Source organism: Columba livia, chromosome 14 (genome assembly GCF_036013475.1).
Source record: "Columba livia isolate bColLiv1 breed racing homer chromosome 14, bColLiv1.pat.W.v2, whole genome shotgun sequence".
NCBI lineage: Eukaryota > Metazoa > Chordata > Aves > Columbiformes > Columbidae > Columba > Columba livia.
In genome coordinates this window covers 5278332-5809064 of record NC_088615.1, presented here as the reverse complement: position 1 = coordinate 5809064, position 530733 = coordinate 5278332, and the positions used below count along the sequence as shown (strand labels likewise).

The 530733-nt window shown below is 41.6% G+C and overlaps 1 protein-coding gene and 1 long non-coding RNA gene across 9 annotated transcripts; both read left to right on the top strand.

Moving 5' to 3' along the window:
* The first annotated feature begins 140192 nt into the window (after positions 1-140192).
* LOC135575404 (uncharacterized) lies at positions 140193-170821 on the top strand. The gene is made up of 3 exons (XR_010466111.1): positions 140193-140328; positions 165465-165548; positions 170309-170821. It is a non-coding gene; the product is annotated as an uncharacterized LOC135575404 (long non-coding RNA).
* Positions 170822-199363: 28542 nt separating this feature from the next.
* On the top strand, positions 199364-526050 carry SGCD (sarcoglycan delta). Of its 8 annotated transcripts, XM_065029701.1 has the most exons (10): positions 206603-206752; positions 206866-206984; positions 317050-317235; positions 395203-395388; positions 449016-449117; positions 469058-469145; positions 471391-471510; positions 486478-486550; positions 515978-516101; positions 517732-526050. In XM_065029701.1, exons 4-10 carry the CDS (start codon positions 395203-395205, stop codon positions 517903-517905), a joined length of 867 nt encoding a protein of 288 aa, XP_064885773.1. In that variant the 5' UTR covers positions 206603-206752; positions 206866-206984; positions 317050-317235; the 3' UTR covers positions 517906-526050. The 8 variants fall into 8 exon arrangements, with proteins under 8 accessions (XP_064885777.1, XP_064885772.1, XP_064885773.1 ...); XM_065029705.1 differs by lacking the exons at positions 206603-206752; positions 206866-206984 and adding an exon at positions 199364-199553 and having other exon boundaries at positions 395203-395259; XM_065029700.1 differs by lacking the exons at positions 206603-206752; positions 206866-206984 and adding an exon at positions 199367-199553.
* Positions 526051-530733: the final 4683 nt, after the last annotated feature.

Sequence of the window (530733 nt, the reverse complement as noted above, 5' to 3'; positions counted from 1 at the left end):
ATGGGTGCTTATTTGCAGCCTGGTTTTCTGCAGTGCATTTACAGACACACGACTTCAGAGCCACGATTTAGTAACTTTTGTCTGAAAGGTATGTTCCTGATAAAACTCTCTATCTCTGCAGTCCCTGATGTGTGCTTGAAGAACTGTTTCTGCTGTGCTATGATAAACAGCTGTGCTTTGCTCTGCTAGCTGCTGTGAAACTCTTTTGTCATACTAAATCTCTTACAAGTTCTAGCAAACTTGAGTGACTTAATCTTTTTTGAGGGTCAGTGATCTGGTAGAAGACTAAGGAATCACAAAATAATCCAAGCTTAATAAGGGCATGTAAAGCTTGGCTTCCAGATACTTTCTTCCACTACCTGTTCCTCCTGCATGCTGTAGATTTTTCTATGGATTCCTTCTGGACCTCTGGACAAGATTGTATCTTAATAGATATCATTACTCCAGTTACGAATCTGCAGACAAGGAGAGAAGAATGGGACTGGTGTCTTTTTGAGTCTCTTTGTGATGCAGCGGCTGGCCCTGACACTCCTTCAAACAGTCCTGGGCTTTTAAATTTTGCTTGTCATTCTTGTTTTCTTTCTCAAAGCAACAAGCGGGAAAACTCTTCTTATGACCTGCTTTTCAGCATTCCTCTTATTCCTTAGCACCCTTTTCTGCTTTCTTAAAGGTGTATCACCCATAGTGGATCCTGAGGGTGTTGGTTAAGGAGACTTCAGAGCTGCAGCTGTAAGAGAACAACACTGGGAAACTGGGTGAGATGAGGGACTTGAACTGACAGTCCCTGCTTTTGAGTGGTAGGACAGTAAGAGAGTCTGAAGTGATTTCCATGATAGGTCTGTCAGAGTATTGGTACGGGAGCCTGCCTGAGCCTTTCCCAAATTGGGTAAAATCTAGTGAGAAATACTGTCAAATTCAATATATAAATAAAATTGGGGGGAAGGGGATGTGATTCTATTATGTTCTCTTGCTAATTAGTACATCTGCATTTCAGTTAGATATTTGATATGAATTCAAACAGAAAACTCCATGCTAACTGCAACAGGTCTTTAGCAGAAGAACATAACTCATTACTGTGACTTCCAATAAAAGAACGTTCTTAAGTGAGCTGTCACGAGAAGGGAGGAGAAGAGGCACCTAGGCCTTCTCTTGATGCTAATTTTGTTAGTAACATCTGGGGGCACTGTAAACTCACCACTTGTGTATGTATATGCTGATGTTACAGAAATTGGAGAAGAAGCAAGTATGCGTGAAGGTGTAGTAAGGCTTCAGGGAAAACTGAAGAGAGCAGAACCGTGAGCACTGGTCGGCAATGTGAGATTTAATTGGGGAAAACTTAAAAACCTGCTATATAGAGCTTGTTCATAAACGTTTTAAAGTATTCAGTGAGAAAGTCGAAGTACTTTAATCAGACAGTGTGGTGCCTTTTTGGATGTGTGTGTTTGTTTTTTCTGGGCAGTTGTTGAGGGCGTACTTCATTAAAGGCAGAGCTGGGAGAGACTCATGAATGTGGTTATAAAGTCATCATCAGCCTCTTTGAAAATGTGGAAGACACAGGAGGTTACATGTGTGTAATAAGCAGTGACAGGGCAGTTGGAGACCGCTGATTGTGGGCAGGTCTGGACTGGGAAGTGCTGTGGTGAGGTGGAGGTGTGTAACAGTGCTTAGGAAATCCCTCGGTCATTGCAGTGAAGGAACAACAGGGAATTGCTGTTTCCTTTCTGCCAGTCCCTATGAAAATCTATGAGTGGGATGCTGGAGCATCATTTGCAAACAGAATTCTCCTTGAAATAGAAATAAGGTTACTCCTAATATCCTCAGTGAACCGTAGAAACCAAGTGTGATATCCTTCACTGTATAAGCTGTAGTCCTGGTGAAAAAAAACCCCTATTTCTAGCTTTTCAAAGAACAAGCCTTTATTGCTGAGTGACATCTATCCAGCTGCGCTTCAGCCATGTAATTTAAAATAATTACTAATTGAACAAAGAGTGTAATACCAATAATAACTGCAAAAGTTACTGTTTGCTGCAGCTTACCTGGGGAAAATAACTTGAGAGGGGAAAGTTTCAGGAACTAACTTTTGAGTACTTAGAGTGCAGTAAGGAACAAGTTATCTCTTGAGAACAGTCAGCAAGTGCAGAGCTAATTTTGTATTTGCTCTATAACATCAACACTTTCTTCTTGTTTCAAGGAAGTTGTATGCTGTTACAGAGGGCAGGCTGCCATTCCAGAGAACGAGCCAAGGAGAGCGTAGCTTTACATTGCACAAATTAGACATCCACCTTGGAGTATTAGATGAGGAAATTAATCTGAGAGTCTGTTCCACACTTGAACAGAGCATTCTTGAAACTAAAGGCAAAACGTGGGGCAGACCATTTGAATAACAAGCACATCCGTAGATGCTACTTATGTGTATTACCTGGCAGTACAGCCATCAAGTTTCGTGTGTTAAATGAATTGTGTCATACGTGAACATCATAGGTTCACTCCCTTTTTCTTTCCTCCAAAAATAATGGAATGGAGGCTTAAACTGTGTTTATATTCATGTGATATCAGAGTTGGCACCATTGTCAGTGCTGCATCAAGTCACCTGTGTCTTTGTCTAACAATACTGGAAATCCAGCCACCTCTCTGGCAGCCTGTACTGGTGCTGTGCTACTCCCCCTGGGGCAGCTTCTGACCCAGCCCAGCCTGGGCCTCCCCAGCTGTCCTCTCCTGTCCTTTGTTCTGTTGCCTCATGCTGCTGAGAAGTGGTTGACTATCACATTTGAACTCTCATTTTACTGTCAGATCACCCTGCTAACCATCTTTTGGGCAGGATGAACAAGCCCAGCTTCAACCTCATAAATCCCATTCTCTAGCCCTTGTGCTGTACCCTCCTAGTTTCCCCATCTCTGCTGCAGTGGGGGACCTAAAACCAGAGTCTGGGTTCCAGGTGTTGCTTCACCAGCACTGATGAGAGGCTGATAAATTCCCTTGGTCTGCTGGCCACACTTTTAATGGAGCCACGTATGCAGTGTGCTGTGTCTGCGATGGGAGCATGTTGTTGGCTCATATTCAGTCTGATGCTCATGCAGCTCCCACGTCCTTTTCAGGTGCTTGTCAGCACTGTAGAACCTGTGTTCTGGCTCTTGTTGCTTTTTTATACACTAGTGGGGACTCCTTTACCACCAGGAAATTGTTCTGTGGATGGTGATTTTCTGTCCTAATAGAAAAGTTGCAAACCAGCGCAGTAAAGGTGTTTGTACATGCTGTTGTGGTAAACTCCATCAACATATGTAGCTAATAAGCAGTGAAATGTGTCTACATTTCTCCTATTGAATATCTCCTTCAGAGCAAGACAAACATAGCTCCTTACTGTATGCTGGCCATGTAAATTGAAACTTTAATGAAAACAGAGTGGACTGTGAGGTGCACTGCGCTGGGCCATTAAAGGATTACTCTTCAAAACCAGCTCTTCTAAATGCCCCCGATTCCTTGCCGCCTTTTTTCCCTACTTAAAATTCCCAATAGTGCATTAAGATAAACTCAGTGGTTAGTAAATTTTCCCCTGTGTAGTTTACAAGCTCAGGGTTATAGGCCAGAACAAGTAGTGTCATGCTGTAAATCAGGTGTAATGGAACAGCTTGAGAGGGTGCACCGAAGTCCTACTTGCCCTCACACAGCGTGTGTCCTAAAACTACGAAGGGAGGAGAGTTGGCAGAAACCCCCACAAATTGCTGATTACATCATCAATAATGAGGTTCATCTTGCTACATTCTCTCTTCTGGTGTTTGAATCATTTCAGTACAGCAGAGTGTATGGGAAAATTCTTAAAAGGGATGCAAGTCAGAGAAGACAGAAGTTGTCACTGAAACCCACTGTGGTGCAGAACGGAGGTGGGACATCTGCCTCGTAATTCTAATTCCAGCAACTAAATGCTTTTTGTCAATGTTCTGTGTAATAACTTACGTACTTTCTTTACACATCAAGTGGATGAATAAGTTACCGAGTGGTGCATGTCTTTCCTTCCGAGACCATACCCTTCTTTAATATGATTTCTCTCTGATAAGTGGTGCCTCTTAATGAAATTTTTGCAGTGTCTGCCTGTGCTCAGTTAACCCCTTTTGGGTCTCTTAGGAGTTCTTTTCTATGTCCATCTTCTTTTTTCAAGGTGTGCTTTGTGAAAGTTGAAAAATGCAGGAAAAGCAAACAAAAATACCTTTGTGCAGGACACTTCTACCGCACTCTACCCAATAAACTCAATATCATTGTTCTTGGCTGTGAGACATTAACATTCTTTCTGCCTACAGCAGGAAAAAACAACAGGTCTTGTTCTTGTTCTCTGACACAGAAGCTTCCAACTTATTAGTATTTTTTTTTAACAATCCTTAATTCACATTCTTTATCAGACAGTGTAGTATCTTAATTTCTTAAAAGTAGGTTTGAGATGTTATGTTTTTTCCTGATAGGAGTCTTGGGGCCAAATTCCTGGTTTCAGCAGGAGGTTAAGGATACACTTTCCTGATACGGTGCCTGGGGTGTCAGGGGAGTAGAGGCGATGACCTGGGGGTGCATCATGTACCCACAAAGTGAAACGCAGCAGCCCCAGGGCAGATGGTGCCTCAGCACTGCTGTGACTTTGGCACACCGACACATTCATGGCACTGATGCCGTAAACATTTTGTGGCAACTGTCCAAAGCAAGCAGCCAATTATGTTCCTAATGATTGCTTCTCGGTGCTCTTCTTCACCTGCCCTAGAGAGGAAAACTTTCTTCCCTGTACTCTGTCCACTTGGATAATGGCAGAAATGGATTATTTCTATAAAAATGCAGTGCTAACATTGCAGTAGTCTGTGCTGTGTGGGACTCGTCTGTGTAATTACATTCTCCCTTTGAGTTTCCCCCTTTTCCAGACTCTTGTAGCTCCTGTCTGTGGCTGTTAACTGGAGCAGGGTGAGTCTGAGAGCTCACGTCTCTGCTGGCTCCTCTCTGAGCTGTTCAGCTGCTTCCTCTTCACCACAGCAGCAGCAGAGTTGATGCTTCCAGAGCACTTCTACAGTTCCCCTGAGATGCTCAGCGAGGACTTTGCATAAGCGGGTGGTGACCTTCTGCTGATTCATTGGCATGGCTGGTCCAGGTTGATTCCGGTTGTTTCAGCTGAGGAGCATAAACGGGTTTGTGTGCCCATTAAATTCTCAGAATAGTCAAGCCTGTGGGGAAGTTCAGGGCTATAACCGTGCATACGTGAACAAAATGTTTGGTACAGTAAGTGGGTATATCAAGAACAGAGTGGTAACTCATCCTACTTGAAGGTGTGTTCTTGATTCAGTGAGCTGAAGATCAGTTGTGCTCTAAACAGGAGTAGCACGGCAGGAATCCCAACTTTACAAAGCTATTTTTGGCTTTGGAAGCCCAGGGTTCATCTCTGTTTAGTGAATTCTGTAGGATAAATGGGTGTTTAAGTTGTACTAAGTTAACTTGGCCAGTTTCTGGATAGCAGATGTCTACTGAAAATGGTTCCCAGCTTCCTTAGCAGTCACCTAGTGCTGTCTTCTTAACAGACTCGTGGAAGATTTCTGGGCAATATGACCACAGCATCACTCTGACCTTAATTTTGATAAATACAATGATAAATACAAACTGTGCTCCATCCTGTAGGTACTGGATTGCTCCCAGCCTCTGAGCTACCTAGATTAAAGCTAGGTGGAGCATTCAGTGAAAAGAACTTCAGATACTGTCCTCCTCCATCAGATTGAAAAGGAGAGGGGTGTAGCTTCCAAATTGAAGACAATCCTCTGCTTTACCACTGTTGTCAGCTATGGAATCCAGTACAGCACTTTCATCTAGTGACAGTGATGAAGTGGTTATTAAATGCAATAGAAATCATTCAGGCCCCTTTTGATTAAAAGCTTCACTCTTATCTCCAGCTTTCAATGTTCTTGGAAAAGAGCTTGGCAGAAATACAGAACTGGGGAGAGAAATCCTCCCCTACTTTGTTGTTTTGGGGGGAATGGGGCTGTCAAACACAAAAAGGAAAACCTTTGCAGGTTTGATAAATTACTATCTAAATTTTAACCTTGAGAGGCTGGGGTATTTCTCCTCTCCAGACTGAATACAGGGCTTTTCAGCAATGATCCAAGTGGCTTAAATGGTGTGGAAATGTCATCTTTTGGGTACTCATCATGGAATAAAGCACCAAACATTTGAGAAATAACCATTACTTTGCATATAACACATGTCAGAGAAAGCGTGTGAAAAAATGTCAGTGCCAGCTTGTTTGAATACAAACATAAAATATTAACTTAAATCAACTGCAGGGCATTAAAAACTTGATGTTCTCCTTGCCCCAGAAGTACTTTGCTGATAAGAAACAAATTAAAAATGCAGAGTTTTCAAATAGCAAAAACGCTGCATATTTCAAATGAAGTTGGTCTTCTCATATGTAGCATTTTGGACTAAAAAAATAATACTAAATGCACATAAAGGTGATTACTGTAAATGGTGAGACATCAAAGTTTGGCATCAAAGTTAAATGAAGGCACTGGGAAGTCTGTTTGTTTGATCTGTACATAAATAAGCTTAAAAAGAAGCCAGAGCTTTTTTGTACAGCTTGAACTGGGCAGCCAGTTCAAATTCCCCTGCATCCCAGGGATTCCTAAATTAGGTTAGATCTAAACATGGTCTTTTTTTTTCCCCAGCATGGTTCTGTGCCAATACACCAGGGAAAATGAGTTGGCAGAGGACACAAGTCACAGGCTCTTATAAAATACTTAAAGATTCATAGGTAGAGGGGACAAACTCTAGGATACTGAAATAAAAGCCTCTCTTCTAGTTTTGGAATGAGAACTATCAAAATTAAGGTAAATTGATGATTCCTTCACCTTGTTGAAGCCAAGGCTCGTCTGGTCAGCTGTGGTTGTCTTGGTTGTGTTTCACCACCAGAGAGCTGTTCCTGGCTCGGTAAGAAGGTGTGAATTAGGAATATGGGTCGAGGTATGTTAATTTATGTCAGGTAAGGATCTGCTACAGAACTGAGCTACACTAATGTTTAATTCAGCTCACTCTTGGGGAAACCAAACCAAACCAAACTACACCTTGATATATGGAATCTGTAAGAAAACACAGGACTTGACTTCTTTAGTGCCTTTCACCAGAAGACTCCACCACACTTTCCAGCAATTAACTCTTACAGGAGTCTGCATGGTGTAGGGGAATTACTCGGAGCTCTGGGAGCTCTTTTGGTGTACGGCAAGTTCCAGCTCGTTTAGTTTGAGCTGAAATTGCAAACAACTAGAAGCAAGATTTCAAAGAAAACCACCTTGGCTCCTGTGGCTTCTGTTTAGTGTCCCAAATCTTTTGGGACCAACAGACTTTCAACACTTACAGGTGAGTGATAGCAAAACATGCTCTCAAACCCGCTACCAATTTGTCCTGTTTCATTTGGCCTCTAATTACAGCCTCTCCGAGCACAGACCTGTCCCCAGCAACCTAAACTGGAGCTGTGTTTGGCTCTGTGGTCTGAAGGAAGATGTTCTGCTTTGAAGAGCAACTCGAGAGGCCGTGCTTTATCTGACACAGGAGAACGAGCTGATGCTTCTCCCTGTTTGTAGCCCAGGACTGGAATGCACCCCGTCCCCAGGAAGGCAGGCGGTACCGAGGAGGCACATCGCAGCCTGTGCCTTTGGAGATGGTGACTTCAGAACCTCTTCTGGTCCCGCTGTGTGAGGTCACTGCAAGGCAACCAGCAAGGTGAGTCTTAGTGGAGGACTTTGCCCTTCAAAAATTCAGCCACAGCCTCAGGGACTGTGCCTCTGACTTATAAAAGTATTATTCTTTCCCTGCTGAGAAAGTCAAAACTGTCCTCGAGCCGTGTTCTCTTCCATTAAACAGTTTCCCCCAAAAAATTAATTATATTGTTAAGGTGGGGTTTGTTTTTCTTCCTGGGAAACTTCCCTCATCAAGTGCTATAAGGGGAAACCTAAAGTCTCTGGATCACTTTACCATTTTCTTGTTGTGAGTGGGAGTGCAGGGAAGGTGCTCTTTATGAAAATAGCTATTTTTCTTAAGTGAGAGAAATAATAAGAAACCTCCCCTGGAGTGAAAACACAGGCTGCATCCCCCCAGAGGGGTGGCAGCAGAGGTGGCAGGCTGCAGTTTGTCACCGTGGTCTGCTTTTTTGGGCAACATGCTGCTTTTTATGCAGCAAGTCCGAATTTCATTGGAGCCCCACGAGGGGGCAAGGGTGGGGGGTAACAATGGGGTCGCCCCCTCATTGCAGCACGATGCTGAGGCTGCTGGGCTCACCTTGGGAGATTAAGTCACCTTTTCAACCTGCTTCCCTGGCTCTTGTAGGTGTGTTTAATGTAGTTGCCACTTAACTACATCTGCTTTATTTTAGTTTTGTACAGGCTACTGTATTCGCAGTTGCTTCTATTTAGCGCTAAGTCGAACTTCATGGGGACCTGCAGAGCATCCGAGGGAGGGATGAAGGAGGGAAGCTGCAGAGATGGACAGCGTTGGTCTGTCACTGTGCTCAAAGTGAAATCGGTCTTGGTGTAAAAGTGGATAGCAGGCTGTCAGTGTGTGGCAAGCCGCTTTTCAGGTATGAAATTAGCTCAGAAATTCACATGGTTCTGCTTTGTGGACAAGAGGAAAAACCAGGAGGACTCAGTTGCTATCGCCTGTATCTCCCTTACCTGGGAGAGCTTCTCTACAAGTGCAATAAATCTGTTTTCCTATGAATGCAAGAGAGCTCTTGAAATAATCTCATTTCGATCCCTCTTGTTATTTTTAATGGATTCCAGGATGAACCGGTTGCTATGTATAGCTTTTTTACATACAAATTTGCGTTTGAACCCAGCTGAATATTCTGCCCAGTTAAAAGCAAAGTCTTTGCTAAAGCAGAGACAAGGGGAACAGTGGGGAAGGCTTTCATGCAAATGAAAGAAACAACAAAACCAGGAGGACCGAATGTTTATTATTCATATATATTCTTAGAAGTAATTATTGTTATTTCATTCGTAGATACTGCCTGCTTTAGGAAGAAATGATTGTATTCTAATAAGTACTTGTTTATTAAACTTGCAGTAACTGAAGTTGACTATGAATTATTAAAATGTCTGTGAGGTGCAGGGCTGTTTAACTTCTGCGAGGTGTCTGTAGAAAATAAAAACAATGTGAGAACATGCAGCAAAGTAGGAGAAGAAAGTGTAAGGTAAGAACCGTCCCAGGATCGATGGTCCCAGTCTGGCTGGGCCACAAGACAGGATTCTTGTCCCCTGTCACCTGCAGGACATCCCCTGCCCTGGGCTGTGGGGAAGGGTCTGTGCTGCCCAAGAAAGCCAAGCTGACAGTTCACTGCTCTCATCAACTTCTGTGGGGCTAAGATGGGTTTTTCATTTGAGAATTAAGGGGAAATGAGGGGTGGGGGGGATGAGAGTGCCAGGTGGGTTGCACATGACAAAGGAAGGAGGGGAAGGGGCTGGTCTGTGAGGACAGATGGTGTCTATTTGGAAAGGACGTGGTCTACTGGGGGATCTCCAAGTACTGAAAGGGTTTCAGCAGGGAAATAAGAACAAGGCAACAGGCAAGGGCAGCCTGGAGAACTCGGCAGATTTAGCCTTGTAAGAGGTTAATGGCTTAGCCCTTCAAACGTAACAGAAAATGCGAGGAGGTTTATGTGATGGCTTTGAGATATTCTGGCAATAAATGCAGCGTGATGATGTTTCCTCCATTTGCTCTAAGCCTTTGGCTTTACTCTGGCACTATGGGAAACTCAGGGTACATAAGAGAAAACAGAGCAGATGTGAATTTCTGTTGCAAAATGTGTGTTTTTCTTTATCATAGTTTACTGTGGAAAGGAAGCTTATGCCATTGCACTCTGTATCTCCCAGGCTTACCAGCAGTGTCAGAACCCCTTGACCGAGTTTGAGAGATAAGGATAAGTGTGGAAGAGAATGAAGTTTCTAGAAAATCAGTGGCAGCTAAAGCAGAGATCCTGTAAACACCTGAAAAAGAAAAGTTGTGATGACCTCTAGAAAAGAGACCTTGTCCTGGTCCTACTCCAGGAAGACTTTCAACTGAAGGTCACGTCTTCCTAGGGCATGAACTCCATCAGTCACTTGACACAAGACAGTAAAAAATAAAACTACATTTTAAATTTTGTGCTAATATTGGTGAATTCTGGAGAACTACGAAACTGAAAAGTCCCGAACCAGTGACCCACCTGATTTCAGTGAGATGTCCTGTGCTTAAAATCAGTTCTCATTTGAACAGCAACTGTGCAATTGCAGTCTTTAATTGTTCCCTGATTCCTGGGGGTTGCTGTGTAGTTGTACAGTTTTGTCTAAGAGAAGTGTAAGTCAAATGATTCTTCTTTAAGCCTGACACCCTGCTGGGTGACAGAACACAGGTACAATCATGTACATATTTTTCATTGCTGGTTATTGTTATTCAAGTGAGGTGCTGGAGGCATGTGTGCCTGTTTAGCTGAGTTCCCTGCTGCGTAGTCTTGGAAAAGCATGTGCTGGCCCAGTGATGTCTGCACGTCCCTGTTTTCTTCATGGTGCTCATACTCCTAACATTTATAATTCGAACATCTTCAGAAACAAGTGACATTTTTTCTTCTACAAAATAAAGAGCAAAATGACTTGCGTTAATTATTCCTTCTTGCTTAACTCACTTACCAGGTCATATATTACTCCAAGGCTTTTAGTGCCTTGGGCCAAAAAGGGTCATTACATCAAGCAGCCTAATGACCTGACCAAAAAAATGTAAGAGAGGGAATGAGTCCTTCTCTGCTGAGCTCTCTGAAGTCGTTAATGGACGCCTTGGGAATTCTACAAAGCAACAGCTCGGAAAACAAACGGAATTGTTCAGTGTTGGATATCACTCTCGTGACATCTACGCTGTTACAAAGATTTACAGCTGGAATAATTCGATCTGTGTTTTTCTCTTTCCCCCATTGACTCAGATTTTGGAAGGCAGTCAGACCCTGAAAGTTGAGTTTTGCATAATTGAAGCACCAGAACATATTAACTGGAACGACTAATGGGGATGAAGCTTTTTCCCTTCCTTCCAGACTGGCTTATCAATTATGAATTAGCGGCAATCTAAGATCAAAGGGGTTCAATTTTTGCAGCTGAATTTGAGGATTTTGGAACTGAACATATGAAATGCAGTTAATGACTCATTTCAGGAAGGCAGAGACAGGAGAACTGATGGGTGGAATGAAGTGTTTGCTCTAATGTGTTTCTGAACATGGACATGCATTCTCAAATGTAAAACTGGACGCTGAGGTCAAGTAACTCATATGAAATGATGCTGTTAGTTCCCCTTGTGGGGCATGACAGGTGGGAATCTGATCTGTAGCATTTTTCTTAATGCTGTATATGACCTAGTTATTGAGTCATACTGTAGAAATGTGTTAGGGTTGCCATGTATTTGTTACACAAAAGGCTGTTTTGCATTAATACAACAAGTTCCATTGCTGTGGATGAAATGCATCTCTCCAGTAAGAGCAGCTCAACACATGCTTAAACCAGCAAATTATGAGTGTTGTAATTTAACAGTGGCCACAACCTAATTGAAGGACATTCAAAAGAGCAGGACTTAGCTACATGCTCCTTGGAGCAGTGGAGTGGTTTATGATTCAAGGTAGTAGATGGTGCCACAAAGACCTCAGAAGCCTTAGGGAACAAACAGTAATCTGCTGTGATTTCTGCAAGGAAAGTGGGTGAACACCAGATAAAACAGGTGCATTGGTGCCTATTGTTTAAAAGACTTTCCTCCTTGAAATACTCTGGTTCTGAGCGAGTGAGACCCAGGTCAAAGCAGGTGAAAAGGTGTTTGTAATTAGGGGCTGAGAGCTTCTCTCCACAGCTGTTCTGCATTGTGGAGGTGGGAGCTGCACAGGTGGGGCTGGTGGGGACAGAACACCAGCCAGGGGCTTCCCTACAGCCATATAAGAGTAATTGCTTATGCCTGAGGCTTGGAGGCTGCAGGAGCTTGTGAAGAAGCGTACTGAGGGGTCCTGGCAAAAGTGAGTGACTGGTGTAATAACACCCCTGAATTCCTAGAGGAGAAAATTGGGGAGGGTATTGGGAAGAGGGGACTGGGGTGGACTGCTGGGTGCTGGGACCAGCCCTGGGGAAGCGACACCTCTCTGGTTTCCCAGCCTCTCCGTTCTAGCTCTGGGGCAGGCTATCTGCTCCTGCTTCAAACATACAGCAGAAAAAGTCAATTATATCTCATGCTTTTAAGTACAGTTTTTTTTCTGGCCTCATAGTTGAAATTTTTAATAGGATGTTAGATAAATTTCATGCTATGTATTACTTTGTTTGGATAATGCCTTGTGTGTAGGGTTTTAGATTAATTTAAGTTTAATTGTTTCTTGTTTTGTTTGGATAATGCCTCATAGTAAGACTTTTGAAATTAATGTGAACCTATTACTACGTTATAATGTAGCAATTATGAAAATAATGAATTTATTATCATAACTGCTGTTGGAATAAGAAGGGAGGAGATCTTAATGACCTGGCTTGCCTGTGCTGATATATAAGAAGAAAATATGGTTTAGAGTACTAAATTTTATATTCAAATAGTTTAACATATGGGGAGAAACTTTCAAAACTTCACACTTATGTGAGATGTGAAATGAATGTTTAATTTGGAATAGAAAACCCTTTTCTAATCAAGCTGAATGCAGAGGCCAACTAATAAAACCTGCTTGAACTTTTATTCAGAATTTTCTCTTAAGGACTTAAACACTTATTTTTTTGAGGATTTCTAATGAAAAATGCCTTATTACTTCTCCTAAATTTTGCCTGTCACTCGAGCAAGCTCTGACTTTGGAAAGGTGTGTCCTTTGCTCTGAGTTGCACAAAGCTTTAGTGTTGTCTGTGCTTGCAATGAGCAACACCTGGAAATGAGAATGTCTCCCTCTACAACACAGCAAAGAATCTGTTTAAATCAGTGATTTAAATGACTCTTTTTCTTTCTCTGGCTCAGCGATCTGCGTTTGTTCAGAAGTTAATGTTTTTCCAAGGGCTTTGCTGCCTGTTTTCATTTAGATATGTAATAGTTTGTGAGTCTTTGTGAGAAACAATGGAAGGCATGACCTAGGGGTGGGCTTGCAGAAAAACAACTTCAGACAATTACTACAGGGAAAATACTCAGCCCTTGATTAAAACTTTCAGCTGGATTTGTCCCTGATTGCTCTGTCTTCAGGCCACAGTGTAAAGTTTGTTTCTCTAAAGGATTTTCTTGTGGTAGCAGATCTATTGCTTCCGAAGTCCCCGCTCTGTCTGGAGGGGGTACAACCTGCTACACTGCGAAGGGGGGCAGCGATAACTTTGTGTTATTTGTTATCTGATGGTTTAAGTTTGCTCCAGAAAAGGTCAGCTCTGCCCTTTGTGAGTGGTCCAGCCCGTCAGGTCTCACCAGCTGGAGGAGGGTGTGGAGATGGGAAATCTGTAGCTCAAGGGCTCTTGTTCGAGAAGGGGAAGAGATCTCTCTGATACCTGAGTTTTCGTGAACCTGCCTGGGCTCATTGCTTTGAGTATTTTGGGTTGGAAGGGGAGGAGCATCTCACCCCTTGGCTGGAGGCAGAGGGACGCTGTTCTGTATGAAGCCTGATCCGGGGGCTTCTGGAGGTGAAAATGTGTCCAAGCAAGGCTGTTGCGCTCGATGGGCTGTGGGGTCGGGGGCTGGTCTGTGGAGTTAAAACCCATTGCTTATCTCTGCCATTTCTGTACAGCTCTGCATCCTCTGGGGTCTCCCCTTGTGCTGCCAGAACACACAGCAGTTTCATCCCCCAGAGCATGCCAGCAATGTGAGCGAGTAGGTCCTACCCCCTCTGTTTGCTGTTTGTTTTATTTGGTGTGTTGTTAACCTTTACTCAGTGCACTTATTTACTTCAGGTTTTAATAGTGTGATAAGGTCACAACAAATTTAGTGGGAGGCATTTTAAGCACTTTACCGCAATAAATCACAGTGTACATCACCCTTGTGCAGTTTATCCAGAACCGGAGAAATCCAATTTGGTCCATAATATGAAGGCCAAAGAAAGCCAGGTATCATAGTGAGAAAGCTTTGACGTACAGCTCTGAAAGAACCTGCACGCTTCTCCTCTATAAATTAAGAGCTATTTTGCAGAGCTGACAAGTAGCTGATATTCTTGGAACCGGTCCTATTTGTGCCTTTCCACCCCCCTGCTTCTGTTCCAGCCTCTTGATCTTTCCTTTTAGCAAACCCAAAGAGGAAAAAAAAAAGTGATATTTTCTCTAATGTAGGTTTTAAAACACTGGTGGTATGGCCACATCTCACACATACAATGAACTTGCTGGTAGTGCATGAAACCCTAAAGCCTCAGGGACTCATCTCTGCAGGAATGTGTTCTTATCTATTCCTTTATACACTTTTCTTTTTTTTCCTTAGACAAGACAGCCTTTGCAGGTAGGATCAAACCAGCCTGCAGGTCATCCTGAGAGCTGCAGAGTCCTGGTGACCAAAAAGGAATAGATGCAGCTCTGTTCAAGAGCTGTAGATAAAGCACAAGGGAATGTGTCGTGGGCCACTAAACTGCTGGCCAGGAAATGGACTCGATAACCTGGCATATATATCCTGCTTTAATTCCTGTTGGTTTATGGCCGCTGCAGTGCCCCAGGAGCCCTGCCAGTTGTCTGACCTTACCCTGCCTTCAGTCCAGCCAAATTGAAAGGGTGTTTGAGAGAGAAGGGGGAGGAAGGGATTAGTTGCAGGCAGTAGTTGGACTCCTGAACTCTCTAAATGACCCCAAAGGAGATTGATTTTGCTGATGTGTGAAGCCTAGCAACCACCTGGGTTTTAAGCTAACATTAAAAATTAAATGCCAGTTTCCATGTTATTAAAGGTGGAATAAAAAATGTTGCGCCTCACCATATTCAGAGCAAGAAAAAGATGGAGACTTTGTAGAGCTCAGCAATGCCACAACTGAAGTGCAAAAGCAGTGTGAAGAGGAAGGACAACCATCTCCTTGGGTTTCTCCTTCACCTGGGGGGAAAAAAAAGACTCTTTCTGAGTGAAAGACAGTGCTGTGATCTCTGCCAAACTTGCCAGAGAGCAGCGTCTGTCTGTCTGTGCAAGCCGCACACCTGATGGGTGCTCGAAGGCCTCAGTAAAAACAGGCGAGGTGGTTTTGCCGGGCTCGGCTGCCTCTTGCTCAGGGTCAAGTGCTCCCTGCAAAAGCAGTTCCCTGAGTGATGGATTAAAAGCAGCAAGAGCTCATCAAAATCTGGATACATCTTGTTTAGGTGAATAAAACATAGACATTATGGAAAAAAGGAGGGACTGGATGAATTTTCGTGGGGGCTGTGAGTGAGAAGAGGTTTCCTTCTCATTGCCATGGGAGTGTTTTGGGTACACTTAACTGTTGCTGGTTCTGATACTTTAATTTTTGAGTCCTTGCCTAGTGTTTTTCTGAAGACTGTGGCTCTTTTAAGTCTCTGATTTTTCAGCCTCCTATTTTCACCTGCGTAAGTGGATCATGAATATCTGGCCTGTCTGCATCAGCCTGGGGGGAAATCAACAAATGTTTTTGGTCATGAAATTCTAGGGTTTTATCTAAGTACCTGTACTTCTGGAGCAGTGGAGCTGAGAACACTGAATGGATGAACAGCTGATGCACAGGACCTGTGTAACTTGATGGAGATCCCGATGACAGAACATGAAAGCTGTCCATGCTGTGTAACTTGGGGAACAGGGGACAGAGGTTTAAATAAATTGGACGTGCCCTTGCAGCGAGCTACTGTAGGCACCAGTTCTATAGCTGTTGCTGGCATAGAACGGATGAGAGCAACAGAGTCACTGGGAACTGAGGCACTTGCCTTTAAATGGGGCCTGTGCCTCCATCCAAAGTACTGAGCCAGGATCTCCCTGCCAGGGGCCCAAAGCTGCAGCTCCAGAGCACTTTGCATGCAGAACAGCATCTCTCCATCTTTAATGCCTAACTATTCTGATCATCCTCTTTTAATTTTTTGCTGACTAACTACATCCATAACTTCTTTGCTCTAGTAAAAATCTGCTTAATGCACAGCCATGTTGTAAAGCCAAGCTGCAGTTCCAACATGTCTAATCCGAAAAGGAGCATTTGTTCAGAAAAGATCCATTTCCCTAGGAAATGTGCTTTGATTTGCGAAACAGAAAATGTATTCATTTAACTGAGCCATTTGTGTGACAGGTCACTATTTCACCCTTTTGGTGCAGTAAAAGTTTATTCTTTTAATAGGTTTTTTGCTTTTCGGTTGTTCGTTTCCAAAGGACTCGCTTGAGTGCTGCAGCTCTGATCTGGAGTACAGAAAATTAATTCTTTTTATGGTAGTCTATTCCTTTCACGAGTCCTCATTTTAAGTGCAGCTCAACTGTATTACAAATAACAGTATGTGGTCCTAGAGGGAGCACCAAACCTCTAATTTAATAGTGTACTAGAGGCCTTGTAATGTCAGTGCTGCCAAATTGAACTTTTCTCTTTTGAGCTGCCCTCTGTGTCCCAAGGGGAGTTGTGAGATACCAGGCTGGCTGTTGTATGTGTGGATGCTGCTGGGTGTGTGGGTTCTTTCTTCTGGTTTTGGATTTTCTAGTTCTGAGCCTCATTAATAGACATGAATATCCAGAATTAACACAGTCTAAAGACTCGGGTTGCATTGGACTAGATGACCTTCAAAGGTCTCTTCCAACCCAAACTGTTCTATGGTTCTGTGACCTTGTAATAAATAGGAAAATACTGTGTGCGTAATCATGTTACTTGTGGGGTTTCATGGTGAGATACTCTACCGTGAAGGCACCAGAACCCATGGAGATACCCCACGCTCCCTGTGCTGATGTGCAGGTGGCCCTTGACAGACCACAGCTGATTCTACCTGGTGCCTTGGGAGAGAACTCCTGTGTTTCTAAGGCCAGGCTTGGGCAGGGTGCTCTGCATACCATTCCCTTTGTATTTACTCCATTTGGTGTTTTGAGAGAGTCCGGGGGGATAAAACCTTACAAGTCTTGGTTTGGTACCTGTAGAATAGATTTAAATGGGAATTATAATCTTCTCAGTTATAAAAAGGAAAAGAGACCCACATTTGGGGGTTGGGATTGGACCACTCAGTCTTGCAGTGGCACCAGAATGTACCATTTTGTTAATCTCTAGGGTGAATTGAAGCTCTGAGCTCTTTTTTACCCCTTCATTTTTTGCAGGACTTTTCCACCTTCCCTTCCTAACTTGCTTCTCTGTCTGATTTTCTCTGGGTAGGTTTCCTCCCTGTTGCTGACAGATTATCTAGATCTGATGCATCTTTTTTGGAGAAATCAGCTGAGCTGATTCTACTTATTCTCCATGCAATCTAAAGCTAGGCATGGTTCAGCAGAACTCAACCACTTTGCCCTTGAGATCAAATCCTGAGCTCCAACATGCTTCTTTACTGTTGCATTTCATTCTCTATGGACTGAATGCCTGTCAGGACTCTTTTGTGAGCGTGGGGATGAGATGATATTCTACACCTCGCTTCAGCATGCTGACAAGGCACTAATCATCAAATACTGACTGGTCTAATGTCATTTTGCTTGTATCATGTTGGTATCTCATCCCATGTCAAATCGAAGCCCCTTTTGCAGGACTAGATTTTGTATGTGAGCAGTGGTTTGGCTTGCAGGAAAAAAATTATCTGGATAGCCAAGACAGAGAGCAAGAAATAAAAACGTGCCCTTTTCTGTAGGGAATTCTGTAGGGAATTTAGGTCTGTGACTCTTCCCTTGCTCTGGGGGGAGTGTCTGAACAGCACAGGCTTCCTTGTGAAACAACTCTTCATTATTACTTATTCTGGTATGATTTCTGCTTTGTCAGCACTTGGGCTCCCAGCCTTGTGACACAGGATGCGAACGCCCTATTCCTGCTGGTGGGGCTGGGGGTCAGGGACTGTTGAGCTCCAACGGGAGCATGTGGAACCGGAGATGCTCAGTGAAAGAGGAAAATGTCACAGTTTTGGGATGCCATTTGTAATTGTGCTTGTAATCATTACCTTGCTTTGAAAGACTTTGTGAAAGTGTAGACATCTGGACTCCCTCAGCATTCAGTCATTTTCAAGAGGCATATTGTGAGTGGTTGGTGGGACAGAAATAAGGAAACCAGAATTCTCCCAAATGGTGACTCGCTTTTGATTGTCTCATTAGCAGAAGGTCTTTCTTTCAAGGTGACTTTATTAATTGGGCCCTTTATCATCTCTTACATCCCAGGCGAAAGTGAAAAGATATCAGTAACTGTGTGCGGCCCTGGCTACAGAAGAATCAGACAGCTACCATCTGCAAAACTGAGCACTTTCCATCAAAAATTAATTAAATTAGCCCAGATTCCATAAGTAATATGACCAGATCTCCCCGGTACCTCCCAGGAGAAGCACGTTCTAAGTCAAGTGCACCCAGAGACCATACATGGAAATGAGGCAATTATTAGTTTAATTTAGTCATCAAATTAGTTTTACAGAGGCGGAAAATGCCAGTCACTGAAGGAGGTGGCAGTGGTGTGTAGTGCATGGCGTCCTCTGGCTCCGGCGGGACAGTAGTGGAGGCAGCGAGAGGACGGACAGGCAGACGGACTGTGCTGTCTGACCACTGTCAGTGTCCAGGCCACCCTTAGCCAGAAGCAGCCTGTTAGTCTGTTCTCTTCATGCATTTCTAGATGAGTTTTTATAGTGTCTGCAGCATAACAGCATCAAAGAGGCATAATTGAAGGGTGACTGTTGTGTCACACAAGCTCCAGAGATCACGGAGACTGGGATACAACCACGGCTTCCAGACAACAACTTGCTCATCAGCCATGGAAGAGGAGCAGTCGTGACACCGAAATTAGAGTCTGATAGTAGATAGTTTGACTACAGCCCTAAGCACTGACATGAAATGCATTAAGTGACCTGTCACATGTGGTTTGCTGTTTTGCTTATCTTCTGCCCTGGAGATGACTGTGTGTGCAATGAGTTATTTGTAGTGGTAGGAAATTTTTTACATAACCATACGCCCCTCTGTCTGCTGGAGAAAGCAAGCTGAGATGCGGAGGTAGTTGCAGCGGAGATTGTAGTGATGTTCCTTTAATCACACAAAAACTGTTTTACCTCATGGGTTCTGATCAGTACCCAAGATGGCTATTACAATGGAATTTAATAAGCAGCTGGAATTCTCCTTTATTGCAGGGAGTTGTATGCAGCACAGAAGTTCTCAAAGTTGGGTGTAATTGGGTTACCCCAGGTTTTGCATTGGTTTTCTGTCTGGAATGGATTATACTCTTTTTGTGACAAAAACATCTGCTTTAAGCAACAGTGTCACCTGAATCTGTTTTGCCTGACACTTGACAGTTGAGAGGTTTCTCTTTGCTGGTACACATGGATACTTCAGGCAAAGTGACTTGAGATCTTGAGATGATGGACAAAAGTAAACTTACCTTGTTTTGAATATTTTGAATTGGTCAAAGTAAAAGAAACCCAACAATGTAGGCTTCCCTTCACTGTTTCATGTATTAGAGAAAGTTTTAGACCCAGGTCTGTAGTCAGAGATGTGATACCACATGGTGTGTTAGAAACTTTGAGTTAGATAACCTTTCCTGTCCAGCGCCTTGATTCAGGCTTGAAGTGAAATAAGACAGAAGGGAGCACTTGAAGGTAAATATTCAGTGGTCTGTGTGGGGAGTTTAGCCATCCACATGATTGCCATTAATGATAATGATGATTGTGAATCTACATTCTCATGCATCAGGTTGCAAAATTACTCCTTTTGTGCTACTGGAGCATCTCTTGAGGTTCCATCTTCAGTTTTTACCATCAGCCAGACCACCTGCCTCTCCTCCAGAGCCTCCCATGGGATCCACTTCACCAGTCTTTTGTAACAGGTCTCATTATCTGGGGCATTAAATCAGGATTTATCTTAAGGAGAAGATTTAAATAAACCTGCCAAGGCACAATGATAAAAACTGCAAGGGACAACAAAAAAAACTATAGAAGTTTCTTCTTTGGTACCAAGTACACGGAGCAAGGCCCTGCCAAGTTCACGTCCTCCTCATGGGTCCTAAGTGACCTCTTCTGTATCTGCAGGAAGGGTTTCTACTGACAATTTAGTCACCGATGTACAATTTGATCACTTCAGGAGCAGGAACTGCTGGGGACTGCCAGGCTCTCCACCCAGGGGGTTAATTCGTGCATCTGTGGTTAAGAGTGGCATTCATGAATTGATCTGTAGACAGCAGGAGCTGCCTAGGGCCACCTCTGGTGAAAGGTGTTGCTGCTCATGGCAGAAGGGTTGGACTAGCTGAACTCTAAAGGTCACTTCCAACCTAAAACATTCTGTGATCTACAGAGCTGTCCAAAATTTCCACTCCTGTAGCAGTCAGTGGCTTTGTTGTGAAGTGGTCCGTTGTCTCCAGGCAGAGATTGCCTGGGGAGCTCCTGGACCACCCAGGGCAGTGATGACTAAGTGCACACAGACACTTACTTAGTTATGTCCCTGCTGGTGCTTGAATTTCCTGCTTAAATCCCAGTTCTTACTTAAATGCCACAGACCTCGAGTTATGTTCTGGTTTTCATGTCTGTTAGGAAAGTGCAAGGAGGTTGTGGTGTGTCTACCTGACAGCACCAGGCAGAAACCCTTTTCCTTGCCTTAAAGGGTGTAAAATAACTTGGTATGCTGCTCCTGTCTTACACTTTGGCTCATCATGGTTTCTTTTCTACGTGAATTAGCCTGTGTTGAACTTGATCATCTGCAACTAGATGCTTTCAGGTCTTTGCCAAGTATCTCTGCTAAAATTCATCGTTTGTTCCTGCCATTAATCACTGCACCCATATAAGATTAACTGGTGGCTCTTGGTAATCACTTAACCAAGAGTCATGTGCAGGGGAAATTGCGGAATTGCGTATGGATGGCAGAAGATGATTCTTCTCTGCTTCCTTGCATTCCTGCTCAGATCTGACAGTCACTTGTGTTCTTCTTTAGTGAATTTTAATACACTGGTGCCTGCACAGCCTCTGACCAAAGGAGTATTGTCACAGTGCTGTAGTGAGGTAGATCACAGAAAACATATTCCATGGTTTCACATAGGTTTTTCTTTATTGTTGTTTTTCCCTCTTGCTGATTCTTTGCTGTTACCCAGCACCAAAGTGATGAGGTGTGGCACTTTAATGCTGCTAGCAATGTTCGGTGTTCTGAGCTTGTTGGTTTCACTGGGAAGTATCAGTACTGCAGCAAAGGCCACCTGGCACAGGAGAGCCGAGGTGACCCGTGGACACATTAAGAGCCGCAGGGTTCAGTGATGCTTTGCATCTCCACAGTTGAGCAGTGAGCCAAGGAGCAAAGTAAAGCCAAGCATAAGCTTTGCTTTACCAGATGATTTCTCAAGGGCCATTTAAGTCAGCCTTATTTTTGTTTCAGCTTGTTGGTCAGACTCAGCATGAGCACACAGTTGGATAATCTGATCCTCCTAGGTGTGCTTGAACAGTGCTGAAAGATCACACGTTTGTGCTGAATCCAGAGCCTGGACCATAGACTTGATCCAGTTTAGCGTCTGAGCTTCTGTTTCTTAAAGGTATGTCCTTCAGTTTGTCTCTAGGTGTGACAAGACAACGTGGTCTGTAGGAAACTGTGATGGTGGGAAGGGACTTTTGCTTTTGGGATGTCCAGGCCAGCTCCATGCTGGGTGTGCTCTGCTTCCCAGCACTGGGGCTAAACCATCCTTAGTGCAACCTGCCAAACCCAGCACTGGCACACCATGAAGGGATCTGACCCCACCTGCAGTTGTCTTGCCCACTTAAGGGTGTCTACTTAGCTTTGCCGAAAAGATGGCGTGTGGAAATTGCTTTTATTACCAAAAAAATAAGTTTGCAATAAAACCTGTCTCCTTGGGTGCGCTAATTCTATTTTACGAAGAAAGAACATATTGTTTTAATTAATCATATGAAAGCAAAATTAGCATGATTATGTGAAAGGTGCTGTAAATCATTCTGATCCACATCATTGAACAAAGAGCACTTAGTTATTCCAGAGTTGTTAAAGATTTTATCTACCCAAGTGAAAATTCAATTAGCACAAACCAGTCTCATATAAAACTAAGGATTCTGACTGCAGGAAAAACTTTGTGTCTGAATACTACCTTGTGCCAGTTTGATAAATTACTGTAATTAACTGTATCCCACGCAAGCTAAACAAAATTTACAGAAATGTTGTTGTACAAAAGGAATATCTTCTCTCTCGTTCTTAGGTAGAAATTCGAATAGTCTCTGTAATATTGTTCTGTTCCACATCAAGGTGAAAATACTGCCAACAAATGCAGACAGCTCTGAAACTCATTGTTTTCAGTTTTTTTTCCCCCTCCTGCTGCATTAGAAACAGGCACTGCGCTTAACATGTTTCAATTAAACAACTTGAATTCAATTAGTTAACCCAAGACATTAGTAGTGATAGACAAACTAAGAAAGAAACGAGATTGTTTGGAAAAAGAGCTGTATTCCTGTCCCTGGTCTAGCAGGGAGACTTGCAGAGGTATCAAAGTAAGGGGCAGAAATGGTGGGTATGGCAAGTTATGCAAGAATACGTCAGCTTTGTGGAAAAAATAACTGTACAAATAAATGGGTCTGTTCTTGAACATATCTTTCCTCACCTGTTAATTGTATTTGTCAGGTTTTGGCTGAATTCTCCTCCTGTAAGGAAAAACCACTGTCAGTGTGTGCAGGGTCAGGCTCTTTGCAGGTATGTGGATGCGATGACATATTGATAGAGTTCTCTGGTTTGAGGCTGGTTTCTCTGTTACTGTCATGCTGTGCTGCTCTTCATTTGTCTTACAACACACCTTATTAAGCAAACAGTGGTGGCCTGTTCTGGTGAGAGTAGTCGAGTCGAAGTGTTTTAATATTCCAGGGAGGGTTTTCTGAGTTTTGCATAGATGGGGTTAGGCAGGGTATATGGCATCCTATAGCCAGACATAACTGTATTTGGGGAAGATTATAATTATAATTCCCGAATAGTCTACTCTGGGCAAACCCCAGAGACTTTGTAGGATAGTCTGCTATGGACTGGACCATGTAGGTCACAGAAGGCAGTCTCAGGGTCTTGAATGTAACTGCTACATGTTCTTGTTGGCAATGTGGTTGTTCAAGATTGGGTAGTGTCTGGTGTCCTCCATTCATCTTGTGTTGGGCACTCCTTCCCCTGGAGAAATGGGGAACACTGTGATAAAATTGTGCAATCTGAAGGAAGAAAGGCAGGATGAAAACTCAAACTTTCTTTGGATGCTTGAGTGTGAAATGTGTCCCTTCTCTTGTCTTAGTGATTTGTGGTTAGATTTTTGGGTAGTTTTAACTTCTTTTCAAATTAAACTTAACAGTCCAAATTTGGATCTGGGGGTAGCTCTGTTTGCCAAAAGTGACACATATTAAGAGTCACACCAGTCTGTCAGACTTATGGGGTCACTCTTGGTTTTTGGACTGAACACAAACAACTTGGATGCAAGTAAGCCTTGAATTGCAAAATGGACCAGTGTGTGTCCCTGGACTCCTAACCCTGCAACTAAACCTTATGGCAGATCTTGGCATGTATGTTAATCAAATGAGTAAGCTTTCTGGATAAGATCCCTGGGCATTGTACCCATTGTACTGATCAGCCTTGTTTGATTTAGAGGAGGGAAAAACCTTACAAACCACAGAATTGCTGGCACGACTTTCTGTAGCACCTGAAAGTGTCTTGGATGTTTCCCAAACATGTAATGACCTGGTCTGATTCTGCCCCTATTACAGCTCAAGCACTGGAAGTCCTGGGGTCAGATTCTCAGCTGGAATAAATGAGCATTTCTCTGATTACAGTCAAAGTTCTCTGCCAGTCGGCATCATCTGAGGAGTTGGCTTCTGTTTTTTAAGGGAAAATGTGGGCAAATGTAAGTGGTAGCAAATAGAATACAAATGGCTGTAGATTTTGGGAAGGTGAGTAAGTGCGGCAGGGGGAGCGAGGATGATAGCGAACACTTGAAGCAGCTGTCACTGCAGTTTAGATTATTTAAATGAAAACATTTACCCACAGCACGAGTGAAAAATCCATGTGGCTAAAGTTACATTCAAGCTGGTTCTCTTGGACATAAACAGGGAGGAAATTCCTTTTTCCACTTAAAGAAAAAAAGTAAAACAAAACAACCCGCCCTCCCCCCCCCAAAAAAAAAAAAGCCACCAGAGGCAAAACCAAAAACAAAGAAAGAAATCCCAGAAATGACCAAGCCCCCATGTGGGTGAGGGGGTCATTGGTATGTAACTGCTATACCCCCTGAGCAACCCCCTGATCCACAGAAGCTCCAGATCTCTTTCCAGAGCAAACTGCTGTTTCTCTGCCAGTTTAATTTCAAGTCAGTTGCATTTCAGGCTTCCTCCTTTTAATCCCCACTTATTTCTTTAAACAAAAATGGTAAACCAGTCTGGGGTGAGGTGGATTAGTGGAAGCGTTGTGTGTGTTGGCAGTGAACGATCTCTCGATGAGGGAGAACCCCCAGCGTGTTTCCTCCTGGTGCCAGATTAGCTCTGCTGGTCCCTGCCGAGTGAGGAAGTGGGTCATTGCTAATGCTGTTTAATTTTGGTTTTCCAAAATGAGCTGTGGCTGCCTTAGGTCCATCTACCTTGGCTGTATTGTTGGTCACTCATAAGCCTCTGTGCCTTTCAAGAGCAAGATGATGGGGTGACACTTGTACAGAGCTGAAATGGGTCAGTTGTGGGATTATTTTTTTACCCTTTTCAAAAGTCAGCTGCATTCCTCACTGAGACACAAGCTCCTTTTATCCAAGTCAGACTTGCTGGGTTGAGAACCTCATCTGTTATCCTTTTGCTTCTTACTTAAATCCCACAGTGATACCTTATGAAACAGGCAATTGTACAACTGCCTGCCTTACTCATCGCAGGCTTAGGGCAGAGTTTTGGGGAATAGTTCTGTTAATTGCCCCCTTAATGAAGTCTGTTCCCTTTGCTGACTGCTGGCTACTCTCAGACATACTGCTACTCTCTAAATAAGAAGAGACAGGACTAATAATTTGCTGGCTTTTGTGCAGTTGAGGTACTCAAAATATTTCTTTGGAAATAGAAAGGACACAGCAAGAAGCAGCCAGTCCTGTTACTTTTTCTTGCTCCAGCTCAAGGATTTGCAAGTAAATTAAAGAAACTGTTGTTCTGGCAAATGTGTGTGTGGGTAGTAGCAGGTGCCAATGGCTGTGCCCAGTGTGTGGTGCCTCTGTCACTAGCCACTGGTTGTCCTGGGACAGTAAATTTGCTGCTGTGAGTCACTCCTGTGATGCTGGGGGTCAATGTCTGGGTGCTTGAGCTCAAACCTGGGCTCAGACTGCTGTGCCAGCCTACATGGGTGGCTGTCCTTGATAACCAAAAAGCAGTGCCAAGGCTGCCCTCCCCATCTTCTGCACTGATTTAGAAGTCAACTATGCATCGAGTGGTTTATTTGTCCTTTCCTCTTTGTTCCCCCTTATGCTTTCTTGGTCTGTTTTCTGTACAAACATTGACTCGTATAATTTTACTGGCAGTCAAGCCATGGTGGAGTTTATTTGGTTAGTCACTTTTTGTTTCACAAAATTAATTAGATAAGGATAGATTTAAGTGGCTGTGGAAGTCAGCAATGAAACATTACATTCTCGTTAGCTGGAATAATACAGTTGTTGTGCTGTAATCTGCAGAATCTCCACAGAGTCAATGAGACAGACAGGAGTGAGAGCAGAGGAAGGTTTGCAGTGATGTCTTGCCAAGGGGGGGTGGTGATTGGATGGTCACCTGTCATCAATATGTCATTTTCAGAAGGGGCATCCTTCTTGGTCAGAGCTATGGAGTATGACAAGGAGGCTGTTCCTGGCCTTCAGGAGCACAGTCAGCTCTTCTGGTGCATCTCCAGGTGCTTGGCTGTCTTCCTCCTCCCATCACTAAAGGGTTCCCTTCCCCACCCTGTCACTGAACACTTCCCACTGGAGAAGGCAAAAATTGTTCCTTCCTTTATTTATAAAGAGGAGCATTGGGGAAAGGAAGAGGTAACAGAGAAAATAAACTGGGACAGAAGAACAAACCACAGTCTGTGCAGCAAAGTTAGACCAAGTCTGTCAATGCATTCAGGTTGACGTGTTCAGTCATGCATGATTTTGAGGACTTTGAGGTGCTTTTTTGTCATCATAAATGATACCATGATAAAAATAATAAGACTTTCTGCTGGGATGAATAAAAAAATCAAATCTAATTTTAGAGTAAGACAGGATTTAAATGTTGTGCTAGGTCTAATAGCCTAAAAAATAGCTTCCAAGGACCCCACTTTTACCCATTTAGAGTTCATACCTCCATGTAGAAATGGCTGTTGTGGAGACTAAATGGATATCTTATACCTGAGAGGATGGAGCTCTGCTTCTGCAGAGAGGATGAGCTGTGTGAGTGCTGAGCTGCAGTCTGAAAGCAGAAAGGTGATCGAATTCCTGGGAGACGAACAGCTGGAGCTGTACTGACATATGGCTGGGGGCACGGATCTGGGGGTGGATGAGGCCCTTCTATAAATAATTGTTGAGGAATACAGCACACAGGATGCAAAGGACAGAAAATAATGCCAAGGACAAAAATGCACAACTAGGGAATACACTGAGGGAGTGGAATGAATCATATAGTGAAAAACAAACCAGAACAGGGGAAAGTTCTGGAGTTACAGCAAATAATGATGCACCTCTCCTGCAAGTACCTCAAATGAAAGGCACTTGATGAAAGTGGTTTATAAGCTGTACATGGGATCAAATTCCCAATGAGGCCTGTGGAAGTGCTCTCATTTATTTTTTTTAATGAGCTGATTTGGGCCTTGTGGGCCATGTTTTGATCCATTATGCATTGTGGATGTTTTCTTACTGTACTGGGCAAATATGACAATTGGTTTCAGCTGGACTGTTTGAGCACTAAGACTGTTAATTGTGAGTTAGGATGTTCCTGTTGTTGTTTGGGATCATAAACTGTAATGGGATCAAGGACCTCTTTGCCTACCGGAATGAGAAGAGAAAGAAAAGATTCTGTTACCAACACAGATAAGACTGGGTAGGGCTGTAGCTGGGGAAATAAGAATGTAAGGAAGGATGGAGAGCCGAGAAATTTTTGTTTGGTCTCAGACCTTCTAGTTAATGGTACTACCAGGACACTGACGCCTCTCTGGGTTTTCTTTCTTTCCTTCTAAATTACTAAAACAAACTATCGTGGTTTATTTTAAAGTTTGTGACCATGTAATACATAATTGCAGATTTGAGTGTAAATCGGGGAAAGACACCTGGGACTTGAGTATCTGTGAGCCAAAGGGGTAGGACACTAAAAGTGAAGTGAAGCAGGAGAGTGGAGAGGAAGAAAAAAAACAACTAATTAATGCTTATTTAACTAAAATATTCTGCTCTCTATCTGTGGGAATTAGCTTTAGAAAGAATTAGATTTAGAAGATACTCAGGCAAGCTGATTTGGTGACATGGGTTTTGGTGTAGCACTGAGGCCAGTGTTATTTGCAGAAGCATAGACACCAAGGTCATGTCTTTGGACTACATATGTTTTTGATGGGAATAAAAATGAAAGATGTTTCTGGTGTCTTTGAACTGGTATCAAAAACAAGAGCTGGAGGTCAGGGAGTGACAGTGAAGGAATGGATGCACCCACAAGATTCGTGAGAAAAATTTCTTCAGCTGGGCAGAGCACAAGAAATTGGCTGTGTAAAAATACCCTGCAAGAAAATGCTTAAAGGGAGCAGAATGGATTTATATTAGGAAAACAGCGCTGCAGTGTGTAAATCAAATCTTGCATTGTGTTTGGAGTGGTGACTGGGCTGGTGCCTCAGAGGTCAGCTCTGGAGAGCAGCAACTGCTGCTGTGTTTCTGGAACACACCAAAAGAGGACCTGGGACAAGAGGGGTTACCCCCATGCTGTTGATAGGGGACAGATGCTCCTCTCCCCATGCAGCTGATATAGTAGAAATGACTGGTCAGTTGGTGGGTGAGGAGAGCGAGGCGATGGGAGGTGCTTGAGAAGTTTAGTACTGGTTTCTATCTGCCTCCTGCTCTTTTGCAGCTTGTCCTGAAGTTTTCAGCCTTGAAGGACATCCTAAGTCCCTGCCATAGAGCTGCCTGACGTGGCAGCAATGCTCTGAGCTGTGGCACAATGGGCATATGTCCAGCTGTATGGGGAAGAACAAGGGTCCCCAGCACAGAGCTGTTGCTGGGGACATGTCCCCTAGCAGGGCTCCTGCCTGTGCGGGGCTCTTTGTGTCTGCAGCAGGGGGGCCTGAAGCAAAGAGTCTCCTTGAGATAAAGACATTGCAAGGAGTATGTTTGAGGTGCAGAAGACTGAGCCACATGTCTACAAACAGTTTATAGATGTCAAATATCTAAACTATCTTCTTTTTTTAATTCCTGATGCTGGGCAGCAGTGCAGCACGTGGCTGCACCAGGAGCCCTGCACGCATCATAGGCTGTTCCACCCATCCAGCACAGCTGTGGCTCTTTGCTTCCCCAGCGTTAAAGCTCAGCTGAAGCAGAGCCCCTCTGAACTTTGTTGATCTTAAGGAAAAATTTTGCATTTATTGTGGGGCTTTTTTTGTTTCATTCACAATCACTGACCTTTATTGGCCGCTTCCTTGCTATGTCTTCCTCCTGTCTGTGATTCTGTCCGCATTATCCATCTGTCTGTGAGGACTGTTGTCAGAAACAGCTGTTGCTCTTGATGATTGACAAAAGGGCATTTGTCCTTTTGTCTATCAGTGTGATAAGCAAATCCAGTGCCAGTCATTTGCATGCAGAGAGGACTGTTTCATTAAGAATTTCATTAAGATGGTAATGTTTAATGTTTCCTGGAAAAAATGAGTTTTTTGGGTTGTTCAATTATATAATTAAAGTCAGAGAATTAGGGAAGATTGCAAGCTGCTTGCATAATGTGGGCAAGTTTAATGGTAAAACTTGTAAATAAGTTCAAAGGAAATGAGCTTTCTTTATGTTACTTGCCTTGAATGGAGTTTGCCTCCTGCAAGGGTGAGGGATACAGAAGAGGGCAGATGGAGAGTTAACAGGCTTTGGCAGAGGAACGTGTTAACAGACAGATCTCATTTTTCTCTAAGTTTGAGCAGCAGGAGACAGGTGACCTGGTAAAACACCGAAAGTGCTGCGACTAGCTGGGCTCAGCCCGTGGGCTCGCTGGAAATTGCGCCTTGCGGGGGCTGAGATTTAAGAGCATTTCTTCCACTTTATTTAGCACAGCACTAGGTTACAATGGCATTGGCCTAGTATTTTGCAGTCTTGCATTAATTTGCTGCCTGTGATGTTATTTATATCTCTGTTCCCACCACGAGTGGGGTTTGAATGCTGCACATATGTTGTGCCAGAACTGGCTGCCTGCTCTGTGTGTGTGTGCAAGGGAGGAGTGTGCAACGCTGACCTGAGTGAAGTCCAGGAACTGGTGTATAAACAGGCTTGTATGGTGAAGGTATGTGAGATGTGCAAACACATATTTATGTACACATGTACATATCTACATACATGCATGTATGCATAAATGCCTGTGTATCTGAGAAGAACAAATGCAAACACTGTAGTGTCAATTCCTGAAGGTAACAGAATATGCCCTCTCTGCTTTGCTATAGAATAGGTTTCTTTCAAGTCTAAACTTAAGGCATTGAGAATGGTTCAAGAGGGATCCTTTCCTCTATAGGAGACAAACTCTTAGAGATAACTGTGCTCCATGGACACAGCTTCTACCACAACAGGCTGGAGGTCTGTCTCCGCACTTTGTCCAAGTCCTACCTGCTAGGAGTGGTCTCCCAGTTGCACTCTGGGTTTCCTAGGGCACTACAGGGGCTGAACCTGGGGTTCATTAGCGTCTGGATGGCTCATTAGAGTCCCTGACTCCTGTTCTGCACCAGGACTAGTTATCATTCAAGTGGGGCATCTGCCAGAGAGCTGCTGTGCTCTTGTCTGCTGAGGGTTACCAGCTCCTTGGAGTTATTTCAGAAGATCTCTGAATCTTTTCATAGCATCCTTTAAATGACAGTCCTGAAAAGGGACATAAAAAGGAAATTTATTAGGGAAAATTCCCAAGAGAAACTCAAGCAATATAACACCTTAAAAAGAAAATGGTGACCTGACAACCCTGCAACAATAAGTCATGTATTATGTGCTTCTCTTTTTAGTGCTTTATATAGCTTATTTTAAGGAGATGACCATTTTGGATGCACCATTATTCTTTATAAGGAAGATCTATATATGAGTGATTGAGAATAACAGCTCCTTAGGTTTGGTTGGGTTTCTTTATTTTTTCATGGTGTCCTAGTTCAGTTCATTGTGGGCTTTTATTTTATTTAATTTGTGACTTTTGAAAGCTGTCCAGCATATTAATAATTCCGTATGGAGAACAATGGATGTGGATTAATTTATTCAATACCCTTTTCCTTATCCACCTTGTGAAAGATTCACAAAGATTTCCTTAAATTTTATTAGATCAGATAATTTCTTCCCCTTCAGTGCGTGTTTTGCAACCCCATCTTGGGTTGTGGGCAGTCTGGAGCATTTCACTTGGAGTATGTGGTGGTGCCACACTTTTTGGATGTGAGATCAGGCTGTGTATTGGCTGGTGTTCTCAGTCTGCTCTTGGTGGCGGGGTTCCTCTAGCCCCCTAGTAAGATTATACCTCAATATCTATTCCTTGTTCTTGCAGATTGACACTTTTAATTATTATTTTTTTTCTCCCTCTGCTCCCCTCTCCCCAACCTCTGTGCATTCAGCAAATCTTTTCAGCACATTGACAAGAATGATGCATAGGTCTTTCATTATTATTTATCTGTAATGTATTATGAGTCAATGAATCACATATTTGCCTTCTGCTTGATAAATATTTGACTGCAGGGAGAAATATACCCGGTCATTAGTAGTCAAAGAATGGTAATTCTTATGAGTTTACTACTGAGTCAATAAAAATGTGCCTAGGTGTTATGCTGGACAAAAGGGGATTACTGGGTTATTGAAGAGGATGTGAGGGATTATCTGTTGAACTATTTGTGTTTTGAAATACCTTTGAATAAAAACATGCCATGCATGTTGTCACTTGCCACACTCTTGCACTTCCTCTGTGATAACAAAGTATGCCTTTTGTCTTGCCTATTAATACTGACGTTATTCACCTGTTAAGTTTTGTAATGCAGGCTTGATTTGTTGGTCAGCCCAGCGTCTTTCCCAATGAAGCTGTGAGAATACTGGCAACCACGAGAATTAAAATGTGCTGCATGGATTTGCCCATGACCTGTGGGACCAGTGAGGGTCAGACCTTGCCCTACAGCTCAGTCTGGCAATAACAGTGATCTGGAGCAACCCTCTGCTTTAGCACCACTATTCATTTAACATTTCCATATTTATTGTCATCATAGTGTTGAGAGGAGTGTGAATATATTTTGCTTCCCAAATTCCCTGAAGGAATTGGCTCCCTCACTGCAAAATAGTTGAGAACGCTGCATAGATGGGGAAGATTGATGAGCAGTAAGTAAAATATTTAAAGACTTGTGTAAGACAAGCTTTGCATGGTATCCATTTATCATCTTGAGTGAATTTCATCTTCAAGCTGAGTTCAGACTTTTAAAGGAGAAACAAGAGATTTTGCTCTTGGAGCTACAGCTTTAGAGAACTTCAAGGACCAGCAACCACTGCAAAATTAGTCTATCTCTGGATCTTTATTGAACTGTTAGTGGTTACCCATTTATTGCTGCAAAGGCTTGGTGACTGCTGATGGCAAGAGGGACACAATCAGACATTTCAACAGTGTAATTACTCTGCTGTGGAGGCAACAAAGTTGTTCCAAGGTCACGTTGTCACATCAGAGCAGGCTGTTTCCTGCATCTCATTTTTATGCCCACACACAAAGAGACACTTTTCTGGCTGATATTTATAGAGAAGTCCTACAGTCATTTTAATTATGCACAACATACTGATGCCTGCTTCACTGATCATAATTGCAGCTCTGACCTGTTTTTATTTTGTGATTTAGATGCCTTCTCTTAAGCATTGCTCTGGAGTGTGATTTGCAGTGGCAGGTACTGGAAGTGAGGAGACAGCCATTGATAACACAGCGTCAGCTGGTGGAGGCTGAAACCTGTTGTGGTTTGTCACTGAAAAGCTCCTACATGTTCTTGAGGAAAGTGTTGCCCTGTTTCAAGCAGCTGGGAGGGAACAGACCAGGACTTTTGTGCCCCACCCTGACCAGATGACTTGTCTTGTCCATCCCCTCCAACTTTGTTCCTGGTACTTCTCAGTGTGAAAAGTCCACAGCCAAAACCTTCACTCTGTCCCATCTGATTCTTTTTTCTTCTCTGAACTGGGTGTGCAAAGGCAGGCCCAGGAGCAACAGGAATGCTCTGCCATAGGCAGCCTTCTGCATCACGTTAGCCAAGAAAAACATTCCAATACTGCTACCATGTCCTTTCCTTTTGTCACATTAAAGATTCACTAACCAGCGAAATCCATTTCTTGTAAAACAAAGAAATGTGGAATCATGGCACCTCGCGAACAGCAGCGCTGCCAGCCTGCATATCACAGCACAAACACCCTCAGGGAGTGTCTGGGAAAACTTAATTTTTTAAATCCCTTGTCATGTTTTTATGCCACTTATTCATTTACTAGCAGAGAGGTGTCAGAAGACAAGTCCCATGGGCTTTCTGCAGTGCTTGGCAACATAACATTTGTCACCTAATGCTTTTAAGTGGTTATCCATGGCAGTGAAGGCATGAGTGTTTGGGAGAGAAGATGACCCATTTCTAGCTTTCAGGAGTGTTCCTCAGATGAAAGCTTTGTGGCAGGGATTTCTGCTGATGGAAAAAAGTTGGACAACAACAAGCCCTTTGGGGAGTCACTTTTCCATGGTGCGCTGTCAAACAAAACAATGACAAAAAAACAAAACCAGAACGCAACAAACCCCCAAATTTAACATTCCCTTTGAATTCTTCACTTCAGCAAAAACCAGCTGGTGATGGGGTAGGATGAAGGACCACATCTGCAAATGACAAAAAGCAATCTGATCAAGAAGAAGTGGTGAGGAAGGCTCACTGCTTGCTTTGGTTGTCCCCTGGCATCTGTTTATCTGTATTCCTCCCCATGGCTCTAGCATGCCTTATTTTGGTACAACTTTCTGTGATATTTTAAAGAAACATGACATGGCATAACTCTTGTAGGGGAAGTTATGTTCAATAACACAACACTTTAATCGCTGTGGAATTGTTCAGCATGGGGCATCTAATAGCCTATTGGAATGGGCTATGGCTTTTCTCACCTTCAGGTTACTGCTTTGTATTGCACAGAGCTGTGCTGAAATGGGTTTAATGCCATGTGCTGAATCTAGTTTGGAGAAGAAGCCATAGTAAGAGAGGAAATATTGAAATGCATTTCAGTTGGGTTGTTGTTTTGTTTGATTGGGTTTTGTTTATTTCTTTTTTCTTTTCCTACTGGGAGGAGAAATGCAGAAAGTGTTAGTCTTGTTCTGTAGCATTCCCAGGTTACTTATGCTATTATTTTTAACAGGAGCAGAAACAAGAGTTTTCCCTTTGTCAGTGCATTTCAGTAATGCACCTTTGTCCCAGCATGAGAGAGACAGGAGCAGCTGTTCACTCCACCCTGACCTGAGATGTGGAATTCATGTTATTTAAGGTATTGAATTGCTGTGATTGTCCCTTATAGTGTGCAAGTAAACAGTATGGGAATCCTCTGTGTCTCCTCACCTTCCCGTGTTGATTACCATCATCTGCTCCCATTCTGGCCTGCCACAAAGCTGGTGAGAAGCTGCAATCCTGTACAGGGACATCAGAGAGGTTCTTTGAAAAGAAAAAAGCTCTGCCCACTGACATGCTGAATAATTTCACTTTAGCTTACGATAACAGAAGGGTGACTTCAAGCATGGTTCTGCTCTTCAAGTGTCCTCTACGTCTCTCAAAGCTGCAGGCATGTCCTCTTGCTGCTGTTTCATCCAAGCAGAGGGTTTGGCCTCTAGGTGGGTTTGTAGACCTCACTGCTCCTCAACCTGGTCCTTAACAAGGAGCCACTGGATTAATCCTAGTGGTGGCTTTTTCTTGGTCTCTTTTCCCCACTGAGGCAAGAAACCTGCGATTTCCAAAAGCAAAGGCTTCACTTGCTCTCTGATCAAACTGCATCACAATTGGCAGGCGTTTAAAGCAGATGTGACAGCTACAATAGGGCATGTCACCCAACTGTTGCTGTCAGGACCTGGTGGTCTGGCAACAGGCAGAGGACTCCCTAAGAACTTCTCAGCACAAAACTAGCTTATGAATGATTGATCATCAGTGCATGAGCCCTGCACGAAGTGCTCATGCCAGCTTGAATGATTTTGGCATCTGCCATTCACCCTGACTGACGCTGCAGGGAGATAAGTGCTGTTTACTGACTCAAAGAGGACTATTGCCGGTTGACTTTGCAGGAGGAAGTTGCAGGATCCTGCCTTTTTCAGAGCTTAAACATACCCCCTGGAGCATGGTGTGACTATACCATGTGTGGTCAGCTCTCATTTGAATTGTGGAAAGGAGGTGCAGACTCTGTCTGTTCTTAGTGTTGGGAGCTAATTTCAGGTGGGTTCTATGGTGGCTGTTTCTGCCACCTCTGGAGTGCTGCTGGTAAAAATAACCCAATGCAGAAATGAATTTGGGCAAATGGGTTATGTAGGTAGCAAGTGATAATCTATATTGAGGAGTTAAAGACTGAAAGTTTTTTGTTTTGTTTATAATTTAGTATCCAACATGTCCCTGCTAGCTTCCTTGAGTTAAGTAGGAATGATTTCTAAGTTAGGAGGCAAAGGGACTTAGGCACTTGGCTGACCTCACGCAAGAAACACTTAATTGCCCTTCAGCTTCTGTCCTTACAATCTCAAAGTGGCAGTATGTGACATCTTCTGTCCCTCTGTGCAATGGAAAGAAGTCTGACAGTTTGGATAGATGTCTCTTGGTATCAGGTGCAGGTATGAAATGGGATAATAAGTCTGGTGAATTCTTAGGCTGTTCTCTTTGCTATCTTGTGCAGCTGAGAGGGTGTTGTATTTTGATGTGTGTATTTCCTGCTTTTGTCAAAGAGCATTTCTCCTTAATTCATAACCTTCTGTGTTAGCAGCTCAAATGAGGTTCGCAGGATACAAGCAGAAATCAACTACCAAGCTCTGGCTGCCTTTTGTAGTACAAGCACTGGAGACCGTATGAAGAAATGTTCTCCTGCTGCTAGTCCTGATTCAAATCCACGTGGGCCCATGTTTTGTAAGGTGGGATAACCCACCTCCAGCACCCTCATTGCAGCTTCTGTGCTGGGATGCAGGTTTTGGAAGCCACAAGAATGTTGTTTGCACGTCATTGAACACGGGGGGCACTGTGACTGTTAGTCTTTTAATTCCACAGTACAGCAATATGCTGACAGCAGAGATTTAGGAGATTGGTAACAGCATCAGCAGGACAAGTATTGGAGGCTGTCTGGGGTTGTCTATGCACAGAGAGCTTGCCCCAGCCAGCAGAAATTGCACGGCTCACCTTCCCTTTCCTATCTGGCAGTAATGCACCATCAGCTGAAAGCCAAGAGCTGTTTATTGATTATTACACGCCGTTATTAACCAGCACATGCTGAACGGAGGCATTGAAGTAAAGAGTGAAAATCTGGCTTTTGACTCCTGGGACTGGTTTTCCACGAAGGTGAAAGCAAACCTGTGACAGTCAACAAATTGGGAAATTCCTGATGTGTCTCACATCATTGCCAGCCTGTGCAGCAGCTTGGAAGGACCTGATGCAGAAAAATGACCCAGTAGCAGACCTCATATGTTGTCAATATTCTCACGGATGGGTCAGGGTGTAGAACTAGCCAGGCAGTACAACAAGCTGCAAGCCTGGCACCTTGAGAATATTCATCTTCCAGAAGCCCCCAGGATGGGCTGATGTTACCTTGACTGTGCTGCTGTTACAGTGCAGCAGCTGCTGGCTCAGGAGATGCTTGGGCAATGTGGTAATGGCCAGCTCCAAAGGAGGAGGTGAGCATGTAGGCAGGCAGAGGAGTGGTTTGTTTTGTTCGCACAAATGTGAGCTCTACACAAGATGAAACCTTTCAGTGGTGGTGTCAGGGTTTTTAGCTTCACCCCTGGGCTCTCCAAGCCAGGTCCTCAGGTGATAGAAGCGGTGGTCACTGAGGCTGTTGCCACTGCTGGCTGTTCATTGCCTGAGCCACCGTATTGCACTGTAACTGGTGAAGAAACGTGCTGGTATGGGGAGGTGTTAGGGCAGCTTACTAATTTTTATCAGTCGATAAATGTTTTCATTTATTCTCTGTTGCAGAAGAAGCCTTGGTTACTCTTTGGGAAAATTGAACAGAGATAATAGGTTTCCGCTAATGCTCCTCTTCTATCTTGCTTACTCAGAGCCAGTCCCATCTCTACAACAGAGAGGCCAGCTTGTCTGTTGAACATATCACTGCCAAAGCAAACTGTGGAAATCTAATGATATTGCAAATTGCTCTCAAAGATGGAGAAAACATTTGTAATACTCTGCCTTATCACTAAGCTGCCCAGTCATGAAAGAAGTGGCAAGCTGATGCATTCAAATAATAGTATAAAAGTAACAGAGGAAGAGAAGAATGTTTTAAGAAACCTCTGCTTGGTGCTAACTTTTCCAATCAAAGAGACCAATGCTTTGGCTAGGTCGGTATGATCATAATAGCATCTCTGAGATGTCATTTGATGGAGGTATTGTTTGGTAAGTTTATTTTTTTTCCCTACTGAGCTCCTTCTCTGTTCTGTCGTTATGCTGAAAAAAAAAATAATTGAGAGTATGTATAATGCCTAAGTTTTTATTCATAGCAACTATCCACTGCTGAGCTTTAGTAACAATTATCTTCCTCCAAAAGTATAGGACTGCATAGCAAGAGATTAGATTGGTTTCATGACTTTCAAACCAACTTTCTTTCTAACCTTGGGTGAATCTTTTGATCACAATTATGTCTGAGTGCACCAGTGTTATTAAATTTAATACTATTTAATAATATAATTTAAAACAAATACTGTGGTATTAATGGGTGCTCTGTTGCAAGCCTGACTTTTTTTTCAGAATATTTGAACTTGAAGGTTTCACTGACCTTGGTGGCAGCTGACATTTGTGTTTTGAGCTATTTGGTTAGTTCATCCCACCTTTCTTGATTCTCTGAACCAAGCATAAGCCTTTTTATACAGTGGTGGACTGCGGGCCATGTGCAGTGTGTGGGGCTGAGGGAGCCCAGAGCAGCAGGGCCCTGGAACAGGCTGCCCAGAGAGGTTGTGGAGTCTCCTTCTCTGGAGACATTCAAACCCACCTGGAGATGATCCTGTGTGATCTGCTCTGGTGAATCTGCTTTAGCAGGTGGGTTGGACTGGGTGATCTCCAGAGGTCCCTTCCCACCCCAACCATTCTGTGGGTGGACACCCCAGCTCCTGTTGGCCCATTGCAAATGGGCTGTGATGTGTGGGTGCTCAGGGACACTCAGCCATGGGCTGCAGCTGTGTTGGTTCTCTCCCATCTAGAGCTGTAGGCAAGACCTGGCAGCTGCTCTCTGTCATGTCAGGAATGGTACATTGTTCAGGGCTGGGTAGTTTCTGGTGTTTAAGAAGTAAGATCCTCATGCTAAGCATGGCTCTTGGCCAAGGTGATTTTGCAATATCTGTATTGCCTCTATCGATAGATTTGATGCCTTTAGCCAGATTAAATTGGTGTCTTCTGTCAGCAGGAAAAGGAAAAAGACCTCCAGGGTGCCCAGTGTGTTTGACATGAAGTCCACAAAGAAAAGAAATCATTGCTGCAGCCCCTGTTTCTCTTATCTTTGGCCGTTCCTTTCTCCTTAGTACAACAATATCCAGGAAAGCTCTTTAATTGCTGGGGAAATCTCTTTTCTAGGCTCTCCTCAAGTCAGCTAATGGATGTGCAGTTGATATGTGCAAAGTGTAGCCCAAGGGATGTGCTCTTGCTGCACCACCATGTTTTGCCCTATTTCCCAATTTAGGAGAGGACCTAAGGTTGCAAGGGGGTTCCCAGAAATGATCAATCAGCACAGTTGAATCCTGTTGTTTCCTCCCCATCACTCACTGGAAGGGGACACTGCCTTCTAGATATTGGACTTAATTACTTTCTGAATGGCAACACATTAGGTTTAATTATCCATAAAATTGAAGTACAGATACTTTAGGTCCAAAATAATTTTCCAGCTCAGTAATCTATATGTGGCCAACCTCTCAGCATGGTGTCTTACGTTTCCAAAGGCACTTCAGGTACGGCAGTTACACATGCATCCATCAAAACATTTTTACCTAGAAAACCTCCTTTTGTTTTTGGCAGTTTTTTGGTTGCAACCAAAAAGCAAGAGTCTTAGTCTTGTCTAGCTTGTGACTGCAATAGCCTCTAGGGTTGCTAAGTACACGTAAAATGCTACCAGGTCAGAAGAGTTGTTACCTTTTATCTTTTAGCTGACTGCTCTTGTAAAAAGTAAAACTGAGAAAATCCAAGCCTATTAAAATAGATGACATGCATCTTCTTTTAACTCTATTGATATTAGAAGAAATAAGCCAGATCAAATGCAGAGAGAATATGAGAAACTTTAATCTGCCTATGAAGTCTTGTAAAATTAACAGAAGAAATAGTTCTTGCTCCTAGTGGAGTCATGAACTCTCTGAATAGAAATGGGATGAAAAGAAACATTCTTAAAGATCCTATGTTTTTTTTGTTTCTATTTGTTTGTTTTCACAATCCCTGCTTCCAGCCATCAGATTCTTCTGACCAGGGTCTGTCTGGGGCAAGTCTGCTTGGACACTTGCAGCTGCATGGGGTATCTTCAGGTTTTGTAACACATTGTCACCTGATGGGACTGTGTAAAGAATTGAATTGAGAAGTGCTTAAATTGCATTAAAGCATGACTGAGATGAGGCTCAAGAGAATGAAAGTGGGGCAATTCAATAGTTTCTTTTTGTGTTGTTGTGTGGCTGTGTGCGCTTGCTTGTTTGTTTGTTTTCTCCATATTCAACCCATGTTCTATCCATTGGAGCTCATCACTACAAACCAAAATGCACACCAAAGGCTTCAGGAAGGGAACCTTCTTGTTTTTCTGAATAAGAACATCTGGAATTAGCTAGTATTAGCAGCATTAAGATTTTTAAAGAGATTGCAAGATGGCTCATGTTTCAGTGGAAAAAAATCCTGAACAGTGAGAGTTATGAGCAAGTTGTCCATGGACAAGCCACACTGGGAGTCTGTAGCAGCACATCTTGTAACTTCATCTACTCACTATGGAATAATTGGAATAATTCCTCCTTTGTTTGGAAGGAAAATAGTATATCCTAATCTTACCCTGTTTAGCTGTGACTCTCTTCTCATTTCTTCACCAGTCTCAGGAAGAAAATGCAACAGACCCTGTTATTTGTGATGACCCTGAATTCAAGGAGTTAAATAAGATATGTATAGGCTAGGTGAGCTCAAGCACAAAACTGTATTAGTATTTCCATGGTGCCTGGCTGGGATTCTGCTTCCATTGAGCTGCAGCTTTGCTTATCCCTACTCTGAATCTCAAACACATCATGAGTTTTCCTATTGCTTTCCCTGTAAAAGATTCTTAGTTGAGCAAGCTACATACCTCACTGAGCAAAAGCTGAAAAATCCCTCCTTAATCTGGAGTATATGTTATTCTGCTAATGCTCATATGGCTACTTTTTTTTCCCCGAGGTCGTTAGTCACTCACCACAATGGTAAAATGTGATGAGCAACCCAATGAAAACTTCAATGAAATGAACTAATTTATGGGAAAAAAATGGCAGCAGTAAACTAAGCAGTGTTTCACATAGATTAATTTTCTATGATTAACCTTGCAAGGCTGAAATTCAGTCTTTTGTGTTGTTCTTTAGATACCCTCATGAAATTACTCTAACAATCAAGAATTTCCTTTTTTTTCATACTTTTTCGTTTCTCGGATGAGACTTGTGGTAACTGAAATTTCCCTGCCTCTGGGAAATAATGCTAGTCCTCTTATGTATTTATTTTTTAATAATTTCAGAGCTTTCTCCAATAAGCCACAGAGTATATGAGTAAAGAACTGGTTTCAGCTCGAGCTGTTCTACTCAGTACAGAACATACTATGATGAAGTAATAAATTCATAACAAAAAGGGCTTATTACAGTAGTGGGTATCTTGATGTAATGAGTCCCTGTTTCTTCTGTGGGAAAGATACTAAAAATATATTAACTCTGATTTTTGTATTTACTTATTCAGTCAAATAAGTAAATAAATTGGATGTTGCTGGTTTAAGAAGTAAAAATACTGTTTTGGTATAGTGGCCTTCAGACTGAGCAAAGAGAGTGACCTGTGGTATTGTACAAGCAACTGATCCAGTGCCTTCCTTTGAACACATCAATCTTCTCCTGTAGTGACAGGAAGTATTAAAGATGCAATAGATCTGCTAGAGATGTCTGGTGAGACCTGATCAAGGTTAGCAAGTTGCTCCAAGGTTTTGGGTGGAGGTTGTTCTGACTGGGTAAAGCTTATGACCAGAAATGGAAGTGAACATCACTTTTTGCCATGATGCCTTTGAAGGCTTTTAAGTTCCAGCGTTTTCAGTTCCTGCAAATTTTTTTCTTACTGCTGCAATGCACCTGAAGGTGATGTTTGTGCTTTTGGAAAAGCTCAGCATGAGTACACTAATCTATTTGAATCTCAAGGACTTACTAGGCTAAATCTTGTATGAATCTTGTGAAATTCTGGTGAACCACCAGCTTTCAAGGGAGTTGGGAGACAGGAGGGATAGAAGTAATGTATTCTGGTCACTGAGGTGACAGTGTAGCTGTAGAGGTGACCTCTAGGACAGTCCAGAACCTGAAACTAGATCCTCTGAGTGCTCTAGAACACAGCCTGGAACTGGCAAAGGCAACCTAGAACACATCCCCAAACTATTAAAATTAGCCAGACACACACCATCAAGTGACTGTCAAGTGGACTGTCAAGTGAGCTGGACCAGACAAGCAATCTAGAAACACACTCTAGACCCTCCAAGTGATCTGTAACAGTGTAAAACATGCTCCAGAACACCCTCAGTGAGCCAGGAACTCGCTCTAGAACCCCACCTAGAATACAGTCTAGAATCAACAAGTGATCTAGGACCCTCTCAGTGAGCTAGAACCTGATCTAGAACACGCTCTGGACCCACCAAGTGAGTTAGAACCTTATCTAAACACACATTCACTCCCACCAGCCAAACAGCTCCAGAATTCAGACCTGCCCTAACAATGACTGCACCAGCACCACTCTAGCTCTACAACCAACCCCCTAACCCAGGCCGTGGGATCGACTCAGACTCTGGGGCCACCTACATACCACTCAAAGCCAGGAAAAGGCCTTTCATCTTCAGTTATGAAAGCACTTGAAATATGGATGCAGTGTCTTCATTGGCACAGTGTTCCACGCCTAGCTTGTTGTCTTGCTTTAGAGGACAGAGGTTTTTTTTTTTTTCAGTGAATGGGTTTCTGACATTTTTTTCAGCAGAGCTGGCTGCGACAGTGGAGGGGAGTGTGTGTTTTACTGCAATCTCTTCTTTGATTTTTTTGAATGTTATTTAATTTCATTTTTTAAGATACTTGTTTTGGCTACACATCTGTCTCACTGACACTGTCCTGAGGTCTCCAACTTTTAACATTCAGTCATTCATAACATTTTCAGACAGCTTTTTGTGGCTATTGTTATAGATAAGCTTTATAGCACTGGACCTTCTTAGAAATGTTGGGATATGACTTAGCCTGGCACTTGCTCTGTGGCCCTGGTACCTTTCTTCACAACCCAGCAGAAGACCAAGTCTGTAATGAAAGCTGACATTGCACTCTTACATAGGACTGCTTTAAGACTTTATTCTGTTGCAAATGGAACTACTATTTTCACTTTGGATCTAGGATGGGCGTTCAATTTAAAAGTATAGCTGCTTTCAATTATGCTCTAATGTTTGGTATCAAGGTAGCTTTCATTTTGTACAGCATTGTTCAGTATTTGAGTATTTGGGTTGGGGTTTCCCAGAGAAATCACTGTGTAGCTAGATACCATCTTCTTCATGTCATGTTATTCTCAAAATATCGTGTACATACTAATATAGCCACATCAATAAATGAAGGATAAACTCTCCGATTTAATGGAGCTAATGTGCTAGAACAGCAACACTTTGGAGATGACAGTTCCCAGCCTTGGAGTGATCAGTGCTGGATGGGGTCAAATGAGCTGTTCTGTGGCAGCCCTGGTGAAGAAACACCTCTATTTGTTTGTACTGCAGTTACAAGTGACTTGAGTTTCTTAAAGATGGCTTCTTGTAAAATTATCAGTTACTATACTGTTGTTGAAATGCTAGACTGAATATCTCCAGTGCCACTTGAGTTGTAGCGGCAGATTTGTTGGCGCAGGATGGAGACAGCGAGAGAACACAATGCTCGCCCAGGGAGAGGTTGAAACTGTCACTTCACTCTTTAATGGAGACAGGAAAGGTAATTAACAGCTAGTGTTGTGTACAGATTTGTATTTCATGGGGAAGATGACTCATTTTGGCTCTGAGCAAGTATGAGAATGAAATTAAACCAACGCCTGGTGTCGTGCCAATGACTTTGGCATTTTAAAAATATCTTCCCTCTGTGTCCCAACACAAGCTCACTATATTTTCAAAATCAGTATGTGCTTTGTGAGACTGGGGTTTTCTAGGGTCTCTCTGTAGGTGAAATATGAATATTACTTTTATTTTCCTACTTGCATCCGAATTCATTCATTTAGTAACCTCACTGTGCATTAGCTGTGTGGCTTTTATGTGCACCAGCCTGTTTCCATAGAGTCTTGAGGCTGTATTAGCTCATAGTTAGATTTATTTGGACTGTTGAGGAGTTGATAGAAGAGTGTGTTGGACAGGGCTGGCAGAGCAGGATGCACTTAACATGATGTGGGAAAAGGCTGCAATCATTCTGTCTGTCGGGATCATGCTCCCTGCAGTTTTATCCTGCATCCCTGGTGGTCAGGATGGCTGAACCTGGGGCGTCTCTCCATCTCCAAAGGGTTGTGTCTGTTTGGTTGTGTGGTTGTTTTTTTGGGTTGGTTTGTTTAAGTGTTGAAAGGGCTCAATGGGATACTCTAACAGAGAGCAGCAGTACGTGCAGAAAAGTTTAGGCAAAGGTGCTGTGAGTGAAATGCAACAAACTGACATGTTTAGAGCAACATATTAATTTATTTTTTGGGAAGTGACAACAGTCTCCAGTTAGACCTGCCTTGTCCTCACTTCATTCTGCAAGTATTCTCTTTTTTTGTCTGAACAATATATTCCATACATGTGCATCATAGAATTAGTTTGGCTGGAAGAGAGATCCTCAGGATCATTGAGTCCAACCACAGCCTAACTCCAAGGTTAGAAAAATCTGGCACTAAACCGTATCCCTAAATGGTTTGGGGCTTTAACCAGGGCAGTAAGTTTTAAGCCTTTAACCTCAGACCCAGTGAGGCAGCACTTCTCTTAGAAATGCATATTGCATATTGAGCCCCCATTAGAAAGGAGTCCCTTGCAATCACAACCTGCCTTTTTTGCAGGAGTTGTTTTTGATGGAGGATGCAGGGTAACTCTGTCACTCCTTACCATCACCCTCGTTGTAGTTTGATTTCTGCTTGCAAGGCCTCATACCTATTCGGTAGGTTTGGTCCAGTCCTTCCTTCCCTGTATCCTCAAGTTATTGGATTTCCCATCCAGGGCCTCACACTGCGATGAGTCACCACAGCTGGGACTTGGATCCACAATGCCTAGTTGAGAAGGCCAGTTGCCTTATCCATTATCTTGTCATAACAGTGGGGGAATCACCGCTGAATGTGCCATGCACCGAGTTAGACACGGGGACAAGCAGCAGCAGACGGATGGGGACAGGAATGTGTCACCTGCTTTAAGCAGCAGCCTCAGAGCTGTGGCTCCATCCTGTGTGCAGTTTCTTCTTGGTCACTTACATTAACACTGAGCAAGTGTTGAACAAACGAGTTACAATTCTGCTCTGCTTATATTTACCTTTCACAGCTGTAAAGGACCATCCAGTGCCTTTTTATTACTCACTAACTGATAACAAGAAATAAGACTTGAGATATTCTAATACATTCTAATGTTATTTTTATGCTGTGAAATTTTTGTAAAAGGTTGTAGAGACCTTGTGGTGGGGTTTTTTTGGTTTGTGATTTGCTTTTTTACCACAAACATCCAGAAATGAACTTCTACTGATGGACTGATTCATTACCTCCTCCCCCGCCCATTTCCAGAATAACAATCCAGATCCATTCCCCTCACCAGCTTTACCACAGCGGGAGCAGAATTTGGATAATGAGGGCGTGAGGAAAAGGTTACCAAACAAAGCTAAGGGAGTTAAATTTAGAGAAGGAAGAGCTTAACAGGTGGCCAGAGAAAAGGGAGGGAGGAAGACTGTGGAGAGGCAGTGAATAGAAATGTGATTGCATTCGTTATGAGGTTTTTATAATAGGGAAAATGTTGGGAGTAAAATAAACTCTGTAAAGAACTATTTAAAAATGTATTGTTTGCAGAAAACTGTAATCAATCTAACTGACAGTCAGAAAGGTCTGTTGAAATTGCAGGGCTTTTCTCCCTTGTACTCTTACCAAAATCAGCTTCAGTAAATTGGGAGGAGTATAGAAATAGATACTGAACTCACCCACTGACATGTTAAACCATACCTAGAGTCTCAACTACACTTTCCTTTTCCGTATATTATGGCATGACCTGACCTGGTTTTGGTCCAAGGGTTCATCTTGGGATGTTAATTCCAAGATCCAGGCACCTTTCAGACCTTTGCTTGCTTGTGTCTTCATATCAAGTTGTTTTTTTGCCTCAAAGACATTTTTATCAAAGGAACAGTGAAAAACAGGGATCTAAGACAAAGTCACCTACCCACTGCTTTCATCTGGCAATGATAGCTTTCACTGCAACTGTGCTCCATAAACTGACTCCTGAAACAGAGATTAATTGCCTGTGTGGGGGACTGAGATGTATCTAAAGAAAGAAACAGAAGTTTGGCCAATATTCTTCTATGAAGTGCCCTTGGGCTCAGTTCTCATGACGTTGGAGGATATTGTCTGAAAGAAGGATTTGGTTCACTTTGTGTAACAAGAATGACTTTGTGATTAACACAATGCTGTATTTATTTTTAATTGGTACAGAGGCTTTCTTATTTTTTTTTGTTTTATACAAATTTTGAAGAAAACTCTATATCTTGGCTGCAAAGCTATGTTGCAGGGATGGGTGTTTTTGACTGGAGAAATGGGATTTATCTCTAGTGTTAGTCACCTGTAATGATGCTCTGATCTATCCATCAGTCATGGGAGGAAACGGATTCCTTTCTACAAGTACCTAGCTTTTTATATATGGAGTCTAAATGAATTTTCATATGCAAATATACATGTTGTAGGTATTTGCAGATGGGCAAATGAATCTCACGTGAAGTGCTCCCTGTACTGAACTGGAATTTGGGAGTTGCAGTCACACTACATTTCAGAGATTTTTGTCAGTATAGTGGTATTAAAGGCCCTGGGTAATATATTATTGTTTATGCTTAGTGGAAATCCTCTGAGGATTACTTTCTTTCTTCTTGTAGAGTTTGACTAGATTAAGGAGGTGTATTATGACAAAGCTGTATTACTACTCTGTTTTATCTGAAGGAATAACTTACTTTTCTGTTCTCCCTGAACAGTGATCAGTTGTGCATTGATATGGCCAGGGTGCTTTTATGCTACCTAGATGTGGCCTGTGGCTGGTGTGTCAGAACACAGAATTATCCTGAATGTGGTGTTTCAGTCTCTTTTTACAATTCATAGACAACCTCTTTACTTTTTTTCTTTGACATGATGGCAACTGACACCATTTTCAGAAATATTGATTCTGAACAGGAGTATTTAGATAGTGCCACAGCCATTGTTACAAGGACAATAACAAGCTTTTTCTTTCTCTCTTCTTTATTAATCCCTGGAAAACATAGTCCTGGCTACCTCAGCCAGCTTTAAAAGGGAAAGTGCAGCATACAGCTTCTGTTCTTCACTCACTGGAAATACTTTTCTTTTGGACATCCTTTTTATGCAGAGGATTGGCCCAGCTTCAGATGGCTTTTCGTTCTAATTCTGCCGTGACTTTGATGCTATCTCTCTATTTGGGGATTGGCTAATTAAGACTATCCTATCAAAATCAGTTTGCTTTGCTTGCTGATTTTAGTTTTCCAATCAGTTATTACTTAGAGTTTGAAATGGAACAGGGCGCCCTGTTGTACAACTTCTTCTGAAGTGTTTTCTTCCCCTTTGCTAAAACCAAATCAGATTTAAACCTTTGTCTTTAGTTTTCCCTGATCCAATCTACCTGTCCTTATTTAACCAAATCACCCTGTTTCAGATTACTGTGTTGTTAATTATAGTATTGATTACCTCTTCCTCTCACTCATTCTTGTTTTGGGGCTGTTAACTAGTAGCTTGAAATCCTGCAAGGGGAGTTTGCATAGCATATCCTTGAAATTACACTTGGAAACTATTACTTGGACAGTTACTTGAGAGGCCTTCTTGGAGGTCATTACAGTTTTTGTCAAGAACAGTTTAATTCTCTGCCATTTTTCGCTTTTGTTGTTGTTGTGGATTGTCATGGGAGCAGGTTAATTTGGTCCAATTTCCTCCTCATGTTCTGTCCCTCATCTCATGAATGTAAACACATGAAGGCTGGACTCTACAGAAGATTAAGCCTGTGGTGACAAGTAATTCCTGTGACAGAGGCTTTAATGAGAAAAGAAAAAGACTTTATCCTTATTAAGTGAAGGAAGATATTTTAACCTAAGCGTGAAAGCCACTGAAGGACAGCTCTGATCTCTCTGGTCACATTACGAGCCATGATGGGATTGGTTTTTGGGCACGTACACATGGGATAGTGACTCCATGGGCAGGTAAAATTAAAGCCCCTCTCTTTGAAATGCAATGAAGGCTCCTCAGCAGTGATCTAGGAGAAAACAGGCGGGTGGTCCTGCTGTCTGGAGGCCAACACTGCACCTGAAAGCCTGGATCCTAAAATCTTCCCTTGCAATGGTTCTCTCCGTGCTGTCCTCTGCTCCTGCTTGCTGCTGAGGATGACATGGAACTAGCCATTACCTGGACAGCCAAAGCCTGTCTAGTGGCAGATGTGTAGAAGAAGACAGGAGAAATAAATGGACATTGAGCCTGTCTTGGATAAACCTTTCCAGTTTTTGGCCATTGCTGGTTTAGAGGCTTTTGAGCCATGCCCTGAGATACTAAGCCTTCATGACTTTGTCTAGTCCCTTATTAAATCCTTTTAAAAACCTTTGTCTTCTGCGACAGCTTGTGTCAAGGAGTTCCATATATCAACTGTGTAAAAAACCACTTTATTTAATTTGTGTTAGACATGCTGCCTGATCATTTCATCAAATTCCACCCCTCACCCCCATTTATTAAGTTGAGAGCAGCTGCCCTCTCTCTACCTTTTTACTCCTGGTTTTATGGACCTGTTACTCCCCACTCCATCTCTCTCCTACAACACTCTAGAGAAAGCCCTTAAGGAACTTCAGACCCTTTAACTGGGAGAGGCCAGCTTGGAGCTGTTCCTCAGGGTCAGATTCATCAAGCAGTGCTCTGGACCTCAAAGGGAGCACTCCAGCAATGAGTGGAACACTCTTCTCTGTGATATTGAAAGAGGCAATTTGCAATAAGAAGCATTTGCTGCAGTCTTGCCTTTCACACACACAACTATTCACACAGGCATGAGCACGTTTTTTAGGGTAACTTTTTTACAATGGGAAGCAGTCAATTTGCTGTCACTTGCCAGAAACACCTGCAAATCACCCTAGGGAGAAAATGACTTTCTGGGAGTTTATTGATGGCAGAGCCCTGATTGATATTTAATTCCAGCTCTGGTTTTCTTCTGAGATTTGTCTCTTGCTGGCCCATCCCTAAACTCTAGTATCCTTTGACCAGAGGGGTAAAGGAAGCAGGAAAAAAAATAGATGCCATATTTTGGTGAGATTGCCTGGTACGTCATTTAGATGTGTGTGTGAACTTAGCTCAGTGGGTGGGTCAAGCCTTTCTCTTGTGCTTGTATTTCACTGACTTTCAGCAAAAGCCGAACACACGTCAGCCATGTGCTTATGGTTTTTACCTGGATCAGGATGAGAGCAGTCACCTTGCAGGTGGCTCAGCTGTAACCCTGTGCCTGGGGGCTGCTGGGCTGGGGAGACTGGAGGCCTTCTGGTCCTGACCTGATGGATGGGCTTGGGTGAAAGTCATAGCCCTGCTCTCTTCTTCCAGGCTCCCTGCTTGTCAGTTGGTGCAATAAGTGTCTTGCCTCCTCGCAATCTGTGGCAAAACATCTCTGTATAAATTATAGGTGTTACTAAAAGACTGTAATGGCAGCAGCTTGGAGATTACACCTGCTATCTGAGAGGCTTTTGTTGTTGGAAACTGGCTTGTTTATATGTGGAGAAATCAGAATTTTTATAAGCAGGATGTTTTTTTCCCAGGCCTCAATGCTCCCAAAAGCAAGAACTTTTCCCTCAGGTATTAAAACCTGGCGTTTGCTTTCAGCAGCAGGCAAGGACGTGTGATATTACTGTACTTGGACAAAATGTCACTCAGGATAATACAGGGCTGCAGACAAGCATTGCTTTAAAAGCAGGCCCTTGTCTCTCTGTATTTCCTCAGCACACTGAATGTTTGGCTAAGCTCCAAGAACTTTCCAAACACAAACAAGCATTTATGTATTAAGCCTTTTTATCAGGCTACGCTCTGTCTGAGCTGGGATGCGGGCAGCCTTTCTAATAAGGTGTACGCAGAATTGTTAATGGCTTTCCCATCAACCCATGCAACAAAAATATAAAAACTTTTAGTGATTTAATATTTAAAAGTTTTATTAGAAGTAAATCACTGTCTTCCACTAAACTGTATTAGAAGAATGAACTAATTATGGGTTTGACAAAAACTCTTATTTTCTTTTCTCAGGTAAATAGATTGCTGTATGTGTATGGTGAGAATATGAAAAGCAGGTTGAAGGTTTTGGATATGGCTTGTGCCTGGTTCTGGAATGAACTTTGGCAGCCCTGGTCCATCCCTTTCCCCTGGTCAGCGGGTGATAGTCCCACCAACTCTTTGATTCTGTATAGCAAGGGAGCAGTTGAACTTGGGTCAGGTTCCAGGTAGCAGATAATAACTAGATAATAACGCTTGTGCAGTTACTAGTATAAGACGGGCAGCAATTTAGGATCTGTCAATGCAGTTATAAGACAAATAACACAAGCTCCCTTTAATGGCAAGGATGAGTGGGAGTTGGGAATGGGACCATGCTGTGTGATCTCTGGTCCACCAGCTAAATGTGGTGGGTGACTGCCCTGGAACAGTTGCAATCACACTGGCATTTTGATTTGATGAAGTTTGAATTGCTGGTGCTCGAGCTGAGCTTGTTGTAAATTCTGGTAAAGGATTTCAGGGTTTTTATTCTGCTGTTTCCTTCACCAGACACACTGAAATGAAAAAAAAAAAAAAGGCATTTAAAAATCTATATGTTTAAATATGTAGATATATTGTAGATTTGAAGGTTCAATCTATTGTTTGTTCCTTAGTTTGTGTTTTCTGTCACTGGAATGATCTCTAAAATGAGGTACTGACTGTGAATGCAAACCACAGCAAAGCCTGGCACACTCAAATAGTGCCTGAAAGAAAGTCTCATCACCTGCAAGATGTGCTTTGTATTCACAACATGGGTCATGTTCACTCATTTCCCATACATTTGTAGGTCACATGCTACCCTTTCTGTCCTCAGACAGGAGGAGATACTCCTCAGAACAGAAATTTAAGTGTAAATGTTTGCCTCTCTGGATTCAAATCTTGCTTGCATCAAATAGCATCTGAAGTGATCTCATTTATGTTTTCATCAAATAGTTAAGTGGGGAGTTATTGAATAATACTCTGTATCTCCATGAGGAGCCTCAATAGCAGTGAGCTACATGTGTGCAGATATTGAAGGGAACAGGATTGAGGCATTTTCTATGTTACATCAGGGAAAATCAGGGGATTCTTATAATTTAAATTAGCCAAAAAAGGGACAATGCTAGTAGTGAGCTCTGGAGAACAGGGCTGATGGTAATAGTTGTCCAGGAAGGTGGGTGAGAAGCATCCACCAGATCTTGTCTGTGTCCAAGCTGGAGGTTTCTGAGAGCTGTGTGGGAAGGACCTTTCTGAGTGAGTTGCTGTCACAGAATTGGGTTCACATGCTGGATGATTGTAGATTTGTGGAGTAGTCTTTGATATATCACAGTTTTTCTGGAAAAAACCAAATATTTGGGTTCAACCACAGTTCATTTTTAAAACTCTAAGGTATACTGGAGTTCATCATGCCTCTCTTTCCTTCAAGGAGCATTTATGTTTTTCCTCACCCTTATTTCTTGATGGTCCCCGTTAGCATGCAGCTCTCTTTGCATCTAGAGATCAAAAAAACCTGTATGTATGACAGGGCTATTGAAAGTAAAAAGGGGATAAAAGAGTGATAGCTGGGAATAAAGCCAATGTTGCGGTTTCTCAAAAAGCATCCTTCTGAAATGTAAGTGCTCAGAGAAGGCACCAGATGTTGCATGTGTATTTTAAATATAGCTTTGACTAGAGGGAGGTGATAAAGATGGTTCTCTATTGAAAAGGGGATTTGGGGGAAGGTAGGAAGGGATGACGAACTGAAGACCAAATGCTCCCCTTCATTTGTACTTTCTCTCATCAGGGAAAGGAGGAACATTTCAGTCGATTGATCTTTGGGCCAGAGCAGCTGTGGCTGGTAGACAACAGACACTTTAAATAGCAAGTTTCTTTGAACTCTCGCAGCATTAGCCTTTCCTCTTCTTAATGAAGAGGAGATGCCTTTTGCATCTGCTGTGTCCCAGGATTGCTCTCTTGTGTGTGCTGGGATCCCTTCACATCTGCTTGAGGTGATGAACCTCCCCTGCAGAGCGGATCTCCAAGTCTGCCAAGAGAGAAGAAAGAAGTGACACTCGGCTGGCTCTCCCCCTTCTCTTTTGCTGAGACTTGCATAGGCACTTCAGTTTTGGGCAATGAGGAGCTGGTAGGGTTTTCATACAAACTTTGACTTTTGGAGGCCTGTCTGTGAGGTAGGGCAATGCTCATGGCTGCAGCGGAGGTAGATTGGTCCCTGCAGTCCTAAGGCTGATGTTGGAGATTGGCAGCCAGTTTCAGTCCTCCCAGGGACATCTTCCTTTTCCTCCTCTTCCCCATTATAGCAAGACAGGTTGCCCCCAGTTGGCTAATGCACTTTGCATGACCTCTGTGCATCATTTCTTCTGCAGAGACCTACAGCAAGGGAGAGCTTGTAGATGTGACATGGGTTGTGCTGGGACAAAATACTAATGCTCTGTGCTAGAAATCCCCATGTTAAACAGTTTGCAGTCACGTGGCTGTCATGACCTCGCTGAGATCAGAGGAGCCGTGGCAGGAGAAGTTTCTGCTCAGTAGCTGTGAATTATCTGTGTCTCCAGAGCAGTGGAGACTCGATTCTGTTTCTGAACATGTCTCTGCTGGCAGGATGAGCTGTGAACAAAACAAGGAAGGAAGAGTCAGCTTGGTGGTCTGGGAAGGCAGAGAATTTATATGTTTGAAGTAATTTTTTCTGAACAACTCTAATTACAAAATGAAGCTGTTAATGCCAAAGTAGCCCGATGATTGCCATGGGGGTCAAGAAGCTACAGTGCTTGTTGGTGCCAAATCACTAGTGATCTTTGTAACTTGAAGTGGGTTTCCCTTTCTGTGTCAGTCATTTCTGCTGAATGAGAAAAGAAAGAGAGATGAGAAAAGGGAAGGAGCAAGAATCTCCTGGAAAACCTTGGAGATGGCACTGGAGCATGAGCCGTCCTGGGGCACATTAGCAATCTCAGTGTTGTTTGTGGGTGTATTGTTAAGGAGGTGTTTCTAAACAGTAGCTCTGTTGCAGTTTTTCTATGTAGAAAGATTATTTAAGCATGATTTGTCCCAGGACATTTAGTGTTTTTCTTTTCTTTGGACAAACATAGAAGGATAAAATGGATCCATCCACAAAAGCCTAAAAAGCTGCTGCTTTCACCAGCAGAACTGGCTGTCACCTGGGATGGCCAGGAGCATCACTCATGGAACATATCAGTAATTGGACTTTGCCAAGGAAGAAGTAAATAAAAGGTACCCAGTGAGGATTGCTCCAATAGCATGGATTTCACAAATTGAAAACATATTAGCTTCTGACAGCTCTGTTCTTCTATAGACAAAGCTACATTCCCAGGAGCTCTGTGCTTAAAGTTTTAAACACTTTCCCTTCTGGTGAATTCCTTGTGCATCTAAAGAAGGCTCATAGACCCTGATTTTTGCATTGTTTCGCACCTTGGTTTATCATTCATACCTATGCCAGACAGGCTCAAAATATTCCTTTGCATTTGATCTGGCAGCATTTCACATCCACTTGGCACTGGGGCTTGCGTTTGTGCCTCTTACTCCCCTGGCTATGAGGCAGTAACAAATTTGCCCTTCTAGCTATTCCTTACAGTTGAACCCAGGTTTGATATATTCTCTAGGACTGTGCAAGGTTTCAATTCGTTTATTCTTTACTCCTCTTATCCTGCCTCTGCTCTTGGTGCCTGCTGGTAAAACTGAAAATATTTCTCAAAGTTTTGAAGACAAAAAGTGCCAGATGTATCTTAGGAAAAAAAAGACTTTTAGTTCAAGTTCATGGCCATTCTGTCCTGTTGGGCTATGTGCAGTGTACTTTGGACTGGGAAAGGTTGGGAGGAATGTACTAGTGTGGTGGTTAACATCTCAACAGCACTTTCTCAGGCTGGTAGAGAGAAAGCTCAGGGCTTTGCATCGGTCTGACAATATATAGTTGTGTCAATAGGTGTCTTTTTTTTTCTCTTCACATGGATGAATTTGGCTCATGGGTTTTCTAGTAAATCACTAGAAAACTATTTATGACTTGGCCTTTGTACAACTTGTGCTCCAACTGCTCGTTACAGCAAACAGAAAAAAACGACAGAGGGGCAGGCAGACCTGTGCTCCTTGTCTCAGTATAAATTTGTGCCATTTTTTGCCCAGTAATGGGTCACAGCCAGCCCTTTCCAGTACCCTCAAGAAGCAGAGGTAGGTGCAAGTCATCGTGTTAACAAGTAGGGATGAGCGGAGCATGAAAGCCTTGGTGGGCAAATGTGATAATCTGCCAGAATCTAGCTAGGCATCTTTGGGCTGAGTTTTCTCTCCTCAATTTGGGTCTTGGCAAGCTGTTAAAGGGAGAGAAGACCAGGACTTATATTGCTGGCTGAGCTGAGTTTGCAGGGATGCTGGCAATGCCTGTGGGGCAGTGCTGATGGCAGGGATTGCCTCTAGTGAGAAAAATGAATCGGTGTTTGTTTTTGCACAAGTTGTGAGGGCAAACTGAGCATGTCCAGATACTTCTGGATAACTTGAAGACACCAGACTTCTTCCTGCTCTGAGCTTTGCCAAGCCAGTCTAGTTTGTCCTGTTCTGGGAGTCAAATAAATGGGTTGTGCAGAGTTGGTAACCACCATGGTACATCAAGTGCCTCCCTGTGTCTCCCACTGGCATACTCCCCTGAAAGGGGAAGAGGAGGAGGCTCAGGGCAGTCCTACTTTGCTGCATTGCTAACGATGAGTCTCCAGCCTGTTTCAAGCCTCAGCTGGGCATCAGCTTGCAATACTAGAGAAAGGAAGCTGAGCTCTTGGGCCAGTGTCACCTAGCTTTGAAATGCTTTGGCCAGACCTTGTCTCTTTCTTGGCTGTGGCAGAGTCAGCAGAGTCTGTGGGCACAGAGAAAGCAGAGTGGAATTTATGCAAAATGCAAGGGAAGGATTTTGCATAACAAAGTCATGCACAGAATCAATTCAAAAGCAGGCACAGGAGATCAGTACCTTTAGGGGAACCCAGGGAGCCATCTCCACATCCTCTGCTGTCTGGAAAGGCGATTTTTGCACTGCAATACACAAAGGAAGAAACAGTCAGGTTTCTTTTCCCTTTTCTAATGACAGACTTCAGCTGTGAATAGACAGCTCTAGCACACAGTACGGAAGCTATTGCATTTGTGTTCACTACTACTTTGCAAAGTCCTGCTCTGATCCATGCTGGCTGTTGCTCTGCACTGCAATGGTGACTCTGCAGAAATGGTGTTGAATTTCATGGTTTGTGTGGGTTTTTTTGGTGTTTTCCTGGGGATTTGGAGAAGTGTGTGCTCAGGCTGCTGCTGGTGACCTGTGTTAAGAGGGGAGCTGCAGTAGCTCACCTGTGCTTGGAGGCAGCTGCGACCACTGTTTCTCAGGGCTGGGGAGCTGATGTGCTGCTGCCAAAGCATTTTCACATGGACACCCCTTGAAAACATCATAGCCTCGTGTAAATCTTGTTTAGCCTTCAGTGATCATATTCACGTCTCGGGAAACCTGCGCTGCAGAGAGGAACCCAAAAATTCATTTCTATTGAGCATTTCCAGACACTGTTAGTTGGGTTTGAGAACTTCAATATAATAAAAAGTAATTATAAGCTGATGTTTATATGTCGTTATGTGTTCTATGGGCCAGATGGTACAGCTGTTACCTGCATTGCAGATGCAATTTGGCCCAAGTGATGGTGTAAGTCAGTCCCAAGTATCTTCTGGGTGTCAGAGATAAATAACAGCTTTTGTGAATTTTATTTTTTCCTCCTAAAGGTGAAATAGAGCAAAAAAAAAAAGATACAGTGAAAGGAAAAAAAGACCAAACTAACGAACCAGTACAGCTAATACAAGGCTAATCCTTGGCTGCAGCTTTGGGCTGTAGCAGCACGAATGAGAGTGCAGTCTTCAGACTTCACTAGTCATCCAAAAGAACAGGTCCCTGTCACCCACAACAGGATTAGAAGGTACAGAAACATAAAGCCTCTGCCATTTTTGCAGTCCTTTCCTTCCCCATGAGTTACTCTGCGCAAAGGTTTCCTGTAGAGAAAGCTGAGCAGGGGGGCAAAGTTGAAGACAGCAGGAAATTTCAGTACTGCTCAAAGTGCTGCTTCCCACCACTCTTTCTCATAAGGGGGATATAGTGTGATCGCTTTGAAAATAGGCGTCTGAATTGTTTTAGCAGCTGTTGTACTTGTGTGATACCTAATATGCTTGACAAATAATGGATGAAAGGCAAAAAATCAGGGAAGCGGGATGATGTGAACTGTAATCGCAGTTGCTAACACTCGTGATTTTTATCAAATGTCTTGGAGTATGTGGTAATGTTTGAGAGCTGTGTGGTTATGCAAGACTTTTCCTTTGTAAAGAAAAAAAGGTATTTCAAGAGCAAGGTATTATGATGTGGTCTTTAAGATTCAAACAACAGGGAAGAAAAAGAACACTGCATGTGTGGTTTTTCGTTTTTGTTGCTGCTTTAAAAATGCATACAAAATACCATGACTTTACACTCCTAATTTTCTGGCCTATTCGTGAGTTGGTTATTCTAGACCTTTAGGAAAAAGTGTAGTAACAATGTTTCCAGTGCTGTGCGGGTTTTCAGTATTTTGTTGCCGAAGCTGGTAGGCCACAGAGAGAGCTTAGGCACCCTTTGCCTCCTACAGACTTAGGCTGTAAGCTTTAGAGGAATCTAAAGCAGTTTCAGGTTTAATCACAGAACTGTGGGTTACCTCTCTTGAGAACAAACTGTATTGTATATTGTAGCTGCATCTCATGTAGAGGAGAGGAAAGACTACTCTGGAAATCACTGTAAAGCCTTTAGTCCTTTCCCTGCTTTTTGCTGCTTTCTTCCATGTGCTGTGACTGTCTTAGGGAAACCAGAAATGGCTTTTAAAACAAATGAGACAGTGAAGTAAAGATCAAGGGTGCTTGAAATGAAGTGTAATGTCCTCATGCTCTTTCCTTTAATGCATTGGAAAATAAGTGCAAAAGGAGAAATATGAAGTGCAATGAATTTTCACTCTTTCAATACTTGCTTAAAGGAATGAACATTTTTGCTGGGACTTGGATTTCAGGAGTAATTGCTGTGTTAACATTGCAACATGAAATGCATTTCCTCTGATCTCTTCTTGCAGTATAATTGCTGTGTTGCTGTGATCAGCTGCATTCCCTCTTTCTGCAACTGCTTTATGCATGCCTTGTAATAGAAATGCTGAATTCAGTATCTGTGTTTCAAAAGCAAAGAGCCTTGTGAGGGGACCAGACCTGGGAGACCGTTCCCCTCTCTGCTACAGTGCTGGTGGGTAACGAACACAATGGGTAAATCGAGGTGCGAAGAAGGCTCTCTGCTTACCGTTTGTGATAAAATTGGATTAGTGATCTGACAGTTTTGAATTCCAGCAAAACCATCTGTGCTGAGCTAGATGGGGTGACTTTTTGGAGTCAATTCTTGTGACTCTTGAGTGTATCACCTGATGCGTTTTGGTGTCACTGCTGCACTGAGCATAAATACATACATGGGTGCAGTTGTCATAGTCAAATGAACTCAGTTCCTGTGGACGTTCCTGAAGACTGTTGGCTTTTCACATGTTGCTTCTCCATTTCCTTAGAGGTCTTCAAAAGAAGTCAGCAACTGTTAAATGTTAATGTGTCTTCTAAACCTTTGAAGAGCCAGACCCCTCTGTGTCAGGGAGGTGTTGCTGTGGTATCTGTGCACCCCTGATTCTGGTGGGTTTTGCTGATTGGATCTTCACGACACGGTCCCTGGTGATGTGTTCTCCAGTTTCAGGTAATAAAACATATCAGGGACCTAGTGCTTCCTTCTGCATCTCAGCTGTGGTTTCTGTTCTTGATCCTTCCTAAAAGTAGACAGGAACTTGAAGTAGATGGAATTAGGTGGTTTTGTATCTGGCTGGGTCTCCACAGCCCTTGGACTGCCAAATGTTAAGTCTACTTAAAGATAAAGGCTGATACTCATTATAGTTATACTTGTGTAAATGGGATTCTATTCTATCAGTATTATCGGGAGCTGTACGCAGGATTTGGGGTCAGCACTTTCTCAAAAACATTTAAATGCAGTGGGACCACTTCTAAACTGAATTTCACAACAATTCACCTTATCAAAGGTGGGCCTGATCCAGTCCAGTCTTGAACTCCCACATCTCCCTCTGACTTCAAGCAGAGATGGTTATTTCTTGTAGGGTTTTTGCCATTGTATGGGCTGCTTTTCTTAGGCTGGAGTTCAGGAGCTTCAATTTGAAGTTTCACAGAGGAAATTATGTTGACTTTTTTTTGGGGGGGAAATGCTTAAATAGTCTTGATGTGCTTGGTGCATGCACCCTTTTCCAATTCTTTTTGTCTTGTGTAACTCACATTTCCCTCATGCTTCAAATGCATCCTAACAAAAAAGTTTCTCATTTACTTAGACTTTTACAAAGTTTCAATACCTGTTAGTTCACAGTGCATGAAAAAGCTGAATGCTATTATAATTCCTATTTACTGCAGTTATAATATCCTTCTTAATGATGTGAAATATGAATGAATTATGCACCTTCATTTGTGATTGCAAGTTGCCGTTATAAATAATGCAAACGGATGCTTGTGAGGTGGTATTCAAAGTCTTTTTGAAAAGAAAGGATAGGAAGAGTGGAAGAAAAGAAGCATTTTGCTTGGTGTGTGATACACAATAACAATTGTGACTGAATTGTGCAGAATTCTTTATAGACTCCCTGCTTTTTTTTTTTTAAATTTAAATATTTTTGTCTTAAAAATTGCTTCTGTTCCAAAATGTCATTCTAATGTTATGTTGACTTTCCTGTTAGAGGTGAGAAATATGTTTTAAAAATTTTGTTTCAAAATTTGTTTGTTGCAGGAAAATGAGAACTGAAATACAAATCTTTTGCAGGAACTGTAGGAAGAAATGTTTCCTACAGGCCATAGAGGACTGGTTTTGGAATCAGTGAAGCAACAAAGCTGATTTCTTATACCTAGGATATCATAAATAATTCATTTAGTGTTGTAATTTATCATTACTTACAAATAATAGTAATAAAAAAATCATATATTTGTTTTTAAAAAGTTTGCCAGTAGTATCTAAGAATTCTATCCTTAATTGTAAGTATGTGGATTGCCAGATCTGCTTGTATAATTTCTTTGCAGGACTTGGGCTGTATCCCTCTCTCCCCAGCAAAAACCTGCTGCTGCTTTTTAAAATGAGAAACAGAATATGAGCCAAAGACATCTTACAAAAAAAAAGTTCCTAGTCTGAAATTAATATAATTGCTTAAATGCTACATATTATTCTCTTAAATAGTTTGTTGAATTTCAGTTCAGATAGTAAGATCTTGAGTGATGGAGGCCTAAATACGTTCTTTCTAGCTTTATTCTTTAATAATTGAAATAGAACTGATAGAACTGGTTTTTACTCTTCATTATGTGTTAGGTTTTCAATACTGTCTGGGGTTTTTTTTTAGAAAAATACATATGTTAAAAGTTTTCTTAATTTCCCAAGTATTACATTAAAGGATAATCCTTCTTGTTCTTTTTGGCATTACATTTTTCTCCTGTTTCTCTTTCATTCTTTATTGACAGTTTTGACTGCTTGGCTCGGTCGAAGGAGTTTATCAAAATAAAGAATGTTTTGTTTTAGATAAGTGTGAGCATCAGCTGTGAAATGATTACATGAAAATAGGAGTGAAAAATAACTCCTTGAAGTCAGCAACTTGAGTGAGCATTGGTGTTTGCGGTTTGTTTTGTGTGAGTGTTGTATTGTTGGGTTTTAAACTACCTTCTGAGTTTGTGTTAAAATATCCCAATCAAGTCCCACAGCCTCTCCTTGAGCTTGTGGCTTTGAGGTTGCTCAGAGTAACTCTTACCCATGTTAGATATGGGAAGCACCCAGGCTGGTTTTGGGATTTTGGAGTCTCTGGATGCAGACACTGTGCTCTGGAGTGGTAAACTGTGCCTCTGCAGCACTGCGAGTGAGTAATTTAAAACTGTATTGAGTCCACAGTGGTGTATTTTCCCATATCCACCACTGAGATGATGTATATGGTCTCTAGCACACACTGAGTTGTTAAGTTTTTCCAGCGAAGCAAATTCAGTGCTACAAGGCTCAGCTAAGGATGTATTTGGGGCTGCTGATGTGTTACAGCCATAGACACGGTGCCACTTTTTGCCATACTGAATGACTTTCAGGGACATTTTGTCTTTTGCTGTCTCCCCAATGGGGCTGCTGGAGAGAGAATTGATAAGCGTGGTTTTCAGATGATGATGATGGAAGAAAAAGACTGCCATGAAATCACAAGGGTCCTCTCCCCCCCTTTTCATTGCTCTCTACCTTCATTTATCTCGGCAAGCTTCAATTGCAGTCCCATTGCTGTTAACCTTTGACTGCTGGCATTTTACCCAGAGCGCTCAGCCCCAGCTGGCAGCGGGAAGGGGAGGATTTGAGCACCTCTGTAGTGATAAATTGGCGTTGGCGCTTCACTTGATGGCCACTCTCTGGAAAGTGGAAAATGCAATGTGCAGCTCTACGGTCTTAATATCGTGTCTGTCCAGGTAGCCACCTGCAAAAGCCTGAAATCCAGGAGCAAACAAGAGAAGGGAGAACTGCAGCCCTGGGAGGCTTATTTTGCTTGCTTTTTCCCATAACTAACTGCTTTGCCTCTGTTTGTACAAGAAGACAAACTTTGTTGGCTCTCATGGCAGCAGCCACATTCCAGCTGGTACTGATGAGTCAGGCTGGGTGTCTCTGCTTTCTGCTGATGGGCTGTTGCTGCAGGGGAGCACCAAGTAAGCATGTTTCTCCCAAGATATAGAATCATAGACTCATAGAATCATTTCGGTTGGAAGAGACCCTCAGGATCACCAAGTCCAACCATAACCTAACCTAACTCTAGTACTAAACCATGTCCCTAAGAACCTCATCTAGACAACTTTTAAACACCTCAAGGGGTGGTGACTACACCACTTTCCCGGGCAGACTGTTCCAATGCCTTACAACCCTTTCTCTCTCAAATCCAGCACCCAGCTCCAGACACAAATTGTTCGCTAGGCTGTGCCACCAGGTTTCAAGGTGGCTGGTGGACTGCAGTGTCGATATTAGTGCTGTCACACTGCCTTCGGTCCTCCCTGAAGCACCTCTGTGCTGTGGATGCACAGTGTGATGCTCCGGGCTGTGTTGGCTGGGTCTCGGCTGTGTGATTGCCAGTCCTGCCATCTGTGAGTAGCAGGACAAGGGAACATTTTGTACCAATTTTCTCTGGACTGTCAGTGTAGTGTGCAGCAGGAGGGGTCATAAAACACAGGTGTGATGAAGTCTGGAGGTGTTGCTTGGCAGGGGAAGGGAGGCTGCCTTCCACAGGTCCAGCCCTTGGGAGATGTTGGCAGATCTGCCTGCAATACTGACTGTTGTAGGTTGTAGGTCTGTTGGGCCCTTGCAGGTACATGGCTGGGCATGAGCAGCCTGTATTCTTGTACATTCATTATTCTGCTCCAGAGAATCACATTAGATAAATGTCAACAAATGACTCTGTCTCTAGCTAATGAAGAGAGGCTTTTGTTTTAAAGAGCTAATTGTCCATCTCTTCTGCATAAGAAAAGCTAGGCATGTTTTTCTTTGCCTTTTATTCCTCCTAGCATTGTGGCAGAACTTACAGATGTACAAATACTGTGTGCAATATCTATTATTTAACTTTCATTACCATTAATATGAATTAAATTGATGGCATTTGTCAGGATGCTTTATGTGTTGTAGCACATGCCTTAGGGAACTGCATTCGAAAGAGGAGAATTTCAGGCACACAAGTTGTTTTAGTGGCTTGGAGGAAAGGACCCTGGAGAGTTGAGTTTAGCTTTCAGAAGTGAAAGCTGAATTTGGTACTCTGTATGACCTTGTGTAAATATTGCAAGACCAGAGTTGTTGTGAAACCTCTGGTTTATGTAGCTCCATGAAGCAGCTAGATTTTCAAAACAGATCTGGTAACATGAATGTGATATATGTTTAGTGGTCTTGTGTCCTGTTCAGGATACAGCGTGAAAATACGAGACCAGATGACAGGTAAAACATCTTGGGGGGCTCTGCCTAGCCAGCATGTCTGGTAACACCTGCTTTACTAATCTTTTGTGTGGGCTCAATGAATCACAGTGCAGGCAGGAGACCTGCCTCTCTTAATCCTTTTTACATTTTAATTCTTAAAAGCAATTTCAGAAGAATAAACTTTTCTTAAAGTGAATTTAAAGAAGCAGGAGAAAATTAAAACATTAATTCAGAGGCCTGAAAACCCAGTCACTAGTATTATGCTTAACCTAGGTTAATGGGAGTGACTCAGTATGAGATAAATTAACTCAAATGCCTGGTTACAGTAGTGCAGATCTCACTGATAGTGAGACAGATTTGAGCTGCCATCCTCTCTTCTCCTTTATTTTCTGGTGTTAATTTTATTTGCTGGTCAATGAGTGCTGCTTTATTGAAAGCATTGACTTGCACAGCAGACTACATGAAAGAGCCTCTAAAAATTCCCAAATAATTGGTGCTAGGGTGAAAATGAGGAATGACTCCAAATGCAGTCGTTATTGCAAGTTCCACCTAAATTGCTTGGGCAGTAGCTGGTTCCAGTATAGCACAGAAATAGGCTTTCAGCAGCCCTGTTGGGAGCAGGTATCAGTTTAGTCTTGGCCGGACACAAAACTTGGCATTTGTCAATTTGTAGATAGGGAGTCACCATTGAAGTGCATCAGTGTTTCTTCTGTAGAGAACTAGGTAGGCATGAGAGCACTGGTCAGCCCCCTGTGGCTCCCCGGCTTGGATGTAGATGTTCCTGACCTTGCTATTGGGTGCGAACTTGCTGGCTTTGTTTCCAAAGTTGTGTGGAGACTGCTAAGAAACACGTGAAGGTTTTGCCTTCTTTTGCATCGAGCATGAAATGGTAGCAACTTCATGAACTCCCTTGGCCCAATCCAGGACCAAACTGATGAGGAAGAAGCTTCCTGTCTCACTGTCAGTGTCTCAAACCCTACAGTTGCATTGTTAATATCTACTACAAAAAACATCAATGGTTGTGAGCCACCTCTTTCTGATTCCAACATGCTGTTGAGGGAGTACTCTGGTTAAAAATTCAGAGTTTCCGGCTGCCACTTTGTTTTATATATTCTGCCCATGTCCAGTAGTAGTTTCTGCAAATGTTACACCCGCAGAGTAGTTAAAGATTCAGTTTAACTCAGTACAGAATATGGACAGGAGCTCTTACAAAGAGCAAACTGAAATCACTTACAGTATAAACTGAAAGGTCACTAACCTGTCAAAATCTTCATGGCAACAAGTCATTGTTCGTACCAGGATGAACTCTTGACCAATTCAATCTTTATATAGTTCTTAAGTAGTAATACTGGTCGTTCTTCCTGTACCTTGAATCCAGGCATAATAACAAGAATAAGACTTGAGAGAGGGTCTTGAAGTTTCATTTTTTGGGTCAGGAGATAAGGAGTCCTTTCCTTTGGTTTGCTTGCCAAGGCAAACTTGCCAAGGAAACTTTTGAGATATTTCACAAGTTCCTGAATTTTCTGTCCTCAAATTAGTGGTAATGTCCAGATCATGAGATTAAGTCTCTTACTGGAGGATGGTAGATCTGTACTCATGTGAGAAACTAAACACTGATTCCTATTCTCAAGGTAATGCCTGAGGAAACTTCTGACTGAACTTCTACTCTCTGCAAAGCAACAAGCATGGAGATATTGGACATGTAGAAACCTGGTGTAACATCCAAAGGATAACCTGTTCTGACAACTTTTATGGTTAGGAAAAAAACCCTCATCAAACATGTGTCACACTTTCTGACCCTTCTCTGTGGTTCACTTACCTCCTGGAAGAACCACCTGCTTTCTGCTTTGATGCTCCATTTGCAGTACTTGAGGAATGATTCTAGTGGCATGTAGCCACTGGTTAGCTTCTCTCCAGATGTGTGCCCAGATGGCTATCCTGAGAATCCTCCCCAGACCCAGATTTCCTATTTAACACTGACAGGCTTGATTCAAGCTGAAACACAGTCTTCTGTTGTACTTTTCTCCTTTCTAACTTGTAGTATCCACACTGTAGTGAGAGCCAAACACAGTCCATAGAAAGCTATGCTATATCTGTTGTTGACTCACTGGTAGCATTGTCTTGATCTATACAAATGGCTACAATCTGCTGTGCTTCAAAAAGATCAGAACTGACCCTTTGAAACCTGGTATGTTGGCACTGGATGAACTGTTTGAGCAAACACAAATGCCTTTTTTTTTTTAAGCATTCACTGGGCTCGTACAGAATAATAGCTTCTCTTCTTGTTGCCTCTCTCACGTTTTCTGTTCCATCTCTCTGAACAATAGCACCGTCCTCTTTATTCCTGAGCTGTCTCAGGGTGTTATTTGTTTATCATCTTTCTTTAGTAACAACCAGTGTAGCCGAGTGATATAATTTAGCTTTGTGAAGTCCCAACCATAGTGGAATGCAAAGTGGCTCCTCTCGTTTCTCAGGAGTTCAGGAAAGCTGCAACAAAAGGAAGAAAGCAACTCAGACTTTCTCTATACACTCACTTCTCTATCCCTGCCTGCTTCGTGTAAAAAATAAAAAGTGTGTGTTTGGTTTTGTTTGTTTGTGGGTGTTTGTTTGCTTGTGTGGTCTGTTTTTTTTTTTTTTTTTTTTTTTACATTAAATAATTAATTTCTTCTGTTGATCATCTTGGGGTAGATAGCAGAGCTAGGCTGACCATCCTTCTCTCAAATCACATCCCCTCCAGATGTGATACCAGGCATAACAAAGAACATCAGGTTGTTGCACTTCAGTGTCAGTGCTCTTGATTTGGGATCAAGTAATCTCAGGACATAATGTGACTCCTCGGCAAGAGAACATTTCTGCTATCACACCAGAATACTGTGCAAATCACAAGAAAAGAGTGAAGCCTGGAGAGCCCCAGCAAGCTTTGCTGGAGGGTATTTGTTGCTTACCTACCAGGTTACAACATGCAGGGCTATGCATGTGCAGCGTTAGGAGGTAGTGTTGCTGGACTAGGGGAAACTCAACCAGTACTTTCTGGATGAAGTCAAACTTTTGAAGCCAACAAAGCCCCTCAAGCAACAGGCTGCTCTGACATCATTCACAGCTCCAGGAATTAAAGAAAAACTAGGAAATTATAGCCAACGGAGGCAGGAGAGTCTGATGCTACATATTGTAACTTTTCAAAGCCTTCACTGGTGATTTTGTGCTTCATAACTCTCTCCCGGGAACCAGCAAGAAGGTGTAACAATTTCTTGGAGGATGTAAAATCTGGTCGGATCTATATGGGAGACAGGGCTCCCCAAAGGCTGGGTTTTGGGTTCTGCAAAGGATCCTGGTGAACTCCTGGGCCAGCTGGAGTCACAAGACCCAGGGAGTCCAGCTACATGGTCATAGCCTGAAAACAGAGACTTTGGGAGTCTGTGAAGGTTGAAGTGTCCTTCTGTGCACGATGCAGCAGAATGGGAGCAGCACTGCTTGCTGCTCTGGTGCATGCCTTTCCATCAAGTCTTTGGGAGTGCTTTCAACACCTTATTCCAGGAAATACACCAAGAAAGGGCAAATATACGGCTTATTTAAAGGCCTTCTTATGGCCTTCCTTATTACTGCCTGGAGTCCATCAGGGTAGGCATTTATGCAGTGTTCTGACCTTTTCTGCCAACTGAAAGAACAGATCCACAGACCTTTCAGTGTACTCTTTCTTGGGAAGAGGGAAATAAGAAAAGAATCCCCAAGGATCCTCAGAGGAAGGAACATTTGTCTCTCATTGAAAGATCCGCTGGAAGTATTCATAATTGGCAAAGAATGAGGTTTTGTAGGTTTCTTGCTTCCTTTGTCATGGCTGTGAATCAAAAAAGGATTTTTTTTTAATCTCGGCTCAGGATGGTAGGATAATTTTTATTTGTATGAAGTCACTGTTGAGAATGTTTTTAATATCTCCTATGAACAGAAGAAAAACTCCCACAGCAAAGACTCAGCTAATCTTTGCTGCCCTGATCTAGATTGACTTATTCAGTGCATGAGCTAGATCATTAGCAGCACTAGGGATTTCCCCTCATCCTGTGGTAGAGAGATCAGTGGAAATAATAAACAAGTGTGACTGAATGTGCAGGCTGATTAGTGTATACACATATATTTTCATGCTCAGAGACCTTTGTAATATCTCCCTCTGGCATTAGATGCTGCTTGTTGACTCTTGTGTTGCGAAAGGTCAGTGGTATCCCCGCTCCCTAGGGCCACTGCTTATCAAAGGTGATATTTATGTTTGACTAAACTTCAAACAACTTTGACCTTTTTATTTGTTTATTTATTTAAATCTGTGCAATTTAATGTGTTTTGGAGGGTGGGTGGAAGGAGAACTCTTCTGCCAGCCCTTCCAAGAGTCACCCAGGGGAGCTGAGTTTTTTGCAAAGTTCAAGTTATCTCCTTCAAGACATAATTTCTCTGAAAATAGAATAATTTAAAACTTAATTTTCTTACTTAAAAACTTGGAATCTCTTGTGTGTGGGTGAGTGAGATGCAGATGTTTTCAGATACTTGGGAACTGCTCACTGGTTAGTTTAAAATATTTAGCTATTTGCATGCTTCATTTTGAGGTATGTAGAATAAATGGAATCATAAATCACTCCTTAAATATTCTATTTGGTGCTGGGTGACTGGAAATAACAGATGGATGCTTACAGGCGGGATTTAATTTTGCTCCAATTCAGCGATGGGTTGGAAACCCGTACAGAAGATCTTGGCTCCATGAAGCTTTGGATCTATTTGCATCTGTCTTGGGAACTTTGTGAGGCACAAGACTTGCATTAAATGGGTAGAAGCTGTAACCCCAGATGAGAGTTGTCTTCAACATTAGGGAAGCTTAGGTTCAGGCCTAGGGGAGTGCTCGCAACTTTCTGCTTAAAATTGGAGGTATTGGAGGCATTTAAATACTGTGGGTGGGACTATAATTTCTGCCTTTTCCAACACGCCATTGAAAAGAATACATCTGGAAAATGAGAGGCGGGGGCTAGGGAGAGCAAACAATCCCGCAGTACAGATTAGATACGTCAGAGATTTAAAACTAACTTGCACATTGTCAAACTCCTCCTGGCAGTGTGTGCAAGTTGGTATTACCACACAGAGGGAGATAAGGCTGAACGCTGGCTGCAGACACCTGTAGAAGCCAGATGTTCACATGATATCCTCATTGTCTGTCAGCTGTGCCAGTACTTTTCATGTAAGAAAAAGAGAAAGTGGGAGGAAAGAGGTTGTGATCCTCTGCGAGGTGGCTCGGGCTCTCTGTACAGCTCTGCTTTGCTTGAACAGCTGCTGCAGGGTGAGATTAAGTCACAAAGGGGGATTGCCTAGGACAAGGAGAGAAGCAATGTTATCCCATGTTTCTTGTATTAACAAAAGTTAACAGAGACATAGAAGTGTTCCCAGCAGTCAGCCCACTAGTCTTAAATAAAGTGTAAATTGCCGATCCCAGCTAATGGAACCAGGTCTCCCTGGAGCATGTTTCCAAGCAGGAAGAACGCAGCTTGTGGCATCATCTGCAGTTTGGACTGCCGTGCAGACAACAGCTCCTAGGTGGTCTGGGCTCTGTGTGTGCATTGGCCACCATGCTCAGCAGTTCTTGTTGCAATACTAAAACTGCTGAGCTGGAGAACTGCCCGTCGCTGTGCCAAACAATGCTTTCGTTGTGCTGCATTTTGCATCAGGACGTGCCCTGTTTTCCTGGAGGTTGGCTGCACCACAGGTAGTTTCATGAAGACAGCAGGGCACAACTTTGGAGACAGATTTGCCATTTCTGAGGATTTGGGACTGGGCAATCATGGTGGTGTCTGGGGCTGCACAGGGATACAAAGCTGTAATAACTGATGAAAAGGTTCATTTGTCTTGTATGCTGTCCTAATTTTTCTTGAATCCACTGCACACAGAATTTGGGGCCAGTTTGCCAGGCTCCTTTAAGCAGGCTTCTGCTAGCATATCTAGAAATTTGACTTACCTTGAACATTTTCCCATTTGCTTATCTGTTTTTTTTTTTTTTTTTCTAGTAAATGGATCCCTGGTAACACTGAAATTGAGAAAGATACAAATGATTTAATAGCAGATGTGGCTCCCCTTTCCATTTGCCAAGTCATGACCTAGTTCAGCGCAAACATTCAGTTTTCCTTCTAGGTGAAGGTGAAGGAGTCTCTCCAGCAGTAATCCTGCAGAGCCCGGTGTACGCACTTCATCTCCCGTGCTGGGCCCACATAGCCGACTCAGTGACATTTGGTGGGGAGAACTCTTTCCAAGTACATTTAAAGTTCAGCCTTGACCGGGAGGATTCTCCATCACAACAGCATCTTCATTACCACCAGCTTGGAGAAGGGGGAGAGAAGGAACAGTGCTGTTGAGGTCAATTTGCAGGCACAGGGCTCTTGGCTTGCTGAATAAACCTGGTTTTGGATAGTGCTGATGATTTTGCTTGCATCCACCTCAGAAAGCAGCATTCAGTAAATCTCCTGAGGATCAGTTATAAAGAATGGTATTTACAGGAGGGTAAACCATAAATCTTTATGACCTTCTTGCAGTTAGCAGCATTTAAAGTCGCATTATTCTTTTCTTTTCCTGTAGACAAGGCTTTGATAAAACGATCTGTCAGTTAACTTAAATAATCCATGGACAACAGGGTCTTTGCTGGAGAAGGGGGGAGAAGACTTAGTTGAATTTTAACTTGTTTGTTTATTTTACTTCTCGCCATTTTTTTTTTTTTCCAAAGGAGATTAAAGATAAATTTAATGTTTTGATGGATTCTCTGAGGAACATTTACCTTGACAGAAGGTGAAAAAGAGCCCCTTAGGTCACTGTTGTCTTTCTATCTGATCTCCTTGTCAGACAGGCAATGACAACAAGACTGTGTGGAGTTGTACAAGGGAATCTCTGTCATTCGACATCCCTGCTGTCACATTTTAATGAATTTCACATGCATAATGTGTGTCTCCACTTGTTACAAACTAGCGTCTGCTATTTCTCAGACTACCTTGGATAACTTTTCTCTTAAATAATTGATATGTATGTTATTTTGAATTTACTTTTTTACTTGTGAGGTTTTGGTTCTCAGTATTTCATTTGCTTAATAAGAAATTTTGAAATAGCTCCTTTTCCTTGTTCTTTCATTAGTTTCAGTCCATGCCATAATTTCTTGTCAATTGAATTTCACTGGCTTTTTAACACTTATTGTGAACAGATTGCATATCTTGTTTAAACATATTTACAGACCTTTTGCTTCTGCTAGAGCCATACAAACTGTCTGGCAAGGATACTTTGTCTCTATATTTAGGCCTAATATTTGTAAACAATCTTTTTAAAACCAAACAAGCTACACTGATACTGTCTGTAGCATGGAGGCAATTAGACGGGTAAGAAGGTACTTTCACTAATCTAATTCTTTTCTGTTCCTGTACAGGAATATTTATGTCACTGTGAAATGACTTCATGCTAGCAAAATTGCATTAACATTTATGTTGTTAGGCTGGTGTAGTGATATCATAGAGCAGGTGTAATTTTACTGAAGGAGTTAAAGTAGTTTAAGTAAAACTGTATAAGTGTAACATGCAGGTCTCTGGACAAGTTATAGACCATTTAAACCACTCTAAAAGGCAACATTATGATGTTAGGAAAGAGAGTCAAATCTAGGTTCTTCAGTCTTAACCCTTTGGTGCAGTAACTGGAGTTTGCATTGTCAAAAATAAGAGAACCAAAGATTTTCAGCAGAAGTGGTCAGCTTGAATGCAGAGGAAATGTGGACATCAGGTGGGAGACTGGCGTTGCTCTGTGTTTCGTATACTTCTTTTTAAGAAAAATATGCCAAAGAAGGAAACTTTGAAAATCATTCTTTGACTTCCTAAATCAGTAGTTTTAGGCTGCAGGAGGCTGTGGCTGCTTGAGGACAGACCAGCCACATCCAAAGCCAGGTGTAATTCCCTGCCAAAGAAAACATTAATATTTCAAAAGGAAGAGTAAGTGTGTGTGGCTTCGAAGTAGACAGTTTTGTTTTGTCCTTTGTAAATGATGCAGAACAAAAACTTCCATAAATATCTGGTAATGTATGAACATTTACTCTCTGGAGCAAGGTTAATACATGTATTTGCTTAAAAGAAATGTACATGTTGCTCCAAAGGTCTGGCTTGTGAAGCATATAAGTACTTGCTTATGTCCCGCTGAAGCCAAAGGCACACTGTACTACAGATGGAGCAAGCATTTCCCATCAACTCCTGCTCAGGTGTGATTTGCAAATGAAGTATTTTGGCTTGGGGGAAGACTTTCTCTGGAGAAACAAGTGGTGACACATGGCACAATCATTTATGGCTCTCAGGCATTGTGTGGGAAAGCATCACATCACAACAATAGGGGAATTAACTGATGCTGACAATTGAGTAATTGGGAGGATATGGCACAGCATGGATATAGTTGGTAGTGCCTCAAAGTTCTTTGTGCCCTTTGCTTTAAAATTAAGAAACAGATGGCCCGTTGAAGTTACTTGCTTCCCTTTCTCTCCTCAGGTGTTCATTTGATGCTAAAGGCAGCCATCTGCTTAGGACTGTTGACTTGTACCTGTGGAAAATAAATACCGAACAGGTTTCATTTTTCTGTAAGTGACTTTTAAGCTTGGAACATCATACTGGAGTATTACCATGCTCCTATTTGTGTCTTTTTCTGCTGTGATGCAGAAACATATATTTAATACCTTAACTGTGTGGTTGGCAAGGACTAGTTCTGAAATATTAGTGCATGACATACATTTTGCTTTTGTCTAGGGGAAGAGCCATACCCTCTAATGAGTATCCCACTTGGGCTCCTATGTACAATGCAGCTGGACTCCTCTTTATTTACCCTTTTTGTTCTAAAATTATCTGTCGGTGCTTCTATTAGTTGTGACTACCTGCAGGCAGACAGGAGTCTCCTGAAAGCCCCTGCTATATGTGAATGAAGGTACCATGTTATATTTTCCTTGCAGCTGCTCATTTCAGCAAATACTGTACAACACAATTTTCAGTTCCAAAGCAAATGCCTCATTATTTCCTTTAGTCTTCCAGGTCCCTGAGGTTCTTCCTCTATTTCCAATTTTTACCTTTGTTGCTGTCCTCTGTGGTGGATGCCAGACTCCTGGTAAAATAAGCCTGACTGGTCTTTTCATTGGTGATTTGCGTCCAGCTCTAAAATGTACCAAATTTGTTTTTGAAATCCCGCAACGCAGTGGGAACAATGTTATCCCGGTGCTACACACTCTGTGGTCCTTTCTGTTGTGATTTGTGCCCAGGCTCCTGCTCCGCCAAGCTCTGTGCCGGTGGCCGTGCTCCCCATTTTGTGTATGTGGGTGCAACTTGTGTTCTGAAGCACGGTTTTTTGCAGGAGTGGAAGCATGAAATACGGTGGCATGAGCAAATACCTACAGATGTACAGAATAAAGCTCAGAGCTTTAGAAACTGGTGGAAAACCTCTTTGGAAATGCAGCCAGTTGGACTAGATGCATCCAAGGTTTGAGACTCTGGACTTGAATTCATCACTGCTGTGACCAAAAGGCAGCGGCTATCTGAAAAGCTCAGAGATGATTCTGGAGCAGAAATTAAGGGCATGAGGGACCTATACCTTCTTACGCTAACAGTCACCATGATCGAACATCTTTGAGTGGGTGCAGGCATGTATATAAGGAGATCGTTCCTGATCTTCTTACACAGGTGTGCAGATTAAATATTGAGAATTTTAGTAGCAGGTTCTGACTCTAACAGAAAAATCCCTTTGCCACCACCATGCTCTTCCCTTGTGTTGTAAATAGTGCCACTTCTCCAAATGGAGGGCGCCTGTAAAGTAATGAGCACTGCTGTCCACCAGTTCCTAGCAGGAGGGCAGGAGAGATGTGTGATTGCTGCAATTGGCTAAAAACTTTGTTGAGAAAAATCAGAATGGTTATGGAGTAAAATAAATAAAAAATGAAGGCAGACAACACAGGATAAAAGGAACGTGGCTAAAGAGGGGAAAAAAGCAGAATTTGAGTGGAAAACAGTTCAGCAAAATCATGTTGGAAAGGACTGAGTTTGCAGGTGAGACATGCTCTCCACTGATCTGTTAGAACTGCATTTCAATTCTTCTCTTGCTGCTTTGTGCAGGTCTGCTGCCTCTTCTCAGGATCAAGAGAGTCTCCTTAAATGAGCATAACTAATCCTTGCTTGCCTAGTTAATGTCTTCTCCTGTGGTTGTGGTTTTTGTTTGTTTGGTTTGGGGTTTTTTTGTTTGTTTTCTGTTTTGTTTTGGTTTTTTTATCATCTTCTGAGAGAGCTGTGGCTGTTGTAACAGCTCTTAATTCAGTCCTCCTAGGCTAGAGGAGGAAAAAAAGGGTCTCAACAGCAGTCAGCGATGCAGAAATTTCCTCAGCTTTACTCCTGGGTCTGTGCAGTGCTAGATAATTCATTTTTTCAACCTGATGCCAGAAGTCCTGTGGTTACCTGTTTCTGAGAAGGTGAAGCAATGTTTGCATGAGGCTTATAAAGCGCTAAGTGATGCTAACAGAATTAGCTTGGGATTAGCTGCTGCAGAACGGCCACTGTGGTGGCAGAACTGCAGCTCAGAGGATGATCTTCTCCAAACCTGGAGGGCTGTGAGTGAATGCGGCAGAAGAAATGGGCCATTTTCTTGTGTTTATGGCATTTGCAGTACTCAAAACTTTGCCTGGGTCTGTTGCCTATAAAAAACGGGGCAGGGTGCTGTACGTCAGGGCATAGGAAACACCATGTGGGGACATGGAGATATTTTTGTCTGAGCATGTTTTTCCTTTCTGTTGTTGGAAGGACACTAGTACTGGCAGCCCGTATTGAAATGTTATGCCATATGTCTCTGTCACAGTAGACAACAGGTTGTTTTGAAGGCTGGAGGTCCTTACAGCAATTGTGCAATTTTTCAGCATCATATTAAGGTCTGAAAATAATCTTAATTATCCATCTTGGACACAGTGAAATCAACTGCATCCTACATCTGTCCTCTGAAACCAATCCACCTTCTTACCATGACCATTTTTTAATGGTTAGAAATTATATGCCTTGGTAGCAGATTTCACCAGTTAATGTCATATTAACCTGGGGACCACCAACTTGTTTTTTCAAAAAAGACCAAAATTATGTTCCCAGTCTGTATGCTCTTGCCCCTATATTCCCCTTGTCCCCAAAAAAGGAAAGTTAAAAATACACATACTTACCATAGCTAGATTCCCTCCTAACATGCACATCAGAAAACAATACAGTACTATGGAGGCAAATATCTGCCCCCCCAAATGCAAACAGATTTGAACAAGTTATTAACTTCAGAAAATTAATTAGTGACTGATAAACAGATTTGGGTGCTGCTAGAGAGAGGAATGTAATTCTAGCCTGGGATTTACCTGGGAGTGTCCCATCTGAAAAGTGCCCTCAGAGGATGGTACCAAATGGATTTAACAGTGCCGGGGCTGGACTCTGTTCCTCTCCTTGTTTATCACTAGTTTGGGCTTTGTTAAGTGGGATGATATCCTGACTTTTCCTTTTTCTTTCCTGCACTGCTTATCCCTGTTGATAATTTGATTCTCCCGACATGATTTCCAGCTTGTGTTGTGGAGGTGGCACCTGTGTCTAGTCACTCTAGCAGATGATCTCTTGTTGCTTCACTGTTTGTGTAAGGTGCTTTAAGATGAAAAACCAGACTGAACTTCATATATATATATATATATATAGTGTGTGTGTATATACATATATATATATATACATACTTTTTTTTTATTTTTTTTTTTTTTATTTTCCCTATGGTGTTGAATCCTTTAGAGTTTGAGAGCCCAGGAACCAAACCCAAGCAGCTCAGCTGGACACATCCCCATCTGTTTTAGCAGCCATGTTTACCAGCCACAGTGCTGTTCAGTTTTAGGTCTTATCTTGTCAAATGGCTTCCAGTGCCCTTTTGGGAAGGGTGGTGTTTATTACAGATCTTCCGTGTAGAGTAAAATGTATTCTGTACCAATACACTAGGTGGAAACAGTCAAATATATTATTTATAAGATCAATATTTTAAATGCAAACCTGAATTTTCTATGTAAACTCATTTGCTTTGTGTACCAGACTTCTGCAGATCTCTGAAATCCAGCAGGCTTACCCTCTTTTAGAGGGACTTCTCGGGCTGACAATTGTTTTGGTGATGGAGGGGGTGAATTGTGAATCCTGTGCGATGTGTCACTCTGCAGCCTGATGCTGCACCCAACACAGGGAGCCCCTGGAGCAAGGTCTGAGCTGCTTCCTTAGCCCTGAAACAGCTGCCCTTTGGCTGTGCAGTTCAGCAACCGCTCCGACTGTCTCAGCCCAAGGTACTGAGCAGGTCCTGTCGTGACGTTAGAACAGTGTCCTCCAGTGAAGAGATGACCACCATAATTCAGTTGGCTGAAGGGAGAAAAGTTTTTCTGCACTGCGGAACCAATTATTTTGAGACACGTTCTTAGGTGCAAAGGCAACCCCATCAAATCTGCTTTGTGGTTGAATGCAAGGGTTTTGGGTTGTCTTGTCACTCCACCAGCTGGGGATGCTGGGAAGTGAGTGGAGCCAGGCTTGAGTGAGCCAGGAGAGAAGTCTCTTGATCCCCTTCCCCTGTTAGGATGCTTGGTTTGGCACTTGGCCAGAGGCAAGCTGTAAATCTGAGCTGCTTTTTGCTTGAAGTGGCTTAGGAATTCTGTGCAGCAGTAAGAGAGGGAGAGACATAGCGTATTAGCTTCAATTTTTTTATATCAGCAAATGCTCATGCAATATGTGTGGTACATTAATCTTGACCCATGAAGACTTGTACAAACAGAAAGAAAGTTGAACAAAAAACCAATTTCATATGTTACTTTCTATTTTTTTCTGAAAGAAGACGTATTCTTTAGTTTGATTACATACAGAAAGAAAGTCTTGTGACGGGAGCATAATAGGCACAGGGGACCATGTTACATCCCAGCCCCCATCACACGAACATGACAGTACAAAACAAGGACAGATGTTACCCCATTGTAGTGGATACGTAGAACTGAATTTGCGTGGGTTCTGCTGTAGCTTCTCTCACTGGATATTTTTTTTTCCTGGAAATTGAGCTCTGTGGGGTCTGTCTCAGCAACTGTCTCCAGACAGGTGTCAGCATCACCTTAGGAAGTTGCAGTGGGCATGTCTGGAAGTGGTTGACAGTGGGTGGAGTTGGAGAATGGGGTTTGGAGGTCCTTGAACCTGGACCGTTTGCCTGATTTCTGCTTCAAATGAAGATTTATTCTGTGCAGTGTCTGCTTCAAGGTGTTTGAACTGTGTGATCTGCCAGTTGATCTGAAAAAAGAAATCTACAAACCAAAATCCTAATGAACAACTGCAGAACAATGCAGGCTTTTACTGGATCAGTTTACTACCAATGAAAAGTGAACTAACTGCTGGTTCCTGTGGGGATGGCTTTTGCCTTGGTGATTTCTTAATATCTTTTGTTTTCTTTAAAGGTTAATCTCCTTTAGCTACCCTGTGCTACCTGGCTCCTTTCCATGTGCACCTGCTTTTCTCAGCTGGGTCTTCAGTAGTGACCTTATAACTCTGTAGACAAACATGATCGTTGTTGATCTGTCAAATCCAATATCCCTTTACTTAAATGTTAGGTGGATTTGTGTTATTGCTTTGGGAGGCAATAATCCAGAAGGGAATTCATTTTACAGAGAGGTCTTCTGCCTTGCTAAAGGGCTGTTGGTTGGATGAGTCACCTGCCTAAAATCATCCCAGTTGGTTTGCTTCTTCATTTGTTCATACATCTACTTGTCTCACACATAGACTAAGAAGCAAAGTCTGGTCCTTCCATCTGAGATTTGGTAATCCTTGCTTACAGCCAATGAAGAAGTGTCTGAGTTAGCAGTGCTGTATTTACACGCCTGAGGCTTTACTGCGTAATGCCGTTGCAGAGAAAAGCTGGCAGATGAAAACTAGTTCTCATCTGGACCTTGCTGCTTCTTCAGGTACTTACAATGGCAGTTTTAGAAGCCAGGAAAGTGAGCAGTAGGGACATCAAAAAAGAGTTAACCCAGCCAAAACCCACAAAACCAACTGCAACTGGCCATGCTGGAGGCTCCAGGAAACCACTGTATTTATGACTGTGATCTCTGCTGTTCAGACCTCCAGAGCAGCACCAGAAATGCAGATTAATGGCACCTCTACTAAACATTATCCCGTGCTTTTCTTTTTAAGGCTGGGTAGGGTACGCTGAGCTTAATGGAATAAAAATCCATTACAACAGAGAGTGACTGGAGTTTGTTAATGAAGTAACACTTAATATCTTCTATGGGTGTTTAGTCTGTTAAAAAAGCATCTTTTTTCAGCTGGCTGTTGGTCTGGCTTGACATGCATCCAGCATCCAGGGCTGGTGAGCACTTACCTGAGCATCCCTGGGCTCTGCAGCACCCCGGTCTGTGCAGGAACATCTCCCCGACAGCATCAGCTTGAGCTGCAGAGCTGATAGACCACTTGTTGCTGAGAGCCTGATGCCGCCTTTGTTATACTAGTTAGCATTTCATGCTCTATGGTTTGAGCAGAAACTTTCACAGTCTCCCTTGAAACATGCCATTTCGATGTTTAGCTGAGGAGTAGAAAGATCTTAATACAACTAAGAGTTGCTGCTGGCTGACCATGCCTTCATCTCAGACAACTGTTTCCTCTTCTGGCCACAGAAAATATCTGTAAGTAAATTGAGATCACCTGCACTTTAGGCACTGGGCTGGCTACCCATGAAAGATACAGTCTATGGATCCCAACTCCGTAATGGAGCTGCTACTCAGTGCAGGAATATAAATATTAATAAATGCAAAAAGTTTTCTCAGAGTGCTACAAACCCAAAAGTAGCCTGAGGTGAGGCTACTGCATTTTATTGAAGACTTGTGAAAAGATGCAGGGGCCGAAGCAAATTCATGAGGTAATTATTTTTCAAAACTGTTCACAGCTTTGGGTTGTTTGTCTTGTAAAACATCAGAATGCTGTTGCCTTTGTATATAACTATTTGTCATGTTGTTTGCATAAACCCTATCTGTTCACAGATTATATGCCCATATTTATCTCAGACAGGATATTACACATTTTTTTTGGAACTGGTATAGAAGTGAAAAGGTTGCATTAAGGACATATGTCGTTTATTTTCTTAGAAGCCATTCTGTTGCTTCAAGATGCACATTTGCTTTAACAGGACAGGGTACATGCTGAGTGCTCTGTACTCTGCGGTGACTGAAGGCAGCTGGGCTTGTACTTTTAGAAATTTCCATGATATATTTGCAGCTGTTACTGCAGCAGTGGAGGATGTTGGTGCCTATTATAACTATTCAGAATAAATGTCAAGTGAACCAGTATACTTTTCCATTTTTTATTTTCCTGCTTCTCCTCTTCCTCATTTCCCCAAGAAAGGGGAAATTGCTGGAAGCTACTGTCTACCTAAATGCAAATTATTAGAGACATCCAGTGGTCATTTAGCTGTTCTTCTGTGTGCTTTGCATATAAAATACAGGTCCTGTTGCAAACTGATGCTGTGGCAAGTCCTTGCCTGTGGGGAGAAGGAAAGTGTGGTTTTGCTCTATAGTACCTTAAAGATTCTCAGTATTCTTTTATTTTTGATGCTCCCTGAGTGCTTTCTTCCTTGATGTTGTTTAGAAGCTCCAGAGAGGCTTGTGTTGTGGTTTTTGGTGGTGGTTATTTTAAAAGGGATTATTTTGCCTCCCCGACTTGATTAGCAAGGTAACTTCAATGCAATCATCTGCTAGAGATGGGACTCTATGAATTAAACAGATTGGGAGCCTGAATTGACCTGGAGAACAATTTGTTGTGAATCTCCTGAAGGAATGTTAAAATTTCAGTAGTAAAAGATTGTTCTCTGCTCACCTCTGCAAGGCATTAGCTATAGACTCATTTTGTAAGGAGCATTTTGCGTTGTTAAAAATCCATCCTGCTAAATATTGAAAGAGAAAACACATTTATAAACTTGGGACTTATAGGTAACCACAGGTGCTCAACTTTATGGCAGACCCTTTATGTCTTGTTGACAAAAATACAAGTATCAATGGTGCAAGTGGCATTTATTCCAGTCTATTCTACGCATGCTAACAGTGCAGCTATATGCACGAAGTAAACGGCAGTAAAAGCGTTTGCTGCATTTGGAGTAAAGATGTTTGCTGGTGTACCCTCCTCTACCAGATGCTTATAAAAACCCATTACAATTAAAAAACAAAACAAACAAAACCCATCAGATGGTGTTTCCAGTTTTAAAAGAAGCTTCGGAATAATTCCTTTAGCTGAAATTTTTTGTTTTGATGGTGCAATGAGTTTTGAGATTAATATGGTACTGTGGAAAAAGCTGAAGTAAAGTTTGTATTTCTGTATGCTACAGTACTAGAGAGATATTGCAGAAATAAAGCCAATGGTGGTCAGTATAATTGGGGAGGAGGCTAAAAAATGGAGCTGATCAAAATAGTTTGAAAATTACATTATTAAAACAGGGGCAGCTGCTAAATGGAACAAGGGCCTAAAAAGCAAGAACCTAAGGGACTTAAGAAAAATAACTCTGGTTAAGGACAAGGTGATATCTAACGTTGCTGTTGCCCACCTTTGACTTGTGGCACAGTCAGGAAAGATGAGCGTCCTGGACTGAGTTTCCCCAAGAACTAAGAGTTACATGATCATCATTCACCTCTCCCGCTGTTATAACAAGCACCCCACCTAAATGTAAGCCAAGATCTTCCTTTCTTCCTGGGATTCCTTGTGTGACATCTGCAGGCAGTTCCTTGTTTCCTGGAGCGCATATGCAGTCCCGTCCTGATCCATTTCTCAGCCTGCGGTGCACAGCTCTCTTGGTGGTGATCGAGAGCTTGGAATAGAAAAGGATCAGAAATCCTGGGGAGAAGACACAGCTCTTGGATGAGAGAGGGCTTGAGGGAAAGGAAAGCAGAACAACAGCTGGTTTTGTGGGTGAATTTTCTTCATTCCTGACCCACCCACACCAGCCCTGCTGTAAGTTACGTGGCTGTTTCTTGGCTCTGCTCCTGAAATTAGTCTATGTATTTGAAAGAGCAGAGTATTGCAGCAGTTTTTGGCTTTCATGAGGAGTCAATTACTTCAAAGGTCAAACACGTGCTCGTCTCATGTGCAGCCACGCTTATGGTCCCACTCATCCCCACAGCAGCAGGCACAGTCTGCCTGCTAAATCTCCTTTTTGGGCCGTGGGATGTCCTGGGAATCACAGCTTTTAATTCAAATTCCCTGTGTTTTGATTTGAGTTAGCTGGAATATAAATACAATTAGAGTTAGCAGAATACCTCTGACTTCAAATTTTGCCCTCTCGTTTGTGCTGCAGGCATTATGCTTTAGGCAGCAGCTAAAATGGGATCTAAACTATTAAAAAGCCCACAGGTTCTGACTCAAAGCACTGTTTCATGTTAAAAGGGAAAGGCTGAGTTATCAACGCTTTGTAGCAATGCCTGCTCAGCAGGGATGGTACACTGAAACCTGCAGCGGGTTTGGATCTTGTTCTGTATCTGCAAACAAAGCAAAAGAATTGAGGTCCGGTTTGAACTGAATGAGTGAATTTGTGGAATGCATAGTAAATTGTACCTGGAGACTTGAAAAGGCCTGATAATTTTTATTTTTTTTTTTAAATGACTTCAAAAACCCAGACCCATCTATAAAAATTTCAGTATTGAATTTTACATGCAGTTACGGAGCTTAGCATACGTAAGCATTTTTGTATAGTTTGGGGCTCATGTTGTCTCCGGATACAAATTAAGTTATAAAAGCATGTAACAAGTTCCTAGAAGGAAGGCTCCTGCTTTTCCAGTGTTGCACTGCCATTCCACCTGGTTCCACGGTATTTACAAACCACGGTTTGAGCAGCGATGTCTGTTTTACTCACTCTGCCTTTGCTGTTTTGAGAGTCATAGGATTCAGGGTATAATTTTCTTATTCATTCCAATTTGCATTGCTGCTATCTTTTTTTACAGCTATCTATTTCAAGCTATGCTCACTCACTGCATTAGCCTGTATATGCAGACATCAGCTACTGGAACTTCCCAGAGACTGATTTTATGGAACTTAACTGGAAATAAAATGATGCCGATAAAATCTTTCGCTTGCTTTGCCCTGACAAACTGCGGGCAAAGTTTGCCATGCATCTTATGGTAGGTTCTGCTTCAGTCCATGAGTGGCCCATTTTCCTGGGAAAAAGGGAAGCATGGAGCTGCTCATGGTATGTAGGGATACAGCAGTATCTGTAGCCTTGTAAATAAGGGAATATTGCTCTCAACCGGAGTCATAAACTCTTCCACTTTTTTTTTCAATTACTAGCAGTTGCCGTCACTTAAAAGGTGGTAGCAGAGCTCTAGCTGAATGAAATTGTCTAAAAAATGAGAAAGAATAGGTTTTTTCTGTCTCTTAGTTCTTGTGGGAGGGAATGAAAAAGAATCAGCATCCAGCAGTGCTGAGCACAGGAGGTCTCTGACCTTGGCAGAGTCTGTGTTTGAACTGAACAGTCCCTATAAGCTTTGTAGGAATTAGTTACACAGGAAACAGGGAGTGAGAGGATATAAAACTCATTTTCATTAGACAATATCTTTTATGAATTTGAGGAATTGGAAACCTTGTATTTTATTGGGGAATGCTGTGATCTGAGAACAACACAGTAGGGAGGTAAATGTTAGCGATCCTCTGAATCTGGTAGATTCTAGAAGAGGTTATAGAGGAAGGGATAGGTTTGAGTAGATTGCCTAGTACTGGAAAAACATACTGATTTGGGCACACAAGCTCTACAAGAGAGGAAAGCCACTTCTGTAAGAAATCCTTTTTCTTTTGCCCATATATTAGCTGATTACGCACCTTTCTTTTATGCTATTTTCTTTGCTTTATCTTAGACCAAAGATTTTCTTCCCACTTCTCTTTCAGACATGATCAAAATACATTTATCTGTCCTTGAGAAACAGTATTATTGTTATTTATATAGCAGTAGCTGTGTTCACAGCGGTAACGAAATATCAGCAAAGCTCCGGTTTGCTGAGATAAAGAAAAGTGATACATAGGAAAATAGTAAAAGTATGGTGATATACTTCTAGGAGAAAAAGCATGCTGAGAGGTTAGGGTTTAGTTTTGGATTTTCAGGAATTTTCCTTGTAATATTTCCTATACTCTCTCTGTATTAGAAGATTTATTTTTTTGATATTGCCTTTTTCCTTTAAGGAATTTGGAGACCAAATGTTCTTAAAACTGCTGTTTCATTAAAAACCAAAAAACTGGGAAATAATTGGACCATCAGTGTAGTTATGAACAACAGTCATCCTGATGTATCAGAACTCTTTAGAAGTCTTGTGCTTGCTGGACAAACTCCATTGCCCTTAGGTACATTATTCTCATTGTGCCTGGTAAATAGGACTCATGGTGAATGTTGCTACGAGATCCCTTTCTACCACAGAGGTAGAGGTTATGTAGGGGCCCTCAGCTTCTCGTTTAGGAAGAAATAATATGTAGCAGGTTCAAAAGATGCTCACCAGCGAGAAACTTTTTTGTGGAATGGTTATTCTAGAAGAGCTACAGCAAGCCCATGTTCCCTACTACCCCATTTCTACATAACAACAATTCCAAATCGAAACTGGTGCCCTCAGAAACACTGCTCAAAGCTGTAGATCCTAAGTTCTGTGCATTTTGCTTTTTAAAATCCATTCATTTGTGCCATTTGGGAAGGAATTCACAAGTTGAGCTGATGCTCAGCCTGTTGCTGCTGAAGCAATGGAATTTTGTAGCACAAAGGTGTAAAAGATGATGTTCACAGCAAGAAGACTATGAGCTCAGGGCTGATCTCACTATGCCTTGGTTCCTCTTCTTTTTCTCTAGTCTTTTGTTTTTGAATAAATTTTCAATGAGGCTGTTGCAGGGAATCCTCTACAGCACTTTATCACCTTTTTTTGTACAAATGACAGGACAAAGTTTCTCTCGGTCCTTTGGCTGATGGGGGAGAGAAGTCCCAGGCCAACCAGCTGGATTTTATTCTCACCTATTTGGGATTTGTCTCTTTATTGCTGCTTTATAGTAGATTTCTTTTCCTCATGCTGCTACCTCCTTGTCAATGGTTTAGTTTGGGGCCCAGGAGCACATCATTGTGGGTCAGGTATACTGGCTTTTCTATTGTGCATTGTACCAGAATAAAGTCTGTATATTTAGCTCCTAGGCTGTAGGATAGCAATTATATTAAAAATTAAGCTGGTCTTTCATTTGCATATACACTTTTTATTATCTGTTTAGCTGATGACTGTTAGCATTATCTTGCTTCCTTTCTTCTCTCTTCTGCTCTGTCCTAGCAGCGGTGCTGCTGGCAGGCTCATACCCAACACCTGAACCTGATCTTTGAGTGGAATAATTTCAGAGCAAATCCAATTAAAAAAAGCCCTTGTACTTGAGGAAAAACAAGGTGATAGCAGAAGAGAGGGCCTGGATGTTTCCTCTTTTTTTCCTTTCCTCTGAGTACAAAACTATTCTGAGCTATTCACTGTGCTTCAGTTTAACGTTTGTTTTCCTTTTCTGTCCCATCAGTTAGTGGTGCAGTGTCTCCAAGAAACAGCCTGAAGAGCCTGCAAAGAAGAGACAGCAATGACAGGTCAAAGGAAAGGCCAAGAATACACAGATATTTTTGTCTTTGTTTGATCTCTTTTTAGTATCTTGTCCCAGCCTTGCTCTATGGTCAACACTTCCAGTCCATTTTTCTGTTCAAGTCCTTCATTCTTCAGCTTTGGTGCCAGTACCTGAGGCAGCCATCTGGGATTAGGAGAAGGACTTTAATTGGCTGGTTTTTTTATCAGTTGTAAGAAAGAGATCATATTTTTATCGTCAGGCCAGTGCCGATGCTCCAGCAGTTATCTGGTGCTGTAAACTGACAAGCTGGTCCTTCTCAGACCTCCAGCCCCCTCCACTTTCCCTCCCTGCTGTGAAAGAGAAAGCCAGGGAAGATGCAGTATCCGAATTTTCCAGATGACAGTGCTCCCAAGCCTCCCAGGGAGCTGCAGACAGATCTGATCCCAGCTGCGTTTGGTTCCCCTCAGCCTGCAGAGCCTGAGCCAGGAGATGCTGCTTCCTCTGAAGGAACATCTGCCCTCCAGGCTGGCCCGTAAATGCAGAGCTGCCCCAACCCTCCTGAGCAAACAAGGACCAGAAATTGTAATAAAACATATTAATGTGCCAGGAATTGGCCAAGTTGCTCAGGCACGTATTGGTAGAGCTGTAAAGCAGAGGATGAAGTTCAAAATGCTTGCAGTTATTTACAAGTTTCACGTTGTTTTACAGAATAAATTACTTTATAGTGTTTTTATGCAGAAAAGGAGACGGGGGACAGCTCAGCTATCTTTCCTGAGACACCCTGACCACAGTCCAGCTCTCCTGCAGGGTTCTAAATCTCAAACCAGACACTTATGAGGAAAGAAAGGGAAGAATTACCATGAAGCAAACAAATTCGAAGACACTCTCTTCTTCAATTTTAAAATTATGTTCTATACCCAAAATTGCAGTGTCTTCCCCAGATTTTCTTGGGGTTTTTTGATTCTAGAATGTGATTTCAAAGATAAATTAAATGTCCTTTGTGGTTGAGATGTCACCCTTTCCTTTGACTGAGCAGGTCCGTCTAATGCTGATGTTTGCCAATTCTGCCTATAAAATTTTAGTGCAGCTTGAAATTGTACCCTTTCCAACTAAGTCAAAGGCATCTTTAGATAGAAAGGGTAAAAATGGATTTACAGCTGTTTTTAATGCTTCTCTGAGCCACAGATCTGATACATATTTTCTTACTAATATACAATCCCAGCAATTGTCCCCCACCATAACTCAAATTCTTTTTTCCCCCACCCATGAGACACACATTTGGTACCAAACCACAGCATTAAATTCTCCTGTCCTGTGGCATTTTTACCCGTTGCTTTTTTGTTACCAGATGCATGTCTCTGATTGACAGGATTACTAATCCATTATAATCATATTTTCATAATTAGTCCCACTGAGCCTCCAATGCCTGCACGCAAGCATAGGTAAACTACAGCCTGCCACAATATGTTTTTGCTTACTGACAGATCAGTCTGAAGGAAATGTCTGTCTAGTTCCTGCCACGGTTATTAGAGTTGCCTTTTATTTTTCCTTTCACTCTTTTTCTTGTTCATTTTTTTCCCCAAATCATTACTAATGTGGACTCTTTGCAGATTATAAATCACAATTAGCAACTTCTAATCCTTAAGAATATCAGGAAATATTGGAGATTGGAATTTCAAAGTCACTTTTGAATAAAACCACATGGAAGCGCATCAATTATTCACCAGGTAAAACCTGAGCAGGCATAGATGTCAATACCTGTTTGTTTGCCTGATGGAGGAAAGATTGCCAAAGCTTTCACATTTGTCTTCTTTCACATCACAACGTTATGGCTGTGTCCTACGTGCCATATGATCTTGTGTGCCACCCAGCCTTTTCTCAGTCTTGGATGACTTTGAGGCATTAGCCCATTGTCTGGTGCCTCATTGCTGGTTTGTTTCTGTCATCGGTCATGGATGAGTCCCTCGGAAGAGTGTGGGGATGGTGCAGCAGAACCCATCTGAAGGGCTCTTTGGCATCAAGCACTATCCCACTTATCTCCATGGTCCTCCTGCCATTGCCATCTACTTGCCCTGTTTCTCTGGACTTTGCAGCCATCTGGAGTACTATGTGACTTGAAATGTGCTTTGTTTCTAACAAGCTTAGTGTAAAGCTTGGATACTTCTTAAGTATCATATTTTAATTTAAAAGAATAAACAGAAAGTGCTTAATAACATACAAAAAAACCAAACCAAAACAAAAATCAAACCAACCACCCAACCAAAACAAACAAAACAAAAAACCCCAACCAACCAATCACAAAAAATCCCCACAACCTGTTAATAGTTTTGATTGGCCAGAACCTTAATTATTTAGAATATTCAATCCATCCATCTCTTAAACAAAGTGATTGAGGAAGTTCATCTCACTTCAGCCTGCCGTGATGTTTCTACCCCCTGTACAAAACCTTTTTCCCCGACAACTTAAGAGTTTCAGACCTTAAATCTGAACAACTCATTTGCTCTGTGAGTTCTTGATTAGGACGGAGGGCTGCAATCCCCAGGCTGAAAGAAATGAGGCATCCGATGCATTCACTGATAGAAAGATAAATCACTGTTGCAGGGATTGTAAGGAGTTACCTGAATACTGGAGAAGCTGAGGTCCAGAGGGGAGCAGCAAGGACTTAACATGTGAGAATCTGCCACTTTCTTAATTATCACCATCATTAGTCATCTGCACATGTCATCCAATCTGTTCTGATTGCACAGTGGGTAAGTAGGACAGCAGGAAAGGTAACTTAGAAGGGTTGTGTCTGGCTCTGTTTTGATCAGCAGACAGCTCTGCTGCCCAGAATTGCAGACATAGCCTCCTGCCACCTCTGCAACCTTTAGGCTGCTGCAAGGGGAAGATGAGTTTCCACTTTATTTTCCATTTCTGGCTTCCCTGGTATTCACAGCTGCTGGGGCACCCTGTGTCTGCTCTGAATCTCCTCCAGGTGATGGGATGCGAAATCCATAAATCTCAGAAGCCAGCATCAGGTCATGGAGAGCTCATGTGCTTCTGCCTGCTGCAGCTGCTCCTTGTGCTGCTCATTGCTCCTGTATAGGCAGGATGTGCAGATTGAACACACCAGTGGCAGCAGTACTCTAAGGGTTTTGCTGGGAGGAGGGCCTCTCTTATACAAGACAAGGGAGATGACTTCTTTCTTGTTCCAACATCCTCTTGTTATTATGGTATCAAAGATCACATCTTCCACTGTCCAAATTCCAAGAGCAACTTCATGGACTTTAAAGCAAGCATATGCTTGTGCGAAGCCTAAGTAATGGCTGAGTGATAAACTGGGCAGTGCTGAGCGCTGTTTTGCTGATACATTCATTTCCAGTAAGGCACAGACAGGGGACTTCAGATGAGATAAATCCCTCCTTAGGAGATTATTCTTCTGCAGACACTCTCAGTGCTAACCCCTCAGCCACAGAAGTCAGATTTAGTTTTCTTTGCTTTTTGTTTTACAGACTTATTGCTTAAGTAGTGGCCTTTCTGCTCTCTCAAGTGGTCTTAAGGTCTGAGCTGGGCTGTCTAGCTGGGAACAGCAGCATCTCTGGGCAGTGCCTGGCCAGCACTCTTTCTTTGTAATGGGACAGATGCAGCAGAAACAATAAAATTACGTTTCCCTACATTTTTGTGGCTAGAGCAGACCCAGCTGTATTTGGGCTGAGGACCTGGTGATCCAGTTTTTTGTGTGGTTGGAGCTCCAGCTATAACGCTACAAGATATGTTTAAGTAAGAGGGATGTAGGCTCTGATCTCTGAAGCTGTATGCCTGTTGTGTGTCCTTCTGTGCTTTATGACCTGATTCTTGCCTTTCAGCCCCACCATGACACAGTAGTTGACTTTGCAGTTCCCACAGGTCTCTATAACAGATCACAGGGGCTGCCTTTCCCAGAGTTACCACTTTGTTTTCGAAGATGATTTTTTTTTTTTTTTATCCCTAATACAGACTGGTTGGAGCATAGTTTTTAATCTAACTTTCAAAATGAGCATGCAGCAGAGGATATTTCTGTATCTCTAGATGTTCTTGAAAACCATAGTGGAATGGAGAACTTTGGCTTTTGGTGTACTGTATCTTGTAGTTGGAAAGCAGAAATCCTGAAGTGTGAGAAGTTCAGAAGGTGTGTAAGCTGTGTTAGGGTCTTCACTGTTGCTGATCTAGTTAATGGAGGAGATGGTCTGATATTCTGAAGGGCCAGTACATGGCTAAGATGTGTAAAAAGGCACTAAAGCAACAGGAAAGTAGCAGTTTGTTTTTTCTAGCAAAAGTCATAGGTGAGTATTGGTTCATGAAGCCTGTGCTGGTGTTTGATGGAAAACTCAGGCCTTGAAGTCTTTCATGAATAAATTCATTAGCAAGCCCTTTAAAAAAGTCTAACTCAATTTTCCTTCCCATTACCCCCAAAATGGATTCTAGCACAAAACCAGTTAAAGGGAATAAGGAGTGCAAAACCTGACCAGAAGCCTGCCAGTCTCTTTCCTCTGGGTGGAAGGGAGGTGAGGGTGTGCTGGTGATGGGAGGTGACTCCATCCCGCTGCATCCATACTTGCAGATTCAGACCACAGGGAAAGGCTGCTTGGGGAACAGGTACTGCCCTGGTGCTCTCTCCAGCTCCATGTGATGACAAGAGGTAAGAACCAGGCTTGAAGGTGTGAGTTGGTAGCTTTGCTTCCACTCTCTCCTTTTTAGTGTCAAGTATTTCACCAGTAATAACATATTTGTGGGAAAATAAATCATGTGCTCTAGTGTTTTCCATTGGCACACTGCAAAGACTTTCAAGCAGAGTAGGAGGCCAGCTTAGCTTGTTTCAGTACCTGGAGTCAGGGCTCCCTTATCTGTACACCTAGGGCAATAGAGAATCGCTATGGAGAATTCTCCATGAAGCAAAACAGGCGGTGTTACTTGTAATATAATGCATTTCCATGGGCTGTGTGGGCACACAGGGGTAGGTATTCCTCTTTCCTACCCCAGGTTCTCTCCACCTGCTGTGGGAAAGCCACGGATGGCTGATCTTTTGAGGAGAGTTCAGCTGAGGGTTATATCAGTAGATCTGTTAGATGCTGAATAATGTATCCTGGCAGCAATGTTTCAGTGACACAAACGTGACATTTGCCTGCATCATGTCTTTTTTCATCTGCCTCCCTTAGATCAAGGAGGCTTAAAATCTCTCCAGTGTTTTGGATGACTGGTCATCTGTGGAAAGGGGGCCAGTTGAAGGTGAAATGGCTGAGATGATGGCATCAAAACATCCTTGGAGAAACAAACAGAACCTGACTGTGAACATGGCCTTTCCCCCAACAACTTGCATGTGATATGCAGCCATGAAATGAAGCATACCAGGAAATAAAAGCAATGTGGCATGATGTGCACTGATGCTTGTTTGAGGTCTTTGAGGATCACCTGCATGTCAGGGCCATATGCTTCTCTGTGAAACTGCTTGAGGTAACTGCAGCCTTAATAAAGTTAGATCTGCAACTTCAAGTGCCACAGAGGAAATAATTGTTATGTTATTGCAGTGTAACTTCTTGGGGTGACTGTCAACTAAGGTTTTTGAGAAAAAGATCAAGAATAGGAATAAGTACAGCCAAAATACCCTGCACATCTGTAATTTATGCTTAGTTAAATTTAATGCTTGGCGGTCCCTCAGAGCATTTTTGATACTCTCTATATCTTGACTTAAGTAATGTAGGCAATGATATTTCTCTACTGGAGGCAATAGAATCTGTTCTTTGTAAAACTGGGTCACCATCAGGGTTTTCCACGGTTCAGCCCATCATCTTTTGGTGAAACTTCAGTGAAACTAGGTTTCACAAACTTGTCTTCAGGACAGCTGGCCTGTGCTGGCCTTGTTGTCTACCAGGAAGGTCCTGCTGAGGTTCACTTCAGGCATCATCTGGATTTTTGTTTTCTACAGAGAATGAAAAAGGGATTGCTAGCCTGTGATCTAACATGAGCTTAGTCTTTACAAATCCTTAGCTCACAGCCCTGTGGCAGCCTGCCCCAACTGCCAGCCTCAGGAGAAGCCTACTGAAATATTTTCCCTTCCTTCTTTAAATTCTATAAATTCATCCTTTCTACATGTTTCCTGATGGGACTGACACCCTAATATGGTTCTTACCACTTCATAGAAAGCGGATCTAGACGCTAATAGGCCTGAATGGAAGAGTTCGATGAATTGCTTCCTCTGATGGTGGCTTCTGGCCATCCTCTAGGTGGGTCTCACATCTCCAAGAGGATTACCCATGCAAGAGCATTTGGGCAGCAACCTGGCAAGCTCTGTGGGAAAATACCTCGTCTGGATGTTTTTCTAATTGCTCATCAGAACAGAATAGCGCTGGGCTGCTCAGTTACTTGAGATGATGAACAAAAAACGGATGGACAAACCAAGTAAAGGTGATTCAATCGGATGAAAGCTATTGCAAATAAACTTCCTAAAGTTAAAAAACTAACTTAGCTGCATGTTTGTCAGCCTGTCAGTTCATCTCCCACCCTCTGTGCCAGGCTATCGAAGCATGGAGCACTGAGGCGATTGCTTCAATTTACGTGAACTGGAGGGGATAGGGGTGGAAAGTTTAATATTTGCCTCTGGATCTAAGTGTGGGAACTGGAGAAGCAGAGGAGTGTGCAGAGCACTTCCCAGAGCTGCAGACTCTGAGGAGTAATTATAAAGACCACCAAATACATTGCAGAAAGACTAATTGTAATAAATTGGCCAAGAAACTTAAAACTTTGCTTGTGCATTGCAGCAAAACAAGAATTAATTCCTGGGAGCAGCCGAGGTCCCACGTTGGCAGAAGGCTAAGGTAATTGGCTCTGGGTGCATTCAGCCAGCACTGGCATCTCAGTGCCTTGGCATTTGAGAGGGTAACAAAGAAATGCAAGCCTGCCCTGCCAGCTACAGCACTAGAACTGATTGGATTTGGGGCGTGTTAGAGCAACAATGATCGTGCTGTGCGACCCCCAGATGAGCACGGAACAAGAGAGCAAATGCAGATAGTTGCACGGCAAGAGCCATGGCAAAGGAAAGGCCAATAAGGCCCCAAGCTGGGAGAATTAGAATTGGCTCTGGATTCAGGAAATATGGAGTTGATGGCTGAGAAGTGGGACTCCACCTGGACTGGGAAGATTCCAGGCATCAGGCTTTGTCTTGTCTAGCTTTTGCTAGAGCAGATTAACAAGGAAAAGCTAGAGCATGTGCTGGAGATGCCTGTTTGGTGTGTTGGTTTGTGGTGTGGTTTATATTTGATTATTTGGTTTGGTGGTGTGGTTTTTGTTTGGTTTGGTTTTTAACTGTAGTTGCTCCATCCTTTTGTGGCAAGAAGGGGACTAAATGCTGGACTAATAAAGGAGATAATGGTCACAGTTTACTGAAAGAGATGTACTTAAGGAAGTCTGAATTAGCTTACTGTTGGGGAAGGTGATCTGGGGTAATCCACATAAATTAATTTAAAACATTTTTCTCCTTTGTCTCAGCCTAGCTTGAGGTGAAGACATGATACAATGTAGGGTTTTCCATGCTTTACAAACCCCGAAAGAAATAGATGTCACAACCATTTACACAGAAATAATAATGGGTGGACTGAACATGACACTTAAGATTTGCCAATAGAGTAGATGTATCTCCTGTACTAGTGCAGTCCTGCCCTGGGGGCTGCAGTGTCCTACACCATTCTTGCCTCTTCTGGACCTCTCACATTGGGGTAGACCTTGTACAGTCAATGCAAGCTTTGGGTTCCTCCTTTTTTTTTTTTTTTTTTGTCTGTGTCAACACATGGAAGAGTTGGTGTGCTTACTGGCAATGAGATATAGCCATTTCTGCGGACTCTCATATCTGGTTAGCTAAAACCAAAAATGGAATACCTGTTTCCTTTGTTCTTTCTTTTGGTCTGAGCTTTGGTAGTCTCCTTAAGGCTATCTGAAGCTTGATTTGTTTCTTCGTGAATCATTTGTTGCCCAGGACCCGGAATAGCAGATCTGTAGTTCTATTTTAACCATATTTGCTTTCTGTATAATGTGAAGTATTTTGTTCCTTGGATAACCGGTGCACCCAGAGTAACGCAATGTTCCAAGTGAGAGTGGCAGGGGGAGGAGATGCAGAGCTCCCACCACGTGCACAGTTGCCAAATGCAGCAAGAAGAGAAAGTCAGCGCTTTCTCTTACACCCTGCGGAGGCAAAGGGCAGACTGAGTATTAGAGGGGTTGTCTTGTTATTACATGCAGCACTGTCAAAATTTCCTAAAAAATCCTGTATTGCAGTATGTACATTAAATAGGTTATACTGAAAAAAGGTCCCGTGTCCTGAGACCCTGATAGGTGTTCATATGCATGGACTGTTCTCTTTTCTACCTCCTAGCATTGACAAAAGAGGTTTTGAACCTTCATAGCTGGAGGTGTTTGGTCTGTTTATGTATAACTGAATATCACTGATTATTGTGAATAACTTGTTTGTGGATGACTACCGATAACGGCATCTGGAGCCTGATGGTGGGAATGCTTGTTTGTCTGTTATCTGAGTTGCACTTGCTGAAGTCTTACTCTTTATATATATATATATATATATTTATATATATATTCTATGCATGCATGTATTTACTTCAGAAGGGGCCTCAGGAAAATGTATTTGAAGTACATGTGTTATTTCTAAGCTTGTCCTGATTAACTCTGGGGAGAATATGGTACATGGGCCAGGAACAATAAAGAGAATTTCATTAACTGCATTGGTTTCAGAGACATAGGAGACCTCAGAATTTGTGTTTCCAAGGGGTCAGGCAGATTCTTATCTCATTTTTATCTGCACAGCAAAGGCTAGCTATTCCACTTGAGCTGTTGCATGGGGAGCAAAACTTAGGAAAATCACTCAGGATTGCTGCATGCTACATAAGAACAAACAATTCCCAAAAATGACTTGGCTTTCTGTTTCTGTTTCCCTGTCCAGATGGTCTCTGGGCAGGACTCGCTCTTTTTCTCTGATACTATCACACTTGAGAGCAACTCTGTACTGGGGGCGGATGTCACTGCTCTCCTGGCTCTTCTCGGTGCTGGATGCTGTTCCTGGAGACTTGTACTCATGCAGCTCATACAAAAGGTCCACAGACTCCAAACATTGCTTTTTCCTTTCATCTTGCTACTGCAGAGCTAACATACTGGTGTGCTAATCTGGTGCGCAGATGTCTGTGTTGCCAGAGACAAGCTTTTCACCCTCAGTAATTCAGAGATGCACTTGTAATAAGATATGTGACAAACTGTTATAACCTGACAATTCTTCACAATCATAAGAAAATACCTATACCAGTTGTTAAAAAAAAAAAAAAAAATAATTCTTCTGTGGTCTAGTAAATTTCCAGACGACTTCAGTGGTACGAAATTGCCACCACAAAATGCTTCCATATATAAAACAGTAGGAACTTCTCTGTTATAAGTATATTTATAATGCATATCTCCTGGGTAGTTGTTAAATGCATGAACATTACACTGGCATTTCCTCTTTAAACATTGTCATTTTATTGCTTTATCTGTCTACAGGAGAGCAGAAATTATCCTTTAATTACAATGAATTTAATGGTATTGGTTATGCAGCATTTTAGTTCACACACAGCATGACAAAGCTTGGAGTTTAGCGTGGTCCTATCGTGCATCATTGATTCATCTTTTTATCCTGGAGTGCTGAGTCTTTTCTAAGTCTCTGCTACAAGCAGGTAAGAGATTGTGAGCTGGAGATGTTTAGACTGTCTGAGTCAAAAAGAATCAAAATGGGACTGCAGGGACACATGGGCAAGATAGGTCATGCTAATACTTTACTATGCTGCACCTGAGAAGGGAGAGGAAAGCATGGGAATAAAAAGCCTGTCATTATCAAAACACAACACTATAACATGAAGAGGTGGAGTAATTTATCTTTAAGTAACAGGCTGACCTATTCAGAATCGTAATTTTAACGTAAGGCTGACCTTTGAAAAGAGATCAAGTGATATAAATTATTAAGGAACAGACATTCGTCAGATAGATGGTCTCTATTAGTAATTTTATGCATGAATGGTTCTCTTCAAAGGTAGAGTTGCTATCTGCTGAGAAAGTGCAAAAGCAGGTTACCTTAAACTGATGTGTAAGGCTGACTTTTAATCAGTGTTTTTCTAATCCCATAGAAAAAAAAGGCTGAAGCAGGGTCATCTTTTGCTACCCAGCCTGTTTAGCTCTTGAATTTTTATTTCTACCAGAGGTAACTCCTAGTGATCTTCATGCTCCTAAAATACTTTCCAGTAGTTTTAGAACACAAACAGGTTGGCATGTGGCCCTATTTGAGAAGAGCAGCACCCGTGCTGTGTGCTGCTGGGATGTCCCAGCCTCTGGGCAAAGGGGACCTGGTACCCAAAGAGCCTTGACATGGAGTGATGCCTGCCCTGGGTGACTGGCTCCTTTGGATGCTGGGTCTGAATCCTGTCTGGGTTTGAAAGGTGTGTTTTCCTTTCTCTTTTTAGCAGTGTTTTTTTATTAGCGTTTGTTACTGTGGTGGTGTTTGGCCCACACTTTGAACACAGAATGAGAAAAGCAAAAGGGAGTGAGGTAAAGCTATTTGTGAAAGCTACTTTTCCGCTCTCTGATCACACCGTCTTTTTCTTTTGTTTTGTATATTCTTCTTTTGTGAGTTTCCTTCTGCTTTGTTTGCTTGTTTATTTTCTACACAAACAACCTCCATGCCCTTGTGAACTTGTGATCAAAGTACTGCATTGTGCTTAATGTAAAACTAAATCTGAATCCTTTTGAGAAGCTGCTGGTAGGAGACTGTGGCCATAAACTTGATTTTACCCATCCTCTGTTCTTTGCATATGTTTGGCATGGAAAAGTAGGAAAACAAAAGTAATCTTAAGCTACGTATTTCTGGCCTATTTGCTCCTGGAAACAGAAGCAACTTCAAGTTTTTATTATTTTTTTCTATCCGAAGCTTGTGGTACGTCTTGTCCTCTAGTCACAGATGATGCTATTGCTCAGCTTTTGAATGGGATGCACATAGAAGGTGCTACAGCCCTTCCCCTGTTTTTTAGCCACACGGAAGCCTGTAATAATTTAGGAGAAGTTTTCTGTACACTGGAGCACATCCCTGTTGAATGGGAGTTATACCCCAAACACGATGCTTCACGTAGTCCCTGTATTGCTTATTTTGCACAGTGACTCTTAGCCATTGCATTACCTCTACAGCATAATCCAATGTACTTGATCTCTTCTGACATCTTTATTCACTTAAGAGGTGAAAGGGGAATAATCAACCATGTTTGGTGACTGTAAATTCTCCTAGACTGTGACAGACAGCATAAGCAATCATATCAGGGAGGGTAAGACTTTTCATCTGGCCACCTCTGTCTTCAAAAAAAACCTCTAGAAACTGCCTGCATGTACACAAGCATCTTTTCTCAGCAGGAATCCTCCTTTTCTCTTTTCCCAAGCATCAATCTCATCTACATTTTCATCTGAATTAAGGCCCAAGACTAAGGTTTCAAAGGGAATTGGAATTTATGACCCTTTTGACAATATCTAGGAAGAGACTTATTTTCTGAATCCTATTTTCTTCAACTCCACTTTAGCAATTGGCAGAGAAAGAATGGAAATGTAAACAATTATTCTGGTCTGTGGAGTCTTACTGACTTCTCCCTTTTCCTCTTTTTTCTTCATCTAGTTCGTGGCTGTGTCAGGATGAATGGCTTGTGGTTAAATGCAAATGATCCAAGTTTAAATTTCCAGTTATATCAAAGGCTTCCTCTATGACAACATTTAATAGTTCTGTGATCCCTGCATGTACTTTTAGATACAAAAAGCATCTAAAAATACGACCTTCTCTCACATTCTTGTTGTTCATTTAGACAATAATAAAACAGATTCTGGATATCTGAATCCCCTTCACTTTGTTTATTTGAAAAAACAAAAAAAAAGCCTTCTGTTTGTGTTGAAGTGAAACAGGTTAACACTTTGAACAAGAAAAAAACGATAAGCATTTGGTGTACTAATTTCAGGAGCAACTGTTTTCAGCAGCCTGGAACCCCTCTGCAGTATATTGATGTTTCAATTTGTACAGAGAAGCAGCTGCCCTTAATGATAAAGAAAAGTGGCTGCTCTGCTGTGCTCCATGGTGATTTGACATGGCAGCAGCATTCTTGCGGAATGTGACATGACAGCCTGAAATAATGATATGCAGATATGATGCCACAGACATGTCATGAAATAACATAAATTCCTAAAACTGAAAGAAAGAGAAAATATTTTTGGAGCAAAAATATTGAGACCAAAAGTTGTCACTTATCACATCTGAGGTTGAGAGGCATATGCTAGTTTATCTGGTTCCTACTACAAACAGTTTTTTAATGATCTTTTATAATGGATTTTTTTAAATCGACACAATCATCAATAGACTTTAACTTGCCTCATACAAAAGAAATATGATTTTCTAGCATCTGCAATACTTTTTAGTATAAACACTTTCTGACTACGGACATGCATGTAACCATAGCCAAGAGGTTATGAAGGTTATGCCCACATTATCAAGTAATACAACTCAACAAGAACACATCTGTAGAGCAAAATGGTGCTGAAGGTCCAGCCCTCACATTACACACATTTTGAAGGTTTTTTCTTGAGGTAGCTGTAGTCTCATGGGTCTACTGCCACCATTTGCTGGAGGGCACTAGATGAGTTGCTGGAGTGCATCTTCCAGTCTAATATTATCCTGAGTTGAAATTGGGTGCTCCAGGCACAGGCTGTGATGGGAACCAAAGCCCAGCAAGTGGAGACAACCAGGAGAGCATCTTCAAAAGCACAGCCGTGATCCACAGTAAAGCACTAATAAACACATGTCCAAAGACATCTGGGCTCTCTGAGTGTTTCCAAAAGATGAACACAATTGTTTACTCAAACAATCAGATTAATCCTACTGGAGGTGAGACAATTATCATTGTGCTGGTTAGAACTGGACCAGTGAATGATCCTTTTATCCGGGAGCTTTCTTCTTCCAGTTGGGCTTTTCTGGTTCAAAGAAAATGGAAATTGTTTCTGAACTATCTCTGATGTTGGGTAACAGAAAAGCCGAAGCCTGACCTCTTTGAATAATTTCTTTTACAAATACTGTAAATGTGGCCCCTGAGACACTGTGCCAGACAAATCTTTATGTCAATATCTACTCTGAACTTCCTTCTCCCTTTACTGCTTTCTCCAGCCTTCTCTTCCTCTAAGAGAAGTGACTGTTGCCTCACTCCTCTACGAAGGCTTCTGCTGAACAAAAGCAATTGACTCTGAAAGTCATACTCCGACATCAAACCCTTAGACTTTTCAAAGCATCGCTCAGGGTTTTAGATGTGTGGCTCCCATTGAATTTAATTGGAGCTGTGCAGCTGCACCAAAGCTTTCAAGATGCACACCCTGAAATATTCATGTCATCTTTCTCTCTTTCCTTTCTCTCAGCCACATTTGCTAAAGTTTAAAGGAAGAGGCTTCAAGTTCTTGTAGGTGCAAATTTGTGTTTGCATAGTCTATGAAGACATTAGCATTTAGACATCGAACACCTTTGATTTGTATGCACCAGTCACTTGGTAAACAGCTGAAGTGGTTGTGTATATGCTGTCAGTTAATTCTGGCTGCAAAAACAGATACCATTTTTTTAAGAAAAAGTGAAGTTCTATCAGATATCTGCTCTTCTGTTACTTGCACATAAAAGGACTTTGATTCTAGCATTTTAAAATCATACCTGTCCAGACAGAAGTCTTCTGTTGCTGGTTGGTTTGCTCTCAGTTTGCAGGATCCCAAGGTTGTCCAAGGTTGCTTTCCTTTCAGGAGACCTTCACACAGAACAGAGGTAGGGTATTAAAATATGGCTGTGTTCCCTCAATCTGTGTGGCACCCTTAAACAGAAGGTCTGGAGGCAGGGCTTGGCTTTCTGAGATGGGTTTGTTCAGCACCTGAGAGAAACGGTGTGTGAATGCTAGGCACAGGGACACGACAATGTAATGAGGATGACATATCATAATATGGATGATATCACTCATTTTAGAGCCACACATGTGGTAGGTATCTATCCCAGAGGAATTTCATCTTCAGAAATTATTTCAGAAATAATTATACTCTCTTCTTATGACTTAAATATAGACCCTTCAGAATTAACCATCATCTTATTTTCAAGCTTATCCTTCTTTGAAAGCTGCTTGATGTGGAAGAGTTCCTAATTGGCCGACTGTAAAGCAGGTCTGCTAAAAATGCTGTCTGCTGAAAGAGGTGGGAGTGCTTCCATTAATAGGGAAAAGCCCAGGAGAAAATAGCAGGAATGCAGCTTTCTAGTCTCTACCTCTCTGCTGATGTGCCACGTAGCTTTGATTCAGTAACCTGTTGTTGACTCAGTCTGCCCATCAGTAAAATGAGTCTAAGGGGAAAAGTAAGAATAACGAAGGGCAACCTGTGGCAAAAGCTGACTTTTTCATGGCACTCACTGTTGTACAGAGTTGCCAATACTTGAAGAACATGAGTTCTTGTGCTTCATAACGTCCTGCTTGTTAGTTGTACTGAATCAAATGACCATGTGCATGGCCCTAATCTATTGGAAACACAGAGTAAAACGCATTATCTTAAAACACCAAGAAGGCAAGCTGGCTGATAAGCAGAAAATTGGAAAGATCTGATTACTTATTTGTTTATAATTGCAGGTCCACGCCCACAATTAATATTTCTGGGCTGATCTGAAGCCTTCAGAAGCAAAGGGCATTAGAACTTGTTGTACACTGGTTGTGGTTGTCAGGCTTTGTAAAATCTCTTGTACGAACAGGCTTCAGAAATAGCGTTTTATCCTTCAGCCTGGGAAAGATTTGCCTCATCAGCAAGGTGCTGCTATTTTAGCTGCCTACCTTTCTAACTGAATTTAGAATATAACAGAATCATCGCTACCAGCACTGCAAACCTTCCCGGTTTGCTTTGGATAATTTTTTCTCGCTGCTGCAGGGTTTTCTGCATACTGTTGGGAATAGCCAAGGAAAAATGCAAATTGTGACATAGAATTACTCAGCCCTCCGCACCAGCCGACAAGATCTAAGTACATTCTCTGTGTCTATCTCTGACTGCTTCTGATTTCGCTTGTTGTCATGTGTTTAGGTTGACAATTGTTTTGTATAGATAGACCTGTAGTGTTAATATCCTGCTTTGATGATGTTACTCTTCAGGAATATTAATGAGTGGCTTCTGTATGTGGCATCTTTAAAACCTTCCACTGCTGCCTTTTATTTTTTTTAATGGTGAAAGAGCACTGCTGAAGGGCCCCTTGGGTAAATAGTGTTTAAAGTAGTCCATGCATTTTAATTAGCAAAGAAATACATAGATAAGGATGAAAGATTTGTTTTCCTCAGGCAAACCATGAGAACATCAGGCCCACAGGTAGCTTAGTTTAACTCCAAAGAGATTACATTTATATCTCCTCCTCTAAATCTCAGAAATGACATTCTGATACAAGCAGTACAAATTAAAGCAAGATAAAGGTGTCTTCTCCGTTGGAGGTTTAAGGTCCTTTTCACTGCACATTATTAAGGTGTCCTATACAAAAGGGGGAAAAAAAAAGGCAAAACTAGAAAAGATAGCTGCAGCATAATCTGTGTAGCAGGATGAGTATTTTTGCATGTGTAGGAAAAACATGGGTTATATTAACGAATGATCCATTGTAGAAGTGGGTTGACTGTGTTTTAATAATTAAAACTTAGTCTTCTGTGTTAGCAAGCTTCTGGTAGAAGATGAACCTCTAGTACTCCACTTTTTCCCTCTTGCTGTGTAGCTGCAAGCCAGTCTCTCCTTGAGGTTGTGGGGTTTTTCTTGTTTTTTTCTGGGGTGGTTGTCATGTTTTTGTTTATTTTTTATTCATTTATTTAGAAAACAAAAGCAACAACAAAACCACTTGAGTTTTAACCTCTTAAGAGGTTAAATGTCAATTAATGTCATTTAACCTCTTAAGAGGTTAAATGACTAACTTGTGGCTGTACAAACATATATATGAGAACTCCTACGGTATATAAGAAGTATGTTTTGAGCCAGGCGGTCAGCAATGGCTCATAGAGGCAGGAATTTTTTCGGAGCCTCCGTCAGACTGCTCACTAAGCAAGGGTCACTGTTTGCTTCTCAGGAGGAGTAACTTAGAGACTGGAAGAAGATAAGGCCATGCATGGAAAAGTCTCAGGAAATATGTTCTGCTTTGGATTAATTTCCTAGCTGCTGTAGTGTCCCCTCTTTCTGAAAAGGTTTGGATATTGCTGCGTTTAGAGATCAAGAAGGTTTGTCATTGCTGGAGAACATCAGGGGGCCAAGGAAGGTGCTGCCTGTGCAGAGCTCCTCACAGAGCTACAGCTCATTCCACACCAGTTTCTGGTATTCTAACGGGGTCATCAGCTCAGGGAACAAGGAAATCTGCTTGATTTGGCTGAGATCAGCTGGGAGGGACATAAACTGATCAGAGGCACCAGAAGGCCTCCTGGTTCCCTGTGAGATGGCTGAACCAAGGATGCAGCTGCTTCTTCCTCCCATCTTTCTGAAGCAGCAGGACTTGCTCGTGCCAAAATAAAGTGAATGACTGAAAGATAACAGAAAGATTTTTCTAAATGCCTGTCTTGAGACTGTTGTCAGCACAGTTCAGATAAAGGGTGGAGATAAATCGTACCTTGCAGTGTTCACTGTGTGGGAGCTGGTCTGTAAAGGTGTCTGGTCTTGTGCCGTGACAGATGGCAGATAGACCCAGCACCACCCGTTATGTTTTGCTTCTAGATGAGGCAGAATATGCCACAGACTTGACTGAGATCCTGTGGTAGCGGAATAAACTCATGTAGAGTCGTTGTCCATTATTCAATGAAGCAAAACATTTCTGAAAGGCACGTTCTCCAAGTGCATGTGAGACTGATTTGATTTCCAGACCTAAGACAGATTCTTTAGCATTACGAAGTCCAAGACCCGAATGGGATAAGGGATGGCTCCTGCTCTCTAGGTTGTGCGCTGATGCAGGTAGCCTCTGGGCTGCCCTAATTAATCTTTCTTCTGCTTTGGGATATTCAGAGCAAGAAGGGCTGCCTGGCAGCTAAAACCAGGTCTGTGCCAGACAAGGGTCCCACACGCTGCTGAGGTCTGTAGTTGACACCATCCCAGTGGGGCAGCCCAGGGCTGAGAAACATGAGCATTTATATGAAAGGCTCCAAAAAACCTGTGCCAGGGCTGTAACCATCATCATGTGTGACTATGGCACACACACAGGTATTTGTTACAGAGAGCATCAGGTGGAAGAGCCTTCCCCTTCCAAAGCAGAAACCTTTTAATAGAAGCCTCTGCCATTTACTGGTCATTTGTTGTGGTCTTTTGAGAAATAAGTCAGTGCTGTCTCCAACCTAATTACCAGTGCAAAAGACAATTTCTCTTTTACCAAAGCTTTGATTGCTTTTTCAGCCTTGCATGGGCTCTTGGTTGGTAAGTGGAATTGTGTACAAGATTGGCATTGTTTTAAGGGAAAGTTTTACAAAGAAAGAAAGAAGGCAACAAAAATTTGAGTTCCAGTTCTGTGCTTTAATGTTTGTTTGGCATTTTGAATTTTTTTTGAACATAAGCTTATAGTAGTTCTCATTTAGGAATCAGGAAAAATAAAATCTCACTTAAGAAGTCTGTCTTTGAGTTCATATTTTTTAAAAATTTTGCCCCTGAGAATGAAGATGCAGCTTCCCATAGCCTAAAATGCAAGAGTCAGCAGGAGAAATAGCTCACTTGAAAAAAATCTGAGGCATAATTATTAATTAATGTACAAAAAAAGATTCGGTGTGCAAAAATGTCTGGCTTTTTCTCATTTTTATCACTAATTTCCTCTGCTTCTGGACTTCAGATGAAACTCTGAATAAGCCGTCTTATGTTATATTTTTGCAGATCAAATAATAAGAGGAAAACAGGTCATATGTTTTGATAGATACCACATAAAAGGAAATGTTTAGACTGCTATAGCCATACTCAAACTTGATTATAGGGAATTAAATTTCTTCAAAGCAAATGGCTTTCTTTTACTTCTCAGTATTTCTCTTGCAATTAGCAAGTTGGTTACGTTAACTCGGTTGACAGACGATATTACTGATCTTATCAACTTTCACTTGTGTACACAGGCTTTTATTAATTTCTTGTTTGCTTATGAAACTCTTTGTCAACAGAAAAATTACTGGGTAAATGTGGAGCATATGTGTCATGGTAATCTGTTGTTTACTTTGCTTATCAGTAAATAACAAACTTTTGGCAAATAAATAAGAGCAACAAGGGAGTAGGTGGGTCTTAGGGGTTTCTTTTGCCACTGTTGGCACCGTGTCATGTTGCTAAGTTACAGTATCTCCTGGCTTCTACTTTAGAGACTAGATGGTATTTTTAAATGTATAATGAACACAGTACCAGGGACTCCCAAAGCTGTTCTGGAAGTGGCTGTAATACAGGGGATGTTACGAATGTGGTCTGGAGTCCGATGCTGCAAAACACTTGTCTGATACAAAACCAATTCCTACCATCACATTACAATTAGAAAGGTATGTACCTAATTTATTTTTTATAAAATGCCTTAAAAATAACAAATAGTAATAATTAACAGCTGGACTGGATGGTACCTGCCTGTGACTCACTGAGTATAGGCTGAGTATGATTGTGATTAGGTGGGGATAAAATGTTTCTATGACTTCCAAAAGCCATTGGGAAATATTATGGAAGGAAAACGCACCAACTGGTAAGCACAGAAAAGCAGAAACTTCTGAGACTGCTCCTCCTAGTTTCTCACCATGGCTCCTCACCAAGGTTCTTTAGAGCTTTTCTCTACACACCTTCAGCTGATGTCTGACAGGCACTGTGTTAGACCTCAAGTGCACATAAACCAGCATGACAATTCCCGTGTCTCTTATCCTGGATTTAAAGCAAGAAGTTGTGCGGTAAAGATTATTTTGGACTTCTTTTGATATCCAGTCTCAGGCCAAAAAGAATGAAAAAAGAAGGGCAAATATATGCGTGTAGGATTTCTTAATGTTACCATCACTTGCTCTAGAACAGCCTGGCAAACCAAATAATTCGGCATACAGTTTCTAAAGTAACATCTCTGTAACGATGCAGTTCTCTGTACTGAATGATTTTATAACTGAAGTAGCCAGATAGGATAGTGAGAGCAGCTACAAAGGCATTGCAACAGGGTGGTGTCTGGCTGCATAAGAAGATGGGTAGCTGGGCCTTCTTATCAGGACAGAGCCACTAACAGCATGGTTCACAGGCTTCTTCAATCAGTAGCAGTTCATGCAGATGCTTAGCTTGTCACAGATCCGAAATAAAACGTATTAACCTCAACCTAATGAAAGAGGTTAAGATAAACACATGATTTTCATCTTTGTTGTGAGCTAAGAACATGTATATGAGCTCAACCAATGTGTGGTAACTCATTACACTGAAATAGCTTGATCATATTTCTGAGCCCTTGAGCTTCTCAGTTTACTGCCAAGCTTGTGCCTCCTCTTTGGTTTTCAGTGAGCAATTCCACCGGTGTTTTATGCTCTTTTCTCTTCCTACCTGCAATTCTTTTGATGTTTGTCTGAAACACACCTCAAATCCCAGTGTTACAATATAGGAATTAGTCGATCTTGTTGTTCTCGACCTTTTTTGGAACCTCACAAGGAACAACCCCAGAGCTCTTTCCTCTGAAACACACTGACCCATTTATGTCTGTGACAGATGCCTGGGAGGTGCCAAGACACAGGTTTCCCACCTTGGGAAGGAACAAAGGTCTGTGCTCATTCAGCCCTACGGAGGGTTAATTATTGTTTTGCTTAAAAAAGCATTCAGCTGCCCTTAGGTACAGGAATTTATTTAAGCCTTATCTGCATAATTATCGTGTTTATTGCTCAACACAGCTGGATGGATATGAAGAGTATGCAGTTTTTGATACACACTTTATGTCAGAACCATTATAAAGGAAAATGATCATCTCTTATAGCCCCTGCAAAGAGGCTGGCAGTAATAGTCAGTTTTCTGACTTTAAAAAACAAATCCTAGAACCAAATTTATTGGACCTATTTACATATTTTTGATGCTAAAGCTTTTCCTCCTTTTATGGAAATGTGTGCTGTGGTGATGAAGAGCCTAAGATTTTGAAGGGTGATTGGTGACCCGAGGTGCTTGGCTTAATAGACTCAAATTGCAGGGAGGAAGGAATTGCATCACGTGAAAGTCATTCACCTCTTTCAGGGACTCTGTCAGGCACCTGAAATCACCATTTGTCTTTGGAAATTGTGGCCACTTCTAACACCATTGTTGTTGAGATACGTAACACAGACAGTCTGGAGTGACCAGAAAAATGTAGAGAGCGTTTTAATATTCCCCTCCCTCCCCCCCTTATTTTTTTAATTTATCTTCCAAGATGACTATTGCTCTTTTTGAAAGCATGCTATGTTATATCCTTCATGGGTAAACTTTTGTGAGGTATTGAGGGGTATTTGCGTATTTGTAACAGGGTGCAAGCATCTAAATGGTTCAACTTCAACTAATTCATTATAGACCGCTTACTATTTCAAATTCACAATACTGCATGAGGCAGCACACTGCAATCTGAGGGCTTCCTGCTCCAGCCTGCAAATACCTGCATTGTGCAACCCTGGGGCAGCAGTTGGTTCGCGTGCTGCTGTGACTGCCAGTGATCTGGAATAACATTTGAAAATGAATATGAGATGCATAAAAGTGCAAGAGCAGGACAGGGATCTCCTCAGCATGTTTTAGCCACCAACCGCCCCTTTCTGTCCGAAGTGGGGGTGGGATGCTATATTGGAGAAACGAACATTTAACGTAATTCTGACAAAGCTGATATTATCACCAGATAACATCTGATCTTAGCAACTGGCCTATGCAATGAGAATACAAAAGACCTACAAAAGCAGCATTCTGTTTACTATTACTTTCATCGGTGATGTGAGAGCCACTTAATTTAAAACCCTGATTGTGTGTGGTGGGATTAGATATTGGTCAGTCTGTTGTCACTAGTGGGAGTGTTAGCTACTTCCATTTTTTTGTTTGTTTGTTATACCAATGAATGCTTTAGTTGTGGTTGGCAAGAAGATGAATATGGTATAGTGACAAGATGGAACATTTGCATAAAAGCCAAAATAGTTAGAAGGGAGGGCAGCAAACACCCATCAGTTACAACTTCTCTCTTTTGCTCCACTAATCTCTTCATGTTCCATAGATGATAAATTACCTATCACTCGCTTTCACTAGATGTCTCTTCCTGTGCTAACATCCTATCCCTACTCCTCAGTTACCCAACTACCTTCTGTCTTCTGGTCTGATCAATATCTACAGTCAAACAAATTGCTTTTGACTTGCTTGCTCTGAAGAAGAGTGTGTGTGTAACTTCCACACTTGTCTCGTAAAAGTTATCTCCACCTACAAACATTACCTGGCTCTCAGTTACAGTTTTGTCTCTATAAAATAGGTGATGTCATCATGGCCTGATGATCATGGAACAAAATACCCATCAGACTAAAATGCTGTTTAGCAGGAGGTAGCTCCTGAAGCTCTTACACATATACAAATCCCTTTGGCAACGGAAGGACCTCCTGGGCCACAGCAAAGAAACTTATTTTTCCACTATCCTACAAGTTGTGAAACTTGGAAGAATACAGAAAGAATCATTATCTCTCCAGAATGTTTTTTACAAAGCAAAGGCATTTCAGAACAGAGCGATTGCTCAATCTCCATTACCATTTCTGCTTTACAGTTCTTGAGATCAGCAAAAAATGCAAACAATTTGTTGGATGGGCCAGGGGGCTGGTGTCAAAATCAGGAGTCTGAGCCTGGGTTGTGAACTTCAGATTGTATCAAGCTGAAGGACACAGTACACTCAAGCAAAATTAGAAGGTATGTGTTTTAATCGCTCCTGGCTACTGCCCAGTGACTTCTCGGGGTTTGTGCATGGGGAGCAAAGCATGTTAGTGCTGCTTAGGGGCACCCTGTGTTTTCTGCAAAAGTGACAGGTGAGAGTTCTCACTAGTAGCTTGTATATTTGGCATCAGATTTTAACATGCTCTGTACATACAAAACTAAGGCTATCATTAAAAGTTTTTTCTGAATGTCTTTATAATGAAGTTTTTTCAACTTTTAAAATTCATTTTCACTCCAAATTTATTTGCTGTTTATACCAATTCCAGAGTCTTGAGATGAGAAGTAAGTGAAAAGTTTTCATTACTCTTAACAGACTAACCACAGGATGAAGAGTAATGTTACATTCCAAATTAAGAGACTTCACTCAGTATTTAACAGAACTATTGTCCCAGCTCATCTTAACTTACATCACAGGCTGTACTTTTGAGGCGTTGATTAGCTTGGAGGGGTCTCCAGTTTATAAAAAATCTTCTTCTCTCTTCAATGACTGCACTCTGCCATGTTTCCTCACCATGGGATAAAAAAGCATTTTTACAGCTGACCAGCACAACATATGGCCTCAAATTAGGAAGTAGTGAGACCTGGCCATTTCCCTTCAGGAGTAGGACCTCGAAATGAGATCTCACTGGAGCAACAGTAACCCCATGGAGAGTGGCAGGGGAGCCATTCCTTCAATTGCTTTCTTTTAATTTCTTGATATGTAGTTTGCTGCAGGGTGAAATAGGTATTGTCTTGTGAAGTGCAGCCAGTGGTTGAGGCTTAGTCTTACAAGCCTCCCTTGTGAGGGGGATGGCCATTGAGTTGAGTGCCCTAGATGGAGATTTTTTGGAAGCACCTCGTTTGAACCTCTCAGACTCTGGGCCTTGATGCCAGGGACTGGAATTCCTTGTGAGAAGATGATGGATCTGGGTGGAAGTTGGAAAAGTGTGTTTGGTTTGGTCAGAGTAAAAGAGAAATGTGAAAGATGAGAAGAATGAAGACCGTAAAAGTTTCACATAGACAGTGAAGAGCCTGGTTTCTTGGGGACTATTGAAGGATAAACTCCTGAGACATTTAAAGCATGCCCCTCACTAACTACATTCACAAATAGATCTTCCTTCTTCCCTTTAAAGCCTAGCACTACAAACCTCTGACAACTTACATTATATTCAGCAGGACTGTGTAGTATTACATCATGTCATTTTTAACTTTTTTTCAATGCCTGGTGCTAACAGGAGGTGACATTACATGAATGAGCTAATGTAGCTAAAGTAGCTGTGGTGGTGTGGGCTGTCACCTGAACTGAAGTCAACAGGGTGAAAAGACTAAAGGAAAGAAAAATATCCTGTTCTTTAGAAAGTGCACTAATTTTGCAAGCAATGGGATTCAGAATACACATTGCTAAATTATTAGCAGACGTTTCAGTAATTTTTCATGGGGACGGGGGAACTCATTATGTTCTGTTTCTGGCTTTCCAGGGTTTTTTGTCTTACAGTATCTGCCAACAGCTTGTAGAGTGTTCTCAAATATTCACTTTACTTGCTATTTTGGCAAGCAGTCACTGAAGGCATATGCTATAATTTCTGTACCTTGGTCAGCTAAAAATGAAGAATAAATAAACATGGGATTTGGGAGTATTTTTGCTAATTGCAGGCTTCCCATTAAGGAAATACTCATGACCTGTGGTGGTTGAATCTATCAGAAAAAGATCCGTAGGAAGAATTTGCTGACTCTGTTGTCAAAAATGTCTTGAAATCTTGTGCTAATTCCAGCATTTTTAGGGGGACAACAGCACTGCAGGCTTTTTAGAGCAGCAATCTATTAAGTTCTGCTTTAGGTGCAGTCTCTCCCTGTGCCATTATTCACACAACTCTAGGCTCAGAAAGGCCAGAGTCTCGTCAATGACTTGCACCTTTTTGATGTGTACCAAATTTCATCCCAGAACAGCCAAGACTCCAGTTAGTGAAGGTGCTTATTTGACATTGGGTCCAAGCTGCAGGTCTGCTTGATTCAGAACAGAGAAACGAATTTAATATCCCCTTAGCTGGGCAATGTGTTGGACTAGGTTACATCTCTCTGCTGGATCAAGGAATATTTATTTGTATCAAGCAAATAAAAAATCCTGTTAGAGATGTATTTTTGGTGAGATGTTGTAAATGTCATATCTCATTTGAGTGGAGTTCTGATCTGAAGCAGGTTTTTAAGTGTGGAAAAGCAGCTTTTGGCTATTGGGGGTGGTTGAATCTGTCTTATTTGGCCACAGATTGACTTCTTGTTTAAGGGCTTGTCTAAATGGATCCACCTCCAAGGAATTTTGAAACAAAGTCTTCTAATTAAGATCCCCCTGACCTTTTATAATAAAAATAAATTCCTTAGAACTTCATCTGTTCTGAATTCTTATAGCTTCTTAGGTTTTTCTGCACTGTACCAGTAAGGCACTGGTATGTGGAGAGCACTTCTAATTTCAGACATCTCCCTCCATATTTTTTTTCTCCACCACCTCCTGCTGCAATAGGACTTGTTTGTTGGTATGGCTTGTGATGTATGAAGGCTGTTGCGGAGCTGCTGATATGGTGGCGTCATCCTGGTGTGGAGAGCTGCAGTATCCGTTGCCCTGCCCTACACTCTCTAACCCTCCCTGTCACCTAGTAAATGCTACAGGAGGCATTAAAACTCCTGCTGAAGAGTTTCATGGTTCCTGTCACTGCCAGCCAACAGCAGGTTTCAGTAGCTGTGGTTCCAAGTGGGTGAGTCCTGCCCTCAGGATTGTTTAAGTGGACCAGGATATGCTTTTCCCACCCAGCACAGAGGGGAATTCATGTTGTCTCACTCAAAGGGAGCATCTCCACCTCCTTTCAAGGCAGGCAAGAACTAAGAGAAGTTTGATGGAGCTCAGATTTAAAGTCAAGAGCTTGCTGGTCCCAGCCCGCTTCTACACCAATTAGAGAAGGCTGCCACTCATGGCTGATGCATAATTTCAGTCAAGGGCGTTTGAATCAGCACAGCATTTCACTGAATATAAATGTTCTGACTTAACCTTATTTTAACCTTCGCATGACTGTAGAAGTCTGTTGGTTTGAAGAGATCCCAGGGGGGTCTTAAAACTGTCCATGTGGGAAAATTCATTTTATAAATATAAACTGAGCAGACAGTTTGCTTGGAAACTACACAAGTTATTTAGTAATAAATGGTACTTGTGATTTCAGGAGTGCACTGCAAATTGATAAACTGACTTTGGAAAGGTTGGCAGCTGTGACTTAATTGGTCAAGGGCCCCCACTGATGGTGTCTCTGGTGTGCCCGGTGCTGCGGTACCCACACTCGCAGGGAGCAGCATCCCTGTGTGAGCAGGGCTGGTGAGCAGGAGCAGCATCTTTCGGAGACAGACTTGCTGGTGCTGTTAGAACAAGTGATGCCAGGTTCAGTTTTCAAACCGGATCACCCAACAGCCCTCGAGTTGTCATCTGAATCTAAAAAAAACACTCAAACAGCTCTTGTGGAGATGCTGTGGAGCACAAGTCTGGTCTGTAAAGAAAACTCATTTGGGAGCTCTACGCCTCTTCACCTTTTCTCCTGGCACTACATGATTTAGTCCCAGACTAGTAATTTCATACTTGCTCTTGTCTCACTAGCCTTTCATTATGTTTTGACTAAAAATGTCAATTATGGACACAATATTTGCATCACTGAAGCGATTTGCATGGCCCTGTAAATCTCCTGTGTGAATATTTCTTTTAATTATATTTGCATCTTAGTTGCATGTTTCCCAGAACTCCGGCTGATGGTGCCAGTTTGAGAGTGATGGAACTCTATGTTTCCAGAATCTCGAAGGGTTTTCCACAAAGGGGTATTTCTCTCTGCAAGTTACCGGTTTTGCGAGAAACATTAGGAAGTCATAAGCTCTTCTGGAGGCTGTTCGACTCAATAATTTTGGAAGTTGTGACTTGGCTGTTTCCATATTGCTGACTCGCAAATTCGGCTTTTGCTGAGTGGTGAGTTTTGATTTTGCCAACTTTGTGACCTACAAAATTGTGCGACTATAACTTGCTGAGAGCTGGAGATATCTGAAGTGTTTGGGTTTCTGAGAGACAGTGACAAGGTTTTTCTGTTGAAGCTCTTAAACTTGCTTCTGAAACAGGCTTCAGCTTAATTGCTATTTAACAATATTTGGAACCACATATTCTTTCTTCTAAATAGAAGAGTAACTGTCCTAATCCTTCTAGGGAGAGTAGCAATCCCTGGAGATCTATCCTCATCTGCTAATGGGAAAGGAAATGCCTGCATTGATTTCAAGGGATGCTAGATTTGGCTTCATAGGTACCTTCTACATTTTATATACTTGTAGTCTGAACTGTTCTTCTGTAGGTAGCAACCTAAATATCAGATCACTTCCCATTCACACTGGATGGTAACGCTCGGGCCTTCTGACAAGCCATAGATACTGCAAGCAGATCTTTAATATTGCTCCAGAGTTTCCCTTGAAAATATCCAGGTGAAGGGGGAGCATCCAGGGCTAAGGAGCACTGAAGTGCACAAATGATCCTGATGTCAGCTAAACGAACTGGATCATCCAATTATTTTCAATTACAATTCCAATCCTTTCCTTAATGTTTTCCTATGCTGATATCTGTGCTGGTAATGTAGCCAACGCTGGCTTTATGATCCCCCTTGTTGCAACGTGCTGTGCTTAATTACTTTGCCTTTGTAACAAACAGACATTCTGAACAATTAGACAATAATATGGAAGCAGGAAAGGAAAATAGCTCAAGATACTTTCATTTTAATTATGCTGATAGTGCACCCCACGGTTTTGAATCAATGCTGGAATAATGTTCTTTTGATAGTCTTCAATAACTTTAAACGAGACCTAATAAATTTGTATTTTTATGTGAAGTTTAGAAGGAAAAATCCCTTGTTGTTGACTTTATTTTCAACTGAAAATCACAAATCCCATGATTTATACACTTGTGTTCTAATTGGATGTCCACCCCCATTGAACAAATCACTTAAACACCTTAATTACTATACTGGAAGGGATTACAGTTTGAGTGCACGTTTAGTGCTTTCCTCAGTTGCTACCTTGTTGCAAAAACAGCCCTCTTGTGTTTTTGAAATTGGTGAAATATGAAGAATTATATTTAGTGCTTTTTTTTTTTTGCTGTACACAATCACAAATTTCTATGCCTAATTTTTTTAAAGCTAATAAGCTGACAGTAAGCAGAGTAGACTTTTTGCAAGTAGGAAGGACAACTGGTGTCATAAAATGAATACCCAGCTGCTTTGCTCTTTAAAATGAAATTAAGATAATTTTGGAAGGGCTGCTACTGAGCCACATTGACACAAACACATAACTTTGCTGCATTGTGCTACACAGCCACAGGTGCTTATTTATTTCCTTAAATCTTCTTTACCAATGTCACAATAATAAAATGAGTAGCACTAAAACATCCAGTTTTCTGAAATGTTACAACAGGCAAACAGATTCATTCCTTTATTAATACTATTTGCGTAGAATTACCATAATTTCTAAACTATGACTTTTGACAGCTCTCCTAATATAAACATCTAAGGTACATGGAAATCCCCTGTGAGATGCTCCTGTAGTCTTAAAATAAATAAACAGAGCAAGCGAAATACATATAAGGCATTTTAAAGCTTAGAGGATGTGATGAGAGATCAGTTTCCATCATTGCAAAATGCTTAGGTCATTTAAGGAGATACCTGATTGTGTTGTGCTTAGTTTCTAATGAACTCAGTTGTTGTCATGCCAGGATACTGCTGAACACGGGTTCACTTCACTCATCTTACACTCCCAGTCTCTGCAGGGAAATGTCTGGAGGTCTCTGGGTTTTGACTGTCCAAATTCAGCTCTGCAAGGTTCAGCACCTCTTGTCTCTGTCTATTTAACTGAGGCAGAAACTGTCTTCAAAACCTTAGTTTGTGATGAGCGCTATGAGGAATGTTTGGTTTGGCATAAGGGTTTTGTACTGGTAAATCTGGTTTTGAAAGCTCCAATTTAAATTTGCAGAGCAGCATGGAAAAGCAAGGTCTGAAAAGGCTCCCAGTGCCTATGGGATGGCAGTGTGGTTGGCCACATTTGTGCTCAATCGCAGCATCCCTGCCAAGCCCTTTGGGTGTATCTGCTGGCTGGTTATGCAGATGTGGTCCATACAAGCAACATGTCACTTTGCCTAAGAAGCCAGAAAAATGATTTTCAGTGTGATCAAATAATTACAAAATGGGTTTGACTTTAAAAGAAAAAAAATTTGCTCACTGGGTGATGGGTACTTTGAAGTTCCTGTCTTTAGCTGCATTTCTTAGTAAAGTCAGGCCTGTGATATGTATTAAAGTGAGACAGGTTACTGTTCTAGGCTGCAGAAGTTTTTATTTGGAAAAAAGACCTTCAGCAAAAAATTTATAAATGGACAAGCAGTTTTAGAATGCGTGTGTAAGCACATGCAGGATGCACACTCAATTTGAGATTTTTAAAAAGCAAGTGAATGATACACACCAGCCTTTGAAAAGGGGTCTCGTGTGAGCATGTGACATTGACTATCAAATAAAGAAGCCTCCGAAGTTATTTCTCACTATTGAAAACCTTGGTTACACACACCTGCTGCGTTAGACCAGGCTAAACCAGCATGGTGATTATTATTGCTGCTCAGCATTGTGTTTTGACCTGAATTCTCCAAAACTGAGTGGAACAACACTACTGCTTAGATGGATATAGCTTGTCAAATGGTTTTACAAACATTAATGTACAAAGTTGACCTTTGTATCACTTGGTATACAGTTGAGCATAGATCGCAGATAATCAGGAGATAGTGTTCCTGCTGTAATTACTTGACTGACTTCTCAATAATTCACTTTGTCCATAGGGTCCCTTGAGCAAAAGTTTTGGAAGGAAAAACAGAGATGTTGATTTACAGTGATCAGGTAGACAAGTACCTTTACTTTCCAGACTGAAAGCTGTTTTCTGCTAAGCAGCAGATATAGCTGTCAGCGGGAGAAATTATTTTATATTGCCCAAGTTTCTCAACCACAGCATAAGCGAAGTGCTTCCTGTAATATGAAGCATTTATGGATAATATTTGTAGAGTAATTGCCATGCAATCACTGCTCCACTGCCAAAGATTTCAGTCAGTTGTTATGAATCTTGCAGTAAAAATCCTATTGGGGAAAGTGTGATGAAAACATCACAAGCGCTTGGGAAAATGATGTGAGGTCACTTGGTTTGATTTGTCTTGATGTGGGTATTCAGTATGCTGCCCTGCCTGGAGCGGAGAGAATTTCATTTCAAATCTGAGGAGCGGGAAGCCTCTCAGATGAAAAATTAGTGAGAAGCTGGAATGCAATTACCGGAATTCATGGTACCTAGAAAGAAACAAGAACCTGTTGTCCTTTGGGTGAGGCTGTCTGTTATGCTCTTTTGGAAAAGGAACAGGAAATCCAAGTCCAAAATACTGGTAATTTTTTTTTTTCTTTTGCTACATAGCGTGTTTTTGATAAGCCTTCTTACTTTCTGGAAAAATGCAGCCTTTTCATTTGTTTCATTCATTTTCAGATGGGTGACAATTCCAACTGAACTTTTCTTTGACTTTTTTGTCTAAGAGTAGAAAAATCTTATATCTAACCTAAATCCAGTGTCTAATAAATTTGATTTTTCTTATCTAACATTGAACAGTCACCAATTGTATTTAATTTTGGCTCTGAGAGTTTATTGCTTTCTTCTGCCTAATGATCAATATTTACTCTTTGCTGTGGAAGATGTGCGATCCCTCCCTGCAGGATACCACTTCATCATGATATTTAGCATGTATAATCTCACCTTTATGATGACTTTCACTTGAAAGCAGTGAGAAAGGGGGATCTATTGTCAGCTTCTTTTATGACTTTTAGCAAGTTGAGCAGGGGTGTGGTTTCCCTGCTGTTCTGCAAGCTGTGCACTTTCCTGAGTCTCTTGTGCTGAGTCACCAAAATCAGGATCTCATCGTGTAGCTTTTGCTGTCTACATTACCGAGCTACACGATAGTCAATGTTTTACTCCCTAAACAGAGCTGTCAGAGTAGCAAGCTGATTGTTTCTCATTAACGTTCTGCAAAATGTTCAGCTGTGTTCAGAGGAATTTGTGGTTAGGTGGCTGAAACTTTCCCTGACCTTTAATTTAATTTATTTGTTTTCCTTCCACCAAGGTTCTCAAAGTCAGCAAAAGTAATATTCTTACTGTGATGATTAACCCAAGGAAGTGTCTCACTTATACAAGGGTGTAAGTTATAACAGAGGAGGGATTTCTTTGGTAGCAGGAATTTAGTGGAGATAAAGCACCCGTGTGGTAAAGGCTGGCTGGTGTGAAATTAATTTTAATGGAAATAGGCATTTTCGGCCAGTTCCTATGGCAAGACGTCTCCTTTGCCACATTATCACATTCAGTGCCTCCCCCTTAGTTCTGTGAAGAGCAGAAGTGGTCAAGGACTGGTCTTCTGCCCAGAAGAGGGGACCTCCCAGAGGAGGATGGCTGGGGCTTGCTGCCTTGGCCTACAAGAGGTCTCCTCAGTGGTGGTGGAAGTTTTTGCTCAGAGAGGAACAAAACCTAAATGCTATCAATGTTGTCAATTTCCATTAACATTTCTTCTGTGGAAACGAATTTTCTATTTGCTTCCTTAACTTCTTGAGTCCCTTTGCAAAGATTTCAGTACATCCAGAGAAGGCCATTGCTTTGGGGACCTTGTGGTTCTACATCTGACTGCGTGATGTGGAGGTTATTCCACGTGAAGCATTTTGGGCTTGCGGCTTTCAGAGCTGCCAGTGTCTGCAAATCTCAAGGCTGGATTTTGAATACTCAGTCATCCAATTTCCAAGGCTGGCCATGCGTGTGCACAGTGTGTTCACTGAGAGTTCATATTTTATTCTGTTGAACCTTCTGCCCCTTCCCTCCCTCTATTATTCCCTTTTCTCTTGTTGTGCTTGACAAATTTCTAGGGGCTCCCTTCTCAGAGAGAGCCATTGGAAGGTCTTGCTCCCCAATGACTTAGAAATGTTCTTATTGCTAATATCTTTCTTCATAAATGTTGTTTCTGAAGCCTTAAAATCTAGTATCCAACCTAGCCCAGGAATTAGAAAGATCAGTTTTTGTATTTGTGGTGATAGCTCTGTTGTAAGCTGGTGTTATTCCTGTAAACCTTGGTAGAATTCTGGTGGGGATTTGCACATTGTATTTGGGGGGGCAGCTTGATTCTTCTCTTCACTGATCTGTTTTCTTTATCAATATTTGACATGCTTCAGCAATGTTATATTTGCTCTTTCTGCAGAACACCAACTTCTGTTCTGAAATTTCTGTATTTTATGCTCCACTGAGGTAAGGAATGGATTACCTCTTGTATAGCAGAGATCTATACAAATATCCTCTCCTTGGCACTGGGAGGAATCTAATAGCTTAAGCACTTCATTAGCAGAGTACCGCAGTTGCTGGTGTTTTTTGTTGGCAGAAGGTGAGCTAGAATAAATATTAAGCATTTGTTTCACCCTTTGTTTTTGGTGCATCCCCAGAAACAAGCCCAGATTCAGCTTTTTTCCAGCATTTTACTGGAAAGACTGGCATTTTTATTTAAAACAGGAATGTACTTGGGCATTCAGTGGTTGCAGAATTCAGTGAGATAAAGTGTGTAACATGAACTTGTAGAAATCAATTCTGTGGTTGAAGAAGAATCAATGACCCTAAACAGAGCTAAAAACAAGTGTGGCACTCTTTAAAGTATTTGCACTGACACTGTAGAGTAGCTGTGAATGCAGGACAAGTTGGATACTCTTTGCTCAGACCACTACACAATCTTGAGAGTAGCTGCCTATCATATACATGCAAAGATTCCTGTAATTAAAGGTTTTGTAGCTGCGTTGGCAAAAATGATCTGGAAAAAAATATATAATATCCCATGGCTGATTAGCTCTGGAGCGCACAATACTGGAGTCAAGATGTGAGATCTTTTGGAAACAAATTAGCCTAAATTTTGCTGAAAATTATTGATTTTTTTGTGTCCAGAGGTTAACGAGGTTTGTCTTTCATTTAGCTTCCCAGATCTTGGGAGAATAATGAAATCGCCTGAAGATACAGACCATTTAATTAACATCAACAGATGAGTCAAACATACAGTAGAGTTGATTTTTGGTATTCTTATCAATTTTTTTGTGCGTTGTAGTACGTTGGGCTTTTGAAGGAGGATAAGAGAGGATGTTTTTTGAAACGCATGGCATATATCAGTTTGTTTTCTGTCTATATGATTCTCTGAGGTCTTACTGATAGGAATGCACCCTGAAGACAAAATTATGTGCACTAGACTGAGAGATAATTGTGCTGGGGAGAAGGAATGCATATAGAAGAGAACAGGGCAGAGAGAATGTATCAGAAGACAGCAGGTTTGTTTTTTTTTTTCCTTAAAAATTTAATTAACAGTTTCTCTAGTCTAGTAGATACAGCTAAAACACATTTTCCAGCACTTCATGTTTAATTCCTGATAATTGTGTGAATACACACAAAAAAGCCTTGAGCAACAGGGTGCCTGTGGGCTCCAGCACCAACGTCTACCTCTTCTCTCTGCATCTCACTCCAGTACCAAGATGTCTTTTTCTACTAAATTCAAAGGCATTTAATACCTGTGAGATTCCTGCATCTCTGCCAAATTTGGGAAACGCTGCCCAGAAGGCTTCTTGTGAAACCAGAGGGTACAGTTCCCTGTAGGGGAGGACTGAAGAGGCCAGTCGCTCGCTATGGACCTCAGGGTGGACACTGGGACCGGTGCTGTGTAACATCACTGTTGCCGATCTGGACAATGGGACAGAGTTGCACCCTCAGCAAGTTTGTAGATGATACAAAATGGGAGAGGTTGATAGGTGTGTGTGCTATGTAAGGTATTGCTTTATGCTGGATTTCTCTGGCTTGTTTCTTTCTGATGTTTTGGAAGTACAGAAAGTAATTTTCTACCCCAACTGTGCCTGACTCCATTCTGCCAAACCAACGTGGCACAGAATTGTTATCCTCTTGTGTATGAACTGAGGGCTCTCAAAAAGATTTGAGAAAAAAGGAGCTGGGTAAACTGAACTTCAGTAGATTATATTAGCTGCTATATGGCAGTTATTCACAGGAGCAAAGCAGAGCTACTTGCCAAAAGATACTTAGAAGTGGGTGCCAATAACATCTCAGCGGTTGCTCAGTGCCCTGCTAGCATTCTGACTGGCTGAAATGCAGACTGACATAGTCCTGGGTGAATTTATAAAGGCAAATATTTTGACAAAGAAATTTTATGAGAGCCTATGGGGCTTAGTAAATGAGGTTTGTGGTGGTTTGAAGGGATCATTGCACACGTTGATCCCTAAGGAGCTCTGTCTCTCCCTCATTTTGATAATTTACTTATTTTTTAAATGCCTTTTCCTTGCATAATGGGGCCAAACCTCTCTGCAGGTTTGGTTTAGCAAGTCCCAGGGCTCTGCTGATCCAAAAGACAAAGCTGGGTGGTGGGCTTGATCTCACTGTGGCCTGTACCTGAGGTGGGACCTCCACCCTGTTGCATACTGTGAGCAAGCAGAAGCATCAGGCAGAGTAAATAGACAGGTGGTGACTATATATCATAACTGTTCCAGGCAATGATTTGAGAGTTTGCATGGAGATCTGGACACTTGACCAGAAGTACTAATTCAGCCCTGTGAGGTGGTTCTTACAGCCAGCTCAGACAAATGATGTTTCTGCAGCATTTTTGACCTTTTGCACAAAGGGGTAGTGAAGATGCTAAGTGACTGCAACCTGGCATTCGTCCTTTCTGTGAAAAGAGGCAGCAAAGAGGATTTTTTTCCTCTGAAAAGCTGATTTCTTCACAAAAGGCCACAGGAAAACCTTAAAAATGGCACAAGATCTTGAGGACTTGAAATTCCATCACTGTGGGATACCATAAGCTGTTAGATAACCAATGAAAAAACTCTTAGCTCAAATCATACTGGAGTAGCTGGTGTTTTGCCTTTTTTTTTCAGGCTGATGACCTAAACCACATGGGCTATATTTGTGCTTGATGGAAGGTCTCTAAAGCTTATAATCATGAAGGAAGAATTTGGACCACAGGACAAACTAGGGTCATGTCAGGGACATGCAGACATACACAGCCAGCTGAGATGATGGCTCTTTGCAGTGCCTGCTAATAACAGATTGTCAGGTGGAAGACCTTTGTGAGAATCTGCATCTGTTGCAAATGAGTTTTTAGAAGTGCTGTTTCTTTTAGTAGATGTGATTTCTATCAAGTTCTTCCTTTTACAGAGTGGGAGCTTTTTTATGTAAAGCAAAGTACAGTGTTTGCCATTTTCAGCCTGAAATCTTCCCAAGTTCAAGATAGGGCATGGCCTTCATCCTTCAGAGGTACCCAGAATGAGCTGGAAACTCAGGCAGTAGGTGAAGACAGGGTGTTTGGCCACATGCGTGCAGTCAATGCGAGACCAGGCAAAACCACCACTGTAAGTCATCACCAGAGTGTGTAGGACCTGGCTACAATCCCTCTGCTACTGACAGTGAAGGTCTTCTGCCCTTCCACGCTGTTCCACAAGAGTGTTCATGAAACTCATGCTGTTGGGAGAGTTGATAATCTTCATATAAATTGAAAGATTTGATAACATTTTCCAATGAAATTATTAATGTGAGGGTTTTTATTTTTTTCTTTTTGTTCAGCTTCAGCAGCTCTGGCATGGTCCAAAAGATGGATTTCCATAGATGGTCCTGTACAGATACCTCCTGACTAATCACAAGCTGCAGGGAAACTAAATTTAATCAGTCTCTGAGAAACACCAAAAGCTGAGGTTCTTTTTTCAATCTGATTTCATTCCTAGGGTGTCCACAGCAGCAGAACGTTGTAGAAAAATCAGCATTCGTGCTCTAGCTTTCAACAGTTACACTGTGTGAATATCATGAATGCTATTTCATTATCATGAAGATTAACCAAATGAAACAGAAAGGTCAAATACTAAAAAACAATTAAATGAGCATTTCCATCTACTGAAAAAATCAATCAAGAATGAAATTTGGTTTTCCACTTCCAGTAACCTCAAACTTATTTGAATGTATATCTCTGAAGAGCTGAAAAGACAAACTGCTCCTGTCCCACCCCCCCAACAAAACACACTTTGGGAGCAATGGAGAAGTGATGGTTTTATTTCAGAAGTTCCAAGCACGAGCACCTTCTGCTCAATTCAGAACAGGCTTATTGGATGGCTTTGAACTACAGACAGCTGACAGGTTTTACTTTCCACATTTTGCTGGCACATTTTGAGGTTTTGCTCATGCCATGACATTGGCCATACCTGAGAGGGAAGGGTCCTTGTGGCCCCAGGTTCTCTCTCCATTAGTGAAGAGAATAATCAGCATGGATGTTTAGGAAAAGAATATAGGCAGCAGGGCATGTGCAGAGCAATCCTCCTCCTCCCATCTTCTGCTACTACAACCCAAGCTTGATGCTTTTGGATCATTGTGTTTATTAGTCCTCCTAAACCTCTTCTTCATGACGGCTCATGCACTCCTTTGGAAAACATTTGCCCTCTTTTGCCTCACCCAGGTGCATTAATAACACCTTATATTTTTCAATTTAAACTTTTCCTAGCAACTCCTTATATTTTTTTCTAGCCATTTTGATTACTGTTGAGGACTGAACTGATTATCACTGGGAATTAACTAAAGGCTCCAGCACCCATACATTAAATATAGCTAATGTAGAGCCTACTGATTTGCATGTATAGTTATTTTTCCCAGCATGCAATGCTTTCCTTTATAGAAACTGGATTTCATCTACCATTTTATCATCCACTTGCTGAGTACTGCAAGTTCCTTATGCAATGGTTCATGGTCCACTTTAGATTTGATTATTCTGAATGATTTTGTATCACCTGCAAACTTTGTCTTTTGACTATTCATCTCTTTTTCCGGATCATTTGTGAATAGAAGTGTACATTTTCTAGTCCTTAATGATCCACCTTCAGAAACATTGATTTCTGCCACTTAAATTTGCCTTTTGAAAAAGCATTACAGAATTCAATGAGAATTGCCATCTTTCACAGAATGCTTTTTGGACTGTTTTATGAAATATATGTTTTCAGTAGCAAAAGTCATCAAATACCACCACTTCTGAGCAACTGCACTATATTTCTTGATAGAGGAGATCTGTATGTGTGGAGGAGGTTGATATTGAATGAGTTTAGTGGTGACTAAAAGTGGCTACATAAGTGTAGAGGTATCTCTTTTATTTTTTAACTCCCCCCTCCAGTGGTAGGAAAACAGCCAAAAATTTAGAACCACGAAACTTTCCACCTGTATATTTGTTTTCTTTAGGTTTGAGGGATTTTTTTACATCCACTTTGACATACTTATGCTCTTTTTCAAAGCAGTGAAACTTCTGTCCCTAAACTTGGCAGAAACAAGCAATCTGGTTTTACTGGGCTATCCAGCTTTGCTAAAACATTCTGTCTAAATGCATACATTTTAGCACAGGGTACCAAATTCCTGGCCAAAATAGTTATTTGCTTAGAGATAAAATTGTTTGGAATTTCTTTTCCTGCATCTGAGCCCATCACTTCTGGACAAGATGTGGTCACTCTCTTTCTAGGTGAGCACCAAGACTCCAGCCTCTTTACTGGTATCTGGGGACAAGAGACTACAGATTTCAGGTCTCAAAGTCACCAAATCAGGGCTTAAGATCCGAATTCCTCATAACTTACATATGTTTCCTGCTAGAGGTATTCACACTGAATAGTAATTTGCCTTCATCAGAGATAGCAAAGGGGAAACACCAAGGCTAAAGAGGCTTGCAGAGCAGTCCTGAAAATCAGCAGGGAGTTATCCAAATATCTGCAAAATAACAAGTGTCCTGGGGATCCATTTCTTTTGCTCCCTCCATTAACTTCATTTCAATACCCTTGTTCCAACCAGGCCTTTTGTTTTGACAAAACATGTGTTCTTTCTCGTGTCTGAGGATGTATATATATTTTTTTAACTTTTGCCACATTTCATTGCTGATAAACTACAGGTGTCTTACCGCTTTGATAGTCCTGTAAAGAAAATCTGAGTTCTGGTGTCATTCAGCCAGCAATTGGCTGATGATCACAGTTAATGCCATCTGTCTTTCAAGTGTGTCAAGGTCACTTCTCTGCAGCGCACCATAATAAAACCTACTTCGACAGGATTAAACCATTTTAATCCCTGTTACAAAACAGTGCGGTTCGATACAGACAGAGTCTATTCTGACAAGGCACTCAGGTCCTGAATTTATTTTTATAATTTACAGAATTAGTTCAAAGGACTGAAAATACAAAAATGAGATGTCAGCATTCCCTGACTACTTAACAATCCACTATTGTGATCTAAAATAGCTTATTTAAGTCCTCATTTTGCTGTTACTCAAATAGATGAGCAATGTTAGCTATTATATGTGTTACTGCCTAAGTAACCCAAACAAAGCAGTAAGTAGGCACAAAGAATAACTTCACCTCTTCTCAAGCTAATTATTTTGGTGCACGTCAGGTATTCAAAAACAACAGGATTTTAGAGTCGCAGATAGTCACACGGTGGCTATGAAACATGAACATTTTTATAACATGAGTAATAGAAGAAAAAGAGTATAAGTTAATGATAAAGTCAGCGCTGCCTCACGGAGGTCAGTTGCAGTTTTTGCACTGACAGCTGTGAAGCTGGAATTTGACCCTGCAAGTTTAACAGTGTGGCTGTGTTTTGTTATTAACGCGTTGGCTCAGTCAGCTGAGAATGAATCAATTCTGCATTAGCGCTTTCCAAACCTCAGAGGTGTTTCCACTGGAGTCATAGTCCTGGAAAAGCAAGCTTCAGCCTGAATCGGATTACGTTATGCATGCGAGTCCATCCACCAGAACAGTAATTCCACCGTGGTGGTTCTGCTGTGCCTCTAATCCTGTTTTCCATGCTGTAACTCAGCTAAATTTTTTTGCAGTTATTTCTGATTTAATTTGCTATGCTTGTTGCATCTTATTCCTCTGTCCTGGTGTGGGCAGAGCTATTGTTTTTTATGGGAGGCGGAGAAGTAGGATTTCTTATTTTCTATCTAGAAACTCAAAAAATACCTCCCATAGAGCTCTCTGGTAACACTCAGCTCCAGTGCAAGATTGAAGAAGTCCAAGCACTTCTCAAAAGAAGCATCAGGGATGGTGACACTGCCATCGAACTTTGATAAGACCCATTTGAAAAAGGCTTAGAGCTCATGTTGCTACAGCAAATGACATCTGTGCATGTGTGTCAACCCGATGTGACATGTCTTTGGATTTAAGGCAAGGATATCAGCGCCATCTAGTCAGCTAGGGAGTTTGGTGCAAAATCGTTTTAAGCAAAGGTGACACTTCTGGCATTAGTTGTGACAGCTGACCTTTCTTTAGATCATTGCACTCCTAATGGATCTCTTAACATAAGCGGCACTGACACATGACAGAAGTCCTTAGGCGTTGAGACGCTCTGCACAAGCCCATTAGATGTTACAGTCTACTGTCAGCTACAGTCAAATCCTGCAGCCGCTGCTGGGGAAACAGGGCATTTCTGCAGGTGATGGCAAGAATATGTCACCAAACTAGTAATCTGCATGGTTGGCGTGGCTTGGCAACTCTGTCAAGTGCTCTCAGCTGAAGAAATCTGCCCTCTTGGATTGGAAGGGACAGCCGTGTGAGAGAGCAGCTGAGGCCGAGACAGAGTTATTCTTTCCTTTGTGTCTCAGAGACATGGTTTCTGGTCATGCTGTGATGCTTTTCATACAGCCCCAGTAAGACACTGATCTGAAAGGTTATGGTATAGGGCTTGGCTTCCTATAGCTCAGTAAGCATGTGGCAGGTGTGTGGCTGAATGAATGTTAATGCATAAGGAGTCTACTTAAAGGATTGGCTTGGGGCAGGACATTGCTTCATGCTCCCTCCAGAGCCCACCTCTAGAGTTATTTATGCGAATGAAAGTTAAATGTGTTCTGCTGGTGGAGTTTTGCTCCACCAGCACTACCCCATATTTCACTTCTTTTACCTCGATGCACTGGAGCAAATCTTGGCAGTGAATTTCTCCCTTCTTGCAAAAGGGACTTCCGAGTTTTATTTCTCTAGCTTCTCTGTGAAGTTAATTTAGAAGGCCTCTCCTCTTGCCTTTAGAGGTCCTCCTTTAGCATGTCCTGCTGATCTTATGACCAGCAGGATGCACTGATTAGAGAAAAGCTCATTAGTCACGGGGAATCTCTCTTTCAGTGTTGCTTGAAATTGCTTCTAAGATATAAAGGTATATCGCATCATATCAATCAGCACAATTAATCCACTCATTCTGGATTACATTGTAATGGTTTTAGGAACAGGAGAGTGACAGGGTGTTTAATCTGACAATTCAAGAGCTTTCCAATTACTGGCCACCCTCATAAACGTTGCTGTTAGCAGGGCTAGGGTGGTTGTTGAACCAAATCCTTTTGATATCTAGCTGGATGTCATCTACTTCTGTGAAACTGTGAAGATTAAAGATCCAGAGATTGTCTGGACCATGTGTAACTGGTCTAGTTAATCAGTCAGCTGTCATGAAATTAATCTTGCTGGATTAGTTGGGAAGACCTGTTGTGGGCTGTACAAATTAAGGAGTGTTGGTTACACTATGGCTTTCTTCAGACTATGGTCAAAGCTCAGTGGGTATTCTAAGAATCCTATTATCCTGTTTGTGAGTCTTAAATATTATTTGTGGCAAGAGTAAAAGAATATTATTTCAATACCTGTCAGCTTTTTGCTTAACAGCGCCTATGAGAGATGAGTCCAGTTACTGAATCACAGAAACTGGAAAAGGCTGCAATAGTGATCGACTGAAATTGAAGCTATCATTCACAAATGCACTTTTAAAAGTTGAATGCAATACACACAATGCATGTATTTTCCCTTGGTAATACTTGGGGATAAAACATGTAATTTCATATTTTATATTAATATTCATGTAGCTTTCTAATGTTCCAGGAGGGAAGAAGAGTTAAAAACTTTACAAACTCTTCAGGAGAGTTTATTTTTTTGATTCTTCTAAACAGATATTGTTTGACTTTACATTTACCTGGCATAGTCAAGGGCTTTTTGCATTTGGTGGGGTGTGCATGAGCATGCTGCACCTCTAGAGCACATAAGATGAATGTGGCAATGATTTCCAGAATAGTTTGAAAGAAATATAGGTAGTTTGCTCTATGTTTCCACCTGTTCTAATAAATCTAGATCAGGTGCTAAGAAATAATGCAACTACCTGTCTACTCCTCAAGAGTCTAAAGTCATTAGTGCATTTCTCTGAATGAAATATGTTAACTTCATATCATGTTACAATACATCATGCTGTAAAACAACATGACAGCGTGTCAAGATGTGACAAACAACTGGTGCAGTGCATTAAGAAATTTAAATGAAAATTAGTTTAGACTATTTTTCTTCCCATCAACTGGAAGATAAAGGGCTTGATCTGACATTTGTAGATCAGTTAAGTAACAGAGAGGATCTGCATGTTTTTTCCCCTCCTGGCAGGTGGTCTGTGGTGTTGGGCAGCTTTGGACGTGCTTAATTGACCGTGATGATGGGATTCTTTAAGAACATATTATGAGATTTTGGGGAAAGGAAAATGGTTAATTATTACTAACTTCAACTGCTTTTTGAGATGGATTTCAACAGTTTCAAGTAAAATATTTACATATATGTACACATTATTCTGCAGTCACCCCAAGCACTCATACTGAAATGACATATGGTTTCACAAGAGCTTCCAACTTTCAATTTGTCTTGCTTGATTTTCTAGTGGACTCTTTCGGTTCCATTTTATTATTGATTATTTGGGGAGTAAACAGACTTAGTTCCTCAAAAGTGATTTCCCTTTATTATAGTAAATAAATAGCAGAAGCTGATCTGTAAAATCATGTATTCTAGAAATTAGATCCAGCCAAGCTTATTATAGTAGACTAAGATAACTCCTGTTAGTACTATATTACAATGAAAAATGGCCATTTCTTAAATCTTCTGTGTTAGTTAAGGAACTAGGACCTTAGTTAAGATTCAGAACTCATGTCTGTTTCTGAGTCCATGACTGCTTAGTTTCATTAATGAAGTCTTATGAAAAGCTTCAGGAAAATCTTTAAAAAGGTAAAAGTTTTTGGTGAAGTTGGTTTCCAAGACTTTGCTGGCCCTTTGGAAGAATTTCAGGCTTGATTTTCCTTTATAGACTTTGTGCTGATATCCATTATGTGATTCTCATCTAGATACTTTATAATTTCATTTTTAATTGACTTTGAATTAAGTATCCATTTTTTCATTCAAAATCACTCTCTTATCAAAAACTCCTTAGCCGGTCTAGATGGCACTTAATTTACCATTTCAGCAGTTTCTTGCAAGAATGATATTATGCAAGATATTTCAAATGTTAATATTTTACAGGCTTGGGGGGAAAGGAAGTTTAAAATGTAATTCTTTGAGAAACAATTTATTTCAGAAGTTAGTGGAAGGAGACAAACCTCATGTTTGCACAAGTCTTGTTTCTTAAGGAAACCAAGCTGAAGACAGAAAGTCTCAAAACAGCTGGACATCTGGTAAACTTCTGGTTTGGTATGGAACGGCGTGGGAGCTAGAGAATTTAGTTTTACATCAAACATTTCAGAAGAATTTAAAGCAGCATCATTTCTTTTTATACATAGAACTGGGATATTTAACATTTAATGTGCTGTATTCAAAATGAAAAACATGCTTATTTATTTATAGTTTCTTGGTACTTGGACCTTTGAGATAGCTATAACTTTATCCAATGTTTTCCATCTCCCTCAGACAAAGGAACACCATGCCCTTTTCCTTATCATTAATTTAAATTGGATTAAGATCTGAAAGAAGGTCCTGAACTTTTTCTGAGTTTAGTGCGTGGCTGGGACAATAACCTCAATTCTGGGGAAACTCTTGAAGGAAAAAGTTCTCCAGGGGAGCTTTGTCCAACTCTTTACAATAGTAATTGGGAACTTTATTAGAGCTGCTGAAGGACGGAGTGATCACAGAAGTTTGAATAGCTTGTCCTTCCCCCAAGAATATGAAAAACTGTACTGCAAATGGCATTGCTGCTCCAAGACATTGGAAAATTGAGATTTACAGCATTTCAGTGTGGTTTTCAGTAGGCAGCCTCTCTTTTTGTGGATAAACATTTCACCTGCACCCATAAGTGCAAATCTAGAATTGTTTGTTGGAGTAGCAAATTTTTGGCTTGTTGCTTTGCAGGTATAGAATTGTAAGGGTAATTGAAGGGCTGAAGTTATTGTTCAGTCCTTTGGAAAATGCATGTTTTTGTGCACTCAGAAGTGGCCATTTTCTAGTGCTTTGACAGCTACCTTTAATGTATTAGCCATAAAATAAAAGTTCATTCAGGTAATATATTGCATTGGATACTTTCTGGATATTACAAAAAGAGATAACTCTAGCCACTGTGTGTTTTTTCTCAGTTGGTGTATTGAAGGCAGTGCAGCAGAATGGGACATGCTAGAGAAGGGCCAGGGAGTCTAGGGTGCTTTGTTTCTTTCCAGAAGACCCCATGGAAATGCCTCTTCCAGATCTGCAAGGGTGCGAACAGGGCGAGCAGAGCCAAAGGGGCGCAGCTATCGCCTGCTTGCCTTGGATGTTGTGTTCCTAGACCTGGCAAAAATTTAGGCAGTTACAGCTTTATGGGTTGTACATGATGAAATTCACCAAACTGATTTCACATCCCACCTCTCCTAGCAGGACAGTCAAGTTTCTGAAGCACATTTCCCTCTCGCTGGGTTCTCTCCTAGGACTCCTACTGAACCAAGGAAGTCATCTTTGCAAGGACAAATTTGCCTGCAATTAAAGGGCAGAAAGATTGCACCTTCTGGTCCCTCTGACACTTTTTTTGGAAGAAAACGCAGTGAAAAACACCCTTGCAAATGTTTGGGTAATATTTGGAATAGATGGAGCGATTTGCCTGCAAATTTGTAAAGGTTCTCCCTTTTTCTCTTTGTCATTACAAGTGCTACCATGCAGAGTAGTTCAGTCACTGTTGAAGACAGTCCCTAAATGTCAAACCTGAAAAGATACAGTTCTTTAATTAGCAGGGCCATTTTATTCCACGGATGCTCCTTTAAAGCTTCCCTAGACCCTATAATTTCTGCTCTGATAGATTGAGATTTTTTTAATGTTCACTTTTAAATGTCTTTGTTTCTTTTGTAATGGATTAAATGAAGTTTTAACAAGGCTTATGGTGAGATTCCTCATCATTAAAATAACAAATGGTTGAAAAGCTGCCTTCTGTCTTACAGAAATCTAACAGCATTACTGGACCATAATCCAGCTGGTAACTGATTGCTGAACAACTGCAAAACCTTTCATACTTTGAGATGCTATCAGTACCTAAAATACATTTTCATGAAGTTTATTGAGCAGCTTATTAGAGGAGGTTAAGGCAATAGAGCTTCACAAATTCCATTTAGCATTCAAAAATATTTTACCTGAGAGTTTCAGATTTTTCAAGTTTAATGGGTTTCTTTTCTCTCTTCTTGATATATCAAGGTAATGTTTTCTGAAAGATGTGCAACATTTTCTGGTTCTAGTTTGGTGCTTTTTTGGTTCTAAACAGATTTGAGAAACTACAGGTGTTTGTAGCCTCCAAAGATGGATCATTTTGTTTTCTTCATATTTTAAGGGACTTTTGTTTTTGTTAGAAGGATTCTCTGGTCTCTTCCTGGAGCAAAGCACTAAAATGTTGCTGACATTACCCCAGTTATTCTGTCCTCATTTTACCACTTCCCTTAAAATCCTCCCCAGTGAATGTGGTCCATCCAGCTGACTTGCGCAGGGTTACGTCCTTCCCAGCTGGAGGCCCCGTTCTCCATTGCGTGTCTTTGATGCCATTCCTATAACATGAACCTGACACATTGCTAGGATTTCCTTGGGCCAAGGGGAGGGATTAGCTGATGTGGGGGCTGCACGTTCTCCCTTCTTCCCAGAGAGAGAAGAAATGAAGGACACAGCTGCAGGAAAAGCACACATGCATCTTCAAGCAATTTCTGTCTGCCCTTATGGTTTCTTGGGCTTATGGGCACCCAAGCACAAGCTGAAGTTGTCCTGAGGCTATACTTGTTCAAATCATAGATTAGCAAGGAAAAGTGCTTCGACCCAGTGCATCTATTTGAGGGACAAGGCTGGAACAGAGTGCTGGGAAATGTGAACTTTACTATCTTTCTTTTTGACAGCCAGAGCCCCTCCATCAGCCTGGAAGCAATCAGTTGCAGCTCCTTCTCAGTCCATCTGTCTGTCTGGATCCCTTGATTGTGAGAACCACAGGCTGTGGACGCCCTTTTTAATCCATCCTATTTTACACAAATCAAAGCCTTTCTTCTTGGTACCACTATGGTCTCATCCAAATTTCTTCCCAGAGAGTGCCAGTCTGTTCTCTAGTTTAATCTTGTGATCAAGCCTTTTGTAGTGCGTTAGCAGCAGCATAAAACATTTCTTGACACATCTTATGCCTTCTGGACACTGAGTGCTTGACAGTGAGTTTTATGGATTGTTGGCAATGAAAGTTCTGAGTGCTCAGTTCACAGCTGAAGAATGACACCACACAGTTTCCTTCTGGAATTTCAATTTTCCTTTTTAATTTCTTTTTATTTTTAATACTATTAAGTAAGTTTGTAATGTCCTATTTACATGCTTGGCACACCAACAGAAAACCAGTGAAGGGGAACTTTGTTATTGTTTTTAATGTTGCCAGGGTATCAGGCTTACCATTCAGCTGACTGGATCCTATACAGTTTTGCCTGTACAGAAATTCCCAAGATTCATATTAATCTTTCATCTCATTTATTTGTGCATCCTGGATGCACTCAGAAGAGCACCCTGTTACCCTGTGACTCTTATATTAAGTGTGTGTGCATGGCTTGTTTTTCTTTGTTTTCCCCAGAACTGTAAAGTCCCTTTTCAGGTGCACTGTCAGCTTACTGGGACTATGTAGGAATTTCCCAAATCTCTTTTGAGCTGCCTTGTCTGCAGACTATAACGTTTGGTGTCAATGATTGATCCTTGCTACAGAAAAGAGATCTGGTGTCAGAACTCAAAGGAATTTGGAAATCTAGTGGAACTAAACACAGTTTATTCTTTTCCTTAAACATGAAGAAACTGTCACAGCTCTGCAAATTTCTGTTACAAATACCCTTGAATTTTTAAAATTATTCTTTATTTCTTAGATATGCAGTGACTTGTACAGATGATTAAAAATATTTTTCACTGCATTCTGACTAGCAGATCTAGAGACATAAATGTTCAGGAATTTTCACCATCCAGGATTTACATTTAAAGCCATTTCATTAATTTGATGTTAGAGACCATAAACATCCTATTAAATTTTAATTGAAAGACTGCCTGTAGCCATAAAGTATTACTCTAGGCTTGCCTTTCTGATACAGCAAAATGACAAAACTACAAAACAATGAGGTTTTGGATTTCTCCAGAGATGCTTTGAGAGTGTTCTATGTAAGCAAACTCCAAGGTCAGTGCAGTGCCGTTTTGGAATGCCTGTAAAAACAAAACTGGCAAGAGATCCTCAAAAATTAAAAATCTCTGCACACATAAAATATGACATCCCTGTCTACTGTGATTACTTCAGTTCTGCAGGGTCATCATTCATTTCCAGTTATTCTCTTTGATTTTTCAGAGTTGTGCTCTCTGTGTTTCCTCTCCACTGCCTGCCCACCCTCAGGCAGTCCTGGGAGAAGGGGCTCATTCAACTCCTTGGTCTTGCCTCTCCTCCCTTTTATTTCTCTGTCTGCCTTCCTGTCTCCCTCAGGTAACAGTTTTGACTTTTGCCTATCCTCACCCACTATGTCATGAAATGCAAAGGTGCTCAGCCAAAAGGGATAAGGTATTGGGGAGAAGGGTTTTCATTTCTGCCCTTCAGCTTGTGAAAGGATATGTAAGCTGTACCAGGCTGGGAGAGGAAATCCATTGTAGGTACAATAAATATATGTTATGGCAAATCACAGGCCTGCTGTGCTTTGTAGGTTTCTTGTCACCTCTGGCATGTCCCCATGATGGCCTTCAAATGTCAAACATCACTAGTTTCATCTCCTTAAAGAAACTTGGTGTATTTTGTTCAAAGCCTGAGTGCCATCTGATATCTGCTGTGCTGTGAGTCTTTGGACAGTGGGTGAGTCCTGAGCAGCAGGAGCTGGTTGTTTGTGTCCAGAGAAGAAAACAGAAGCATTTTTATGTCTTTCCTAAAATAATTGTGAGCTGATGATTATTTGTGTGTTAAAAAGTAGGTTGCAGAGCTTTAAAAATCAGGGTTGAGCATAAATATCCATTTACTGCATCTTTACAAAGGGGGAAATAGAGAATGGTCAAGGGATGACGGAAAGGCAACTAAGAAGTGAAGGATTTGTGTTTAGCGAGCAATGGAGATACTGGAGGGCCTGAAATGAATCCAGTCCTGGGAAAGTATAATTAAGTCTTTGGCAGAAAGGCTGTCTGACCTGCTTTTGGGAGTAAGGGCAGGGAGAAGAAAAGGGGACAATCTTAACAGCATCATCCCATGCTATTGCCAATCTCTTGAAAGCAAAGATAGCTGGAGACCTGGCTGAAACGTGACAGCTGCCCTGTCTGCAGTAGCTGGCCTAGGGCTAGGCTTGTGGCGAGAGGAGGGGAAGATCACTGCTGGCCTATTAAATGGAAGTGTGTTTGTAAATCAAATTTAGAAACAGTACATGGTGTAGAAATTACACCTGAAGAAAAGACCTGTTAGAGTGCAAGATCTGAGTGTCCTCCATCTCTTACCTTGGTGCACACAGATAATATCCCTATTCACAGCACTGTGACATTTTCCTCTTAAGATCCCTGAAGCTTTTTGGCAGAAGCATCTCAGAGAGCCAAGCAATTACCAGCAACAGAGGAATTTTCATCTTTCAAGAAATGCCTTCTGAGGTGTGTGCTATCAATACAACAGCTGAGCTCTGCTGTTGTCCCATTCCCTGTTCCTGTCTCCTCCTCAACACAGCTGAGTACCCGTAAAGTACTTTTTGAGAACTTACTAGCCCAGTTGCAGCTGGATTTGGAGACAGCTGATGCTGTTGCGGATTGCTGGCTGTATGTCCCATTCCTCTCCAGTGTCAGTCTCCTTTTGGTGAGCTGGAAGTCAGCCACTGGCTTGAGTGAAGAAAGGATCAGTCATCAAGCTCAGTAGTGTAAGATCAACTTCTAAACATTTTGGTAGATACCGGAGCATATGAAAATGGGCTGGTGGTGCATTCATCTCTGTTGAGGAGTCATCTCTAACTGTGCAGCTTTGCAGTGAGGAAAGGTAAATCTGGTAGAAATCAGAAAGAGACCATGAGCTGAGAGTTACACATTGATCCTGCCCTATACATCAAGGCTTTGTGGTTTCTGTACATGGCATCCTGTCATCCCATGGGTCCAGAGAGACTGCAAAGAGAAAATGATGTGAATCTCATCTCAGCTACATCCCTGCCTGTCTCAGGCAGTTTGCCAAACCACTTGTCTCTATCTGAGAAAGATGTTGGGAAAGGAGTGTGTTTCAGGTGCCTGTTACTCAGGACAGTTGTAACAAGCTGTGCATCTCTCACTCTTATTGATCATGCAAAATGTGTTAAGTTAGCCAGACACCCCCCAGGTCATCATAATGCTCTAGCAGGTATAAGAAAATTGATAAAGGCATTGCTCTTCCTTTGCTACTTCCTATTGCACTGAATTCACCTTGTGTTTAACATCATTGCTGGGAACCAGTGAAGGATTATTGTAGTAATGAGGATAATTCCTGAAAAGGCTTTGTGCTGTTGAGAGCTATTAGTGCCTGAACTACAGCAGGGACTGTCCCAAAGTGGGTGGAATACACTTCCATGTGAACTTCTGAGCATGTATATCTAGGGCTTAGTGTATAGAAATTCTTAATAGCATTAGTGACTCAGGAACATAATTTCAAGCCCATTTCTAGATGCTGCTGCTGTAATTGAGCATGCTCATTATTTATAGGCTTCCAAATTAAGCATTCATTTATGCTGTGTTTGGAATAAATGAAATCAACAACATGCCTTTTGGTGAAAGAGCTGCAGATGCAAACAGAAGCATTCACGGCTTTCAAGTGTTGTGTTTGTTTACGTCAGTGAATGTGGACTGTTAGAACAACTTCCACCGCTGATTATTTTCAATTAAAGCTTCAGGGATTTTAGGAGGAAACTGTCACAATACTGTGATCAGGGATATTATAGCCTTTGGAGGCAAATTAGCTACCAAACTTTAAAAGAACAGATTTACAGGATCTGTTTCAAATTAACTGCCAACTGGCCGTAAGCACCTCCAGCTCTTGAAGTCTGTCTCCGCGGCTGGTGGAGAAGGTACTGTGAGTTTGCCCAAGCTGTTGGCTAAAGGCAATAATTTGCCTGGGAGGAGAAATGGATGTGAATGAGTTTCTGAAGTGTCCTTCATGAAGTGTCCTTCAAGAATCCTTTTTTCACCAGAATCTTCTCACTGCAAATGCTGGATGCAAACCCAGCTTGGGTCCAGCTCGTAGGTTGTCTCTCTCTCTCCAACAATCACCCCTGAGCACCAGGCAGCCCCCAAACTTTGCAGTCAGACAGGAAAACAGGTTTGGATTACATCAGTTTATTCCAGGCAGACTGAAGATGCATTCTTAAGAAAGCCTGGTGCTACGGGATTGAAATAGAAAGGACTGATGGTGTTCAGGGCTCAAGTTCTACAACATAGTACGATGCAAAGAAAATTTACATCTTGTCTTTTTGCACCGGACGATGCTTACTTTCTCTTTCCGTGAGCATTTAAGTACTCTGTGAATATATGATTAAAAGAAAATATGATAGTTGACATTCCTTGAAGATACAAGCACCATTTGTAAGATTTGTGTCTAGGGTGTAAACAGCAGAGAGAAATAATTTTTCATTCTTTACTATTAGATCTCATGCCACAGAAACTCCAGATGTTTAACAGCTTGTGTATTTATTTTTAAAGCAATAAATCAGCCACTTATTCCCACAAAAAAAAAAAGTCCTAGTAAATTTTGACAGTGTTTTTATTCCTAATACACTATTGACTACAATTTCTTAGAGGAATCAAAGTCGTTTGGCCACTTAATGTTATCTTTAGTAAATCTAAATAAAAGAAACTTGGGCAAGATCTCCTGTGACTACGGTAGATTTGTGCTTTCTTGTGTCACGGTCTTGGAATACAGGCATGAAGGTGGTAAAGAATATTTTATTTCTCTTTTGCTCCGAAAGTAAAGTGTATGATGTGTATGATGTGCATAATGCTTACTGACACAGACTGCTGCTTAAATTGGAGATGGTTTTAAACACCATCAGGAGTAGCCCTTGGTTAATATATGGTGTTCATACATCGTCTCAGGTACAAATATGCAGAAAGTGTGGAGAAAGGATGAGTTGCTTATACTTCGGTGCCAGAGCCCAGTATAGTAATTGCCAGTAATTTGAAGGAGTAAATACCATTAGTGCAGTGATCATGTAAAAACTGCAGTAGAGATGCAAATCAGTAATATATTGCCAACAAAAGAAACAAGTACTGTGTGAGCATATGAATACTTAGGTGTTTTCCTGAAATAAGGGAGATTTTAAGTAGAAGCAAGCAGCATATTGGATATGGCCCATCGCTTTGCAAATTCTAGATTGCATCAGACTGAAACATACTGTATGAACTGCCTCTGCATTGGGATTTCATTTCTTAAATGGGAGCCTGCAGGAAAAGGAAGAATTTTCACAGAATCACAGAATGTCAGGGATTGGAAGGGACCTGGAAAGCTCATCCAGCGCAATCCCCCTGCCGGAGCCGGAACACCCAGATGAGGTTACATAGGAAGGTGTCCAGGTGGTGTCCACAACCTCCCTGGGCAACCTGGTCCAGTGTTCTGTTATGCTCACTGGGAATAAGTTTCTTCTCAAATTTAAGTGGAACCTCTTGTGTTCCAGTTTGAACTTATAATAGATAACACTTGTTGCAATGATAAATCATAAACCTTAGCATGAGCAGCTTCATAAGAAGTTTATTCACCTTTGCACTGGGCTAACAGGATGCAATGACTGTATGTCATCCAACTTCTGATAGTTCATGTGTTGTTTGGTGCTTAAATAGTATAATGGTAAGGACAAAATAGAAACTGCAAGGGAACAGCGAACAACTAAAAGAAGCTGTTTGCTACCTTCTAAGTAGTGCCACCTATTAAGACATCTCAGATTTGCTGTGTGCTTTACATGCCATGAAGGGAAACAGAACAAAAGACAGAATAGTGCACAAGTTCAGCACTGGCATGTTTAGGTGGAAGCAAAAGCAAAACACAAAATATTGGCTTTTTAGGCTTTTTGCATTGTCTGCCAAAAAGTCTCTTTGTGGCCCTGTTATAGCTCTTAGTTTCTCTTCATCATAAACTGGAATAGGTTAATTTCTCCAGCTGTGTAGACTGTAAAGCAATATCAGTAGTTTTATGTTCAAGTTTAATGCAGTAATCAGTCTTTTAGGGGATGATCAGCAATAAACAGCATGCAATATTTGAAGACGGATGCCCTATTATGACCTACACAGTAGGGTGGTTGTGACAGAATAGCCAAAATGTTGTTAAAATGCTTAATATTTAATTTGAAAGTCATGAGAGGCGTTATGTTATCTAGTGATTAATATGGTCCCCACTGAGACAAACTATTTTTACCAGACACAAGTAATTTCTTCAGGCCTCTTGTCTTTTAAAAAACATGAGAAAAGCAAGCATTTTGCAAAGATTATGCATGAATATAAATCGTACCGGCACATAGACTCCCAGTTTGACCCTGTGTTAAGCTGTGTGACACAACTATGAAGAGCCACAACTCCACAATAGAGCAGCATAAGCTCTAGGATTAGAAAACATCATTTCATATTTGTTTGAAATTAGTGGTCAATTTTGATTCAGCTGCCATTGTCATTTTTTCGTGTTTGTTTTCTGTAAATGGTTCTGTGCTCAAGCTTTATTAACAAAGTTATATCCAGGAAACATCCAATGGGTGTTGAGCAAAATTATGACTCAGAAGAAGTCATTCTCTCACAGGTTTATGTGGGTGCATTCCCCTGGCTATGCGCACAGCTGGATTAATGCCTGTGTGCACAGTCCCTGTGTTGCTGCAATATTTGTATGTGTATTGGGGCACACAGGTGTTTTCTGTGTCTCGCTACATGAAAAGCATCTCAGAAAACTCTGATTTTTTTTTTTCACAGGCAGAATTATCCTTGCTCATGAGCTTTTCTTGCTTTGTCTTCCCAGTGGGAAAAGATGCTGAGGTCTGGTAGTCGCTTGAAATTTAGCAAGAAGCAATGCAAAATGTTTTCAAGGAATAGGCTGCAGAAAGTGATATAAACCACAGGTGTGGAGTAACTATAGGCTTCTTGTTAAAGCATGCAAAAAATTGGTACAATTGCTGTTAGGTTGTCAACTGCTGCGGCTGCAGTTAATTTGTACTGCAAAAGCAATTCACGTTTCTAAGTGTGGAATAGCTGCTCAAGGTCTTATGCACCAGGTATAATGAGGCATTTCCTCTCCTAAGAAACTTTGGGTACCTTTCACCCAGCAGATTTAGATGTGACTCTATCTGCCTGCCTAAGGTCTGACCTGTGCCCAGTATAAGCCAGCTCTAACCTTGAACAAGGCTAGACTCACCTGGGCAGGACAGTATCCAAGTTTGCACTTGAATTTGGGACCCATTGCTACACTGTTGTAGTTATTCAGTTTTTATCCCAGAGTTCACATCTCACCAGATAGAAACAGCAGCTGTGGGGCTTAGGTCCTCCAGCACCTAACTCAGAATTGTGTCTTCGGGCAGATTTCAAATATAGCTTCATTTTCAGGGGTAAGGGACAGAAAAATAATCATGTTAAAAGTGTTTCTTCATTAGCTGCATCTGAGTAAATCATTCACAGTGAATAATTAACTAGTGAATTTAGCCTGTCTCTTCTTTCTATCTTTTTTTTTTTTTTTTTTTAAACGTGTGTGTGTGCACAAAATGTCCTTGAGCAGATTGCAGGTTTCTTAACTTGCTACAGGAATGTGTTTGATATTTTATCTGCCATTTTTATTGGGTTGTTTGGAACAAGTCTGTTCCCTGCTTGCTTTAGTGAAACTTTTAAAGGCAGGAATTGAAGAATAGAAATAGTGCTCTCTGCAGGGCAATTTAAGGACCCATGCTAGGGGGAAAGGCATTAAGGAATTTATAAGATTTTAACAGTTTTATTTTATAGGTAAAGCTCTCTTCAAGGTGCTAATTTTATATCCATACATAACAGACAATGGTATTTCCTTTGGTGAGGTCCTTTGTTTTGCACTTGTCTTACAAGAAACAGACTGCAGTGTTGTACCAGGGGGTTGGGCATTTTGTAATAAGCGAAATATCTGTATTCCAAACCTGAAATCTATTTCTTTGATCTTCACGTCTCTTTTTCTATCTGAAATCTCCTGACAGAATTAAGCCCATTGCTGAACAAAGAGCCTCACCCTGTGCAGAGGCAATGTCATTAGTCAGCCTGCAATTGTCCTCCAGGACAGTGTTATCACAGCAACTGTTGTGTTGCGAGGACATCCAGCTGAATCTCGACAGGTTATTCTACTGAGAGGGTGGGCATTTGCCTTTTATTTGGGAAATCATCAGTTTTTGGGATTAGATACTTGCTGCCGGCTCAACCCATCTGTCTTTGTGGTGTTGCTTTTGCAGCGGCATCATCCAAATACAGCAACTCCTCTTTCTTGCTTGCAGACAGACAGATGCAGCATATATACCTCCTGCCTGAATTAGCATAACATTTTGCATAAATCTCCTTGGTGCATATCACTGTGTATGGGCCCTGGAGCATAACCCAGTTGACTGGCAGTTTTATATGGCTTAGTTGACACTGTAATTTCACCTCTTGCTGTGGGAGGCAGAGAAGAAGAAGAGACAACGAGGTTGCAGGTCTAGTGATATCTCTGGGTTGATGTAAAAAGTGGGGGGGGATGCAGACAGCAAAAGTGGGAGACCAAAGTTTCCACATTCAGGGTGGCAGCAGATCTTTCACCCCATCCCTTTGGGCTGGGAAAAGATGCTTCTGAATTCCTGGTGAGAAAAATTTTCTCACCTTGGAATGGGGCTGCCGGCACTACTCTGGTGGAGACGTGATCCCGGCTTCAACCCTCTGAGCTCTGACTCAGAACAATATGGGCAAAAAATGCCCCAAAGCTGAAGTGCTCCTTGCTGAATTAGCATAAGGTGAGGAAAAAAATAAAGTAGGGCATTTGCAGTTGCTTTGTACACTGTAACTGGGGCAGGGTATTTCAGCGTCCTGCTGGAGATATTAGCCCTGTCTCAACCTGTAGCTGCTAAGAGGAAAGGCTCAGTGATAATGGTTAATGAACGTTGTTTCTTACACAGGAAAACCCACAGAGAACAGCATATGGACTCTATGACAAGAGTGACTGTAGGGTGCTGGACTCCCCTGACTTGATAGTTTTCCTTACATTCTACTTAGCCGTAAAATTCTAATAAAGAAGAAAGAGGCCATTATATTAACAGCATTATGAGGATTGCAGCATGATCTCTAGGACCCATGGGGATTTCTCTGATGTCCAAAATAAATGCTCTTCTATTCTAATGACCATAAATGACCTCTCTCCAAAGCTGGTATTGATGAATAATGTTTCAACATCAATACTCTAAGCTTTGCTGAACAGTGACATTAATCTAATATTGCATAGCACATGGGGAAGAACAGCCAAAAAATATGCTGGAGTTTATAAAGTTATGCAGCTTTCTAGCCTGACAGCATCTTTCATGCTATTTTCCCACCAAGTGGAAACAAGTCGTGAGATACAAATGATGGAGATATTTTCCCTTAAAACCTGATGGAAGGAAATCACAGGCAGTTGGAAACTGCTCATAATTTGAAAGGGTACAGCGTAAACAGAGGAAATTTTTTGAGAAGTTGGTGTACCATGAGCCTGTATTTGCTTCTGTCAGGTTACAATCTATTTTCTTTTTCCTAGCAAACATTTTTGATTACTTAGCATATCTTAATTAATATGCAAACACAGACGTGGATTCTTGCAGCATAAAAATGGAGGCATTGGCTGATTTATGATTTTAATCAGGTCAGCCTTAGCTGATATGCAGTAAGAAATAATTAGCTAGCTGTTTGTACACAGAATTGCATTGTACCCAACCCATAGGAAACAGCTTTTCCTGACACTTCAATCCCCTGCTGACTTTGTTTTCACAGCTTTCCTTCTTGTCTCAAAATAAGATTGTGTAATAGTTTTCGACCTCTGAGATCATTGCCCTCTATTCTTAACTAAGGGTAGGCAGGCCATTTGCAGGCCTTAGGAAGCAATCTGGTATACAATTGGCTGAAATATTGAAATAAGAGTTTGACTAGTAATCACAGTGGCCAAAAGATGTTGTCTAAGAAAATCTCCTTCTGGGTCTTGGACCTGTTGGGGTGAGTCCAGAGGAGGCCACGAAGATGATCAGAGGGCACCTCTCCTGTTAAGACACACTGAGAGAGTTGGGGTTGTTCAACTTGGAGAAAGAAGCCTTTCAGTACCTAAAGGGGACCTACAAGAAAGTTGGAGAGGGACTTTTTACAAGGGCATGTAGTGACAGGACAAGCGGTGATGGCTTTAAATGGAAAGAGAGTAGCTTTAAATTAGATATATGAAAGAAATTCTTTACTGTGAGAGCGGTGAGGCACTGGAACAGGGTTCCCAGAGAAATTGCCCCATCCCTGGAAGTGGTCAAGTCCAGGCTGGACAAGGCTTTGAGCAACCTGGTCTAGTGGAAGGTGCAGGGGACATGGAACTAGATGATCTTTAAGGACTTTTCCAACCCAAATAATTCTATGATTTTATGAAGTTTGCATAGTACCAAAACTTGTCTTGAATGTTGAGCTTCATTAACCCCTTGTGAAAACCCGTAAGCCTCTCCTGGCATTGGAGACCAGACAGACAATATGTGTTCTAATGTTGCTTCTTTGCAAACTAATTGATGTATTTGGCACTAGCCAACAGACAACAAAACATTTGTACAGATGTGAGGGTCTGTCTAGACTAGATAATTGCTTCCCCTTTTGGGTTGATTTCATCGGTTGCCAAGTCGGGTAACATTTAACCTTGAATTCTGGAGGCTCAGTCAGTGCGCAAGCCCTCCTAACGAGGAGCCATCTAGCAAGTTGACATGACAAGACCGTGTTAATTTGAGTCTTCTACCGTGAGTCTGCTCACATTGTGGTCAACACTGATGTATTTGCATTAATCCTGCTTCTGTCCATACATCTTAATTCACCCTGAGAGCACTGCTAATTTCTTTTGTTAATTGTTTTCTCCCAGCCTCCCCCCGTGAAGCGAAGTTCATTCTATGAACAACTCTGATGCAGCCAGGTTAATAACTATGGATGTCACCATGTTAATAGCTGTCTTGCTGCCCATGAATCTGAGCCTCCTCCTGACGAGGTGGTGGACATGACCCACTTAATCATTACGTCTCCCCGTCCGTGGACCTCAGTTCACTCTGTGAAATTTTAATCATTCTGACTAGCTAATCACGATAATTTCTCACTGTCCGAGGGCGTGAGTTCACCCTATGAACAGCTCCAATGTCCTTGTTAATCATTTTAAACTCTTACTGCTCACGAACTGCAAAATGCAGAGTTGTCTTTGCCGATCGCTTCAATATCTTGCTGTCTGAGGCCTGGAAGAACTCTGCATGCTTTGCAAGGGATGCCCAGGGCACTTTATTCTCCCTGTGCCCCTAATTCTGGTGCCACTGCAAATCCTTCTCTTCAACAGTGATGTTTTCCTAGCAGCTGCTGACATGCAACCAGCTGCGTGCAACCTCTCTAAAGTGACATGTTGAATAACAGAACGTGTTTGCATGCAGAGCAACCAGGCTGTGTTGGTTGAATGATGCTTTCTTGAAAGGTGGGCTCAGAGCATGGATATAAGCATTAACTCAATGAGACACTTCAGTTTATTCTGCTGAGATGCACTGTTGTGCTGGGTAGGTCTGATAGGACTGTAAAACTAAATAGGTGTAGATGCGGTGCTACACGCTGTTCCCTTATGTTGGCTCCAGCATGGGGCCCAGTGCTCTTAATGAGCATTTACAGCTGTTAATGCCTCAGCCTGTAACATCCTGAATCATTGCAGGAACCTAACGGACTATGAGAGGGAAGATCAATCATGACTTTAGGGCATGGTATATTCCCACCATGTTTTCCACCCTGCACCTGGAGAATGTGGTCCTGGTTGAAGCCTGGAAAGGAGATAAGGCAGTTTGTTGAAGCCACAAAAGCTGCAGACATCTTACAAACTCAAGTGCACACCTTTAGCACAGGCACATGAATTGAAGTGAAGACTCTAGAACTACCCATAATATTCGAACAAGAAACTTGGCTCATTTTCAGCATGTTTCTCCCATGTGTTCTGTGCTGACCCTCCCAGGGCTTCTTGAAGTGCTGGTTTTGCCTCTCTGAAAACCCAGCTACCTTCAGCTGCAAGCAAAATGAAGAAACCACTTTAAAAGATGCCAAAAGCAGCTTTGTGAGCTAAAGAGGTAGAAGTAACAGCATGAAGCAAAGTCTGAAAGAAGCCACCTCCAACTTCAGAGAGCCACAGACCCAGTGTCACAAGTCATCTTTTGGAGACAGTAGACAGAAGTCATCTTCCCTGCTGAATCCTGCGTGATTGCTTTTTTTTTTTCCAGAGACTTTTGATTGGGCAGCTTACTGCAATTTTTTTTTTTTAAGATGAGAGAGTTAACTCATCAAGTTTATTTTGTTGTTGTCGTTGTTACTTTTTTTTTCCCCCTCTCATCCTTAGACTGGTTTGGGACTTTAGATTAATAAACAGAGAAGCAGTTAGTTTGATTAAAAGTGACATATGTTCTGCTGTGGTGGAGGCAGACTCAGGGGTGTTTCATGCCTGCATCTTGAGAATAAGAGACCACTGTCACTCTTGGGTACAATGGTAAATAATTTCTTCGCAGTGAAATCTGCATGAAGTACTTTCATGCAGATGATTTTATGTTTTATAAAAATCCAAAGGAAGGGAAACCTGATGTCTTAGAAAACAAACAGACAAAAAAGTTGGAGAGGGAGATTTATGCTACAGAAAAGCTAATTAGCATTAAAAAAAGTACACTGTGAAAAGGTGAAACTAAATGCTGCATAAATGCTAAACTAAAGCAACAGCAGTTAGCAAAGACTGAGCTTGAAAAGATTTATGAAGGTATTTCCCATAGGTGTAATCTGAGAAGCATGGAAAACAGGTGCTGCACAGTGCCAGGAACGAAGGAAGCAGTTATATCCTCTTATTTCCTCCTATTAGGTCGTCCGCAGCCCGGTTGAGGTGGTCAGAGCAGATGCAGAGGAGCTGGAGGTTCTGCAGAGCATTCCTGGGTAATCAGAAATGACAGCCCACCCGCTCCTGAGCCTCCTCCTCTGCAAAGGGAGGCGAGTAAACATCACAAATTTTCATTGTTGTTTGTAAACGTCTCATTTGCAAACACAAAGTGTTTTTAGGACTCAACTGCTGGGATGCCCTGAGCACAGAGCTCCCAGTTTCTTCCTTCCCTGATTAGCCCCCAAGGGTGATCCAGCCCAGCCTCAGCTTCCCAAACAGCTTCATTCCTTTGCACAGATTTAAAATGTCTCCATCACCATGGCAGATATGCTGTGCACAGGCAAGGAAGCAACATCTTTTTAAAAGGAGCTCAGGAACCAAAATCTCACTTCTAAAGATAATTTCAGCCATGTCTGCACAGGAATAAGGCTCAAGAGTAGGAGCCAGCCTGCTGTTTGTATTCACCTTAAATCTTAAAGTGCAAACTTTTAAAAGGTGTTTTTGGGGGTTTTTGGCTTGTTTGTTTGTTAGTTTTAAGCAGTTCAAGAAGCTTTCTCCAAGCCAAGATCAGAGCACATACCACATGTAATTCATCCTAAGTGGAATGACAAAAAATACTTATGTCAAGAAATATGAAAACTGACAAAAAGAAAAGGCACCAGGGAACAGAAATCCAAACTATCAGAGCTTTTCTCTTGAATGTAGCTGTATGAGAATTACAAAAAAATAAGTTTCTAGTCTGAGCATGTTATTCTGGGTAACACCATTGGTTTCAGATGGAGATCTACTGCTGACAGCCTGGTGTAGGCATCAGGAGAAGACACAAAGTGATCTTATTAGTGCCATTAGGATATGTTTTGTGGAATGACCAATAATCATTCACTGTCATATATGCTGCAGTTTTTATCTTGTGCAATTGTATTTATATCACACAGTCCTAACTGGAAAGGCAGACAGAGCAGGGTGTAAGCTTAAGGCTATTGATTTTTTAAAAGAAACGACAACAGGTTTGTGTGTACATGTACATGATGCTCATGGCACGTGTGTGGCCAGTCTTGGCACCTACCAGTGCACCTTCTGACCAGGCATCACAGATTAGTTCCTATTTTGTAACCTTGTCCTGATGTTTGCGGTTCTCTGTGACTCAACTGCATTTTGCATGTTCTGTCTTCAGATCTTCTTTGTGACAAATGCCAGCTGATGGTGGCAGCCGGCGTGCAAGATTTCAGTCCTGCCATGTTCAGCACTTGGGACACAGGTGACAGGATGGTGACTGCAAAATTTTCTCTTCTGTGACGTTAATTACAGGTTGGTCTTCTCCTGTCCTGTGTATGATGCACAGCCGTAGGTGTTTGCAGTCCCTGCTACTGAACATACATTAACTGTTGTTTAGGTTGGTGAGTTTTTTCTAGTAGAGATTACAGCAGGATCTCCTAATGTGATAATTCAGATATAATAACTTCTCTTTTCCTGATGGGGTTGACTTGTGAAATTTATTAAGCCATATAGTTCTGGCTCTATTCCTGGACTCCTCAAGACAAAGGCTTTTTAGTTTTTTGTTCAAAGTAAATGTTTATTTGTTATCAACAGTTCAGACTCAGTAATTACCGGCATTTTGAACCTGCAGATAGCTCTGACTAGAAAACATTCATATGTTGACCATCTAATGCCTGTGGTTTAAGAGGAAAAGCCAAGCACAGTACTTAATCCAGTCCCCACAATTTCCTCCATCCAAAACTTTGAACTAGCTCAACATCAAGGGGTAAAATGAAACAGAGGATCTTCTGACTTAAGAGATTGGAAGGATTTTCTCTGAGTGTAACAGTTTCAGGATTTGATTCCACAATACCCTGCTCCTATCCCTGCTTAATACAAAGACTTTCCAAGTTATTAAATTCTGTCCTTCCCCTCATCGTCCTCCCTGATGGTTCTGCAGATTCGCTGTCACTTGGCACTGGCACCAGGTAACGCCTTCCAACCAGTCTGCCTGTGTTGGCACCATCCCCAACCCATCCCAGCTGCACACTTGGTGAAGGGTCCCCACCATGACATGGGTCCTGAATTCTCTTTCTAAGCTGGACAGGACAAAATAACAAGAAAAGTGTTGTTTGTGCAGCCCTGTCTCTATCCTTGTTCCAGGCTTAAAGCTTTTCAGCAGGGGAAGGGGGGAACCCTGCGAAAGAAAATAATGGGAAAGTAACCATCAAGTAGGTTACATGTAAGAAATACCTTTAGGGGTTTGATGCAAATGAAAATGAGGTGCCTCTTAGGAAAAACACTGATTTTATTTTTAATTTATATTATAATTCCTAGCCAGTGGAAATCTGCTTGGATTTCTACAGGCCTCTGCCAAATTGCCTTAAAAGAAAATATAACTTCCAAGCCAAGTTATCTGTTGGGATGAATAATTTTCCTGATTTTGAATGGATTTTTTCCAGGAGAAAATCTGGCCAATCTTTAACCAAATCACAACTTGGACTGTAGGCTTGGAAGCAGGATTCATCTGGATGTTTTAACCTCCAGTGAATAGCAAATAGAGAATGCTGATGTCATGCAGTGCAAAACAAAATAAAACAATATGTATGATGAGCTGATTGAAAATGTAGCTTTAAAAAAATCACTTTCTTTTTTCTCACAATCCATCAGGGCTTCAATAGGTCTTTCATAGCTTCAACACATTGTTATTAATAGTGCAGAAAAATGCAGGTTGTAGGCTTGGGGGGTCCATAAGTTTCCTATGGATACTCTAGGAAAAGTAAAACAAAAGTTAGTATTCAAAAGGGAAGAGAGGCCAAGGCGGGCAGCATGGGTAGCAGTGCGACCTGGTGATGAGCCCTTGGCTAAATAGCAATGCTCGGGCTTTGTCCAAAATAGTTACACCTGTGAATTAACTAAGTCCAGTAAAGTCCCATGTGCGTTTTCCAGTTCATGATTGTGAGTGGTTTTGAATAAATTGTGTGTAATTTGCCTCTAAAGAGAAGATTAGTTATAGTATGGTCATTCCTAATCACAACATAAACTAGTCGCTATTCTGGTTAATACATTAAAGGGGCAATTGCAAAAGTTAATTTGGATTTGCTTTCCTGAGGGCTCCTGCGTGTGGAAATCCTGATGCCTGTCAGTATGTCCACACAACCTTAAAAAAGTCATAACTTCCAGTGGTTTCCTGTTTGTCCACATTTCCTACTGTTGTTTGGTAAATCTCACACCTACCTATCCATCCTCCACACCAGCGCAAACCTCCTCACAGTGAGCTTGGTGTGTTTTGCTTCTGATGGTTGAATGCCATTCTAAATTTATTACAAAAAAACAAAGGAGAGATTGTTCTTTTGTTCCTGATGTCAGATCTTATTTTCTTTTGAACCATAGCAACTACAAACCCAATAGATATAGTGCATTTTGACTTTGAGGTCTCTGCTGATTACTAACCTATTTATAAGGAGTACTGTAGATCGCAGGAGTATTTTATAGTCTTTAAGAAGATGTTTCTCTGAATGGGTCAATTTAAGACCTCTATTAAAGAAAGTTCAGGGTCTGCTTCAGATTCTGGTTGTTTTTGTCAGCCAATAAAGCATAAAAACATAACTGCATTTTACAATATTAACGATCAGCTGTAAAAACCTGACATAACAGTTTTATAGCTCTATAACTAATCTTTTATATATTATAAAGTTTCAATGGTTTGCATCAAATATGTATAATCTGTAGTTAACTTTAAAAATTTTACAAGTTGATGGTATGGAATACTGTTGCAGACTAATTAAGTTTATAAATATATGGGTTTGTTTGAAATCTTTAGTATTTTATTTGAAGGATGTAAAAACTTTGATTGAAGTCAGTCCTGAGTGTCAAACTTTTCCTGTTGGAACAACTATGACAGTGTATTTCAGTTCACAGGTAGAAGCAGAGCCTGGGAGTTGAATTATGGCTTTGCCTGTGATGTTAGCTTAGGGCACAAACCTGTCTGTTGGGATGGTAAACTGAGCTTATCAGTCACTTGACCCATTAATAGAGATTAAAATTCAGCAGTGCTGGATTTGAAGGGATGCAGTGTTGCCTTGAATGCCTGGGAGTGCAGCTTCTAGAGGTCCAGTATAGTCACAGTCCTCTGGGAATCTTTATTTTGGAGGAAATAAGAGGGAATGGGAAGAGGGGATGGAGAGGGAAGGCTGGAAGAAAAGCTCTCTGGACACATGGGTAGTAGACTATGGGAAAGCAACATGGGCAGAATCACAGTGCCTTGGCTAAATTGCACAATGGAAGTACTTGAGGGGTAACTAAAGGCTATTTTAAACTGCTTCACTATGTTTATTCTCAGTGACTTGCAATAAAAAGAGGCAAGAGAAAGAACTGGTAAAGGCTCATCAGCAACTGCTTTTCTTCCTTTATCTGAGCAATATGTATCTGGCTGATGTTTAGACAGTCATATAAGCTTTGCCTTCACATAGCACCCCCTGTTTAAAGGTCTCACAGGTTTTGCACAGTAATGTCTTGGCCCCTCAGGGGTTGCTTTTGAAGGGAAATCACAGTAAAAGTGGAGGGACCTTCTCTGCATCCTCAGCACCACTCGTCGGGGCTCAGCAGTACCACACCGATGAACTCGGCTGGTCACACTGTCTGTACAGATGCGAAATAGCTCCTGCAGAGCTGGAGTGGATGGGGATGATTGAAATATCTGCTTGGAGCTGTTGTAATTGTCCCAGCAATGGCCCTGAAATAAAAGCATTCTTTGGTGCATGAACTTGAACCACTTAGAAGTATTGCAAAGATTTGATGCTGTGCTAGAGGTATTGGTGCTGGTATATGGAGAGGAAACCAGAGTATGCCGAATATTCCTGAGATTTTTTTCTGTCTCTAGCTGACTAGTACCAAAGATGCAAAGCTATGAGTGATCTGTCTTGCTGACCAGCTGTACAGTGCTGGCTATATCCTTTTAGCAGACATATAAGTGAAAAACTAAGCTGACTTGAGAGATGTCACAAATTGGAGCTTAATTACAATGCATTGAAAAAAATGCAGAAAAATCTTCTGGGCTTTCAAACAAAAAATGGGACTCACTGAAGTAATTTCAGTTCATTACAGATATTCTGAACCTGCCTTGCCTAAGTGAGTTTAATTTTTTTCACCCGTCACTTATCTGCTTTTGAGAAGCATAATTGCAACATTTGTTCAGAGCTCTAGGCCTCTGAAATGGGAAGGAGTTTTTTTTCTGTGCAAACATTAAAAAACAAAGGGGGAAAGACAATTTTTGAGACAGGCTTTGCCACACACATATGCCTGTGCAGAGAGACATGGCCTCTTTTAGGTTTCCTTTCTTTATTTTAATATCTTTAAAGTACATACATCTCTGGGGGAAGCTTAATAAGAAACAGCCAGCTGAAGCAAAGATTTTAGGAGGAAAATGAAGTCAGGGGACTTGTGCTGTAGAGACAGCAGTTCAAACAGTGAAAAAGAGGACACAGCTGTGCACATCAGAAATCCACAGCTGGGGAAGTGGAAAGAATATTCCCACATCTGCCCTTATAAATCATCCCTCACCTTTCAGATCCCTTAGTTTTCTGTTGTGTTGAATAATTTTATATGGAGGGAGAGGTATTTGCATTTTTCTGCTCCTACTGTTTGTGATATCTAGGTCAGTTCTACCTACCGAAGCACCAAAAAAGCACTGCAGATTTCTTCAGTGTCCTTTGTAGCAGGGTGTTTTTCTTACCCTTCAAAGTCAAGGATTTCCAGCAAAAGAACAAGGGAAGCCTTAGCAGCAGGTGCGTAAACCAATATACAGAGAAAGCTAAGAGGAAAAGGCAGCACACACTGTCTTCAAAAGACTCATGCTAGTGAGGTCTAAGGAGAAGGTGGAAGTAGCATTGTTTTAAAAGCACTTCCCTGGACCACAGCTGAGCAATAAAACAAGCCAGGCTTGGACACTAACTCCTTTCGGAGGGGATATAAAGGAGCAAAGCACTGAACCTTCTCCAGCTCCAGGAATTACGAATTTCCTCCTCATTCCTGACCACAGCTCAAGAGAGAGCAGCACAGATACTGATAATACTGATCATTAAGGTTGGAGTTTGAGCACAATGGCCAAAGCAGTTTTGGTAGAGGAGCTGATCTGGCTGCATGAGGACTCGTCACACTTTAGGACCAGGCAAGGACACTGCACTTTCAGCCCTAGTTCTGCATCGCCCAGCAAATACAATCCCTGCTCTGGCATGAGCTGCGACCAGAACCACAAGTACAAAATAGTGAGATCAAAAGGTTTTGGTCAAATTTGCTTAAATAGAGCTCTGCAAACTTGGTACTGAACCAGCAGGTGAACGAATGTTCAAATGTTGAATATTCAGATTCTTTTTTAATCTGAAGATGGACTTGGTAGCATTCAGTCTTCATGCCTCCCTGGGTTTTGATTCAGAATAACAGCTCATAAAATCTGGGAGGGGCTGGTTCACATCTGCAAAATAGCAGGTACCAAATCTCATACACTCATAATTATGCTCCACTGTTGAGCCTTAGTAGTGGCTTACATAATAATGGAAACTAGAAAGTTTTCTTTATTCTGGCTAGAATAAGATATGTCTATATGAAGTAAAATACTGAAGTGCTTTTTGCTTAATAGTACATTCCAACTTAAAACATTTAAAAGACCATTTCCAGCACTGGTTTTGGTGTGCAGTATTCCTGCACTTCAGTGCTGTAGTATATCGTTATAAAATCAAGCGCAAGAGAGTGACAATACCCCATTTACCTTAGAACTGTGATGGAATCATAATTAGACAGAAAAGAGAGAATGGCATCCTGGCCACATGTAGGTTGAAAGTTCTGCCTCAACTTCAGCTATAGTCAGCTGGAGAAATACCCTTTAATTTTAATGACCATAGAATTGCAGTACTTCGGGAAAACACCTCTCCAAATTACCAGTAGAACAAGGGAACAAGTGGTTGTATTATAGTTCAGGGAAGGAAAGAAGTTTGGGTAGATGTCAGTATAATAAGAATATATCTGTCAGTGTAATAAGAGTATATCTCTCTCATACTGAGTCAAAGGGAGTTAATGTGCATGTTGGTATTGCAAACTTGGGCCGCCGAATACAGTTCCTGATATAATGCCAGTAAGTTATGCCAAGGATAAATTATGTGATTGGTTAATTAGTTCAAGAACTCTGTGGATAATGTGGAAGGCTAAAGAATGGACAAGTAGAAGTCACTATATGATGAAAGCTCCCCTGCTCACCTTCCTCCTCCTGTCCATGCTTTACATTGAACATGACGGTTTGCTTCTCCAGAGGTGGTTGAAAGTTCTATTTTTCCACCAAAACTATGAAGAGAAGATAAAACTTTTTCAGTTCATTTCAGAGGGTTTTTTTTAATATTAATGAGGAAAATAACACAAATGAAAATGTTTTATTTTTCTGACAGCTCCCCAGAAAAACAAAACAAAAAAGAGAATGAAAACTGGTAACTATTCTCAAGTTTCTAGTTAATTCTTTTTAATGCTTAACTTGAAAAAAAATCTGTAAAAAGACAGATTAGGTCTAGGCTTTGTAGTTATAAACACCCTGAAGATAAAGATACCAATTTATAACAATGAACCATTTCAGTTTCTGAAAGTAGCCTCTTTTGCGAAAATATTTTTAGCTGTTCAAATCAGTGTTTTTCAACAAGTAAGTTCACTGTAGAAAAACATTTTAAAATGACCAGAAAGCAGTAATCAAAATAATCTGAACTTACTTTTGCCAAGAATCTGTGAGCTTCCATTAAGTGCAAGGTAGGCTAAAGCAGAGGGAAACATAATTATTAGTGCACAAAATAAGAGTATTGACACTCTGTCATTGAATCAATTGGATCTGTTCTCTAGGCTCAGTTAATATATTGCTGTGTTAAAATACGATTTCTTCCTATAAAACACCTTCATTTTCTTTCTCAGCATTTATTTTAATAACTTCTCATACCAAGAACTTGTGCACACCTGCTTTTTTCCGCACTGCATGTACAACACGTTGCATAAGGCCGGTTTAAAGGGGATGTGAATCTTGGCACTTGTGTCTGCGCAATTTTCAGTGGGGAGGGACGGGTGGCAGAACAGCCTAAAACATGCAGCAGGGTGCCTTACAGCAGCCTAATTATCTCATGTCTGGGTGTATATCTACAGTAATTTAGACAAGTTTCTAAATTGCTTTTCAGTACTAAAGCATGAGTCAACTTTATTTTAATTAAACATCATCCATCGCGTAGTCTGCCGTAATTACTGATTGTTGCCAGGCTGCTTTTCTTACGCCATATAGGTCCAATATGGTTGCAAATGTGCAGTAATATTTGGGGCAGATACTATTTTGTGAATCTTGGGAAGGTGCTTGCGTGCTGTCTGGCCAGAGGACTGTCAGTGAGTGTGGATAGCTGTGGACGTGTCGTGGGTCCTGTTTCTTGTGTCTAAAATATACGGGTCAAAATCCTGCTCTTATTTATACCAGAAGTCAGACTTGTAAATTTACATTTTCTAATCTATGCAACAGTCACTCTGAAGTCCCCAGTTGAAGCTCTGTCAAGTTACATCCAAGCTTATCACAGTCCAGGAACCACACACCAGCGATGAAGCATTGCCTGGATTTCTCATTTCAGTGGTGCAAGTAGCTAATGGAGTTAATATCACAATATTTTCTGCTCCATCACAAGCTCAGTGATAAGGCAGTTCAATTTATGGTCCCCTCATGTAAGGGATCAAGTGACTAACTGAGTTTTGGGAGGGCACTAGAAATGCCTGTTGGTTTATGAATGTGCCTCATTTCCACAAGTCACAGCTGGTCTGACTCTTTCTCCTCCCCTTGCTGGACATGGCCATGCCATCACAGACATTCCTGGACAATGAACATCACTGAGGTCTCTCCAGATCCTTTTTTTCACTCACCAGCCTCCATGCTGCTTCTCCTTTTTCTTTGCATATTATCTTCCCCACTGTCCTGGTTTCAGCTGCGACAGAGTTGTTTTTCTTCCTGGTAGGTGAGATAGTGCTGTGTTTATATTTGTGCTGGAAACAGCCTTGATAACACAGGGAAGCTGCATTATTGCTGAGCAGTGTTTACACAGCATCAGGGCCTTTTCTGCTCCTTACATGACCCTGCCAGCAAGTAGGCTGGGGGTGCACAAAAAGTTGGGAGGAAGACATAGTTGGGACAGTTGACTGCAGCTGACCAAAGGATATTCCACACCATATGATGTCATGCTCAGTATCTATTTTTGGGGAAAAAGAAGGAAGCAGGGGATGTTCAGAGTGATGGCAATTGTCTTCCCAAGCAACTGTTACATGTGACGGAGCCAGGCTTTCCTGGGGATGGCTGAACCCCTACTTGGCCATGGGAAGTGGTGAATGAAAGTCCTGTTTTGCTTTGCTTGTGTGTGTGGCTTTTGCTTTACCTGTTAAACTGTCCTTACCTCAACCCATGAGATTTTTCACTTTTACTGTTCCAATTCAATCCCCCATCCGAGCAGGGAGGAGAGCAAGTGAGCAGCTGCGTGGTGCTTAGTTGCCAACTGGGGTTAAACCACGATACCCCCTGGCTCTCTTGCCAGCACTTTCCCCAGTATATCAGTGTTGCATTCCCATATGACTCCCACTAATTACAGAGCTATCTTGCTGCTTAATGCTACCACCTCTTGTCTACATTGTTTTTTAAAAAGGCTGTTAGCAAGAAATACATCATCCTTCAGCTTTGGACCTGAAGTCCACTCAGTAAGCATTTTATACAGTCTTAATAAATGAGGAGAGAAAAAGAAAACAGCAGAGGAATACAAAAAAGGTCCCCTGGGAGTAAGGTTGTCAGAAAGTCATGGCTACTTCATAACTCTGGGCATTAGTCATTTTTCTTACCATGGGTGGTCCCACTATGGGCTGAATTTTGAAAGGGTTTTTCTTACTGTTCAGCAAAGATGTGACATTGCAGAGCGCTGGAGGAGAGGTGAGACCTGCAGATGCTTTCTCACAAACTTCAAAGCCTCCTGGCTCTTGTGGTTGCTTTGGTGCTTTGTGGGAAGCCCTGACCCTGCCGAGAGGAGAGTGTCACAGCTGGACTCCAAGCAGGGGTAAATGAGAAGACTGACCCTTTGCATAGCTGCTACAAACGGCTGCTATGCATCAGCTCCAGTGTAATCCCACCAGCAAAGCTCTAAGATATGACCAGAGAACAGGTTTGAGGATTTGCTTGTGTGTGGCTACACTACGCGGGGGGTGATTCCCAGCTGGACCGGCTGTCTGCATCTCTCCTGGGGTGAGGACAGGTGTCAGTCCTTCGCAGGTGTGTGTGTTCAGCATGCACATGTGCTCAGTGTGTCGCAGACCCTGCTGCTCCCAGACCCTGCAGTGTTACAGCACTGAACCATCATGATCTTGACATGGGTGCCAGAAGGTGCTTGCAGGAAATTGGGTGGATTTGGGAACAGAACCAGCCCTGAGGGCAGTTTCTCCTGCTGAGAAGCTTCTCCAGCAAAACACAGGCTTCTCAGTAGGGTACGTGACGTTCCTCCTGGGCTGTGCTGTTGCAACCTGCCTGCGAGGATGCTGGCTCAGATCCCTCTTCACCCATCCGTGGTCTGGAAGTAGATGTAGCCTTAAGCCTGGAGCAGAAAAGATCCTGTAATACAATTTGTTCCTCTTTTTTTTGTAATTATTTTCTTAGCAGTACATTTGTGCTGTGTCATTTTCTCATCTACATTGCCAAAATACAACACAAATGTTTTAAATTTCCATGAGGGACCAGAGGAACTTGTTGGATACTGATTTTTCACTTGTGCCTAAGTCCAGTTTCTTGGCTGTTTCCAGCCTCACTGACCCAAGAAGACGATTGAGCGATAAGGTAAACCTCAAGGTAGAAAAAGGAAAATGATGTGGGCCTGATTAGTTGCTGCAGTAATTCAGATGAATGAAGTATGGGCAGTGTTTGAGATACAGATGATGTTTGGATGATGGAGCGGTCACTGCTCCAGAATGTGGCAGAAGAATCTGTTGATTTTTTAGAAGACTGTTAAAAACCTATTAGACTGAGTGCTTACAGTGAAATTTAGATGCGTGGTTCCTTCCTACTCCATGTTGTCTGAGCAGTTTGTGAGAGAGAACTGTCCCATTTTACACCGCTCCTCATGTGGGATGGATCACCGTGTGCAAACTCTTGTTCTGGGAAGTCCTAAAAGCTGAAGGCTGCTGTGAAAGATGCAGTTCTGCTGTCTTTGGCCAGGCCTCCTATGCTGTGTTTCTGATGGCTGTGGAGCGCATGGCAAAGCAGTCTGGCTGACGAGAACGTCTGTCCCTCTTGGTTTTATGTGCCCAGATATGATACTGGTCCCAAGTGGCTGAATTTAGCTGTGTCCCTCCTGAATTCAAATCATACCCACAAGCGGTACTGTGCATTTACTAAAGTTCATTAGAATGAAATGGGAAATACATGTATTTCAAAAGTATTTTATTTGGAATACTAATCTTATTTTAGAATTCACGTTAAGCCACTGAATCCTTGGCAACTAACATGAAAACACACTGAATCATAATAAAATACAGTGCTACTGTATTCCATTATACACCATACCAGCATGACAGCAGCTTTTCCTCTTGCTGAAAATAGTATTGCTGAGATTTTATTTTTATTTATTTTAGGGGAACAAGTAAGAAAGCATTTCATAATAAAATCCAGCTGTTAGCTGCAGGTACTAGTAGCTGTGGGGCAGGGAGAGGGGAACCGATGACTGCACAGAAGTCTAGCAAGTATTTCAGTGCCTGTTACTTCCATTCTGGGCAGTCTGGACCTCAGTCCAGGCTGCAGGGAGTCCAGTTGCACAGGGCAGTGTTGCAAGCACCAGACTGGAGGCTGCAATATGCAGCATATCAGGCAGGGAAGTGCTGCATATATGATCATAGCACTGTAGGTAAAGGACACCGTGGTGATGTAGGGAGGTAACACATGGCAGATGCCACATCACGGCAAGCAGTTGCTGTGCAGTCATGGATAGCATGGTAGGAGTCAACACACCACAAACCTCATCCTGTGCCCTCTTGTGGAAACAAGGAGCTGTGAAACAAAGATTACTGAGTAGACAAATCAGCATGAAGCTTTTCTTACCCCTTTTCCTGGCAGGTGTAAGATTGTGTTTGAAGACTGAGGCTTGGTTGCTTTGGGAAATAAAATTCAGGGGTACTGATGGAGCAGAGAAGAAATATATAGCAACCTTAGTGGGCTGAATCAATCCAGTTCTTTCACTCCCTTTTATGCTGAAGCACTGTATTTTTAACATACAGCCGGAGAGAGAGAGAGAGATTTAAGGCCCAATAATAGCATGATGCAAATGAATTATTCTAGTAATACCAGAGACTGCATTGAAAATGCACTGTACTTGCCACAGTAATTACTAATTTTAAGAAGGTAGATTATAGTAACTGCCTTATATTTTTTCTTACTGTTTTTATGCGGAGTGACGTTTGCGTGTCATACAGCAGAGAAAATATCAGGCTTTAAGAATCAGGGAAAAAATGTAAAGAGCAGAAGGATAAAAAAAATCCCTTAAACATAGGAGTGTTTTATTTGTATTGTGGTTCAAACCTGCTCCAAGTTGCCTGTAAGCTATGGACTGCTTTCTCCAAAGATGGGCCAAGAGTGATCCAGCTTAGGGGGGAAACATTAAGGACAGTCAGGACAGGGTGCAATGTCTATTCTCTCTTCTCCTGCCAGAGATCTCAGTCATAGGTTAATTTTCCTCTGGACTTCAGTCTTCAGTTTGCTTTGCTTGCTGCATCCTTCATCCTGCTGGCTAAGCATCTGAAATACTCCCTTGCACTGTCTCCTTCCTCTGCTTCATTAAAGAAGTGAAAAAGCCAGAGATGCTATATAGACGAAATAGGAATTATAAGAGTGGAAGGGACCCTGGGAGATCATCTAATCCATCTCTCTGCCTCAAAGGAGGTGAACATGTAATTAACTGCTCCTAGTGCCTGTCTGTCTGATCTTTTCTTCAAAACCTACTGCAGGGGATTTTCATCACCTAAGAGTTTAGACCAGCATTGCACTAGTTTCATGCTTGAGAGTTTGCCTTAATCTCTAACTAAAATCTACTTTGCTTTTACTTAAGTCCCTTGCGACTTATTCTCATGCTTTTCTCATGCTTTTTGAGAACCTTGGTTATTCTTGTGGTTGTCCGTTGGACTTTTTCTCATTGGCCTGTAAGCTCTCATCATATGCTTAGGCTAAATCCGTCAGTGTTGCCCCCAGTGCTGTCAAGAGGAGAATTATTTCATGTATCATTTCCAGGTGATGGCTGAATCTGTAACTTACAGACAATGAATACTTCTGCAGGTTAGCTTTTAATTTTGGATAATTCCACTAAATAGTACTCTTAATTTTCAAATTCCCCTTTTGTAAAAACATTACTTACAGACTTTTTATTTAAATTTGCTTTTAACTTGAAGAAAATAAACTCACGTTGAATCACTTATGACAAAATGTTATGTTATAAGTAGGGTTCCTATCTGAATTTATTGTTCCCTAAAGCCCAGTATTAAACAATTTGTTTATTCAGAGTCTGTGTAGCAAAGAAATGCATTGGTAACCACAATCAAGTATATGAGGCCCACTGTAATAACTAGCATTTTTTCTCCAGTTTCCATCCGGAACATTAAAGCCTTCCTATTACAATTCCTGTAACCACAACTCTGCTATAATTCATATCACTAATAACATCGTACAGATTTCTGTTAATCTCGTATCAGCTATAACAGCGGCTCATCTTATTTTTATCTCTGCCTTCAAAGAAGGCAATCATTGTTCTGAAGATGCAACCATCAGCTTATCTGAAGTGTCCTGAAGAGATACTGCCTCTTTTAACACCATTTTTATCAGCTCTTTAATTACTTCGAATTTTGTCATGCAGTCTGTGAAGCCATGGACACATCATGGAGAAGATTTTTACTATCCCTTGAGCTGCTGAAACAAAAAGGAGTTTTGCACAGAAAGCTGCTTCAGGTAACCTCCTTAGGGTTGTGCCTGGGAACACAGCAGGGAGAGTTTTGCACACAAAGAATTTGGGCTGTCATAAGATACTGTGTGGATCTCAAGACCAGTGGAAATACCTAGCTGTAGATCCATTTGACCTTGCTTAACCAGCCCTCTGCAGTTTGCTAGCCAGGGATGCCAGAATTTTGCATGCTCAGAACATTTTGTTCAGCCTGAACATGCGCATGAATGCACTTCAACATCTTCACTTGCCTTCCTCACCTTCATCCTTACTACTTTCTGTGGGATCCTTTTCCCCTGCCCACTGTTCATACATTTCCTGATGAAGACTAGTCCTTGCTTTTTAAATCAAACAGTGCCAACCAGAGATTGTCCCTTGCTGGCACAGAAGTGCCAATTTATCAGCCTTATCTAACTACTGACAGTCTAATATTAATGTAGCTGGAGAGCCATTTTGTTGTTTATTGGAGTCAAAACTCTCATCTGAAGTCCATGGATGGGTTTCGCCTAAATAAATGTTGTATGGTAGCTGCAGATAAAAGTAATCGTCTGTCCAGTGAAAGTAAAAGACGGAAGCAGGGATTTTGTAGTTTCTTTGAGCTCACTCTTGCTAAAAAAGCAAAGTTTAACTCATGTTAACTCATGTTACTCATGTGCAATGAGTATCTGGGTGAGGGGAGTTAAGCTGGTATCAAAGCAGTACACAAAATCCAGCAGAGCATGCACCCAGCCCGTTGTTGTGATAAGTCCCTCTAGACTGGAACGTCGCCAAAGATCCCAATCTGATTTATTCATATAATTTCATAATGGCACAAAGAGAGTCCTGAAGTCCTTGGCTCCCATCTCAGCTATAGCAGTAACAGGTAAAGAAAGAAAAAATAAGTCCATTATAAAATATCTCACACTGTGAGTACGGGCTCAGAGTTCCCAAGTTTTTTAAGTATCTAAACTTCCACTGATTTTTCTGAGAATGTAAACCTTCAAGTAAGGGGAGGCATCAGCATATCTTTACAGATCTGATCGCTGGAGCCCAGAGCCCAGTCACATGTAGCACCAAGTGAGAAGCAAATCGGTACATATGACACCCTAGAATAACAATGGTAGCAAAAAATAGGATGCTGAGCAACCCTGGTTTATTATGGAGAAATTCTGCCTTTCCAAGAGTCCCATCCTCTCTGCAGCGTGTACAAGAATGTAAGGTTTTATCATGACAGTCCAGCCACTGCTGTTCCCCAGGTTTCCTGGAGTTTTTCTAGCCCTTTTTTCCCATGGCACAGTCAGGCCGGAGTGACATGAAAAGGGACAGGAAAATCTCTGATGAGAATGAGAACGGTTGCGCTGTCAGGTGTGATTAACACCAACATAGTTAAACACCTTACTGATGAAGACCTGCAGGATGTGCATGAAATTTTAAAAAGCCGTTCTCTTTCCAGTCATGCCCTCTTGGTAAATTATAATTTCAGTAAATTAAGCAGAATGCTGATGAAAAATTTAATGTGGTGGAATGTGGCAATTCTGACAGCTGAGCAAAGCAACAACCCTTGAAAAACTCTTCCTTTTGATATCATGATGCAGCTCTGCAACATGGCTCTTTCCATCCTACTGTATGCTGCACACCAGAAGTTCAAGATAACAATTAAAATGAAATGGTTCTTAAATAATCGCAACAAAGGGAGATTTACTCAGCATTATCTTTCTCGCATTGAAAACCCCCTACAAGAAAGTTCATCAATCACGATGAAATGACAGGCTGCTTTCTGGTCCTGTGTTAGCTGCAGAGCTTGTGACAAGATGCGCTGTGAGCAAGGCAGCCTACACCAGGCACCGTGAGCAGCACGATACAGAACCACATCACTGATAGCGGAGTTAGGGCTCTCGAGCTGTCATGTACAAATCTTGTTATAATGAGAAGAGCATTAGTAATAGAGGCTGAAATTTTCAAGCTGCCTAAGGGATTTAGATGCTCAGCTGCCATTAAATTTAATGGGATGCATGCCTCAAAGTCCCACCCACAGTACATTTTTACCAGCCATTCTTCATGCAAGAGAAGGAGACAGGGGAGAAGAATAGAGAGGGATAGAGAGAATCAGGTATAAGAGTGTTTCTTACTGGGACAGAAGGCCAGCTCTGTGTTGTATTATAAAATAGCGTCCAAAAGGGCACTAGATTGAAATACGGCATAGGGGTCTCTTCTTATACAAAGGTACTTTGGGTCTGGACTCCACTCCAGCCTGCCCTGTGAGGCAGGTGGGAATATAATGCCCTCCAGGCTTTGAGACTTCTATTTCTGGACTGCAGACCTAGTTGCAGTCGTTAAAGCACATTTTAAAATGAAAATTCGGTAGGGAGACATAGATGGGATAGCAGTGGTCTTTGGAGATATGTAGGAAGAGGATGAAAGGAGGCTGTGAACTGAGAAAGCCTCATGTTACAGCAGTTCATTTCTCTAATTAGGTATGGTTGCATTTACTTCTTCAACCAGACATATCTGTATTTAAATCAGGTGCATTTTTTAAGTGTCAAAAATACTAAAGATCAACATGTTTCCTTGGTAACTGTGGATCCTATTACTTTGTTTCCAGCAAGCCACCAGCTCCTAGGCTCAGCTCCAGCCTAGCTAAGTTGAGGCCCCAAACTGAGCAAGATTGACTCTAGGTTTCCTCTGTAGATTAGAAAAAGAGAGAAGTGGAGAGTGACTGAGCAAGATTGACTCTAGGTTTCCTCTGTAGATTAGAAAAAGAGAGAAGCGGAGAGTGACGTACCAACGGTTCAGCTCTTGCCCCAGAGGAGGGAGAGGGGTTTGTCTCATTTAACTTCACCCACTCACACATTAGGCTCCAGCTCTTAGACCTCTGTCTAAGCTTCCTCCATAGACTGGTAGGAATTTCCATTTCACCTGAAGTTACGTATTCAAGATAGATGCCCTGATAAGAGCCTGTGGTTACGTGCTCCTGGCTAGAATGAATGTGGACAGCTAGCTAGGATGCCCAAATAGTTGAGTGAATCGCATTGGGTTTCAGTTGCACATGCTTTTGATCATTGTATTTACATCGGCTCTTAATGAAGGTTTCCTTTATACCCGCACTGATCTTCTCTTTTGACTGTAAGTCACCTGCAGAACCTTAGGTTAACAGCAAAAAACACAGCTCAGGTGTTAATGCTTCCAAATTTCAACCAATGACTGGTATTTCCCTTTTTCCCCAAATAAGAGTCTATTTTCAAGATGCTTAAGGTTTCTTTCTTTTATTCTGTTTTCTTTGTTGGGTATTTTCAAGGCTTGATTTTCTATCTGGAAATAACGAAGGATAAAATACTCTCTCCACCCTGTGTTTGTCCTGCCTCTTCAGCGTGAGTGATGTGGGGGCGGGTAGGAGGGATTCCAGGCAGCAAACTGCAATATGGCATCTGGAGATGCAAACTTGGAGGGGTTCCCAGGAAAGGAATATAACATTTGGCTAGGAAAGAAGGAGCTTAGATGAGAGAGGGCTGTGAGGTTTCCCTCTCTTCTATCCCCGTCCTGTTGCTTATTTCTGGATATTTGTTTTATTCCCTGGCCATATTAGAAGTGTAAATTACACAGATGAGCTAATGAGATCATCTGTGTCTATGCCATTTGGGGAAGAGGGAAACATGGAGATGCTTTCTTCTTTTTGTCCTTTTTAACCATTTACCTTTATTTTGAGACTAAAGATGCTCAGATTCTGCACACTTAGTTTTGCAAGCCTGAGACAGATCCATGGAATTTCTTCTGTGACTTGATATGTAATTTCTCCTTTGCATTTATGTGGCTTGCCATTCACCCCAAACATCTCTGTTGTTTCATGCCATGTGTTAGGGGTGAAGTGCTGGTCCATGGAAGTTTTGGTTTTTACAGAAATAAGACCTGGATTTTGCCCATGTAGAACTCAAGGTTTAATAAATATAAGTCACTACAGGGAAGAAGGGATTGATAGCAAACTCCTTGTTCCTTTTGTCCCTAAATTCTGTTGAGCAATGACTGTAGGCAGTACTGGGTAAATGTTCAGCTGGTGTAAATGTAGGCACCTTCACTGCAGCTTTGCTGATTTATTGGAATGTGACCCTATGTTTGCAATTAAGATTATGTCCATAGAACAGATGGGTTAGAATGATGCATTTGCCTTTATGAGGCACTGAATCAGATTCACCGCAACAGATCACTTATATCACGAATTGGTGCCATGCTGTTTTACATAGCAATGGCGCAAGGAGGAATTTCTTGTGGTAGCTGACAACTTTCGGACTTCAGTACATGAAGTTGCTTCTCTTGCTAAATGTTTATTTGTGCTGAAGGGAACCAAGACTGTAAGACATTTTTAGTTTCTATGCTGAAATTACAATTCTGTTTTTAAACAGAGTTTGAAAGATGCTCAGTTAGTAAAAAGCATTTTAGTGGGAGGGTAAAGACAGTTCCTTATTCAGAAACAGTTTTTACAATTTGGTTGTGAATCCCTCCATTGAGACACTACTGTTGCTTTTATCCTGCTTGTAGGCAGTTGCCTCAAATGCAAAATCTCAGAAATACATGAACTCCAGTTGGGAAACATTCACTGAATTTCTCAGCTGAGACAGGGACATTATTAAATGCTCTGATGCTAGAGAGGTGGATTGAGACATAATGTATGGGACACTTCCATGGGACCATTAGGATACCGCCATGTCGCTATTACATGCTGCTTTTTAAAGAACATTCCTGGTCACTGGAAGATGCTGTTTCTACTTAGACCAGAATTCACAATGCCAGCATCTGTCTTTTGCTTTTCTGTGCCTTGGATTTTGTTATCTTCCTTCCTTTATGAGTAGAATAATGTTGATTCATTCAATTAATTTGTCGGTAGACATGAGGAGACACAAGAAAAAAGTACTTATAAAGAGAGGTCTGTAAGATCGAGAGAAAATTATAAGATAAAATATTTTTGCATCACAGATCCTTCTCAACTTTGCTACCCAACGAACTACCCTACCTTCCTCCCTTTCTTAACTTACGGATAAGCTTAAAAATAAAGTGAGATTTTGTCACTCTGCATTGTAAAGGGTCTGTTCCCTCTCTCCTGGGAGGGGAGGAAGGGAGTATGCCATCCCAAATTGGAATGCCCAGTCCTGCCTAATCTCTTCTTCCAAGCTTTACTTTCTCCTTTCTTGCACTGGGACACCACACAGGAGAGAGGGAAGAGGCAGAAGGAGGGGTTATATGTTTTCATTTTTCTCCTTAAGATCCTTTGACAAACATTCCTGTGGTACACTCTAATATCTGGCTTCAGGCTGCTTTTCTGTTTGGATGCCTTCTGCATGATAACACAGACAGCAAAACTAAAAATATTTCAGAAGTTAAGCTGCATTAAGCCAAGCTGAGCAACCATGCTTGGGGTCCCCTCACATGCTGGGACCAAGTAACTGATAATTTGGACAGAGTCAACATAATCTTTTTTTAAATTTTGAGTAGGAGAGCAGCAAATCCCCAAGTAGAAGGGTCACATCTTGTCACTGTGACTTCTAAGCCCTGGGCAAGGAAATGTTAAGGCAGAAGTAACGTCAGGAAGGGATGTTTGTGCTCCATGATCGAGCCCTGAGTGGAAAAGCTCTGCTCCTTTCGTTGACTGAGTGGTCTCTCGCACCAACCAGACCAAGCTGTCACTGTTTACTATTTCTTACCCTGGGGAAGTTCAGGCGTGGCACAGAGGATACTAAGAGCTCAAAATAAGGGTTCCCCTCCTTAATCCAAAGCACGGCGAGACTGCTTCTTTTTGCATATGAGCCATCTGAAGTCAGAATGCTTAACCTGTAGCAGAATTAATTCAGGTTTGAGCACATTAGTCATACCAGGTCAAGGTAACAGTTGTTTTTTTTGCATGGATCATTTCAGAATATTTTCCGTGGGTGTTTGTAGCAAGCAAACCATAGGATGCAGTTGTTGCTATAGCAATAAGCCTCCCTTAGTGAATGAGGCAGAGTAGTCCCCCTCAGATAGACCAGCATACTCCCACCAATTATCACTGCAATGTAGGTACCTGATACGGTTTGCTTACCAGGGACGTGATAGGTATTGATAAACCCTGGATTCTAGGAGCAAATGGATCCCATGGGATTTATGTAATTCTGAAAATCCTTCTTTGTTTGAGGTCTGAGTCACCAGTGAATCTGAAATTTTTCGACTATAATTGCATTAATTATAGTAACAAATGATTTTTTTTTTTCCACTTCTGTATGATCTGAGTATGGGATATGTAATCTAAGTGTGTATGATACAGTGTATCTTAATTTGGAAGCTGAAAGAAACACAGTGGCTGGGACAGCCTCTGTAATAGGTCTGTGAACATGCTAGACCAACCAGGACAGTCAAAATAACACAGCTAAATCTGCCTTTAAATCTCATGGAAAAGATTCAGTAAAGTATCCTTGAAATATGTCATCTAGAAGAGAAAAATTAAAGCATGGGAAAGGCCATAATAATACCTTTTCCCTGGTGTCAGCTTTGTTTATTGGTTCCTATAGCGAGTATGGCGTGCAATCTTCAGCGAATGAACACTTTGTTTTTAAATAGTCTGTGGGCTGACCTCAGCCAGGCAGGACGATGGAAGGTGTCTCATCCTTGTTCTTCCTGCTCTGTGAGAAAATGGGTCTCGTCCAAACCCTGTTGAAGCCCAAGATGGCCTGGGATCCTTTGGAAGGATCTCTTGGATTGGGTCCTGTGAGTGGGGTTTACAGCTTGGGTGCTCAGCTCTGAATTGTGACTCACTTCCTGAGTCACTGGAGGGATTCTGAATTTATGCTGATGTAAACAGAAGGATAATTAGTCTCTCCTTCCCAACATTAGCACATAATGAGGAATTACCAGCTCTGTTCACTTTACTAGTGTTACTGTTTTCTCTCATCTCTTCTCATGTTCTTCACATACTCACAATAGATATAAAAAATAGATCCCTTCAGATAGTTCCTATAGGTAGCATCTAATTTATGGTGATGATGGTCTAGTGGCTGTTGGAGAAACACAATGAAAGAGAAAAGCAGTTGTAAAATTGCTGCTTTTTGTGGGCTGCTTTCACTTGTCTGTAAGTATTTATTATCCTAGATGGCAATCTAACTGATTCTCCTTGATGTACTCCAGCACTAATAAAGGAATTTTGCAGTATTATTACAGCAATTTTAAATCAATTCACTCAGCGAACGCTGTTGCACTCCAGAAGTCAATTATAGATATCATTTAAAAAAACAGATAACGCAAATCTGGACCTGTGTTTTCATCGCTATGAAGATAGCAAAATAAAATTATAGAAAGGGAAAGGCACATTAGAAAACTGGAGGTGTTGGGAGGAGACTAACATGAAAGGTGATGTTTCTGCTGCAAGGTTTTCTTCAGGCTTCAGAGCGTTACTGACACTCTGCCACCTGCTTTGCTTTCCCATCCAGCTCCCAAGTGGCCTTCAGGCAGAAACATCGCATTTTATCATGGCCTTGCTTTTCTAGAATGGGTCTTGCGAAGGCTCATCATGAAAGCGTCCAGGGCCCACGTTGGGACCTTGGGCAGATTAAAAGATACTGCCTGAGGTTAATGATGGGTTCATTCTTCAAGGCCAACAAAAGCCAAAAACTAATAAATATAAAGTACATTCCACCATGTGAGGTGGATGCCTCCTTCTTTAATATTATGTTTCATTCTCTAGATGCTGGAGGTCCACAGAGTTTTCAGTTCCTTCTGTCACAATGTCCTTCACAAAAGTGTTTTTTCTTCTTCTTGTTAAGTCTCCCGGGAGCCTGAAAAGGATTTCTATTATTGTGGCTGGAAACAGTGACTGGGTTTTAGTTCTTAAATTCCTCTTTTCTCTCTTTTACAGAGAAAAGCTTTGAAGATTTCTTGGAGTCAACTTGGGTTTAATGCAGGCGGGTCCCTAGAAATGAGAAATTGAGATAATTTGTAATTGTGGATTATTCTCAGAACCGAGTCTTGATTGTTTGATAAAATCATTACCTAAAACAGAGGATACAGCAAGCAAGTGCTGACAAAGATTTGTGCAAAAGAAGCATAACAGTGCTGGGGGGGGGTTGTGTGGGTTTTTTTTGTTTGGTTGGTTTTGGGGTTGTTTTGGGGTTTGTGTGTATATGTGTGTGTGTGGTTTGTTTGCTTTGTTTTGTTTTATTTTTCCCCTGTTTAGAAAGCTCTTCATTTCATCAAAAATCCTACTTTGTCTATAAAAACATGTTTCTGATGCCTGTTAATTGTCATACTTCTGGGCATGGGGAGTTCGAAGTTTCAAGGCAGATAATACCATGCCAACACTATGATAAACAGCCAAGTGACCATACTTAACCTTTGGTGAAAGATAAGCTGGAATAAGGAGTGTGATTAACAGTTGTGTTTAAGATTTATCTATTCAATTTGAAGAGCAGGTCCATGTGTCGTCTTGATACCATAGTTAAGGTAAAGTTGCAAGTTCAAGCAGGTTTGACCTCAGCATACCTGATGTGCAGCCAGTGAACCTGTTCTTATTATCCCTTGTGGAGGCTTATAGGATAATGAAATGAATACAGAGGGGAAGATAGAACATAAAATATAATTGCTTTTTCCTCCAGCCACCCCCTACCAGAAGCTGTGCTATCACACAGGGTATGTCCTGGTCCCTGTCAGTCTCTGTGCACTGAACCAGAGTAGATGAGCTATCGTATGAACAGTTTTGCAGAAGAAGATGAAAGTATGTTCCTGGACGCTTTGGTCCCAGTCAAATAAGATCTGCTTGCTTCTGAATCCAGAACATGTGTGCTCGTGGCATGTGGCTTTTAAATATCTGCTCTGATTTTTTTTCATTCAAAAAATGTACATGTCTTGGCATGGAAGGGCGAGGAAGTGGAGCTGAAGAAGCACGTCCTTAGTGGTTACTGATCAGCTCAGATCCATCAGGCTCAGCACAGAGGCTCTGACACAGCTAGAGTCGCTCAGATGGCAGCGCCAGCTCTCAGCAAGGGGAGTGAGGAGGCACACCACAGGGAAAAGAAGTAACATAGCGTGAAAAGCCATGACATCAATCATAATTGCAGTAGTAAAACATTTTAGCCCACTTCCAGGGAACTTCGTTCTGCTCTCCTTCCACTTCTAAGCCCTCTGTAACTACTGGATTGATAAAAACTTCCCAGCAGGCTTTTATTGCCTGCGACGAGGTAAAATGTTCAGCGAGCCTTGGGGCAGAATAGGCAGAGCTGCTGTCACATTGCACCCACTGCAAACTGGCTCCATTATTTATCACTGATGGAAGATGCATACGATGGAGAGGAGGGGAGAATTATTTTATATAAACGTTGCAATATACATGATTCCCATTTAGAATTGATTTTTCTTTTGTGAGATACGCTGTCTCATTGAAAGAGGGAGAAATGTATCATTTTAAACCTGACTCGTGCAAGATGAATTAAACAGAAAAAAAAAGAAAAAAGAGATGAAAAAGTGGAAGCATTATCTTAGGGGTGTTGTTAATAATTTTCTTAGGAAAATTTAGTGTTGCTCTGCACCTCACTGACCTGGTGAAACAAACCTTCCTGTTTCTTTCCACTGTAATATTTAATAGTGAGTTCCTCCATCTCTTTTCCTCTGCATTCAACAGCAGTTTGGCTTGTTTGTTGCAAGTGGCAGATTGGAAAAAAGTGGAGGTTACCTCTGACAGAACTGTCAAATTGAATTTATCCTGATCCCTGCACCTTCTCCAGGAGACCCCGTATTTATGGTAAAGTACACACAGCTCATATGCATTGGTTTTCAAAAACACTTTGACAGCAAATAATAAATATAAAATAATACACAATACAATATGCAATTGACTTATATGCCTCCCAGTCAATGCAAGCATTATCCAGCATACATAATTACATTGCGGGCAGCACATCCTTTACCAGGGAATGACAGACTCTGATAAAAAAAATAAATAATAATAATAACCCCCCCTAAGTATGCACCACCAGGTGCCTTGTCTAAATCTGGCTATGAAGAATGAATGTGAAATTAGCATTCGATTAGGAGTGAAGGAAATGCAGGATGTGAATGTAAAGCAAAGAACTATATCAATGTCTAAATATGAATGTGACATTTGTATGGCTGCATAAATAGTCTCCTTGTGCAGCATCGCTCAGAGAGAAGATGTGCCAAGGGAACAGCACAGTGTGGTTTTCCACAGGGTAGAAGTCTGGATTTAAGGTGGTTTTCTCAGGTGGAAGACCTGTCCTTCACTTCTGTTTACATCCTCTTTTTCCCCTGGGATCAGCAGGGACCTGGGAACACTGCTGGTTTTTCTCCCTGTCCTGTTTACGTACTGTACAAGATTTATAAAAAGTGGTTTTCTCTGAATTTTTCACCTTCCATTTTTCCTCTCAGGTTTTCCATAGAGTTCAGGCTGGCGCTTACTATATCTTCTGAATGGTTTTGAAATATTTGTCTTTATATCTTGCTCTTCCTCCCCAGAACACACAGTGATAAAGGTGGAGTGTCAGTCACCCCTTACCCACAGGCAGTCATTGGCAGAAGCGTATTTGGCCAGGCCATGCAGTCGGTTCCTGCCATTTGGGATCTGAAGGCACCTCTCAACCCGTGTCAGCATTAGATGTATTTATTGCAGCTCCGACTCTATCCCCAGCCAATTTCTCACCTCTCCCAGCAGCTGGCAGTGTGATAGGAGCACCCTGCACCCCCACAGCCCCTTTCCCATGTACTGGGCTACAAGGGCTATTGGTAGCTTGCTTTTTTAACTCCATACTCTGAGTATTTCTGTGAAAACAAGAAGTTGAGTCTGCTTTCCTGTTGTTTTTGACTGTGAGAATTAATGCAGGTGGGACTGATACTTTTCTTCCTCTGACCTGTGTATATTTTTGAGCTGGTGTGCTTATTGTCAATTACATTTCAACAAGATGGCAAGGTAGGCAGCTTGTCAGGGTGGATGGCATTAAAGCTAAATTCTCAGGCTTTTCTTCAGGTGCGTCTGATGCTACCCTCAAATCTGATCAATTTGGGATCTAAGAAAAACGTTCATTTTAGAAAAATGAAACTGTCCTTTACATTCTTCCAAAGCTGTCAAGAAATGTTTGCCTTTGTTACAGCCAGCTTCACCACCTACTTGACCTTAAATCCAAGCATTTATGTGCTGCTTCCCAAAATAAGCATCAGTTAGGTTTGGGAGAATGCCTTAAGGGTGTGCAAGCCAAATTGCACCGGTCAGAAAGATGCTGTTTTTAAAATTGGCTCTACGGGTGAGTCTTCCCATTGTTAACATTTAACAGCTCCCCCCTAAGCCTGGATGCTCTTTGGAGCAGATTACCAGCTTAATTGGGACTCTTTAATAAAATTTAATGCTATTTTTTTAATGAAGAAAGATGAAAAGTTGCCTAGAGGGGAATCCTGAGCATAAGGTATTTAAAGAAATTATTCTTTGAGAATGTCGATCTCTTATTCTCCACAAATCATTCAATGAAATAACATTAGCATTTCACTCTTAGTTATATTCTCTTCTCCCCACCACACACATTTCTTTATTTTTGCTTGTTTTTTGTATTTTTTTCAAGGAAAAAATAAGGCACAACAAGGCTCTTGAACAACAATCTCATGCTATTGAATGACAATTAATATTGTCTCATTCTTGCAAATGGGGAGCACAGGTTTTTTCCAGTTAGGTAGACAGCTTTCTCTTGTGTTTATTAACGTTGATCTAAAGTTTAACAGTCCTGGCTTTGCCAGTTACATAATTACTGCAAACCGGGGCATCTGCAGTTGGGCTCCAGATCCAGAGCAGCTGTATTGCTGCTCCCTGTATGTCATAACCCAAAACAGGAGATGGCTTTCGGCTCCCGATGTAGACATGGCCTCAAGTTGCACCAGGGGAGGTTTAGGTTGGATATTAGGAAAAATTCTTCCCGGAAACGGTTGTCAGGCATTGGAACAGGATGTCCAGGGAAGTGGTGGAGTCACCGTCCCTGGAGGTGTTTAAAAGGTGTTTAGACGAGGTTCTTAGGGACATGGTTTAGTGCTACAGTTAGGTTAGGTTATGGTTGGACTCGATGATCCTGAGGGTCTCTTCCAACTGAAATGATTCTATGGCTCTATGATTCTGTACTGAGTGCTCTCCATTTAGATTAAATAATTCTTTGGTTCCTGCTGTCAGCGCCTATGTTTGTCTTTGAAAGACTCAGCATCAGCACCCGATTCTGTGAATGGGAAAAAGAGGGATTAGTTTTTCACAGCAATTTCCTTAAAAGCCCCAGCTCTCCATAACAACCTGTTGGGGAGTGACTGTTGTATTTTGAACTAGAGAAAGGGAACATTTTTGGAGTCCTTTCCTTGATGAATCATTGTCTCATTTACCTCTTTGCCACTTCATTGGTTGTTACCTTGGGTCCAGTTTCCTCTTCCAGTTTTTGAGGCACAGGTGTTGGATGGTAATGAGTGGTGTCAGTAAATCAGTATGTTTTACTGCAGGTAGGATCAAGAGGAAGATGGCAGATGCGCTATAGGAGCAATAGGGTGAAAGATAAATCCAGCCAACCAGCTTTACCATCCAAGGTAAAAATTTCTCTATTCTGGAACTCTATATAAATAATTATCTTATTATTTTAATCAATTCATAGTGGTTATTCAGTTTTCAGTACACTAAAAGACTCTTCACATATTTTTTTTAGTGCTTTATCTCTGTTCAGTTCCCCCCTTTTTCAGGGGAAAAAAAAAAAACAATGGTATGTAATTTCCATAGAATCTGTCTCGGTCACATTTTTCTCTACAACTTTTCCCCCTAATTTCAAGGCTCTATTATTTTCTGTAACACCGTAATATGATCTTCGTGGTTCTTGTAATATTTAGGAGAGAGTGGATTATATGAGAATTTCCTGAGCAATCTCCAGAGTTTGGTCTTACATTCAAATCTCCTTATACAACCATAGGAAACATGGTGTTCCTTACCCCAACGTACTGGTTTAACTCCTCCAAAATCAATATGAATAGTTATCCGTCAGCACAGAGGAAAATTAATACACATCTTGGGATCTGAGTGGTGATGCTGGGACTCCTCATCTGTCTACAGTCCCATTAAGTTTAAGGTCAGGTTGCAGAACCCTTGCATTAATATAGAATTTGTCGACCCTTCCCTCCCCCCCAAAAAAAGAGACTCATTTTTAAAATATAGGGGTTTTATACAGACAAAAATTTATACACAGAAATATACTTTGTTTTTTAAATCTATTTTTTATGCCCAAGAGTAAACATACATCACTGCACCCCATGAAGCAAAGCAACAGGCTCAAGCAGAGAGGAAAATTTCTGTTTTGATTCAGATTTAAAGTATCTTTCTGTCATTTATGTGCTATCAGCAACTTTCATGCATTCAACGTGTGACTCCATAACCATGCATTATCAAGCCCAGCCCTCCTCTGGTCTGCCAAATCTTCTCTCCCCATCAGGCCAGTCCCCAAAGATATTCCACACATCCATCCCAGCCCTGCCTGGACACCTGCTCCAGACAGGACTCTCCAGCTCAGTAAGAAGCCAGTCAATTAACTTAGAGGCAAAACAAGCTCTGCTCATGAAAACCACTCTTTTGCTTCCTAATGAGGACTCATAATAACTATGCTGGATTTTTTGCTTTTATATTTATCAGGGTATGATTTAATTGTCATGAACGTGCAGAAGACAAAACAAGTCCCCTAAACTCAAACTGACAGAAAATTCAGGGGCTTTTACGTACTCTGTAGTAATGATTCATGCATTTGCAGCTGGGATAATAATAGTCTAATACCTTGATCATATTGCATTTTACATAATTTTACATAATTGTTCATAAGGGCTACAATTATTGTGACTGTGAAGTGTAAAACTACAGGAAGAGAATGAAAAAGCCAACTCAAACTAATAAGTTTAGCCTGATTTTCTTCTACTAATTACCACTGGGAAAACACATATTTTAACCTACCGATGTTTGAATGCTTCTGTACTGCAGTGCTGCCACAAATGAAACAGTATAAACTAGAGTGATTGTCATCCCAAGTGCTAAATTACTGAGCACCGTTAAGTGTGTTCATAGGGCCATGGATGTATTTTGGCTTTCTGAAATATTTCTAGCAAAGAGAGAATGATTGCTAGTGGCTTAAAGTACAGATCATGCTCACCTGTTTGGTTATTACACATGTTAATGTTTCTGCTCTCTGCCGTACTAACCAGCATTCTGGTTGTCATTGTCATGAGGAATATGCTGCGTTTGTGTTATTTTTACCATCTTCTCGTTGTTCTAATTGTTCCCCAGTGTTCCTGAGGAAAAGCAATGTTCAGCTGCAGGAAAACAGGCAAAATCCACTCATTTGAAACACAAAAATGGGCCTGAGGAAGGAGAAGCTAGGACTGTTGTTCACTTTGATAGATGTACGTTTCCATGCAAAAAATCATCCTTGTGGCTGGGATTTCCCGTGTGACGGCTTGCACACGCACAGGCTCCTGCTGGCCACATTCTCCTGTGTGTCCCAGCTCCTTTTCTGCAGGTGGGACGTTGTGGTTGCTGGTTGGGAAGCACCTGGAGCCCCTGGAGTCAGGACAGTGCCCAGCTCACTATTGCTGCTGCACCACCACCAAACCCCTCTCTCAAAACAGCCTGGCCAAGAAATAATGAACACCAGGAATACAAATCATCTGTGTGCTGAGGAGGCAGGAGGCTGAGGGCACGTGGAGTGATGGGGCGAGCAAAGATCTGACCCTCAGCTACTGCCCAGGAGCCAGAGCCACGCAGCCGCTTCAGCACCAAGTCCGGTGCTTCGGCTGAAACTGTGGCTGACGATGGGCTCACATTAATATGCCAGCCTCTGCAATGAAGCCATTGAGATGCAAGCACATATTTGCTTCTAATTGTTCTGGGGAGAGTGGGCTGCTGGGAGCACTAACTTTTAAAATTGCGCCTGCTAGATTCCTTAGGGCTTGACCGCCAGAGCTGTCATCACCATTTAGAGTTGTGAAAAGCCCAGCCCTCTAGACTGAGGTGGAAACACATCTTAGACGTGGCCTTCATCCCACACGAGGGGTGAATTTTGCCCAGAAAGCTGCAATACTGTTAACTGCGTTAAGGGCACACAAACTGAGCTTCAAAACAGTTTCTTTTTAGAAGGAACTACGTAATGCAGGGGAAGAAAGGCAGGGTTCAGGTGCACAGAAAAACAGTCGTTTGCCTTGTTGAAACAGCCTTTAGGTGTGATCAGTCTCCTCTGATTCAAATAGTCTCTCTGGCTTGTTGTTGGGTGGAACAAGACACAGGTTTCTGTGCCCCGCCTAGATTTGTTCCCAAAGTGTCAGGAACACATTGTCCTCTCTGCATCACTTTCTCTGTGAGTTCACAAGTGAGAGAATATCAGATGCTATGGGCACTGACTTGCTGTCTTCATAGGGAAAGATTTTTACAAAGATTTGCTCAGGCCTGTCATTACACCATTGGCTCCTGCAGCAACAGAAGGGGAGAATATTAATAAACAGCCACTGCCAGCACAGAAAGACCACCATGGCAGTCACGTCTGCATGGAGGTTTGGGCGAGGAGCTCATTTTCAGAATGATATATTGACTAAAAATCCTTGAGGATGGATTAAAACAAAATTTGCGTAGTCCAATATCTTCAAGAATCTGAATGACCATCAAATAAAAGGCTTCATGGTGGCACTTCTCCAAATCATCTGTGTTATCTTGAAGTTAACCCATTTCTTCTTTTCTGATTTTCCCATCCCTCAAAGGCAAACAGAAATATGCTGCCAGCACAGCACTTGGATGTCTCAGAACCTGTTTTTCTGGCAGATCAGAAATAAATCTATTTGCCACTCTTATGTCAGTCTTTGATCTCTGGAGACTGACCCGCACAAGTTTAAATTAGCTTGTTCAGACAGTGTGTAAAAATCAAAATAGCCTGTGTGTAATGGTCAGTGTGCTTCGTGGTCCCACAGCCAGGGTGGATCTGCAAACTGCTCTTGCTAGTGGGGGCTCAGGTCCACAGGTCTCCCTGTGGAGGGCTGGAATGGGCACAGCACGTTGAGGCTCGGAGAAGATCTGGAGCTCCCCACAGAAGACATTTGCAGGGGATCCGCATTTTTCTCTGAGAGTTGTTCTTCACCCCTCCCATCCACACGATGATTGCTGACACACGGTGTTTTCCATTCAACTGAGAGCAGCATTTGTCTGTAGCACAGTCCTTCATGCTCTGTCAGACGGTAGTTAAGGAAGGAGTGACACTGTTATCCCTGTCTAATGTGGGACACTTTGTGTGTCCCCTGTGCATATGTTGACTCTGAGTAGGGTCACGAAACACAAGATACTCTGGAGCATACTGGCACAAAGGGCTAGCAAACAGCGATACTAGGTCAGGTCTCGAAGACAACATGACTGCACTCGCTGCACATCACCAAAGCACTAAATTCATCCCTCTGTGGGATCAGCACTTGTTTCATTCAGTGTGACGGTTGCTTTGAGCTATCAGAATGACACAAAGCAACCAGAGTGAGGAAAGTATCTGTCGCCCAATTTAAAAAAATAAAAAAAAAAAGCTACATTTAATTTAATTTATTAATTTGATCGTGTGGTCTGAGGCACTTGTTGGCTGGTCCAGTGTCCTGAGATTTCACCTTGCATGTGAGAACATCCTGCCCAGGAGTGGGCACTTGCCTTTCCCCACCTTGTGTGCTCAGCCTACCCTGCAGGACTATATTTAGAGCAGATTAGCACAAACTACTTGATGGGGCTGCAAATTTCCATATTAGCAGTGTGTGTAGCTGGCGATACTGTGTTGTACTCCTTAGTCACATGTAAAGTTCTTCTGAAGCAAAAAGACAAAGGCAATATTCTTTGTCGTCATTCTCGGTTATTTTAAAATTGCTACCCACAGCAGAGCATCATCAGTCATTAGAGTCACATATAGGAGCATTATATTCACTTTGCGGTCTCCCAGCTCCATCGCCAAGGACATCACAGTCACAATGAGGCATAATCAGTGTGCTGTTGCCAATTTCGAGGCATTGTAATTTAGCAAAAATTTCCTGTGTTCACAGTCCTCTGAAGTTGGAGGAGCTGCTCTGAATTTCTCTGTGTTCCTTTTATCAAGTTTGGTGTGAATGGCATGGAGGGAGAAATAAGGCATGCGGACCCCCTTTAGCATGCCAGCGCTACGCCTGTGAATTGCAGGGCACGTGTGCTGCATAATATCAGGCATGAATGATACAACAGGGGACAGCAGGAGAGAGCTCAGGAAAAGCCTCAACCTTGAGTGACCTTGCTTTTGTGGATTTTTAACTTATTCTTTTCTCTATTACAGCTATGATTAAAAGATACGACACATAAACATCCTTTTGCATAGAAGTTTCGGGAAGAAGCTTCAAACGACAAATTGTGAGACAGCTGATCTGGTCCCTCAGGTTTTTCCAGATGGCATTTAGTTAGTCTGATCTTTATTCCTGACTGGTGACAGCTTGATGGGTGACATCAGGCAAATCACACCCCTCTATGCCTCACTTTTCCTGTGCACAATTGTATTTACCCAGTGTTTGGTGAGCTCTGTTAAGAGCTGGGTAGCATTTGACCACTAACTGCTTGCTGGAATTTCATTTATATTGCATCTTATGACAGCATTTTGTAATGTGCAACCATTTAAAAGCTATTTTTTACTCTGAAAAAAAATCTGCTGATACTGAGGCTCAAGAAATTCTCTCTCCTGTCCAAAATAAAATAAAAGATGTGAATTTTCATAATCTGGAAACAGGGCTGTTCCCAGAACCTTCCCTTTCTACTCAGGAGAGAGAAGATTGCCCACTTCAACACAAACATTGCTTCCAATAGTCCCCTTCCAGCCTGGCCAGGTTGGGTCATTATCATTTTTGATTACCAGTACTTGGACTTTATTTACCTCCTGTTAAATGCTTACAAGAATTTGACCATACACTAAATAGTGTATGCAACTTGCTTTGGGGTCTTTTGCATAATTAAGCACGACAGGATATAAACATAAATCCAGACAGATTTATTGCTGTCTAATTTAATAAAAATGTCAACAAATAAATGCAGGTTTGACAGGGGAATAAATATCAAATAGGAGCGAAGCAGACAGTGGAGTAGGTTGTAAGAAATTAACATGAAACGTTTTGGTTTGACAGTGGCTATAAACCACAATTGTGCTTTGGAGACTCAGGGAGTGATTTAGCAGAGGTTGCGCCGCCAGGGCACGCAGAGCCAGCCTGCACGAGATGGGTTCAGGATGAGACCGCACCGCTACAGAGGGGAATGGTTTGTGATCTGTCGCTTCTATTTGTAAACTGACATTTAATGTAAGGGGGAAGAGATGCTGCCTTGATTGGTTTTCCGACGCAGGGCTGCGGGCTGTGCCTGCACGTTGCTTAGCAGCAGCATGCCAGCCCTGGTCCAGGGCCAGCCGCCTTGCTCCTTCTGCCTGCTGCTTGGATTTGTTTGGCTTCCTGATTCCAGCTACATGTGTTTATGCTTCAAGGGAGAGGCAGGGAAAAGATGTAACCTGTGTTTTGCACCTAGACCAGCTGGATGTTAGCTTACAGAGTGATTTGCCCAAGGTGAAATAGGAGGAAGAAGCTGAATCGATTCTCTTGGTATCCCACAGGGTCACATCGCTTGCATTTTAAATGCTCCATCCTCCACCACCCCTTCCTTGTGTCTGCTTGTGCTCCCCCGAATACCAGCTGCCCCTGGGGACCCTCACTGGGACACACAGGAGACATCCTGCTCCTCTCGGGCCCCACAGCCATGAGATTTCACCAGCCACAGAGCTCTGAGTTGAGCCTTGTCTGGAGAGACCCTCAGGTGTTTCAGCTGTGGGGCCCACTTCCGTGTCAGAGACACTTAAAGAGGGCTATACTAGGAGAAATTGAGAATATCAGAGAGCAGGTCCATAGCATCCATAACTGATTGTGATGCTAATGGGCTCTTCTAGTGCTCTCCATTGATTTCATTGAAAGCGAGAGTGTTAGGATGCTATTCCTAAAGAAAGCACACAGCATTCTTTTTCTGTGGCAGTGAAACAGCTGTTCGCGTGCCTTGCAGTATTTGTTTGCGCTTTTTGTTGTTGTTTTTGCAGTATTCCCTCTTTCCTTCATCTTTTGGGCTTCAGTTTCTCACAAGGTGCCCAGGCAGTTACTGAGGCTGTGGTTACCACAAGCACTGTTCTCTCCTCTTTATTGCAGAAATGCACTCAAATCCTAGGAGAGATTTTGTTTTAATGGCCCAGTCAATATATGGTGCTTATTCCACCTCAAGCATTACATAGAGGTTTTTAAAACATACTTGTTCATCTTAATACCCCTGCTGAGTTTCTGAAGTACTCAATATATCCTATGTGTTTCTTAACATTTCAGCACAAATCCAATATCATACTTTCACTATAGGCACAGAATCATCACTCACTGTATTGAGGACCGTATCTCAATGTGTGTACACAGAAATTCAAGGCCGACAGTTTGCACAGGGATAGAAGTGCAGTGGCCAATGGGAAAGGGCATGTGGGAACAGAGTTTGCCTCACCATAAGTGGAATAAAAGCATAAAGATTTCCATACCACAAGCTGGGGGATGTGAGGGGTGTGGAGTGGAAACTTTTGGTCCTAAAATTCTGGAAGAACTGATGTGTGAAATTGCAAATCTGGTAGTAGGAGTTTTTAATAAATCTATCAACTCAAGGGTGGCACTGTGTAACTGAAGAATAGCAAACACAGTATCTGTATTTAAGAAAGAGAGAAATAGGGAGACGGACATGTCCAGGCCTTTTAGTCTGACATGAGCTCTACAGAATAAAAATTTTTGGAAAAAAAAAATTGCCAAAATTTTTATGCCCACTGTTGAAATAAGTTGTGAATAGGACAAAGGCTATGTCAGGAGAAGTATCAGCTGTATAGATAAGGCGCTGTTAACTTCCTTGCCTGGTGCAGCCATTTGTGGAATATATATGCTCAAAAACATGAATTAAAACAGTGGTACATACAGATGAGGGTATTAGGGAGATCAGAATGGAGAGCCTGATTTACAAGAGAAGGCTAAAGGAGAGGGGCTTGTTGATCATAGCAAAATGAAGGCTTAGCAGGGTTATGATTACTGTCTGCAAAAACATCAGGGAGGAAAAAGGACTATTTGCACTGGAGAACAGTGTTATCGTGAGAATTAAGGGACGTGAATAAACTCACATTGGAAGTCAAAAGAATTTTTCCAGCCATTAGAAAGGGAGGCTGGAACAGCTTTTTTATATGAATGGCAGCAAACAAAACCCCAACTACTTTTAAGCCACAGCTCAGCAAATTGATGGAGAGATAATACGATGCAGTGCATATGATAGCAGGAACTGCACTCAGCAACCCCACAGATGACTTCCAGTCTGTGTAAAGACACAAGAACTCCATTTCAAAGTCCTCATTAAAGTTTCTGTGTATTTCTTTTTCCTTATCTTCCTTTAAAGAGGGATTATCCTGTAATAAACAGGGTGGTGCCATCTGCCACTGTCTCTGGCACAGAAGGGAAGAATTGCTGTTTTATCTTACTTAGCTGTATTGAGGAGGGTGGGGGAAGGATTTGGGGCTACTTCCATCTGGCACTGGGGCTCACTGAAGGTGAGAGCTGATCTCTTGAAATTCAGTGAAAAATGATGGATAAGGCACATATAAGTCTTGAAAATACAGACCAAGCAGCTTAGGTTTGATGTGGCCGCTGGGTGAAGGTGAGGGGAGGGCTATGTAGAAGGGAAGGGCATAGTATGAGGTGAAGCTAAAAAAATGGTCTTTACAGTGGCATTCTCAGAGGACACAAGCAGGGTAAAATGGCAAGTTTATTGTGTTAGAAAAAAGAAAATTGGGGCTGATCTGTGGTATAAGATGATGTGAGCCTGGGTGAGACATTTAGCTGTGCAAGTAGAAGGATGACCCTGTTTCAGCAGAAGGAACCAGTGTGATGATACACTGAGAGCATACAGGGCAGATCAAAAATGATGCCTAGGTTCCAAAGCTGGGAGAAACTGAAATATTTCTCCAAGGCATTGGTCGACTTCCAGCACTGACTATGCTGCTTCTGTTCAAATGGAGCAGATTAGCAGAAAAACACATCTTTAAAGTATTTGAAGTGCGGCTGCTGCAGGCTCAGTCCCCTCCTTCTGGGACATGTGCTATCAGACCCCATCCTCTGGCACCAGGGAGGAGGAACTGGGCCCTTAATAGCCATGCTGAGACTTGTCTGAAATTCATAGAAAACTGAGAAAAGGTCAAAAGAAAAGGGTGAAATATGAGTTTGTCTTTTAATTTTGTTCCCCCCTAGGGAGTTATGTTTTCAGGTGCTTCTTTCAAATCATGAGGGTCAGAGATGCCTTTCAGTGAAATCTGTGAGGATTTTGAATAATTGTTCAAAAAGCAGTTCTCAAACAGATGTTTGGAAGTGCAATCTCCTCAAATTAATGGCAGTCACAGATCTGATGGTGGGAAATACTTATAAAGTGTTTTCACACTGCATCACGGTGCTGCTGGAGTTTTAGGAACCACGAGAACCACTTGCACCATGAGAATGGTGACAAATCTTGTAGGCGACTTTATTGGAAGTCTAATTTTCTCACTGTTGTGCATGTCCCTACATCTATATCTCCTTTCCCCTCAGCACCTCATCCATCTACAGGTCTGGTGTGCCGATGTAGTGTTGTTGTGGTTTAACTCCATTGCCAGAGCAGCTGAATAAGTCTCTGATACAGATTCCTCTTGTCTTCCCTGGTCAGGTCTACAAGATTTGGCTTTCGTAGAGCAGTTGCTATGAAAATGCTTCTTGACAGTTCCTTGTTGTCCTTCTGGTGCTTCTCCTTTATTTCAAGAGGGTTTGTCTATAATGCTGTTGATCCAAAATTAAGGATGCGATAAAGTGAATGATTCAAATGGCACTGAAAGCTTTGTGCAGATAGGCTCAGTCAGTCCTTCATTAGCTTAGCTTAAACCACTTGAGGCTACTTTGATTCTGAGTAAGTTCACAGAGGATCTTTGGATTAATTTTTCCACATATCTCCATCCAGGCAAGCCCTAAAGAAATCAGCAGCATACATAGTATGCCTTTAGGAAATTAACTCTTCTAGGAATGAAGGATACTTCTAGAAAGCTGAAAGACTAAGAGCATTAACTAGCAAACGGAGGTGATGTGAGGGTAGCAATAGGCAACCACAGTCTTCCCCCTTCATTCAGAGAAGCTTCCCCTGAGCTGGCAGAGGCTTAGATTAAAAAAAAAAAAAGAGAGAGAGAAGGTGATGGCAAATTAAAAACTCTAGAAAATGACCTGAGACAAATATCAATTTTACTGTCTGAGCTTCAAATATCCACTTGTGTTACTGTTTGACAATCCAAATATTGCTCCTTTTCTCAGTTTCCCCAGGTGTTAAATGGGGTAAAAGATACTGATCGCCTTTAGAGTGTATTTTGATAGCAGGCACTAGAGAAGTTGTAAGAGTTCATTATCACCATCCTGTTAATGCTACCGCTGTTATCATTCTCTGTTTTGCTTTATTGAAGTAATGACCCATTAATATTATTTTGTTGACTGTACAGATGATCTTTCAAGGCAGCAGTCAAACGTGCCATTAAGAGCTCCAGACAACTTACTGTCCTAATTTATAAGCAGATGCAACTAGTAATAAACAGGAGATTAAAATGAAGTAATGGTCGAGCAAGTTTTTACATAAAGAGCTATAATCTCAGCTTGTTGTCTCCCCAACCATCAGTACTCCTGTATGCACCAAGATACCAGTTTGCGGGTAAGAAAGCAGCTTCTGTATCCATTGCTTTGCATCCACCACTTTTGCAAACATTAAATCTATGTTTAAAAAAACAAATCCTCTGAGCAATGCCACAGTTCGTTCATCCTGGAGATATTGCTGAGAAGTTGGCCAGTTGATATATGCAGGTTTTCTATGTGGTGCAGCTTTGCTGGAGATTCTTTAGCTCCTGAGACTGCTTCTGAAAGACCCAAGGAATTAGCACAGCTCTTGCCTTCCAGGCTGTTGTTACATGCAAGACCAGGTATGTTTTAAGAGTGATGTCAAAGTAGATAACACAGATGTTGTGTTTCTGAATTAAGAAACACTGTGATATGCTTTAACTCCCATCAGGGAGAGTTTGACAGTAACAGTCCCTGCCCAGACACTGCTGAATGTTTCATTAGCTGAGAAATGCAAAGTCGGCTTTTCCAGTAGAGACTGCAGAGGTGATGGGGGGTCTGTGATGTGGGACAACATTTATTCTGTCTCAGCACAAAAACTCAGCCAAAAAGCTTAGCCCAAACAAGTCCAGCCAAAAAAAACCCTAACCCAAACCAAGTGGCAATTACAGAAATATCAAAGAAGTAAAAGAACATACTATCAGTTTATGGAACACATTGTTGTTTTAGATTTAGCAGACTAAATATACATATATGCTACTAAAAAGAACAGCAGAATTCGAGGTGTCATAAATCCTTGGATTTTATTTACTTTCTTAAGTGATGAGGCAGGGCCACAGCAATTGGTGATATCTCTTGCCACATCTGAAACAGAACGGGATACTAATGAAAGATCATCCTGTTATGAGCTCCTCTGAAAAGGAGTGATTTAGAAAGATAAATGCCCAGTGGAAATTTCTCTCTGATATTTTTTATGGTAAATATAATGACCACTCAGTTTCCAGTCCCGGGAACCTGAGGCCCCCCTGTCCTGCACGATGCTGGGAGCCCCTGGTGCTCTGCAAAAAGGATGGGTTTAGTTTCAAGTTGCACGTCATCATTATTTTCTTTCTCTGTTTATTTTTTTGTTTGTAAACTTCAGAAGGCCAAGAGCAAACGTGCTGCTTTGCCTTCCGTGTTCCCCGCTGACTTCATTCCCCTGATCAAAGCAAAAATAAGTAGGCCTGGTTTGTTTAATAGAGATGGTCTTACACAGCCACGCCTCTTTGTTTGCCGACATAATTGAGGAGAAGACAGCTCTGGGAATAGTGCTTCTTAATTGCTCTCACAAACGCTGCAAGGCACTTGGTGTAGGGTCTGGCTAAATTGGTCCTGTTGTGGGTTTTTGAAAAGCCTTGGTGACAGAGGAGACAAAAAAAAAGAGAATCCCAGCCCTTATGTAACCAGCAAAGTAACCTTCATCTCAGCATCGGCTTTTCTCTGCATAAAACTTCCTCACAATGAACTGGGGAAACAGCACAGCAGAGACGCTGCTGCCTCATTCCCCGGATCCCTGCAGATCTCTTGTGGGTACAGAGAAAGAAGGGGTGGAATTGAATATCTGGGTGTAACTTCTCGTGTATTAAAAAGTTCAGCCTTTTAATAAAGCTTATGTATGGCAGTAAAACTTCCTTCCTAATGAGTACCGGAGTGCAGAAATCACTGTTTCTCAAAGGAAGGCCAGGCTGTAACCCTCTTGATTTTAAATCAAAGGTTGACTGTGACTCCTCAATCCTTCACAGTCCAGAAGAAGTCAGCAGAGCTGCTAATTAGAGTGCTGGTTGCGGGTTTTTTTTTGGTTTAAAACTTTGAAATGAGGGGCAGGTCTGCTCTGTACACTGTGACAATGAAGAGACCTCAGGTTCCTGGCTAAGGCTTTTAGATGAAAGAAGTGGAGAAAGGGACAGAGTCCCCTGGCCATGGAGACGACTCGAAATGAGACTGGGGGCTGTGCTGTCCTCGCCCCATGAGATTGCAGGCTAAAGCCTGGGAACTGGACTCTGGTTTTAATGATGCTATTAGTGAGTTCTCGGATTGAACCTCTCCCTCTTTCAGAAACAGGTTTTAGTTCTGCAAAATGATTGTATTTTCTGCTGTTTAATAGGTAGGACTCAAACACACTATTGATAAGTATTCCTGGATGGTGGGGAGAGGGAGATATTTCTTGTGACAATGGGGACAAAAGCCTCATTCTTTTCCTGTTGCATTCATTGCAATTTATTTTGTGTACAAGAGTGTCTTACTCCATGAGAGGGATGGCAAATTGGCTCCTAAAGGTAGCAATGAATTCACTGGAGATACACCTATACCTTGACAATTATTGCCTTTTGCTATGTGGGGTTATTTTAAGCTTTGAATAGCATTATTCACAGAGCTGAGGAAAAGCATGACCTTCTCTGTATCAATCTTAGAAAGATCTCATGTGTTAAGAAGCTGTCTGCCAACAAGAGAATTGAGAATGGCTGAGCAACTCAGCAAGTCCCATGGTAAAAATGGGACTTAGAGAGTCAGGAAATGGGCATCTCTGGCCAGTTATTGGAGCCCTGATTTAGCTGGGTACAAGTACACACCTAAAGTTAAATATGTGATTTCCCTGACACTTCTTACAGCTTGGTTGTCTGTCCTTGGTTTTGGGCCCTGCAAAGATAAAATTATTCCAAGCAAATGCATGAACACATCCTTCTCTCAGCCTTATCTTCTTCTGAAGCTGCTTCAAAGCTTATCTTTCATAGAAGTACATCACAAATATCCTGGCCAGGTGGCAGAAGACATTCATAGTGCAAAACTGGTTAAGAATTGCAGGTCGCTTGCTATTTTTGTCACTAACTCACTGCCCCAAAACCATTTCTTGGTTGCTGCTTGGTGGAAGCTCTATGGGTTGGGGACTACCATTGTGTATTAATTTATTTTACCAAAAATAAATAAATAAATAAATAATACAGCACTGACAATACTACAATGCATAATGCTAAAATTTAACATTTGGCACATCCTTGAAAGCCTTTCTTCAGTAGATTTAAAAGTCTGGCCAGTATTCAAATTATAATAGGAAACTATTATAGTTCAAACTTAAAAGATCTAGTTGGCTTTTTAAAACTTCATGTTGCTAGAACTTATTAAATATACAGCTTCAAAAAGAGAATAAAATGGAAGGTTGGGAGGGAATTTTTTTCCCCCAGACTTCCTCCTTTATTTTACTAGAAATAAAAACTGAGAATAAATGGTGGCTCTCCTCAAATCTGGAAGGATGAGAGACATTTTAACAAGGAGAATCTTCTCCCAGACTTTTGCATGTATTCCAGCAATAGGAAAGAGTTAACAAGGTATGTCCTTATCCTTCAGTACTTAAAAACACTGACATAGTTAAAAAGTATTTTCTCTCTCACAAAAACAAACACACAAATACAACAACAAAACCAGCAGCAACAAAATGAACCAAAAAATCCAACCACACACCAGATTCAAGCTTTGTTTCTTTGGGATTTTTTTTTTTGACAATGATACAGAAGTATCCCTTTTTCTATTTTGGAGGCTTTCCAGAAGTTTTTAAATGGGCCTTCAAAATGGCCTTCACTTTTACAGATATTTTAGCTACATTACAGTAATTGGGAGCAGGGAACCAACATTCAGTGTGACTGCTGCTCTTCGGTTGCCCAGCAATCTATTTTTGGTTCAATGTTGTAGACCATCTTTATCGATAATCTAGAAGAAAACATACAAACACTAATGACAAAAACTGTAGATGACAGGAAAATGAGCACATTAGTAAATAATAAATCAGTTCTTCAGAGTGATCTGGATCTAATGAGCAACTTGACTCCTTTGAATGACACAAAATATGAGGTCCAGGATCCAAGAAAACAGGTCACGATTACTGTCTGAGGGGACTGTATTTTTGAAAAGATAAACACCTCACTGTGAGCTGACTGTAGTGGCTGAGAAATTAAACATGAACCTTGACTGTGTGAATTGGGGAAGAATGAGTTCATGCAGATATTACCACTAAGTAGAGAAATAAAGACAGACCATTTTTGCTATGCTATGTGACAAATTTAGAAATGCTTTTGAAAAAAAAATATTACAAGGGTGGTTTGAGTTCTAGAAGGTCCTGGCTTATAAATTAAAAGTGACTCAATCTCATTAGCTTCTCCAAAAGGAGTTGGAAGGGATCTTCCCAGTGCTAACACTGAGAAAGTCTTCTGGCAGCAGAGGACTCTTGAATGTCATGGAGGACATCACAGCATGATCCAAGCCTAGTGACTGGAGTGAGAACCACTCAGAAAACAAAAAGGCAAATGGTTTTACAAATCAACACTGGAACGGCTTACCACAGACCATGGTGAATTTCCTAACATTAAATGCATTTTTAAATGGGTTTGGGCATCTTTCTAAAAATCATAGCAGTGTTCAGCTGAGCCTGAAGTTCTGGGGTCTTCAGTACCATCACTGCCTGGGAGTTCCTCTGTCCCGCTCTGAACGTCTGGAGCTCTTGGTTCATGCTGTGTCTCTCTCAAGCTACTCCTTACGAGCCAAGAGAAAGAAGCACATCTGTGGGTTTGTTCAGCCTGGGGAAGAGAAGGCAAAGCTGGAGGAGATGTAAGTGCTGCCTTCAGCAGGGGGAGCCTCCAGGGCCAGGCTGTACCCACCAGCTCCGCACTGCACCTGCAGCAAGTGGGGAGCAGACACCAGGCATTGCCTGGCCATGGCCATCCTGCTGCCTCCTGCCACCTGCAACCACTTGACTGCATTCTTCTGGGCTGATATAAAGCACTTTACATTAGGCAATCAGCGATGGCAAACAGATATGTCCTTCCCTTTTGTGGTGGAGGGAGACTATTAGAAATGCTGCTCTTGAAAAACATGTTCTTTCAGAAATACGTGTTGGATTTAGGGACTCGCACAGTCCTTCATCTGTCAGCTTCCTTCTGTGTTCCTCACATGTGACGGTTCACTGCTTTTAGATTTGTTTCTGCCTGGCTATCTGTTCTCATTCTCCTGTGACTAATATTTAGTTGTACGGTACTACTGAGAGCCTCTGCAAGGTGGCAGCACGCTGTATATCAGACCCAGAGGAATTCTGAAATGACCCTTTAAAAAAAACACAGCGTAAAACAAATTAGAAAAAGTCAGTAGCTTTGGGGAAGGCTTGATGCTTAGAGCAGCAGCCACAACGAGGAAAAGTTAACTGTTTCAGAATTTTGCCCCATCTGAAGTCGATGGGGAAACTCCTCTTGAGGCACTATAGTTGCTCGGGTACCAGCCTCCCACCCTCCTCCTAATCTTCAGTCCTTGTTTAATCTTCAGAACTAGAGCATTATGGCTGCGTATTTTAAAATGACTGGTAATGTGTTGCTAGCTGTCCAGGCACATGGTCAGAAGTTGCAGCTGCTCAAGGTTTGGAGCTTCTCTGGAGCTGATGGAGCAAATGGCAGAAGCACTTCATATCCAGGAGAGAGTGGCCAAACCCAGTGTCCTTCTGGGGTCAGCTAAGGGATGAGAATAATGAATGATTCACTGTTGAACAGAATTAAAGCTCCAATTCTGTGATTTTAATACATGGCCAGAAACCTGGCAGATAGATCCAGCCAAGCGCCGTCAGTCTCTCTCTTTTTCCTCTCTTTCCCTGATGTGCCCCTAGAGAAGCACAAACCCTTTGGGGTGCAGTGGTTGCTACATGAGTAATCCAATGATTAACATTGCTGTTACAAGTAAGCCTCCTGTCTAGTTGTAGCATGTACCAGAGGTGGCATGAGTGGGGTAGAAGGCTCTGCCACTTAGAATAAATTATTTGGGATAGAAATTTAGTGTTTAATATGTTTGTAAAGAGTCTAGTGAGTGTCTGGGTACTCCCTGGGCAGAGTAGTAATTGCACTTTTGCTTTTCTGTTTTATATTTATAATCCAGAACAGCTAGCCCTTGAGTAAGCATAAACTGCACTTCCATCATATTTCCATTTGGTTTATGAATATTTCACACACCTGCAGTCTCAAAAGCATATAATTGCAAAACCCCACTCAGACAGGGACTGAATAAACACTGTTGCTGATTCTTAATGAGCCATTAATCAGATGTTTAACTACAGGTAATTCCCTTGAGTCCTGGTGTCCCAAGAAAAATCTGTATTCCCTCTAAGTCGTAGGGAAGCAGATGACTTATGAACAGGAAATTGTGAGCTGCAGACTGAGTGAACAACATTGGCTTCCCATGGCAACTCCTAATGGTGAAAGGTAACATTTTTTAGTTTTGTTTGGGAGTCCAAGTCTCGCTGCCATAAGCCATGGGCTCAAAAGTCATATGAGGACTTTGGAGGAGCTGAAGATTTTTGTTTCAGTTGTTGAAGGGCACATTTTGGCAAGAGCTGGGAAGATGCTCTGATTGCCTGCAGTCAGTCAGCATTACCTGCTCTTCATGGATGGGAGTAAGACTTAGATCCTTCACGCAGTGTGAAGTCCTCCTCTGGAATTCACTGTAAAAGGAGGGTGTATATTCCAGCTGCATTTTAACAAGGGATGGATAATTTTATGGCCACTTGTTTGTAGCTTCGCATGGTAAATTAAGGATAATAAAATCATATATTTCAGAGTGTACAACACACTCTGTGGTGGTTAGGAAGGAAATTTCTTCCACCAGCAATATTGTATTGTTGCCTGGGTCAAGCTGGACTGAAAATCACATTTCTTTCATGGGAATCCCAGTGCTATATTTTGAGCATGAGATGATGTGCTGAAAGTTCTTTGCTCAGAGGCACTGCAGTCTGCCACTAGAACAGATCGATGTGTTTGAGTTTGGGAAAGAAAGAAGAAAAAGATAAAAGAAAAATTTAAAAAAATAAAAAAAAAAAGGAAGCTTTTCCTAATTTCTAAACTCCTGCCAAAATGTGGCTGGTTTCATTTGCAATTTCACTGGCACTAAAATGTCATATTGCGCTAAGATGGCTAGGTGAGTTACTGATGTTCACAATATATGTGCTGTAAACAACATTTCATAAAGGACACAACTGTTTTAAGAGCTTAGCCTGTTCTTATTATAACAAAAACAGTCACACATTTTCATATTAGCCAACCGGTGAGTGTAGTTGGTTTTCCTCTGAAGAGCATGCACATGGAGATGAAGCCAACCTACACATGTTAGATACTAGAAGAGCTCCAGGTTATTAACTATGGAGAACAAAAGGTTTTAGACGATCTCTCCATCTGTTTCTCCCTCCTGTGCCAGAGACACAGGGCAGCAAACCGTATCTTCACAGAGATTTTCCAGGTGGAAAATGTGCATACAAGAAGCATGGGCATCAGCTCCTGTATCTCTTTCCCAAAGTGTAAGCTCCTTCCATCACAGCTGAAGGAGCCACATCCCAACAGCAGATATCCATAAAGCTGACAGTTGGAGTCTCATTCTTGTTTTTACTCTCTAGATGTAATTTCCTCATAAGATGCTCAGTTTAGCAGAGTAGTTTATAGTAACTTATTAATTAAATACTTACTGACACTCCATGCCTGGCTTTTTGTGGGGTGTACAAGGGACAGCCTGAAGGAAGAATGGAAGTCCTTGTGCTTGCCTTCTTGCAGAGGAACCCTGTATAGCTGCACTCCCGCCTGTATTGCCCTCTTCCTCAGAGACCTACATAGAGATTGGACTGGAGGAGGCAATAGGATGATTTTGAGCAGCCAGGCACTGCGTTACTGTACAGCCGTGTCCCAAAGTTCTCACAGACCTGGAAAGGAATAGATGGAGGGGATACACAGGACTTCCTACAAGTAAAGTGCTCAGCAGCCACCAGCAGAGCTGCCCTAGCAAGCACATCCCACCAACATGTGTGCTGAAGAATGTCCATGTGATACAAATAAGAAAAGAAAAAATTTTTACCTTGAGGGTGGTGCAAGCCTGGCCCAGGCTGCCCCGAGAGGTGGTGGATGAACCATCCCTGGAGACATCCCAGGCCAGGCTGGATGGGGCTCTGAGCAACCTGAGCTGGTGAAGATGTCCCTGCTCATGGAAGGGATTGGACTGGATGAGCTTTGAACGTCCCTTCCAACCCAAACTATTCTATGGTTCACTGATTCTGTGAAATATAAATTTGAAACTGCTTTGTTCCCAGTGGCAGCTGGTTCTGGAAGAAAAGAAACCACTGTGGGCACTGCAGCTGAGAGGTGGCACTGCTTTCTGCCACGTGGCAGTTCAGCCAGGAAAGGTGCTCCTCAGTCCACGCTCCTGCTGCCTCCCTCACCATGACCCTACCCAACACCCCTTGGTCTTCACTGGGGACACGGAGACACAGCACACACAACCGTGTGTTAGGGACTGCAATGATGCTTCTAAAAAAGGTGTGAGATCGTAGCAGAAATTAAAAAGAGCAGGCAAAAATAACATCGTGCACAACATGTCTTGAGCTTCAAATTATTGGTCCCTGCTGTATCCTGGGTGCTGCCAGTAAATTTTTCAGACCTGTTTGGAGGACATAACTGAGTGTCTTTCACCTGTAGCTCTGCACTCCCATAAAAAGAGCTTCTGCTTGGAGACTTTGATTGCATGTAATTATTTTTTTCACTCCTAAATTGCAGGTTAGGGAATCCCTCAGCTACTGTGCCTGAGACTTGAGGGGAATTATCTATATATTCTAATATCAAATTATAGACATGTGATAAGATCTAAAACCACCCTAATGTACAATGAGTATAATGTTTAACACGTAACCAAGAAATATGCCTAGTATTGTTAGATGAAACATAAAAAAAATAAGTTACAGACTACTGAAATCATAGCAATTCAACACCTTGTAATTGCAATACAGAGCAAGAGAAACTGATATTTTAGCCCTGATTTTCAAAGCATCTCCAAAGCTCTGTATATCATTATTGAGGCTTTTTGCCTGCATGCTTATTTTGGACATCTATTTATTTTTTTCCCCCAAAACACAGATGTTTGCCCTCTATTGTATTCATATGAACAGAGCAGCCAGAGAAGTATTCAGCTGCTTTGTGCATGCAAGTGCAACCATTTTGCATATAAGGAAAGGAAAAAACAGCCCCATAACTGGGGAAAATGTCAGCTGAAATATAAGGAAAAAAAAAAAAAAAAAGAAGAATGTGTGTGAACCCACATTCAGTGAAAAACACCCAATCTCTGAGATTTTGGCCCTTTAGCATAAAATTGCTGTGGAAGTTTTCAGTTTTGATATTCTGTTGGACTCATCAGAGATGTTCCCATCTTTGCAAGGAAGGAGAGATGGTGTCTGGCTCCGCAGGCAGCAAAGCAAAGCAGCAGAGACTTGAGCAAGGCTGATAGGTCTTCCTTACAGTACAACCATTTGGGATTTCAATGCATAAGACTTTTTGTTGGTCATATGTTCCCTTTTCCCTCAAATGCTTCTGTGTTACATTTGATCGTTTTTTGTTCCAGCTCCAAATGATGCCCATTTGCCGTTAATTTCAAGTGTGTTCTATGTGCAGGGATCTCTCAAATACTTGAGGAATACTCGTGAAGGTGAATAGATGAGAGTGTAGGCTTCTGTGCACACTCAACCGGGTGAAGAAGGGCAAATGTTTGCACTACATGTAGCACAGGGATTTAAGTAGCAGTGTTTGATTTTGAACTCATTTTAAAATAACAGAACTTGAGAATTTGGAGTGTCACCAAGGGCTAAGCCTGCCTACAGAAATAAGGTCCAGCACACCTCAGATTCCCACAAAGGCAAACTCTGGGCATCGCTTACACAGACGCAGAAGTGAACAGAATCAAGGCCTTTGTGTTCAGTAATTTTGACACACTAATGTATTCAGTTCTCAATCACCTAAGCATCAAAGCAATTAAGCATAGGTTTTCTGCAGTGCATCTTAATTGTGCAGTCTTTGCTGCAGATGACAGATGATCAAGCTCATGTGGCAATGCAGAGCACATGACGGGATGTCCATCCCCAACCTGGCTACGGCCTCTTGGCTCAGAACTCTCCTGCTTTGCAGAGACAGTGGTTGGCACTCAGGGACATGCACCCTTGATCTGTTTCCCATTCAGTGTCCTTGATACCATTATTGGTAATGTTTGACCTTGAAACACCCTTTATTTTTTATTTTTACGTAGATTAGGAAGAAAGCTTCTTGGAGGACTTAAAAGACTGTATGCTAAAGATGATTTCTGCAACCTGATATGGATTACCATAGTTAGCCTGTGTGAGCATGGCAGCTTTCCAACTCCTCTGCCAGGAATGATCTAAAAGCTTTTCTTTTATTGTGTCTTGAGGTGACAGCCTGGCTTTTAAAAGCTTTCAGAATTCTAATTCTTTTCTCCGGTTTGTTGGCAGGGGAAGTCCAGCACCGCTACATCTGATGTCCAATATCACTGATAACCTACAAACGATGCGTTTGGGATCTCTGATTGTGCATGTCCAATCACTTAGTTAATTGAGAACACAGAGAGCTGCAGCTCATGGCATCCCGATTATCTCTCTTATCTCTTATTCCTCTGGCCTCTTTCCAGGCATATTGTTTAGGGCCCATGGCGCTTTCCCTTCTTCATGGAATGTATGTGTTTGCTGGGCCAGATCTGTAGTTAGCAAGAGCAGCAGAATGTAAAGGGCAGTCTCTTGAGTCTTGTTATCTTCTTATGCACAGTAATAGCACAGTCTGCATGCCATTCATGATTTTTATTTAATAGAGTTTCCTGGTGTGTATTTTAGGATTCATTTAAAAATACATCAGTGATGAGCAGGGTAGGAAGATGAAACTGAGCCAAAAATTCTCTCTAAAAACAGACCAATAACTATCTTTTCCTGCCTGCAGCTGACATTTAGGAATATTCTTCTTAAATCGCTTAGAGTGATTTTTAAAAATCACTTCCAAAATAAGGAGTCTGAGGGAGGGACTATTGAGTGGATCACCTGATGCCAACATGAATTGGGTGAAGAAAACGAGTCCTAAGTTAATGTTGAAGTAATGTTGATTAGTGATTAAAGTGAAACTGGAAATGGCAGATTCTGTGTGGAGTATCTCAGTATCGCTTACGGCACTGTTTTAATGACGAAAAATCCAGGTTACTTTATATAATGCAAATTTCTTCCTTAGGATTTTAACTGGGTCTTTACAGTAGAGCTTGTCACTGTGGCACTTGGCCAGCGCTCAGGCCACATCTGGGGCAGGCGGCACTTTTTCCATCTTATGTCCCTGTTTGTCAGGTCCAAGTTCTTCCAGGACACCTGCAGCAGAGGTTGGGACAGACCTGTTTCTCCTAATCTCAGACAAATTCTTTACCCAAGAGACTATTCTTTATCCTGTTGTACTGTCTGGAAATGATAAATTATTGCTCTAGATAACAAATACTTTCTTCTTCATTCTCCCCACCGCTTACCCCTTGTTCATAGCACTGTCCTTCCGAGCTTCAGTAGTTGGGTTAAAGCCTGTGCAAAAACCCAGGTCATAGTGAAATGTCAGCATTCAAAACCAGTCCAAAATGTCTGGATTGCTGATACAGACATGCTGCACACTCATCCATCTCCCTCCTGAAATCAATAAGTGCTCTCAGCTCCCTGTACAAGGGATCCCAGCAGAGCCTTCACTGTAAGTTTTCTGCTCTCATCTTTGGTGAGATGACCACCAAGCCCAGCACAGAAGACATTTAAAATGCCATGAAAATTTAAAACAAACAAAGATCAAGCCCTGAAGCCTCCTGCTTTTCCAAATCATGAGAGCTGTGACCAAATGCAGACAGAGGTAGTTTACTTAATTAAAATTAAACCTTCTTTTCCATTTTCCTTTTCCTTTTCCAGCAGCACACCATTTAATGCCTGTGGCAAGATTCATCAGCTCTAGGCTGGTTTTTTATGAGATTTGACAAAGATCATTCAGGAGTCAATATTTTGCCAAAAGCAAAGTCTTGTGACTTGCATACAATTTACTCCTTTTATTTCTCCCCCCTCGCCCCTTTTCATTGGGGTTTCGAATTACTGACAGCAGAGCAAATGAAGTATGCTCATGAAGCATGAAGGCTTCAGTTTTGTCCCTTGTTTTACTCCCTGCTTCAGCTTTATTTTGCATGAGTTCTGAATAACAGCAGGAGCACTGAGGAGCCGTTGTGTCTTCATGTGCAAAACATACAGCTCTCCGCTTAATTCCTTGAGGTTTTGTTATTATTTGAAGAGGTAGGCAACGGCAGTTCTGGCAGGACGAAATGAGTTTGTTTAAAGGAGTAGGGTGGGGAATGAGCAAGGGAAATGAGGTTCACAGATACCTTTAGCCTCCTTCAAATAACCTAGTCTGAACAAAAAGAGGTGGATTTTGATACAAATAAGTTTTTGCCTTCATGGATGGACCTTATGTAGAAACTAGGCATAAAAATCCACTCAGCAGCTGGATCCCTTCCTAAACATGTCTATCCTTCAGCCCATAAAACTATGGCTCTAGCTTTGTACTAAAGTAGCTAAAGAACAGATATATTTAGGGTCCTAAATCGCAAGATCACATGCAGCAATGGCTGTGTGCTGGCAGGTGCATGCAGAAATGCCACAAGTCATATTTTTTTTCCCTTTTGATAAAGTTCTTTCTGACCTTTTGCAAAGAAAATTATACTGAAGATTTTTGGTTTTGTTTGTCTGTTTACCTTATGAGTACTAGTGAGGCATTGTAAGCAGGGCAGATGCAAAGGGTGCTGAGAGGAAAAGGGTGCTGGAGACCTGCAGTATCACAGTTTACCTGTGAAACCTTCCAGAAGGGAGCAAATCCAGTCCAGTCTCCCTGAAAGTAAAGAGCTGCCTCATGAATGAGCTAATGCTCGCCTGGTCATATGAAACATGCCTCTATCAATGTTAGAGAAAAGGTTGTTATGAGGAAGTATTTCCTAGAACTCAAGCAGGCTAGTTAGTTCATAATCATTTTGAGTTAAATAATTCAAAAGCTGATGCAAAAGTAAATGAGTGAGTAGTCTAAATGACATGGTTTTATGGCAAGCTTTATCAAAGAAACCTAATTCTCACTCTCTGATTATATTACATGTCTGGTTGACAAAAACGATTGTATAAATTTAGTGCATTTAGACTTCCGTAAGGTGTTGACTTGGCACTGAATAGCATGCTGATTAAACATTAGCACTATTCAGCGATGTTAGAATATACATTAAATGGATTACAAAGTGCCTGACAGAGCTCAACAAGTAGCTGTGGATGGAGAATCAGGACTAAATGGACCTGTGGTTTCTGGGGTACAGTAGGGTTAAGGATAAGTACTAAAGCTCTCCATTGTTTGCATCAGTGCTCTGTAGTAAAACACATGATGAAAAATTTTTGCAAAGCGCAAAGATCAAGAGCATGGTATACAGTGAATAATTAAGGAGACTGGCACCGGGGAAGTGGAATTTTTTGTTAAAGAAGAGAAGGAATCCATCAAAATGCATGTTAGTGTGTGCAAGGGCACAGCCCTGCATGCCGGGGTGCAGGTAGAGCTCATGGGATGAAGGGCGCAGTGCTCCGAAAAGCCTCTGCACATCGATCCCACTGCGATGACCTGACAAAAGGAATTTATGTGGCCTTTAAATATATAAACAAGGGAGCAGTGAATAACAGGAAAAGAGGTAATTTTATTTTTATGGGCAGCATCACTAAAACCAGGTCTCAAATAGCAAAATGTTGTGTTGAAACTTTGAAAGGGTATGGAAAAGCTGGAGAATGGGTGGGAAGGAATGGCTGAAATTATTTGAGGGTCTAAGAAAATGTTTTACAGTAGGAGGCCTGGACAGCTTGGTGTGTTTCATTGACCGAAAAAAGGTCTGAGGTGATTTTTTTGTGCCTTAATCTGTTTCTGGGAAGAAAATACTCTGTCCTAAAAGGAGAGAAAAGTGAGAGTAGAGCCTGTATCTGCAAGCTGAACCACATGTCATTAAATGATGTGTGGAGTTTGGGTGGGGTTCTTTTTTTTTCTCTTTTATCTGGGAGGTGATTTTAGTCATTCGAGCAAATTATCAGGAGAACAAAAGAGGATTCTCTGCTTTCTGATGGCACCAGAGTAAGACTTGCTACTCTACTCTACTCTACTCTACTCTACTCTACTCTACTCTACTCTACTCCTTGCTACTACTTGCTACTACTTACAATGCCTGCACTATTGACTTCTCTGGACTTATAACTCTGTTCGATTAGAAATAGCTGGCTAAACTACAATGACTTGTTATAAGGTCAAATGAAGATCTAATGAGCCCTCCTGGCCTTCAACTTGACGAAACTAGAACTGCACGCGAACATGCTGATATTAAAAATATCTGTTTTCGAAAAGAAAAACTCTACCAGTGTTATTAGCTCCCTCGTGTGTGACAGTTGTTGCTCATACATTTTTAATGTTTTAATCTGGAAAGCTCATTGACATTTTGTTTTGAAACACACGGCGCTGCTCAGCAATGGAGCACATTTGTTCCTGGGGGTGCACCATCTGGGGCAGGGAGAGCAACAGGGCTGCCCAGGCATGGAGTCTTGCAGGTTTTCTTCGGGTGCCTGAACTGCTCCACTGCCATTGACACAGTTTATGCTGGAGTAATGTTGAGGACATCTCAGGCTGCTCCGGAACAGCTGGGGCTCAGCTCTCTGCTCGGTAGTAGCAGCAGTGACAGGTAAAGCTATGATCGAAGGAAGAGATTTATGACGCAAGCCTGGTTTCAGCATCAAACTTTAAAGAGTTAGAGGCAAAAGGAATAACTACAGTTATGAAAAACGTCAAGAAGTGTTTGCCTTTAAGGAGCAGTGGATGAATTCACCACGGCTTGGCCCAGCCATGTTTACTGTCTTACCCAGGCTATAGAGCTCTGTTTCTGATGCTAAAGCAGTCACCTTGTGCTGAGTCTGCACAGGAGCGAACATCTTCATGCTCTTCAGCTCTTAACCACCCTGAACATCACCGTTCTTTGTCAAAAATCACCCATTTGGATACTAGTTCTGCAGTGCTCTTGCTCCCAAAGCCTTGCAAGGCAGGGAGTGCTGCCTTCTTGCATCTGAGGTCCCCTGCCGGGCGCAGACTTAGCAAAGTTTAGGCTTAGATTGTCTCAGCTACGGCCTCAGTGTAGGGTATTCTTTATAGATTTCCCCTCATAGTGTTACCGTAATGACTTACCCATTTCTAGAAACTAAACCTCAAATGCATCCGCATGTCACGTAGCTGGCAGTGACCTCAGGGACCTCGGTTACTACGATTACGGGCAGCAGTCGCAACGTGCTCCAAAGCCAGTGTCTCTGACTGGGAAGGAGGGAGTGTTGCATGGGAGCCTTTAAATTCCAAAGTGAAACCATAATTAGCTGTAATCGTACCCAGAGTAACTTCACTGCTATAATTCTCAGCAGGAAAACAATTACACTATAGCAGTATAACCAGACAGACATGCAGTAAATACAAAACATCCTTTGGAAATATATGCTCCATATTCTAAATACATTTAGAATTAAGGCAAACAATTCTTTTCTAATTGGGATTCAAGACAGACATGCCGAGCAGTTTGTTGTTTGCTTTTTTTTCCCCCTCCTGCTTCTACTTTTTTTGGTGTAGCACTCATATAAGGGTGCTGTGTTAGTTCAAAAGTTAACGGCACATTCAGGCTATCGTGGGTGAAATGGCAGGGAAGATCTGACCCTTGCGCTTGGTTTGTAACTCTCCCCATTGCAGCTGGTTGCTTCTGCCCTTCTGAGATGAAGGTGGGTGTGAAGAGGGGTTCAGGTGGGATTGTGGCACTGGAGAGGACCCCAGGATTCCTGAACCACAAAGCCAGAGCTGCTGCTGCTTGCGTTTAAGGGATGCAGCAGCTCTGCTGAGCTGATTGAATCCCCTCCGTGTGCGCTGGGCGCTAGGGGGGAACAGAGGACTGCAGAGCGTGTGGGTCCGACACTCCTTGTGAAAACTGCAAATCTTCAGGGCCTGTCTGCCTGAAATCCTGCTGCTTCTGCTACAGCAGAACCTGGGGGAGCAGCTGGATACAGCAAGAGCAGGACCCAGGGCTTTTTCTCTCGTACCTTTGTTTGGCAGAGAGGACCCAGGGCTGACACTTGTGCCATGTTGCAATCCTTTCCTTTCCTCCATTCTGTGTTTGGCAGATGGTCATTTTGAGTGACAAGATGTTGATTTGCCAGGGGTTATTTTAAATTACTGGGCTTGAAATGTGGTTCTGAGCCCTGTTCAGAGAGCCTAGAACATAGGTAAGTGCAATTGTTTAGGAGCTTCACTCATTTTTTGGGGGGTTTTATGCAGACATGTCCCTAAGCTGCTCCAGGAAGGAAAATTTAGCTATTTGCTGCTGCCTTGACCAGCTCCTATTGGAGAAGGGGAACAAGACAGGCCGGGAGAGCTTAGTTTCTATGATACCATCCCTCTGATAGTTCAACAGGAGGAGATAGAGAGGAAAAGGAAAAATAACGAGCAAGGCTCTGAATAAATGTATTTGAAAATCCCAGAGTTCTCTGGGAACAGAAGTATCTTGTTTACATATATTTTTAAATTGTTCTCCTGTAATACATTAAATGTGATGATTTTATAAACCCACAGAAAAATTTCCATTATCCACTGAATACTTGAGGTGTGTTTCTATGAACATACGGGCTTATCTGGTTTTATCAGTCAGGGTGTTGCATTGCCTAATGCTGATTCTGCTCATGACAATTAAGGTTATTTTTAAATGCTCTAGTATCTCCTGTAAGTGTTCATCCTATTAATATTTCCATTGGTGTTAGTGGACATTTTAGCATTGTCTTTAATAAGAGTGTCTAAGTTATAGAATTCAAGGACAATAGGGTGAGCTAAGGTTAAGAAGGGTGAGTATCAGCATCCGCCACAAATGGAAGTATTGCCCAAGGCAGAAGATCAGGACAATGCCTTTCTTCAAAGACAGAAATAACCAAAATTTCACATTTTGGAAAAGAAAGAAAAAAAAAAACAGAGGGTAGGAATAAAAGAGAGATCTTGCAGAGATCACAAAGCCAAACCTTGCAGCTCTTTACTGCAGCTCTCAGAAGTTTGGAAGTGCAGCCCATAACAATGAAATGTATGGCTTGAGGGGAAGAGCTAAATCAGGCTCCCAGCACAGACCAAAGCCTTGTTCTATGTACGTGTTTGTCACTGCAAGTGATGGCTGTGAAGCAAACAAAGGGGATACAGCTGCACAGCCACTAAGCTACTTTGGCCTTGGATCTGGAAACTTATATGGCAAACACATGGTTAAGTTTCTCTTCTCTGTGATAGCAGGTTATAAACCTGAGTTTCTCATAAATATGCCCCTTTTCCGTGCTTGTTTCTTAATGTGTGTGAGTAGGAGAGATGGGTTGAGGACGGAGCTTTAAATTTATATTCATCAAATTTCCCTTCATGTTTTCAGTGAAAACACTAGTTTGCATGTACTATAACAAGAGCTTGCAATAATACAATCACTTTGTGTATGTGTAAAAGTACAGATACATGTATACACACAGGTATGCATGCCGTAAATATAAACATACTTCTGCTACACCTCTCTAGAGCTTCTCGTCTGAAGAGAACATGAATTTTCTTGTGTGTTTGTCTTCTTTGCACTGATTTGATTTGCCTAGAGTAACAGCAAGACACAACACATGTGCTATGGAGGAAAACAAGCAATTGTCCTTACATTTTGCCTATATATATACCACTAGCTTCACACAAAACATGACTCAGTAGCAGCAGGTGTCCTGCTGTTATGTTAGGCAGATTAGTAATGATAGGGAGGGGGCTGCTCGCCCTATATGGCATCCCCGAGGAAGGCTAAAAATAGTTGAGATACTTCCAGCAAAGTAAAAGTGTTTGTGGGCTTTGAACAAAGTCTGCTTCTGAAGGTAAGAATCAGAGCTGATCTGTTTAATCTGCCATTCCTTCTTTTTTTCCTCCTTTTTTTTTTTTGTCTGTCAGAAGCTTGTCTTGGCAGTTGATCGGCAAATGTTATCTGGCACAAGGCTGGGAGTTTGGAATTATAAATAGTTGCTTTCAGTGTTTGGAAACAGGGTGGGGATTGACCAGTTAAAGGAAATCAGCGTAACAGCATTTGCAGCAGAGGCAGAGACAACAGAGGAATGTGTCTCAGTTAGAAATAGCTGCCTTTTTTTTTCCTCTTGCAGTTGTTAGAGGATCTGAAGGGCATATGAGCAATCACAGCATGTGACTGTGCTCTGAGTAGCAGGGAAGCTATTGCTGGTAGTTACACCCACCATGATACAAGCCCAGTAAGCAAAGTTGCCTGCAAAGTTATTGTAGCAGCAGCACATGAAAACAGAGGAACTGTTTGTATTTCCAAGACCTGCAAATCAGGGTGCTGTGTTTACTCCATAGAAGCGTAGCTGAGACTTTCAGCCTTGCTGGTGAACGCCTGTATATCTATATACTCAGACACATTGAAATGTGGACTGCTGCCTAAAAGAAAATATACTGTTTTGGAGGAAAATTGTGGAGGATAATTATATATGTATATATGTGTGTGTGTGCATGTATGTGTCTGTATCCACATGCATCCACATCTGCATATATGCAGGAAGATCGTGAGTTGCTAGATTGCAGAAAAGCCCCACAAGCCTTGCACTGAGCCACCACCTATGTGGCTTCACGCAGTACAAAGATGGAGATGTAAGGGCTGAGTCTCACTTCTGAAAAATGAGATACAAGGGCTGCTCGTTACACCAGAATAACCTCATGGGTTATGATGGATTTCCTCTGTTTTTTCGAGTGACATCACTGATATTGATAACAAGTGACTTGTGCATTGTGGAAACAGGATAAAAATCCAACAGCCCAGCACGGGGCGTCTCTGAGCATGGTGGTGTGTGTTGTACACCCAGGTGAGCATGAGCGGACACCCTCCAGGATGCAGATGTCCCCAGTTCTGAGCCCCGGTATATAAGGATTTATAGCACGTCTCCTTCTCTGCCCTTGTTTAAGGCTGGTTTTGGCAATGAGTTCCCAAGGGATGAGCGCACCCAGCACCCCGGCTGCAGTGCTGTGGGGGTGGAGATGATGAGACTGTGACCATGGTGGGGCTCCCACTGCCTGAGCTCCTGCAGTGGGTGTTGAGCACCCAGCATTGATGTACCTTGGACACCTGGAATGGTGCTGGAACCGGTACCGATTCCCAGCTGGGTCAGTAACTCCCTGGACTGGTACAAGGGAAGGGAGGAGATCAGCAAACAGGAGAAGCAATTTAATTTTAGCTCCCTGATGTTGGGCCAGCTTCTGCTAACATCAGCATCAATGGCAAAAACGATGTTAATTTGAGTGGGAAAAGGACTGAACCCAAATTAATATATGCTGGCCTGTGTAATTATCTTTATTGGCTGATAGGGAAGGAAGACCTTATTCACTCAATGCATTTCTATGGCTGCCTGGCTGCGCTCCAGTGATGCACCAGCCTGCAAGCAGACGGGCTGGGAGAGGGGGACGGGAGTGCTGCATCCATTCATGAGGGGCTGTAATTTGCTGCCATCCCCAAATGATTAAATCCTGCTCATGTCAAACTGACAGGTAATGGAGTAACACCCCCAAATATGGTGGGTAGGACTTAGCTCCAGGTGCTTGTGGGAAAACTATTCTTATCAAGTCCAAAGTTCAAAATCCTGATCCCTGTGAATGGCCACAGAGGAGAGCAAGCAGATTTTAGTCAGCGTTAAACATTGCATTTCTAGACTAGTAAAAAGAGCAAAAAGTTGAGAAAATGGCTATATGTTTATAAGCACAAGAAGACAAGGCAGCTAAGTGCTAGGGATGGACATAAACAGAAGAGGAATCCTATTTGGCAGCACAGAGAATCTGCTGGGGTTGGCAGTCTGAAAGCTGCTCCAAGATAATTGTTTTCTTCTCCAATAAACCAATGTATTGATTAGGGTAAGCAGGAAGGATCAGTCCTGATGGAGCTCTGCAGGGCATTTTACCACACTGCTTAGTTCAAATGGTCGCAGTTGATATTAATGTGTTTTCCTCTGCTGAGCAAACTGGATATGACAGAAGACAATGTAATTTAGGGTTTCTTCCTCTTTCTGAAAATGAATTGCTACATGTGATTTCATATGCTCACACTTGCATATTTATGGGAGACCCAAAATCTAATTTTCATTGTGCCGGCTCCTGTTTAGCACAGACCTAATTTTGCAACTTTAAAATAAATTCTCTTGACAAAATAATATTATGGCATATTGAAACAAAGCAGACATTTTAATAGAAGCACTTTGAGTAATCACGTCTTCCTGAAAGCACACATCAAAGTTACCTTTGTGATAACTAAATGACCAATTAAAGTAAGCAATGTAGGCCTAAGATGGCATAGAAATGTAAAGTTGTTCTTGACCCTTGTGTTGGCTCTCCAGTGCTCTTGGATCTCCCTATTTGCCATGAGAGGGTGCACAAATTAATTGCAATTGAGCAGACACTCCAGATTGTTTTCTTCTTTTAATAGTAGTTGGTGACAAGGACAGCAAGGTGCAAACCATGCCAGGCAAGCTCATAGGAAGGAGGCCACCACGCTGGATGCTGTCGGTAATCTCGCTGCAAAGATTACAGCGATTCTTTGGGCTAGTCTTCTTTAGCTGGCCATCTGCTTTACATTCCCTGGTGGTACTTCAGCTTGGATCTCCAGTTTGTTTGTCATTTCAGTCTCCCACTTTATTATTTCCAGAGCCAAGTGAATCGCTGCCAATGCAATGAGATTGCATTGTGAGCTTTGCGACATGGTATACTTTTTTTTTTTTATCTTGGAGCCTCAGCTCCTGGAATTAATTGATTATGTTGGAACCCCAGCATTCACTTGAGAAAAAAGAAAAATGAAAAAAAGAGTGGATCTCCACTCCTCACAAACTAAGGAAAAATCTTTGGGGGGGGGGGCGGAAATAATCCCTGCAGACTTAGTAATCACAAGCCAAATAAAAAGAGGCTTTTTTTTTCCCCCGAACATCCGACTGTTTTATAGAGAATCATCCTATTTCTGAGTCTCTCACTCACAGTTTTTGAGTGCTGGGTGCTGGCAAACCTGAGCAGCAGCTGTTCATTTCTAAAGGCAGGGAAAACAAGAAACGTCGTCTCTAACAGGAAAAGTTACTCTCTTTTTGCCTGTGCTGCCTTTCCCTCTGCTCCTGCATCACACTCCTGCCTGTGCTAGCACAGCACTGCGAACCCATTGCTTGAAGAACAGCTCACATCCCAGTAAGTCCCGGTGAGAAATGGGAGGACAAGAGTTTGTGTGAACCAGAACCCTGACTCCCTATAGGTCAGGAGCAGCAGCTGCTGCTGTCACTGACCCCGTAGCTCTGAACAATCTCAGCTATTGCCTTACGACATTTGTGTGTTTGTGGCACATCTGAAATGTGATTAGGGCTTGTGCAGTTCTGGGGTGGAGACTATCACTCTTTCTCCAGCTTGGGGATGTATTTGGGATGCAATTACTAGAGCTGGGAAAGGTCCATCATTTATATTTCAGTTTGCCTAAGATATTATTTTCTTACTTTTATTTTTCTGTGGGAAAAGAGGTGATACTTAGGACTGATTTTTAAAAAATATGTTTGTTGGTCTGGATTTTTCATCACTCTGATCTGGGGCCTTAGGGAAACATATTTGCTTTTATTGCCTTTTTTTTTTTCCGGTAACTAAATGGAATGAGCATTCCCCAGCATTGCTGGCCAACTGGATCCAGTGCAGAGTGCAAATCAGTGCAAACGAAGGACAACAACTGTCATGAATTAGGAGCAGGAAAGTTCTAAAAATAAAAAGAATAACAGAAGAGAAAATGAAGAGCCATAAGTCAAATTTGTTTCTGGCCTGGTTGATGAAATTTATGGTCCTTGATACTTCCCAGTTTTGCTGATATGCTTTCATTTTCTTTTGTTCTATCAAATTTCTCTAGTACTTTCACTTTTTTATAGCTGGATATGAGATGAAATTTCTGAAACACAGGGATTGTCCATATAACCTACAGCATGCAGAAGGAGTGCGCGTATAGAGACACCTGGATAGGGCAGGACCTTCGCGCACTTTCCATGCGCTGTTCAAAAGCACTTGTCGTTTGCAGGCTTTTTAGATGGGCAGGAAAAAAAACTTCACTAGGCCTTAAAACTGTGTGATATTGACATGGAAGAAAGAAACTTCTTGTTAGTTGATCAGATTTTTTTTCTGCTTCATTTAATTTTAACTGGTGCTGTTCTAGTGGTACTGAGGTTCAGTGGCACAGTAGCAACTCAGTGAGTCACGAAGTGAAAGACTTCAACCTTGATAAACTTTTTGTAAAACTCCATTTTCTATTCTGCCCATGATTAACTTCATAGTGTAGTAGTAAGAACTCAAATTGACAGAAGCAATCCCTCTGATTTGTGTATCTATACTTCTGTTGTAGTTGTTTCAGGGTTCATCAGTGATCATTCCTCTTCCTCAGAAAAATCCCAAGTCCTTAACCTGGAGAGAGGGAAGGAGATCTAAAAGAGGATAACATCTTCAGCTTAGGTTTCAGGTTTTTTGACTGTATGCCCTGCTTACTGATTTTACAGACCTCCGGTAAACCAAAACCTGGCACTTAATTGGAATTTTAAGGGAAGCAAGGGGCCTGAGTACACGGAGAAGAGGGAAGAGCAGCAAGTGAGTATGTGATGGACAAGACCTGTCCTGGCAAACAGCAATCACTAGCTACTGAATTTATTGCAAACTCTTTCAATTTTCTACCTTGAGCCTTAGCTCCAGAATAAAACATGGCAGGAAAGTATTCATTGCCATCTGGTAAAACCAAAACATGTGCATATGGTGGCAAAACAACCAATTTATTAAGGTAGAAAAAAACATTTCCACTGATCCCATCTCCAACACATGAAACTCAAAGGTAAAATGAACCATGTTGCTACAGAAGCCTTTGCACCACACCCTGAGTAGTTGAGTGCCGGCTGCCTTGGTGATGCTTTGCAGATTCAGGGACCAGCTAGACTTAAGGGCTGGGATGCTGAGGGTGTTTCAGTGCAGACAGAAGCAGGATTAGATGAACAATAAACCTTGCTTCCCTGATTTTTTTGCTGGATCCTTTGGAAAAACTGCACTGGCTTATCTTAACCCTCCCAAGAGCAGGAGGGAAGGGTGGCCTTGGAAGTGTCCTTCCGTGCCAGCCATGCCCTGGTCGCGTCAGGTCCTGGGGGGTGTAATGTGGAGTGTGTGTGCTGTACATGGTGGCTGCTGCAGCCTGTTTGCTCCCAGGCCATCCGCTTCTCCCAGCCCCTGGCCATCTCCTTGGAGAGAGAGAGGCCACTTGGCTGCTGGCCCCAGCTTCTTATGGTAGGGAGAGGGATGGGGGGGAAAGGAGGAGGAGAAAATAAAAATAGAGGAAGACAGAAAAAATGTGGGGGGAGAACGGGGGAGGCGGTGAGAAACGGGGGCCAAGAAAAAGGGGAGGGAATGGCGAAAAGAGGAGAAATGCGGAAACGGGAGAAAAGTGGGGCGAAAAGGGTGGAAAATGGCAAAAGTGGGGTGGGAAAAAAATAAGAAATAAAAGCCGGGAAAAAGGGAGGAGGAGAAGAAGGGGAAAGAAAGCCGTTTGAGGAGCGCAGGGGCGCTCCCGCCGTGTGCGGCCGCTGCCGCTGGCTGCGCGGCCGGTGCCGGCGGAGGCGCGGGCGGGGCGGGGCGGGAGCAGCCGGGTCCGGGCCCGCCCCCGCCCCGCTGCTCCCCCCGCCGGGGCCGGGGCGCCGCGGCCGCGTGTCGGGGGCGGCGCGGCTCTGCGCCGCGGCGTGAGGCAGCGCCGCGCCCCCGCTGCCGGAGGAGCCGCTCCGCCGCCGGCCCCGCGCTCCCGCCCCCGGCCGCGGCGGCCCCGGCGGCATGATCTCCTGAGGAGGGGCCGAGCCTGCCCGCGCCCCTCGCCCGCCCCGCCGCCCAGGTGAGTGCCACGCCGAGCCGATACACCGTGGAGATGCCCGGGCGGCTCTGCCCTGCCCAGTCCCGCTCTCGGACTTGGCGGAGTTTCGGGGTCTGCCCCGGAGCTGCCCTTCGTGGGAAACCGCCACCTTTCGGGTACCTCCTCTGGCCGCCCCGGGTACGGGTCGTCATGCCCCCGGGCATCCCTTTCTCGCAGCGCGGTGACTCCGTGTTTGCATTCCCGGTGGGAAAAGTGGCTCTTTGCAGCGGGAGGATGCAGCCGGGCCCTCCGGAAGGCTCGGCCGAGCTTTGCCCGGGGGGATGTGCTGTGTCGGGGGGTGGATAGCGAGGCTCCCGTGGCCGTGCGGTTGCGGCCGTGGGGAAGGGACTTTGGGAAGTGACCCGCCGGGGCTCGGGCTCCGCACGGCCGCCGCGCAGGTGCTGCCACTGCTGGGGATGCGCGGCAGGAGGGAGCTGGTGGGCTGAATGTTAAAAACGTGCGGGTGCTGCGGGGAGTGGAATTCAGCAGCACCTCGGGAGCGACAGGTGAAAACAGGCAGAAATCTGGCTGAATCGGGGATCAGCTGTGGGGGCGCCCGGCTGGGTTATCCGGGAGGGTACCGGGGGCTGCGGCCGGTGGGGGCGACCAACAGGTGTGGCGGTCACAGCTGCTCCCGGTGCCCGGGGAGGCGGCCCCGACCCCGGCCGCTTCTCGCTGAGCCGGTGCCGTCCGTGGGCTGGTCCTGGGCAGCAGCGCTGGATCCCCCGACCTGAACCCCAGCTCCGGAGCGCGGCTTGCGCGTCGCGGTGGGAGCGCTTCGGGGTGCAAACTTCTGGCTATGAGGTACTGCTTATATGAGTGCCTCGAGCTCAAGTGTTTCCTGCATTGATTATTATGTTTTTCCTGGTGGGAAAATGTATCCACTGACAAAAACTTTCTAAGGAAACTAATGGATTTTCAATGAGAATCTCCTTTCCCTAAGTGTTACAGAATTTCGCAGGCTTGTTGGTTGTATTGACAATGCACTTAATTTTCTGGTGGTCTTCTTAGGGATTAGCTAATACTGCAGAAGATGCATTTTGGTCTGTAGCATTAAGAGTGCTCGTTGAAGTGTCTTTGCTTTAGCGCTTGTGAATTTCAGGTACAATACGTAAAAGAAAAAAAAAAAAGAAAGGCAGAAATATATATCAGGCTCTGAAAGGGTATAAAGCCCATGGATCCAAATACTTTCTGTTAAGTCAACTTTTAAAACAGCTTCTCCCTAGACAGCAATTCACATTTTTCAAGGGGAGAAAGGATGGGTGAAATTGAATTGTCCAAATTAAGTCAAAATGAATTGCTTAATATTCAGAGAGGTTGATAAATGAACCATTAAATCAACACTTGCATGGTGTCTCATTGAAAAGAAAAATGAACAACTCTCAGTTGTGGCTGAGCAGAATAGGTCAGACAGTGACGTTACCACATTAGTGTGTTGAACTGAGTCCTCCTCCTGCTAACAGATTCATTTGCTCTGTGACATTACACAGGCATGGGAATGAGCTCTTGTGCCCTGTGCTATGAGGAGCAGCATCTGCTATAAATGACCATAATTGTCCCAGCTTCATTTTAAAGGAGAGAAATTTTGGTTATGTTTTATTTGGCATAAATTAACATAATTCCATTGACTCAGGTTGATGTATGTATGCTGAGAATCCACTGCTGTATTTCCAACTACTTTTTTTTTCTCCTGAGGAAGAGCTGAATTTTGAATGCCAGTTTGAGGAAAAAAAACATAGTGATAAATAGAAAAGAGTCATCATTTTGAAACAAGCTAGACAAGATGCTCTATAGTAAAAGCTCTTTTTGAGAGCGTCACCTCTCAGTAATACAGTTCATAAGCTTTCCTTTTAAGCCCTTTGATTAGCATACGCACAGCTGTTACAATATTCTGTTTGCCACTGAAAAATTACCGTTTTCTTTCCCTCTTGAAGTCCTTGTAATTCTTGTGTCGAAGTGCACTGAGGATGTTGACTCTGTCCTTATTGTGCCTCTGGAAACTTCTAACGCTTTGTTTGAAGAATCATGGATCGTATACCCTTGAGACTTTTCATTTGCACCTCTTTGCTTTTGCAGGTAACACAGAGGAGCTGATTTTGCTTAAAGCTTTTAAAACTTAGGAAGTGGCAGATCTTTTGTTTTGTGGATTCAAATGGTGTATTGCAAAGAGGAAATTATGGGGAGACTTTATTTTTTTTAAATGCCCAGAGAAGCAAGTTTTCCAGACTCCAGCTGAAGGTGGGATTGTAAATTGCCTCATGATTGAGAAAGCTCCTTGCCTACATTTCATTTGGCCAGGAGATAGTCCGTATGCAAACCTTCAGACAGGCAGAGCCATTTATTCAGGTGTTCATAATTATATAGAAGTGTGTTATATAATGTGGTCTGTTGCTTTTTATTTAAGGTGACGTGTATGGACACAATACGTGCACACACGGATCCTTGAGGCGATGGGTTATTCGGTGGGTGCAATAGAAGCTGCATGAATGCAACTTTATATCATCTGTGGTGAAGTAGATGGACAAGTAGATGTGTTTCCCTCATGGAAGTGGAGGTTTTGCATCTGGAAATGCCTTTAGATAGTGTCTGATGATGATGCATGTTTTTCAAATGTTTCGCTGTTCTTAAGGGCCAGGGCAGCTGCAGTTATTTTTGTGCAATGTCTGGTTAGACCAGTCTTCATTTGCTTCTAATCATCCTCAAGAATAAAAGTAAAAAGTTATTTCTGAAAGCCTACTGTGCCTCGTAAGGTTATCCCGCTGCTTCTGTTTCCTTGCTAGCTATTTCTGTTTGAAATCGTAATGCATTTCTTTAGTTCTTTTGATAAAGACTTGAACTCCAGCTTGCTGGGAAATGGTCACTCTATGCTGAGAAAGTGCTGGCATCTTATTGACTTATTTTGGGAATACTGGAGAAAAATATGAAAGATTCACTTGCATTGATTAAAACCTCCAGGGCAAGCTTCTAACGCTGCAGTTCTCTAGGTGAAAAATTAACTTTCTCTGTTGTCTACTTCTGCTTTTATTTCGTTTGTGAGAATCCCAGGCTCTGTTATCAGTTTACATCAAGTCCCTTGGGTGAGCTTGAAGTGGAAAGTATCTCAGGCTGAAAGCTCACAGGTACTATCACCCTCAGAGTCCATTTGTCTCTGGCCACCAGCAGATACACTTTGATACCATCGCTCCCCAAAACCCTAACGGAGGCAGGGTCTAACCTGCTCTAACCCGTGGTTCCTCACCAGGAAATGTTTCCTGAGTGATTGTCAGAAAAATAATTAACAGCTACCTCAGTGCTTTTCCGGAGGTAGCACTTTAGGTGTAGCTTAATGACAAACTTTGATTTACGAGGTAACCAAACATGTTTGAATTTTGTGTCTGGAGTGAAAGCAGAGGAACTTTGTGCGTTTCATCCGCAGCTCTCCAGCATGACATGCAGCTAACAGCTTGTCTCTCATTGATTTTAATAAGAGATTTTTACAGAATGTGCCTGGAATAGTTTGAAAACATATTGTTAACTTTTTTTGAGGGGCAGTAGGTTACTAGACACAGTGAAGAACTTTGCAATGTCTTTTTAAATAACCTTGTAAAATCTTAGGGAGTGTAAAAAGTAGTTAATACCTGCTTCTCCCCTCTCCCCCACTCCCAAATTTAAGATGGATCATATGGGAGAGCTAGCGTTCATTTATTTTTGGACTAAATATTGAAAAGAAATAAAGGAATGCTTTTCCTAGGCCACTGATCAAAGGCTGGTATGGCTCTGGGCATTTTCCCAGTGAATTCTCTGCTTTCTTCCCCTCTACCTCAAACAGATGTGCTCAGTAACAGCTCACCTGGACATGGCTTGTGTCTGACTCGTTTTTAAATGGTTCAAAAGGATCCCATTGACATTACCAGGACTGGGTCATGCTTGAAATCTTGCTGTTCTGGTGTCAAGCCCCTTCTTTTTTCCTTCCCCTCCCTCCCTGCCTCTTAATTTCTGGCATCTTTTTAGTTGCTGTTCTGTCGAACATGAGTACAGCTAAGGAAAATGGATATGTGTGGTGTGGTTGGTTGGTTTGGTTGTTCTCCTCCTCCACCCCCTTTTGAAAAACAGGGAATCTTGCTTTCCACTACAAAGGGAGCACTAGGGTGATGACCTGCTCCACTACTTAGCAAGGGAGGATGCTGGTTCCTCAAGGAGGTGAAAACTTCTTAAAATCTCAGCATTGACATTCAGTTGAGCCATAGAATCTGATATGAACGCTGGGTTTTTATTAGTTTTATTTTCTGATTTAATGATAGTTTTAAGAATCTTGTGCTGCACAGTAAGCTCACTGAATCTAGTGTATTGCAAAATGGTAAGTTGGGTTGCTTTTTAGAATACTTGATCAGAGGATGAGAAGCCTGAACTTCTGTACTGCGGCACTTACCTGTGCTGTTTCAGTCATGCCTTCTTCAGGCAATGTGGTGGCATTTCAAGAGGACTTTGAGGTGGGAGGTGTCTACCTGTGTTTTGTGTGCCTTAGGGCTTCCTTGCTTTTCTTTGATGGGGACCTGCCAGGACCATCAGCCAGGCTCTGACACTGTGTAATGTGAATTCTCCTAATGGAATGAAAACACAGAAATATTAATCTTTGATGCAGAATATTCCTATGTTGCCACTTTTTGTCCAAAGGGAATGGTAGAATTCGTCAGGATGGGTGTTGGAGAATGACCGTGAATGCAGAAGAGCGGTGCTGGGACCATGTCCAGGGAGGTGTTGTCCACTGGAGCCAATATCTGGTAGGATCACCTTGGCAACTGAAATGTTGGTATAGTGTATTTGTTCCTTGTATGGAAGACGTGTGAGCAATAAGACAGGCTCATTTCTTCTTTGGAAATGTGGCAGCCAGGGCCAACCATTTAGTGAAAATCTTTCCTGCTGTCTCTGGAGGTTTGCCTGGTCTGTAGCTGTCATTGGCCACCAGCTGATGTATTGGTTTCGACATGTGAGCTGGTACTTGCACCGTGGGAGCTTGTGGCAGCCCAGTTACTGCTCTGCAAACTTGTGCTCAGTCCAGTTAAGCTGTGGTGGGATGGCAGCTCCAGCCTGGATTGGTGAGCATTTCTGCGGGTGAGGTGGGAGTGTGGGGCTGAGCAGGTCTTTACAGCTGCTTTTCCTTTTTTCTGGTGTTAGGCAGAGAATTAAAGTTTGTTCCCTTGCAATACTGACGGGACTCAAGGACCTCTGGCTGCAAGGCAGTTTCGTTATTCTCTGTAGTGCTTGGATTGCTCAGCAGAGGGAGAACAGACCGTATCACACACGGACCCAAAAATGCCAGCAGCCAGAGCCACATCCCTCTGACTGACGGTGGGGAAAGCAGTCCCAAAGCCTCCCTCCCTGCTTGAATATTGTTTTTTCTTGTTTTAAAGCTCAGAGCTAAGCTGTTATCAAAAGTAGCTGCCTCAGTCTGTAGGTTAATGGACTATTTCAGATGGTGGAGTAGGTGGCTGTGATACAAAAGATGTGTCTAAATCCAAGAAGTGCTTTCTAAATATTCAGGAGCTTTCCTAAATATTTAGGAAGAAATGCCGGAGTGACTGAAGCTTTACACCGCATCCAGAGAAAAACAAAACAAAGAAAACAAAACCAAAACTAAACCCTTTGCATTACTTGAAATTCAAGCAGTAAGTAATCCACATGACTCATCTCCAGGCCAGTTCTTTAACTGTTGTAAATCAGTGTAGCTCCATTGACTTCCCTGGCACTGTGTTATTTGTGCCAATAGCTGGGGAGCTGGTTTGCTATTTTTTTGGGGGGGGGGGAAGTTTGAGCAAAAGGTTATTGCTGAGGTTTTTTTTTAATTTGATAATTTTTGAGGATGGGAAAGTTCCTTGGTTAAAGAGTAAAATCTGTGTTCAGGCAAATAGACAGCACGGTTCAGTAGAGATTTGCTCCCCTGTAGCATGCTGTGTGGAAAATATCAGTTTAATGTGATAAGAAAACAGATATTAAAACACTGTCAGTTAAAAGCAAGATGATAAGCACAAAGGGGGAAAAAATGATGGGCAGCTCCTGTGATTGGGTTGAACAAGGCAGCGTTTTGAAGACCCAGCTCATTCCCCACCTGCCACCGTCCCAGAGCATGATGTAGTCGGCTTCAGGGCTGTGCTCTGCAGAGCAGGGAGTGTTTGTGCTCTTACACTTAAATTAATTAGGTGCCATTTATTGTGGCTTTTAGCAGGTGGAGCAGATTAAGCTACTCGCCCCAGTAGAGCGAGGAGTTTAAGTGGAGTTGGGCTCCAAACTTGCTCCTCTGCTTGGTCAAAGGGCATGACCTGACTGTGCGCTTGGCATTTTCTAAATAAATGGAAGCGTTCTTTTAAAGCATGAACTGAGAGTCTGCAGAGGATGACGATAAGGGTCTTAACCCTCTTTTAGGCAGGTAAACATACCCAACTGACAAATGTGGAATGTGCTGCTCAGAAAGCAAAAAGCATCGTTTGAAGGTGCCTGTGAGCCAGGGATGAACATCAGCCTCCCAGGGAAGGCTCTCCCACCTTCTGTGTGGGTTTGTAAAAGCAAATACAAACCAGAGTCAGCATTGAGTTTGCTTTCAAATTCTTACCTGCCCTGCAGACCAGTTACAAAGGGTCTGAATTTCCATTCGTGTTAGAGATCATTCTCCATCCTTGCTTCCAACCCGGCTCTGCCAGGTCCTTCCCGGCGCATAAACCACCTGTATCGCCCTCACGTATCAGCTGTGCTCTGCTGGGAGCAGGCGGTGGGGGCGATCATATCGAGCTGATGCTATTAACAGCAGGAGAAACACCTCTCTCCTGAGGAGAGTTCATCTCTGCTGGATAATGAGCTCTGTTTCACTCAGGACTGACTTGCTGCAGTATGGATCACAGCAAAGCACAAATGAGGATGCAGCACTGGGCACTTCCCACAGCTTCTCCTATACATGGCAAATAGCTAATTAAATGAGAGCTCGTTTGAGCTATTGGACTGCTGCTAGCCTGACTTCTTATAGGCAAATCTTGTGCAGTTTGTCTTGCTCCAGTAACTTTTTGAAGTCTTTCAAAACTGTGCTTTGCAGCAATCCTCAGCTTTTATTCTGACTTTTAGACTGTTGCAAGTGTGAGGTCTAAAGAGCGGAGTTTGGGAGTGAAGCTGGAGCTGTATGGGGGGTGTCCATGTGTATGTACAAGATGCACAGGGTATGAGAACCTTTCCATGACTGAAAAGACAACCTGTAAATTTCTCTGTTTTTATATATATTTGAATTGTGAAATTGTTTATGCAGAAAGCCTAAACATTTTTTTTTTTTTAGTGTCAGCATGGGCAGCCTTGCTTCTTTTGCAACTTATTTTATGGATATAAATGGATTTTCTACCTTATGCTATCTGTCTGAAGGAGGATAAAATTCACTGTTGTTACTGTCACGCTCAGGTAAAACATTAACCCTGAATTTTAGCAGTTTTACGTTATCAACTTTACAGATAATTCTAACTTTCAAATTTAATCTTCTAGTAAATGTGACTTCTTAAAGAAGTGGATCCAAAATAAGCTTCAGAGCAAGAATTATACCTTATTTAGCCGGGCTACTTCTGATTTTATTTCAGTAAGACCTAGGAAGAATCATACTCCTTACAGAGTGTCGTTCAGTTTTCTGCTTATATGTTTGTCCTGAATATCTGAATTATTTTGCAGTTTTGTTCATGGAGCTTGGATTAGCATTTTGTAGAAAATCAGTAGCTGTATTACCATTTTAGTATAGGCACTGGGAAATCCACTTTTTTCCTGTTCCTGCCTAACAGTGTGTGTGTTACAAAAGGCTTGCCTTGCGTGTACTGAAGCATGATTAATTTTTGGGGGGGTAACGATGAAACTGTAGCGCTTTGAAAGGTTGATGATTTTCCGCTTTGCCAGAAATGGATACTTAAAAGGAGATATTAGATCTGAATGAGATATTCAAGAGCACGTTACAGGTTTGAGTTGGCTAATGGGGAAGAGGCCAATCCTACTGCAACTGGTGTCAATGAAAATACTGCGAACGGGGCCAGGCGTGCAGTAATTAATTATGAACAGATGATGAGTTTTGAAGGTGTGAATATAAGACTCGATGTATTGGTTGAATTGTCTGAAAAACAAATCTGTTAGATATTATTTGATCCTGTTCTCTTTGTTCCCCTTCTTTCTGTCAGACTTGAGCAGCAGAGCTCTGGCTGGTGAGCAACAGGCACTTGTGAATTCCTCTGGCCAAGCTGGTGTCTCTTGGAGAGTTGTGGCATGGACCCTTAAGATGCAGGCTGAGGTTTTACACTGTTACGTGCTTTAATTTCACACTCTGAAAATAATTTTGAAGGTGGATATTTTATTTACTGGTTTAGATAAAAAGCACCAACACACTATTTCCTTAGTGTTACAGTAACGATGTTTTCTGGCGACAGGTGTTTCCTGAAAGAGCTTTGTGAAGTCAGAGGTGAATAATTTTAATATCATATTTAACAATCTTAGTACTGACATGGAGGATATTATAGTTGAGTCCAAAATAGAAAAATGTTGTGATTAGGTGTTTGGAGGAGGGAGGCAAGGTGTATGTGTTGTACAGCCAGTGTGTCCAAGCAGAGGTTGGGTCTCCTTGTGCTGTTGTCCTGGGCTGAGACTCTTCTTCAGTGTGTCACCTCTTATAGACTTGGACATAACCCTGGTGTGGTCGTCTGCTGAGGCTTCTCCCTCTTTCTTTCAGGGCTGATCTTGTTGCCTTGGTCTCCCCCCAAGCTCTTCAGCCAGTTCGGACCTGTGTTTTTGGGCTACAACAGCATAAATTATCTAATGGGCTCAGGGTGTTCTAACCCAACGTGTATATAGCATGTGGTACTTTAGATGTCTGCTCAGTTCTGTATTTAGTACTCCTATGCATACTCTTCGTATACAGAAGTTGCTTTTTCTCACAGCCTATAGAGGGAGAAAAAGATAGACGGTGCAGCTATTCAGTAGAAAACACAGTTTCAGGCTTAACTTTTGCCCTGTCCTTTTGGGATGAGAGATGGTGTAGGTGAATCTGGTGGGTTTTTTCTTTTCAAACTTATGAGACAACTTGACTCTACTCCATAATTTTAAGCTTCATATGATATTTCCCATTTGTTACCCTAATAAGACCAAAAGTAAGATTTTATGGTACATTGTGAGCCAAATGTTTAACTACTTATTAAGTTTAATATCTTTGCTTCCAGGGCAGATGGAAATGAGAAGTGTCTCTTACAAATCTCAGCCCAATTAATAAGAATTATCTAAACATGCTCTGGCTTATTTTACTAACACTTCACAAAAAAGTCCTTGCTGTGTCCTCTACCTGACAAGAAAGTAAGAACAACTTGAGTTGTTGGATGAGAGGCTCATGTAGCCCAGATCCTGTCTGTGATATGTATCAGTCCTGGGTGATTTGACTCTTATTCAAGCTGTAGAGTCTCAGTGTTTTTCTGCTTCTGATGCATTCTTAACATACAAGGCTTTTCACTGCTCGCAAATAATTTAGCTCTTCTGATCCATCACATTTGCATGTCTTTGTATGTTTTCTTTTAAAAAGGGGATAACCAGAAATATATGCATTTTTAACACATAGATACATATTTAGTTTATTTTGTTCTGTAATGGTATTTTGTATTTTGGTATTGATATCTTTCTTGAAAAGTTCTGAAATGATTTGCTTTTTTTTTGGGTGCTGCTGAGCTGATGTTTCCAGAAAACCGCCTGTAATGACATCTCTTCTGCATTACAACAGTGAATTCAGAGCCTGTCAGTCTATGTGGACAGTCATACTTCTTTTTTTTTTTTGGTGCAATATTTTGCCTTTATTAACATTTAATTCACTCTGTCATTTTACTGTCCCATCACAGTGTCTTGAGACACTTCTGCAGCTTTCATGTCACTTATAATTTTGCCTACTCTTAATCATTCTGTTTTGCCAATGAAGTTTGGCACTTCATTACCTCCCTCTTCCCTTCTCAGACCATTAATGAGTATATGGACTAGTACAGGTCTCAGCACAAATGCTGAGGTGATGTGTTAACAGCCTCTCATCACCTCCCATCATTGTAACAAATGATTCTTTACTCTTTCTTTGTTTCCCTTGTGGTTGGGGGGGGGGTGGGGTTTGTTTGTCTTTTGTTTTTTTGTCAGTTGTTGATCCTTCAGATGCCCTTTCTTTCTATCCCACCATAGCCTGCCTTTTGCTAAGGCTCTTTTAAAGATTCTTTGAGACCCTTTTGCTGAAGGGTTTGGGAAGAGCATCAGCTGTGTGCATACCCCTGCATACCATGTCACCTTTGCCTGTGCTTGCTAACTCCTTCAAGGAAGCCGCACAGATTTCTTGTGCAAAATATCTGACTCTTCCCAGGTATATAATAAACCCAGAGATTCTATTCTTTATTACATTTTCTATCATTCTTTTCTTGTATTTCAGTTAAACTCAGTGGTTTGTGTCTTTGAACGTTTATCCTTTTTATGAAATGCTCAACTGCGGAAAGCCTGTGAAGGAAGTAGGATATGTTTTATATAATATTTTGTGGATATTATAGGGGTTTTTTATCCCACTCTGAACTGCAATGTTACAGCTTTGTTCAGAGTTGTGGGGTCAGAATCAGAAATCATAAAAATGATACACCTGCATCACTGATACATCACCATGGTGTTGTCGTATCACAGTGCATGACACTGCTGAATTTCACCATGAAAATTTTTGAAGTGGTGCCCTGAGGTTTATGAGAGAGACTTTATCAATGGTAATAAGCTTTAATGTATTTATTGTGAGGCATGAATTGAACACTAGAACTAATGTTGGCTGAAACCAAATGTTGTATTACAGTTCTAAGCCATTCCTGCATATTCAGGTATCAAGACATAGGACTATCTGCATGCCCAGCAAAGGAACTGTGATGAATGGTGCACATTTCATAGGTTCCAGAAATAAACTGAAGAATTTGGGGAAAGACTTGGATTTTACTCTCTACATCTTTCTTCATTTCTCTACAAAACCCTAACAGAAGTACTGCGGGCTTCTGATGCCAGCATTTGTCACTAGCCTTGTATTGTAACTCTGTTTTATGGAAAATTTAGTGTTAGAAGCTGATCTGTGTTTTCAGCAGCACAATCTGAAATATATATATGAAGTCTTGTAATGGAAAGCAGTGGGAGAGAACTACAGATCTCATAAATACCCACCTCAGAAGGGCAGGCTGGTGTTCTCAAATCCTTCCTTTTGTTTTGTGCCTTTGGTCTCTCCTGAAGCACCAGGTCATGATGGGTCCCTGTTCCTTGTGACCTTTCCTGCCAAGGCTAATTGGGCTATCAAACCTCTTTCCTGTAGCAGCAGAAAGCATTTACTTGCTAAATTGTCATCTTGTTCACCAAAAGGTGGGGAAAGTCTTGTCCAGAGGTTACAGGACCATCAGGTGTAAATCAGCATGGTCTCCGACTTTTGCCTCATCAAGAATTTTTGCTCTGGTCCACGATGGTGACCTTGCATTAAAAAGGGGCATTTGTTGTAGAAAGTACATTCTGTCCTCTTAATGATGAGGCCTCGGCTACCTGTTTTGGCAGTAAGCAGATTTTTAAGAGACTCATGTAACAGCTTCAAAATCTTGTGATGAATTTGAAACATCCAGCCACTGGATGACTTCCACATAAAATCAGATGATAATTCCACTTAATGTTGTTGTTCTTCCATCCCTTATTTCTGGGATTTGCTGTGCTTCAATTACACCCCTGCAGTTAGAAGTGAAACAGCTTTTTGCGTTTCATGGAGCGGCTGTGATGTGAGCTGTGACCCACCTTGGGGTGGCGGCAACTAAAAGAAATAACATTTCCACAATTCCAGTTATTTGGCCCCAAGAAGGCAGAACCCTGAATGTGACAGTAACTTCACATGTTCTTTGACACTGCTGTTGGTGGCAGGACTAGGGTTTCCAAATGCAAACCTGCCTGCGTTGCCATCCTTGTGCTGTCAGCCTGAAGCCATGAGAGATGTCTCTGATCACTTCTTGCTGTGCCAGGTCACTGCTGGTGCAGCCTGGTGGCATTGCTAATCATGTCTTACAGCAACTGAAATTCAAACCTAGGCTTTCTCCAAATGGGTGGCTGCTCCATGGAGCATCTTTCCAATTGCAAATGTGTTAATCTGGTAGAAAAAAAAAAAAAAAAGGTAATTTCTTTTTTCCTCCACGCATCTTTCTTACTAAGTTGCTTGAGTTTTCTCATGTTTGCATGCCTGCTGTTCCTCAGCACCTGAGAGGGAGTAATGGGTTTGTTTTAAATGAATTCCAAAGGCTGCTGGATGTAACAAAGTTAACAAGTAGCCGTGGTAGATGACAACAAACTCAAGATGCAGCTGAACCTGCAATTGTCAGCATGCTTTTTATCTCCAGCCAATGTTTGTCTGCTCCATTTAATTCCAGTGCTGATTACTTGTCCTTACAGTATACTTCATGATCACCCATCCAGATGACCACTAGTTTTACTGGTCCTTTGTAGTGAGGGGTAGAAATACTATGTGCAGGTGGAAATAAAGCCTGAAGTGTGGCATGTTCTTGAGTGAGGTCTGTTAGAAACGTGTTTCAGAGAAGCAACAGTAGGCACGTCACCTGCTTCTGAGGTCTAGAGCTGCATGGAAGCTCAGAGAAAAGAGAACTGACCTGTTGCTCTATTCATGGAGACTAAGAGAGCCCACTTAGGGTTTGGAGGGTTGCTTGTTGAGTCAATTCGTGGTCCCTGACCCTTGCTGGTGCTGTAGTGACTCAAGAGAAGGATAGGTCCCAGGACAATTGACATCTCTTTGTATGAAGAAACCATCCAGCTTTGCTGCATCTGTCTTGTGATGGCAGATGGAAAACTGTAAACATGAAATCACTGAACTCTTATTCCCATCGTTGAAATGGCCTGATTTCCCACTTCAAATAGATACGCAGGACTGAACGGCTGTGTGTGTGTTTGCTGTTGGCAGGGCTGGGGCAGTGCCCTGGACCCACTTCAGTGCAGGGTCTGTGGGATCTGAGCTGCTTCTCGAAGGTGCTGCGGGAACATGCACCGTGTGCCAGCTGCCAGAAGGTGCCTTCGATCGCGTCTGATCTCACTGGGCTTCATTGCACTTGTATAAATAACAAAAATCATTGCATCGGGTTTTTACACAGCAGGGCTGGTATTGGCGGTGATGCCTTGTTAAAATGAAGGGCTGTCTGTCTTATTACAGATAATGGGAGACCAACCTGCACTTTTTTCTTTCTGACAATAAACTGTGCCAGATAAAGTCCAGTGAGTTATGTGCAAGTTCAATCAATTTAATACTGTTTTTCAGGAACCACTATGTTTAAGAGACTTTTTGTTAGTGGACTGGGGAGGGTTTAGTGTTTGCTTGCTTTTTAAGTTGCACAATAATGAAAGCTGTTTGAAAGGATAAATGTGTCAAGGGCAGAAACAAGGAATTACAAAATCCGTCTGCAAAAAAGAGTCATCAGTGTGATTTGCATTGATGGTATCTTTAAACAACTTCTGTGGTTTTGTTTGCATACATCTTGTTGGCATGAAGTTTGCTTTGTTTATGTTTATGGCAAAGATGTGTCACTTTCTGTATCAATATTAACTTTAGAGGCTGAAATATCAAGTATATGAATATACCATGCTGCAGATAGTAAATTTTGACTATAAGCTTGTAAATGTTCAGGATGTCATGTACTTCAGTTATGGCATCACCTTCTCCAAAAATGAGAGAGAACTCTTGAGACTGTTGACACTAGATTTAAACAAAAAATCAAAAGCGATATTAGGTGTCCAAATCCTCGTAGTGTTAACTGAAAACTGGATGGCCAACAGCTGTAACCACATCCAAGTCTGGGTATCTAATATGGGAGGATCAAGGCCACATGCGGTCACTAGAGCCTCCACAGGGTGATTCAAAGCTCTGAATTTAGAGCCTGATTCTCTCCTGTGAGTATGTGAAGAGTTGAGGTTCCTGACTTGGATGCTTAAATTAGTTGCCTGGATTGAGTTGATTTTTCCACCTCTTCTCTCTGCTTGCCTTTTGCATCTTTGAAAACAGTTTCCCTCCTCCTTCCTCTTCTCAAATTTTTTTACTTTTTGAAAATGATCCAGGATTCGTTAGCGATAATGGATGTGGGTAATGGATTCAGGTGATGGAAGATCTGCCTAAGGAAACTGGAGCCAGAAGCACTTTCCTCTCTATTGAAAAATTGCATCTTGTTGCCATTTTGAGCCTTGGTGCATCTGGCTTTGATTTCTAGACATGAGAACTCTGCTAGATGAGGGAGCCCTGTAGCAGGAGATGTGCTTTCCATGTGTGGCAATTAATTAGATGTAATTAGGCTCCTTCTTCACCTTTTCATTAATAAATTAAATATGCATAATTCCTTTACTTTTTATCAGGCGTTTTATTAATATTTTGATTAATAACCAAATATGGTTCCAGCTTTATTGTATTTTTGAAATGGGAAAATGGAGCACGTGTCCCAGAGTAAGCAAGTAGAGGGGAAGTTATTGTAGTAGTTTCCTTTTACTTTCTATCTTCTGTCCTGACAGTGATGTTGAGGCACTTCAGAAGAAAGAAATGGAGAAAGATAGTAGTTGTTTTTTGAAATAGGAAATAGGTTTTTTTTCTTCTTAAAGTTTGTGGGGTTTTTTTTTATGTGTAATGGCAGCAGTTTTATACAGTTGCTTGTGCTTTGAAAAAGTGACCTTTTGTTTGTAATACAAGACAGAGTGTAGGGTCATGCACTAGAGGACTCATATGGATTTGTCCTGTAAGCTGGGAGCTCTGCAGTTGAAAGGAACAGAGGAGTAAGACACTTATCAGTTGGTCGACGGACGCTGCCTAAATGAAGCTGTGTAAGGTCAGAGATAGATAACAGGGCAGGTGGGGCTTTTCTGATGATGATGGTGGAAATATCCCTGGTGATGCCTCCACTGGAATAGTGCTGGTATTTGTAGAGACCTTTTCTTGAGAAAAATGAACCTAAACTGGCCCAGAAAAGTTGATGGCGTGATGAAAGCCATGGAAAGGAGCCCTGCATGAGATGAGTAAAGGAAAATAAAAGCTGAAAAGAATCCTGCTTGCTAATTAAAAACCTACTGGAGGGGAGTACAAATGAGAATAAAAAGTAAATAAGTTAAAGCAAAGTACTGGAGCAAGAATAAAAGATAAACTTTGGCTATGAATCGGTTTGGACTAGAAATGAGAGGAAGGACTGTAATTAGCAGAGCAACATGCTTCAAAGAGTAGGTAATGAGGTGTAGGTCATGGGGGGGGCTAAGGGAGATGATGGTCCTTAGGAAGGTGGTGCCCCTGGAATGCTTTGCCAGTTCTAAATAACATGTTTGTTAATGTATCTTCTAACCAGCAAATTGGTGCCTTTTACACTTTCCATTCCCAAATTGCATATTTTTTTCTTTAAAAAAAAAAATAGTTCACGTTCTATAGTAATTTGAGACTATACGGTTGACTTTTAGTCTTTCCTTGCCCAGCCACAAAAGCCAGAATTGTTTTTACTGCGTACAATGGTGAGATTTAGTAATGATGCTGTTTTCAACTTGCCAGCTGGAGAGAACAAAATGGGAGAAGCTTCTCTGCCCCATTTTACCTCTGCAGCCTGGGCTCTCGTCCCAAGGCAGAGATACATTTCTGACTATCTGAGCTGCTCTTCTGTTTGCAGAGACAAGGGCTCCTTTTCTGTCCTATTCACTTGTTTTGAGTGCAGACAGTAAAATCCCAATCTGCTTTTGTGTTTTGATATGACTGGATGGTGGAGCCATCGTCTTCAGGGGAAGAAGGTTCAGATACAGCAGCTGCTGCTTTTTCTGGCTTCCTGTGCCAGGATTCTTCTTTCCAAGTTCGCTCTCCTCTGTGGTGGAGACATGGTGTATAAGGAGGCAAAATCAGAATTCTTGAGCGGGCTGCAAATCAAATAAACCATTTGTCAGTTTCCTGCCTTTTTTTTTTCCCTCCCCAAAGGATACAAAGGCATGGGACAAGCCATGCAAAACCTGATTTGCGTTTCCATTAAAATCAGATAAAAACAGAAGTGAAAGTTAATATGCAGCTCTTTAATGGAGCTGAGGGAATGACAGCATCACCACTAGGATAACAGAAAATAAAGGTCAACACACAGAAAATATTTGGATGTCAAATCATCAGAAGGCTGATTGCAGAAGATGATCAGCCATCTTCAGGTTTGCTTTCTGGGTGCATCCCAATTAATGCAATTTCCCAACATTTATTTTAGCTATGCACATGGTTTTTAATATTTTTTAAACTCTCTTTTAATTCTTTTTGCGAAGAATGCCTTGTGTTCAGTGAATAATGATGATCAATAATAGGAAATGAAATCCAGGAGTTGTCTCTTTCTTTGTCTAATTAACCTTGAGAATTAGCTCCTTGTGTTACAGCTTTCTCAAAGAGGATAAATGAGGAGCAGAGGTAGTATGGACACAGTACAAGCAGCTTAGAACATGTTTTGATGGCTCCTTAGTATTTTGGATCAGTAATACTTTCTTTGGCAGCATCAGATGTGGGGAATGCATAATCTTTCTGAGCAGCCAATTAAAATAATGACTTGGATGGCAAGTTCCTCTCCCTTTTCCTCCTGTGTATGGCTGTACCCTTCCTATCAAAGAAGTTGTATCTTAATTGGCAATCCCCCCTGCATCTGCTCACTCCGTCACCCCCTACAGAGAGGCACAGTGCTTAATTAAAAGGAAGTTCGTGTTTGTTTATCTCTGGAATTTCACTTGTGCTTTTGTAGATGTTTCAAAGGCAGATGAGTTTATAGGGACGTTGCTAAGTAATTAATCCTGTAATACTATTGCTTTAGAAAAAGAAGGGAAAAAAGCTGGATTTGTTGGAGATGAGAAAAAGCCCTAAAATTGTCCAATTTGGTATATAAGTTGGAAAGACAAGTGTGGTGAGACCCATCAGAGCTGCCAGTCTTTCTAGGACGGTGATATGACCACCATGAAAAGTGAAATTCTTGTGCCATTCCGCTGATGTGCTTCTCCCTCTGAAGGAGCAGCTGCTCCTGGAATTGGTAAGGTTGATCTTCCTCCAGAGAAAATTAACTCCATGGCCACAGGTATGAGCCTTTACGTGGGAATGTTGTATAGTCATGAAACAAACTGAAGCCAGCAGCTCATTACTCCTAAGCCTATAGTTTTATAACTCAGTGGGTTTCAGGCACTTTGGAGTTATGCATCATCTGTAACTCTCTAAATTACTTGCAGAGGACTAGTGCTTTTTGTCGTCAAAGTTTTAATTAAAATCACTGCTGAGGTGTGATGGGATCCCCTGAGACAGATATGAACTTCTTCACATGACTTCGGAGACCAGTGGTCTGGAAAATATTGCTCTTCATTGTAAGAGAAAATGAGTGAATGAGGTTCTTGGGACAGCGTTTTCTCAATACCATAGATTTTTTTACTACCTCATCTCCTTCCTCTTGTCCTGCCCAAAGGAAGGCACATTGCCAGGGATCCCACGGGCCTGGGGAACTGCTTAGAGCAGAGTCATCCTACCAGGGTCTTGCTGGGATTACATGGACCTTGAGCTGGAGAAGCTGCTGCTGTACCCATCCGCTGGGCCATCGCACTCTTCTTGGGCCAGGCTCTTCTGGGGGGTTCAGCTTCTGCCATGCAAGACGTTTCGTCGCTTCAGCTTTCTGTGAAGCACAGGGTTGGTTAGTATTTCACACCACTGGGCTTTAGAAGACGCTTAAAATCAGATGATAAAATGTCTAATAATTCTGTGTTGGGTTTTTTCCCCCTTTTTTTATTCTACGTCCCTACCAGGTTTTAGCCAGAAGATTGCTTAAGAGAGTTGCTTATTTGCAAAGCCTGAAATAAGGGTAGTGCAAGAACAGTTGTGGCTGGTAATGCACACATTTCATATACCTGTAAGGGACAGTGTTATAGTTTATCTTACATGCACAATACTGATGTCTCATGATCAGAACCATGCTATATAAATGTGTAAGGAGTAGTAGTGCATGGCTGTGACTGTTCTGACATGGTCTGAAGTATGTACAAAGTTAGACCTTTAATTTTAATAGAAAGCTGCTGAGTATCTGGGATTGACTCACTGATGTTCTTTCATGTCTGCTTGCTGGGTGCTTGGCACAAAATAGTGTATTTTAGTCCCATCTAAAAAAAGCTGCTGGATAGATTACTGCAAGTTGTAGTACTTATCCTACCTCCACTGGGTCATTAAATATGATGGATTTAAGCAAAGAAGGCTGCACTCTCGCTTTCTCTAAAGTTCAGTGTGATCTGGTTAACGTGGTCCTGTGATGATCTGTCTGATGTGTGGTTGGAGCAGGGATTGGAGCACGAAGTCTTGGATGTGTTGTACTCTAAGCTGCATTTCTGCTCCCCTGAGCCAGAGACTTTAACGGCATGTCTCGTGTAGTTAGTGCAGAGGCAAATCAGTCCCTTAATGTGCTCACTCGGATGGAGGAGGAGGAATTCAGAAACCAAAAGATTAATTGCCTGAAATTTTGGTGGTATTTTTAATTTCTTTTTCTGTCTGTTTGATTTTTGGGATCTCGGGGGAGAGGGTGTAAAGAGAAGCTCTTCTGGAGCGGCAATACTACAAAAGGGATAGGAAAGCATCAAACAAAACAGATTTTCTGTGTGCTCTGCTTTTCAGTTTCATTAGGACACATTAGACTCATGAAGATGACCAGTGAAATTGTCTTGACAAAGATTTCTGCACGGAGATCAAAATAAATAAGCAGGGAAGACTGACTGGAAAGACCCTACCAATTACCAGCTTCCTTAACCTCCTTTCTTAATTGTCTCCCAAGCAAAGGCAGGGGGAGGAGGAGGAGGAACACACCTTCATCAGAATTCTGCACAGGAGAACAGGGTTGCTATTAAAAGCCCAATAACGACTTGTGTCAGTTTATGCAGATTTGCACTGCTGGGTTACTCTGTGCTTGGCACTTGGCAAAGCACAGATAACATTTAAATCAGGCAGTAAGTGTAATTAAGTACTACCCTTCAGCGCATCTCTCCTTTTAAGACATTTTTATACACCGTGATTTAGAACACGACAATTGGGTGAGATTAAAGCAGCAAATTGTGCCTATAAAACAAGCCCTGAGAATAGCAAGGGACTGTAAAATTTTATAAAGGGGAATACAGCACATGCCTCCAATCCGATAAAACTTTTGTGAGCTGGGAGATTAACTGTGAAATACAAATAAGATGATACAGTATGCGTAGCATTCAGATAGTAAATTGCTTGTTATTGTAACAACTTACTTCCTCTACTCAGAAGATTTCTTACTTTTCCAGAAAATCTCGCTGTGTGAACGATTCATTAACCACTGGAGGTGTAGAAGGAAGGTAGGAAGTCAGACAGCAATGATGGCCCTGTAAAAAAAGCAATAGTGTAAATGTAGGGCAAAAGATCATCTGTGCTGGAACACAAGCAGTCAAGCTTGTGATTGGTTTCCTCCCCAGCTTCAGGTGAGTTGTTTTTGTAAAGGCAAAAAATGCTTACCTTATTTCAAATCCTTATTAAGAGCCATTGGAAGGTTTTTTTGGGGAACAAAAGTGTTGATTTATGTGAAAAGTCTAAAATGTTGTTTTCTGTGGTACTTGGCAGTGTTTGGCTCTTTGGTTTCTGCTGCACTTTGAATGCATCTGAGCATCTTCATCAGCTGCAGTTGACACGTCTCAAAGAAAAGGCTCTCAGCCTTTTAGAAGCTTCTTACTTTGCATTTCACATACCTGGTGGGCCACAAGTCACCCTGACAAATCGCTCTGAAGTTGTCATTGATAGCAGCTGAAAGGCAGAGAAACTCCTTCAGTATCATTGGTCTTGGTGGATTCTGCTGCTCAGGAACTGTTTCCCATGTGTTATGGCATTGCCTTTCACAGTCTTAATGATTTCATGCATCCTCCCTTGCTTTCATTCACACTAATCCTACCCTGTTCGGTTTTGCACTGCTTTTTTAATTCATTAACATAATTGTCCTTTATTAAGAGTCATTGAGTCTGAATATATTCAACTTAAATGTCTGGTGAAGGGAAACAGAACCCAAAAGCCTGCCTGTTTCTTCCCAGCTGCATAGTAGAGAGAAATGATGTCGCTTATTAGACTATTGCATGTCAACCACACTGAAAGAACATCATGCATGTGGAATGGGGAGGATGATCATGGCTGACTTGCTTACTGTCTCAAAATTGACCACTTTTGCGCTTCATTAAAAACAAACAAACCAACCCCAAACAAACCAACCAAAACGCAAAAAAAAAAAAGGCCACAAAAAAAAAAGAGAAAACATGGCAAACACCACCCCAAAAAAACCAAACCAAACCAAAAAACCTGCACCAAAACCCAAACAAAACCAAAGCACCAGAAGCCAACCAACCAACTTCTTAACATTTAAGTTTAATGAGCAAGGAAATAGCAAAACTGGAAGTTTAAATTATTTTGGAGATGTAATAAGACAGCTGGGTTTTAAACTCTGAGCAGGCACTGCATTGTGAACAAAACCTAATGCCAAGCCATGGACAAAGAGCAGAGCAAGGAAGGAGATGGAGAAGCAGCAAGTGGGAGCCTCTGAAAATGCAGCCTGCATTGTCAGGTAACAGTTTTGTGGACACAAGTTGTGCTCAGCCCTTGTTTTGACAAGGGATGTTTACACATTGTGTGTTGCTTTTATGCTTGACTTCCTTTTGACTTTTGGATTTATCATTTGGTGCCATATTTATGTACGAGATTGTTTTGATATTGTTAGGGAGATGTCAATACTTCTGAATCAACATGAAAAAAGTTCTGGTGTATAGAAATGTTGACCTTTTCTTCTTGCTTGGTTTGAAAAGTCAGTTCAAAATGGCAATGTTTTGTACAGAATGGAAATTCCCTTTTCTGTGAGATGCAGGTACTCACAGCCAGAGCAGGTGCTGCTGTCCCACCGCTGCACTGTTCCCATCCTTGATCGCACCCCGCTCTCCCACGGAAGATGGGAATTTGCTTCTCCATCTCCTGTCGCTACTGGACATCCCTGAAGGTCCTGGGTGTGCTCACCTCAAATCACAGTGTCATTTGCTCACCGAATCAAACCAGAACAGTGAAAATAATTCAGAATGTCTGTAGGAAGTCATTAGCATAGAAGAGATTTTTTGCAGATGGAAGTCCCAAATATTTGAGACAATGTTATAACAAGCTGTCGGCAAACAGCATGTTACTCACTATGGTGGTAGGAAGGCAGCTCCTCTCACACCCATTGCACTGTCTGCTGCAGGCGGAGCCCCACGGACTTCAGACCAGCTCTCGATGCACACTGGATCTGGCCCATATTGGACTCTTAATTTTCCCTGTAACTGAGTTTACAGCTTGTTGTGTTGATGCCCAGGGGAAATTTTTGCCCATGTGATGACATTGATACCAGTTTTTACCCATCCCAAAGAATTTTGCACAATTCTTTGCTTTTTATTCGAGTGAAATGGGTCCTTAGCCTTTTGTTGACATGTTCTGTCTCTGGTTTTGGTGAGGATGAACTGGGTTTTGGCATTTTGCCTCTGCTGTTCATGTATAGGTTAGTGCCTATCTTCTGTGCCAGAGAATTAGGCACCCAGCCCATAGTGAACCTCAGAGTGAACTGCACGAAAATGGAAACTGCAGCATGAGGGTTGCCTACACTGATGTGTTTGACTGGGACCAGAATCCTTTAGTACTTCATATTTTTTACTCTATTTTTTCCCCAGTTTTTAGTGGTATCTCTTTTTGTATAATCTACCTTTTAGAAGCATTAGCCTAATTTTTTTTGCATTAGAGGTGGTAGGCAGTATCACAGAAACCAGTGGAATATTTGTTCTATTTGGGATGGAAAGGCTTCATCTCAAAAATTTGACCTGTAAGCTGTATTTGACTTATCTATATACTTTGGTATTAACATTTGTTTTCTTATTTGAATTGGTTTATAATTGGTCTATTGGGATGGCTGTGCTTGTTGATTAAAAACCAAAAAAAGGAAAACAATGTATTGTTTTTTCTGAACATAATGCTTATAATTTTTTAAATTTCCATTTAAAGCTCCTGAGAGTAAGCAAAATGGGCAGAGGTTAAAATAAAGTGAATTGCTGTGCTTTAACTTCAACAAAAGGTGCAGCAGTAGGAGCGTCAGTATTCCACCTCGCGCAGGGATTTGTAAGCCCAACTCAATGGTAATGGGAGTTAAGCAAGCAAATCCTCTGCCCATAGGTGGGGAAAATAGACCTATTAATTGAAACAGCTGCTTAGCAATTCAAATGGTTATTTTCAGCTTTTCCTAGCAAGTGCGTGAGTTCTTCTGTATTCATGAATACATTTTAATACTTCTGGGATACGCTGGTGCTCTGGCTGTGACTGCTTGGGCTGAAGAGCGAAAAGCAGTGGGGGTTGTCCCTGGTCATCTAGGCTTTATGAGGAGGTACCGTATTGCTTATCCTATGTTGCTGATTCAAAAGAGCTTCTGACTTGTTGCAAATGATGGATTTACTGAAAATTCACAATGCTAATGTGTGAGTCTTCACTCCAAATAACTCTTTTTCCCCTGTGCCACAAGGCCCCCCTCAAATTATTTCATGGCTGATAAGGACTTCTCGAAGCTGCGTTGTTGCTTGAAGAAAGGCTTAGGAAATTATGGGGAGGTTATGGGTCTGAACAACACCTGTGTCAAATTGTGTGGTGTGTTGATCATTCCTTTACATATAGCAGTGGTTTGTCAGGGTTTGTTGCTTAATTAAAGACTTAATTAACTTAGATCAAGCATAACTCTTAAATGATTTAAAAAATTTAAGAGGATTAAGACTAGGAATGCCGATGGCTCAGGTGGTTTTTGGCTGCAAAGTCAACAGCTAGTGTGATTTGTAGTTGTGAGCTGTGCTTGTCTCATATGAATAATTTTTGGTCTCCTTTTGCTCTGCAATACTGTATGTTCTGGCAAGTTTTTGTCCTTTGAGATCTTTCTACATTAAAAAATATCTACTATTAAAACTTGAATAGTTTGTATAGCTTGGTTAATAGTTGATTCATAGGTTAGGTAAATATGTACAGGAAGTATATGCAAGGCATGGTATAAAGTAAGAATATGAACTTAAGGAAAAATGTTCTTCCATTCTGAGGTCTGTGTTTGAAAGCTTCTGCATTAAACCTTCCTGCCCCTCCCCAGTCCAGATAAAAGCATATGGTATTTGTTTATTTATTTTTTAATGTATCATGTGATGTGGGAGAGAAAGTTTTTTCTGAGTAATTCCCCTTACTGTCTGCATTTCAGTAATAAAACCTCTATTCAGTGCTAGGTTGTGAGTCCCTAGGAGTCACCAATAAATCATTTCATTTATCGATGTGCTTTACTACTTAAGGGTCTCACTAAGACTGAATTCTGTAACCATAAAAAAACACATTATCTGTTTCTGGGAAGAACAATGGCAACAAAATGTCTTGCTAGGTCTTCTCTGCTGCTGTGAGGAACTAGAGACACAGGAAGGCAATGAGGTGCAAATGCCTAGGGTGTTTTTATTCTTAATATGCTTTCTTTTTCTTATTTAATAAGAGAAGTAAAATATGTTAGTTGAAGTATTATGATATTATCATATATTACCTACCTACTGCTGCAAATCAAAGTGATGTTGCTGTCCTGTATGAAGAAGCTGTATTTGGAAATATGGGCCATTAAAAGCCCAGAAAGCAATCCAACAACTCAGACAAATGTTTCAGCGCACTTGGGTTCCTTGGATTTTATTAACATTAGGTATTACGTATCCTTTCAGGACAAAATTATTTTTGCATTGGAATCTGTGATGAACAAATCACAAACTTCACAGTTCTCAGATAATAATGCTTATGTCTATCTGTTTCAAATGAAACCCCTTTTAAATGGCTTTCATGTAAGATGGAAGCCAAACAGCAATAGGTTTGGAGAAGTGTCTGGCCCAGTATCTCCTATGATCTCTTTTCTGCAAAAAATCCTAAGCGTTAGCATTTCATACCCCTTTCTATTTGAACATATTTATGCAGTTATGTTTGAGACTTTGGGAGTGGGGAGATGAGAACTGAGTTTGTGTCTCATCTGAAAGAAGCCTTCAAACTTGAGGACCAAAGAGGCACTAGGTGTATCGGGAGAAAGGAAATGCAACGAGAAGTTGGTTTGGAATTTACACTGATATAATAAAACCCAAAAAAAGAAATCCCTTTGGGTGCTGTGTGTTTGCTCCTCCGGTTGTATCTCTCTGAAGAGGCATCTGTCTGGATGTGCAGTGCAGCATCATGCGTGTGCTCAAGAGTGAGCCGCTGGCATAGGGCCGGTATTAAAATCCTCAGTGATACGGATGGTGCAAGTGGAATTCCTGCCTGGAGAAGTCTGAGAGAAGAGTGCAGTAGGTGTTATCAATTTGTCTTCAAGCCATACTTATTTTCTATAAAGAAACATATTTTATAATCTTCAGCTGAAAAAACGAAGTAAAACTGCACCTACAGTTGGTTCAAAATAAATGGCTATTATTATTATCTTAATCATTAAACTTGGGCTGAGTGGTCAACACTTCCAGGAAGTAAAGCTTTGAATGTCTGGACTAAGAGTCAGGCTGGCAAAACTCTTAGCATGTCTGTACTTAACACCAAATCAAGTTGCCCAGACCATGCCTTATTTTCAGTATCAGTGAACTTGTACCTCCGTTACTCTAAATTAAATTAGTTATTCTCATCTTATTCTTGGTTCATATAGGGACCAAGTGTTCTACCTCCTCATTTTAATCACTTTACCCATTTGATGATGGCTCTTGCTTGCTTTCCTGTTTTTCTCTTTTCTATACTGCTTGTTTGGTTATTTGTTTCATTTAACATGGATGCCTCATTTCACATGTTGGTCCATTTGGAGTGCTTTCTACTGTGCTCCCCCTCATTTGACTATATTTGTTTAATGGCCAGTGTATGAACGCTCTCTGCTACCCGAAGTTGCCTCAGTGCTTGGGAGATAAAGATGCTTTGATGGGAAACCTGCTTTAGATCACTACTACACAGTGTTTGTGCTGGTTGTGCTTCAAAAATGTGATCCTAAGTACTCTTAAGAATTTGACCTGTAGTAGCCCAAAGGCACAATATTTCACACCCTCTTGAGTAGGACAGGGTATACAGAAACCTAAATATCAAGTTAGAAATGTGTCTTCTAAATTGAAGTGCCCCTGTTTTCTGAGCAATATAAACCAGGTAATTCTGCTGTTGGGTTCGTAATCGCTGGGTGAGCCAGGACATGGCTTCCAAAGCGCATCTGCTCTCTGATTAAACCCATGCAATGAAGAAACATCTCCAAAAAGAGCGTTTTAAAAAAGGGGAGGGGGAGGCACCCTAGTTGAGGCAATGATTCTGTGCCTGTCTGTACCCTTTGGGGTCACTGAGGACAATCGGCAGCGAGTTAGCAACCAGACTGATTGTCAGCTGAAGAGAAATGGGCATTTTTGAGCCAAGACAGCAGAACTACAAGTATGTTTATTTTTGGAAGGATTGTAATGCCAACTGGCAGCACAAACTTGGCTAGGTTAAGGGTCTGGTGCGGCGGCAATAAAACATAAGGATACTGAATTTAGCAAAGGAGCAACAGGAATTATCATTGGTATTGTTGCTGGGGAATGCAGATGCAGTCTGGCGTTTTATCAGCATAATCTTAGTTTGAACTTCATGACTAAAATTTAATATAGGGAGCTTGGAATAGCTGGTGCTGGATTTATACCCAGAGAGCAGGTACATTTAATTTCAGTAAGTACATTGCACTCCTCCTCATTGTTTGTGTAATTTGAATGTTAACTGTTTAGTATCCATCAGTTTTTGATCTTTCAGAACGTTTCTCTGGTACAAATTATGTGTTACGATGTATTTTTCCTGTGTATCATTCTCCACAAATAAAAACATGGATTAGTTTTTGAATTACTGGTTAAACGTTTCAAGTGGAAACATTCCTCGTTACAATTCTTCAAATTAAACAAAATGCTTTTGCTGTGCCATTCCTGAGTCTAGAAAATTATTAGCTGCAAACAGAGAGAAATAACCTGTGCCCTAATGTTACTGCATCCAAAACCAGCATGAAAAGATGGGAGAAATCAAAATGGCAAAGGGAAATACAGTAGAAATAAGGGATGATGTTGAGAAGTCTGAAATGGTGAAAACCATTTGACCTAAGTTCTTGCTAGTTCTTTTGATTATTTTTTTTTCTTAACGCTTCATTTACATAAATATTTTAATTAATGTAGAAGCTGTATTTTGCAATAGAGTCTTCAGCCACTAAAGCAACTCCCCTTCTAACCTTATTTTCTTCTTAACTATAATTTCCTTTTATTTTTTCTCTGATGTTCTACTGCTTCCAAGAGCCTATTCGTCTGGATTGATATAATCTGAATAATAAAAAGTTTTTCATTAGTATATAATGCAATTTTTAGGAGTCGGTGCTGATCTAAGTCCTCCCCAGCTGAGAAAATTTGCCATTTATTTTAGAGAGTTTTCTTCAATCTGTTAAACTCCAGCACAAATTCTGATGTGTTTGATTGTGTTTCTTTAGTTTATTTTTTTTGCAGGATTAGTGTTTTTCAGTAATCCAGTTGTTGTTGGATGAACTCCGGCAGCCCAGACAGCAGGGAGCAGGACTGAGGTGCGATGCCTGCACAGCCCTTTGTGCCAAAATCTTGCAGCTATAGGTGTGTTTGCTTGGGTGTTGGCTCACTGGGAAATTCTGTGAGGTTGGACTTACTACTTCAAATTTCAGTGTTGCCTACCAGGTCATATTTTCCCTGATTTTTCAATAGGCTTCAAACAACTTGGTTTAACTAGCAAGGGAGTAAGAGAAAAGAATAATCTCTGTCTGATCAATCACATCTGCTTCCTGGAGTAATGAAGCCGAGTACTCTGGTGATGAAAGCAGGAGACAATAAAGAGGATCGACAGCACAGTAGACAGCAGGTAGAGCTGTGGTGCTTGGTTTGGGCCTCATTCAGTGCTTCAAATGATCATTTTAATGATTAACCTCCTGGCTGAACTGAAAGTCTCTGAATTATGATGTCCATGCTCAAAATCCTCCTGTAGATTGCTGGTCTGGTTTCTAATGCAAGGAGTAGAAAACTCTGATTTATTCATTTATTTATTTAAAGAAAAATGTCTGGATGTGTCGAATTGACTGGCAACATTTGTATCTTTGTTTATCAGGGAATGGAGTCGTGCTGTCAGATTTGTATGTTTTCTTAATAATCTCCACTTGATCATGGCTAATGAGTCTGCACAGTGAGAAGGAAATAGGAGATGGTGGCCTGTTTGTGTGCTGTGTCTCCAGCTGAATACCCTTGGGCATGCCAAGACCCACAGCCAGTGGGGATCTTGACACGTAGAGCGTTGGTGGGTGTTTCTGTGCGGAGCACCCACGGGCAGGCTGGGGGATGTGGGTCCACGATTGACTGCAAGACACTCCAGTCGTGACACGTGTCACAAGCTGAAAGCTTGGCTTGGATCTGCTGCTTAAATCCATTTTCAAATTCACAATGATTCTGTGAAGTTCTAAATCCCACCAATTTCCCCAGGTGTACTCTTCTGCAAAATTTTGACGGAGCTTGCTCCATGAGTCAGTGGAGCTGAGCAGATTGCATCCGTATGAGACACCTGTCTGGATCTCCTCCAGAGCAGAAAGGACTAATCCTGGGAAAGTTTCCCTCTACTTCACTGGGAAGAGAGTTGAATGCTCAGTGAGATTGCTGAAGTTCTGGCCCATCGCTTAAAAGGATGGTCAGAAACAGGAGGAATCTGCTTGTGGACTGGAATCCCAAACAGAAGAATTGCACAGTCCTAAAGAAAGGAGAATTGCACACCCTGAAGGCAAAGTGATGATCTTTTGGGAAGATAATCAGCTTTTTTATGTTAGCCATCATCAGCCTAGAGGGGAAGAGTTTTTGCACTTCCCCTCCACTTCAGCCAGTAGTTATCGATGTATGGATTTAATTGTATCTCAGTTGATGAGGACATTAGATAACTAAAGAGCCTGTAGGTACAGCTGATGCATTTCAGGTTAAAAGAGGTTCTGTAAAATCCACACCTAGCTCTTCCTACTAGAACAAGTTCTATAAAATATTTTTGGACTATTAAAGGCTTCACAGTCCTCTTCATATATTTCTTCAAGCAGACTGTTTTCCTAATGATGGCTGCTCTACAGCACTCTGCTTTCAGTTTCAAAATAATGCACAGGGCTAAAAAAAAAAGGATTTAAATTGTTTTTCACATGTTTTAAATAGGTACTTTTGAGCATTTAGGAAAAAGACTTTGTAGTGCAGGATGGGGAAGAGAAGAAAGGTGGCTTTTTGCAACCTCTTCTAACCCACATCCCTGTGGTTTTTCTTTTAGATTCTGCTCTTCAGTAACGCTTATCACAGGCAAAGCTTTGGAGGAGGTCTCTTTTGTACTGTGGATCACCAAGCGAGGGGCTGGAAGGGAAGTGGTGTGGGATATGTGCCATGTTGGAGGATCAGCTCTGGTTTTGTAACCACTTTGCAACCCTTTTTAACCTGTGAGTTACTTGGTTTCAGAAGTCAGTGCATGTGGAGTCATCATTGTGTTCAATGGCTCAGCCTACAAGAGGTTAGAAATTTTGCACTGGAAGACCATTGCTGGTTATACTTACCTATGGTCCATGGTGGGACCTTTTCTTTCCATTGCAGTTACTGCTCTTTCTGGTATGCTGGCATCTGTGACCAAGATTTCTGTTCCCTTGTGCCAAGTCTTGTCCTAGTGCACATGGGGAGATGCTCTCTGCTTTTTTGAAGTCCATGGGAGTAGTTGTGGAGAAAATGTCTTGCCCAAAGCTGATAGTTGGCAAAGCCAAGCTCATTTCAGTTATTCACTCATGCTGGCAACTGTGGGAACACAATAAAAAATACCATGGCCAAAGAGCAAAGTGCCTTTAATAAGTGAGGTCATTTATTTCCCATGAGATGTGTTATATAGGCACTCCACTGACCATATATTGTGGTTTCTGCTTTGAGAGAGTAATTGTCACATCTCCCAGTGTTCCAGCCTCTGGCCAGGGAGGACCATGTTCAGCAGTCCCCTGCAGGGGTCAGTCCCAGCAGGGAGGGGGATCCAGTGCAGATGGAGGTTCCCCCTGTAGATCCCAGCCTGAAGGGGTCCCTCCCATGCCCCACATTCCACCAGTGTCTTTTCTTTATTGCTGTGCTTTCATTCCCTGCCTTTTGGCATGCTTAAATCAAATTAAAGGTAAGAGCAGAGTTCCAGCAGACTTCTGGTTTAGGTCTGGTCCTTCATCATTTAAAGTCTATACTGCCCTGTAGGAAACTAATGCTTTATGTAGACCAACTGCAGTCCTATTTGCTACACAGATAATAATAAACCCTTCCCAAGATTAGTGAAGGTTCCTTTCTGAATTAAAATACCACTCTGGGGAAAAGCTGTCTGTCTTCACTTGCCATTGTGTATAGTCAGTGTCTCTTCCAGCTTGGATTTCTGCCAGAGCTCTGGCTCAGGGCTTTCTCCTGACCCTTACAGGTTCTTATTAACGTTGCTTGTGTTGTGCATGGGGGAACTGTGAAGCACCCTTGGGGGAGGCGAGAGCGGGGCACAGAGATTAATAAGCTGTGGTAAGAGAGAGTCCTGCAGAGGTTCAGTTTATCAGGTCAGTATTGAGAAATGGAATAACGCTGCATCTGCTCGAACTGTGCTTATTATAAATACTGAGCATAATTTTCAAACTTGGACCAGTTCACTCTAACATCTCCTTAAATAAGTATCCAGCCTCTAAAATGAACAAAAAAACCCTCTTGCGCTGGTTGGCTTGTAAACTTCCCTCACACCTCAACCTCTTCCCTGAATCTTTTCCCTTGGGTGATTCTGTAGTTTTGAAGCTATGTGGATGTTGAATGGTTTTTTCCTTTCTAGAAGAGGTGTACCAGTCCCCAGCTGCACAGCTTGTGAATAATACATGAGGAGTTTATTTGCTTGTGTGGGGGACAAATCTTCACTTCCCATTCAGCATTGGTCTTGTTCTTTCTCTTGTGTGTGAAGTTTTTTCCTCTCCTCTGTCTGTTTTATTTTGAACATCTGAGCAGGACAGGAGTTCACTTGCCTTTGCCAGTCAGGGGGATTTTTCAAACTTGGTGATTCACTTACTTATGAGTTTTGCTTGATAAACTGTTGTTGAGAGCGTTGAAACACTGCAGTGGCTTTGAGCAACACACAAGGGAGCAGATGTCCCCTGGTGACAGTCCCCACTGTGGAACGGGGGTGATTGAATATTGTCTAAGCAGTGAAAGCAGATCAGAGAACCATGGCAAGGGGCTGTGGCTACAGAAATGTCTGCTACAAGGATCATACATCTATTTCCAGTTTCTTTTTGGCTTCGTGACCAATACATGTTGCAGAAAGATGGGTTGACTTGCTGGGAGATTCGCCTGCGTTCCAGCATGTCAAACTGGCCCATTTTCATTCAGGTGGTAGTCTGACTTTGGTGCAAATGGAGAGAGAGACTGATTTTTGGAGCTGAATGAATTGGAGAAGCTCATTTTCAGTATGTGCAGAATTAATTTGATTGATCATATTTTACACCAGTCAGGGAAGAGAGAGGTATTCAGGCTGAGCAGCAAGAACACATTCTAGACTTTTTTCCTCATCTATATCCTCTGAATATGATGAATTTTTTTCTGTCAGCTGTCATAGTCATCTAATGAATGCTTTTCCTCCATTACATTTTAAAAAATGAGATTCTCTCTGTAACACAATCCACAGTTTAAAAATAACTTCCGTGACGTACTTTAATGGTGGCAATTTCAAAGCCTATGGAGATGGTGCTAGAAGCAGCTTCTAATCTAATAATGAAATGTGTACGGCACACACGGAAAAGAGAGGACTAGCTGGAATCAGCTTATTTTTCTTTCTTGTCGCTGCTTCTTCAGCTATTTCTGATATCTTCCCCTTTTAATTGCAGGGCAGAGCTGAGAAATGTAGAATTGTAGTTGTCATAAAAACCAGAAGAAAAGGTCTGTTTCCATAATCTTGTAGCTTCTTCTGTTGCAGAAGCCCACTGAAATCACTGCATCCTTATTTCAAAAATGAAAAGTGTAGTCTGCTTCATCTCTAACTGCTGTCAAATGTTTAAGCTTTCCTTTTCCCAGCACTTATTCAGAACACATTTTCAGTTCAGCTAGGAATGTTATTACTAACTGATGAACAAGCTTGAATACTGAACATGGCGAACGATTGACATTTTTAAAGTTAATCATAGAAACTTTTCATCCAGAAGATGCTGAGGCTGCTCTGGATGCTGATATACCATCTGACACCAGCAGTGAAGAGCACTGTACAATGTCAGTTCAAGATGAGTGGCTATAAAACAGCAAAAAAGAAATACGATTCACATGACACTAAGTCAGCATTGGAGTCGGGCAGAGTTTCTTGACTGGGAGACTACTAACAAAACACATTCTTGCTAATGCATATGTGCTCAAAGTGCTGTAGTTTTAAGAACTCCTCTTGCACAAAGTTTAAAATACCATATCAGTAAGAAACTGTCCAACTAATCAAACAAATTGCATTTGCAATTGCATTTTTTGTTTTCTTATTGTGATAGTATAGTTCTGGAGAAAGAAATAAGATTGATAACAGGTTTAGCAAATAGGGTGGGGATTTGGGTACAATTTATGATATATGAGATGATGAGATATATGATATATGGAAAGAAAAGATTTGCAAAAAAAGCCATTGCTGGATTTAGAAATACAATTAATCCAAGGGGATTCTGGCTCCTAAACCCGTTAATTTATCTTGAAATGCTTTGCTTTGATTTCTGGAGCCTTGCTTAATGCCTACACTGCAAGCTCTGCTGTGGCTATAGCCATTCTGTGCTCTGCGAACCACTGCACTGAGACTTGGCTCCTGGTCCTGTTCTCTTGACTCCAGTTTAGCACTTTACTCTTTGAATAATTGAACAGTTTTCTACGTGTGTACTAGAGATGTTGAATTTTCCCAAGCCCACATCAGCAGGAATAGCAGAATTCAAGTTGAGGGGTCCAGATGACTTTTGCTCATCCTCACTGTTTGTCGTGGGACAGCCCAGGAATAGGAAGTCACAAGCAAGAGTGTTTTTTTCCTGAAAGCAGAATTTACTTTGGCTTTCTAGCTGTGTATGATTTCCTTTAGCTGGGTTACTGTCACTTTGAAGGCTACCCCACTTCTCCGAATATTTTGTTCCTTTTGACTTTGAAATTATCTTTTGTCCTTGAAGATCTCCCTTCAAATATATAATAGGATGTTTTCTGCTGGGTGAGATCATTCAGTAGAGAGCCTTGTCAGCTCTCACCATCCTTGTAGCAGGCACTACCTCCGGAGGTTCTGGGTTTAAGTGTTGTTTACATATGCTTTAGATCTACTGATCCTGCAGCACCGAAATGAGCTGCTTCTCTGATACAAGCAATGTCGGGAGACAAACTGTTACGGATCCCAGTACTTTTTAGGCTAGCTATTTTCCCCTTAATTCCCATTTTGGTGAAAACTGCCCTATTATGAAAAACAGCTTTGTAAGCAACACTCTTCCAGTATTGTGTAATTGCTTCCTCTGTATTTAACCTTAAACTGCTGAGATGCTTGAAAAATATTTCCCTATAGTGACTGGGGATGTGATAAGACTAGAGGCTTTTTGGTGATGTTCCAAATGGCTTTTCACATTTCACACAGCCCTGCTTGATGCGAGGGCTTAGGATCCTTGCAGAAGCTAATACGTTATTCACTACCCCATTTTTCATACCTAGCTAGTGGTCCCCTAGGATTAGCAAAGGTTCCTCTCTGAATTATGCCATCTCCATGGGAATTTCTGCCTCTTTTTCCTTGCTGTTCTTCAATGGGAAGAGTTGTCTTTAGGTGGCTCTTGCTTGTGTGTGTAGGATGCTCTTCAGCTGAGCATAGGAAGCATGGCAAGAATATCTCTGTTCTTGTGGGTTGAAAGTATTTCTCGTGATGAAACAGCAGGCTTTAAATCTATTAATAAACAACATCCTCATATTGAAACAAGTGCTCAGTTACACTTCAGTCAGAAAGGATAGTAGGGCTTTTTTGGGGGTTTGGCTCCTTCTCCTATGAACTCTGTTTGAGACAGTCTAATTTAATTCCTAACAGTATTGTGAAGACTTTTGATGGTTAATTACATCACTTCTGGGGGCCAGCAACTTTAGAGCTTGTTAACATTTTCAAGAGTATTTAGGAACTCAAATTCTTAGGAGGCACTTGAGTACAGATCCCATGAACCCCTCAATGAAAACAAAACAAAAAACTCCAAACAAAAACCAAACCAAAACCCTACAAAAACAAACAAAACCAACCAAAACCATACAAGCCCTTGCCTTTGTCTTACAGAAAATGTTCCCTTTTTTTGACTTCTAGAGATGTCCTAACATCTTTTTTTTTTTTGTATTTAAAATTCATCAGCTTAGGAAAGCGCCCACATTGTGACTCAGACAAAAAAAAAAAAATCAATCCTAGACATCAGGGTAACAAATCTAAAGGATTAATAGATATTTCTGGATTTCAAGCATTGTAATTCAACATTTGTTTGTTGTTTGCTACTTTTATCTGGCCATACTGAGCTTCTTTATTCAACATCTTCCATCATATTCTCCTGGGCCGTGTGGGATTTGCTGAATGTTTTCAGTAATAGCAATGCTACTTTATTTCTGCCCTGGTATTCTGGGAGATTTGTTCGAGGGCACATCTTCCAGGAATTTTATACAAGAGGCAACAAAAAGAACATTTATCTTAACAGAGCCACAACTTCACTGTCAACTATAAAAGAAGAGCCAACAGATTCCGACTTAGATTAAAAGTCAGCTGCGAATAGAGGCAAATATTCCCGTAGGCACAAGGCATCTCTCTGAAGAGAAATTGTTGAAAATGCAAATGGCTGAGAGAGAGTTCAGTGCGATTACTTTGTATTTCACAAGCCCTGTGGTTTCATATGCCCCAGGTCAGCTCTTATGAGATTTACAAGAAAGATTTCTGGAAGACCTATGGCAACTTTCCACATGCCATCTTCAAAATCCTTCCGTTTTCTTTGCAGGCAGATTCAGTCTTGTGAAGGGCTCCTTTGGGGGAATGGATAACAGATGCCAGTGTGGCCCCTCACGCAGCATGACAGCACAGGGCAAATGTTGGAGAAGAAGAAAAGCAACTTTTTTGTCTTTCTCCACAGCTCAGAGCTGTCACATTAGCTCTTCCAGCTGTAAAGGCATCCTTGACAGGACTTCACATCTTAATAATGCCAAACATCATCTTGACCATTGCTTACATAAGTAGGCAGGGTTAATAATCAGCTCAGACTCCATTGAGAGGCCATCAGCTGGATGAGGAACAATTGACCTTTCAGGAAAAGCCATACAATTAGAGGCAAACTAACTAAAGTAGCAGACAAGGTAGAGTGGAATTGGAAAGCAGCGTATTTGCATCAGATAAGAGCAAGAGGGTGCTGGGTTCTCTCAATCTTCAGGCAAAGAAAATGCATCCAAAGTCTACTTTTCAGGAGGTGGGTTCATCACATCTGTCTTCTGAGAAGAGCGTGATAGAATCAATGACTGTTCTTCATTTTTACTGATAAATCCGTGTACCAATGGGTGATACCATTAAACTCCATATACTAATGGGCTTATTTGACCAAATAGTTTCTTATGTCCCTGCTTCACATTCAGGGCAGTCTAGAAGTTCACTGAAAGTTGTTATTTATTTTTGTGCCTTCTATTTGTCTGTCATTTCCTGCTCGGGGCATAGAAAATGAGGATAGATTTGCAGAGGATGAGCATAAGAAAGTAAAGTGAGGGAAGCTGTAAGTTGGAATCACCAGTTTAATGACTCAAGTATTTGGTATAATATAGAAGGCCAAAAGGCTCTGACCTGAGCAGGTGATGTTGATTTCTTTCAAAGAGACTGTTTGTCCAGGGTTGGAAAGAGGGAAGGCAGGAGAAGCAAACAGCCAGCAGAGAGTCCTATTGATGGGCAAGAGTAATTCCACCCGCAGGACTTAATGAGCAGAAAAATCATTGTTTGACCTAGTAGTGGGCAGCACTGGAGAAGAAAAGCTCCTGAAATAAGACTTTGATCAAACTCTTTGTGAAGATGCCATTAAAGTTTGTTTGGTCTTCAACCTGAATTTGAGGAAAGAAGAGGCAGGGGATACTTTGAAGCAGTGGTTTGATGCCTTTAAGGGTTTAAATTCAAAAGGTGGGGGGGCAAAGAGAGAGGTTCACAAATTCTACTCATGACATTTTATCTCAAAATGTCAAGTGCTAAAGCTCTGGAAATACTGCTTACACGGTGGATGCAGTACTGCGTAATTGAAGCCACTGGAGAGTTAAGGAAATCTGTACTTTCTGGCCTTTATTTATTTAAAAATAAAAACTTTGGCAACATTGTATGTACTACTGAGTACATACAGCACTAAATCTCAGTGCCAAGTGCTGAGATTTCAGGGGCTGAGCAGAGATGCTCCCTGTGGCGCCATTCCTTCTGATCCTGGAGATTAACCTTTGGCCTTTGCTCTTTATGTTTCATCCATTCTGTCTTTTCCTGAATTCCTGGGGATAAAGACCAATGCAATTTTTTTCTGAAACCAGGGAGTATGTGTTTAGTCGGTACATGTAAAAATGGTGAAGCAGCTTATCTCTATTTCTACCACTGAGGAAATGGGCATCAGTAAGTGTTGAAATGTTTGAATGTTTAAACCAAGAAGCCTGGAAGGGTCCTAGCTCAGCAAACGTTAGATCCTGCACTCATTCTTGCATTGTTTTGAGGCAAGACAATTGGTCAAGCTGGTTTTTTTCCTCATGCTGTACAAGTCCATGCAAGAGCAGCAGTGTCAGGATGGCCACTGCTGACATTTGTGTTGCCTTCTCTACGCTGTGAAAGATGTAGCACGAGCAAACATGTTCCTACGTGACAGTCGCAGTGGTGATGGTAGCACAGATGAACATCTTGAGAATCATGTGAAGGAGTTTCCTATGGAAACCAGAGTTTCCATACTCATTATTTTCTGACCTTTATGGCTTTGGTGTCACAACACAGTGCCATCATCAATATAATTTTTGTAGATGAAGATGCCTAAAAGTTCCTTCATTAAGGTAATACCATTTTTGTGAGTAGTCCCTTTGTCCATGGTTATGGCCAGAATGTGTCTCTTCTTATTTTAAACTCTGACCTAGAGACAAATGAGTCTTTCTCAGCTCTTTGGGACCTCGTAGAAATGCACCCACATTTCTATGGAGTTGCATCTGAGAGAGTCTGGTCTGGAGACTCCACACCTACTTGTTTTTCCCCAAGACTTCGCTGATCCCTGAACCACTATTAGAGGGAAACTTTCCTCCAGAAATGTTGCTGGGTTGTCCACAGGAATATTATTCAAAAGAAACAAACACGTGAGGCATGCTTTCTTTGTATTGGAGCAAAGCCTGTTTGTGTCTACTACATCAGAAAGGTTGTTCAAGAACAGTTCATCCATGTGAGAAGTTGGCCCCCATAACTCTGCCAAGGCTGAGGAGCTCAGGGAGATCTGCTGGGGCTCTTTCATCCACCCAATTTTTCAGAGATGCTGGAGGTTGGAGGGGAGTAGATGTGTAATATGTTTGTCTGAACCAGTTCTTCTGCCTTGTTTTGTACAACTAGCCAGTTTTCACACTGCAGACCAAACTTTCAGAGACAAAATATCGATACTGCATAATTTAAATGGGAGAGCTGAGCCTCCTTGCTCTGCAATTTGCATTATGCAAAAGTCTGAGATAAAGAGGGTGAGAGCACATGTTGCAGGCTCGCTCCTCTGGAAGCTCGGCAGCACGACAAATCACCCAGTGTACAGTACAATTTACAATGAGCCTGCCTAGTTGTTTGCCTTTATATCATTACACAGCATGGCTGCTTTTTTGCAGGAAAGTCCTACCCGAGTCAGTTTTGTTTATTTGCATTGTAACTTTACCGGTGTGTTTTCTGGTGCATATTTCAGAGAAAAAAAAAAAAAAGCCTATTTTTTTTATTTGGTCAAAGTAAAACAGTTGTGTTCATTGTAGCAACTCAGAGGATTATCTACAATTCAATTTAAGTTTTTATCAAGGTAAATATTTAATTGCTTTAATGTTGTTTTGTTCACATCGCAGGGAAAAAGTGATGATAGCAAAAGCAAGCTCCTTGAACCATGCTTTTCCGTATAATGCATGTTTCTATATATCTTGTGCAACTTGCCTTATGCAAACCTTGTCCTTACAGGCCAGCGCTCTCCTTTGGGATTTAACTTCCTCAAGTTTTAAGGGGAATGTGCATGTATATATTTACAGATATATTTGTGTGTGTATGTAAATGTATAAATCTTGGCTTTCACTTTGATGAAAGCGGTTTGCTTTCAGCTCCAGCAAACTGCATTGACTTGTAACTATATTGAATGCACTTCTATAGCACCTTCCCTCCGGGATCTAAAACAATTTTCTCACCACTGAAAAATGCTGAACCTTCCCTATGCAGTTGTAACATGGGATGCTGCTATCTGTGCTGTAGGGTAGAAAATAAAGAAATATAGAATGCAACGTACTGTTTGAAAGTGAAAAGGGTAAGAGCTCTTCATTGTGAATATTGTTGTGTATTCACACAATCACACTTTTCTTGGAGAGAGGAATCTTTTTCTAGTTCTAGTAACTTTAATGTGCCAAAATAAAGGGCAATATTTACACGTGTAGCAGTGTAACTGCATTTTTGGTCAGTATCAAGCATGGCTTTTTCATACTGCAGGAACAAATGGATAAAATAAGAAAGGAATAGTAATAGTTATTTTTGAGCAAATATGGACTGTGTTCCTTACCTGTTGTAGCTTAACCAGTCACAGCGTGGACTCCAGCTTCTGAAAAAATGTGTTTAAAAGTCAATTCAGCAAGGAAAGGGGGAGGAAATTGCTTCACTTGGCAAAGGCTTGTCTGCTGCTCGGTGGCGTAACCTCTGGCCAAGGCAAACAGAGGTGCTGCTGTGCAGAAAATGGGTGAACCCTGCTGATCTGTCATGTCTAGCGCGAGGGTTTGCATATGTGATGGCAAGGACAGAACATTTGCTTCCCAGAATTTGTTGTTGTTCAGTTTCTTGTAGGAACTTTCTGTGTGTTTAACAAACAGAGTGAGAATGCAATGACATTAATGGTTGTTTGGTGGTTCTATGGTGGTTGTGTTCCTAATAAACTGTAAACAGAAAGCTGACTACAGGAAGGGTGATGGAGAGGTTAATATACACTGTAGTGGAGTCATTTTAAAATAATCCAAGCAAAGAAAGGAGATTTATATAAAAGTACATTTCCATTATTTGTGCCTTTGGCACACTAAAGTCTCATTCAACGCAGCAAAAACCCAGTAACATTTTTCTTGTTTCTCTTTTGTAACATCCACAGCCTTTAGTGTTGTTTTCCTTTGTTAATTTTCAAAAATTATTTGTTAACTAAGAGTCATAGTTGACTCAAACACAAGTCTTGACTGAAAAGAGCTTAAAGAATATGTCAGGAGTCTTATGATTATTTTTTTAAAAATAACATTTAATTTTTGTGCATGTCAATATTCAGTTAAAATTTTGATAGTCAGGTAGAGTGGGATGCAGACTCCTATAGATGTCTACACGGCAACTGCATTTTCTCTGTTTTTCTTAGCTGGAAACAGTGGAACACTAGAGCAAGTCTAATTTTGAGGTCAGTGAAAGAAATGCACTTTGAAGCAGGGAAACCAGACCACAAGTTCAGTTAGGTGGGTTTTTTTGTTTGTTTTTTCTTTCCCCCAAAGGCTCAAGATCAGTCTTTAAACACCACAGGTATGGAAACACATTTTAAACCTACTTTTTGTTATACTTTTCATAAGAGCTTAGCACCTGGTGAGCCTGTAAGTGGAGTTACTACTTAGAAAGTCTGGCTACTTGCTTTGGTACTGAAATAGAAGCAGTTTTCTTCTAGAAATCTCTTCCAAAGGGACAAGACTTAAGTAGTTTGTATTCCCATTACTTTGAATGGGATTTTTTCCTTACTAAGGAGTTTGGCATTTGGCTTGCTTATAGAGCCGGGCACTTCTTCTATGTAGGTCCATTAGTTTTGATCCTGCTAAATGTGTATTCCTAATTGCACTAAGTCAATGTATGCAGAGATCAGAGGAGGGAACTGATCTAGTGGGGGAGATACTCGGCATTGTGTGCTTTGAAGTTGAATGACCATATAATCTTGGATGTGACCTTCAGATTGGTCATATATATATATACGGGCGTATAATGGTTGTTTTTTTATTTATTTTCTTCTGCAGCTTGTGTTTGCTGACTGCATCTGTTTGTTTGCTCCCTGATGTCTGTAGGCTCTAATAAATTGAGGAGTTTAGGCAGCCAGATCCTTAGGCAAGAGCTCTCCCTCGGCTGGTAATGCTGTTGAGATCTGCCTAGACTATAAAAGGCTTGGAAAAGGGGACAAGCTTTTTGCTGAGAGGCATAAGAGAACTGTAACAACTTTGATGTCTCCCCCTTCTTCTCTTGGCTGTTTAATTAGCATTAGGAAACAGAGCAGGTCATTGGACTCATAAGCGAAACAGTTGGAGTCAGAAATACTCCTTGGAAGTCTCCTGTTGATAGTGTTTGCACTGATGTTATGAATTTCGATGTATTTAGCAGTTTTTATAAATATCTTAGCTGTCAGAGTGATGTGATAAAGCAAAAATCTGAGTTCTCATAATAGAAAAGATGTTTGTCACTTATTTGTGGAGAACAACTTGATGATGTGACAGCGTTGGATTTGAATGCACAAAAACCCTCACCAAATAAATAAAAAGACCCCAACAGCTTTCATTCCCATGGTGTTGCTGTCTTGTATAAATATCCAGAGAGAACTGGTTTATAATTCTATGTTTATTAAGAGAATATATCTTTCAGCAGCTCCTGCTTACTTGCTCTTGAAAGCGTGCTTGACCCATTCCTAATGGCATAACATTACAGGTCAAAGAAGAGATCCTATGTAATCCAATCCATACTGATTTGCCTTGCAGCATCTGCATCAGACGAACATCTTTCAGTTGACTGGAGTATTTGTTTTTCATCCTGTCATTACCCAGACTCTTGCCACTTAATCTTTCCACATTAAAATATTGTCTGCTGGCAAAAGCCTGTAGCTTGAAAGGGCAAGGCACAGAAAGATCATAGAATTTTATAGAAAGATCATAGAATTTTACAGAATAGTTTGGGTTGGAAGGGACCTTCAAAGGTCATCTAGTCCAGGCGAGAATTGCTAGACACAATAGCCCCGATATCCTCACACAATTACTAGCACTATGGTCATAAGGGGAAGGAATGTGTTTCTTTGTTCATCTTTGGGGAGAAGATATCTTCAAGGACAACCATTTGTAGACAGGAGAGATCAGTTAAAATTCACCCTGTTACCATGGTGCTACCTTCAGTATCCCTTCAAAAAAATGGCATTACAAACTAAATAGAGTAATGGAAGCAAGAATTAAAACACTACCAAGGCTGGGTCACACAGGACATCTCTGCATTTTTCTCCTGCTGCGCAGGGCATGGGGACACCCTTCTACTTGTCCATGGAGGATGAGACAAGAAATAATGGGCTTCAGTTGCAGCAAGTGAGATTTACTTCAGTGACAAAAACTTTCTAGGATGAAATACTGCATTATATTGCTTATGGGGGTTGTGGCACCTCTGTCATCATGGGCCTTTAAGACTAGGTTAGAAAAACATCTGTCAGGAGTGATATCCGTAGAGTTGCTCCTGCCTTGGGGCATGGAGGTGGGCTCGATGGCCTCGTGAGGTCCCTGCCAGCCCTGTTTTCTATGATCTCTAATCCAGGACTTTTCATTACTTATCTCTTGAAGCCCCAAAGGTGACAGGACTATTACACTTGATTTTTACCCTTACACAGTCTTTTTTGCTGGATGCTTTTTACTCATTCTGAGAGGCTGGCTTCAATTACATTTGTCATATGTTTCTCCTTCCTTATAGCTCCTATTTCTTTTCTTTCAGACTGTCTTCTCTAGGCATTTTCTCTCAATTTTTTAAATGGATCCTACTCACTACCAAACTTTCTGAAAGAAAAACTTGCTCAAAACTTAGGTCTCTTTTGTGGATTTGAAATTTCAAATTAGACAAAGTGAGTTAGAGGAGCTGTTAAGTACCAATGTCATACTCAGTGCTGCAGTAGATGCTGGAACAGAAACTGCTTTTGCCTTGTTGAAGTAAGAGAAATGTGGACAGGAGTAGATGATGAGATGTGGAGCTGCCTAGGACAGAGGCTATTTTGCTTGTTTGTACAGGGCTTGGTACAGTCTGGCCCTGAACCTTGAGCTATGGCTGTTCTAACAACCTCACTTCTGATGGGAAGCACACGAGATACCAGATGCATGTGTACAGTCTGCACATGCTTGTAAGGTGCAAAAGAACTAAGGTTTGTGTCCTAAAGTGAAAACATGATGATTAAAGGGTGATGAAAACACATGATAAATTAAAAGATAGTCCATACAATGCAATTCTGCAAGTGATGGGTTTTTATTCAGGTATCATAGTGGCTGTAAGTACCCTATGCAGCTGCACAATCCTCTCTCCAACACAGTGGGATGTTTCACAAGCTGGTATGAAACAGTAGTTTCCAATTTATACTTGCCCCTTTTTGTCTCTTCCTCAAATGGAATTAAATTTGTTCTGTTAGTGGTGTGTGATGGTTTTTGTCAGCTTGTGGCTTAGCTCTAGGGCTTCCCCAACATTGGGTTTGGGTTAGTAAAGTAGAAGGTGGCACAATAAAAGCAAGGTGTCAGGCTTGAAGTAAATGAACGTCCTACTTTATTACGTAGCAGTTTTCTAGTTCAGCTCCAGGATGTTTTGGTCTGTGAAAGAGCAGTGTTAATTCTCAACGTGTCTGAACATAATTGCTACAATCAAAGTTGTAGAGAGGAACGTGTTTGGAGCGATCCCTGCTGTGGTGATGGCCACACTCCTGTGTCTGTGTGTGGAGAGGAACATCGTGCTCATCTCAACAACTGCCCAAGACTTGGGCCTCCTTCCTCTTCTTCCATGGTTTAAACTGGCAGTCAGAAGATGATATCCCTGGAGGCATTTTGCACAGGGCTACATGATGCAGTGATCCACCAAAATGTTTTATGTTCCCCTGAATATTTTATGGCCTCTAAGTAAACGCACATTTGCAGAGGCGGAGTGCTGTGTGTGGGGGTCCGATGGACATGGTGTTGTGACGAGAACCTGGCTTTGGTCATTGCTTGTCTCTGCTATATGGGGCAATATATTTGCAAGGTTTTCAGGTTTAACTTGGGTAATAATATTTAAATCATGAAATTATCAACCCTCCCTGCTCCTGACTTTTTAAAAAATTGACTAACCCTCTTGTGTTATTTTTCTGAGGAGCTGGCTTTCTGTAACTAATTATTCTATGCTCAGCTATATGTTCTGAGTGCTATTTGTTCCACAACCGAATCTGATGCATTCTATTTAATTATGCAGTTTAAAAATTAAAAAATAAAAATAAAAAAAAAAAAAAAAAAAAGAAGAAAACTCACTTTGGTAGCTCCAGGCTACAGGAGTTGCCACATCTGCTTAAATTTATCTGCTCCCTCTAAAGAGTCTGGTTGCTGGAACCCACAGACCCCTTCAGCAAAGTTATGAAGGCAGAATTGGAAATGAATGTCTTTATGGAAACTTCGATTAATTTTTCAAGGGGTGATCAGAGCTGCTGTGTTACAAGGCTGTCAAATACCATATGTCCAGAAGCCCTGTCATCTGACTTTCAAAGTCAGAACCATATTTTAAGAGACTTGCCCTTTTCATCCTATCTGGTCTGTGGGGGGGTGTTGCCGGGACTCAACCCTGTTTGGACGTGTCAAAGAAGCGTGCCAGGCTTCCTTTGCCAGGGACTCTGAGTTTAAATCTATTTCAGGCCTTTAGAAAGGTCAGGCAAGGCTGCCAGCCAGAACCTGTGTCTAATTCAACGCTATTAGAATCACAGAAAAATAACATCCCTAATCTTGGGCTGGAGGGCAGGGAGCGAAGGAAGTATTAGGTGCTTTATAGACTGCAGAATGTGCTCTCTGCAGTTCGAAGGAAGCAGATGTGCCCCTGTGTGCCAGGGAGGTCACTTGGGCTCTGCTGGAGTCTTTGGGCTCCAGTAGTGGAGATCTGGTTGCTGATCTGAGACCTAAAGAAGCTGCTTGCTTTGCTTTGTCTGCCAAGAGAGGTCAGGATGATGTTCCTTAATTTATCTGAGCTTTTAAGTGGTGCGTCTTTCCAAGGTGAGCCGTATCTGCCTGCTTGGCTTCCCATATCTGTAATATTTGGGCTTTTCCTCTGCAGTGAGGCAAAGGGGAAGCAGAAACTGTGTGTTGGTATTTGGGTCTGGATTAGGGTTGGCTGTGGTGGTGGGCAGGGGGAGAAGCTGAACTTGATGCCTCAGTGGCCCCTTCCCATCTGCTGCCGATGACCCTGAAGAAAGGTTCCCAACTTAGTCTTGGTCTGTATCTCCTGAGATGCTTAATCGCCCCAGTGAAAATATTTGTGTAGATGCCTATTAGAGTAAAAGGAGCTTTATTTCTCCTTTACTTTATCCTACTTTACTGTAATCCTTCATCTTGTGCTCTTATTTGTAATCAAACATGCATTCTTTTAAAATTGGAAGGAGCTGACATCAGTGGTTTGAAGAGCCAAAGGAAAGATTTCTTATAACGGTAATCAGGCTGGCTAATTTCCCAGAAGCATCTAGACCTGCCGAGATACAGAGGAGCCAATGTTCAGGACAGAATCTCTTGTTCCATAACTGGGTCTAATTTAGTAATACTTTGTTGATTTGCAGTGCAAGTTAGATTCTGGGTTTTGACTGGTATCTTGGAATGCCGTTTTTTGTGATCTGGAAAATATTTTATTTGTTTCATATTATCGTATGAGAAGAGATTTAATTGTGTTGGCTTCTTTACTGAATAATCTTACGAATGTGAAAAGCAGCTTTAATGTAGTTTCTCATTGATTATTTTCATATTAAAGCTCTGTGATCTGAAGAGTAATAAGTTTGTATTCATTTACCATCTTATAAGCAGGTCTTAGTTTTAATCTTGTATGTTTTTAAAATTGAATCAGCAGAAATTGCATAAATTATGTTTATATTCACTTGCCATCTTACTAATGGATCTCAGCTTTAATCTTTCTGATTCCAAATCGATTCAGCAAAAATTATGTCACTAGGATTTAATTTAAACATGCGTTTTCAGCTTAATTCTTTCCTAATGCGTTAAATTTTCATATGCCAACGTGAAAAATTTTAGTAGTATTAGCCTCTTATCTAATAGAGCCTTATTTGTCAAAGTATTTTGAGATTTTGGTGTTAAGTTTATATTTCATTAAAATCCTGACTGCTACTAAAACGTACTTGTCAATTTTTGTAGTTAACTGCCATATTAATTTGAAGTTATAAATAAAATTGGAAAGTAAATTTTGTATCTTGTTATGTAGCAAAAAAAAATAGTTGTAGTGGTAGGGGGATGCTGCCCGCTCATACACTTATCTCCTGTTAGCTAATCACTGTGTTTAATCATCTCATGCATTTTTGGCTGGATGAAATCCAGCTTGCTATGATAATGGCTGGAAACAAGTAGGGATGGGGGATGCTGGTGGATCTATGAAATGCGGTGGTGGAAGGAGGTTTGCACAGCAGAACGTCTCCCTTTGTGGGCAACAGCCCCTGGTGTTGGCTTGTGAGGATGGGACAGCCTGGGCTGTCCTTGCGTGGTGACAGGGATGGTGCGGTGGGTGCTGCACCCTCGCTGTGTACACGCTGTAAATCAGTGCTTAAAGAGATCTAAGTGAGAAGGTCAGCTTGCCAGCATTGGTTCTGGCTCCGGCGCTTCTCCAAGCCTTCTACAGATACAAGCGGAGCATTGACGCCTTCCCATCACCTCACACCTCCTCCTTTTCCATAGCACTGAGTAGCTTCTAGAAATAGATTATGCAGTGTAGCTGGCATGAGTGATTGTCGTCTCCATTTCTTTTCTTACTTCTTAAAATAGCTTTGAGAGTTTTTTTTTTTTTTCTTTTTCTAATTTAGTTTATCCCTTTTGTTGTATGTTCTCACTGCTGGGGGCAGATTAATAAAAAAAAAAAAAAAAAAAAAAGGCCAAAAGGGAGGGGTTTTTTAAGCAATTCTGAGGTGTGCCCAGCTGGCAGGGGGAACCAGATGAGCCCCTGCAGTGTTTTACTCATCAGCTCTGTTTATCACTGTCTACATTCTTGTTGCAAAGGGGTAAATTTGAGCTCTATGTGCATTGTCAGGGAGCACGAGAAGTTCTTCCTTCTCACTCTGAGCCATGTTTCACAGGTCTGCAGGAGCAGAAACCCCTCTGGAGTGGCAAGGAGGGTGAGGGCCATGCAGATGTGCACAGTGGTTGGCATTGACCTCTGCAGGTTGACAGAAATTGACAATCCCTTCCAGGCTAGTGTGTAAAACAAACCAACCAAACAAACAAACCCCAAACCAAGCAAACAAAGAGCAAAACCAAACCTGAAACAAACAAAAAAAAGTCCCCAACCAACCAGACTAAAAAACAACAACAACAAAAACCCAACCAAACAAAAACCCCATAGAACAAAACAAAAACCCCACATCATCTGCAAGCCCTTCCCTGGTGAGCTGGTGCTGCAGAGAGGCCACGCACAGACCTGCACATTCCACCCAGCCCTTGCCTGTCCAGCCCAAATCTTGTTCTGTACCTTTGAAACTGGGGTACGTGATGATGGTGAGTCCTTTTCCCCCTTCTGAAGGTTGGTTTCTGCAGAACGGGTATTTCTCCTAAGCGAGTGGCAGATGAGTAAATAAACCTTTAGGAAAAGCAGATAGGACTAAGAATTTTGTTCCGTTTTTTGTTAATCTCTTTAATGAGACAAGGAGCGTTAGTAAGAAAAACTGGCCTGGCATGTGACTTTTTTTGATACTATTATACAAATGTAAATCTAAAGTGCGGTCTCAGATGAGGTAGTGGATCTGTATCAATGTATCTGACTGCTATTTTGACTGAACACACGGGAAAAAGTATAGTTACATCTCAGGCCAGGGTGAACTACCACACCAGGGCAGCTGCGAGCTCCCTCTCCTGCTGTGCATGTACAGAGCTCCCTAAACCGCCTCCTTATATCCTTCCTCCTGAAATCACACCTCTGTGGGTGGCTCCTGTGCAGTCTGTGGGCTCTGAGAACCACTGCCAGGGTCCCCCCACTTGGAGAAGATTATAGGATGAAGGCTGGGTGATGCTGTCGTATAATATGATGTGGCATTGTGTGCTATTTTAGGAACATTTCAATTTTTCAGAGAGGTAAAACCAGTGGTAGGTTAGCTGCCTGGGTTTTGTGTGCAACCAAGGCTAAAAAAGAACTCTGAGAAGGTTTGGAAGAAATACAAGTTGCTTTGCATGCAGCCAGCAGTACCGTCCCTAATGTCATAAAGTTTTGAAGTCCAGTGCTTCCCACTGCCCAGTTGTGTCTTCAGTTTGCTTTACTGCTGTCGAAGTAGAAACTAATAAAACTGTGTCAAATCCCACAAGAGGCTTGAGGAGATTTCTAGGAGCACATGGCACATTTCATGTCCCCCGCACAGTCACTGTGGCTGAATGGCACAGGCTAATGCATGCTGACTTGTTGAGCATTCACTTCAGCAGCCTCAGTGTTGCCCTAGAACTATGTTTTTCGCTTTCATTGTCACCTTGAGTTGCTTCCCCATTAGTAAGTTGAATAAAGGTGATAACAATATAATTGGACAAAATGTTTCTAAATTAGCATTGCAGTTCTCGTAATAGGCTTGTAAGGGAAGAGTGGGCACCAACACCTGTGGTAGTGGAGCACAGTATGGGAGTAAGGTCAGGTCAGATTGAACTAAAATTATTTAAGGACACGCAGTCAAAAGCAAATGATCATTTTAGAGGTAAAACCTACCACTTAGGCTTAAAGTTAATATCAGTTCTTGCAAGCTGTAACAATATCCTGCCCATTATGCAGACTGCTGCTGCTTGCCGAAGTGAGATGCTCAAACCATCCCGTAAGTGCTGCTGGTGAAGTCAGTGCAGGAAACATCAGCAAGGTCAGGATGCTGACCTTTCAAAAGAGTTTTCCCTTCTGGAGGAGTAACTCCTGAAACGGCAGACTGTTACCTTGATTTTAGGGGTTTTATAGCGTGGAAATGTCCATAGTTTTAAAAACGGTCTCTCCCTGATGTGAGCATAACATCAACTGTTGTACCTGGTGTATGTGTGGGAGGGTTGGACCAGAATGTTTTAAAATATATTCATTTGGAAATTAAGTATCAATGATATAAATATTCTATGAAAAGATTAAAGAATAATTATTTGGGAAAGGGAAAGATGATAACTTTGTGTACAAAAAGAGTATGTGACTTGCTAGTACTGTAAACAGAGAGTGAGGCTGTACAAGTAATCAGTTTTGTGAAGGTTTTATAAAATGACACTGCTCACTACATGGCTGAACTTAATTTAGTAATAGATCAGTGTCTTTTCTTTTAGGAAGGTTGCTATTTAAGTAAAACATTCATTATATCATGAAAACAGAGATCTCCAAAAGCTAAATAATTGAAGACAGGCGCTGGAAAAACAGTGAATACACATTACAGTTTCAAAGGCTGCTATTGCTGAAAACCACCTAATTGTATTCTGCTGCAATTAATAATCATCTTAATGGCTTTGCATATTTATGAATATATAAAAATAAATAAGACAATACACAGGCGAGGATAAAATGTTGGTTCATAAACTTTTATTGCTGAACAGTAATTAAGTATGCCTCTAATCACACTATCATTTTTCATTGTGGATAGGTTTGGGTGGGATGGGAAAGTTTGAGAAAGAAAACGTGGTTATTCAGGAAATTACCTTGCATGAAAGCTTTCAAATCACCGATATGTAAAATAAAGCCTGTTTCCTTCTCGTTTTCCTGCCCGTAACCTATAGTGTGGCTTTTTGACTTGATATACTCAAGTATGTAGAAGGGCATCGATTCTCATCCCTCTCCCCTGTGAGATGGCTGGTGAAGTTTTTGGCTGCCTTTTGTTTTAGTCTATGTTGAAGAGGAGGTCATACTGAAAGATTAGAGAAGCCCTTCCTGGCCTTTAAACAAATTCTAATAATCTTGGAGTTTTTGAGATTAAAATTTGTCTCAGGGGTATGCAAATATAAATTGAGGATAAGGCCACAGAGAGCATTGCTTGAAGTTTTTCCTCAAGTGGAATTACTTTGCACTTTCATCCATGCAACTGAGAGATGAACTTGACTGGCTGAGGTTTCTTTTCAATCTGCACAGTAGCTGCTTACTCTTATTAAGATTTTTTTCCCCCTTTATAGCCCCGTGCATTACAAAATGTTCCCGCTTTGTTTTGACTTGACCTTTCATAGTCACTAAAAATCAATAGACTTTAATGCATTTATTAAATAAGGAGGATTCTAGGGATTAACATGCAAGGTTTGCTGCTGTAGCAAGAGGAAAAGGTAAGGAGTGGAATATTACTGCACAGCGAGACAGGCTGCTGTGGTTACAAGAGACTCTGCTGCTTTTCTTTTTCTGATTCTTATTTATGTATGTTAATAAGGGAAACGTTGTCCTGTTTAAAGCCAGTAATTCTTTTCTGTACCTGACACTTAACAATGTATCTTTGAAAAGATTACAGGTTGACATCACACCCCCGACCAAATAAAAAGAAACATCCGAACCTATAATCTATGAATGACAAGCTACTTATGGCATGATCTGCTACAACAAATTAAAACTGGAGAACACACATGAACAGTTTTCTTTCTGTACGTGACAACTCTCACACTACAGTATCTTATGTGTCAACATGCATTCAGATCTCAGCATATTAAGAATGATTTAGAAGGAAGCAATGTCAAACCATATTGATCAAGTTTTGGTGTTTCAGGATTTGATTATTTTTTTCCCCTCAGCTGTTTTGTAGGGAGCAATGCTTTGGGTATTTTTTGTTCATTAAATAAATAAATAACATCTATCACCGTAAGTAATAACCCCAATAAATTCTTATTGTAAACCTGAAGTGGGCTTTTATACCATTTATGCTTTCTTGGGACATAATGTCTAATCTGCAATAACGGAAGTGCGATAGATATGCACAGAGAGGTGGTTAGATGATCAGTAATTGATTGTTTTCTTCTTAAATAGCAAGCTTCTTGTATTTCAAAATGTGAGAGTGCTTTCCTTTTATGGGGTCAGCCTTGATTGTACATAAGACGTGATAGAAGGTGTCTGGAAATGGTAATTAAAATTGTAGAGTTTCAAAAGTGAGCATTGATTATATTTCAGGGCCGTACCTCTCAGTTAAAAGTTAGAGTAAACAGTAGTCATTCAGCCTGAATGCTCTGAGGCGTTTGCATCAGGACAAGGAGGGGCCTTGAAATGACAATTCACTTCCTACTTTTGTAATTGTTTTAGTGAAGAGTAGAACAATACAGCTTGGTTACATTTAAGAGAGGAGTCTACCTGGTTTCCTACTTTTCAACTTCCACTAGCATTTTTTTTAGGGATTAAGGCTCTTCATGAAGTACTTAGTGCTTCCTGTGAAATGGGGCTTAGGTGCTCCAGGGGAACCCTCGAGTTCTGGACTTGTCTGGTCAGCAGGGAAAGGGGATGGTGAGGGGTCATGCTGCTTAAATGACGAGTTGAACTCAGATGTTATGTGAGTGGGGTATATCAACACACTGAAGATCAGACAGAAGGTGCATCTTCTAGACTGTTTCCTTAAAGAAGAAAGAAATGTTAGTAGTTTTTTCATTTTCACTAAGCCCCTAAAAGCTAAGACGGGTAAGTCCTCCTTGCAGCACAGCCCCACTGTCTCCATTGCAAGGTTGTTGGCTTCCTGTAGTGTCGTCCAGATTGGGATGTCATCCTGCCACCTCCCACCTGACACAGGCGATGCAGAATTGATACAGGCACGTCAGCTCGAAGCATGGTGCAGGTGGAGGGACACATCCAGGCTGCACCTTTGGCTCATCTCAACATGCCATTATTTTGGCTGCTTGCGGTGTTAATGCCAATTAGTGGAACAAGGCAATTCAAAGGCAGCCTGTGTTGAAAATAACTCTCAGTTATGATGTTGCCCTTATCTTTTAAAGGCAAAAGAGCGGTTCCTAGGGATTTGCTGTTGCACTTCTCTTTCTGCATGCAGACATTGTTCCTGAAGCACTTTTCTATGTACTATGCTGAATGCAGAAACATGTCAAAACTTTCCCTGGAGCTGCTAGTATACCGCTAGAAGTTTTCACAACAGTTGGCATAAAACTAAATGAATCCAAAGCCCTTCCAGTGTTATGTGCAGTGTGTGGAAGCAGGTTTCTTCTAGAAGCCCTCATCCTTCAAGACGACATGAACCAGACAGTAGCTAATAGAGGTTATAAAGAACTTTCTCCAAACAGTAGCTTGTTCCATGGTTTTCCAGCATGGATTTATTTATTTTTTAATTGTTTCCTTAAGAAGCATTTTTTTATTAGCTCTTAAAAGCAGAGGAAAGGGTATTTGATAGCTCACTGCTATTGAAGCCACAAATTCTTGGTTCCAACTATGGTGCATTCTTGTGCCTTGCTCCCAACTTTGGATGAAATGCTCTAGTGAGTTGAATAAAGCACAGTTTGCTTCACAGCAGAACTACAGACCATGTTTTTTGTCTTAGACTTTTTAATGGGCGTTTACATGGCCTGCCTGAGGCAGGAAAGCATAGAGACCAAGATGCCTCCAAAACCCTGTTGCTTGGCAAAGGCAGGAAATGAATTGAGTGAAACACATCCAGAAGATTAAGGATTGCACACCCTGCCAGCTGTTAGCATGTGTGCGCTTACTCTGCAGTAAATAGGAGAGCGTGCAAGTAACTTAGCATTCAATAAATTAAGTCGGATGATCTTTCTTCTACTCCAGGTGGGTAGAAGGTTAATGCAGTTCAACAAACTGTGAGCTGTGACCTGGCCTATAGGTTGTCTGTCTGTCTGCACCGTAGGACATGCTGCAGAGGTCAAACAGATGTTAAGATGCTGTCCAGTCTGGTTTTAAAGACACCAAATAATGGAAAGTTTATCACGTTCTCTAATAACCCAACGAAGCCTCTAATAATTCACCGAATGAGGTAGTTTGCTTCCTATTTGAAAGCTGAATTAATGTAGCTTCACTTTCCAAATGCTAGATCTTATTTTGTCAGCATGGGTGAAAAACCTCTGCTTCCTGAACTTCCATTCGTGAGTAGCTGTGGATAGTGATTAAATTATCTTGTAGCCTTCAAACTGCTAATCAAAGCAACTCTGGGAACCTAAGACCTCTGGATTTGGTCTTTAGATACCCTAGTATTTGATATCCACCTTGCAGAACTGTAGATGCAAAAATGGGTGTACAGTGTTACAGCAACTGTTATAGTAGTGCTACATAGAAAGCTCAAATCATGGCCTGTTTTCACTGAATATTCCCCTTTTTTGTATGCTCAGGGTTGCAGTATTTTTTTGTCACCTCATTGCATAGAGAGCTCATGTTGTGGGCATTAGCTGCAGGAAAGAAGGAATTATCTTCCTATTTCTGTACATAGTGTTCAATGCAGGTGAAGTACTTTTTCTTGTCTCATTTTGAAAGCTTGAAATTAAATGGATTAGCCAGCCACAAAACTCATTGGTGTAAATCAACAGGATTTCAGCAGAACTATGCCAGTTTACACCATGTCAGAAAGTGGCATGAGATGATGCAGTAAGTCTTATTACTACAACTGCACGCTACTAGAAGCCACACAAATTGTTTTAAAGAGGTCTTATGTTTTGTTACTAGTAGCTTATGTTTAATTAAATAAAAATACATGCTCGCTTTGGCTTATTACGCTCTTCTATAGAAGGTAAAAAATAATTTGTCGTCATGGGATGAACCAGTACATTCATTGTGAGACTTAAAGGGAAGTGACAAGACTATAAGTAGGTGAAAATAGAGAGTTCAAGTGTTTTCTAGGAAACTGCATGCTTCCGTGATTTAACTGGTGGAGTGCTGTTGATTTCAGGGCATGGTGCTTTTGCTGACTAAATCACACATGCTGGCAAAAAGCCCCAGAGTGGTTTTTGGCTTTTGGTAGCATATAGAAATATTGTCCCATTGTTGATCTTGAATCACTGGATATCTGCCCTGCAAAGGTCGCATCAGTAATTTAGAAGCAGAAGTGGGGTTGTATGTAATTCCTAGCCTAATACAGACAAGCTTATTCTGTTTTTGCAGAAAAGTGTACAAAGAAACTAAATTTTCACCACAAATGAAAACACTGACTGCCTTTGGAAATAAAGTTATTAATGATCCTTATATTTTTGTATCAGCTGCTGGTGGTCCCTGCCTTGCCTAGCAAGACTTGGACATTAGACTATCTTATATCCATAATAAATGATCAGATTAGCATTATGATAATCATTAAATGATCAGATAGGAGTAAAAGGCTCCCTGAGGCTTATTTCCTCTCCATGCATTTCTGCTTCTCCAGTGGTGGCACTTGCATTAGTTAGAATGACCTTGTCTATGAGGTATTTTCAAGTGCTGAGAGTTTTCTGCAGAAAAGCTAAATAAGCCCAGTTTAATATTACTGTAGCAATGAGGATGAGCAGGGGGAACTTCCAGTACTCGAGGTATTTGACCTGATTGCTCCCAAACTCTGTGTTAGATCACTGGACTAGAAGAGAGTGTCATCCCTGGAATGGGAATGTGATGCCCTTAATGAAGTTATGCTCCCTTCCTGTAATATCAGCTGTGTGATGAAAATGTCTTTATGACCTCCAAATTTGCATCAAGAGGGCAAAATCCTGTTCTGAAGGACTCGATGACTGAGCAAGCTTGTCTTGCAGCAGTTACGGTTTTATTTATTACTAGAGCAACTCTAACTTCTCAAATATCGCGGCTGTGTTTCATTATTAAACAGTGGAGTTTTCGGCTTGGGGTTTAAACTTGGTGTTTTAAAGTCTCCAACCTCTCATCTGAAGGACACGGTGAGAAGGGCTTCCTGCTTTCTGAATTAGTATTTAATGTGTGGAAAGTGTACGTCCCAATTGAAGTTTGTCTTCAGAGGCTTCTAATTAGGACAGAGTGATTTGATTTTTCAGAAGGTACCTTTGGGTTTCCTGAAATAACAAGACAACCACAAGGGTGGTGCAGAGCAGGTATCATGGGTTACTGTCATCTTTGCAACTGTCAGAAGTGTTTTGGTGGTAAGTGAACACATGCGTTTGAATAAATACATATTTTTACTTAATTTATGGTTTTCATGCTGAAGAAAGCTGTCAAGTTCAAGGTATAATGACTGACTTTTTCTTTTTATTTGCAGTGGCATGAAAATTTTCAGAAAAACTGATTGATATTTTAAGCAACTTCCCGGCAGGATGCGGAGCCACTTAAGTATTATTTTCTGTATAACTTTATATAACAAAGCAGGAGCAAAGAGGCAGGAGAGCAAAGTGTAAAGTGGCCTCATGGGGGGTAATGAGATGGTATTCATTGCAGAGAAAAGCGGGCAAGTGTTTGAAATCACTGCAGTCAGACTAGGATGTGTGAATGAAGACAAGAATTGCCCTGTATCTGGTTTTCTGACGCAGCTGAAAGGCCATTCATGTTAGCTCACATTTATTTGGTAGCTAAGCTTTTGTGATCCTGAATTCTGGATGCAGAGGCAAGACCTTACAATTGATGGTTAAATTTCAGAGGGAGCTCCTGAACGGTGCTGTGGAGGATGATGGGTTCTCAACAGCAAAGGCTGGTGCTTGGTTCTGTGAAGCAATGATCGTGACTGCAACAAGTTTATGGCAGAAATTTGTGCACAGATTTACACAAGCATCGCTTTTGTTTTTTAATGTCCTTTCCAATAAGAAAAGCAGCATGTTTGTGGATTGCAGAAGGATCTGTTTTCCTGCTTAACATTTGAAGGCACCTTGAATCCTCTTATCGCAGCAGGTATGCACCAACGAGAGGGATTTCTGCAGACTCAATTCTTAAATCAGTGATGTATAATGTACTGGATGCAGCACTTCAAAACCTAAAGGTGTTGAGTGATGCAAGTCTCTGGGCTTGTGCGATGAGACCGCAGCGTGGTGAAGTGGGGTCCTATATATGGCACTGGGCTCTGGCCTCTTTTGAAGATAGTCTGTCAAAGTGAGAAAGGATTTCAAAGCAAAGCAGCAGATGTGAGTCCTCGTGAATTCATTGTTGTTCCCCGGTGCCAAGATCCTCTGTGTCAGAAAAGGGGAATTGTTAGTGCACGATGTAGTAGGTAATACGTAGACTTTTTGTTTCTATCTGAAGTCACCTCATTGAGCTTTTGGGCTGGTATGTTGGCAGCGAGCAAAAGGCTGTTTATTCTACATGACTCTCGGAACAGTTTGGAATAGCTTCCAATACAAATCAGTGTCTCGTTCCCCAAAAAGCTAGTCAGAAACTTTTAATGTATCCATCAGTCATTGCTCTTGTTTTTATGGGTCAGCTCTGAAGAGCCAGTGCAATTAGATCATTGTGTGTAGTCTCCAGGCGAGCTTTATGGCTCTGCCAGTGGAATGCAGATTTTGCTTAGAAAGTTTTAGATTATTATCTGTATACTTGTGAAGAACTTGTTTATTTAGCAAAGCCATTCGCCTGCTCTCAAAACTGGCAGAAGAAAATCCTCCTTCATTCCCTTCTTGCTTTCCCCATGTCCTCCAAAATGACATAAATCACATCATTTTTCCTTTTTCTCCCAAAAATATAGGTTTCATTTCCATGAGAACAGTAAAATTGCAGGTAGCCTCTTTTTCTCTTCTGTCCTTTTGCAAAACAATTTCATGTAATTGCAGTCTGTTTGTGGGATTTGTTTGTCCTTGCAGGATGACGTGTGTGCAATTCCTTCTGCTTCTCCTACCCTGGAAACCCCTTTGCATGCAGTATTTGTGTGCAGCGTATCTGCTGTAGCAGATATTCTCTCCCTGTTGGAGAAGGATGAGGAATAACTGCTTTAAAACTTCTTGCAGAATGAAGTCATATATGTTAGGTGTGTTGTGGGGAATGCGCTCTGGAAGGTGTAATGTGTCACTGCTCCTGTTTTAATAGAGCTGCAGGCAATCTGATGCAGAAATGAAGGAGTTCCTCTTAGTGCCAGCCCCTTCAGATATCACGCTTCCCAAGATCCACATTTTCCAAAGTCTCCATTGCCTTTACAGAGGTATTCCCCACCTTTGGGGGGAGGAAGGGGATGACTGATTTTAAGATCAAAGTGCCTGGATTTTGGCACTTACTCCAAACTTTGTCTCTTTGGCTTTTAAGTCCCTTGTTTAAGGAAACAGATTTTCTTTGTAGTTTCCTTTTTCCCCCAGAAGATAAAACTATGGATTAAGTAACATTACCCATGGGAGCTCTCATGATGGTTATTGGCTTCCTTTTGAAATGCTCAATTGTTCTGTTTCACAAACTGTAACTGGCAAATAGGGACATTGGGATATAAGTTTTTGCAATAGTTCTTATTCAACTACTGTTTGAGAGAGGCTTTTTTTAATTCCTCGCTCTCAGGCCTTATGAAAAATGGTATAATCTTTTCAGTTTGAAAGGGACCAAGAGCAAATAAATGGTATTTAGAGAGCTGCAAAATGTGAAGTGATTCTTCTGCTACAGTTCTTCCTGTGCAGTCTGCCCAGCAGCTTTGTAACACAGGCTGGATCTGCTATTTCTTTGCAGCCATGAGTACCCATCTGGGAGCAAAAGCAACATGTAAGCTTTGCATATTTACCTTTAAGTCAGAATGCTAATTTATATTTAAAATAACTTTTAGTTTTTAATTTAGGAATGTCTTTATTAGCTCAGTAAATGGAACTGGTAAGAGCAAAGAAGAGCAAAGATTGCTGCTCCGGTGGTATCGTTAAAGAACTTGTTTTGTCTACCTTAGTTAAAAGGAATTTATGTGAAAACAACATGCAAGAAAAGTAAATTACGTGCATGATTCAGTAATTCAGAATGACTGTGATCTTGTGTACTAGCACAGGTTACTCCTTGAGGGAAAAGAAAATTGCAGCTAATTTGTGACTGAAATATCAATGTAGAGGCGAAGGAATGAATAAAATGGGCTAGAAGGAATTCTTCATTCCAGGAATTTGTATTGCACTTTTCAAATAAATTTTTTGTTCAGTTGTGTTCTGTTGCTTCACCCTTTTCAAAATCTCTGTGTGAGCATTTGTGCTTTAGCTCCTGGAAGAGATAACAACTCTTCTGCATAGAAACTGCATCTGATTGGGGGTTTCTCATGGTAGTGGTTACTTCTACCAAATGGGTTCCTGACATGTTTTTCTCCCATGGGGTAAATAATTCATACAGGTTAAATAGGACTGTTTGGACCATGGTTTTTATCCTAATTCAAAAGTTGACATAAGGTTGAAAATTCTTTAATTGTTCTGGTCCATTTGCTTTTGTCTCAGTTACGGTCTTTCTGTTCTGCAGCTGTAAATTAGCACATTGCATCATGTTTGCAGATAAAATTTTAATGAAAACTCTTATGTCAGTGTGGTTGTCCAACAGAAAAAAATTGATCGCTCTGAGATAGCTCAAGGGAGGAAAAAAGCACTTAGTGGAACCTGGGATCACAAGCTACTTTTACCTATCTTGAATCAAGTACTTTAAAAAAGCAGTTAGGAGAAAAAAATTTGTTGAATTATCTGTTTCAGAGGAATCTTTATTTTGAATTATAGATCACCTGCTCTGAGCTTCCATTGTCTAAATGTGTGTAACGCACATGTGATATTTCATCTTCCCCCAAAATTGTGGGTGAGGGGGAGAATCAAAGAAGAAAATCTGTTTTAGTTGACACTGGGTAACAGAATGCTTGTATGATTCCCCACCTGGCCTTTCAAAGGCTTAAAGTGGGTTTGAAGAAGAGAGAAACCAATGACTTAACCTTGTAGTAAAAACACTTGCCCTGAAAGAAAACTCAGTAGAAGCTGCCGGCTATATTCCACTTATAATCTCTCCAGATGTTTGTGCAAATTTAAGTGGATTTAAGTATCCTTAAGAAACGTGTGGTTGATGAAATCAGATAGATTCAAGGATGGGCATGCATCTTTCTACAGCCTGTTTTAGAATTTGATTAATGCATAGCTTTCTTGCCTCCTGCTTTTGCCCTCATTAAAACTTCTGAAACTGTTGGGAAGAAAGTGGCGAGTGTTGCTTGAACTTTATTCCTTCAAAAAGTTTTGAATTTCAGCAGTGCGATATAATGTACAGCTTTGTCAACAGGGTTTTCTGAACTTGTTAGAAACAAATGCGAATTAAATCTATTTATTTTCCTTGAATCTTACAGTTTTGTTTCTGCTGATGTGGGCTCTGTCATAGCAATTGCTGTGTAGTAAATTATGGCTAAATGTTAGGTGGTAGTGGTGATTATTTCAAAGATAGGGTGATCTAGAAGAGACAGCTTGAACAGGAAAAGCAGTCAGTCATATTAACAGAACTGGCAATAAACGCCACAAAACATCATCATCATTTTATACCCCTTTTGGTCATGCTGTTGAGTTAGATGAACTATGTCCTTGTTTGTGTTTGAGAGAAGAAATCTGAAATATAGTCACTTCAGGGAAAATGCAAGTGCCTTGATTTATTGATGTTGTTTTATCAATTTTGCACAGGTTCTGCAGGGAGGAGGAAAGGAAAGAAGATTAGCAATTTCAGATGAAGACGGGCAGAAATGTTCACAAATGCCTGTCACACCCCAAAAGCAGTAATCAAATTACTGCTGCGAAGCAAAATGATATAATTGATTATGAAATTTGAAATCAGTGCCTAGAGCGTTAGGAAAGCTGACAGTGCGAGCCAGTGTATTTAAAAAGAAGAGTAGGTGCAAAGCTATTAAATATGTTTTTAAGGAGAAGGAATCTTCTGCAGGAAGATAACGGTATCAGTAATTTATGGGCACAAACAAAATGCTACATCAGTGATTTATCGTGTCAGGTGGGGCTATTAACATGACTCGAGTTCAGAGTTTAATTCACTTCCATCTTTAAAAGAAGAGAATTATCTCCTGTGGAGGCTCATCAGAGTTGTTTTAAATGGTATGTGAGGACTCTTCTGGATTAAGCTGGAGGAGGAACCATTTTAGTCAGAGAGGCACTGGGCATTGCATGTTCCGCTTTCAGGTGACTTCTGTTTCCAACACTATCAGTCTATTGCCTGCTCTGCTTTTACTTGCACCTCAGTAGCAAAATAGGAATTTGTGTGGGACAACAGCACTTTATTTAACTCCCTAGCAGGTGGGAGAAACTGTAGTGATGTCATCAGAGTGGGGTTTCTAGTGTCATTTCTATGTTAGAGAACATCCCTCTCATTTCAGTTGTTGTAGAGGAAACTGGGTTTAAGTTGAATATCACTGGTTAAGGCACCAGTTTCTGACAAAACCAATTCCATCATCAGTAGGCATTTACTTTAGGCCTTTTCCCCTAAATCTCTGAGTTCATGCAGTCTCTGAAAGTAATTGATATTGTCACAGTATTTTATCAACATCTGTCAATACAAGAAGCCGAACTCAGCAAAACCTAGATGGGAACAATTCATAAAGTTAATGGAAGACAAGTAAGGTTGGGGTTAGCAGTCATGAAGACAATTCGGGTGCAAGCCACGATTCTGCTGCTGCAGTCCGTCACAGGAACAGGAGGACAAGACTGCTGGTTGACTTGCAGTTCCCACCGATCACATCTCTCTGTGCCAAGCAAGCAGGAGCTGGTCTGTTTCTGGCTGGGCTGGAACCAATACATGTCTGTGGTGAGTGATAAGAGACAGAAACTGGGCAGGAGGTGCAGGAGTTTGGCTAAATAACCCCCCTGGGAGCTTCTGGCTGCTACACAGGAGAGTCCCCGCAGGGCTGCACTTGGCTTTGCTGTGACCCAGCAGTGTCACCCATCTCCTGCTACATGACTTGACACTTGTGGCCTGTGCTGGAAAACACAGTACTTGAGAGTTAGGATGAAATTTTTGTCATTTAATGGTGTTTAAGTATTTTCTTCCTAGGCTATTGGAACCATTTTGTTGGCATAGATTTGAAGCTGTTTGACTTTTTTTTACACTGAGGGTGGTGAAACAGTGTCCCAGGTTGCCCAGAGAGGTGGTGGATGAGACATCCCTGGAGACATACCAGGCCAGGCTGGACAGGGCTCTGAGCAACCTGAGCTGGTGAAGATGTCCCTGCTCATGACAGAGGGGTTGGACTAGATGACCTTTAAAGGTCCCTTTCAACCCAAACTATTCTTCAATTCTAAGACCTAGTGTAGGTGAAAAATGAGAGTCTTATTGCTTCCTTCATTAGGAAATCTGTTTGCAGTCCCAAGCCCCAGTGACTTCATACGTTTGCCAACCAGTTCTCTAAATCTGCATTTTGAACACAGTTCCTCTTTCCTGTTTGCTCTGCAGAGCTGCTGCTTGCTATCTTGGGCATCGTTTTCTTTCTCATTTTTAAATATATCTCTCCCCACTCATCTCGGTCTGTTCCTCTCTGGCTGGTGCGGAGCTCTCCTGACAACTCTCATCTGTGGGAGGGAAGTGTGATTTAATGGAGAGGAAGGAGGATCCGAGTGCTGGTAGCTGTGAGTGATATTTGAGCTGTAGGTTTATTGGCGTATACACCTCACCTTGCTTAAAATCTGCTCTGGTATCTCAGAAGATCTTTTCCATCTCTTGCAGCTTGCTTTATACTTTTTCTGGACTAACTTCTTGGCTTCATCTTCAACTGCTGTGGGCAAAACTTTAGGCAGATGCAGTGCTCTTGCTGTGACCTTCAGTATCGCTTCCACAGCTAATATGAAATGCCATACAAACCGTGATGCAATTTTCCATGGCTGCTGTAGGCACTGTAGGCAAAGTGTCTTATTAATAGAGGAACCACAGGGGATTCTGATTGCGCTGTTGCTTCTGATTGTCACACTGGCTTTAAGAGAAGTTATGCTCGGGGTAGTCTGGCCGTGTCTCCCCATGCATTTCACTTGGGTATAAAATAATCCACACCTAGCTGCTTTTCTATTATCAAAGCATTTTAGGTGTGTTTGCAATTAAAAGCTCTCTGTGTAAGATTGGTCTCCTAGAGGAGTGATTTGTGAGGCAGTAACCTTACTGGGAGCTGGAGGGGGAACTGAGGCTATAGAGGGGAGGGTGTTTCAGAAGGACACAGGGAACTGGGTGTTGAACAGGGAATTCTTGCTGGGAGTCTGGGAGGGAGGGTATTTCAAGAACAAAGTTCGGATGTAAGTATTGGTGTAGGTAAAAACTGTGTATATGAGGTGGGCTGGACATCTGCTGGCAAATGGAGAGGTGGAACCCTTGTATTTGTAGCAAGCAAATAGTTGGGCTTTGTGTGAAGGGGGAAAAAAAAAGGAACTAAAATAATTCTTCTGGTCTAAATGCTTGATTTCAACACAGCTGGAGTGATTGCAACTTTCAAAGAGCATTTTCCCCAAGATGGAATTTCAGCTGGCATAAAAGCTAGCATTTGACATCTTTTTCATGTTATGACTGTATTAACAAAAGAATGCCTAGCTGTTGGCTGCCTTTGTAAAACAATTGTAGTGAGTGCAGTTCTTCGTTCTCCTAACTCGTGTATGTGACTTAAAGTCAGCTCAAAACTCCCACTGGAATGCAAGCAGGTCAGCTTGCGTGCACATGCAGTTGGAATATTAGAAAGTACTCCACATGGCTTGACAAAGGCTCTTTGCAACTGTTCGTTTCTGTTGCAGCGGGCAATTTTAATACACTGATGTTTGCTGCACTGCAGCATTTAATGTTCCTTTCCCACAATCAGTGAGAGAAGAATCACATTCAGCTGCAACTGCTCGGGCATCCAACCTGAGATGCTGGAGTATGGTCTATAAGGCCTGCAGTTATTAGAAGTTCCTTCATAATTAATGGTAAGTTTTAATAGTGGTTGAAAAACCTTTCATCTACTTGCTGAAGGCTGAATATTCTTACAGCACTGAAAATTAACCTCACTGGCTGGAAGGTACTGGCCAGAGTCTGTGTGTTGAATTGTTCTAATGTTTCTGGTTTTCCTGGATGTGAGGATGGGTTTCCTTAGATTGCTGTTCAATTTCAAAGTTGTAGTGTGGCTCTCATTTTTTTCTAAAGTAGCAAAACACAGACTTATCTGTTCTGTCCCTTTTCTCCATGGGATGCACCCACAGTTAGTTTATGGTTTATGTGCTGTGTAGTTTAAATAGCCATCCCAGTTTCATTGAATGGTTTGGGTTGGAAACGACCATCTGGTTGACGCAGCCCAGGACAGGGTTGGCTTTCTGGACTGCAAGCGCGTATTGCCAGGTCATGTTGAGCTTCTCATCAACCAACACCCCCAAGTTCTTCTTGTCAGTGCTGCTCTCAATCCATTCTCCACCCAGGCTGTATTTGTGCTTGGGATTGCTCTGACCCATGTGCAGGACCTTGGACATGGCCTTGTTGAACTTCATGAGATTCGCAAGGTCCCACCTCTCAAACCTGTCAAGTTCCCTTGTGTCTTTGAAAAAAAAGTGCAAGGGATAGGGCAGGACTGTACAGAGTAAGAGCTAATCGGTATTTTAACCCATCCCGCCAACACAGCCTGTGGGGATGTGTATGTGGGAGAAGATTTCTAAATAGGAAACTGTGATGTGAGGGAATCTAGGAGTCACGAGGATTATGTAAATGTTTCCTCTTTAAAGCAGAAATAGTCTGCTTTTACTACTGAGAAAACTCAGTTTGCTTAAGAGAGAGCACAGTTTACAAACTGTGATGACTGGAGATGAAGCAAAGGGATGGGACTGTTATTCTGTAGAATAAAAAACCAAAATAACATTTCTGTAATGTTTTGATTTATTTTATAATCATTTTATCTTCTTCTTGTTGCCATCATTCAGATACAGCTGACTACGGGTGTAGGAAAGTGCAGAAATTTTGAACAGAGCATAAATAGGAGAGTTAACATTTGTTTCATTAGTGTGAATGCTGTTTGGATAGCTGAGAAAAAGGAATGTGAGATAAGTGCTAGACATTGGCTTCGTTATAATTTACATTTTATTAATAAATATTCCTGAAGTGACATTTTCCTCAGCACCTTATTGTAAACTGCTGCTGAGGCTACGGAAGTCATGTTTCCTACTGGTATAAATCAGCGTAGCTGTATTAAAAGCATGATGATTTTCTACCAGCCTTGGAAGCTGCTCCAGTTGGATGAGGAAAAGTTATCTCTCTTTGTCAGACTGAATTACAGAACTGGGTTTTGCTCTTAGCTCTGCATATCGCTGTGACAGATAACGAGCCTTTAATTTAGTGGAGAAAGGCATATGAGTAACCAACAACTCAAAATTAAGGCTAGACAAATTAAAATTAAAAGTCAGACACTTTGCTGGATAGTGGAAGATGATGTATTGTAAGATTGAACTACCAGGTCGATGGTACGTTTCCCTTCTTTTGATGTTTTCAGATCGTGACAGAATGCTCTTCTGAGAGACTTTTAATTGGACTGAAACTAGGGGCTTATACAGCGATGACTGTGGGAAACTGGATCGTGTGACATTATCAGATTAAATACCTAATGGTTTTTTCTGGTCTAAAAAATCTCTGATATCCAGTGCCAGTTACCTTGCTGGTGATGGTGTAAAATCCCTGTCCTCTGAAAAGCAATGAGGTGAATGTCTTTCTGAGATGGTTTATGCAGTCCTTGAAAAACATAATTCCATATTATAAGATGATCTTGTTTTTGTGAACATGATGCTGTGTTTGTATTAAAGCTAAATTGAGGTTTATTCATTAGAGCCTTTTTTTTTTTTTTTTGTATGATGGATGGAAAGTACTAAAGCAAAGCATCTGCTGACTGCAAATTGGGGAATTTTCTGAGTGATTGCTCAGCAGATTTCAAAATATGAGATTTTGTAAACTCATCACAACACAGTATACAGGAGAAGTATGATTGAGGAACTATGTAGGTTAAAATAGCAAAAGAGAGCTGGGGTAATATGAATGTGATGGTGAGTTGTGTCCCAGTGTCCTATTCTGTCTCTGGACGAAGACTGTCAGAGTCCTGGGAAAGTCACGTTGACATCTACCTTTTCTGATGTGGGTGGGTCAATGTTCTTCACTGTAGTTGGTGGTTGTTTGAGGTGGCCAGAAGTGCCTATGACAAATTCTTCTGCAGGAGACTGGAGGCATTGCATATGGTTTTCTTGAAGACATCATTTTGGGTAATTACTCTTAGAATTCTGCAGAAATGAACTAAATTTTCCTCCAGAGAAGCTCAGTAACAGTGTGTTCCTGATCGGCTGCTGAGTACCAGGCTGCAGGAGGGTTAGTAGGAGCAATTGTGTCTATTGAAGACTACTGCTGAAAACTACTGTCTCTCTCCCTTCAATAGGAACCGTATTTTGAAAGGAGCTGTGTTTCCTGGCTGTGAAGTCATTAACTCTTTTTTTTTTTTTTTTTGGGGGGGGCGGGGGGTGGTACTTGTGTGCTTTTCAGCTGCACTGTATCGATCATCATGTGGTGCCGAAAAGAGAAGAGAGTATCTTGGTAGTTTTTTTGTCACTTTTTTTAATAGAACTGTAGCATCCCTGCTTGTGCACATGGACTGAAAATCTGGCTCTCTTGGAGTCCTGGGCAAAACTCACCAGAATTTCACACAGGGTCTACTATTACCTGTTCTTCCTACTCATTGTGCAGGCAGACCCCTCACCAGGAGAATACATGTCTGGGAAGGGGCCTCCTGGGTCATTGGGTCCATTTTCCTGCCATCATAAGCAATCACGTCATATGAGCCCTTTCATTAACTGATCAAACTCTATTTTAGAAGTATGAACACTTTTTGCCCCCACTACTCTCACAGGAAAACTGGTGTAGAACCTCATCGTCTTATTTCTAGCATGTGTTTATTCACAGCAGGGTTGCACCCCCTTGTTTTTAAAGCCGACACTGCCCTTCAGTGTAAATAGGCTTTTGCCTCCTGAGTGTTTACTAATCTGGTGTATCCATAGGCAGGAGTTAAACCCCTTCCCAGCCTTCTTTTGCTTCCTTTGGTCAGGCCAGCAATGATAATACTCTTAGTCCTTTCCACCCACGCCAGAGATAAAACTGAAATTACCCACATGAGAAATTCTCAGTGGTTGCTAATGCTCTGAAGAGAAGATTCCAGAGGAAACTTAAAAGGACAGCTAAACTGAGAATCTTTTTAAAATGTAACTTCTGTTTCATGGCCTCTCTAAAGAATGTCATCAGCTTTTTGTTTTGTTGAATCTGTGGCTGCTGGTAACTTTGAAGCTCAGCAACATGAAGGCTGTGGGGTTTTTTCATCGTAGAGGCTCCAGGAGGAAAAAGTCAAAGGAGAGAATTGGGAATGTATTTCTCATGTAGTAGAAGTAATTGTGGGGGTGTATGGTGGGAAATAGTGCTGGATATGCTGGTCTGAGATGTCATTGTAGTTGTTGTGGCAGAGTTGCTCCTTGTGAATTGGGTTTTTGACATTTTGGTGTGATCTGGAAGAAGCCATGCTGTCTTTTCACCACCTCTGTTCAAGAATTTTTCAGTTTAAAGAAGAAAGCTGCCCTGAAGATATGCTGTATTCGCATATTTCTTTCTTCTGCTCAATGAGAAGTCAAATTTCAGACCACTGTTTGGCAGGCAGGTGATAATAGCTTTGAGTTTAAAGAAAAGGATGAAATGACTGAACAATCTAGGACATGGGGAAACAGCTGGAAAGAGATGGCAGAGTGAGGGGATAATAGTGAAGGTCTGTTAATCATGAGATGGAAAAAAACTAAGAGGGGATATTGTTTATTGTCTTTTATAACAGAAGATTCAGGAAGCATCATATAAAAACTTCAGGCAACTTCAAAAATATACAGAAAGAGGTTATTCTTCACACAGAACCTGGTCATGGAAGTCTCTGTGAAGGATAATTTGATTGCTGATAGTTTCTGTGGGTTCGAGATGTAGATATGGGAAAAAGCATTGGTGGTTCTCATGCAAAAACATCATCTGCTGGCTCAGGAAGCCCTTAGGCCATAAGTATCGTAGTGTTTGTGTCCTGTTATATTTATCCCAGGTCAAACAGTATTTGTGACTGACTGGAGTGTTTAGTTCTATGAACCTTTTGCTTGTCAGATCCTGCTGCTCTTAACGTGGTTTTGTGCATATTGTATATTCTTGTATGTCTTGTAAAGTTTTCATCTTTACAACAAGTGGTAAATATTAGGGTGATGACGTTGATGATTAATATGGTCATTTAAATGCTGTTATGTGATACGTTGTCTAGCATGCAAGTTGGCATTCAACTTTCCAATTGAAATCTTTAATACAGAAGAAATCCAAACCTCTCTTGCTGAGAAGTCATAATAGGTTTTATGGGAAAAACTGCTGGAAGAATTAGATAGAGCCCTGAAAACATGGAGAGAGGAAGAAGTATTAATTGTATATTTAAGCTCAAGCTTCTGTGATTGCAAGAAGATGTTTGAAAATAGCTATACTGGAGCTCAGGGATTCTTCAACCTACTGATACAAGCTCTGGGAACTGGGCTGTAAACTCCTTGTAACCTGAAGAGATATTTTGGTATATTGCATCAGAGCTTTGAAAGACTGTTTTCCCCCATACGCCTTCCTTTTAAGAGACTGCTGAATAAATTCTATTATCTTTTCTACAAAAGTGCTATCCATGTGGAAGAGGCAGGTTTTGAACAGTCTTGGGTTTAGAAGTGAAATAATAACAACATAATGCAGGCCTAACTGGACAAAAATTGAATAGAAATGGGGGAGATGCATGTTGTCCTGCTTAGGACCCACAGGGATAAGAGTTTTGAGATGCTTCAACAGCTTCTTCATGAAGATAATAAACACAAGGGAGCTATATTGGCTCCAGCTCTGCTACATGAGATACAAGAATTTTTAATATAGAATATAGATGAATAACAATCTAGACATTAGTGATGTGGTTTTATGTGCATTTAGAAATGCATCTGACAGTGACGTGAGTTGAGAACCTACAGAGTTTTTTGAATGGGGGAAAAAATGCCACGGAAAAGGAGTAAATTTAACTTCTCCTTTATCCTTCTACCCCTTTCCCACACACTTTCTGGGTGTATATTGGTACTGTGGCCTCTGCTGTGCTGGTCCTACGTGGAGGCTCAGGAAACTGTACTCCCTGCTGTAGGAAATTATCAGACTTTAAAAACAGAAGACATAGATAGGAAACATCTACAAGTGAGGAACTGAGATATAAGAAACGAGATCTAATTCAGTTGAATTACCATATTTTCAACCTGGAAGTCCAGGGTGCTTTTTTTTAGAAGCCTGTTGCCTTCTGTTACTTGGACAACCATAGGTTTATTTACAATTATGCTTTGTTTTGTAGTTTCTGAAAACAAACAACAACAACAACACACACACACCCCAAACAAGAAAACAAACAAACAAACCAGCTCAATGAAAGGGTGATTGTTTTATTAAAAGTGTATTTGTATTTTTCTGCAACCAGGATTGGTCCAAATCATTTTAAGTGGGCTCCATGCACAAGTCTTTTTACCCTTTCCTTGTGGCAGTTGTTCTCCTCTATTTAGGTTTTTGTTTGCCTTGTGTCATTTCAGTGAGCTAAAAGCAGAAAAAAAAAATAAATATTTTTATTTTAAAGATTTTTCAATTTGAAGAGCTGAACTGGCTGTGGAATTGCTTTGATATTTATATTCTTTTCCCAAAGGGGAATGGGCTCTTCAATCACATGACGGCCAGAAACTCTGGCCCATTTTTAAACTATCAAAGGCAGGATGGAGTTTGTTTGTAAGGTCAAGATCTACTTATAAGTAATAGCACTTCCCGTGGGGAAAAACACTAACACAATTTGTGAAAGTTATTTTACTTGTTGGCCAAATAAACTCAATAACACATCAAGAATAGGGTACCTGGCTGTGATGTGACACATGCAGCAGCATTTAAGGCAGAGGCTTTGTTTTTCTCATGGATTTATTGATGGGTTTTCATGTGGATGTTTGATTCTGAAATTATAACTTCAGTATTCTAAAAGATAAAGAGATGAAACTGTAGGGTAAAAGAACAAACCCAAACCAGCTTCAAAAATATAGGAAACGTGGCAGCAGAAGCGTCTGGTCATGGAAGATTATAACCCTTCAAATTGCTGGAGCCTGTTTAGCAGCTACTCTGCATTGTGGGTTTATCTGGCAGAAGGAAGATGACAGGGTTGCCAGCCTGCCTAATGATCTTCATCTAACATTTACCTTATTGAGAGGGGAATAATTCTGTTAAATTAACATCCGAGCATATTTGCTGTCTAGCTAGTTGATGAATTAAATAGCCTGAAGAAAATGTTTTATGACTCGTTTATCCATAAAAATTGCTGAATTTTTCACACAAAAGAGAATGACTTTTCAGGAGTTGTGGGCTGCTGTGTCTTATACCCCTTGTCTGTAAAAATATTGATCTTTTATATAAAAATATTTATATAAAAATATTAACTTTAATAAAAGCTGTGTGTCTTTGGGAAGCAGGACAGTGCACGGACACGTACCTCTGTTGGAGCGCCCTGTTTCATGCCGGCACCGGTGCTTTGCCGCATGGTGTGTGCCTCCTGCACAGCCCGTTAATGACAATCTACGAGTCTGTGACACTTGGATCACTCGATCAATCAAATGTGGCACCTTGCGCCAGCCCATCCAGCTGTCCTCTTCCATCAGTGTCCAAAAATGCCTCACCGAAGGCTGCAGGTGCCAGCTGTCATCCTCAAATAACCACTGGACCTGCCCCAGGATAAGTGTATTTAGGGAATCTCTTTAGATTGAATTTTTTGTCTTGACAGTTGCTTTTGCGTTTCACTTTAGAAGAGGAGAATAAACAAATTATAGGCTGATAAACAAAGCAGCACATCTGTAACAAGGAATCCAAGCCTGCGGCTTTACACTTATCTGTTGTAGACCCTTGTGAGGCATCACCGTAAGTGCTTGTGACAGCAAGAGATGTTGCTGAGGATGCTGTTGGCTCATAGTGCTTGGTTTGACCGAAACTTCTAATGTCACAGTGAAATATGTGGTTCATGCAGCCACCAGCACACTGAAATTTTATGTTGCTTCTTCCACTGTATGTTGGGTGTGCCAAAGAGGTCAAGAAAAGGAAGACTCAATTTTATGAGAAAATACATTATGAACATGCTTATTAGAACGTTTCTTAAGCAAATTTGCTTTCTTTTGGTCATTCCCAATGTGAAAGAGAAATGCATACTATGAAGATAGGGAGAGCTTGCCTGTGAGTCGTAGCTGAGGTTCTGATGCTGCCGCATGCCCTGAAAACCTCCATGTACAAGAGGTCCAGTGGTTTTCAGATCTGCGGGCAGGGATGCTTCTGCATCCTTAAGTCTTGAGGACTCCAAATCTTCAGAGCTTGCGCATTTCAGGCTGAGGAGTTTGCAGGTACAAGAGGCCTGGGCAGGAGGAAGATACGGGCAGTCAGGCTTTTACTGTGGAAACCTGTATTTCTAGGCAAAAAATGTTTCTTCTGCTGCTGTAGCCCCCAGACTGATATGCCTTTACACAAAGGGGGTCTACTCCTGTTCTGGATTGCAGTGGTTCTGAGTGCAGCAAGTTGCCCTCGTATGTCTAGAGCAAGTTTTTTTCTGCTGTTATCATCACTAGATCCTTGTCCTCACTTGGTTCTTTCTAAGATGCTCATTCTTATTCTCCAGCATGTATGAGTGTTCTGTTATTTGCTTGCTGAATGCAACCGCTTGCCATTTTCCAGGCTGAAAAAAAAAATGAAGCTCCTTTGAAAAAAATGTAATGGAACATCCCCAGATTGAAACGGGCCCTGAACACAGCTGATGGCATAGGCCCTTTAATTTACTAAACCTCAGTGGTTTGATGGCAATTCAACATGACTGGGGGTTGCCTGCATCGTGTTACTACTGTGGCTGAGAAGGCTGTTTACCTTTGGAAGACAGAAAGCTCAGCTGACAGCACACAGGACAATCTCCTGTGACCTGCTAATAATTTTTTTCCAAAACACTCCTCAATTGCAGAGGAGCATAAACCCCTGAAAAAAAACCTTCAGTTTGAGCATATGCTTGTTTGTATAGATGCTACAAGTAGGTCAAACCTGAAAAAGGGTGTTTGGGGCTAAATTTGCAAAAGAACAATTTATATCAGGAGTTTTATTTGCTGCAAAGTGATTCTTAATTTGACCAGTGGAAGACATCTGTTTTTCAAGAGATTTCTCTCGCGTTTATTGTCCCATCTTGACCCAGCACTGAAATCTTTCTCTATATCTCTAATGTTTGTTGTGGGACTATTTAAAAATGTGAGTGGCCCTGTATGAGTTGGAGAGCAATGGTTCAAAAAGAAAAAAAGCCATCTGGTTCTCATTAATTTGCTGAAATGATCAGAACACCTTTTAAGAGAATCCCTGCTGCCCGTAGAGAAGGTAGAGGCAGGGGCTCTTCCATTTATGCAAGCAGCGAGGCGCAAGTGGATGCAAACTAACTTGCCAAAGAATGTCCATATGTTTAAAAAACTTGGGGTCCAAGGTCCTCAGAGAACATCAGACTTGATGTCCACAGACTGCATTGTCAGCAGCATCGGTGTTAGCTATGTCTCACTGCCATGCCTGTGCTTACAGAGGGAGTACTTTTTTTGCGTGCTAAAAAGAGAGCTAGGATTTTGCGTAGTCTTTGAAGAAAGACTCATAATTTAAAAAAGCAAACCAAAACTTTTTTAGAGGTGCATATCTATAATCATTACAGCTTAAACTGAGACGCGCATACAGTAAGTTTTGGTCGCTGCTGGAGCAGCAGTCCCGAAATGACAGGTGGTGTAGCTTATCATGAACGGCTGATATGCTGCCTTCCTTTTAACATTTGGCTTTTAAGTCTTGTCTTCTGGGCTTTGGTGGCTACAGAACAAAATTTGTTGAAACATTGGTGTGTGTGCTCTCATTCACAGCCTGAGTGGTTACCAGGCTCCCGCAGTCCTGCACGGCCCATCTGTTGCTGGTGGAAGCGTTAATGGACATGACTTGCGTTGCACTCGCTGCTGCTGGTGAATCTATCAAAGAGATTACTGGCTTGCTAAAGATGATTTTATAGACTCTGCAGCTGGTTTGTTTAAAACGAGATTACTGTCACATTTAGAAACATTTAGCACCACTGCACCAATGAGGAATAATAATTTAAAGAGGCTGACCAGATTTAATCATTTTTTAGGAGATGAGACTTAATCAAACATAAGAGGTTGAGAAGGATGATAGAGCTAATGAATTTGAATATGTAATACCAGGGCCTGCCTGAACTGTAGCACATTTTCTCTGGCCATGGTTGGTTCATAAAAATGAAGTGTTTGCGAAAGTTACCGAGTCATTATGTATGAAATCCTTTGTGCAAGGAACCTTGGCAGTGGGGGGAGGAAATTATCTGAACTGAAACTCAAAACAGGCATGTCATGAGATTTCTTTCAATGTGAGAATTCAAAGAGTTAATTTTTGAGCCATTTTCAAAATATGTAAGAGAATTGGGAGACTACCTTGAAGAAGAAAGATACCCAGGTGAGTTGTGCACTTAAGCAGGTCTCTGGATGGCTGCTCTTGGTGTAGATCTTCAGCATCCACTTACCAGATAGCCCTCAGTGGGTCTTTTAACTTCCCTGGCCTTCAGTTCCCCATCCATAAAATGATGGTGTTAAACCTTTCCTGTTCTTGTTTGTCCATTTTGCATGTTATTGTTATAACTAGAGAAGTTTTGACTTTATGAAGAAAGCCAACTGAGGTAGATGCTGTGCAAATGCATGCTACAACAATCTCTGCCCTCATATTACCAGTCTAAATAAACTGCATTACATTGCTTCCACCTTTAACCTCTCCCAAGCTCCAAAACCACACACACATTCCACACGCCCATTTTTTAGTCTTACACAAGGACGGGGATAGCACTAAAATCAGAGTCTGCATGATGAGTAATCTCTTTTGTAATTTATAAATTCAGACAATGCTTTAAGTGAACATAAACAAACAAAACCAACCAACCAACCAAAAACCCCAACAAAACAAAACCACCAACAAACTGTAAAGGCTCATCATTTGAAATCCATGCTTGTGTACTAGGAGCCTGACCTGCCTCTTAGTGTTTTTGATGGAATAAGAATTCTACCAGTGTTTTCTTCAGCAAGGCATCAGTTGTAAATATTTTTCTGTATCTACTGAATTAAGTGTGAGAGATACTGCTCTTTGCCCACCTCCTTCTGGCAGTGCTAGCAGAGCTCAGCTGGGCTTTAGAGGGGGAATAGATTCAAGCTTCTCTTTAAGGAAAAGCTGATGTGATGACAGAAGAACCAAACCCTGAAAGTTCCTTTTAAAAAATTCAAAAATTGAGGTGCCCAAGATGTTTTTGGCCCTTGTAAAGCCTCTTTCAGCTATAGCAGCTGGTGTGGAAATAAAAGATAGCTCCATTGTCTTGCCTCATTCAGGTCAGGTCCTTCACTCTGCTAAAAGAAGGGAGAAACTGTATTAAGTGTTGACACCAAGGTTCGATGTAAAAGACAAATATGCCGTAGGAGTGGGATGAGGGGGACTGGGTAGGGATTTTTAATCAGCATCAGGCCTGACAGTGAACTAACACACTAAATGATTGAGAGTCCTGAAAAGGTGAAATATTCAGTGAATGCCATATTTTGTTTGATGTTGTATCAGTTGCTGAAGCTACAGCTTTGCGCCTTTTTCTCAACCAAAATCAGAAATGCCTTGTTTTATTCTGACTCTATTCTGACCTCCAGATGCAATTCAATCCCTTTATCTTAGACTTCTGTCTTAGGATATAATGAAATGCACAATAGACATGGTGGTCTTTCTCCACTGACTCCAGAAGGAGCCTCAGTAGTAACTTTAAATAGATGACTCTTCTTTAGGTGGGTAAGGATGAACATCATGAGCCCCATCTCAAATAGAACGGAGCGACCCCAGTTTCCTTCTGAGTTGCCAGTGAACACCACACTCCTTTTCTGTGCTGTGACAATGTAACAACATGCACATTTTACTACCGAAATTATTTAGACGCTAAGGGTATTGCTGGAACTTCCAAAGTCTTACTTCTTTGAAGACATATTTTCCTCCCTAAAACATCCAGTTTTAACCCTACTTAGCATTTTGCATATGCAGTGTAGGAAAATGCCAATCGTGTCAGTCTCATGTTGTTAGAAGCAGTGTACGGTCCTGTTCTTTTGTAGTTTTCATGTTTTTAATAGTGGGTGGCATGCTGAGCTAATTAATGGGCTATGGGAAGAAGTCACTTATGAGCACAGGCTGAATATCTTCAGATGAAAAGGCTACGAGTTTCCTGTTGAGTTTAAAGCACAGTTGTACTGAAGCTTAGATGCACAACCAGATGCAGCATGTAGGAGCAACCAAATCAAGGGCTAGAGGGGGATGAAATGAGTTCAGCTGAGTCTTGTTTTCTATGTATACACTTCTAGAAATGATTATTACCTTGTGGGTAACTAATCAAAATACAGAGGTGCTTAATTTTTGCTCCCTAATTATTCAGGTTGGTACAACAACTTTCATTAGCTCATTCATGGATTTCCTCAAGTGAGCAAACAGATTGGGATATACTTGTGCTTTCATCATATCAACTTGTTTTGATGCCTAGCAGTGTAGTAATTCAGCAGGGAGAACTGAAGAGCTGTTCTCAAATGGGGTTCTCAACAGTAATAAACATAAAGAGTTCAGACATTTTAAGCTGTTTTCCTTTCATATGAGGAATATTAGTGTAGGTGGAATGGTTGTTGATGAAGAGTCTGAGAATTGGGTTGTTGATGCTCAAGGCGATAGCTTTTCTGTTTAAAATGACGTAAAACATAAGTATAAACAGACATGAAATGCAGGAAAGAGGTTATATTTCTGGTTATACTGGTTTTCTGCTTTGGGTATAGAGTGGGTAGCACAGAATGGGACTTGAGGTCACTTCCTTGTCCTGCTGATTTGGGGTTCAAGCAGAGCTGTTTGAACATGAGTGGTTTATAACCAGATACACATCTCATCAGTAGGAATATTTCTTCTTATCCTGAGTAGATGGGCATTTCTCCAACCTACAGGCATTGAGATACATGTCCTTGTTGCATATCCATTTCATGAAAGTTAGAGGTGAGCACCTTTGATCTTTTCAACCAGATCTAGCCCATGACAAGTGGCTGCTTTTTCTTCATTATGGAATTCTGGGCTGTTTTGAGTTGACAACTCTCATTGTGCAGGTGTTTCAGCCTGGCACAGTTCCTCCATCCAGATCTCTGCCCAAATCCTTGCCATGCTGTAGGGGATGGGGGCCTGTGAGGGACAGAAAGCTGGGGAGAAGAGATGAGAAGGTTTTAATCATCAGGGCTAGTCTATACCTTTGCAAAGACTTCCTGAAACTACTGCTTTCATACTTATTCCAGTCATCAAACCTACATGAATTTGTACTCTAAAGAGCTTTCCACCAAGACAGCAACTTATCTCATCATTTGCTGTGTAGGATGAGGAAGATTTGCTGTTGGATGCAGTTCAGCTGCAGGGTTTTGAGCTAATACTGGATTTCTCCTTTGGGGAGAATGTTTTTTGCTGTACTTCCCTGCATTGACTATTCATTATTCATTTCTCCAGCTTCCACCTGCTCCCTCCTTGACTTTTGGGAAGGTCACATGCCTGGGATTTATAGCTTTTTTTGTATGTAGTGACTGTTGCAGCAAAGATGAACAGGAAGAGAAGCTCTTGTATGGTCCTCTTCATGGAAACTTACTCAAGGTTAGAGATCTCAGGTGACTTTTATTGTTACCGTCTCTGACAATAGCCTCTCTACATGAAATATAAACTAAAACATAAAATCTTGGAAGAGTGGCAAGTAACTGGTGATAGAACTGAAAGGACTGGCATGGAGATACCAATTGCTTATTGTTTATAGGATTCATCTACTTAAAGCCCACCTCTCTCCTGAGAGCCTGGCTTACTTAAAGAAGAAATGCCACACTCTGAGAGAAGTTTCCTATATCATAACAGTGTTATAGAAACATGTTGTGAAACCAACTGCCATGAAATTGAATTACAGGTGTTGTATTCTTCACTGCTTAAATTGCTCTATTATATCGCAGGCCCCATCGTTTTGTTCTGAACAAATGACTGCAATTTAGTAGGAGCCTAAGAGATGACGGTATAAGCAGTCAGGGGTTGTTTAAGGTTTCCCTAATGATGGAAAATTGTTCCTATCCATCTAGAGTGCATCGTCTTTGTCAAAATGCATGTGCAGTGAATGGAAAAGGAAAACTGTTCCCTCATGGCATCTTTTTCCTAAATTTGTTTATATATTTTTCAATGTGTGAAACAATCCCCTCTAGGTTTTTAGACTAGTAAAAGCAATAGGGTCATTCCTATTTAACTTTGACACAGCTCTGATACATCAAATAATGTCACTGGATGTGGTCAGATATTTCACTTCCTTCACTTTCTGTTTGCCGGAGTTAAGTAGGTGGTTGCTCAACCTAAAACTTCCTAGGTTTTCATGGAATAAAGTTTTAAAAGACTCTTCAGGAAATATTTTAAAATAACTCTTCATGCAGAAAATAATGATTGCTTTAGGCCAGAATTTAAAACTATTTTGCCTGTGTTTACATCCCTAATTGCCGCTGTGCGTGTGCACACTCCTTGCTCCATTCTCCCCGTCCCAATGCTGCCCACCTTGCAGAGTAGCCTTTTCTCTGTTGTACTTTCCAGTTTATCCTGGACTTAAATGTATGTGAATTGCCACAGGTCATGGCTTGGAAACAGCGTAATTCCCACGGGAAAAAAAGGATGCTTACAAGAATCTTGAACTTGAAAATTAACCTTGCTTCCCGTACTACTTATCCAGGTCAATATTATGCTATGAAAGACACTATGCACTGAAATTCAGAAGGAGAACCTGCTGTATCATAGGGCTCAGAACAAACTTTGTTAGTATCCTATACTCAAATCTATTACTAGTCTGCAGATTTGATAAGGTGTTACTTGTGTGTATTCCTCCGATTGTCACAGATTTCACAGAAAAAAATGACGCTAGGAAGGACAGCAAGAGGTCAGTTTGTCCATCCTCTTGCCTGCAGGCAGGACCTGTTCTCCCAGCTCCTGCTTTATTCTTGACAGATGGCTGTCTACCCTGTTCTTAAAATTCCTCAGTGATTGAGAGTTGCCTACTTGCTTCGAAGTGTCATTTGTGGAAAGGCAATTAAATCTGCTCGAATGATCTTACTTTGCCCATGTTCCATTAGTAATTAGGATCAGTTTTCTTGCTTGTTTCAGGCTTTTTGTGTGCAGGCTTTTTGCTTGTGACTTTTTGGATTAGCCATAGTTGCTTGATTCTTCCCTCCCCCCTTCTGGTTTTATGTCATTTTTCATCATCTGTGTTTAGTCAGCGTATGTGCCAGGTTTCTGATGCGCTCCCCACTTGACTGGAGGTAGTATGTACATCTTCCTATATTTTAAAAATTTCAGTTTCATAGCAATCTTTAAAAATAAACAAAAAAAAAAAAAAAGGAAGGGGTGAGTTTTGGAGTGAATTCTTTTGAATGCATATTTTTGCTGATAAACCTTACGTCAGTACTTCAAATAAATCCATTCCCCTTGTCACTTGAAGTGAGGTGTGAGAATGTAAAACTGCTTACAAAGTTCTGTGAAAAATTAATGTGTACTGTAATTTAGAAGATGTATTGCTGAAGGACGTTTAAATGTTCTGGTTTTGTTTTCTGCAAATTCTATTTTAAGAGAAACCAAATATCTAGTAAGGACTATTTCAGAAATTCAGTGAAGTGCTGCTGGTATTAAAAAATGGTAGAAACAAGGGGCATAGACTGCACAGCCTAATTAGAGTACTTAGAGTACATAAGCCTAATGATGCAAAATTGCAAATTGCCCAAAGTGTTGTCCCTTGCGTTCAGACCTGATTTTAGCACTCTCAGGCCAGCTCCAGAGCTGCAGTTGTCAGACCAGGATTCAGATGTGCCGGCCGTGTTGTGTTGCTGTTGCCAGTCACAGCACCTGCAAAGCCTCCGCCTGACTCCAGCCAGTACTGGCATCCGATGAGTTGGTACCATGTGCTGATACATTAACCTTTTCAGACTCTGAACTGTGCTGCTGGATTAAGTTGCTGTGGGGAAAGCTGGGGAATAAACTAGTGGAATATTGGGGGAAGAACTGATGTTGCATTTAATAGCCAGGCACCCTGGCTTGTCTGCTGTTGGGAACAAACTAGTGTGTAAGTGACACACCTGGTACGCTGGGGAGATGCTGCCTGGGCTTCCTGCTTGCAGCCAGGGAAGCACTTGGAGCAGCTGCTGCTGTGCTGCAGTGTGAGTGACCTACCTGGGTAAAGTGGTGTTTGATGAGGTAGAAGAATCAGAGCCTGGGGTTGGAAGAGTGGTTGCTTTCTCACCACCTGCACTTCTTGACCCACAGAAGCTGCCGACTGTGGCGTCAAGTCTTATCAAGTGTTAACACAGGTCTAGCTAGAGCAATGAACTATAACCAGATTGTGAGGGATTTTTGGTTTGGGTTTTTGTTTGTTTTGGTTTTATTTTTTTTTTCCTTGGCTTTTGCCAATAGTTCAACCAAGAGTCAAAAACTGTATTTTTTCACTGGTGTCACTTTCTGCTCCTAAAATGCATCCATATGAGCATGTCTGTCTTACCTTTGGGATGCTGGTTGTTCCACCTCCTTTAGCTTGTACAAGTCAAGGATGAGATGGTAGCGTAGCCTTAGCTTTGGGTCTGTGTTTTGCTAATAGTCAGATACCTGGTAATCTGGTGCAACTTGTGTACCTTGGAGGTGTGATAACTGGATATTTCTTCTGTTGGTGGCTGACTATTCATTTTAGTAAACTGGGATAATTCACGGAAAGTGTTAGGTTTCTTATTCCTTTAGAAAAGAACAAAGCATTTTGCATTGAATGCAAAATCATTTGAGATAAGTGATGAGATTACTCAGTCAAAGCCAAATAAAAACTGTGAGATGTAATTCATTGTTTTATTTTTTTCAAGCTGCTGACTTGACGTAAGAGTTGCTAATGCAGTATGAAGTACAAATGATATGCAAAATTCCCTGATAACTACCTGGGAATTCTCATTCCATCAGCAACTTTTGTGTTATCATAAATGAGACAGCTTGAAAGGCACTTGTTGCTTTTTGTATTGCATGCATAAGTCATTTGCACTTCAAATGAACTGGCGTACATTATTTTGGATGTTTTTTTCTGCATGGCTTTCATAAGCAATGGAACAATGCTGAATTACTACTCTCACGTTTAACAATTCAAGACTCACAGTGATGAGACAGATAACAAATGAGCACCTTGGTGCAAGCTGCCTGGCAATTTGGATTGTAAAAACTGGGCTTCAGAGAGTCAGACTGGGATGTCTGATCACCTTTGAAAATTGTTGAATGTCAAGATTTTAGTTGTAATATATTTTTATGTTCCAATTACAGCTGGTACTTCAGAGCTCAGAGGGTGAATGTCTGTGAAATGTGTTTCTGTGTCTCTGGGGAGCCCCAGTGGCCGTTTTCTGTGGGATGTGAGGAAGGATCAGGGGAGGAAGGAGGAAAAGAGGTTTTGTTCATGGGCCCCAGAGAGCACTGTAGGCACTTGCACACACGGGGGATACAGATGCAATCACAACCAGTGTCCCTCGTTCACAAGTGGTGGAGGGTTGTTGGATGCCCATGTTCCCTGCCCGTTCCCTGGCAGCAGGTCTACTTCACTCAGGTCTACTTTGAACACCATGCAACGATCCTGAGGTTATATTACTTCATATTTTCAGTTCAGTTTGCCTGAAGCAATGAGGGAGCTGTGTTGCAGTCCATCACAGCTGTACTTTCTGTAGCAGGAACCAAAGGGCAAGTGTTGGATGGCATGAGACGTGCATGCCCCTCCCCAGGAGCAGTTGTCTTTAACATAGTCTTCCTCCACTGTCTGCTGTGGGCGCTGTTTCAGACAAAATAGTATCATGGCACCCTCCAGCCAAAATTTTCTGGAAATAGGTTGCTCCTCCCAGAACATACTGGGAGGAGGCTACTGTGCATCTAGCGTGAACAGTCAGAGGCCATGAGCTTGGGAGCAAAGTAGAGGATGAATCATATTGATGAGTGCAGAGTTTGGTCTTCATCCAGGAGGTGAAATAAAGCTGGTGGAGTCTCTCCAAAGCTTCAGGTCTTGATTTTCAGCTGTTGTAAATCAGCACAGTTCAGTATAACTAAGGTTGAAGATCTGAATCACATGACTTTATCTTTGCAGTGTACAGAACATGATTAAGTACAAATGCATGTTGGGGTGATGTGGGCAGTATGTAAGGATGAAGCAGGAATGTGCCTAAAAGCCTCCTAATCTATAGTTTGTTCAATCTGTGTCATTTATCTCTCCATCGCCATTCCAGTATCTCTGTATTAACCTGGAACACTCTCTTTGCTGAATATGATGAATGTATAGAAGTCCAGAAAGGCTGAGAATGCTCACGGTTGCTGTGTTAAAAATAATTATCTGGTGTTTCTAGCCTAGATGCAATCCTGGAAAGCATGAAAATGGCCTGGGATGTATGCTTATGGTGTCAGGAGAGGTCAGCGGGAGGTAGATGCTCATGAACTAATTGGACTTCTGGGATTATGTTTTAAGGATTGCCTTCCTCTAAAAAAATGTACATACCCAGGACACGGTTGCTGCTCAGTCAGTTGTTTCCTAAACTGACAGTTGTTTTAAGATAAGAGATGTTTATATTTCACTTGAAGCCCTTTTACTCCAAATCCAAAGGAGCCTGAAAAATATTATCTCATGGAAAAATACCTTTGGGTATGTGTGTGAAAAAGGTGAGAGGGTTCTGCAGTGCTAGCAGGGTTGCTATGCATGCCTGAGTCTCCTTTCTGAACGCTGTTTAGGAAGGAGAAAACCTGGGTTGATATGCAAAGGATGCAAACGGCTGCAGGGTTTTATCTAACATGGTACAAAGTGGCCCCTAGTGAATTGAGTGAGCTGTTGCTACCTGGAGGGAGGTACTTTGTCCTCCCTGTGTGGCTGGAATCATATAAATGTTGACTTTTAATGCATCTTCATCAGTTGCGTGTATGTGGAGAGCTTTATATCCTGTCATTACAGTCTTATCTTATGCATTAGGGAGAGGAGGCGGCTCCTGCATTTGGTGTCTGATGTTAGGCAGGACAAAATATCTTAGCCTTCAAGCCTGGAAGGGCTCAGACTTGCTGGGTACTGAAAGACAGCTCTGCACTGCTCAGAGAATACCAAACAGGGAGTGTCCAAGGTCAAGCAAACATAGGAAAATAAAAAAGAATACTGAGCAGGCAGTAAATACTGTAGTTAGGAGGCTTCTCTTCTCATCCTATAGGTTTATGGCCTTGGTACCTGCACTTTCCATCTTGTGTCACTGTTGTTCTGGACCTGCCCAGGTGGGTTTGTCCTGACTTTTTTCATTGTAATATTTGCATGCTAGCATAGTACAAATATAATTGTGTGGCACCTTTTAAAGCCCCCTCAAAGTTGCATCTTTTTCCCTTCTGGTGGTGTTACACATTCCTGGTACTCTGATGGCCTTCACTGGCCTCTAAAGAGCCTCCATGCTTCCCAGTGCCCTTCCATGAACACCTGGAGCTTCAGTCCTTGAGAGGTCCAGAGGTATTTGGGTCCTGCCATCTTAGGCAGTGCTCTCCTTTTAGACAGCCAAGTGGTGACTGTGGGTCCTGCTGCTGGCTCTTTCATTGGAATTCATCTTCTCTGGACTCAGCTGTGTATGACTTAGAGTCCAGCCCAAACTACTTGTCTAGGTGTCCCTTCCAGTGAGTGGGTAGAGCTGGCTATGAATGCTGTGTGTGTTGAACAGCATCTCTCTTCTCACTTTTTTGGGGGTAGACAATTATGTTCCAGTTGCATTACTGCAATTGTTTAAAGTTTGTAAAGTATCAGAGTCATTTTATCCACCTGACTTAAATGGAAGTAAGTCATTTTACTGCATTAAAACCCTGAATTTGCCTCACCTATGGATGATGAAGACCTTTACACTGTGGCAAATTTACAGGTTAGAGCGCTTGTTTTAAAAACCTAATATTGCCCTGTACTGGATATTGGGCTCAGATCTTCAGAGTCTTTTGTCCTGGGAGCTCAGCAGTGCTGCTTTGCGAAGGAAAGGTTGGTTCCTTGGGGTTGCAAAGCTTGAGACCAGTGCCCTGGTGCCAGATGAGCTCTGGGCATACAGGAGTGGAACCTTCTTCACCACAGCTGGGCTGAGCCCACGGGGAAACAGCTCCAGCACCAAGAGGTCCCTGCCCTCCCCTTCCAGGTGAAGCAACATTTAATTTGCTTTACCTTCTCTAGAGTAAAGTACTGATTAAATTGAAACCAAAAAGTCCATCTTGAAATGACATCGCTCCACTAAAGAGTCCCATAGCCTCGCTCAGTGCAGTGTTACAGGATTCTTGTTATCATGAGGGGAGGTGCTGTGGCAAAGAATAGAAGAATATAAAGCCAATTGCCTCCATAAAGCACTTACTGAGGTGGATGAACCAGATTTGTCTTGGTGTGCATGGCTTGTTTACGGCAGTATGTTTTGCCTGTGACATTGTTTGCAGAGTAACTTTACATCCCAGCTGATTACTCCCTTTCTTTTCCCAATACCTTGTGTTTGGATTTAAAAGTTCTTTTTTTTTCTTCTTTTTTCTTCTTGGGATTAACAACAAATCACTGTTTCTTTGTTGCGTGATAAAGAAGGTTTAAATTTTCTATGCTGAAAATCACTCAGCAGCTGTTTAAATGAAAAATCTGTTTTGTAAGAAAAACAACAAAAACCCAACCCAAACCAAAAATTACTGGGAGCTATAAAGTACTCAGAGCATCTGTTGTTTAACTGTATCCATGTTGCAATTAACAACAAACCATAAATACATAACAGCATTTGACTCCATTAATTGTAGTTATTTTTTTCATGGTATTACTTTATTATTCTTTCAGTTGAGTTTTGCAAAAGTACAAAGTGACACTAATAATAATAAATGAGCTGCCAACTATGTGAGCTTATTATAATCCTCTGCAAAGTCTATCGGAGATGTATAATTTTTCTTAAAGTAAACCAAGAAATTGATACAAAATTATAGCACTTCCGGGAAAAAATGTATATGAACACTGATTAGACTCACACCTGTTTGGCTGTGTAAAGTTTAATTGCTCATGGTTTTGTGTTTGAGTGCCTTATAACTCCCTTCTGTCATGCTGGCCAATTTGGGGTCTGTGCATTAGTAGTATTAGTATTATTTCATATTTCTTGCTTACCTATTGCTAGAGATCCAGAGGTATTGAGTAATATGCAGGCATATGCTCTTTGAGTTACGGTGCAATAACATATCAGGCCCTGAGTTTAGTCTTAAATCTATTTCAGTTTTTGGTGTAATCTGGCCTAAGGCTGTTTTACTGGATGAGTGAGGCAGTTCTTCGAGTGCATTCCCAGCCCATTTGCCTGGCTGTGTAAGGGCTCAGTTGCAAACACACGAGTCTGACTAGTCTCTTAAGTGCCTGTACAGCCTGTGGCAGTAATTTAGCTAATTAGCTTAAATATAACACCTGAACTCAGATGAACTCCTGAGGGCAGGTAAAGTCAGGGGCTCCCAGTTTTTTACACTGCCCACCAACATTGGTGTGTGCAAGGTCTGACTGATAGCAATTTTTCTGATTTGTAGAGCAGAGTAGGAGGGGACTCATTCTATATCTTCCACTTGCAAATAGTTGATTGAAGTGTATGATGTTAATACATGTGTACAGAGATATCATCCACACATCAATGATGTATCCAGTGGAGGCACTTAAACTGGTACTCCAGTTTATTTATGCTGGTCATTGCTGCTGTCGAGGTGTTTTAATTTCTTTGTTTCTTACTTCATCCCCCCGCTTTTTTTTTTCTTTTCTTTTTCTTTTTGTGGTGGGAAGATGACATGCAATGTATACATGTCTCTGGGTTCCGCAGTATTAAGTGTAAGGTCTGTATATAAATGCAGCTAATGAAATTGGGGACTGTGTGGCCTCAAACCATTTAAAATAATGGCATGAGCAATCTCACTCCATTACATTTGAGTGGAAGCAGTTCATGCTAAAGTGCTGGTTCCCTGAGGAGCCAGGGAGCCCTGATTGAATCCTACTCACAAAATGGACAGTGAAGATAAGTTTGTTGCAGGGCAGATGACAGCTCTGACTCAACAGAAACCGCAGTGCTCAGGGGGAGGGTTGCCTTGAGCCTGTAAATACATTTTCCTTTCTTTTTCTTTCATTGCTCTCTCACAAGCTTTGCAGCAAAGGCATCTGCCTGGTGTTCTTTGTTCCTGAAAGCACTGAGGTGCAGCACCCATCTGTGGTGCCAGTTGGGTTGTGCTGGGTGATACTGGTTTGCTCTGCTCTTTGGCGCAAAGTCTTCGGTTTTTTGTCCTTCCAGCTCTATATTGTTCTTCTTGACCACCGTGAAGCACCAAAAGGCCCTTCTAGCAATGGAATGGCCGGGCCTTGGCCTGGGTGCTTTAAGCGAGTGAACCTCCTTTTTATCCTGTTGTGTTTTGAAATACAGAAGTTGTTGGGAGCCACTTGGCAGATTAGTTCTGACACAGGTTGATGAGCTGATGTGTTTTGTGCTGCAATCTGTCCAACTGGAGCGGTGCCCATCAGTGGCGTGTGCGTTGTTTGCTCGAGGAGGCCATCCCCTCATGATGGCTTGGCAAGAAACGCTTATTTTCTCGCCACCACTGGTCAGTTAATATCTGGATGAGAAGCCTGAAAATATGCAGTGCTTCTGCGTGTGGTTCAAGATTCACTGAGGACTTTAACCCTGCTTTCTGTTCCTGTAGAAAAAGCATTCAGGGAGTATTTCTGCCCTCTCAGGGTGCCCCAACCAATAATGTAATAAATCCCAGCTCTTGCAGAGTAAAAAAAATTGTTCCCAACGAAGACCTGTAGTATTTGAATATAAATGCATCTGACAAAAGTGTAACTGCATGCGTATTAGGACAGTATTTGACTATAATCATGAAGAGTGACTAGAAGAAACAAGACTCACAATTAAGTAGAACGCTACAGAAATCGGCTTGCAGGCTACTGGTCTGTATCTAGAGGAAACAGGACTTCTGCAAGACAAATAGCAGTTCCCAAGTGCTTATCTAGCAAAAGCACATTGAACAGAATAAACTTGACTCTTTCCAGTGAACATTTCATGCTGAAGAGAAAACTCAGTCATGTCTTCAGTGATGGAAAATAACAGAAGAGAAAGTAATTTGGGAGGGAGAGAGGGAGTAGAGATGCAAATCTGCAAGAGACACAAAACATCACACAGCAACAAGACTGCAGCTTCACCGTGAATTCTTTCACCCCTCATCTGTCCCAGCGTTGACGTGGGATTGTGGACAGGAACGTGTGACGTTGGAAGCAGCCGAGTAGAGCAGTAAGGTGCATCCCGCTGGACCTGCGTCCCCATGGACACAGTGGATCATCTTGCTCTGTCTCATCACTGTTCTTGCTAACTTTGTATTTTCTGTTGTGACATAGGCAAAGGCAGGCTCAGACTTCAGAGAAACCATGGCTGTTAGTGTATATAGATGACAGAAAAAACCCTGTGCTCATCCATCTGAAGGTGCCTTTTATATGCAGCTTTTCCCAGCCTTCCCATAGCTTCACAGAAATATAATAATTTTACCAGAAGAAACATTGCAAATCCAAGGAACTGAGATTTAAGTGCAATGTAAACTCAATGAAAAGGTTATTTTGCTGCATGGTTCTATCATATTGGGGAATTAATTTGTGAGAAGTGCAAGAGGAGGCAGGTGCTTCTCTCTCCCACGTGGCTTAGAAACGTATGGGTGAACTTCCACATTAATGTGATGGTTCTTCTGAATTTTCTGGAACTGGAATGTGATGTGATTTTTGGGGAATACTGAAGGCCTCTCACTTCTGTGTGTTTTATTGGAAGTGGCACGTGAACAGTGGTGTCCCACAAACATGGGTTGTAGGACCTTGTTTTCCATTGCCAAGCTTGAAGCTTTCAGCCTCGAGATTCACTTTGCAAGTTTAGGGGGGCAGAAGGAAGGAGGAAAATTTTCTTACATTCTGAATGTAGGTGATGTAGTTCATAAGTTTGGTTAGCTTGCAGTGCTCATTGGGGTAAAACCAAACATCCTTAGGTGGCACGTCTTATATATTGGTGTATGGACACTGTTAAATTTGTATGCCGTTTGAAAAAATTGGATTTTTTTAGTGCATAATTGCAAATTATCTCATGCTTTCATAATCAGTTTTGCCAAAGCAAAATGCAGTTAAATCCACTGAAGTACAATATTTGTCCTAGTGTTAGACAGTTGCTTCATTTAATCACAGCTGCAATGAAGAGCTCGTTTTTCTTCTCAGTTTGTTTCCAGTTTAGTTTCTTTTGCCTTTGAAGATGTGATGGCTGCTGGAACGCCAGATCACTTATTATTCCTGGCTTGAGAGGCATGGCGAAATACCGGGTAATAGAAAGACTCTTGAAGCTGTGATTCACCCTCCCAGATCATATAGGATTTGGATTTCAGTTGTGTTAAGGACAAGAATGATGCGTCAAATACATTTCTGAACCGTTTGTAAGTTTGGTGTGGCTCGGATCTGAGCTCTGGGTTCAAAACTGCTCAAACCGCAGGCTAGTAACGTATAAAGGGATGGAAATATAATCCAGTAGCCATATAAACTGCTACTGTCGGTTTGAACATTTGTAATATTTAGCACACCATGACACTGAATGCACTTTAGCATTGTTAAACCCAAAACTTTTAGTCTTTCTGTGTTTGAGGGTAACTCCTTCTCTTGGCTGGACAGGAAAAAAGAAAAAGAGGCTACCCCTCCTTTGAATTTTAATCACAGAGTCACAGAATGGTTGGGGTTGGAAGGGATCTCTGGAGATCATCCAGTCCAACCCACCTGCTAAAGCAGGTTCACCAGAGCAGATCACACAGAAATGTGTGCAGGTGGGTTTTGAATGTCTGCAGAGAAGGAGATCAGATCCTGAGGCTTTCACCTTTTCCATTTGTGTTTTAGGGTTTGGTTTTGACCCTCCTGGTTGAGCATAAATCAGAGCAGCAGTTCCCTGTCACATTCATTGTCTTTCAGGTGGACTCACTTTTCAGGCTGTCCACTGTGTTTGGTGGTTTCCTCCCACTTTCCTCCTGTTTCACACTCCTTGCTTTCCAATCTTCTCTCCGTCCTTCCGTTGCAAGCATCTACTTTATTTTAATCTTCTTGACAGGACCCTCTTATCTGTTCTTAGCAAGCTCCATTTAACCTGATCTGCCTTGAGCAGATTTGTATTTCTGCCTTCTGATTTTTCCCCAGGGCATGCTGTGAGCAGGCCCCTCTCTCCCATCAAAATGTAATATTTTGATAATTTAGGTTCTTGCATTTAGGGTTTCTTTTTTCCTGGAAATATGAAACCTGGAGCTTACAGTGGGTGGGAAGCTCTGTCCTTGTCTAAATCCTCCATTCTTCTGCCAAATCCAGTCCTAGCCTCCACCAGTCTGAGACCTTCTTCTTTGCTTTTCTTCTAGAAGAAAAACAAACAAGAAACCAACCAGTTTTTTAATTTGTTTGTTTATTTTTAAGTCACAGGAAGAGGAACTGAATGACATGTTGTTACTGAAAGTTTCTGGGTAGTAAATTTCCCTGCATAACAAGAGCATCTTCCCCAGGGACTAAGGACTGTCCCTCTGATTGGCACTCCAGGGAATTAGACTTCTTGCTATATACAGCGGAGAACAAGATTTATTACACTGAACATGGGTGTTGTCTCACAGAGATTACAGTGCAGGTGAAGGTGGATGAGGGCAGGTGGTTTCTGCAGAAGACATTTTCCAATGTTCCGTGGAGGTGTTCAGGTCATGATCTGAGACCCCAGGTGCGGCAGCAGCTCCTGGAGCAGAGCAGGGCTCGCCCTGCAAATTCTCTCTCCAGTTTTAGAGGGCTTGTTTGTAAAATCGTTTGACGACTGCAATATTTCCACTTAGTTGGAAGAGCCTTTTAACCCACCTCAGGCATTTTATTTTCAAAAGCCGCTTTTGTCAAAGCATGACTTGGCTCTTACATTGGTGAGTCTTTTCACCCCTCTTATTTCAAAGACCAGACTGGCCACTGGCTCTGTGCAAGAGGTAGAAAAAAAGGTTTTCTAGAAGTGAATTATCGCTGGGCTGGTGGCCAGCAGCCTCTGAAGCCTCCCTTTTGGAGCATGTGAAGATTTATGGGTTGCTCTAGGAGGTGCTGAAACATGATGTTGGGTGGCGCTCCAGCTGACTTAACTGCACATGTAAGCATCTGAGGTTAAGATCTGTTTTTAGCAACTGAAACATATTCCTGGGGGAGCTTGAAGTGGTCAAAATGTTGGCTTTTTTTTTTTAAGCTTCCTAAAGTTCTACATACTGAAGAGAATATATGAAATGAGAGAATTCATGTTTTTTTTTTTCTTTCATTATTTTTTCAACATATATTAGAAATAAGAGACTCTGTAGTTTTCTTTTGCTTTTCTCCCTTGTGGCTGAATCCTTCACAGCAAAAAATCACTCTTTCTTTTCTAATTTTCCCCGTTTGACATAGGCCTTTGAATGATAATTTCTATCCTTTCCTGGCAAATACAGAATTTTCTTTTCGGGAAGCATTTGAGTGCTATTTTAAAATAAAAATTGTATTTCTATCTTTATGTAATTAAATTGTGTGAAGTCAGAAGGAAATAGGATAGAAATAATGAACCTGGCATGTAATTTCCTCTTCTGTGTTTAAGAACAAAACAAAGCCCCAAACAAAATATTTCTTGAAAGGAAGCTGTAGTGTCTGGTGCTGCAAGGGATAAAGACTTTAATCTCTACTATAAAGGAAAAAGACTTATTTTTTTCCTCTGTCAACACAGAGGTCACTCTGAGACCCTGGCGCTGGAGCTGCCTTGCATGGTATAGATTTTGAAATTGCTGTGTGATTCCTCAGTTTTTAATAAGCAGAAGATTGCGTGAGAACTTAGACAAATTAGCGTCACTATCCAGTGACCTACCCAGGGGCGAAAATGGAGGAAAAACCCATGAGAGTAGAATGATTAGTTGCATAAAATGTTATATTGTGAAAAAAACCCAATGTGGAGTCCTGTTTAAAGCATGTCTCAACTGGTAGCATCCACACTTGTTTTTTTTAAATTGTGTTTAATACCAGTGTAATGCATCAAAACATATATAATAGTTTGCTCTTCAATTCTAGGTGTATCTTAGTAGCTATTTTCTTTATTTGTTAACGGAAATATTAGCTTAAGTTTATCATTCCCAAATGAATATCTGACAAAACTTTGTCAAATAACACAGTAGTTCATTTATTGGGGAACTGGAGATAAGTGAAACATGCTGCTCATAGCGTCGTACCTTGAGCTGATTGAGCATGGAAGGGGAACTAAAGATCATCCCTTCCCTGTGTACCCATCCTGAGCAGGGCAGGGAGCAAAGGTGCTTCTTGGAAAAATCTTGCTCTGGACTCGTCCCTGGCTGGTCTTGGCTGAAGAGCTGCTGTTTAATTCTGTTTTACTGGCTGGTTGTCAAAGGCCAACAGCAACCCTGACTTTCGGTCTGCAGAGTTGAGTACAGGCTGTTCTCCATCTGTTTTCTGAAGTTCACTGCAGTTAAACTCCCAAATGTTTAATGAGATCTAGGTTGATAATATTGTCTGGTATTTAATTTAGATAATACTCAGGATGCTAAAAAGTTGCAGGAGGAATTAAGGGAAAGGACATGTTATTCTTGTTGGGGACAGAGTGGTTGGAGAGGGGATGCTGCTGTGTTCCAGTGGGGTGGGTACCAGTCCTTGATTCTTCCCCTGGCCCTGCCCTTTGCTCATGTGTGACTTGGGTCAAATGCCTGGGAAAATGGGGCAATGAAAACTGTCTGCAAAAATGACGTAACTCTGATTCTCTGCCTCCCAGGGGTTTGTAAGAATAAATCTGTTAAAAATGGTGAGGTGCTTATGTATACTACAGTAATGGAGCCAAATAAGACTCTCTGGAGGGCGAGGTGGTGACGTCCCAGGAGCAGGGGATGGAAGAAGACTTTATTAGGTAGCTGAAATTTGCATGTAGGAAGTTTGTACCCGCACAGCGAAGTCAAAATCACTGCCCATCTCACTTGCCGAAATTGCTTCTGTGTAAGGCAAGCAGAGCAGAAGAAAACAGCTTCTTCAGCTCTACCCGTTTCTCTATCTCAGGGTAAAATAAAGCACTGAAGTGTGCCGGCTGCCTCGTGCGGCTGCTCTTTCCTCCACCCGCCATCTCGGCAGTGCAGAGGAGCCAGTCTTTCTCCCTGAGAAATCTGAGTGTTAATAATTTCTGGCAAGTGTTGTGCTGAAGCAGACAATTTTGTAACGGCAGCCAGGCGTGTTGAGGAGTTACACTGGACACTGCAAGGAAAACACTTCATTCATGTTTGAATTCCTTGCCTCTTTGCAGCCTCCCGGGGCCGTGGGGCGAACCAGGGCAGATCTATTTCACACGGCTGCTTTGCCCTGGAAATGCCTCGAGTGATGGGCTGGTGGTCTGGTACATGGCAGAAGCTGCTATTTTATTTTGTTTATGGTGGGTTTTTTTTGTTTGTTTTAAGGTGAATCAAAGTGGTAAAGATAACCAGCTGTAATCGTGCCTCACGATGGAGTATCTCATCCCCTAGTGCCACTAGGTGGATGTGAAATATAGACTAGGTGTATTTCAGCTGAGCATACTGAACATGTTTGTTTGCTAAATGTAAACCTAGTTAGTTATTTTTTATTAGTTAGATTCAAAATGACACCTTTCCCCCGCCCCCAGTATTTCTGACTACCGTTTTTCTCCACACGTTTTCAAGCTGTTGTGCAGATGGATGTTAGAAATTGCGCTGACTAGGGGAAAAAAGTGCATTATGATAAAGGAAAAATGTTTTCTGTGTTTTCAGTAGTGTTTTATTTAAGAGCCCGGGGAAAGGAAAAGCAAGGTGGGCTAAAAATTCCAGCATTTCCTTGTGATATTTTTCGGTTTAGAAAAAGTGTGTTTTATAACTAAGTCTCAATTGAAATTACGGGTGCTTGCCTGATCCCCAGGGGATTTCTCAAGTGCGGTTGCCCACGCCACATAAGGATCTTTCCTCCCTGGCAGACATGAGATGTGTGAGAAATTAGTATCTGTTCCATGAGAACATTATTAACTATATTGCTTATATCTAGGAAGACCTTTTCTTGTTCTCTAGGGATGACATCTTGGATATCTACCCTATTGATTCACCTCTTAAGTCTAAGCTACTCTGGGGTAAACATGTTTGTGTGGGCTCTAGGATAAGAGGCTCCTGTATCCCATTTAATCCATAGTATCTGCCCATGGGTAAATACAAGGTAATTCAAGGCTGCTTAGCTTAGGGTTATGAAAATATTTGTAATCATAAATATATTTTTAATATCAATATAGGTTTTTTTTTTAGGCCAACTATCTCTAAGGGTTTATGGAACTGTTTTACATCTCCATCGTGTTGCAGAACAAGATATAAACACTCAGTGAACTGTCTTTTGGTCTTCATGTTCCAAATACAAGGGATATTTTTGTAACAGATATTCTTGAAAATTATTAGAAGTAGTAGAATAGTTCAGTTTTTAATATATTCCATGCAAGGAGAGATCAACATATTGCTGTTCAATGCTGTGTAAATATTTGTATATAAATAGAATAGTCCTTTTAAACAAGTAACTCTGAGGAGAGTAGATTTTCTTTGTGCAAAGATTGTGCATGTAATAGTTTTCACCTACCAGGTATAGCAATGTATTCACATTGTAATTTTATTTGCTCGGCACTGTATGTTACAGAGGAAGCATTCAGCATTTCTCACTATATCAAAACAACAATTTAGACACTCAAAGGTATTTTGCTATCGACACTTTACCTGTCTTCCCTTTCTCTTTCTAATGGATCAGTGATTGAGACTGTTGTCCATTCTGCAGAAGGAGAGTCTGTGGCAATTCAGGCTTCATTAAGAGGTTTCTAATCAAGTTAGAAAAGCTGTAAAGTGGGATCACATTTCAGTGAGAAAATGAATATTCTCTTACAGCTAAATTCATTTTTTTAAAATAATGAGATGTCTAGATGCACAGTAATATGGATGCCCTTCAGAAGTCTAGAATGAAATGGCATGTATTTAATATCGTATTAATTTTTCTTTCCCTCTTTTTATTTAGAACAAAAGTGAAAGTGACACATTGCTGTCATATTTCCAGATTACTGCATTATTCTTAGGAGATGGTAGAACGCTTTGCATTTCCACTGGCAGTTCTGAATAACCATTGTCAGTGACTTAAATTAAAAATAATTTTTCCTTAAAGGCTCTAGAAGTAAATCTGTGCATCAGAGGCACTTTTGGAGAGCAGTATCCCACTTTCTGCACAAAGTCTCCCTGTGCCCAAGCAGGATAATACAAATGATTGATGCCTGGGCTGATTCATTTGGCTCTTTTAATTCTCCTACTCCCTATAATTTCCTTTTACTCTCACCTTATGTCATATAAGGTGGTAGCAAAACAGCTGTCCTAGGATCTAATACGAGATATTTTGTCAGCATATGGTGATAGTCTTGGCTGGGGTGTGCTATGAATACCAATAGCTTTTCCTCTTGCTGCTCCCGAGTGCAGGTGGTGGGGATGCCGGCCGGGCCAACACCGAGCGCATCGAAAATGCAAAATCCCATTGCCAGGATGTTTCTCCTGTTCTAAACCAAGCTGATTTTTTTTTTGTTGGTACTAAAGAAAAACTTAATACTGAAAATCAGGTCTGTAGCATAAGCTTAGAAAAGATTCACATCCCAAAAATAAAGTGTGAGCCTAAGCAAAGCCCAGGAGTGTCTGAGCGTGAGCTGCTGACTTCCGTGAGCAGCTTTGAAGGCACTGGGACACACATGTGGGCAAGCAGCTCTTGTTGGCTAGTTGCAAATGAAGTGGGTTATTGTTTTGTTAGCAAGTCCCAGGATACCGCTGTGGTATTTCTTCTCACATCCTGGTGCCCAACATAATAATGCAACTGTTTGAGGTATGGGAACAGTTCACAATAATATCCAAACAAATGAACTGTTTGGAGAACATTTGAATGTGCAGAATAAAGACAAGTGTCTGAACTGAGACAAGTGAAAGTTGGTAAGAAAGGGACAAAAGGTCATTGAGGATCTTAAGGATGGGACACATGAAGATTTCAATAAATTCCTTTTTTTTCTTTTGGTATTATTCAAAGGCCCCACTTTTTGACCAGTAATGAGCTTGGTTCTGGTTAACTGGAGCCAGCTCTCGTTTGACACGCTCAGCAATTCACTTGTCTCTCTGGTTGATTCTTCTCACGCAGCTTGAGCAGAACAAACAGCTCCAGTACTGCTCTTCTGGGACTTTAACATGAAAGTTGCTTCGTTTCCTTACAAGATTTAAATGCTGCTCTCAGATACACATGTGTGGCTTCTTGCTGAAGTTCCCGCTCCTGCCATTTCTAGTCAGTAGAAATCCAGATGGTTTTGTTACCTTCAGTGGGGTGATGTGATTAACATGAGCTCAGAACTAGTCCTTACGGGATTCTTAAATTTTTAGGCTCATTTGAGTATAACTTTTGAGCTGATGACAGGAAAAGTTAAAATCTCACTTTAGGAAGTAGAGAGTGTCTGTTTTTGTTTTGTTCCCATATTCCTGTAATCTAGTTGTACGTGAGTAAGCATGTGACAATGAATCCCACAGTATTGATTGTTTCTGGAAAGGGATGCTGCACCTTGGCTAAGGGAAAATACTGAATTATTAAGTTGCTTTCTAAAGACATTGCATCTCAGAATACAATTAATAGAATAGCCGACACAACTGTTACACTAAGGCTAAGACTTGAGGTTTGTAGATGGAATAGAAATTATGTAGGAGAGCAGCGTGAGTCTGTGAAATGGTTCTGCTCAATAAAACCCTCAGGGAAGTCACTAGAATTGGTTTTCCTTTGTACAGGAATGCTTTGGTATCTTGCACTGATTTTTTTCACCAGAACGAACCTAAATTTTATCTCAAGCATGATGTTCATAAAAGCTTTCTAAATTGTAAAGGCAAGGCCATGAAAGACACTTATATTTTTGTATATTATTTTGAAGATGGGGCTAAGTAATCTTCTGTAAAAGATGTGTAATAGGATGATATTGGGGATGGAGCATTTTGACCTGTCTGTTTAATAAGATATCTGGCTCTAATTAACTAAATCAGGCTTGTAACTGGCCATTAAGACGCTGGATGTCTTTTAGGTCCTACTGGAATTGCCATTTTGTTGGTCATACATTCTGTGGTGCTTCAGGACCGTTGCTGGTTTGCTTGCATTAATGCACAATTTGGATTCTGTCTGTCCTTTCACCTGTATAGAAACATCAAATTTTTGATGTGAGTGCATGACAAGATGGTGTGTGGTGGCGGGAACTGCTCCTGGTTCTACTGCAGTCTCAGCTCCCTGGCAAAGGGGCTGCTGTAAAAAACAGCCAAGAGATGAACCGGAATTAATTTACTTGCAAGGTTTGAGGTGAAGATGAAATTTTTCTCAAGATCAGAGTCAACTGTTTTCTGGTTTCCTTTTGTTTTCCTTTTCTGCATAGGACTTGCTGAGGTTCTGGGCTCATCTGGGCATTTTCATCCAACTTCTCCCTTCTCTCTGCTGGTGTCTGTTGTTGTCTTCATGGAACCCTTTCTGCTTCAGGGCCAGGTTTTTGTTACTAATTTGCAGTTTATCACCGGGAGTGTTGTGTGGCTGGGAAACAGGGAGATGTAATGGATGTTCCATGATGCTGGGACTGAACATGGTTGTTGCTTTGCAGGGGCCAGACTCAACTGCTGCAGTTTTGTATCCCTGCGATTGTCCTTGAATGTGGCGTTCACAGCTGACACCTCCGTTATTTTAAAAACATGATTCGCTCCTATCCCCTTACCATGAAATGTTGCTATTCGGGGTCCTTTATGGGCTGGTGTAATTTTATCGAAGAGTAGAAATTCAATGGTAGAAATAGCACCTCTAAATTTTTGTTTGTTTCATGACAGGAATGCTGGGAAGGCTTGACAGTGCCATGGTAATCATCATATATGTTTAATAAAAGCAGTTGTGCCAACTGAATATTAGAACCGTATTATTAAATATGGATCTGCACATGGCTGCTTACTCTGCTTTTGGTAAATCTATATAAGCATGATGCATCACTCAATTGTATTACATCTAAGTTAATTTAAAAATTAATCTTCACTTAATTAGGACTGCAATTTTGTCGAGCTCTCGTTTAGTGATTGCTGTAGGTTCTTGGAAGCAGTCAAGCCAAATGCTTGTGATTTTATTTATTTATCTTATTTTATTTATTTATCTTATTTTATTTTTTTACTGATTTTTGAGAAGACATGTTTAAGGGAAGCACCTTTTAAGGTAAAAGCTGGAGAAATGATTTAAACCATGTAGCTAAAATATTGCCCTGAACAGCTGATCTGGCTTTGAAAACGTTGTGCTGCTTTACAAGACCATAAATATCTTCAGTTTCACTCTTTGGAACTTCCCGTTTGTGGAGACTGTATAGCAAACAAGCCCGTTTATACTGCTGCAGAGGTGAAGAAAGCTTTATTAATCCCACCCCTGGTCCTTCAGCCTAATTGAGTTTTGACATGGCTACTGGAAAACCACTGGCTTTTTCTCAATTGAATCTTCCTTTTTCTGAAGCCCTACAGAGAGCACTGAAAGCACAAGCTACCTTTTTTTATTATTATTTCTTTTTTTGGTGAGAACTAAGGCTCAAACTCTACAGGAGGAATTTAGTGAACATTAAAGAAACCATCATTTAAATTATGGAGAAAAGGCAATAAGTCACTGTGCTTGGTACTCATTCTGAACTTCATCTCATTTAAAGGCTTTTTTTCCATGTTGACAGAATTAAAATATTAATTTGGTTTTCAATGAATCTCTTTCAGCTGCACTTTATGTTTCTGCCTGAGGTTTTTATAGATTTTGTCACTTTAAAAAAACTATTACTAAGGGCAGAGTTTTAATTATCTGATTTCCTTTTCCATTTAAACTTCCAGACTGAATTTCATCTAAAGATCATATCTACCGTGTATTTGATTATTGGATGTAGATCAGTCATCTGTAGATATCTGTATCATCTGTCACATGCATTGGAGAATGAAGTTCAGAAATTAGAATCTGCTGCTACTCATTCTGAGTTATCCTCTTGGGATGCTGTTCAGCTCAGGCAAGCAAATCCACCCTGGTTCTGCACTGCACCTGCAAGGTGGTCACAGAGCTGGGCTGGGAAATGACAGCAGGTAAAATATTTCCAGATCTTAAATCTCCAAAAATAAAAGCATGTGCCAAAGTCATTCTGCATTGTGATAATCTATGGATGGTCTTTGGAAATGAAGCAGGATTGTCCTGCTCAAAGACCATACCCAAGCAGTCCTTCAGGCAATACACTGAGTATAGATTTCCTTGTACACTGTACAATCACTACATTTCCAGCGCAGTCAAAAAAAGTAACAAAGGAACCTCTTTGGAACAGTTCTGTTGTGTAGAGCATGAGCAACCCTTTGGTCTTGTACAGCTGTGAGTTGTCTCTTGCCCTGTAGAAGATGGACATCTCTTCAGCTGGTGCAACTTTTCCTGGTCTTCCCAATAATTAAATTATTCCTTAAACATTTACTCTGACATAAATCACTAAAGCAGCCAGGTTCATCTTCATGGCAGACAAATGCAATGTTCCCACAAAGGAAATGCACCTGCAGTATGCTACAGAAATGATTGCAAAGTGGTGGTTGATTAATCGTCTTCAAGCTCTTGAGTTGTTCATGCTATTTTAATGGCCTGCACGGCTTTTCGTTCCAGCATATGTGGAAAATGAAATATTGCCAGTTGCATGGGGTCATGCAGGGTCCATAGAAATGCAGAGGAAAGAGATGTGATGTAGAACAATGAAACCATTTTTAGCTTAATAAGATAGACACTACTTGTAAAGATTTCAGTCACCACCAGGCTGCTCTGCTTTTGAGGATCGTGTGTGGCCTGGGTGCACACTCAAGGTCTGAAATGCAGACCCAGCTGCAGTGTCCCTGACACTAATTCCACACGTAATGACAGCTTCTTAATTAGGCCTGTTCTGCTGGAGCACTTACTCTCCACTTATGTAATGAATTTTCTGTTAAGTGAAAGTGTAGTACAGTAATTGTGATGCATGATGGCTGTGTTTAGATAACCCTCCTATTATTTTAGGAAGTGCAGTACTTCAAAGAAAACTTATCCCAAGGTGTCCCTTAAACTTTTCTTTTGTATTACCCTCTAGATTACTCTCCTATCTCCTTCCTTTGATATGTTAATGCAATCATTTTCCCTATCAGGACTCATTGCTCCTACCTTTTTTTTTTCTTTTTAATGTAATTTAATTTTGTGGAGAGTTAATGCTTTATCAGTCTTGTTCTACTATTTGAGAATTTCTGTGACCACTTTTCTTCTTTGAAATGAAAGTCTGCATACTTTCCTGACTGACTTCTTTTGTGTTTACTACTACATTATGTTACTGTATTTTAACAGTTCTTCCTTATTGTTCTTTATTCTTCTAAATCACAGCAGCACTGATTTTTACTTGGTTTTAGTTAGGGCTGCTTGCGTTCTATAACATTTTAGCATAATTAACAAATATGTATATTAGGTCTCCTGACTGGAAGGTTTTGTCAAGCTCTCTTCTAGGCACGTACTTGTTAACTTTGAAACTTTAACCAAGATTAGTAAAATTTACTCTTGTGGGAAATAAACGCTTGTTGGAAGGTCACAAATCAAGTCTCTGGCATAAGGTGCTTCTTTCTCTTGGCCAAAGAATCACCTGTCAGATTTCACCAAAACTTGTGCAGCATATGAGATCTGACTTGTTTTTCATCAGCTGTACAGCAAATGATAATGAGTTAATTTACTGCTCATTATTTAAGCCTTTTGAGCAATAGCTTTACATATCTATCAACCATTGTCTCAAAAATTAGGTGTCCAGCTGGGCCACCCACGCACAGCCCAGATGATGCTGATTCTGCAAGGCTGGGGTTGCCTCACACTGAATTGTAAAGATCTAATTCTTAATCCCACTCTTACTCAGCACAAAGTTGATAGAACAGTTTTATCGTTTGTACTTCAAATTTAGCTGAAGTTGTATGGTTTAGCAGGAGCTTAATTATATTTACTGTAGAATTCAGCCAGCTCTTTTTGTTTTTTCCCATCTCACAGTACTGCAGAAACACCCTGGCCGTACAGCTGAAAATATCACTGCTTGATTCCTTCCCAGCAGACCGTGGTGCTCTTATAATTCCGATGGTCCTGATACGGCAGAGCTTGAGCGGCTAAAGAAGAGGGGAGGAGGGAAAGCCCCAATTTAGAAGTTCGTGGACATGTGGCCCTTCATGTCACTGCAATGATCTCAGTGGGACGCTGCTATTAGGAGCCTCAGAGGGTTCGTGTAGTCGCAGTGGTGACTGAAGTGTAGCATAAAGGTAGCAGGTTTTACATCAGCCTTAGTGGGGACCCGTACCAGTCTCTGTCAGCACGGAGCCACCTCCCTTGCTTCTCTGCGGTCCTGCTTTCATGGTATTGGAGGGTTTGCCTTTCTCTCTGTAATACTGATGTATTTAGCAATATTTTTCAGCTTGTTAAAAGTGTGCTGCATCTTTGCCTCTCAGCACTTGAATAGCAATTAACAGTATCAATGTGTAATGAGGTACTGTATATAGGTTGAAAGAAAAAGTCCTCCTTTTCTTGTTTTGTGTCTAGCGAACATAAAATGAAATTCAGACTTCTTGGGTTACTGCTTTTGCATCTTTGTGGTTTGTGTTAGTGTGAGTGAATCTTGGTTTTCAGGGATTATCACTCAGGCTGATGGAATTGGGAGTCTCTGGTCTGTTGGCACTGAAATTCCCTGCTGAATATCTCTTTGTATGGCTGGCTCCCCATCAGAAGTCAAAGCTGGACAAGCCCTGAACTTTGGGGATGTCTTTGCTGATCCACACCTTTTTGGTCTGCAGCTAGATCGAAGAGCCAGCTGAACTCAAAGGCATGGGAAGTCTCCATCTGGAGATGGATTTCAAGTCTTATCTCTGCCTGATTTTTCACAACTCCTCCGTGATCTACCCTGTGCTACTGCGCGGCTGCTCTGACAGGCAAGACAGAGATTTTGTAATTAGGAGCTTTCCATCATATGGTGTCCCTGCTGCGTTTCATCGCCAGCTGTCTTCCTGGGGCTGAGGCAGCTTTGCTTTTGCCATGCTTCACACAGCATTAAACTGTGTAGAAAAGGCTAAATATTGTAGGCCAGATGCTGCTTTCCCTTTGCCTTTTATCAGCCTAGAGAGTAATTTCACTCCTGGAATGGCACTTTGCTCATGTTAACTGGTGCATGACTGCAAGAGGCTCCTGTTCCTCCTCAGTCCTGATCCTCTGGCACAGAGAGGACTGTTTGCAAAGGATTACTTCCAGAATGGTCTGATTGTGTGCGACCACCTTTACTTTTTCATTTTGGGGGGTTTTGGTGGTTTTCCTTCCAGCTGCAGCCACAAAGGCAAGCAGAATGTGTAGTGGTTTTTGGTTTTCTTTTTAGGAATCCTTGGAACAGGAATGCCAATGAGATCTTTTATCACAACACATACTTTAACTGGAGCTAACCTCTCTAGATAATTATCTAATAAAGCTGAAGTTTTCTGCAGTATCCACAACACCAAAAGGTGTTCTTTGAAGATGAACTCCTCCTACTCACTTTTCTTCTCCATTTTTATTTGGAGATGCTCTTTACCCCGCTTTTATCCTGCGAGGGAGGAATTTTCTGAGCCTGAAATGAAGAAGCAGCCCCTGAGGGGACTTCAGTACAGAGAGGTTACAACTCAGGCAATAATTTGGGTCAATTTAAATGGCATGTGGGTGTGGGTTTAAATAAATAGCTTTAACCTTTAGCTTACTGATGGAACTGAAAATAGATACAGGGTTGGGCACGTTGCAAGAAAAGTGTACCATTGCTGCCAGCATTACTTTGAATAAATAGATCACTCTTCATGGCTGTCAAACCAGCACCTTTGCCGGTAAGAAGCAGTAAGATTATTTTTCTTTCTCTAACCAGCAGACAAATGTGAAAGAAGCTCTTATCTTTTTTTTTTTGTTGACGGTTTCACATTCACAAGTCTGTACTTTGTTTCTATTAACTGGAATTTAATAATATTTATAGATCTTCGTGGTTATGTAATTGCATAGTTACATCTCTATGTAGACTCTCCCTAACCAGTTATATCCTAAAGGCAAGAGTTAGAGCATGTATTGATCATTACTGAATGTTATTGCCTGTTTCAGCTAGGAACTCTGTGAACTCTCTTCTTCCTTTCTTTCAGTTTTTTGTAGCTCAAGAACTAGAGGGGAGCTCATGAAACTGTTTAATTTACAGGCCAAAAAGTGGTAGATGTGCTCTAGATTAGTAATAGTTCTCTCCAGTCTGAGCTCTATCACTGCTCTTTTCCAGGTAGGAGATGTGGAGTAGGTATGAGCTCCTGTAGTTTGCATCTACAGTAAAGTTACCAGCAGAATTCTTATGCTAGAGTACAGACATGTGTCTGGAGAAGAAATGTGAACTTAATTGTTATATATTAAAATCTCATTCAAAGTATTGTAATGAGAGGTGGCTATTTGGCAGCTACTCAAAATCCTCCAGAAAGAGTTGATTTGAGGTCAGAATTTCCAGTTAGTTGGTGGGAGGGGAAGAAAAAGTTGTTCTTTTCCTGAGAGGAGTGAAAAATGTGTTAAAAAACTCAAAGAAAAGAAGCACAAGACAGATGTAATGGAAACATTTTGTTAAGATTTCAAAGTATAGCTGAAACCGAGCTTGGAGATTGCTGGTTCAGCTGTTTGCCCCTGTCCAGCAGCTCTCGCAGGGAGCAGAATCCCCGGGAGCCCACATCGTATCAGAGACAGCCTGGAAATCACAGCTCTTTGGTTGCTACCAGGGCTGCTGAGCTGCTGGGCTCTGTCTCCATGGCACTGAGCAGGAGAAGCTCTACTTTAGAAGTTGGGAAGTTGTGACTTGCATTCCCCAAAAAGCCCCTGGTTTCTGAGGCTTCTTGTCTTCATTGCCAGGCTGCTCGGTGAGAGCACTCAGCGCTCAGGACAGAAAACAGTGTGATGAGTGATGGTGACAGTGAACTTCTTGAGGAAAGAAAAAGCCGGTGTTGTGTGTCAAAGGCTTGAGAAAACATGGTTTCTGGTTTATCTTCTCCATGTACCAGGGGCTGCTCAGAGGCTGCCTGCAAGGAAGGAAGCTGCAGCCTTGCCTGGTTTATGCTGATGGGTCGGTATTTTGGCACTAAATAGCAGCATCGTAAATGTTCATTATGTCCTACAGCACTAAACCAGTCAAGCAGCTGAGTGTCCTCACTCTTCAAAGCTGGAGCTGTATTTTCTTTGCAAAGGTCAGTAGTATTAAAGAGAAGCGTATGTTGCCCACCCTCAGTAATGATGAAGCTCATCAGCATGGGAATTGCCTAGATAAATAAGGTGCTGATAAAAAAACTTACCAACTTAATATCTTGTAAAGGCAGTGAGATTTCTTGGAGGAGTACGTAGCTATTATCAGCCACTGATTTGCTCTTGTAGCATGAATGTAGGCATGGTAGAATATGCAGATAATGCTTCATAGTAATGATCTTCTGATAGAAAATAATGACAAAGAAAAATGAAGTTTGGTGTGGGCTACAGTTTTTTTAGTACCATTTCTTACTGCAGGTTGTTACTGCTGGCTATACCTGCCGAGTAGCAGATATGAAGTTAAAAAGCATGCCAAGGACAAATAAATGCATTTTCACCTTTCCTAATTGCATAGATCATGACCTCATTATAAACAGGTTGCAGCCTTGTGTTATGTAAAATGTACCACAGGCTTGACCCTATGTAGCTGCGTCACACCGTGACAATGTGAAGCTCTGTGGGAAGATGTTTTGGCATACATTTCCATAATGAAATACCTTAAATTTGCTTATGCAAAACAGATTGGAAGTGATTCACTAATGTGTGAGCAACTTTTGCAAAGAACCTCTTAGAAGAGGAGCAGATTGGTCATGAGCTTGTGATTTCATATTTTGTGGGTGTGGGAGGAGATGTTGAGTTGCCGAGGCTGGGGGACAAATTGCCACAAGGTGCCACCAAGGACAAAACCTCAAGAGCTGAAGTCCAAAGGGTTGGACCTCATTTCACAGCAGTGAGACCATTCACCATACAACGGTAAGGACTGGAAGGGAGATGCTTGAGAGACATAGAGAAATTCTTCCTTTTTGGGTTATCTGCCAACTTGCGGGATAATCAAGATGAGCAAGAAAATAGCACAGGTGGTTTAGTTGTTCTATAGCTATTTGAAAGGATTTCTTAAACCCTTCCCTGAAGCATCTGCCTTTGCTATTGCCTGATTCCGGTTTCTGGTCTAAACAGAGCGCTCGTCTGATCTGCTATGGCAGATTCCAAATTCTTAATATCATATAGCATAATCCGTAAGGACACAGTGATATCCTCTGCAAGGTGTTTATCTTCTGTGCCCTGGGCATTTTTGTGACTTTATGTTCATCCCTTGGAGGCTTCTACAGTGCGTATCAGTGGAGGATTCAAGGATCTGTCCAACCAAGGAATGCTGGCCACAGCAACTGCTGAAGGCCAGTTGGTGTGTTATTAACATCTTCATCTGCAATTCTGTATTAAACGTGGTTGTGGTCAGTGTTTTCTTTCCTTGGTAACAGCATTGTTAAACATGTCCCTACCTCCGTGTGCGTGCGTACCTTTGTGTGTGCACGCAAGAAACAGTCTGCCATCTATGTGGGTATATATGAATGTGTGCATGTGTATAGACAGATGGAGGGCAGTTTGATATATAATACGGGCAGGTGTGGATTTTCAGTTATCTGCAGAGAATATAAATGCGTGCGTCTGTATGTGTAGCTGTAATGAGTTCACACAAGTAACAGAAAGATGAATATTGCAGTGTGCGCTTGGGAGGAGCGATGCATCCTGAAGCTTCAAAGGCTGTCCTGGCTAAAGTGCTTGATCTGCAGAAATCAGCAGCTGACTTGCCCTCAACACTGAGCGCTGGGGTTTGAATGGGAAAGGTGCATCTGGAGGGGGAGATGTTGGTTATTCATGTAACAATTTGTATTAAGTAGGCACTTTCTTGTTCGTTCGTTTTGATCTTTTTTAGGCACCCTAATTATGGATGCAGTTTTAACAAGGATTATAGAGGGCCTCAGGGGTTATAAACTAGGAGGAGAGGTTATGAAAATTATGTTTATATTCATTAGAATAGGAGAGATTAAGAGGGGTCGTGACCAAGGTGTACAAAATCCAAAAGATATTGAAGAAAATATGATACCACCAGAATATTCAAGAGAGAAACTGTGAAGATGGGGTAGGTATAGGGCAGGTGACATTTTGATTGGAATTGGTTATGGGACATTTTTACAAGGGTATTGCTCTCAGTGGGGAAAATAACTTATGCTGATCAGTGGGCTATAGGAAGACAGCTTAGGACAGAGATATATTGATGGCCAGAAGTATTGGGTATGTCACGTAGCTTCTTTAGTAGTGTCTGAGCAGGCTGGGTTTTGGCAGGGAGGAATTAATTAAATTTAAAAAGTAATTGAACTTTTGAACTTAGGATGCAAAATGTTTGGAGGGGGAAAAGCCCACACCTTCATACTGAAGGTACCTTTGAGCAAACTTCTTAATTAAAGCAGTGCTGTAAGCTGAGGTATTTGCTCTCATGCACAAAGACTAGATAATTTGGGAGGAGTAGCACAGCAAAGAAATTAGACCTCTGGTTTGTTCTTTCCCCTGTGTGGCTCCATTTACCACTGACAGGACAGCACCAGCCTCTCTGTGAGTTCCTCCAGGTAAAGGTCCCATCTCTCTGCATCTTTCATCTGTAGCACTTCATAGGGATGGATTCAAGATTCTCAATGCCTGTTGGGTACTGTGTTTTGCATAGTGTATATGGCTACCTTAGGTGTAGGTTAGAGGTAGATTGGGCACTGAAATCCAAGGATGATCTAGAACCTATTTAGTCCTTCAATTTATGATCCATTTCTTCTTGCTTGGAGAATGTATAAAAATGGGGCACATTCAAACCTTTTACCCAGTCATATTGCAATAATGGGGGTATGTATTGTTTTCATGTCTGCGTACACCTCACTTTTCAAATTCCTTTTATGAAATGACGTCTATGTGTTTCCCCAGAATTCCATGCAATATTTAAAGCCAAAACTTTGTTAACCAATGTAACTTAAAGCATTTCAATCAGTTTAGCTGAACATGAAATAAATTGGTAGTTCTTGGCTCTGTTAAGTGTCTACAGTCCAAGGGGAGACAACAGTTACTTTTAGACTATTTTTGTTGCATTCAAAAATCTTTTGTGAGAGAGAGTGCAGTGATGATTTGAGAAAATGCATTTAGCCAAGACTAAGGAAGCTGGCAAGCTCCTACCCAACTCATACTGGTTCTTGAGATTCAGCCTAGAGTTCACTAAAGCTGCTGTGGCTGAAGAGTTCAGTGCTCAGCAATGTGTGAGGGTAGGTTGTTGGCTGTGTGTAGAGCACATGGGGGCTGTGAGTCCAGGAGACCTCCACCCTATCCTCTGATTATTTACACAGTGAGTAATTACCTGGGAATGTGGATATTTGATACGTCCTTCCTAATCACTGCATATGGAGAGGAGGGGTAAGGAGTGAAAAGTTTGAGAGTTTTTTTTGTTCATCCCTTCCTCCTGTGCTGTTCAGTCCAGCTGTGCATCGCTCGGTGGGAAGGCAGACGTTGGCATAGTTGGAGCAGTGAACGTGGGAGGTGTATTGTGGCTTCCAGAACACTTCTGCAGTTAAAGTTTGTAGCCAAGCCCCTTCTGAAGCCAGTACATCTAAACCTATATCATTATTAATTAAAAAAAAAAAGTCACGAGGAACTTGTATGGCTGTACCAGGAGCTTTTCACTAATGTGGAATGGTACAAACCTGGCAAGGAAAAGATGGATGGCTAAGAATACCAGTTGTGCAGCCACATAGGCTAAAGTCAGAAGGATCGAGATGCGAAGTCAGTTACAACTATAAACGGTTATGAAACAACTTACAAAAGCACTGGCAGTAAGAGGAAGGCCAAAGTCCATCAGTAAGTACGGGAAGCAAATAAATGGACTAGACAGAGAAGATAGAAATACCAAATGCCATTATTTTGCCCTGCTCTTCACAGAAAGGTTAATAATTGTGTCAGATCTATAACAGCGTTCACTGTAACAAGGGGTTATGAGCAAAGGCAAGAACAAGATAAGGATTATTTAGATAAATGTGATATATTTGGGTCAGCATGGCCTTCTGAAATGTACCCACCAAATTATTTACAATGACTTTCAGAAGCTTGTGGAGGATAGGGCGATTGTCAGAAGTCCAGAGGAAGGCAACATATTAATAGTACCTGTCATCACAGAGGACGGTACAAGGGAAATAGAGGTTTGTAAATACTCAAAAAGATACAGAGCAAATTATTGAACTTCCACAGCAGCAAATAATATCTAATATGCTTTATTAAGCCCAAACTGATCTAATTTCCTTCTCTGGGTGGCTGATCCAAAAGAGAAAGCAGAAGCGCGTGGTATTTAGCCAGGAATCGGATGCTCACTAAAGCACCACATTCTCACATCTGAGAGAAAGCTGAGCTCAGACTTGCAGCTTTCAAACTTTTTGATTGTGGATCAGTAGAAGGTTTTAGCAGAGGTTCACATTCCCAGGTAGCGAGGAATTCACTGGCCAATAACTACTAATGGCTGCAGATCTGACTTGAACAAAATCTCTAACAGCAGTTTATTAGTATTTAATTCAAATGTCCTTTGACATTTTGACTATGGCTTGTGAGAAAAATCTACCTTAATAATTTTCATTAGTTGCTTGGATGGTGGACCAGAAAGTACATTTTCCTAGTGTGGATGAGCACTAATCATTAAACAGTAAAACAAATTGCACACAGGCTAAATAAGGACTTGCTGTATAGGGACCGTTGCTTCAGGAGAGCTCAGCATGTCACTGTGGACCCTCAAACTGATGGGTGGCCAACAGAAGCTGCTGTGACAAGGTGTTCACAATGGATGTAGGCAACCTGAGAGGGACGCAATAAAACCAGCCCTAATGCTTCTAGTATTAGCCTGTGATCCACTATACTCAGAAAATGTTGCAACTACTGAGGAAGGGAGGTAACCTAAGGAAGCTGGAGGGAAGAGTATTGAAACATTTGAGACTATTTCAGAGCAGCTGCTTAAAACACGTTTCTGACCTCTTGTTACCAGACTCAAAGGTGGCCAAACAGGTAGCAATTTGCCTTGATAATGGAACCAAAATTTCAAAATCTGTATGCATGAATGCATGACATGGGGGGATTTATGCACTCATAAATCCAGTTACAGTTCTGATTTAGGAAAACACTGAAACGTTTGCATAAGTTTTTCTCTGACAGATTTTAAGCAGGAACTAAAAGCTTTTCCCTGAATTAGTTGCTTTTCTGAATCAAGACTCTATCAAACATATGCTTGAGTTAGACAAAGATATGTGCAGTAGCATAAATTCTTTGAAGGGGAGGGGAATATGCATTAAGATATTTTAAAATGTCTATTTTTATAAATACTTTCTCTAATGGAGATTGCTGTGTACAGCAGTATGTTCTTTGCTCTCTCTCTTCCATCCCTTTCCCCAGTGTATATACTGAGAGAGTTTTGCCTTGGGCAATAACGTGTACTGCAGTGGAGTATCACTTACAGAAAACTTATCTAACATCATACGAAAATGTAATAGGTGGGTGGAGGATGAGAATCTGGAAGAAAGCCTTTAAAAAGTTGTCTTAAAGATAATTCTTTTTGCATAAGATTGCAGAGTAGGCATTCCAGCATCTTCTATGAGCACTGGATTTATGCTCTGTAATAAATGTATCCGTAGGGTGCTGCGTTGTTGTAATGATAGTGAATGATAGCAAAATTAGGAGAATTAATAATGACCCAGCTGGAATAATTTAGCGCTGTGATAACTAAACTCTAACCTAATACTCACAGAACTATTTACAAAGCACATTGAATGTGAGAGTCTGAGGGGAATCTTCTGTAGAAAACAAAGTGAAACCCTAATCATAAATAAAAGCCATAGCATGTCATTAAGAGGATTAAGTGGCTTGAAACTGATGTCTAAGGCATTTTGGTTGATTGTTGCTAAAAATACCACATGGTTGACAATTATCTCCTGTTTTCCACCCTGTCTTCTGCTAGTTATCTGTCATGCAGTATTATCCTTGTTTACCAGCACTGCCTCCTACCAGGTCTTTATCTGTGAGGTTTGCTGCTTCATGCCAGACCTGATCGGGATTTTGCAGTCTGATGTCTTGGCACCGGTCAGTGCCAAACCATTAATACCTGAATAATAGTGAGGGAGAGGCCAGGTTCAGCAAACACTGGGCTGAAACCAAAACAGAACAGCACAAGACTTGTGGAGTTTATTAAAAATAGTTTCTTCTATAGTTTTTTAAACAAAAGGCTTGGGGTTTAGTTAGAAATAAATTCTTTTTCTAGGAAATATATCTTATGTGATAGTTAATAAAGTTTTCAAAAAAACTCTGAAATTTCAATGAAACATTGCACAAATGAGTTTTAAATGGACTTAAACACATAATAGCTTTCTGAATAATTAATACTTCTGAGACTTTGACTTTTGGTCTAGTTGTATATATATGTTTTTTAAAGTAACAAATTTTGAAAGATAGGAAAATTTCCTCCTCTGCTCTGCTTAGTGATTCCTTGTTATTCTCTCATTGGATTATGCTTTGTTGGGGAGAAGCAGCTGCGGATGCAATTTAGACCAGTCAAAGGTTTCTGAGGCAAAGGTTTATAAGAAGTGTCGTTGTATCTCAGTGAATATTGCCACATAGATGCTTTCCAATCTATTCAGGCCATCAGTGAAAGCCCGTGGAAAGGTGTGTTGCACGAAATTCCTAGATATGCGATAGGCACGTTAAATAGTCATGGAGCAACCAGATCTCTGGCTTTGCACTGTTTGTTGTAGCCCTGAGCACAACAGGTGGTAGGACAAACTCTGCAATTCTGATATTTAAATCCCCAAATTAATGGGGAGTCTTACTGTGATGACAGCAGCCTTTTGATCAGGTCTTACTAGAAAGGATGCAAAGTCTCTGAGCTTGCAAAGGGATAAAGAGAAACTCAGGGCAAGTGGCCCTGTGAAAATCTGCATGTGGGAGACTGAGGGTCCAGGGCTTTCTGCAGCAACCTGCCACACAGCCCTGCATTGGTTTGGATGTGTATGTGGAACAGCTCTAGTTTTAACCTGGCTTAGCAGACTCATGTCAAATATCACCCCTTGTCATTTTTGAGAGCATTGAATTAAACCGTCAAGAAATGTGTGTCTTCAACATCACGGGTTGGATTTGGGTGTTAAGAAATTCTTCTGGCTCTTGCTGGTTCTGTGTCCTGAGATCGTACGCTACTGTGTTATACTGGGCTTTGTTTCTTTTGTAATTAGAGAAAATTGGCACTGAGAGAAACCCCAGAATTTCAGTTACAAGTTGGAAGGTTTGGGTGTGGGGGTTTTTGTTTGGGTTTTTTTGTTTTGTTTGTATTTGTTTGTTTGTTTGTTTTAAACTGTATGTCTTGAATCCATCCTCACAGTGTGGAATATTGATAGTAGAAGCCAGGTGAATTTTCCCCAAGGCAGAGGTTCACACGTTCCATGTCGCTGGCTCCACCGCTGGGCTCCAGACAGTAGAAGAGGAGTTGCAGGAAAAAGTTAAGGGCGGCAAAGCTTTAAACTGTGATTCAACCCATTCCTTCTCACGTAAGATGAGATGCCGAATCCTATTGCCTCTTTTTCTTGGACACGTCTGTCCTTCCCCTGCAATACAGTTACACCATGGTTGGAAGTTTAGTCCATCGTTTAGACCTAATCATCCTGTTTTGAGGACACCAGCATAAATAAATATTCGATCATACTGGTTACTGTCTCAGCGCTGTCTCAGAGTTTATTCAGTTTATTTTGTGCACTCACAAAACAGTAGGCCTCAGTCAAAGAGGACTTTCATGAGCAAAAGCAAAGATGTCAGCGGTTCTGCCTGACGCTGATGGCCGTGTTGCTGCCGCTCTGTAGTAATCCAGTCACCCTCTGGGAAAGTCACGTATTTAAGGAACATAAGCAGGAGGAGAAGGTATCTGCTTTGTGCTGGAGTTGAAAGATGTTGCCACATGGAATTAGAATTTCTGTCTCGACAGCAATCAAAACGAGCCTTTCATCATGCGTTAAGGTAACACTCAAATTGTTCTGTAAGCATGAGGAACTTAATTGTATTATTTTGAGGACGCATGCATAAATAAATATTGAATATATTTGTGATCTTGCATGTGGAAATGAAGCTAAAATATTAGTGAGAATGGAGACTCCTCAGTACTGGGTATTGACTCTTAACAGCCCTGCTATTCTGGCTGTGAGCTGGATTATTTTGAGCTACTGTGTTTCCCTTTTTGGTTGATTTAACTCAATGGAGTCCTGCATTCGTTGAGCATTTAAGTGACCAAGCAAGATGCAGTCTTCATAAATTATTACAGGCCAGTAAAAACCCATCGCACTCCATAAAGGATTTTGGGTATGGAACAGTAAAGAATCTTGGTTCGAGTCACAACTGGCATCTTTTATTGAGGAAGGAAAAACTAAATCTTATGAAAATACTATAGATAACACACTATAAATGAAAGAAATGTACTTGTATATCAGAGCAATCCATTAAACACACACAACCTGCTAAGAGATATAGTAGTATCATTCCTGTATAAATCAGTTAATAAACTATTTTTTAATTTTTTGTCAGACTCATGAAGCCAATTAGCTTGGTAATAAATACTCAGCTTTAATGGGCAAATAAATAATTAATGTTATTGCCTTTGTAAATTTAGCTTTTCAGTTATAAATTAACATAATTTTAAGAGTAATGTTTCAGGACGCATTCTACCAGCCAAATCTAAATCAAGCAATTAAACTGTAGGTTTTCCACATCAAATGAGTTGAGTTTATAATGATACAAACTGCAGGCAGAAATTTGTTTTTCATTGTCAGTTTCATTACAAAAACATGAAGGAAACTATTCTGCAGTAGATGTAATCAAGTATATTATTTAAAGAACCATTAATAAATGCTTTAACTACTTTTCGTTGTCCCTCCACAGTGAAACAGAAAGAGGAAGGAATATTTCCCATCAGTCTCTGGCACTGGGATAATTGCCTGGGTGTAATTGTAATGGCCACTGTAAAATGTTTATTGCTGGACAGTGGTTGTCACATCTCTTTGGGTTGCTTGCAAAAACACAATGTGCAGTACAAGTCTGAAGAGATAAAAATTGCTCTGTAGTCATTAACTTAAAAATCTCCAGGCTGACTTACACAAGCTGATAATTTAATCATACTTCCCCCCCCCGCCCTGTTTATTGCTTCGTATTTTTTGTGATGTGCATTTGCCATCTTCCTATGCTATTCTTCAAGCTTAGTGAGCGATCAGAGCAGTGATGCTTTTTTTGAGAACAACAGGTAAGTTAGTAGGAATATGTAACTATTTCTACTCCGAATGCAAGTCAGAGCTGGCAAAATTCAGCCCTTTGAGTTGCTGTTCCAGAAGAACAGAATACATGGCTGTAACTTCAGGTTGGCTCAAGAGTCCAGGAGGTTGCACTGAGATTTCTGAGGTTGCTTGTGAGACACAGTTAAGGAGTGTCTGAAACCACCTATATGCCTTCTGAAACTTAGAAGCTTCAGGGAGATCAGACTGTAGGAACTTGAACCTTTCTGTGTGGGTGTGATTTTGTGTGGGTTTGTTTTGTTTTGTTTTGTTTGTTTTTAATTTAGAATTTCAATTTTTTTTTAATGGTGTCAGCTTGTGACTTCTGAAATACCGCTTTTCATTAGAAACAGGAAGAACCCAGAAGAAGTGACTAACATGCACACGCTCACAGGCTTGTGAAAACTTGAAGTCTCAAAATTTGTCTTGAGTCAACTCCTGAAAACCCCCACTGAAAACCCAGAGCTTCAGACATTTCTAGTCATGCAGCCTTCACAGATTATAATTTATCATGGGTTTAGCAGTCTATTTATAGCTCTTCAAAATGTTTCTAAGAGCAGCATTTTGCAAACTGCCAAAGGTTTGCAGATTTGTAGTGAGAAGGGTTTTTTGATGCAGAGGCTTGCCCGTATCCAAACCTGCTCAATGACATTTCTACAAGCTGTGATTTCACAGTCATTTCATGTCCCAGAACCCAGTGGGCAAATTTATCATGGGCAAAAGCCTGCTGAAGTCAGTGAAGTTACCCCAGAGATAAATTCAGGTCAATGAACTTTGTTTTAGTGGGGTTCAGACATTTGCAGTGCTATGCAGATAGATAGCCGTAGGCTTTTTTTGCAGTATTCAATTCTTTAAGGGTGACCCGACTGAAAAAAAATCACCCTGGAGATGAATTTGTGTTAACTGACTTAAATACATGCAGAACTGCAGTATAGTTTTAATGGTAGTATTATTTGGCGTTTTAGAAGGACTTTAAAAAGAGGCAAAGCACACTATGAGATTGTATTTTCAAAGATATTTTAATTGACACAATTACTTGCTGGCATGATGAACTATGGGTAGAATAGAATTTGGGTATGCAATCACCTGATGGCACAGACAGTTATCGTGTAAGCACTGCTAATTCTCTATGTGAATGTGTGTCTGTAGAAGACAAAAATTTTTATCAGTGATAAGGCCAATTTCTGTCCCAAATGCTGCCCTGTTATGAATAGTTTTCATCTGTATTTTGTTATTATACTTTGACCATGTCTAGATTTCGATGGGGTTCAGGTGCATTGTATGGTTTCATTGCCAGCGGTGGCTAAATGTGCTCTAGCTGGACTTAGTGACATGTTTCTGGCTGGGGTCTGCTAATCACAGACTTCAAAAGATGTCAGCAGTCTGGAACTGTGTCTGAAGAGAATTCAGTGTGTTTCCTAACAATGTTATTCTAAGCTCCCTTATATTTGATAGTCTACTTTTAGCTGCTTTGGTTTTCAGCACAAATCAAAAGATTGCTCTGAGACTACTGAGCACCTAATGAGATTGAAGGCAGTTCAGACACTCACGGTTCAGGCTCTGCCGAGTGCTATATTTCTGCTCCATTCTATAGGATTTACAGCATCCCGAGGAAGCCAGCCTTTACCGACTGAAGCAGTGTGACACTGCCTTATTTTACGGGTGGATGAGAGTATTTCAGACAGTTTGGTGGCTTGTTGGAAAATCCCATCTAACCTTCTTTCTGTGAGAGCAGACGGCAGGAGGTGTTTACATGGGTGAAATCAAGGTCTTTGTCACGTGGAATCTGTGGTGGGGATGCCTTCTGCATCACTACTGGATTGCTCATTGCTTTGCACTTGTTACTGACGGTTTTCTGTAGTTCAGCATGTAAGACCAGATGGCCTCTGTGGTCCAGAAAGCACAGCCTGGAGCAGTGTGTGCACTTGGAAAGGGGAGAAGACATAAAGGGAGCCTGGATTTGCAACTGCAAATGTGTTGGTGGCTGCGTATCAAAAAGCCAACTTCTGGGGCTTGCAAGCGCTTCCATTTTCTTATGGACCTTTTTGACTTGCATCAACTGTCTCCAGACTCCTTGCACTTCTCAAAAGCTCTGGCATCTTCCTGCAGCCCCAGACCTGCTCTGGCTTCTTCTTTCTTCTCCAGGGCACTCATCCAGCCCTTAAGGTTCTCCTGAGCTGCTGCAGGGATCCCTTCACCCTCACATCCTCCCCGATGCTCTGCCCAACCCCTGCGTACGCTCTTCTGTGTCCTCTCAGATCTGTCCTTTTTGTACCACTGGCTGAAATTAAAACTCTTAAAGGCTCTAGAGATTTACCAGGCTTTTATGCTTGTTTCCAGTTTGAGGTTTTTTTCTTCAAATATATGACCCACATAGAAGCAGCTACATTTCAGAAGTAACGTTGGTGTTTCTCAAGTGTCAGTGAATTTGATATACTTTTTGGACTAATGGAGCACATCTGTGCACGGAGGCTGCCTTTGTGTGTCATTTATGGACTTGGTTGAGTTTTACCGTTCCCCTGGGCTGTAACTGTGTAAAACTACAGCAATGGGTGGGACTTCAGAGTGACAGCACATTGTATACTACTAATTTATCTGACAAAACTTTTCAAAGTTTGGCAACTGATTAGGAACCATTGTTTTTACTAATGAAGCTAAACTTGGCTTAAAGCATAAAAGGAGAATCACATTTTAGACTCCCAGGAAATGCACCGGAGTTTGACGCTATGTGTGACTTTTAAAATCAAAACATTGAGAATAATAATCTGAATTTATAATGGAAAACCCTGCTTAGATTCTGGATTGACAACTGACTGACATCTGTGTGTCCTCTGTGCCACAGAATCCAATATACTTGTATTTTTCTCTAACATTTGGTATACCAGCTTATCCCAATATGTTCCACAGAGATAAACAATAAAGTTACAGAGTTAAATAAATAACTTTAGAGATAAGCAACTTTAGCAAAGGACGAAAGGCTTGCTTAGCAATGACATTTAACAGTAGATGGAGATATGCGTTTACTCGTTCATTTTCCAGCAGGAAACAGGTTAGAAATGGCAATAACACAAAGCACAGTATCTCTGAAGAGTGACAGATTAGGGCAGCACACACAGTTGTTTCTTATGACCAATCTTAATGCAAGCCAGTAATAAATCCCAGCTATTCCAGGGAGACCAGAACTGTTGGGAAATTTCATCTGAAGTATTGAAAAGAGAGAGTCTATGAACCAAAATAAAATAAATAAAAAAGGCAAAAGGAAGGTTAAACATGTCTGAAGGAGATAGAGAGAAGTCAGTTTTGGGTGGCAAAATACAAATGCACTGAGTTCCAATGAGATTAAAGTTAATAGTGGTCAAGCTAACACCTTTGCTACAGAGAAAGAGAAGTACTGTATGTTTATAAAAAGCTTATGCTTTCATGTCCTGATCCTGTAATACAATCCACTTACGTGCTATCAGCTGTGGTAAAGAGATCCAAAGGTTCTAGTAATAAACAGTGTTCTTCATCCTGGAATGTGACTGAATTACAGAATATAGAAAATAAATCCCAAAAGAGTCTCATTGCACTAACTCTGAGTGTTTCGATGTTTATCTTGGAGTGGATCAAAAAATAATGCTTTTCCTCAGTTAACATAATTTATTCTGCATTGTTGCATATATTGACAAATTTTAAGGCTCACAGCTTAACTGTGATGCTAAGATGAGTGACATGATTACATTCTCATGTTACGTTGGAGTGAGAGGAAACCCATTTAGATACTGTCATATCAGCAAAGGTTGTATGACACAGTTGCCTCTGATACAAACCTGTCAGCTCTTGTTGGAAAGACTGGGTTTATTTCAGTACTTAACTGGTCAGATCTTCAAAATAATTAAGTGCAAGCTGTTTGATACTTATTCACTCCTAAATCCAGGAATTCAGTTAAGCATTGCTTTTTTCCCAACAATGTGCTTCCAGCCCTATGAAAGCATTATTTGACAAGGACGTGCGCATTGCTGTAACTTTATCATTGCTTTCAATTGAACTGACAGAAGAAACAATAATCTCATGAAAGAGCATCTAGTACAAGGGCAGATGTAAATGTCTGAATCTAAGGAGCTCAAGAGATCTTATTTTATAGTGTAACCAGACTGCAGTAGTAGTGGTAATAATAATAAAAAAACCTTAGTAGTAGTATAATGCAGTGTTAGCAGCTAGGCAGTCAGACAGTAGTCCACAACTTAATGCTTTTGAACTCGAGAAGTAGCCTTCATTAATATAAGCTCTTTTCTTCAGCAGGCGTGTTTTATTTTAAATTGGAAGTATTTCCACTGCATTTCTTGGATTTCATTTTCAGAAATTATTTACTCGTGCAACAGCAGCAAACCTTGTGCACTGTCTTAGCATTTTCTAACCCAGCAAGATATTAATCATACTTTTGGACCTCTTAATATAATATTAATACTGTTATGATGGGAATAGTGCATACAACAAACATGGTTAACCACTGCTTTTATTTCCTTTTTCCTGGATACCTTTAGTTTGCACTTAGATGACAAAACCCAGTGCTGATCTTCAGTAACATCACAGTATTCCATTATATGCATCTCAGTCAATGTGTTCTTCATTTTATTATTGCTTCATTCTTCAACTGAGTTAATTTCCTAAGGAACCCCATCACACCACCAGCCTGCACCAAATTTCCTAATCATGGTTGTTATCACTTGGATTGCAGTGCTGCTAGTTCAGTATTTGTTTTGTTGGCAGGGGAGGAAAAAACCAAACCTCAGAACAGCTGAGTGCCAGTAGTGCTGGCGACTTCTGTTTTATTTATGTTCTGTACTGAGCCGTGGGGAATGATAAACTATGTCTGGTTCAGGGCTGTGGGCAATGCTCTAAGTGTTATAGTTGGAAAAGTGCCAAAGTTGCATTGCTACCAATTTTTTACCATTAGCCTTCTGGAAGGAGGGATTCAAAGTCTCATTTTATTCCCCTCCTCACCAGTGTCACCTTTACACTAAATTAATGTGAGAATCTTTACCAGCGATGGAGCTGACAGGATGAGTTGTTGATCCTTACAGCTTCCTTGACATGGCAGGAGTGGAGGAACAAATCCTATAAAACGTAGAAACGAGCTTCTCTCGGGACTTGAGCTGCGAGGAGGCAGGAGCCTCCTTTGAGGTAACTGAATCCCCTTGCTTTAGGCTGAAGCTGATGTGGTGGGATCGCAGTGAGCCCCGCTATCCTGAAGCTCCATAGAAAACACTGAGCTTGATTCTGAGGATGTAGCAGAACGCAGCAGCTGCTGCCTGCTCAGCTGTATGGGGACTAATGTCCAAGGCTGTAATTAGAAGATATACCTGCTAATGAATTGGTATAATCCCCTGCTGCGTTCAGAGTCTGCTGTGGGATCTTTTTGCCTGCACTTATAGAGGAGGTTGACCTTGTTAAATACTTAGCAATAAAAATGTGTTTTCCCTTGCCCGTTTCACAGCAATTCTTCTGGCTCTACCAGTAGAGCTCCTCTGTATTAGTTGAACATGTTTACTCAAATTTGGCCATAGCTAAAGAGGGAAGTTATGAGACTATATATGAACATGTTGTAGATACCTGAGTGTGGTGGATATGTCTGCACGGGTGCACACACACGGAATTTTGATCTCTTAATTGTCACACTAGCAGTAAAAATAGAAGAAATTTAATACCAAAGCAAGGAGATACGGTTTCAATTATTTTAAAGTCACCAGACTCTTTAAATATTTAATCATTGCCTTGCCCAACTAATTTCTTCAATTGCAGTTAGGTAGGTTGTAATTAATTTTTGATGAGACAAGCTGATACTCATTTGAATATCTGCTATACTGTAATAATGCTTGCAAGTATGTTATTCTGCTTCTAGATACCTTTTTGCCCCATTTAAAATTGCAAATGCACACCAATATTGTCATGTCCAGCCACAAGGTGCAGGTTGCACCTCAAGCTGTTTGACACCCAAATACAAGGATGGCTGTGCTGGGTCGGATAAGGGTCCGGTCAGCCTCTGGCCTCATCTTGATGAATAGCTGATGCCTAAAGAAAAGTATAAGAACAGGGCAAAGTGTATAGCAAGGCTTTCTGTGAGAGTCTCCCAGCCTTCATTGATTTGTGACATCTCAAGATGGAAGTGGTGTCCTCAAATCTAATATTTGATTTGATTTGTTACAACTAAAGTGTATAGTTCTTTTGTGTAATTAATGCTTTCTATCAGTAAAGGGCTGAGACTCCTCCAAGGGAAATACACTCCTTTTACTGGAAAAATGTCTTGTCTGCCTTTTCCGATTAATGAGAACATCTATATGCCTGCTTTTGCAATTTGAAGACTGCTCTGATACTACTTAACTATGTTAATTTAGGAATGCACCTGAATATTCAATCCAGGGCTCCAGAAACTGTAAAAATGTAAAAATGGTGCACAGTCATTGCATTTTGGCATAACCCAAGTTGTTTTCCTCTCCGTGTCCCGTCCTCCCACATTACTGCATGTTCATAGAACTCTGCACTTTCAGTCTGGATCAGGCTTGGCAGCAACATCTTCCAGCTTGCTGCTGTTGTGCTCTAATTCCCATAATGGTAGTGGCTGGGAGTGAGGGAAGTGCACAGTGCATGCTCTGCCTGTGCTGTAACTTATGATCCACCCAGCAGTGCAGGAATTCAGACGGTACAAAAACTCTGTGCACATGCATAGCAGCGTATTAAGGCAGTGTGCCAGCTTCTTACCAAAGAGATTTGCTTCTGATGAGCATTGGCAAGCTGTACTAAATAGAAGCTTCCAAAAAACACATCTTTTCCAACCTGAAGCCAGGCTCCTGCACTTAGGACTAGATCATCGTTGCAAGCTATTGTTGTTCTCAACTCAGCTGATGCTGTAGTTAATGCACAAAAAGGTAGCACTGATTTTCTTCGTGACTATTTCTGAGCAAAAATGAAGAAGTAATTGTAACTGTGGTCTCCAGAGGTAGAAATCCCTTAAAAGCAGTAGAATTAGGTCTTGCTGTTACCTGCAGATCAAACTACTGCAGCATCAGCCATTTCTATACCCATAAGTCATTCAGCAGCCGTTTCAGTTGGCAGTCTGATTTTTCATGGCTGGCCTGGAAGGGGACAGGAGCGGTGCAGGTCCACTTCTGTCCTTCATGTCTGAGTTCAAGAGAAGAAAAAGGTCTGAAAATGTGAACCAAGAGATGCAGGGCTGGGCTTTGCCATCCTGGCTCCTGTTGTGGGTATCTCACAAGCTGTTCCACTTGTTAGAGCCTTTAGGTGTGGCATGTAACATAAACCACTTACAGAAGGCCCAGTGAAGTAATTAGTTCTAAATGAAGTGAATATATTTGCTTGTTCTGATCTGTGTGACCATGCTTGCTATGTTGCCTTTCAGCAAAAATAATATATATATTAAAACAAAGAAACCAAAACAAAAGCAGTGTGATGCTCACTTTCAGTGTGCGCAGTTTTACATGCTGATAGCTGAAGTCTTCCTCTCGTAAGCCCAAACGCTAATTGGTTTTCCAAATAGCTGTGACCTGTTCATGGGTACAGGATTTTTTTTGTGAAGATATAATGGGATTTAGTGGTAAGTTGAGCTGCCACAGTCTTTCTCCTGTGTCAGAGTCCTGTAAGGTATAAATAAGTCAGTATATATTTTTTTTCTTCTTCTGTTTATTTATTTATTTATTTTCATTTCTAGGCAAAGTTCGAGTACATTCACGGCTGCTGTGTTGAGCTAGTTAGAAAAGAGTCTCTGAGCCTAGTGTAAGGACACAAGCTGCCTAGTCTGTACGTGTCCGAGCTGAGGAGGTTGGATCCTGCTCCTTGCTTGGTCCTCACCTGCTCTGTGCTGCTCTGCCTGGTTGAACTTTGCATGCTCTGTTGTCTGGGTAGGGGCAGGATGGTCATTTGGGTGTTTTCCCATATGCTAGGGATTAGGGATGATTAATACTATGACAGTGATGAATGTCTGGACTTCCCAGTGCTTGTCTGAGGTTTTTGGTTCCTGCCGGGCAGTTGTCTCCATGAGTCTCTTCTCACCTGGGTGTCCCATGTGCCAGGCTCTGACCTCTCAGAAACATGACCATGTCCAGCAGTGATAGTGGGCTAGAAAATGCGGTGATGCTGAGCCCTCACTCTCCCAGAAAACCTTGAGCCATTTATCTGTCTGACAATTGCTTTGGAGGCTGAACTTCAGGAACTCTGGGCTGACAGTCACGGCCTCCCATCAGCTGTAAGGTCCTAGTGTGATTCCCTGTTGAGGAGCTTTTAATTCCTTGAATGAGAACAATTTTAACAGTGCTAAGTATTAAGAATATGTCTCTGCTTTTAATATGAAAGTCCTGTAATTCTGCAGAAACATCATAATGAATTAAAATATTCCCTATGGAGAAGTGTATTACTTATTACAATATCAGACTGGAATAAAAAGCAGCTGGGCTGGCATTTGTTTCCTGGTGTGGGGACACTAATAAAGTGCTGTAAAGCAAGAGTAGCTTTGCACCACAGTTCTTGAATTCAGAGATTGCCCTCTGAAGGTGCCACGCATGATGGATTGTCAGAGACTCTTGGTCCTGCCTTGACATTTCATTCCTATCCGATGTTGTCTTACGTTCTGTTCTGAATCTGCCAAACAACTGACCCTAGAATTTAATGCCATACCTTTTTGTCTTTCCTTTTTCTGAACAGCATCTTTTGCAGCTGAGGCTCTGAAATACCGGAGGACACTGTATCTTCCTCAGGGACACGGACGAGGGGGAGCTGGAGCTGCTGGGGAGCTCGGAAAGGAATTGTGGTTGGTGGTCGCCTGAGGAACTTACCTTCCCACCAATGTTGCTCTGAAACAAGTTGTGTCCAGCATTCAGGTTTGGTAAGGTATGTATTTTTTCCCTGCTCTTTTTGCTCTTTTCTGAATATCTACATATGGGGAAATAGAAAAATTAACAAGTTTAATGTTTATTGCTGTGTATGTGCCACACTAATTCTCCGTAAAGAGCCTTTGTTCTCCCTGAATTTGGAGAGCATTAATGAAGAGTGAAGTGTTTTTAATGTCTTGGGCTTGAGGGGCTGTGTGTGTTTATGTCAAGCGTTTTATTGAAAAAAATCCTCGCTGGTGGTTGTGTTTTGCTGTTGGTGATGTATGCTTGGTGGTAGGCATCCATGACTTTAAAGTCCCATTTCTTGTTTTTCATTAATGTCTGCAGTTCAGAGGGCAAAGGCGGAAAAAAAATAAATGACATGGAAGTAACCCATTTGTAATACATCTCTGTACTTTCCTTGGTATATTCTCATTGTTTGTCAAGGATGGAAATAATACCAATTTCTTGCATAATTGTGTGTAGCACTTAATGTTTTTCTGTGTGCGGAGGCTCTCATATCCACACAAATATTGACCTGGTTATGCTGTGATTGTAGCAAAGCAATATGCGATATATCTTTAAACAAAAAGCTGAGTGCCCGGACTTGAGGAATGTCTTGTGGGCAAAGCTTGCAGTGTAGAAGCATTTAGGGTGATATAGCCTCCAATTATACAACTGCTTTTATCTTTACCAAGTTATTAATATTTCTGTAGAGGCAAAGTCTGCTGATAAAAACCGCCAAAATTTAAAATGTTGGTTCCGAGATATCAGTAGAATAGTATCATATGATGCTATATCCTTTTTCATTTAACACATGGGCATTGACTTCTCCTTCATGACTGAATCAGCAGTGTGGTCTTGTTGAGAAAAGTACAGCAGCAATGTGACACCTGCACTTGGTATTAGTGGAAGAAAAACAGGAAAAAAAAGTCAAGGCTTTCTTAAAAATCTCTAAGAAAATATGAGGCATCCAGGTGAGTGTACGTTCTTTCTTCTGCTTTTGGTGTGGTTGCATTGGTAGTGTCACCTCTGGAAACTGTAGGCTCAAACTGTCACATCTCAGCAGAGCTTTGCTGGTCTGGAGGCTGCCGATCTCCAGCAACTGCAGAAAAGATTGGTGAGAATAGCTTAAATTAGGTCCTTAACTTTTACATGTTGAGGGTCAAGAAAGGTGTGTTCCAGCTGCAGCCTATGCTGCTAATTTGTACAGGCATTTCAAGAAAACAACACCGGTGTCAGGTAGGGAGAGGTTCCCATCATTAAAACTGCTGCAGCGCTTACTCCTTTTCTCTGTCTGCTCTGGTGGCTCCTGGTTTCTAGAAGAGGAGGTTGTTAAACTTTGCTCATGCTTTTGTTGTCATCTTCACTTTTGTTTATTTTCAAGCTGCTGCTCTTGTGATTATAATACCTAAAGGGGAAAGCTGTAGGAGAGGTATTTCATTATCAAGAGGGCTTCCTGGCTGTTGCAGAGAAATATTTTGCATTATTATAATGTAGAAAGCCCAGCTATTTGTTTATCCCGTTTCTGTGTGAGATTTGTAGGTGAAAGCATGTAAATCATGTTGCAGTGAGTGTGTGTGTTTTGCTGGGTGTGCAGGGTGCCCCAGAACATGTGAGGATCCGCACCAGAGCAGCTGGTTGCTGGTGGCACTGTGGTGCTGACCCTGCCAGGATGATGGTGACACAAGCTCCCCATGTCCTTCCCACCTGAGTCAGTCCAGCTCTCAGTCTCAGGTTCACATCTCCGGCTGCAGCATGAGTAGTAACTCCAGTGCAGGGGTTGTGCAAGACTTTGTAGAACCTCATGGTTTCTGAGGCCAAAGAACATTTTCCCTGCAATTGATTTATGCACAACTATTATTTAGGCATTGAACTCCAGGCTGGATTTTGGATATATTTTCACATTTTGCTTTGTGACCATCAGATCTAAAAACTTTGTTCTTATTTAAGGAAAGCTCACATTTATGGAAACTTGATCTTTTAAAAGAGCATTACAGATTGAGGAGATGGTGCTAAAGAGCTGGCAACAGTGCTGCCGTTCATTCAAGTAGCTGAGACCCTTTTATATCCTTTCTCTTTGTTTTGGAGGCTCATGCAATATTCCCAGAATCACTGACTGCTGTCACCTTTATCTGTTCCCATGATACCCTTGTAAGACAGAAATGTTACTTATCCCCATTTTACAGATGATGAATAAGGAACAGGGTCACTTTTAAGCAATAAGTGTGTGTCTCTGATTTGAATGCGATCACAAGTGCAAAAGGTGCATCTCCTACCCGCAGCTGGATGCATGAAGATGGCCTTGGCTGAGCAGCTGGGTCTGTGGGGCAAAGCATGAGATTTGAATATGGATCTGTCTGAGGTCACTGCTCCCATCTAAGCCGGTTTCTTCCATGCGTCTTTCTCTCCCAAGCAGAGAGGTTTTTAACTAAGTGATTACAGTAGCACCAAAATGACATCAGGACCAACTTTTGCTCCATATCTCTGCTGGAAATGGCAACACGTGTCCAAACAAGGTTGGCTGAACTCATTCATCTCTGCAGCAGAATGTTGTTTGCTTGTGTGAGACAAGTAGATTCCCTTTTAGCAGCATTTGCGCATTTGTGGTGATGGTAATCTTATTGTGGAAGAAATTATTTTAAACAGAACTGTAGATAACATATAGAGTAATGTATTTTTCTTAAATTGCTCATTCTTTAGATTAGTAGAATCTGGTTAGTAAAATGCTCTGTTCTGCTGAAAAAGCACATTTAATAAATATGTAAGAGAAAAATTTTAAGTAGCTGTTAAACATAGTTAATAAATTTTATCTTGCAAGTAGAATTGTAAAAAACCTTGTTCATTTAATGTGTTTTATGGATCTCGTAGCAATTAATAGTCTTCATTACATGGACATAAAACCTCAATGTAATTCACCTTTTCAGATTAATTGCTTTGGAACTTTTCCCTTTGCTTTGTTTGGGCTGTAATATTATTTCTCTCTTTTTTTTTAAAGGTAAATCTCAACATCACATTTTTTTGCCATTCCCCAATGTTCTGTAAATCAGTTCAAGTTAACAAAATCTCTGTGTGTTACAGGACAGTGCAAAGGTAGAGTTGCAGCCATGATGGTCTGATACAGATGAAGTTGAGTACATTCAAGTCCTTCTTGACCTATTGTGGAGGAGTGGGCAGGTGTCTTTTTCTCATTCCCTATATCATGCAGTCTAATAACAATTTATTATTTCTCTCTTCAAATCTGTCTTCTTTATGTGATTTCACTTATAAAATCAGAAACAAACACAGACTCTACATGCCTCTAGGTCTGGAAGTCAAAATAAGACTTTAATGCAGCTTTCCAGTGGCTTGGTGAGGGGTGCAGGACTGCTGGCTGTGGGTAAAAATGCGTCGGTAAAATTGTCCTCCTACATTATTGAAGGAAACATTCAGTTGGAGTGTGACAAGATGTCTGCTTCAATTCCCAAAGTTAAATTCAAAGCTTTATTTTGAGAAAACTCTTTATTCTTCTTGACTGAATTTTGCACACCAAATAGGAAAACAGGACAGCATGTGGGATTGCATTTTACAGATGCTTTTTATCAGAGAGCATACTGAGCTTGTTTATGTGAATAATACTAATGCAAATATTTTCTAGTGTTTCTCTGAACTATTTTGTGAGGCTGAGGAAATAAAATGGCTATTATGTTTGCATGTTTTATTGCAAGATCAGCAGACTAGCTGTTAATGTATCAATTTCCTTGATGACACCACTTCCACAACCCTATTCACTCAGCGATTCCTGACAGGGCTTTTATTGAATCTATCAGCCTGACACATATCAAAGCGCAATTTCCGATAGCAAATATCTTGGTGTAAAATGAATTAAAAAGCTGATAGCAGCAGCAGAACCGAGTTGAATTTCTGAAAGAAAATAGGAAACTCCAAAACTAACATGAGATTCTTAAGATATCAGTCACAGAACAGCAATATAATAAATAGTTCTTTACCTGTATTCTTGGAGTACTGACAAGTCAACGGGTCTGCTCAAAGTCATATAAATGGGCTTGTTCCTGGACTGTCAGCCTGTGACTCTGCCTTCTGCACTCTGGAGGTTGTAGCATTGCTTCAGAGAGCATGATGAAGTAGTGATTGATTTTCCTCTGGAGACCTTTCTCCTGTGAGGACCAACGACCTCCTTGTAATTACTTTGCCCTCTGATCTTGGAGAAATTTGGAGACGAAGGAGCGGAAAGTGGTAACCAAGGTCTGAATGGAGTACGGCTTCTTTCTCTCAGAAGATGTAGCAGTTTGGAGCCCCTTGTCCTCTGGAGAGCTCCTACTTGGCAGCCCATGGGCCATGTCTTGGGCAGAGTCCAACTGGGCTGGAAAAGGGCATGTTTTTGGGTTGCAGATGCTTTGAAATTACCTGGTTCAAAACCTTCTCCTGAGAACACGTTTCCATATCTGCTTGCACCCTTCTCCTATCTGTCTTGCTTTCCCTATCCTGCTTTTCTATCCCCTTCATTTTTGCATCTTCGAGATGATAAGCAGCTTCAGGCAGGGCTGATTTTGCACTGGTGCCCAGACTCACTTAACTCTTATTTTTGGCTAACACACTCTATAGTATTAGCTAATATTAATCATGCTTTTTGCTCTATGGCATGTCTGCTCTTTGGATAACTATCCACTGGCAGTTTGCAGTCTAGCAGAGAGGAAGAGGAGGGCAGCCAACAGTTGATGTGGAAAATTAATTATGAGCTACCATCCTTCTGCCATGTGGTTAAGGCAGTTCTGCTTTCCAAGCTTTACATCCAGCCTCACGGAAAAAAAGGAGGAGAATACTGTATTTCCTTCCTTGAACAGTGGGAATGTTGCCAGAACAAAGCTTAGTGGAGAATGTCATGTGGACTGATCACTTGGGATGCTCTAGAGCCTTCTCTACTTTGCCTGCAGCTGTGACACCATCCAGATAGCCATTTTTTTTACTTTTTGTTAGACAAATGTTAACTTAATTGTGCATCCGAGTTGATAGAGGCCTGTGTGTGTGATTGAAGGTCACCCATGTTCCATATGCAGTCAGGAAGCAAGATTTTGTGTTTCTTTATAGTCATGACTTGGTAACATTCAGGTTCAGATAAGCTACAGGTTGTTATATTTTCATCCTTCAGGATGACATATTTATTTCATAATGATCCACAGAAACTGGCCGGTGATGTGGAGGGGGGAAAGTTTGACAGGCAATGTGGAGCCCTGGGAATGTAATTACCTAAAGGAGTGGTTCTATCTCTGAACAACCTCAGTCTTAAGGATCACAGAAATAATTGCTGGGAGCTCTGGCACTGTGTGTACTTCAGGGGCTGTTCTGGTCTCGTAATTGCATGCAGGGTCCTGCTAGCTCAAGCTGAGCACTGCAGAACCAGCACTAACTAACCAGAGTTAGGATTCTGGAAAGCCCTGATGACTTCTGTGACTATTTGGGGCTTAGCTAAAGAAATGAGCATTTGTTGTAACATTTCTCAATGAAGCCTTTGCTTAGTCTAAAGGATATATAAGTGTGCAATGGAAACAGCCTTGGAAAGTCATAGCAGTAACTGGTATGAAGTGTTACTGAGATACTTTGCTGTATTAAGTGTCTCTTTAGACTGGAAAAATCGTTGATGGTGTTGAAGTTTTCAGTTAAGGTACCAGAAGTCTCCATGTTGCACAGTTTTATAATGAAAAGTGCTCACAGCTCTTGACTACTTTGGTGGTTAACTGAAGGGTGATGCTTTAAGAAATACCTAGGATTTTGTAAAGGGCCAAACTGCTACCTGGTGGGACCTGACTCGAGTCATGATGGTGTGGCTTCCAGTTTCCTCTTTCTGAGCTCTACCTCCTGATCGACACAAACCTCTTTCTAGTGCTGTCATGCTGAGTTTTTGCAGCCAGTAGCCTGTATTTGGAAGCAGAAACCTGTTGTACAAGTTCTTTAGATATGCTGCAAATAGTTATGAATATGTTTAATGAAGGGAACCTGAAACGTAGTGAAAACATTTGGAAAAAAGAAAGAATGTGTGCAGCCAAGTGTTAGCTGTGAATGGAGAGTTCTTGTTGGCATCATTTCATGGGAGCTTTCCAGCTTATAGTTTCTAGGGTCAATACATAGAAAACAGCAAAAACTTAGAAAGGCATGGTCACTGGAGGTGAGTGGGGTGAGAAATGGCTGCCTTTTGCCTCTGGGAGAAAAGGGACGGTGAAGTGAGCAGCGTTTCTGTTGATGGGCTAATGCCCCTGGTTGTTGCTGCCTCCCAGGTAACTGGGAAGGGCTCAGCAGAGACTCTACTGGCACTGGCACCTCTGAGCAAGGCAGCGTCTTGTTCCTTCAGCACAGCAAACACCGTCTGTTGTTTTCTCCTGACTAGTCAGTTAATAACAAGGAGATTTTATTTTCTTTTTCTCGTTCTCTACTAGGTGGGCTAAGTAGCTCCGTTTATATCTCCCCAGACAAGCTTGGTGCCTTTCAATATTAGTGGCCATATGCCTTTTCTCCTACCTCAGGAACTGGCCCCTGCCATTTTTGGAGACTTCCCTGTTATTTTCTTCCTAATGCTGTTGTGCTTTCCAGTTTTAATGTTGTGTGAGAAGGAAACCTTTAGTTTTGCATCAGATGGTGTATAAAGACTTGGGCTCAGGGGACCAACAAGTTGATGTGCGCTCAAGCTGTGTTGTGATGAAGCCATAACTGGTGCAGATGGAGAAGCTGAGAACTAAAGCATTCTGAGTAAAGACTGTAAAAGGCATTGTGAGGCTTAGGACCATTCCATTACCCTGCCAGACCTTATGTCAGGTACTGGAGGCTCTCAGATTCTCTCCTGCCCAGTGATGTTCTGGAGGGTCTGTGCCAGGATGCTGGGGTAGAGAAAATATAAATAAAGAAAATTCAGGAAGTTTTTTACAGACCTCTTTGCATGTTATTTCCGAGAGTGGATGGGAGAAGTGGTGCTGACTGTTGCTGCAGCTGAGGGCACCATCCAAAGCGTTACTGAGTTTGTGACTCAATTAGGGAGGTTGTAAGTCTGTCTCTGAACTGTTGTGGTGCCCCAGGGGTGCCACCAAAACATGGAGGACCACCATGCTGTGCCTGTGCTTGGATCTCAGTCTTTGCTGGTTTCTCTGCTGGGATTTTGGTCTCTGTATCAATATGGCCCACTGCCCTGTGACTGATGACAACCACTGCAGAGGAAGCTCTCTGGGCTATTCTCCAGATGGATATGTCCCAGTGGCCATGTTGGGACCTATCCTGAATTAACTGGTGGGACAGCCCAAGTGGTGGGTGCTCAGTTGCATAGTCTGGTGTACTAGAAACTGGTGTTACCATTTGGGATGAGTCCATATGAAAAAATGGCAGCAGGATGGGGCTGGGGGTGCCGAGTTGCAATCTGCGCCTTGGGCAAGCACCAGGTGTCTTCTGGGTTGGAGGACAAGCATACTGTGTACAGTGCTGACCCTTCTTGAGAGGGGGAGATAAGGAAGACCCTTAGCCCCTCTGTGTTGGGATTTGTGTTCAAATGTTGACCCCACATGGTCACACAGCAGCACCCTCCCCTCTTCCATGGAGGCCACATGCTCCTGGTGGCTATGCTGGAGCTGGTCAAGGAGGGTGGCCAGGCAGGTAGGAGGACAGAATGTCCTGCCATATCTGCACTGTGTCTTGCTTAGACTGATGTCTCTCTACTACTAGAACCACTGAAAGCTTCCCTTGCTGTGCTCTCAAAAGAAAAGGCTGTGAAACAACACAACAGGTCTTTCTCATTACGAAGGCTGGTAGGCAGCTCTCCTTGGCTCAGGAGCAAGGGAGAGGGGGTGGGAAGCCCTGCGCTCTGCTTGCTTTCTCTCTGGGAGGAATTTCTAGTTGTTAATGATTAATTCAAACGTTTCTTGTCATGAGTACAGTGTGCACAGAGTGATAAATCTGTGGTGGGTTAGAGGTTGAGGTTGCTCAGTACTGACAATTATTTTGAGCCACAGGCTTTGCTTTCATTGGCATTTTCACAGCATTAACCCAGACCTTGTCAATTAAAATCCAGACACATTTTGATGAGGGACATCTTCTTCTAATGATAATTGTAATAATATCACTTTTATTCATTTAAAACCTGTCAGGCAGGCCATGTTTCTTGGAAAATAACTGTCCAAGTTTCACATTGCCTAAATAACTAGGAAGTCTCTTTCAGTTTTTTGAGCTGACATTTCATCAAAAATAACTAAAAGCAAATGAGGCCATAGCTGTTCATCTTTGAACACTTACCAACTTCAATTAAGGTAATTTGACCTTCTCTGCTAAAATAAGCAGGTTTATTAGCCTTCACTTTGGAGGCTAATAAACATTTGATAATTGCCTAAAGTTGATGATGGGGTTTTATATTATTTATTATTGGCTTTTCTAACTATTTGATAGCATAGCTCCAGAGCTTGTTTTAGGCAGCGATCCATTTATGCTGCTCATCTGTTCATTAGGTGGAGGAGGAAGCCCGGGTGTAAGGTTTGATTAAGAAACTTGTCTGAGTTGCACAAGAAATCTGCAGTAGAATAAACCCCAGAAATCCCGTGTCTGTTCTAGAACATTAACTGCACTAGTTTTTTATGCATTTATGTGTCTGTAAATATTATCTTTGGAATCTCTGTCAGGCCATAAAAATAAGTATTTAATAGTTAGAATGGGAGTGATATGTCAGACATCGATTGAAATTCCATTGTGCTTTTTATTTTAGCATGGTATGAAAAATAACAAAGTGAAAATCATGTTCAGTTTTGCATGGAAAAATACTTTTCATTTTTCTGAGAGGTGGTTCGTAAGTGAAATCCTTTATAAAATGCTAGAATAGGAAAGCACAAATCTGTATCAAGTAAAAGTGTATCTAGATCTTGCATTGTGTTCGGTCTGTGCTTGTACATACAGGTGGAAGGTGCTGCACTTATTTTTATTTTGGTGTTCTAATATTTCTCTGCTAAAAAGTGGACCACTTGCCTTTAGCCAGATCACAGATATTTGTTTCCTTTGTCATCTCATTCCTTTAAAATCTAAGTTCTTCAAATAGTCAGCACTTGTGTATTTAAAAACATCATCAGTATTATAATTATAAACGTGCTTCTTCTCCAAGAGATGTAGAAGTAACTCTGATTAATTAAAGGCACCTTTAGGTGATGCCATAATATAAATAAGTCTGCCTTATTTCTGCAGCAACTGGAATAATGCCACCAGTTGTTAGTAGTTCAAAATTCAGGGCATGGAAAGGACTCTGAGTAGAAAATCCAGGCGCAAAACGTTGCATTGAAAAAAAAGGTTGAGGAATAATAACTGAGAGGTAAATGGACTTGTGCTGTTGTGACTGTATTCTGGAAGTTAATAGTTGTGCTTTTAGTAAATACAAATACAAATACTAATCCACCTCTACACCAGTGGGGTTCTTTTTCTCCCTTTCCAGTATGAACTAGCAAGCCTGTAATCTGCATTCTGGTGTGTATAGAAATGGCACAGCCAACAGCATAGCTTGAAGGCTGTAAATATTATCCCATATTTTTCGAGTGAGCCTTTAGCAATGGAGCTATGTGTTTATGTTCCTCATTACTCTCATTTTTTTAAGAGTGCATTCATAAGTATTAGAGGTGATCAATAAATCCTGACCTACCTTTGCAAGTTAAATAGGCCTGATTTGAAACTACCATGCTTAGAGATTCAAATTTGCTAACAGTGATTTAAGAGCAAGCGAGGTCCATTTACATGCTATTTACTTTCCACTTTTGAGGTTTGAATTGCATTGGAAAATTTCTCACATTGGCCATTTGAACATGGAAGTAGCAGCTAACACTTTATTGAGTGTGCCATTATGTAGGAGCTGCCTTCTTACCTCGCAATTTACTATATCTTGCTGAAAAAGTAAAGTGATTAATGCATAAGGAAAATGCCTGTGTAGAGTGAAGTCTCCACAAACTTTGACTCTATGCAGTATTTTCTGTTGGTTGCTTTTGGTTTTGGGAGATGTCCAAGGGGAAAAAAATATACAATAAAAAACAAACCAAAACACACAAAAAACCAACCAAACAAAAACAAATACAAAGACATTGTGAAGATCTGAATCCTGTCTATAAAGATGTGTGTTCATGGTGTTCGTGGTGCACAGATATAAAATACTCCATGACAGATTTGTTTGTTTGATTTGGTTTGGTTTTTTTGTTATGCAGGTGGAGTTGTTTTGAAGATTTATTCCATAGAGACCTCACTGACAATATTAGTAGCTTAAAAAGTGTTCAGTATAAGCTTTTGAAAGGGAAACAGCTCTTCACAGCCCCCAGCGGCTTGGCTGGTTGGGTCCCTGCTGCTCACTGCAGCACAATGGATTGATGCTGTACAGCAGTCTCTTATTTTCCCATCTCTTTCAAGCGTCTCAGAACCTGAAAGCCGTGTGGAATGGTCATGTGTCATGAAAGATAGGTTTGGTGATACAAATTAAATACTTCATTGGCTTAAAATTAGTCTGAAAGGTACAGCAGTAAGGAGGTCATTGAGGCAAATGTGCTGAAACAGAACCTTCCAGCAGGAATGTTGTGCCCTGCAGATGTTGTCTCTGTTAGAGAAAACTGGTTTAGGATGTTTTAAATATTTTTATGGGGCTTGTTTGTCATAGACATCCAGCTGTCTCTTGGACGGGTTTTTGTTACTCTCATATGTAATGTGGTGCCTCTGGAGGTTGTGGTTGAGATTAGGTATAATACCTGCATTTACTGCGAGTGTGACTTAGTTTCACCAGATCACTGTGTGCCAGCCACTCTTCCTCTCCTCTGCATGGTTCAGATTTAGAGCAAGAGGCGCGTGGACTAAGTAAAAGTGATCAGAAGGCGCTATTACTCAAATATTGATGGATGCCTCTTGTTTTAAGCGGGTTTTGTGTGTGTCAGTTGTGACGTTAGACTTGTGTGCATGCATGTTCATACTCTGTTGGATTAGTTATTACTAAACATTGTTATTGATGAGCCATTTTGTTCATAAATGGTTTTATGTCTCTATGACCAGTTTGAGCCCTACTATGCACACTGCTGGGGATGAGGTCGTATGTGACAGCTTTTGGCCCGAAGAGTTTTCATGCTAAAAACCAAAGTGTAGTGACTGAATGAGACATGATTGCCAGCAAACGCGGAGGCGACAGATGAAGCACGGTGGCGAACATGAAGGATGTGCAGAGCTCCACGTGTTGCGGGGCATCGATGATCAAAACTCCTCTTTGTTTTGGTGCCTGTACGAGGCTCACGGCAATCAGGGATTTGGGTTGCTGAGACTAACTCCTGCCTTGTTAACTACTGCTTCTTGATTATTTCTGTCTATATCCATCTGCTGCCTCTTTTCTGTTAGAGCTGCAAATTCCTTAGGGTTCAGACAGCTTTTTATTTTTGTGTTTGTGCGTACTGAATTCAGTGGAGTCCTGGCCCAGGGTTAATGCTAGTAGCTGTTAGCAATGGCATTTACACATGAAAATAAAACATTGGGAAAACAATTATTTTCATGTTCTGATTATCTTTTTTGCATTCCATCATCCTCGCAATCTTTGAAACTAAAAAACTATTTAAATAAATGATACATGATTATTATTATTATAATGTTCTCTACCGCAAATAGTTCCATGCAGGAAATGCAATTTTTTAATGTGGTTGTTTATATATACATCTGTATTTGCCTGGCAAATAGATATTTTTTTATCCTACCGCCTGCTGACTGTTGCTTTCCTAGGTGCTAACTCATATTTAATATAGCTCTTCCATGTATTTGCATGCATAAATACACACTTGTTTTTAACACCTGTTAGCATCTTTTAATTATATATTGACCCTGAGGCTGTTGGCTTTGAGGTCTGTGCAGCCGCAGATAGCTGGATGTTATGTATTGTTCTTCTTTCCCGAGACCTGAGCCCGCCTTGCACTGACCTGCCAGCTGAAGTTTCCCCTTCTGGCTCGATGCCACAGCTAAGTGCCTTTCAGCGACTTATCGGCTATAATCCTGAGCTGATTTCTGAGATGCAATTCACTGCTATGGTTATCACATCAAAAGGGGAGTGATTTACATTTCCTGCACGTCTCGGTGTTGCCAGCCACGGAGAATGCTGCAGAGAGAAAGTTAACACAATTTGATAAAATAACAAAAATGAGCCTATTTACAGTGTTGCCTCTTACGCAGTAGAGGAATTTGATGCGGACACAAAGTTGGTACTAAGTACAAATTTAGGTTCCGCACAGAGATTAATCTGGGGGTTTTTTTTGGCTCCTGGGAAAAAATAGGAAGATTGTCCGTAAAGGCTGAATGTGTGGAGAGCTGTATGCTCGTCTTCGTGTGCCTTTCCTCTTGATCTTGATTTCTTATTGTGTTGCCTCTTAAGTTCTTTCTCTTCTCTAGATATTTATCCAGACTAGGGTCTGCATAACACATTATCTGTGGTTTTTATCTGACCCCCTCAGCCTTCTGCACTTCCATCTCTGAAAATGCATTGAGCAATCACACCAACATCATTTGTACAAAGTGAAACACTTTATGTTGAGATATTTTAAGCACGTCCGTACTGGAAATACCGTGGGCACGGCAGGGCTGCAGCATTTGCTGCTGATTCGCATTCAGCTGCCTGTATCTGTATGCACAAGCAGACTCGGTAATGGCCTCGCATTTGTTTCCTGTGTATCAATTACTGATCAGTAACACACAAACCCAATTAAGGAACTGGAGGGAGGTTGTGGTGCTGGGGGTGGCTGTGCCTCCCCTGTCCGAAGGGGCACCGTGCTGGGACGCAAGTTGAAAAGTCCCTTTTCAGAGTTTGCACGGGGAGGCTGCATACATTTGAGTTTGGAGAGGCAAGGGATGCATCTGTTATAGGTGACTGAACTGATGATGTTACTCATCTCTGAGCCAAATTCCTGCATTTTTGTCTAATTTCGGCTTTATTTAATATTTTTTTTACAAATAAAAATATTGGACGTGTTCACTGTGCTGCAGTCAGGGGTTGTGTAAAAAGGGGACTCAATGGAAACATAAGGCAAAGCACTGAAATTTATTGTGCCTTATCTAGGGTTTTGATGTTGTGTACTTGTAGCTGCAAATATAAAAATATGTACCAATATCATAAACCTGCCAGGACTGGCGGGAGCTCCTCTGCAAGGTTTGTAGACCTAGGTCAGGATGTTTTTAAGAATCAGTGAGTAGAAGTCACCAAAATTCACGTTCAGGTTTTTCTGGACAGGGTGTCCTTTCCCTCCCATTCCACTTGCTTTTCTTCCTGCATCTCAGCAAAGAAATATCTTTGTTCGTGTCTACATTTTACTCGGCTTTCAAAGATTTGAAGCTTGGCTTAGTTCTCCCTTAACTTTAGCAAAACCTTTAAAAGCAGATCATAGCGGTTGACCATGTCAGGAAAGTATCACTGTGCCACCTCGATAAGTTTGTATGCCTGACCTCCTCTTCATCCTAAGTTCTTGTCATCTTTGGTTTCACTCTCCCCTTCCCCCTTTTACTGTCTATGAAGATTTGTGCTGCCTGATACTATCATCTCACTGCACTGTTTGAATCATAATGTGAGTGCTCTGCGAAGAGTTTGCACTCACCCTTCAAACTGATATGTCTGTTTTCATGTATCATGTCCCAAGAGAAGGCTATTTTTAATTCTGGATCCTAGAAATTAAAACCAAGGTGTGCACATGTTGCTTTATCCATACACAGTGTAAAATTCAGTGGAGATAAAATCACAGCGTGGGTTCTTGGCTGGCATGCCGCTAGTCAGGGCACTTCTGCGTAACTCATCTCTTATAAAAAGGGATGCTGTACATCTTTCTGTCCCTCACTTTTTTTTCCCCTCCCCATTCTATTTTTTTAAGAACTGATTTCCTTAGAGAGTTGTTAATGTTCAAGGCTTTTTACCCTGACATTTTGGACAATGATGTGACAATACAAGTGCATCTATTACTCTTCCACTGCAAGCTGACTAAAGCAAAGGATTTGATGGATAATGGCCACATTTTCCAGCAGTCCCTGATATGCGTGTGAGAAGAATGACTAAGTGACCTGCATATAAAACTAAACTATGTCGGGCATGAAGTCTGAGCACAGAACTGCAAGAGAAAACAGAGAACAGGTAGCCTTTCATCATGAGTTCCTTGTTTTTCTCCCATTCTCTCTTTTGCTGGAAAACTGATGCTTTCTGTGTTGCAGCAGCAGTGTGGGAATCTATAATCTCCTTCAAGGGAATGGAAGGCAAAGAGCAGCAGGCTCGTATGGCATGGGGAGCTTTGAGAAAAGGAGTTTGTACAACTGGAAACAGAGCATCACTTCACCTTTGGCTGCTAGAGAAAGCTGATTCTCCTTTGCTTTGACCAGTCAGTTTACACCTGCGCAAATCAAATGTAAAACAGCACTGGCTGGAGCTTGGGTTTGGTGCTGCTGTGGGTGCCTGCAGCCTTCAGGGAGAAAGCGGGGAGAGCTGGAAGCCATTGGGGGTGGCTGGGGCTCTGGACCTGACAGTGGGGCGGCCATTTGAGTGTCACATCCCAGCAGGGCTCTGTGCCCTGGCAGGTAAGGTGTGCTGGCTGGGTGCCGTGTGTTTAGGGAGTTGCTGGGTGCCACGAACTTTTTGCTGAAGCTAACGGTGCTCTGCTTTATATTCTACAGCATAGACATGCTAACGGTGATTTTGAACTTGTGTATTTGGGAGGGTGTGGGGAGGAAGTGGGGTTACAGTGGGGAAGGGATGGGATGCTCGTCCCTCCCTGTCCCCCCAGCACATTGCTTAAGTACGATACCCTGACTGCCAACTCGCATCTCCTCCCATTTTATTTATCTGCCAGACCAGTATGAGAAATGATCCAGGATTCAAATAGCTTTCACGGAACTGGAGAAGGAAAAGTGTAAAAGTGCTTTTACCAAAAGTGGAAGAAGAAGGGTTAGACCAGCTGCACAATGCCTACTTCAAGTGAAATAGGGTGTTGTAGCTGTGATTGGCATCTGCAAATAATTCCTTGCATGGCTTCAAATAAAAAAAAACAGTCATGAAAATATTCTGCAAAGAAATGATGATATTCCATGTGCCGTATTATAGAACAGTTTGCAGAGAAACTTGTGGCTATAATGGGGAGGCTGATGTAGTTCCCCACTGTCACAGCATTAAAACCTAATTGCCCCCAGGTTTCTTGATTATCTCCAACAGAGCTGTCACGTTGCCCCTTTGAAAAATGAATTGACATCACATGCACGAACTTCAAAAGGTCTTTTTTCTGGAAACAGGCAAAATTATTATCAAGCAGTCTCTGGTGTGTTTACCAAACTCTTTGGAATATTGTGCTGAAGTGGGGCCCTGTTGCTTCTGTATCACAAGATAAGCGATTATTCAGGTTTCTTGTTACACATGCGTGTTACCACGCTGGGGCTTCTGCCAACATTTTGTACTTGCTGCCTACATATGTCAGAGTATTATTTAATAGTTGTGGCTGGCATAGGGGCTGTGCGTTCCCAGGATGTAATCCTCTCTCTGGCTGTAGGAAAGGTGTCCTTGGAGCCCTTGCTACTACCTCTTGTGCCCCCTGTAAAATGGGAGCAGTAATGCTGTCCTTTTCATATTGCCCATGTTTAGTGCTTTATCCTGGAACAGTGCACTGCAGCTGTTCAAAATGGGCCCATTTTCCAAGAAAAAGAAAAGTGATATAAGAACACTGAAAATAGCTCGTTTTTGGAGCTTCTAACAAGTACAAACTCTTTTCCTAAATAACTGAATATACTTTCCTATTTAATTGGAGATATTTCCAGCCTATCTTGTTCTGTAGAATAGCCCCTGATTGATAAGGAGGATTTTCAAAACTCTAATCACCCAGCTCCCTGTGGCTTTTGGTAGGAGTTTAGCAGCTGATTTCCCTTTGTGGCTTTACAGTTAATCTCCCAAGGACCTAATCTCCCAAGCAGATACATGTGCTACACATGCAGACTCCCCCCTGGTTGCAGCGCGGTGGCCACGTGAGCTTGTGTGTAGCCCTAACCATGGCACCAACAGGGTTTTATGACTCGATGAACCATGCTGGGCTGAGCAGGGGCATTATGCTTGAAGTTTTTTTAGTGGCTAGGGGAGAAAATGGCTCAATTTTAGGTTCCAGCTGTCATTCTATGCTCCTGCAATGGTTAAATGATTTTACAATTGTCAAAATGCACGTAAAAGAGAAAGAACGCTTCAGATCTTTGGAAAAGATTCAAAAAGCGGAGTATTCAGCTTTCTGGATTATCTTTGTCCTTAGTGTATAGGAGGTATGGCTGTTCAGAGTGAGTTCAGAACAGTTAGTGTTGTTGTAGGACTTTGGCCTCATAGTCTGCTCCAGGGTGGGTGGAGATGAGAGGATGGACAGCGAGACCAAGGAGGTTTTCTCTCCAGGACCTGCACTCGCGCAGTCTCTGGCACCTGTTTGACATGGCCCAAGCACAGCTCTCTGACCTGCGTTCAATGGGTAGATTGCAAATGGCAAAGATTTGGAGAGATTGGTGTAGTCTGAAAACAAGTCCTTCCCTCCCCTGCAAATACTTTCTGTTTGGTTTTGAAGGGGCAAGAGCTATCAGCCAGCTAGAACCAGCATAGCCATAACAAGTGATGCCCAGCCTGTTCAGAAGGCTTTGTTTTGCGTAGCATTAAGTGTTTTTTTGTTTGTGCGAATTAATTACTGAAAAAGAAGAAAGCATGTAGCCTTTCAGAAGTCATGCTGAGACTGAAAAAACCAAAGAGGGAAAGAGGAAAATGCCTCCAAACGGCTGAAACAGCACATGGAATCAGTCACCTGCAGGGGATGAGCCCAGCGCAGAAGGAGGTTTTGCTTGGGGATCAGAACTGGGATGAGAGGGCACGTGGTCTTCAACCAACTAAACAACCCACCTGCACTGCAGCTGGAAAGTGGATGGAGGTTTTTTAATCTTTTCTGAAGGTGTAGAGGGAATTAGTCACTGTTGGCATGAACTAACAACCCTCTGCATGTGTCATGCAGGTGCATGTGCCCAGGGAGCAGGAGGCACCGCTGCCAGCATGAAATGCAGCAGGGCGACAGCTGGCAGCCGTGCATTAGCGCGGTGATAATCCTGTAAATGGAAACGCTTGCAAGTGAGAAAAGATGAAAGTGTGTATATGCTTGTAGGATCCTTGTTATCATGTTACCTTGGATCTTTAGGGACAAAATAGCCACTCATGCATGGAGAGTAAACAGACGCACAGTATGTATAAGTAATGTGTGGAAGAGGAGCTTCTGAATGCAATTTCCATCTTTATTTAAAAACCTGCTACTTAGGCAAATGATTATAATTCCAGTGACACTAACTAATCTGTCAGTAATTAGGATAGGAAATGGGAATGTATTCCACGGAAATGATCTTGATGTTTCACCAGTACAATTGTACACCAGTCTTCTCGAAAAATAAGCTATCATTTGCCCGTAGATTTTTGGAAAGCTATAATTTAGCTGATTAAAAATATAATCAAGAAAATTCCCCTGGAGAACTCCATGTTGGGTTGAGAACACTAGGTTTAGAATAATATAATTAATGGTGGTTTTGCTGCTTTTACTCTGTCTTGTCGTAGCATTGCTGATTATGTAAATAGTCATAATAATTCCATCTTCTCTCAGCATCAGTGACGTCCTGTGAGCTCAGCCCTTCTCCAAGCTCAATGGGGCCATGTGGCCACTGGTTTTCCATAGATGCTTTTGCCGCTCCCTTTGTAGAGCTCTTCTCTAGCAAGGCGTAGGCACACTCTTCCTGCATTTAAAAGAGAGACCACTTATCAGATGGTTTTCAAGAGTCTAAATTGTATATGAACTTCTGTGTGCTTGTGGTTATAGCTTTGGTAGATGAGTCATGTTGGAGAAATGTGCTGTTTTGAGAGAAGAAAAAATGTTTGAATACATTTCTACGTTGTCTAACAAGTGCTGACAACACACTTACCATTGTTTAGGTAGTTAAAAATAACCCCACTTATTTCTCATAAAAATGGCCCTTTTGGCCTTATGCTCTTGAGAATGTTAGAACAACTTTAGGGAAATGCTTTAAACTACACTTGTGAAAACAAAGGAGCTGCAGCTCTGAGGTCGAGTCTCCTCTGGCATTCAGCACTGGGTGTGCCCTATGTCGCCCAGAATACCTGCCTTTAAGTATATAAAATTTCCCAAAATAACAATGAAGGAGTGTTAGGAGAAACAGTTCAGAAAGTGATGACACAACCGTGAGAGATGAGGAGTTCCTGATGCCGGGAGCATTAAACTTTGTCCCTTCTGATCTGCCAGCCCTGTAGCTGGGACTGCTAATTTTTTATCTACTCCTAAACATGGTGTTGGAATCGGCTCCTCTGTCCAGGAAAATGTACTTTGTAATGCCAGGTTCAGTATCTTGCACAGAACACGGTAATCAAGTGGGTTTATTCCTTGGCTTTGTTCTCTATGGGGAGTAGATTAAGATCACCAGACATATTTCACTTGCAGCCCAAAACAGGTATAAATATCTGTTTTGGAGGAGTAAGGCAATACAATTCCTACCTTACATGGTATGCCCCTCTTGAAGCAGGTCATTGTCAATGAAAAAAATCTCTCACTAACCTTTAAAATGAGTTTTCCTGTAATTCTAGTTCTGCTGAAGGGTAAAACTGTATACGGTAATTGAATCAGTGGTGCATGCAGACTGAAATTTTGCAGGATGAAATTATGGGCTGTAATGGATTGTCTCTGTTTTCCTTTCTCTGTTCCTTCTCTTGTATCATCTTTCTCTTTGCTTTTTCTTCATCTCTTATTTCTTGGTGTTAGAATTGGTATCTGAAAAGGCTGAGTGGTTTAGTGAGGAAATCTGAAACTGTGGTTAAGAAAAACTTGGATTTTTAATCTGTTTTGAACTCTACACCTCTCAGTGCCCTTAAATCCTTAGTAGAGTAGGGCACCTCATACAGGTGCTGCCAGGGAGCCTCTCTTAAATGTAAACGTGATCCTCTGATCTCGCTGTCATGGGGAGAGAGTGATCACAGGGATGCTGGGAACTATTCAGATCTGTGGCATGATGATGCTGAGCCGAAAGGGTTTCTTTTTCAGCAGGCTGGAGGTATGGAACGTTCAAACAGCAGCACAGCTTTGCTGGGGTGTAAGGAGAACTCGTAAGTCTGCACATAAATCAGACGCAAGGGCTGGCCGTGCACGCCGCAGTCGGCAGAGCCTGACGCGGGCAGGGAGGTGTGTGTGGTGGTATCTGCAGCAAGGACAAATTCACCTGTTGGAAAATCGGGAGTGAGAACATGCACAGCTGTTTCTTCCTCCTCGGATGTCAGCCCCATGTTTTTGTTTGGTTTTGTTTGTTTGTTTGGGGTAGGTTTTTTTTGGTTGGGTTTTTTTTGTTTGTTTTTCTTTCCTGCTGTAATGTAGAGGCTGTTCAGTCTCTCATTTTAGGATGCGTTCTTTCTTTGTAAGGTGCCTGATTACAGCACATCTCTCAGCAGCCAAAATTGCCTGACAGCTTTAATTCAGGGAAGTTTGTTGGAGCATCTAAGTTGAGCCAGTAGCAGATGTTGTCTCAGTCAGGTGTCCCTTACCCCAGACTATGGGAATGTTTCGTACATCTTTTCAGCTTTCACATGAATTATTTCAAATGAGCTATTCCCCTTGCAAGGGTATCTGGGAAATGTACCATTGTTTCAAGCTGTTCTTTCCTTTTTATTTTGGTTGTTCTTTCCCTTTTATTTTGACTATTCTCTCATATCTTTCTGAAGTCACAAGCCAAAAGCTCATTTTAACAGTGCCATACCAGACCTAGACTGACTAGTTTTAAGGCAGCCCAGAATTAAATCTGTGCTTATTCAGCAACTGCTAAAACAACAGAGACTGCTTTCCAAATGCCAGATCAATTGTGGATGTTGGAACAAGAAATTGAGTTTCATCAGGGTTTGTCTGGGTGAAATAGGAACCGCGTCTCGACAATGTGGTGCCTCAAACAGAGCAGAGCCCTGTAAGATGGGCCCCAGGAGACTATTTTTGGCAGAGCTGTGGTCAGAGAGTTTGGCTTAGAATTGCGAGCAAAGCAACAAGTTTCTGATAAATGTTTTTTTCTATTTTTGGAGAAAAATGCGTGCTGTGCTTTGTATTGGTGGGCTGGAGGGAGGAGGGAAACTATATAAAAATATAATGCTGTGATCAAATTCTCTTAGTACAGCAAATAACCAAGAAAAGCCCCGAATACTGACTAGTCAGTGAAAGAAGACAGAAAACAATCACAATTGTTTCTTCCCTACTGATCCTCACTGAACTCCATCTCTCCTGGTGCTTTGGCTTCTCAAAACCTTCAGCTTGCACCTCTCCAAAATCTTCCATCTCCAGGCTCTGAGGGATGTCCTACATCAATCCTTTTGGCTGTCGGCCCGTTTGCCATTGCACTACATTGGACCAGCCTTTCCAGGGTTGTCCTTTGCTGCCACCAGTAATAAATCCCAGCGTATTGACCAGAAAGGCTTACATGGGGCCTAAATTCAATTCTGTTATGAAAGGCGAATTCAACTATGAGATTTTTTTTCTTTTCCAGTATGTGCTGGGAGGCTGCATTAGGATTTAGAAGTAGGGCTGAAAGTTTTAGATCCAGACGAGTGGCTTTCCTTTCATTAGCGAATGCCTTTTATTTTAAAATAAATAAATAACTAAGTATCAAATCCTTCCTTTTGGTGTTTCTGCCTCATATGCCTGTGTCACAGCCTTTTTTCCTTATAATTAATCAACTCATATCTCTCATGCAGCTCTGCTTGTCAGTAGGGATTAAAGCCTGACAGTATTTAATCATCTTGTATTTCACAGAAGACTAACAATCTCCCTTTGCTTTCTCTTCCCTCCTTTCCCTTTCATTTCCTTGTCTTTTCTGGGTGTGTAGCAGTGTCTGCTCTGACTGTCTGAAGTTTTTATACAAGGAGTGAAAGGTATAAAATTCTTTTCTTAACTCTTTTCTTCTGTGACCCATGTAATTCTCTCATGAGATTATTTACTATGACATTTTGGGTGTACCATGACCTACCCTGTTAGCACAGAGGTCCACTAGGTGCTGATGCTGTAGGAGTATGTATTGAATCATATTTTACCATCACTTTTTTCCCCCAGCAAATATACTAAAGCTGGGAGCCATGTGGGCTGAGTAACTAGACCAATTATTATTTTGTGTTCTGGGGCAATTTAGCAGTTTAAGTTGTTTGGAATCTATGTGACCAACTTGGATACTGACTTGGGTTCATCTTATTAATGTAAGTATCTCATGAAGTTATGGATCTCGACATTTGACCCACTCACAGAGAACCCCTTCATAATCAAAGGGTGGAAACAGCTCCTTCCTTTAGGCACAATACTTCTATTTTAAGGAATACATCTTGGTGGATCAAATGACTCATACCCTAGAAGGGCTTCTTTGTATCCATTGACTGTAAAGGATATTTAAATAAACTTGTCCACGTAGAAATGTTTTCTTTATAGATGTAGAGTGAGATGAACTGCATGATGGGTCTTTAGTCATTGCCACATCTGTGGGATGGCCATCCGTTTCTGCCCCACCATGGTGTGCTGTGGGAGACCAATGACTGAGCTGTGCATGGTCCCAACCCCCTGTATTTGGAGGAGGTCCAGGGGACCCCCCCAGCTGAGCGGTGGGAAACGCAGAAGTGTGAACCTGAGGGGTCGGCTCTCTGTAGGGGGAAACAGTCTTCTCCTTTTGTTGCCATTTTCCCAGAGTAATAATTGCTAATTCTTCAGACTTCAGTCAAAACAATCACTATCTTAATTAAATTAGACACCCTTTTTAGCATGGGTGATGTCAGATATTATAAGGTCTGGAGATTGAATGGATTGAGTGTTTTCCTTTTCATTTGAATTTATAAGTTAAGTAGGGTTGACCTCAGCTAGCTTTTATATGGGAGATTGCCAAGAAATCCTGGGTACCATCGATGCAAACGGTGTTTTGCTCGCCCAATATCAAATATCGTGCCATTGAAATGCGTTTCCTTTCTCCTACTTTGCTGCCGCTGCTGTATTGATGGATGAAAATTGGAGGGAGGGAAGGAAAGGGAGAGGGGAAGAAAGTTAAAACAATAAAAAAAGAAATTATTGTCATGTTCTAGGTAAATGTTTTCATCCTGCAAAAGAAAACCCTATTTATAGCATGGTTGCAGCACTGAGAGAAGTTGTAAGAGGCAGCAGTGTAAAAGCTTTGGTGGATGCTGTTGAACCCTGTGTTATTGTTTTTCTACACTTCATTAAGATGACTTAGTATTCACTAATTCTTGTTGTAGGAGACAGCTTATTGTCTTTGACCTCTTTTGAAATTAGATGGTAGATGAAGCATTTGGTTACAGTTTTGGTAACAAAAGGAAAAAAACAAAACCATAATAATTGCTGAAAATTAGGTGTTTTTCTTGGTTGGCTCTAAAGTAGTTAAGTAGTGCAGTGATAACAAAAAGAACAAACAGGTCAAAGGACAGTGAAGAATGTAATTTTGCTGATTTCTTTTAATTCTAACATGGGCGACTTCAGGTACAGCAGGCTGAAAACCCATGCCTAAAAGCAACCAAGTAGCTCTTAAATGCAGTTAACGTGTGCAGGAAACACAGGGACAAATGTTTGGTTTGTGTTCTATGGGCTGTCAAACTGGCGATGAGAATAGCACTTTTTGGCCTCAAACCTTTTTGATCAATAAAGTATGCTTTGTTTTCCTTCCAGAGCCAAACTGAATTTATGTTTATATTTTATGGGAAACAGGTAAAAGGTAACCACTACCAGAACTTGGTGCTTTTTTTAAGAGGAGAATTTATGATGTTTAAATCTCAGTTCATAAAAGAAAGAGCATGAGCAGTGGTTTTTAAGCATATTTGCCAAGAAAAAAAAAGAGCTAGGAAGATGTAAAATAAAAATTAGGGAATGATAATTGTAGACATCTCTTAATTAAAAGTTTGAATTTTACAAGCACAGTGATGCAGAAAGGAGACATCCATTACCACGGAAGTGGCATTGTGGCAAAGGATATTTGTCATCTCAAGAGGCAATTACATGAGTTTCTAAACAGAGCAGGGCAAAGAAGGTGAAAATACGTGAGAGGAGAAAATGAGGGAAAAAGAACTGAAGGAATACAGAGCAGGGTTTTGTAGGTCTGTTAGCCTGATTTATGCTTTCATGCCCTTCTTGGCAAACAAACATCCCAGAAATGAAGACCCTGTTTTGCTCTTGTTATGGTCCAGTCCTGTGAGCACCATGTCAGGCAAACCTGCTCAGCAGCAGAACCTGAAACCAGCTGTGGGACTGGGCAGAAGGCGGTTTAGTGGCCACAAGGTGAACCACGTTGGACACGCTTGTCCCTTGCCAGATTTGCAAAGGGCTGCTCGGGAGGCGGCAGCAGCCAAGTGAGCGGTTTGCTCTGAGCTCAGGGTCATGCTCAAATCCACGGTCTGCAGAGCAAAACTGTTTGCAAAGGCTCAAGAAAGCTGCGGTCTCTCTCATAGCTCCCCCGGATCCATTTGTCATGACTTGCCCTAAAAAATCAGCTGCTGTTTCCTTATGTAGAGACCTGAATGCAGATGAGAAAAATATTGTTTCTGCTAGGGGCAATTCCTCTTCCCAGGTTTTTCTCTATGCTAAAGTAATGTGGTTGAGCACTGAGACCTGTCCCACACCCCATGGGTGTTATTTCCATGGGGATCTTAGGGCATTGAGTGCCATAGTTTGGCTTCTGGCCAAATGCTCATGTAGAAAGAAAAAATAACTTTGCTTGGGCTCTACTAGTTTACTGTGGCATACGGAATTGGCAGAGCTGTTTGAAGTAGGAATTTCTAACAAAATGTGTGAGTTGTCTGTTGTTGATGCAATTTACATGGTCTTGCTGGCTTCTGTCATCAAAGGACTCTTAACAAAAGTGTCTCCTGTGTTAGCAGCCAGGTCACTTCCATTTCCAGAGACCTCTTGGATCCATATCTCTATGGCAGAGAGTAGCACACAACAGAAGTTTGTAGGCAGCAGTCCCTTGGCACAGAGCTCCTGTTGTGGGGATCTTCTCAGTTTTGCTCGGGATGAGGAATTCAAACCTGAGCTCAGCAGGACAGGAGGTGTTGTCAGGCTTGTGTTCCAGCTCAACTCAGCTGGTTGGTCTCTCCTTTCTTGGAAGACCATCTGACTGGTGATCAAACCTGAGCCAGGTACTGGGACATTGCGGTTAAGGTGTGGGTGTCACAAATGTGGATGAGGGATGTTGGTGCTCCCCAGGTGCACATTCATGCCTTGGGTTGCCCCCATTCCTCAAATAGATACCAGTACTTGAAAATAAGTCTTTAGATACTCTACATAAAATCAGGCAGAGGCATCACGTCATCAGGCTGTTTCAGTTTCTAGAAATTCGGTCTGTTTAGAAGATTTTATTGAGACTTAACAAGCAGAAGCAAATTCATTCAGGATTAATGCCAGCTCTTTGAGCATATTTGTTAGAGCTTGCTTCTTGTTTTTGGTGATTTGGTTTGTTTTTTTTTTTTTAAGTGTTGTATGAGTAAACTGCTAATGGTGCATTTGTTTCTAGCACCCTTTCAACTGGCAAAGTTTGGCAGAACTTGAATGCTCTGCAGGACAAGTGGCTGTTCAGTCACAGGTCAAGTATGGTGTTAAGCTCTAAAAGCAGAGTAATTGTCTATCAAATACTGTGGCTGTGGTTTTGATCCAGCTTCTAGCAGCTCTGCACCCGTGATTAGTGCTATGAAAGAGACAGGAAAGTAAAAACTTCTGTAGTTTTACAGAAAGTAAAATTTGGCCCAGCTCAACACAGTTCAGTTACAGCCCTTCAGGATCAACTCTTACAAACCATATAAACTTTTCAGGACTGCAACCCATGGACTTTCCCCTTAAATATATATACTTATGATTTTTGCTTGTGAAATGGTAGAAAACTCAAGTTATTGAATATTGTGTTCCTTGTCCTTTTCCTTTGTTCTATCCATCTTATTAAAAATAACAAAAAACCCACTACAAACAAAATGAACAAATCACAAACAAAAAAAACAAACCAGCCCACAAAGCTCCCGCCAACAACAGTGGCGTTAGGCTCATAGAATAGTAGAGTACGTCCTATCTTGTAGCCAGCACCTGCATACTATGGTTGCATTGTATACAGGAGGCTTTACAGGTAGGCAGGACAACTTCAGTTTTTCTGGCAAGCGACAACTTCAGTGTCTCTAACAACCCAAAAAACCCAAACCAAACCACCACAATTTTTTGAGCTATTAGACTGGAGTTGATCTCCTCCCTGTAGTGCACACCATAGGTAAAGATCTTATGGTCTGTGGTTCTGCTCTTTCCATCATGTTTATACATCATTTATTTCAAATTAGTGAGACTTAGCAGGAGCCCAGAAATGTGCATCTGCTCCAGCATCAAGGCCAACATAGGTGAAATAGAGCAAAAGCACAAGGATTGCTGAGAATCCAGATAGCATTGCCTTCTTACCGTGTTAAATGACAATCCTGCATTCAGGGAATACCTGTTAACCATACCTATTATATGACAAGACATACAGAAAGAGCGTGTTAACATGGAAGCTGCTTTAATTTGGGGCCGTAGGAAGAGTATTTTCAGGTGCTATGCCTGGATCTTCCCTAGGTAACACCTCCTGGTAATCTGCTTTCCGGAGTTCTGTGTCATGCCAGGAGCCACCTGAACATTAATTGTGCATTTCTGATTCAGATTAATAAAAGAGCTTAATCTTGCAGTTTGGTTATGAAATTTGCTAGTTGAAATATCACTTGCATTCTTGCTGTTAATGAAAACCCAGACATAATCCTTGTATCCTAAGTACCTATCCTGATCATCTACTGCATTCATAACCGCTACTTGCAGAATTATTTTGCCTAGTTGAAGTTTTATTTTGTATTTGTTCTAATTGCCAGTGTTGCTGGTCTCAAAGTTGCTAACACATTGGTACTTATTCTGTTTTAATCCTTTTTACCATTCCCTTGCAAGTGCCAGGTTGCCTGTTTTACAAACCCATTATGAGTTTCTGTAGAGACACGACTGTTCGCTGGGGCTGGCCCGTGCTTCCATATGGTGCACATTAATCACAATTTAGCTATGTAAACAAGAACTTGTATTTTGTGCTGCATACAGTTGCCTAGCTTAGACTGAATGAAAGATTTCATTTTACTAAGTCATATAAACACACCTGAGACTCTGAAAACAATGTAATGTGATTCTCCATTCGATAGAATACATCAGTTCCCTAATTAAGAGTCTTCTCTCATGGTTGGTGATCATTACTTTTTATAAAGCCCTGGAATGCTATTAAGCAGGTCTGGAATGGTAGTGTGTGGTTTATTGTTGGTGGTTTTTGTTTTGTTTTAAATTGTTTCCTTCCTATTTTCTCTGTGATTTCATTGTGTTGAAGAGTCATTCTTTGCTTTTCAGTTATGCTTTTCATAGAGTAAATCTTCAAGTGTTGTTTATAGTTGAAATGTTCTCAATTGTATATTTTTGAACAGCTTGGATTTAATAGCTGTTTTATGTTTGGAATAAACAAGTTTAAAAAAAATGGTAAAGGGCTGTGAATCAACAAGAGGAAAATAAAAACTAAGTCCTTAGAGAAATAAGTAACAAAACTGTATACCTTCTAACTCAAAAAATTCATCACTCCTTTTGTCCATGTGTATGCTCCAGTAACTACTTTGGTTTGATTCACGTGTCGTTTAGGGACTCTGTCACGCTTGCTCTAGGTAGGAGCTACTATTACAGCTATTACAACAGGAGAGAAGAAACACAGTCTGTCTCAAGTATTCAGCTGTCTTTTTTTTCTACAATATTGCAAATAGATAAGTTGTAGCATCTTACCTGGACATAAAGTTACCCTTAAGAAAAACTGGGTATTAATATAGATTAAAAGAACATCTAGTGTTGTGAAAGCATGAACTTAATACTTGTATAGCAACTAAGAAAATTGAAAAGGATAGAAATAATCCATTTCTATAGAATTACATAGGCTTTAACACTGGAAGTTAGGAAGAGGCTGTTCCAGGGAATTGGTTACCTAGGGCCTTCAGCATTTCTTCCACCATCTTGTGTGCTACGTGGCTTATGTTGTTAGCTGAGATGGTGATGCCCCTGATTGGTCAAGTACAACTGCAACTTTCAGCGTACAGCCTGGTTTTCTCAAAACACATGTTTGGCCAAGCTCTAAAGTCAGAGCAAAAAAATAAATTAAACTGTGCTGTCCTGGATTAACAATGTTATGAGAGTGCAAGGTGCTCTCAATTATTACTGCTGGTGCAGTGGTAGCACTCAGAGGTCCATCCCATGACATAAGGCAGTAAAGCGAGTCCACACATGCTATGGGTAACAGGAATGTGCATTTGTGAGGAAGAGAGAGCATCATAATATAAAAGACATAATTTGTTAATAGATAGTTAGGAATGAAGAACATCTTAAGAATTCTATCTATATGAATACACAATAGCTGACTTGTCTTTCTATACTGGTATATACAATTTGCTGTGACCAAGGGAGACTCCTTTTTACTATATTCTCAACCTTTCCCCCTCACCTCCACCCCAATCACTTTTAGTAATTCTCAAGTGCAAGCACACAAAAAAGCATTATTTTGATCAATAGTTTTTATGGCAAAATCCATAAAACAAAACAGCCCCTTATACAACTCAGAACAAATAATTTAGACTACAAGCCCTGACACAACTTCTGTTTAAGCTTGGCTGGAGGATGATGCTCTAACATGCAAAGTGGAGTTGTCTCACATTGACATTTAAATATAATCATAGGAGTAGATGGTTGAGAGCCCAAAATGAAATGAGAGCCACAAGCCTCTGAGTAAGTTGCTGGCAGAAGAGCTGATGGGGAGGACTGCACTGATTGCAAATGAGGCCTGTCCGGGAGGTAATGTGATTAGTGTTTTCTAAGAGCAAAGTATGTTGCAGAAATCAAATGAAGTCTGGAATGAGATGGAGGTGCATGGGGAATCCCATAATTCCTCCCGTTTTGTCTAATAAGGGCTTTATCATTTTCAGTTGTGGGGCTTTTTTTTCCAGCTTTGTGCTGGGGGTGTTCGAGAGTTATTATGAGATTTGAAGGAATGCTGAGTTTTTTGATCTTGTCACGACTGAAAGTACTTTATAAATGTCAGAGCTGGTGTGTGAAAATCTGGGACGCGGCTCGGCTGCTTCGTTTGCGAGAGCTCGGCTAATGAGGCCACAAGAGAGCAGGCTGCCGGGCAGCCGGTGCCTCGGCGAGCCCCACGCCTTCCAGAAAGGGAGGAGGCACCAAATGTGTAATGGCAAACAAATTGCCAAGATTAAATCATATTTTTTTTGCACTGTCATCTGTGGGAATGTTTACACAAGTGGAGGTTTTGTGTGGTGTAGCGGAGTTGTGGTTACCGCTTTCTGTCCAGATTCTCAGGACGTGGGGCAGACAGGTTGAGAGCTTGCTGGACCAAGGCCCATGTTGATGGTGTGACCTGTCCGCTGCTCCTTCATCGGAGCGGGGCAGGATGACAAGAGCAAGGCATCTGGAAGGGCCGTGTGGGGACTGCGGCTGTAACAAAAGGTTTGTTAGCTTTGTGGTGGTTTTCAATCCAAGATAAGGCAAATAAGCAATGTTGTTGTGTGGGGAGCATCTCCCATCAGCAGACACTGAAAAGGTCAAGTGTCTAAAGTTAGATGAGATGCGGTAGGTTTTTCTGGACAGCTTTTTTACGTTTCATGAGGGTGCAACTTTTTAAATGCTCACCAAGGAGTGTCCTTTTTAAAGAGCAATGATTAAAAGTGCTCACAGTGTATTCAGGAGGAACAGGAGTGTTATTCCAGGAGATCCCACCAGCTACCACTCATGTGCCTGAATAACTGATTTGTATTGGAGTCTGGCAAAACTGTTTTGTGAAGGTACTGAGCAAGGATAGAAACCTTTTCCTGGTATACCACAGTCATATCTTGATGCCTGGTTTCTTCCTTCCAGCCTACAACTTGGAAACGGACAAGCAGTGTCCTGGTTCAGCCCCATACACAAGTCCAAGTCTTAACTTGGAAGACAAGTAATTTCCCTGAGCTCAATAAAACTTCATGTGTGATTTAATTTATCTGCATAAAAGGTTTTGGACTGAGTTGTGATCAAAGATGACACCAGTGTAGTGCAGAAAGAATGCCACCTGAACAGCATCTGTCTCTATTAATCTTGAGAAGCTCAGAATCAAAAACCCATGAGAATGAAGGGACCTACAATAACGCAATTCAGATGTACAGATTAGGATATGATTTTTCTAATGCATCCAGAGTGCCACTTTTTCCTGCCTAGAAATTGGGTACTCAGGTTCCTTAGGGGTCTTTGAACATGGCAAATGTAAAACAGAAACTGTGCTGATGGTGTATTTCCCCCAAGAGAAAACAGGACTTTCCAAAGTGCTTTCTGTGCAAGGCATAGGTGTGTTTGGTACAGGAGGTTTGCTCTAAGAAATGGTAACACAAATGGTTTTGTGTCTCACAGGTGCTTTTGAACGTGATAGTGGCCATATACGTTTTTGGTACATCTATTAAAATGTTTTGCAGATCATATTTCAAGACAATAGAATGTAAATAGTAGTGAACTGCATATAAAATTGCAAGCATATTTGTAATAACAAATGAAACAGGCATTCCCCCTCACTTTTCCCTGAACTCCTCAGTCCATACTTTCTTACTTCAGGAAAGTTAGCTTTATCTGATTAATTGAGTGGTGGTATGTGGCTTTGTTGAGGTTATAGTTTCATGAGAGTTGCTTTGGAGCACTTCAGCACATCTCTTTTTGGTGTAATTTAGCACAGTATCTGCTGAGAGAGAACTTAGGTGTCACTTGGGATCATTTCTGCTGGTCTTTGTTGGGCAAATTTAGTGGGTTTTGGTTTTGATGCCCTATTAAACCATTGGAATCTGACATTGCTGTGCTGGATTCCCTAGAGGACCAGGAATTTGGGGAGATGACTGCGATTCAGTCATTCTGGCCCTCTCTGTCTCTTGTGGTAGAGGAGCATGCACACGGTGATTTGGAATTTATTTTCACTACAAAACAGATCTTTGATCCTGAGGCAATAAACAGTAAAAGAGCAAGCAGCAAAGAATCACGTAGTACAGGAGCTGGTGTTAAAACAAAACCTGAGATTTCTACTGGGAATTTTGTATGGCTTTTCAGAAGCAGAATCTCAGATGCATCAAACACGGTGTGATGCTTTTAACAATTACAAGTCCAAATATGTGCAATTACCGACAGTAGGACTTTTGTCAGAAATGACTGCATCAAGTTTAATTTAATGTACTCAGCCTTGTAATTGTTTCTTGGTTGTGTTTTTGTTTTAATCTTGCTGTGCCAATGACAGCACAGGTTTTCTGCATAGGTTTTCTGTTTTATATCCTCCACAAATAATACGTTTAAGACAGTTTTGTTTTGCAACATCTCTGAATCGCTGGTTTATTAGCAAGCCAGTCCATGCCAGATTATTTTAATATTGATAGACTGTATCAACAGTTAAGATAAAGCTGCATTCCTCTTGCTGTTGTGTTGTGGGACTAAATCACAAAACATTGCTTTGCTTGGAAATTGAATTGAAGAGACCCACCTATGGTAAGATTACTTGTTTAGAGAAAGCTCTTCTGCCATTCTGAAGATTTCGGTGGTTTTCACTCACAGTTTGACTATCTGAATGATACCAGACAAAACTGAAGTGCCTCAGTGCATCGGTACTCTGCTGAACTGGGATCTTACTTTTAAAGAATATTTTCATCTTTGCTTCCCAAAGCTCTGTTTTTATCATAAGTAGGAGACAGGAAAGCAAACATGAATTTAGAGTTATATAGAACATTAATTTTCTGTGCAACGTAACCAAGAGCTACTAGACCTGCTGTTGACCAATGATGCTGGCGCCTACTTGTTTTTACTTATTCTTTTCAGGCTGCACATAAGGGCCAGTCCTGCAGACAGGGTTTTTTTTGGTGTTTTGGTTTGTTGTTTGTTTTTACTTGCTTTGCACTGGAACACTTGCATGTGTGTTCAGGATATTACTTACCTAATTCTGGCACTTAAAATATAAAACTTACCAGATTTTTGTCCTCTGCTTGACAAAAGGTTACCTGTGGGATGTGGACAGACAGTGCACCATATTTTTATGTTTGGTGTTTAAAAGTGCCTTTTAGCCTCTTGTACTTGGGCCTCCAGCAGCTGATGCTCACTTACGGGGGATTACAGAAAGTAAGTAGTGAAAACAAGGCTTTTGTCAGGAATTCTAAATACAATTCTGTGGCATTGCACTTTCTCTGGAAATTGTGTAGGGTTCTGTGAGGAAAACCAGTTTGATCACTACTGACTATAGCTTCTTTTGTAGAACAGATTACCGGTTATTTCAGCGTGTAGCATGTTATAGTGCTTGAAATTAGCTGACTAATCATCTGCATAATCTTATATATATGTCTTTAGCAGAGATACAACTATACACCTTTACCTTGAATTACTCAATATGTAGCTTTCTCTGTATTCTGAGCCTCATTTCAAAAAGAAAAAGTTAAATTCACTGTGATAAAAAATTTAATAACTCCTTCTGGAATCGGGAATAAAAAGCAATACTGTTGGACATACCTTATAGGCTGTGTTTCAGAATTTAGGAAAAGTCTGGCTCATTGTCTTTCATGCTGCATGTCAGGCCTCTGACATTATTCCTTTATGACTCCTGGCAAGTTATTTCACATTCAAGAAGGTTTATGTGCCTAGGGAAAAAAAAAAGAGAGAGAAGTAAAAAAGACAATCGCAGTGACACGGGTTAAACTAACAAAGGCTGTGGTTTAGAGAAGGTGTGCAAATGTATTTACACTTCCCACATGCTACTGATTCTTGTCTGGACTGTGGCTTTTTGGATCAATTTTCCTGTTTTTTGGTGGGTTTCCTGGGTGCCACCCCCTGGATGTGTCCCTACTGTGTGCACATCCAGGCACTGGGTTCCTGTGTATGTCACTTGTCACTGGGACATCTCAGGAACTGTGCGCTTCTGGATGAAAATAGAAAATCCAGCATGCCTGCTTCTGCTGTGCTTCATCCCCACCCAGCAGCTGGCTGTTTATACCCTTAGAAATTGTGGAAACTTTGTTGCTGTAAACTAGTAGCCCAGGGACAAGAAGTTCCACTGAGGGACTGTCTCCTTCCTGCAGCCTTGGGTAGAGATGCAGCTGGGCTGGACAAAAATGTGCCTTTCCTTGTCTGTGAAGAACCTGAGCTTTGCCTCTCTCATCTTTTTGCAGGTTCCTTTTTGCACACTTCAGGGTTTTTTTACACTATAACCACTGGGGTAATTTTCTGTGCTCCCTATTTTTCCTCTTCCTTTAAAGCAGACAGGGAAATGTGCTTCCTTGGAGCACAGGTGCTGAAGTTAACTGTTCTTCTTGGTCTAGTGACTGCTTACTATGGGTCTTCACTTCTGCACAGAGAAATACAAAGAAATGTGTTTGATCCATGGCTGGAAATGCATTCACAAGCCTAATCTTGAACACTAGAACCTGTTACATCTAGGTATGTCTCAGTTTAAGTCCTAAAACACAAGTATTGATTTCATAAATATAGGCAGTGTCCAACTTAAGTAGTGTCTTCAATGTGTGTTGGCTCTTTTCCTCATTGTTAATGACCAGATTTTTTTTAAAGCAAAATGGGATTGTCTGTTTTGAGTGATTATATCTAGTAGTAGTATTTGCTCTTGGGAGGCATGAAGAAATTCCCAAACCATTTGATTTTCTGGTATTGGTTAGTATTTAGCTTTTACCAGTTAGTTGCTGAGTGTCAATGGCAGAAGAGTGCAAGGTCCTCAGTCTTTGATACCTGGGTATAAAAGTCTCCAAGAAACACATACTGCACTTTTCCTAAGCTGTAGGTCCATCCTCCTGGTGTGTATTTCTGTGTGAATTATAAGTGAAGTCTAGGAACTAGCCAGTGCTTTGCTACCTTCTGTTGACAGCTTTCAGCTTCTTTGGAAATATTTTAGCTTCACACATACTGTAGCTGTTGGCATGATTCAGAACCTTTGGAAGGAGAACTTCCTCTTGTATTTGTTATTTGCTTAGCAGAGCTTTGACTTTATGGCTATGTATTTCAAAACCTTTTATGCCAGAGAATCATTTATATTTCAGAGATAGGGGAAGGCACCTTGGAGCTTGCTATTATATGTCTTGATTGGTTTTTAACCTTAGCCCAGTGTGATGTTCACTCTAAAGAATATCCTTACGTAATCCTGCAGGGAAGAATAAAGGTAGCACAGTTGCCTGGCATTAATACTGTAAATCAGAAGTACATAATGACATGTATGAGAAACATACTAAAAACAATAATACTAAGACAGGCTTGTTTCTGAACAGTAAATGCGATTAAGCTTTGCTTTGGATTCTGACATCTATCTAAAATCCCTTGACCCACAGTTGTGTGTTGGAGGGCTCTGTTTGTTTCTTTTGTACTTCAGAGGAGCTGACTTATCTGCATGTACTAGTCCAGATGCGCTTCTCCCTGGAGGAATTTCTTGGCCAGGCTGTAAGAAGGTGTTTCTAAGAACCCAAAGAGAAATGATGTGAAAAACATGGCCAGCACTGCCCTAGGGGAATTCCTTTCCCTGGGATAAAAGCAAGGACGGAGGAGGGAAGGTGGCCCATTTCATACGGCTGCAAACAGGAGGGTGACGTTTTCACAAGCAGGAAAGCTCGAAGCAGCCTGAGCTCCTTCTCAAGCCTGGTTTACACGGGACAAGTGTGGTTGTGAAGTCACTACCACGAGGGTTTCTGGAGGAAAGCTTAGCAGTAGGACTTTCTCAAGGATTTTGAAAGCCCTGTGTACAGTTCCTCCTGCTGGTTTCCTTCTGGAGGAGCTCTTTCTCAGAGTCTGTGTCACCTTTGGCAGGTACAAAGGTATTTCAGAGATACAGTATGGCCATCACCATCCAGGTCAGGCTGCTCATCTGAGCCTACACAGAGCAATTATGGTGGGAACTGGGTGTAGCCTTCACCCCTGGGCACTGGAGAGCGGGGCAGGGAGGCTGCCCTGGGGATGACTGGATGAGGGATGCAGGGATTTGGATTGCATGAACCATTATGCCTTAATGTAGTGCCATTTACCTAGTGGGAGGGGACATAACTGCCTAATTTATGACTGCATCAGTGGTGCTTGTTTCACATTTCCATTCCTAGGCTCTGAGGAGAAAATGTTTTCAATGTTTTTTTTTAAATTTAGAATTAAGGGCGAATCAGGCATTAAAATAAAGGTCTTTGCAGTTGCTGAAATGGTGACTACATGTTCAATTCAAGGCATTGTGGCTTTCTTCTCCTGATACTGCTGTGCCATGTTAAACAAGTCCAAAGCATTGTATTCAGTGGCAGCTCTGATGAAGGCTGCACATGGTCCTGCTGTATTGCAGCAGCCCCAGAAAACACAAAGCGCAAACAGATTCAGAACTTGGTATGGGCAGTGGATCGTGGCTGCTTTGGGGCTTCCAGCAGCTGGAAAAATAGAGAGATGGAGACAACATCTGCTTCAAAATCTTGCAATAAATATGTGAACTTTGGATGATGCTGTGTGGGCAGACTGAACTTGAGGAGTAAGTTGAGTCTGCCCAGACATGGTTTGTGTCTTAAAGCTGCCTGGGAGTGATCACATGAAGCATCTCCGTGTCAGATGGGAAATTATGCATATATGTGCATGTAGATATATGCATATATAAGTAGTCTTCCTTATTTCTTCTTTGACATGGGTGTTGAAGTGTTTTAAGTATATGAACATTCTGAGAAGATGAGAAAATGATCAAAGCAGATGCTGGAAATAATAACAGTATGGTCCTGACCAATCGATGCTAAATAAAGTGATAAGCTTCAGACTGACTGCTCTGGGAGGAGAGCTGCCCCAGCAAGCCTCAAAGGCAGGCTGGCTAATTTAACCATGAACCTAATCAACTGGCTCTTTCTAATTACCATGCAAAGAGTGACCGTTTAAAAACAGCTTCTTAAGTATGTATCTGTCTATTTTGGCAGCTGGTCTCTGGAGCCTGATGGACTAAAACCTGGAGGCAAGGTTGGCCCATTGGGACAGCCCAGGCAAACCTCTGACCTATGTGTGCTTAATTGCCACGTGAGCATAATTAGAAGATGGTTGCAAACAATTGGTTGCATGAATTTCTCTATGAAATTGGGTAGAAAATGCCAAGTGTTGAGCAGCTTCCACCCGTGCTGCAGGAGAGGGGCTTGCTGACAGAGCAGCTCATGATGTGGAGGTTTTAATTGCCATCCAGAGCTGATGATTCATAGATTTCTCTCTTTCTATTCCCTCTTCCTTAGAGGATCCTGGATGTCCTGTTGACAACTGAAGCCAAACAGCTCAAACTCTGAGCTCTTTATCTGTCCTTCAGAATCCTCCAGCCTCCTCCTCTTGCCGTTAATGTTGACAGCTCCACCGCTGCCCTGTGTCCCACAGACTCACAACACTGGTGTCACTTCTCACTCCTCCCCCATCTCCAAGGTTTTGTGAAATGCTTCTGCTTTTCTCTGTGCAGCATCTCTTGAATGTATCTTTGCTTCATTTCTGCCACTAACACTAACTATAGCATCCATCTCTATGGCTTTTGTGACTTTTTGCGTTGTCACTCCATATGGCAACTTGGGTGGATCTACTACAACCTGCATTTCCCCCACTTTCCATGCTTCCCCACACAAGCATTCACTGTGGTCTGGGTGACCAGTAAAGACATAGGGAACTGATTTTAATTTCAGAGGATGGCCATGTTCTTTTTGTTATGCCCAGGGGAACACAGGCTTACTTGTTAATCCAAACCTGAGATGGGTTATTCATGCTTTTGCTTCACTTCAGCGATAGATGCAGCTAAGGTGGGGTTTTTTTTAGTAGAATATAGGAGATGGCGAAATGTGAGTTGCTCTTAGTTTGTCTGAACTTCACAAATGGATGTTGCTGCTTGCTGAGAGGTCTTGAAAGGCTTTTGTAAATGAAGCAATTAATCTTTGAGATATTTAAGTGTGGTGGGTTGACCCTGACTGGGTGCCAGGTGCCCGCCAAATCTGCTCTATCACTCTCACTCCTCCACCAGACAGGGGAGAGAAAATATAATAAGAGGCTTGTGGGCTGGGAATAAAGACATGGAGAGATCATTCACCAATTACAGTCATGGGCAAAACAGACTCAACTTGTGGAATTGAGTTTATTTTATTACCAATCAAATCAGAGTAGGATAATGAGAAATAAACCCAAATCTTCAAAATACCTTCCCTGCACCCCTTCTTTGTTCCTGAGCTTAAATTTACTCCCAATTTTCTCTACTTCCTCCCATCCAGTGACGTAGAAGGAGGGGGAATGGGGGCTGTGGTCAGTTGATCATGTGTCATTTCTGCTACTCCTTCCTTCTCAAGGAGAGGGCTCCTCACACTCTTCCCTGGGTCTTCCCCCAGGCTGCAGGTGGATCTCTGCTCCACCGTGGACCTCCATGGACTGCAGGAGGATCTCTCCTCCACCATGGACCTCCATGGGCTGCAGGAGGATCTCTCCTCTACCGTGGACCTCGATGGGCTGCAGTGGGATCTCTGCTCCACCATGGACCTCCATGGGCTGCAGGGGGATTTCTGCTCCACTGTGGACCTCCATGGGCTGCAAGGGGATCTCTGCTCCACCATGGATCTCCGTGGGCTGCAGTGGGACAGCCGGCTCCACCATGGTCTACACCACAGGCTACAGGGGAATCTCTGCTCTGGCACCTGGAGCACCTCCTGCCCTCCTCCTTCACTGACCCTGGTGTCTGCAGAGTTGTTTCTCACATATTCTCACTTCTCTCTTCTGACTGCAGTTGCTATCACATAGAAACTTTTATCCCCCTCTTAAATACATAATTCCAGAGGTGCTATAGCCCCCTGTGCCCCGCCTACTCCAAAAACCTTACCATGCCAACCCAGTACACTAAGGAAAGAAAAAAAATCAACTGGGACTATTTCTGCCCTCAATTACACACATAAGGCATATCAAATAACCATAGCATATTCAAATACCACCTTATTCCTTCAGCCTTGGGCCACCATATTTATGTCAATGATTTCCCAGAGAGAAATAAACGGTCGTGCTCAGTGTAATGTATGCAGAGGAAATGCAGTGCTTCTGGGGTGCATTTATTTGCAACTCTTGGTCAACCATAATTTGCATAATGACAACCACATTACACTCTAGCATGGGTTTTCGTTAGATAGCAGGTGTTGTTTATTTAGAAGTATCTAAATACATTTTTTTCATATAAAAGAGAGGCACAGAAATAAGCTCTTTGTGTTTCATAGAGTTGCCAGGGTAGCAGTAGCAAAATATAGCAAATCAACAGTGAGCTATGCAAGAATGAATACAGACTGTGTCCGCAGGCTATGGAAGGCACCAAGACATATTTCAGACTTTATCAGGAATGAGGCGAAAACTTGCACGGCCCTGAAAGAGCCGCTGGATTTGCAATGAACTGCCATAAAAGGGTATAATTAAAAGTTACATTGTTTGAGCCTTCTCTAATGCTCAGTAATCAAACACCATAATCAGAACAAATTATTGCATTCGTATTGTGCTATGCACTGAAAAAGATACATTGCTTGGCTTATAGCCTTATCTTGATTTATTAGGTCTAATTTCAGAGACTAGCACAAAAAGTGAGTTGGATTCCTGAGGGACCTGTTGCATATAGACAGTGGTACCTTTAAGATGCATGCTGGGTTTGTTTTTGTATGCTTCCAGTTGTTTTACAGCAAACATCCAGGTTGTTTTTTAAATCTGACTGGAGTGTGCAGGCAAGATGAAGGTTAAGCTGAGGAAGGGTTGATTGGGACATAGATATGTCCACTTCACTGAGCCTGGCGGCTTCACCACTGATGTGATCTCCAGGTGCTATGAATGAAGCCACGGGATTAGTAACACGCTGAGCTGCCAAACCTCTTGTAACAAGACAGAGAAGTGGAAACAGCATTTCTGTTCAGGGTATCAAAAATCAGCCCTTGAAGTCTAACATTGCTAGTAGTTGATTGCAAATAATGGAGCTGCAAAATGATTTCTGCACAGGAACATACTGTATGGCTGTGTCGCAAACTATGTTCCTTACCCATTTCAACATACAACTGGGATGTGATGACCATGAATTATTTAGTTTGGTGTAGGTAGAAGTTTTCTACAAAATGGGAAAATAGAAGTAGAAATCCAAAGCAAACATTCTGATGTAAAAATTAAACTTATAAGAAAAAGTAAATCACGCCCGGTCCAGCAAACTTTTAGGTTATCTGGTAAAGCATCAGTCCAACTCTGTCCTTTTTGAAGGACATGCTATGGTGTGTCCATCTTTTGGTGATGCCAGCTGTTTAGCTGGTGCCACCTTTCTTTTGTCGTTTTGTCACCTTACCCTGCCTGATTTGGGAAGTTGAAGCCACGTGAATCATTGTGGGGAGGTAGAGAGTAAACTTGTTGGATGTTCTACACCAGGGACTGTAGTTTATTTGCCCCCAAGTGTTTATTAAATGGAAAATTGCCTAACTCTTCTCACTCTGTACAACACCCATGTACTTAGTCTCCTGCCAACAGTTCAAATGCTTGGACTTGGCAAGCACACCCAGCTTCTTTCAATGTAAACCTTAGAGGCAAAAGTTTTTTGAAACTAACAGGTGCCTCTGAACTTTGGTTTAAACTCATAACTGTCACCTGGGTTTTGACAGATGGGTAACGAAAGATCAAGACAAATGCTGGCAGGAGTCTTTTGAGATGCGCTGCTATTAGCATTTGCTCTGAGCACATTTTGAAGAGAACATAAGACTAACAATTTAATGTCTGTTAGTCATCTCACACTGGAGAACTCCTGCCAGAGGAGGTGAAATGTTTAACTCAAAATTCATGAGACAGGGGATTGGTAATAAGGAAGAAGCAAGGGGAGGCACCAAAAGACAAACTATAGCCCTGGACTGGGAAAAGAATAAAAATGAAGAGACAGATCAAGTCAGAGTTCGCAGATACGGGGCTGTGCCAGTTAGAGCTGCATTTCAGGTGTATGGGCTAGGATAAAACATCTGTAATGAAGTCTCTGCTGGATGTGGCATTAGCCACGGATACATGGGACACGATGGAGGAAAGAAGATGTTTCGTAGCGTGATTGTTAAGGTTGTCAGTGGAGAGTGGAACAGAATAATACTGATAAGCTTCTTAAGTCACCCCTAGCTGGCAGCTTAGTTGCACCTCTGCTTACCCTGGATCTGGCTTTTACATGTTCTTTAATATAATACTGTTACAATACTCAGAGTGTTGTATTTTAACATGCTTCAGTAGCCCTGTATTCCATAAGTAATGAAGTGCCAGTGAAGTCAGAGGGATTGTCTTTTGAGGAGGGAGTCACTCCACAAAACCGGCTCTTCTGTTGAATATTATTGCATTTACTTTCCATAGCACTGAGATGTCTCACAAGCTGCTAAACTCTGGCCCTAAGCAGACCAAGCAATTTCTTTTTTGTGCCAATCTGTGTGTATCACTGCTAGCATAAATCTGCATGTACCACAGTGGTCTGTGCCCAGGTGTGAGAGGGAACAAGCCAAGAGATTTATACTGTTTCATACTTTTCTTTTTCCCCTTGAAAAACCTGCACTGCCTCATTTCCACAGAGAACGAAAAGGAGGAGACTGTCTCGGACAGAGAGACCACACTAAATCATGTGCTTCTCCTCTGCAAAACTTGCCAGAGATCTGTCGGAAAACCCTTAGGAGGAGAAGGCTGCTCAAAGCGACAGCAGCTTGTCCTGCCGTCTGCCTGGTTGTCTGTCCCACCACCCACCGGCGGTGCTGGTCCCGCAGCCCCTGGTGGCACCGGTGCTGCTCGTGCTGCCCGGGGGCAGCAACTTGGAGAGTCCGGGGTTGGGACATACAGAAATCGTGGGGGTTTGTTAGTTCCTCTGATCCTGGATGATCAACTGGGACCTCAGTCCCCAGGAGAGCACATTGTGCTCTTCCACTGAGTCCCTTTTTTCCCTTCGCTGAGCTCTTGTGCCTTTAAGAGAATCCAAAGCAAGAAGTTTAACTACAGTAATTTTGCAAAATACATAGGCTTTTCAGTTCACTTCTCTCTCAGTGTTTCATGACAGTTACCAGTGTACTTTCTAACAGCGCGTCTGTCATAAAATAATAGATCAGCATGTGAAAACCTTGAGACCCTGGAAGAAGTGTTGGTGGTCACAGGGTCACCTCTTTGGGGCTATCAGCATAATTCAGATCCACAGATTAATTACCCTTTTATTGATTCTGAATTGACTTTTGTAATTAAGGAGAGTGCCACTTGCTTGCATGATTGGTTTTGCCATCTTCAAATTATTAAAACAAAATCTTAGAACTGAAATCCTTTGCCGTGTATAGACCCTTCCTTGGAAAATGTTCTGGTGCTTTAACAGCTGCCTACAGTTTAAATTTCCCCACACAGTTTAGATTAATTGTTATGATTATTTTGGTATAAAATGCAGTGAGGACTGAGAACTTGCAGCGCTGGGGCTGCAGAGGCAGTGAGGGGCCCTGTCTGTGTGTGGTATTGCAATAGAGATGCTTTCCTCAGAGGAGCAAGAATAACTGGCAACTCGGAGAAAAACGTTCCCTTTTCACATGGCTTGTCAATATGTTAAGTGCTCTGGAGACAGTGCTTTTGTGCTTCTGCAGACATTAAATCCTGTACATTTCATGGGCTGTGACAGTCCTGTTTTCAAATGTTTTAAGCATTGATTGTACTTGGGATGACGTATCCAGCAGTGGAAATGCTGCTGGAAGGGATAATGCTGATGCTAGAAGAAGGGGGTGAAGCATTTTCCTGCAGTGCCAGCCTTCAGTCCTTTCCTTGGGCTGTTCTTCACATGGATGCTTAGACCATAGAGGGAACATGGAGGTTTGGGAAGGGAAGGTAAAATCCATAGTTAAAAATTTTTAAATTCACACATAATTTTTCCCAGCTCTTCCCACATTAAATTCAAGGTGATGGCAGTTTGGGATGATTCTCATAAGTGTTTTTCCTGTGTTTTCCCACTTGACCAAATGCACAAGGGAAGAGATGATGTTGAAGTGAATGCTGTTAGTCTTCAGGCTGTGAGGCTGACAGGGATTTTGTTGCCCCAACACCTCCAACTCATGTGGAATGACTTTCTTTTGCTCCCCTTCCATCTTCACCCTGCTGCTGTTGGGCAGCCACCTGCCTCTGTGTTGAGTCTTGTGTGTGCTCCAACTGCTCAGTGAAAATAATTTATGTTGAAAAAGCACCGTGCAGGACAGAGCTGTCCAGGGTCACCTTCCCATATATTGTAGTTGCTTTAGAGTCTGTAACTGACCAGAGTAACCTGTGGTTTTGCACTTGCCTACAGTGAATGTAGGACAACATAGTACAAGTTGGATATACTAGTTAACTGGAAAGTTTTAGGAGAGCCATCACTGCAGGTGATGGGAAATTGGGTGCCTTTTTTGTTCTTCCCATCTACAGGAGTTAATATCAGAACAGTGAGTTACTCTCTGAGGGCAGATCAGGTGCAATCCCTATTGCTTAATCTTAGAAGCAAAGCATGCTGTTCCCACCACTGACCCTGCTTTTAAAATAAAAAGTATTTTGCAAATGTATAATTCATTTTTAAGAGTTAAATGTTGGAGCTAAAGAAATAATTGTAGTCCAAACAGTTTCAAAAATATTTCCATACATAGTAGCTTTCTGATTGTGTCTATATATATATATTTCACAGTAAATACATATTCAATTTAAAATTAATTTGCGTAGTTATAATGAAGCTATTGTGATAAAAGGTGATTTACTTCCTGAATGGTTTGAGTTCTAGTAGAGTAAGATAACCATGAGTTTGATCTTTACTGGGTGCAAATCAGCGTCACCCTATTGAACCCCAAACTGAGCCTCCAGCTCTGCTGCTTTCTGTTATTCTTTTCTGTCTTGTATTATGTAGTTGAATGCAATTGTCCAGCCTTCCCTACGTAAAAGCAGAACTACAAAGATGACAGTGAGCTCAGGTCAACAGCTTAACCATAGCTGTCCAGGTTGCCTTTTTTTCTGGCTACCTCCGGCAAATTTCTTTTTTTATCAGTAGAAATCTGAAACAGGTGATCTTCTATCTGTAAGCCCTAGTTAGAAATGCTCAAGGGTGCTGCACGGAGCTGCCCTTCAGACATCGTGTGCTGCCCTAGTGATGAAGCCATCTTCATGACGTGGTTCTGCTCTCAGTGCTGGGAGGTGCCCCTGGGTGGAGATGCCAGGACTGCAGCAACCCTAAATTTGATATTGCAGTATGAATGTGATGGTGAAACAGCATAAAGAGCAGGTATTGAGCCAGAGAGGGAACAGGTTAGGTCACCGTCCCTGGCTTTTGCCACTCATTGGTTGTGTACAAGAAAGCTGGGGCTGGATGCCAGGGTTAACTGGCATTTAACTGCCTGAGGAGGAAGAGGGATGCAGAAAAATGCCCAGTGGCTACAGTCACTTTTAGTAACATCTTGAAATTGCAGTTGTGGTTCAAATAAGCCTTGTTTTACCTTTTGCTTTTTGAGGCTCCTCTGTTCCCTGTTCAGAATTCTGCCATAGACTTGCCTAAAATCCTTGCTGAAATGTTTTGCTGTCTGAAGAGATCTCTGAGCAAACACAGTACGGTCCGCATGTGCTGCAAAAATGCCTTGAGGTTATACGGCATTGATGGCATGGTCCATCCCAGTGCAACTTCTTCCAGAGGAAGCCCTGCAAGCCCAGTCTGTGTTTGAGATAGGTTTGTGCAGAGACAATCATGGCGAAATGAAACTGGACCAAGAATCTTCAGAACGGAAACAAATCCCAGCTGAAGACAGGCAACGGAGCTGGCTGTTAGAAGGACTGTCTTCTCCATATTTATAGCTTTTCACAAATTTATCTATATCAAACACAGGTGAAGATCATTACTTCATTGGAGCTGTAAGGAAAGAAACTGTATGTACTGATCCAGTATAACACAATGAGAATATGTCTTTTTCCTTCCCTGGTGGCTGAGCTATAAAAGATGATAAGTCTTCTACAGCTACTAGCCAAAGATGATGCCTTTAGATTAAACAAGAGAAACTCTCACTTTTAGGCTTCAGTTCCATAAATTATTGAGTTGTTTTGATAAATCCATGCAAATTGAGTAGGGCACTTATGTACAACTTTGCCATTAGGCACATTAATGAGCCTTACGCATACATCTCATAAAGCAGACATGGATTTACAGGTCCAGGTTAAAGGGTCTTATCCCATTAGGATGGCACAAAATGTCTTATGGGCAGCTATCTCTTCTCAGGCATTTGGTGTAGATGTGCTGGGTTGGCCATGCAGCACTGTCCCCCATCCCAGCTGCTGTTTGGCTCTCTGGAGCACCCACTAACTTGTTCTGCTCATGGAAGGGTTATTCCTGGGGTTATGAAATGCATAAGAACCATTGCACCAGTCTGGATAAAGTACAAAACGTTTCTTCTTCATCTGTCACTGGTAGTGGATGCTGACATAAAAGCAGCAAACAGGGTGGGTGAAGTGATCCATCCCAGGCCATCTGCTCCTTGTTTCTGAATTTGTAGTTCGCAAGGACTTTCTGAGCCAGCAATTGTATTTAGACCACCGTGGACCTGCCCTTTAAGAGTGTGTTTAACTCTCTTTGAAAACCGTTTGAACTACTCAATAGTTCATGAGCATGGAAAATATCCACTGGGATGATGGTTTTGCTAATTACAGTAGTTGCTGGTTGTGTATTTTAAACTGATGCAGTTTGCTTTTGTAGTCAGCCAGAGTTTTGAGGCTGAAAGCAGGTAGGAAAAAAGCGGGATTTTGCCATCTGCTCATACTGGAATCCATTGCTTTTGGTAAGTGGCAGCCCATTGCATTCATTGTCTCTTGTATGCACAATACCTAGTGGTACTGGCATACGATTTTTTGCCAATAGAAAATGTCATAGTGTAAGTACCGTGTTCTAATTATATTGGCCAGTTTCCATCACAAGCATTAATTTATCGGAACACTGTTTGGGAAATCTCAGTGACTTGCTGACGTGAGGTTTGCCAGCTGCTGGAGGTGCCGCAGGTCGCCTCATGTCCTGTGCTGCTGTTACTCTGTTGTTCGAGCAGGAGTAGCACAAGGGCTGGATCGAAGCAGTGTATATTTAAAAATAGCAAAGAGATTATTCTTATAAGCAAGCAAGGGCAGGAAAAGCATTGCCAGTTTGCATTGGGAAAGAGAGTGCAAGAGGGTTTTTTGAACTTTCCTCCTAAGTGGCAATGGTTTCGGTGGAAGCAAACACTAGTTTTAGCGTAAGCCCTGCAAACTCCAGCAGATCTGATTCATTCCACTCTAAAATCAAATGTGGCAGAGCTGCATGGAAGGAGAGGATGTGTTACAATCAAACAACAGCAATTAAACTAGGGGTGCAAATTACTCTATAATGAGACCGAACCAAAGCCACATATCAGTATATTAGACTTCTAGTCTCCATATAATAATAAATCGTCAGTGTGAAGGTTATAAAATTCTTCTCACCAATATTCGTCTGCCTGAAAAATCTATGAAGCATTAGCAGCAGCTTGAAGCTATGAAGAGGAACCACTCAGCTTAATTTACATGTAAAATATATACAGTACAAGCTGCAAAAAGATCTCTTGATGTTTTCCCATGATATAAATATTTGATGCTGTTGAGATTTCTTCCCTGTTCTTTTATGGAGGATTTTCTACTCAATTAGAGTTGGGTGGAAACACATTTCCTGCCCAGTTTTATGCCAGAATCATGGAGACTGATCAAAATGAACACATTTAAAAATTAAATTTATTATTGAGAATGAGACTTATATATATTTTATCTTAGGGAAATATGTTGCTTTATTAATTTCTCCAAAATTAAAAAAAAAAATCCTGATATGGACTATTAGTAGCTGTAAGGTGGTGAATGCAATTCCTAACAATTTATTATTCCATCATTCTGAAAAGACAAATTTTGTGGACTACAGAAGTTTTTATATAACTCGACTAAATTTGACCTGCTTATTCCCATACCAAGTACTACAATTGAGCTGCAGTACTTCTAGTTTGGTTTTTTTTTTTTGATGAAGGTAGAATAACATAGTTATTGCCTGATGGAAGTCCCTGCTTTCCCTGCTCATAGTTTTAATTCAATAATTTATATATATACATATATATATATATATACACACACATATATATATATATATATATATAATATTTATGCAGTGAACAGAAAAGAGAAATTCCTGGATGCGTGGTACTGTCAAAATTAGCTGTGCAACAGTTTAAGTTCATAAATTTCTGCGTGTTCTTGTAATATTCCAGTAGACTCCAGAAAAAAAAAAACCATTGCAAAGAAATGGAAATAAAAACAAAGAGGCATGGAAATTGCTGATACCTACCACTTACATCGAAATAATGATGATTCTAATAACAAGCATGTAGCTAAATTTCTGGCACCAGCATTTTCAGAACAGCAAAGCAAGATTTTAACAGCATTCCTAATCAGCATATGCAACAAAACAGAAACTTAGCTCAGTGCTACTTAATGCTTTTTTTTTTCATACAGTGTTTCATAAATAACTTTAGGAAGTGAATCTGATTATGATAATAATTATACTACTGCTGTATGCAGCTAAAGACTGCTTCCAGAATAACAAATAACCTGCTAGAAAATCTCTAAGAGCTCCCCATGCCTGCCTACACTAATAATACAGTAGCACTGTGTGTGTATGTAGCTTTTTTTAAAGGCACTTCCATGTTAATTATCTAATTAAGCCTTACAGTTTTCTTTGAGAGTAAGTAAGTGTTATTATACCTATTTTATGGAGGTGGAAACTGAAAAATAAAGGCTTGGTGTCATTTCATCTAATGTTATACAACTCTCTGGAGAGTTTAGGTGGGAGCACAGGGGCCCAAAATTTCCCTTTAGGTGGCAAAGAGACTCTCTGAAGGTGATTTAACCTTCCTGAGCTCTGCCTAATTCTGCTGAGACCTGTCCTGGGATTGGCTGCTGGGAGAACTGGTAAGTTAGACCTGAGCTCACTGATGCTTTCCTGCCTAAAATCTGAAAGGGGATAAAATAAACCTAAAGTCAAATCAATAAAGCTTCCAGGCTTGTATATAGCAGTGGTCCAGTGTCCAAGTTGTCTTCAGCATCTTTCTCGGTTGGAAAAGGTCCCGACACTTGTAGGGTCCCCTCCTGTTGCAGTTGGCCTGTGGGGTCTTAGGCATGAAGCCATGAACACCCAAAGGTTTTCCAAAAGCCTGTGGCAGAGTTTTCCATTTACCTGCTATGTTGTGGGATTGTGTCTTGACGCCTTGTGTGTGAAGAGAATGAGGAGATGGGAAGAGAGGATTCTCTGGCTCTTTGCTTGCAGGAGTGTCTAAATTTCCATGCCTGTCAGCAGGTTCCAGGCTGCGAGCAGCAGAAGGTCTTTGCAGGGTCTGCAGGGCTTGTTCATGCTGCAGTCCCCAGCCGAACTTCAGCACATGCAGAGCTAATTTTCAGCTAGATATCTCAGGCCACGCTATGGTATGTATTTGGCGGCACAAAATTTGGCAGGGAGAAGTATCTCTAACCTCCCTCCTCCTGCCTGGCAAGCAGCACCCGCCCTCGCTAGCTTGCTGCACTGCTCACAGTGTTTTGAAACAACTTGTGTAAGCATCTGTGAAAGTGTTATATGTATAGTTGCTGGCGAAATTTCCAAATGAGTGGAAAAAAACAAAACAAAACAAAAACTTAAGAGATGCTTAACATAAGGAAAAAAATTAATTTTGTAGATTATAGTGATATCTTTTTAATGGAGTGGCCTGCAAGCTTTCATGGGCCACAGACATGATGGTGAAGGAGCAACACACCACAGGCATTGTCAGTCTTTGCTATTCTTACTGTTTTGATGGAAACTTCTTGATTTCCTATGGCTGTGAGTAGCACTGGAAGATCTTATAGGCGAAGTATAGGTCGTGCGCTACTGCTTTAAGATCTATATTTCCTCTCACTTTCCTGTGCAAATTCAATAAATAATTAAGTGATTGTGGCTGATAGAGCTTTCTTCTATGCTTGCAATGATATAGACATCACTTCTACCTTTTCTGTGTCCTAATGTGTAGTTAGTGAGTGACTTCATTTGTTCATTGGAAGCCTTAGCACTGGAAATTTAAGGCTTGGATGCTTAAGAAAAAAATTGTAACCAACTTAATCAGGCTGTGGTTGACCTGAGAGTGCAGTGAAGGAGGAGATTCAGAGCACCGTGTCCATGGGCAGAACCACTGTAACTGGGTGGCCTGAAGGAGTCAAGCTGTGAACAGTGGTGGCCCCATCCACTGAGATGTCCCCGTCTGTCCCCTCTGGCAGGTGGGTTTGAGGCAGTAGTGGTTTCAGCTGCAACTGCTAAATCTACCTGTGATGAGGAATCAGTGCCCTTCATTACAGACATCGCTGTTGTTGCTGTTGCAGCAGTGTCTCCGAGAGAAGCGTGAGGAAAGTCGCCTGTTAAAACTGTGCATTACATCAGGAAATGGGCCATTTAATGACACCACTTGAAACCACCAAGGATTTTTGAGTTTAGTCCACATTGAACTGTTTCCAATAAAGAAAAAGAGAATGTTATCATGCTCTTTTGTTTCAGAAAAGCAGGCGAGTCTTGGAGGAGGGGCCGATTGCAGGGTTGTTAGTATTTGCTCTTCCCCTGAAGACTTCATGGGAAGTATGTTCAAAGCTGAAAAGGTAGCAGAGCTTTTCTGTTTCCTTTCAACTGCTTGCTGCAGGGGAAACCACACGGACTTTCTTCTTATGTTGACTGCTGTAATGATGTGCTGTACTATTGAGCTTCCAGGTCTGACTGACATGGATCAATTATTTGAGTTTGATGGGCCACCTGCTTGCGAAACTTCTGTAGTATTTATAAAAGACCTGGCAGCACTCTCCTGGCAGGAGATACTTTTATATTGCCTCCTGTGGAAGTGCTGTCCAGGTTGAATTATTAAATGAATCATTGCCATGCTGGCAATGCAATGTTATTTGGGTTTTCAAGTACCACCATATGACTTCCTCAGTGTGTAGTGCTGGATAGATAATTAGCTTAAAGTATGTGCCAGAACTTGAGACCAAAATTATACTTTACACATTGAGGCTCCTTTGTGTGTGTCAATAGAGGATAACACGTATAGTTTATTGCAGGGTATCATCAGAGCTGGGTGGTAGTGTCAGTTGTGAGAGGTGTATTTTTGCAACAACTCAGCCAGCTTTTATCAACACACTTCCCCTGTGAAATATCAGCCCTGCTTCTCAGCAGCAAAGCTGTTCAGGTGCAGTGGGGGAAGAACCTTGTGCAGGTACCCTGCTGCTCCTTTGCAGGTGTTTCCTCACCAGTCACTGGGTGCAGAAAGGGAACATGCAGCACACTTCTTTCTTAGAAGACAACGTGGTTTTGTTTCTGTTTAGTTATATTTTCCATGTGGTCAATGAGGTAAGCAAGAGTATGAAGTGTGGAATGAGGAATATGGCTAATTGTTCTTACCTGAGTTTTTGTAAGATTGTGCTTAATTGCTGGGGCAGAGATTCTTGCAGTTCTACAACATGTTAGACATCTACAGGTTCTCCCAGTGCTGAAATTCCTCAGCAATTTTCTTGCAATGGCAAGGGTTTGATTGCCATCCTTCTGCCAATGAGTCGTACAGACAACAGCCTGCACATATTTTAAATGTTTTGTTTGGAAACATCCATTTGGGATTAGTTTCATTAATTTAGATAACAGTACTTTTTATGTTTGGTTTGGTTTCTTGTTTGTGGTTTTGTTTGCTTGTTTTCCTGGCTAAGAAAATAGTCTTAAAGTGTACAGTCATATTTTTTGAATGCGCCTGCTGTGCTTTCTGTCGTTTAAATATTCAGTCATGTAAAAGATTGAGTAACCTTCTGTCTGGAAGACTCCCTTTGCAGGTTATCTTCCTGCACAAGGCGTAGTGGCAGGTGTGGAAAAATATCCCTGAATGATGCAGTTGTCTCACTAAATGTGATATTTGTACTCCTGAAGTTGCAGCATGTGGAGATCAGACTCCTTTAAAACACAGAAGTGGAAATATTTATGGGTTTAGGTGTTTTTTTTTAGCTTGTTCAGCTTCACTTCAAAGAAAGTGAAAAAGTATATATAACGTATATATTGCTGGTTACTTGTTGTTTTCCTGGGGAAAACAACAGTACGACCAGATTCCAGACCTGAAACCGTGTTAGTATTCCTGACATTTCATCAAAGCGCTGATTTGGCAGCTCTTGACATTTGGATCAGTGACTAAACTTGTTTTGCTGTTGATAGCAAGTCACCCACAGTTACAGCAAAACATGGCTCCTACACCCCACAGATCTTCCTTTGCATTGAAAATAAATCCTAACATTACAAGGTCATTTGAGAGCTGTTGCTTGGAAAAAGATTTTGCTCTTAACCCTTATCTGGGTCAGTACTTCTTTACATTTCTATGGTCTCTGCTTAAAGATCTGAAAGTGCTTTATACATATTAGATAGTATTAGATAATGTCTCTGCTGAGTTTGGTAAAACAGTATTTACTTCATTCCGTACTTTAGGCTCAGAGAAGTTAAGTGACTTGCCAAAAGCTCTATGGTAGAGCTCTGGTTAAAATTTATGCTGCTGCCAAACTGCCCTTTCTATACTGTGGTATTTTATTAAAAGGATGTGCTAACTGGTTCTACTGATTCCAAGCTGAAGTTGGATATAAGCGTGCTTTACAAACAAGGTCAGAAACTGACACAGAAGGGAGAGAAAATTATTATTTAAGTTAAAGGACAGTATGTAATTTTTTCCAGGACAAAGCAGAAGGGGTTGGAGCTTCCAGCTGCTCCCATGGTACCCTGACACTGGGGACTGAGTGCAGGTGTGACCATGGTCCTATTTAATTATGGCTTTTAAGGGGTGTTATAATCCCTTTTTTCAACACCAAGTGGCATAGTCCTAACCCAGACACGTATCTGAGATGTTTTTGGAGAGCCTGAGGGATAACATTTCTTGATTACACTACTAAACTGCTTTTTCTGTACAGAGGCAGAAAAAGATCCTGAGAAGTCTGCCTCTATTAATCGTGTGATTTCTAATCTCACATACAATTGTCTACATAATAGTTGTATTATATGTATTCTGTTCTTCTGGCTTCACCTTAATCAGCTTTCTTATTGATGCTTGATTGGCAATTTTGTGATGTGGGTTGGAATTCATCTCAGCACTGGATCATGGACCTGGAGTGAATGGTTCCTCTCAGCATGATCATATTTTCTGTGTAATATATCACTTTCACATCAGCGATTCTCTACATGACCTCCTTGCTTTTGATTTCCTATTTGCAATATCAGCTTTTTCAGACAAAATCAATGATGAGCGGTATAATTAATTTTTACGTGTTCTAATTAAGTTTTCAGCTGCTCCAATACTTTTCATTATCTTAGTGTGTTCTCTTGCTGCAACCAAACATTACAATGAAAAAGCTGTTGATTAAATAAAATATTATTTTAAAAGTCCCCTGCAAGTTGCTAAACTAATTAAAGTTCAAGGATGCAAAGCGAAGATACCAGATAGCGCACAAAGAAATGCCAGGTAGAGCGAGGTATTTAGAAAGTCTCAGGAGCCTACAACAGCTCGGGGCAGATTCTGTCATTCCTGCAGTGGTTCGTGTGTTGTCTCATCATCCTTCTGATATCTGATGCCATTTTTGAATAGCTGTAAGGCAGCTCAGCGGGTGCCTTGGCGGGCTCTGTGGTCCCCAAGATGCTTCTGCAGGTCTGTGTGAAGGTGCACGCTGGAGGGACAGGGAGAGGAAGAGGGAGCTGAAGTCGATTGAATCTTTCTGGGACATTTCCTTGGGGCAGTTCTGGTTTTTGGCCCCAGGAGCTGGTGCTGGGTAATGGGTCAGGGCATTGCTCAGTGACCAGTGTGACCAGCACCGTGGGGTTCCCCGTGCAGGGAAACAGCAGATGCCATTTTTGTGGGACATCAAACTGGAGTCTGCCTGGTAGAAGACGTTGTTATCCTGATCATGAGGCTGAATGACGCATTGTAAGACATCATGAGCTGAATTTGCAGGTTGAATTGAGATCACCAATATTAGTATGGGATATTATAGAAAGCTTTGAGTTCTTAGCAACTTTTGAAACTCTGTGTTGCAGAGAAAAATACAATATTTAACCTGCTGTTAGATAGGAAAAAAAATAGATGGTGCCTTGATTCTGACAGGGCTTTTTTTAGAGGAACTCATCTTACTCTATTTCAACAATAAATTAATCTGTTCATTGGATTCTTGGGTAGAAGACAGACATTGCTAAGCTGTTGCCTACTTAATTATACCCTGTAATTTTGACTGACAATGGAGCGTGCATTGAAAAGCAGCTGGTTTAGAAACTGGTGAGGAGTCTCTTGCATCCTGCAGCAGCTGCTTGCTGTGCTGAACCCAGCCCAGGCGAGAGGTTGGTGGATGGATGGAGGGGGGAAGCAGGCAGCCCTCACCCTATTTTGAACAATCAGAAATGGACTGTCTAAACTGTGATGCCGCTACTTTCTGCAAACACTGGGATTTCACTCCAAATCTGAGGGTTAAGCATGAACAGCTTGTATTTCTGTGTAAGGCATTAATTGGGATTCCTGTCTGCCAGAGTGAGTGTGAAGATGCTTTTATTGTGTTAACTCAAGATTCTTGAGTTGGCTTTTATGTGTGGTTTTTATAACTGATGCTCAGTATTTCAGTAAGTTGTGTGAGACTCCAAATCATGAAGGTAGAGGCACTCTCAGTGACTTCTGCAGGGGGGAGAAGTAACAACACAGTAAGTTGAAAGCTGTGAGCCGTAAAAATAGATTATTGAATGTTAATGACACTGTGCAAACTTAGAAGCCATTAAAAATGGCCAGAAGAGATTTTGTGCAGGGACAAGCTGGTGCTTTCAAAGCCATCAGCAGCACCATGGTATTTGCCTTTTCTTCATCCCTTGTTGTCGTTGTCCGTGATGTTCTGGTGTTGCATTGCTGTTCTTGTTCTTTATGGGAAAGAGACTGTTGAAACTATAATCCTTTTGCCAGCAGTTGCTATTTCCTTGCTCTGGGATTTTAATCCCAGGAGAGTTTTCCCAGTGGTGAAAGCAGGGCATTTTTGCAGTTCTCCGTGGGCCAGTGGCTGGCGAGTGAATATCAAAGGCTGATGAAGGTGAAAGCTTGGGGACATGATTAGTGAACGTCACCAGCTCAGCAGATTTGTCCAGATCAAGGTAATAAAAGTAATCATCCCTTCTTTGGACAGCATAACTCCAAGGTTTGTTCCCAAAAGGGAACAGAAGAGGTGATGTATGTCCATCTGCTGGGATGCTGCTGTCAGGTCTGGTGCAGGAGGGAAAGGGGAATGTGAACTGTGGGGACAACACAGAGGCCAGTGCTATGATGTGCTGTTTGCAGCCAAATCAGAGCTCCAGCTTTGACTGCAGTTCTTCTTTTCAAAACTTTTAAATGAGCATAAAGCTCCATACAAAACAAGCAGGATTGCCTATTCAAAACAAGGAGTGTAGCTTACAAAGTGATTTAAATATCAGTCCTTTCAGAAGTGTCTGTGCAACTTGACTTGGGTGATTTACCTTATAATGGCTCAAAGCCAAGAGCATAATGAAATGGTGAGCAGAAAAAAATTCTCTGTTGCTTTTTCCCTTTTGCTATCTGCTGATTTATTAGAAATGTCTTTCCTTCAAATAATTGTCTCATTAACCCATGTGCTGCCAGCATCCTGGGAAAAAAAAGGTAGGCGGTGAATGTTGTTCTGTAAGAGAGAGAAGAGCCAACAGGCTCTAATGTGTTTGTGATTTTTGAGGCAGGGGAAAAGAAGTTTTCAATCTCTGGTATAACTGTTACTGTGGGGAGGTGCAGGCTTAAAAGCTGAACAGATAGGAAATATAAGTTTTGTGGTGGCATGTCTCAGCTCTTCTGACATTTTAACTCTAGCCTTACATTGCAATGATAATAATGAGTTATTCCTCCCCTGTATTGATTCTCTGCTTGGTTTGGGACTGCCTTCTCTTTGCAATGCAGGAACATGGGCTTGGATCCTTGTGACTAAATTTCATGAGAGGCCACATCCTGCTAGTGCTGTACAGGCGCTTCCACTAATAGAGATGAGGAAAAAATACAGAGAAACCAGTATCCTATTACTGTGGTCCTCACGGTGCCTTATGGTGATTTTCTTGCAGACAGCAAAGGACAGAAGAAGGAGGGAAACCCAGACCTGGCAGGGAGGCTTTGCTGTAACACACTTCCAATCCTGATAGAAAAGCCTGACTGCCTGCAATCCTTCTTGTAAGAGACAGAAAATAAATTGCTGCTGTTGAACATTTTGTTTGCACTTGCAGAATATTCATCCAAAGAGCAAAGGAAGCACCAGAGGAGTGTGATGAGGGCTCGATTTTTTCTTAACAAACCAATAGGAAATAATGCCAGAATCAGACACAGTGGAAGATTTTTGACAACATGGAAATTCTTCTTTGTGCGTTGCCAACTAACTCCAGCTCTGCGCGACTCCTCTCGCCTTGAATCAACAGCAGCTCCTCACATTGCTGCAATTTCTTAATCAGTGGCTATTCAGGACAGCTTCATCATTTGAACCTTTCCATTGTAGGGACAGACTGAGTGTGATGGCTAAATAGCTCTACTTTCTGTCCCTCTGGAAGATCAGAAAGAGACAAATACTGGCAGAATTTCTGGCTAGTGTCTTTGTTAGTTGGTATGTGTAAATTCTTCATGAAGGCTTCCTTAAAGCATTTTTTTTTATTATTATTTTTATTTATTTTTTTTATTTATTTATTTTTTTTCTTTTTAGGAAAAAAAAATAGATGTCAGTGATCTGAATACATTTCTACAGAAAATTAGAATCTTTCTAACTGTCAGTGTTTCTGGAATACCTTCCTAAAGAGATAGTAGAGACTAAAAGTCTAACATGTTCTGTTAGCTTAGGTAAGTTTATATACTGAAAGAAATGTGGTTGTTTCTGAAATAACAGGCACATAAACAGATTATGTTCCTTTTGAAATGGAAGTGTTCTCTGGTCTCTCAAAATGGTTCAAGTCCACGTCATGTTCTGCTGGTTTCAGATATCGCTTTGTCCATCTCTTACTTTTTGTGTTTCCATGTGTCTGCATCAGCAGATGGAGACCATGGCCATGGCACAGCAGTGACAGATTTTGTAGTTGCATCTCTCATTATCTTGAGGCTGAACAGGCACCTGCTATTTGTTTCTGGTGGACATCCAAAAGGAAAGTCAAAGGATACCGAAAACAATCTTACTTCAGGATTTGAAAATACATAGGCAAAAGACAGGGTTATGGCTGCTGTTTCTTGTATCAGTTACACAAGTTTTAGGGTCCTGGGCAGCTTATAGACTTCTGCTTCAAAATTATACCTACATTTTATTGTGTATTTTGGCCTTTGTTATGCCCAGGCTACAGCACAAGTAAGATTTAATGTGTGCGAAGTGCCACTGATTCCAGATCTTTCTGCTTCTGAGTGAAGGGAGCATGTTTGAGAATACATAAAAATCTACACAAAGCATGTCTGAAAACATGAGCTGAAGCCTTTACAAGTAAGCTTAAAATAGTTTTCCAGGAGGCTGTTAACTTTTGCAAAAGGAAATGAATCCTGAGACAAGAGCTGGTGATTGCAGGAAAGAATTCAGACCATGTCTAGAATTTTCCTGGTAGGCATTAAGGAACTATCTGTAGGCAGACAGGAGATGAGGGTTGGATCACCAGTTGTAGAAGGTTTAGCCAAAGGAGTGGTCCAGCTGCAAGAGTCTTTATAATTACAAGACTAAGGTGGAGTGTGACTCGCAACCTGGCTGCCTTGGGCTTGCTAACACGGGTGAGCTGCCAGGGAAAGAAGTCAGAGCATCACTGGCCATGCAAGTCGTCTGTCTTGATGTGACAGGGTTCAGTAAAAGTTTTCTGTCTCATGTGCAATCTCTAAAAGACGAGAATGCACAGATGTTCTCGGTTCTGTAGAATAACACAGAAACACTCTTGAAAGTGATGCCGCCTTTGGGGCTCATTTATTTGACCACAAAAGGCATGGCTGAGAAGGCAGGAGGGAGAAGGAGGCAGCTCAAGGAGCTCCTCTTCAGTGACAGTGGAAATCTTTCTCCTGGAAAAGCAATTGCATTCTTAAGGTTTGGCAAAAGCCCTTGAGATGTGTTTTGGAGCTGGCTATAAATCTGGGGCCACTTGGAATGACGTGAGAAGTAGCAACCCCTGTGCAGTGATCAGGCGATCCTTGGAAACTAGTCTCCATGTACACACAAGGGCTGTGATTAAGTGGACAGTGTAGCCACGTGCGAAGCTCATTGAGCTTGGACTTGCTGATCAAAATAGTCAAGGCAGGTTGAAGGTGCCCTGAGGCAACATGGAATTTGACACAAAATAAGTTTTCTTTCTTGTAAAAGAGAGTGGCACCTTGCAGGAAAAGAATAATGATAGTTTGAAGTCTTGTAAATATATGTTACACCTCAAAGTTGTATGGGAAGGGGAGTTGAAAAGGTTTTTTCTGCAGCCTTGCCAATTAGAAGAAATGATAAATATTTGCATTTACAGGTGCCCTAAAATCCTTGTTCCGAGAAAAAAAAAAAAACCCACAAGGTTTTGAGTTTGGTACTTACTAAAAGAAGACCTGAGGGTGTGCACCAATTCTTATTTAATCTTTGTTGTACTTGACTTTTTTCCTGCTACTTCCACTGATGTCTGATAGATGGCATTAGCGTATTAAAAATTTCTTAAGTCCTTTTCTTGTTGAGGGGGTTTTATTTTTTATCCATTTTACAGATAATAATGCTGTCTTTTTCAGGCTAAGCAGTATTAAAGCATTTTTTTCCCCTCTGTGTTTCTGTTATGTTTTGACTAAATGCTCATATCACTCTACATGCTTTTTTTTCCTTCTCCTTGTGCCATATAATTATTATTTCTTCTAGAGGGCATCAATCACTGAGAAAGAAAACAAACTTGATATCTTTGGCTGACTCTGAATTTAGAAGCTCTCTTGTATTTTGCGGTGTTTATATGCAGTACCATATTTATTTCACATTCTTCAGGCTTAGAAATAGGGACTGAACTCTGAAGGAAGAAGAAAAATTTCTCACACAGAGAGAAAGGATGATCACATACTCAGAGTAGTAAATAGAGGTGCTTATTCATGGGGTAGAAGACATACTGGACTGGTCTGTAGACACAGCAGGAAGAAGCTCCATAGATATCTTTTATCTTTTTTTTTTAGTACACAGAAGCATTTTTAGCTAATTTTGTGCACTCCTGGGAAAATCAATAGGCCTTCCATGACATGAGGGCCATTTTGCATAGGAAAATAGACATGTGTTTATCACCTCCTGGGGATTTTCTCTATCCAGACCAGGAGACGGAAGTTTCATCCAGAGGTGACCTATAGCAATTGGGTTTACAAGTCTACCAGTAGCTTTAGCTTCATCAGTGCTCCCCAGTAAGACACTTTTTTTGTGCTGTGATGTACATATTCATCCTTGTTTTTAGCTTCAAGAAGCAGTTAACATTTTGAGCAAGCAGTTCACTTAAATGCTGGTTGAAAGACATTTGGAGCAGTGGACCACAAGTTTACTACATTTTTCCCCCCATATTCTTCCCACCATGGAAAAAAGACTCCTTATTTTCTTTATAAATAACCAGGCTTCCATCAAAAATCACCAGTTCCATAATCAGCTTCTTCTCAGGACAAGCCAAACAAGCCAAAGCCCATAGTTCTCCAAGTTTAGCATAACAGTAGCAGAAGTGCCAAATGGAGTGCTTAGGTAGCTGTTTTGTGGGCAATGTCATGATTTTCAGTATTCCCCACAAGTTATCTGTTAATGAAGACCATCCTTGCCAGATCAGATGTACTTGATAGCAAGGACTAAAAGATGATAGAGATATCTTTGAGATCAATTTTGTATAAAGAGTATACAGATGCAAACCATGGTAAGCACGAGTTTTTTATTCAATCTATCTAATTATGAGCAAATGATCAGCATAATTTTCTTGCATTTTCAACCACATTTTCTTGAGAGTGAAGTATTTAAGATAATTATAAAGGAATGCCAGCACATAATTGTGACAAATTTTATATTTAAGGAATCTTTGGGTTTTTCTTTATTTAGAAATGCAAATAATTTAAGATAGACAAGGCTAAGCTCTCTCTGGGCCCTGGTGTAAGAGGCATTTTAGTTGTGCAGACCTGCCAGTCCTTATTCTGTAGGCATGGTCCCAGCCTTCATGCCTGGAGCAATTGTTCACACAGAATCACAGAATGGTTTGGGATCATCCAGTCCAACCCACCTGCTAAAGCAGGTTCACCAGAGCATATCGCACAGGATGGTGCGATCCAGGTGGGTTTGAATGTCTCCAGAGAAGGAGACTCCACAACCTCTCTGGGCAGCCTGTTCCAGGGCTCTGGCACCCTCAAAGTAAAGAAGTTTTTCCTCATATTCAGATGGAACCTCCTGTGCTTCAGAGTTTGGCCCTTGTTCTCACAGCTTTATGGCTGGAAGGAGATCAACCTGGTGTAGATAAAAAGATGGAGAAAGCTTAAGGTGGTGGGGCCTCTGGTGCTCATTTTATGAAGTCACTGAAGCAGGTTTTTATTAAAATATTTTATTAATGGGTTACTGCAGTTGTATGTAGGTAGAATTGCACATAAGTTCTGTCAAAGGGTCATGTAAGCATCTATTACAGAAAGTACTAAAACCATGAGCTGTGCTGAAGTGCTTTGGTTGACAGGTACATCCACCGGCGCAGGAACTCGTTCCACCTTCAGCAGTGCAGCCGAGGATTCCAGCCAGGGCTGCGCTTGTTGCACGGGCCCATGTGGTCATCTGCTCCTTGGCAAGAGTCAAGTCTGATGTGGCACATGCCTTTACCCCCATGCTGAAGGAAGTCCAGAGTTCACTGCACAACCAAAGAACTGATGGGGCCCCGTGACAACCTGTCACTATAAGTTGCTTAGGAAGTGTATTGCAGTGGATGGGGAAATGCACCACATGTATTCTGGTAGCCACCTTTTTTTTAATAGCTTCTAAAACATGTTTGTTTAGAGAGCATGTGTCTGAGAGACGTCTTGGTGCCTGCAAGCACTCCTTGTTGCAAAACACATGGACAGCTTGAGTGTACGGCAGATGAGGAAAGCATGTGGGTGTATTTCTGTCCTTTTGCCTGCAACAACCTGTAACATGCAGCATAAAGGTGTCATTTCTTTTAGGAAGACAGCAGTGGGGCTTTCTGAAGCCCGTCAAAGAAAGATTGACTAATTTCACATGGGGATCACCATCTGTCTGAAACGTGTGCCGACCTGCTGTAGCGCAACAACATTTCCTCCGTTTCCAAGGGTAGCAGATGGAGGTGCCCTTGCTGGAGTTCCTTTGGGTCTCCCTGGTTTATTATTTCTTTTCTCTCTCCCCTTCTGCCTTTATGGTGGTCTTCTATTATTATTTGCAAGCAGGTTGCCTTACTGCTGTTGTTGCACCTTTCCTTGGCCTCTGTCATATCTTACACAGTTACTGAAATACTGCAGATTGTGGACTGCTGTCCAGTATAAAAACAGCACGCTTGCTGTAATGCAGAGCATTAAAATTCATAGACTGTAGCTAGGCTGTTTCTTGCACTTTCTGGACAGGCCTGTTAACCTTTGAGAGATTTGCCGTGGAGTTTCAGCTGTAGAATAATAACAACAGGTAAGTGAAAAGGAGCCCTACTGGGAGAAAGTTTATGTGTCAGGATGATAAACCCATAAAACTCTGGGACTGTTCCAGACCACGCTCCCAGCAGCATCCCCTGCAAACACACACATTCCCCCATCAGCTCTCCTTTAAAGCCTGACTACTTGGGTGATTTAGGTTAAAAGAAATGTTGCGTTGCAAGGAGATTGGTTTAACCTCTGTGTGGCAGCAGGGATGGAGACTTCCGTAACACTGTGCTAAGTTGCTCCTGATTTTCTATGATGATGATAAATAGCTGTGGGGGTGAAAGGAGGCGGCTTTGCTCAGCAGCACTAATGCCGTGCTGCTTCAAATAAGGGGCAGATGCTCGCTTGCGAGAGCAGCGTGTTGAGAAACAACCTCTGGCTTTCACAGACAGGAGCTGTTGCTGCAGAATTCACATCTGATACCACTGTAACAATACATTACTTGTGCCTTAAGTATCTCTCTACTTAAATATACATATATGTTTTCACACACAATTGGGAGTAAATGCTTTGTGTTGGTTTCTCTCATGCTGATCTGCTGTAAGTCAGGGGGTTACAAAAAGACATTAAGTTTTTTATTGGCTCATCTTTGCATTAGGAAACAGGTTTTGTGGGAAAGGGATTTAATTTTTCACTTTGCATGCTTCCTGCCACAGTGGAGGGACATTTTACTCCAGCTTGAGTATGCCCTAACCCACAGAAACTGAGCGGGCAGGACATGTCTGAATGCTGAGAATGAGCCACATGGGCACTTGGAAAGAAGACAAAATCAAATAAGATTTTTTAAGCTACCAGTTAGTGAGTTCACAGAGTTAAACTATGATTGTAAATGTATCTCCGCCCGAGGGCTATCATGAAAATTGTGGTGCTCTTTGAGAGGCATCCATATAAACTTTTATTGTCATTTTTGGGAGAAAAGTGGGCCGGTAATGTCCCTCACAATTTAAAAGGGAACAGCTCTCTTACTTTCCTGACAGCTACTTTGCTCAAAAAGTCTGGATGCAAGACATGAAGCGTCTCTCTTTCTCCTTTTCTCTCCTTGCCCTTTCTCCCTTTATGATTCTTATTGGACAATATCAGGAAATCCAGGAGGGTATTTTTAGCCTGAGAGAATGAAGAATTTAGGGCAGAAATGATGTTAACATTAATCACAGCAGTGATGAAATTTCACTCCAAAATATACGAATGAGACAAGGTTTTCCCCATGTCCTACTAATGAAAAAAAGATCCTGTTGCTACCAAACTAGGGTACGTTCACTTGCTCCGTGGAGTCACACAATGAGCCACTCATTTTTCTACCATGTACAAACGAATGTTGCAAGAGAAACATCATTCCATTCCTCCACTTTTGCAGTAAAGATTTCTCTGCAGTATAGTGCTGGTGGAGGCTGCTGGGGTCACTGCACTCACAAGTAATCAAAGACTGTAATTATAAGGTTATAGGATAAAAAGACAGTGCCAAGAACCATATTGTATATTAACACTCCACACTGCAGAGGAAGGGACAGAACAGTTGTTTCTCACTTTCCATACTCTTATGGGACCAAACATTTTTACAGTCATCCCTAGTGTGAGTCTTTGGCTCACACAGATGTTTGTAAGCAGCAGCATCCTTCTCTGACACTGCAGTGAGGGCTAAGCCTTACCAGCTGCTGAATTAGATAAATATTTGGAAGAGGACAGCAGACCAAGTGCAAATGGTCTTATCAACTTTTTTGGATATCACAGCCCTTATGGATGCTGTTGAATGCACAGGAAAATTTCCTAGGCTCCAAGAAACTGGTTAGGTATGGGAAAGCAAAAGGAAACCTCTCAGGAACTGAGAGGTAATAGCTACAGTGGCAAAGGGATTTCCCATTGAAATGGCTTTTTACCGTTCATGACATCCTGCCAATAACTGAAGTAGAGATGCTGAGATTGAGAGGCCATCAACTACATCTCTGTAGATAAATCTGAATCTGGAATTTTTGCACAATGGCCTTTTCATGGTTCTTGGAGTAAATATCCCCACAGATATGCCTCTAGCATATTGAGTTATCTGGCAAAGGTCGGGCATGATTACTGACATACAAACATGCATTTGTTTCTCAGACCGTTACATCTTTTTTCCTTCCCTCTGGTTTACTCATTCTACACAATCACAATGTAGATTAATGTTTCTATCCATTTGCTTTTCAAACCTTCCCCCTCATTTTTTGTTGAAACTCAAAATATGTGAGTATGTGTGTATGCGTGCATTTATTTATATATAAGCATAATCATTCTTTACTATGCTGTGTCTCCAAATGTCTGTGTACGGTCATGAGCTACTTTATGAACAGTATGTATCTTATCACCTCTTGCAGAATATAAGCAGAAAGAAAGAATTTGCAAAATTTGGCCAAAGATTGCTCTTCCTTTTGATTACCAGAACGGCTGTCTCCTTGCTTCTTATTCTAGAGTTGATGTTCTACATCGGGCTTTGTAATTATAGAATGGTTTAGGTTGGAAGGGACCTTTAAAGCTCATCTAGTCCAAACCCCCACTGCAGTGAGTTGCTCATCAGGTTGCTCAGAGCCCTGTCCAGCCTGACATTGGATGTCTCCAGGGATGGGGCATCTGCAGCTTTTCTGTGCAACCTGTGCCAGTGTTTCACCACCATTATTGTAAAAAATTTCTTCCCTATATGTAGTCTGATCTAGATATATCTAGTTTGATATCTAGTTTTAGCCTGATGGTGAGTGGCTAATGTTGTCATGGGAAAAGGAGGGCAAGAGTTCTCCTTTGGATCAGAGATTATGTATGAAGGTCACTGCTGCTCATCTCAGGAGGTTCATAGGATCATGCAAAAGTCTTAGTGTCCAGAATGACATCCCAGAGCTCATTAAAACAGATGGCACTGTCCAGGGCTGCTCACGGACTGACAGTCTGCCTTGTTAGTGTTCGGCAAGAGTCCTGCTAATTGCTTTGTAAAAATACAGATATGCCGCCTATGAGAATTGTTCTGTAGAGGCAAATTTGGGTGCATCGGGTGGTGTTGAACTCTGTGCTGTAATAGGGTATCTAAGTGTAAGAACAAGCAGAATTTCTTTCCTGACAGAATAAAAGTAGCCGGGAGTGCCAAGGGAAGGACTGTGATAAGCACGGACTGCTGGATGGTTCTGCTTGACCAGAAACTGTGCTCTGCATTAAATATAAGCAGTGTGGCATATCCATACTCCAAAAATCCCCATCACAATAGACCTTAAACTTTTCCCCTGGAAAATTATTATTGCAGACTGAGGTGAAGATCTGTCTGCGTTGGGGCATGTATCTAAGTGAAGCTTAGGGAGCAGCTGTGTGCCTCGAACCTGATTTCTGAAAGAACGAAGGCTGAGGCTGCTCAGATAAGAGTAATAAATTTGGATACTGTTAAGACATTAATAGAAGAACAATTATTGGTCTGGCCAACTGAATATTTGGTCTTATATCTGCATGAAATTAATCTTCATGCTTATTTTTTTCTTTCTTGCATTTCTTATGCCAGAGGGGAGAATCCAGGAAAGCAGCACAGCTTTGCATGGTAACAGTCATCCTGCTTCCTTGTCATGCTGCAAGTGAAGAGGCTCTATTGTTTGTAAATGAAGACCTTTCCAATTATTGGTAAATAACTTCTGGATGAGGAGTATGACACATGCTGGCTGGAAGAACAGGGCTCTGTAATAGTAATATTGCCTTGAAATTACAGCCCACGTAGTTTGAGAATGATTCAGGATAATTACATTAATGTTGCCAGAGAAATGAAAAGGAACACTTTCCATTTTACCTATTAACAAGCTCTACTGGCCTTAAACTATTTCAGGGAAGAGCCTGCAAATGGCTGAAATAATCAGAATAATTAGAAAGCAGTGGTTGGGGCTGGCAGGGGGGGTGCTGGATGAGGTTCTGGCATTGGCTTCTTTGGCCAGCAGGTAAAAATGCTGCTGCTGCTTTTGTGGAACAAGGGGCACGGCACAGAGCTTTCTGATTAGGTGCACTGAGGTCTGCAAATGGACTCAGGGCATCTGTAGGTCTTAGACCCTAAGGACAAAATAGCCATTAGGAGTAGGTTGCTCTCAATGCAGGTGTTACACATAACCTGTGCAACACTAAGCATGAGCCTGCTGTTGTTCTGGCATGCTGGGTATTTGAACATTCATCCCCTGCCCTCCCTTTTCTACAGCTCTCCTAGCCTGTGCAGTGGAAGATCTCTGCCTTTGGTGATGACTTTTTGCTATGTGGATCCTTGTCTTCCGTTCCTCAGGTCACCTGTAAAATTGCTGTGAAACTGAGACTTTTTGTTGTTTCTCATGGTTCGTTTACCCTGTCGTACTGTTTGCTAACTCCAGATGAATAAAAGGGGCAAAATTTAGAAATCATATCTGAATAACTCGGTGTCTTATGAAGCAAGGTCTCCACTTCAGGGCCACATCTGCTGTTACTGGAGTTTCTCATCTGCGTAAAATTCAGAGCATCCTTGAATGCCTGTGAGAGCAGGGACACAGCAGCATTACCTCTAACTCTTTGTCTCTTAGTCTTTAATTTCCAAGAATTAGAAGATCTTTCATTTAATAAGCAGTACTGCATTTACAGCTTCTTACTGAAACATAGCTGTATTTACCTCCTCTGAAGAAACCAGAGGATGTAGACGCTGCAAGTCTGGCTGTTTCCAGCACACGGTTGCATGCACAGTCGGTTGCTCTCCAGGCACAGCCACAACAAGCTCTTCACAGCCAAACACACACACACACACACAGAGGACTGCTTTTTCATTTTCTCCCATTTCGTTTTCACTTGTCCAACAAGCCCATCTCAGCCCTGCGTGTGATTACCCAGTGACCTCTGTGCCTTCATTCATTTGCAGCTGCAGCGCTTAGGATTTTGCTCCCAAGCATCAAATCAGACTCTGCACACACGCACACTGAGGGATGGATTTTCTCCCTCCAGTGAAGCATTCCTCTCCTACAACTACTGCCATTAGCTAAACAAATCTGGGGAACCCCCTCCTCCCCTCTCTTTCTCATTACATTGCCCTCCATCGTCTCTAGATGTTCAGGGCTGGGTGAATTCATCAGGAATGCCAATAGCTGCCTTCCTGCAGCTTGCTGTTCCTGAGCCAAAAGAGTTAACTTTCTAATACATCAGCTACCTTAATTCTGCATTTAAGAAGATGGAGCTCAAATGAGTCTTGGCTTCTCCATTTACACACGTGTACACGAGAGATCTGGTACAAGACTGAGGGCAATTTAAAATAATAATAATTTGGCAGTTGATTTCTTTGAATTGAGAGTTAAAAATATTTGAACACTTGTATTTATTCTGTTGCAATATTTCAAGAGATTTAATGGATTTTTTAAAAAAAAAGTCATTTGGAGGGAAAGCTTGAATGAGGGCTTGCTTAATTATCTCATTCAGATATTAAAATTTTCATTTTGACTTCTTCCTCTACTCCAGGTGCACACACACCTGCATTTACAGACTGATTCTTTCTGCATATTTGTTTTGCCCTGATTTTCCTAGGAATGTTTGAGGAATGTTTGACGAAGTCCCTGGAAATCTGCATGGCATGAAAACACTGAGTTTCATTTTGTATGCAAATAGATATTATCAGTTAAACAGAATTAGTTAGCAATATTGCTAAGTCAACAGTAACTACTAAATCATTTACAGCTGCTTTTAGAAAATGCTGGATGCCAAAATACAGGACAGGTACAAATAGCAGAGAAGGGAGTTTCCTGCCTACCCTTTGTAGCTCTCATGTACTTTCTGATGTAGAAATTCACGGATGCAGGTGGAGTGGATCTCCCTCACAAAATGGAAAACCCTACATGTTACAGTCTCCATCTGCAAAGATATTGGAGCTTTGAGGAGGGCTAATTTATTTTTATCTTCCCAAAGAACTTTAGTAGGTTTTTTTAATCCTCATAACCCTGACAGTACTGAGAAATAATAGCAGTTACGCAGGTAGTTATGTCGACATCAACTTAAGTTTTATGCTTGCAAGGTTCATATATTTTTTTTGTAGCACTGGCACTAATACAAATGATAGCTCAGTAACAGAAAAATAGAACAGTCCTCAAGCCACAGTTTTCTGATACTCGAAGCATCTTTAAACCCCATACCCAAATGAGAAAGAGATCAAAACAACCTAGTCAAAGTGGCTTAGCTTGAAGGAGCATTTTATGTGTTACTTGATGACAAAAATAGTTAGGCATTAATGCAGTTTACAGTAAGACACCTTGAAGTTATCAGTGAGGTTGGTGTGACGCCTGACAGATTTAATGTAAATATTTATAGACTTGGCCTACTAATTATGCCAATTGAAAAAATGCACTATTAATGCTGTCACCTCCCCATGTCTCTACCTGCCAGCATGCTGCTAGCTCGCATAAATATTCTGAAGATAGAAAGTATGGCACATAAACAGAAGATATCATTTACATTTTTAATAAGGGATTAAGTTATCTCCAGCAGTAGTTTCCAGCCTGTTCCGTGTATGGGAGGTCTGTGGACTTTTCCCAAGGGAACTGTGAAAAATGACAGAAAAAAGAGAGTTTTGTGTACGGAATGTAAAAATCTCTCTCTGTGAAATTATTACAGGGGTATGCGCTACCTTTGTCAAATATTTGGTGATCCACACACTGAGAAAAATTTGAAAACCACTGATTTACCACATTTGTGTAAGGAACAGATTAATTTCAACGTACCGTACTGCCATGTGGTAAATGATTTGACTGTTGGTCCTGCTGGACTCAGGCTGCCATAGCAGTCCTGGACCACAAAGCACAAAAGCATGTGCTTAACTCAAAACACACATCAATCCACTGAAGTTACTGCCTGTCACCATACGTAACTGGTTTGCTGAATAAAAACCATGGGGAAATTTAAGGCAGACGGCAAAGACTGCTCTCATCTTGCAAACAGCTCTGCAGATGCCCAATTGTCTCATACAACTGAAAATCTAATTATGTGAATCTGCAGTTCATATTTTTCTGTTTCAGTTTATTTATACTAAGAGACTCCAAAAGTTTTAGGCGCCATTGATTTCTGCTGTTACTGATTGCCAGCACAAAAACTATTATCATTGTCATCGTACCCAGTTTAAGAAACTCTCTTTTATCTGTATCAGTAGCTCTCCTGATTTGCTATCCAAAAGTCTGTGGTTTCTGTTCTGACACAAACTGACTCCTCAGAAGCTGTGCAAATAAATCTGAAATGCTATCACCAGTGGTTGTATGTGTGTAGCTTGTGTGCGTGCCTTTCACTTGGCTTGTAGTCTTGAAAACTGAGGCAGAATGGTTGGGTGTTTTCATATTGTCTTCTGCAAAATAGCATCTTATTCCACATACATCCCACTGAGTCCAGGCAGTTGGGGTGCTGGTCAAGTTTGCCCGAATGTGGCCTGGGTGCCTTGCCTGGGTGTGTGGGCAATATTGCTGACCGACATGTGGCTCTCTGCAGGACTTAAGTGCATTTTTGCTTGTAGGGCGGGATGCAGGTAAAAGCCACGTATGGTGTTACGACAGCAGCTCTGTTCGAGAAGCAATTGGACAACACCCTTAGACACATGGGTTGAATTTTGGGGTTGTCCTATGCAGGGATGGGAGCTGGACTCGATATTCCTTATGGGTTCCTTCCAACTCAGGAGATCCTGTGTTTCTCTCAGAACAGGTTGCATGGATGAAGTACTGCAGGCAGCCCCTGTGGGTTTTGTAAGATGTCATTGTCGGTGCGTGAAAGGCAGATCTCACCTTCCTGTGGATAAATGAGTCCTTGCTGTGGACCGAATCCACAGAGCATGAAAGGCAACAGGTTTCCTACTTCCTAATTCAGTGAGCTCTGCATCAGACCATACATAAGGCTCTCAGTTATTTCCAGTCCCCAGCTGCATTTGTCTCTTGTAAACACTTCATCTGGCTGCCGCACCTCTGTAAATCACAGAACAGAACAACCCGATAGAAGTGGAGTGCATGGTTTTGAAAAGGAACATTAAGAGGAAAAAATATAACTCTCTCTCTTTAAACTGTCTCTTTTCTATATTGTTACCTTGACAACTCTGCTGCTGTGTTTCATCTTTGGTGGGACTTAGCCATGGTGGAATAAGGGGGACATCCATGTGCGTTTCCACATCTACTCCAGCTCCACTTTGCGAGCATATGCCAGGCATAGGGCACCTCGAGCTGCGGAGCCCACGTTTGCTGCCTTGACCCATGGTGCTGTCTGGAAATGATTACAGAGATTAAGAACTGGGACCCATTCTGATTAAAGGTATAGCGTTATATCTTCTATTTCTTTTCCTTAAGCCAACACCAAAGCAATGTTAGTGCTCTTTAAAAGGAGATGCAAGGTGCTTAAAATATTTTTAAGGGTTAGGAGAGCTGGAAAGCAGAGAGGGATGAAAGTACTCAAAAATAGTTATATTATTTTTAGTATAAGCAGATACAGGAGTATGTGTCGAGATTAGGATATGGTGCTGATGTGCTGAACTCAGTCTGGAGATGCTAAAAATATGCTTTATTTTCTCACAATTTTTAGAAGAGACAGAGGCAAAGGTAAGAGGAGAGTAGTGGTGAACTGAAATTTTAATTCCTATGCTACCTTGCTCGCTGGGGTTTGGCAAAGCTGTGTTTTAGCCTGGGCACCCGTGACCCGCCGACTCTAGAAAACATATACCAGATAGGTGTTATCTGTGGGAATGGGATCCCTCCCACCCCCTTTTTGCTCTTCCCCACCAACGTAATCCTTTTATTCTTTTAAACTGAAACTATGAGCTCTATAGCTGCAAAGGGAAGACATGCAGGCTCCAGGGTTGAGTGCAGATGGGGGCGTCTGTGTCTGAATGTGTGTGCAGAGAAGGGGGCTTTTAATGCAAAACACATGTGTTTTCAATTGCTATCTGGAGCCAGCCCAGTAGCTGTAACTTGGCCTGACAAAGCGTTATTGAAGTACAGACAGTGTGGTTTCAAAGCAGTTAGAAAAAGAAGGGGAATGCTGTTCAGGAAATTCTTCAGGCATGGGCAGGGACTTGGCTGCAATTCTGCTGTTGGAAAATCTGACAGGGGCAGCTCATGAGCAGAGGCCAGGCCTTGTGCTGCTCCCAGAGCTGAGCTGCATCGTCCCCCAGCCTCCAGCATTGTCCCCCAGCCTGCAGCATCGTCCCCCAACCTTCAGCATCGTCCCCCAGCTTCCATCACCCTCCAGCTTTGCATCCACCCGCCAAGGGGGAGGTAAGAGCCGCCTTGCTCCTTCCCGCTGCACCCCGGGTGATTTGCTGTTCTTTTGTACTTGTGCGTAGAGGCTTCTTGCTTTCAGACGGTTGTTTAGAGAAAAAAGAAAAGAGGTCGAGAATGGGAAGTTGCAGCATATTTGCGAAGGGATGGGAGTAGTTTGAGGCTGGGTGGTGGTTTCTGGCTAACTTTGCTTCGGTAGGAATCCTGCAGGCAAAGCAACTCCTGCGCTGCGTTTCTGGCTGCATGAATGCCGTAACTGAATAATTCCCAACTTTTGCTTTTGGGGGAATAAGTACGCATATAGCCTGAAACTACCAAAAGGCTGTGTCACTTAAAGGTTCTGATGAAAAATGTGATTCGGTCACAATAAATACATTTACATATACCTCGTGTTATAGTTGTTTAATGAGTTGAAAGTGCATTTAGGGGTTGTTTGGCAATTCCTGCTACAGCTAGCTTGTGAAGAGAGGCAGTAATTCAGTAATAATCATTGCCTTGTGATTTCTCTGCATGTTTTTTTTCTGTATTTTATAAAGCATGAGCAAACTGCAAGAGACAGCACAGTCAGAAACCACGTAGAGCAGATTAGAAGAAAAAACATTAATTTAAGGGCTGCAACTTCTCTTCTGATTTGCATTTCTTCCCCAAATAACTTCAGAAACATTTATGATAAAAAGCTCGCTCTCTCTTTAGGAGCCTGCCAGATTCAGGCAATGCTCTCTCATGCTCTTAGTCGCAGCATTAAAGCTTGTCTTGCCTTTGCAACGATACCAGCACCTTATATGGCAGAGGCTCGTGTTTGGGAATTCGGGTACGGCGCGTTCGTCAGGGCGGATGGAGGTGTCAGGAGGAGTTCGCCTCGTGTAGCTTCAGAAACTTCCTTGCCTCTGCCAGTGCCTCTTCCTCGGATTTTCACAGCAATGTTATTTGATGTGTTGAAAATGCTTTTTAGCCATGTTTTATGGTGATGGTGTTTTTTTTTTTCTTTTAACAAGGAATGAATTAAGGGTATTAAATTATACAGTGGGACAGCTGGCTCATGGGAGTAGACCCACGGTTTGCTTTGCCTGCATCCTGCAGGACCGCATGTACAGGGCTCAAAGAGTCATCCTGGCAATACAAAAAATTCGGTGACAAGGTGACGTGGGCCACCAAAGTGCATCAGATCCAGTATGGGACAAGGCCAGTGCTTTCTCCCGGTAATGCTGGTGAAGCATGTATGTAGGCAGCTCCAAGGGATGACTGCAGGTTCAGGCAGGCAGCAAACCCTACCTGGACATGGTGGAATTCAGTGGATTTGGATCTTTAGTGGAAATATCTGGTCCAATGCAAACAGATTCTGTGTGAGGGAAGGGAACAAATAAAGGTGTTTCGGAGCATCTTCTCTTTTCCACAGTATCTGTTTTATCCTGTGAAAATCATGGTCAGCTGAAATGGGTTGGTTTGGGTCAAGTGAGGACTTTGCTGGTTTGGGGTGCAGGAAGGGCATCCTTCAAGAGACATGGATCTGCTGTAGCTTCCTGAAAGCTGATGGGAGAGAAGGGAATGAAAGGAAGGACAGAGATGAGCTGTGCCGGAGAGAGACGTATGATGAAAATGAAGAGGTTTGATAAGCTCAAGGTTTGTTTTGCAGAAAATGCACCTGTGGTGAACATGCTGTGTTAAATTAAGGTCTCGTATGATCTAGGCTGCTTGAGCCTTCACAGGCTGCCATCTTACCCTGCAGACTTGGAACTCTATTGCTTGTCTTAGCAGCTGTTAATTTAGGCACCCAGTCAGCCAATTATCTTCTTCACTGCTAGTTATAAGATAATTAAAAAAAAAAACAATCAAGTTCCTGCCTCTGATCATGCATCATCCCACCTCCCAAATCTGATCATCAGCACTGAAGAGCCAGAGGGACAAAGAGACTGGAATAGGTCTGTCTTAGCAAGAAGTGGCCAGGGCTGCGCTGCCAGACCTGGCTTTAGTGGTGCTTCTGCCTTGGGTGCTCTGGATGGGATGAGCAGCATGCAGGTGTTTCATCAGATAAGGGATCATTCTGTGTCATGAGATGTCCGGAGTGCCCAACTGGGCTGTTTGCTGTCCCCACATTGGTGTGTGGGTGTGAGTCCAGGCAGGGCGGGGGAGGCTTTTTGCGATGCCCTGGGCTGGGTTTGATCACAGAATCGCAGAATGTTAGGAGATTGTGGTTTCCTCCCTGACTCTGGCAGCTGCTTCCAAGCCTCCCCCTGCCAAAAGTGACCTTCCTGCAGCTCCACACAGCTCAAGTATTCAAGCTTTGCTCTGCACCCAAAAGGACTGAAAAATAGATGTTACACATCTAAAGTGAAACTGGAGGCTGTCTTGATTTTGCAAGCATACAGGTGCAAGAGCCATAAGCATACCCTAATATATATCTATTTATTTCCTGGTCCTTCCCAGAACAAACTAGAAAGCAAGTGTGTCTGTGCAAACAAACAAACGACTAAGCACATCATGCAGAGGGAAGATGGTGGAGAGAAGATGCAGCAGAACAAGTTTTAACTTGTGAGAGCAGGATCACTGGAGAGACTGTGCTCTGGATCCTGGCACATCCCCAAGCCCACAATTCTCAATTTGTGCCGTAACGATTGGATTCCAGCCATATAAATCCATATTATGATCCCGCTTTGCACATTCCTACAAGCCTTATCTCTTTTCTTGGTACTGTGAGGTGAGAGTGTGTTGGGGCACAAGTCTGCACAGTATCACCTCCTATAGCTTGCTTTCTGAGTCGAGCTCAGTTGATGATATCCCACAGCCTCCTGCGGTCACACCTGCTGCTGGCTATTTTAGCATAATTCTCATAGTTGTTCATCCTGCTTTGAGACACTCCAGAGGGAAAAAGTGTTTGTAAACTTGGCAGAGATGGACAGAGGCTTATGATTGCTGCACATCATCTGAGTGGTGCAAAGGAACCAGTGTGTGAATGCAGCAAAGCCAGTATGATGTTTGCATGCAGCGTGAATATCTCTCTACAACTTGTGGGCCATTTTGGGGAAGACATTTTGTTGATTAGCTCAGTACAGAAGAGAACTCACCACAGAACCTTTTTCCTCCTGGTTAACTTTACTTTCCATTTTCTCCCTAATTCTGACAGAGAAAAATAACAAGACAAGATAAAAATCAAGCAAAAAGTCTAAAAGCTAGAAAAAACACTCATAAATAAGAAAACAGACAAGTTTCTTTTCTGCTCGAAGAGAAGCAGTAGCAACATCACATTGCTCACAGACTCTTGCAGCATCATAATAAAATACCACTTCGAGTTTAGGAGATGCTATTCAGAGATGGAGCTGTCCGTTACTTTGTTCCATTCTGGCAAACTCTATTATGTTTAGAACTTTGCCATAAGTGCTCCTAGAATGCAGAGCAGTGATGAAGCAGAACTGAAGTCTCATGTTCAGCTTTTCATTCCATCCATCTGCTCAAAGATACCAGTTTATAAACTGAAGGCTTTTGCAGTGCCACTATCCTCAAGCATGTTTATTGTTGAAATGCTGTCAGCCTTAGCAACTGGGGAAATTACAGAAACTCTCAAGATGCTTGAGGTAGGGGTTAGCCTGGAGCATTGAGGGATCTGGATTAGAGATGCTTTACCAGGAGATGAATCCCCAAGGTCTCCCCAGCTGCTTTTGCCAAGTGAGTCCAAGATTTCATCAAGATACAAGAGGCAGGAATGGGAAAAGTGGTATTTCCTAGTGCACCTGGCAAAGCATGCGCTGGTGGGCTGTACAGGCCAAGAGAAGCTTATTGATGAGCTTATATTTGCCAGAATCAGGCTATATAATTGAAGAACCCTATATGTGATGTGCCCCACTGACAGAAACTTGTCAGAAAATAAAACATTCCGTAGCATGTTTCTTTCCGCTTTTTGTCTCTCTGGCCTTGTATCAGCAATACCTGAACACTGGGCATTGGGTGATGATGGTCTTCCCAACTCATGGGAGAGCTGGTTCCCCATGAGGATGAATGGGAACTGTTGACAGAAGCACAGGGACAAGCAGAGAAGGAAAACTTCAGTGTTGGGGACACCCATGGCAGTCGCAGAGGACACGCTGACACAGCCGTCAGGGTGGAAGAGCCTGAGTTCATGGCTTAGATGATGCTGGAGGAAAGTGCTGTGAGATTTAACTACCCCAGCAAGTATTTCATCCTTTGGGCTGCTGCCCAGTGCTCAGCCCTTGCTGGCCAAGCTGCAAGTGAGAAGTCATTTTCCAGAGCCAGTTCCTTTTATGGAGCCCTGGGCCGTGGTCTGACCCGTGTGCGGGGCCATAAATCACTTTTGGGTCATGACGCTGGTGGATTAATGGGCCTGGGGGTGTCGAGCTTGAGAGAGAGTTTTATGGAGAGTGGAGAGGCAAATAGTCTTGTTGATAGATGGCTCAAGAAACTCTTCTTCATGCCAAATTTTGTTCTCAGTCATGCTCCAGATATGTCTGTTCTTTTGAACTTGGTGGATAGTGTGCACTTAAAAAACAGAGAAATTAAAGAGGATGAGTCTGCAGAGCATTTACAGCTAGCAAATACAAGTACATTGCCTTCTAGTGATACGGCAGAGAGCACCTCTGAAGGATTTTTAAGTATTTTTCTTTTGTCATTTCAGTCCAAAAGAAAAGGTTTCTGTTTCAAAAAAACAGAGGGAGAAAGAGGATGTCAGTGATATGGACACAAAGAGATGGCAGAGGGGAGAGAGGCCCAAGGCCTGTGGGGATTTGCACCCTTCTCCTTTCTCTAGAAATGTGTTCCCATCACCATGCTACAGGTTAGCCTGGGGTTGGATGCTCTTCATTTTTCTGAGAAAGTTGTTACACCTCAGTTAAATGCAAGCAGGCAGGGAGGAGAAATGCTGTGTTGGCTGTGTGGGTCTTTAGGGCTTTTGATCCATGCTGTAGTGAGGACTTCCGTGAGCTCCAGGGCATTTTCAGCAGTAAATTTTCAGTGGGCTCATAAGAGAGAAGCTGCCTTCCCGGGTTGCATCCCTTTCAGCTTAAAACTGTTCTATTATGAAACGTACATCACTTAAGCACTGATCAAAGCAACCCCGTGGCACAGAAATGTTGTTGACTCCTCTTGTTATGCCTCACCCTGTTCATCACCCTTGTTAAGCCTACAGGGCCAGCACAGCCAGGGGATGTTACAGCTCCAGTGTTTGCAAGGGAAAGGTGTTTATCCATCCTTGTGCATATAAAACACTTCTTCTGATGAATTGTTAAGCTGGGTTGTGTGCCCCAGTGAGACACTTTCTGCCAGAGCAGGAGAATAAGGTGGAAGGGAGAGAGGCATGCAATAGAGATTTGCCATAACTGCTGGGGTCTGATGTGATTTTTGGAAGCTCGGTGCCGGCTCTGGTTTGTGATGCCTTTCAGCTGAGCCTGGTTTCAGCTTTGCTGAAGGAAAGTACTGAAGCTTCTTTGCCAGAAGTACTTGGTGAGCAGCCTATGCAGATCAGAGGACACAGTGACATGACTTCCAGTGATCTTAAAAAAAAAAAAGCCCAAACAAATAAATCTTTCTTGTCATGGACCATACCCCTAAGGTGTGCTAAAGCAAAAGGATGAGTAGCTTTTCTAAACAGACTGGATTTTGTATCAGGCCCTGTTTGCAGTGTTCATGTATAAGGTCTCACCAAACAGCTCTTGTGCAAAAACTTATTACACATTTTTTTTTTTTACAGTATCAAGAATTCCTCGGAGAATTACCGGGGTGCCAGGCTTTATTTATGTAGTCATGGTAATGTTGTCTGTGGCTAAACTGTGAAGATTTGGCATGCTGCATTTTCCGTATTGTAAATGGGGTTGTACGTGCACTAATGGTCCAATGCTGTGCACGTGTGTCTTTCAGCCCTCTCATGGCAGTCAGACAGTTTCAGATTTTACGTTTGGAAGGAGTGCTTCTCTTTCCAATTTCTACATTCGTTTCAGTATTACTTTTTCACCATTATTATGCTATTAGATGGTTGTTCATAATATTTTCCCTTTTCCCCTTGGCTCAGTAACTGAAAGGGGGATACTTTGCACATGCAACCACTGGATGTCTTTTCATAGCAATACTTCTTTTTCTGGTGACTTAGTTCTTTTTAATGTTTGAGTCAGGAGAAGTTGCCAAAATGCAAATTATGACTAGCATACTTTTCCCTCCCACACAGAGCAGATTATTGATAGCGGATATAGTTTGTTCCTTGTGTAGTTGCCTTGCAGGCCACCTTATTCGGCGTATTTGTTTAGCACACCTCAGCACTCTCTGTCCATCATTCTGTCTTCTCTTCCTGGAGAACTACAGACACGAGCATTTTCTTTTGGTATTCACAGATCGGGGGGAGTGCTAGCTAAAAATCATATGTAGCTTTAAATGTAGATGTGTGAGAGCTTGTAGAGAAAGAACATGTCATCTATGATTCCTATGTTATTTTCTTGTTATAAACTTATGCTGTATTCCTAAGTCATCCTCATCATGTGTGTTTTAGTACTTTAGTTGCTCTATCTCTGTTAGGGCAGCTGCAAGCTAAATATTTTATTGGAACCAGGGAAATTGTCAAAAGCAGGCTGCTATGTGGACACAAGTTGCTCTTTGTGGTTATGTTCTGTTCCTATAAATTCTTTTGATGTCTGCATAGTTTTGCTGCAGCTGCATGTGTCTTTTTTCCATCTTAGAGATTGCAAGTGAAGAAAGAAGAAAAAATAAGAGAGAGAGCAGGAGAGATATGAAGAGAATAAGCAAGTTTTGCAGTAAAGAGCTATTTTGAGCTGAGTATTTCATATTGTTTCTTATTGGTCAAACCACATCCATTATTTCAGAGGGTTAGAGATGCAATTTATTAATTTTCTCCAAGAGAGAGGCTTCATTTAATATGTGCTCTCCAGGATCCTCCGTTAAAATATTAGGCAATAAAATCCTTGACTGTGCAGTAGTTGTGGTTATAATTTCCCCCAGGTAGTGAAAACTCTGTAATTTATTGTTGTTTAAGTTTTCCCTTTGCACAGGTCGGCGTGGTTGTAGTGGTGTAGAAAGACTTGTTTTTCTCCAAGTGCACGTATTTGTTGGTGACCCAGCTCCTCTCTCTGGTGAGCTCGTGCTGAAAAGTTCTCCACAGTTGCTGATTTGGCATCTGTGAGCAAAAATGCTGGTGCAGACCCAGTTGGATCTGTTGTAACCAACTTGCTTTGTGAAAGATACACATCTGCAGAGGTCCCTTCCAACCCTAACCATTCTGTGATTCTATGATTCTGTATAGAGATAGCCCAGCTGGTCTGAGCAGCAGAAGTGATTTGTGGTGAGCCCACTTAGACTCCTGAAACTGCTCCTTGATAGGGACACACCTTTCTGCAGTGATGTACAGTGATGTGCATATTGGCTGAACTGGCTGAGCTGACCTGTGTTAAGAACAGACTTATTGGCTGTGAGCTGTCGGCTTCTCCCAACGTGATGTGTCTGCCCTAACTGACGTTGCAGATCTTCATGACATTAGGTGGGGCTGGGGGAGTCTGAGGTTGTAAATGAGGCATGGTTGGGGGGTGATGCAAGATCGTTTTTTTTTTCTTTTTAAAAACAGCTGAGAAAAATGGAAAAAGCAGGCGTGCTTGGAGGCGCGGATGGGCTGGCTGAGGCTCGCCTTGTGCTGGTTTTAGTCCAGCGAGCACCGGCAACACCTTCGTTCAAAAGGAGGAAGCTCAGCCCGGCAGCTGGCTGCAGATGGGCAGCACTGGTGCCTGGGGTTCTCCTCCTCTGGGTGTCCTTTGCAGCACCCTGCTGATGCACAAGCCTGACCTGTTTTTTCTCCTTGCTGGACTGTAGCCCCTAAGCATATACAGGGAAAAAAAATTCTTAAAAATGTAATGGTTCAGAAACCTGAGAGGAAAATTCTAGGAGTACCTCATTTGTTACTATTTTAAAAAATGTTCCTGTTTTCAGCCACTGTCCTGAATTTTGCATGTGGAGGATTAACGCAGTTCCTGACACTAGAGAAGGAGCCACATGGGCACCTCCAGCCTCTGGAGGAGCATCGCTGTCGGGACGAGAGCAGGGATGCGAGCACACCAGCCTCCCTGGTCTAAATGCAGCCTTCCTGAATACGCCACAAAGTCAGCCTTGCTTTATACGGCCAGATCGAGAGATGTGTCAGTGCCTCTGATCTGAAAAGAATTTAGTGGCTGAATGGATTTACTTAGCATCCGAGACCACGTTTCAGCCTGGGTGGGGGGTGAAGGCTTGCCGAAGAAGGGAGAGGTGGCAGATCCCCTGTGCTGCAGGTGACAACGCCAGGCAGTGTTAGCAAACACAGGTCTTAGCAAATTTTGGAGTGATGAGAGGTTAAAAAAAAAGTAACTGATTCTTCAGGCAGGCCTTGACTCAAATGTGTGGGCTTCAGCATTGGAGCAGCAAAGATGAAGTGTTAACTTCATCCCTGGTGCAATGCTATTGGCATGAAAGTTAAGCAGTGAAGTAACTCGCCTTTCACTGGCCTGCAATGGGCTCTGCTCCACCACCAACTGCATGCTCTATTTTATTTCTTGCTGGAGTATGAAGCTATTAGCAAAAAAAGTAAGGAAGAAAACAGGAAAAATAATGGCAAACAAACATGAGCTGCTATCAATGAGCATCTAATTTCTACTATTGTCTCATTCTGCCCTCACAGACCACACTTCCACAGAGAGGAACATGCATGGTTTCCTCCTTTTATGTGAATTTTATAATTCACTGCATACAAACGTCTGTGCCAGATACCCTGAGGAAGAAGCCCATAGTGTGTTGAATCAGTAGTGCAAGAATGTGTTTGGTGGCTTCTTATCTCTCTAAAATGCAAAACATTCAGCAAACTATGTGTTATTAGAGATGAAGTGATATCCTCAGTCTGTGAATCAAAAAAAGTCTGAAAAGTTAAGAAACTGATCACTGGGAGAAGCTGGTGAAAGTGGCTTTCTGCACCCCAAATATGAAGGGTCACAATGTGAATACTTTGATTTGTGTGGCACGAAATAGCTCCACGACCACAGCCCTGTGCACATAAAGCCTTTGTGCTGTGTTCTGCACCCCCATCCCAGCGGGCTGCAATGGCGTTTAAAAGCACACATCTGTTTCCATCAGTGGTGGGAACAAACAGATCCCTGAGTGCCCAGAGCCAGCGGGGTACCGGGCTGCAGAAGGGGGGACAGTGGTGACCAATGGGGACCAAAAAGCAAATTCTCCGTGGCCACACTGCTTTCCTCAGTGCCGGCTTTCCTTCCTTCCCTCTCTCCTTGGTTTTGGTCCTTGGTGTCCTAGCATCTCAGGCCTGCTCAGGCTGTCAGACTCCTTGTTCAACCAGCATTGATATTTAGGGATAATTTGTTAGGGATACGGAAAATGGTGAACCTTGTGCTTTAGCTTTACTTGGTTAAGAAAGATTGGGGTGTAGGAAGGGAGAAAGGCAAACATTTCCCCTTTGCCTTTTTTCTTTGGCTGGAAGGAATGATTTTATTTGAGGTGTTTTTTTTTCTTTTTTTCTTTTAAATTAAAGCCTCTGAGAAGTAATATTGCATCTTCAAAACAAACTGCTGAACTCAACTGCTTTTACCAAATGCATGCAAAATATTCCCCTCAGGATCCTTAGAGGCCCTGGAGTGCCTGCCTTGCAAAACCTGGGGCGGTGAAGAGAGTCACTTGAGAGTCATCTCCGTAGGATACCTTTAGACAGTGTGCTCACGTGTATTTATAAATAAATCTATACATTTAACACATAAAATTCTCTTTTGGTATGTTCCTGCATACCATAAGCAAAAAGGGAAATAATGCAGACCCAGGACATCAAAAGAGATGCTGCCCAGCTGGTAAACTCTGAAAAACTAAAACCAAAACCCTCTTAATAGGCAGACACAAGCAATTTCTATGATTGGCTTTCTCTTGCTCCTTAATACACGTGGTTGTTTCTTTGTGATCGTTTCAGATGCCTCAGGAACAGTACGCGCACCGGAGCACCATGCAGACCTCGGAAGGACCCCAGGTATACAAAGTGGGGATTTATGGCTGGAGGAAGAGATGCCTCTATTTCTTTGTGCTGCTCCTAATGATTTTAATCCTGGTGAACCTTGCTATGACCATCTGGATTCTGAAGGTTATGAACTTCACAATTGTAAGTAGGGGTTACCCTGGAAGGTGTGGGGAGGATGAGGGAGGGTGATGGTCTTTCCTCTGAGCATGACTTCAGATACAGCTTTGATAACGGGGTGTTTCAGTTGCCATGGGTAGCCCTTATTACAGGGAGGCACAAATTTGCTCCATGATCCTCTTTTTCTGCTGGAGATGTCTGCAGTATTGCCAAGCTGAGGAATCATCTCAGTGTTGCAAATCACGTTCCTCCTACCTGCTATATATATATATATATATATGTATACGTGTATATATGTAAACAACATACAGCACCCTCCCCCAGCTCTCAGTTATAAAGTGTTTTAAAATTAATGAAATAGGTTATTTTGAACTGGGGTGTGGGAATGGGTTTGAGCCTTTCTCTCAGACTTTTTCCTGCTTTTCTCCATGACTGAAAAGTTGCGAAACTTGATTTGCCTTTTGCTTAGGGAAGGTTCATGTTGTTCCATAATGCTGTGGCTCCAGAAGCTGCATGAAGAAAAATAGCATTTCCAGGGTGGCTCTCTGGGTGTGATATTTAGGTGCAGCATGTCTTTATCCTTGTCATGCTGTGGTTGGTGCACATCAGTCCTGCCAGCAGCTCTTTCTTGCTGCACAGACCCCCTAGAAAAACCCCTAGAAAATCATTGGGCATCTGTACTGGGAGGTAGATTGCACTGGGACAAATGGTACCTCCTGGGCCCAGAGCACTCTGTGCATCACTTTAGCTCTGTTCAAACTCTTTTGAGATATTAAGGGGTGACTTGAACTTAAATTACCTTTTTACAGGGTGAGCTTCACCTCTTCTGCTCAGACACACTCAAATTCAGGGCATGATGAACCAAGCACACCCCACTTCCATGGCTAGTGAGACTTTATATATGGCAGGTCCTAGTCTTGCAATAATTTGGCTGAGCAGCATGAAAATGAAATGGCTGGTCCTCTCTTCTTCAAAACAGTCATCGCCACCTCGGTCAGATGGAGTTATTTTAAGATCATTTGAGTCTTCAGGAGAAACTCAGTTTGAGGCTTTAATCCTGGATTTACTTCATGAGAGAGCTGTAAGGCTAAATTCCCTTAGACCGATTTTCAAGGACTTTCCCAACCAGGCTCTGCTGTGAGCAGCGTGTTTGAAGTTTCCCAGCATTTCTTTCCCTGCTTCGGTCTTGTGAAGCCCTGAACAGCTGTGTCCAACATTATGTCATTAATGGGCCATGAGAAGATGAGTAAACAATCTCTGACTTACTGTTTCCAGCAGACAAAATGCAGTGTCAGGGGAACATGTAACATTCATTTTCTCTAACCAGGGTGCTGTGAAGGTGTGCAGAAGATTGCAATGCATGTAGTGCTTAGGGAGCAAGCAAATTACAAAGCAGTAATCCACAAAAAGCTCCTGTGAGTGGGTGAAGAGTGAGCCAAAATGGAGCAATTAACGCTTAACCAGACCAGTTATTTAATCTTGTAAAACTGATGGCATTTTGGTACACATTTTGTGCTGAGCTGTGGTCTTTAGATTAATGTAGTTGAAAAATAGATATTTCTGAAGTGATGGAAGACTTGGTCATCGCACAGCCAGTGGTACGGGTATCAGCTGAGCACAAAGTAATAAGATTTCAGATTTTCACTTTCCAGGAGTGCAACTTTATTTCTTTAAAATAACATAACATAACATAATATATCGGTGTCATGCTTTCTGCTATTTGGTGGTGGTCAGTCAACTCTCTACAGGTTGCTTGGGAAGCCAAGTGTGCTTCTCTGCTCCTTTCTTTCTCATTGCCTTCTCCTCACATATTGCATTTTGCCTGCTGGTTTCTGCAGGCTATCTGCAGAAGGGTCATCTCCTAGGGGTATGTACAGAAATCTCCCTGTTCCAGCTCTCTCCACCCCACTAGGATATAAACTGCCTTTTTTGGGGATGTGCTGATCTTCAAGCTTTTGTCTGATTCTGTTTCCTTAAAATAGTCACTTGCCCTCTGATTGACTGGGGGGTTAGTCCAAGGTAAAGTATATTTATATATAGTTTTAGTTAATTCATATCATCTAATGTTAGTAGGCGATGAACAGCACTTGGTGATAAAAACACAGATGGTAGCACCGAATCCTGCAGTGGGAACAGCTTTATGGTTATAGGCATGGCCACACTAGTCGGGGTGTGTGTCTCTCACACAGCCAATTGGAAATAAATATAAGAACAGGGCATGTAAAATGTGATCCTTGGCCCGATGTGCACGCATTCATCTCCTGATCTCCTGCTGTTCCGGCAGCCTCACCAGCTGCTCTGGATCCTACTCTGCAATCCCTCCTGCACCATTCCCTGAGGCTGAGAAAACCACTTTGCTAAGTGATTTTTTAGAGGCAGACTTTTATCTCTAAATAACAAATGTAGGAAAATTCTCAAATGAGGAGATGCAAATATGGAAAAATCTTTAATTTGTTCCTGTTCTGATAAGAGGAGCTGAGAGTCCTTCTGGGGCAGGGGAATGATTCGAGTACTCAGTGAGTAATAGCTGCTGCTTAGCAGGTCTGAGTTACCCTTGTGCTTACAAAGCAAAAAAGGAGGGGAAAGTTTGTAGTTCTGTTCTTGTGGAAAATGTATTATTTCTAGTATCTTCCCATCCCTGAGCTCTCCTCCCAGAAGCTGAGCCTGTTCAGCTCCACAGGATGGTCCTGGCACTTAACGTGAATTTAATGAGCGCTCATTACAGCCAATAAGTGCTCACAGTATTTTAATGAGCACGGCAAACCTGCTCAGGAAAACACGGGGGTGTTTTAAATGCTGATAATGGGGAGCGGAGAAGGGAGTAGGAGATGAAGCAAGACAATGTCAGGGGAAAAGAACCACCTTTTCGTGCACATTGTAGCAGGACCCATCCACTCCGATTCCACATCAAGCCCTGGACTCTCTTTCTCTCCTCTCTGCACTCCCTGCTGGCTGGTGCTCCAGGAGACAACTCTCCTAAAATCAAACCATAAGCTTCCAATCCGTGACTTCTAATAAGCAAGGCATCACTAATCTGTTCTAGGTTTTGCTTTTATTTGAACATTCAAGGCTTAGACAAATTTATGTGTGGCTATTGCTTTTTGCATAGGGCTGTCAGAGCAGTGTCACATTCTCATGGAGCTGGTTGGTCACTGTCTATTCTATCCTCTGGTGCAGTCATTCACTTCTCATGTAGTATTTGATCCTCAATTTATTGTAAATGCCTTTATCAGGCACAGGCTGTATGAAAAACAGACCTAGAGGCAACCTCAAATGCCATCTGCCTGTCCCACAGCTGGTTCCCATAGCCAGGTCTATTTATCCCATCCGTTCATATCAGGGCTGTGCTGCTCCGGCGCTGCAGGAAGCTCTGTGAAGGTTTCTACCTCTAAACGTTACTTTAATTTTTAAGCCAAACCACAGAATGAATCTGGACCAAAGCCACCAATTTGGGCTGAAACTCAAACACACCCTGAAGGTGGCCTAACCTAATTGAGGTAGAAACCATCATCCAGCACTCAGCTTTCCAATGATATATAGGTAGAGGGAACTACGCTTCGCTCAGGTCTTGGACATGCCTCATAGAAGTACGTGGTTTGCACATACTGGGTTTGGAGAGAAAGCTGCAATGCCTGCGGGCTGTGTGTGTGACACAGTGTGCATGTCCAGGACAGGCCTGGGCTGTGTCCTGCTGTCACACCGGCGTGGGGAAGGGGCTCAGCCACGAGCTGCACAGAGCCCAGCTGAGGCTGGCACAGCCCCTGCAAGGCTTCATACGTGCCAATCTCATTACGAGGCTGTAACCAGAGCTCTTAAATACCCTCCTCTTTATGGTGCACCTGCATTAGCATCCAAGTGATATAGTTCTTCAGTAGGATTACCCATGACTCTGTGTATAAGCACATGCATCTTTTATGCTGTATGGCTGTGATGTGCCAGGGATCTCTATTTTGGCTATTACTAGTGAGTTTAACCGATTTTTAAAACCTTCCTGTTGCATTAATTTCTGAATATTACAACAAAAGATGTGTTTATATGAACAGTCCTTATTTTAAACAGTACAAGGCTCAGAAGGCTCAGCTAATGGACTATGACAGTGCATTCACCTCTTTCCACAAGTTTAGCATACAATGCCTTGTGTTTTAAACAGTGTTAGGAGTCTAAATCGTTATCCATTAGTACCCGTTTGTTGCATCTTAGGCAGCATGAAGACCTCTAAACAAGAGAGACAAAAACTGTGTCCCATTGTGGCTGCATTTAAACAGCAAACATCCACCTACGTGTCTGTCCATCAAACCGCTGAGGACCCTTTGCGTATCCTTTGCACTTCCCTGGTGTTTCTATCCATAGCTGCCTGTTTATGTGTTTTGGATTGTTCCTGCTTGGGACAGGAGCTGTTTGCATATGGCATTCTGTAGTCCTATATATCGCAGGTTCTGATAGACTGTAAACAACAATAAATGGAAAAATAGTATTTTTCTCTTAATCAGCTTGCAAGGCTTGAAATTCCTTGAGAAGCGTCTTCTAAGAATCATCTAAAGTTAAGGCTTCAGAATCACCTTTGTAAGGAAAATATTCTGCAACTTTGGTATTAGGAGACCCTTCACAAGCCAAACTTAACATCGTCCTCCAAAGTGGGAGAGCATGTGTTGCTTCCAGGTCCATGCAAATCTCTGCAGGCTGCTCGTGCCATCTGTATGTGTACTTTCAAGGAAATGCAATGTAGAAATGGGCAGGCAATGACCTGTCTCGTTCCATCTTCCTTTGGGTGCAGAAAAGGGAGATCTTCCCTTCATGGCCCTATCAGGCTGAGCTTGGGCTCTTCCCTAACCACAGCACATGCGAACTCTGTTCTCCTTCCAGAACCATGCAATGTTTTCTGAAGGTTTGGGTCCCTTAGCATGAGGTTCAACCATATTTTATTATTTCAGTTGAATAGGAACAAATTACTGCAATTGTTCAAACTTTTCCTTTTTTTGCTGTGGGCTGCTTTCGGAGTTGATGGGGTATGTTTTAGCATCATTGAATGAAATGTTAGCAATTTAGAGAGACAAAATGCTGCTGTAGGTGGCATAAATGTTAAATATCATTATTATCTTGCTTTCTTTATTAAAAGTTGATAAGAAAAAATAGCTTTTAAAACTTGGTTATGAACAGTTATTTCCAATACAATTACTCCCTCTTGTGTGTAAACTACCTGCCGCATTTTAATTACAGGAAAACAGTAGGGTAATAACACAGCAGTAAAGATGGATTAGAGTTAGGAAAGCTCATTGCCCTAACAGGCAGGACTCTTTTATTAATGATTTAAAGGAACAGACTTTGTTCTAACTTTTTTTAATTAAAAATGGCCTCAGAATAAAATGACTTTGCACTTTATAGTCCCCTTTCATGATTTCTCTGGGGTCTCTTTAGGTGCAATGGTTAAGGTCAACATGGGAGAGAAATCAGATCTGCTTTTCAGTTTCTGCTTTGTAACACAACTGTAATCAGTCAGCTAAAATTATTTAGAGTTAGAATTAATGTTACGATATCCTAAAGGAGGAAAGAGTGCAAGGTTTTTTTCCTCTCCCTCACACACAAACATATACAAAACTGTGCGCTTTTCCATCCTAATTCATGTTGCTCTTTTTTATAAAACAAGTAATTGTTTTGAGACTGCATGACCCAAGAGCTTTGTGTATTTCCCTTCTTTCCTCATTCACATGGACTGCATCTTCTGATATAAAGATGTTAATCTTGTAGAGGTCTGACAACACCAGCGATGCTGTGAGTGACTGTACTGTTAAGTGAAGAAGTTTCTATGGGTAAAATCTTTACCCTCTGGAATTTTGTAGGAGTCTTGGCAGTGACATCAATGGATCAAGCCTTCTCTGTAATGTTTTTTTATTGGCAGGTTTTTATGCTAAATTCTAATTTCCTTTTTCCTTTATTGAGGAATAAATGTGTTATGCTTTCTTTTACTCTTCTTAGAGACCTGAATTTCATTCCTAGAGAGTTATTGTTTCTGTATGAAAAGCAATTGGGATTACTTATCTTTTTTAAAGATACATATAGTACTTTTTTGCCTTCACTCATTTGGAGCTCAGAATAATATAGTCAGTTTTAATAGGGTATTGTATGGTGTTATTACAAGTTTAACCCCTTCATTGCTGCATTCTCCAGAGTGTGAAGCACTTGGTACTGATGACTTGCTGAGTTACCTGAGTTACATATGCATCAGTTTCTTCTAGTGCTAGACCTCTGAAAACTCGATCTCTGATAATATTTCATTTTTATCACCCTAATACCACATTTTCTCAGCCAGCGTAAGGACATAAGGCTTTCATCTTCCTTGTCACCAAAAAGTGATGAAAAGCACCCATATTTTTGCCTCACTTTCTCTACTCTCTGCTGAAGCACTGAGTTTTCGGAGGCCCGCTGTGGCATTGGATATGCTTACAGATATGTCATAGGATCAAAAGAAATAGTGAAATAGTAAGTCTTCCACTAGTACCACTAAATGACTGGATACGTTGCACTGCAATCATTTCAGTAATTCTTTGCTTTGATTCTTTAGCTATTGCACAAGGCAGTCTGTGGTGTTAGGTGTTAGCATGGCAGATGGCCCTTTTCCCTCCAATATTTTGGGCTGGGTTATGTGAAGGACTGAGATTTATGCGATTGTGCTTCCATCTCGATGTAAAGGCTTCCACCTCTCACTTCTCAGTTGTTTCTAAGTCACTGTTCATATTCAAGCCATCTGAATAGAAGCATGTGTCCAGGAGATGGAAATATCTCAAACATATTTTATTTCTCTGTTTTTCAGAGGCAGAAGAAAGCAATCTTATTTATTAGTGTCCCCACTGTGGAAGAAGCTGCTGCGTAAGCTCTGTACTTACTACTCACCAGGAGTGTGAGATATTAGAAATGCTCCCAAGCCAGAAAAAGCTTTTCATTGGTGCTGTTTTCCTACCAGACACCCGAGACTTTAGCCCTGAAATCCAGATACCCAGTATCTCTTGGTTAGTACCACTGCTAATTTGAAGGCAGCTGTTGGAGACTCAGCAACTTTCCCATACCTGCCGTTCAACGCACACAACAGGCAAAACATCATCTGACAGGTGTGCCATATGGGCCACGCTGTCAAGCCTCAATAGCCAGTCTCCTGCGTATCTTCACAGCAGGAAAATACATTAAAAATACATTATGGCTTTGTTTGGCCCCTCCAGCAACAGAGGGACTAAAATAGGTGGAGAAGGAAGGAGAGTAGCAGGGATTTGGGTAGTTTGCGATGTGACTGAGCATTTGGTCACTGGCATAGTGCTTCATTTCCAAGCATTACTGCCAGTGAACAGAGAGTGTCCCATCTGCTGGTGCCCTGTCCCTGCTGTGCAGGGCGATGGGAACCTTGGTGCAATAGCAGCAGGACCCGACGAACAGCCAGGAGGGGATGGGTGGGCTGCGCAGGAGGGGTGAGTCATAAACGCTTGATCCCAGATCCCACCTTCTGCCACCTCCCTCCAGAGGGGATTGTGCTCAGCTTCTCTTTCATCTGAGGAAATAAGATATTTCACATTAGCATTCGACTCAATGCCAACAAAAGATCTTCAGACTAGCAGTTCTAAAGCAGAGAGAGATTTGTCTCTCAGAGAACATGTAAAAGGTATTATTATAAATGTGCAAAAGAACAAAAACAAGCTCTCTCCTGAAATGCCAATAATCAGTTAGTCCTCTGAATAGCTTACAATCTGATCCCTCCCCATATTCTCACAGTACAGTGGGAGAAATGATTTAATTTGGGAATCCACACAGAAATGGCATGCCATGCTGAGCCACAGAGTGAGTTTTCACTGCTTCTTCTTTTCCTTGCACTGTGTTTCCTGAACTCTCTGCGTGGCAGAAAGCAGTGACCTTCTCGGCTTTGAAAATTTAGCAGCCATTGCTATAACAAAAATGTTATTCTTCTGAAGCACCTCTTCTGCGTGGTTGCCTGAAGGCTGGGGAGCTGCATGGAGTAGCCACCGTGCCTCCTTCAACTCATCCTGGAGCTGCAAAGCCATCGGCTTTTCAGAAAGCTGCTTCTTAAAACATTTCTTGGCGTACAGTCCTGAACCCCTGCTGGCTTGCATCTTGGGTTGTAGCGTAATCTGTGGAAAGGGGACAGAGACAGCATGACTATGCAAAGCACAAAGTGCTGAGCAGCAGAAACCTTCACCTTCTTCGGGTGCCGCCCCAGCTTGCGGGCAAACTGCTGCCCGTTAGCTGTGATAACCTTGTGTGTGACTGAAGGAAAGGAGTAAAAGTGGCATGTTCTCTCTGCAGCTGTATGCATGTATTTACTTTCTGTGATTGTCAGAACCAGCTGTAAAGACTGGTGATTTTGAGGACAGAATTACAGACCTGTGGTTGTGTGGAGTCTGTCTTTTCTCTCCCCTCCTGCAGATGCTATATTATCTTTCCTTACTTATACGCTACCATACCTGATTTGATAGATGTGTTTAAAATACTTGCTGCCATTTCATGTGCCTGTTCTTCCAGAGCTCTGCAATGGAGATGAGCTTGAATATACCATTTGAATTCATCATAGCTTGCATTTTAGTTCTGGTCATTTCCAGTTCAATTACATCTTACCCATTACACATCCTACCTTCACTGCCGTGGCCGACGGTAAGATGGACTGAAGTAATTATTTGTATTGAGGCCCAAGTTTCTATGGGACTACACTCCAATGCACTTGGTATGAAGGACAACCTGCTAACACTGAAATGATGTGGTTGCAGACAGATTTATAGAAGAGGAATAGATTTACGCAGGTAGTTCAGCCTTGACCTCTTGAGTTCTCATTATTTCGCGTCCGCCCAGCACTACTGCCCACCTCTTTCCTTTTAAAATGAGATCCAGTAACTAATAGTGAAATTATGGCAATCTGCTATATGAAATTTGTGATTATTTGCATTTAATTAAAGGCTTCTCTGGAGAAAATGAAGGGCGGCTTAACCTCAGAGAAGCCTCTACATCTCCAGTAATTGCTTCTAATTGAAGTTACCACCCCACCACGGGAAAAAGAGAAGAAGAAAAAAAAGCAACCAACCAAAAAAAAAACCCTTAAAAGTTTACTGCCACACATGGGGTCCCTGGAAATTATTTTATCCTTATATAATTAAGGTGACTGAGGTCCTAATAAATGATTCTTCACTTGGCTTAACCAGCTAAAATTTAAGTTTAATTACTGAAAAGCCCAGTTCATGGTATGTTTATGACAAGTCCAAGGGCACAGTTCTCCAAAACTGGCCGTGCTGCATGATGATGTCCCTCTCAGATGGGCGCTGGGAGTGCAGGTGCCTGTGTCCTGCCTAAGTCCTCCTAGTGGTTTCATTTCCATCATGGTTTTATATAGTTCTCATTGACTTCCAAATGTATTTTGCTTATTCTGGAAAAAAAATTACAAGCACGGGAGAGGGGCTCTGCCAGCTCGAGGTGTGGGGCTGAGCAGCAGTGCTGCTTCTGGGGTTGGGAACATCTCAGACATCTCCCTGCTCCCACACCTGTACGTGACTCCAAGTCCACAGGCTTAGTCTTTGTTTCTACAAGAAGCTGATCCTTCTCATGACATTTGTAGTTTGGCAGCTGGTGTCAACATGGAATATGGGCACTGGCAGCCTTTTCTAGGATACTTGCCAGCACCTTGTCCTGGTAATCCTGGGGCATTGAGTGTGCCCCTAAAGCAGGCAGGACATTTTATAAGCCACCATCTGTAGCATGGGTGTTAAAAAACGGTCCTGCTCCCTGCAGCGAGGTGCCACGGTGTCTGTTTGGCACAGAAGGGTGAGCTGTGGCCAGAGGGCTCCGATGGGAGCCCTGGGTGCCATATCTCCGGAGAGCACAGAACCTCGGCTTAAAGCCACCACCTCAGACTCAAGAACGTGGCACTTCAGTTACACGTCCTGCCTGATTATGGCTATCAGCATTTCCATGCCGCTTTCGGCAGCACTGGCGCTCTGATTGCACCCTTTGGCTCGATTAAAATCCTTGCTCGTATTACAGATCTGAAAACAGGCGTGACAAAAATAAAAGTGTGGATGATGTAGCAGCAGACATGGCCATTTTCTGCTGTTTATCCTTTCTGCTGAAGATAGCGATGTTGAAAACCGCCGCAGCATTCTGCTTTCCTGTGTTCTTGCATTGTTCATTAATGCCTTGTGTCACACAAGTCAGCAGGGATGTACATCCGATTTCTGCTTTTTGTTATCCTGAAGGTTCACTTTAATGTATGCTGAAACACATAAAATCTCTAAATGGACTGAAATCTTTCAGAGTGACCTCTTAGAGGGCTACAGGTGAGTTGGAAATAGAAATGTCATTGTTTGTCAGTGCACATCAGTCATACTTCTTGAAGTTGCTGCTACAGTTAAATACATGAGAACTTGTGACCTGCCTCTGTTATTTCTTAGCAAACAAACACAAGTGGCAAAGTGCACCTCTTCATTTTAGAAAGTGCCTTGAGTTATGCAGAGCAGTGAAATACTTGTATTTCGTGCAGGTGCAAGTCATATAGACGTGTAGGTGCTGATTTCGATTCCAGTAATTTAGTAGGGCGGTATTGTTCCTGACAACAAATATTTAATCTTTCAAAATGAGACATTGAAGAATTTTCTTCTGGGAAACTAGCAAGTCAAATGCCTTTTACAGTCTTTACTTTCCCTGCATGCTAGAAAGGGAATTCCTGCTAATTATATATTTGTGTACACAAACCACTTCTGAATCAAGCACGTATTTCTGGAGAGATGTCATCAACAGAGGCTGATAGAAGGTTTGCATAAAAGCCCTGGATCTTGTAAAGGGGAGGAACATTAGCCTGAGCAGCTGGTGGCTGAGTTATAGGAAGATTGGGTGGATCTCAGCAATTCTGCTGTGGTTTTACAGAAAACTGTGTTTTCTAGAATGGGGAACAATTCAGTTGACCAGCAGGTATAGATTATAAGGCAAGTATCATTTTTATTTGAAGCTACTTGTGTCAAGACCTATTGACCAAAGATATTTGTCTTTGCTAGTGTTATAAATGATTCAGTCTCATATGTAGCCCAAGAAAAGCCTTGTATGTTAGAAGGCAGATGTGTCTAATTCCTTTCTTCTTCCCAGAGGAGCTATGTTTATTGCTATGACACCTTTCTTCTAATAGGAAGCATTTCTGCACAACACTTTGCCTTGTCAGTCCTTTTTTTCCTTGAGCGGGAAAATAAGGGTCTTTTACATATTCAGGGCTGAAATACCAGTCTCTGTATGGGGAGACTGAGGCCAGTAAAGACCCTGGAGCATTCTGTGCTCCTTTGCCTATGGGAGTAGCACCGTGGTCATGTTTCCCATCCTCCCAGGTACCAGCCAGAGCAACTCACTGAAACTTAAAATAAATTTGCACACATCAAAATGAAAGGCATTGAAATATTCCTGTACAGGAGCCGTCTGCATGAGGGAAGGGCATCACACTTCGGGGGAAAATCTGTTCTGCAGGTGGGATCAGTGCCTGGGGCTAGGAAGGCAGTTAATTCCCTTTCACCTGTAGAATATGCTAAGTAAACATGGGGTAGCCAGTCTCTTGATGGATGGCTCAGTTCTTCTTGGGTGTAAATTCTTCTCAGGTGGTTCTTCTTGGGGTATAAATCCATAGCATCACTTCTGTTTTGCACAGGTGTAAATGAGAGAAGAGCAGGCTGGCAGCGTACAGCTCCAGAAGGCAGCCTGCTAAGGAAAAGGTTTTAAACTTTCAAATACAACAAGAATCCAGTCAATTAGAAATGGTAATAATCTACAGGGTGACATGTTAAATGGATTTCACTCACCTATTAAGTTTATCAGTTTAAAACAAATACATAGATGCTGTGGGAATTTATGCAGTACAAAGGACAGACAAGGACCCAAGAGAGCTCTGTGGGCAGAAATTGCTGGAAACAACTATGACTGTGCTCCAAAGTCTTGCAGAAGCAGGCTCCCAGCTTTGGAAACAGGGCACAGGAGCCTGGAAATGGTGGACAGTTGGACATGAATCCCAGTAGAGAAGAGCATTTCATTTTCCTCATTTCATGTTTTTCTGTTCTTAAACTTAATCCGTTCAGTAAGAAATCTGAAGTTACATGGCTAAATTGACTGCTTATTCACGATTACAACTGATGTTCATATTGGATGAGCTGGCTGAAATGCTCACTGAAAACACGTGTAGAGAGATGATGAGATTCATGGTGGGGAAATGACCACCATTCATCCAAAATGTCTTCAGTAACAGCACCAGGAAGGGAATACACTGGTGCAATCTGTAGTTCTTGATTTTGTTTTAAAGGTCTCTAATGAGCCATGTGTGCAATGCATTTCACCCTGGGAAATCCCACTGAAATCTGGCACTTGGATTTAATTTCTTGTGCTGCTATATTTAGAGCAGAAAGCAGATCTCCCAGCGTGACTCCTTCTGGCTTATAGAAGCCCTGTGAATTTTCTAAGTAATATACACTAATCGGTTACCAAAGCTGCCAACCCTCCAGGAAAATCCTTTGAAACGATAAAAAGTGGAAGCAGAGCAGTTGCCCGTACTTTCAGGCTGCAGTCACACAGCAGCAGCCGATCGTCATCTCTGCCATGGGGGTGAGGGACAATGACCTCAATGAATGTGGTGTGATCTTTATTACTGTTGTCTGTTGCTCAACCGCTGTTTTTCTGTGCCTCCTTTTTTTTATCCTATGGATAAGGAGCCTGATCAGAGGTGTCTCCAGTGAGTCTTGATGAGTAAATTAGAATTTTAAGAAATTCTGAGTCAGTGTTAGTCTCAGAGCATGCCAGTTCCTTCCTCACTGTTCACCCGTGTTCACTATTAAAATTAACAGCCAATCTGATGTATTCATTATTAATAAGTTCCCATCTTTCTTGACCTTAGTCCCATTCAAAATCATTCACAGCTGTGCCAAGTCAGGCACTGAACATCACCTTGTTATAATCACAGGAATGAACCTTCCTTTTCAATAGCATATTTTTCCTGTGCTGACACCTGCCAGCCCAGCTGTACCCAGATTTCTGTAGTTGAAGCACCGAGATAGTCTATGCCTTGACTTAAAGAAATGTGGTGGCATGGATGATGTAAATAATGGGGAGGGGACAGCGGTAATACATGTCAGTTTTTGCAGTGTATTGTGAGAATACGGAATTTTTATATGCAGGTATTTTGAGATGTATTTTAGGTATTTCATACCCTTTCTGTGCTTGTCTGCATAGGAAAAAAAAAAAAACAACTTTAAAACTTAAGGGCAATGGAATCGCTATGGCTCGGTAGAAATGACATTCGGAATCTACTAAAACAAGCAGAGAACCTGTCCATCCTAGCAGCTTTTTGTTATCTTTCACAGTTCTTTGATAAGGTTGTAACTTTCTGTAATCACTCAGAAAGATGGCTGGATATTTTTTCTATTAAATTCTGAAGGACTTAAACCTTTTCTGGCTTACCTTTGCTATTTTTCATGTTTATATACAACAGTATAATGCATCAGCATTTTTATATGTTTCCCATATAAAAATGAGCCATGCTTATAAAGGCTGTCAGACTTTCTATTCCACAGAATAACTGGAGCATCACTGTGAGTTGACACCAGCCTAAAAATCACATATAGATGCTGAAATGTCTTATTTTATGGCCCTGTTGCTACTTAATAGCCAAGCTGTGCCCTTTTCTTAATTTACTGTCACTATCCAGAAGTACATTAGTGTTGGAGGATGCTACTGCAGAGGTCCCAGGGTAGCTCTGCTGCTTTCGTGGGTGCCCTGAAATCAGCAAAGCTGCGTGTTGGCTCTGGAACCGGCCAAGCTGCGATAATTAATCGGTGAGTTAGAAATGGTAAGGAGACTACTGGTCTGTAGTGCTTTAACCGTCTTTCAGCAGGTTTCTCCTACCAGGGATTGGAATATAAAATGATTACTTTTTGCTCTCTCCTCTATATTTAGCCTCAGGAGGTTTCTGATAGGTTTCGGCTATTAAAAACAGCAGTAAATGCCTAGCTGGAAGCAATCTGGCATTCATAACCTTAAACTCTTAAGGAAATCAGAAAAGCTGAATGGTTTTTTTTCTTTTTTCTTTTTTTTTTTAAGAGAAGAACCACAAGAGTAGAAGGCGCTGCCTGCCTTTCAGGTGAATTCCACTCAGGATGATAAATTATGTCTGAACTGAACCAAAATGTTCCTAATGGCCCTAGTCAAAAGGCCTATTACAGGATGTCTAACTCACTTAAATTCCTTTCTGCTTTAAATTGTTAATGATTAAATATTTTAGAGCTAAAGCGATATGCACTTAAAGGGCACTTTGCTTTAAGATTAGCCAAACTTAAAAATGAACACCTGAACTGAGTTATACAGACTTGCTCAAGTGACCTTCTTCTGGTGGTGGAATCACAGTATTGTCTCTACAGGTGGTTAATTTTGGGGGGATATTTTCATGACATGATAAAGGTTTATGGAAAAGGAAGCAGAGCAACATTTTGGAGCAGAAAGAAACAGCAGCTCTGGCTTGCCCTTGTGGTTTGTAAATCACACTTCTGATTTTGCAGTGAGGAAGTTTATTTGTCTTTCATTATGACATTTGGAGAAGTAAACCTTACAGTGACATAAAGGACATTTTCCCAAAGGAACAGCTGGTAAGTTGTAAGTCACTAGTCCTGTACAGACTTGTGCAGTTACTTGCTTTTAAGCATGGGTTTGCAGCAATGAAGGTGCTAAATCTGTTTAGTAATTGCAAAGATTTGGACTTCTGCCCAGTTTGTTCTGCTGCCTGCCTGGCTGCTGACCAGTGAGCGGTGCCACACACTTATCTGTACACCTGTGTAAATATGTAGTAGATACCTGTTCAGCATTGTCAGCTATAGGAACTTCTCCATTTCTTAGATTTTTAATGGCTCCTGACAATGAAGCACAGAAAATTCCTAGTCACTTCACATAGTATTAGCGCTTACAGAACCTGTGTACCCGCAGCAGCTATGCTCATGTGGATATTAATGCCTTCAGGTCCAATTTTACTTTCATTAGACTATGGGTTGAGCTAATTGGTTTGCCTTCTAATCCTTTTCCTTGAGTGTCATCAGTGTGCTGATTCAATGATCACACACACAGTCTTCTGCTAAAGCAAAATCAGGTGTGACCTTAAGATCCAGTATTTGTGATCAGACTCAAGCACATCTTCCTTCAGTCATGGCATTGATTCAGGGCAGCCAGCAGCACACATGAGCAGATCCTCAGCAGAAGCACCAGGACTGGCCCCGTAATAAAATGTACGTGCATGCCTGATGTATGCACATAGAAGTGCGTAGGCTTGCGGAGGAAGCTGAAAGAGCATGTTTTCCAAAATATCCGAATTGCTTCTTGTGGTGTACAGACAAATTCCAGGCATTTAGGACTGTAACACTGCCATCTTCCGTCATTTTTATTGCAGGAAAGAGGATATATTCTTTATAAATTGCAAAATACCCATTTTTCTTTGGGATTTTTGCCTTTTGATGATGCAACTTCGCACTGGGGATTTCAAGCAAATGTTGTTCCCAGCTTGTTTGGGATGCCGTTAATGTGAATTCCTGGCCTGGCGCACTGCAAACGTCTGGCTCCTTCAGAATATTTCTGTTCCCCACTGTGTCGCTTCCCCTTTGATATCTGATGAGTCAGCAGGTCTTTAATTGCTGTTCCTCTTAGCTGGGAGCGCTCTTGTTCAATATGTTAAATATTTGATTGCCCTGGCTTCCCAGATAGAGCAGGGTGCACGTTGGGATGAGCAAACTCCCAATGCAAAACCTGCTGCCCCTCCAGACAGCAAGGCTTGGGAGTTCAGCCCGAAGCTGTGTCTGGAGACTGTCACCTGGGGGCTGTGGAAGCTGTGGGAAGCTCTGCAGACCAGGTGGCTCAGGTGGCAGTTTTGGATGGCAGCAGTTTTGCTTGGGAGGTCTTGCTGCAGAAGGGTCTGCAGGCCCCTGTGTGTCCATGAGGTGAGTGTGGCAATGTGCTGTGCTCTTGGCTGCTCCCAGGACTCCTTTTTGCTCTTTCTTTTAAAGAAGCGATGCAGACATACTCACTGGGGTAGGTCTGTGCTTGGTGGATTGTGGAGTGTGCCTTCAGGGATTCAGTAAGATGGGATATAATAGCCAATAAAATTATCTCCTTGTAACTTTCTGGAATATTATGCATGTATTTCATACTTGATGAGCTGAAATAAGGGCACTTTTTTTATAGCACTTTCCAAATATTTTAGATGAACACATTGTGCAGGGACAGTCTCTTGTGTCTTGCATAAGAAAGCCTGGCTTCCAGGTAAGGCTGTTACTGGCACTTGGAAAAGTTGGGTCTTCAGACTTACAAGTGGCTCCTTGAGAGGAGAAATCTAGTTCAGCATTCACAGATATGCAGTACCTGCCCACAGAAAGCTGGGACTTGCTGACTGTAAATGCCTCCGTGTTTCGGGGAGGGATGTCTCCACACGATGCTGTGTAGGAGCACACAGACTCTCGCATCATGGCAAAGCATGAACCTCCCAAGGATCATCAGCAGCGTAGGTTAGAGGCAGTAGCTGCAATGCAGTCTGCGGAGGAGAATGTCCCAAATGTACCTCTCTGCATCTGCCTCTGGGCTTCGTATTCCACTGAAGTCTCACTGTTCTGTGTTTCTAGTGGAGCTCGGAATTGTGTTGAGTAGTATATAAAGGAACACAGAGGGCAGTGCACACTTCACACACACATTCAGTCACTTCGCTTGTGGGTGGCACTGGGGAGAAGAAAGAGCTTGATCAGAATAGTGGGGAAAGGAAGAGCCCCACAGCCTCACTTTGTTAATCTGATTAGCCAGCTCCTAATGTAAGGGAGGCTGCTGCAATGCACACATTCAAGCAATGGCATGAAAAAAAATCATGAAAGTTTCCCTCCCACTGAGTCGAAGAGAAGCCATCTCACTCCTCCAGAAAGGACGAAATAAATGTAGCTGCTATTAGAGCAGAGCAGTGAATACCAGAACTATCATTTAGTAGAACAGATCTCTTAAACGGACTCTTAGGTTAAGAAAAATAGGTGCAGAATAAAATGCTGTCCTGAAGCAAACTACAGCAGTGAGATGGAAGAAACCTATGAATAGATAAGTGGTGTTTTCCCACATTATTCAAAGTGCCCACTTGCTGAACAAGTGGAGCAGAAAGTTCTCGGTGGATGAGGAATGGGGAGAGAACAAGTCCATCCGTGTGGAGCCTTGACTTCTGCCAGGCCATTAATATCAGGGATGTTTATGACCTTCCAGTCAAGCAAGGGAGAATAACTCATCAGCAGTCAGGTTCAATCCAGCTAATGTTTCCAAGATTAAATGCATACTTGCAGACCGGATCCGATTGCCAATTTTATGGTGAACCCTTTCTGTCATTTTAATTTTCAGTGTTTGGGCCGCTGCAGGTTTTGAGCTCTCTCCTGTAAGTGATGGTGCTCTATGTGAAGAGAAGGCTGACAAGAAATGTGGGACAGCTTGAAAGTCTTTCTTTGCTCTGAACAGTGCAGAAAATTCATGCTATGATGCCTCGTGAAAGCGATCCTTTGTTTCAGTATCTGGATTCAACAGATGCCCTTGATGTGAGACAGTCACCCTTGTGTCGCTTCAGCCACCTACAGCTCTCCAGGAGCTCAAAGGCTGTGGACTGGTCTGGACTATGTTGTGCGACTGGTGGGGCAGCTGATCAGTGAAGAAGACTCCATGTGGCCTTCAGGGATGAGATTAGCCATTGTTGCTCTGTGGCACTGCAAGTCTTTATTCTTTGAAGTGTGATACTTACAGATCTGGCCAGTATCTCCATGAGTGGAAGCCAGTTGATGGTCCAGTCCTGTCCAACGAGACTGAGCATGCAGGAAAGCTTAGTGACTGCCAGCTTTAAGCACAAGGCCAAAGCTACAGGTTTTTACAGCTGTTCCCACAAGTACTACATAGTGTGTTCTAGTTTGGAAAATCAAAGAGAGTTTGCCTCTGTACACCATCATCTCAGCTCTCAAGAGTGGACTTGTAATGGATGTGGGCTTCCAGTGACCTACTCGGTGCCCATGTCAGGGAAGATTTCCATAGAGCCAGTTTACCTGTCTCCTGTTGATAAAAATAATTGGAATTATTGGACCTTCAAAGCCGTGGAGAAAGTAATGGATGACCAGCTGCACTTCAAATGAAAAACTAATCTATGGAATAATTACTGCCAGTCAATCCGAGGCCAGCTGTGAAATATTAATGGGTTGCTTGATCTGTCTATACAGACCTCTCAATCATCCTCCTATAGAGAGGAGCACAAACCTAGGAAATGGCTCAGTATTTATAGTCAACCAAATTATTGACAGGCACGGAATAAGATGTTCTAATGTGGATTTGCTGTAAGCAAGTAGTATTTACTGAGTCCGAATGGAAAACTTTTTCTTCATACTTATAAGTTCAGAGATGATCTGTCTTACACCTCTCCAAGCACCCACCATTTCATGGTGGACAGGCAGAGACAGCCTTGTGCTCTGCAGATCTGTGCACAGCACTGCTCTGAAACTCAGCAGTGTGTGACAGTCTCGGAGAAAAAAATAAAATTGAACAGAGAGATTTCTATATTTAACACTAACCCATGTGCCTTGGTAAATGTTTGAACAGAATGTATAGAGCTCAGGAAGACTGACAAGAAGTGAGCTGCCACCCTGATCCAGCAAAGGACTGCACTTCAGGCGTGTGAACAGTCCCGTTTGCTTCAGAGAGACTTTGCATAAGCTTAAACACTTTGCAAGATTGAAGTCTACTGAGTAGGAGTTCATAAATAAAAGGAGAAAGCTCTGCATTGGATTTCTCTTCCTGAGCCCTTGAATGTAAGGGAAGTTCGGCTTCAAAACAAGGAGCCAGCCAGGGAACGAACACAGGCTGTTTTGATTATAAATGCTGCAAAGTTTTGATCATGCTATGAGATATGAGCCTCATGCTGCATTTGTTAATTAGAATGATCGTTTCTTTGGTCTCTTCTCTCTCTGCCTCCTCCTGGTCCCAGCAGATCTGTGCATCTCTGTCTCCATCCTCCCACATTGCCTAGATGGGGGAACAGGACAGTGCCAAACCTTGGAGGAAAGTCTAGTTTGTCTCAGAAGGGCATTTCAACTTTGTGCTTAGGATCCATATGTTGCAGAAGAGGGGACAAACAAATCTGAGCATGAAACAGGATCTGCACATAATCGAGTGTGTGTGAGGGAAAGCTCTTCCTAATTTTGTGTGAAGTAGCAAATGGAGGAAGTTGATCCAAACCATGACATGTCCCTGCTTTGTTTCTGTCTGCCCTACAAAACATGAAGGACCTGTGACTGATTTGCCTTCATGGGCTTTGTGGGCACAGACAGTTCTTTCTTTGGACACTGACAGAGTAGGATGTACATCCATAATATTATAAATGAATAATGAATGGAGAGCAAGACACAGGAAGGTATCAAAACACCTCTGTGTCCCCAAGATGGGTGTGGAGAACTGTTTCTGTTATCAATCTATTTTGGTGTCTAATTGCAATGAGAAGGGGAGTTCCTTAGTGTCTTCTGAATAGCCAAGAGAGAGAATTAGGATCCTTCAGAATGTAATTCAGGGCATCTAAGTGATTCCTCTGCACTGAGTGGCATTCAGAGGAATGCCTCTAGCCCACCTAATTTAAGCACATAAATTAGATCCTAAATTCACTTAGTGTGAGTATTCCAAATGCATCAACTTCAGAAATTTCGTTTTAAAACCAGGTAATTCTAAGCTCAGAGCTGACTCTCTTCATGGAACGAGTTGACGGATTTGAATCTCTGCAGTCACTGTGTCCAGCTTTGAATGGGGATTATTTTTGGCTCCCTGAGAAACAAGTGGCCCAGCCATTGTGCTGGATAGTGCTGGGGTTCCACTGCTCCCTACAGTTCCATAGCTGCCCTTCTGTGTAACCTCATATAATTTCTCTAGCCCTTTTTTCTCCTTCCTAATCTCTTGCAGTTTGCTGCAATGATATTTTTTTTTTTTTAATGAACAACGTTTATATAATACGGTACATTATTATTATTATTATTATTAGGTTTGTAACTATTATGTTTATATACATCCTAGAAAACCTAGGCTCAGATTTCAATATTAACCAGTAGAGTACAGCCTCAGCAGTCCATTTGGTTGAATATAGAGCTAGTAATACAATACAGACAACTTCGCTGTTCTGGGCAATGTGAGATAGAGAATCAGAGTCTTCCAGTATCTGCAGGGATGTCAGAAAGCCTGTTGAGCCACGTGTTTGAGATGACTGCTCTAGGTATTATTGCATTATAAATAGCAGCTAATAATAGTAGCGTAACAGCAAGGTTCTCAGCTGATGTAAATTGGAAACTGTAATTCCGTAGAAGTTAATGGAGCTCAACTGATTTACACTGGTTGGCTGTCTGGCCCCTAGCAAATGATTCTAAATCTGATAAAATTAAATGAGATTCAAAGCTCCCTTGTATAAGAGAATATTAAACCCTATCTCTACTGTCAGACTTTTGCACGACTGTCAGACTTTGTAGCTGGAGCTTTAAGATCCTGTTTTAAGTTCTTGATTTTATTATTTGATATTTTTTTGCTTCTCTCTCTTTTATGTTGTTTAGTTAGTTAAATCTTTACTCCTCAAAAAGAAGAATTAGAAAGATCACCCATTTTGACGGATCATTAGGTGCCATTTGTTAGTATTCACAAATTGCTGGCAGAGATCTTAAAGCCACTGAGATTTGTGCCCTTTAATTTCAGTTGAAAATGCAAATAGACATTGAAAACAGCAACCATGTTGGAGAGCTCTGCAGCCTCAGTGTTTTTCCCTCGTTCTCAGTAAAGTACTGTAAATTTTATTTAATAAGACGGATTCCAGCCTATAAATTACAAAAACAAAACAAACAAACAAAACCCACAAACAACTCAAGTCTTCAGATGTGATGAAGGTAAAAACTGGGCATTACATTAATTTATACGCTTTTTACTGTTTCTTGGATGTATTGCAGATTGGATCAACAAGGTGACTGGTCCCAGGGAGTTTTATGCAGTGGTCAGAAGTGACAAGCTGGTTTAGGAGAGGTTCTTCCTTTGAAGATTTCTTGCTTGTCTCAGATCTACAAGCATAAATGCACAAATTGTAGTTCCTTCCCTTGGTTCTGTCAGAATGATCCAAACTGGCTTAAACACTTTTAATTGCAGGTTTTAGAAATCCAGGCTGGTTTGACAGAATTGGGTCAGGGATGGTGGGGTGTGCTGTGCCCTGTGTGGGGGTGGACCGAGGAGCGACTGAGCATGGGGGTGAGGTGGCAACTTCGCAATCACTCGGCTTGGTGTAGAACAGCACATCTGACCACAGCGTCTGTTCAGAGGAATATATTTAGATTTGCTGGTTTAAAACAGAAGCCTAATCTAGCAATTGCCCTGTGAGTCACTGTTGCACCCTCACCTGCACGCCCGGATTAGAACAAGGTCACTTGAAACGAAAAGAGCTTCAATTCAAAACTTTCCTAAGAATTAGGATCACTGGAAACAGCCACAGGCAGGATCTCTAAGCATGTCCCAGAGAGTACTCAGAGTGAAAAGCACCTCTCCCTTGAGGCCCTACTGCTGTGAATAGTTTTGGACAGCTGCCACAGATGTTGCTGTGAGATAAAATGCCAGAAGTTCGTTTGAGAACAAGTGTTAAGCCCAAATCATATATTTGTTTTCCTTACTGTATCACTGCCTGCTGAAGTCTCTACTAAAGCAGAAGGTAAATGAAACCATCAAGATCATCTCTGCTTAATTTGATTAAAAATGTAATATGTGTTTAAAAATTCATGGCATAGACCTACAGTTGCTCATGCAGACTTACAGGGTGCAATCACAGAGCTTATGTTTGTTCGAGGAAAACAGCATCATTAAAAGTTGCATCCATCCTTGGTTGAGTTAGAAGGTCTTGGTGCAATTCTTTTTTATCCGAAAACTTTCTCCCTGAATTAATCTTGCTGGTCAGTCTGTTGTACAAACTGCTTCCCATTGTATAATTTCTGTTTGATTCATTCATAAAGCTGAAATCTCAGGGTAGACTCAAAAGAATAAAATGTAGCCTGATTCAGATACGTTTTTCCTGATTCTGGTGGTGAGCTTAGAAAATCTACATTCTTTAAAATACAAAACGTTGGATTTTCTGAGGAATAAAAACATCCCTGGTGTCTCTTGCTGTAAATCAGAAGTGACATCCCTGTGCCAACGTGGCCCCTTCACGGGATGGAGGAGGCTCCAGGCTCTTGGGTCCCGGCAGCAGTTGCAGGATGGATGGTGTTTAAGACCCTCTGAACGTTGTAATTTGTTGGTGAGCAAATTTCATAATTATTACAAGTAAATTAAGAGTAAACAACAATAAAATATGTTTACATAAAATATCAAAATATATACAAAATAAATATATAAAAATATTTATTAAAATATATATTTAAAATGTCATTTGCACATCTAATGGACAATGAACCTTGCATGGGTCCCTAGAAGTTATATGTTACTGGTTTTTTAAGACTAAGCAAAAATGCAACAGCACTTTCTGCTAAGATCATTGAATTACTTTGTGTGAGTAAGGGTAACAAGATTTGGACAACACTAGGAGAGAGAGAGGGAAATTAATTTTCTTGGTGTGCTGCCTGTAACTTTCAAACAATTCTGGGAGAGTCCTGATAAGGGCCGATGAGACTTGTTCTGGGAACAAAATGATGTTAACCAATCTGCGAGTAAACTCCAGCTCGGCACTCCACTTGTCATTATTCAATCTGTCCTGACAAATAACACAGATAAAAGGATACTCCAGTCCCATGGTGCAGAGGACTGATACATACAGTGAATCATAATCAAGCCAAAGACTTTTTTTTTCCTTCTTTTTTTTTGTTTTTCTTTCTTTTATTTCAGGTAAGAGAAACAGTTACCAGCTTTTAAATTACTTCATAAATTATTTCTTCTCTTTTGGCAAAAATTCTTCATTGCATTTCATAAAGGAAATCATCTGGGCTTTTGAGAAATTATTTAAGACTCATTTTAGTGTGTGTTGTTTTTTATTTAGCCAAGCTCTGGGCCAGGCGTCATTTACTTGATATTAATTAGTCCAGGGCTGTGAAGTGGGCATACAGAGACAAACTGATTTTGTGCTGTTTTTAAAATGCACCCAGTTTTTAAAAATGAATCTACAAATCCCCAAATCATTCTCTTATCCTGTACTTCAGACCAATGCAATCACAAAGTTTTGCTTTGTAAGATCATTTCTTTATTGCTAAATATACTAAAAATTTTCGTAAGTTAGACACTGCATCTATTCCTTGCATACATTTTAAGAAATGTTTTTTTTCAGACTTAGGTGTAATAAAGGTGTTACGAAGAATGGTTTTAGGACTTTTAATGCATCTCCAAAAACAGGAGAAACACATTTCCTCTGATTCCAACTGCATTACAAGGGCTTCTCTACTGTCTTCCTGATGGAAAGGAGCAAGAAGAAAAGTCAAAACACAGCCCATAGAAATCCAAGTAAATTGTCTTAGGTTTATTTCTGAGTGAGTTTTCATGGAGCATCAGTTAACTGTGCAGTCTCCATGAAACAGCAGCATTTGCAACCCGTTCACCAAGCTGGCTTTGGTCACCAGTGCTTGCTGCTCCCTTTCCTCCAGCCATTGCCTTGAACCCTGTCGTGCAGCCCTCAGCCCTCCGGACTCAACCCACAGAAATAATATACTCCATTAAGACAAACATTAAGGAAGACATTGCCTTCTTTTTCCTGGGACAGAGAAATTGTGTATTAATTCGTCTAGACCAAAGACATAAATATTTTATTTACTTGGAGTCATCGTATGAACAAAAAGTATGCAGAGTTCACTTTTGTTTCATTAGTTGAAATAAGCTAAGGCAATTTCAGTTCATAAACATAGTTTTTGATTCTGCTGGAACAGCTTTAAAGTATATTTAAGATCTTGTTACTTCAAGTCTGTAAACAAAGTATAATTCTTTTATCTAATATACATTGTCAAGAGCAAAGTAATTTACATAAGAGGTTTGATAGGCTATCAGGAACAGCTATACTTTCAGAGGGAAAAGCCTATTAGATCTTAATCCATCTGATAAGCATATTCCTTCCACCAAAGCCAAACTGCTTTCGTATTCTGTGTAAATAATTCCATTTAGTGTAATTGATTATTTTACAGCAGGAACCAAGATAGATATTGTTGGAGGAGAATCAGCCTATTAGTCATGTTTTGGAGGTTGTTCTGGAGAAGACAGTATTCGATAAGCTCAGGCTAGTCTGAGCGATTTGCAGAGCAGATCACTAGCCAAGTTGTCATTGTGCAGCTTCTGTTCACTCTCAAATATCGGCTGAGCTGTTGTAGTTCAGTACAAGATAATAGCAGTAGCTGCTCGTAGAAACCAACTTCAAAGTGATGTAGCGAGCTATCATCATGCCTTGGTCAGGAACTGTATTATACCTTTGGAAATTGTTAGGCGATCAATGCAAAAAGCTGCAAAAGGAAAGGTTCATTTTGTTCCTGCCGAAGCACGATTCATAGGTGCTGCAGATTCTAGAATGTATCAGGAATATTCGGTCCCTGGTCTGTGGGTACTTGGTGGGTTCTCCAGCAGCCATCTGCTCACTTCTGATATGGCAGGATGCCTCAATGGTGTTTTGAGAAGACTTGTCTGGGGCAGATGTGAGTTGAAATGGCCTCGCTGCAGTGCAGTAAAACGTATTTTGTGTAATTTTTTTCTTAGCATAATTGAAAGGTTAGCATGAAAACTACTTAGTCTGCCTGTATTGTCTTGCTCTTTCCTTCTCATCCCTGCTTTTTTCTTTTCTTCCTAGCTGCATGATTACACATTTGCCTTTTATTTATCACATTCTCTCAGCAAATGGAATCACACACCTCTTGATGAAATGTGTTACTGCCAAAGAGCACACAGCCCTGTTTGTGTGTGAGGACTTGTAAAGGTTCTGTTTAAAAGAGCAGGCTGTGTTTAAGCATGAGTATAATCCATGTGTGGTGACATTTCAAGGTTATGGAAATCCAGAATTGGTTTTCCACACTCAGTATTTAATCTCCAGCAATGGGAACAACTGTTGACTTCATCGTGGTGGGCTGTCACAGCAGGTTAATGCACCTTTAGCAGAAAATAATTGGAAAGATTGGTTGAGTGAATGCTAAACGTGTTTTTAATTGTATTATAAATATGTCATTGCCTTTCTAATTCTAGTTGTGTATACATGGGAGGTTATATGGTGCCAAAGGCCCTGCCGTTGTGGTGTATTGCCCCTTGAAGCAGCCCGGAAATATAGATGCCAAAGTTCTAAAAGCTGTTTACTAACTCTGTTTAAGCAAATGAGGAATTGGAACTTGATGCATAGTATTTCTTTATAAAAGTAGGTTTTCTTATTTGCATAAACTCTAAAAGGTTTCCAGAGCAAAATAAAAATAAATGCAATAGTTTGTGATGAGATAGGGAAAGGAAAACAATATGATGTGGTTGAAGGGTTTGAAATAGGGTTTTTTTCCGTCTTTTGGGTGGTTGTGTTGTCCACAGGCCAAGCAGTGCTTGAGATGGAAGTTTATGCTTCAGCTGGGTTCAGCTATTGGAAAGACATACAATGAGCTTCCCCTGCGACTATGGGAGCAGCTCAGACCCTTCTAAGAAGCAAAAAGTCATTCTGGAGAAATATGAGCAGGTGACAGCAATATAAATTTGAATGTTCTCATGAGCAGCCTATAGGCTGCTTGCAGAACATCTTGTCAGACCATTAGCAATGCCAAATTTTAAAAAGAGCACGTTTTTGTCCTGCTTCTAGGAGTGAGTTTGTCCTATCTGCCCCCATACGCAGCATGCTGCAGAATGTGTTTTGCCATTTGAAACGATGGCATGCACTGAATTTTGGTGAGCTGGGCTTTGGTTAGGGCTGTGGGTTGATCTCCAACACAGCACAGCTGAATTGCATGGATGGCTTCCCAGGGACCCTGGTTCATGCTCAAACCTGAACTGTAAAGGTGAATGTCATTGCTGAATTCATTCTACTCACCCTTCTGCTGTCTCTGAAATGTATTTCTTTATTTGTGTATTTTGTTAATGGAGTGAGTGTATTTTGTTAATGGAGTGAGTAAAACATCAGGTATAAAAAAGATCTATGAGTTCAGATCTTCAGCTAATGAGATGGAAATGAAGTTTGTTGAAGTTGTATTGGGTGCTTGAATGAAGGCACAGTCAAGACTTTTTTTTTTTGAGAGGCTTTTTTTATATTACAGGCAAAACGTGAAAATTTACCTTAAAAATCGTTAGGTAAGAAGGTAAAATTAATCTGTGTGCAGGGTGTTGTGTTTGGTCTGTCCTTTGTGTGGTCCCATTTAAGGCAAACACTGGGTTTACTTGCTCCTTAGATTTTGAACTGGGACTTTCAAGGGGCAATGGGGGTAAGTTTCCCTCATCTACAGCCAAGCATGCAAGTATAACAACTCCAGTTATCGATGCAGCTGTGTACAGATATGCACATTTTTGTCGTGAAGTTCATGTAACAATAAAGGGAGACCTGATATGCTGTAGGTCGGTGTAGTAACTGTCTGGTGGCATCCCATAGAGTGACAGTGACTTTCCCTTGACAGGCTTTTTTGCGCCATCCTGCAGGGGAGGGAAAATGTGATAAAGTGAATCCGATAAGCAATCATTGCTTTATTTGAGAACACATGGATGAAGTTGATTGGGCTGAACAGGGAATCAGAAATCAATTAATGACTGATTATTGTTTTTCTGCATATTGATTTCAGATTTTGGCAGCCTTTGGGAAACATTCTGCCAGGTTCATTGAGCTTACAATGTTAAAAACCAGGCAAGAATATGTATCTTTTAATTAGTCCTCATCTTTTGCTATAGTCTTAAACACCTGAAGTAGAAACAGGAGAACAAATCACAGCTTTGCCATCTTGTGCTTATTTTCACACTTTTTTTTTTCCAATCTTAGTTATCTTTTCTTTCTAATTGTTTGTTAAAATGTGTGGTATGGGTTCGGATGCGGATCTTTCTCCTTTTATACATGTGGTTGCTATGTTTAAGTGCTCATCTCTCTCTGTGAATTACAAAAAGGTTCATTATCAGATACCAAAAACGTGTCTGATTTTATTATACAACCCATCGTCATGTTGAGAAATTGTTAAGTTAGTCCCACAAATTGCTTCATCTCTCTGACTATTGTGGGGAGGACAAAAGCAAGAAGCTTGAATTGCAGCCAGGAGGAGAGGTCGGGTGTGCTGAGGCGCTGAATGCCTCCTGCCAACCTGGAGCCTTCCTGCAATTCAGGGTGAATTGAAAATACTCTGTGCAGCTGAAGATGAGATCTTTTATACCCAAAGAGATGAATACACTAAATTCTAAAGGGATTAATGACTGCAGTGTGCCTATAAAGAAAGAAAGTAAAAATATTTACTTCTGAAAGTATGGGAATTTAGGAGTAGTGTTAGTGGGGAAGGGAGAGTTCACCAAAGGAGCTCAGTGAGAACTGAGAACATGTAAATATTATCCAGCAGCTCTATAAACGAGGGAAGTTAAACACGCCTTTGGAGATGGGTAAGTGTTAAATTCTCTAAACTGCTTTATGAAAACTAGGAAAGGTTTTTCTTCCAGGAAGGAAGGAGGGGAGACTTCTTCATAAAGTTGCTTAAAAGCATGACCTGAACTCTAATGTGCCGCACTGTGCCCTTTATGTAGCCTAGGAAATCTTCTTTCTTAGCACACGAGCCAAAATTTAACCCAGCAAAACCTTATTCTAAATAAATATGTTTATGGGAACCAACCCAGTAGATTCTGTGATTCTATGGCTGAGGTGAGTCAGGTCTCAAAATTTCGAACTATAAAATCTGTTAAGCACATAAGCAGAAACAGATTAATTTTTATAATATGTACAAATTTTGCAATATATTAACAAGTCAAAGCATTTGGTTGTGCTTACATATTTGGTAAGTTTCAAAATAACTCTTTTGGCCATTTGGAGCCCATGTGTCCCCCTGCCCCATGCACTGTTCGTGGGGTCACTGTGTCCCTCCCCAGGGCACTCAGAGTCCCAAAGGCTGCATTAAGAGTGCTCAGGCACATTCAGGACCACTTAGTTGTCAATTGTGCTTGCTTCTGAAATTTCTACCAGGAGCAAAACTCGATCCTCAGTCTAAATATCTTTAAAAGTTTGGTGTTGCAATCCTTTTCCAGGATTTCATGGCACCATGTGGGTTATCACTACTGCCATATGTGCAAGTGCTGAAGTAAAACATTACTATTACTGTTGCTCATCAAGACTAACTGTAAATGTGGAAACATTTATGAAGTGTACAGCATAGAAGCAAGGAAATTCAAAAGTGAAATATTTAGGTAGTTGTGAAAAAAGATAAGAAACGGGCATATTTTAAAAGGGCACATAACTTCCTCCTTTACTTGCCAGAGGTAGGATGTGGGTGAATGAAGCTGTTCCCAGCCTCAGTGAGTTGTGGTGAACTAGTGATGGGCTGGAGCTGGTTCTTTCTTTATGTTCCCAGCTGCTGGTCAAGCCCACCTGAGACACAGTCTTCAGGCCTGAACGTGCTTCAGCAAAGCATTGAAGAATTACGATGTGCTAGCAAAGCCCAAAGCATCAGCTGTGTGGTGGAATATCACTTATCTGACAGAAATGCATGATAATTCATGTTAGCTTAACTCTTTTTAGCTTCAGAATACTCCTTATAATTACCCAACTTCTACCACAAAGCACAAATATGAACAGACACGATAAAATGTCTCATTAGACCCTCACCACTGCATTTGATTATGCTGACTTATTTGTGTGTGTCTTTATCGCAGATTTAAACATGGGTTTGTCTGGCTGCAAGCACCCAACACTTAGGCATTCAGTCCGATTTTCTGTCAAATATTTTAGACTGCGACCTTTGAAAGGAGACAGTCAGAACTATCAATTACTTGATAAAGATAATAGCCTTTTTGGGATAGGGATAATAATGAAACTAATGACTAATGGAATTTTGGAAGATTAAATGGACTCTCTAGCTGATGTGCGATACAGTTCTTCCAGGTGTCAGTATGGGTAGTGAAATATTTGGATGTGTTTTTCAGAGACACCTGTCAGGCTGTCCTTTTTATTTTCCATGTAACCATTCAGCTCAAGTGGTCCATGAATAAGAAAGAAAGAAAAAACATTTATTATCTAATTTCAGAGGCTGGACTATATTCTTGCAGTGTCCTCAGGGTTTTGATAGCACTTTTAAGGCCCAGCTCCTTTTACTTAATAAATTCTGGATGTAAAACTTCACTTACATCATATTATAAAAGGTTTGGAACATTAACTTTAAGGGGAGTCACTTCTACAAGCTCATTTTTCACTAACTTTCCTTGCTGTAGTAACATACATAAGTATGGAATGGAAGTTTTTGCCCTCTGGCAATGGGATATTACTTTTACTACTCTAACTTTAGCAGTGAGACTATGATGCAGGGAAAAATTAATACCATTGTCACAGAACAGCCAAAATAATACTGAAGTGCTTTTTTAGCACTACATTTCGGATATACACTTGGTTACAAGGAGGCTGGCACCTCAGCAGCACAAATGGGCTTGTGTCCTATTGGTCTTAAGTGTGGCTGCCTCTCAGCCATAAGCATGTAGAATAAGGCTGCCTGTTAGTGGGGTGACGCTGCCAGAAATAGGGTGTGCTGGAACACTCAACTCTATTAGCAATTTAAGGTATATATTCTGTGAAATATATGGAGAGAGAAGAATGTACCCAGAAGGAGCAGTGGTGCAAGGGAGGCTGTGTTAAATTCAATGGCTTTGTTGTATTTACAGAAGTGCATGTCGTTTTTAAGCTATGAGTTTGCTTTTCATGTGAAATGTGTTCGTGTGACCTTGTTTGCCTTCTGTTCTTTGTGAACGTATTTGACTGAAGATGACATTGAGTCCCAACAAGAACATGGAGAAATCCTGTACCTCTTGGAGCATTCATGGCTGACCTGGGCTCCTGGAGCCCCTTGGTGTTGCTGCTCCTTTCTTTTCTCTGCTTTGCATTTTGCAGTAATTACTTTTTGTCCAAGCTGGACTGGAGCAGTAGTGACATCGGTCCGAACTGTGTTCAATTGGCCATGGGCAGCTCCAAAGTGATTTTCGGGGACATGTTAGGTTAGGATTTGGCTGTGCTGGCACAGCCCTGTCCCTCCAATGGCTTAAATCCCTCTGGGCTGCCAGAGCAGGACTGAGAGGATGCAGCACCCAGTGAGTCCTGACCCACGTTTTTAATGGTTCTTCTCTTCACTATACATTGCATTTCTCCTTGACTTGTGCCCTATGGTATATATTATATTGATCTCTTTTCCTGACTTCTCTCACCGTATAGTGATTTGTCTTCTCTTGCTTTCCTGACCACTTGCAGAGCCTGTCATTATTATCTCCTTGCCTCCTCTTTTTTTTGTTGCTGTCCCTCCTTTTTTCTCTTACTGTTGTCTCATTCAATAATCCTCTTTCTTTTTGATGGCCTGACTTGCCAAATACCACATGATAAAACAACTGTTTCGCAATATATAGTGATGTAATTATTTTTTTCTGTTTCGCAGCTAACTTGAATAAGCTACTTTTTATACAAAATTGATTTTTCTCTTTAGAGTGACTGATGCTAGAGTCTCATCTTTTCCCAGATATACCATTTACATGTACCTCAGGGAGTATTTAATAAAAAAGGTTTTTCCCCCTTTCCAATGAATATTTTAAGAGGCGTAGCATCTGTATTTCCTCTTCAGACATTTGCATAAAATCTCACTGAAGCTACCATATACCTTCATCAAAATTTGATGGAGAACAATTCATTGCCCAACAAAATATATGTGGTGTGTTATACAGTAGTTCTAGGATATTACCACTTGAAAATGCAGCCTGTAACATATAAACCGTACCTCTATAACACATGAACTGTATCTCCAGTCAGTTTTGGCCAGCTACCTCCTTGTCTGTCTGCTCATCTGTCCAGAATATGTTCAGCCAAGTCCCCACCGAGATCAGCAACAAAGTTCTAGGCTACCTCAGATCACTTTGAATTAACAGCATAATTAATTTAATTAAAAACTATTAGTGTCACATTGGGCTTTTAGCCATGATTTTAAGAAATCATGAGGGAATCAAACTGCCAAATTTCTCAAGTATGCCTTAGACAAGCTTGAAAATGTAATGAGAAGTAATTAGGGAGTGCAAACAGAAAATGCAGTGGTGTTAGCACTGCTGAGACAGACCGTTGGCTTGAGGAATCAAGAATATGACACATCTGATGTGAAATTCCTTTTGCCAGGTTTCAGGTATCCAAAGACAGTTGTTTTAACGCATCCCACAGTAGGCATCTGACTTGGGCAGGGTGAATCACCCCCTGGTGAGGCTTTGTATTTTTGTTGGCTACAGAGTTAACCTGAGCACCTCACTGAGATCACGAACCTAATCCTCAGGTGACTCACATTTTAGGAGGGTAATCTGGGCCTGATTGAGAAGAGAGCAAGAGCACGGGGAACAAAATATAGATTCCAAGCTAAGCGCAAAATGCCATCCAAGTTATTTGGACTGTGAGTATCTTATCCCTTACACAGGTAAAGAGAAAAGTATAGGAAAGTATTGAACAGCCTGACCTGATGCTGATTTTGAAGCTGATATATCACTGTTAGTAAAATGCCCGTGTCCTCTCAGCTCTATACATTCAGGTTGATTTATAGTGCTAAGGTTTTTGTTTCAAATGGCCCTAAATTTTCAGATTGTTGTCTTCACCAGTTTTCAGTAAAATTCAGTGCTATTTGAGTGTTTGGTTTTACCTCATTATGGACATGTAAAAAAGTTAAATCCCAATCCAGTCTGCTTTAGAGATTTAGATTTACAAGGTGCGAGTTGTCGGCTTGCATTTGATGGGCTCTCTAGAAAATCGCAGTGGTGGATACTATTGGCCGTTTATGCCACTGAGAATATCATGTATAATCTTCCTAGGATATTAATTCCAGACTAAATAGTTCACACCTGATACTGGAAGAAAACTACCAGCTTGTAACGAACCAGTCCGTTCACTGTAACCCATCAATGCGCAGCACTGAGAAATGAGATATGGTATTGCCTGTTGTAATTTGAGGGCTCAAGAAAAGCAAACTGAGAGCATCTATATGAATATCATGATCCAGGAACTCTGTTATCTACTAGGTGCATCCATATTGATAAGTGGTTATTATTCTGTTCTAGCTGGCTGACATTTATGGTTTTCAGGATTTAGGCTGGGGTTTTCAGTTCAGTTAAATCAGATGTCTGCAAATAAGCATCTGTTATGTTTAAGTTTCCCAGATCCTTTTTTTCAAACCTGTTATTTTCTCTGAATCAGCTGCTTAGTTCAGCAGAGCCTGAAAATGAAAACAAACTCCAAATGGTCTCCACAGGATATTTTTGGGGGAAAAAAAAATCTCTTTGAAAAGATAAGAACAAACTACCACTGGGATAAAATGCATGTAACAATATTTATTATTTATCCAGAGCTTTCTAAAAAATCATTAATAGAAGAAAGTACTGATAGTACGCTAAATTGTTGTACAGAGGTCTTGAATTTTAGTTGAGGTTCTTTGGTAGTCGGGAGGATATATGGTGGGAGGGAAGACCATGCTATTGTGCTTTCCCATCTCCAGATTTCTTGCTCACTGGGTACCCGGTGTCTGCCACGGGTGGGTGATGTCTGGGTGGGGGCGTCTGTTGAGCTGCCTCAGTGTCCCCTCCCTGGCCCTTGGTGCCAGGGGCTCTTGGCTGTGCCAAGGGGACTGTCCCTGCTCGCTGGAGGGATGAAAAATAATCCGTGGTGATGCTGAAAAGAATCAAATGGACTTTTATTAAAAATCCTCAGAGGCTTTCTCTCACCCCATCCAGATGTTGGATTTCCAACAATGAAGTCACTTTTAGATTGCCACACATAAAATCACATTAAAGTTTCTTAATATTTTGAAGGGTTTCTAGAAGAAGATAGAGAAAGATATATTTTCATTTTAAAAATCTATTTAACAATGCAAGACTTTAGAGTCTCTGATAGTGAAAGAACGAAGCAAATGAAAGCAAAAAGTCAAAAGAGCTGGAGAGTTTGTGATAAATATTGTTCTATAGCAGCTTCTCTGGCACAGGATTTTCAAAGTCTCACATCCTAAATTTACACTACAAACTTCAATAATTAACACCACAAATTTAAGCTGTAGCTTCCCCCTGAGATTATTCAGTAAAAATTTTGTTTCCGTCACATTTTTATCCCCACATTAGATAGAATCGGAATTGATGGTTGATGAGAGCAATCCCGGCAGGTTCACTGGGCTGTGGACACTCAGTCACGGTTTTAGGTGGTTTGTAATACAATGTATTTAAAATTTATTTAATTTTCTTTTGGAGTTTGGATACTTTTAGTATTTTAGAGGTGGATGGGGTTCTTTGTATGAGAAGCCAGTCAAGAAAGAAGCAGCATGATATCACCATGCAAATAATGAATAGTGGTCACAGTATTAGCAGGGTCTATTGAATTGTCTTCAAGGGCCTTCTCTAATTGTCTCTGCAAACTGAATTAGCAAGATGGTTTCACTAACTGTTTTTTTCTTTTTTAGTGGCAGCTACCTACCCAATTATATGTATTCATTAGCTCTGGTATGATTTCATTAACTGATGTACATTAAATGCCTATTAAGCAACTTGTGCTTATGTTCCTAGACAAGCAATGATGCATCTTCTAGTGAGCGTACTTATTAGCTCATTGGTCTGGATAAACTGTTTTTTATTTATATTTTCAATTTCTCATTACTTGTGAGCTGTACCAGCTGAGGGATGAATGTAAAAAGGTAATTAGGCTGGTCAGGTTTAATTATTTTTTTGTTTCAATCGTCTCTCAGAACCACAAACCTGGCCAACCGGGCAAATGAGCATTAACGAATGGAGCCACGTGATTAAAACATCTGTCACTGTCCTACCAGGTCGATTGAATGCTTGGATTGGCTGTGCACACCGAGGGCGACGATTGCTGTGGAAAGCCAAATAAGCCAGGGTTAATGTTCTTCTAGTCCTTTACCTGTTGAGCTGACAGTGATGGGTAGAAAATATGCACCAATGAGCAGTAATGAAGTCACTTTTAGATTGGTTCAGCACAGGTTTTTCAGGCTAATTAGGTACACAAAAATGTTAGTTTAATCAAAGGAACATGTATTCATTAAAGAAGGTGTGTGACATAAATGAAGTATAGAATTAGCTCAGTCAAGAGGTAGGCTATAGCTCCTAACTAAATTATCCAGATTATAAAAGTAATTATGTACAATTTATTTTATTTTTTTTTTTTTTTTTTTTTTAAGGTACCAAACTATGTACTTTTCTATGCACAAAACTGTGGAGTCAGTGGATTTACATCGGGGATCTAAATAGTCTCTCTGTAGTCATGTATATTAGCTGAGGGGTTTAGGACTCAAAGAGAAAGCAGAGAGTGAACGAGATGTTCATTCTGCATTCCAGATGGCATAAACCACATTACCACATTATTGCTCAAATGAGCTCATTAGCTTCTTCTTTCGTTGGACTTTATTTAGCAGTGGCATAGCATGGCTCTGTCTGATTTTGCTTGGTCTTCCTCAGGACATGACTAATGTGCAAGTCACAAATGGAACAATTTTGTTCGTACCATAACCCCGATGGAGATGTGTTGAGTGTTCTTTGGGGGCAAATCAGGAAAAAGCAAGAAATAGAGATTTTCAGCTGTTAAGAAGTAAAACACAGTTCAGTGTGTCTTAGCTTATCTGATTGTGTCTCATCTAAACCAAATAAAAAGGAAGGATGACTCTCTAAATTGCTTAGTTTCTGCAGCACAGAAAATAATCAAAACATTTTATTAGAGTTTTGTAATAATTTTAGCCGTCCCCCATCCTACACACAATTTAGATTTGGGATTTATACAGGAAACGTGAATGACAGTTTGTTAGGGGATTTGGACTTTTTCGGTGCATTCTGAATATGGCCCTTATCCTGAAACCCACTGCTTGTCTTAAGCTCTTTCCATCCCACCACATGGAGAAGCTGATGCTGATTGATGCAGCATTTTTCAGGACATGATAGGGTCTGTAATTGTACAAAGACACATGGTGACCCTGAGAAAAACATCTGGGAATGACAGATAGATGCAGTCTCAGTGTTTCACATAACAATTTATGAGGGATTGGCCAGAGCAAATATTATTTACATATTTAAAACATAAATATTTTAAATAATTATATCTAATTAACGGTAGTACTTTAGATGAAATAATAATTGTCACTTATTACTGTGGCAGAGTATGTTTGTGGTATTGCTTTTAATGGCTGGGAGGTTTTTTGTCTTATTCCATCTGGGAGGATGGAGAGTGTTCAGTGGGTGTTACACGTCAGTTATATATTTCTATATAGAATGTCTTGAGAGGTTGTTTGGGAAGATGGATGGAGACAAGGAATATTGTTGTGTGCTGGCATACGTGGATTAGTTTGCTTTATAACATAATTTTCAGCGTAATGGTTAATGGGACTACTTTAATTCTTTTAATGTTTGTTGTGTTGTGAAGCCAAGTTAACAATTACACTTTTTATTGTTCGTTTGTTTAGTCCATTTTTTATGGGGTGGGTCTTGTAGGGCAGCAGAAGGTAGAAAGGAAACTAAGGTAGAAATTAAGGTTTCTTGTTATAGCTAACAGTTTTTATGGTTTGTAATAGAGGTTTCATTTCTGTAGTTAAACAGTGTAAACAGCTTTCATTAGCATCTAAATTTAACATAATTTTCAGGAAGATGCGAGTCCTGTTAACAGCAGACGATGATAGATATTGATATAACAATGAAGGAAGAAACAATTAAAATACTGAAAGTTTAATTTGGAAGAGAGGGATGAAGATGAAGCTTTTTAATTTGGGATAAATGAATCAGCAGCAAGTGTGACTTTCTTTGGAAATGTAACTTTTTTTTTTTAATGTTTATGAATAAAATATCATGCAGCTGCACCATGAGGTGTAAACAGAGCCCATGTAATTGGGACACATGGGCACGGCAGTCCTGAAGAGATGTCTGAATCCAGACCAGGTTCTTGCGTTCTATAGTGAAATATGTAGATGTGTTGAACCAACCATGGTATGCCATCCTTTTACTTCTGCCTGATCAAGCTCAGCCATTTTATGAAGACCTGGTTTTCAGATGGTACTTTTTAGAGTGTTCTAAAAAATCCAGGCCCTCTCATTTTTTTTGTTTGCAGCCTCAGTGTTTGAAGTGACAAGTCCTACTCATCTTCGAAAACTCATAATCAGAAACATCATTTTGAGGAAGGGAATATTGACTAGTTGCTTGACTTTTAGCTGAAGGTACCTAAATAATTTTGTTTGGCTCCAACTCCTGATGCTTTACCGGTTGATCTACATGCCATATGTTGCATGTGGGAGCTGAATCTGAGGTATTGGGACAGCCCCCAGTGTCTCACTTGGGGGAAGTTAATGGAAATTTCTTCCCATAGAAACTGCACAGTGAGGTCTTCTACACTGGGGGAAAGATGCCTACTGCATGGCTTTTGGGCTCTGACAGAGGGGATTGTTTTTTTCTTTTTATTTTAGGGGATTGGAGACATCAAAAAGGTTTCAGAAGATAGGTGTCATTTAGCACCAGCTTCCAAAGGTGCTGTCGTGGAGCGGAGAGGGTGCTCGCTAGCCATGTACAGCTTGGAAATGTTTCCCTTCTGTGATGCTGATATTAGAGATTGGCAAGAGCTGATGCTGATGGGAGGGAGTCTTGTGTGAAAATCACTGTGAGTTGCTGTCGCCTCTTGGCTGCTTTAAGAGTGCTAACCATATGCTACGCAGCTTAGTGCAGACCTGTTGCGGCCTCTCCTTGGCTTGGCTTTTCCACTTGGCATCGGAGGTGCCATAATTCATTACTGTGCCAGGGAGGAGGAAAGGGGTAAGAAAATACATTGGCTTAAAGGCAGTCCTAGGATCGATGGCATTGGGAAGTCATCAGGTGTAAGGATAAAACATGGGCTTGATGACTGATGCTCATCCCAGCTCTCTGAGTCAGGACTTCTCCAGGCCCTGGGGCTCAGCGCAGCGGCTCTATGTGCTCGCTGCCTGGTGATGCCCTGCAAGGGAGGCAGAGAACTAGTAGGAGCTGGAGTCCATTCTGCAGCATGCAGGATCGTATCTCACACCTGAGTGTCTTTAGCCCCTTTTTCTCACCCTGCCCCATTTCTCTGCCCCTTTCTGCAATGTAGCCCAGGAAAGGGAAGGGCCATGTATTGCTTGTCATTTCTGTTGTTACAGCATTTTTGTGGGGTTTAATGAGTGTTAACAGAGAAATCTGCCACTTCTGTTATATATGTTTTATTTTAGATATGTTCCTAGCAGAGCTGCCTATTCTAACACTTCCTTTCTCTTACACTTTTTTCCTCTCTTCTGTCTCTCCCGCTCCAATTGCCCATCAGGCAGCCATTGTGATGCAGAGGTGCATTCAGAACTGGTGCCACCTCTGTTGATTTCCCAATAACACAAAGGTGAGCAAAACCAGGATGGTTTTCTTTCTTGTATGGAAACGTACCATAACTAGGAGCCCTTCAAGCTGCTCTGGCAGAGGTCAGGTCAGCTTCCACACATACACATCCAAAGCCCAGTTTCATTTTTTTAGAAGTTTAGCAAGTTTGCAGAATTTGCAAAGCTCCCCTCTTGGCAGGGACTAAAGAACATCAGGAGCAATGGGTGCTTACGATAGCTTTACTTTCTTGATGGTGCAATAAAATTCTTCTCTGGGGCAAAGAGCTTTTCATTATATGATCGCTTGATGAGCTGCTGGGATGGGATTCCCTCTTCACATACCCAGTCCGCATCAGGAGAAAAAATAATGGCAGGAAACATCTTTGGACAAGTGCAGTAATAATAACATTAACACAAGTGTGCTTTATTGTAAGGAAGAAATGTTATCACTCCAATTACCTATAAAGGAGATTTGAAAAAATCCTAATAGGAAACAATTTAAGTGTAACCATGAAATTATTATTTCGAAAGTAGATGCAATCAGTTGCCAACAATACATGGTATGGCTTAATTAATCGTTGAAGTATATGGAATCTCTAGAGGATCTGTCTGCACCAGTGTTTAGGGACATCCTATAACTCAAGGTAATTGAATAGCAATTAACTTGAGTTAATGAACGTGCATTCTTGGGAAGACACACAATGGTTAATGGATCAGCCTGAAATGAACACACCCATTTGTTTTGCTGAACAAGCATCTACTGAATGTTCACACTAGAATATATAAAGTCATTAATTAACTTGAATGAATAGACAGTTATCTCTCTACTCCCATTCCAACTGAAAGACACTCTGTAGATAATTCTAGAACAGCTGTTGATGTTTCATGGCTAAGGCAGTTAAAGATATTACCTCGATTAACCATGGCACAAGCTTTTGTTAACTAAGGGTCTTTAAAACAATGTGAGCTATAAACAGGAGTTTGAAGTCTATGAAGTGGAATTCATGTTACATTAGTGAAGTAATTGAACTAATGTGAAGACTGGCTTTCATCAAAATTTCAGTCAATACAAAGGAGGGGTGAATTCTTGAACCCATGTGGCCATTAACCAGTGACTCAGGGTCTGCCTTGATCAGCTGAAAGAGAACCTGATTGTCAATTTTTTAGTCGTTCAGTAAATAAAAGGCAGTTTTATGCCAAAATTGCTTGAGTGATTGTAGGGACAGATAAGATCTTTCTTGGAACTGGAAGAACACAGATATTTGGACACGGTCCCAAATACAGCCAGGAGCCAAAACATGGAGAGCTTTATAGATTTAAGCGACTCCTTTTGAAAGATTTATAGCAAGCTGAACAAGACGCTAATAATGTACAAAGTCAATAGCCAGAGGAGAATTTAAAAAGCAAATGTATAAGTAAGTTGTTTATGTTATTCAAAAGTTAAGTAAACAAAATTGTATTTTTCAGTGATTGATTCTAACAAACAAGAAATTCTTTAGGAAAAAAACAGCATAAGATTCAGCAGAAAAAGGAATCATTAAAAATTAGTCACTATGCAGGCAAAACAATTATTTTTAATGATATAGCAAAGCAGAGTTCAGTTCATACCATGTAAATGAGAAACTGCTGCAAGATTCCTCTAAAAGTTTGGTGCACCCAAAGACCTGACTTGTTTGTTTGGCTACAGCTGCATTTATTCTTCATAACCCTTTTTATGTAAAATGTAGTTTCACTGGAAAAGGACGGCGTGTAATGAAACGATGACAAGAGACCTGCAGGAAATAAAATAGCTGAAGGCTCCTATGGGTAAATTTGTATGGCACTATGCATTTTTGTGTAGGGAGACACAAGGTCACTTGTTTAGAGCTCAGTGAAGTGTTGCACTAATGGAAATTTAGTGGTGCCTCTGCCAGCTCCTGCACCTCAGGTATCTCCATGTGATGCTGGGCAGATGTTGAATTTGGAGGAGCACGTTCCTCTGGGGTTGGCAAGGCTGTCCATGTGGTCTACAGGTGACATCTGGAGAAAAATGGAGGGTTTGGAGATGCTGAGCACTGTTGAGCTCAGTGCATGTGTTAGAACATCAGTGTCACCTTTCCAACCCATCACCCAGCCCCAGCCCTTCCTCCAGTGCTCTTTGCCCAGGCCAATGGGATGTGTCCTCCAAATTCATCCTGGAGAACCTGAGAGACCTGTGTGGCCATGGGGCAGGTGTGCCTGTGGTCCATGAGGGGACCAGCTTGGGCACACACCATTCAACTCCTCTTCTGTGGCAAATTCCAGCAAAAAGAGGTTTGGACTCTGATCAACTCGAGCCATGAATTTTGGTGGAAAAAATAAAAATATTAACAGAAGGTCTCTTTCATGTCACAGTAATCAAAGCAGTTCATAGGTGACAAAGAGTCTTGCTGAAGGTGACTTGCATCCTCTTTGTCACACCCTTGGTACTTGAAACTGTTTAAAATGAGCAAAGGTGAAGGCTCTGAACTAGATTCTGCAAATGCAATTAATGTGTTATATTTCAGTTACCTGCATGTCATTCAGGGAGCTGTCTTGAAAGAGACAAATTAATGACTATTAAGAATTTTATACCCTGCTATTTTCTCTATTTACTGATGTTACTTTCCATCGCTTCTCCAGAAATACTTAGGCTGATGTTTAACAAGCAAAGCTATTATTATCTTAACTTACATAAGATTTTCTTCCCCCATGATAGTGATTGGGGGGGGGGGGGTAGGGGGGAGAACCTTTAGCAGAACTTTAACAAACACATTGTGCAGCTTCATAGTAGATGTGTAAGTGATAGACCTGTGTTGTAGAAGCAGAGCAGAGCTACTGAGGAATAGAAAGAGGTGACCAAGCTGAGACAAAACAAAAATATTGATATCACAGAAATGCTGAATGAAGGATGTATTTGAGTCAGAGAGATTCTGTTTTTGGTTTTCCATAGCTTTACTGTAAATTTCAATATTCCTATTAAATATTGGCCTTAGACACATCAGTAAGCTTTGAAGATTCAGGTTGTTAATGAGTTCGCAGCTGAATCCCAATTTTCTTTCTGTTTATTTTTTTGAGTAGCAGAAATACTCCCTGTGTCTATATAATTAGTGTATTAATGTTTGTTTTCCTTCAGTTGGGTCTGTCTTTTGAGATATTCCTTCAGTTCTTTAATCATTTCACAGAAATTAAAATTCTGCCCAAAATAACTCAAACTATCCTTAAGTTACATAGAAAGGATTTTCATGTCCCAAACAGACTTTTTCAAGCTTAGTCTTAAATAAGGTCTTTAAAGTTACAAAGACTTCTACCGCCACTTCTTAAGAACTGTGTTTTTTTTTTCTTCTTTATTTTGGAAAAGATATTGTTGGCCACTAGCAAATGCATAAATAGTTTTCCATTTAATAGAAATATCCTGTACTTAGGCAATGTCTTGTATTTTGACAAAATCTGGAACTTCTGACAAAGTCTTGCAACATTTCGATCTGCAGCATTTGCTGCTTGAATTTAGCAAGAAGTGTTGGAAATAAACCTTATGACATAATGTTTAAGCATTTGAGGAATAAACACAGCTTTCTAAGAAATATCTCCTACAGGCTACAGAAGCTTAGAACACTAATTAAAGTAAGAAACTTTTGTCAGACATTTCATAGTTTATAAATTGTTTGATTAAGCATCAAACATCCCATAGGAGTGTATTCTTGTGAGCTGGTCCTATTCCCCGTGTTAGAAATTCTAGATATTTTTTGAGGATTTCCTAGAAATACACAGCGTATTGCACTGATTGCCCAGACTGCTGAAGTCTTTAAGGGCCCACCAATAACTGGAAGATGTTTATTTTTTTTAAAATAGACCTTATGTGAGAAAATAGCCATGATACATAGCCATACTTATAGCTACAAACTGTGTATTTCTTAGAGTGTCAACTGACTTAAAATAACCAATTAGAATAATAAACTATAACTATTATATTAGTTCCTCTTCCTCAATAAGAAGTCACTGACCACACTTACCACAGTTACTCTTATTAATGGTCACTTTCAAGAAAGGTATTTATCAGTGCAGTGTTTTACCCAAGTATATAAGGACTTCACAAGGTATCCGACAGATGGCATTGAGTAATACATTTGAAAGCGTATCGCCAGTAATCTATCTCAATTCCTTGTTTATTACCTTTGCAACTTTCTAGCAGTTTTGTCAATAAGATATTGCTTCTAGCAGTGTGACTTTATTCTTACATTAATATCCGAAATTTATCATAAGGTTCTAAATTTCCTCCGGTCACGAAAATGTCCCGTTGAGCCATTTAAGCTCCCTGCAACTACATTCTTTATCTGTAGCTTGGGAAAAATTTTTTTTGCCCTATATCCCTGAGTGTTTTGAGATTAAATTCACTAAAGTTGTCAAGTAGGTCACTGATGAAAGCCAAAACAAGAGAGAGAAATCTTGTTCAGGATTTAGGTGGATGGGGAGGGGAGGAGGGCACAGCGATGCGGAGCTCGTGTGCTGTTGTCACAGCTGTGTCCCAGTCGAAGATGCTGATGTGCTGTGTGAGAAATCCCCTCCCCAGCAAACAAGTCTTGTGGCTTCAGGCAGTCAGAAGACAAGCTCTGGATGCTCAGCCAAAGGGAAATACAAATGCTAGCTTCAGCATTTTTTGCTCTATGCTTTGTGTTCTTTCAAGGGATAGAAATTCCTTCTCGAGCATTTTTGGTCCCTAACCAAGTGCAGCAGCTAGCGATTGTGTCATTATCCCCTGGTGGGTCTTCTTTCGGAAAGAGAAGTCCTACCCAGGCAGTAGCAAACACAAGCTTCCAAAATGGCTAAAAAGCTGTAAGTCTCTGTTGCCCTCAGAGCCTTGTGTGGACAGCGATGGAGAGCTGAGTCCTTCTTGCTGCCTCTGAACCAGCCCGAATCTGAACCAGCCAACCAGCAGCCCTTGCTGATAGAGAACATTTCACTGAGTTCATTATTTTCACAGTATTTTAACGTAGACTGTTGCCAGTTACCATCTCCCAGCATGCTGCGATCTGCACACAAGAGTGCTGAGCGCGGTCAGGGCTGTCCCGTGGGACTGGGCAGCTGCTCCTGGCGCCGGCTCCATCCTCCTCCTGCGACTTGTTTATTTTCTTTGAGAAGTTCCTAGGGAGCATAACCAGGGGCTTCTGCCAAACCTTGCAGACACCCACTGGAAAACATAACGTGTTAAAATTGACAGCATTGCGTGCTCTGCTTGTCCTTGCTTGTTCAGCCAGGCAGGAGGGAGTGGGCATCGCTTCTTACTCTCGCTGGTGCTGCTGCAAAACTGCGCCCAGGAGCAGCTCACCTCCAAAATGCACGTGGCCTGGAAGAAGGTCAAGTGTGGTTGACAATAAAGGAAAACCAGATCAGAGCCACTTAGTATTTATTTTAAAAGATTTCATTATTTAGGTGATCTTAGTGCTGGTAGGAAAAAAAAAAAGGCTGAGGTGAGGTTACATGCAGCAGATAAAAAACTAAATAAGTATGCAGATTGTGAGTCACTTAATTTGTTCCTGCTGGTGTCATGTTTTAGAAAGGAGCAGAAGAAGAGAGAAGTGCTAATATCCTCAACTAAGGCTTCTTTCTGTAATGAAGTGACACACAGAGCTATGTTCTCTAAAGGCCAAAGCACGTTAGGAGCAGTCGCTTTCCTGTGACTATAAGACTTGCTGTTTAAAAAAGCATTTTAAAAAAGGTGCTGCGTCCTGCTCTGTTGTAGTTTGCCAATGCCAATAGTGTATTTTTGCCTGTAATTCTTGGCTATTTCACGTAACTGCCTGATTTTCACGCACATAATGTTGTTCTCCTGACTTCCAAGAGAATCTCTTGGCATCTGGCAAAAGTCCCATATGACTCAGTAAGTACTCACTCAATAAATAATTTGAAATTAAAAACACCCCACGCATGAGTTCTGGATATGAAAAAAATGCCATTTTACCTTTATTTTCCTCAAAAAGTAAACAGGAGGAAAATGACATCCATGTTTTCCAGTTACTTCACAGCTCAAGAAATACAAACTACCATGATGATAATTTTGGAAGTTATATCAGGAAGAGCCATCTTGCAGGATGCTTCTGGACTTGGGTTGTTGGCTGGCAAGCTCCTAGTTCCCTTGCTGTGTAATGATCATTATTTTTATTCTAGTAGACACTTTTGAATGTGCACTAAAAAGTTGTGAAGAAGACAGGGCCTTGGGCATAATGCACCTTCTGGCAAGGAGGCATAGGAATGCAAACCGCAGGGAGAAGAGAGAGTATCTGAAGTCTGTATTGTTGGCATTTGAAAGTTGCTAAAATTAACCTGTTGTTTCTTAGGAGCAGGGTATATATAGTTTCTTAGCTGCAGTGCTGTGACACAACAAGGTGCTTGAGAGAAACCTTGGGAGCTCTTCCTTTAATGCAGCTTTGTTGTGTGCCTGTAGGTGGATGTCTGACTTTGTGCCTCAGTTTCCCCTAAGAAGTTGCTCACAGGTGTGAACATGCAGGCAGTATAGTGTGTGCCATGCATGGATGTGACAGCATGTGTAAGGTGTGCTAGATCCCTGTATGTTAGTACTGATGCTAAATACTTTGAGGCTGGGAATTTAGGGAGGAGTAAATGAGAACACGTAACTGCTGCTTATCCCGTGGTCCCCCGTCCTGAGCAGTCACAGCGGAGCATTAGGCCAAGACACGGGGGTTTGGATGCTTTTGGTGCTGCATCCATGTCCCCCAACAAGGCTCGGGGGGGTGCGTGCTGGGTGTTTCCTGCCCATTGTGCCTGAACAACCTCACAGCCACAGGCATTTGGCAAAAAAAAACCCATTTCCCACCTCTTTGCTCTAGGGCTGGATAGCAGGTGGGTGTAAACTGGTGGAGCTGATTGAAATCAGTAGATGCACTCCACAGGTCTGATCCCATTCTTTGCCCACCATTCACTGTGGCAAGGGGCCCTAAACATTCCCATATATTTTCCTCTATGAATTATTATTTGCTGGCAATTGTTCAAACAGCAGTAGAAGCAGAATACTTATTTCAGCCTCCTCGGGAGCAGCGCTTTCAGTTCTCTCATTTCTTTGCTGTCCCCAGAGCCTCCCTTGCTAACAACAATGTCATATACACTCTGTAGATAAGTCTGGAAGACAGTTTAAATTATTTTTAAGTATATTCTGATAGGGCAAGAGCAAAATCATATATTTTTGTGACAAATACAGCTATAAAAATTCTGTGATGATTCCTTAGCCACGAAGGCAGCTTCTTAACAAGGGGACTGTGGATTCCTCTAAACACAGATAATTTGATTTTAAAGCAAATTACTTTTTACCTACCTGTGCAAATAAATTGAATGTGCCCAATCTCCTATCTCTTCTTGAAAGTATAAGTCTTGATTATAAAAAAAAAAAAGAAAAAAAATCATTAAAATAATTCCTGAAGCCACTCTGCATCAGTGTAGTTGGAATCATATTTTGGAAGTATATTTTATTTCATGATATCTGTTTATTGTTTTGCCTGGCAAGCCATTTATTTTCTGTTTGGATCTCGTTGCATACTGCTGAGGTCTCGGTTTATCTCAGTTATCTATAAGCATCCAGAAAAGACGCCTAAGTCACCTTGGAGAAGCTGCACAGCAGTCATGAAGAAGCAGTTTCAGGGAGTGATTTGGGTGCTGGGTGGACTCCGTTGCCATTTTCTCACACCTGACTGCAGAGATAGCACAGATGATCGTATTCCAAATGCAGGCTCATCAGTTATATTCCTACTATTGGCTGAATCCAGGCTCAGAAGTGATTAATTGAGGTGCTTTGAAAACATTCCTCCCCATCCACCCTGTTTTCTCTTGGCCTTTGGATATAGTGGGGATAGTAAAGGAAAGTAAATGAAGCAACTGAAAATAAGGATCTGCATCGTGATTATCCTGACTTTGGAGGCTGATGTTGCCATAGCAGCAAGTATATAGTGCAGGTGCGGTGGGTTTTGAGAAGGTCAGCGCAACAGGCACCTCCTCCGAGTTCCCTCGTAGCCTGTAAATCAGTCTGCTGAGACGGGATCGTCAAATGTGCCTTATAGACAGGGCTTGCAAGGGCGGCCACAGCCCTGCTGGGTCTTCTCTCTACCTCTGCTTGTGTTTCTGGCATCTTGAGTGTTGGTGTGGACCCTGAATGGGGGTTTGAAACCAGAGTGTGGTTGCGTGAGCCTTATTTCTTTGAACAGACCTGGTATTATGCTCTAATTAGTGCCCCTGTGTTGTTTTGCCACATTCACATCAGATAAAAATGGCCCTGTTTTCAAGAGCTCACTTTCAGAAATGCCACGTGAGACCTGGTACTTTCTTTTTCATGCTGTCAGGTCTTAATATGCCAGCTTCATTGCTAAATACTGGATTAGTCAGAAAAATCTTACTTCAGAGTTGAAGTACAGAACATGAAAGGGATCCCCCTTCTCCCCTGGCAACTTTTTCCAATAATATAACGATGATTCAATTCAGCCTTGGTGTGACTTGGAGGAGCAATGCTGCAGACGATGTTGTATCTTCGTAGCTTAAAATAAAGAAGTGTTTATTCTTTCATTCAATGATTGACAGACTATCATAATTCATGAGTATTAGACCATAATTTATAAAACTGGTTTCTGAAACCCCTTGAACTGTACAGTGAATTTATGTGCTGATTATATTATTGAATTGCTGCATTAATAAGACTGCTTGCTCCTATGAGTATAAGATTTCTTTTTTCCACTTCTGAATGAGCACAAACTTCTGCAGGATGGGACTTCTCCCTTCTAGTTAGCATAATTATGGCAATGGGCTAGATTAAAAAAGATGGGTAATTCAAGGAATACATTTGGAATATATGTTGATGATAAGATGTGAAACCTTAGTATTTTTGTTGGAGCAAAAAAGCGGATGAACGCTCAAGAGAACGTGGCTCATTTTATAATGCTTCAGTGCCAAAGTGCTCTATAACTGGGAGTTGGGAGGTGTGAAAGGCAAATTTTTATCTCTTCCCTGCTGTACCAAAGAAAAGGGAAATTATTACACTAGAGAGGAATTCTGCATATGATGGTTGCGCTGTAGTAACAATGTTGGGATTCATAATTATTTCCCTAAAAGGTCTGCTAATATTTTTCCTTGGAAAAATATACTCCAAATGGGATGGCTGATTTCATAAAAGACGTGGTTTTGTTGTGCCACATGTATGGTCATACTTCAAGTAAACTCACTCGCAGTTTGCTTGGAAAAGAAATACCTCCTGCCTAAAGTAGTTCCAGCAATATGCAGTAAATCCTGAGCTGAGCTTTCTTCAAGCTCTGGCTGAACAATTGGTTTAGAAATTATTCCAGCACTAGTTTGGGGCTGTTTCAATGAATGGGAATTAGTTGCTCAGGTCAGTTGTAACTTATTTGAAACAGTAATTGGAAAACTATGTTTGATCCTGTTCTTCCTGCTTCTTAAGACTTTTCTCCTATCTTCCACTAAAGTCAATGCATGAGTTTATTTTGCCTCCAATGACAGCTGCTTAGGGTTCTTCAAGTAATCTTCATAATAAATGGCATTGGCTCCAGTGAGTGCAGAAGGAGCTGCTAGAGCAGAAAAGCACTGTGTGAACGTGCCCGTAGAAGATGTCCCCAATGCCATCATGGCATATGCATCTGCTGGGAACAAAGTCAGGATTTTCTGCATTGCAGCTCGTTGCCGTAACTGTGAGATGTCCTCTTGGTTCTTGTGCTCTCCTCGTTGTATCCTCTCTTCTCATCTTCTGCCTCCTTTTCTGCAGTCATGCAGAAGAACTGATAAAAACAGGAGTTCCCACTGGGAAAGAAGGGCTCTGAGCTTTGTGCAGGCTTCATTTGGGCTGAATCTTAAATTAACCATAATGGTCTACAGGCAATTTCCTCCACTTGTATGTAATTCCTTGGTAAGTTAGTAGCCACCTGACTTTCCTGTAGTTATCACAAGTGACTTCACACCTGTGGAAGTAAAAGTGTCTGCCTAGCTCATACGACTTTAGCAGCAGCTTCTGGAGGTTATTTTCCAGTGGCTGACTCCCACCACTGGTCTTTGCTCATTCCACTCCATGTCTCCCTGTGACTGATTACTGCAGAGCCAGGGATTATAGAGAGGTGTCTTCTCACAGGCTGTCATGAGCTTCTGGAGAGAGCCTTCTGTGAGTTAGCTGCTTGCTAGTCTTGCAATTTATAATGTTGGTTTAGTGCAGCAATTTGCTGCAAAGATTTTAGCTGTGCTTCCTCTGTGTCTCCCTCCTTCCCTGGAGAAGGAATATATAGTGTTGCAGTGATGCAAGGTGCTTGGAGTCAACCTTCCATCACCCACTGATGTCTCAGCACAGCTCTTCTACGCTGTGCCCGTCACCTTTAAATAAGACATCTGACAGGGACATCTGAGGTCAACAAGCAGACAGAAGGAGAGGGAGAAGGATACCAGTTGTGGACATGAGACCTCAAAGTGCAATTCAAAGCATAAGCATGTGTCCATGCATACAGGGGTATGATCACATCTGCTGGATAACGCTATTCTGGCTTGGTTTCTCTACTGTCTGCACAAAGCTGAGTCCATAGGTGAGGTCTCAAAACAATGTCTTATGGTCAGAGGTAGAATGTGTCACACCTTGGAGTGTGTGTTGCTCTGGGCTGTGCTGTGTAACCAGCTGGTTCTGCTGGTGTGTGTTCAGCTTTCGTGGCTTCCATAGGAAAATATTGCTGATTTACAGATGGTACTGGGATCTTTACTAAGATGACAGATTAACTGAAGAAAATGAGGAGGAGGAGGGAGGGCAGATCCTACTAGAGCAAGTAGGTATTTGAGGCTGTGAAGAACTAACAGCAATGTGTATTTGTACAGACCTTCCTTAAATCTGTGGAATCTGGAAATATTTAGCATTAAGTAAGAGGTGGAAGAACAGCACGGAAATCTTCCCCAGTAGGGGAAAAAAAAAACAAGTCACTTGCATTTGATATTTTTTTCCTAACTTTGGATGTATTGAGCTGTGTAATAACTTGCACATATCTGGAAGCGATGCAGAGCACAGCAATCAATAATACAAGCAATGATAATCAGGTGTTTCAGCCATCTGACATGAGCAGCCTCCAGAGATAATTCTCTCCCACAGGACATTGCCAAACATAACTTCAGTTTATTCTTAGTTAGAAAATAAATGCTTACCTGCCGTGCAGAGACAAACTTTGCCAACAGTTTTTCTCCTGAAAACTGAAAAGGGATGGAGGTGCAGGAAGAAGCATGGGGAAAAAACATGGGGTGCTGGTGGTGGGCAGCAAACAGCTGGATCTCTCTGTGTTGCCCATCACCAGTGTCCCTAAAATCATTCCGTGTTCAGAAATGATAAGAGAATAGAGGAAGGGCAGAGGAGCATGAAGCTGAATTTATTGATTGTAAAGAACAAAGCATCCTGGCACGCAGGGCCACGGTGAATACGTGTTATCAACACTAACACCGTCATTTGTAATTGTTTGTAAAACTGAGTTGCTTCTCAAGCTACTAAAAAAATAAAAATCCTTTCTCGTTCAACATGACCAAAATGACATTTATGTTATTCAGGATTTTACCATTACTATTTCATTTCAACACACAGCAGCAGCAATAACACATGCATTTTTATGCCTGCCCAGTACAAGTCATCGAATAAAAAGAGAGGAGACACAGGTGATAAAATGGATGTGAAAATTTTCACCATACCCTACCAAACGGCCAAACAATTCAAAGCTGGTAGTAGTGAAGAGTTCCTGACTCTGTGGCTCCTGTTTGGAGCGTGACTCCTGGAAGCTCCCACAAAGCTGGTTATTGCCTGCATGATAAAGTAATTAATTCACTCTTTAGTGAGAAGTCTGCAAATATAAAGGGGAAAAACAAAGACTGTCAGGTGTCAGTGCATCAAATATTCAATACTGCTTTTTTTTTTTTCCTTATTCACAAGCAGTGGATTGGCAGATCAGGATATATACCAATCACAGGCACAATGTTTAATAAAAAGTTGCCATCTCTGTCACTCCAGTCAGCTTTTTGCTACATTTCGCAGGCCACGGTCCATGAAATTTCATAGGAACTTTCATATATATTCTCTGTAGCAAACTATGGCATTTATTTGTTATTAAACCATATAATTTAGAGAAGATGAAGATGCTTTATCCAAAGCAACATGTGAGGTAGTCTTTCATACAATGATTTTTTGATGTATGTGTATTTTGGGTCTCTATATAATTCTGCAAGCTGCTTATTTTTTTCTAATGGGAAATAATAAATGAATATGATTTAATAATGATTGTGCTATAAGAGGCCAGGACATTCATTAACTTTAAACTCAGATTACAACCCAGGCTTGTTTTTTGACCTGCTGACCCAGACTGTCACTATAAAAAGCTGTCATTTTTAATCATGAGAAATGTGAGCAGCAGAGAGTTAGTTGTGGTAAGAGTCGGTGCTGAGCATTACATCCCAATCCCAAACACCAGGGAAGTCAAGAGGTAATGTCCAGTGCTTTATTAGGTTTGGCAGCCACAGGGGGAGAAAGGTGAGTGGGATTCAGATGCTGAGAAGGATCAAAGGTTGAGAAGAATAACATGGGGAAGCCTTGTTTTGTGGGTTTTTTTAACCAACCTAGTTGTTTTGTAAGAGAATATGCCTGCTTATATGATATAAATCAAACGTGTTCTTGACGTTTTGGTTATAGTACATTGTCCTGTAGGCTCTTTTGGGTGTGTAGGATCTGCTAGCTGTGAGCTAAGTGTCAAATACATGTGTTTTTCATGTATAACAGTCCTCTGGGGGGATACTTGGGAGACAGAGGGTGAAGGAGAGAAAGGAAGATAAACACACAAGAGAAGAGCAGAGCGGAACATGGGATCTGGGTCACTACTTAGGATAGGATATAGTTGTGAGCCATCAAAATTGCTGGTTTTCCATACCATCAGTGGTGATATCATGAGTCCCTTTATCCATTGGTCCACGTCACTGGTAAATTATTGCCTCTTTTCAGCTCAGGAGTGAACCCTGGAAGTGGTCAGGATTGCATATCCACAGCTGTGTTCATTCCTCAGATATATGTGCCATATACCAGGTTGCATGACCTGCAACTTTTCATAATAAAGCCAGAGAAGAACCTGCAGTGTGAAAGCCCTCAAGGCTTTCTAACCTTACTGAAATATCTAATTTGGGAAAAAAATTATGGAGTTTTTTTAGCCGCATAAAACATGTGAAGGTCTGCAGATAGTTGTAAGAATTCCTGCTCACTCAAATCACAAAACATACCACTATCAAAATTTAATCTGGGCTTTTTGGTGCATAATCATATTTCACTCATTCTCCTTCATCCTTTTCTTTGAGATAAATGAACCTCTTTTGTGCCACCACCAACCCAGGATTCATAAACCAATATTTTACACCTGGGACAAGCAATGTAGCAGCTGTCACCTGACGACCCATCTCTCATTCCCCTCCCTTCAATAATCAATAGCGGTTTTGGCATACGTCTCTAAAGTTTGCTTACAGATTTCATTTCAAAAAGAGATGACAACGGTTGTTTTATCACCCAGCACTCCTAAGCCTGCCTTCGTTCATAAGACACCATATTTTGGCAAAGACGGTCTTTACTTGGCAGGATACACCCTGCAAATGATACTTGTTGGAATGGGAGAGCCTCTGGCAAGTGACCACCATCACTGCTGTGCTGTGTCTTGGATTTTTGTCCCTCCAAAGTCATGCCTTTTGGCAATAATTCATGGAAATCTGTTTGGGTTAGCCCTTCACCTTTGGTGACAGTGATTCCTTTTGTGGTGCTGGAGATGCACTCTCAGTGGGAGGAAGAGGAAGTAGACAGATGTAGGGGTTTTTTTGCAGCTGGATTAGAAAACACGTTAGATGTGTATCCAAATAGATGTGGTTTTCCTGGATTTTCTGAGTCTTCTCTTGATCTTCTTAGGCCTTCTACCCAAGTGCATACCCCTTTCCTCTAAAATCCCTGAAACAGCTTTAAGTGAGACCCTGAGATGGCTCTTTTGATTTGGACTTTAGTGTTGAAGGACGTGCTGAGCAGCACTTGGGAAGGAGGCAGCCTGGTCCTTCTCAATGAGTCCCTGAATTACATGAGATCCTCTGGAGTCAATATGGCATATCCATATTTATAGATCAGTAATTCCTCCAAATTATTACTCCTGCTATCCTTTGGCCTGCATAACTCTTGGCTTCAACGTCTCTCTCTGTAACATGAATCCTGCTGCTGTAAATGCTGATGGGTTTGTCCCTCATTGGGGTGTCCTCCCCATGCTGAGCTCCAGCTATTTTAAGTATGTGATTATTGTATTCTGTCTTATCTTGAAAGCCTGAGGCATCATATAGCATCATCCTCCTGCTTCTGTAATGTGGAGAAATGGGGGGAAAAAAAGGAAGTTGAAAGTGTCCTAAAGGATATGCTTGAGGATTGTTATGCCTAACTACCCAGCTTGTGGTCATTTCCCAATATTAATTTATACATGTGGAGACATAATTTTTGCTAGTGTCAGTCTCAAATTCTAGTCATGACAGTCAAATTTATGCTAAAAGGTATTTTCAGATCATCTTTTTCTCAGGAAAAAAAAAAACAAAACAGTTTACCTCAGTCCTTTCAGACTTTGGCAATCATCCTGAATCTTAGAAATAATACCTTGCATTTGTTGTGTTTTCGATTATACATTTACCTTTGCAGCTCCCTCCCCACACGATATTTCTTACATACACTTACCTTTCTAAGCAATTATAACCTAAATGACCCTAAATCCCTCATCTTAGTAAAAGTTACAACTTTCAGAAGCTAAAGGTGAAATATAGTTTGGTCCAATTCTGCTGTGTGCCAATGTATCCGTATACCTGTCTTATTGCATTGAAACCATAAGAAAAACTCATATAAAATTTTGACATATATTTTCTTTGCTATTATGGTTTGTCAGATGTTTCATTACATCTTGGACACACATAACTAAACAATTTCTAGAGAAAATGGGCTATTTGCAGTCGTCTGCTGGAGGCCCGCAGCCAACACTTCATGCTATTTGTCAAGAAGAATTTTGCGATGGAAGTGCAGGGAGAGGTGGGGACTGGGGAGACCTGGTGCAGGGCTGGGGAGATGGTGGGAACTGAAACGATGAAATCCAAGTGAGGAGAGGACAGAAACGCACATTACATCAGTCACTTAATGCCTTGTCAATACACTTTGCAAAGGTTGTTTGAAAGGCAGGAGAATGACCCAGGAGACCCCAACATTTGGATATAGAGGTTCAGATTGCTGGGGTGTTCTTGGGCTGTGCAAGGAGCAGAGCGAGGGCTCCGATCCTGAGCTGGTCATTGGGGGAGAGATAAGTCAGGACTTGGCCCAAGACAGGAGGGCAGTCTTTTGGAAATGTATTCCTGTTGTATAGTTGCCTCTCCCAGAGCAATTTTTTGCATAAATGTATATTCCAATAAAGCTATGTAGCATCTTAACAGTATTGAAAGCTCAGGGAAGACTGTGAGACTCGAAACTAAACAAGTTTTCACATCTTTTTTGCAATAAGGGCAGAAGGCACTAAAGAAAACTCACCAGAGAGTCTGTATTTTGCAGAGATTTCCCCAAATAATGGGTGAAGAGTTCCTTACCACATTTTATTGCAATATTCCTACATAGCCAAACCTGAGGTTGTCAGTTCAGTGGAATTAGTCACATATTCTGTATATGAAGTTCGGTAGAATTAATCACGTCATCTTTGTATTGATTTGCTATGAATTAGAATGTATGTTAATATGCAAGTATACGATTAATATTACAATGAATAGTTTCATGTTAACACAGATCATTGCAGTGTCTGAGTGGAGATGACTAACTTGAAAGAGCATCTTTTGTCTGTGTAAATGGTTTACTGGGGGGCATTGCAGAATGTTCTGAATATAATATTTTTTCACAGGAACAGAGCTAAAGGGATAACACAAGTATTGCATTCTCTAGTTCCTCCCAGTGCTTTACATGTTCTCCTTTATAAAAAAAAAAATATCAGCTATTTGCAGCTTGGTGAATTTAATAACTATAACTAATGGGGTTGTTTCTTTTTATGTGTGTTTTAGGATGGAATGGGGAACCTGAGAATCACAGAAAAGGGTCTAAAGCTCGAAGGAGATTCAGAATTCTTGAAACCTCTCTACGCCAAAGAAATCCGGTCAAGACCAGTAAGTTGTTGGGAAAGGACTGAGCACATTTCTGTAGCCCGAACAGTAAAAAACCATGAAGTGGCAGGGTGGTGTGGTTATTTGATCAATTACTTTGGCCACTCCATATAGATGTAATTTGGTGAGATGGTGAATGTTGTTTGGGTACCTCATCCACATACTACATCCTCTGGGCAGTTGCAAGGTTGATATAGTTTGTAGTTAAAACGCTTCCTCTGAAATTTCGCGTTGTCTTTTGTCTCCTTTTGAGATAAATCATAAACAACCCTTGACCGAGAGACCTGATATTTCCGAGGCAGAGGGGTAGCAGGCAGTTGTGAAATCCAGGTCACACTTGACTGGTTACTCCTTTTCTGCAGAGAGCAGAGCGGTGATGCCTTGGCACAAGGGCCTGATCTGTTGTTAGCTGCCACAATAAACCCGTTTTACGTGCTCAGCCCTGTTTCATGTTGTGTTTTACAATTATGTGTGGTTAAAATTCAGTGCTGCTGGGAGAGACTGTTTGACAAAAGTGGCAAGGATGTTAACAACTGAAAATGAGAAAGAACCCAAGTGTGATTGAAATAGCATTTTCATAGCACTTCATTGACTGTCAGTCACTTTTGCTCTTTCTAATACAATCCTGTTTGTCCTAAGCGGCTTTAAAATAACTGAAACTATTATAGAGAGTTTCCAGGATACTTCTCAGAAGATGTCATCTATCTTGTTTCCTGATCCAAAGTGTTAATTTGAGTCAGATACCGACCTTTCATTTTGATAACAATGGCAGATAGCTAATTAAATAAAGTTAACATCCCTTTATCTCAGCATTTCTATGGTCTTGTAGAAATTGGAACTTGTAGCATAATCAACACAACATCCAATACAATATCCACTTAATTATTGAAGGTTGTAACCTCTGTAAGATGGCTAGGAATTGATTTGAACAAGCATAATCATTTAGGAAGAAAAGTTAACGAGAAAACATTCATATCTATAAATGTTTTCATCCCTGAATTAAAACAGAACCGCAGAACCTTACAAGTCATACCCTTTGTAATGTAAAATGTGTGAAAAAGGTGCAGCACTCGGTTTGATAAATAGACTGACAAATTGCTACTTAAATTTCTTTTTCTCTAGTTAGACTGGAAATGATATTTGATTACTAAGAGAAGTGAGAACCACTTCTTGCTAGTGGAGAGTTTACTGTTTGCATATTATCATATTCATCTACATTTTAATACAGCAGAGGGGACAAAAAATGTCCCCTTCTTGAGGTTATGAAACTAGTTTCCACACTATTGACAGTGTAATGAATGCAAGGAGCAAGAAATATAAAGCAAGACCTTTGTGTGTGTTCCTTGCATTACCACACCTCCAGGGTTATTTTCGCTGTTAGCCAGAAAAGGATCCAGTCGCAAGCCAGAAGGTCTGATCTCCAGCCTAGTGACTTGAAGGATCCCTGCTGGCTTTAGTAGATGAGTCCTGGAAATTGTATTCACTATATAATTGTGTAAACCATGTGCATAGTTTCTCTGACTTCTCACTGGAGTTAAACTGGAATTTATTTGGCAGGAAAGGAAGACCAAGGTTTAGAGAGGAAGAAAAAGCCTTAAAGTGTAATTCCAAGAGACTGGCTGTGTGGGGAGCTCTGAGTTTCTGTAATTTGTGCCTTAAAGAGCTCCACTAGGTACTGCCCCCTTCATCGCCTTCTGGACAGAGTATTTACATTTAGCTGTGCCCTTTTTGAAAGGTAACTCATTGCAACTGGAATTACAACCAAGAAGAACTGAATCAGTTGTACTGCGGCATGCAATTAATGACAGACAACAAAGGCGTCTTTCTGGGAGTCCCTTCAAAAGTGTTAGCAAGAAGGATTGAACCAAAGTGTTTTCGTGCCGTGCTGGAGGAGTGGCCATTAAAATCACTGACATGAACTGGCATCTTAAAGCTCCTTCCAGCCAGTTTCATTCTGCATCACCGCTGCCTCCTGTTTCAGGAATGACATCCTCCAGGTTCGCTTTCCTTTTCCCTCACCCATTCAAGAATAACCCCCAAACGCCTCTCTTCATATAGCGAGGGTATCTGTTCCTGTTGTTTCTCCATCCTAGTCCTGGCTCAGTAATACTCAGCTTGTAGGGCCTGCTGGATTAGGAGCGTGTTTCTAAGCATCAAAGCTTGCAAATAAGCATAACCTTGTTACTTCATGAGCCTAAAGATAATCTGGATTTTAATGAATAGTAACTGGTGGTAGCAGTGTTTGCACCCTTGTAGTCTTGTTGTAAAGAAATGAGATAGATGCATTCCCTTTTCCAGGAGTGATCAGAGCATCTTAAAGTCCCAGCTGAACATATTGCACACTAAACAGTATTTTCCATGCCAGTTGCATGGAACATGAACATCTTGCTGCCTTTAATTAGGAAGTTAACTGGACCATGAAGTATTGCCTGTGTAAATAAAAGTGATTTGTACTTAGTCAAGAAGGTGCATTAGGAATCCTCACATTTCTTTACTTGCACATAAATTATGGAGATTATTAAAAATTGGAAGGGTCATCTATAAACCCATCTGTAGCTCAGCTGCACTGTCACTCTTAAAATGTAGCTGTCTTTCTAACTGTTGTAATTTATTGTGGACTATCGTGTGAACCATCTGCTTGCTTATAAATCAGACAAACTTTGACTGAAAGTTGCACGCAGCTGCACAAATTGTTAATTTTATGTGCTGGAAAGTAATGGCAACAGTTCTGTGGTCTTCAGTCTTCATTGCCTTAATTTGAATAGAAATTTAAAACTGGAAATTATCCTGTCTGTTGAGAGGAGCTGCTAAAAAGCAGGTTGCTCAAAACTTAAAGTAAGCACAGATTTAGCTTTCTTAGTGCAGTCTGGTTGTTTTGAAACTTGCCACATTCAGGTCTGTAAGTAACTTAAAACAGACAAGATAAAGAACAGGCTATGTGTATTTTCCATTCCAATAACTATAGAAATAAAATCCCATGCTGTGATTATACAGGAAAATCATGTGAATTACTTCTTTCAGGATCTGTGTGACAACCCAGGAGATGATAATCTCAGCTTTAGGAAGCAGAGAAGGACATTGCCTTGGTAGGAATAGGATGGTTTTGCCCTTACAATGCTCATTTTAAGTGCATAGATAGAAAAAAAATAAACCTCAGTTTGTAGATGTTTACACCTGGGCTTAAATTTTCTTACCCCAAATCCTTTTGAAGGCAAGAGTATGGATTTGCTGACAAAGATATTTTACAGTATAAAGCTCTTGATTGGGGTCCTGCCTGTTCAGCTCTCTTGCAGAATCTTATACTGGCGTGTGGGTCTGGAACACAGACCTTAATATGGGCACCAGCATTTTGTGTCCTTCCCTGGTACTGGGGAGAGCTCCAAGATGTTCTGTTGCTGTGCACGTAAAAGTGATGGCAAAATTCACTGAACAGATTTTGAGGAGATTTTTTTATGTCTTTTAAAAGAGATCTTTTAGTGTATTTAGCTGGTTTCATGTTGAAGGTCTGCTTCCCATTGTTTTTAATCAACTGAAAAAATAATTTAAAGGAAGAATCCTATACATCAAAGAAAAAAGCCTGAGACAAAGTGCCATTTTTTCTTTCTTTGGGTGATGTTAGAGATCCCTGTGGCACTGGGTGTCTCACTGGGAGCAGCATGCTCACCCAGAGCATTGGGGCAAACCTGGTCTTATTTGGAGCCATATGAAATAACTAGTGACTACAACGGAAGAAGGATGGGGCCTGTTATTGACACTTGGCTGCGATTCTGTGAGGGCATCTGTTTGGCTAAAGAAAGTTCACAGTTGTGAATTGGGGCTGATAACTGCTATTCCCTTTACTGGTGTTTAGTAAGTTCTCATCAGCATAAAAGCTAGACTAGCAAGTACATAAAATATGCTTGTCTGTACTTTACATTTTCCCCAGCCAGTATTCGAATGATAGAAATTTTAAAGGAAGCTTTTAAGAGTGATAAATAATTATTTTGCCAATGTACTTGTCTCACTATGTTCAGATCTGGAAGAGTGATATAATTTTAAAGCACAGACACAATTCTGTAATGGATGTATTCTTTTGTATGATTTGCTCTGCAAGTCTACCTGCCTCAAAGCTAAAAATACACACTGCAAAACAATAAACCATGTATTTGGATTAAATAATGACAAGTGCCCACAATCGGGCATACCTGCCTCATAGCCATAAATACATTTTAATAAACAATATAACATAGTAATTTGGACTAAAAGGCACCATTCACCCATGAGGAAAAGCAATGCAGATGGCAAGATAATTGCAACTTTGTATGATGCTCAAACTGTGTAGCAGAAATCTAGCTTTCAGTACAGGCTCAGGTCGACAGCATAAAAGAAGGCTGTTATTTCTTGAGGAAGGAGACAGAATAATTCCTTTTCTCCCTTTGTCAGAGTTTACAGAGCAATAAAAGGATATTGAATTAGTTCCTGATGATTTGGTCTTGCAAAGTGTTTAAGGGTTCCAGCGTGCTCACTGAAACCATCACAGGGTGGAAATGAAGTTTGTCTCACCTGCTGCTGTCTCTGAGCAGTGCCTGTGTACCCACCGCCTCTTTGGCCATTACTCCTCCCAATGTTTAACTGTCCCCTTAGTGACTGGTTCTTCAAAAAAGAGAAGAATCTCCTTTTTTGCACGTTATAATACGAACGAGCCTGTAGGAGCTCCTGGCAGCTCATGGAGATGTTGACATTTGCCTCTGGGGCAGTTGGGTTGGTGCCTTGGCTGCAAGGAGGAAAACCTCACACTATCCGAGGTAGAGTTCTGAAGCACGATGCTTCCCCTAACTGCTTCTTGCTTGATTTTTGGCAGCAGATGTTAAAATAGTTTTTAAAAGCCCCAATAATTTAAAAAAAAAAATAACAAGATTGCTTGTGATGGCTCAGCCAACAAAAGGAAGATTCTTGCAGCCATGCCTGGACACCTCATATTCTCCCTACAGGGTTTGTTAAGCGTTCGCTGTGGCAACACTCCAGATACCTCGTTGTTAGATTCCGTGCCAGTGTGCATTTGCTATAAATGTCTCGCAGTTTGGTCAGCCTGAGTCTTGCTTGCCCAACAGCTATGAACAGAGGGGGGGGCTGGCAAACAGCAGGACAACCAGTACAAATAAACAGAAGTGACCGAGCTGGTTGCAAAAGGCATCATTTTGGCAGAGGCGTCCTCACCTGATGCACAGATTTTGTTGCCATCACCATCCAAAGCAGATTTGAGCCTGTGTATGGCAGTAGGCTGTGAGTGTCCAGTGGGATTTATAAAATTGATATTCCTCCCCTTTAATAAATCTCATTCTTAAGCAATAAAATCCAGAGAGCCTACTTCAGAATGAGCCTTGATTGCCCCAGTGCTTTGGGGGCACTTTGTGGCCCTGTGATATTTCCAGTGTGCTAAAAAGCTGGACGTTTAAGTAAATTTTACAGCAACTATGAAAAGATTTTCCTTTAGCTTCATAGTAAAGTTGGCCAGAAGTCTCTCTGCACTTTGAATTTTGAAGGAAGCTTTGTAGGCTGGCTCTTATGTGCTGCACACCGAGAGCACAACAGGGAACTGAAGTATCCCACCAGCTGCAAAATCCAAGTATCCCAAAGAAGAGCAAGAGAGGAAACTCTAAAGTGAACAAACTTTTTGAAATAAGTCCACAAGTTGCATTTCAAAGCAATATCTCGTGGAGGCTGCCTATGGCATTTTTAAAAGGAATTCATTAAACGTTGCTAACTTGTCATAAGCTCTCTTAAATGGAAGGGTAATGGCTCATAACATTTGTAAGCTTTTTAATTTCATGCAATATGAGCAGTGTAATCAGCACCTATTAGAGTCAATCAGCTGTGCCAAGTGGGCTCCCTACCTTGGCATTTGTCTATATTTTCGTCATGGGCACACCTCTGAACTAAGGCTGGGAACAACGTGTTTGTACATTCTTACCCTAACGTCGGTGAAGCTTTTGCGTCCAGAAAACCCAATATGGTCATTGAAGAACTATCTGAACCCATAACCTGAATAAGCACTTCACAGTCTGTGGTTTTTACCTTCTAAGGAGGGAGTTTGGGCCGTGGGGCTGATGCAGAGTAGTAACCAGCTCCAGACCCAAATACAAAGGAGACTGAAAATTTCTTAAACGGCTTTCCAATTTTGTTGACTTTTCTCCTTTGACAGGTGAAATTTCTCTGCTTGAGCTGTTCAGATCATGTGTTTGTTTTGCAGTTCTGATCCAATTCCTCTTCATTTTAAACATCTGTAGCTGGACTCTGCGGTCATAAAAACAAGTGATGTGCATCGCAGCTCCAAGTGAGCTGCCAGGATAAGGCTGGATACTCTGTGGTCTCTAAGCTTTTGCATTGCAGTTTTGCCGTGATCACAGAAATTGCTTGTGTTTCAGCTGTGAAGAGGAGGGTAGTGGGGCTGAGGTTTGTGGTGGGGCTGTATTTCCATGGAGATGTTGCACATGAGTTAACATTGTGTTTTCAGGTGGGTTGTGAGCCTTGAGACAAGAGTGCAGGCACTAGAACCTGAAAGAATATAATAAACATTTGATTTAGTTTATTCCCCCCAAAGGAAGAAGACATTAAATTATTGATTTTTAAATGGAAAGAAAAAGTGACTGAGCTGAATAAATTTGGCATGTGGTTTCTTGCCTTCTTGGATGTGCACCATGCTTCTAACATCTATGCTATTTCAGCTTCAGTTCGGCATCTTGAATTTGCAAGCTGCCTCTATTAATTGACTGTGAAGCTGCTGAGAAGCTTTTTTTTTCCAAATTAGACATTTATTGTGACCTCTCAGTATTCCTACAGGCTTGTAAACCTTCAGAAGCTGTACGTCATCCTTATTTCTCTATGTTTAATCTTATAGCAGAAAGAAAAAGAAAATAGCACAGGGGTTTTACTGGGGGATTCATGAGTGTGGGACACACCAGTTGCACCCACTGAGGGTGGAATTTCTGTTGCTTACTTGTATTGCTGTTAAAAAGAATCTGTGCTGGTGGGTGGCTAAGCTGACCTGAACCAGGCCATGGGATTAAGCGCATTTGTAGAGTAGCCTTGAATTCTCAGTCCAAAACTTGATCCAAATTTCATCTTAACAAGTTGTAGCCTCAGAAAAAAAAGTGAGCCTTCCAAAGCACCTGGAGCTGCTCAGGAAAAAAACGTGCAATCGTGTACTGCTGCATTTCTCTCTCTCAAGGGCAAAGGCATTGAGTTTAAGGATTTACTATGTCTAGACATCAGTGCTGACAATCAGGATCCTGGGTGCTTTGGAAAGGCTGAAATATAAAAACAACTTCTTAATACTAAAAATAAAAAAGCAATAAAACTTTACACAGTATAGACAGAGAGAAGATAGAGACAAATAGACAAAGGAAACACTAAAAGACAAATAGCAAGATCCAATTATAAAGAAAAAGAATGTTTTTCTGATATTTCCAAGAAGCTCCAAGAGCAGAGCTTCATATCTTCTTACCATGGGACAGCAAACACTTCTGCAGCTCTTCTGCTGATCAAAACTGTTTCAGAAGCAGCGTAACATATTTTGTAAGGCAAGCATTACTTGACAAGACAAGCTGTGCTGTCATTAGGGAGCGCAGGCAAACACAACTGGTTTTACAGACAGTTCCGTTTGCGAGTTCTTTGATTTGCAACAGGAAAGGAAAGGCAGACCTTCCAGGTTTCATTTACCAGTTTCTATGGAGTAACGAGAGTTTCTCTGATTGTTCTGTTTCTAAATGACAGATGTTAGATTTAGAGAAAGAAGAATGCAAGTAAAACAAGAGCAACTCTAAATTTGCTCCTGTTCTATAGGGCAAATTGGTTGAGGCCTTTGGGAAAACTGACTTGCTGCTTTTGAAAGAAAAAGTAAGATTTATTTGGCTGTTAACCTTTCCCTAGCTGAAACATCTCTATTTTCGGTCTCTATCTGAGGCTGTGCCTGGCCATCCACTCACATCACACCAGCGTCCCTCAGGAAGGGACAGTCCCACACAGCGGTAGTGGCACCGTGTTGGAGTGCACGACACTGCTGTACGTGTCTGATAAAAATGGCTATAAATCTAGCCACATAGAAAGGCTTTGTGACTTGTCAGTGAATCGTTGATCGAGGCTTCAGTCCAACCAGACGTCAGTAAGGCTGTTCACAAGCACAGAGTTGACTTATGCCCTGTAATTTCTACACGTACTGCATGTGTGTGGCAGGAGTCTGTTCTGCTGGTCTCTCTACAAATGTGGGGACGGACACAGCCCCTTCTTCCAAAAGGTTTTATGGTGTCAATAGGTAATGAGTGGGACAGGAGATAGGGATGAGAGTGAGCAAAGCGGCTTGCTCATTTGCTCCTACAGCAGCCAAGGGTTCGTGTGAGGAGTCCTGTGTCCATGTGCAACCTCATTTTAGCAGATCACATGCCCAAAGTATAAAGGAGTGTGATGATAGAGCTGGCAGATATTTTCAAATAAAAGCTAATATGGTAAAAAATTGTCCTTCTTGAGGGGGTGAAGGAAAACAATCTCCATTATGCCTTTTTTTTTTCTGTTTCTTTTTTCTTTTTTTTTTTTTTTCTGTAGAAAAGGTCACATGTCCATTGGTTTCCTCTTGATTTTCTGTGATTCTGAGTCTAATGAACTTTATAGGTGTGCTTCCAGTCTGACCTTAAAAGGTGGGATAATTTTTGGAGGCAGGTTATATGAAGCACTAGCAGGGAGTCCACTCCTCATTTCTCTCTGAAAGGGAATAATCTATGCAACAGAAAGAAAATTTGAAGCGTTTCAGCTCACAGCATTTCCTCCTTGTTCTGCCATCAGGACATGATCCTTGTTTGCCATCCTTACATAAAACAGCATGAGATTCCTCATTTTCAAATCTTAAACTTTCCCTGAGGAAGAATGGATCTAAAGCATCTGTGGCTTTTGTCTTCTCACCGCTGAGGTTCCTCAGCTGGTATCAACTGTACAGTGCTGCTGGCATCCAGCTTCCCCCAGAAACGTCCCTTCGAAGGACAGAGAGGCATCCTTCTTTGGAAAGTCCTTTATGGTCTACGAGGAAAGGTTTTATTTGAAGTTTATTTGAAATGCAGCAGTGCTAAACTTTGATGTGTATATTGCTGTTTATGAAAATGGTGAGTAAATGCGTGCCAAGATTTGCGTGGTATCTTAGTCAGTGCAGGATACTTCTTGCGGAAGATCCTTCGCAGTTTAAATGAAGTAAAGGCCAGACAGGGCAATGGCACGTGTGTTTCCAGTGCTGCTAGGTTGAGAAGCACCTTTTATTGCATGTTTACTGCTGCCTCAAGCCAGAATATTTTATCTATATTACTGCTACACTCTTGAAATCCCCAGCTCCCACTGACTTTTGCTATGTATGTTTCCCAGCTGTTATTTATAAATAATGAACCTTGATGTTGGTACACAGTTGGGAGAGAAGCAGGCCTTTTGTTTCTCAATGCAACCTTATCTATTATGCAGCATTCTGGGAAGTGTAGCTTACCTGACAGAGAAGAAACAGGCACATGCAGGCAGGACCCTTCCATCGCTCTTCCCTCATAGGAACCACAGGTTGGGTGTCTTCATTGATCAGCTTTGTTCCTCCAGAGTTTTGAAAGAACTTCAGGAATAGAAACATCAGGAGCCAAATGCCTTCTGTTTAAAAGTGGAGACAACCAAGCAGGCTGAGCCACCCTGCTGATTGCCCAAACAGTCACTCAGGGTCCTTAGCTTTTATATGCCTCGCTGTGCTCTGCTTTACCTTCACACATCCTAATCTCTTTGACTGCTTTTGCCATTACTCACCATTTCCCCAAACAACATGCCTGTCTTTTTTCAGGCATGGAAAAGGCATCTGCTGCTCTTTCTGCGAGCTTGACATCTCTTGAAATACCACTCCCCAGCTCCCCAGTGGAGTGGGTTAGGGATGTATTTCTGCTCATTGGCCCTGTATATGGCAATACCCTGTGCTCCTCTCCTCTCTTCACCCTGAAGCAGATACTCAAGAGTGTCTGTTAAATGGCAGCCGCAAGATGCAGTTAAATCCCAACACTGAGCACCCTGTTCCTGCTCATGCAACTGTCCCACTGATGAGACATTTGCTGTCATGCTATCTCTGTAGCTACACGCGTTCAGCATAGCGACGTCCAGCAGGATTTAGCATCGTTCCTCCAGATCGATCCAATTTCATGTCACATGCTTAGCTGCATCTGTCGTTTTACCTTTTCAAGTGTGCTACTGCCTTGGCTGTTAGAGGTTCAGGCTCCCTAAAGCAGATGGGGTTTGCAGTTCTTCCTCTCCGAGACGGCTCCTGTGTGACATTAGCTCACACGTGGACTGTTCTCACACTGCAGGTCAGAGTTTGGCCCTGTGTTTACTCCTGTGGAGAAGCCTCTGTCTGGCCATGTAGATCAGCAGAGCATCCTTCTCAAAGCCAAGTATTGATCATTTCAGTAGAAGAAACAACGTGGTTAGATAAAAACCAATTTAAAAACAGTCTATGCAAATATCTCTGTGACCCCATAACCCTGTATCACAATTAAAGCAGATCAAATGACTTTAGTATCAGAGATACAGTCGTAGGTGGAGATTTTCTTTTCTGTCCTTCCTGCTTTCCCAGATATGCCCCTACAGAGTTAACTGAGTTTAGTTCTACAATAAATATTTCCACAACAAGGCCAAAATATGGTTTTCATCAATCATTTTATAGCTGCTTCAAACCTGTCACACCAGTGTATGTGCTTAGAGCAGCTCAGGAAAAAAAATGCAGACAAATCACAAATAAAAGCATGAATTTGAAAAGAAAACTTGAATTTTCTATTGCCAGGAATGGTCAGATGATCTTTCTTTGTGTCTTGCATAGTGGCGAGTGCACAGTCTCCAATGAATAAATAATTGTATATCCAGGAAATGAGATTATTACTCCTGCAAAGCTATTGAAAAGGAGAGCACACCGAGCCCTTCAAACCTCTTTCCTGATGCACAGACCCATATTTCCTTATGGAGCACAGCAGACCTGAAGGACAGCTCTCATAAGGAAGAGCTTTGCAATTACAATAGAAGCCCAAGAACAGAAACACTTTGATAGCAGGAACATGTCCAGGCTGAACCTTGTCATTTCACAGGGCAGATGCATTGGAGAGAACTCCGCTGGGTAATCAGAGAAGTGAGGATGGCCCCTGCGTCTTGCCTCCCAGCCGTAACCGTGCTGTAATATAGTTGCTTTTGCAGTGTAATTGCTTTCTCTGCAGGGCTTCTTCCTATTGATTCTGCTTGTGTGGATTTAAATTGTTTGCGGGTTGGAACTAGACTCAAGTTGGTCTGCATCTCTGCTTTGCTGTGCACAGCAACTCACGTGATGGTTCTATCTAAGAGACTTTAATGATGTCTAGATAGCATCACTCCCTGGCCTGCCCATATGTATTTGATTTGAGAAAAGAAGCTGGATCAGATAAGTTCAGAACATCAATAAATACGTGTGTTTTGTTTGGTGACACTTGTTCAATTTGAATCTTCTTCACAGGAAGCAGCTTGTGTTGTGTCATTTTTTCAGCGTGCTGTGTAAATGCTCTGCATCTGCAACTGTCGAGGATGGTGCCATCCCATAGCAGTGCCATCTGCTCGTTCACAAAGTGCTTTTTGCATAGATAAAAAATGTGAGGTGTTACTTGTAATTAGGCAAATCACATGCTGTGATCTGTGATTGATTTGATTTCTGTTGTGGGCTACCTCGCGTATGTCTCTGTGTCCATAAGTATTGTCTACATATCAGCATATGGATGCAGATGAATCAGAGACTCATGAATTCTTTTTCCCAATGCAGACAGATGGAAATGTTTTCCTTTCTTCTTATTAGCAGCAGCTGAATTTCAGTAACACCAGGGGCCTCTGCTAGGATCTTGCCTGCATTTTGTGCTGTACATGCATACCTAAGTTGGCATGGCCATTTGTAATCTAATACAAAAAGTAAGTGATCCATGACATGCAGCAAAGGAAAGTTATCATTTCAAAGCAATATTCAGTGATAGCCATGTTATTAGCCTTCTTGGAGAAAAATATCTGGATATATAACTTGGCATTATGCAGTGCAGTAACAAAATGCCTAAAAGGTGCTGTGAGTGTTGCAGAACCCAAGTGTCTCTGCTGAATCAGACTTTTGGAAAATATTACTGTGCCTTTCTTAGTATTAACTGTATGTACTCTTAAATGTGTATTCACCTCACTAACTGAGTGAGATCCTAATTGTTTCTGGCTGTACTATGGTCCAAGTAATGCTGATAGTTACATAAAGTAAGTCAGAAATTACTAGTTCTGTATAATTTTAATATTGTCTTCAAATGCCTTTTATAGATAGTGAGGTATGATTTACAGGCAGTTTTAAAAGATGTTTAAGGTAGACAGTAAGCATACCAGAAAGGCCATAAAAATGAAAACACATGAACAGAGATCTGCACACTTGTCTGGAGTAAAAGTTACGAGCAGTGGAATAGCTATATAGTTGGGTGATTTAGAATATTTTAAACCTCAGCAGACCTCTCTTCTCTCCCACTCTCTCACTGCCCTATGCCTACATACAGTGTGTTCATTTCAGCGGGAGATCTGTCACCACTGGAGTCTGACCATAACTAGCATAGCCCAGGGCAGAAAATGGGCTATAACTCAGCACAAATCCATAGTCCCACTGCTACAACACCTTCTGTCGATGAGGATCGGATTGGTGTGAGCTGCCACTGAGCAGCTACTGTGGTTAGGTATTTCTGCAGAAGAATTCAAGGGAGTTGAAATGGTTAGTGAATACTTACTTGATTTTTAGTGGAAGTGGTCATCAATGTGCTGAGAACCCAGGGCTGCATTACAGTTTCTCGAGTCCTGATTTGCTTGTAGGAGGGAGAACCACTCCCCAGTGATGCAAAGTTAATCATCAGTGCACATTTGGTTGACTCAGGTATAACACCTTTGGGTAAACTCTGCAGTGAAGTGCTTGGAGCATTTTCAGAATTATTTGGTCATTTTACAAGGTGTGCAGTTCTCCTCATTTCAGATGTCGTCTAAGGGTGTCTTGCCAGAGGACTTCTGGTGCTGAGCATGCTAAAGGCATTGGATTTTTTTTGAAGCCAGCAATGCTCAGTTCAGTCCTAACAATACAGAAAGTTTTGTGAATGTGCAGCAACCTTAAAATGTTAGAAATACAGATTTCCCACCCCCATGGATACAGAATGGAACTCCAACATGCACAGTTGCATTTTATTTTTGTGTGTATGCCTATCAGTTTTATTATGTCATCTGTGGTTTTCCTCATATTGTGGGTCAATTGAGTAAAAAAAAAAAAAAAAAGAATGGCAAAGAAGTTGAGGCGGATATAATGTCTTGGAGATTTTTTCAGTGTTGTTTTTAATGTCATCAGACATCGTGTATTTTAATTTTCAGAAGAACATCAGCTCCAAAGCAGCTGATTAGGCATCTTGAAGAAGCAGCCACTCTCTTAAAGGACTGTGTTCATCAGATTATTACAGGTATTCTTGTAAAGACAGAAACCCCTAGATTGCAGGAATAAGTCACTTTGAAGGATACAAACCCCCTTGAGTAGCCATCCAAAAGCAGAACCCAGTCGTTTAGATCTCACATCACAGACCTGCCTTCTTTGCACCTTAAAAAGAAGTCAGAGATATAATTGCTTTAAGGTAGATGTAGGAAATGTATGGGTTTTTTTCTGTTGTTATTAAAATGAACTTCAAGAAATACCATAGAAGAGGGGGGTTTGTGGTATTGAACATAAAACTTCAACATGTACACCATCTATGCCATTAAAATGTGTCAAGTTGGGCAGGACCATAGTGGTACTGTAGAACATTATTTCTGCAAACATGATTGTGCATTGTATAGCAGAACAGACTTATTTCTTTTTGTTTTAAGCATTTGAATACTTAATAAAAGGTCAAAAGGTGGAACACAGCACATTGAGTCAGCTCATGATACTATTATACATTAATGTCTTTGGGGGCCAGTTGCAGGTCAGGGATGTACCAGTTCCGTTACCAATCCAGGTTGCACGACCTGGGCACATTACATTTGTGAAAAGTTTGTTTCCTGGAAGAAGAGGATGCAAACAACCTTTTGTTATCTCTGCACTTGACCCATTGCCTCCTTCCTAAAAGCAATCAAATATAGCACATACTGGGGCATTTTGTAGCATTTGTTTTGATGTTTTTTTACCAATTCCATTCACGGTTTGATTTCATTCTTCTATGAAGAGCTTACCCTGTCAAATCGGAAGTTTTACTAAAAAAGGGATTTAGTTACATGAGCATTATATTCAGCTGTTTAAAGGACAAAGTCAAGATCAAAAGACACTTGGTGATTAAACAACAAAAAGTATGTTCAAATCTTATTAAGGAGTGTTTTCAATCTAACACCTAGAGATTTAGCCACATGACTTAAATTTTGTGCCAGAAGGCTTCTGGGCAAAACCCTGTTATTGCTGTGGGGAGCTAGATCAGAAACAGGAGGAAAAGCTATTTCGTTTACTTTTGAAATAGAAACAGTGATGGTTGGCTCACAAATCTGGCCTGAAATCTGTTTTCCAAAGTAAACTTTCTGTTGACGTAGATGAAGGCCAGGCTGCCCTTCCAAGCAGGATCTTAGGGACAGGGTTCACTAGATACTCCCGAATTTGTCTTCTTCACAGCCAAAGATACATGCTGTCCAGTGCTTTGTCTGTTTGTTTTTCAGGAGATGCACAACGTCTGTACGATGGTGTGGTGAGGTTTGCTGTGATTCACAGCAGTGCCAGTTGCTTGATCTCTGCAGTATCTGTTACCAATTCTGAAGTTTATTTTAGCCATTTGTTTGCACCCAGCTCAACAGACAAAACTGAGAAATGTTGCCTTGTGCAGCAATGAGTTGTGCCTTCCAATGGAAAACGCAGTGCAGGAGAGTGGCTATCATTGCTGTTACTACCGTTATCACATTTAGCTTCTAGTATATCAGGCCTGATTTGACCTCAGGAAAGGAATATACTTGTTGTAACCTACATGTTATACATGTTGTAACCTTCCCCTCTATCAGTGGCTCCTTAAATCATCACTAAGGACGCAGGCAAGTCAATGTGCTTCGTGTGTCTGTAGCCCAGGTGAAGAGGAGTGTTTGCTCTCATATTGGGCTGGCTGGTTGCTTTACAGAAAATGAACTTTTGCCCTCTGACAGTCCAGCTGTGTATGGAGCAGTGTTTGCTTTCTGCAATGTCAGTGAAAGGTACAGTTGAGCAGGAAAATGGTGCTCTGAGTAGTTTCTCTATAGATGGTTCCTTGCCAAAGTGGATTGTGCTTTAATATTTTAATTTTTCCCATTATTTTGTCAAGCCTGCAGGAAATTCACCATTTCCATTATTTCCACAAGCTTCATTTGCACTTAACTGTGTGAAGTCTTTGAATCCGCAGGATCAAATCAAAGCTACTCCTCTTGACCGTCCAAATTACAAACACACTGACTGTGACGCATTATTTTAAAATTGCCTGTTTAAATTTAAAAGGATTTCCAAATATTTTCCATAATTCCCAAAAACAGTCTAAGGACATCTGTTAAAGTATTGGGTTTCCTTAAAGACAACACTGGTTGGGATTGCTTCAGCTACAAATTAGGGTTGTCAGTCAAAGTGCTATTTCTGTTTTTGTCTCTGATCTAGGAGTTTTTAGCATCTCTTCCAAAGCAAGCCAGAGAAAGACAGCTAGTGAGCTCTTAGGGCTTGCTTTACCTTGTGTTTAACCTAGCAAACAATCAGTCGATACCTTTTGTGAAATCTTGTGTGTTTTACTGGGTACCTCAGTGCTTAGTGAGGAAACAAGCTGTACTGTTTTGATGTATTCCTGTACTTTTCACATTCTTTATTCTACAGTATGTGTCCAACATTTTAATATATTGAATGGCTGTGGCAGCTTTTTTTGTGCATCTACAAACATTTGCATTATTGTTAAGCTATTGGGTCTGCTAATGAGGGATCAGAGTAAGAGGCAGAATGATGTATTTACTGTACAGGATTTCCTGCAGGGGTGAATTGTAGATTCGTGCTGGGCTGGAAGTAGAAAACCAGCCCAAAGAGTCCTTAAAAGATCCAAACCTTGCCTACCCCCAGAAATGGAGCTGCAGCCCAGAGCAGGGTGGGATCCTCCATTGGTATCCTGCAAGGAAAATGATTGAAATAAATCAGAAGCAAACAGGAAAACATGCTGAAGGGGAAAGACAAAAAAAAAAAAAAGCAGCAGCATCCTACTCCCATTGATGTCTCTACCTCAGTATTTCCAGCCAAATCATCAAAGGAACCACTTGAAAGAAACAATAACATAAAATAATGTCGGAAAGGAGGTGACCACTGATTTGATTTGTAAAGTTGCGTAGGAAGTTAAATCGAAGGCTGCAGTTCAGTGCAATGGGATGGCTCAGGTGGACGTGAACTGGGGCTCTGCTAACACGACACAGTTAATAGGGGTTGTTGTAAAGGGGTTAAAGCCGTAACAGCCGAGTCTGGGCACAAAGAGCAAGTTGGTGGCAGCGTGTGGGCTGGGAGCAGCATCTGCTATTGCGAAGAGAGGGTTTGGGGAAACCTTGTCATGTTTGTGATGAGAGAAGAACAGATGACAGAGAAGATTTCTCGGTGTATCTGATAGCATACGGGCAGTGAAATATGCTGGGTTATTGTGTGATCGGCGATATCAGATGTGCTTTATCTCAAGCGTGCTTTTCTGAAGAACTGGGTGGAACATTTTAGAGGCAAACAGGTAGACAAAAAAATTGTTTCCTCCACTTTTCTGAACCTGGAAAAATATTTAATCCAGTTTTCTGTTCACTTCAGTTTTCTTTGCGTCAGGTGCAAGAGTAAAATAGATATATAGGTTTTTAATATTGCTTATCCAGAAATATTCAGAACTGGGTTGTTGCATATGATACTTCAGTGGTGTGTCTCAGAGTGTTATAATTAGAGTCAGACATGCTTATTTATTGCATGCTGATAGTCTGCCTCTAGGCCTACCAAGTGTTATGACAGTTCGTAAGACTTTTACTTCTCTACATAATTATTTTTATTGTGGCAATGATGCCATATTAGTCTAGATTTCTGTTTGCTCCTGTGCATCAGTAGACTTCATTTTGTGTCATTATAATATGAAAATGTGAGAGAAGTGAAGGGTTTTGCCTTTTTGGTTACCATTTATAATTGTTTTAAGGAATTTTTAATGCTTTGATTACTTTTGTTCCATGTGATTGAAGGAAACTTGCAACAGAGGAAACATATTTTAAACTTTGAGTGTGTAAAAGATATCTGTGTTGTTACCTTTGCAAACAGAAGATGATGGACAGGAAATCTGCAGAATTTTCAGCAAAAGGGAGTGATTTTTTCAGCTCTTTTCTTAATGGAAGAAGAATTATGGAAATGAGAGTGAGCATTGCATTAAGTGCTTGAAATGTTCCTTCCCTGCAGACCAATAAAAACATAACTCTTCCATTAGGGAAATTTAGATTTTTGAAGGCTGCATGAATCTGAGCTCTGAATCAGTGAATGAAATGACTGTGCTGGGTAAGCGTTTCAGGGTCTGATTATGTATTTCGTAGGTGGATACCAGCTCTCAGCTTGTCTTGTAAGACTTCTATGGAGCAACTTTTTCTGTGACTTTTCGTATTAACCATTTGGCTTATCTTGTAGTACTTATGTAGTGCAATCTCCTGTTATGCAGATCAGTAACGGTTTCAAAGCCATGGGAATTATTTTTCCTACCCGAATTTGGACTAGAAGGTTTCCTGGCCTTCTCAAAACACTCTAGCTACTTGCTAGAGTTTGCTCCACAAACAAAAGTCAAATAGTGGAAGTCAAAAATGTGACATTTCTGTGCTTGGGATGGCATGTTTATAGTCATTATAGTCTCACCTATGGCTATAGATTATGCAGATTGTAGCTATATGCCTTTAAAAATATCCTTCATCTCTAAGTGTGAAATTAAAATGTAGCAGTAAACTGCTGTCACTGGGGGTGTTCAAATTAGGACCCTGATCAGAGAATTAATACCAGAACAAGTGGGTATTCAAGTGAAGTCATCTTTTTTTCTGTGCTGTTAGCCGTAAAATAGTAATCAACATTGATTTCTAGAAGAACACAAATAAAAATGAATTTAAAAGAGCAAAAATCATTACCAGTCATTACCACAGTTTCCTATTTCTAAGTTATTAATAATATTTCAGATAGTATATTACTTAAACTGTCAAACACATCACAGGGGTATATAAGGATGATTTGTCCTCATTTAGTGTGTAAGGAGACACCAAGAGCTTCTGAAACTTGTCCAAGCTCTGGAAATGATTAAATGGAATTCTTTTTATTATTTTTACTTAGTTGTAAATAGTTGAATGTGGCCATAATGGTCTAGTTATAAGTGATCAAACAAATCTCATCTCTCCTTTTTTGCTGAAGGGCTGATCCTATGTGTGCGCACAGCGCCAATACTTAAGGCACCAAATGTCTTTATTGTGAATATTTGTTTACATGCAGGGCTGGTTTTGGTTTCGTTTTTTTAAGTTTGTTTTCTGCAAACACCACTGGGAATCATTTACCCATTACTACAAGTGTTCCTTGAAGCTCCAGGGCATCACAGGGCTCCCATGGGTGCCTTCCTGGCCTCCTGTTATGCAGACAACCGAGTCCTTCTGCAATGATCCAGAAAAATGGCTTCAATGCAGATATTACTTATGTGCCTTATAAATTCAAGATACAAGGAGAACATGCCTGACCTACATGATCCTCCATCTCCGTCCTGATTATTCATTCCTAATAGAAAGATTTTGAAACACAGGAAAGAGACTTTGGTATTAGAAGCACATGGGCATAAAATTTCCAGCTCCTGGCTGATTTTATTGCTATTTTATCCCCTGTACCAATCCCATGGCTTGGTCAGCTGATGAATTTAATCAGGTGCCTGCTTTAGACATTATGAAGAGATACTGGCAGTGAACTTCTACCTCGCACATTAGATTTTTGGCTGATTTAAGTTGGGGTCACCCTGCGCTAGCGCCTTAGTTGGTTAATAGCCCTGGAGAAACCAACTGTGTGGACTGGGGCTGCCTGCAGAAAACACAAGTTCCCGGGTGTCTTGGATGCATTTGCACAAAGAAGGAGCCAGATGGTTTTCTCTGTGGGTTGTCTTTGGCTTTGCTCTGCGGGAGAAATACCTGAGATGGATGCTGCCAGGTAGCTGTGTGGCTCTTATGTGTAAACAGCTGCTCTAGCGCTTCTCTCAGAGGTATATTTACAGCAGAAAAATGAAAAATGGGCAGAAATCTGTGTGGGAAAATGGGGAAGACTTGATTTCTTGTGTATCTCCAGACCTGACAGAATGGGTCTGATCCCAAGCTGGCATCCCAGACTGGAATGAGACAGTGGCACATGATGGATGGTTCATAAGTGCTTTGAGGTCAAAGGCACTTTCTACATGTTAGTAAGGTTTTCTCATTCGTAGCCCTTGAGCATGGGCACCTACATGGCTGTGTGGTACACAGACACAGTCACCCGTTGGAGTCGTCTGTGCAGCGTGGCAGATTTGACTCTGAAATGCGCTGCTCCAGTCAGCCACCCTCACAAAACACCATGAAGTTCAGGAAGCTTTGGTCAGGTCCCATATCACTTGCACATTATTTTAAAATAGCAAGTTGGTTGTCTTATGCTGACAATAAAGCTAACCATCCCTAAAACAAGGGTAGTCTCTGGGATATTATCTGGGCCAGAGGTGTCTATTATGGTTTTATCCTGAACAATAAAAATTAATGCAGGGTAGCTTGCACCTCAACAACATGCCAAACCTTGGGGCCATTAACAGTATCCCAGCGGCAACATGCAAAGCTCTGGGTATCTCAAGCCGGCTGGTCTTGGGCAGCCGCCCCCATCTCATGTGTTTGCTCTCATGGTTTTGTTCCAGGGCAACCCACTGTACTTCCAGTCTGCCAGAAATGTGACAGTGAACATCCTCAATGAGAAGACTAAGGTCCTTACTCGCCTGGTTACAGGTAAGGAGGGGGGAGAGGCTGCATGGCAGAATTAAGGTGGGCTGAAAGCGGGGGTGTTGTGGGATGCTGCGTTGGCTTTAGCATGCAGGAGGGGAGCCCAGATGTCTTGTGAAGTACAAATGAAAACTTCTGCGCTTTGTAGAAACAAAGCAAGAGACATGAAAGCTGTGCTGGAGAGGCAGCTGGCTGGTGCTTTCTGATAATGAAGCAGACCAGCGTTTTAATTTGAAAGCCAATCCAGAGACAGAAAGGTCACTTGTATGACTTCAGGGTTAAGAGGAACATATGCAGGCTGACATTTCTGCTCTAACAGGCACAGGTTTTTCCTGAGACACTTCTAACTTGCCTGAGATCTTGGGAACTCTGCAGATTAACTGTGGCTGGGTTGGGACACTTTGCATTTTAGAGCTATTAATATCTGTGCCCTTGTACTGATGAATGTTCTCGTGCTTCCAAGCATGAGTGTGTTTGATGGGGAAATGGGTGTTTCATAAATCCTCAGTGCGCAGCAGCCTTTGAATGAATGCATGTGTAATTTGGGTTTAAAGAGCCTAATGTATTATATATGCTAATATATATATATGATATAGGATAGATTTTTTTTTTTAACTGAGATTTATCTAGGGAACGGGAGAAGTGTTGCTGTGTGGCAGAGACAGTAATCCATAAACATGTTGTTTCTACGTGAGACCGGGTTGTTTGGTTTGCTTATATAACATCTTGGCCTCTAGTCACAGTATTAAATAATTAAATATGCAGCTTCAGTAAGCAGTGATTTAAGCAGCATGTATGAAAATTGCCTGGAGGAAGGAAATAAATTCAACCCCAAGCTCCATGATTCTCACATTCAGAATAAACGCGTTTAGTTTGTTGGTTCTCCATGTTTTTTCAAGAGGGTATTTTTTTCACTTAAGCACCTCCATTTCGTAAGAGCTTGGGAGGACGTAGTCAGTGATGTCTCCCAGTGTGATGTTCTGGTTATTGAGCTCATTTTTGCATTCGGCAGCAGCTTCGGTTTCAGAGTGGAGCAAAGACAGGGTCCCATGCAGTGCATGCTGCAGTGATGGGTAGAGAGGCAGTTAATTAGCAAGATAGAAATCAAACTTAAAGCTTGGAAGATTTTCTCAGAATGGGTGCAGGGTTTTTAAGTGTTTCCAGAGATCCTGGCACAACCTCACTTTTCTGTAGTTGAAAATGTGCACATGATTCTTTATGTGCCCAGACGCCAATACAGACAAGCAGTGCAGGCAGACGCGGGGTATAAGTGGAGTTAGAACCTGCCTGTAAGAAATTACTGGCTATCAGCTCTTACTTCTCTTGTCTTTTGGGATACAAGACTAGTCAGGAAAGTGGCCAGAAGTAATGCAAAGTCCAGTCACCTGCCTTGTGCAGGTGTATTCCAAGGAGGCTGTGGCTTGGACTGGGTTGCACAAGGCTGTGGGTGATTTGTCTAAAGCTTAGCTGGGGTCAGGTAACCGAGGGGTCTGCCCTTTGCAGCTTTTGAGCCACAAACTGGCACGGAATTTGCTATTCAGGCAGCAGATGTTTATCAGGCTCCAGGACAAAACTCATTGCCAAAGGCTTTCCAGCGCTGCGGTGCACAGCAGCCTCCAGGAGAAGCAGCAGAATTAAATATGAGCTATGAGGGAAAGTTTTACTAGTCTAGAAACTTTCTGAACGTGAGAGACTCTGCCATTTGTTTTGGCTCCTATGGTGATGTTTGCCTTTTTGTTTTTTTGATTTTCAAATTGGACTGTGGATGGCACTGATATCGTTTTAATCCAGGTACGTTTAACAGGCAGAAAACCCGGAATTTTTACACTGCAGTGTCAGCCCAAGCAAAATGTAACTCAGGAAATCTTGATGCCTCTTACAGCTGCACCAATACTCTCAAAGCACAGCTGGATATATGCATTATTATTTCACATGTGGGTCTGTCTTTTCATAAAAATCTCCCAGCTATCCCAAGTTTAATGATGATTTTATGACACACATAAAAATGAACAAAAACATAAGTAGAAATATTTGAGGGGATGTTATTTGGGTAGAAAACAGTGCCCTTTTCTAATGAGAGGTCACCCTCTGGAAAGCACAGACTTCTCTGTTTAATGTGTCGGGTACAGGTTATATCTGCAGAGCTATTAGGACAATCTCAGCAGCTGGCTTTATTAAATGTATGAAGCTACTATGTGATTTTCGTATACTTTTCACTAAAAAGTTGTGCTAAATCTCTTCTTCCCTCTAGGTCCCCAAGCAGTGGAAGCACACAGCCAAAAATTTGAGGTGAAAACCCTCTCTGGAAAATTGCTGTTTTCTGCAGATGACAATGAAGTGGTGGTTGGAGCAGAAAGATTGAGAGTTTTAGGTAAAAGATTATTCATTAAATCACTGTTTTAATATGAGCCTGTTCAAATTTTAGAATAGTTTTGCTTGATTTCATGCTTGCCGAAAGCTTCTTTTGGATATAAACCCTTTCACTGTCTTTATTGCTTTGAATCTTCCCCAAACAGGTAATAACCAAGAGTTTCTATCTGAGGGGGTTTTTAACTTGCACAATATGTTATTTCCCCTTCAGAAAAAACTCCCCTGGAAGTGGTTTGTCTGACTCAATTATGCAGATGTAGAACTGGCTTTGGAAACTGCACAACTTCATCTCTTGGATCAGGGATGAAGGATGGTGTGGGATTGCTGTAAGGATGCTTCCATGGCTGCACTTACTGTGCACAGGGAAACCTCAGGCTTCATGGCTTTGGTCACACCACTTCCACCAGCTCCTCCTTCATCTTAAAGTGAACACCAAGGAGGAGACCTGTAGTGAAAATGACAGCATGAGTTAGGACCTCACGTTAATTCTCTGAATAGTTTGGTGGCCTTTATATTAGTTATCTTTCCATAGCCACATGCGAGAGCACCTTGTGCATCTCAGAGCCATCTCCAGCTGTTCTGTGGGGGGGTTGAGTGCCCCGTGCATGGGAGGAGAGGCCACCTTACCAGTGCCACCACTTCCCCAGCTGCCTTTGGAGACAGAGAGGGCAGGTTGAGCTTCCCTTTTGCCTCCCAGCTGTCCTGCTTCACATTGGTAGTTCCTAAGAAAAACTGTGAATACACTGTGGGGTTGGGGGGTGGGGGTTGTTTCTTGTTTTTTCTGGGGTTTGGTTTTGTTTTAATTAGAGAAATTAAACAATTGCGGTAATTGTAAAGTTTTCAAACATATTCGATAGTTATATGAAATGGCCTCTTAGGAACTTGAATTGTCTTGCTCACCAGTTTAGTCCGTGCTCTTTGGTTAGTCTAAGATTTGCTCATGAATGTTTTCATGTAGGACCAGACTGGGTATATTGCTGGCAGTTAATCACATAGCTGTGCCACTGGTCTCTGTGGGTGCACTGATACCTGTTTTCTAATGGCTTGATTTGGGTGCATTCGTTTGCTCCAAATTATTGCTTACTTCTCTAATAAGTTCCTAAACACAGAGATCAATGAAGGAGCTTAGAATGATGTCAGGTATTTATATTTATTGTTATTTACTACATACTATATAACATACTATTGCTATATTATGTATCATCTAAAGGAGATTAAAAGGGGGGCCTCAGAGTCTAACCATCACAAATGGACTTAGTATCCAACCATGAACATTTTTCATTACGTGATGTCGTGCTATTCTAGAAGGTTCCTGTTTGTAGACAGGCCAGGTGTAGCTCTTTGCAAGTCACTGTTGATACATACTGGACTCGTTCAGTCACCAGCTACACAAAGTTAGGTGAGTTCTACAGCATAAATGTTGAACTTCACAAAATCAACAGTATCTTTTTTTAGCTGAGAACTTTGAAAAGGACCATTCAAAATTCTTGCAGTGTTACAGAGCTGGAGAAATATTGTCACAATCCATGTTCTACCACAAATCTCCTGTAGCGCTGCACCCTTCAGAGCCAATAAATTGTACAGTCTTTCTGCAGGGTACTTGAAGTCAGGAAACAGCAAATTTTAAGTATTTTCTTGGAGACCTTAAAATGAGAAAGATTTATATCATTGATTCTTCAAAAAAATGTAGAAACTTTTCCTTACAAGTTGCAAGTACTCTTTTTCAGATTACACACTTAAAAAAAATATTGCTTTTTATTTACTGTGTACTTTGGAGAAAACAGCAATTATTTTTGGTAGTTATATTGAGTTTCTGCCTTGTTTTGGTCTCCAGAATAAACATCGTCAAAAATATTGCTAACCACTGTAGTGCAATTTCATTTTTATCTGCAACTGAGTGTTTCTCAGGGTTTATTTGGCTTATGCAGATCTATCAGAAAAGGTAGAATGATACCACTGGTGAAGTTACAGACAAGTGTTTCAATGACCTTGAGCTGAAATGCTTTCAGAGTTCATGCCTGACTTTGTTTTTCTCCAGTTTTGCTTCCCCAATCTAATTTTGTCTCCAAAAGCGGTTGCCATGGCTGTTTGCCATGCTGGGAAGCGTTATACCATATGTTTGTATTTCTTCCAGTGTTTTTGTCGGCACTTGAGGCTAGTCCAACTTGTAGTACACAGACGAGTTCCTTTGATCATTTTTCTGGTGTTTGGGATCTCAGGTGCTGTCAGTGTGTGTCTGCTGACACCTGCCTATGCTATGTAAATAATATCAACTTGTTCTTGTTATTGCTGAACACGTACTTGTGATAGAAGGAAGTGTATGTCTGCAGTCTGGCATGAAAGTCATCTCACAGAGGTTAGAGCAGCAGTTATTGGGCTTGTGGCTAGCTTTTAATCTTGTTAATGATAATTACTTCTTTTCTTTGTACGATCTTCAAAGTTGATTCTGAAAGTTTGTTCTACAAAGTAATGCTGAAGCTTTGTCATGAGAAAATAGGTGCTTTCCTTTTTTTTTGAAACGGAGTCTGCTCTGGGTTTCTAAGGGATTTTTCAACAATAGCAAGGCGTTCGAAAGGGAGGAATACACAGAATTGCGGATAAAAATCCACGTAGGATGTGTGCGGCATTTGACGGTGCTTCAAAAAATTGCACAGCATGGGTAGTGCAGATTGCCAAACGAAATATCTTGAGAGGTTATTTCTGATTTTCAACCATTTTTAACCATTAAAGGACACAGAAAGACAGACTTGGTCCCCTCTGCTTCTCATGCGTGATGTAAACTAGAGTACTTCAGTGATTTTATTTGTTTTAGTGAATCCAGTCATACCTGTCACCACAGGAGAGATTGGAGGATAATGAGAACTTTTGGTTGAGGACAAGAGCTGGCCTGGGAGCCCTTTGGCCTTTGTCAGCTCTAGTAACACCTACACAACCATTTCTAGAGACAAGAATGAATTCCCTCTGCCTTGCTCAGATCCAGCCAGGAGCTCAGCAGCTGCCTTGGTCCAGATGACTCAGAAGGAGCTCATGTTTGCCTACAAAAAGTCATGTTGAAACTGAGCCTTACACCAAATCTGGTTTGCCCTTTCTCTTGCAAGCTCATCTGCCCATGCCTGCTGTTGCCCAGCCATCTCCTCCACCCTTGCGGAGGCACATCCTCACTGTTAGCACCGCTTGCTTTTACAAGCAGTTGAGCACCTCACGGTCTTTTGAAAGCTAGGACAGCAAACCTCAAAGCCGTTCTCATTCCTCAGAACCGCAGCTCTCCGGTTATGCAAGGCTTAGATTCTGAAGGCAGGATCTGCCCCCTCTCCACCCGCTGAATGGCACAGTGGTGCGGCTCATGGGGTTGTGCGTGGGGTGAAGTGGCTGAGCTGAGCCTGCAAACCTTTCCTGCCCTCGCCATGGCCAGCAGTGCACTTCGGCAACCACATAGATGCAAGCTAATCCCTTGTTCTCTGTCCCCCATGGGCCCATGAACACATATGGTTATGGGAGAGGAATGAGCTGTTCCTAATTGAATTCATATGTGGTACGTCATACAGCGGTTCCCCTTCCCTCCTCCTCCTTCCCTCCAGCAATGAAACGTTTTCAGACCATCTGAAAAATGGTGCATTAGAAACAGTCTTTAGTTAAAAGAGCATTAAAAAATAACTTTGATATATATTAATTACCAATTTCATTTAGTAGCATATTGAATGTTATAGCATTTATAAACAAAAGACAATCATAAAGCATTATTCTGACTGTTAATTAGCTCTATTTATTCTTCAGATTAGTTTTTAAATATGCCCTCTAGATGCCACTTGATACTAATTAACAGAGTTACATTATTATCTCTATACAAAAGCATTTTTAATTAAATCTAAAGCAATTTAAATTAGCATGAGTTTTTACAGAAATTAAACTCTGGTCAGATGCTTAATTTAGCCTTATAAGACATCATCTGATGACATGCCAGTGTCAGTTCTCCCAAGGGCCTTGACATCCTTTTTGGAGATTATTTTTTGAAGTTTGTTTTCGGGGAAACTTGCCGGTATACTCTGGTGTTTAATATTTATGATGGATTTAACCTTTTTTTAAGACTAAATATTGATGGGAATCCACATGCATTGCAGTGAGCTGAGACAGAAACGCAAAAGACACGTTCCTGCAGCTTACAGGCTTTCGCAGTCCCTGGTTTTGAGCGGTGGGTTAGCGTGGGAGGTAGGATTGCATGGGCTGGATGCTGTGCTGTTACAAATCAACTACGCTTTTAAACCACTCTTAAGATTACCCTTGTGCTTTATAATAAGGATAGGATTAATTGTGAATCCGCAAGGTCACTTTTCTGTAAAAGAATACAGGGATTTCTCCCATCTGGGTCTCTGGAAAATGTGCCTCTCAGACATTTATACTACCATAGCATAAGCTTGTCTTCTAATATAACCCAACGCTAAAAATTTGGCTAAAGCCTTTCCCTCTGGCAAACCTTAACTGAAACAGTTGTATTTAGAGTGGGGTAGGATGCCTTTCATATACCAGTATAAAGACTGCAGGAGATATGCGACCCCCACCACACATCGCAGTCCTCCCCAGCACCAGGGCTGCCAAAAACCTACCTTTGATCTCTCCAGCCCCTTGCTTGCCCTCCCTTCAGATCATTAGCCACTAACTCTATTTCTACCTTGTAGCTCTTTTCCACTGTAGCATATTCCCTCTGGGCAATGAACCATGATGGAGCGTGGAAAAATTGGCCACTGGTCAGACTTTCAGAAACATTAGTTCGGGAGTGGTTTTTGTTCAAGTTTCTCTCCAGGTGCCTGAAATGAACTTGAGGAGTCAGCTGTTGAAATGTTATTGAAAATTTATTAATAAGTTTGGAGTAATTAATTCCAAGGCACATTTCCAGCATTTTTTATGAGTTAAATATTAAGGACTTCAGAGATTTTAGTGGAAGAAAGAAGCCCAAGCTTATTTTCAATTAGATCACTGCATGATTGTCTTGTAGAAAGCTTTTTTAAATGGGAGGGTTTGGGTCGGGGTTTTCTGGTTTTTGGGGTCAGAGTGGGTAACTTGTATTTGCAGAATGCAAAGTGGTGGATTTTATTACCCATGGAATGGTTAAAAAAGCATTTGTAATGCCCTTCACTTTGTACAAGACAAGAACATGATTTAATACGAATGTGGTGAATGAATATGTCTGTGGGCTGGCCCAGCTGTCTCTAGAGCTTCACATCTGCAAACATTTTCAGGGAGCCTTGTATTAGGTTGATCTGGGAGGAACCTGCAGAACCATGGCTGCAGTGCCAGCCCGGTTAAAAGACTCTGCTCACATTTCCTCAACATAACAGTTTTAGTAGCTTCTTGGCATGTCCTTTCTAGCTTGTGTTTGTTGCAGTATTTACAGCAGAGTAACTTTAATGAGTGCAGGAGTAGTTATATTCCATGAAAACAATTCACAAGGCTATTTAACTGGTACCAGTCATTTGAGAGGGTGGTGTAAGCTAGAAATTCAACAGCTTCCAGGAATTACCACACATTTTTGCTGCATGCACCCTTCTTCAGAAGCGATTATTTATGGGTCAGGACATGCACAGTTGCCCTTTACAACAGCCATTATGATTTCAAAATGGCATCTTGCTGATTTGTTTATGGCAGAGGGAACAACTTTTGTAGCCAAGTGTTGAAATCAGGCCCCATTCAGAGGAAACTGAGCTTTGTGGCCTCACCATTGAGTCTGCCAGTATGGCAGATTTTGTACATTTTCCTGAAAAACGTTTCCTTACTGCAGGTCCGTAAATAGCTTTTTCAAAGGAGAAAATGGTGCTACAAGACTCATTTCTTGGTAAATTGAAACATTTTTCCTGCTATGATCCTTTTCCTTTACAAAGGCAGAAGTTGTCTCTAACTTAAAGATGACTCAGTGCTGCGAAAGTGCATCCCTGGTGCCTTGCTGGGTACATGGCTGTGCTTCTGGAACCAAACGCTGTACCATCAGCTGAGGGTTGGTGGCCTTTCCCAGTTCATCCACTTGCAAGTGATCTCCTGATTGCTCAAGCTCCTTCAAGGCCCCTGGAGGTCACAGTTGCTCCAGGGCTTCTGTCTGTGCTCTCCACAAGAGAAGCGTGTGTGCCACGACCATGCTGCTCGTGGGGCTTGGACAGGAATTTGACCTTTTGCTGGAGATGTATGAAGTTCCTCAGGAAGCAGCTACAAGTATTCACTATGCACTCCTCGTAGGTAATTAAGCAGTAGTACTAATGCAGACACGGAGCAATTGCCAAGCTGTCATGTAGTCATTGGTCCTGAGGAAAAGAGACAGAATAAAATGAGGAAAGTAAGGAAATATGCTGACAAATGAAGACACCAGGTTTTAGCACTGGCACTAGCAAGACTGGAAACAGCCTCCACTGTCTGTAACATTCACTCATGGCAGCGGAGATTCATCAGATTTATTTGCATTCATTGCAGAGCTGTGATGCTGAAAAATTAATATTGTTAGCAAAATAAGGAGCAGTAGGGAAAATATATATTTCCTATCAGTGATTAAAGCCACAGGAAAATTCTTTTTTGCTCTCAGTTAGGAATTGCGCTATTGTCATATCAATGTAAAAGTCAAATATGAAAAAAAGTTATTTGATATGTAATCAACAGTGACAGAGAATTTTAAAAATATCTAGAAAAAAATGATTTGGTTGAATTGGGTGGGGGCATTTCCCCAGAGGCTGGGGTGGGATTTCTAGATGCTTTCCTCCAAATTAACTTTTTTTCCCATTGTATAAAGGAAGAAATTAAAATGACCAGATCTTGAGCAAACATACAACACTTTAATGAATAGTTCTGATTGCTTCTTGCCTTGAGGGCAATAGGGGTAGACACTGTCCATTCCTTTTAATGCCAAATTAAAATAACATTGCCCTCCTTTTTCAAAATCCACTCACCCAGGTTGTAAACTTGTCCTTTGTGGGAGGGAACAAAGTGTGTCAGGAAGGAGACACTGAGAAGTTTTCTTTGTGTTTGCTTTCACTTCAAAGTACATTCCAAGCAAAAAAAAAGGTAGCATTTATTTAAAGTGTATAGGCTTCTAGTCCAGGCTGAAATATGTGTTCAGATTGTGTTACCTTAATCCTGTTTAAGGAAGAAGAAGAATCATCCACCATCAGATTAATATTGATTAAATGTCAGAAGGATTATGAAAGAAACATACTGTACACTTTCCCAACACTGAAATCAAGCTTAAAAGTGTGGCAGATTTATATTTTATTTCCTAAGCGTCTTCCCCAGCCTTCACAACCTGATCTGTTTGAAGCTCGCATAATATTCTCCTTGATAAATTTCCACTGTGTATTCCTACTTCAGGTGCTCTCCTGAATTTCTTTGCAACTTTGCGCAAGAATGCCAAGAAGAGCTTCAAAGGAATTCAGTGATGACATTGCTATTGTTGAGCTTCAGAAAAAGTGTTGAAGGACCCCAAAACTAGTCAAGAAGGAAATACCTAGAGGTCAGCATAAGTTTTAGCAACCTTTCTTCGTATGTCTTTTCACAGTTTGGATGCAAGCCCTTCTGTTCTTTTCTGATATTCCCTTTATATTTCTCAGACGTTCAACCACTGAAGCAAGGCTGCTGAAGTTCAATGTGTGTCTACAGACACACGCTTTATTAATGAGCCACATGGTCATCTTTGAGCTTGTGGCTCATCTTGTTTGCAAGTTTTCTAGCTTAAAGCCAGGCTCCATTTATTTCTTGGGACTATGAGTCAGGAAACAGCTTCTCCTTCACCTGACAGAGCTGGCAGTGCTGGAGTCACAGGATGTCCCGGTCTGGCCTAACTCAGCCTAAGGGTTGATTCACTCCCAATGTGCCCACAGTGCCAAGAATAAAACCTGAAAGATTCTAAATCATTTATATTACCTTTTTAATAGAAATACCTTTGTTGATGCTGCACGTTATTTTGTTACATAGGTTGCCCTTAAATGAACAATTTCCCAACACTTTGACAACAAAGGCAGACAGACCTTTGCGGTGAACTATCTTAGAAAGAAACATGAGTGAAGCTTTATGGCTTTTGTTCAGTGCACTGGCTTAACCTAGCCAGGCTATTACTGTTGGGCTCTGAAATGGAGCTCTTATTGATTTCAGATTTGATGGGATTCAAAGGGAGCAACAGCAATTACTATGTTCATCCATTTAAAAACATAAATTAAGGATGAATAAGGTTTTTAAAGCTAGGAATTAAAAGAAATTGGCACAAATAATTTCTACCTATATTTTATTGGATTTCCTTCCTGGACATCTGTTTGCAGAGACACCTTTCTGAGACTGTCACATATTACCCTGATGAGACCTACAGAGAAGAGAACCTCATCAGATGGGTGTTTTCATGAACAAATAGCTGAATGTGTCCTGATCAATAATAGCAGGAATAGAGGTAGTTTATGGAGACTGCCTCTTGACTTTAGCTAGAAAAAAATCATAGTGAATTCTTCTCTTGTTTGCACAGTACTGCATTAAAGCAGAGCACTAAAGATATACTTAAGCCACCTTAATCACCAAGTTCATCACAGAGCTCTGAGTCCCAAATTTTATTATAAAGTAGCAATATGCAACACTGAAGGGGTTCTGTGGATCTGGAATTATTACTAAAAGAGTACACAGAGTGGGAAAGAAGTGCATTGTATAGAAAGGAAAAACAAAAAAAATAGAAGGAAAGTGGGGAGTAGTTAACCAGGTGCATCTCCACCTGAGTGGAAACCTGATTTCTCTCCTTTGGTGTTCTGTTCACCCCAGCTGCTGTTCAGCTGATTACCACCTATCCTTGACAGCAGGAGCATCAGTCATTAGTCTAAAACTACCTCACATCACATTGTATTTGAGCTCTTCTTCTCTTCCTTCCAGCTGATAGCAGTAGAAGCCTAAAGCAAGTTTTGTGCAAGGTATGTGATCGATATCTCATCCTGACGGCTGGAGCCCAGTTCTGGCCAGAGGGAAGAGAGGACAGGGCTGGCCCTTCCCTTTGCAAGGTGCCAGGACAGTGTCATGCAGCTCAGGTATTTTTCCGGGGCACAAGGATGGCAAGAGGCAGCTTGGAAAGCCATCTGGTTAAGAAGATGCGTGTTCAAGCTGAGATTTGCTCCCTCCTTGTGTCATTTGTATAATAACTCCTCTGTCCCCTGTGGAGTTGCTGCCATCCAGCCAGTTCACACCAGAGCCTTTGCCGTAGTGAAGTGTTAGAAAACTCCTGGTCCTTTCTCACAAAGCTCATGAGATCAGCCAACTCCACATTTGGATGAAGAGGGCTAATGCTTCAAAAGGCACTTGTCAGCAGGAGACTGGCAAACTGGCATGCACATGCAGGACATGCTTCTGCTTTGTTTCAATGCAAAACTGGGATTAAAAAAAAAAAAAAAAACTCCTGGTTTTATGCTGTATTTTGGATTCATGACATACGACAAGGTGATTGCTAAAAGCTCGGCCAGCCAGCTCTTTGTGTTGCTTCCATGTTGGAAACAGTGAAGGCAGATTGTTGTGCCAGGCATGTGTTCTGCAGCAAGGAAGGACAATATTTTCCTGTGTGGGAGCTGGAACTGTTCAGAAGATCCAACAGACCAGTGGAGGCTCCCGTGGCAGGCACAGAATGGGAAGAGGGAGGTGAGAGGAGGTCCAGAAGCTGGATGTAGCTCCAGCAACTCACTTGCAGTGGTCCAAACAGCAACCAGGTTTGTCTCGTGGATGTGGCAATAGGCTTCTGAGAAACGGCTAGTGCCCGAGAAAATGCAAACTCTTATTTGGCAAACCTGTTCTCATACAGTCTTTCTTCTGAGTCTCAGGGAAGGGAAGGGAAGGGAAGGGAAGGGAAGGGAAGGGAAGGGAAGGGAAGGGAAGGGAAGGGAAGGGAAGGGAAGGGAAGGGAAGGGAAGGGAAGGGAAGGGAAGGGAAGGGAAGGGAAGGGAAGGGAAGGGAAGGGAAGGGAAGGGAAGGGAAGGGAAACATTCTTACATTAAGTGAACGCATACAGGGGCATTTGACATTTGTGCCCCCAATCCTTATGCACTAGAAGGGAAAAAAAATCCCCACTCTTTGAGTGAATCTCTATAGTGATTCAGAACACTTTAGGTAGATCCTGTCATATGCTTTATAAGTTCCTGACTGATAGTGTGGAATTAAGTTATTGGGCAGAGAACCAGCTAATGGAAACACATTGATGAAATCATTTTTGAGGGACATTAAATGGAACTTAAAAAAAAAGCTGAAATGGCTTTATGGATTTTTCAGTCAAACTGTTTATGAACATTTATCGGTGGTAAATTACACAGTGTCAGAAGAGGGAATCAGTAGGTATGGCTTTTAATAGAAGTCATTCTGATATAATACTGTGAGAAAGAATAATTTATTGCCTAGGGATGTACAGTATAGTATGTTTAAATACAGATTATGTGATTGTTTTCTCTTAACTGTCTTTGGCTGTTTGCAGGTAAGTTACCTTTAGCAGCAGCAGAGAGTCTTGTAAGATGAAGAAAAATATTTTCAGTACTTTGCAGTGAAATAGACATTTTATATTATGCATTTTTCACAGTAGAGAGCAAATGTTTTAATAACAGATAATTCAGGAAGCAGAAGCTATGTTGTACAATAATAAATTTAATTTATGCTTTATACGCAGTAAAGGGAGAAGAGGGGGTATAGTAGCTCTGATTGAGAAGGGAGATTGGAGCAGCTAAGTCTTGAGCTGTTGGAGCTATGCACTAACAACAGTTGCCAAAATCCATCATTGCTCAGGTGGAGGAAAGTGAAAATAAGAACAGGGGAGCGCAAGACTTGTAGGCACTTTCTGGTCTTGCATGTCTTGTCGCTGGTTTTGAGACCTGACATCTTGTAGTAATGAATTTGTCAAATCTGCTAAATTGTCTGTCTCATCTACTCTAACTGAAAAACTGCTCCCGTCTTTGCTCCTCTTTTGACTAGGAAACACCTACTTTTCTTCCCAAATATATTTGGGGCTGGTTCATTGCCACTTGCTCTCATGCTGACATTGGCCTATAGCCAGTACTTCTTTTTTCTTCATGTTTTTTATCTTCCTAATATATTTATACACAGCACTCATATCCTTCCTTAGCCGTCATCCTCCTTAGCTAAAAAGCCCAGTTCTTCCAGTTTTCTGTTCTAGAACAGGCTTTTTCTGTTCCTGCAGTCGTGACAATATTTCCTCACTTTCCTCACTAAGGATGAGCTGGGGCTACATAATAGTTCAGGGATTCACAGACGATTCTTAAAATAGTGTGCTTTTTTTCTTAATCTTCCTGTTAGACTTGCTTCTTGCCTTTCAGTTTAATGCCATGTTTGTCTTCCCTTTGGCCCTGTCCCCCTGCCATGAATCACAAGCAGCACTCAGCCTTTATCCAGGGGCATTCCCATCCAGGGAGTGTCCAACATGGAGCAGAAATTCTTACTACTTTCTGAGTGTATGACCTTAGACTTGAATTTTTTAAATTTCACCCTCTCTCTCTTCTTCCACTCCCTAAGGCCAAACATTTCTTTCTCCATGACATCCCAGTCCTCCTCTGCAGAGCCAGAATAGCCCAGTTCAGTGTCAACAGCACATTTCCCTCAAACTTTCCTTCTTTATTTGCCAGAGCCTTTAGCAAAACCACTAAGTGAGGTCACTTCCTCCAGCCAAACAGCTTCACTTTCAACACAGTCCAACACTGATGCTATCACAGCCTGGCTGGGGACTTCCGTAGGCCAAGAGCCAGACTGTGACACAAATGTCCAACATAGCTGAATCTATCCAAGGTGGTTGTTTCCATCAAGAGGTTGTGCAGGAGCTGCTGATCCCACAGGCAGAGACTGAGACTCCTCAGTGTGGAGGAGAGAGGGCTGGTGAGAGTGGGTGCGTTTGAGATATATAAATTTCCAGTAGCACACAAAAGAAGAGGATGGTTATTTCCTTTTTCACAGTCCAAGGCAGAACAAGCATCCAGTGAAATCATCAGGCAGCAGGTTGAAACTAAAGGAAGAACTTCTCTGGAGTATTTAATTCATCTGTGAGCCCTCTGCTGCAGAAATGGGGACACTTAAAATGATAATTAGGTGAGGTGAGGAAAGCTTATCAGTGTCTCTCCTGTGTCTGGGTGACATGGCCAGCTCAAGTTGTCCCTCAGCTGCTGACAGACAGAGTCAAGGGAGGGATGTCTCAGTCCTGGTCCCTCAGCATCCCCTCGTGGCTGCTGTCTTGCTCAGTGACAGGGACAGGTGGCCTTTTGGGAGATCCTGTGTTCTTAAAACAGAATAATAAGAAGTGATATTGTCAAGGCAGGAAGCCTTATCAAGGCAGGTAGTGTTCACTTCCAATTAATATCAAAGGAAAGAAACAGAAGGATTGGGAAATCTCATTCTTGTTCCCAGCACATAAGGGACTCCTCCATGGATCTAGGAATAAATAGGACAGGAAAGGAGGGCTTAAGAACTGTGTATAGGGAAAGGAAAGCAAGGAGATGGATGAAAGGAATAGCAGGATTTTTTATTTTCAGCCTTCCTGAAATGTCTGCATTGGAGTCTTCACTGGCTTTGTGTGCAAAGTTGCTTCCTGCATGTAACTTGAATAATGAAAGCCTGGAAAACCCCAGGTTTTAGAAATACGCTAAAGTTTCTCCTTATTCTGCAGGCATTTCTGATTACTTGCAGATCATTATTTTGGGCTTTGTGTAACTTAAGTAGCTGACTTAAAGTCTGTAAAAATGAATTAAAATTACCAGTCACCATTTAAGCAAAGCAGGTGGAAAGGGCACAAGAATATCTATGTGCACCTCTTCAGTTGCTCTTCCTCATCTTCCTCCCCTCAAAAATGATCGGTTTGTTATGCAGATATATGCAGGCTGCGTCTTTTGCTAAGTTTCATTGCCAAGCTAATAACCAAGGCAATTGTGTGGATAACCAGAGACTTAAATCATTTGGAAACTGTTGAGAGAGGACAGATCAGGTAATAATAACCTTCATGGCTGGCAAGTTACAGCTGCTTCTGACAACTTGTAACAATGTTTATAGTAACATTAAGAGCTAAATATCTATATTGGGGCACAGGATCAATTTCAATTCCCAAGCATAAAGCTTCAAGCTTTAGACTGCTTTTATCTTCTTTGGGATTACTTTGTTTTTCTCTAGGTTAAAAATGAGTTGTTTTTTGTTTTATAATTGTTAGAGGACTGATTTTTTTTTTTCTTGAAGATAGTGGGACAGCTTTGTTAATTTATTTCACTGTGAAGAAAGTGCAGTCTTATAGAAGCCACGGGTGTTTCTCATTTATAACAGAAGTTACAGAAGGATGTTGTATTAACATGTTTGCTTCAGATCAGAACATTTTTATTCTATAACAGTGACTTCCAGGCTGCTCATAGGTAACCATTAGAGTAGCACGTGTTAAGAGAGATCTCAAACAGTATATATAAAAGGCCTCATCGGGATCTGTAGTTTGCCCCAATAGTTTTATCAAAGGAAAAATTAAGGAAGTAAAAAAATAGCACTGGTGCTGTTTGCATGCTGACACTAAAATTGCTGTGTTGAGTACAGATAATGAATGACTAGCTGATCACAATGTGTCTGAACACAAGACCACAGGTCTAAATTTAAGAATATAGGTCATACTTGCTCACTGGGTAGGCAGCTATCTATTAGAGAATGCGGACATTGATTTCTAGTGCACTGCTGTGTGTAAGGCAGTTAATACCATTCTTAGCTGTGTTTTAATTGGAAATTTCAACAGGAGTGAGAAAATGATGTTCAGCAGCGCAGAGGGTTAGTGAGAGCACTTGAGGAGTTCTGTGTCCCAACAGAGTATTTTCAAAGTGGAGTGGGTTCAGAGAACAGCAATGAGAAGTCCAGAAATTCCGCTTCACAGTGAATGATTCAGAAAGCTGTTAACTTTTCAGAAAATCAAAGAGAAGGTTGAGGTGGTTGGGTCAGCATCAGTAACTATCTCCAGAAGGAGAATGGTCTGCTCATGGAGGGACTGTTGGCTGGCACATGAGGAGATGAGAAGATTTAGTGTCTGAAAGCTGAAGTGAGACCAGTTCAGATTAGAAGCACATTTTTAAATTAGAACAATTAGTGGAGTGGCTTATCAAAGGGTGGCATGGGCTGCATTTAGCTTAACAAAAGGAAACTGGGAGAATACATCCTACTGGAGGGACACAGCGTGGCTCAGTCACCAATACGGACCTGATGCAGGGATGGCTGTGTGAAATGGCCCAACCTGGGCTACGCAGGTGGTCACAGAAGAGGTTTGCAGTGGCCTGAAACTTAGCAAAAGCTGCTAATATTACCTAGTGGTTTAAAGCTCATGATCTAAAAACAGCCAGCAAGGGAGAATAGTGCTGCCTTCCCCACTGTCTCCAAAGAAGGGGGAAATGTGCAGAAGTTAAATGACTTCTGGGTCAGAGATCAAACTGGCAGCTGGGCTGGAACTAGAGCAGAGTCTGCTACCTACTCATGCTGCATTTCATTGGGTGGACACCTCCTTCCTTTTCCCCAGGCAGTAGCACAGCCTGACCTGAGAGGTGTTTGCAGCGATCGACCTAAAATTTGGTTTTCTCCTTTGAATATCTCTCAGAGCCCAGCAAAAGAAATAATTTCATTACATGCATCCAGGTTCATTAGTGAGGGCTGTAACTGGATTAGATACCTGGTTACCAAGGGGGTATCTTTTCCAAGCTCCCTGCATCAGTTGGGTCAGCAAACACGTTGCACAGTCAGGGCTCAAGCAGCAGCTTTACAGCCAGAAGTGCAGTTTACAGGCAAATCCCAGTCATAATCAAGGCAACTGATTACAGATGATCAAGGTCTGGCTTTTCCTGGGGACAGAAGGGAAGTGTGCAAGAGAGAAATGGGGTCAGGCGATGGGTTAAATTGCACCTAGGTATGATTTGACAATCACTCCCCTGATAACAGCTTATAATGTTTACGATTTGTCTTCTGTTTTGTTTTGTGATTTCAGGAGCAGAAGGCACAGTGTTCCCTAAATCTATAGAAACTCCCAATGTCAGGGCAGACCCCTTCAAGGAACTAAGGTAAATTTTGGAATATGATTTAATGGTAACTCAGTGGCACCTTGTTGGAGTTGCGCATACTGCTGGGCATCATTTCTGCTTTTGCATAAGAGCTTGGGGTTCACTTTGGAAGGCATCACTAAGGGGATGCTATGGAAGAGCAGGGACCTGCTGTGTTTACACGTAATTTGTCCGAGCTAAAAGTCAGGAGAGCATAGTTTCTCTTCTGTAACATGCTCTGCTTATTCTGGGCTTAGCCTTTTAAGAAAAATAGAGAAATCTTTTCCTGGTTGTGCAGGGAGTCCGTGCTGAATCATGGGGAGTAGCAGCAAGCAAAAGGATAATGCTCTCCAGCATTATGTGTCTTGCAGAAATGCAAACCCTCCCTGACCTACACAGGGTCTAGCTGTGCATGCATGTTCCTGCTGACACTCACAGAGATGATGCTTGGTGACAGCAATGTATCAGAAGGGAATAAACAGCACACCTGAGAACCAGCTTTGCCCTCAAGCTAATGCTGGGCATTGCATTTATTTTTTTAAAAAAAAGATAAGTGTGGCACTACAATTTTGTTTGGATGACTAGCCTCTGAAAAGAGACTAATCATATGGTCTAATAAATTATTGACTACATCTCCTGGTGTCTTCTGACCCAGAGGGCTGTAGGGGTTTGCCATCAATGCCCTAATTATCCTTCTTCACAAAGGGAGAGAGAGAAAAGGTGAAAAAAATCTCCAGAAGGACATCTTTTCCTTAGGTTTTGGGTTGAAAACTCTCCTCTCCTGGAAACTTCTGGGGATGAAGCAACCTTGAGACAGCTGAAGTTGTGCACGAACAGTGCAGATTTACTGCAGATGCACGGAGATGGGAGAGGACCCCTCATTAACTCTCTCTGCTCTGATACTGGGGATGGTTATGGCCCAGCTAGATCACTGTGAAAGATGAAGTATATCCTGGCTGCCTTCCCTTGGGCCTATCACTATCTTTCATTTTCTCTCTCTTCAAACACTCTAATTGTTCCCATTTTGCACTCTGGGGATCAGATGTCAGGCAACAAGTGGTGTGATTCAGTTTGTTATGAAAGTTTGCTTTCTTTGAGCAGTGACTTTAACTCTGCCTTGTGGTTTTCCCAATCTTGCTATATAGTTCCTCTAAAAAAAAAGAGGAAAATAAGGTCTTTGCTCAGCCTGACATGTACTGGGGTGGAATGAGCCTGGGGAGGGCAGGGTGAGGGGATGCAGATGCATGGACTCTCTGTTTTTCTGGGCAGAGCGAGCAAACAAAGCAGTCAGGGGGTGGGTGGGTTTGTAGGTGATGTTCGGGTGACAAAGACTTTCTGGCACTGCCCATCTTTGCTGACATTTTCAGAAAAGAAAAAAAAAAATCAAGATCATGGTTAAAATATCCAATACATCTAAATAACTTAGAAAACGGGCCCATTTTCAGTAGTGCAAAAGAGATGCAAGATTTAGGTCCAAGTTTGTGGTTACTTAGGACTTTTATAAACATGGGAGGGGAGTTTAATCTAAATAAGTATAGAGTGTCATATTAGAGAGGACAAATGTGAATTAAAATGGCCTTAATCTTATTGAGTATGCTTCTGTTCCAATGAAAATTAAGCTAAATGAAATAGAAATGAATTAATAGCAGTATCCATGCTAAGGTTTCATTCAGTGTATTCAGTTTGCTTTAAATTCATGTTGTTATTTCACTCAGTTTATGTGGAGAGCTGTTAGATAACTGACTTTCTTTGAAATTAGTGGGCTGGATGAAAAAAATCCTTTAAAAATCTGTTGGTTTTTTTGTGGTTTTTCTTTTTTTTGTGGTTTGGTTTGGTTTGCTTTAAAGGAAACTCATTGAATAGGATTTGCTTTGAAAAGAAAGTCCTGCAGGGTCCTAAAACATTTTGCGTGCTACTGAAAGTTTTATCTTGGCAAAAAGAAATGTTCTTTCCACCACCCTCAGCAGAAAAGAGCCAGTGGTAGCACTGGGTGGAGAACGCAAGGTTTCCCAAGAGCAAATGCTCTATTCCTCGCCAAGCCAAGAACCATCCGTCACTCTCTCTACACATACACATGTTGGAGCAGTGGCTGCTTCTTGGATAAAGTGGGGCCTTTTGGGTGCAGTACAGAGTTAACAGAGAAAATAATCTTATGCTGGGGGAATGTTTTTTAGCACCTTCCTATTTTTAATAGCAGTGTGTGTGCATAAGGTGTCCTTTTGGCCTATTTAAAAAGATGCTGCGGTGAAATGGGACTGAATGAGATGGCAGGCTGTGGGTCCCGAGCTGTCATACACTGCTAGGAAAGCAGCATTAAAAACATGCGCTCAGTAGCTGGTTTGGCTCTAAAAGACCTTTTTCTGTAATAAATAGTGGAAACTTTCTTTCCTCCTTAGTCTGAAGTTCTTGGGGTGGGAAAGTGCATATTCAGCTATTGCAGGCTGTCACCAGACGCCACCAACCTCCATCACTCTTTTTAGACCAAATGGTTACAATTAGTTACGTGATTTATCCATTTGCTCTTTTCAGTACCGCACTGACTCCCACTTTTTCGTTAGGAGACTTCAAAATAAGGTGACAGTGACTGTCACTATTGGAAAGAGAGGAGACCAACTGCTCCTGTCACCACTGGGAGTCAGACCATCTGTATGTCTTCTTTCCCTTGCTCGTCTCCTTCACAGACAGGCTGATTTCCCCCACAAGATGGGCAGTATGCCATCATGCCAATCGCTTCCATTTCTCTCTTTCTTTTCCTCCCATCTCCCAAAGGCCTCCAGTCACGCCCATGTGTCATGAAGACTGACACGCTTCAAGTGATGGTGCACATGTTCTCAACAGACTTTGTGTCCCCATTTAACAGACAAGTTGTGTTCTGTTCATACAGCTTAATTCATGTATTCGTAACCAGCTGCTCTACAAGGTGGTCAACACCCTGGAGAACAGGCAAGGTGCGGTCCTCTTTTCCAAGCGCCCTTTTTAAAACACTTTTGTTTGCAATGGTTTAGATGGAGAAAATTCAGGTGGCAATATCTATGTAGCTTTTTTCTTATGTGCTAAGCCCATAGCAAAGCTGTGAGAATTGGCTGGGTCCTTGTTAGAACCAGCTCTGCACTTTGGTGCTCCTGAGTCTCCTCAGGTGGTGCCCTCCCATGCTGCAGCCAGACTTGTGTGGTTTAAAAAAATCCTATTCAGTATCAGTTGTAGTAGGAATGCCAGAGCTTATAAATGTCTTATTTAGTGCAGAGTCTTATTAACTGTCCTGTTGATTCATTAAAAGTTCGTGTTTCCTATTTGGGATCTAGAATATTCTTTAATAGTGACCTAAGAACAAGAGATGGTTGAAAAACTGCTTTATACGCTTCTGTGAGCATTTTTATGTTTGTATTTATTTAAAGTAATTTTTGGTAGTTGTTCATTGGGTTTTAAACTGTTTAATAACAGTAAAAAGGGAAAGCAAACAAATCCAAATTAACTTCAAATTCTTGGAATGTTTAACATTGCTATTCAGTATCATCCCAAAATAGTTTAGGGGGAGGGCTTGGGAGATTTGTTAAGATATTGAAATATTTGTAGTAATCTGCATTAACTTTTTAATGCAGGCTGGTGTCTTTGACACACAGTAATGTGATTGCCTGTGTATAAAAGTTGAATTCAAGATGACTTTTTATCACTGGATTATTTTAGGAGCACCCAGGTTACTTGGTAAAAGCCTGTCTTGAGAGCCTCCGCTTGACACTGGCACAAATCACTTGCCTTCCTCTATTTATCTTCTTCCAAAAGGCAAATATATGCCAAGGAGGCTAACAAGATCAGCACTTTCATTGCCACTGACGCATCCTCCAAGGTGAGGGATAAGGGCTAGACTAACCAATGAGTAAGGAAGAAGGAAAATATTTTAGCAGGAGGGGATTAAAAAGTGGGTGATCCAATATAAGAAGAATGATCAGGAGGATGTTATTAATGTGTGAAGTGCTGGGAAGGTGTATGCTGGGAGCAGGTCCGTGGGCTCAGAACTAACATAGGTGCCTCCCATGCCAAGTCATGCTGGGCAGAGGCACCCGGAGCAGGGAAACCTAGTTTAGGGCATTTGTGTTCCCAGAGTTAAATGAAAAGAAATCAGACAGCATGAAATTATCTCCATGAGGGGCAAGCACACACCTGGAATTCATCCACAGTTATCATAGGTTGAAAATGCAGTAAACTGCTCATCCAAAGCCTGGAAACCAAGGGATGACTGTTTTTGCTGTAGTGCACAAATATAGTTAAGGGAGAATTAATCCCTTGGGCTTGAAGGGGTAATTTTTGACCAAAGTTAATTATGAAGCACTGAAAGTACCAAATGGCAGATGAAATGTTCTTGCAGCTTGATTTTATTAGTGCAATTCTACTTTACCATGTACAGTACTGAACTATCCAAATAGTCCAAGTGAGACCTATTGTAACAAAAAGGAATTTAAATACAGTGCTCCGATAATGTAACGATATTCATTTTGCAAAACAATAATTCTTATCACATTAAGGTTTCTCTCAGCTGTGTTTCACAAGGCAGCAGAAACATTTTCAATAAGTATAAGCACAAATAATGTTTCTGTCCAAAACCCATTACATTAATAAAGATTAAGAGAAGAAAAATTAGAGGAAATGAAAAAAATGAATGGTATGAAAGAGGAAGTAATTGGTGAGAAATGGAAGTAATTTATATAACACTAGTATGTGATGCTGAAACAATGTTTAGTTTACAGCAAACACTTGGGGATTCCTGTGAGGTGTCAGGGAAAAATGGCCAATGTAGCCTTGTATCTAGCTGGTGTTATTTTCTGATTGGTTTACCAGAAAGGATGCAATTATTTTCTCTGTTATAACAGTACAATCCAAATAATTTTGGAAGTCTTAAGAGCCTAAAAGACAGCAGTCTTTGCCTTGGGATGAGCTTTACTTTCCACGTTGTAACAAAGATAACTGTTTTCATGTGACATAGTTGGGTTGGATTTATATACCTGTCTCCACCAAAGTCAACGCATATCTTTTAGTGTACAGTGAAAATGAGAGAACAGGTTCCTGGTTTCTAAACTTAAAGCTGATATAAGTGGACTCTGATGAGTTTGTTTGGAATGCCAGAAGTCCTCATCACTCTCTGAATTCTAAAACACATCTGATCTAACAATTTTCCTGTGACATCTAAGGCTTCCTGAAGTGCTTGCTGTTGGATGAGACTTTCTCAGAGAAAAATTCACACTCATTTCATAGCTGTGGCCACTTTGCTTTAGCCTTTCCTCCTGCTGATGTCCCTTCAAAGCTGCTGCTTGTTCATCTGTTATAGAAGACAAGCCAGAGCCCTCCCAAATCAAAGGCAGTCTTTTCCATAAGCTTCTTGTGGGCAGTGTGATGAGATTTCTTTAAACCATCAGATATAAGGCTTGGACTTAAGGAGGCAGTTGATTTCTGGCACTTTCCACCTGTCAAAATATTTCTATTGCAAAGAAGAGGAGAGGACGGTTGCTGTTCCCTTTCCTTAACTCAGCAAATCTTCTCTTAATGGCCTTCACCTCTTTCACACTCAGCACCAGAAAGAGGGGATTTAGCTCTTGGTGTCCATTCCTTCCCTGGTTTTAGCAGGTGAAGCCCAAATATGGATGAGATGCTCAGGAGGCAGATGCCTGGGAAATGGCAGAGGTGTTGACAGAGCTTTGCTGACTTATCCCAGGCGGATAAATCATGGCTCAGCTCTGCTCACGGCACTGCTAATAGGGTTTGTCCATAGACAGGCAGATCCTCTTCAAACAGGGCTTATGGATGGTGAAAGCAGGCTTGGCAGGAAGGAGAGCCTGGCATGGTGGTATTTCCAACACAGTATATGGCCGAAGTAAAAAATGCAATAAGCTCAAGCTAGAGGGGAAAGAAAAATAAGAGAAACCAGACAGAGACCAGTTTAACAAAACAGCCTGCTTCATTATTCTCTTTCTGCATTTATTCTATAGGGGTTTTCTAACGCAAACAGAGCCTTTTTCTGGGAGATATTAATCATCAATCCTGACTGTTATCTCAGATTGAATATCTTTCTTGTATACAAGATCTGTATCCTGCTGAGGTGTTTTGTGCCCAGGGTTGTCATTAGCTTTCAACAGCAGAATGTTGCTTGCTCCATAATCAAAGCATTCATCTAACCTTCGAGAGCCATTCACAAAGGTGTGTGAGACACAAGTCCTCTGGGACTTGGAAGAAACCCTATCGGTGTGGCCAATCTGTACAGTTAGACATGCACGTATATTCATTTGAATAACAAAAATGTGAGCTTTTTTTGCTTTTTTTAACTCTCCATGCAGCATACCGCTAACCTTGAGTGGAAAATAGATGCTAATAAATGCAAGGTCTTAAAAATATGAATTATAGCCATTTCACACTCCGTGACAGACTCACACTGGTGAAATGGCTTGATACTTCATTACAATGCTTGTCATTCTCTCAAGTGCAGATGACATTCCTCAGATAGATTTTGCAATGACATTTGTGGAAGTAAGTTGTGAAACTAATTAGTTATTCATATAATACAGAATATTGACTATACACTGATGAAAAGGATGTGGTGACACATGTAACGTGATGTATCTGTCTTGTAGGTTAGTCTGCTCCCTGAGGTCTTGGTTTTTGGACGGTCTTACAGAAAATAATCAAAATACCCTTTAGCTTCTAGAATGTGGATGTTTATAGAAAACGTTGTCTTTCATTTACATTTTGATAAGGATTAAAGAGAGCTACCGTGTTCTGGAATGACATATCTTATTGGTTGTGCCCTGGGAGAAACACCTGGTCTGCAGGCTCTAGGGACCATTTTGGGGGTGTCCTGAAGCTGCAGGTTATTGACCTAAGTCAATTGCAGACCTAAGTGTCCTAAAAGCAATTATTGGACAACGACTCAGAGCAAAGGGCAGGGAAACCAGCATTTGTGTCGGTGTAAGCTGGGCAACACGTTTGCTGTGCAGCAGAGTCTGGCTGGTGCTGCAGTTGTGTAGGGTGGTTGGGAGATGCTGCACTGTGAATCGGTCACTGTGCTGGTCTGGGATGCGGCGTTTGTGACGCTCTGTGAGAGGCTCAATAACAAGTGTTTTATCATAACATTTGTACTTGAGATAGAGCTATTTGTACCAAGGATATTGAGCAAGGTGGCAAGGAAAGCACCTTACCCACCTATCACTGTGATCCAAATCCTTTGCAAATACTGTGATATTTAGAATGTAATCATGTTCAAAATGACTGAATAGCTCAGAAGAGAAGGAGATTTTGCTTTGAACACTGTGCTTATCTTAAAGAAATGAGAGAAATGTAATCCACTGAGCACTATGTTTGCTTTTGGGTAGAAAAATACACAGTTTTCTTTAATATTTCTCTCTATCCCTTTATACTTCTCTCCAGCTGTGTATCTCGCGTTTCTAAAACCCGAAGTGAAGAGCAAAGCAGGCAAAATAAAAATCTTTGCCTTACTCAGCACTTGGTACCTGCTTTTAAGGAAGGACTGTCTCTCTGCTGGGGCTTCGCAGATGAGCCTGGGAGCCCTCTGGCAAACCCAGCTCCCCACAGCGCTGCGCAGCCCAGCGCGGGCACCGCAGCGGTTACAAACCAGCTTCCTTAAAGCCGACTGTTTAACACAGTCTCCTCATTAACCTGCTATGAAATGGGGAAGGACAACTCAGACGCTTTCCCACCAAAGTGCAGAGTTCCTCAGGGTTTTGTTTCCTTCTTGCTGATGCCAGAGGGTTTGGCTGTATCAAGGCAATAAGACTTACTATTTAATGAGAGCGAGGTACTTTGAGCTATACAAGTCCACAGTGATTAAAAAGGACATTTTTACAAATACACTAATTTTACTTTAAACTGTAGTCAGGGATTAGTAGCTGTTGCATAACCCTGTTAAAGAGAGGATAAAAATGTGTCCATAACTATAATGGGACCCTTTCTTTTGAAAGCAATATTTTGTGTATTTATTTAGAGAAATTATAAATATTCACTGTGCCTACAGAATCTTTATTCTGAGTTTATGTTTCATGTGGAATAGAGTTTCCTTCTCTAGGCCAAACAGGAGTAGCTGTGTCATTTCCTCATGACTGGAATAGATTTTTTCTTCTTAATGTGCCATGGCTGCTGCTGCTGCTCTACTCCTCATATGTATTTTGCCATATGGATTTATCCCATGGGTTATTGTGGCACCTCTGGCTGCTTTGAATAGTGATGATTTCCAACTCAGTAGCATTGCTGAAGTCATACTTGAGGAGCATCACTGCCTACTCTCGAATGGTGTTTGAACTCAACTCTGCCTCTCAGCGTGGAAGCAGCACATGGCGGTTGAGGACACTCAGCAGGCAAACCTGTGTCCCTCTTTGGGGACCCCTGCGCAACCCACAATTGCTCCCCTGCTGTCTGCTTCATCTGGGAGGATAATAATATGTTAGTGTGTGAGCATTAGCTGTGTGCTGCCATGTGCTTCCTGGGCTCAGGAATGTTGGGCTGGAGGTGGTTGGTGACCCATCTTGCACCTTGCACACGCTCATGTCCCATGAAGGGAGGAAATGGAAAAGCAGAAGCCACTTATGCCAGCAGCACAAGCGGAAGCTGGCAGGGGGTTCCGCTTTCTTGTCTCTTCTCTGTTTCAGTAAAGTCATGAGCCCTTGGACTTGGTCGCCTCATTTCCAGATTCTGCTGACACTTCTGCAGTCACCAGTCCCCTGCTCTGCTTCCCAGCTGAGTTGGCATTGCTGTGGCTCCCTGAAAAAAAAGCAGCAGTTTTTTTGAAGCCGAACATGTGAAAGCACCATATTAACAGTGGAGCATTGCTGGTGCAATGCTGCAAAGCAGCAGCTGCCATTTCTTCCATCAGCAGAGGTGGCTGCTATAAATACACACCTCAGTATATACACACAGCATTGCTGGCAAGTAAAGTAATGCCATGTTTTGCTTCAGCTGCACAAGGACATTGTGTCCTTGGGTAGAAAAAGCCGGACTTACAAGCGTGTGTTTCACACGATGTTGTGTGGCTCTGGGGCCGGGCAGGTGATGAGGATTGCAGAGATGTGATTTCAACCCAGTAATAGCCAAAAAACAGGTAAGTGGCTCCAAGAAAGCTTGACAAACAAGTTCAGAAAGGCGGCTCGGTTCTCTAGAGATGGAGCAACTCTCCCAGGGTGTGGGCAGTAGCTGCAGGAGAAGAGCTTTTCCCCAGGGTAGGGTAACATGAATGGGTGTTGGGCTCTTGGGACCCTCCTGGCAGCTGTTTCCACAGCTGAAATCAGATGCAATTCCTGTCTCTCCTGTTAAGTTGACCTCGGTTCATGAGTTCTGTCTTGCTTTCCACAATACAAAAACACATTCTCTCCCTCTTTGCCTGGTTTCATGTCATTAAGGACAGTTGTGGGAAGGCTGGCTGAAGACATGTTATGAAGTGACACTGGGGAATCGAGCAAGAAAGTAAATCAAAAAAACCCCAAAACTTAGGCCATCAAGGATCGTAAAAGAGGTTGTAAAGCAGAGGGGAAATGGCCTCCTGGTGAGTTGGAGAACAGCTGAGAGAGCTGGATAATGAGGGGATGTGCTGCTGTAAGGAGATGTTCCCTGCCAGTGAACTCAGTGAAAATCTGCTTATATTTGATATAATAATGGCAAAAAGCAAGGCACAAAGGGTTTATGCTGCTAGTGCTGAACTGTGTGGCAATGATAAAAATATGTCATGTCTTGTCCACTTCCTTAAGCATTGACCTTTGAAAAGACGGAGAAAGAAGTAAAATGTCAATTTAAATTTTTTGATTAAGGATTTGGTGTCTTAACTTTAATGAAGGAGTAATAAATATAAATGGATAGTAATGGAAGATTATTAGAGCTGTTCATTTTGATAAAAAATATGCAGTATCTTCTCATGCAATGCCAGAGGTTAAAGAATATTATTGCTTCCTAAGGTTTCTGAGATTAAATTCTCTTTTATGACCCACAAGGTGTGATTGAAAATGTGTGCATGTGAAATGGTTTGTAATAAATTCATATTGCAATAAAAGTCTCTTTAGAAAAAACAGGATATCTTACAAGAATCAGCTGAGGAGATGTGTCTTAAGATGGAATTTTTTTTATAAACCCGGAGAATTTCACTTTGGAATCTCAAGTGCTGCCAGAGGGATCACCTGGAAAGCACAGAGAAACCTGTGGAAAGGTCCTGAGCTTTCAGCCAGTGGTTGAAACCCAGAGTTGTCTGGGTTAAAAACTACTACTTGACTTTATTAACAGGCTTTTTCTGGTTTATACACTTCTAATTAATTACAAATGACATTTCTGACAGAGCCTTTTAGGGTACAAAAATTAAGTCCTTTGTAATTGCTGTTCATTTCTGTCTAAAGCCTCCAAACCTTTCAATACCAGATAATCAATTCTTGTTCCCATGGAGCAGAAGCTGCTGGAGATTTGGGCGATGCATTTCCGTCCCTCACCAAATCCAAACCATGAGGTGTATATCATACTTCATGGCTTAATTCACTAATATTTTTTTGAAGTACAGAATGCTGCACACTTCCATAAATGCTCAGGATTTTCTCTATGGGATGATCAGACTGATTGTATCAGGAAAAGAGTAATTCTTCATTCACTTGGGCACAGTTCCTCATCCCAACTATCAGGTCATGCCTAATTCTTTGCAAAAAAAAGCATCAAGGGCAATACAGCTAAAGAGAGTGGAAAATGGTGCACTAAATCTCTCATAGTCCTTTCCTCCTTAGCATGTGACAAATTTTCTAAAATACCCACTAAATATCTTGATTTTATGGGTTCACAGTTGAGCAGTGGGGTATCATTTAATCTCTCCATGCCTTGGCATTGTTCTGAACAGTGAGAGAAGACCAAGCAATGACTTTGTCAGAACATTTTGCAGAGCTCTGATGTGGATGGCATTCAGGCAACATCACACCAGGAGTCTAAATCTATGAGTCTAGAGGTTAGTTACAGATAGATAGAATAAATCAAGCAATAAAGGATGTCCATGAAAAAGGATGCTGCCTCTTAAATTAAGACACTTCAGAGTTCACCCTAAACCTCTGACATATATTCAATCACTCTGCCTGCCATCACAGTCTGAAATATATTTCAAGGTGCCTGCTTATTTTATGCTGTAACCTCTAATAAATACATGCACATTTTCAATGATGTTGCATCATAGCTTGTGAACTGGTGTGACCTGCAAGGGGAATCAGTGTCAATGCAATGGGAGTTCTCCAGGCAAAGGTGTTCAGGTACACGTTAAAAGTGCTTCTCTGACTCACGTAGTACGTCACAGTGTCTGTGTGATGCCAAAGTGAGTGCTGGTTTCATGATCATCTCTTTGAAGAAGCTTTCCTCCAGCTGGATTCCAGTTCTCTCTTTCTGAGTGAAGCCAAGCATGTGCTATTTCATTAATGTTTGGCTTCCCTTGTCCAGGCTTTGGTCGGTTACAGCACTGGCTAATCTACCAATGTGACTGAACTATTCCACGATAAATTACATACATTATTAGGCTTGAATTTTCAGGGGGGAAAATATTTTTTAAAAAGGTAACTTGATATAAACAAAAGAAACAACTTTGGCTGTGCTTTTACTTAGAGTAATGAATAGCAAAATTAGCCTTCAAGAGCTAGGCTGGGATTTCATCAGAGACACTGAATACTTGCGTATAATGGTTCTCCAAATGGAGATTGTGGCTCTCTTAAAAGAACGATCACAAGACTTTTGTAGAACCAATCCTTAAAATTGACCATCCCTTGATTTTTAGTAGCTGTAAGGAATTATCAGTGTGGCATTGATTTATGGAGCTATCTAGACCACTTCTGCAGAGCTTCCTTCTTTTTGGAGCTGAGTATTCTGGGAAGCTGCTGGTGTCTGTGTTATCCATCAGAACCTGTCAGCCACTCTCCATATAGTTTGCTGCAGTCAGAAAAATGCAAAATTCTTCTTAAAAAAGGTGATTTTCTACAGTTCAAGAAGCACATTTTCTGAAAGAGATTAACAGTGAAGGAGAACAGGCAATGACTACTATTAGTCAATATTTCCAAAAGTAACTTAAGACAATTGAGCATGTAATTTAAGAAATTCAATTTTTTTTATGCCTGATTTTTTTGGAGTATGATGGTCCATATTGTATAAATATCAGGGTCATGAGCTGGTCATTTTAAAAAAGAATGTTAGCATGTTGGGCAATGCTGGCATTATCTATTTGGTTTAAAAAAAAAAAATGGAATCAAACTTTTAGAAAAAAAGCAGTTGATGGTTTAAATGCTTGTGGCCACTATAGGAATGTGCTGACTTTGCAAATCTGACTCAACTACTTGAAAAATTATGGGATTTACTTTCAGTGAGAGGCTAGAGGCAAAGGGAAGAGACTGGGATGATCAATTAATGCATGAGCATAGTATGGCGTGTCCCTCTGGGATGCCACTGAACTTCTTCTCATAAAAGACCGTGTAATCTGGACTTCTTAGTATGTCGGATTTACCATGTGTTTTTAACACACCTATGCACATATGCAAAAGTGCTATAGGTAGTGAGGGAGATGCAATGCCTTGTTCTTTTATTGACTTGTCTGTTTTCTTTTGGCCTTAAAGTTGCCACAGTGCCAAAGTCCAAAGAGTTTATTACTTGTGGATTAAACACTTTGGATAGTGTACAAATGTAGACAGTTATACACAATGTTACTTTCCTCTGAATATTTACTGCTTTATCCTCAAGGGTAGAACAGCTATTTCCTTTCTCAAACCTTAATATTCTCAACAGAGATGGTGAGGCTGTTGTTTCAGTGTTATAGCTAGATTTTTACCATGTGTAAATTCCATTCTTCTGTGATGTGTAAGGTTCTGATCACTGAGGAGTTAATGAAGGTGCATGTGGACGGGCAGCCAGCAAGCACATCACGCTGTGGCATTGGGCAAGTCACTCAGAAATATTCTGGCAGCTTTGCCATTAGCACAGCTCGGCTTTTCCTGCTGTGCGCTCTGCTAATATAAATATTCCGGAGCTGCTTTTATATGTACGCAGGCCACCAGCATGCGTCTTTGCTTTTTTCCTGAAAACCTACCATTTCTTATGTTAAAATAGGAGAGTTTAGAGCTATTTGAATTCTATTTCTGTATTCCCAGCACAGAGTGCAGTGAGAGCTGGACATCATGGTTGCGGGACAAGCTGTATTCCTCTCCCTGACTGCATCCACCAGGTCCTTTCCCTTCTGGAGTGGGATGCCAAACGTCTCCCATTTCCACACTTGGTGCACGATGCAGGGTGCTGCAGAAGTAGCTATGCTGGCTTTGGCACTGGAGAGGGACAGCCCAGGCACCTGGCAGCTCTGCATGGGATCGTTTAGGCTCCCACTATTCGAGTTGCTCCATGTAGTAACGTTCTCTGTGCGTCTGCTGTGTCTGCTGTGTGGGTTTAACTGAGCTCAAGGGCTGATGTTCCTGTTCCTCAACAGTAACTGTGCACAGCACAAATGTGACTGTCCCCACTGGTAACTTTGACGTCTCCAGCAGCAGAAAGGACTGGTAAATCTGTCTCAGAAGAGCTCACGGCCTAATTTGCCAAGCCCAGTGCCTATTGTGTAGTCTAGTTCACTCTCTCAGTGGAAAGCAAATAGAAAAATCATTTTCACAGTGCCCAGCAATGTTTATCTTCCAGGTTGGCTGGCCTGCAGTGACATTAGTGTCCCCAGAGTTTCTGAACTTGATTATTTTCAGTTGCTGCTTGCCTGCTTGAAGCGGTCCTAGTCCACTCTCCAGTGTGTTCCTCCTGCCAGTCACAATGGGAACACCAATCAAAGCTCATATTTACGGCTCTATAGATGACCAGGGTCACAGAGCACAGGTCTAGTGGGAACAATTAAAACAGTTCAGTCCAGTTATATCTCTTTAAGCTCTCCTCACATTACAACTCTAACTAGAACAGTCAAGTTAAAGCAGCATGACTGTCAGGATGTGACTACTTTATAAAAGATAGCCCTTAGAGGAGATAAAGATGCTCTGTATACTGTCATCTGTAGAAGCGTGCTGGGAGTGTAGTCAGCATCGCTGGATAACAAGCTTGCCCGAGTTTGACTCTGTGTCCCAGCTGCCCGAGCTGGTCCCTGCAGAGCCGACCGTGCGCTGAGCTGGGTAGACGTTCCATTCGGAGGAGCTGGGCTCTCCGCAGGCTGTGGAAAGGCAGGTCCTGCCTTGTCCACCATCAGTGCTGCTGGGATGAAGCTGTTTGAACTCTTTTGAAGTGGCAGAGTATATTTATACTGGTTTGAGGGGGGTTGTGTGTTTTCAGTGGTTTTGCCCTGGGTACTCTGTTATTGTCATGACCTATAAATTGAACATTGCAAATTTTTGTTTTTAGGGTAACAGCAAATGTTTATACTGGTGAATCCTGTGATGGCAGTACACAAGAAAAAAAGAGGAATGTGGGAATCACTGGAATGAGATGGAAGGAAGAACTGCAGTGAACTTAATATTATCTAAAGGATAGAAATTAATTATTTGGCAATTTCCAAGTCTTGTAAGAGGCAGCTGTCTCCTGCTCCCCTCCTGTTTATGTCAGAGTCAGGTTCTATTGAGAGGCCTGTGTGATGGGATTCATGATCCCATTGTCTGTGTTTTATTGAGTCCAGAGACAAAATATGTTCCTTCCATTGAGCATTAATGAGGCATGTTACGTAAGAATGAAAATCATTTAGGCCAGAAGATCCAGCAAGAGATACTATGTGAAGATAAAATACAGTTACCTCCTCCCTACTAAGGAAACTTATCTGAAGGAAGTTTTCTGCTGTATTTCTCTGATACAGACATATAGATTTCTCTGAGCTTTATATGGCAGGCTTGATATTCCATGTCAAAACAAATGATCTTTTAGATTTACTCACTCCAGTGTTTTATCCCAGCACCGGTGCTGGGTAACATTAGCAAGTGCGTAGTGGTACTGGTTTGGACTGGAAGGTCCAATGTTGAATGTGGCTTCTCAGCATGGTGCATGGATGTGACACGATTTTCCTTGGGGCCAGAAAGTGAGGACTGGATTCACTATTCTGGAACAGGAATTAACTGCTCCTGGCTGCTGGGACTTGGGGATGTTACAAGGAATGCTGAATTTCAGTGTTCCCCGTGCTTGGGGTGCAACAGAGCAGTCTTAGCACGTAGCATTTTTCCGTCTGTGGGAAGCAGGTGACATTTGGAAACCTGGCAGAGTGGTAGCTTTGAATGGTAGAAATGAAGACATCTCATGTACTTTTTACTTGAAAGAACAGAAACACACCAGCATTTTAAAGAGAAGGGAAGAAATATACCCTGACTTCTGCCTTGCCTGGCCCGTGGTGGCTTTGGTTACTGACACAGATGAAGACCTTGTCAGTAATTTTCATTGGGAAAGTTTTAGAAGTGGTGGCCGCACACAGAAAATTGTCCATATTCCACATATACTGGAGGAACCCAAACAGAGTTTAAGTTCTTGCCAGTTTTAATTTTGCCCTCCTGCTGTCTACTGAGCAGACAATCAATATATAGTGTTAACATGACTGCTGAGAAATACCATGAGGGTGCCAGCAATTCAGAAAAAGGAAGGAATTCCAGGAAAAAAGAATTACACCTTACAGCTGTGATTGCTATTGGTTTCAAAGGCAGTAAAATAACTTTTTTTTTTTTTCTCTTGTAATGTTTCTTCATTATTGTTATTATTTTGTTTGGCCATGCAAAGGAAGAATTAAGGTTGATTTTAAGGTCCAATTTCCTTTCCCATGTTATGTTTCCAAGGTAACTCTATTGACGTCTTTCAAAGGCCATACTTGGGAAGTCAGGGGGGTTACTTCTGTGTACCTGGGGGCAACTGCACTGCACAAGACCTTCTGGTGAAGTTCCTTGTGGAGAGAATGGCTCAGGGCCATGCTCTGCAGCAGAGGTGGCAGTCTGCTATGAGAAAATTTTCATTTGAGTTGATTTGAGCGCTAGGAGAATCATAGAATCATTTGAGTTGGAAGAGACCCTCAGGATCATCAAGTCCAGACATAACCTAATCTAACTCTAGCACTAAACCATGTCCCTAAGAACCTCGCCTAAATGCCTTTTAAACACCTCCAGGGATGGTGACTCCACCACTGCCCTGGGCAGCCTGTTCCGATTCCTGACAACCCTTTCTGGGAAGAATTTTTTCCTAATATTCAATTTAAACCTCCCCTGGTGCAACTTGGGGCCATTTCCTCTGGTCCTATCACTTGCTATTTGGGATAAGAGACCAAATCAGCAGCAAAGAGTTTCCTGTATCACTTGGCTGTCTTGAGAAGAATTACTCCTCTTGGGCTGTGCTGAGCTGTCCCCACCGCTGCTATACTGCAGTGAACCCAAGGAGCTCTAAATGCTCTTGCCCATGGTCACAAAGGCAGTTCATCATGGGGCTGGGAATTCAATTCAAGTGCTTCAGCCACAAAGCCAGTCCTCCTACCTGCCTGCCTCTGTTTTTAAAAACCAAATAAAATAGAGTAAAAAGAAATTAAATTCCCAGCTATGAAACCTGTTCTGGGAAGTGGTTATGTCACTGAGTGGTACTCTTCTGACATCTTTTTTGTTTTATTCATTTCATTTCAGTTCCATTTGACCTCTTCCATTAGCAGCTGTACTTGTCTCTTTGTTATCTGCTAAAAAGTCATATAAGGGAGGTGATTACGGTCAAAATGTAGACTTGCCCAAAGGAAGATGGAAGGAACCTCATGGAAGTCAAGAAATCATTTTCTCATGTGCTGTGGTTGACCCAAGGAGCTGGAGAACAGATTTCGTTGCCTTAAAACAAACAAAGTCAACAACCTACAGCATGGATGCCTGTGACATGGATGCCTCCCTTTTAGCTGAGGAAAATATCATCTAGCATATCTCTCTTGAAAGATTGCCAAACCTTACCTTAAAATGTGTATTTTACTTAGGAGTGATTACATGAAAAATATAAACAGAGAACAGTTTCATTTTTAGCTGAAGACAAATTGATGCTAAGAATCTGCAAAATATCGTATTCCCAGAATTAAAATAGTCCCTTTGGAGACATCTCTATACTCAGTTTTTCAGTAAATTGGCTTGCTTTGTTTGTTTGTTTGGCGATCTCTTTCTCTCTCTTCTCCATTCCTCCCTCTACCCACCCACACAATCCCTTTATTTTCTTCTCTGCACCATTTCCCAACCTATTTGCCTTGTCATATTTGAAAGCAAGAAATTAGTTGGAAAACTCCACTAGATTTTTTAGTTCTAGGCTATCAAAGAGCTTTGAGATTAACTTCTTCAAATACTCCCCATCCTTATCATTGGCCTGGCCAAACTCCTCAGTGCCAAAATGGCAGAGGCTCAGAACCAGTAACCCAGAAGAGCACTGGGCCGCTCACCCCATCTCTGTCCTCAATGGTCTTGCCTGTTCCTTGGCTTTGTCTTGGTGTTCTTCCAGAGAAGATGTGTTCATTTTCCACATATTTCTGTTCTCTGTTGCACATTGTAAGTTGCACAGAGGAAAATTTTCCAGATTATCAAAATACGTTATGAAGCAGTGTTATAAAGAGGGGTGTAGAGGAATCTTCAAATGGATACTTATTGAAAATTGTCTGTCTTGCTAAAAGGCAGGTTTCAGTTCAGCTTGGTTTGATACAGGACTGAGAAGCTGATGTCCAGGCTGGTTTATGACAGAAATCAGATTACGCACTCGTTACCAGCCTATTCGGTGGTAGTATCCCGACCTAGACAACGTCTTTGTGATCCCTCTTTGCCATGCCAGCTTTGGCAAGTAGTAATAAGTGTGGGAAAAAGCATCAAATTTAGTGATTGCCAGTCTTCTCATCCTGTAAAAGGCATTTTTTTTCTCGTTAGAGCCAAGTCCTGCATCTCTTTTCATGGTCATAGTTGCTTGCAGAAGGAAATGTGTGCACGTGTGATTAAGAGAGACTGCTTTGTGTGCCAGTCAGCGGGGCAGGGAATTGCAGCTGGGAATGGGAATTGTGCCTCTAATCAGGGAACAAGGCTGTGAACAAGTGGTCAGGAGGGTGAACCAGCTCCCTAGCTCTGAGCACGAGCCCAGCACATTTGGAAACAGGATAGCGCAGTATTGTTGAATAATAATGGGCTGGTTTGGATCATTGGAGTTTGGATCATTTCTGTGGCCTTACGCATGCAGACACACAACTGTATTGCTGCTGTAAAATGTGACTGTGAAAGAGGCCACAACTTTGGCATATGTATCCCTTTAGATTTACAATTTGCATTTTGTGAAGTATACTGGTACAGAAAATGGTACATCTGCTTAAAAATGGAAAGCAACTGAAAACCTGTTATGTGCTCTATATAGCTCTGATCAGAGGGGGAAAAAATGACTACAGATTTGTGGTTGACAAGCTTCAGAAAAGGTTCAACAGAGTGTGAAAATTGACATTTAGCAAATAGCAATTCAGCCTTCATTTTTTGTGAGGCTGCTTGAAATAAACTGCAGGTTTTAAACAAAATGTTTGGTCAGTTGTTATTGGATGTTGCTTGTCTCATTACTGCAGTTAATTAAAAGGGGTGACAAAAAGTCAAAGCCGGAGTCAATAAGTTTGTTAATAAAGATTTAATTTGGTGGAATCATTATAAATCGACTGTACAATGAGTAGCTGTGCCACAGCAGTATGAGTGTCTGAAGGTCTATAAATGGGTTTTCAGAAATAGCCGTCAGGTTGTAGCCAATTTGTCATGCTAAATAAGCTCTTCAAATCCACTTAGGCAAGTCTGTACATGTTTCCAAAGGATATCACCACCAAGTTAGATGATGCATACAGACAGACCTTTTTTTCCCAGCAGGTTTTATATTCTACCATTTCAAATCCTTTTTACTTTTGTTATCTCTATATTTCTTATTGTAAGTGATTTACTACTAAGTCCAATCTTTTTAGAAGGAGTAGAATAAATCATTGGAGAAAAAGTAAATAACCACTGAAGAAAGCACAATAGGCTGAACCTGTGTGCTACTCATGTGAGATTTTAATCTACCTGACCCTTTTCCCTCATGTCTGACCAAATGGCAGGTAAAAATCCCCTGACAGATGGAGTTTAAAATGAATTTAAACATTGAAATATATATATCAACATTTCATCTCTTTGTAAAGCAGTTCTGATTTAGAAGACTGCATGTGAAGTACTGATGATAATGACTGCAATATTGGTGTAGCACTGCATCCAGGCCAGTAACCTTCATGTTTGAGTGTGTCTGGTTATCACAAGAAAGTATCTTCTCTGTCAGTGATGACATGCTGGTCTGCTCAGCAGGATTACTTAACACCCCAAAAAAACAGAAGAATAAGATAAACATCTTGTATGGTGCACTCTTCTTCCAAAGTAGAGCAGAGGAGCAAGCCATGAAAGTGGTGGAGATTTGGCCCAAATTGACCCAGTGGCCAACCACTGACGGCACATGGAAGTCACCCCAAAGTAGAGCACTGTATAATGTCTCTGTTAATGAACATTTTATGGGTTAATCTAGCATGTTTTAGCTGACTCAAGTACCATCTTTCCATCGGGTTTTATAATTTTAGGCCTACCAGGTGGCTTTTGTCCTCCTGCCACCATCAAGACACAAGTAAGAACTTCAGGAAAAAGCCCATTTAAGCCTCAGTTGTTACCTCCAGGTGACAATAAAGCTGTCCTTCTCCCTGCTCCAGGGGCTCAGGGTTGCTATGAAATTTGATGTCCCCACAAACCTTTTATGTGATGCGTTCATCTCGTCTGTGTTCCTAATGGCAGCACTTTTTTGGGCATCAAGTAGCAAGTGGTGTTAGTTGTCCCAATGAAGAGCTGCAACACTTTGTTTCTGTTTCTTTTTCTCCTCCGTGGCTTGATGACAGTATGTCAAGATAATACCCAATGTTAGCAGCCTGTTCTGTAATTCTGGTTGAAAGGGTTTCTTCCAATTTATGCCTTTTAATTAGAAGCTTTCAACCTGTAATTAGAAACTTACACCAACCCAACCTTTGTTTCTGAAAAATTGCATTTGTGGTTTAGGCAATTCTGTAACATAAAAAGTAATTATTTTTCTTCATGTGTGAAATGAGAGTGCTCATTAATGCACCCAACAGGCAGAGGATTTTGTTTTGTTTCAATTTGTTTTGGTTTATTGCAATAAGTTACATAACAAAGTATATCACACAAGCAAAAAAACCCAAAAAGGTGGTTTAGGTAGTAGATGGGGCATATCTAACCAGAGATTCTGTTACTTCGCCACTCTGGGAGTGCAGACAAGCTGGGGTCAGGGGAGCAGAGGCTTGGCTGTGCTGCAGCTCCAAGCCCCCGAGTCAGAAGACACCAGCATGAGACCATTACTTGACCAGTTGTGATGCAGACTACACAGCTCGTGACAAGAGACATTTGGCGGTGAGTTTTTTGTAATAATAATTACAGGCTCTGAAGTTCCATCTAGTGGCATCAGTAGCAGTGCTGTGGCTTAGTTAGAGCTCTTGCTCAGCCTGCTCGGTGATAATGTCATTTACTGTCCCACTTCTGATCACGGCAGGAGAGGGGACATCTGTCCTTTCATTTTGCTCCATCCAGAGCTGACTCTTTGCTCCTGCTTCTCACACTGTCTCATGTGGCTGGTTCCTGGTAGAGATCATGGTAACATACAGGGCTATCCTCCATGGCCGGGGTGTCAAACTCATTTTCACCAGGGACCACATGAGCCTTGCAGTTGCCTTCAGTGGGTCGAATGTAATTTTAGGACTGTGTAAATGTAACTACTCCTACATTTATACAGTCCTAAAATTACACTCAGCTCACCGCAAGGCTCATGTGGCCCCTGGTGAAAATGAGTTTGACGCCTCTGCTCTATGGGCTGAATCTTCTCGGTCCGACCTGTGATGCGCTGGTTTTATTGATCACACCTGTTCTCTCAGCTGATAACATCTTTGCCAAACAGTGCCGGGTGGCACTATCCCTGCTCAGGATGTGGCCACTCAGCATCTTCTTCTGGCCATAGTCAGGCCATGTTACATGGAGGTTTCCCACCATGTGGCACACTAATGACTCTGGATATTCCATTTTACCAATTAAGGCTGAAAGACTGAGCCTGGCAGGACAGAATTAATCCTGCAGACAGCTCTCCAATCAGGTGTGTCAGGCACAGCAGGGATTCGGAGTAAGACCCATCTACTCACAACCCACCGGGTGAGGACAGCGAAGATGCAGTCATCTCTATACTTAAAAAAAATAGGAATAATTCATTTTGCATCTCTGAATCCCTTCCCTGGCCACTGAAACACACTGTCGTCTTAAACCACATCTGTATTTACCACACATCATTTTCAGCTATCTCCCAATTACTATGATAATTTCCTTCCTTGATTTATAAGCAACAGATTTTTTTAATTATACAGATGATTTTAATTTTCTCAGCCATACCTCCACTTTGTTAAACATTAATCTCCTACTTTCCTCTTCGACAATCTCTGCCCTTCACCATTTCTCTAGTTCATAATGAAACTAGATCTCAATAGTATTACACAATACATTTTTCTCCCTATATTAATTTGATATCATCTGTTTGATCTCTGGTTTTGTCTTCTAAATACTAGATTTGGCTTTTTGTAAACTGTTCCATAAATCACTTAAATAGTCAAAACCTCACAAACTCTAAAACATTTAGGACAATTTTGCATAATTACATCTCCTTCAGCAATTCCCATGCTGTAGCATGGCAGTCAGTCACAAAGAATTTACAGTTGTATTTTGATTTTTCCATGTTTTTCTAGTTTTACTGCTGAATAAGCTTTGGCTAGTGCAGAGTGTACTGGAAGACTACAACAGAGAACTTGCATTGTGGTGGGAGAAACTACAGGCTCAAACTTTTCTTCTTGCTGAGGGATGACATCTTTTTCAGAGGTAGATAGAAGCTGTTTCTTACCTGGTTAGTGCTGCAAGCCGGTACCATTCCTACACACTCCTCTGGTTCTCGTTTGTCTAAACCCACTGAAATCTTCTTTCAATATTAGCCAAGCATCTTCCTAATACTGGCTTTGACTTGCTTCGTAATGGTTTCAAAACCACTCCTGTTACTTAGTTAACCCTCCTCCCCAAGTTGTTGTCTCAGAAGAGACTTTAAGATATTTACCACTATATGGTCAGGACAGTATTGTTTTAGCATGGACTCTGTTTAGGAAAAGTTCACTAAACACAGTACCCGCAGCATAAACTAGGTGAAAAATAGATAAACTGCTTTGTTTGGCACTGAGCTGAAGTTAGCAAAACCTGCAGCATGTTTATTATATTTCTTGTGTTTAAACACCTCTTTTTGTATTGCAGATGTAAGAGCTCTAGTTTAAAAAAACAAACAAAATGCACTAATAGAATAAGGAAAGGAAAGTTGTAAAATTATATATAAGGCATTAGCTTGAGATGGAATTAGCAGAGCTGAAGCAGGGAGAAATGGTCAGGACTTGATAGATGCAATAACTAGGAGGGGAGGATGGAGAGAGGGGACAGGTACCCACAAACACACACTCTTGCCTGTTCGTTCATCCGTCAGGGCTGCAGCACTTGTAGGACTATTCATGCAGTGTGTTCACTGGGTTCCCTATCCAAGGAGATATTAAAGCTTACAAACAGTGTTAAGCACAAGGGTAATTCATATTATTTTCTCAATTCCTTTTTCTCTTGACTCAGCTTTGTACAAAATCTCTTTAGCATCTGTGTTGCCCAAATACAGACAAGCAAAGTTGTTACGCCTCTTGCCATTTGAACCAGACTTATCTCTGGCTCAATTAGAAGACTATAATTTCCAATAAAGCATCATTAGACCTCTGCTCCTGTCAGGTCTCTGACAGATTTAACTGGATTTTCCTTACGAATTAGCCGTGGTTAGTGGATGATAGCTGGAAGAATCTTCATTCATTGTCCACTAGATCGTATTAGGAATTACATGAGGCTTTAGACTACCAGCCATAAAGATCTGTTTCAGAGTGTGGCTGCACTGGAATTGCCACTTATTAGATTTGCAGCATAAACACTGAAAACTGTATGGTGATACACAATTTTGAACTAAACAGTATTTACAGTGATGGGCAGAATTTACAATTAGATTACATGATAATAATAAATCCTTGTTTACTTCTGTAATTAATGCTCCTAAAAAAAATACCGTGGAAACCTTCCATAAGCAAGATTTGTTTCTGCTGATTGAGACTGTAATCAGATGTCACCATTAAAACAGTAACTGGTGTGCTTCATTAAAATGTAATTGAAAACAAGATTTATGTCAATGCTAGGCAATAAATAACAGGGATACGTATTTCATTATTAGCGATGATCTCTTCTGCAAGCTCTCAGAGTACTTGCTGCTTTTGTACCGGCCCACGTACGTCACATTTTGTCAAAATCATGGTATCTTAGAGTAAAAGAGACATTGTGTATTTTGATTTTAACCTCTCACTCTGGTGTACCAAGGCCACCTGCCTTCTTTGCTTCTTCCTGTTTTATATTAGGCTCACTGTTGTTGCCATATTTTAGCTTATTTTGTTCTAATGAAATGGCAGTGCTTACCGGTAGGAAGAAAATCTTGTGACAAAAGGCAGAGCTCAGGGCAGAGCCTTTTGGTCTTTCGGAGAGGACAAGTCTTTGTTTGAACTTACGATCTGTTGAGGTTTTCACCAGCTGGGTGCGGACCCAACCACTTGCCTCTACCCCTGAACTCTTTCTGTTCCACTACAAGCAGAGGTAAGGAAATTAAAAAGAAAGTTTAAAAGCATTCTAGAAATAGAACCTAAGCCTGGTTTCTCTGCAGTTCCATAAAAGCTAATTAACTTGCAATTAATGGAGAGAAAAGTATTGTGTTTTCTTCTGTGAAGAGATATATATAGGATAACACACAAATATCAGAGCCAAAAGTGTAAGTCGCTGTGAATGGGTGATTCCCATTGATTTCATTGAAACAAGGGAGTTAGAATTGAAAACAAATTTCAACCTGAGATACTGGTTCATTACCAGAAATTGATGGAGTTCTACGTTTACTTGCTAGCATAATTTACCAATTGTATGAGATGTAAGCAGGCACAGTGGTAACATTGGCTAATTTTATGCTCAATGTGAAATCTTATAGCTGGTCAGATGGATACCATAAGAAATAATTAGAGTCATTAGAAATAATGGGCTACAGCTGCAGTAATACATGCTCTATTCTCAGTCCAGAGGTTTCTAAGCAAAATTAAATTAGCTCATGCTACCACAGTGCTGCATCATGTGCTCCGCACCTCCTGAGAGTAAACTTCTTTTTCCATTTCCATACTGCAGGCAAAGTTTGTGCCCCTCCACCCCAAAAAGTCCCCTGTTGGGGCCAAGAAATTTTGAAGCTTGGGCCCATTTCTTGCAAATTTAAAAAAGTGGCAGCAATAGATCTCCAGCTCACGTTAACTCCTTTCACATGTTGAGGATCGTCCCTCTAATGTGCTGCAGCCTTTGATACCAGCCACAAATGGCAAGTCCTGTTTGCATCAGTGCTGAACCCAAGCAGATATTCCCCCCCCTGAACTATTTGCGTTAAATTCTTCTCTTTTAAGGAAATTCTGTCCATTTTATTGGAAGCATGCCAGCATGCCACTACTGCCTTCAACTCTGTGGTATCCTGCCTTCTCCCCATATTCTAAAGGGTGTTCATAAGTAAGGAAAGCAGTCCATTATCCTGGAGGGGATGAGAGGGACAAGAAGGCTGGAATGCTACTGGAGTGATTAATGAGGCTGTTTATGATGAAGGAAATGCAAACTAGAAATCTGGGTAAGTAATGATCTTTCCAAGAAAATGACTTTTACTGGAACCACAATACAAACTCACTGACTTCCTTTAAATTATTGCTGAAGTTTTCAAAGTGAAGCAGGGATGGCACTGAAAATTTTGCTCTCTTGTTGATTCCCAGGAGCTCAAAATTTCCAGCGATAGCAGGAAAGGGGTTCACTGCAGGATACACGTGTGCCATCACCTCCCTTTAAAATGTGAGGTGCTTTGGTGATAGGTTTGAGTAAAAGGGCTTAAGAGGCACATTTAGCACTGTCCATTAAGCATGGTGATCTGGAGCAAGGCTCCCCCTGCATATATCATCTTGCACATGGATGTGCAGGCCAAGTGTGCTCAGTGGGAGGAAGAAGACTAACAGTATTTTTGATGAAGGGAAGAGCCTAATATTGCAGCTTTGGAAGGATCAGTTATCCATCTGCCAGCCATCTATCTTTGGCTATGATACTTACCTGGCCTCAGTTATTACAGTATGTAACTGCTTCACAACCACTAATATATTTATCTTTTCACCCTCCCTGTGGAGCTGGGAAGTGCTGTTACTTCTGTTGCAGAACTAAGACCTGAAATTAAGGGTCAGACTTGTTAAGACATTTAGGTGCTCAATGGGATTTTCAAAAGTACCTAACCCCCGTTGTAATAAGTGGAACCTGAGTACCTTGATAGTTCTGACAATCCTGTTACTTGTGTCTTGTCTTTTGAAAGTTTGGGCTTACATGACACCCCGAGATCCATAGGAGAGGTTCCCATGCTGTGGGTAGTCTCCCAGACAGGAGACTGTCCCTTCATCTACCTACTGGGACACTGTAGGTGGGACAGGAGCAAGGTTATGGCAGTGGGAAGAAGCAGCTTATCTCAGCCATGAATTCAGCATCCTGTAACTCTGTGGAGAGCAGAGAATTTGTCCTCGTCACACAGTTCTGTGAGAAAGGTCAGAATGCAGTCCTGGAAATACCGGAGCAAAAATAAGCAGCACCCACGGTCAATAAAAAGGGCTTATGTGCCAATTGCTGGGATGGAAAATTCAAGAGCAGGAGCAAATAATGAAACAATCTATATTCATGCAGCCACCTTTCTAGCCTGCTGCTGTAAGTACAGGCTTACGTCTAACTGGGAGGTGTGAATCCTACTGAAAGTCCTAAGTATTGCACTGGAAAACAAATGTTGATTTTGAACAAATTATCTGTTCATCACTAAATCATTTTCTTTCATTATTAGTCTCCAAATTGGTTCTGCTCTAAATGACAGAATTGGGTTTAAAAGCAGAGTGTCTCTTAAATATTTGATTCAAATGAAAGTATTCAGTAAACATTACTCAACCCCCCTAGAGCATAAACTCCTCAACTGCTTTCTCTGGCTTTGCATAGATTTTTCAGCTCCAGGTTTAAAGAAAGGTGTCTCAGGAATTCATTCAGGATATCAGAAAGTAATCAAATTAAATCCTTTACAATCATATGCTCCTCAGATGCCAAGGACACTTCTGTTAAAACCTTTCTGTCCCTTTTTTACAGTAGCCTAAATTGGTACAAAAGTCCCATGCAAACAGATGGAGTTGCACCGATATTGAACAGTAAGAGGGAACAGAGTCAGAGACTCCAAGCCCACGACACAAGTACAAAACCATGTGGCTGCAAGCCCAAGTTTCTCATCATTGGAAGAGCTGCACTTTGCTGTTACAGTACTTGCACTCATTACCATAGTTTCAAGGTTCTAGAACAACAACAACAACAACAACAACAAAACAGAAACAAAACCAAAAAAACTCACCAAATACAACTGGGTTTCAAAATGCTATTTTTGACATTAAAGGAATGGGTTTTGGTTAATGCAGCATCTCAGCAAGATTGCAGCTGTCTGTGCTAGTGATTGAAGATGACAGAGTGGAGGTCAGCTCAGCTAACTAAAAAACACGTGTTGCTGCAGGGAGCGGGGTGGATTACGGAGCAGCAACAAAGCCCTGGTGTTCTGTGCTTGTCACACATGACACCATGGGAGGTGCTGGAGAAAGCCCTTTGTGCAAGAAACTCTGGAGGGATTAGGACGTGTCTAAAATTGCATGGGTTTACAAGATGCTGTTATCCTGCATGTAGGTTTTCATTGGGTGGAGGAAGGAGAACAACTCAGTCACTTTTGTAGATATGTAAAGAGAATAAAGCTTTGGGACAGTGTTACCTAATAGTTTCCCAGGTACTCAGGAGCTTGGTCAAAGCATGAATTTAACTCAATTTGATGTTATGGACACCTATATGTACAGGGCAAGATATATAAGACAGTTCTCTCTTAATGCCCCGCACCATGGAAGGACATTCCCTGGTTTCCCAGCTCTCTGCACTCTCCAGTAAAGCAATGGTGTAAGACTGGGAGGCTGCTCCTTTACAGAACAGGAATTGAGAGCTGCTGTTGCAAATAAGTGCATTTGCACCGTGGTGTCTGGACACTGTTTTGCACTTACAAGATTCATTTCTCAGTGGGCAGAAGAGCTACACCATTAACATATGAGCAAATACATTGAGACAGCCAAGGCATCAAAGGAATTGAAGAGTCACCAAGATGTCAGAGAGCTGGAGAGTCACTTCTCTGTGATTCTTAGGAATTATTTTATCCTCAGGTTAGCTCAGCTGTCTTGGGATTTGGACACATCCTCTGGTGAATTTAGCTACAGTGACTTTAGACATTACTGGCCCCAGCTGTCTGCTTCTCCTCTGGAGGATCCTGCCTCAAGCAGAGGTGGAAGCAGGACATCTGTACCTGCATTCCAGCCACTGCAGCTCAGATCCTGGGGGCTTTGTGCAAGCAGAGCATCCTTTATTTTTCAGGGTAGACACCAGCTTGTGGGCTGCACCAGCAAGGATGACAGTGCACGGTATCCCTGGGCAGAAATCTCCAGGGAGAGTGTGGGACAGGCAGCATGTTAAGCCACAATAATTAAAGCCACCAGAGCGCATGTGCCAGAGCCCTGCGGCTGTGCACTGTGACTATTTTCACCATACAGAAATTCTAACAGATATTGGAAAGGCCGTTATTGCAATTGGAAGGTCAGAGGGAATCATATCCCAGGTAGCACTATTTAACGTCAATCATTCTTTGCAAGCTTTTTCTCCTCCATGCAATCTGCAATTCAATCAGGAAAGAAAAGGTGAATATCAGCAGTCTTAACCTTAGGTTCCTCATAAGGGAACCAGCCTGTGATACCAGTGGAGGGATCAGAAGAAGGTTTATGTAAGATACAGCTTTCGTGCAGAGCACAAACAAAAAGCAGCTCAGGAAAATTGTGCCAAGGCTGCTAAACATGTGACCATGCTCATTCCTTGGGCTGTGTATGCCTCAGTTCTCCCCTGAAATTTAGATTTAGTTGAGTCAGCCACTGTGGATGAGTTTGGAGTTTTGAGAGAAAAGTGTTCAAAAAAACAGTAATGCGAAGACACTAACAAGAGGGAAAGTCGTAACCCGAAAAGTGCCACACAGAGGGAACTGTGCCTTTGCTTTATTGAACTGTTGGCTGCAATAAATACAGCTGAATTCCCTCAGTCTCCCGTAATGTTGTCTCAGTACCAGCAGGAGTCCATTTAAGAATACACTTACTTGCACAAATGATTATATATGACAAGCAGAGAAACAGCTGAAGTGCCACTGCGGTGATGTGAGCAAATCCTGAGAGTGCCCCAGGAAGCTCAGTGGTTGTGTCCTGCCCTTGTGCTGCGTTTTCTGTCGGTGCTGCCCTTGTGCTTCGTTTTGTTGGTGCTCCTGCCCAAAGCAGTTGAAGCAAAGGAGCTTCTGTTCCAGTCCTCCTGCCTCCTTAACCTGGAGAGATCGTAGTCTAGATTTTGTGATGGTACAGTAAATAAATGGTGATAAAATCAACTAAGAGGATATTCCCAAAGAGGGAAAATTGGTTTTTATTAGCATTTTCAATACAGAAAGTAATAAGAGACTGTATTACAAAAAAGAGCCAAGTATAATACAAGACCAATGAATGGATAATCAGCAATGGGGACTGAACCTTGTGTTTCTACACCTTACAGCATTGACCTCACTTGCCTGAACTAAAAGGTTTGGCAGTGTTATACAGTGCTATAATGGGTTTGTCTGGTACCTGTGTGGACTATCCATGGTTAGGAGGATTTGAAGCACAGCAGAGGGGTGCATGGCTGTGTGCAGTGTGATGTTAGCCTAGGACTGGAGACAAGGATTTTTGGGGTCTTCAGCCTGGTTTTGTTCATTGATTTCATTATGTCTTTAAACTCTTCAAAACCTCACATTGTAGGGAGTCAGAACTAACTTGTTCCTGCTTGAACAGTGCTTTAATGAAGAAAAGTGCTGCACTCTCTGTGTAGGTACACTGCTTTGCCAATATCCCTCGTTAGCACTGATCATGTAGAAATCTGAACTTGCACGTGAGCAAGCAGATCATGGGGGAAGCTTTATTGCACCTTGCATCTTGATGCAGCATGGCAAAGTTAATACTAAATGTTAGCAGATTGGATCTGTGATGGTTTTTACCACATTGTTCATGAATTCTCGCCACTAAGCCAGGTGTGGATCTGAACGTCAGTAGGTCCTAAGGTGCCGTGCAATGGGCAGTCCAGCTGTGCAGGGTGACAGCCTGAGATTGAGCAAGAATATTCAAGCCACTGGGCTCTGTAACTCCCGTTTCTGTTCCAGACTGGAGTCACCGACGCGCGCGCTGGTGATGGAGGCTCCAAAAGGCATCGAGATCAACGCCGAGGCCGGCAGCTTGAAAGCCACGTGCAGGACAGAGCTCAGGCTGGAATCCAAAGACGGAGAGGTAAGCAAAGGGCATCAAGCCCCGCGACAAAAGCAAACCAAGCCACACATGTCCTGCAGATTTGTAGCCTTGTGAGTCACTGAGCCACTGCATTGGAAACACTGGTGTGAAAGCACGGGCGCAGCCTGCCTGGCTTAGTTTCTGCTAGCAGTGATTGAACATATCATATGCAAACAAGGCTCACTCCGTGGCAAAGGCTGATTCATTATTTTTAAAGAGCTTGGATAATAGCATCTGTTGCTCAAGCAGATTTATGCAGCTGTAAAATACACAGCGCTCCTAAATTCTTTGTTTCCTTGTCACTTTAAAACAAGATTTACTTGGCTAACGTAATTAAATCTTTTATCATACATTTTTCTATAAGAAGAGCTTAATTCACCGGTATTGATCTGAAAAGCTTTGTAGCTGATGTTTTCATTTTGGAAAGAAAGGGAACATTAGGACACACCAGTTGTTGCACTGGTGGACCTTCTAGAGGGAAAAAGAGAATAAATAAAACTGGTAATACAGAACAAAAGTAAAATAGGTGTTGAGTTAAGCCTCTTCTGCTGTCTCAAAAATACACGGGCACGTGGTTCTCATCCCCTCCTCCTGCCACAGTGGTGGAAAACACCAAAGGAACCCACCGAGAGCCTCAGCAGGGGTAGCCTTCCAGTGAACGCAAACCTCGCAGCAGCAGGGCTTCAACCTAATCTAATGTTTTACTATCTTAGTGTCAGGAGCAATAAATAGAATGGGATTTTTATTGCCATTTCTGTTATTTCTAAACATTTTTATTTTAAGACATTCTAAATCCAGTCCACATCTCAAAAATACATAATAAAATATCCCTACCTAATATACCACAATTGAAATGCAAGGCATTTCGCTGCTGCAAGCAGTTGCCTTGATGTTTTTAACACTAAGTTGCTTTTAAAATGCATATATTGACCTATATCTTTCAGGAGATTAGATGCTAATTAGATACTAAAACTGGAGCCTCTTACTGTAATTGCAAGATAAGAGCAAATACTGTCAGTTGCCCTGTAATATTCTGGTGCGCAGGTTATCTTACTGTGCTTTTCTCGGTGATGTTAGAGCACTCGCCTGTAGCTGCCATGTGTCTCAGAGCTGCCACATGTTCGCTTTTATGTTCTGTTTTATAAGGAGAAATTCAGGTCTGTTACGACATTTAAGTTATTTTTAATATGCATGAAAGTGTTAAGTGTATACATAAAATATACATAAAAGTCAGTGCCGTGAGCCTCCAAGTATAACGGGCGATGGGATCAGAGCGCCGGAAAATCTGGCTGAGAAGAGCGGTTGTGTGGACGTGAACCATACACACACCCCACCTAGCAGTGAGGTTCCTCTGTTGGGTGAACCCAAACACAGAGGTGCCCCAGGAACTACAAACCAAGAAAACATGGTGGGTTGATTAACAGAAATAAACTGGAGGTCTTAGGTGGCTCATGTTAAAGGCAGATGATATGCTCAGCCAGATTGGTATCAGACTTTCCCATCTGAATACACTTCCCTACCCAGGTTTTGTAGCTGCTGAGTTGTCTGAAGTCAGGTTCTTTAAGCTTGAGATCAAAACCAACTAATTCTCTCTCTCTTTCTCTCCCTCTCCGCCCCCCTCCAACTTCAGATAACGTTGAATTCTGCAAAAATCAAACTACCTAACTTGCCTCAAGGATCTTCCTCTTCTGCAGGGTCCAGGCAAAAAATCTACGAGCTCTGTGTGTGTCCCAACGGGAGGTTATTTCTGTCTCAGGCAGGCAGTAGCTCGACCTGCCAGATAAATACAAGCGTCTGCCTTTGAGAGACAATTTGCAGTGGGGCATCGCAGGCAGCACAAAAGCCAGTTCTAGTCTCACAGATTGCAGCTGCCAACTATTTTTACTAGAACACAGAAAGCCTATCAAAGACATTTTTTTGTGTGTGCGCGCGCGTGTGTGTGAATATATATATAAAAAATATATATATTAAAAATATATATATATCCTCTGTGTAAAATGATGTTTCAGTACAAGGAATCCCAGGGTGACCCTGTTACATTTGTGTAGCATTTCTCTTTCCCACACCAAAATTTACTAATACAATCTGCTAAATTGGACTTGACGCTTTGATCTTGTTCTCAGAGCAATGGGATTGCTGGCTGGGCAAGACCCTGGAACCGATGTAGACCCACCAACATCCAAAGGGAAGAGAAGCATCTCTGATTATTTTTGCACCATGAAATCAGTGGCATGAAAAAAAACAAAAAGGAAAAAGAATTGCCAGATGTTCTCTACTGATCAGCTAGAGTGACCCAAGATACCTAATGTTAAATTACACTCTTCAATTTCCACCTGAAGCATGGCTCCCTATTGGGAAAGACGGATTGCACTTGGCTAGTAGAGATATCCAGATCTTCTTGCTGGAGTAATCATGTATTTTTCTGAAGGGGTTTGAGACTTGCCTGGGCATGGCCGAGGGTGCCTTGTGTTATTCAGATGTGAGGCATGAGCTCTAAGCCTGACCTCAAGTAATCTATGTGTGAACAAAACTGGTATTGCATTCCTTGGAAGGAAAAAAAAATGTGAAATTTGGACTAAACAATAAAATCCTGAACCTCCTTAGTTAACAGGTGTCCTGGCTCACCCTACACTCCTACCATTAGCACCCGTAGTTTTTAAAAGATTGAACATACCATGTGAAGGTGGAAAGATTTAAGATTTGGACGTTAGCTATGAAAACCTCAAGAAACGAAGAAATCTACCTATTCTATCCATAGAAACAAATAAATTAATACAAATTAGATGTGTAATGTAGATGCTGTGCCAGAATTTTTGTCATCTTTCTTATCAGGCCGTACAGTCCAAGGTCACTTAGATTTGGTGGAGACTGAAAATATCAGAGATGCTGACAATGAAACAGACCTCTTTTATGGATTTATAGAGATTGTGACAAAGCCAGGTTACTGGAAAGCAAGGGCTTTGGATGCCGGATCCTCTAGAATTTGGGCCCCAAAAACTGTGGTTGCATCTTTTCGTGGTTGCATTTTTCCATATTTTAAAGTCCAGGAGTCACTTATGGACAGGATAAAATGCAAAATCTGATCTGGTAACATCACTTCCACTGTTCAAGTTTTGAAAAATAATAAGAGCCCAGATCATTGAATTCTGACCCATAATTGCATCCACATGCATATAAAAATCCTTGGAAAACAACTATACTAATTACCAAAAAAGTATCAACCAGGACAGCAAGGTTTCTAAGCCACCGAGATGCTTTTGAAAATATTACCTCATGTGCAAATATGACAGATCTATACCCATCCCAAGTGATATCTAAGCAAAGCTGGTGTTCTTCAAGCAATCTTCAAGATAAAATGTAGCTCACAGAAATCTTAGAAATAATTTAGCCTATTTCTTTATTACAGATTTCCATGTATTTTCTTGTGATCTGGAGAGTACCAGGGTTTGGTTTTTTACATATTTTATTTTAAATGAACAATTCTGGCTTAATCCAAAACTGACTGGACACAAAGGAATGATTTCTGTGGAGTTTAAGTTAGATGTGTTGCTGCCTAACAAAGCAGCAGTCCCATAATTTCTTTTCTCCTGAAGGAGGATCGAACGATCCACTTTTATTTCAGTAATATGTTCAGATTAATTAACAAAATGCAACTATTTGTTAACAATGTCATTATTATGTCTTGAGTAAACATTTGAATGCAAAGGGTCACCCAGGATAACAATTGTATTGGGACACAGGACTATACCATCTCTGTTCAAAGAGGGGAATTGTGCCTATGCCTTAAGTCAATGCACTCAGCAAGGAGAAGCACATCGTATTTATCTTGTTATTAAAACTAGTTTATTTGGGGGGAGGGACAGGAGGGTGTCTTGGGAACCGGTTGTGCGACTTAAAACAGATATATTAATGAAATGCATCAAGACTGTGGGGGCACCTAGAGCGATACAGACTTTTTTTTACCATGTTAAATATAGCAAAATACTGTGTACGTTACCTCTGGGACCACAGCTGAAGTCCCACTCATAGTCCTGCATTTACTGTAGAGTTTTTTTTCTCTGTTTCGTTTAATACTGATCACAAACCTTACAGCAAGCATGGCCCAATTCATAAACAGATCCCATGCGAGCAGTTGTGAAGACACGTGCTGCAGGAAGAGTGCTCTGTACCGAAAATGAGTTGCATTAACCTCCCAATCCCAGGAGGATTAATGCTGGTGAGAAAGGCAATGCTGAGTGAAGGGACTGACCCAGCAGGGATGCTGCATCCCCATTTCCGTGCTCCGCTCCCAAGAGGCTGGTGGTTCAGTCCTCATCCTCGTGCTCCCTCTGCCAACAAATTAATTTTGGGTGGCTGGTCTTCTCAGCTGGGCTCTTGGATGAGGTTATCACCTTCTCATATCATGAAGGCCATGAAACTGCTTAAAAGACATTCAGCTGTTTGTTTTCATACAAATTTCTATGGGGGAACTCTTAGGGAATGACCTTACCTTACACATCAGTGCCATCACTGTAGACACTTCTCTGAGGTGAACGAAGGGTACCTTAATTATTTACACAAATGAACTCTAGTTGCTTCAACATATTTTACGATCGTGTTTCCATCTTAAAAAGCATAAAATTTTATGTTGTGTTAAAAGATGAGGAATCGTTGCTGGAAAGATTGAACCAGTATAGAGACTTGTAAATCATTTGAGCCCCACTTGAATTTCAAGGCAGCAGTTTAGATGATGGTACCTGCACTTGTGTTGGCCACATAATTAGTCCTTGGCAGTTCAGCGAGTGGTAAACCAGAGCAAACAGGACTGTGTGTCTGAGATCCCAGGGCAAAAAAATAGGCATGTTTTATAAAAAAGCAGGATACCAACATGTCCAGCTATATCACGCTTCACAGTTCATTGTTGGGGGCTGCTGTGGAGTGACTGACTCACCTGATGGACAAAGCAAATGTGTGAGAGTCCCTTTTCCTCTTGCCTTGCCCAGAAATCCCTCACCCTTGCTGTACCCATATGGGTTGGTTTTCCCTGAGACCATTTAAATTAGAGCCTCCCGGACTGGAATTTCTTCCATATGCTCTACCTGCTATCGATAAAAATGCCAAAAATTAGCAAGAGTTTGTGTGTTTCTTTGTGAATCGGGCCTGCAGTTCAATTCGGCATTTGCAATTTGGGGAGATGGCGTTTGTGTCAAACTGGAGTTTAGTTTTGCCTCCCAACCCTAAAACGAGGATGGGGTGGGTGGTGAATTTGTTTCACTGAGCTTAATGGAAGAGATGCCGACAACTTCATGGCCTAATCTGGGACAGGAGCTGGGTAGGTGACAATTCAGGGCACTGAGGACAGTGACATTGACTCAGCGTGGTGTGCAGGTCTGCGTAGCAAGCTGTCAGCACAGAAACCCATTGAAATGCTGGTCAGGGGACTGTGATACTAATGGCAATATACCTTAGGCAACCATGAATACTGCAGCTAAAGATAAATGCATTTGTGTATTGTAACTCTTCACTCTATAGGGCTTTGAGACCTTGTTAAATTCACTTTAAACACAACATTTTAGTAAGCAGTCAAAAAAAAATGACCGCCAGTGCTCACCTGCAAACCAGTACCTTATCCATATGTAGTGTATGACCATTCTGCTGTCATAGAGGAGTTAGGGTTTCTTCTAAAGCAAAAAGACTTTGCTATTAGCAAAAGCAGAGATCCTAATACTGGCTACAACTCTATCCTTTCTCCAAGCTTTTCTGTAGTTTTTTTGTTTGCTTTTTGTGTTGTGTTTTGGGGGTTTTTTTTGCTGGTTTTTGGGTTGTTTTTTTAACACTTTTTGAAGTATATTACCCAGTAGTCAGTGAAATAGGTAGCTTAAGAATACAAAGAGCTGTTAACACTAAAGGAAGTCATCAAAAGAGGAAGACAGTAACTGCTAAAATATATATAAGGCCTCTCCTAGATATACATCTCTAGAAAACTAGGTATTTGCAAGTGTGATTTGTACCTGGTTCTCAGTCATGTGCTGTCAAACAGCTGTATTTTGAGAGGTTTTTTCTTCTTCTTTAATCATAAATATCACATTGCACAAATAAAAAAGTTTAAGGTATAAGCCTGAAGATACCGTCTGCAATATATGGTATAGCAAAATTATGTCTAAAAAAAACTAAAACGTCCTTAGAAATTGCTCCATGGTTAAAGAGAGATTCCTGTGGAACTTGGGAAGACATCAGGTTAGTTCGCATCATACCTAGTTTGCAAATACAGATGTTCTTAAAGGAAATTAACTTTTGTTGTCATAAGATTTGCACATATACACAAATATATATATATACACATATACACATGCTCACAAACACTTGTTTACAACATGAGCCGATTTTCTTTATATTTGTTGTTACGGCTTTAAGTTTCACGTTGGAAAAGGGAGTGAGACAAAGACCAAAGACTTAAATTCATCCCTTCTCCAGTTGCCCTCATGCCTGAAATGCATTAACTTTAATGGTGCTTTTTGAATTGGGCAGGAAAAATACAGGTTTAGCGCCAAGCTGCATTTGAAAGAGTAAGTGGCAGGAAAATTCTAACTTTGTTAACAGCAAGAAAAGGAAATAATGTGAAAAACCTTTAAATGTGTGCAGAGGACAAGACTGCCTGAAATTTGAAATGTAAGAAATAACCCAGCATGCTAAAAGACATCATCCTGGGCTGAAAGTATAAATAAATGGAGTAAATGCTACTGGCTGTTCACCTACCTGCACTCGAGCGTTAGCAGATCAGGAACTCCAGCAGCTCCCCAGTGAGGATGAGCAACTGTGCCATAATGATTTCATTTTTAAAGTGCATACAGTAAAAACAACAACAACAAGTTAAAGGTTTTATGGCTGACATTTTAGATTTTGAAATGTCATCATCCAGAATTCACCCCAGCAAACTCAGGGTGTGTTCCTGCAAAGCCTTGCCAGCTACTGGATTGGTGCTTTTCGAATGTGAAAATACCAACCTTTCTATTGCCGTTGCTGTTGAGGAACACAATCCTGGCAGCGTTTTTATTTTCCACATTTTAACCTTTTTCCTCAGTTCTGTAGTTGCTGTGTAATTTTTGGGTAGCCAGAGTCCTACCCTGCATGGGGCTGAGTGCAGGTGATCAGCAGCCCACAGACCCCCCCAATCGTGTTCATATTACCCCAAAACCTGCGTGTAGCAGTGGCACTAAGGTAAAATTTGGGACTTCCAGGTAAATTCTGGACAGCAATTGCTGTGTTTTCACGGCTGAGTTTATGGCTGAATGGAGCGGGGTTAAACACTGACATGGCATTGATGAGATTATTCAAGCGAGAGTGGAGTGAATTAAACAAGGCAGGTAGGAGGGAGAGGGGAGAAATGGCTAGAGACATCACCCTAATCACAGTAATGCAGCAAAGTTCTTTCTCTGTTTACACTATTATACTTTAAATTAATACCATCCATTTTACTAAATATGGTAGCAATTATGCTTGATCTTTCATGGCGCACAGTGGAATTACTGTCACTGAAACCACTTACAGCTTGGGCTGTTCAATATTGCTAGGGTATTGCTTCCATCCACAATAACCACAGTGGCTTGGGGCTTGGATGGAAATTATAGTGAATAGCCTGTATTTAGAAAGCTTTTAAGTCTGCTGTGGTTGAGAAGCCCGTGGTTATGCACATACAGCCCTGAGGCTTTGTCATTTCAGACTCTCTTGTCCTGCCACTTGAATTGCATTGTGCCCTTGTGAAAAGCGACACACTTTCTTTATGCAGGAAAAGATGGATATATATAAAGCTGCAGGATTTTTATCCGAAGCAGAGAAGAAAATATAATCATGGTGCACCACTGAGATTTCCCATCCAAGTCACTTTAAACTAGAGGTGTGAGTCCCTTAAAAATTAATTTGCTACAAGCGTAATTCCTGAGGGAAAGTTATCACTGGTGCCACTAGCAGGAAATGTCCCACCTTATTACAGCCGGGATTTTCTGCCACCAGTCAGTAGGGACAGACGGGCTGCCTGTTCAGAGGAAGCCGGATTTCCTTTGAGGCAACTCATCTCCATAGATCGAGTTTTTGTTAGTTTTTAATGAGTATTAAAAGAAGTAGGAAGGATGTGTCCACTTTGAACCGATATGTAGTTATATGTTTGTCTCACATTTTATTGGTTGAATCTTTCTGCCTGCAGGAGAAAAATATCAGAAGGAGAAATTTGTGTGAAAGTCTGAGATTTACATTCTGCCCTGCTACCGAATGCTTCAGATAAAAACACACAGCCTTAGTTAAACAGTCTTTTCTTCTAAGAGTAAAAAGGATTTTCTGGAGCCTTCATCAGGTCCTACCCAAATGGAAAGTCTCACCATTTCTAATGTATTTGCCATTATAGGAATAGACCCATTGCAAAGCATAGGTCACGTGCATCTTTGCATGTAACAGGAATTTTAAATTGCATTGCGCTCTCACATTTTTGCCCAATTCAAAAGGCTTAACTGCTGATAGGAGATAAAGCATTCCAATGCTACTGATAAATGCATTATCGCTTTCTAAAGCAATGCAGTTTCTTTGGTCTTTTAAAAATTTGCTCATAACTGAGTCCTTGAGACATCCTGAGGCAGGCTCACCCTGGTGAGCAAAAGAATAATTATTCGTGGGCGGTTCTATTTTTATCGAAGGCTGGATTGTAGTTGAACAAAATGTTGCTGTTTCTACCCCACTTAGCTGCAAACGCCACCACCCCCCAACACTACAGCAAGATTTCTCTGGGCTAGCTCTGGGAGTTGGCTCCTTCGCTAAACCAGAGCCAGATAATTTGACTTCATCTTGGTCCTCCTCTGGGCTTGAGCACTCAATTCCAGTGCTATTCTTGATATAACGGATAATGAAAAACTTCAGCAGTATTAGTGATTTTGTAGATGAGATGTATCTGCAGTCTGAGCGGTATAAATAATGCTGGTAGTTGTTGGTTGCTGTTCTAACAAGCCTTTGACCACCTTGAAAGCATCAGCCGTAACTCCAGAAAGTGCAGCCAAGTAGCTCTTAAACCAGCCTCTGCTCTGTCCTGTTAATACCTGTACAGCATCCCATAACCCTTTTTGTGGGTTATCAGAGCAAGCACTGAAGGTAAAGATGCATGAGTCCTGCCCTTGCTTGGCAAAGTAAGAGCATGCTAGAAACCTCATAAAGAGCAGATCTGAGCAATTATGCAGTATATTTGTTGAAGAAGAGCTCAGTTGGCAGCATTCACACCTGGATTCCTCCCTAGGTCAGAGCTTTTCTTGAGATGGAACCCACATCTGAACCTGGGTCTGCACTATGCAGTAGTTAGAGAAGAGGGAAGGGATTGAGCTGCTGGATCTGACTCAGATGCCTTTGGGTTTCGTTTTGGGTTTTTTTTTGCCCATCCCTTATTTGAATTAGTTTCCTTGTGCACGAATACCAATAGAGTTGTTGATACTAACCCAACAAATGCTCAACATAGGTAGACCCAACAACAAAACAACATTCAATGTGAGTCAAAGCAAAACTCAGTTCATCTACAGCAGTAGCGTAACAGGCATGACCCATATGCTATAGCAGTTTTCATCTGTGATGGTAAAATACCTTGTCTGACCTCTGCTCTGATAACCACCAATGATCTTGACCATGTAAACAGGACAAAATGAATTTAAGGTCTTATCACAGTTCTCAGTAAGGAATTCAGATTTGTTTGGCTTTCTTCTTTTTAATTTATGTATGTGTGTGGTTGTGTGGGAAAATATAAAGCTTTTTTGTATCAAATAACATCAATCCTTGCACACTCTATGCAAAATTTTGTAAGCATTGCAATAATGCTATGAATTACACAAGGAACTATTTTAACTTTATTACACTTTCTGTATAAAAAAAAATTTGTATTTAAATGATTTCAACTGCAATCTTGTAAAATATATTAATAAAATAATGATTGTTAAGAAGGAAAGATGCGTTGAGGGTCTTTTGTTTGTGTGTTTGTTTGAGCATGGCAAACATGAGTTAGAGCTCAAACTCTCATCACCCTAGCGATCCATTTCACAGCATAAAGTCCTTGGATATGTTCATGCCAAAAATGCTGTAGAGGATGAAATGAGAATCTCTGCAGATGGCTGTTAGAAGAAAACCTGTCATCGGCAAACAAAAAACAAATCTTCCCTTTGCGGAATGTGTAGTTACCAACTTGCTTACAGTTTTGTTGAACTTCTCACCCTTGTCCTACACTAGTTTCTCACAGCCAAGACATGTTGCAGGCACCGAGGTTCTGCCTGAGCATTATAAACCTCTGGGAGAAGATCTCTTGCTGGTAGAGGGGATCTGGTGCTGCTTGTGCTCCAATCCAGTGGGACCTTTGGGTTTTCCAAGGGGGACCAGAACTGGGTGCACAGCGTGGGGAGCACAAGCTCAAGTCTGCCTGCAAAGAGATAATAATTAAAACCAAAAACCAAAACAGCAGCATGGACCAACTCACAGAAAGGCTCTTGAAAAACCTCTGGCTGTTTTAATGATCCATCAGTTTTATTTTAATTGGCTAAATAATCAGATGCTCATGGGTGACTCTGCACGTGCCAGGCAATCACTTGTGAGGGCATTTTGCAGGAGCTGGGTTTTAAATATGAATTTGTTTGCCCTGGATTTTTGTCAGTAAATGAGAGCATTGATTGAGGCTCATTATCTAAATGAACAGCAAGAATTCAATCCGGCTGAAAAGATGTGCGTGCCTTCCAAATGCACGGAGTGCAAGCCCAGTCCTGACAGCAGAGGCTCTGCCAATCCCCGGCTGCAGGGACACTTGCTCACCAGTTTGTAGGGGCTACTGTTTACCGGGCTCCAAATAAGTTCATTCAGTACTGTTTGGTGGGCACACACAGTTTTTATTTCACTCACTGGGTTTTGACCTGTTTGCACTTAAAAAATAATAAAAAAAATAATTTAAAAAAAAAAAAAGACATCTTTCAGCTGAACTTCAGCTGCAGTTCTTGGCCCAAATTTGGAATTTCTAGCAAACTGACAATGAAATAATTCATTAATTAAGCCCAATTAAGAAGTGTGTTGGCAGGGACTTCACAGGGCAGCAGGAACTGGACCCTTCTCCCATCCCAGCAAATTCCTCATCAGCTGCCTGTAAATGTGGTGGGATTTGAGTGGTGAGTAGTTATGAAATTCAGCCTTAAAAACAGCGTATTTGCAGTGCCCCCATGCTAGAAATGCAGCGTGGTGCTCAGTAGCAACTGTATGTTAACCATTTTTAAAGCCTGGGAAGCTGTAGTTAAGAACAGGGTTTGTCTTTCAAAATTGACTCCTGGGAAAATTATCACAATGTAATTTCTTCGCAGGAGTCTTGCCTTTCACGTTTAAAGGAGTACTTCCTGATTTTTGCTTGCTTTCTTTTCTGCTTCTATAGGTAATGCATTGTTTCATTTATTTTTTCCTAAATAGCAAACTGAAAAGATGAACCAAACTAACAAAAGAAAACAATTGCAAAACCAGATAAGAATCATTGAGATGAAGTGAGTCCATTTCATACTCTGTAAAATGATAACCTCAACATTTAAAATTTCATGTGCAGCTCAGCTTTTGTGTTTTTCATCTAAGTTTAGTACAGACAAGTTGCTGCTGCTGAAGTTCGGTCGTTAAATCAGGGTGATTATTTTTATCTTGTGAACAGTGTCCAGAAATCAGTGATGAGAAGTACCTATTCTAACAGTTTTTCTCCAGTTCTGTGACCTTGATTCCTCGCTGCTTAAACTGAACAGAAAAATCCTTCTGAATTTAGTGATGTTCAGATCTAAATAGCTCTAGTGCCAAATGTATCCCAGAGGAAAATTACATGGCCTCATTTAATAGAGAAAAAGCAAGAGTCTGGCCAGCATCTAGAACTTGGCTTCTGCAGTTATTACAGAATAAAAAGCAGAGTGTATGTAGTTAAATATTTCATTCACACTGTTGGACTGTTGTAATATACATTACTGATATGATCCGCATTTTTAAAATTGGGGTTTGTGAATAGCCCTTCACATAACAGCTCTGCTTCAGGCCATCACACAACTAAGCTTGTGTGACATCAGCTGTGGTATTTTCCCTTTCACACCTACAGGGACATGGGGTTTTTTTACACCCCCTTCTAGGCTTTGCTTTCAGTCTCATAAGCAGCAGAGCAATGCAGGCAGAAAAGCCCATTGCCTCCTCACTGGGGAATGCATGTGCCCATCTGCTTTGCTCCATTCAGTGGGTGTGTGTAGGGAGGGGAAAAGCACAAAACATCTTTTAAATGTCTGGAATAGCCTCATTTGGCTTGGTTTTCTGCTCCCGCCGCTGCTGCAGCCTGGGCTTCTGCTGGGGCTTGCGCCGGACCCTTCCTGGGTCTCCTGGTCCCACCAGCCCTGGTCCCACTTCTTCAACAGCCACATTCCTGCGCCACCTCCTGACTCAGACTATGACACAGAAATACTTGAAATGACAGCATAACTCAAAAGTACACAGGAAACAATAGGACCTCTGTGCTGCTTGGTGTCTCAGCACCTCTTCAAACAAAAACTGTATCTGCATTACCTGGTCTAAATGCTACCTACAACTTGAGTTTAGCAGCTGAGAGCTCCAAGTCAGCCAAAGGATGCTGAACATGACTGAGGTGGAATTTTACATCTTGAACATGGCTCTTACATCTGCTTTGCCAGATCAGGGAGATTAACTAAAACAAACAAACAAAAAATAATAAAAGTTAACAACAACAAACAAACAGTACACACACTAGTGCTGCTGTATCTCTGTATGACTGATGCTCTTAGCCTGAGCCTCCCTCCTTCAAGCAACGTGCTACATCTCCTGCCCCAGGGATGGATGGCAGCTGGGGTTGGCTGCACCATGCAACTGTGCCAGCACATGGGATGCTCCATAGCACAACATACTCTCCCCACCATATCAAGAAGTTTGTCAGCAGAAACAAGATATGGTTTTCACCTCAGTGTGTCCCACATGACATATTTATATGGGTTTCAATGCTCTTGCAGGAACAAGCAGAGGGCTGAAACAAGCAGTGTTAGAGCTGACTCCCAGAGAGGGCCACATTTATCTTAATGCCCTTGTAAACACAACTTGCCTTTGAAACCGTCTCTGCAAAGCAGCTGACTGCCAAATCCAGAGCAATGAAAAACTCCACATTGCTTTCTAGTATCAGCAGGCTTAGGAATAATAACCAACTGGTTGGGCGGGATACGGAAAGGAGGGAAGGGGAGAGAGAGAGAGTGAAGAGAAAGAGATCATGCATGGGGATGGAGGAACACATGCTTCTGAATAATGTGTCATTTTCATGTCAGTTGTAGCAATTCCCAAAAGCATTTGGTTATTTCAATAAACCCCAATCTCAAAAGAGAGTTTTTGCAACACAATCATCTTGAACCATAATAAACAAATTTGAAAATAACTGTCATCTGCTATAAAGACCTTAAAACATCTATAGTGGAACCACCAGGCTGTGAGTGTTACGGGAGCTCTGCACACTTACATGCACATGATTAACAAAGCAAAAAGAAAGTAGAAAAGCACTGTCACTTCCAAGAAAACCCACAACCCACCACCCACACGATGAACTTTTAAGCACAGAATGCAACATGCGATGAATTATTTATGAATTAATTTGCAATGAACAGTTTAGCAGTCAAAGGAAACACAAGCTGGGAATGCAGCCCTGCCGGGGTGACAGCAGGGGACACGAGTGCACTGTTCCTGTGGCAAGAAGACATTTTGCAGTACAAAAATCCAATTCCTAGCAAACACCAGCCTGGTGTACTAACATCCCAACATATCCTGTGACCCCACTTGCACACTGCGCTGGCACATACAATCGCTCATCCGGTGCCAAGTGACAGACACGAGCGCTTTTTGGTCTACAGACATCTGCTGTGGCTGCAACTGCTTCTGCAAGAAGAGTTGCCCACTGCTCCACACGTTCCTCCACCTCACTGGTTTTGTGCTAAACTAGAGCATAAGTACAGCAGGCTGCTGCTTAAAGGCTAATGATGGGAACAAAGAAATCAGGAGACATAAAGGCCACATCCTGCTTTCAAATTAATTCTTTATAGCCAGGCTATAAAAGAGGTTGTCCCTGCCTAGTACTGGGCTCTGCAGTGAGGGCTCCACACCAGCAAAAGCACTTAGCATGACATTAAATTAATGCTTTTATGGATTTTTTTTCCTCATTCTCAGCTGGCATCCCTGGTTTGCTGAGCCTCAGTCCTGATGCTGGCTGTGTGGCTGCATGGCACGCTTGGGCTCACCTGCTGCACATCTGAGCTCTCTAACATAAACCTGGACCATGGGCATAAACAATAAACCATAGGCTCATTCGGCTCAGGAGAGCTGATGTGAGCTACTCATTTCCTGAGAAAGACAAGACTAAGCCACCAGAGCCAAGACAGGAAGGCTAAAAAAAAATAGTTAAATAATAATGATAATAATCTGAGGGCTACTGCTCTCAGAAGAATATTTTCATCCCTGCTTTGCATGAGAACTGCAGTAGGACCTTAAGATAAGCCTTAGAAGGTGAAGGAATGGAAATGGCAAGCAACTGAGGGTAAATAATTCATTCAATAAATTACAATCAATTATTTGCAATTAAAACACATTTATAAGC

Coding starts and splice junctions, on each gene's coding strand:
- SGCD (XM_065029700.1), top strand. CDS start 395,203: ATGCCTCAGGAACAGTACGCGCACCGGAGCACCATGCAGACCTCGGAA. Junction 486,551..515,977: donor GACCCCTTCAAGGAACTAAG/GTAAATTTTGGA, acceptor TTTCTGTTCCAG/ACTGGAGTCACCGACGCGCG. Junction 516,102..517,731: donor TGGAATCCAAAGACGGAGAG/GTAAGCAAAGGG, acceptor CTCCAACTTCAG/ATAACGTTGAATTCTGCAAA.